This window comes from Patagioenas fasciata, chromosome 5, assembly GCF_037038585.1.
Source record: "Patagioenas fasciata isolate bPatFas1 chromosome 5, bPatFas1.hap1, whole genome shotgun sequence".
Taxonomy (NCBI): Eukaryota; Metazoa; Chordata; class Aves; order Columbiformes; family Columbidae; genus Patagioenas; species Patagioenas fasciata.
The window spans coordinates 42,056,911-42,633,626 of NC_092524.1; the positions used below are offsets into that span (position 1 = coordinate 42,056,911).

Sequence of the window (576,716 nt, forward strand, 5' to 3'; positions counted from 1 at the left end):
AAAACTGTTGAAATGAACAAAAGTTCAGGAGCGTGAACGCTTCCCCGCTCCACTTTTGAGGGTGCGTGAGATGCGTCTCCAGGCTGGTCAGACGGGCCAGGATGAGTTTACCATGTTGTTTTATCTGCTGAATCAGGAACTTTCTAGTATCTCTCTTTAGAGGAGGAATTTCCATATAAACAGGCTTTTGCCTGTGATACCTTGAGGCTTCTAATTAATTACATTTCAGATGGAGTCAGGGAGGTTGGGGTTCACACTCCCCACTTCCTCCTGCAGGATAATAGGACCCAATGGCTATTTTGGAGAGTTGCTTTTTAAAATAAGTGTTAAAAGTCTGGGAAAATGCACCTCGTAAGCATCTAGGCTTTGGAAACTTGGTCTAATAAATCCACATTTATTTGTGAGTGCCAGCACTACTGGCATCTCTTTTGTAATGCCTTGATATCCTAAGCTTTTAGAAAGCCTGTGAATTTTTGTTGCTTGTTTGCACTTTTTTTATAAACCTGTGTTATACAAATGCATTTCTTATTAACACAAACAGTGCTACTTCACTTTTGGCTTAATCTCTCTACAGTATAAATAAAACTCTTTTTCTAAAGCAGTTTTTCGTGACTGTTGGTAACACATCTAGAAAATTTTTCCTCTAGAGAAAGAAATGACAGGGCTGTTGGATGCTGAATGCCTTCTTCCCTGTTGGCTTAATACAGGAAATTGTAATTGCTATCTCAGTGAACGTTCTTGGTTTTGTTGCCCTGATGGGAAAAGTATCTTCACTAATACAAAGTGAAACTGCTTATAAAATGCCTTTTAATTATTAAGAGCTTAGAGCTCGTGAACACTGAGAACAGTACGTGCTAAGAGTAATTTACTGAAAATATTCCCATTTTTACACTTAAGTGTTGTTTCTCAGAAAGTAGTAGTAATGAAGACATTTGGACAAACTTTGCTGAAGTGGATTGCTTTCCACTGGCTGAAAAGGTCTGCCATTTTCACAGAGAACATGACTCAGAGAAGTTAAATGTTATTCACTGTCGGTGCCTGTGTACTGAATCCTGTGCATGAATCTGCAGTAGCAGGTGACAGGAGGGAAGAGAGATGATGTACCAGCATTGCCTGGAATGACCTCATGCCAGGAAGCGACAGGAATTTGTTCGGCAAAGCAAAAATACAAGCAGAATTACATTTTTAGTGAAGGGAGATGGGTCAGGGCAAAGCAGGGGGTGCCTTATTAGTTTGTAAATGTCTTTTCCTAATGGAAGGAAATAAAGCAGTTATACTTTCAGAAATAAAAATGAGAATGTATCTGTCCCACTTCTGCCAGAAACGTGCAGCTGGGGAAGATGTGACCTGGGGTGCCCAGCACCCGGGGACGTGCTGGTCCTGGTGCTTCAGAAAGGTGGCAGAACGGAAGCATCAGATCTCTGCAGATCATCAGGAGTTTTCATTTCTGCCACAATTTCTGCATGTTAGGGAAGCTATTGAGAAATGTATTTACAAGTGAGTAGCTGAAAACAGTTGCCACAGAACGTTACTTGATAAACGGGATGTCTCAGTTCTTGGTCGGCCTATTTTACCACAGATAATGTGTCATCCCAGGGTGGCTGTGTATCAAATCAGTATTGTAGCTGTCTTTACCACAGGAGCCAAAGTTGAAGACAATAGCAGGGTATATAATCGCTGTGAAGTATTTTTCCTGCCACTTGGGTGACACCAACAACCAAGGAATCATTTTGAATACCTTACTGAATTACTGTGCCAGCGCTGAAAGTAACCTGAAGTTTCATCCTGTTCTGGTCAATTTTTTCTATACAAAGTGTTTCACATTTCTGGCGCTTCACTACTGTCAGCTGGTCAGATAAAAATAAAAAGATTTATGTATGGGATCTCCAAGAGGAAATTTCCTGCTTTGAAGTGAGATTATATAATTTTCTTCGAAACAAAATGATGAATGATGGGGTTGTTCTTTATTTTCTGTTTAGTTTTCAGGAATTACAGTCACCATAAGATGAGATTCCAATTAAACATTATTTTCAGTAGTTGGATTGGAACTCTTCTGAGCAGGCACTAATCAGATCTTGAGAAGACAAACACACAAGCAACATGAAGCTCTGATTTTGTTTGTTTGTTTGGCCTTTTTTAAATGAATGTCTTTATTTAACCTTATCTTCATTTGCATGGAAACAATAGCGAACTGTGGCAGGTAAAATGCATGAGACAGTTGAGAAGGACGTGAGTTAATTGTCCCAGTTAAGGATCATGACAAGTATCTGCTGAACCCAGATTTCTGATGCAGTGTGTGCATGCACTGAATGGAGGAGCCAGCAGCCTTCAGACAGTGCCACAAAAGTTTCTGCTTCCAGACTGAAATACAAACTCATTCTGTGATTTGCTATTGAGAAAAGTCACACCCCAAACCGTGACTGCATTGAACCTTTAACCTGAATATTCACCTGTCCCTAACACGGAAAATGACTCACCGAAATGTTTATTCTTCACATTGCCATCTGCTCTCCCCAGGAAAACGGATCTATTTACTCCGTAATGTATCAGCACTTCTTATCGGACTGTACAATATCCCTGCCGAGGCTCGCACTGGTCAATATTTGTTAGTAGCTGGTGTTCTGTTTGTAGAAGGACAGTTGCTGTGTGTAATATGAATACTTGGGAACCGTGTTCTTAAATTGCACCTGGCTGCTCCTGGCAGTTGTGACGGGTCATGATTGTTACTTTGATTTACTCTCTGTTTGAGTAATGCTGCGTTATTTGTAGGCAATGAGTGGCCCTACAATTCTGAAGTGCTACCATCCACAAAGTAAAATCCTGCACCAAGAATGCCCCTCCAGCAATGACACCTGAGCCCCCTCACTCCACCGCTTTGGGAAGAGCTCTGCCGGACACTGGGGCCTGTGGCAATGGCAGAGCTGTCCGCTCTCCTCTTTGTCAGGAAGGACGTAGTGGGGCCTGTTGGGACACAGGGACAACTGAGGGTCAGTAAAACGCTGTGAGGGAATAGCCTTCCCATGTTAGGTCTGCACGTGAAACTAGCAAGGATGGAAACATGGAGGAAAGCTGGAACCTCTGTATGTTTTTCTGGCCTTTTGACAAAGATTACTCCTTTTACAGCATTGTATATTAGCAGTTTTAAGTCACATGGCTTAGATAAACTATTTTTACAATTTGGGTTACTGTAATTTTAAAAAGTAACTGGGCTCTCTGTGCACATTTCATCAGTACCTGTGTTGCATATTATTCTTTCAGTTAGGTTGAATATGCCCTGATATTTTTTGCATCATCATACTCTGGTTGCCTGTTAGCACACTGCTCACTGATAATTTTAGTACTGTTGCTTACAACATCACTTTGTAGAACAGATCATTATTTCCCCCCTCTATATACTATGAAAACGTCCCATTGTGCTTTCACGCGTTGCATGCAGTACGTCTTCTGATTTCCACTGCAGCTCAACTGCAAAACTGGGAGAAGGAACACGCACGTGATTGGTTTCTGTTTGAGTAATTGTATGTTTTGAAAAAACCTTTACTATTCTAACATGTGCTTGTCAAGCAGTACTTAGAGCAAAATGTGAAGACTTCTATACCTAATGCTTTTATTCTCCGAATTATTTTGAAAGTGTGTTATTCATAATCTTTTAAGAGAACTGTTTGTTGCTTTTTTTTTTTAAAGTGGCAGTGTTTGATATGTTTAACTAAGAAATGAAACTCAGAAAGTTGTTTATGAGATACAGTTTTTTGGTTTCTGATGGGACATATGAAATGCATATTTTCTGTAACCTCTGCTCTCTAGCTTAATGCCACTAAGATATGAAATAATAGAGCCTGGCATCCATGGAGAGGTGATCAAATTAAAATGCAAAGAGGATGATTTGTTTTTTGCATTGTAGCACAGAGAAGGTAAGGAATTGCTTGCATCTCAAGGCCAAGCTCTAAGACTAGTGACTTCTCCGTAAATTTGAAATATTGAGACTTCTAATCCCTAGTTGTAAAAAAGAATGAATTTCCCTCCTGCGATATGTTGTGTAGAGCCGCATCGCTGTCTCTGTAGGAGGCCAGTTACTGCTTGACAAGGCTGGCAGCCGTGAAGTTCCCTGGCAGTGAACGCCGTAGTCTTCAAGAGGATCATTGCATTTTGATTAAGATCAATTTATTGGCATTCCTGTACACAAACAATTTGATTAAACCCTTGAAATTGCTGAATGCTGACCTCCAGGGATTTTGTTCTGTAAGACACCTGAGACTTTAATTTGGCAGGTGGTCCAAAAATCGAGTGACCTCTGGTCCGAGGCGCCCAGCTCTGCTGATGCATGGCGGGGGCACATGGCGCGAAAGTCGTGCTGATCCATCCTCTCTCCCAGGAAACCTCCACTGGGCTCACTTCAAGCCTTGCTTCCCCTGAGGGCGTTTTGAGCATTCCTGCTCTTTTAAGGAGCTACATTAGAAGATACTCTTGTGAAACAATGATCCCATAAGAGCAGAGATACAGTCGAAGCTAATTCATCATGGAGCTTGCATTAACTGCTCATTACCAGCATTTGTCATGTTTTCTTCAGCTGTTGTTTTGGTGTAAGCAACGTCAAGTGATCTGACAACAGCAGAAAATCACACTGCTTTCAGAGACTTAGATGCAGTTTAAGTGTATTTCTAGCAGTTAGCAGTCATCTGCAGACTAGCATCTCTAAATGGGGGCCACCCATTCTGCAGCCCGATCCAGATTTCAGCCTAAGGGCACTGTTTGGTGTGATTACCAACACTGTTGTTTCTGTTGCGTTGTGCTGTTGACTTGCTCAGCGTCATGCAAAGCAAGTGTTGCATAGTGCTGCTCTGCACTGGGCCCCGGCAGCGTGCTGGTCCATCACAGTCTGGTGCAGTGATCCTGACAGTCTTGCTAAAGGGACGCAAAACGTTGTGTGAAATGTTGGTGTTTGTAATATACGTCCCGGACCAAACCCCCTCCTTGTGTTACGGGGGCTCAAAACACTGGCGCCCTCTGGAAAGAGGAAAATCAGCCCACAGTCTCGCAGTTCTCACTGGGAGAACTATAAAAGGAAGGTGCTTTTCCTAACATCTATCAGTATGAGAAATTTTCCCAAGCAAGTGAACCCCTTGGGAGACAGGGGAGGCTGTGGGAACGGGCTACCCGCCCTGGGGCTCAGTGGTGGGCTGAGCATGGCTCACCTCCTAGAGCCCCCAATGAGGGCGCAGCCCATTCCTGCTGCTTCCTAATGGATTTCACCCTTTTGTGGTTGTAAATCAAATCCAGGTGCTACAGATGCCTTTTACACCCTGTCCAACACTGCCTGCTCCTTCCTTGCGATGGGTGCTTGGGGGCCCCACCGGTGGAAGGGGCAGGCGGTGACAGTTCTCAGCAAGGGACGAATGGAGATACAGGCAATAGAGATGCAGACAAGTCTGTGTTTGAAGAGTAACTGCAGGGTTTGTTTAAAGAAAAAAAGTCCTGTAGAAGTGCCGTTTTCACTAGGAGACAAGGAAGGGAGAGCAGAAGGGGTAAAGAGTTGTGGTTGCATAGGGAAGCTCTCACACATGCAACTAAGGCAATAATCCTCCAATTTAGAAATTTTGACCTAGGCCCTCTCTTCGAAAGAGAAGCATCACTTATTTTTCTCACGACTGTGAGAATCACCCTTCCTGTCATAACTTCCCCAAACAAGAGGATGTTTCTTCTCATAACTTGGATCTTGCTGTTCTGTTTTGGGGATGAAACAACAGCCTTTACTAATCTAAAAGAAAACAAGCGGCTTGGGGGGCAGGTTTTTTTACCCTTAAGGTTGATTCTGCATTGCAAAGAGCTTACAGATCACAACTATGTTTAGCTGTGTAGAGTCACCTTTTTAACATCAGAGTAAAGCCACGGTGCTAAACTCTTCAGTAGGTCTGTACTTTTGCGGTACCATTGCATAGTCCTTGTGCTCCATCCACTTGTTTCTTCAAGTGGCTGTAAAAGCATGAAACAACACACAGCTGTTTATCTTGCAATTATCTAATTATCTTTGGTAGTAATAGGATTTAAAAAATCACATTGTATTTGTTTGAAATTTGCTGAAAAGCTTATTTGCAACTAACCACATAAAACCTGTAAACTGCATCTACAAAGAAACTGATATAGAAAAATTAACACTTCTTTTCATAAAAAAAATTTCCCCTCCAAAAGTCAGTAACTTTTTTTCATTGACTTTCCCTTTGTCTTTCACTATTTAAAAAATAAGCCCAGACCTACCTGGTTCTTGCCTTTTCCTGCTTTCTTTAAATGACTGTTATTCAACAGAGAACATTGAGCTAAATCTTAGGTATAAGTTCTAAATAGCAGGAGATTTAGGAGCTGGCAGCAACATTTGGTTGAAGACTTTTAGAATGCACCAATCCAAGCAGTATAGTAATTTGAGGTTGATTCCATTAATTTAGTTCTTTACCAGAAAACACCCTTTTCTCTTGGCTTTATCTTAATGACAGATACCAAGAAACTTTTGTTCCTTGGTAATTTCATATTTAATGCATACCCATACAATGTGTTAAAAGAAGCTTTTTTCAATACATTTATTTATTCTTCTAAGATATGTACACACTTTTCTTTACCTTTTCAAAACAGAATTGGTAATATTAAGTCTTTGATTTTCAAATGGGAAAGAATCACAGCTTATTTTATAAGGAATTTTATTCCAAATCTTTGTCTGTCATGTACTGGGTCATTGGTAAAATTATTTCTGCAGTTCCTGTTATGTGCATGAATTTGAAAGGCTTTGACAAAAATAAATAGGTGTGCAATCACTTCAGATCGTTTGCTGAATATATAATGATAGGATGTACACCACATATAATTGCTTCTAAATCCAAGTAATTGATTGTGACTACGTTTTTGTGATGTTCTCTTCTAAAAGTGTACAATTCATGTTTCAGGATACGCGGCAACTTACATTTATAACAATGATATTTTGACCCAGCTTATACAACTATTGAGATTTCAAAGAAGAAAAGGGAGCAATTTTCCCCTTTTCAAAGTACAGTTGGTGTGACTAGGTAAAGGACCACAGCGTGTTCTGAAGAAGAGATTTGCTTTGCAAACTCTGGCTTTCTTTGTCTAGTTTTGAGATGGCTTGATCAGATGCCCCTGGAATCTTCCCCCGAGATTTACAAAGCAAAGAGATCTGTCACAAATGTTAAGAGGAGAGTCAAGGAAACTTGCTAGATGTGTCATCTGAGGAATCCACTCTGTTATATTGCTAAAAAATACAAGGAGATGGCATAGACCACAGCTTGGATTAGGTAGCTGTCACCAGGAAGAGAGAAATTGGGCTTTAGCCCAATTTTGTAATGTTAAAAAAATACACAGAAGGAATGGAATTATCTCAGTCTCTGATACAACAGTTTGTACAGAGATATTGTTTTCATTTGCATCCTGAATACTTGATGCCTGCATACCAAGAAGGTATAGTATTTCTACAGAAAATACCCACGTACTCAAATTTGGCACACAAAAGAATCCCTGCTCCAGGGAACAAACAGGTCTGAACTAACTGAATGCCTGTGAAGAGATGTAAACCTGTCCCGAGGAAGGGATGCAAACCGCACTATCAAAACAATTTGGAAGCTTTTTTCAGTCCAGATTCCTCTCTGCCTATAATTTCAGCATTCATACAACAATAAGGCATTTGTGTAGCTACTTTTGTAAAAGGACACAATACTTGGTACGTTTATTTATGTATTGTGCCTGATAACACTCCACCTAAAACCTGTTTGCTTCATATTTACTTTGCATGTAGAGCTGACTATAAACGCCCATGCTAAATGCCTGTGCTCCTGGGCTAAAACAACGAAACGAAGGCCCTACCTCAAAATTTTTGAAGAATTCAATTTTTCTATTCCTTTAGATGGGAACACTTCTCTTTCTCCTCACCACCATAAGTCTTCCTGTTATGCCAGAGACAATAAAAGAAGAAAAAAGTTTGTGATTTAGTGTTGTTTTCACAGAACAATTAATTGTTCTATTAAAATGGTATTATTTATATTGATTCACCTGTCTAGATATGACTCATGTGAGGACAGAAATGCATTTTTGTAGAATAGGGGACTGCCAAGCGATCGTTTTGGGAAATGGTGAGTGGAAATCACTTCTAAAGAGGAAAGGGTCATCTTGAGTGTGTATGAAGAAACGCTACCAGATATTCTTTAAGAACAGCCGGCAACTATCAACTTCTATTTCAAAACCGCTTGGCATGCCCTTATTCTAGTGTTTGCCCCATGCAAACAAACATCTAAAAATGCCTCTGCTTATGCCCATTAGCATAAACACCTTTAACAACACACTGAAAGTGACTTCTACATCTGGTTGCCTCGTAATTTATTAATAAGCACATGCTGCTTAATAAATTATTTTTTGTAAAAAGCATTAAGAATTTATGTTTGAGTTTTTTTTCTTTTTAGAGAAGTCAGAAAATAGTTTGGAGTTTGAGGGTTTTTTTTCTCTTTTTATCTACTGTAGATATCTATATTTTCCATCAATATACCAGGTGGTGCACAAAAGGGGAAGCTGCAAAGGTCAAGGAAAACATCTTTTCAATGCAATGAGACAGTGAAATGCTGAACAGGGAACCCAACCCTGGAAGGGCACTGTTGGCTGTGAATAATTTAAAGATTCAAAGCCAGTACTGAGTTTTGCTTTATGGTTTTGCATTAGAATGATGACCTTAGCCTGGAACAGTCCTGTCATCCAGATTTTTTCTGATGGCTGTTTCAGTTTTCTTTTTCCGTACTGAGATATGGTTAGTTAGAGCTTACATTTTTACCACTTGGATTTGTGTTTCAAGCTTACTTCTTGTGGCTTGGAGCTTTGATGAGCAAGATAGAACCCCTCTGTTTCCAATATGCTTTTATGCACGATATACCTCCTCATATGCATGGCATACCTACTAAAGAAATTATAATTATCAAGCTGCACAGTCTGTATACGGCCTGTCAGGGCATCTCTACACTTGCTGAGTATTGATTTTTCTGCAAAATATGAATTAATGGAAAATTTCAAATCCTGAAGTCTCTCCTCTGACTTGCTGCTTTAAAGAGCATTTCAGAGGGAGCATTATCAAAATAGGGATCTGAGTGATTGACAAAGGAGCTGGGCATTGGAGCTCTTGGCATATTTGCACAGGTTGGGACAATTAAAACTAAGGAAGAAATGGGAAACGGCAGGGAAGTGCAAAACACTTTTATCCAACTTGAAACTAGATGACTTCAGACACCAAAAGGTTCCTCTCCTGTGGCAGCTCTCAAGCAGCTCTCACAGACTTCAGCTGGCACCAGCTGATGCTATACAGAGAGAATTCAGTCATCGCTGGCCTTTTCTGGCTTTATTTCCAGGAGTGAAAGAGGTCAGAGTGGCTAAAATAAAGTCAGCATAAGGTCTCAAAAATGTTAATATTTTAAATCATGTGTTTTATATTGCTTGATGTGACCTCCAGATCTAAGCAAACAAAAATGAAGGTGAGAACAGAACGCCAAGAGCTAATATTGACTTGGAGTGGTCCCAAGTTCAGTACTGCCAAAACTGAATTTGCAAACCATCAGGCTGCATAAAACTCATTATCTGCTTAGGAAGAACTAAAAAACCAGCCAACCAACCAACCAGCAAACCCTTTTTATTTGCCTGTGGTTTTTGAGACTCTATTTGAGACAGTATTCACAGGTTTCTGCAAATGCGGAGACTAGAACCTTACTATTTTGTGTTCCTGGGAGTCAACATAATAATCTCCCAAATTAGGAGTATTTTAATGAAATGGTGAAATTTGGCAAAATTGCAGGTTGTGGAGATAAGAGGGCAAAACCCCATTGCTGTTAAAGTATTGCTTAGATACTGATAGAAAGGATTAGCTTTCTGTAGACATATTTTAGTGCATATTTTAGGGCACCAGACAGTGGCTGCAGTGTGACTGTAAGTGATTGAAGATCTCGGACAGAATGACTCTTCAAAGGACCTCACCTATCTCCTGAATTAGATGGACCAGTGTGAAAAAATGAGAGACTTTGCTGGACGCAAGCATCTTCATCCCCTCTAACATCAGACAAACACAGACAATTACCTTCCTGGAACACCCACCCTTACCACAAGCTGTGTACGTATTTTTGCAGGAGGCCCAAACCTGCCGTGGTGTGTGTGTGAGCGCCGGGCAGGGTCGGGATGCAGGATGGGTGGTTGGTCTCAGCGCTGTGTCTGACCTCCTACTGACGCTCCAGTGAAGCGGCTGCTGAGGACTCTATGCAATCACCTGAAATTGCTCTGATTTCTGCTCTTTTGTACCAACCAGATCAGTACCTACAACATGGAGACTGAAATAAGCTGTATCACTGATGCATAAGACACCAGGTCAACTGAATGGGAACTTTCTGGAAAAATATTGTTTCAGCAATAAATGGTGACTGAATAAAGCCAAGTCTTGACATAATTCCATTTCTCCATTATTTCCATTTCTCTTCCTTTCCTCTCTCTAGCTCCTGGCCTTCATTCCTTCCTACCTTATTATCCCTTTTGTTCTTCAGTTGCCAGTGTTGCAATCTTCCCGTGCCTATAGCATCTCTAAGTCCCAGTTCTGCTTCTTGCTAGACTGGCACCAGGTGTTCAGAGATCCAGAAGGTAAAACCTACCCTGAGACGTACAAGTTAATTTACACACGCAACCTCTACATCTACCTTTTTTCTTTTTTGTCCATGTAATCAAACTTTTTTTTTCTTTTTTATTTTTTTTAAATTGAAAATATTTATAAACAGGCTCTCTGCTGTTGTTTCCCTTGTCCTGGGCCCTGCTTCTGCTAGGTTTGTAAATATTTTAAATTAAAAAATATATATTTTATTATATATTAATAAATTCTGCTGAGCTTTTAACTTCTCTTAGAATCCCTTATCTTGACAGTGCTCCTAATGTCTTCAGGCATTGTCTCAAATGTGCATAAGCAACGTGAGAGGTGAAGAGGTGACTGATCCATATGAATTTACTTTTTTGACTTTTTCTCCAGGGTTTTTCTCCATATGTAATGCTTTCCTATTTGTACTTCCTCTCGCTTTCTTTTTCCTTGGTCAGATGAAAGTGTGCTAGCACACAGAGCTCCTTGGTAACAACAGCCTTTGTGTGTGGTGAAGGGCAAAGAGGTGAGATATTCCCATCCATGACAGAAGGAGAGATGAAAAGAAGGAGGCACAAGGAAGCGTATTCACAGCATGAACATTAGTAACCAGTGTCTACTAAACACGCAAAGGTTGGTGTTTCTGGCCAAGTCTTGATCACAGTTGCCAAGTGTGTCGGTGTGTTTTCTACATAAGTTTGGAGGCATGGCCCAAAAATGCTGCTTGTGGTGACAGTTCTTAAAGCTCACCGTTAGATTCCTGTCCTGTTCATACAGATGTCAGATGTCCCTTCCACAGTGAGAGTCCAGGGGGACTGACCATTCACACAGACTTGGAAAGCACCCGTTTTTCAAATGTCCAGCTGGTTTCCATTTCCATTAAGCCTTAATGCACCTAGTGTTGACCAGACTTGTTGCGTATCACCAACCCCTGGGTATTTATTCCTCAGTCACAGTATCCCCAGGGTTTCTGGAGACTTTGTAACTATCTAGAAAATTGTGAGATAATGGATATTTGAAATACTGATCAGATCAGTGAGTAAAAGTTGTTTTGGGAGTTAGGAGAACCACCTGCCTGGTGCCTCTGAGGAGCAATGCTGCTTCCCTCCTCTGCTCCTTCACAGATGGAAATCTGGGATAACAGACCTGCAGTGTTTTCAAACAGCTCCTCAGCTGCTGAAAGCAGTGACCCAGGGCTGCACAGAGCCAGGAGGAAGAAGGCACTGCTGTAATGACTTTGGGGATGGAGCGGGTGTTGTGAGACTGGGTCATGATGCTCCCAATGGTGGTGGAAAGAGAAGCAGTGATGGAGAGAATCATCTTGTCACTCCAGTGTCCTTTAATAAAACACAATCTGCTTTGGAAGCTTTTTTCTGTATGCTAATAAAATGAAATTGCATTTCTGAAAAGTGTTAGTATCAGCACACTATGCAGACTTTTATACAGACTTTTATAGTGAAAAAAAGAAGTCCATAGCCTGTTCTACGCTAGCAATCGCTACTGTTAATCAGTCTTTGTTATCTCTAAATTGAAGTAATACTGTGAGCTACTCGTGCTTGCTGCTTAGCTTCACTTAATTGTCCAGACATTTGACTCAGCACTGACGAACCTAGATGCCAAGTCCATATGCTGACAGGTTCCCCTGCTCTGAGGGGACTGTTAGTTACCAAGCTGCCCATTTAATGCTGAAGACGTGGGGGCTGCTGTGTAGTGTGAATATGCTGGCCCAGCAGACTTGTTCCAGTGCCAAAATGCTTCACAATTGGACATAATTTTTCAATGTCACATTCTCTTTCAGGGAACTCTCCTGACAAGTACAGGCTTTTGTTTTCTTCCCTCTAAACCACCATTGGGTGCTCGGAGATCCAGGAAGTAAATCCTGCCCTGAGACCTGGGAGTGCTTTGCAGGGCTTGCACACCACCTCCCTTCCCATGCCAAGGTAGAAGTGGCCACTAAAGCATTTAGTTGCCCCTGTTCCCTCCCATTATCCCTTCTAGGAGATACACAATTAAAAGTTGTGGGCCAGCTTTTCTGAAAGGAATGGTACTTCCTCGCATCACCGGTTCACTGGCACAATGGGCTGGATCCAGTCTGTCGTGTTCCTTCAGAGCCCCTCAGGTGGGAGGACAGAAGCAGCTGTATCTCCCTCCAAGGTGTCAGAGAAGCTCAGCATACTAGAAAGACCAAATTACTGTTTTTCTAGGCATGATCTGGGCTCTCTTCTCTCTCAGCACAGCTCGCTCTTCAGGCTGCCGAGGGCAGCTAAAGGGTAACAGCAGACTCCCCAGGACCCTCAGTTACTGTTGGGTAAATCCAGCTCTAGGTCTTTACAAAAAGTGAAGAGTGAAGAAGTATAAAATAATAAAGTGAAAGTTGAGAACAGGTCACTGATTGTATTGAATGATACCATCAGTCATCACTTTTGCCCTTTTTTGTCTATTCTGGTTTTATGGACAGACCCACAGCTTTGCTTACCTTTTCGTGGGGCTGTACTGCGGTGAAGCCTGCAGAAGCTTTCCTTCTCATCAGTATTCATACCCATCTCTATTTTGTTCCTCACTTGCTGAGGATGGAGCAGTACCCACTGTTGGTGCTGTGCTCTGGTCAGGCAGAATGAGGTCTGTCAAAAAGAAAAGAAAAATAAAAGAGGGGGGAGCATTTATTTCCTTCCTGTGGGGCTCAGCAATATTTTGAAGCTTGGGCTTCAGCAGGGCAGTGAATGTGACTCGATATTTTAAAACTAAGCAGACTGCGTAGTCCTTTCACAGTCCGTGGCATCATGGATGGTCGTGCGTTGTGCTCTTAGCAGTTTGTTACTTTGATGTTTCACTTGCTTTCACATTTTGAAATGGAGATTTCTTTATCTCCAACAGGCTAGGGAAGCCCCAGAAACAGACTTAATGTTACATGGAGTTGGAAACTTTTGGACAGACCTTTTTCTTTTGAGAAATGCTTATTCATTGAAACCGAGCTGTGCAGGGGACCTTGATTTTGATTTTTTTTTTTTTTTTCCCACTGGCTTTCTGCTGTAGATTGTATTATTGTATAACCCTAATTTTAGTTAGCACAACATGAAATGCAGAATTAAAAAAAAACAAACAAACAAACAAAAAAAAAAAACAAACCGAAACAAAACAAAAAACAAAGAGAAAAAGGATGAAATGTTTAGATTTGCTGGATTTTTAGTGCTGTTTTGTGGCAAATGCCAATTTTTCAGACCGCTCTGCAGTGCAACAGTTTTTTCAACATCAGCTGTTCATGCAAGAGACATTTTGAAATCTGACCAGCACTGTGTGCTGACCTGCATTGCTCATCCTCCTCTTTCCAGGTGGCTGTGCTGTGCAACTTTTGCTGTGGGCTGTGGTGTAACCTGTTAGGAATCATTAGAGAGGTTGTCTGGGTATCAGCCTGGAGAAAAGAGTGTGGCAGCAGTGAGCAACTTCTGCTGAGGAGAGGCAGAAGGGATGCCTGGAAAATGGAGGAGCCTCGCTGCCTGCAGCCCTGGGCTTTGAAAGACTGAGGGGAGACTTTCAGTAACTTCATTTATTATTTGTGTGACAGTGTCCTCTGCAGAAAGGAAAAGAAAGGAGAAGAAGAGAAAGGAAACATAAGGAGAAGAGATGATCAAGTTTTCACAACGAAAAAGTTGCAAAATTACTTAAAATTTTGTAGGAGGAAGAAAAGGGAAAAAAATGTGAGCAAGTGAAGGTGAAAAAGCAACAGGTGACTCAGTGCTGCATTGAACACACTGACAGGAGAGACAGGATGGCTGTGACTGAGAGGCTGTGGAGACTGAAATTATAGAGAAAAGGGGGAAAAAAAAGGAAAGAGCAAATTCAAGAGAGGATAAAATCAAAGAATATGGTGAGATTCCCTTCCTAGTAATTTTGTGGAAATGAACAGTGGTTCTGGGCATGAGGTGCTATTTTCTGTGTGTTGAGAAAGCAGTAAGCTCCCTGTCCTTTGGTACATTTTCCTGCCTACTTCAATGTCTTGAAAGACGTGGTATTGCCCTGATGTCTCATGGCAGGAATAGGCTATGCCGTGAAATTCCATCAGTTTTCGTTTATCTGGATACCATGGATGTCACAGGGCAGGAGTATCATGCAATTACTCTTTAATTATATGATTAGTTAATAGGTTTTCCTATTAAACACCATGTAACTACATGGAGATTACCATGTAATTACCTTTAGTAGATCCAAAACTAATTAGCATATAACCTGTATTCTTGCCTTGTGGTTCAGAAGGCTATAATCGTGTAATGATATGGTACTCACTGTGCTGTTTGCCTGCCACTACACGCTAATTTCCTTGCAGTTAAACGCACAGTAGTTTTCATACAAGTAGTATTTGTGCCCTGTTGCCAGTTGTCCTATAAACTTGTGCCCCTGTTGGCTTTGACAATGACTTAAACCAATTACATTTTCAAATTGCCTTTGTGAAGTGCTTTTGTTATACCTCTTGCTTGCTACTAAGCTGTGAACTCAGCTGGATGTGAACTGTAAAAACAATCCTGAGATAGGCGCCTTGATTAGCTTCATTCATTTGCTTCATGGCGCCACATCTAGTACAAAATGTATGCGCCCATGTTACTGATGTTTACTGTTCATTTGTGGAAAGCAAAGATTTCTGGGTAGCAGATGCTGCAAGTAAGGCACCAGTTCAACAATCGTAATGAAATTATGTGCACTTTAAAGATAAGCATCCCTGTCCAGGTTTTAGTGGAGGTAAATTCTTTCTGTGTGTTTCTCTTTTAAAATTCAACTGAAATATTGGTGAGCAAAGCTAGCTTGCTTGATAAACAGATGCTAAGTTATATCTTTTAGTAAATGAATAAAAAAGTTTTTTAAATATTTGCTCTCTGGTTTTGCATATGTAAGAGCAAATTAACTGTGTTTATTCTGCAGTGTATTCTTTGCTATTCAGTTTCTAATGAAGGGCTCCATCATACTTCTCAGCTGGGATAGGACAGGAAAAATTACCACTATAAATGGTATCTGTTTTCCTTTTCCTTTTCCTTTTCATTTCCATTTCCCTTTCCTTTTCCTTTTATTTTCCTTCATTTTACCCAGTACCAATGCCTTTGAGTGGTTTTCCCTGACAGAGCAGAACTACAGATTATTTTTCCTTGGTCAAGAGATGAGCAAACGTAAATTGTACACAGCAGTATTTGGTCTCTGTAAGAGACAAAATCTCGCATCCTGTGGGCTATAAATCTTGCCACTTTATACAGGAATGGTGCAAGCTACAACTGTTCCTCCTTCAGCTTTGAGACTTACCCAGTAATTTGCCATTAAAATGAATAGTGTCTTTCAGGGCTCGCCTCTTAGCTACCATAATAATTTCTGCACTAATAATTTTTACTGTGCCTAGTATGTGATTTCAGAAGCTAATGCCAGTTATTAGGATGTCAGTATGTACCTTGTCAGTGGCTTTTTGCATTAGCTCTCCACCCCATCAGCCTTCCTGACTGGTGCCTATAAAGACTGGTCAATCAGATGACAGCAACTTTTTCATTGGATCATTAAAAATATTAAAAAGAGAAAGAACATATTCAAGTCAGTAATGTGTGTCGGGGGGTGTTCTTGCTATTTTTACTTTATGCATTATTTGCAAATAAGAGTTGGGACGTAACCACAATAAAGCAATGCCCCAAATCTCAGAAGTTACACGTGTACCCACCAGCAGGACTTCGATGACTGAACATAATGCAGAATGAAATCATTCTCAGACACAGCGTAAACAAACTTCTCACACTCCCATCATGGTGCAGTTTCAAATATTACGTTTCTTTGTCAGAATCTCTCTCACCAGAGATCCCTGGAGCCCTGCAGGGAGAAGAAGATTGCTGTGGCCCCAAGGAGCTTCCCTAGGAGCCAGCTGGGGATTTTCTTGGCTGCACGTGGGAGCAGACTGTAGCATCAGTGATGGACTTACCCTCTAGGGTCTAAGCAAGCATCCCCAGGGCCATGCAGGCCGGTGTCAGGTTGTTGCTCATGGCTGGCCCAGGAAGAGCTGTCTGTCGTGATGAGCAGGGTCGCACGTGGTCTGATCTGCAGTGAAGTGGCACTGAGCCGTAATGTCTGTACATGGGCAACCAGCCTGCATTTGGGGTCTGTGGGTCTTGTGGCCCATCAGTCCCTTGCTACACCTGTGCATACCCACGCGCTCCCAGGCAACAGTATTTGAAGTTATGATTAATTACAAATACAGTGATTTGCTGCCTGCAGCTCTGCCTGGCCTCCCGCCATCCTGCGGTACCTTCTGCCCCTCTTTGCCTCCTGGCCTGGTTCCTCTCCAGCTGAACTCAGACGCTCACCTGGTTCACATCCACCTTCCTAAAGTCCAGGTACCATCCTGCAATACTCCCCGTGTTGTTTACAGTGTTCCTTGAACCTAGAATAAGCTCACACATTTAAGTCCAGTCTGAAAAGAAATGCCATGGTGTTCCCACTCTTTGCTCAGAGGGTCTCCTAAGAATGGGAGGACCTTGAAGGCACTGCTTTTTTAGGGTCGCAGGTAAGCTGTGTTAGCAAGGTGTGCTGGTTGTGGTTTGGGTCTGTTTAATTCTCCTGTGGCCCAAATGGCTTGTGTCCTGTTAGAGTTTTGTCACCTGCAGGTGCAATAAATGCACTTCACATTTCCATGTTCAGGCTGCCCATGAAAATAAGCAGTGGGAGCCGACCCAGGCAGAGACCTGGAGATTGCTGCAGATCCTGCTGCCCAGAATCTGTGTTCTTCTGTCTGACAGCGGCATTCTGCTGATTTTGACTCTGTAGGTTTCTTCCCAGGCAGTTCTGCATGTCTTTGAATAGTTTCAGCTAGACTGTATCTCCCTAGCCTGTTTGTGCTGGGGAATGTCATGTGAGACAGTGTCAAAAGCCTTGATAAGTCAAGATATATGACATGCACTTATTCTTTTCTATCTACTAGGTCTGCTTCTTTGTCAGAGAAGGAAATTACAATAGTTTGACATGACTTGTTCTTGGCAAATCCATTATTGGCTTTTACTCATCTCCCCCTCTCTCTCTCTTCTTCTTAGGTCCTTGAAGTAGCTTATTTATTTGCTCCAGTATTTTTCCTGACTACTATAAAAGGGGTTTTGCTCCTGAAACCATCTCTCTTTTTTTTAAAAATAATTTACATTAGTTAGCTCAATAAAATGCATGATGTCTCTCTGTTAACCGTTTCTGATGTGTACCGCTACACTATCTAAGCTACAAAACTCTGCTGCTTCTACAGTATTTACACAGACTGGTCTGAAATTTCTTAGGCCTTCCATTCACCTCTTTTAAATAAGAGCACACTATTGCTCTTTTCTTCCTTTTCCTGGACCTCCTAATTGCTATCCATGAAGTCTGAGAGATAACTGCTAATGGTCCTGACACTATTTCACCAACTTCTTCAAGTATCCCATGATGAAATTAGCCTGGCCAGGTGAACTGAAAACATCCAGCTACTCTCTAATGTCTTTCTCCCTCTTCTAGGCAGAGATATTAACTTGTGTGTTGTTGGTACCACTAGTGTTAGCGAACTGCCTACAGTTGATGCTATGACCTCTTACAGGTCTTCTGCTGACAACTTTCTCCCGCCGTGAGCAGCAAACCAACTCTTTTCTTGGTCTTCTTTTTACTAACAACCTATTTATAGAAATATACTCTTGTTGCCATGAATGTTTCTTCCTAATTGTATCTCAGTCAGTCCTTTTCTGATTTTGCCCCTGCCTTTGTTTTATATCCATTCTTCTGTGACCTAGCTTACACTTTTGAGTATGTTTCCGTCTTGTGTTGAGGGCAATGAAGAGCTTATGATACAGACAGATGAGGACATGAGCACCACCTCGTATTTAAGTATTCTGAATATTTAATAAATACAGGAGATGCATAAATATAGAACCACGTAGGAATTCAGATGTGCAAGTGGACAGCAGAACTAGAGTTAGAAAAAATCTTCCTCAGCTTCGTGTGATCTTTGTAGTGAAGTGGTTGGTTTGTGCAGCAGTTAATGTCCGGCTTTGCTGTATGTTGTTACTCGGGATTGGTGTGATTTATCATTTCGAAGTAGTTCTAGGAACTGAGATGAGGTAGCAACACTGCAGAACAGAAAATTCTCTCGCCTTACAGGAAAGCTGCAGAATAAACTTGGAGGCATCTTTTATCTTTCAGCTTGTTTGTATCAGCCTTCATTCTTCTCTGTCATTTTTCTCTATCTTACATTTCCACTTTTCTCTCCTCATCTGTCTTGAGGTGTCAGAAAACTGTGGAAATCCACATGGAAGCTGGGGAAGCCCAGCATGTCACAGGTAAAGGCGGCAAATGGCAGGGAGTTAGCAGGTGCTCTTGGCTGTGGTGCCTGTCAGTGAGCTGAGAACAAGCCAGTACCTGCGAGGTTATTGTGGTGGAACTGGGATCACTGGTGGAACTGGGATTCTTATTGTCAGAGGGCTGGCAGCTGCATTAGTGATAAGGGCTGCTGTGAGGTCCTCCTTGACGTTTTGTGTGAAATCAGGACAGCAGAGCTGCATGTGATGCCTGAATCTGGGATGTCTATACTAATCTTGGGGAGATAAATGAGGAGAAGACCTTTGACAATTCAGTGCCGGCCTTGTTGCTCCTGTTTATTTGACAAACCTGTGGACTCTTTACCACCATAGCAAATGTGGAAATACTTCTGCTCTGATATCTAGTTTGAAGCAAATGATCTGTAAAGAAGGTGGTTTCATCTGGGGTCCCTGGCTGAAATCTGGTGTCTGATGAGGTGAATACAGCACTGTCCATCTTTGTCTCCTCTCTGGTCTGTGACGTACTGAATAACTTCATGCACATGTTGTGCAGCTTGTGCTGGCGTTGAACCAGAAGCAGCTTTGTGTGTTCACTGATGATACCAGAGCTGTAGGGAGCAGACTCAATGCTAACCATCAAGTTTAGTTCATGATGTTCTGTGCTGCCTGCTTTTGTCCTATGTGCCAGTAATAGGTTTCTACAGTACACAAAATCTGGCTGCCTCGAACCTTTTTTTTTTTTTTTTTTTAATATTAACTTCCCTGCTTTGGAGAAATCCATGAGGCAATGAGTATAGATGTGGTTGTCTAGATTCTTAAATACAAGAGAGGGACAAGGGTGTGAGATATATGAAGTTCAAATGCGGGAACAGGTGCAGCCTCTTTCTGGGGTAGTAATGGGGTTATTAAAAGAACAATGACCTAAAAATGACAGAAGTTCAGTAACAGTGACAGTAAGAATGTGTGGAGTTCACTTTTCAGCAGAATATGAAACTGTTGGTGGCATTCAAAGTTTGATTTCTTTAAACGTCCTATTCTCACAAGACCTCTGGTACATTTCTCTGTTTCGAATGGAGATGGTGAGAACATCCTGAAAGAGCAATAGCATTTACGTTTTACTCTGGTCTTAACTAGAGCTGTGAAGTGACCTATTGACCGTGTCCTGGGGATGAAGCTGAAGGAATACCCTGGGTCTCCTTCTCTACGTAAGAGCAGAACCACTTGGCAGTGTCACTCTTGGACAGATTCGTATGATGACAGGTACACTGAACGCAGAATCACCTTCGATTAGTTCTGCTCCCAGGTCTCAGACTTTCGTATGGGACCAGATACCTTGGCTTATCAACTTCTGGATGGGGAGCTGCAATCTGGATAACAGAGTAAAGGTAGGTTTTGAATTATTTGTCTTGAATTGTTTAAAAAGCAAAAGGAAAAGTTATTTAACATATTTTAATTTAGTTTGGGATTGTTTATTCATCTATACTAACCTTTTTCTCTTCTCTTTTTCAAAATGTGGATTTTAGGTGTGCATTTTTCCGTCCATCTCTCTGAATCTCAATTGTGAGTGAAATACAGTTACCTATCAGCAGCTGTGCGTGAAGAACTTTGCTGAAGAGCCAGTCTGCTGTTTTCCAAACTTTTTCTTGTTTTCTTTCCTTCGCAGTGACTCAGTAGACACAAAATCGCCCTGAGCACCATGGTCTGTTTAAATTCTATGGTTATTTCGCCACACGTGGAATAAAAAAAGCATAAATTGTTTAGAAACTTCTATTACCCATGTTTTTAAACAACTCTTTCCAATAACTCACTTGAAATATTCACCTGGCAGATTTTAAAAATGTATATGTCAAAATCATCATCTGCTTCTGCCACTCCCTCCAGCTCTGTTATGGAAGTATTACTAAATTGCATCACACTTATTTACAAAGCTACGTAATTTAAGTGAATATAAAACTCAGATTTTGATAAACCTTTCAGCTATAAATGTTTTTACTTCTCAAATTCCTGTGGAAATAACTTCTGGGGGGAAAAAAAAAAAGGTGAATCCAAAAAAGAGGCCACTTAAATTTCAAGTATAAAAGATGGTACCAGTACTTTTCGAACCTAAATTGATGGAAGACTGTTATGAAATGCCCTCGGACCAATGTGTAGATATTCATGGACATTATAAAACATCTGCAACAGAAAATGCACATTTTGTATTCATATGGCATCAGAATTTACCTCGATCTGCTATTGTACAAAGCTATTGCTGAAACAAACAATCGCTAGAACGCTTATTACATTTTCACATATCTGGCACAATGTTTGAAGATGTACAGAAATAATATAATTCATTTTTCTAATCTGTAATGGGATGAGCATGTGTCTTACCAGCCTTTGTCAAAGACATTTCACAGCCTGGATATCCCAAAAGCAATGTGTCTCAAACAAATTCCGAGACAATTATTTCTCTAATTTGGAGCAAAATATATTTAAGTTTTTATTCAACTTGCTAGTTATATGAAAATAGCTAAGTACCATTATTTTTATCTCTAGGTTTTTGCTTATATGTGTTCCAAGGACTGTGTCCTGAGGCTCAGCTCACAGTCATAAAGGCCAACTTAAAGTTCCTCAATAAATTTGAATTAATTTCTGAGTCATTGCTGTTTCTGTAATGTGCATTTGATTGAAACTAAGATAGTGCCCCACTGGCTGTATTAGAGCTTCAATTTTGAGAGGAGACTTGAACTGTTCCCGCTTCTGACTCTGCAACTTTGTACAGCAAGACAGCAAATGTGCTTTACATCAGTGATATCCATTCCATAACAAAGGTAAGAAAGCTGCCCAGAATTGTATTCGTGCTGTCCCAAATATCATTAAATTGAAACCACATTTGCATGAGAACACAGAAAAAGGGGAAAAAGTAACAAAATATCATATCAAAAGAAATACTTCTTCACGAAGGTACAATGTGATTTTGAGACTCTTAACCAAAATAACTGCCAAGTGCAGAGTTTAGCAAAAATTCAAGACAAGGATTAAATATACAAGTTAATTTCAAGCAGAAAACATTGCTTGAATACAATGAGGAGAAACAGTTCATTATGATAACAGAGTATCATATTGAAAACAGAACATTATGATTAAGAGAGCATTATATATAAAAGCAAGTATTTGTGTTCCTGTATTTGGACCAGATGAAAATCATGTCCTTTTTCTTACCTCTCAAAAAGCTGAGTGTTTAATCTAAGCTAATCTTCTAAACATTCTGTGTAGTGTCAGAGGAGAAGGAGACACAAGGCGCTATTTCCTTGGCATTTTAAAGCTCAGGTTCAGCAATGAGCTCCCTGTTTATCTGCACCAGACCAATCCTTCATCAGGTCCAGACAGCAGGAGCTCGGCTGCTCATGCAGAGCTTGGGTAAGCATTAATAACACCATCAGTGAGCGAGGACGGCTGCTTTCAGTTCTGCGGGCAAGGCAGGTACAGAATTGAACCACACAAAGCTCCTTCAGGACCGGGACATGAATATGATCGATGGTGATTACTTTTCTAATATCATCTGTGTCTAGACGGATGAGTATGTTCTTGTTAGCTGATGAGTTGTGTTAATGGTATTGGTAGGAATGTGTCTTCAGACAACCATTTGCTGCCTCTGAGAACTGCATTTATGATGTTCCACGAGGACTGTACACAACTCAATAGATGCTGAAAAGCCTCTGAATGTTTCTCATAGTCTCGATGTTTTATTTTAAATAGCATGTCATTTGTGAGACTCCCAAAGACAGATAGCTTTCCCTGCCAGCTTGCAGTCACTCTGCAATTATATGGAACAGACGTTGAAATGATGATGGTGGCGTCTCACTGCTACATTTTGCTGGTGCTATGATCTAATGTATTTCAGCAACAAGCAATTCCCCCTGCATTTTGTATTCATCAGATGTCGACATTAACACACTGTCACTTCTATCAGCTACACACAGTTTTTTTCAAACTTGAAAAAACGGTTTTTAGCATCTGGTTTTGTTGAAAAACACCCAACTGATGTGCATGCTGACATTTGTAGGTATAGTTTTAGTTTAGTTTATTGATGATGGTTTAAAAATACCTGTTGAGGTTCTGTCCATCCTTGATCAGAATGAAAAAAAGGGATGAAAAAAATATACACCCAATTTAGCTCACAGATAGCATCACTCTAATGCTTCTGAAAAATTCTCTCTAAGATTCCAGCCTTTCCTAAATCTGCTGCACCTCCCTGGGGGACACGTGCTTGTTTATTTCATAGCGATATCACTTATCCTTAGAGAAGTTCACAGTTCACAGCACATTCTGTATCTTCTTCTTTATCTCTGTGATATAAAAGTCTGCTGGGTTGGTTTTTATAATGGAACAAACCATGGAGTTCTAGAAAACAAAAGTATTTGTTTGGTTTTCATCCCCATGGCTATAAATCAAGAGACCAAAGAAATATTGAAAAGGTATCCTACTAAAACAGTGAGTAGAGAGAATTTTCTAGAGGTGATTTGTATATTAATATATGTGGAAGAACCTGAAAAAATATGAACATTTTGCTCTACCTATCTATTTATTTATCTCTGTATAACTTGTTCACAAACACTGATGGTTTCATATTGCCGAGAAAGTTATTTTCACACTTCCTGCTGGTTGAAGATTTCATTTCTTGTACATGTCTAAAAATACATAGATTAAAAAAAAAAAATCTGCATGCAGCAATTTACCACCATGCGGGGACTTCCTCTGCATATGCTCAGTGTTTTAAAACTGCATCAGCAATGGAAAACTGCTCATGCAGCATTTATTACTGGCCTGCACTAACTCCTCAGTCACTGGGCAAAACTCACCACTGGAATTTTTTCCCTCTGCTAGTTTGAACCAAGCCTGCACCTTTGTGCACTGTACACTGCTGAAGAATCTTCAAGATCAAAGCCTCATGCCTGAGCACAGTCTTGTTCCTGGCATGTCATGCCAGGCCCTTTTCTCTGGGAGTGCTTTGATGCAGCAGCAGCAGTCAGGAAAAATAACAGAGCAAGAGCAAAGCAGGAGAGGAAGGAGGCAATGCAATGTGTTCTCATGTCTCTAGGCTTCTGCATTAAAGCTAATACATGCAAACCCACTCTTTTGGATAAGTTTCTCTCTATTACCATTGTTTTCCTTAGTTACTGTTTCAATCAGGCATGCCTGGAGACGTCATTCTCTCGTTCTTGTAAGTACACCAGTGAAAACATAAAGGACTGCTGAGAGCAAGAGACTATTTCAAGCCATTCCCAGTGTAGAAACAATGGCACACTCATTGATTCACCCGACCCTGCACCTGGCCATCAGTAAATGGAAATGTTCTGCATGATATTATACAGTATCACCAACCTGAGAGGTTTGCAAGAACTATGAAAGCACTGTTTCCCTTTGATGGAACTCTTCTTTGCTCAGGAGAGGCTGATCTCAGCGACTGATGCTCAGCTTTGAGTCTCCTAAGGGACCTTCATCTTACTCTGTTCTGCCAGAAGAGGCCACAGTGTAGGATTGAGAGTGAGCATCATAGATGAAGCAACTCTGAAGAACCTCTAGGACTTGTGAAAAGATAGGCATGATTTCCAAAGAGGAAACTGTTGCATATACAGAGGAAAAAAATACCCTTATGTGAATACCACGAAAATCCAGTGATGCCAAGAATCATGGGGGCAAAACCAGGGCCACCTTTGAAGTCAGTGAGAGGCAATACAGGAAATTACAATGCAGGTAGTTTCTGTTTCGGGCACAGCTTCTGAAAGGAACCATAAAAAAATTTTCTCCTTTTTCACTCCTGGTAGTATAGGACTGCTAGCACCCGGATTAGCCATTACACTGAAATACCAGGTTCCCACTGACACATTTCACCTGAAGAAGGTGGCAGTACTGTGGAAGAAGTCTCCTTGGTTTTCTCTCTGCGTACAGGACAGAGAGGAATGATTGCAAAGAGAGAAAGGCTTTTCACTAAGGCTTTTTCTGAGTCGGAGATGGTCCTTCAGGTCACTTCTGGGAGTCTGTGCAGTTGCAACCACTGCACCTGGAAAGGCACCACAGTACAGCAGAAGACACAGTTGCCCAGTTTCACAATGGTGCTGCACCTTCTGCTGCGGGGCCCAGCTGTGACCCGGGCTGTTGCGGGGGGTGTTCTGGCCGGCTGTCAGCTGCAGACACCTGAACCCCAGGTAACAGTACTGGAGTTGCATGTCTCTGGCCTGACAAGCACTTTTTTCTTTCCAGCTTCTGCAGGTGAATAGTCATTCATATAAAACCAGAAGAATAATGGCTTGATATTAAGTAGATTTATGATCTCTTTGTGCCTTCAACCTTTAGATTAGATTCAGCAAAAATTTGCATAAACTGAGATTTTAGGAATGAATAAAAATGTGGATTAAAATTGCTTTTCTGTGTTTATTTGTGGCAGAACTCTTTATACACTAGACAAGTTACGAATACTTACAGATGATAGTGACCTTATGAAAACAAACACTGGATTGCATTTAGGGACATACAATAAGCTAAACCACTACTCCACTTCAAAATTGCCTTCTGTACTTGTTTGTACTGACCTGTCCATATGGATCTGCCAACCGGTAACCGGTAGGCTGAGAGCCAGTAGGGAATACTGAGATTTTCTTCCTCTCTTGAAGTGATGCTTTCTTTACCTTATTGTGAATTACTGTCAGCAGCTGATTTTACTGAGTTTGCCTAGGCTCGCAGCTCTCCTACTGTAAATGTATATTCTTCTTATTGTTTCTGTTTCCTTCATATATCTTATTTCTTTTGGTTATTTGCTGTGATTACTTACACTATCTGCTCTTAACTATCTGTCTATGAGCAGATTTCCCTTTTTCTTGTTTTTTTGCATAATCCAGAAACCAGTATGTGACCGGGGTGTTTCTCTGGCACAGTTGCTTATGCCTATTTTACTACCATCTTTAATTTTATCAGTAAAAATCCTTTTGATTACTCCTTTGCCATATTAGCAGAAAAATCCCTTCTGAGCCCCAGAACATGTTACTGGGGGTGGGCAATGCCAAGCTTCTGCTTTTGCTTTCATTATATTAATAAGAGTTTTCCGTTGTCATATCAACAGGAATAAGTGTTGATAACAGATAAATAGAGGATGGGTTAAATTCCACAAGTGACTTTAATGTTTGCACTTTTAGAGATGATGGCTGTAGTAATTGCACTTAAACTCTCTATTTGCTTTCCAGCTTCAATTATTAGCTGATGTCACCTGTGTCATAAGGCTGGAATTCACTAAAATAATATCAAATGGATCCAAACACCCTGCAACTATTATTCTCTCAACTGAATCTCCCTTGGATGTATCACTTCTTCAAACACTGACCCAATGGCAGGACTTAGTACCTGCATCAGCATTTAGAAAACAAGCACAAAACCTGAAACAAACAAAACCCTGTAATGTGTTGCCATTAGACGATCTGAACCTGTAAGCTGATACACACACTATATTCTCTATGAGCTGTCTGCATCATGTGATTTTTAGTGTATTTTATTTGCAGTGTTAACCATTCATATGTCATTGCAAAATGCTGGCATCATTCGAGAGATCACATTAATCCAGATGGGTAAATGCTTCTGACTGGAAACCATGCAAATGAATTGATTCAAGCCAACCAAATCAGCCCATTTCTAACTTTTGGAGACTTCTGAACAAAGATCTGTCTAACACCCACTCAGCATGGGTCATCCTTAAAAGTCTTCATCCTGTGCCATGAAAATTCAGGGGAGTTTTCTCTACCGTCTTTCATGGAAACAGGCTCAAACATGTTACCCTGCCCACAGTGAAGTCAGCATCAAAACTGGCAGACTCTACATTCATTGCAAAAACATAGTTGTCAACAATTTAACATCTGAGAAAGCTGAACAGAGAAACATAATGTTCTCCATTGTTATAAAGAATAAAAAGGAATAAGACAAAATGATTTTTTTCTTAGATTATTAAGAAAACAAAGACTATGTAAAAAATTTAATTCAGGTGAAACTCTCACAAAAATATTCTGGCTAAGGATTAGAAATATGTAGTATAAACACTTTTTAAGGGTCCATACATTTGCCAAATATATATTCTCATTATTATTTTACCAACTTGAATGAGGTGTAACTTGTATAAATGCAAAATGATTTGTGAAATGTAAACAAGACTGTTTTCCTACAGACAATGATTGTAGATGCCACTAGATAGGTAAGACTTGCATGGCTTTTCTTTTTAAACATCATGGTGTTTATACAAATATTTACGTTCTGGTTTAAACTCTTTATATTTTAAAATAACAATGAACATGTATTCAGTGAAATAACAGCATATAACAATGTAGTAGTCATAGAGCCAACAGAAAATTTTCTTAATCTTCTTCAAAATGATCTCCTAGATAAAAGTTTGTCTTTCAGCTAAGGGCAAAAATGAGGAAGGTAAAGCCAAATCTCTAATCCAGATTGCCTCTCAGAAAAATGCTTTACGTGCCCATTTTTTTCCCCCACTCTCTTCCTGTTTGTAGCAGGGAAGAGGAAGAACAATGTGAAATATTGCAGCCTTTAACTAGTAAATACGTGCATATGGTTTGTGTCCAGTCGTGTTTGAATTATAACAGGGACGCGACAGTCTTGGTGCCAAAGCATTGAATGTCAACATCAAAGTAAGGTTATGTTAACTTGATTGATCTGAATTGATGAGCTGCATTAATAGTACAAGCTTCTCTACCGCATTTGCATTAGATGTAATGGAGAAAGCAAAAAGTGATAAGAAACATTTTCCTCTATGAGGGAATGAACATGTCACCATATGACTCAGTGGGGTCACTGGGAACTCTGCCTTTCTGAACAATTCTGGCCATCCACTTTGGAAGTGATCAGTTAAATAAATAACAAAAGGGATGAGCAGCAAAGGCTACGTGCAAATAATGTCCATTTCCTTAATGAATTGTTTCAGTCCCTCTGTCAGTCGTGGAATGTGTTTAACTGCACAAGCTGTAAAAGAAACAAGAGGAACTTCTTTTTTTAGTGATGTGTGCAGCTGCCAAACATTATCACATCAGAGACATTCCCCATGAGTTGTGTATATCCTGCATGCTTGTGCTTTCTTATCACTGAACATTACAGTCTATATTGCACCACATATTGCTCAGCTGCTTCCCTTTCATGGAGGCTCATTTATCATGTGTTTTGGCTTGTGCAAGGATGAGGTTAACGGTCTTCTAGTTGCTGCCTGATTTATTCCTACTTTTCATAACTTCTCAGTATAGTCAGCTGTATTTGTTCTTAATGAGTGTATTAATTATACTTAATCACCCCACTTAGCTGGGAGAAATACAGGATCCCCTGATGCTACATCTTTGATCACTGTTCTCCATGAAAGCCAAACACTACCAGAAAAGGGTCCCCCACTTCCCTTCTTCAATGATACTTTTGCATTTATTCTGTCCTCTCCCTTCCCAAAGCTGTATATTCTTAAGTTTTTCTGAATGTATTTTCTGTATGCATTTGGGCCTTGGTCACTCTCCTTCCTCAGGCATTGTCATCTGTCTCAGCCTAACCTTCTGTCCTTCCCTCGTCCTGATATACCTTAAGTAATTAAACTTACAGTTTATTAGACCCACAGATGCAAGCTGTGACAATACTGAAATATACAGGTTATATTTACCCAATGCACGTTTTAAATTCAGGTAGGCAAAATGTAGAACACTGCTTGTGCCTCATATATGTGGATGAGGAACACTGAGCTGGGCCAACCAGGATAAAACTTCTCTGGAAACATTACTGAGACTTTGTCCTGAGGTTTTCCTTTTCCTGGTGGATTTAAGTACTGCACTGCAGTTATGTGGTCACCGAACATAATACTTTGCACCAAAGTTGAAGGAGAAATATTCCAAGGCAGGATCCAGGTTTTTCCCTCCTGTGTATGTATGGCTTTTTTCTCTGTTGATATTTCTCTGAGAGAGCAGCGAGGGGATAAAATAAAGAGCATCTTCCTTCAGTGGTGCAAAAAGCCTGTATTTCAGCAATAGAGGTCCATCTCTTGCCATGCATTGCCTAGAGCTTTACTGGTGCACTTTGTTTTGCTTTCTATTCTTACAGTCTACCAGGCTCTGTCCTGGAACTAGTGCCTCAAGACCTTTCCCTTCTGGACAATGCTTCTTCCCTCCCCCACATTAACTGTATGTCAAACTCTGCCAGTTCCCTTTATAAGAATGCAGTGTTCTTGGGAGCTGACAAAAACATAATTTGCAGTGGCATTTCATTGATGTACATGGCTTCCCAAGGGTCAGGATAACAACCCGCAACAGTGTGGCCTGCAAAAAAAAAAAGCCAGTAAGTTGCTTTTCAAAATCAGTAAGCACAAATAGCAAGTTACGCTCCTCTGCCTTGCTTCTGCTCTGTGTCAAAAACTTTGAGTTCCTATCTGTTAGTATTTTCTTTGGGACATCTTGCATCTAAGTGTAATCTTCCCTGCCATTTTCTTTGGCAAGAGTCACCAGAAGTTTTTTGGCCATTAAGGTAACTCTAGGTGGACAGTATCTCCTCTATGTCATTCACGCTCCATGTTGTTTGAAGAAATCTCTGGATGTCTCATTTCATAAGGGAAAATGCATGCAACAAACAGCAGGTACCTGCAAGCTTCCTTGAGTCATATACATGTTTTGCCTGGAGGTCAGATAATTAGCTCAATCAAGCCTGAGATGTTAAGTTCAATAGGATTTGAATGCCTAAATCCATTAGGTTTCTTTGAAAAACATAACCTTCATTTGCAATATATTTTACCCTTTCAGGCTAATTAATCACCTGGACAAGGGTCTTTAAAAGACATTAATCTGAAAAATCTAAAGACATTATTGTGTCCATGAGTCTGGGGTTAGGGCCGTAGCAGAGTGAGCCTTTTAAACCCCACATCCATGCCCATCATCCTTTGAAACACACTACCTGAGCAGCACACAGTTAAAGGAACAATCCAAGACCAGAGCTGTGCTTCTGTTTCAAAATCTTCAGGACATATTGTAAGGACCACAGCTACATCCCAGTTGTGTCCTTGAACTCTCAGCTACAGGGTCCTGCCTTCAGCTGAGGAGCAGGTTAGGTTAACTGAGTTAGTCCTGGCCTTTTTCAGTGCCAAGTCAGACAGATTAGGTTAAGCCACATTGGTAATTGTTTAGCTTTGTAGTAAAATATATTAGAGAGTTTTCATGCATTCATCTTCTGCTTCTCATCATGTTGAAACGGTAGGAATTTACTGTCTAGAGCAGCTGTGACATATTTACTTCTTAAACTGCTACAGCTGTTTCCCAAGCAAACTGAGGAGCTTGGCACTGCTGCCCCTGTACTTTTCCATTCATAGAGCCTTTGAAGAGGAAGATCAGACTCTCTTAATAAGCCTTTATCCCTCTGAGGGCTGAAAGACTTCCTTACCCACTGGAGAAAAGGCATCCTGGCCTAGTCAAAGGGGTTTGTTATGGTCCTGAACAAGAAGTATAGTGTGAGGCTCTGGTCTCAGTCCTGGGTCTTAAATACCAATGTGCAGTCCAGAGTTGCTTCTAACTTAAGTCACTTGACATTAACTCTTCTTGCTCTGTCACAGTGATGAAGATCGAACAGCTTTTTTCATAGAATGTCCTGAGTTGGAAGTGACCCACAAGGATCATTGAGTCCACCTCCTGTCCCTGCATATGACAATCCCACAGTTCACACCATGTGTCTGAGGGCGCTGTCCAGTCTCTTCTTGATCACTGTCAGACTTGGAGGCGTGACACCTCCCTGGGGAGCCTGTTCCAGTGCTCCACCACCCTCTGGGGGAAGAACCTTTTCCTAATGTCCGACCTAAACATCCCCTGGCATATCTTCGTGACATTGCAGCTCTGGGAAATGGGCACAGGCTGTGCAAGTACCGGAAAATGTATGGAGCTGGCCCCCAGAACAACTGCAGCCATCACCATACCTGATCAATAGCTCTCATAACCTTGCAGAGGTCTCCTCATAAACCAATGCAGTGGTCATGAGTGGGTTTACACCACTGGGATCTGAGGTTTATACCTAGGATCTGCACTCAGCATAGTTTGCACAGGAGGTTTTGCTGCACAGGGATTCCAGTAGCTCCCTGAGAACTTCACAGGAAAGCACAGGGGGTGAGTGGGAAATGGGGCAGAGCCATGACAGCCAGACATGACATTGGTAATATTGGCACAATGGTCCTGTATGCACTACAGAGGAATTCTCTGTCACCCCTGCTGTCCCAGGAGAGGCAACACAATCCAGAGGAGACTGAATTACTGAGCATTTGTTGAAAATAAAAGAGGGAGGCTAATAATTAATTCAAGCTCAGCTTATGAGTAAAATAGCAGTAACCAAAGGAGCTGGGGATAGAATCAAGCCCTGTGCCTATAAAGGGGCAATATGAAAAGAAAACCAAGGACTTTAAAGCATCATTATAATCAAGTTGAATGAGTGCACATTAACCACCACACTGATGTTAATAAGAAGTAATTTTTTTTTTCTGGATGTAGATTAACTAACCAGTGAATCCTATGCTTTAGTAATAGTTGAAATACTTTGTTTAAATCAAGGAAAATCAGAAAATGTAGCTCACTACCACCCTTCCTTCTGAAGAAACCCAGCTACAAAGATTTTTCAGCCAGCATGGGGCAAGGTTGCATGCAGGGCAGATCCCAGCATCATCCAGCCCTCCAGCAGCATTCACAGACTAACAGAGCAGCCAGCTGCCCATCCAGCTCTCCTAAGGCTTGGCAAGACTTCCAGGGTCAATACAATGCAAAAAACCCCCAGCAAGTTGTTCCGCACAGTCACTTGGGACGTGTGGGTTACAGTAGCAGGGGATGGCAGAGCTCCACAAGAGGAGCTGCAAGTATTTCAGCCCACAGGGGTGTAAATCTCTCTCTAGTCAGTGGCTGCTCAAACTGCTTTGGGAGAGCAGCCAGCTGGATATTGCATAGCTGCACTCCTGTCAGGGCCTGGGTGCTAGGCCGCTTTCCAAAGCCTGGCAATTAAACCAGGAAAACATCCAGTTAGGGGATAATTTAAAACCTTAACGGTAGTACTAACCAGAACAGGAAATTCCATCATTTAACAAGATGGGTAATGGTTGTTTGCCCTACAACGAAGAGAGAAGCATGGAACAAAGTCTAACACTGTTAATAAATTTCTGCCCCCTGGTGAATCAAGATTCACCTTTGTATATATTTTACTGAGTAATTTCAACCTAATCATAAAGAAAAAGGAACAAAGAAGGCTCTTCCCTGCTCCCCCATGCAAGTGGTTGCTCATCTGATGAACACTTGAGAGTCCTCACTGAGCTCTGATGTGGGATGCTGCTAGCCAGCAGTTGAAGTATGACTGTCCCCTGCTAGTTATCTGACCAAGGAGGTGCGCTGCTTAGAGCAAGGGCAGTGAAAGAGTGAGGACATATTTGGAAAATAATCTCTGTCACAACCTGTCAGCCTGCAGGTGCAGTCAGGACAGGCTGTGCTTGCTGAAGTGAAAAGCTCCAAAGAGACTGCTAATGGCTGTTGTTCATCTCTGACAGGGTTTTGATGCAATGTTTCAGCACATCGGCAAACTTCAGGATGTTGATGCATCTGTCCATTAATTTTTGGTTCTTTCTTTTGGCTTGTGAAGAAGCATGGAGTGATTGTAAAGTGTCTGTCTGTCTGTAGTCCAAGCAAGACCTGTTGAACTTTGCTTTGAACATTGCTTTGCTATGTATGAGTACTAATATCTCCATTTGGAGGAGGAACTGAAGCCCAAGTCTCCCCAGGACGTGTCCTTATGTGTATTATCCAGGCTATCTTATTCAACCTCCTATAGCAGCAGCAAGTCGTGGTGCTAAATGGCCAGGAAAGGCTTTGAGAAGGAAGGAGGTAGTGTAGGTAGTAGCAGTGTCAAAATGTAGCTGGAAGCTACTTCTGCTTTCTCAGGGTGTTTTTTTTTTTTTTTCTGCTTTTTTTCCCCTCCTCAGTCTGCTGTTTAGGCAGAGTTTGATATGGAAAGTGTATAGTGGAGGGAAGAGGGCAGAGCAAGGGACAGTCCTTGCCCTAGCCCTGGCTGCTCCCCATGAACTGCTGACTGCTCACCTGAGCTCAGCTGCTCTATGAAGTGCCAGAGGGCCTGCCACACTCTGAGAGGTTTTATGCTCTGTTTTGCAAGACTAGGAGTGATGTGACGTGGACACTGATGTCTAGAAGAGGATGTAACAGTGAATCTTTCTTTATGACAGTCTAGAAAGTGTCAGCAAAGTCCATCAGCACTCAAGCTCCAGCCTTTGTGCTAGCATTTCTTGCTAGAAAGCTTTGGTTGCTGCCTGATCTGTCAACCAATGTCTGTGAACCCCATTCTTAAGCCCCTGTTTCTCTCTATAAAACATAAAACTCTGGACTTAGGACCAGGACTCACTAGGCAACAGAATACTTAAAATATTGAACCTAATTCGTCTTTAAGAATTAAACCTCTATTTATTTCCTCTATATAGTACTGTTTGCAATCTGACAAGTGCAATTAACTCATGTCTCAGTCTCTATAGATAAATAATGTTTTTCATTTGCTTAAATCCCCCTACAAGGGCTTGCCTGTTTGAGAACTCATCAATAAGGCTGGCAGGGTGACTGCTCTCTGTTTCTAATCCTTTAACCATTTGTTTACAAACAACAGTTGGGTGTCTATGCTGTGCAAATTAGTCAATAAGAAGAGAATTTTACAAAACGTAAATTAAAGAGGATTCATTTTTAACTGTTTATTTTTCAGTTTCTAAGAAAATAAACACAATTTCCCATTTTTCAGGATTTTCCATTCCTTACTATTTGTTACCAATTCAATAGCACTCCTTTTTGAGAGACTTGCTCTGGGTAGCTTTCAGAGTCCAAATCAGAGAGATGGGGCGACATGAAAATATCTGTTCCATACTTGGGGATATCTTGAGTGAAAAAATCTCACAAACTTAATTTAATATCACTAATATGATTCTGCTTCTAAAGCATTAATTTTGTATGGATGGTTTCATTTGTACACTCTTATTCATGCACCTCAGTGAGGATGCCTAGCTAAACCTATCTCCATTTTGCAAGGGAAATTGAGCACAGATTTGAGTGCCTTCTGTTGTGCAGCACACACCTGCAAATCTATAGAAAGTCAGGACCTCCACCATCTAACACAGAGATTGGACTACACTGTTTGGTATCAGTAGCGTATATATTGTTTTTAAGCTTAAATTCAATTTAAACATCTTCCATATAGGAGCTCTTCTGTCATATCTTAGAGCTAATTATAATTTTATTATTAAAATTAAGTTAAATACACATGTACATAAAAATAACCTTATCCTGAAGGAAAATAATGCTAGAAGCCATTGATTTTCACAAATGGCTTGATTTGGCTTGATACCAGATTGGGATACCAGGCTTTAATAGATATGAGCATTGACTTTGTGGAAAGATGCTTCAGCATGTTTCAAAAGGTGCATGTTCTAAAAAACTCATAGAGTAGTAACTTGAAAATAATGGACTATAATATTCTGTAGTGGGACTCTGTAAATGCAGTAAATGTTGCTACATGCTTCTGGGTTATTTTTTTCTAGAATGCTGTAGTGTTTTTATAAGATTGTTTAGACAGATGTTCTTCCTCTTTTTGTACAAGAACTATTTGCTCTTCTGAGGCTGAGAGATATTCCTTCTGATGTTAAACTGACATCTGGTCTCTCTGTGGCAGGATGTCTGCAGGTAGAATTGCTGTGGAAATACATCTGTTAGATAATTTAAGTACACAAAGTTTTAGAGTTGTGGCAGACAATAAATATATAAGCTCACAAATCCTAACCGGTATTCAACGTACATCCTACTGAGTGTGAGAATTTAGGGACTTTTCAGATCAGGTTTTTCTCTTAGGTGTTTCTGCTGCATCTTGAAAATACAAGGGCAGATGAATCTACTCATTAATATGACACTTAGTTCTTAAGAATCTGAACCATTGTAAAGTGATTTTTCTATGAGACTGAAGTCACAGACAAATTGGAGAACTCCTGAGCCAGAGGGAGCAGTATTAGAGATAGTGAGACTCACAGTTGCCTGGCTGTGAGACTTGCTCCATGGCTGGTCACTCAGTTTGTAGGGATGGATGAGCATGGGAGAGGTCACAACCGTGCTTATCCTCACGCCCTGTCGCACTAGGATGACACAGTGGGATAATGGGATAGACTTCCACCAGTTCAGAGAGCACTTCTGTATTTGAATCAGTCAGTATCAACAAACACTGAGCTGGTGATCTTCGATATCTACTGACCATGGAACTGTTTTCATTTTTGCTTTTTCAGATATTTCAGGTTTTACACTACTGAACTTGCCTCTTTCCAAAATGCACAGTTCTCATACTTCTGTCCAGGATTTCCACAAGGAAAACATTTGGGTGTATGCACTATGTCATTCATGTGCCATAAATATGTCAGGCTCACCATGCGTACATTTAGAGTCAACCTAATCACGTTTAACTCTTATCTGCTCCAACCAGGATATCAGACATCCAGAAAAATAGCTGGTCCTCCTCTTACATCCAGACATGTCCAGAGTAACTCAGACACAGAGCAGCCAGACAAAGAATTAGATTGTGGCTTATTCTGTGAAAGCAGCAGTGTGCTTTCCTCATGCTTTTTGAACCCCTTCACAAGGACTGTTTGCAGTGACAAATGAGAAATCATGCCATGTTTTTCTGTACAGGCTGATGCTGCTATCTTTCCACAGCAAACAGGACTACTGTATCTCACATTCTACCAAAAGAAGGGATCCCCTTAACTGGTATGGAAGGGTTTGCTTCTCTGTGGTCTCAGCCCCCAGGGTCCTGCGCTCCTGTTCCAGCCAGGTCAGGTGTGAAGCTGCCTCAGTCCCCTTCAGATGGTTATTTGTGTAAAGCATGAAGTCTTTTCATCCTTCCCTGTGGCAAATATGAGCTTCTGTTCAAGTTGTGTCGTTTTAGGAGCAAGAAAAAGAGATGGGAATGAAACTTAGCTGCCAGTAGGAAATAAGAAAGGAAATACAGCTTTGAGTTATCCAGTGTGTAATGGCAAATGCTGTCAGAAAGATAAAGTGCATGTCTGTTGTAACCCAAGAATCTGCCTAGGTCTGGTGCAAGAACAGGATGTTTGATAAGCAGCTCTCTGTTTACAGCTGAATTAAACCTTTTACCTGTGTGTGCTGCTGGAACTACCTTCAATGGGGTAACTCCCTGCAGAATACCTGTCCTTACTGGGTTTACTGGTGTTTGTAATTGTAAATTTGAATTTATAACTGGGTAGCAGGCTGTCCTCCTATTTCAGAACAAAGAACGCTAATTAAATACGAAACTACTCACTAATGAGTGCTGTGTTCACTGGATGGTTTTCACTGTGGTACCTCATTATTTCAAGTCATATAATCACCCTCTAATATTAATTCTCATACTGAATCTTATTTCCTTCATGTGAATTTCCATAGGTGCGTCATTTTAAGGCACCACTTCAGCTATGAGACATTTCAAATGAAATAGTGCCATTTAAAACCAGTGCTTCTCAAGGATAGAAAATCCTATTTTTTTTTCCACATCATCCCTAGTCAATCAGCTGAAAGCATCAAATTTGTCCTAATCTAATAGTGGCTCCAGAGAGTTAAATACATTCCTCTGGAGCAATGCCACTGAGACAAATTAGATATTCCAAGCAGAAACAGGTTCATTGTGTAGTTTGCACGTGCGAGACAGTTTATTCCTGGAGTTTTTATCAAGAAAAGATACTGAACTTGTCAGAAAATAGTATGCATTGGGCTAAATCATGCAATTCTCACTCGTGCTTGTGAACATTTGCACAAATAGACCCATTGACTTCCCAATGAAAGTGTTACATTATTACAACTCCTCGTACAGTGATCATTATATGATTTGAAATAATAAAGCACCACAGCCTCATTGACTTCAGCGACACTACTTGGTTCACCAACATGAGTGAGGGCTGTGCAATGTAGTTAAGAGGGTTAATAACAAAACCTCTGTTATGAAGTTAAATACAACCCCCACCACCACCCTGCCATGGAACAGTCAGAAACTGATATGGGCACCAGTTCTCCCATCCCTACACACACACACTCATCCCCCTCCAGTTTTTCTTTCAGAACAAAACCAGCTGTAACTGGAGGCTGAGTTTTACAAACTGAAAGGAGCTTGTAGCAAAAAGAACAAAAGTGCTAGTGTGCAGGAGCCACCCTGCGAAGAATGTTGGCAGGAGAGGAAGCCAGACCCTTCCACTGCTGTAACCTTAAACTATCATTTGTTGATATTGATGTATTTCTAATAAGTGAGGAAATGAGAACACAAGCAAAAGGGGGATGGAGAACTTGAGACCTTTTGGAAACTAGGCTTTTCACATTTTTATGTAGCCTGTCAAGGCAGAAGGAGCTCTTTATTGAGTGATAATAGCATACACTGCACAGTTCACCCTTACACTTATGTGAATGGGAAGTGCCATAATCTGCAGGCTTTTAATTTTACAGAAGTGAATCCAGTAAATAAAAAAAGTCACTCAAGTCCAAAGTGCAGACCGGTGTGGGATTGTGGCTCCAGTTTCAGAGAGAGCTGATGCTTCTTCAAGGGAAAGACAAAGTGGTATAATCTGGAGCATGGCAGAGCATTACTTCATTGTGGAAACGCTATGAAGTTGGGTCTTTCCATGCACACTATAAAGGAGTCTCTGTTAAAAGAAAACACCATTTTAGTAGCAGTACTGCTGTCTAGGGAGCTGCAGAACCTGATATATGGATTAGTCTATAGTCTTGGGCTGAAGGGTTGTCTTTATTAAAAAAAAAAAAACAAACAAAACTCTTAGGCATCTTCTAGTGCATGAAGAAAACAAATGAGTGTCCATCAGCAGTCATATTCCATCTGAGGATCTCTAAGCACCTCAGGAATATGCGGTGTCCTTATGTCCATTTCACATACAAATTGGGACTGATAGAAGTTGTGGCAAAGCCATGATCAGCACTTGCATTTGCTGGCTCATTCTCTCTTCCAGCAGAACATACCAGTAAAAGGAGTTTTCTACATCAGTTTTAGAGCAGCCTTCGACTTTCAATGGCTGAGGTGGAAATCACAGTTGCAGTGAAGTCAACAGCAATTTTGTCCCTCACTGCAGTGTGCTAGTTAAGTAGTAGATATATTGTAATAAAAATATTTCACAGCCATCAACCCTGTATGAATTATCACCAGCTGTCAGTTTTTATACTGAAAGATAAAGGCCAATAAAAGACATGGTATCTTTTTTAAGTTATAATGCTATAAGGATGAAAAAATCACTCCATTCCAAGAGTTAAACCCAAGCTTCTTCTCTAAAGTTTCTATGGCAACTAGATGCAATCTGTAGTGATATTGTAGTTAATGAAATGTTTCTTCCAGACCAACAGGGCAACATGTAACATTCGGTAATGAGGGATGTCTTTGGGGAAAGAGCAGTGGCATCAAAGCTGCCTTCAAGCTAACTATATTGCATGCTAAAAGCCTGGGGTAAAGTGTGTCCTGAAGTCCAATTCCCTTCTGTGTATTCACAGTGCTTCCTTCAAGTCTGCTGTGACAGTGAGAAACACTGTTAATAAGAACATTACTTCAGAAGGAAGAAAGTAAGGAAAGAAAATATATTTGATCACTTCCTTAATTGCATCATAATAAGGAAAAAAAAACCTTCTAAAGTAGATTTTTGCATGTGTCTGAAAGAGGTTTACTTTTCGTTATAAATGGAATAGCTAACTGTTGACCCTTGATGTGAGCATACTATATCATATCTTTATGTGTATGTGTGCGAATCGTGTGGATACAGATTAAGTCTCCATCCTTGTCTTGACTTCTCAGAAGCTGAAATCTGTGCTAGCCTCAATGCCAAACCCAAACCACACATTTTTTTCAGCCTAGATTCATCCCATCAGATAAAAAACAAATGAGATAAAAGATGTGAAACCTGTGCATGTGTCTCTGAGAGACAGAGGCAGCAACACAGACACAACACTCTGCACCTGAGTGGTGACACAAACTCCCCTGGTCCCCTCTGGTCCTTTTTGGCAAGGGTTGACTGTGCTGCCAAGGCAGCTCCTAAGAAGCAGTTCCTGCCCTGTGCATGGGGACACAGCTCTTCCTCCGATGAAGAGGGAGGAGAGGAGGTCAGCGCAGGGCTTAGGAGCCATCCGGTGGCCTCCTGCTCCTAGTGAGAAGGTCTCTTCCCTCCTCTGCTCTAGGGCAAGGCTTTGCAGGCTGCTTAGTCGTTTGTTCAAAGCTGCAGCTTTGTCTTTGCGGGTGCTCCAAACTTGCTAGAAATCTCACAGATATGTACGTAAATACAACCACAGACACCTGATTTTGGGTGCCCAGGTTTGAGATGCTGGCTGTTGAATTTCTGTAAATACTTTTCCTACACACAGGCCTTGAAGAACTGTGTTAATGAACAGTTTATCCGGACCTAATGGGTACTTCCCAAACTGCCTCCCTTCAGTGCCACATGAATGCAAGTGTCGGAGCATGAGAGAAGTTAGGAGTGTGCTCTCTCCCTAGCCAAAAAAAAAGAGAAACCTAAAAAACATACCTAAAAGACAGAGATTTAATTTTCTGGGGTGAAAATTAGTTGCTCTATATGAATGTGCTGTGTTTATGTCGTACATGATATACCTACTATGCTGTAGTAATACTGCTGTTGTAGCTCTGACAGCCTAAGGACATAAAAAAACAAACAGGGCCTCCCACATACAAATTCTGCTTCAAGGCTTCAAAAATAGCTTAGATGCTAAAATGCTGGTCTGCTTCTCCCAGTGCTGTAAATGGGTCCTGTAAGAATAAGCATAATTTTCCTTTCCCCTCACCAGGCCTTGCTTCAGACACGTGTGCGGAAGAAGAAAAAAGAACAGGTTACATGCAACACAAATTCTTACCCTGGAAAGATAAATGGGTGGCTTATTTCAGTGGGAGAGTTTCAGGACTTCAGGAGTTGTCCTCAGGGCTGTAAAGTGAGGAGCAGACTTGTGCTCAGCGCTCACACGCTGGCCAGGGGACTGCAGGATGCGGTGCCACAAGATAGATGCTTCATTAGGCTCTGCTTTTTCCCAAAGCACTGCTGAACAGTGAGAAAGCTACATCCTTTTAGCTGGATCTGGCAAGGATCTCCAGCTTTGTGGGTGTGACTTCGTGTGGCATTAGACGCTTTTGTTTAGGCATCTGCATTTGAAGATTTTTAGCAAATCTAGTTTTAAATGTAAGAACTGTAAAAATAAACCCACAAAAAATTCATGGCTGTACCCCTGCCTCTGTACTACAGTGGAAAGGATTAAACTCATTTCCAGTGGTGTGCCAGATAAAAAGCAATGTTTCCTTAGGCAAAATTACAAAGTATATTTTTTTACTTTCTGGTTCTGAAATGACATTTACAGCCACAGGATGAAAGAACAAGGTACCTTAAAAGGCCCCTGTAAACTTATACAGCCACTTAAGATGAAGCATAGTGGTAATTTATTTCCAAAAGGTTGAACTTTGTAAAAATTGTTGTTGCTTGGTGAAGATTTCCCTCTCCTTAGCCAGGTTACATTAAAATGCATAATGTCTGTCCTCTGAAAGGCCTCATGCCCTCCGTCTCTGCTCTTGTTGATCTGGTGTTCTCCTTTTTCCACTCATACCAAATGCATTCATGGTTAAAGCACTGATAGTTAAAGCAGTGTTAGGACCAGAAACTTTTTCTTCGTGGACAGGGATGATATTTGCCATTGTTTTAGCAGCTGCATAAAAAAATGTCCTACAGTATTAAACAGAAGCACTCTGTTTTCAGCTTTCTCCTTATTTTGAAAACTGTCTGGATCACTAAAATAAAAACAGAACTGTGCAAGCAGCAATTTATATGCCTGAGAGAAGGATTTGTTGTTAAAAAATGCATTATGTTAGCAATAACAGTATTCATTTGAGTTAGATGATATGCAGTGGGAAGAGTTGAAGACTTCTAAAACCATATTTTTCCAGCCTTCTGTTGTGTCAAATACAACAACTCACTACAGATATTTTGCTATTATCTATCTGAAGTTCAGAATGGTATTTCAGTTTGAGATTTCACCTCTGTAAGAAACAAAACAATCAACACAGTCCATCAGGATCACAATAAAATCTTGTGTCATCGAAATTCATTGTACAGTTCACAGCAAATCAGAGCCAATCAGAGCATTTTAGTAGGACAGATAGTCATTTTGGTGCAAGGGTATCGCACGTGTCAGCATGGCAGCTGCCGTGCTATGAAAAGATCACTGTGCATAGAGCTGAGGCACAAATAAAGCTGGCCTGGAACCACGTTGTTTGCTGTGGCCAAATAAATGAGGTTCTTCTGCAAAAGTAAGTAGATTTTGAGTTATGTGTTTTGCATTTGTAGAGGTTTCATGCAAGCTTCATTAGACAACTATCCATAAATATGCTTGCTTTTTGAGAACAGTCTCAGAATAATTAATGTGCATGAGCAGTGCTAGTTATCTGATTAATTGTATATTTCAACAACAGAGAAAATTTTCTTTGAGATGGATTATGATTTGACTTTTCAGATGCTAAATATGCATATCCAGAACATCTCAGACTGTAGACCAAGGCCACTGAGACCCTGTCCTCTCCTTCCACCCTGTGTGGGCCCTGGTGCTTGTGTGGCTGCATGAGGAGTTGTTTCAGAGAAGTGAGGAAAACTCATCACACAACAAAAGTCATTACTTCTTGGCTAGATCAGCTTTCTGGATGAGCAAGGCTAGGAACACACAGCCAGGAATGAGGGGGAAAGGCTTAGGTTGACCAGGTTATGCCTGGAGGCACTCTCCGAGGCTGATTTCCCATGCCAATGGCAAAATTCCTGAGAGGGGGCTTGGAGGATCAAACCTTTTGGGTGTATATTCACTGAAATCTGTTGCTTTCAAGAAAACGGGGCCTGGAAAGCCATGGTATGAAGAAGCTTCTGCACCTTTGCCCACTAGGTCAATCCAGATAAGCAGATCTGCATCTGTGGCTTTCGCTTGCCCTTCTCACAGTAATTTGGCTGGTATAGAGCTACAGACAATTCCCATGGTGAGTGGAATTAATTCCTTCTTGGAATTATACACTGCAGAGATAGAAGGCAGAAAATAGAAAATTCCTTGCTGAATGTCTGCCCTTTTGTGTTCTTTACAAGTCATTTTTGTGCCATACCTAAAGAAATGGTGGTCTTACAATACAAAACAGTACACACATCATCCCTGCCCCTTCTATATCGTAGCAAAAGTCCTCTATACTGACTGCAGTTTGTGAAGTCCCATATTGCTCTTAGATGTGACCTGTTCTTGCTCTTTCATTATTGATGCATTTCCTCACTGTGCTGAAAGATTCTTGACTCACAGCGTTTTTCAGCACATCACTCTCGTTGCAGTGAATCAAATACTGTAATAGTGCTAAATATCATCATTTATCAAACAGGCACAGGACTGAATTCAGATCCAGGGTAAACACATATATAAAGGTTACCATACGTATGTTTTTTTCTGGGTCACTCTGTTAGTTCTCTGGCAGTGTAATGCTTCATATGAGCTGGGCCTATTGTTGCTGGCACTGCAACTCTAGCAACATGAGATATTAGTTGATGCTGTTTTACCACTGTACCTACAAGTTCAGTGTACAGCAGCTTTGATGAATATAATTGTGTAAATCCTGAGATGCCTATAAGAACACTGCAAGCACTACAGTTGGGAAGCACATGGAACTAAGTTCAGGTCCTGAACTAGTTCCATAAACCAGGAGAGCTTGTATGAGTTTTACACAGAGAACATTTGTTGTTTAGGAAGGACACTGCAGTATGTCTTGAAGGCAGAGGTGTAGGGCAATGAAAACCAAATATAATGATGATTCTCAGACACAGGGAAGGTTGTCATCATAAAAGACCAGCTGAGCAAGGGGACAAAGACGATTGAAAGAAAAACTGTACCCAGGGAGCAGGCCCCCTCTTCCTCTTTACATACTGCTCAGTCATTGTAGGTATGAAGGTCAAGGCTTTTCAGTATTCTCCTGTCTGAACTCAGTGCCATAGCTAACAGAGTGTTGTTTTACATGATGAATTCTTTGCTTCTCCAAATAAACAACATTGCCTGTATTAGCTCTGTCTATTGAAAAGAACATGTGCAGCTTTGTATAGCTCCTGACTCCATGGGAGACTCTGAAGTTTTTTGTTTGTTTGTTTTTTCTTTTTATCTGTGTCATACCCAGTAAGGGAAAAAAGTAATAAAAGGAATTTAGATAGTGCTGCTTTTCAGAACTTAAGGAATCAATTACATTATTATTACTATGAAAGTATAGGTATGTTTTCTATTGCTAAGTACTACACCTAGAAAGACCACAATGTAATGGCCATCCTAAAACCCAGGGATAAAGGAGAAGCATCATCTTGTCTTCCAGGATTATTATTTTATATTAGCTCCTTTCTTGTTGAACTGGAGTAGTCTTTTTTGTCTAATCCTATTCCAGTGCGGGCACCGCACCAGGGCAGGCCCAAGTGAGCAAGTCATGAAGTCAATTAACTGCATATATACTGGATATCCCAGTCATCAGATAAAATACCTCTAGCAGGTACATGTGTTCTGACAGGCCTGATCCTCAGAAAACAAGGCTGGTGGCGCACCAGGTCACGAGATGGCACATACTATCATGCACCAAAATTAAAATAAACAAACAAACATGAGAACCCAGAGACCTTGTACAGCACAGAACAAACACAGACCTATCTGAAAAGTCGGGGAGTGATGTGACGTGACAGGAGCAAGTATGTTGTTACTGCTGTTACTGTTGTTACTAGTATCTTGTAGTTTGTCTCATTCCTCGCACCAGGTAAAGCACCTGGCACCATAGAAAGGGATTTTCAGGCTCTGGTGTATTGGAAATTTGCTGTGTGGGCAGTGGGGTGAGGGCTCACATACCTCCGTTCTCCCCGGCCCTACCATCAGCAGGGGTGTTGAGTACTGAGTGGCAGAGACCCCAGGCAGCTGGAGGCAGGAACCTGGCTGTAAATGATAACCCTTCCCTGATGGTGCCAAAAGCCATCAGAGCCTCAGGGCAGCAAATGTGCAAGCCCGCCGCACACCCCACACTGGGTGCAGAGCACTGCCTGCTCAGAGGGACGGCTGCCTGCAGTAACCATGGCATCCCTCGCTCTGCTCCAGGACTGGAACCAATTACTGCGGCCAGCCTGTCATTTTATTGCATGAAACTATACTGCTCGGTGTGCAAAGGCATAAACTTTTTTTCTTGAATATTCTTCTACCACCAGTAATGTCACTAGGTGACCTAATTCCTTCATTCACACACACATTTATTTTTAGTGAATGTCAGATAAAATAAGAGCATCATTGTTCAGGAAAGAACAAATCAACTGTGTGAACTTATTTTCTAAAGGTGAACAGTCTGTGGGGAAATTAATGTCAATTTTTAATTACAAAATCACAATAATATTTGACTCTGACTAAAATGTTTGCATTTCAAATACAGGGGAAGAGCTATAGTCTACTCTTAATTGAATTAAATAAATAAATGCAAATATATACAAGCTACACTTGAAATGTATAATTTAAGTGTAAACTATCTTAAAAGGCAGCTGCTGTTCACCTACAGAGGAGAAAGGAGGGACATTAATGTGTATACTTTGGCAGTTAATTGTCATAAATCTTATTTAAAGATTCTAATCATAATCATGCATATCTAAGTAAATACCTGAAGATTATTTAGCATTCATAAACTTTATGTTAATTTATTTATATATTGTAATATAATGCGTATATATTATGTGTGCATATAAATATATATAACACTCTCTACACACACCCCATACATGCTACATCCATTAACAGAGAGTCATCTGCTGTAGGTTTGCATCTGTTGCAGATTGTAATATAAATCTGTCTCCTTTTCCTTCCCTTTCATATGTGCTAGGTGTGGTAGACAGTGGCTGCACTGAAAACAAAAGCTAAAACTTCCAACCTTAAGTCCAAACTTGTAATTTAAATATAAAATTCCATTCAGTCATTTTACATGTAAACCAAAAGTTACGTATGTGTATGTGCATGTACACATACATCTTTATGATTACGGTATTCAAAATGGTAGCTTGGTAAGGCTGAATATATTTTTGAATGCTAGAGAAAATATTCCAGCAATGTGAAATGTGAAAGCTGGCCTCAAATATTCTCTGTATGCAAACTTTCTGCTGGTAGAATTTAATCAGCGTAAACATTTTTCATTTTGAACAGAATGGAAAGAAAAAGGGTAACTAATAATAGGTAATGGAGTAGAAAGATAAATTACTTAAAATCAAATAATGTATCAGATTAGCTAGTGATTAAAATAGATGTTTTTTTCTATCAGGAATCTAACCATTAGTTCCAGGCAACAGTATTCGCCGTGTCAGCTCCAGGTTTCTTATAAGTTCATGTCTGCAGCAATCACCATCTAATCAGTGATAAACTGAAAAGATTTTCTAGATGTCAAAGGCTGGGCTTTGATTTGTGCAGAGAACAGCCTCTCCACTCCAGGTTAGCGGTGTGGCTGGGACCCAGACTCTGTGAACCTGCTTCCCACGCAGCCTCGCAGAGCTCACATCCCGGCCTGAGCTCCATGGCCTTGGTCTGTCAGTCCCAGCAGAGCTTTCATTGTCCGAGTAACAACCCTTGATTACCTTCCTTGAGTTTGCTACAAATTTTCTGTTGAGAGTAGACATGGGAGTTGTCAGGGGGAGCAGAGTAGCTGCACTGAGGGTGAAGTAGATGCGATGTAAATGGTGAGATCAATTTGCAGATAACTTTTTTTTGAGGGGAGGGGGGAATGATATTTTGTGCATATTGGATTAGCAGTAAAAAAATATTCTAGCTTACCTAACAGATTTTGGGGGGCATTATGAAGAATTACCTGTGCAACACTAAGCGTTGCTCATGAGGAAAACAAAGTCATGTCTGAAAGAGAGCCATGGGTAAAACTGGTCTTAAAAGTACTCATTTCTTAATGCCTGCTTGGACTCAATTAACTATAGCAACTTCTGCTTCATGTCACTTGCCATCTGCTAGTCCTCAATTAGTCTGTCCCCTGGGAACTGAGCTGCATGGTCCTGCCCTGGTTTATTCCCATGGTTGATCCTTGAGACTCCAGTGAAAGTGTTTGATGCTGCAAGGGTTGCCCAGCCCAGCTCTTAGTGGCTCTCCACAGGGACCAACTGGATGGACTGTGTTCCAAGTGGCTGGCAGAAGCCATCCCCTAGTGAAGGCAGCACCTGTGCCAGGCACCCTTGGAGCATGGTAGAGCAGAGAGGGTGGGTGTCCACTCCCTGTTATGTCCAATGGGAGCTGGAGCAGAACTGCATACTCTATTATGCTTCACTGACTTGCCACTCCTAAGGGCTTTTATGCCAGTGCTATATAGTAGAGCAGGTCCTTTGCTACTTTAATGCCAGGGTTTTGTCAGCCTAAATCACAGACGTTACCTTAATAGCTTCATCTGCTGCTCAGCCGAGCAGAGTAAGGCACAGAGAAGGATTGAATCCCTTTGCTTTCTGAGGGATCATTGTCTTAAAGCACTGCTAGAAATGTTGTAAAGAAATATTCCTTTGGAAAAACTTCTCAGTGCCTGTCTAGTCTCAAGAAGTGCCTTTGCAGGTAGAGAGATGCTTCTGGAAATTTTACCATTTGAGGAATGCTGTTCTTCTGGAATTTAGTGGGCTTGGTTCTTCAAATGTTGCCTTTCAAAACCAAACTAGCAACACAGCAGCCTCCTAGAGATTCCTCATGCTGGAATCACTTCTTAAGCAATAATTTGCAGCTAAAAGAACCAAATTTAAAGTTATATGCCCAAATTCTAGGAAGAGACTAAAATTTTTCTGCTCTTTGGAACAGCAGTACACTTTATTATTGCCTGTAGTCCCAATGATTAAGATAACATGAACATGCTCATAGGAAGTAACTGAGGAAGTGACCATTTATGCTGCTGCTGCCTAAAAGTCTAGAGCATATGGTTATTTATTTATCCAGTGCAACAATTACTCTGTAAACATGCAGTACATTCTTGGAGAGAAACAAACCAGTATCTCTCAGCAGGGAAGAGGGAGCCCACTGGTGCGTCCCACCCAGCGAACGGGGCCAGCCATTGTTTGGGGCTGTGCTCGCTGTTATCACACAGGGGATCTCAGCCCCTGCTAAACACAGCCCAGAAAGCCACATTCCTGCATCAAATGTCATCATCCTCAGAGTCCAGATGAGAAACTGGAACTGAAGCAGGTGAAGCTGACTACAATGAAGCGGTCCAAATTCACAGTGATGTCCGTATTAGAAAAAAAGTGTGAGAAATTAAGCAGAGAAACAATAATGAAGTAAAGTTGTTATTAAAAGGACACAAATTCCATCAACAGCACTGAGTTCAGTAAATAGAAAGGTCATCTTTCTGTCTCTCCCTCATTCCTAACTGCAGCATGACTCAGAAGAATAAACAATTGAATAGGTTTCGTTAGATGCCTGCATGCAGATTAGCCTGTTTTTTTAATTACTTGAAATTTCATTCAATTTGTACCACAAACAACAAAATTAATTCTTGAAAAATGCAACTGTAAAAGCAATATTTTTTGCATATGTTTAACAATCAGCCACAGATTAGTTTATTACATGCCCCTGCTTTGATGGAACTGCAGAAATAGAAGACGAGAAAAGGGAGAAGTGAGAGGAAAAACCATCACAGATTTGTGGATGGATCTAGAATTTGAAATGGCATACATGGCAGGTGTGCGTGTGCGTTAGAAGTAACCATACCAGTAGTAATGGTTGTCATAGTCTGAAGAGGAATAAAAGGAGAGCTGGACACTCCTGATACTTTACTTAAACCATAAGATTTTGGCTGTGTGTCTCTGCAGGGCAGGCTTCTTTCCAAATGTTTTGTGCCCTCTGGGGTAGGCAGAAAAATCTATTCCTCATGACCTTTTTTTTTTAGAAAAAAGTGTAAGTAAAGTTTGCAGTATGATATTTGTATGCAGGGATTAGCTCCTGGTTTCTTTACTTGGTATAATACCTTAGGGTATGTTTTTAAAGCACTACACAGAATTTCGGTCTCACTCATCAACTTCTGTTGACTTTAAACCTCATGAGTCACTTTGACAATATATCCCAGAAGCTTTCTATCTTATATTGGCTTTTATTTCAATTTCCCTGCTTTTGGGGGGTTATTTCTGAATTCAGGGTTAGCTGTCATGGGAAGCTGGCTTTAAGGAGACTTTTCTTTGCATATGGAGGATGTTCTGCTTTCAGCTTTTCAACCAATTATTTTCTCTTCTGTTTTCCTTTGTGGAAAAGAACCCTGTTTTTGTTAGTATGTGCAGTTTCTTTTGCTTATTTGGTTTACACATGACAGCAATGGCTGCATTACCTCAAAGTCACCATGCGTGGTCCCCTTGTGAATGCTATTGTGACTTATGTGTAACTGTAAATGTACCCAGTAAGACTATAGTACTACAATGGCTAACCACTACAAATAAGATCTAGCAAAGAATTTGTAAACTACTTCCTTTGCAGAATGGCTCTTTTATTCTCTCTTAAGAAAAAATTCCTAGTTGATTTTCCATATCAAATCTTTCAGTGCATCATATGATGTGATAAAGCTTTATGAAGGTGATACTCTGCTCCATCACAGCTGGATGCACATCTAATCCTCTGCTTGGTAATCTGTTAAGGTGCCCAGAATGGTGGATTGGCCATTGTTTGTGGCTCCCACATAGAAGTTATGTCAAATAGAGAAATTTATGAGGGTGAGAGAGACATTCTGTCTTCAGAAGAGATTTATCCCAATTCACTTCATTACTCCTTCAAAATGCTACATGAATAAATAGCACTAAGAAAAGAAATTCAGTGAGAGACAGGTCTGTGTTCTGCTAAATAGGGATGGCAGCTCTAGTTACGATTAGTTCCTCTCATTGACCGCTAGCACCAGGTGGGCTAAAAGGCATGACAAGAGGCAGCTTCCTTCGTGCTGGAAAAATCTCGGTGAGTGTTAGCCACTTCTGCCAGGCTGTGCCATCACATACATCTGGGTATAGCATCAAACAAGGGTTGACAAAAGAGTAAGTATTTCCCTTAAAGCACTTGGCAGAAAATAAACAGCTGGAGCAACTGTCAGTAAACTCTTATTTCCTCAATAGGATTCTGATAACAATGGGAAGAGGAAGGAAAAACCAAACAAACAGTACATCTGTTATAATTGACACAATGGGCTAGTTTCTCCTCTTGTGGCTTTATGTGGTCATAGGCAAGGATGCAAACAACGATAAATGCAACCATTACTGAAAGTAACTGCTCTCCATCAAGGTATTCATGTAGCAAGATGATGAAAATTCAGGCTGAGCATAGTTTTCAAAAGCATTTTCTACTTTGCAATGAAATATCAGCTGATTTTTCTTTTTTCCTGGGGCCTATTTCATCTGACTGACAAAAAGTTGTTTCAGGATTGGAAAGCATATTGAAAACAGGAAATAATACCAATGAAATTCTTATTGAAATTGGGCAGAGAAATTACACTCTCAGCCTTTCATTAGTGTTTGTAAAAGTCTGGGCCATAAATATGGCATACATGATATTGCTGCACATCATTAACAACAGTATTGTTTTCGTTAAAAGAAACATTTTCTCTAGCTTCACTAACCATTTCTGTTGTGATTTTGAATCAAATGCTTTATTGAACTCTAATTAGCGTAGGTGTACTACACTACCTTTGGCTAGAGAGTTGGTTACCTTGGTAAAGAAACACAAGATTTTGTTAGTATTTAACTGTACTAAGTAAGGTCACGTTATATTCCATTCAGTTTCCATTGTGCCTTCAGATCTGACTGTTTTCCCCTTCAAATATCTTCCTAGAGCTTTGCATTTAGTTCATATCAATTTAATGGGCCTGTAGTGGCCCTGACATCTGTTCTTTCCGTTTCCCTGCTACGTCACATAGGTGATTTTCTGGTTACTTGGTACCATCCCATATTATAAATATGTTGCTAATACTTGGTATCAGATCTAGAATTTCCTGTGCCCCTCCTTTTGAAATTCAGTCAAGGAGATGACCTGGCCCTTCACATGTGGAAATTTGTTTCCAAGTCAAGTTCCATAACCTTTTTCCAACCTATACTTGCTTAATTTTAGGAACATATCTATATATTCTTTAATATCTGCCTTTTCCTTGTATAATGAGCCTAATTTTATCTTTCCCTGCTTTTCAGTTTTATGACTAAAGGGCATTGTTTTCATTTCCTTTGACTATTGAATACACTGACTTTGTTCTTGCACCTCCTGACCAGTAAGATGTTTGTTTCTTGACTGACTGGTGGGGTTTTTTTGCCATTCCCTTAGTTTTAGCAATGTTTTTGAGACTTTTCCTGCAATCTTCTGCCTTACTGTATCAGTTCCAGATAAGACTGGAACGCTTAATTTAATGGCATTCCCACTTTCTTCAAGAAAGAGGTTTTTGAGGTTTTTTTGCCTGACTTCCCTAGTCCTCTCACTTCCTTAAAATTTGTCATTTCAAGTCAGGGACTTTCACTATTATATGCACTGCAACTCTTGCAGTAATAACAGTGTAGCATAAATATCTATGGCAGCTTTGAATTAGGTTACTCATGTGCTCCTCTAATTGTAGCAGTTAGGTTTACTCGGGCTAACTTGCTCTATTTCTTAGGTGGGTTTTACTTCACCTCCTGCTAGTACCCAAGTTTATTACAGGCTCCTGAGTTATAGCCCATGCTTTTTGTTTGCTCTTCCATTCAATTTAAATGGCATCAGCTTCAGTTCATTCAATTCAAGGTTATTTCCTATGATGAAATTATTTTATAAATGTCCTCGCTACTAACAAAACCAAACATAAAATAGAAGTCTGTCCAGTTGTTTTAACAACTGTTTGATTAAAATATCTGTTGGTTATTGTACCAGGGAATAGCTGGCCTCTGAATTATTAGTGGCATTTCTCTCAAGTATTTTCCTTGGAAAGATAATGTCACTTATAATTTGTCTCCTTTAAAAACCACAAGTTTCTCTTTATGCACGTGGAATCTCCTCTAAATAGTTCTTGGTTAGAGAGAGACTGGATTTGAGTAGACCTCATTTTGTCACTTGTTCCTAGGCAATAGTGTCTGTTTTGGCTACTTTTTTTTTTTCCTACCATCTGAATAGTTGGCTGAGTTTGCTCTTAAATATCTTCACTTCTCCTGGAAAAGTTACATCATTGGTTCCTGATCCAAAAGAAAACAAGAGATGGCTATTTCTTTGGTGCACTTTCTGCTCCAGTTTGGTACTCTACCATTCTTTGTCTAGCGTCAATCCTGACCTTAGCGAGCTAATTTCTTTTTGTGTTCCTTCTAACAGGTAACAAGTATTTGCCACACCTCTCCATGTATCTGGCAGAGATGTTAGCTGTTGCAATGCTGCAGATGGTTGAGGAACAATTGTTATTGACTTGTAGTTGGGAGCCACTTCAGGGTGATATTTAGATATCATCAAGTTGAAGGGTAAGAAAGTCAGGGAGGGTTCTCTCGAAGTCACAGAATAAACCCCACCGTTGTTCCTATGCGCTGCTTTCCCACTGATACCCTATCAGTGAAAACTGGATGAACACTGGATTTCTTAAAGAAATCATGCTGTATTTATGGAATTTGTTTTGCTATTTATTTATTTTGTATTCTCAAATTTTTTGCTGAAAGAGTGAAAAATTGGTGCCTGGAAGCAAAGCTGGAGGAAATTTAAAACACAAATTTAGAAGTTTTCCTTGCATATTCATGTGGAATAAACGTTCCATGTTTTGTCACTATTTTCGAGATATTTCTGGCCAGAATTCACAGACAGTCTGTAGATAAGTTCTAGAAAAGGCAGTACATCACCAGCTACTCTGTTTAAATAAATGTCACAATAGTAAAAGGAAACTGAGAATATTAACTGTGCAACACAAGGATTCGTGTTCATATTGATTTTAGTTCAATATCTGTGAGAACGACAGTAATTTTCATCACTCTTTCTGAAACAAGTTGATAAAAAAAGGTGTAAGGCAAATAAAATCCACCAGTTAGACATTTTCTAAGTAGGATTCATTAAGAAGGAGTGAAGTGTTTTTGTGCATCTTTTGCACTCATGATGTACTTTAAAATGAACGTGGATACTCAATGGCCCCACTTAAATTACAGTTTAACCCTCACCCTAATGCATTTTCATTTAAAAATGAAGTTTTTATTACAGATATCTATACAAAAATTCATCCATTCAGTGTGTTTTTGAGCGTGTTTTTTCTTCAAAGTTAATACAAACCATTTACATGCAGATTCAGCATTACCTGTATATCCATGTTTTTGATTCCTTTTCCTCTCTGTGTGCATGTAGGGAAAGGGAAAAGAAGAGAGAGGGAGAAAGAAGAGACAGAGCATTGGGAAACCTCTTTGCCAATAAAAGTTTTCTGAAGAAATCACTGGTGTTCAGGGAGGCTGTAGAGAAGTCTAACTACCACAGTCAATAAAATATTTTGACGGTTTATAATCTCAAAGAGAGAGCCCCTTTCAAATTCATTGCCTCTTGCTATTAGAAACTCTGCAGCTGGCTCTTCAGTGTGTTTTGCCCGATATAGTACATTAATCAGCTCCCTTATTTTTGCTAGGCAGCAACCACTCCTTCAAAAACCCCACCTAATTGAGTGCGCTATTTTGAGGTGTTTTGTCTTGCAGCTGGGAAGCCAGACTTTTTGCCAATAATTTGTAGTCTCTGCTTATGAATGAAACGACTTTGTAGCTTCCTCAAGCTGGGTTTTTGGAAGCTATTTGTCAAAGCATTTTTCATAGTTCAAGGCAGAAGCCTCCACTGCGGAAGTAATGAAAAACATTTGGTAACTAGTGGAATGTGTTGATAATAGTTTTTCTGGTTTTAATCACAGAGGTGGTCTCCTGCTGGGAGTTTCCCCCTTTATATAAATCCACTGTAGAGAAGACATTTCATGTCTTTCTTGTAAGACACTTTGGATTCTCTAGATTCTTTCTAAAAAGCCTTTCTCCTGGGACTTGCTTCTTTCCTTGTTTCTTTTCTTTTCCTGTGAAAACTATACATATTCAATAATATTTTAAAGATTTAAATTATACTTTTTTGTCACTTTCAAGGCTTCTATTTTATTGGAATTTAACAATCTGTATGTTATTAAAGTTTACTTCTTAGCTTTGCCTGCCCTTTCGCCTTTATAAGAGCAGTCTTGTAGTAACTGGTGCTGGAGAGATTGCAAAAATATTGACATGCTCTTTCCTCCCTCTGAAAAACTGCCAGAAACAGATTTTTCTCAAGCATGTTCCATTTCCAACTTGGTCAAGCCACTAGGCCGCATCAGTAACTCTTCCTCATGTAAGATTGTTTAAAGCAAATACTCTATTTTCCTATTAAAGTATCTCCCTATTTCCCCCTAGAGAAGCACTGCTACTAGATATTGCAGGGCTGGCTGCACAGCATTATGAGGTATCAATTTTTCCCTCACCAGCCATGAATGAGCCTGATCACGGCCTTCAATTTGATTATGCGTGTTCAGATGACGGTTGGCTGGGGATGGAAGAAATGTATAAAGCACAGTTATTGCTGTTCAGAGACACTGATGACAGTGGGTGGTATAGTCTTCTCTGTAAGGAATGACCATTTCAAGTCTTCTGTTGGCTCGCTTTGCCACTTTAGCAGATGCCCAGGCCTAATGGGTGCTGGGAGGGCAGGCATGTTCATGCTGAGGAGCACAGCACCTGGGGGATCAGTTCCACGGCAGGAGGAGTCCCATGTCGGAGTTTAGCCACGAAGGACCAAAGGAAGCAGAACACTAATGCCAGAGCCAACATATTTGCCAAATGGAGCAGTACAGGATCTGGTGGAAACGGAATGGTTAGGACATCAGTAGGCTGAAGGCTGGAGGAGGAGAGCTCATAGTGACTGCTGAAAAACTAGAGGTGGCAGAGCTCTAATCAGAGGCAGTAAAAGTATAACTATTTTGCCTTTCTCTTTTCCTAATCTGTTATGTGTATCTCATCAAAATTTGAAATTTTCAAGGGAAATACTGACATCTTCCCACTTTGAGGGCACAGTGTTTGCTAGAGTGCTGAGGCCACAGAAGGCATGCAGTTACCTCCTGGGTTGCCTCCAACTTGGAACTTTGCTTTCCTCCTACCAATAAGCAATGGTCTAAGAAGTTGCAATTGTGGTATTTACAGCCTTTTCTGTAGAAAGCAAAGACACTTTTTCTATTAAAGTCGCAAGTGAATGTAGAGCATTCCCAAAGGTTCTTGGCTTTGCTAAAAAGACCCTTTACCCAGGAGACAGTCTAATCTTTCAAGCTTCCTTTCCATGAGCCCGTTTTTTAGATAATCCATCTGTGCTAGCATACTACTCTTGATAATGAGCCTGTCGTCACATCAGGTTAAAATGTATCACTACAATTAATTTCTTTTAAATATAGTGTTCAGAGGATAATGAGAACTAAGCCCTATTTTAAAGCTGATCAGGTGGTGCAAGATAAGAATCTAATTCTTTTCAGGGAAACTGACAGACTTTTACTTCAAAACCAACTGCACTTCATTAAAACAGTGATAAAAGCCTGCAAACTACAGCCGAAATATTGCAACTGTGAGTTTTCCAAAGTAAGTGAAGAATTCCTATATTGTTTCAGTATGACACAATGTGTATGTAATAGATTCACTCTATTTCCAGACACATTTGGACCTGAAGTATTGATTTTCTTCCTTCCTGTTCATATAACTAAAGGAATTTAGAGCCAGATCAAACAAAGGACTTTTAGGCACCTTAGGTGGAACTTTGGTGGAATTTAGATGCCTATATCCAACATCTTAGTGCTGAAACCCTCCACTTCAAGTGCCAGCTGATCCTGAAGATACCACAATTCTTATATTTTGATTTAAATCTTTCCATGCATTTTTTGCACAAGATCCAAACTGTCTCAGTTCTGTGCTCAAATCTAATCACAATCACAAACTAGAGAGTAGATGTTTTTCTTCTCAGGGGCTTGAGGCTGTAGATATTTCTGGAATGTGTTTAATATTGCTGACCCCTCTAAACATAAATGTGTGATAGCACAAGAAGAAGCACATCTTATTTCTTCTACAGCATTAGAATGCCTAGGGCATTCAGGTACTGAAAGAGATCGAAGTTTGGTCCATTCCCTTCCACCAGCTGAGGAAATCAAATAGTGTTCTCAATGCATGGCATATTCAGAATGAGGAAAAAGAGAGAACTGGAGAGGAGCAGAACAGTGATTAAAGATTTCACTGATCTAAAGAAGAAGAACATAGGAGGTGGGCACAACTCTGTGACTAGGAAGCTGAGGTAAACCTCATATATGGTAGGGAGATAAATTCTGCTTCAGAGTGCCTTTTTCAATGTTTAATATAAAACACCATTACACCATTTTATATTCTCCAGTATTTTTTTTGCCGAATAAACCAATTCAAGGCAAATTGATTTTTAGTATTATGATATTATGCTACTATGATATTATTTTATTATGGTCTTGTGTTCTGATAGTTTTTTTTTTTAATTCACCTAATGACGAAGTTGCAATAAAAATACAAACCAATACAGGAAGGGTAAAACAAGCACTGAATTATGTGGTGTATTTATCATGTTCTTGTAGCTTGCAGCACTAGTTTTCCAGTTAAGCTCTTTAGGACAAGTAATAGTACCAAAAATGTAATGATCTCATCTGTATGTAATGGAAATACTCCGTGAATCAGGTGACAGCGGAAACCCACTATCCTTTCTACAAATAAGCAGTTCAAATACTTTAAAATTCTAGGGATATAATTGTGATGAATAAACTTAGAGTAAGATTTCTTCTTGGTGTTTTGTTTTGTTTTGTTTTGTTTGTTTGTTTGGTTGGTTTGGTTTGGTTTGGGGTTTTGTTTGTTTGGCTTTTGTGCTTTTTTTAGCTAGTAAGAATTTTTTAGCTAGTAAGAATTTCCCTTACATAAGAATAATCATTCAAAGGGACAGCTTTGGCAGCCCAGCAGTGAATGGGGTTAGAAGCTCTGAGTGGACACTCAGAGACACCCGTAGCAGGACATTATGGAAAAAAGATGGGTTACTAATACTTCCATATATAATTATAGAGATATTCTATCAACTCATACAGTGAAACCAACTTGTCAGACATGGAGAGGGTCACTACAGGTGATGGCATTACGGCTGGGAAACAAGATGATGTTATATAGTGTTTGTTCATCAGAAATGCAGACAGTGTGATGATGACAAGAACTTGGCTGTTGGGTGCCAAAATGAACTGCTGAGAGGCATTTATGAGACAGAATTCCTGTGCCACAGGAAAATACTTTGACCCGTGTGTAGGGTTCTCTGTGAAAACAACACAACAATGAATGATAATTTAATTAAACTTAGAAAAGTGTGAGAGCAAACCAAAAGAGATGAGTATAACACTTCATGGACCTGTAGTGTTCCCATATCTTGACTATTGCATTAAGTTTGATGATTTAATTTCTAAATGAATATAGAAGAATAAGAAAAGAAGAACAGAACAGGACAATAAAAAACATCAAATATTTTGCATAACTTCTACATGAAGCTACAGTAGGACTTCAGGGGGAAGATAGATATCCATAATGCCATTAATGATATGGAAAAAGAAAATTGCAAATAATTAATGAGTATATTGCACAATATAAAGAAGAACCTGGTGAAATTAGGGTTTAAAACGAACCAGAGGAAGTTGTGCAATTGTGCAAGCTGAGATTTGGAACTGAAAAAAGGTTGGAATAATGAATGAAAAATAAGGAATTTTCTTAACATGATCACATAGACCCAGCATCTAGTTTAGGAAGTCCTTCTGTTCCTGACCTAGAGAAAGTTCATTCAACTTGTTTTTGCTCTGACTCTATATGAAATTCTCAGGTAGAGAGAATATAGGCAACATGAAAATTGTAGTTGCTGAAAGAGCCATACTAACAACTTTCATAAACAGAAAATATTGAACAAAATGGCTTAGAGAGAAATGTGAAAGTTAAAATAGAGAGCCTTTACATCTTTCTCCCCAGCCCAATCAAAATTAGTGAAAACTTTCTGAGTCCTCAACTTAAAAAAATGCAGAACTGCCCATTTCCAGAGATGCCATCTGTAGCTGGTTTAGAGTTACTTGTGACTGCAAAGCATGCTACAAGGCTTTAGGAGTGAGGCAGCCTGCAAATAAAGTTTCTGTGAGCCTTTTGTAGAAAAAGAGTAAACAAGTTGTGGGAGAGGAGCTTCCACAGGCCAACAGTAAGAATCTTGATAACATCTTTTCTCCCTGATCTTGAAGTCAGAAAGTTCTTTTGATACAGTATTGAGAAGAAATGTTGATTTAAACAAATAAATCAGTTCCTTAAAATATTTTTTAACACTTTAAAACACAGGAACCATTAGAAACATCACTTCCAATGCTAGAATGTGCCTGTTTCCCCTCAATACAAGCATTTTCATCCACATCTAGTCCAGATTAGGCCACCCTCTGAGGCTATGAATTTAGTGATTGGTTTGTGAAAGCATATTAAAAATCACTGAAAATATTACTGAATTCATTGCCTGATCTGCCAGTAGGCAGCATCTGAACAAAAGCATTATTTCCTTTTGGGAATCATGGGTAATATTGATTGCTGTTCCAGTAAATGTGTAAAGCAAGAGTAAGAATAATATAACTTGGCCCTGTAAGTCACATTCTGAAAGAATGAGCTTTTAGAAATGGAAGTTTTGGTGATTTAAATTTACAGCAACCCAGTCTGAATTCCAGGAGGATGCTTGTTAAAATTGAACCATGGCAGAGTCTGGATGGCTTAGCCCCTGCTCTTGGAGTCACAGGATGTGCAACTATTGTTACTGTTACTACTGATAATGAACAGAGCTCCTCTACCTCTCTTTCAGCAGATATTTCCTTGAGGCTGAAACATGTGGAGTTCAGATTATTAGAGCTGAGAGAGAAGAAATAAATATGTATATTAACTTTGCATCTATTTGTACTGGTAAGAAATTTTCTCTTACTTCATGAGAGCCCAGTGCCGCAAGCTGTTGAGCATTCTTCATGTATGTTTCGTTGAGCATACTCAGCATTTTCTATTAGTCATTTGGCATATTTGAGACCTTCATGATCTTTTGAGCTTTTGGTAATCCCAAGGTGGTGTATGCTTAAAAATGTCAATGCATGAAACTTGGCTTTCATTAAATTTTAGCAGTAAAGGACTTCTTGGAAAATACACTGAATCACTGACATGAAAAGTAACATCTACCTAGGTTCTGCTGCAACCAGCAGGAACTTAACTATTGACTTAACCGAAATGGGAAAGTATTTCAGATGAAACATGAGTCAGATCAGTATAAAATTCACCATAATTACTCTGCCTTAACTTTGGAATTGCGTATTTCAAATGACCATTGCACAAGTCCATCATGCTCTGATGGGGTTTTTCAGCTGACTTATATCTATGTACATAATAATATAATGTAGGATATCAGCAGAACTCAGGTTAATGAAGCTGTATCACTGCTCTGTCAGTGACAGGGAAAAGCACAATCACATATTTGGAAAGTTTAAGAAAGTGGATGGACCGATACCCCTGATGGGACACAACCAATATTTCGGGTTGACCTGACCCCCTCTCTCTCTTCAGATACAGACACTTTCTTAAGAACTGAGAGGCATGATAAAAATGCTGCTTTTCCAAATATTCATGTTGAATTATTCATTGCATTTTAATAGAGAATAATCATATGCAACAGGTATTTTTTTCTCTGGCTTGTTGAATCACAGCATAACTAGCCTCCAGTTATTTGCCTCAGGGAAAGAAACAGTAGAACAAATCAGCCTTATTTCAAAATAAGTATTGCAATCCTACAGTGCCTGTCAGTTGTTATTTTGCTGTTTTATGTCAATGTATAGTACATGTACAAATAGGCCTCTGAAACTGAGAGAAAAAAATGTGACCTATGAAATAAAATTTGAGAAAATAACTTGTGGATTTAGTAAATATGATTCCAGTAGAAGTGAAGGGCCTATTCCATACATTGCATTAAAATCCTTCTGAGCAGAGGAATAATGAATTGCTACCATGATGATAAAAGGAATAAGGATTATTGTAATTTTTCTCCAAATAATTGCTATGATATAAGGATGTATTTGGGGTCCTAATTTTGTGGCTTTTATGTCAGCAGTTTAAAAAGATTAATTTAATTTAAGCAGGATTAAGTAAAATTTCAATAGGAACTGAAAGTATGTTTTACCATTCTGATTCTTTCACATTTCTAAAATACAATGGCAATTAATAAGATGTTAGTGCCATACCTAAGTGATAACTACTTACTTATTTAAATTGACTGATGTAGTGTGAAACTTCTGATGGGTCCTGGACATTAACAAAGGGGAAATCCAGCTCATTCCCCCCTCCCACACTTGTGCACTTATAACACTGCACGAAGCCTGCAGGTCAAGGGAAAACTTGAAAAAGAATCTCTCTACATTTGGACCTCTCCAAAATTACAGAAAAATCATATCCTCGATGGGCCATTTTGGATGAGGGCCTAGTGATCAAAGACATACATGTGCATGTCCAACTCTTCAGCTGACGGTTCCTGCTAGATCCCCTGTCCCACACACCACTCAGTCTCCAACTCTGAATAATCCCTGTCTGATGTCTATTCAGGAAGATGCTGCTTGCTGTGATGGAGACTGATCTTACCACTGTTCTTGCAGCACATGTAGATGCACTAAGTAGGTGGAGTTCTTTGATGCCGAGATATGACTCTCCTGAAGGTAAGTCACCCATGGCTAACGGCAGCCATCTGTGACAACCTTCAGTCTTTCCCGTATTGGCAGGACTGAGGGCCACGGACTCCTGACCAGCTGCAAGGCCCTGCAGCAAGGCGTTGCTCAAACATGCAGCGTTCCTGGAGCTGGTGCAGGCTGGAGCAGCCTTGTTCCCTGCAGTGGACTCAGAAAATGAAAAATGTATTCCAGTATCATCAGATCTACCCAGCGGAATATACAGACAAAAGGAGAAATAGTACAAGGTTAAATGTGAAGTTATTAAACTTAGGTAAATGTGTAGACCATTAAGAGGACTTTCCCAACCATAAACCAAATATAAATGTTTTTGTTACTGTTTGTTTTTGTAAGCCCAAAGCTGATAATTTTTAATAACCTATATCTCTACAGTGTTAGAAACCCAAAGCTGATTTACTTGTGCTTTTGCATGAGACTGGGAAGATTTTGTTTCTACTTTAACCATTAAAGATGCTCTCGTAGCACAGACATGGACATAAATTGTTTATAATTTTCACATTATTCCCTCACAGAAAATGATATTCAGAGCACATAGTGTTATCCAAAAACTGAAAGGTGAGATAAAAATGTGTTTTGAGATTTGGAGAGTAATATGACTAAGAGAAGATTTTTTTGACAATAGACTAAAATGAAAGAAGATTTGACCACAAATGTTGGGTGGGAATAATGCTCATCGTAGGTCTTTTCACAATCTGCAGTATTTTCAGTAGTGTTTCATAATGTGAAGACTGGACAATATACCAGCAAGTAGGCAAATTGTAACTAATATAACATATTTATTCTACTTGGTTTTAATTCTTGTATTTTGTTATTTTGGTACACTCTGCATGTTAACTTTTTAAAGAGTAGAAGAATTCCAGTTAGCTTTTTACACACAGAACATTAAAATAAGAAAAATTGTAGTCTCTGCATTTATTCAAAATTAATAAAAATTATGCATTTAAAATGTTAATGAAAGCTGTTGAGTAATTAAATTTAATAATTCTGTACATTTACTCTTCAAATTATTCGCTAGTCTTGTATTAGTGAAATACACAGATAATGAAAAGTAGAAAATAGACTTCACAGTTCAATTAAAGATAAAGCAGAAGACACAGTGAAGGTTTTCCTTTCTACTCTATTTCTATCCTCTATCTCTCCCTCTCAATTTCAGAGGGAGGCAGGAAGTCAAGGAGTTTCTGCTGTAATAAAAAGGCACTTCCAACATGGGCATTCCCATTTCTCCCTCTTATTTCCTTTTCCTTCAGCCAGCAAGGAGACACATTGTGGGCCTGATTCTCAATCCATCAGTGAAGTTATTGTGAACTTACTTTGAACTAAGTGAATTGTCCAACTCTACATCTCTGACAAGAGATGGAAGAGCTGAACAAGGGTAGCCATGCAGGAAAGTCCTAATGCCCTGCCCTTTTCTTCTTATTTTCCTCCTTTGGCATCTTGACAGCTCCTACTGGAAGCTGGAGCCGTAGGGTGTGGGAATCCTGCATTTACTCCAAACTGAGGATTCAACAGAGGAAAACAAGTGTTTTCCAACAAATTCAAGAGATGAACAGCTTAGATCTTAAGGCCTTGTTTCTTATGTATTATAGTAATAAGGGCACCCATTTTTTTCCCTGTTGAGTAAGATCTGGAGCAAGGTTATTTAAGAATTACAGAAGATATTGGAATTAACTTAACATTATTATATTTTTTAAAAAAAATTATTTTAATATTATTTTATCCTGAACCAGACAGAAATTTTGAAATGTTTCTTACCACTTAAGTCTTTTTTCTTATGTCTCTTATTGTTCTAATGGTGAATGATTGAAAATCACTAAGATCAGTGTAAGTGAAGTTAGTTAGGCTAAATCTTCCAGCTGTAGCTCAAGATTTGTTAGATCTAGCCTGTGTTTTCATCGCATACTTTAAAAGAACCACATCAATTCCAAGATTCCTTAAGCTATATATAATGTACAGAATAACAGATCTTCTTTGGAGAGATGGTCTTCAATTTATAGGGCTGTACCTTTGTGAGAAACAGTACAATTAAGGTCCTTTTGGAAATCTGGACCTTAGTGGGATAGTTGAAAATACTCAACAAGTGTGAAAGCTCAGTAGTAGGTGCCTGTGAGCTTCTTCAACTATATAAACACTTTTCAAATATCTGACAGCTGGGAATCAATTTTCAAAATGAAATTTAGGCTCCTAAAGTAATTTTTATGTCTTCATAAGTTTTATTCTGTAGCCATTTTTCATGTTTTTGATGTATTGCATCTATCAGTTACTAGTTAATTCAATTAACATATTGAAACAGAAATTCTTCTAAACTCAAAATATAAGTCCTATGATATTGTCCCACAAACACAGGTTCTTATCTCATCTGTGCGTGGTTTTTATTCTCTCCTTTTACAAGGTACATGTGTAGAAGGAACAAGCAAACAAAATGTACAGTTACTCAGCCAGTACATAATTGTGATTGGAACCTTCTAACTGTTCTAACATACTAATTGACCACCAGGATGCAAAAGTTATGTGCACACTATCTTCTATTTTGATTTTTAGCATTTTTTTTTTCTTTTGGGTGGTTGAAGCAGCCAGTGACACAGTACATCAACTGTGTGCTTCACCAGAGAGGAAGATGCTTGGGAGTGTCTGTCACTATTGTCACCTGCTGCAATTAACAGCATGCCAGGAGCTGTAAGCAACCTGGGAAGTTTGATTGCATCATGCATTAAGGAAAGGACAGCTCAACAATTTGTGGGTCTTTCTAAACTAAAGAAATAATCATGGCAAACCAAATAACTTCAGACACAGTCCTGGGTTCTATGTGTTTGATCAAAAATCCGATGTTAACAAAGAGACAAGTTAAATAAAATAAATCAAGCGAATCACTGATAAAATAAATTTACACATATTTAAACTATAGTTTGACTTGATCATGCTCAGTGTTTCTGGTTCATTATGATGATAGGGCCTGATTTCCCAGCTCTTTACTCTTGATTTATGCTAAAGAACAAGGTATACCGTTGGTTTCAGACCTTCTGTTCTAACTTAATGTTAAATTAGCCTTAAATTATGGGTTGGATCTCATTACATTTCTGTTTCCCAAAATTAAAAGTGTGTTTGAGAAGCAAAGAGGGGGAGAGAAACTGCAAGGGAGAGAGAAAGCAAGAGCACAATGTACTGCCCAGATGTCTCTGTAGGAACTGTCTCTAATGCTGGGAAGCAATACATTACACTGCTGCCCCTACTTCCCTTTTCTTTTTTTTTTTTTGGTGAATGTTTGCCAGACATTATTATCACACTATTTCTCATCAGAGCTGGAGTTTCAGTTTATCAAAGTGTCAGCGTAAGGACTAACACTAGGGCAAATTTGCTGCAATATGGCTAGACTGCGAGCCCCAGTCTCACAGCAAACTCGCTAGAATGAAACCTAAGTCTGTAGCTAAAAAGGTTTTGTAAAAGTTATTAGGCAGTAAGGGACAGATACTACAGGTAATTAAACCTGTAACAGTTCAGTGTGGTGTCTACTATTATAGTTTTCAAAGCATCTCCATGTCTGGCGCTGTTGTTTTCCTGGGAATCAGGCATATAGGTATTTTGAAAAATCATAGTGATTTTTGTTTTTTGTGTTACTGTATGCCTGACAGTACAAAGCGTATGCAATTTCTCAGTCATGAGGACTTCACAGGACAGGAGATGCCACACCACTCAGGAGTCTGCAAACCTCTTCCTTAGAACCTATGCTCCTAGTCACAAGGAGAGCTCCATCTGAACTGATGATAGTCCCCCCTGCTCTGTTTTTCAATTTGTTCTAATCATCAGAGAATTAATCACGAATACTAGAGATTTTCTAATTCTGATGCATATAGCCAATACAAGCACGCGTAATCACTCATTTCAGAAATTTAACTCATTTAATGATATTTGAAATAAATTAATAACTCTGTGCTATTTTCCCCTTGACAGCAACTCTGCATCTATAAATCTCAGGTATTTCTTAACCCAAAGCTTAATTAAATTTGAGCTTTAAAAAGTCCTTAGACTATTTGCAATCTTTTATATATTTAGTGTATTCATGACCACAGAAATGCAAACTTCATGGCTCAAACAGAGTGGAGGACAAAAGGGAGGCAGTAAGATGAGGGGCTGAAAATACCAATAAGCTGGCATTCATCATTATATCAACAGTAGCACGTTGCTTTATGGACACCTGTCGAGAGCTGCTTGGCAGCTTCACCCCAAATGAGCACAACAGAAGACCATCACAAAAAGAGTCTGCAATGCTTTTTTTACAGACTCCACTTCTCATTTTGCAGCTCTGAATCACAGTATCATTCCCACTTACATCACATGGCCTTCCAGAATAAAGCTGAACAGTTTGGGATTGTAATTTCCAAAAGCACCATTAATGCAAGTAATCCCATGGAGTTCTCCTGGGACCAAATCTTCCACAAAGTCATGATCCCTCATATGGTATGGTGACTAAAACTTTACCTGTGCCTACAAACTGATTTATGCCAGCAGAGTTTTTATTATACACATTTTTTCCTCAAGACATGCTTGGTTAGGGAAACTAGAGTAAATATTTCATAGGATGATAGTAGCAAAACTGAATGACAAACTAACACCTTTACTGATCTTGGACCTCCTGCCTGGACATCATAGTGAAAGACACACTGGAAATGCGTGAATGAATGACCAGTTGCTGTTCCCTGGTCCTGGACCTGGAGTGCTTGTGCAGATAAAGCACTGTCCATTGGAAGTCTGTGGGAGCTTTGTCCAGGGAAAAGTTGATGATCCCAAAGAGCAGTCATCTACAGTGGACTTCATGGGTTAAGGTTGCTGCTGACTTTCTACGGGGGAGGGATCAAGGACCTTCTACCAGGAGTGCCTTCCTGCATCTAGTGACTCAGTCGCTGGTATTGCTGACAATCATTGTGGGCAGATGCTGTGATGAAAAATTACGAGCACATCTTTGAAGGGGTGTAATTTTTGTGATCTAAAGGTTTTTCTGTTTAGAAATAAAAAGCAAACCACACAGGTTTAAGAGAGTTCCTTTTTTTTCCTGCCACTGAAGGGATGTAAACAGGAATTTAAGTGTTGGGTGGTTTTTTTGTTTGGTTTGGTTTTGGTTTTTTTTTTTTTTTTTTTTTTTACTATGGCTCTGGAGCCTGCATCAAATCTCTACCGTTTCATATTTTTTCTTTTGTTTCATAAATATCATAAAACATTCTGTGTTCACTGAATATTTTCTCCAGAACAAAGGCTGCTCTGAAGGAGAACATCAAATGCTAAAGTGCTGCATGATCCAAAATTGTTAGTTTTAAAAGAAAAGCATTTCCTCCTTTTTGAAATTTTCTCGATGATTATGATCTCATTTCTGTGTCAGCTCTCTGCTACTACAAGAACTATTCTAAACCAAAAATTAGAAAAAGAAAAAAGCTTGTTATAGAACAAAACTCCCTGAAGAAAAGATGATGCAAAACAACAACTAAAATACTGTCTCCTACCAGGTCTGTTTTTAAAATTGAACTTTCTTCTCTAGGGCTGTGACCAGTTTTATTGCTAAACTGACATGTTTCATCCAATATTTCAATAATACAATAGCACACATTAGAGTTAAAAGTATATATTGGGGATTGAATGCTTGCCCACATAATCAAAGTCCTCAAGACAGTAGCATCTTGCACTATGAGTGCTGTAAGTCATGCTGTGTTGAAAGAAGCTGTACTCGTACATGCCATTTAATGCTAATTGTCATTCCTTTCTAACATGATTCACAGGACAGAATGAGGCAAAAAACCAGTTTGTGTAAGTATATGTCACTATGAAAATTCACTGGTTCTCTCTCTAGGTTGCAGAGGACTGTGAAAACTTCAGCTTAGTGGCAAAATTCTGTTTACTGGCTTTGTCCAAGGTTGAGAATTTAGTTTTAAATATACTTCATTTAAATATACTTCATTTATTTAATAAAAAACCTCTGACTTGGATTTTATGGCTGTGTGAATACATTTTTGTTATTTTTCAACTTAATAGCTTTTCTAAAACCTCACTATTTCACTCCTGGTCATTTTGAAGTTACATGACTTCATTTGGGGGGCATTAGATTTTGTAGAACTGTGCTTTGAAGAAGTGCTGTAAATCTGTCATGCACTTCACCTAATTGCCCCCTTCAGTGCAGGGTGCAGCTTCATGTTATACACCATTTGGTTTATCTATAGCTAGATGCTGAAAATGACAGTCCTGTTTTCTTTGTCTCTCTGTCCCTCCCGTATATTTCCACTCCATCTCTTACATAAAATCTAGGCTGAAAAGTGACTTTTAATTCCCTGGTCTGGCAGTATTTTAGCTGGTCTTACTTTGGAGGAATCAACTTTCTGCTCAACTGGTAAACTGGTCCAACTCACCCTACAGCCACTGAGTTAGTAAGCTGAATGCAAGCAAAATGATGTGCAGATCATACAGAGTATGTATGACTGTTCTTTACTTTTTATATTAGCTATGTCTCGGCCAAAGTCCGCTGCTCCAAGCTGCTTAAGCCAGCTGCAGCTCCATTGCCTGTAACAGCAGGTTTTGAGCCGCAGTGGTTTTATCTCTGACTTCCTCACCTCTGCCCAAGTTGTCCCTCTTAACAAGCCAGCATGGATGCTTGATAAGGGAGGTTTGGCTCAAGCCTGTGTGATGACATTGTCATACTAATCTGAATACTAGAATTTACAGCCACTTTTGTGAGGCCAGGTTGTAAAGTTGTAGCATCACATTCCAAGGGGCTGGCAAACATGTGCAGCAGAGTGTGGTGCTCTTGGCATGACTGTGGTGGGTCACCCTTGGCAGCAAGGGAGTGACTGTCCCCATCACCTGGGGTCCGAGCTCCCGGCCTCTGCCCTGTCTAAAATGGAAGCCGTAGGAGAAACAAGCTGTACTAGTTTGTACAGAGATTTTTATAGGGTAAAATATCTGTGAAAGAAAATGCAGAATATAGGACTGAGGTAATGCATACAAACTTTCAAGGGTTTTTATTTTAACTGAGGAATTTCATCTTACGTAAATACATTGCATTTAAATAACATAACACAAACGTATATATTAATTGAATGATAAGATAGTTATCTGCCTGGAGGACCTTTGAACCATTTTATTGTTAGACTTTTTCCCTTGAATGAAGAAAAATTGATGTAATGGAATAATCTGAAGTTTCTGAGATAGGTATCCTATGTATCTTCTGCATGTAAATTTATGTATACTTTGGAACATGAATACAGTGACAGCTCACTTTATATGGGGGGCATTAGAGTCTAATAAAAATATAATAACAAAAAGTGTTGATATGAATAATAGAATCTTGGTGTTTGTGCAGTAGGGAGAATTTATATTATATTAGGTAACTGGAAATATGCATAATTTTTACCATCACTAGAAAAATACTTGGTGGAAGTCAGTGAGGGTAGTTGATTATCATTGTCATTTGTCTGAGTATTACCAAAAGAGACAGTTGACTAGAAATAAAATACAGCAAATATTTTAAAAGAAAAGATCAAATCACTGTGCAGTTGCTTCTTTATCATTCATAGCATGGGATGCATATTAGTCATCATAAATGCTGTGCTGGGGGAGCAGATGCTTTAAAAGGCTTCTTCCTCTTCTGGAAACAACTTGGATGAAGAGTGTAGAAGGAAATCCCTAGAGAAGAATAAACTATCATGTTTATAAGAAGACCTTATTGACTGACTAATTGGAAGGATACTAAAAAATTCCCAGGGGAAATGATCTCCAGCTCTATGACTTTTACAGGCAATACTTGGAACAATATATTTTTTATAACAGCAAGAAATCCATTTAAATTGAAAATATCATGTATCAAATTTCCTAATCTGACCACAGATTCAAAACCAACCAGTGACAGTGAAGAAAATTATAAAATTAAGCATATGGTACAGAAAAAAAAAAATTCTGGTACTGATAGCATGGCTATAAGTTAAAATCTGCCTTATTACTTATATTTGTGAGAACTTAGTAGGAAAAGAATCAAAGACTGTATTTGACAAAAAAAACCACAACTGTCTTAGAACAAAGAAAATGTATGCCTCATATCTACAATGCCCTGTCCCCCCTGCATTTCATTTTTCTGCCACCTTTTACTACAGCAAAACTACTGTATTGTAAAGCTGCAGATGCAATCAGAGTGATGTCTGTAAGCAGAAGCTGAGGAAGTTTCTCTCTTTACAATAGAAAACATGAGAAAAATCATGAGCCTTTCTAGGAAGGGACAGGGAATAAGCAGAGGAGCAGGTCAGTGAACCCAGCATCTTACTTTTCTGGAGGATTCCTGTACCAGTCTTTTCCCATCTTTCATTTGGCTTCTGATCTCTCACCTCTTCTGTGTCCCTTTTCTCTGTCAATTTTTCTTCTCTCTGGTGGAGCCAGCTTCAAGGAAATTTCAAGATCATCCCCAAGAATTTACTGTGTCAATTGCCAGCTATTTAGAGCTATCCTACAAAAAGTACTACCTAGCCTTTGTCATAAAAAGTTTACCTGATTGTAGCAATATATGCAGACAAAAAACCCCTCCTATAATTGTTACTAACTGGAATATTATAAAGCTGAGCCATCTCAGTTAATTTGAATGCGCAGAAAATTATTCATATCCTTATTTTTTTAATGATAAACTGCATTTTCGGTGAAAATTAATAATGATGAACTTGAAAAAGATAAAATTTTGTCCCAAATTTTTCTTAATTACAAAGCCATGTTTGTAAGACAAGTTACAAGTTTGGTTTCAGTATCTTTACAGTGAAAATATCTTATACACATATTATGAACTCACAAGCCAGAAAAGCAAAATTCAGTTCATAAATTTGGTATGCTGTACCTGTCTGCTAGTAAATAAATATAAAAGAATATTCAATTCAGCAATAGATTAGACATACCACATATCCTTTGTACTCTTTCCAGGGAGGATATATACACTATGAAAGATTTATATGCGTTGGTTTCACATAGTATCATACTTTTCTTGGTATTATGTTTTTGGTAGCTTGTATATACAACATCAGTATAACCTAGAAGTTTATTTTCATCTGGAGCTCTGCTACAGCTCTGCCTATCATATAAGCAAGGAATTAGCATGTCTCTCTTCAAACACAAGATACTTATTCTGGAGATCTTTCTAGTTCTGGCTGTGATTGAACAGCATTCTGCTATAAGTTCCTGTGTTATCTCACTTCATCCCAACATTTCATTCCCTTTGTCAGTTCTTTCTGGCAAATACAAATAATTCGCACAGTGAGGATGAGAGGGGAAATGCAAAATAAGTTGTTCTTCCTCAGTGTCAGGCCTGTTCACTTCCTACTTCCCAGCTCACATCCAGAATCTAAAGCACGGTTTGAAGAGGTGCCAGCAAGCACCTGGCAAGAGACAGACTAGTCGGACCTGGAGTTTGTGGTCAGGCTTATTTTTCCCAATGATGGTGTGCTATGTTTTTAGCAACAACTTTTTTTTCAGAGTTCATCTGTTTTGCCAAACTGGACCATCGTGGATTTTGTTTGCGAGTGCCAGACCACTGATAATCTGCATCGCCCAGGCAACAAGGTGTGCTGGAGCACACCCTGGGTTCCCTTTCCAAGGCAACCTGTGCAGGTAGAGGTGCTGCACATCATGCACAGTTGCATCCCAGTGCTCCCTACAAACAGGGTAGTATAACAGTGGGTGCAGCTCACTTGCAAGTCTGCCAAGTCTTGGTCTTGATAGCTCCTTGAATCCCACCATGCCCTCACACCTTGCACATGTTCACCATCCTCAGGTAAACACTGTAAAAAGCCATTCAGTCCCAGCTATTTGGCATCACAGCAAAACAGCAAGGAGCAACCTGAGCTCAGAAGAGGTCCAGACACTCATCAGTACAAACTGAGATGAGGATTCATTACTACTCTAGCAAGAAGGCTGCCTGAGCAGGGCAGAGCTGCCCTACACTGGCTGTTCACAGAGCAAGGAAAAGTTACACTTCAAATCCAAAGAAGTATCCACATCTGTGACACTAACTTTTGCAGATGAGACTAACCTTTGCAGACGACACTAACCTTTGCAGACAGACAAGTGTCTAGAATCCAGGAGACCCACCTGTAGCTGCTTTATCCTCCTTTCCCCTTCATAAGGAGCTGAAACCAAGACATGTTGACCAGCTAAACATCTGGAGAGGAGCTGAGCTGTGGTATGTTTTATCTTTTGGGAGTGGGGAAGAAGGCTTGTGTAGGTAATGAGGAACTATTCTGCTTATATTTGGGTCATCTGATAATGGTGGGCAAGTTCTAGCCAGACAAAGGCAAAGACAAAGGACATAGCACTCTTGTGGAGAAAGGGAGCCTTTCAGAAACAGCTCATCCCTTCCCTGTCCATCTGCTCTCCCCTTCTCCTGGATGAGGGGGAATTCTGGACTTCTCACCGATGGATTCAAGCAGTGGTAGGTGCAGCAGGTGTGCAGGCTAGCAAGCTGTGCCATGGCCAGGTTAGTGCTGTGCTGACTACAGTGCTAGAAAGACATTTCTTCTCTGAGGGAGATAGACCTTCCCAGGCATCTGCAGGTGGCTTGTGCACACAACCCTCCTTCCCCCTTCTATGCCAGCCTGGATTAGCTGCCATGGCAGCATGTTCAAGTTGCTCTACGCAACTACTGAATGCAAACAAACCATTCAGATGGGTAAACAATAACCTGGCAGGATTCTGTTATGATTACATGGCATGATCTGGTCATGATCAGGCCCTCCCTACCCTAACTAGACATCCTCTCAGGCACCTCCACCTTCTTCTGGCCTTGGCTTGAGTCATGGGCTGGTTGAGGCACAAGTTAGCATGCTTCCCCCTGGGGATTTTCTATGCATAGTTCTGCTCATATTCTGGTTGCTTCACCTCCTTGTTGCTGGCTCACTAGGAAAACAGGGAATGGTTCTGCACAACATCAGATAACTCTAAGAAGGAGAAAGGGGTTTCCTGCTGGGACAATAGGACAAGTTGGTGATTGCTGCTTTCTTTCTGTGGAAGTAATACCAGGCAAGGGGACAATAGCTGGCTTATGTGCCAGGTTTGGGTCATGGCCGTGTCCCACTCACTTGTCTCCTAGCTTCCCATGCTGCCAGGTCCTTGGTGAAGCACTCCATTAGTATGGCTCACAAATGTGCATCCTCTGAAAATAAAGAAGTTTGGGAAGGGAGTGTTGTTGGTAACTCCCTGTGTGGACTCTGACAGACTAGTTAGAGCCATATGATCCATAGCCCAAGGAATGTACCATCTGCAGGGCTGGTAGCTCACTTGGCATCATGAATGTCTCTCTGTCTCTGCTGTCAGGAAGGGAGTGCCACCCTATGTGTGCTGAAAAAGAGCAGAACACCTGGACAGGAGAAAGTGAACTTGGTTAGTATAACTGGTCATGGCACCTGAGCCTCTTGAAAGTGAGAAAACACAAAGCACCCTTTGGAGGCATCCCATACTGGCTTGTTAACTTGGCTGTAGGTGTACATTTAAAGTGGTAAAATGTGAAAGTAGGTTCCTCTGTTTTCCTGCAGAGAGGAATGTTTAACACTAAATTCGCATTGTGCACATGTGTGCTTCGTTCTTGTGCAGGCACTGCAGTATCTAACAAAGACTTCTGGCCGTGGCAGGTCTGGAGTGCTGTGTGGTTGGTGATAACTTCTCTTGCCCATGCCTGGCACTCTAAAGAAGTGAGAGTGTTTTGGAGTATACCTGAAGCCTGGTCTACAGACAGAGGCGACGCTGCTCTTCTCCTGTACATGGGTACAGGGCAGGTGACTAGTTCCCCCCCCCAGTTTGCCTGGCCATCTGATGGAGATGGAAGGGGGCCCTAGAGTGGGCTGGCTTCCCCTCAGTTTCAGGCTGGAACCTGAAGGACAGCAAAAAATGGGATCTAGATTGTTTAAAGTATGCTGAGGTGGTAACAAGACATATCTGAGGCAGAAGAGTTTATTGAACTTTTACATAGTAGAAAAGCTTCTGGTTGTAGATTGCAAAGACCAGTGGGATAGTTCAGGGTGCTCCTTCCAAAGCATGAGACGGACATCCTAACGGGCTTGGCTCAGGCCAGGGCACCAGATTAAGTCTGCCAAATGATATACACATTTGTGTGCTATTAACAGAGATAGAATGGGCACAGCCAGAGTAATCAGTTTAATTAAATGCTTTGTATCTATAATTTGTTTGATTTTAGAGCATATTAAATTAAAATTAAACTTCCAACATATTATTACAGGAACATATTCTGTTTCCTTTTTGTCCTATAATAGCTGTGATTAATACATTCAAAAGTATACATTAGAATGCCACAATAATGAACAGAGCTAAGTGAATATAAATATCTGCAGTAAAATACAATGAAGTCCCGTGGTGCAATGGTAATGTTAGTCATTTTTGCATGAATAAATGAAGGTAGAGTGTGAAATTTCATAACTCGGCTTTGAAACAAAGTCTCCAGCTGACAGAGAGCATCAAATCTTTGCAGGATTAGGCTGTTGTAAACATGTATTGCTACTAATTTAATGCTTAGTCACAAAATAAACTTTTTTTATTCTTCTGTCTCCACTGTGTTCCATTTTCATTCTTTTCTAGAAATGAAAGCTTGAGATTTTAGGCTAGCAGCGTCAATTTTTGATGTAAAAATCAGCAGAGAAGCACTTGCTCTAGTCCCTCACAATAAGTGATTCAGCGCTTGTGGCTGATTGCTGCACATCCGTTGATGTTGCATTTTATTGGCCAGATTCATTGAATTTTTAAGACTAGAGAAGAATAGTATCATTTGGTCTCAGCTCCTTCATAGCATGAACTATAACTTTTACTGAATTAGAGCATATTTTAAAGAACAATAAAATCTTGTTTGCATAGAAAACTCCACAGGTTTTGGTAAAGTACTCGAAAGATTAAATATTGTTATATTTAAATATCTGCATGCTGTTTCTCTTACAAATTATCTAGTTTGATAATTTTCATCCTCTGTGTCTCTTACTTAAGCTGGGCAAGGGGTAGAGTTTTTCTTTCAATAAATACGGGATAATAATCCATCCAGAACCCCATGAATGTGCCAGCCAGTCTGCATAATATGTGGGTGGAAGCTTATGTTGAGAAAATATAGATTGGCTTTTATTTTCAAAGAGAGTAAAAAATGTAAGAAAAATTTAGATTAATTCATAACGTCTTTTCTATAAAGAAAATTAATTTATTTCTTCAACTGGTTAAATAAACCAGCTTTTTTCTTTTAAACAAATTTTCAACTTCTCATTAGAAGTTCTACAGAAAAGGCTTAAACCTTCATTTTAAAAAGCCTTAATGAAAAAAATTGAAGCAATTTTGAATTACATCTAGCAAAAGTTGAAATGAAATATTCTTATATATTAAAAATTCTCCACATTCCTTTTGATCTTCTTTCTTTCTTTTCAGATATATTTGCCACCTTGTACTGAAATGTGTTATTTTCTTGGTTCTTCTGAAATACTGCTTCAAATCAAATGAATTGATTACTGAAATAAAAAAGCCAGCAACCTATAATCATTATTGTCTTGACTACTAGCCTAAGGAGTCCTCTACTATCCAAATCTTCTCCAGTGCAAATACACAGAGGGCATAAACAAGTCTGCTCTTATTCTGTTTCTGAAGTACAATGGAGAAGTAAAACGTACAGTGTAAGACAGGCTTTCCAAACTTCTGCCCAAGCTTGTGACTCTTCTGAAGTGTTTCTGATTTAAAACGCAAATTCTGAAAGGGTATATAGATTTTCTAGTACTTTTGTTACCAAATGTGTTCAGAGGTACTAGCAATGTTATTACACTGATTGATATTCATAAAATTGGGGAATCATGTCATGTGGAAAGGATCTCTGGACATTGTCTGTAACAACATCCTGCTGAAAGCAGGGCCAGCTAGAGCAGGTAACTGAAGGTAATCCCCTGCCTGTACAAATATTACCTTAAACCATTGCACTGGAACTTGTATTCAGATGTTATCTGCCATGAACCTTGATCACTCTTCTGAGTCACCTCCTGGCAAGTAAGTGAGTGACAGCTAAGAAAATAATAGGTTAGGTCTGCTGACCTTTCGGATGTGATCTCCACATTTGTGTGACAGATCCCCAGTGCATGTTAAAACGGCATAAAGTAACTCAAATGCATTTCTAAATGCACTATCAAGGGTACCTTTGCCATGAAGGAATCCTGAGATGCCCCAAAGGCACTCTTGTGTCTCTCCTCGCTGTCCCTGACACAGGGACTGGTTAGGATTACTTTGGGGATAGCTGCTGCAAGATCAGTAGTTTTTCTGCTTTTATGGAGCTTGTGTTGGTCTTGCTTTGACCTCAGGTAGCTCCTGGAAGAAGGGGAGCCATTGGTTGCTGACTTCCAGGGCTGCCTGGAACAAGGCCAGGGAGTCTCCTTAGCCTAGTCACTTGCAAACCTTTAATCCAGGCCTAGTGCACTGAAGAATCCAATCTGACAAATACTGCTGTGGCAGTAGGTCATGGATGGAGCCCAACTGCCAGGCTATGGGGCCTGCAAGAAAAAATTGTTTGAACTCAAAAATACAGAGTTCCCTGCAGCCCAGGTGAAGTGCTCTCAAAAAGCAGCTGCTGAGCATTTTGCACTGCCTGCAGGTTTTAAAAGTTCTTGGATAAAAATGATAAGTAGGAGCAAAAAAGGTCACATTTCTACACCATGGCTGAAAAGTCCTCATATGAAAGGAATATGCACATTCTTCTAGGAACCTGGAGACAACAGAAAACGTTTCTTACTATTTGTCTTGCTGGTTATCAGGAGGAGATAGTAATTTCCTCAGTTAACCATTTTTTTAATAAACAAAAATGAATCAAAACAAAAAACCAAACAAACCCCCCAAACAAACAAAACAACAAAAAAATAAAAGGACGTTGTTCTATGTAGAGTTCAAATCAGGTTTTAGTCAAGTGTTTTGCTCTTATCTCTTAGTGTACTTCTGTGCTGCTGTCTTTGGCGGGTTATGCCTGAGCCAGGTGTTTTTTTTAATTCTTTTTTGAGACATTCACTATTTCTATTTTTGAAAATAAAGTTGTGAAAACTATGTCAATGTCAAATACTGGGTAAAAACTGCTAGAGGTGACGGTATCAGAATGTGGTTTTACAGGCTTGTGTAACTTTTGAAAGTGATTAAAAAACAAGAATAGAAATTCCTTTCCCGATATATTAATTCTTTAAAAAAATAGGTTTTCTTTGTTCAGCATAGATCCTTGAAGGTCTTAAGCAATCCCACTAGAAACCTAATTTTATTAGCATTTTAAAAGCAACCCTTGTGGAAAAAATTCTTTAAAATCTGTTTGGAGAACTTTGGAACGTAGCTTTACTTTACCCATCCACAGTATTGTCTGATCTTTTAAAAGGAGAAGAAAATTTTTTCCAAAATTGGCCAAATGTTACCATAACAATGGTCTCATGGTCGGTTGCAAGCTGATGACTCATGTACCGTTAAAATACTTAAAATGTAGCACTAAGTCATTACTCCTATGTAATATATGGATCTATCTAGGTATTTGTTAATAGTCCTGGTCCTAAACCATGGATTTGGTTTTGTGTTATGACCAGTGAAACTGCTGTTTTTATTTTCGGGAAAATGGGAGTTTAATTTACAGCAAAAGCAGGTTCCTTCACACTACATCACTTTGTGCTGGCTTTCTGCTGGCTCTGCCAACATACTAAAGGGCACGAGTGGCCTGCGGTCACAGGGCCCTCAATGTATGTGAAGGGACTGAGGAAATCTTTAGGGTCAAGTAGTTCTTTAGGATTGTATTTCTGCTACCTGGTCCATCAATCTATTTTCAGAATGAACCATATTAAAAAACGTATGGATTTCAAAGTGTATTGACAATGATATCAACTCACTTCAAAATCTTAATTGTGGGGAGAAGCAAGAGATTTTGAACAGCTGAACTATCTCACTTTAAAATTCCTTTGATCACAATTTCAGCAACAGGAAATACTCCTACAAATGAACACTTTGCCCTATCTCTGGGTAATTTTCAGTTTTACTTGTGCTGCATATCAGAATGGCTTACTCATCAGAATTGCGCACCATTTTGAGCATTGAGGAAGTGCTGGTGAGTTTTTGCAGTACTGCGCAGGCAGGCTTTGTCTAGATCTGGGATTATATCTTCTAATAATAGGCCTGGATCTACTTCTTCAGCCTTAGGAAGTACATGCTGGAAGACTTAAATTAGAAAACATGGAAGAGAGTTAAACAGCTTATGTTTCAAATAAATAAACTGAAGATTGAGTATCCATATCAGCGTAGCACTCTCTCTGTAGTATGAATGGTTGAGGAATCTGAATGAGAGGAAAGGGAGTGAAAATACTCAATTAGATTACAGCATAAAAAGAAACAGGTAGTTTGAACTGAAATAAACTACTGACATTTATATTAAAATGTAAAAGGCTACAAGAACAGTATATACATTATTGAAATGCCCTAAGATGATCACGCTTCAAAAAACCCCACAGATTTACATCCTTCTGGTAGGTCTTTAAAAGCCCGCTTCTAAACGAAGAATAAAGAAGATGACTATGATATTTTTAAAAACTACAAAGAGCCAAGGAGAAACTTTATGTGACACAGGAGAATATAGAGCAATCATTTGATGAATTACATTTCTTTAAATAAGAAAGATAAACTAGAATATTACTGACTTAACTTCTCAAGTTACTGTTGACTCTTGTAACTTTGGAAATGAAAACAATCACTAGTGATTTTCTTATTGATTTACTCAGAAGTATGAATGTTACATTAAGCACACAACTTTTCTGAGATTTATGAAAAATGCAATAGAGCAACTTCTTTTCAGAGTAGTCTCACTCTAACTATGAGCAAATGAAATGGAATATAGTAACCACTCTGTGAAAAACAAGCCCAAAAGAATGCTATATCATGGTAAATCTATATACAAAGGAATCAGTTTTCCTATAGTCTCACAGGTAGTGAAAGACACAAATTTATGAATTATTGCAAATTATTTTAAAGAAAATTCATTCTAGCTTTTCTTCATTCAGATTGTCTGGTCAGGATTGTTAAAGATATTAACAACACAATCTATAATTTACAGATACCAAATTGAAATTAAATCAGATAAAGGTAGGAATCTTCCTTGTTAGAAAATAGGTACAACTTTTTGTATTTTTGTTTACTACAGACAATGTACAAATGGAAACTATATATGGCATAGATTACTAAAGCCCTTTTATCTACCTATCTAGTTATTAAATGCCTACCTGGAATTTAAGTGCATGTCAGAAAAATGGAAGCATGGAAAAATAATGATGGATGTTATTTCTTTTAATGCCATTTCCTCTTATCCATCACACAGGGAAAAGTTGTGACACTGTAATCACTGAAATATATGCTTAACTTTACAAACTTCACGTGTCAAACTTGGCTGAACATGTTGCTTAACATGTACAGGGATGTTCAGACCTATTAACTTGAAGAAAATGAATGATACCAAGGGTACTACCCTGCATTTTTCTGATGATTTCTATGCTTTTTACAGATCTGAAATTAATGAAGCCCAATGATAACCTGAAGGATGACATTGCAATTTGTTAGCGGATCTGAGGTGAAAATCTGAGCTTTAAAAATGAAGAATTAGTTACAGTAAAAGGCAAAAGCACCTATAAATTAGGTGTCACAACTTGCAAGTTTAAGGCATTTGGTGCTAAGAATGGGATCCAAAACCAGACTAGATGCTCAAACTGCCCTTAGTAATGACTTGCTATACAAAGAACCTTCTGGTGAATGGAGAATGATGTAAAGATGCCCTAAGGAAGTCAGGAAGCCATCCTAGAGGATGTGCAACTACGCTTCTTAGTTCAAAGAGCTGAGCACAGTGGAGAATCGTCTAGGGAAACAGAAAATGTGTTCAATGTCATTCTCACCTTTTCTCTTCAGATGGAGAGTATTCAAACCTGTAGCTTTTATTTCTGGGGAAAGATCCAAACCACAGACAAGAGGCAAGATGGAAGTGTTTCCACTGGAGTTTTCTATTGGAGCTGTGCCACTGGGGCAGAGATGAAAGAAAGACTCACATGACTACTAAGAGGGTAAAGAAGAGCATGAATCTAACCCCATGGTTAGGACACCAGTTGTAAAGGAGAGTGCTGAAAACCTGGTCTTTCTATCCATCCTGCGTTAGACAATTGCTAGAGAAAAATAAAAAGAACCAAAATAGTTTACAGAGCTGGAAGCAGAGCCCAGGATTTCCTGCTCCTAGGGGAATGCACTGGGCAATACAACATGGAGCGGTCTGGCGGTAGATTGAGAGGGCTTTTCTAGTTATGTTTGTGTCCTTCTTTATGTATACATTTCTATTTTTTTTAAATCTAGCCCTAAGCAATTTGTTGATTCCACATAGTAATTTAACGGCAAGACTAACACATACTTCCGTTCCATGACCAGCAACTCTAACTCCTGCAGAGCTCTCTTGAAAGACATTTTAAAAGCCTGAGGCAGATGTCAGCAATTCATGTGACATACAAAGGTTTGGCAAATGCCAGAGAATCTGGTTACCTCTCCTGAGGGAGAAAGAGGTTTTTGACAGCCAATGGAAGAGTTGATTTTGTTCATTGTTTGGCCACAATGGGTTTCATATCCCAGCATAAAGTGGGGAAACCATGAGTATCTGGGCAAGAGTTCTCCCTATATCTGTATTCTTGATGTAGGTTTGGTTCAGCTCTGCTGGGGATTATTTGCCACTCACAGCTTGCATCTTATTGTATTAATGAACTGTATATATGCATGATGGGAGAAATTCGGATCCTAGTGGAGTTACTGGCAAACATCCCACTGACTAAACAGGGGACTTCGTTGAACTCAGTGAAGACATGGATGGATTCCTGTGGGGGGTTTCTCAGAAAAAATGACCTGCTCTGTAGCTTGCAAGCCTCTGAAACAAGGCAACTATTACCTATCCCAGCAACTGATTGAGTACTCCAGGTAATGTATGTAACTGGAAAAAGAAATGAACTTTTATTTTCCAGACAGAGCTAAAATGACACTTTTAGAAAAGTGAAAATAAATGTTCTTTTTAAAGCAAAGAGCAAAATCAGCTAGTCAGCTTTCTGAATGCAATCTGTGTGATTAATGTGTCTTGAAATACAGACATTTCTATAAAATATTAATTACTTTACTTCTGGACTGTATTAAATTACATTTAGCAGTTTTGAAATTCCTTCCATATATTTTTGAGTAAATAATATTTATTAATTTTTTTGATCATGGAAACCACTTCCTGTGTAATTTGACACTTTGTGTTAAAAAATCTGACTTGTTTGCCATGCACAACAGAAGTCCAAGGAGCTTCCTAGGAGCAGAGATGACTTTTGTGAGAAGGAATCTGAGGAATGTGCTTATTTTTGCTTATAGCTACAGTGTCCAAAATTTCAAACACATGAATGTTGAAGAGTGACTGATTTTTTTTCTTAGATTTGTTTTATTAACAAGATAGCATCATTGTAGCTTCTCTAATTTAAATTATTTACATAGGCAAATCTATATAAAAGTTATGAATAACGCTCAAATGCTTGATTTACCTCAAAACACCCAAAATGACTGAAATGTGTTTAATTTTCTGTTTTACTAAAAAGAAAAATTCCCCTAATTGCAAAAGTAATTTGCTGCTATATTAGTTGCTTGATGTAATAAAGTTAATAGTTCATAAATACATCTGTCACTTAACAAGATTATTTTCTGTTTTCCTTTCAGTCTTATTAAGATGAGACTTTGTAAAGAAGGAGTAGATTATAAGGTAACAAAATGGTAGTAATGATAGCTGCCGTTTAATAAACACTATATTTTCTCTTGTTTATGTGTTCAAAGATAGAGAGGAGTGCCCCACCTCTTTCATGTGCACAACAGATTCACTGTCAGAAGAGGAAGGAGTTGGCAGGCTCATGAATAATGCGAAAGGAGGAGAGCAGCTGTTTAGTAACAAAACCTTCTTAGCAGTGCCTTTCAACCACTTGCTGTACCATTTGACGTGGTACTCGTGAGAATGTGTGCACACGCGCATGTAACTGGAAAGGCAGGAATGCAGAAAAAATAAAATCACAGTGGAAACACTGACTGTTATATTAACAGGTAAATATGCCGTTTTTATAAGAGGAAATGTTTTAAGATTTTAACTACGAAAGAACCACCCAAAAGAAACCTTTCCTCTGGTTCTTTTTAAACTTCTTTTTGCCAGCATAGCACGTCTACATGAGGGTCTCTGCCACTACTTCTGTTTCTGCAACACCCAGTCAGGTAAATCGTGGCTTCCAGACAGCTAATGGAAATTTTACCATTCATACCAACCAGACCAAAATTTTACCCTATGACTTTTCTCAGCTTTACTAATACAAAACCAAACAAACATTCACAACAACAACAACAACAACAAACCCAACAAAAAACCCCAATAATGCAATTGGAAAAGACAGTGTAAAAATTACCAAGGAAGAAACAGTGAGACTAAGAAAATTGCCAAGAAAATAATGCACCTGAAAAAAATGGCAAAGAATGACTTCCAAGCACCAAATGAGAAAAATGTCTATGTTGTTCTTCACTGGAACAGTTCCCATAAATGTATATCCATGTAAGTTGTTCCTACTCAGTAGAGTAGTTCTGTTGACTGCAGTCTGTAAAGTCTATATACAGAGAATGGGAAGAATAAGCTTGTTATCCTGGATTCATACCACTGAGCAAAAGGAGAAAACTGTATATCTGTTCAAGGCAATTAGCAACTATTATGAAAATATGGCTGCACTGCATTCTTCACACAGGCTAAAGAGCTACATAAACTTTTGGTGAAAAAATAAAACATGAGTGCAAGAAAAACAGGTTTCTAGAGGATACAGTCCATAGTTGTATTTGTGTGCTGTTGTCCAGGACTCCAAAACACAGTCTTCATACCAAGGATTTAGCAATCCCAGGGTTTTGCCTTTTTTCTTCCACATTCGGGTAGGAATTACCTTAAAAAATGGAAGTGTACAACATAATGTCAAAAATTCTGTTACATTATTAAATTTACATTTGCATTTAAATGTGTTCAGATGAATCCATTGACTCATTTTACAATGACAACAAAAGATCTTTTCCTGTTTATTGTAGGTGCATAATAATTTAGGCTTTTATTTGGCAACACCTTTTAAGACATGTTTGCTCAACTGACTATTTTAATGCATATGTGTTTTAATGTGTGATTTAGATGTAACGTATTTAGCATAGGAATATAGAACCCATTTCAGAGTCATAGCTCAGAATCCAGGTTTTAGGAGTAAATGTTCTTAATGTTTTGTTAACTTTCTATGAGCTCAAACAGGCTGAATTCTCCTAATGTAGTCTCATCTGGCTACATACTGGATTCATACCACTGGGCAACAGAACTGTGATTAACAGCTATTAGGAAAGTAACAGCTGTTTTGTGTTCTTCACACTGAAAAAAGAGGCACATACATTTCTGGTGAAAAAAACAACAGAACACATGCACAAACAGTAGCTTTCCAGAGGACTTACTTTGTATGTTTGCCTTTGCCCAGGATTCTGATACATATACAAAAGAAAAGCCTGTTCAGCCCCTCCAATCTTTAATGCAAGGTCTGGTAACCCTTTCTGGTGCTTCTTTCCCACCTCTCCCTTTGAGTTCAGGAAGGGAGGACACAGGGACGTTCAGCCCTATAAGTGTAATTTGGCTTCAAAGTATTGCAGCCTACAATCAAATTCTTGGTAGTTGGTGAGTGGTCATTATTTCTATTAGTTTTGCTATTCAAGACAACTTCTAAATAAGTAAAATATCTTTACAAGGATAGTTTCAGTAATAGCAGTCAATATAATCAATAACGTGGTCATTTCATAATTGTAATCTGTTGGTAAACTGGATGTCCTCCCTGCTCCTTCCCATAGAATTTGTTGCCTTTAAGCCTCCTCAGATGTTTGGAATTTGCAGGAAACTGCTCTTCTTCTGAGCCTAAAAAACTGCAGTCTCTGACAACTTTTTATTAAAGAAGGAAAGGTGTTTGCTTTTTAAGGAAGACTGCTTTGAAAAGCAATGCTCCATACTATTTCTTTGGAAACTTGCTATTTTAGCATATTCTAACATCTCAACTGTTAGTATCTGCTACTACAACAACTTGGTTATTGCAATCACCTTGATATGTTTGGAATTTGACCAGTAATATTGTAGTCAAATGAACTGATGTATTATTCATGCTTAGTTAGGTCAACTGAACACATTTCAGCCTTACCGTATTTGCAATCATGTTGACTAGTGTCATAATATTTTCCATCACCTCTCCCGAGGCACATTTAGCACCTTTTTTTTCCCCCGTTTAGAAAAAGAAATTCTCAATTATAACTGTGAAGCAAACAGGCAACTGAAATCCACCCATTTCCTAAAGCTCTGTTATCCCTGAGGCATCTGAAACAAAAACATATCAATACTAATTACTTAGCAGAAAGCAATCAAGAAAATCTTCTTACTCCCAACTCTCTCTTCTCCCCTTACTCCTGCAACCAGTGTGCCTCTAAACAGAAAAGCCTGAGTTGTCTGAAAGCACACAGGGAGACACGATGATAGCAAAAGCAAGCCTCCTTTATGCCCTTGTCCCCAGGAGCCTTTCCTGGTATCTTCTCTTTGCAGCCCTTTTCTTGTTCACCTGTGATAAGTGTAATCTCTTCTCAGCAGCTCCCAATGCTTCACTCACTGATTTCAACAAGCAAGCAAGCAACAGAGGAAGTGTTGTTCATAAAAATCTATCCTCCTCCCCCCTCATCAAACTTGATGCCAGTACTGAAATGAGTGATAAGTCCACAGGAACTGATACCCAAACCTGTGTGGGTTTCGGCAGCAGCCTCTGTCGGCTGGAGAGGACGCTGCAGACACATCTGTAAAAAGCTCCCAGCCAGGGCTGTGGGTGCTGTGGCTGTCTGGGTGGCCTGCTGAAGTCAACATTTCTGTGAGGCCGGGCCAGAGCAGCCAGGGGTTTGAGCAGGAGTTAAAACTGGCTCATCACAAGTAAAACACCAAACTGAAACAACTGGCTATTTCCTTCTCTATGTAGAGCTGAGCAGTAGGTCTCCCCTCAGTGTTCAGGTTTCTTAATATGTACATAAGTGCTAAACTTCTCCTGAAAGTGTTTTCTTTCTTTGTCTAAACTAAAACAAGTAAGGTGTTTGGCTAATTTTCTTTGCCATTTAATTCTTAGAGGTAGAACTGGGTTCCATGTCTTCACACACTGTCTTGTATGTTCTGTTGGATCTGTCTGGACTCCTGCGGGATTTTCCAGTCTCTGAGTCACTGGCTCCATGTTGGCAGAGTAGAACATTGATGACTTAGAAAAAAGCAAGGACTCAAGGCACAAAGAGCTGATTCTGTGAATCTGCTAGCTGTCATTCGTGTACTGGAGTGTAATACAGATGTTTTGATCCAACTTAAGTCATGGGACAACTTCTTTTGTATGGCAGATTCCAGTTTACTGCTCTTTCACCAGCAGTATTTACTGCTCTTTCACGGGCAGAATGTTTTGTGCCTTGCTCAGGAGTATAGGGGGACAGGAAAACGAGCTTTCTTGTACAACATGGTCTGCTCAAAGTCCACTTCAAAACTGCTTTTTTCTTTACCTCTACAAAGTGAGCATTTTTCTGGTAGTACATAGAAACAGGGTTATGCAGCAGCATGCTGGTCCACAGGAGTGATCGGGATGATAAGCATGTGGTGGTTGGCATCTATAAGAATACAAAAAAATCCATGACATAGGAGCAGAGGTACTGACCACGCTCAGTTCCTTTTCCCATGGTTTGCCTACACACTGCCCACTATTAGGCAATATCAACTAAAATAATGGATTTCGTGGCAAGAACAAAATAAATAAATGAAAAAAAAAAACCAACCAACAAAAAACCCTTTGGATGCTACCTGATTTTCTTACAGATGTGGAAAGAATGATGGTTGTGTTACTCATACTTAATCAAACCATAGTGAAGCCACAGAATGAGAAAAAAGCACATCATTTTGTGAGTACACATAATCATAAACTTGACACAGAAATCATTAAACGAAATTATGATTTTAGGAAATACTGTTGCCTACAGCCAACTCGTATAAAGCATTGCATTGACATATTCAAATATCTATTTACTTTTCAATTTTCAATAGATAAAATGGCATTCTCCTGCACAAAAGGTCAATAAAAATGTGAGGGAAGTAAATCTTGCATAATTTATTTCAAAAATAATTGACTTCTAGAAATCCAAACAGTGATCTATGGCTAACTGATTGTTTATTAATAGCTTTTTGTATCTATGTGAAGAATCCTTAAGAGTACTACAGGGAAAAAATACTTGATTTTGCATAAGCCAGGCTCAGTACAATCACTGATTATGTTCCTGATGATTTTTTTTGAAATGGTAGATGATCCAACTTAATGAAAAATGGTGATCAATGTAGTATTAAATTTCAAAATTAATAAAAGATTTGTTTGAAAAAACACAACCCCAAGACATGAACCCCCAAACAAGAACAAGGGTCGAGATTAGGAGAAAGGTAAAGAAAGGGGAATGTTCTACCTGCTATTTGTTTTGTCAGGTGTACTGTTGATCAGAAAATCAGTAATGCTGGTGAGTTTTCCCCTTAACACCATGGAACTATGCAGTGATGTGGGTCTCTTAGTAAGTGAATGCATTTATCTAAATGATTCCTATTAGAAACTGAACAGGTTTTCCTTAATAATTGGAGACAATGGTGTCAGTATTTACACGTCTATTTTGCCTTCCTTTCCTGTATACAAATGCTTTTACATGCAATGCAATGAATTAACATGAGCGTAAATAGTAGAACAATTTCAAAGTGTGTGAAGCTTTTCTCACAGAGAAGGTGCTGTAGCATCGATTCTTAAACTTTATGCAAAACGGTGCCTTTTCTTTGAAGTGAGACAGACCTGGCAGTTCTGCTGTTTAATGAGGGATGTTGAGGAAGCGGTCTGAAAAACAGCTTGTGGTACAATAATATGTGCAAATTTCATGTGCTACAACCAACAACAGCACATTGATTTTTGGTTCAGTACACTGGTAAGATCGCTGGCTTTGCACTTCCAAGTGGTGTAAAGAAAGCAGTGATAGAAGAGTGAAGGCAATTAGCAAAATGCTGTCCCCATGAAAAGCGTGTGCACTGCTGATCTGATTTCAGGTTTGAAATCCCCCAATTCCAGAAGCACGGGGAAATACAAACTTTTCTTTCATTTGGCCCTGCTTAATAAAAGAGACAGAAAGAGACTGGGAAATGGTGGATTGCTGCTGCTCCTCTTGTTTTCTTTTCCTAGGGCCCTGCTGTCCAAAAGGAACGACAAGCAAAGTATGCATTCTTTGCCCACCTTGCGTAGGCTTCCAGGTATCTACAAGGTGCTTACTTTATTTGTGTATATAATCAGCCCTTGAAGTATGAGGGTGTTTGTAAGGGGAAATCTGCTACAGAAGAGGGCTCAAATAACAATAGTCACTATAAATAACAAATGCTGCACATCAGTAATTACTTTCTTCTGAGTTTCTCAAGGTTTACTGAAACATTTATCTGAAATTTCTTACTGTAAAATTAACAAAAGGCTAAACTAGCAAAATTATTATTCAATGTCATTATTTTTATGCTTTCTCTAAGTTATAATGCTCCCTGTATTCTTATCAGAGAAAATAATTTTCAAAAGATTTCTTCTGATAAATACCCACAAATATTTCTGAATCATTTAAATAAAATCCCGTGTTAAAATACTTTGATCAAGTTGTTTTCCTTTCTCTTATTGCTTCATTAGTGACATGAAATCTTTAAGATGCCCTATAGCTCTAACAAGGCATAAAACTACCTGTATATCTACAGTTTTCTCATGGATTTGCAATTTTCTCCCCACTTTCTCAGTGAAACTTTATAAAATATGCATCTGAAATATCTCTACCCAATAGCTAACATTAAACTGCAAAGCTTATATATTTCATAGAGTCTATGAAAACCATTGTGTCATAAATCTGCTTATAACCCTGCTTGCTGGTTCACTGGCCATAATTCTTGATTTTTTGTAGCTTTATCCAAAGTCAAAAGGTTTAATAAGCTCTGCAAAATCATAGCAAGCTGTGCACTGTAGCCTGCCAGAACTTTGCGTGCTTCCTGGAAGGTAATGAGCAAATGGAGTTTCTGCACGTCAGTTTCATCTTATTGCAGTGATCTGAAGTGAGGAAATCTGTATGAAAATAAATTTCTGACTTTACAGTCTTCTGCTATCATATTAATTTTTAGGGAAATACTTAGGGTCAGAGGAAGAAAAATGAGCTGATCTAATTCTACCTGGAAACCTGTTTGTGTGTCTACTGGGGACCAACATCACAGGAAGCGACTTGTGCCAGTTGCCTTTCATCCATTTGCTGTGCCTTCTGGTGAAGAGGGTGCCCCCACCCCCTTGCAATGAATGGTGTTGCCATCTGCTCCTAACTGAAGCACTGCTCGCTGTCTTTGCGCACTTCAGGTTTGAGCTTGCTGGAAAAGGCTTCCTGCTTTTCACAAGCTCTTGTCCTGCTTCTTCTTTTTTTTTTTTTTTTTTTTTTTTTTTAAACACATCTATACCTACATAAGCTGACTCACTTTGCTGAGTTTTTGGTTTTTGGTTTTTTTTTTTTTACTCAAATCAGGATCAAAGTAGGTGATACAATCAATTCCTAAATGAGAGGTCTTCTACATGAAAGGTCTTCTACATGATGGAACATGAAAATTCATTAACTGCTTAAGGTAATTAATACCTATGCAGAGTTTCAGAAGGATATAGATCTCACTCCTTCAACTTTCTGTTTTATTAAGCTGAGAAATCTCTAAAGATTTTTTTTCCATGTGAATATAATGTTTTGATTCCGGTAATGTCAAATACAGTTTTATTACCCCGGGGTATGTATTTTGAACGAAAGAAAAATACAAGAAACTCAAAATCAGGCAATCCAAATTAAAATTAAATTCTGAATTTAGTCTTCTTTAACTTTAGCTTTTTTTTTTTTTTCCCACAACTAGGATGTGACTGCAAAAACTCTTCAACAGGTGCTGCGATTGCAGTAGCAAATCATTTTACATCTCTTTAGCATGGACCTACCCAAGATGAATATTCCTAGAAATACTCTGCTGTAAGGTAGTGTCCACACAAGGGTGTTTGCTTAAATTTAACACAAAACGTTTAGCTAGTTAGAATTTTCTGAAAAATTCAAGTTTACAGGCAATGTGTCTTTATAAAGGATCTGAATTCTTTAACCTTTTAATTTCCCGATTTTCAGAAAAACTTAAAAACTTAAAACTTTAAGATGTGTATGCAATGTGTAAAATTGCACAGAAGAACCATATTGCTACTAAATATTATGGTTACAATTAAAACACTCAAAACTTGGACTGTGCCAGAAATAAGGTTTCTAGTGAAATATTAATTTGTTCCTTTGTATGTATGCATGAAAATGATCTTTGGTATTAAATGCTGTGTAGAATATACATTTTTGCACTCCTAGATATCAGGTGTATGTGCACGATGCCCATAGACACCCTGTACCCTGCAGTGGATAGAATAGATTGGGACCTACTTACTAGTTTTTGCTGTGCCCCATGCCCCACTTACCACTGCCTGTGGAACCACACTCCAGAGGCACAGGTACAAATCCCCAGTCAGCCACTCCGCCACAGCATCACCACAGGAGCGTTTCATTGGCCTTAATTCACTGGCCGAGCTGAGAGAAGGAGAGGGATTTTACCTCCTGCCAGCCACCTGCAAAACGGTGGCATGTGGGGCTCAGGCTGCAAAGCGTGCATCGCACCTGGCTGCTTCATCTGACCCCTGAATTGCCCAGGCAGCTGGTGCAGGTCGCAAAGCCGTGTCCTACACCTCCCCCCAGGGGCAGATATCTGGAGGCCACAGAGTGGGCTCCACTGCCAGTCCTCACTTTTTTTAATGATGAAAAAAATGCAAAAAGTGCTGTGTTACACCGCTGAACCTGGGAAACACTGTGAAAAGTTACAGGCAGCCTGGCAAGAGAGGAGGTGTGGGGTCTGGGCTGCCCAATGCAGCATTTTGGCATCTTTTTAATTCCAACCCAGCCAACTGCCATTTACCTCCCTTGGAGGCACGGCTGCGGGCTGAGAGAGCAGGCTGGGCTGCAGCTGCCTCCGTGCCCTCCACGGAGCTGCCGCGCCGGCCAACAAGTCCCACGGCCGCCCGGGCGCCGTGCGGACGGCCACACCTCGCAGCCGCTGTCACGTACGAGCGCCGCGGAGTCCCGGCCCGCATCGCCGTCCCGGCCCGCATTGCCGTCCGCGACGGGACTAGAACCCCCGATCCACCGGCTCCCGGCGCTCTCCATGCGGCCACCGGGGCACGAGCAAGGCGCCCGGCGCGCGTGCCCGCGCGGGCCGGGGAGGGGAGGTGGAGCCGGCCGCGCGCGCCCTCCCAGGCTTCCCAGGGAATCCAGCGGCAGCAGGAAGAGGCGCTTCCCCGCGCACGCGCAGCTGGCCGGGCGGGCGCGCGCTGAGCCGCGGCGGCGGGAGGGAGGGGGGAGGGGAGGGAAGCTGCTGAGGTAAAGTTAGGGGGAGAGAGAGACTCCGTCAGCCAAGCGAGAGCCGGGGAAGCTCGGCGGCCGCCATTACTGAGCCGAGAGCGCCGGGGAGGGAACGGAGAGGCGGGACGGGGCTGCGGCGGCCGGGAGCGCTCGGGAGCTGCGGGCCGAAAAGCCGAGAGAGCCCCGCGGGGAGGACAAGCCGCCGGGGGCGCCGGCGTGGAGAGAGCGTCCCGGGAATGCTGCCGCTCCCGCCGCCGCCGAGGAGCCGGATCCCGACGGCGCGAGGTGAGGGGAGGAATTCGGTCCCGTGGGACCTGGCCGGGCCCCGCGGCCCGGAGCGGGGCGGCCGGCGGAAGGGGAGCGGGGGGAGGAGGCGGCTGTAGCCCGGCGAGCTGGTGCGGCGGCCGCTGGCTGTAACCAGTTCAAGGGGCTGGGGCTGGCGTGGGGAGAGGGGAGCCGGGCCCCCCCGCCCCCGCGCTCGGCCCCCTCGGCACCTCCGCGGGAGGGAGGGGAGGTAGGAAGGGCAGGGAGCGCAGTGCCTGGTCCCAGACAGGTGATGAAGGCCTGAGCAATGGGAGGGTCTGAGCCTGCTGTACGAGGCTGCCAGCTGGTCACGGCCCTCCAGGGAGGGAGGAAGGCAGGAAGGGGAGCTTCCCTGCTCCTCTCTTCTTCCTTCCTCATTCCCTTCTTCCCCCTACTCCCTTAACTGCCTCCCTCCTTCATTCCCACTGCCTTCCCCCCCACCTTTTCTCTTCTCCTTTCTCTGTACTTCTTTTCCTCCTCATCGCCCCCTTCGACTCGTTCTCGTCTATCTGTTCTTTTTCTTCTCTACTAAATTTGAACAGTTGTCAGTTCCTCTCCTCCTTCCTTTCACCTTCAAATATTGCTCGTTATTAAATTTGAGAAAACTTCGCTCTCCTAATGATGTGAGTGCATTTCTCCTTTTCCACCAGGTGGATTTTAAGGCTTTGAAACAGGGTAGCCAGTTGCAGTGTTGCAGCTTTCAAGCATTTTGAATCTCTTCAACCAGCATAACCTTTAGACTCTCTCTACCCAAGGAAAGCACCAGAGATATACAGATGTAATGCTACAGTGTTGTAAATATAGGGCATAAGGAGTATAAAACACTGTTTTAATTAAAAATAGAAGAAAGACCACTTATACAAGGAAGACATTCTTGTCACCTTCCCCCAGAATCCACCCCACCCTTCCTCTGTACCCCCCTCTTGCCCTCTCCTGTATCACTTTTGATATCAGTGTGGAATATTTCCTTAATAAGTAGGAGGGAAACGTTTTTAATCTAGACCAAAATAGGCCTGTGGGGGTATGTGTGTATTCTTTAGGATAGTGTCATGCAGATAACTGAAGGATTTTTTTTTTTGCCTTAGCCAAGATCTTTGACAGAAATGTAAAAACCACACTGCAGAGTAAAAACAGTGAAGAGAGAAGAGCATTTGCTGGTCAATTGGACATCCATTTTAAACCTGTGCACAGAAGCCAGTTACAGCATTGATACTTGTATACTCATTTCATAAATGAATGAGGAGTTAATAGGTGGCTTTTTCTTGTGCTGTCTTACCTTCCTGTGGTTCTTCAGTATGAGAGCTGTTTTCAGCAGTGACATCAGTGACCAGAGTTAAGTGCTTTCTCAAAGAACCTGTACATATTTAACATTTATAGTACATAGCTAAACAGAGCATAGTACAAATATTCATCCAGGTGCATTTTTGTAAGGGTTTATTTTCCTTCATGCTTTTTTGAAAAAAAGATTTTAAAGAAGTGCTAAAATTCTTAAAATTCTATTTACAGTACTCTACTGGAAAACTCAGTGCTGCTGAAGCTTGGGAAGCATGATGTAAATGCAGTAGTTTTTGAAAGAGTCTATAGGACTTAAAGTATCAGAAGTTGTTTAAGCATTTGTTACATTATCCTTAGCTTGTTTTAGTATAACAAGTTACTTTTAAGCTTGGAACATACTGAGCTTAAATAGTATGCATTTTTTAAAGCATCCCTATATAAAGCAGCTGCCAGTGCTGTAAAAATGTAAATAATTGCAAGTAAATTCCTACCACTCCCTGGTGTTGGACTTTATTTTAGCTAAGGTGTTGCATGTGTAACATAATCCAATTAACTACTTTAAGCTCAGACTAAATTCTTTTAACATGCTATTTTTAGCACTAACAGAATGAAATACTGCACATGTTTTTGAGGTTAAAGATAAAATGTGCTTTCCTAAAGCCGTAGGTGTTTTTCCATGTGCAAACTTTGTAGGAAAGAAAAGCACTGATCGTAATAATAGGTTGTTTTGTGTAAGTTTCTCCTTTGGGACTACTTGTTACTTGAGTAGATGGTGCAAAAATAGTTCCATTCTGTTTAATAAAGATATTAACAGGATGCTGATGGTATCTTAAGACTTCCAAAAGTACTTTTTTAACAGAAGATATGTCCCATGTGCTGACATCTTTCAGGAATATGTTGCATAAAACTTCAAAACACTCCCCATCACTACTTTTAGTAGGCTGATGCGTCCTCAAGATCCCAGGTCCAGGGCATCCTTCAGGGATGATACCCTGACCTTCGCTGGCAGAATGGGAGCTGCATCACCAGGTACTCAGCACTTGGCACAACGGTGCCGATGAGCGGGCGGGAAGCAGCCGGGCCGCGCGGTACGGGTGTGTGGGGCGCGTCCTTGCCGGAGCTGCCCGGACCGCGGTTCTGCGCGGCGGGCGCTCACTCTGCGGCGGGCGCTGCGCGGCCGCGCTCCCGCCTGGCCGCTAGGGGGCTTCGCAGGCGTGCGGGGCGGGCGGGCCGGCCCGGCTGCTGCAGCCCGGCGCAGCTCCTCTCCATTTTAACTGGGCGTGCGGGGGAAACAACGCAGCGTTGCACCTAAGCTTCCCGTTGGTTTTGAAGTACCTCCACCCTACTCGTAGCTACGAGAAAAAGTTTCGATTCAGGTAGTCCCAATAACACTGGGAATTCTGTATTAAGACTGTCAATAATTCCACCACCACCACCCCCCTCCCCCGTATCTGTGTTATATCTAACTTAACTGGTGCACAATAATGCTCTTAATAGTTTCTTGGTTTCTTTTGTGTTTTTTTGCACCACCCCTCCCTGAGAATTTTTAGCTTAAAGGTCATTGTAAGTGACTGGAATATCCTTGGGTTTTTCCATCAGTTTTAAAGAGTACATTTAAGGGTATTATGTTTTATGGATTACTGTTTGAACCTTCTCATAATTTCTTTATATTTATGGATTTTGATGAAATATTTAAAGAAAAATGCATTAAAAAATCCTCACAGGAAAATCTGAAGCAATTATAGTGAAGTTATTTTGAATTTGAGCATTAACTGTGCTTTTCTAGTCACTAGCACCAATTGGAAGCTGATTCAATTAATCTGTAGCTAGTTCTGCACATTACATTTTCTGGTAAATTGGAGTTGTTTCTTTGACTTTGAGTTACAATTCCCACCTATTTTTGCAATTCTGCATCAGTTGACATACAAGTAACAGTTTTTTTACAGGTATTGAATGAATACCTGTATGCACAATTTTGGAAATGTGTATGTTGTTGCATCTTGACGGAGATACATTTAAGTTGGCTAATTATCATGCAGCATATTATTTGCTGCTTACATACAGCTATCACTTGATCATTTCATAGCTTAAAAAAGAAGTAGATAAGCAGTCTTCTCATTTTACACAGGTAAAAATGACACGTATGGCTTGTACAAGGTCAAACAACAAACCACTGTTTAAATGAAGTTTCAAAACTTACGGTGTCAGGTCCTGGATTCTATACTGCAGTTCCTCATCAGGCAAAATAATGTGAAACGATCCAGATATGTGGATCAATGAAATGTGTTGAAGCTGCTGCTGCCAATATGTAATTTTTTCTTTTTGCAGGAAAGGCATTTTAGCTCTTTTTCTGTCTTTACCTTAATCCCACCTTCCTCATCTGCTGCTTTTTTGTTCATTGTTATAAATTCCTTCTTGGATCCCATTTGTAAAATTTCTCCATTAGTTCTTTTGTGTTCTTCTTGAATAACTTTGTAAATAAGCCTGATCAGGTACTCACACACTAAGAAGCTCCTCTGAGCAGTAAGCCTGTCCTTATCCGGTGCAAAAAGAATTAAGGATTTATTTTTTTCTGTGAACTCGTACTATTTCCTTTGCTGCTGAAGTACAGGCTTTGAAGCTATATTGAATGCTCTCAGATATTCAGAAATATGTAGATAAGTAACTTGTGCGGCCTCAGTTCAGACTAGTGCAATGCTGATGATTCAAATCTTTTCAGTTTACCTGTTTATGTTACCTTGAACTAGTTGGTGTATGTTGGTGGTTTTTGTTTGTTTGTGAACAACAGCAATAATAGATGCCCCATGGAATGCTAGGCTCCACCTAAAGAATGATATTTTCTTTTGAATTTAGAAATAATGTTTAGGCCTTGATTTTAATTTTGGGTAAGGCACTGGAGGTCTGAAGAGTACTTGTTATTAATGGGAGACATTTAGTAAACTTTAAGAGCTTTGAACAGTTTTGTATTGTTCTGTAATATGAAGTTGGGCAGTTGTTTTGTTTTTGTTTTTTTCCCCTCTTTTTTATAAATTGATTACTATGCTTTTGTATGCAAGGAACTGTCCAGGCTATGTAACTCCTTCAGGGATGGTAGTTGGCCATCATACTAACTGAATCTGAAATAAACAGTGTTAGGGGTAATCCATTCTCATCCTTCATTTACCTAGCATGACTAATCACCATACCAATTAAACTGTATTCCTTTTCAGTCAGAATATCATTACTGAAGACATTACAAGGCATTGTCCTTTATTGTCTTGTTATTGCTTGATTGATCTTAGTTCCTGATAAGCAATTTCAGTCTTTTTTTTCCTGGTTTTGGCTGGTACTTGCAGAATTTTACCAGGGAGCATTGTATTTACTCTTATTTATAAACAAGATTTTAAGTATGGTTACTTAATTAAGTAAAGGCAAGTGCAATTTTGGCATGGTACTAAAGAGGGTAGGATACATAAGTGACTAGGATCTCAGTAGACTTTGGTGAATTGAAATTGTTGGTAAAATGACATGGGTATACTTTGTATCTGATTTAGTTTCTAAAAAGGATTGTGATTTGAAGAGATTTCTTATGCTTGTTGGAGTGAAAACGGTACCTCTTGGTAAATACTGAATGAGAAACAACATTAAGCTATTTACTGGTTCTTGAAGTGAAAATGGTTGAATTATTATTCTGGTATGTTTTGGGTAGAGCTGTTATTACTGATGTGCTGATATGTCTGGGAATTCAGACACCACACTAAATATTTTCCAGTGCCAAGTATTGGTTCTCAGAAAGTGTGAAGTGAGGGATGACTCGTTATAAAAACTTACTGTCAGTAGTAACCTGAATCCAGAGCTGTAACTTCCTTGGAATCATGGTCTTTGGTATTTTAAAGTGCTGTGCATTCAAAAGTATTACTACAAACAATTTCAGTGATATCTAATGTGTTTGAATTTACTTTGTGATCTGCTGTAGATGTTACAGTAACTTTCTGTTGGTATATTCGTATACCTTCCTAAGCAGACTAGACTGTGATGGCCCTTGTTTTCATGTGTGCTTTGCTTTTCTTGACCAGCCAATTCACAAACACTATCACAAGAATGTGGTATTTGAAACTAACCCAGAAAAATATGGGTCCATGAACTGTTGCATCTAGATAACATCACAGAGTGAGTGAAGGACCACAGGAGAACACTGTTACTTTCCCTGTTGGCATTGTTGGTAGCTGCTTAAATTATGGTCATGAGCAATTCTGTGGAATGTTTCAGACAAAATTTCTGCTTCAACCGTGTTAGGTCTGCAGATGGTAAGCATTTTTAGTTTCACAAAGCAATTTTGGAAGGTGTTTAGATTAGAGTTGCATAGCCTGTTTCCTCATGTTCAATTCTGCTCACCTAGCTGTGGACAAAGAGGAATTCCACAGCTAGGAGGTTAAGGGCAGGGAGTGTGGTTTACCTCCTGTCTTTTCTTTCAAGTGACAGAATTTAGCTTTGCAGCTAGGCCAGGCTTAGTGCAGGACTGATAGTCTGCTGCCTAAAGATTTTGATGTTGTTTGGTACCACAAGTTGAAAATTACATTATTATTGAGGTATTGATACATTGCTTATCACTACTGTTGAACCTTTTTCATCCAGAAGACAGTTTACTAAAGCTTAGATTTTTTTCAATTAGCTATACTGTTCTCAAAGCAAAATGGAATTGCAAAAAATATAATCATAAGCGACAAAACAAGAAAAAACTTTGCCAGACCTCCTTGATGTTATATTTAGCACGCATACAGCATGCTGCTGCATCTTGCTTAAAAATGACACCTTTCCTTAGTTAAAAGTGGCTTACATCATGATCCAGTGCAAGTGCCTCAAGTTCCTTTCCTTTTCTGCATCTTGATGTATGCATCACTGTCCTGACATTCAAAGTCTGGGTTTTGTGTGGATGCAAACTGAAGAAGTTCTGTAGAAGAAAGTTCCATTTTTGCTTACTTTGTAGCAGCATCCCTGCCATAAAATCAACACTTATCAAGGTTATGCTAATAATTTGTATCCTAGTTGAGAATTCACAACTTTAAAATATAATTATGCTTTCAATGTCTGATTTGTCACAGTCTGTGAGACCTTTTAATTTAGAAATACTGTATTACAGATAAAAGGGTTTTGAGGTAGACCATACTTTTTTTCTAGTAATAAAATTTATAGACATGTGTTTAGACATACATCGATTTTATGTGTTTTGTACTTACTGACTATACTGACTTCCTCTTACAGAACTATGTCCTAGATATTTTAAAAGTCCAAGTTCTTCCACAAGCGATTAGTGATTTTTATAGCTTGCATTTTTTGTATTACCTGAGACACTATATTCATTTTTTTTTTCAGAAGAGGCTTCTGCAACCTAGGTATTGTTAAAATATCAAGTTGAACTTATGAAATCACAGTCTCTTAAGAAGAACTGTGCCCACTTTGTCCCAAGTATTAATAGCTGTGCTTACAGGATTTAAACCCTCTCTAAATTCAGAGGAAGACCAGGTTGAGCTTTGAGTTCTGTTTGTGGCTTTTTTAAAACAATCCTCGTGCAAAGGTGAAGTGTTGTACTTTCTCTGGCAGCTTCTGCTTTCATAATTTTAAAGTTATTAACGTTTCTTAGTGTGGGTTTTTTTTTTTTTTTTTCAGATCCCTCAGGAAGGACTTACTGAAGGACACTGTTTAAATGTGTGACATTACTGCAGGAAGATCACAGCAGGATAATCATCTTGCTTTGCACCTTGTTTTCCTGCAGGTAAGTTTGGGCTTTAGGTCTTAAAAATCTTGTGTTTAAGGAGGGAGCTGGGTGACTAAGTAGAAGATGATACACCTTATTTTCTTTATAACTTTGTTTGGAAATCTAAAAGGCTGTAGAGACAAGGTCCTTTGGTGTGACTGCAGAAGGTCACAGATTGTTCCTGCAGTGATGTCGTATACTTTGTGTCTTCAGGAGTTCTTTGGAATTTTTCTATTTAAACACAGAAGTGCTCTATTATTTTAATTCGAAGACTGAAATTAGTTGGGGAAATCAAGCAACCCCTCCTTTGAATCTGTAACAAAGATGAAGGCAGGGGGCAATGAATTGCACTGTTTTCAATTTGTTTTAACAGAATTAGGCAGTTTGAAGTAAGATAATTGAACTAACTTACCATGAATTTCCAGTGGGTATATTTTGAAACTGTACAAAACTATAAATTATGTTTAAATAGTGGTGTACTGAAAAGAATAACCTTCCATTTGGGGAGCAATTTAGTAATGGTTACATATTATATGTGAAGCCATTATGATGTCAGGTTTCTACCAGGTTTATTGCTAAATTAACATAGATTTTGTTCTGTCTTTGCTTTGTACAATCATTGCAGAGTAGAAACTGTATAAAAAATGAAAAGAAAACCACACTGGTTTTAAATATCTTCAGTGATTGAACTGCTATGGTGAAAATCTTCCATGTCAGAAATTTTGTGAGAAGCTGTGTTTGTTTCCACTTTGTCAGTGTCTCATTTCACTTTACTCTTTGTACTTAAAAATTTATTGGTTTGACAAAACCTTTGTTGAAAAAGTAAGAATCTGTGCTACATGAGGATGTGGAGTATCTGAAAGTATTGATTGTTTCTTATCAACTAGTTGCAAATTGACAGCGTCTTGCTGATTAAACGAAATAATCCCATGGATGAAGGTTTTTCTGTTCAAGTTTAGCCCACGTCAAATCCGTATTGTGCTATGGTAAAACAGAACACGTTTTATAGTGGAAGTACTGACTAAACTTCTTATTCTAGTAGTTTGAATGATGCTACTATGATAAGCTTTGCTTTATAAAGAAAACACTGCATTTGTTTGTAGTAATATAAACACTGTTTGTGAAGGATTTTCTGTTAGCTCTAAATTTTGTGTTCTAAGAATATAAAAAACACAGTGGAAACAGTAAAAAGCAAAATTTAAAATACACATTCTCTTTCTGAATGTCTTCAAGTAAACCGATTTAAGGATTTTTTTGTTTGTTTGTTTGTTTTAAAACACGGCATAAAAGTTTCAGTTCTTGCAATATAAAAACTCTCAAGTATAAAAATTAGCCTGAGTTTACTTTCCTCTTCATTTTGTAATGAAATTGGTACTTTGTTATAAAAAAAAGATGCTTTCCTTGACCGTAATTTCTATAACTGAAAGCTGGTTTTATGTATGTGGGTTTTATTTTATACATCTGTCACTGAATTTTGTTACAGATGTTGTTACATAAATACTGTGTTTCTGATCAGGATATTAAATTTTCTGTTCCTAGGTGTAAGTTGGAAAGCTCTGTTGGCCAGACATTGATTTTATACAAGATATTTAAGGTTTCAGTATTTTTACCTTTAATTGCAACTTTTAGTGATATGAATACTTCTCAAACTCAGATATGTTTTAGCAGTTGTGAAGTAGTTTTACAAGTATTAAAGCAGATTTTTGAGATACGTTACAAAGAAAGCTGAATACATGGTACCGGTACATGGCGTTATTCTTCCCTGGATGCAGGACTTTGCAGTGTGCAAAGCCTGTGTCTTCAGCCTGCCAAGGTCTCCCGAAATGTCAGCACAACCCTCTGGTGCATCAGCCTCTCCTCCCAATTTTTTCATCAGCAAACTTGCTGAGGGATCTCTCGATCCCACCATCCAAGTCACTAATGAAGATGTTTTACAGTATTGGACCCAGCAGTGGCCCCTGGAGTACACTGCTAGTTACTGATCCTCAACTAGGTGTCATGCCACTGATCACAATCTGCTGGGCCCAGTTATTCAGCCATTCAATTTTTTAATGTTTTCCTTCTAATGTAATTGTTTCTAAAACAGGAACTATCTTTACATTTACAGCGCTACATTGTAATCTTTGAATCTCAGATATAAGCCTTATTTTTCTGTACCAAGTATCTGTATGACAATATTTGTATTTCTTTGTAGAATTCAGCTTAGAAACTTCTTAAAAGCAGTTTATTTTCAGTATACAGATAAAGTAGTTTACTTCTGCAAATAGGTGGTGGCTGAGCTACATTGCCAACTTCCTGGTTCTGCAGCTTATTTTGAAATTTTCTTTACTGAAATCTAAAACCAAACCTACAGATGCACAGAAAAATAGTGTTATTCATGCAGGTAAACGTGCTATATAGTGGAAGTATGAGTGTGAATGAAAGTATGTGTATATGAATATTTGGTTTGGTTTAGAGTTTTTGTGTTGGATTTATTGTAGTGGAAAATGCTTTCTGGTGCCTACTGCCATAAGCTGTGAAGGAAACCAGTAATTTGGGATTTTGGGTGTGGTGAGTTTTGTGTTTTTTTTTTTTTTTGTTAACCATCTGCTGATCACCTATCAAAATAGGTGATGATCTTTTACTAAACTGCACCTGAAAGCTGTTTATCTTAAAATTTATAATATAAATAACATTAATATGAATAAATTATGAGTTTAAGATCTCATTTAAAGTTGTGGTAAAATTTTCATATACATAGAAAGGAATTTTAGGGTTGGAGTGCAAAAGTGCTTTTTAAAATTTCTCATGATTTTTTGAAATACCTGCAGTCTTTAAATTTTTTTTTTTTCCTCTTTCTTTTCATTAGGAAGATGATGCTCCTCATCCTAGTTATCTGAGGTTCTCTCAACAACAAGCTAACGCAAGAACAACTGAAACCTATTTCTGGAGCCCTGGATATACAACTTAAATTTGTAGGATACTTTCCAGAATGAAAACCACATACAGTTACCTTGATAATTGCAAAAGGATGAGAGGAAAGTTATGATGGCAAAAAACAAAGAGCCACGTCCCCCATCTTATGCTGTTAGTGTTGTTGGACTGTCTGGAACTGAAAAGGATAAAGGTAATTGTGGAGTTGGGAAGTCGTGTTTGTGCAATAGATTCGTTCGTTCAAAAGCAGATGAATATTATCCTGAGCATACCTCTGTGCTTAGCACAATTGACTTTGGAGGAAGAGTTGTTAACAATGATCACTTTTTGTACTGGGGTGACGTAACACAAAGTGGTGAGGATGGAATTGAGTGCAGAATTCATGTAATTGAACAGACTGAGTTCATTGATGATCAGACTTTCTTGCCTCATCGGAGTACGAATTTACAACCATATATAAAACGTGCAGCTGCCTCCAAACTGCAGTCAGCAGAAAAACTAATGTACATTTGCACAGATCAGCTAGGCTTGGAGCAAGACTTTGAGCAAAAACAAATGCCTGAAGGGAAATTAAGCATAGATGGGTTTTTATTGTGCATTGACGTAAGCCAAGGATGCAATAGGAAGTTTGATGATCAACTGAAATTTGTGAATAATCTCTATATCCAGCTCTCAAAATCTAAAAAACCCATAATAATAGCAGCAACAAAATGTGATGAGTGTGTGGATCATTATCTGCGAGAGGTTCAGGCTTTTGCTTCAAATAAGAAGAACCTTGTGGTAGTGGAAACATCAGCAAGATTCAATGTCAATGTTGAAACATGTTTTACTGCACTGGTACAAATGATGGATAAAACTCGTGGTAAACCTAAAATAATCCCTTATCTGGATGCCTATAAAACTCAAAGACAGTTAGTTGTTACAGCAACAGATAAGTTTGAAAAACTTGTCCAAACTGTGAGAGACTATCATGCAACTTGGAAAACTGTTAGTAATAAACTGAAAAACCATCCTGATTATGAAGAGTACATAAATTTGGAAGGAACAAAAAAGGCAAAAAATACGTTTTCAAAACACATAGAGCAGCTTAAACAGGAACACATTAGAAAAAGAAAAGAAGAATACATTAATGCATTGCCAAGAGCCCTTAATACTCTTCTGTCAAATCTTGATGAGATTGAACACTTGAGCTGGTCAGAAGCCTTGAAGTTAATGGAGAAAAGACCTGACTTCCAGTCCTGTTTTGTGGTGCTGGAAAAAACACCCTGGGATGAAACTGACCATATAGATAAAGTGAATGACAGAAGGATTCCATTTGACCTTCTCACTACGCTAGAGGCAGAAAAAGTTTATCAAAACCATGTGCAGCATCTCATATCTGAAAAAAGGAGGGTTGAAATGAAGGAGAAATTCAAAAAAACTCTGGAGAAAATCCAGTTCATTTCACCCGGACAGCCGTGGGAAGAAGTTATATGTTTTGTAGTGGAGGATGAAGCATTCAAATACATCACTGATGCAGATAGTAAGGAAGTGTATGGTCGACATCAGAGGGAGATTGTTGAAAAAGCCAAAGAGGAGTTTCAGGAAATGCTTTTTGAACATTCAGAGCTGTTTTATGACCTGGATCTTAATGCAACACCGAGTTCAGATAAAATGAGTGAAATTCATGCAGTTCTGAGTGAAGAACCTAGATACAAAGCTTTACAGAAACTTGCACCTGATAGAGAATCTCTTCTGCTTAAACACATAGGATTTGTTTATCACCCAACTAAAGAAACTTGTCTCAGTGGCCAAAATTGCATGGACATTAAGGTGGAGCAGTTACTCGCCAACAGACTTCTGCAACTAGATCATGGCCGCTCAAATTTATACCATGATAGTGCCAACATTGATAAAGTCAATCTTTTCATTTTGGGCAAAGATGGCCTTGCACAAGAATTGGCAAATGAAATTCGGACACAATCCACTGATGATGAATATGCATTAGATGGAAAAATATATGAACTAGATCTTAGGCCCGTGGATGCAAAATCCCCCTACCTGTTGACTCAGTTGTGGACCTCAACCTTCAAACCACACGGTTGTTTCTGTGTGTTTAACTCTATTGAATCACTGAATTTTATTGGGGAATGCATTGCAAAAATAAGGGCTGAAGCATCTCAGATAAGGAGAGACAAGTACATGGCTAATCTTCCATTCACATTAATACTGGCTAACCAGAGGGACAGTGTTAGCAAGAATCTACCTATTCTGAGACATCAGGGACAGCAATTGGCCAACAAATTACAATGTCCTTTTGTGGATGTGCCTGCTGGTACATATCCACGCAAATTTAATGAGACACAAATAAAACAAGCTCTGAGGGGAGTACTGGAAGCAGTTAAACACAATTTTGATGTTGTGAGTCCAGTTCCCACCATTAAAGATCTGTCAGAAGCTGACTTAAGGATTGTAATGTGTGCCATGTGTGGTGATCCATTTAGTGTGGATCTTATTCTTTCACCTTTCCTTGACTCTCACTCATGCAGTGCTGCTCAGGCTGGCCAGAATAATTCTTTGATGCTTGATAAAATAATAGGTGAAAAGAGGCGTCGAATACAGATAACTATATTATCATATCATTCTTCAATTGGCGTAAGAAAAGATGAACTTGTTCACGGATACATACTGGTCTACTCTGCAAAGCGGAAGGCATCCATGGGAATGCTTCGGGCATTTCTTTCTGAAGTTCAGGATACAATTCCTGTCCAGTTAGTGGCTGTTACTGATAGTCAAGCAGACTTCTTTGAGAATGAAGCAATCAAGGAACTCATGACTGAAGGAGAACACATAGCAACAGAGATCACTGCTAAGTTTACAGCTTTATATTCGTTATCTCAATATCATCGTCAAACTGAGGTTTTCACATTATTCTTCAGTGATGTATTAGAGAAGAAAAACATGATTGAAAGTTCTTATCTGTCCGACAGCACAAGGGAAACAACGCATACAAGTGAAGATGTTTTTCCAAGATCTCCCAGAGGAAGTTCCCTTGACTATAATTATCCAGATTCTGAGGATGATACTGAAGGACCACCACCTTACAGTCCAATTGGTGATGATGTAAGGTTGCTCCCAGCGCCTAGTGACCGTTCAAAGTACCGACTGGATTTGGAAGGAAATGAGTATCCTGTTCACAGTACACCACTCAATTGTCATGACCATGAACGCAACCATAAAGTGCCTCCTCCAATAAAACCGAAACCACTTGTTCCAAGAACAAATGTAAAAAAACTGGACCCTAACCTCCTGAAAACGATTGAGGCAGGTATTGGCAAAAACCCCAGGAAACAACCTTCTCGAGTGCCTGCAGCACCACCAGAAGATGTAGACCAATCTGACAACTATGCTGAACCTATTGACACTATTTTCAAACATAAAGGCTTTGCAGATGATATCTACGCGGTTCCAGATGATAGCCAGAATCGTATTATTAAAGTTCGAAACTCAATTGTTATAAATACCCAAGGTGAGGAAGAAAATGGGTTTTCTGATAGAATATCCAAAAGTCATGGGGAAAGAAGGCCTTCAAAATACAAATACAAGTCTAAGACTCTGTTCAGCAAAGCTAAGTCTTACTATAGGAGAACACATTCAGATGCAAGTGATGATGAGGCTTTCACCACCTCTAAAACTAAACGAAAAGGAAGACATCGTGGAAGTGAGGAAGACCCTCTTCTTTCACCTGTTGAAACATGGAAGGGTGGTATAGATAACCCTGCAATTACGTCGGATCAGGAATTGGATGATAAAAAATTGAAAAAGAAAACCCACAAAGCAAAAGAAGATAAGAAGGTAAGTCAGTTGATTTAATTTTATTTACAACTTCTGGTGCATTGTAAGGAGGGACGAGTCAATATATGCAAGAGTTGCACCCTATTTTAGAACAGGTTATTTAAAATTTTGGCATAGCATTGTTTGATTTTTGTCCAAGTTTCTACTTGACTTGTTCAGAGCTAGCAGACCTGAGGGAATGAGGTGGTTTGTCTACCTAATCAGCTGTTCAGTAAGTTTCAAGTAAATTTCAGTTCTTTTCACCTCTGTATGTGCATGTGCAGTGTCACTCCCATAGGAATAAGTTAAGGCAGAATTTGGTCCACAGATCCTTTGTTAATCATAACTTTTTTTAAGAAAAAAAAAATTGCTTTATGAGTTCTTGAGTAGAACTGGTTCTTTCAGTTCTTGCAGTTCTGGCTGTTGGAATGAAGTTTACAGTTGGTGAATAAAGGAGTGGTTTCTTTATAATTCTTAATTGTCCACCTGGAACTCTGAAATGAGAGCATGAGAAGGAAACTTTGTACAGTGGTTTTACTGACTGCTGCATGTTCCTAGTGTGGGCAAGCAAATAATCAAGTTGAAAGCTGTGCTACCTGTACAATTCTCTATTCAAACAAAGTAAAGGGAACGAAATGCCTGCCCAGTGTGGGTTTCTAAATAATAGTGTGACATTCTGCCTGAAAAATGTAGACGTTTTATCTTTATGCTTGTTAGTTACTTGATTTTTTAAAACAGTAAGTCAATATTATATCGAGGTATTTTTGTGGTATAGATACTGGATGTGTACTCTTAATAGTTTAGACTTTAATTTTACCAATTATTACATTGCATAAGGTTTTTGTTGAACATTAAATCAGGAGTGTTCCTGGTTAGTTAGATTATTTTCTTTCTTGTCTCAAAATAAATCTACTTTTCTGATATTGTCTTTTGTAGCATTTTAAAAAATGTGTCTTGTAGCTTAATCTGAGAGTACTTAAATAGCATTTAGAAATATGTTTTGTTCAAGTAGACCCTAGTTAAATTTTACTAATGGATGAAATTCTGAATTGTACTTCATGGTATGCAGCTGTGATTGGAATTACACATGACTGATTTAAAGGGCACTAAATTTTCTTAGGGCTTACTCATAAGCATAGATAATGATGTGTTGTGGGTATAAAATCATATGGTTAAAAATACTTTGAAGTTATTTTTTTTTGGAAACTTGCATGTTTTTAAAAACAATAATTTATATACTTTTGATGGAAATAATCTTGCTACATAGACATTAAAATATAGTATTCATAATCCTCCTACTGTCTCAGCTGCATTGAGTGTACAGAGAATTCCTGGTTAGATATTTATGTTTAAACTGTATAGACCTACTATAGTGGAATCTTCTCTTCCTGGCATTGTGTCAAGAAACCCCTTGGTATCTTTACCAAAGCCTCTGCCTTTGGCAGCCTGAATCAGAAGTTTCAGGCTGTTCTGTGTTTTGTAGTGTTTAGGACTCTTGAGGTGTACAAGAGTTGTTTCAAGGATTTTTTTTTTTCTTCCAAGTTGTGGTCCAAGAATGATACTTTCAAATTAATCAGAGACAACTTCTAATAGTAGAAGTACAAGTTATTGTAATGATGGAGAAAGCAAATTTAACTTGGTAGCTAAAATGTTTGCAAGCACTCAAAATATCTATGAAGATTGAGTGCTTTTGGTAAGTAGGGGCTTCAGTGTGTATTGACTTGCATTATGTTGAAGTGAGAGTAGTTCCATTTAATTTAATGTGTCATTCTAGTTTGTAGTATACTGCTTCGGTTTTTTTAACTGTTGATTTTTTTAAATTTTTTTTTCTTCCTAAGAGATGTGCAGTTTTATTAGTTTTGGAACTTATTCACTATGTTTTCCTGTGTTGTTTTAGATGAGCAGCTAGCAGTTTTTAATTGCCAAAACTAAAAAATTATGCAAATGATACTTGCTTTGTTGAGTGCTATTTATTCCATTTGAGGGATGTTTGCCTATGCAGATTTTTACATTTATAATTATTTTTTAAAATTGTGTTGTGATGCATTGGTGCTTTTTTGGGTTTGGCTTCCCCCTCAAGCCCCCACAACCCCCTCATTTATTGTAATTACTTTGAAGTTAAAACACAGTGAAAGTTTCTTAAAGTGGTGTTTACTTTCCTCTTAGAGGTTCTGGAAAATGTTGTAAAGGCAGGCCCAGAATAAGAAAACATTTAAAGATAATGTGTTTCAAGAAAGAGACGTGACATTGCTGAAGGATGCTCATTCTGTCCTGATGCTTTCAGACCCTAGTCTGCCGATTTACCAGATGAAATCATATAAAGCTATGGGCATGAGGACAGGTACAGGGAGGGAGGGGATGTGTGATTCAGCTAAAAAATCAAAGGGAAGAGGCAAGAGCTGGATGGGTAGGAAGGAGGAAGTGAGTTTTGGCAAACAATACAATAGGAAAAATAACAATTCCTTTTTACAACCCTGAAATTAACAGATGTAGTTTGACTGATGTGCTGATATGTCCCAAACCTGTGTGTGGTTTTTTTTTTTTTTTTTAAATCTATTAAGAACACGTTACTAGAGGCAGAACTAAACATTCAGAATTGTTTTACTTGTTGCTATTAGGAAGCATAAATTACAATATTTTACTGTGGAAAGTGTAGCAATGACAAATCTATGGTGAGCAGGTAATGTTCCTTGTAAGGTCCTCTAACACTGCCTCCTACCCAAGGAAATTAAACAATTTAAAACTAAGACCTCTTAAGTGTGGTTTGGTCTGAATTATTTGCCCATTGTTGTTGTCCAGAACACCATGTTTGTGTTCTCAGATCTTGTTTCTATATAGTGATAGTTGGAACAGGAAGAATGATCCTTGAGCTTTGTTTTAAGCTATCACAGAAATAATTATTCTGAAAACTTTCATCCCTTTGTTCTCACTATTCTGTAGAACTCCTCCAGAACTTCTCTTTCCTCTCTATTGGTGAGGAATTGTTTTGCAATTTACGCTTTTCACATTTCCTTGTGGTAACTTTTCTCCTGAAGTGTTTTTTTCCTTTTGTGATGTCTGCCACCTCCAAACAGGTGAACAGAATATGGCTGTTTCTTGACCTGAGTTTCAAGAGATTAAAAAAGGTTTTGTAACTCACTCTGGATTTATGCTTTTGAATGAGGATGACTGAAACTCTTTATGGTATGGCAAAGAATGTCACAGCGATGCATCATATAATAATGTTTGTTGTCACCTTAGGAACCTATTCTTGGGCTATCCCTGTCCTTGTTAATTTCGAGGTAATGACTTCCTACCGTATAGTACAGGTGGTTTATAGTACATGCACATTATAGTACATACAAGCACATTTAGTGCATACACATAGTACACGTATAATACATTATAGTACATGCACGTTTCGGTGCATGATTTTTCCATTAGCCTATGACCTTTTCGCTTTTGTTGAATATCATCCTCCAGTTGTCCAGTCATCACAATGGTTTTCTATATGTCACCATCAAATGCCTTGCTGAAGTCCAGATTGGTAAAACCGATTGTTTGATTTCTTTGCCTCTAGAAAAAAATACATGTTTTCACTGAAGAAGGTTGAATTAGTCTAGCGTAGTCCAACTTACCATACACCCACCTTTATCCTGTTTCATGTTACTACCATGTTTCTAAATGTTCTTATAATATTATTGTATGATCTTGCATGTGCTGTTAACAAGTTGACTGTTAAACTTTTTCTGGTAGGGAAGTATATGAAGAAAAGTGGAGAGAAGGATTAAAAGGAAAGCAGACTGGCCTCAGAATCATAGTACATTTTAGCCAAGTTGACGTGGAGTTGCATGTGCACACTTTGCTTGAAAGCTTTCAGGTGCATGTTGTATACCAATATTTGTCAAGCTCTGATGTTCTTTTTCTTTACTCTACGTAACTTTTTCTGTAAAAGTTCCTCTTATGAAAAAACATCTGGTCTTTTTCTGCTCTTATTCTGCAAGGTCTCTCTCAGATTAAATGCATTTTCCAGGGGGAGTTCTCCCCTGTATCAACATGCTTTCCATGTTTGATTATTTGGTTCCTTACCAGTGTTCACAAACTTGAAGGAACTAAGCACAGAATATGGTGTTTGTAGGCAGCTTTGTCTCAGCTGTGTTTGCCTTGCCACATTAGACCTCTGCAGCTGATATTTGTGTGCATTCGTCTCTCTGTCTTTTTAAAAAGTCCTGAGTGGGAACTGAAAGTAGATGGTTATCTCCATTAGACTCTTTAATGCTGTAATACTAAGGTCTAGTATAGAACATTATTGTGTGCCGGTACACACTAGTCTTTTTAAAAGTAGCAGCCTTACAGGCCATATAATAAACTAATTTTCTCTTTAGTTTTCCTTGATGAGTTTAAAGATATGGAGCAACAGAGAGAAAATGTAGGAAATTTCAGGACATGAGAGGGCAGTGAACATTCCTGGAGGTTAAAGATCTTGCTGGAGGAAGCCTTCTTACACCTCAGAAGACAGGAGGAACCTCTTCATGTGTGTGCAATAACCCTAAAGCTGCAGCTACCATGCAGTTTATGCACTGATATGAAGCCCAAACTTAAGTGCTCCCTGACTTCTCATTGTTCTCACCTTGATGTTCTTATGTCTAAACAAGCTTGATAGAAATATTTTTAATTATTTATCAACTATTATTGATTTGCTATTATTATTATTGCTACATTAAGTAATTGCAAGTTATTTTTGACCATTCTCTTAATTTAGTAGTCCCCCATACAGCAGGAAGCCTGCCTGGTCTGGAAACCTTTAGCTGTTCCATATAGTTACAATTAGTACCCTTATTATTTATCTTTACTATGGAATTGATGAGTATTAAAAATGTACCCATCTACTTTAGAGCTCTTTGTGAAGACTTTGAGATATGTTGAGTGTCTAATTTAGGCTGTATTTTTTTCCCTCCTATAAAGTATAGTTGTTTTAGTTTTTATTTTCCGGAGCACCCCAAGGACAGCAAGTATCCTGAGTAGATTCCTGAAAAGGAGAAGGCAGAGCCTCAGCTTGAAATAAATTCTACAGGCTTCTTGCCTAGTTACAGAAGAATTATTTTGTTAATACATTCGTAAAAGTAGGAATAAGATTAGTATGATCATCTTTCATTTTTTTTGTATGGAAGAAATTATTCAAAGTACTTCTGAAAACAAATCCTAAGTACAGAGATCTTGTGAACAATATAGTAAATTAACTGACCAGTGATAGTTCTTTGATATGCCATTGTTAAAAGTTACTAAATCTGAAAAAGTTCTTTGACCAATAGTCAATAGTTCTATTATTTGAGGTCTGATTTTTTTTTTTTTTTAAGTGCCTGGAGTTAACAGCTGTATTGTTAAATTAAATCTGAAAAACAATGCTTTAAACATTATTCCTTGTAACCTTGTTTGCGAGCAACATTTGTTGCTTCCAGAGAAGATTATGATTTATGTTCTGTTTTCCTGGATACCAAGACAATTGTAAGGTGCCTTTTAATTTAAATTAATCTTAAAACTTGTCTCAGTATATCAGCAAGAAAAATCCACTAGCACCTAGATGAATTTTTGTGTAACTTGTTCTGACTTGTTTCAGAATATAAGTAGTATAGTACAGTACAGACATCTGTTTTGCTTTGTTTAAACTTGTTTACTTTGATTGTAATTTCAAAACTATATGAAATTTTATGTTGAAACTATTACTGAAATACTGTCACTAACTGTATACCCCATGTGTGTTGATCTCAGTTTTAGTAAGAGTATGGTAACTGACAGGTGGGAGATTGGCTCACATCTTTTCAGTTGTTTTTGTATGAATTCAGTGGCTGACTTAGCAAAATACTGTCTACTTCAGACTGGAAAGTGCAGTGAGTGTTTTTTTGTTGTTGTTTATTTTGTTTTGTTTGTTCGTTTGTTTTTGTTTTCCTCCTGAGGACTATAGGAGATATCAAAATCTGTACTTTATTTCATCTGTTCAAATTTAGCACTCTTAAAATGTGTATTTGGAACCATATGCCTTCTTGAGCCTCTGTGGTTTAAAACTCAGTGCAACAAGCTGGAACTCTGAAAATGGCAGAAGGCATAAAGAGAAAAAGAGAAACCATGTTTGGGACCATCATCTGCATTATTAATACGTTGTATAGTTTCTGATGAGCTAGCCATGAATTAGAGATTACAAATACTTTATTAAGCTCATAAAATGAATACTGTTCATGGTACATGGTTTTATGAAGTATTTTAATAGTCCTGAAAATATTGACTTTGCCCTCCATGACCCCAGGCCTGACTGCAAATGGAGCGGGCAGAAAATTTCCTTTGTATTAAAAGTAGTAGTGAAGCATGAGGGAGGTGGAGAAGTGGCTGAATTTTCACTTTGCTAAATGAATTATTATGGTAGTTCTGGTGGGATGCAAGTGAGAAGAAAAGAAGGGGAACCCCTCTTCAACAGAGAGGATGTGCTAGAATAAGCAGCCCATCCATAAAGAGCTTTGATAGATAGGTGTGGGCAGGGGTTTTTGGTGTGTGTGTGTTGGTTTTTTTTTTTTTACGTTAATTTTAAAAGCTTGTGTTTAAGTGCATTGTACTCCCAAGACTTACAGCTGGCTGAAGTCTCAGCCTAGTTTCTCTCTGGAAGATGAATGCTGCTTAGCTTGTTCTCTGCTACCTAGTGTCAAGAGGGTTAATCTTGCATATACTTTAAATCTACATTTTCACGGGTTTGTGCTTTTTATAATAATATTTCTAGTTTTGAAATCAAGATTTGGATACTGTGCTGTGCTAGAATACATGTTTTCACGTTTACATTTTATTAAGAAGACTTCAGCTGATCTTCTGCAACACATGTTTTGGTGATTAAAGTACTGTAATTAAAGCAGTGTTGCAGATAAATGGTTTTGGTATCAGCAACACAAGGGAAGTGTGGGATTCTCAGAGTTAAAATACTTTACTGCCAAAATATATGAAGATCAGCTGGAGGTTTGGCATTAACCTCTTTTAGGGTATGAAGGGAAGTTGTCCTTGGCAACAAGCAAGTGGTGAAACCTATGCTGGAAAGCCCAGGATTAGTGCAGCAATTAATTATTTTAAACAAACGACAACAACAAAACAAACAGACACCCCCTCACCCCCAACCTCCCAAACCAGATTTGTATGAAAATGAAGGACTTCAACTTTATCACAGTATCGTTTTAATTACTAACATGAAGCATTGGTATGTGAAACAATGAGCTTTTTGCTAGGATTAACTAACAAAACTTTTGTGCTGTTTTTTGTCTTCTCTAACTTGACAACTATTAGTACTTTTTTATTAAGATGTAGAAGAAGCATAAAAAATTGTCTTTCACTGTTCCTAGATTAGTGCTCACTGCACGCAGGATTAGGTGGCTGCCGTATCATGCGGGTAGGTGTATTGGGCAGAACTATGGAACTAAAAATAGCTGTGATAAAATCATAATCTCTCGGCCAATATCTAGGAATTTAGAAAAATGCCTCTTTTTCAGGTGCTGTTTAAATAAATTAATAACTTAAAGTTTAACAATGTTTTTGTTTAAATATTGTTTCATTGGAGAACTATTAGAAGTTAATTTTACAGGAAAAAATGTATGATACTAATTATCTTGACTAGCAGATTTTAAAGTTCCATGCTATGATTGAGTGGATCAGAAAAAGCTGCTATTTTCTCAGAGTGGGTAACAGAGATTTGAAAAAAGCTTTCACTAAAGCTTATTTTTGTTAGACATAAGACCTGTATTTTTTTTTCCTGAAGTCAGTTGATCTTTTGACAAAGATCAGGTCTTTTTCACAGTAACAGGCCTTTTCATTCAGGACAAGTTTTCCGCTTAAGAAGTCTAGACATGCAACTTAAGTACAGAAGTCTGAAATCAGGAGATAATGTAGTGCTTTTTTAATACCTTATGGTTTCATTGTTAATTTGCAGAAGTACTTTTTTGTGAAGATAGTGTTATTTTCAGAAAGATTTGATCTGTTATTGGAGAGATATTTTAATAAATATTGGACAGGAGATAAATAAAATACATAATGGGAAATAGCGGATAGAATTATTATTGTTACTTCATCTGCCTTGTGAAATTCTAATTTCATGTTTATGGAATAGCCATGCAACCATTGTCTCTTATCCTACTCCTAGATCAGTTTGAAAAGGACTTCAGGGTGGTTTGTTTGTTGTTGTGTTGGGTTTTTTTTTTTTTAATTATTTTTTCTTTATTCTTTTATTGTTCTTCAAATTCCTTAGACAATTTTAAGCTTTCCAAACTGGAGATTGAACTGATTGTTTCAGGTGGACATTTCAGCTAAGAAACATTTCTGCATTTTTTAGTGTCAATGCAATATTTGGTATCTCAGTTCCTTACAACCATTCTTCTAAACATGGGACAATTATTAGAGAACAACACTGTTTATTCTGGCTTTGCAGATGTATTTGATATTTCATACTACTTCCAGGTATTCTACACAGATAATAATGTTAATTACTATTATAATTGTTAAATCCTTTTATAACTGTAAAATCCTAGTTTATTATTCCATTAACTAGATTGCTTTCCATTCACACCAACAAAATTTGTTTATATTGAATTACGTTATGCTAATATTATGTCTTAATCAAAGAGACACACACGGTTTTTCTGTCTGCTGGATCTGAAATACACAGTCTGAGTGTTACTCCATTCTAAGATGGTGGGGATGTGCACTGAACACTGTGGAAAAAAAATAATTTCAATTTGGTTTTGCTTTTTTCATTGCATTAATCTACGCATCTCTAAAATTATCTTTCATGTAACATTTTACAGAAATGTTTTCACTTAGTTTTACATGTACTTTAGCTTCAGGTAAGCTCTTTCAGCCACTGCTCATCTGAACTGGGTACATTTATTGCCTAAATAAATATGAGTTTGCCGCTGAAAAGAAAATGGCAAATGAATTAGCTTGAGTACCGGGGGCTTCAAAGAAGGAAGTTTTTAATCTGAAGGCACATACTGGTTGAACCATTGATATCTTATCTAAGATGAATAAAAGTTATGCAAAGAGTTGACATTTGAAAAGAATGCTTTCAGATATTGTCTGCTTTAGCCATGAAAGTTTATCTTAAAATTTTATCCTAAGTTGTTTTTTTTTTTCTCTAAACTTTTTTATTAAATTTTCAGTTAAACTAAAACAAGGGGGGAAAGTAATTGCTGGAGGGCAATTTCTTTTTAGTGTTTTGAAAAACTAGTAAATGTTCCTTCCTTATAAATTAGAAGTGCCAAACCTTTTATAGAAATGCCAGATTTGAAAGATAAGTCTGATTTTTTGTTAGTCTTCTGTTACTGTGGTCAATCACATGTATTCTGCTGCTGATTGAAAGAAGCAGAAGCTGTCTTGCGAAGACATTCCTCATCAACAGCCTTACTTGTTTAATTAGGTTATTAAAAATCTTTGATGAACAGATATTTTTATCAAGTGTTGGAGAAGTTCCACAAGTGCTGTAGGGTGATGGTTGGAGAAATGTTCTTCAGGCTGTGGTTTCCACTGTCCCCCATGGAGTTAAACTTCATCTCATGAAATTCTTAGTGGACAAGTCAATCATGAATATGTACCTTGCTAACTTGAAGTTCTAGGTTGTCTGTAAGTACTGATTAAGTACATTTGGTGGTACAAAAGTCTAGAAGTTAACCCGTTGGGGTTTTTTACACAAAGAGATTGAAATTCAAGACATTTCTAGATATAAAACATAGAAATGAGGCATGTTCTGTCTTATTGAGGTGTAGTCTTACTGTAAATAGTAAAATTCTAGAAACCTTGTTATTAAATTTAAATCTGGCTCTTGTGCTATTTGGTTTTTTTTTATTATTTTATTTTGTGCTATTAGATATTGACTGAAAAACCTGTGTATGGAAATGTAACTTCCTTTAACTTCTTACTGTATTAAAATTTAAAGATAAAATGCTAGATTTTAATGGCAATGTTCATTCAGTTGTCTCTGTATAGCAAATTGACCACTTTAAATGTCCATCTCTGAATATTTTGATCAACATTTAGAGATGAAGCATGGTATCTGATACAATATAATTCTTGTAATCATTCAAAGGTGTTTTATCAGGTGGACTGATAATTCTCTATCAGGAAAAACAAAAGAAAAAAAGCAAGCAAGAAAACTCCATGTGAAACTCATCATCTTTTTAGATTTGGTTGGGTGCAAACCTCCTTTTGGCTGAAATCCTGTGCCTGTAACAAAGCCATCATACTTAATAGGAGCGCCTGCAACTCTAACTCTGAAGTTGATTGCTATACATTCTGCATCAGGTTTCTAGGATACTTGCAGTATAAAGATTTTGTTTCTTTAATGAGATGCATAGAGAAGATGCCGTTTTTGTGACATGACACTTCACAATCTTATCCTAAAAATTCCTGTAGAGGTGTGGTTCAAATGTGATTCATGTAGATTCCTTTGTGAATGTTGCTGAAAGTTAGTATGTAAAAACTTGTCATAACACTCTGAACAAGTAGCGTGTTTATTTTTGTTCCTGTAGTATTTCAATTAGTGATCATCCTATTCCTAATGTGATTGAAAAATGACCAGATGTATTAGAAGTTGAGTGCTTTTTATCTAATCCATGGTATTTTGAAAGTATGCTTATTCACTTTGTCATAGAGGAATTTTAAAGTCTGATAGATATATGATCTGTTTGTTTATACTGAATGGTTACAATATGAGTTAGTTAAAGTATTACTTGAGTATTACTTAAATAACTCTGTTTTGTTGTAGCCAAAAAAGAAAACTAAGACATTCAATCCTCCAATCCGTAGAAACTGGGAGAGTAATTACTTTGGGATGCCCCTACAGGATCTGGTTACGCCTGAGAAACCAATACCTCTGTTTGTTGAAAAATGTGTGCAATTCATTGAAGATACAGGTAAGATAGGAGTTTTAAAGTACTTTTAGAACTTTATTCTAGAAATAAATTTTGGGAAAAGCACATTTCAAAAGTGTAGTATGTTCTCTAAATTATATGCTTAGTGTGTGATGTTCTTTATTTACACAAATATTTAATTTATTTTTGACAAACATTTGAAGTTTAACATTTATTTCCAGTAATTTAAAGAACTGATCTCACTTTTTACTGCCAAATGACTTTTAACCCAATGACATTCCAGTCTTATATGTCTGACTTGCCACTATTTTACTTCATATATTAGAAAGCCCTGAAATCCGCTTTTTCCAATTGCGGAAAACTGGGTATGGCTTGTTTAGTCAGCTTGCTTTATTTTGCTGGTAAACTTAGTTTTTCATTGTAACTTGTTACAGAGATGGAAACATTTATTTTCTAAATACTGTGTAAGTTCTATGTGAAAAATATTGAGCAACTTGTTTAACTTGTAGATTTCCAGTTTAGGTAAAATATTAACATATATGTGTTTGCATTAGGGTGAAATTTCACAGTATGGTTTTCATCTCCATTCTCCCTGGCTCCCTGGTTGTGTGTTTGTCCCCTGACTTGCTGCTTTCAGACTATTTACTATGTGACTGTGAGGCAAATAGGATGATCTTGCTGGTTCAACAGAAGAGTATGTTTGGGAGTGGGGAGTTTTGAGGTTTGGGAGTGACCTGGGGTTGGGTTTTGTTTGTTTTCTTTTTTTTTTTTTTGGTTTTGTTTTGTTTTTAGAGATGGTGAGCACAAGTTTCTGGTTAGTGTTTAGATCTTGCTTGCTCTGAAGTTGCATAAATGCTGTGTTGCTGTATTTGAAGCAAATGAGAGTGTGAGACTGGAGTTGAAACATGAGCAGGACCATCTTTTGAGGGGTGTCTACAGTTTGATGTTGTTTAGCGCAAAGTAAAACAGCACCTTTTTCCAACATTTTCTTAGTTCTGTAATACAGTTTTGGCTGTGAGATGACAGTAACAGCGTTAGCAAGAGTAAAACTGAGGGGTCTTCTTTCTTAAACTAAAATTCAGTTTTACACCCATCTGTAAGAGTAGTGTTTCAAGTGGTGAGCCTAATAGCTGCTTTTGAAGACTTATATACTGTGTTATTGCAATCATAAAAATCAGGTGAAACCTCAGGCACTGCTCTTTTGAGAGTCACAGATGTCTTTAACATTCACCTCCTGTTGGTTCCTTGCCTAAAGATAGGAGCTGTGTTTTCCTCCTTCTTACTTTTGTTTTTCCTACTTCATCCAGGAAAAATGGGGAAGGAGGAAAAAGGGCAAGGAGTAACAGAGTGGTATAGGCAATTTAACATATATGTTTGCTATTGTATGTAGGAAAAAACAACAACAATGCCCCTCCCCAAAAAACCAAAACAAACGAAACAACAACATAAGCAGCAATAATAAAAAACCCCAAAACACCATAATTTTAATGGGTGATTGTCTAGATTTGTCTTCTTTAAAAATGGCCACATACAGGTACTATGTATAGATATACAAAACAGACATTCACCAGTAGTGAAGACTAAAGGACTTTTGGAAGAGTTTGTAGAATCTAGAAGTAATATCTTAAATTTAAACATGTTGAACTTAGTAAGAATACTTTCAATAAAGCCAGATGTAAAGAAGATTGTATTTGCTTAAACGTGATGTTGTCTGTTATCTTTGTGGTAGACTTTGTAAAGTCTAGTATTTCTCCGAAAGGATTTTCACCACCTTATGGGGTGTGAGAGAGAACTATAGTAGTGTGAAAACGTGATTCTTTCTCTTTTTTCCTCATAGTCATCAAATAACTCAAGCACCCAGAAGATTTAACACTTTTATTCTCCTCTACTAACCTGTCTTTGAAGGATAAGATGCTTAGTTAAGCTGCTGATGTGTTCAAAATGTGAGGGGCTCCTCAAAAGTGGTGGCTCAGGAGGTGCTGCTTTTCCTTTAGCCGGTCCAGTATATGTTAGTTCATACTGGGGTGCAGCTACTGAAAGCTGGAGAATTTTAATCCTAACCATATATGTAAGCTGGACAAATGTACCATCTGCATGCTTTGTTTGTGACTGCAAAGACAGTTGTTCTACTGTTTCTGTTAAGCCCTTGGTAGAGAACTAAATTTTGTTCTGCATTACAATTTTCTTTCTCTTACTCTGGATTCTATGTAACTAGCTTTGGTTGTTCTTTTCAACCTCTATATTTGGCTGTGTGAGTTCTATTTTTGGTGTGTATTATTTTTATATTGGGTTAATATTCTGTAGGTATTTGAGTTTCAAGCAGTGTTCTGGCAGAATGTATTTGTTACCTTTGAGAGAGGCAACTTGTATTGCCTTGAAATTCTGTACTGAGATAGACAGTCCCAGAGTCACTGATGTGAGTCTGAGAGAAAGTTCCACAAATACGGTTTTGGAGATGATCAGTCTGCAGAAGGCAAGTCAGGATCTGTTGGTTTCGGGCTGGAGTCCACAATGGTACCATTCCTATTTGATAAATCTGTCTCTTAGCAAGTCAGCCTGCTGCTGGTACTGAGTGGAATACCAGTGTTCAGTATTGTTCTCTTTTTAATCAAGAAATGCAGTGTTTTCCAACATTTCATGAATGAGTCTAATCAATCTATTTCCCTTACAGGGGACATATTTGTGTAGATTTTCTTTTTTTAAGGTACTTTGATGGAATTCAGCTCCTTCCCTGTGTTTTACCACATATAATTTGCATTGTGACTGAATTGCAGGGTTTTTTTAAGATATAGTTAATCTCAAATTGCAGGCCTAATATTATTTTTTGATGTTCCCTATCTCTGCCTTATGAAATTACACAAGACGATGCTTTTTGTATCTGCTTATCTAAATTGTGACTGAGGCTAAGAAATACACTGTGAAAAACAGTTTTCTCAGCTTTGTTTTGGGTACTTAGATGAGAAGATAATATCAGAAAGTGTCTTTGAAGTTTCTTGGTCCACCATAAACTTTAAAGAATTGAGCACATTCAGAAAATACCATCTGATTTTTGTTTTACCACACTGTTCTGGAATATCCTCACCAGAAAAAAGTGTGCATCAGAACAAGAGGGACAATATGGAAAAATTAAACTAAATCCAGGAGCTGAAACATTCTAGCTTTTTATAAATCAATAGATTTTTCTTTTGCAGCAGCCATATGGATCCTGTCAGGGTCAAGTGAGATATGGTTGTGATAAGAGATCCTAAGCCAGGGCCTACAGATGTAGGTATTTTCTGTGTGTTTCTGTTTAGTTTGATATTTTCCAGCAAGAAGTTTTATTCCGAACTGGTTTAGCTTTATGGAGTCAACTAATTTCTGTTTTTGAAAGATAACCAAGGGCTTGAATCCCTTTCAATCTTTTTGATAGTACTGAAAGTAGAAACTGAGGGAGCAAAGTGGTTAATACTTGAGCAGTTCTAAACCTAATAAACAGTAAGTATGTATCAGAACCTGCATTTTGGAAACAGTGTGTAGTGTTGCTGATACTAATAGTACCAAATAGTAATAGCACATAATACTTTGCCTTGTTGGGACCTATTGGTTAAAAAAAAAATGGTGAGATAATCTTAAATTTAATAATGCTGTCACTTCTGGATAAGGCATGAGAAAATCTTGGCTAAATATCATAAGCAAACTTCACTTGTGTATTCACACATTGTCCATGATTATTGGAAGACCTTTTCTCTATCCAATCTTTTAATTTTTTAATTCTTTGTAATTATAGCAGGATGAGTAATCCTTTGGTTGGTTATCATAGCTCTTTCTTGTTGGTTCATTGAATAAGATGATCAAAAGAATTTTAATCTCTCAGGTAAGTAACTTGATAATGGTGAACTACGAAGTTTTCCATTAAACACCTTGGTATAAATGTATAATGTTTTCAGGAAAACTATAGAGATATTGTGTTCTTATCTGTAACCTTTTACAGACTATGTAAACACTTTTTATCAGTACTGACATAGCATAATATATAAGCTGCTGGTGTTTGTATGCTTTTACCTCTGTCACATTCTTCGCAAATCAGTATGTAACTTGCTCTTGAGGGCAGCTACTTAATTTGACTTTTTGACATTGGTAGTTCTTTTGAGTTATGGGTTTCCAGAAGATTTTGATGATACAGTTATTCTGGTGTATTTTGTTGCTTTCTTTTACTGAACTGAATAGAAGGTCATTTTGTTACATCACTTGACATGAACTTTTAAAATATATTGGTTTTCTGGAAACTAAATATATGGAAGTGTATTTAGCAGGGAAACTAGATTTATGGAAATGTATTTAGCAGAGAAACTAGAGTTCAGCTTTGATTTTTTTAAGGAAAATTTAGTGACTGTATTTGCATAGAAGTAATAGTGCTATTATAAGATGTGCTAGAAGAAAATGACTAATTTAAAAAACAATTCTATCTGATGTAGACTATATTTTTTTTAGTACAATTCATATTTTCTAAATGTAGGCAGGAGAACTGAGATAATTTTTCAAGCAAAACTTTGTATTAATAGCATGAATTCTGTGTTTCTATAAGAATTATCATGTAGAGTAAGGAGGATATTCTGATAGTTTGAGAGAGAAACGTGGATTTCTGAAGGCTAATTTAATGTTTAACTTCAGCAAAATGTTGGTATGATTTGAATTTTATGTTGCAATACCGTGTAAAAATTCCTATTGAATGTCAAATTTTTAAGCATAAAAGGTTTAAGTTTCTGTAGCTCAGGTGTTTTGTTAGTAAGATTTTTATGCTGTTTCACATGCCAGCAATGTAAGTTCAAGTATTGTTTGTTTGCTGTTGGATTATTTTTGGCCTTCTCAAACTTACAGTAATTTGGGAAAAAATTGCTCATGCTAACTAATAGTATTAGCATATGAGATTTGAAAAATATTTTAGTATTCTTTTAATTGGTGTTTTGGATTTATTTTCTGTATGCATTGTTATGCCTACAAAGTTTGGTATAAATTACATCTCATTCTGTTTACCAAGGAAGGAGGCATGAAAATAACATTATGAATACTAGCACAGTTTTGCCATTTAATAAATTTAGTGATTGATCATATTCAACTCTACTGTTAACATCAGTATCTTAATATGGTTTTTCTTCAGGCTTTCAAATAATTAAAACAAAGATCCTTGTAGAATGTTGATATACATGGGCTTATTTGACAAGATCAGAAATTTTAGATTACATACTTCATAGAAAATGGATAGCGTTAATATAGTGTTAATTCTACATTAAACAATTGAGGAAAGAGAAGCTTATTACAATAATATGTGTTTTAATAATTTAGTTACTCAATTTGTGTGAGACAAGGAGTGGTATTAAGAAAAAAGAATTAATTTGACAAAGCCACATCTCATTTAATGTCTCACATGGTCTCTGTGAAAAGCTGTAGGTGAAATTAAAAATTGTTTACTCAGTATGTGTAGAATAATTATTGGGTTTGATATTTATACCTTTTTCTAATGCTTTTGTAATTTGAATGAAATAATATTGCCTTCTGTGAATTTCCTTCTCACCTAAGTTATACCCAGATCTTTTACACCGAATCTGCCATGAGGCCAGATGTTGCCATTCGAAGTATAGATAATGCAAAGTTTGTCTCCAGAGAATGAGTATTGTGTAGAAGTAGGCAAAGGAAATGATTCGGGAGCACAACTTGAAGTAAAAAGGCTGGTAAATAATTGAAAGACATTCATTTTGGCTGCAAAATCCAGAAATCCAAGATGGATTATCCCCCCTTTTATTCAAAGGGCTTGGAAGAGCTAGAGTCTTCTAGGAGTCTGTTCTGTTGGACAGAGAGAACAGGTGGTGACAAGAGTAGCCAGCTCACTCCGCCTGGTGTGTGACACTTGGCAGTCTCAGTATAGTTTCATAAGAAACAGTGCAACAGCCAGTAAGATCTACTTTTGCCACTTTCCATTTTGAAGGCTTGTCAGAGGTCTCTGAACCAGTGGAGTGTTCACTGTCTTGGAAAGCTACATCAGCAAAAGTGGACAAGGTCTGCTATTTAACCTTATAGCTGGTGAGTTCAGGGTCAAATACACGTCAAAACAAGTGCAAGGCAGGGAGGAGGACTGTGCAGCTAGGAGCAGTGAGAGGACAGAAACAGTGATTGAGGTGACAGGGAGTTAGACCATCTTTTTCAGTCATAATGATCAGTCGACTCAACTGCCCATGATGCTGTAGGCCATGTTGCTCTTGATTTTGGATAGGTACAGATACATAGATACAGATAGATATACAATAGACATAACTAGCCCTACAATACATTTTGTACCTTCATCAAGTTTGTGACTGATCCCAGGTGGTGTAGTTAATATATTCAGGCCCAGGGCTACTGTTCAGGGGAATGTAGACAAGCTGTAGGAATGGGACAACAGGTGCCTTATGGAATTCAGTGAAGACAAACACCAAGTCCTGCAAGTAGAATTGCAAGGACTGAACCCCTGCGATGGTACATGCTGAGGACTGGACTGGCTGGATTAGCAACGCTGCTGAAAACTATTTGGGAATAGTGGTGGAGAATAGGCTAAGCAGGAGTCAGTAGTGTGCCCTCCTAACAATGCCTTTTGTATTAGACTGTCCCAACAGAAGGGTAGACACTAAAGCAGCAGAAGTGATTATTTGTTTTTACTTGTTAGACTTCTTCTGAAATACTACAAGAAGGGTGTTGACAAGCTTCATTGAGTCTAGCAGAAGAAGGTCGGGCTGGAGCTCCTGGCCTTTGGGTTTGTTCAGCTTGCAGAGGGAAAGGGTGACGAGATGTGAGGAGGTTACTGAGAAGGTGCAGCCAGTCTAAAGTACTGAAGTATAAGGCAGGAGGATTAGAGACAATGATCATTAAGCTATGATGTTCCAACTAGAAAGAAAGGAAAAGCTCTTGCACTGAGTATTATTTAAGCACTACTTCAGGTTGCCCAGAGAGACTAGGCTCTCTCTCCTTGGAGATATTAACAATCAGATTCAGATAAGCAACCCAATCTGAATTCAGCTTTGACCCATGTTTGAGCAGGAGGTTGGACTAGATGACCTCCTGAGGATCCCCTCTCTGATCACTTCGAATTTGGCATCAAATAGGCTGCTTCAGTATTTAGGAAACTGTACAGCAGTTTGTGTTTTGCGAGTTTGGAATTAATCAACAGGGAGACCCTGTTCAAACTTGAGAGGAGGGATAAACAGGCATCAGTTGTTTCTCCTAATGGAAGACAGACTACCAGACGGATGGAAGAGGAGCACGTGAATTAATTTGTGTGTGAGGATCACTGAAAGCTGTAAGCAAATGTGTTTTGAAATATTCATAAACACGTTGTGCACTTGAGCTGTATTGCTAATTAAGGTATCTCTTCAAAGGAAACATCATGGAAATTATGTAAAGATTTCCTAAACAATGCAGATAGGACCAAGATGTCAATATCTTATGGTACTTATGCTGATCCTCTTATTCCCCTAGTTTCCTCAAGGCTCGAAGTGACCAAACAGCTAATATGCCTGGAAAATTAGAGTATCTTCAGATGTTGCACATTTCTAAGGAAGTAAAGAATGCACCACCTTTTCCTAGGCATATTTGTCACATCATAATAATTGAAGTCTCTTTTATGAAATGAACAGGGCATGAAATATGTGATTGAGTGACACTTCATAAAGTGATTGAGAGCTTGTTTAATAATTGGTTAATCTAAATTATAGAAATGTTAATTCAGTGTTGGATGACAGCTTTCTTTTTTTTGAGTCTTTCTAAACATACTGCTTATTTTCTTACATGTTTTATTGAACATTTCAGTATTTTGCGGGGTTTTTTTTATTACAAGAAACCTTAAGACGCTTAGTTTTGGTTCTGGTTTTCAGTGTGTGAACTGAATGTCATGGTTATTTAAATGCTAGTGTTGATATGCACAGATAAGAGTGCATTAAATGTAGAATTTTAAATGTACTTTATGTAAGTAAATTTAGTGCTAGACTCTTCTTACTTGAAAAGAGTTTGGATTCTTTGCACTGTAATTACATATATTATAGGCGTATGTAGAAATTACAATTCTGGATCAGTAAGGTGGTGGTTCCTAGAGTTTTGTGTAGACTGGGTAGCATAGGGGTTGAGAAGAGGTACACCAGGTCAATTTATGGAATAAAATGATAGAATGATAATGAGATTTATCAAGTGTGGAAATTATAGTCTTAGCTATTGTAGTGGAGAATGATTCCTGAGAAGTTTGACTGGTCACTGTAGAGGAAGGATTTAAACTGGGGAGAGGACAGACTTGCTGTGATTAGGTAGCACATATTCAGACATGTGGGCAGAACAGTGACAGTGGAACCTGGCTCCAGGTGCTGAGTTGGCAGATTCTGTGTGACTTTTTAGCAGGCTAAATATTAGTATAGCTGTTGTCATTCAGGAATGGGCTTTAAAATCATCATGGACAACTGTCTGAAAGCTTCAACTATAGTACTTGCTATCTAGCAAGCAAAAGGAATTAAAATAATTATGAGAGTGAATGAAATGGGGAAAAAATCATACTATTATGTAGTTCCAGGGTATGCACACAGTTTGAATATTGATTACAATTCAGGTCGGTCTGTCTTAGAGTAGAAAAGAATTGGAAAAAATATTGGTTGTGAGAATAATAGTAACTCTTGGATAAAGAGAGACTGAATTGATTAGTTTAGAACATTTCTGAGGAAGGGAAATTATATAAATTTAGGAAACTGGTTATTGGAAAGAGTAGAGAAATTACTGTGTCTTGTTAGTCAAGAAAAGTGCCTAAATTCAGTAGGCATCTCCTTGTTTAACCTGAAGATTTTCTGAAGTACGGTAAGTCGTCTATGTTTCACAGAGCTGTACTGGTCTGAGCAAAGAGATTTCTATTACAGGATGAAATAGTACAGAGAAAAAAAAGGTGCCATAGACCATCTCTGTCTCAAGTAGCCCAGTTCAACTATTCAAGGTTTAAGTACTCCTACTAAACAGTGGCTGGATCAGGCTTCTCAGAAAATAAGTGCTATTGCAACACGTTCAATTCATTTTGTGCAGTAAGAAGTTGAATAGTATTTCAATAAAACACAGAATACCTTGAGGCTGTAGGGTCTCCAACTGAGAATTCTCCCATACTAAACATGATTCTAGCTTGTTCTTATCTACCAGTGATTTTTTTGTATTTCTTTATTTACGACTTCTGGAAGATGAATGCAAAGTGTTTCTGTGATAGCGTGTAGCACATTTGGGGCATTCTTTTGAAGAAAGGTTCGAAACCGCTTCTGGCTATGGAAGCTATTGAATCATTGAAACCACTTTTTGCCATGTGCCACCAAATGTATCTCCTGGTGCTTTTTGAGGATGTCAGTGAATGAGGCTCAGCTTTTTTGAAAGGACTGTTCAGGTATATATATTTACAGGAAAACACTCTTGGCTATGGCTTTGGAAATCTAAATGGTAGGTATGGAAGTTTATTGAAGAGAAGCTTACTAAAATATCCTTGATGCAGCCAGTAAAGAGACATGTGAGTTGTTGAGGCATTAAGAGGGAAAAATTGAGTTAGAAGAGTTGATATCAAATTAATTGGTATAAAGTTCCTAGCAGAATGAAACAGTTAAGTACTTTCTGTACTTCGAGCATTGTAGCGGGATTCCTAGTGTTTCTTGGTAACTTTAAAGGCACACTTGGTGACTGTGGTGTGACAGAGGAGGTATATATTGCTCTATTAGTCTAAAATGCATTCAGTTACTGGGCTGTGACAATAAACAGCCAAGAGAGTTCATAAAGCTCTAAAACTTGAGAATTATTAAATAGAACCAGGTACTGTTATGGAAATCTATGATATAGATAATTTTGCACCCATAAAGGTAACTTGGAGAATTATGGAACTATAAACTACTTGTGTTCCTTAATGGGTTCTACATTAACAAAGCAAAAGATCTTGAGTAATTGTGTGATTAGTGGGATGGACGGTTTCATTCAGTGAGTGGGCAGAAAAACATAGCGATGTGATAGGAAGCATAATCACTGAAGTGGAGTGAGCGAGTGTGTATGTAGGTGTGTGTGTTCATAAAAAAGGTGTATTTTTTAATGTTGTTTACCTAGAATTGCTGCTGTAATTATGATGACTCTGTAATGCACAGTAAAACAAAGTAATAATGAAAAACTTGGAGAAGCTCTGCTTCCTAACACTGTTCTCCCTCTCCTCTCTTCCCCTACCCCATAAAGAAATACTTGTAAATGATGTGATAATTTACCTCAGGAAAGAAGTGACGAGAAATGGATGCAAAGTTTATAAAATATGACCAGTAAAAGGGAAAGTATGTTAGAAGATGAAGTCCTTGTCTCATACAGTGTGTTACGCTATGGAATTAAAAAATGGGGAATCAATTAAAGATGCTTGGTTTTCCTACAGAGTATTTTGTTAGTGTGTTATTGCTTACGATAATAAATTGTTAAACGCAAATAGTGAAGAGAGTTTTTAAACATGTAATTTCTGTGGGTAGCAAGCCCCAGAATTGAGATTTTTTTGGTGATTAAAAAAAGTGGAAATAACAGCAGTTGAGATCAGGAGGAGGACAGTTTTGGGTAAATTATTCCACAAATGCCTGCAGTCAGGTTCTTGTTATCTTACAATGTGGTTTCCTCTGATTCATATTAAGTGGAACAGTGGACTCAATAGACAAGTGGTATTTTGTGTTTTGGTGGTCTTGTATGACTATAATGGTAAACATGTAACTTTTAGGCAGTTAGGACTTCTATTTCTACTTTTGTTTTCCGAATTAGTAATTATGACTGGCAATGTTTTGCTGTATAGGATATAAACTTGTTTTTAAATATTTTTTTTCCTCCCCTTTTAAAGGATTATGTACTGAAGGCCTGTACCGTGTTAGTGGGAATAAAACAGATCAAGACAACATTCAGAAACAGTTTGATCAAGGTAATGGCAGATTTCATTATTGAAAGCCGAAACAGAACTTCAGTTCTCTGTGAATGTATCATAGTGCAATATAAAAGGGTTGTACTTTCAAACTGACTTCCATAGCACTGAGTACTTAATGCTCTGGTAGACTGTATTGGTATAGTCCAGGTTATTACCAATGAAGCTGTGTATAAACCAAAGATAGGACAGACTCTTGTTACAGATGGTTTTAAGTGCTGTTAAAATAATTTTTAGGTGGTATTCTAGTGTTTAAAATAGTTTGAATGCAGTCCTAGCTTCTCCTTGTAATAATAAGCAGTCCTAGGCATAAGACATTCACTTCCCCCCCTTATCCCCTCAAAATATAGTACTTCTTAATACTTGTTTTATTGAAAGCTGGACTGACAAATCTTGATAATTAATTTCTTCAAAGTGCTTGGATATTAATAATGAAACTGAGCCTGTGAAAAGTAGTAAAATTCCTCCTAGATGATAAGGAAAATAAATGTACTATTTTTTTACGCCTTACTATGCTGTTTCAGATAATCTGAGCATAATACTAAATCTGCCAGTGTGTGGTCACTGGTATCTTTTGTTGTCCTTTTTTACATTTTCATGTGCTCACATGAACACAGTCACATGAATTCTGCAAATTGAAGTACTGTTTTTAAGAAAAATACTGGGGAAATAGATTTTAAAACTTACTATTGGGAAAAAGTGATTAAGCAGAAGCCACTCAATGCCAAAGAGAAAAGCATTTAAGTCTGCATGAAGAATTAGATAACTTCATTTTTCTGTTTTTCTACTGTTTTCTTATACTCTCAGATTTTCTTCTGTTTGATTTCATGTGGGTCAAAGTGATGGCAGCTTATCCTTAGGTTCACCTTTTAGTGCGTTTTTGAACAAATGTAGTTTTACTTACATTGCTGTTTCATTTTGTTTTACAGATCATAATATCAGTCTAGAATCTATGGGAGTAACAGTAAATGCAGTGGCTGGGGCTCTGAAAGCTTTTTTTGCAGATCTGCCAGATCCATTAATTCCTTATTCTTTGCATCAAGAGTTGTTAGAAACATCAAGTAAGTAATAAATTGTCTTTATCTAATGATGTTATCTTGATTCTCCTTATTGCAATTTTTACTTCATTTTAAGTTGAAAGGAGTAGCTGCATTAAAATATTTTTAAAATTGCTCAGATATACATTTTTCTCTATTCTTTAAAATTAAGAGAACTATATGATGAACTAAACATAAGTTATTTTTTCTAAATAAGTTGTGGCTTACTAGGTCCCCTTTTCCTAGAAAACTTAATTGGAGAAATATATATATTTTTTTTTTCCTTTTCCATTCTGCATTAGTGCTGTGTGTGATGAAAGCTCTTAGAACTATTGCAGTTTCTAACAGGGGAAAAACACCTTGAATTCATAAAGTCTTACATTCAAAGTAGGCTTTAGAAATCAGGCACATCTATGGCCTATTGTGGCATTTCGCTTTTAGATGTTTTTCACATTCTTTTTGAAATCCTTATAAGATCAAATGCTGAATTTTGTTTGCCTCACAAACTTTTTTCACGCAGTTCCAAGTCAAATGACTAGATTGTTCCCTTTTTTTAAAGAGTGTCTGTCTTGTATTGGCAGCAAACTGCTTCAGAAAGACTGCTGCGTATTTTTGCAGGATACAGCTGTGACATACGGTATTAGTGCTTTTTTGTTCAAAATGCAAAAATACTAGTGTAAACCTAATGCTTGGGCTTGGACTTTATTAACATATAGTTCATTAGTATTTTTGAACAGTATCTGTAGATACCTATTTCTGGTATTTCTGCTGTACTTTTCAGGCAAATTGCTTATTTAATGTTAGGTTTTATTTTTTCTTAAAAGTACATCAGTTGATTTCAGTCAAAACCTGCAGTAGCTTGTGGACTTACTGTCTTAAACTGCCATTAGCACTGCTTTTAATTTCTATTTGGGCTATATCAGAGCATATTTAACATTGTTTCTATGGTACTAGGGTATATCAAATTTATTTTTAGCAGTATTTTTAGAGGTAAGCTTCTGTTCCTTTTTTCTGCAGTATATTCTGCAGCATGTTTGGTTCTACAATACTTGAGCGATATTTTCCACAAGTGTTTTTACCAGAAGCATTAGTTGTTTTCTTAAAAAAGTTATATTGTTCCATAGTCCTTTCTTACATGTTGCTTATTTCCTCTTTGAAGCATAATTAATGTCGCTTGGGGCTGTCAAAATCCCCTAAAAATATATTGAAAATAGCTGCACCAGGCTCCCTGGTATTTTTTAAAATTATTGGAATCACTGATAAGCTTAAGGTATTCTAAGTTCATGTGAATGTCTTCCTTCCCCAAAATCTTTATGAAACTTCACTCTCGATAAATCTTATTAATGTATCTAAGTCATAACATTTCGCAAGCAAAGGAAAATATAACTACCAATGTGATAGGGTAATTTCTTGTTATAATTCTAGAAGCTAACATTGAGCTAGTGATGCGATTCTTCCCTGTTAAACACAGCTAAATAATTCTGCTTAAATACAGAAAAATGTTTGTGTTTAGATAGTTACCTCTATAACAAACAAGTTATTCTATCCAATTCTATAAGCACATAGGAATTTTATCAGATATTTTCTCACTTGGTATTTCTCTGTGGGTATCTTATCTGTACCATTATACTAGGAAGAAGACTTAGGAACACTTTATTCAGTATGTCCTTTGAGATGTATCACAAAATGTCACTTATTTCTATAGAAATCTCGGATAAGACAGAACGGCTACACGAGTTAAAAGAAATTGTGAAGAAATTCCACCCAGTGAACTATGATCTCTTCAAATATATCATAACACATCTGAACAGGTTTAGTATTTTTCTACTAAAATTTTGTATAAGTTGTAACAATTGGAAAAAAGATTATGTTAATGACAATGAATTGACTACTAAAATTGAAAAAATCATGCTGCATTGCTCATCTGTTAGTATAAATTTGGAAAATGAACCTAGAAGTTAGAGGTTGATTAGAAAAGGTTTGCATATGCTGTCCTCATGTGCTGTTGCTGTATAAATATTTGGCATGATTGCTACTATAAAGTTACAAGAATGGTTCGTGTACAGAGCAAAAAAGCATGAAAGAATAACTGTGCACCATAGTTACAGATCTCCCCCCCACCTGTTTTTTTTTTCCCCTCTTCCTGGTGCATGTCCACCCCCTGCCAGGAAATAGCTATTAAAATTATAGACTGATATGGGTTTTGAGGGACCTTAAAGTCATTTAGCCTAAACCCTCCCCCCAGTCCTTAAAGCTGGGCTAGCTTCAGTTAGAATCTAAAATGTGGCACAGCAAACCCCCACTGAGTAAGTTAAATGTAGAACAAAGCTATAAGTAACAGTAAATTGGTTACACTTGCTTCCTAAATCTTGCCTCTTGCATGGAAATTTAATGATTTTTTCTCTTTAAAAATAATTTCTCTGTTTACTAAAATAATCTGATATTAGTATGCTACTTCATAATCTGACCCTTTTTGTGCACAAGTATAAAATATACAGTCATAAAAAGCAAGAAAAGACCAGCTTACTCATGTTTCTTTTTCAGCTAAAATGGGATTATTTTCTGAATTCCATTGAATCACATTAACTATGTTGTTAAAAGCATGTTTTCGTATGCTCAGACAGAATTTCCCATGTTTGCTATTGCGTGTTGCTTTTTGTCCTGTGACTGGACACCACTCAGACTTCTGAGTCTCAATCCATCTTCTTTACACCCTCCTATCTGATACTTACAAGCAACAATAAAACTTTGCCTGAGCTTTTTCCAGGCTAAGCAGACTCAACTTTCTCAGACTTTCCTCATTTGAGAAGTCTCCAGTCTCTTAATGATCTCCATATCCCTTAATTGGGGTCGCTCCACTATGTCCATGTGTCTGTTGTACTGGAGAGCCCAGAGCTGGACCCTGTCCTCCAGACGTGTCCTTTGCAGTGCAGCGTAGAGGGTAAAGCTCAGCTCCCCTCGAGGTGCTGACAGCACTCCTGGTGCAGACTGGGATCCCGTGTGCTGCCTTTGCGTGGGGATATATTGCTGGCTCATGTTCAGTTTATTGTCCACCAGGACTTTCAGGTCCTTCTTTCCAGTGGTGATTTCCAGCCAGACAGTTCTGTTCATATACACCGATAAGCTTTGCATGACATTGAAGTTGTTAAACGGTTCCAGACTAGTGTGTGCTTTTGTGTCTTTGCAAGTATTTGTAACAATCTAATTGGGCATTTAATATGGAAGCAGAAATAAGAACTTTTGATTTACCTGTTTAGTCAACAGAGAGAAAGTAGGTGCAATTTGAAAGTAGTCTTCTCTTTTTCACTGGATGTATGAGAAACTTTAGGATTTAGGCACCTACTTTTACGCTACTTTCCATCACAAATATGACTTGCTAAAGCTTTATAAAATTATCCATTTTCCTTTACATGGAAATAGATCAATTTTTCTATTGCAGTCTTGCCAAACACAAATTCAGCCCTAAAACAGATAAAATCATATCAATGGATATAATTAATCCGTGCATTTATATATTGCAAATTGTGAGATATGTTTCATATATCTGAAGTAAAACAGAACATCTCAAACTTGACGCAGTTATTAGTGGCAATCTCTGAATTGGCAGAAGTCTTCAGCTGGTCACCTGTTTGCATAACACAGCTGAATGTACAGTGTCAAGTACCTGGACTGCTGCAATTAAGAGAGCTAAATATAATTCTAAAAAATCCTGAATAGGTTTTAATGCATGCTTACCTACAGATAAATATATTAATCATAGAACTTATTGGAGAACATAAGTGATGTACACTGATCTGGTCTTTGCTCTCCCGTGGCCTCTTTCTTTTAACAATGACTGATTTATATTGTGGGTTGCTAGTAGCAAAATAAACTTTCCTTAAGTAAGAAAGGCTGTTTTTTTTGTTTGTTTGTTTTTTTGTTTTTTGTTTTTTTTTGGTTTTTTTTTGTCTCATTTGCAGTGTCAGGTAGTTACCCTCCATTCAACAAGAAGCACATGAGCAACATGAGCACAACCAATTGCATATATATATCTCTGCAGAGGTAGCTATAGGTGGATGCAGAGTCTTAAAAAGAACTTGTAACTAAATTCTTTACAGTGTATATTAATTTTTAAGAGGTTAATTTCTGGTAAAGTACTGCGAGTATATAGTTAAAATGGAAATGTTGGTCAACTGAGTTGTTCGTTATATGGGGTAAAAAGCTCTTCCATATGATTGAAGAGTTCTCCTCACAAACTGATGTTTTAAATGCTTAGTTTTTACACCATATATCATTAAAGAAAGAAATATGATATTGTATTGTTAATATTGTTTGGTGATTGATAAAATTGTGGTGTGTCCGCAAGCATAGGACTTACTTGTATTCCAGATGAGTTTGCTATTGAAATATGAGAGATGAATAACCATGAGAATATAATAAGTTACAACGAGATGATTTTTTCTTTAGTGTGATAAGCACTATTCAGAGCCTATCAGCTGTCTAACTGTGGTTGGTTAACTGTAAGCAGAAGTGAGTTTTAAAAGATAAGGTCGAAACAGGACAGTGTAGGATCGGCATTGGATTTTTTTGATAATGGTTTTGTTTTACATTTGTTCCTGATAATTTCTCCCTTCATACATAAGGGCTGATATAGCATATTATGCTTCTAAAGTCTGGGGAAAATAGCTTTTTAAGTCAGATCATGGAGCAGGTTTACAGCCTGAAGTTCCTGAATGGTTTGCAGTGGAGGAAGGTGGCAGGATCAAGAAAATCAATCAATCAATCTTTTCATTTTGAATGACCATAAAAGAAGGTGAATAGACATTTCCTAAGCACTTAGAAGAAGTTTCTGACGTGGTTTGGGAAAGTTTGGTAGGAGATGGCATACAGGTTGGTAGGTTTTTGTTTACTCTTAGAAAGGACAGAGGTAAAGTTTAAACACAAAAGAGAATAAAGTTGATTTTTCATTATATTTAATCTTGTGAGCTGCAACTGGGAAGGAGGTGCAATGCTCTTCCCTTTTACTCGCTTCTAGCCATAGGTTTCCACTGCTTTGGCATTTGTTGGCTCTAATTAATGACTCTTCAGCTATAGCATGCTCTAAGGGAAACAGAAAGAGGGGAAATCCAATTTTCTACAGCATGCACTAGCTGATCTCAGAGACCCTATGGCCACCCTGTGGTCTGATAACCAGAAAGTTGGTGGATAGGGCGAAGAAGGGAAGAATGAAATTTCACCTGTTCACAGCAGCAGCAGCAGTCTACAACTAGATCAGATTAGATTTAAGAAACAACATGACAGAGACAGCAAACAGTCAACTCATGACAAGGGGAGAGAAAAGGGTTAATGAGAAGACCAAACATGTAATCAAATCCTAGGGGTGCTTAAGGATGCTGCAAGGTATATATTTTAGCCTAGGCAACTGAAGAAGCCCCTTGAAAGATGTTCAGAGCAAAAATGACAGGAAGGAAGCAGTCTGCAAAACAGATGATCTGGCTTTTATTTCAGCTTTGTTACAAAGCAGGTGCTATTTTTTTCCCGATTTTAAAACTTACCATGTAGCAGTTTGTTCTCTAATGAAGCATCATTATAGAGTTTGAAAACCCTTTTGGTGTTTTTCATTATACTAATTTTAGGGTAAAGGTAGTGGCAGTTCTGATTCAAAACTCTGACAGATTCATTGTCCCATCACAATGTCTTACACTTTTTAAAACTCTTGGTGACAGTCACACGCACTGTTCTGTCTCTAGGGTATACTTTAGGAGGAATTTATGCATAGAAGAATCTGGTATAGGAAGAAAGCTCTTTAATAAAAATGCTAAGCAAATTATAAGCTTACATTAATACTTTCAGGGCTTTTTTAAATTCATAAATGAAGTTAAAGTGTAATTATTTTAGGAAAGAGAATATGAATATTACTGTCACTCAGAAATAGTGTCTAAATATCCTTTAGACCAAACTTACTCAAAACAGATTGAGAGGCAATATTTGTGTACCCTCACACTATTTGGAGTAAGTAATGCGCATGATAAAATGGAAGCCTACCCTTTATAGTTGCCACTATATATCCATTGTAAACAAATGAAAATATTTTCTTATAGCATTAATTCTAGTGTTTAGTATGGTTTTCACAGCTTTTGAGTCTATGGACTACAGCCAGCTGTTAGAAATTCTTGCATTCTGCTCATGTTAATCATCAAAACTGTAACTGGCAACTCACTGAAGTTTTACTTTTTGTCTGTTTCTGCAGGATGTCTGTAGCTCATTTTCCTTTTTGCTATCTAGTGTAATGTAGGAATTGCATGTTCCCAGCTGAGTATCTTAGGTGTTTGTCAGATATATTAACACACAGTTTTTCATGTAACTCTCACTAGTATTACTTGATAAAATTGTGATATTATGTTATGATAAATTGGGTAACAGGATTGTTTATTGCTTTTTATGTGGTTTAGTGTTTTTTGTGGTTTTGGGGAGTTCTTCTATTTTCTGGAAATAGTATTGTAATAACAAATTTAGATCATAAGTGAAGAACCTGCTTCAGCACCTGCTTAAAAGCAGGAAGCTTCTAGGAGGAGAAACACTATTGGAAAGCTTTGCATTATATGTTGAAAAATAAAACAAAATTAATGTGTGTTGATATTAGTGACATTCCCACTGATGATGGTCTTTACAGTTTGGTCAAATTCTGTTGTTGGTCAGCATGAAGAAAACTTGCAGAGATGTGCCTTAATCAACACTTGATTTTTTTGTGTGTGTGCATGTTTATTTTTAACATGATCTAATGTGATGCCCTTTTCTTTGAGTGCCATAGATGTTAGTTAATGCCTAACTGTCCTGCAGTATGAAACCATTTCTGCCATTTTTCTTCCAAACATTTTAATAGATAAAATTTTAATTTTCAAAAATCTTGCAGCTCGTTGAGGTATTTGCAGTTTTTTTATTATTGTCACTTGACAATGAAAATGTTGGTGGAATGTTGTATTTCTTTCTTGATTAAAAGCTTAATTGGATTTATATTTGTTAGCTGTCCAAATATGGAACAGTCATGGTTTCTAAATTTTCTTCTGTGTAATTGCTTAAAGAAAACAAGAACAATTGTTGTAATGTATAGCTGGAGGAGAGTAACAAAAATCTTGAGGTTGTTTAATAATAATGCTAACAGAGAGTTATCAAAATGTTTTTAGTTGATTACGTACTGGTGGTAATTCCTCTGTGCATGTCGTTCTCATTTCAGGGTTAGTCAGCAATATAAAACCAACTTTATGACTGCTGATAACTTATCGATTTGTTTCTGGCCTACTTTGATGAGACCTGATTTTGAAAACAGAGAGTTTCTTTCTACGACCAAAATCCACCAGTCTGTTATAGAGACCTTCATTCAACAGTGTCAGTTTTTCTTTTACAACGGAGAGATTGTGGAGGCACCCAACCCAGTGGCCTGTCAGCCACCACCTTCCAACACTGTGCAGATGGTGGAACCAATGGTACCTCTTCAGTTACCGCCCCCGCTGCAGCCTCAGCTGATACAGTCACAATTACCAGCAGACCCTCTCGGTATCATATAAATAGAAGATGATTGCAGGCAGCCTGGCACTGGACAGTAAAGTCAAGCTATAGACGTGCATGTTTCAGGATACAGTAATGTACTTCATATTTATGGAAAATAATTCCCATCCAGCTGATTGGACATCTTTTTGTTATATCCCGTACTGTGTTCCTCATTTGTACACACTGCAGATAAAAACTATGTGATAAGCATGACTGGAGAGGTTTAATTTTTAAAAGCAAAAATAGCTATAAAGTACAAAGCTGCTGATGCATGATACCTTATCGCAATCACTATATCATTCCTGTGACCATTTGTCACAATATATTGTGAATAAAATTTTTCTATAGAAATTTAATGATTTAAAAATTACATTTATGAAACATTCAATGCTTACAGCCAGCTTTATGGCTGTTTTTGTTATTTAACATGCTATTTTTGGCAATTTTATTCACATTCAAGCATTCTGTGTAAACAACTAAAGCCCCGCTATAGTTTATTTTGTAATCTCCTGGCTACTTGTGTGACGGTATGCTTAGGATGGTTTATGGAAGAATGCAAAATGCACTGTTGAGAATTTTACAATCCCTCAGCATCCATCTTTACTTGTTAAGTAAACCTGTGGACAGTTTGTTAAGGGTGAGTGAACCTGCTTATTATTTGTTACAGCACAATACCAAGGACATGGTTGTTGTAAAAGTGAGTTTCAAATATTGTATAAAAATTTTGATGTTGCCTACTTATTTCTTTATGTTCCATTACTGAACTAAGCATTTTGTAAAACTGTTAATTCTGTAAACAGCTGCATGTTTAAAAGATCGTTGATGATCTTGTAAACTTAATCTAATATATTTTAGATATTTTAATTTTTCCCACTTGGGAATACATCTAGTGTTTAGAAAATACTTCATGACATTTTCATATAAGGTTATATAACTTTTCATACATAAACATGAATTTTGTTGTAGTAAAATTCTCTAAACCAAACAATGTTTTAATCTAGGAATTCAATTAATCTATTCTTTAAATCTATTTTTATGTGACCCTTTAAAGATATACAAAAATGCATTGCTAATACATAGCAATAAATACTTTGGGTACTGACAATTAACCTCTTTGGAGTGTGTATATATAAAATGACAAACTTGTATTCATATTTTTTTTCCTGTGGTATGTTGTACTAAAAATGCAAATGACTGATTTTTGGGGTTGTTTTTGCACCGTTTTTAAAAATTATCTTTTTTCTTTCGTTTATTTTCCTTTTACATTGGTACCATTTTTGCTGTAAAAGAATGCTGCTTAATTTAAACAAATCTTTTGGTTAAATATTTTGTTAGTATTAAAAAGTTTAGAAGGTTACAAACTGTAGCAAGGGGGAGACCATAGATGAACACTACCTGTGAGACTTTTCATAGCAGCTTTTTTCTTTCATGCTCAAAATGTACCTTTTTAGGCCTGCAAAGAAGAAAACAGTTTTGGCTCATTCAGCTGCTAGAATGTTTTGTGTAGTTTTAAAAAAAAAAAAAGCTTTCTGATGGTCACTGTTGTAATCTTCACTTATAACAAGATTTAAGATCGTCTTGTATGTATTTTAGTAAATAGATGATTTTGAGACTTAAGGCTTTTAAGAGTTTGATTTGCTCCATTTTCCCAAAATAAAAAATGCCTTTCCCACTTATGTCCTAGGTATTGTACTTCTAATTATGACTTAGATTATCATTCTAGATTACTATGATACCATAAACCCAGCTGCTGTTTCAAGTACATATATATTATAAATTATCTTGATATTGTGTTATATTCTTGCAAGTAATTATCTTTTCTAAGAAAACATAAAAAAGAAAAGTCAACCCTATTCCTATTGCAAAGCACACAGGAATTAATAGTACAATAAAGCCTGTCCTGTAAATTGTAGTATTCTTAACTTGTTCTACTTTACCTGTTGTCTATATAGCTTTTTATTTATAATTGTCAGTCTAATCTTGGCATGTTTAGCAAAGAATATGGAACTTCAAGAGTTTTATAAACTATTTCTAGCTTGCTAAAGAATTTATTTTTCTACTGTATATGGTATAGACAAAGGATCACCTGTACAGGAAGCCAGTCTATTTCTAAGAGAAGTAAGCTTACAAATAAATGCAAGTCATATCCATATTTAAAAGTTCTACCTATAAACTATCTCCGGTCTTTGTAATGTGAATTACATTTTAAACTTTCTACAAATTCCAAGTTGTTTGCCATAATATTTAACTGATCTTTGAACAGTAATTTTTAGAATAATTTACAGTCTATTTCATGATGAATTTACCTGTTGAACTTGTGATCAAAGATTTTTGTAGTATCATTTCTTGTATGTGATGTTAAGGCTAAACCACTTCAGGATTTTTAAAAATCTTAACACTTCTATTTGACCAAATAGGAGAGTGTTATTATATCTACTGGATAAAACATAAAGAAGAAATAATTAGAAAACATGGCAAGTGGCACTTGATTGTCACATGGAAGCGTCCCTGCATACTGTTTGCATTGTAGAAGTGTTATATGCAGGAATGTGGATACGTGTACTTCTGTGTAATATATACACTTTGTTTCGGTTTGGGTTTTTTTGATGTGTTTGTGTGTTTATGTGTACACACACGTGCCCAGGCTGGCACGCACATACACACGCATAGTAAAGTTTTTAAAAGATACTGGGAAATTATACCATCATTATTAAAGATTTATAATAGAGCTTTCTCTATTATTATTTTTATTAGTGCTGTAAAATGAGGAAGCATGTCATTATATACGAATTCCTCATATTTGGCTTATGTAGTCCCGTCTAGTTTTAATGCAAATCCAAACAATAATAACTATATTTTTAATGTGAGCATTTTTACAGTAATATCTATCTTGATAAAGATACAAATGTATATTATTTTTGGTTGAGCATCTCAGTGACACTTTATGGAGTAGTTTGTCTTTTTTATGTAATATCGGTATTAGGCATACTGCAGTGTATTGTCTTTCAATGTTTTAGCCATTTTAAAATCCCAGACCAGAGTTACAAAAGTGCCATTTTAAGTAAAGCTTAACAGGTTATTTCAAAATTCCTTACCCTCCATGATCTTGTGGAATTTTAACATACATAGTGTAAATATATCGCAGATGTCAACTTCAGTGAAAAGAAACTTCTTTGTTGTTGTATGTTTTCTCCATTATTTGAATTCTGGTTGCTAGGAAATTATAGATACTTTTATTTTTACTTGCTGGAGTTTAGCTTCCAATATTTATGAGACATATAGAAAACCTGTCAATTGGAGATTAAGAAAATTGGCCTTAGCTTACCTGCTTATTTCAGGTTTTTTTCAGTAGTTGTGATGCTGTTTGTCAACTGAAAAAAATTACACATATATAAAACCAATTTATAGTCAAAATTTTTGTTCTTTGTTTATAATGTAATCTTTTGTTGATACATCAGCAGAATACTGCAGTGAATTAAATATCAGTGAAGCTTATTCTGTATAAAAGATGCAATGAATAAAATACTAAGATGCTTACTGTGTATAATGTTCAGTTTAGTTGCCTACTAAATTTTTAAAGGCAAAAGTACCCTATCTTTCACATACACAGAGGTGAAATTTAGGAGTAAATATTGCTAAACTCAATGCACCAAGGATTTAAAGTGATCTCGGGGGAGGGGGATATCTCTCTTTTTGCATCTGATATGTCTTTTAAACTGCTGAATTTTGGAAAAGATTCTCACAGTGGTGGAGACCCTTCTGTAGCTGATGTGCCCCAAGAGTGACACGTGCGTACACCAGGGAACAGAGCTCGGAAAGGCAGGCTGGAGGGTGTCTGTTTAACTCTGCAGAGCCTGTGAAGCTCTGTGGCTCGTGTCACCTCTTAACATTTTTCACCTGATTGAGCTGCTTAGCAAGAATAGCTGTGATTACGGAAATCAGGTTTTCAGACTTCTGCCATCCAAAAGGAGTGGCTCTCCTAAAGTAATTTTCTATGGAATTTTTAAACCTGAGGTAAAAACTCTGGGTTTTGAGGTCAGCTTTAATCCTTCAGACTTGGAGGTTATTGATCGTAATTCTGCTAACTATATGGGATAAATCCAAGTTGGATAACAGTACTGCTTTTACTTCTTGTGCATGCAGCATCTACACTTACTGTGTTTCTTTGGAGCATCTCAAATAATACAGCCAGTACTGAATAACTGCAAAAACTTCCTGACAGCCTTCAAATCTGAACACTCTTCAGGTTTTATTATATATCTTAACGCTTTCAGATAATGGAACATTTTCATCTCAAATAGGATGTGTCTTGCCTATAACTTACTCAGTGTGCAAATCTCAGTTTTTTAGATTGCTGTATCAGAAAACATCTCTGCTGAATCTGAAGCTTAATGCTGTGTTCAGCAAACCATAAGGTCTGATGAAAAGCTGTCCTAGAGAGCCAAAGGGTAACAGTGCTCACTGGTGTTAGATTCATTCCTTCAAGTAATTCATAGTTTCCATGGAATCAAGGGATGAATTTAATCTGTCATCGTGGCTAGTGAAAGCGAACACTTCCTTCCTTTGCTTATTGACAAATTCTTTCCCAAGCGTGTACATGGTGTTTATTACGGCTGTTGCGCGTATGTTTCTCATTTGCCCTATAAGATCTGATGTGTGTGTGTGTTTAGACCCAGTATTTTTGTTGCTGAATTGAGTGTTCTTGATACTTAGCCAACATTCTGGTGCTTTTTTATTACAGAATAGAGTTTAATATACCTGATTCCATTAATAATAATTTGTCTATTACTGGTTTTCATTTGTTGTGATTTAGAAAATGTGGAGAATTAAATAATTTCACCAAAAACCTACAGTTTAGTAACTTGGGTTTGTCAGTCTTAGAGTGTGGTAACGAAAGGCCATTGTTGCTTCTCTTACAAGCTGTTTAAGACAGGAAGGGGAATCTCATGGTGGTACTTCCAGCCGTGAGTGCGTGTCAGTGCTTCAGGGGTAGATACACTGACTTGAAGAGTACCTCTGGCGTCTTGTGTGACTGACTGATTTATATAGTATAGCAGTAGCTTATATTTTCCCCAGAGTTACGATACCACAATCTATCTGTTTTTACAGAATTTTCTGCTTCACAAATGAAGAGGTGAAGGGAAGGCAAACTAGCTGTTCCCATCTTTTCCGACAGTTCTCCCAGCTTTGCTGCTGCTGAGAATTGTCAGGAACTCCTAAATTGCTCTTGCAGGGTTTAACTCAATTAAAAGTAGAAAATGTACAGTGGTAAGTTGTAACTTGAAGTTCTTTGGTTAACTGACACTGAGTGTGGTGAGTTGGTGAAGCATCTGGAAAAACACAAATTGCACTATTAAATTACAGGTGGTGTGGGCTCCCCTTGAAGGTGCTTGGCAGTGCGATCTGAGTTTCTGCAGTGACTGCCCTGGTCCTATTGACCCTGTGCAAGAGTTGAGGATGAAGAAGAGATCAAGAAACCTACCTCAAAAAAGTCATGTACTTTGAACAGCCTCCTCTTAAAACACTTAGATGAAATTATTGAGCACAGAATGTAGTATCAAAATATAATGGAGAATGAAATTGCCATGGTTCCGTATTGAAATATGTATACACACGTATGTTTTTTGACTCTGTAAATAATTAGATGTTGATATAGTGGTTCTAACGTAGTAACAGGTGGCCGGCCTGCTACAGATCATTATTGCCTACAGTTCAAGTTTTGAAAACAATGTAAACAGATATCTAATGTTGATATCCTATCGGTGAGTTGTCTAGCTCTAACTTTGATTTAATTTTTTTATCCTGTGTGGTCACACAAATAAGCCTGATTCTGTGTCCTTTATTTAACTATCAGAGTTGAAAAGTTTCTTTATCTCTTCACAGATGACTGCTTTCTTTATTCTTTCTTCTATTGGTATTTCTTTTTGGCTTGGTTAGTCTTAAACCGTTTATAACATGAGCACCATACTTGTCACCTATAAAACATATAGGGTCCCACATGAAGTTTTTAAAGGTTTGTCAATACTCTATTAATCCCATTCTGTCTGCACTTGCCCGTGTGTGCACATCTACTATTTTGGGTATGCAGAACCTGGGGCAATATGGCGCTTGTCCATGTCTGGAGATTCTGGTGGCTAGGAGGTAGACATCAGGGTGATCCTTTTCCATATCCTAACCTGCTTTTAATGAAAGAGTGGTGGAAAGAGTGGCTATGAGATGTTTTGAAAACGGTGAAGGATTAATGTTATGAGTTAGCAGTATATCCATGGGGTAAAGGTGCCTCATCTGAACGTCATTTCCAATAGGAGGAAGGAGGAGATGGGGAAAGCCCTTCCCTATACTGTTCTCTCTACTCAAGGATGAGTGTTGTTCTCACAGAGTTTGGGGCACCAAAACCTCTGTGTCCAATGTGGAGGTTCAAGCCCACAAAAGGAGGGTCATGGATTAGCATGTCGCCTTCAACCAGAATTGACACAGCTAAACAGTGGGTTCATACGTACCAACCTCACGTTATTCCTCAGCATCCCTGTTGCTGAAGCATGCTGTCCTGAGACTCTGCAGTTGGTTTGTAATATAAATGGTTTTGAGTAGTATTACCACCATGATCTGCAGTTCTAAGTCACCTTTACATCTTCTCATAGCTGACCAGATTTATTTACCAAAATACAGGGCTTCCCTGACCTGACATACCTCTGGGGAAGTAGAAATCAAGCTCTGTTTTCCTTGGGCTTGTACACAGTGCTATCAAGTATGATTTTGTTTTCTCTCTTCAAAGAAATTAGTTTCTAAAATGAGAGGGCTGAACTGTTATCTGTTGGAGGTGTGGTTTCGTAGCATGATAGCAACAGTGAGGTAAGTGCCCAACTCATTGAATGAAGACATGGAAGTAGTGTATCCTGCTGGAATAATTTGGAAGACTGTGGCAGAATAAGTGAATTGTGGAACAAAGTATCTTCTCGACCATGCCTATGGTTCCTCTTTGAAGGAAACTTAATGCCTTTTTTTTTTTTTTTTTTCTTCTCCAGAAGGAAGGTGAACTGATGTCCATGTAATGTGATTGTCAAAGCTAAGCTCTGACCCAGCGGGGAAATGAGCAAATGATTTGATACCAGAAACACTCTCAAAGACTCTGCAGACATCTATATCCAATCCTGCCATTCAAAGTATCAGGGGAACTGTGTGCTCCTGTTTTTCTCCAAGACCGTGTGCTTCTCATAAGCTGAGGAGCAGGGTCTCGTAGGTCCATTTGGATTTTTACCACTGTCCCACATCCAGTGTTCTACTTAAAACATCAGCCGCAGCAAGTGTGTTTTTAAGCTGCTAATCTGTAAATAGGTTGAGTCTGATTTACTGATTTTTATTTTTCTAAAAATATATGTATTTATTTTCTTTTTATGTATTTTTCTTTTCTCTCCCGCTTTACCTGCCCTGGAAACAGCAGAGCTGTGCAGCCAGAGTTCCCTCAATACAAAGGAGGGATTCTGCTGCAGGGGATTTTCCTTTGGGAGTACTCAGCTTTAGATCTCACCTCTCCTCCTTTGCACTATGAAAATGTAGGTTTGTTATTTTCTGGACTTGCTAAAAAACCTTCCCCCCTCCTCCCCCCAAAAATCTTGTTAAGGAAGAGTGAGCTGAAGCAAATGTCCACAGGCAGTTATTTATCTTTGTGCATTGATTTATGGGACAGGTGCCTAGGGCCTTAGGATGGCAACACTTCTTCAGAAATGTAAAGAAAAACATAGCTTACTACTTCTGTGAGTCTCCATCCTTCTGATGTACTAGTTAAGGAAGTCTACAACTCTATTCTTACACTTAACAGTAGTAAAAACTATGTTCTCAACTCAGTTAGATGATAAATACCTCTATATTCTGAGTTGTCTTGAAAAAAAAAAACCAAAAAACCAAAATAACCAACCAAAAAACGCAAACATGTAAGCAATGGCCTTCTTACAGATAAGTGTTGCACATACAGCTGAAGTGATGGACTGCTAGAAAGCATGCTAAATATGAGCAAATAGCATGTGCAACTTGTTTAGCTCATCAGTAGGAAGCTAAGAAAGAGTGGGATTTTTAAGAGCTTAGAAATTTTAAACTGAATCAAAGGAAATACTTATGGTGGGTTTTTTTTTTTTCCCTTCCAGTGTCTTCAGTGGCTTCTGTTTGCATTTTTCTAATACAAGGACATGTTCTACCATGCCCCATTCCCAGTGCTGCAATGCTCTTACAGCCATCTAGTCATATGCTTGATGGGGAGACTGAGGTGCTGAAGACCAGTTGCACCAGCCTTTTCCTTTTCATGTAAGAACCAAGAGCTTTAAAAAATATATATATATATATTTGTACAGGAAGTCATTTCTGGTTTCATGTAGGATAAGAGACTTTCCCACCCAGAGAGAGTTCTCAGGAATATACATGGTCAGCCAAAACCACAATCTAATCTCAACAGTTTGTGTAGTATGTTTGGTTATTATTTTGTTTTAATTATTAATAAAGAGCAGGGGGAGGGGGAGGGGAAAACCTAATACACATTTTTATTGCTGAATTGGGAGGGATGGAATTTACTATTCAAATAAAGTATTAGAATTAGCTAATTAACCCTCTGGAAATACTAGTGAAATATTCACACTGAAGATAATAACCATTTATTGTTCATTTTCCTAGTGGCATCACAATTTTATGGCTAGCAACCAGATTCATTCTTATGGCTTTGTCTAAGTATATTTTTTTGCAGGTATATTAATGCCATTATTAAACTATTACAATTACATTCAGTAATTTAAAAAAAAAAAAATCTTGTGTGGAGGTATCTGGTTATATGAGGCCCTGGATTATTCTACTGGTGAGTAAAAGGGAACCAGATTTCTTATTGAGAATATATAAAAGTTGACAACTGGCTTTCTTCCTTATTAAAAAACCAATTAGGGTGACCTTTTTTGCCTGAAGTTTGTTTTCAGCTGCAACTGGCACTGCTGCAGCTGCAACATGTGGAACACCCGTGTACAAAGAAAAAGCGTGTGTTCTGAGTGTGTAACTTTCCAAAGAGAGAAGCAATTGGTGAAGCAGAGGAAAGCATGTCTTCATTTTTCCTTGTGGGATATTTGGCTCCAAGAATGACTGCCATAGCCTGTTTTATAGTCTTATCCCATAATCTGGCCAAGTATATATGCCAGATTTATATTTTCTACCCAGTGTCTCAAAAATACTTGGCAGATCTGTGTTCCTATATTCATTATATTCTCCTTTCTGACTTGTACCCAGTTTCTTTTAAAAGGGCAGTTGTCTATACATGCGGAAAACCGTATTAACTCAATGGCTGTATTATCTCAGTTTAGAAGGTTGTCAGAAAACAATCTTTGCTTAGAGTTTACCTGATGAAGTTAAACATAAGTCCTGCGTTATTGTTAAAATGCTTCTCTCCTTCACCTTAAAAGTGAAGTAGAAGTTAACTTGAGTTGGAAATGTTGCAGTGCCTGCTGTGGTGAAGGTTCAGTTAGCAAGGAAGGAATGACTGTTTTTCTTTACTTGTGAAATCCCCAGCAGGCAGCTTCTACTTGATCAGTGGAAGTCTCATATATGCGTGTGTATGCACAGAGAGTTACAAAAATGGCTCTCTGACACTTGTTTTCTCTGCTCATTAGTCTATTATTTCTGTGTCCCCAAATGTCTCAGATTCATCTATGTATAGCATAGCATGTTGAGTTTTCCACCTTGTGTTGGAAACTAAAACTCAAATTTGCTGTAAGTGCATGAATTTTCAGTTTACGTCTGCTTCCTAAAGAGCATCCACATATTGGGTATTCGAGAGGCAGGGGAGATATTAAAGGTGAGTGACTTTTACCTCTGTGAATTGCTGAAAAATCTGGGAGTTTCTGTATTGGGAACTGTCCCCTGTTCTGTGTCTGTGGGAGAGATCCGGCTGCACGGTACTTGCAGGTGCGCTGTGGGTCGCTGGTCACCTGTTCCTGGGCTGGGCAGAGGCTCAAAGGTTGGCCTTTCATGTGCAGTTGGATCAGTGAAAATCTGTGGTACATGACTGTGTACTGCCCTCTTCACATACTGCAGAGGGCAAGAGCTCTCCCCCTGCTTTTGGAAATAAGTTTAGACAACTATCCTCTTGTTTCACAGCAGCAATGTATTTGCACTTTTCCGTGAGAAGCTTACAGGAACCCACTTCTGTTCCTGAGCTGCAACTTTCCTGATCCTTCTGATTTTAATTGCGGTAGGAGATAAAGAATTGTATAAACGTGCTTTCAGAATAACTGAATGACAAAATGTAAGAAAGAACTCCAAACACATGCATGAGATTTTCATGTGCTCATACTCGCTGAGCAGAAAATAATGAAGTTCTTTTCCCTTCTGACACTGAAAAACAGTTGTTTTGAAGATGCATATAAAAATTCATGCACGGAAGTGTAGTGGTCTTCTCCAATCTGGTGATTTGATCTCACTGTTTGATTTGTTACAAGAACTGAGAGTGATATTGTTAGCAAGCTTGCTGCTAAAAATTCTTTGGCCCTCCCTACTTCTCCACATGAAACAAGTAGTGAAGAGCAAGGAATGACCTTGCCTGACTCACACCATGGTCTGTTATGCTGCATGTTACCTTCCCTGTTATAGCCAGCTGTTGTCTCTTGCCTTAGAGTTAAGACCATAAAATAAGGAACCAAATATGGCAGTGGATAAGAGCTAAGGCAAAGCTCTTCAAAGGGGGAAGAACTTAGTTTTAAAAGAAGGTGAAAGATTTTAAAATTTAAACAGGTCTTGATATACAACTCTTGACCCACAAAAGTTGTTATAAAAATAAATGTTAGGTTTAATCATTCTTTATCTCAGATGGAAATTCATCTGTACTTCTCTTATACACCTGTGAAATAGATTCCACAGCTTTCTCCATGTCTTATTTCAGTGATTCAGTATCCTTACAGGAAGAAAGATTCTCCCAGTAGCCAAGTTAAATCTTCTTTACTGCAAGATAAACTGACTTCTTCTAGTTCTATTGCAAGTGGACGTGGTGAATATTTATCCTTGTCAGCTGTATGGTGATCTTTAGATGCTAGAAGACTGCTGTGTCCCATTTCTCTCTCACTGCTTTCCACGGCTGTTTTTTCTTTATCCAAGTAACACATTCCTTTAAGCATTTTACACTTTGTGTTTATAAACTTTGTCGTATTTTTGTTGCTTTTTGTGGCCTTCCTTTTATAAGTTTATTAGTGGTCCTGACCACTCTACTACTACAAACTACACCAGTGTAATATCTCTTGTATCTTGTAAATAACGTGTAAGGCTGATGAGCCCCTAAGCGGATATACTACAAGCCCCAAATTTTATTACCAGTGTGTACTTTTAAAATGGTACCATTCAAACATCAGGCCTGGTTTTAGCTGAAGCTCAGTGTGTGTTTCTGTCCGCTTGAGGAACTGAAATGGTGTGAACTGTTGGGTTCCGGGTGCCTCCTCAGCAAGCGCAAGTGATGGGGAGAAGATGCAGGATGAGGCATTCTGCAATTCTGCCTTACAAAGAACATGAGACGCAGGCAGTTTTATTATTAACCCCTCCTGAGATACAAGCTACGAAATCCTGCTACAACTCTGCGATCCGATGCTGTAATTGAGAATTGTGATAGAGAAAATATAAAAGACACAATGAACCCTGGATAAAAGCAAAGGCAGCCTTTCAAAATGGATACTGAATTAAGTGGTGAGGAATAGAAGATGTACCTCTTCTTAAAGCATACGTAGTTAATGCAGATATGCTGTTTTTCTCAGTTACTGTGGCTGGCTTGCTTTAAAAAAATTGCTTCATTCAGTGAAGATTCTAGAATTAATGTTTGTTCTTTAGTGGATGCTTTTAACATTGAAGAGGGAAATACAGTGAGGTGACCTAAGTTAGATATCTTCACTTCTGAATTACTTTGATGTATCCAAAATGTTAAAATACTTCACATTTCGTAGAGTACCTAATTAACATTTTATAACTCCTAATTCTCAAAGTGAAAGAAATGAGGATTTTCTTGGAGCATTTTTAGCTTTGTCTACAAAGATATATGTGCTGGTTTATAATCAATGCAAATATCTTTGGCATTGAATCGCATAATAAAGATCTCATGTAGTACACACTAATTTAAGATTTTATGTCATAGGGTTTGTTGACTATTGAATTTATGGCTCCCTTTATCAGTTCCAGGGCTAGATAAAAGCAACAAAAAACCCAACAAAAAAGACAAACCCCAACACTTTAATTTGTGAAATAAATACCACTGTCTGAAAGTCTGTGATTCAGCCTTTTAAACACGCAGCTGTCCTCCTCTAATTCTTCTCACTTTCTTTACATTCATAGGAAGGTAAATCCATAGCACTGCAGTGTGACTCCTCATTGCGGTTCTTGGTAATAGTGGACATTAATCAAGTTATCCTGGTTTTGGAGTGTGATATCAATATCACTCCCTTCAGCCTTTAGTGTTGACAGTGCATTCCAAAATGTAGCAGTTTCTTAAATGACAGAGCAATCAACTTACAGTACACCTGTAAAAGGTACTAAGGTGAAAGTATTGCTTTAAGAAAAAATATCCTATTAGGAGGTGTATTTCTCTAATGTTCTTGTTGATATAGATATAGCTATGCATACATTAGATGATATAGAATGCACTGTGTATTGTTCTAGAAATGCAATCTGTTGTGGTGTGAACATGAAGGTTTTATTGACAAATGTGTGGGATAACCCTGGGACAAATTGGTCACAAAGCCACTGCTGAAAGTACTAGTACTTTATACAATAAAGAATGTTTTTGTATTGTTGAGAAGCTGACACTAGATAAATTTGTTTTCTTTCTACTCCAGTTATGTCATCAGTATTAAAATGGAACTTTATTAAGATATGCCTGGGAACCAAGAGTGAATTTACTGGGGTACTGATCATGTTATCAAAGATAATGTGGATTTGAGTTTGGAGTGGAAGAGGAAAATCAGCAACGTACTCTGACCATTTACTTATATTGTGCGGCTTCATATAGGCACCAAAATAACATATGTAACAGTGACGAGTGAATTCTTTTGCATAGCAAAGGCCTTGCTGTGAATGTGGTGTGGATAAGCCTTTCAATGGTTTGGGGGTTCTGATGACTAGATAGCTGGATGTGGTATTAATAATTTGGCCTGCAAGTGGTTATTTTGTTCTTGGCAGCAGCTCAATGCTTGTTCTGGGGTGGCACGTGTTGATGTGACACAGGACAAGGTGCTGTATGGGCTGGGGTTTCCAGCCATAGATCCAATACTGCCCATGGGCTGCAAGAAAGCTGCCTTTGGGTTCAGTTTGCAGTTCAGCTTCAGAGCACAGTGAATGAGGTTATTTTTAAAAATGAAACAGGCAAAAAGAAAGGACAAAACTAGGCAAGCAAAAAACAAACCCCAAAATGTTAGTGTTGAAAGACAGGAAATGATTTCTTTTCTAGCTTTCTCTTCTCTATGAAATTTCACTATCACTATACATGCTTTCAGTAATAATGCTCTAAAAGCAAAATATTAACTTATTTAAAAATGCATGCTTGATCGCTTGATCTATGATATTTTACTCCTTTAAAAATTAATGTATTGCTTTTAAAAAAATCATACCTGCTTGAACCACTCAAAAAATGTCACTTACTTTCCTGTTTGCCTGAAATATTTTGGTCAGTTTTCACTTTTCTTCTCTTAACCACATTTGCACATCTAGACTTTCATCATTGGAAGCATTTGCTGCCAACAGCTTCAGGTCTCCTCGGGCTGAATTAGATGTAGAATGATGCTCATGTTACCTTTTCAGTCTGAATGCCTTCCTCCTTTCTCACCTTCCTTCTTTTTTGGGAAGGGATCAAGTGCCATGTGGTTCTTCTGCTCAGCAATGCTGCTCGGCAACTCAGACAGCAAATCAAGCAGAACTCTTAGAGACCTTTTGCACAAAGAATTCGTTGAGCAAGACCATATGAATTCCTTCTCTGTCTGTCACTCAGCTGTCACTCCTTTGAGACGATGGTTTGTATTGGCTGCAGACCTCCAGCCACACAATATTTGCTAAGGGACAGGATACACCTGAGTCAGTGCTCCATCAGGGAGACGTGCAGTAAGACAGCAGACAAGTTCATTATAGACAGCTAAAGGCCAGGAGGTCACGTAGCCTCAAGTGCAGATGTTGCGCAGGAAGGAGGACAGGATGCTTTCCCTTGGAGGTTTGATATCATCACTCAAATCTCCAAGTGAACACCTGGGAGCTGGTGTGACGCCAGCCCCAGCGAGCAAACTGGCCGAGTGCTGTGAGCGTGTCTCTGGAGAGCCAACCCCTGTGGAACTCCTGCACCTCTCTTCCTTTCTGTGCTTTCTCCCAAGATCCACAATGTTCTACTGAATGTTCACTTATATTTTATTATTGTGTTTTGGTTTCTTTTCTCACAGATGGATTAGCTGCTATTTTTCCTGGATAAAAATCTCTATTCTGCCAACAGTGAAATCTTCCTGAATCTCTTCTCTTGGGTACAGTGATGTTCATGAGATATATTATTGACTAAGAAATTGACCAACATGCTGCTCTCTTCTTGGCTTTTTCCTTTCAATTAATAAACATAGCTGTTAAACAGAATGGGGCTAATATGAGTCTCTGGGTTGTGATGTGATAAAGCTTCAGCTTGACTTTGTGCCATTTATTGTTATACTTTGTATATGACCATACAACCAGTTTTCATTTGTGTGACTTGCACAGCTGGACTAGGCCTAAATTAAAGACTCTGGAGTAACTGTATTGAATACTTTATTAATATTTTATCTGAAGTATTCTCATCATCTGTGATGTTAATTTGTACAAAAAACCCCCAACAAATTACATGTGGCATTATCTTAGATTTGCTATTGATGTGTCATCCTACGTGGCCACTTTCTGGGCAGCCCGGTGTGCAGAGTTGTGTTATTTCCACTTTCACCAGCAGCAAACCAAATAAAGCACTGCATAATATCTCATTATTACATGGAAATTGATAAATAATTTTGGTGGAGGTTCACTTCTTTTGATTATCATATCTAACTGATTTTCAATGTAGTTTTTTGTTTTGTTTTGTTTTGTTTTTTTTTTTAAATGAGACTTTTATGTTCTTGTGAGGTCCCATCTAGCTATTCTAGACTATCTACAATTTAGAGTTAAGTCATTCAGTTTTATGGAATGCTGAGTAATAGTCTTGCTCACTCTAAAATAGCTTTTTATTTCTGCTAACATAACTAGGCAAAGTGTAATCCCTCAGGCAGAGTGGAGAGTGCTGTTCATTCAGTTCTCAGGGTGGCTTCCTTTCTACCCTTTTTCTGAAGCTGTGAACAGAACTTCACCCAGATTTGTCCTCTCCCAAGTTTTGCCTTGTTGTTTGCCCTAAAAGCACACATATCACTCAACCTGAGATTTCTTCTAAGCATTATTTTTGAATGTGAGGAAAACCAAATAATTAAGCATTTTCATAATTCTAAGTTAATTCCTCCTCTTCACCATCTAAAAAAAGTCTTTCTTTGAGCCTGTTCCTGGTCAGAAAATGAGCATATGTAGTGATTAGGACATAAAACAGAACTCATGGCATTCCTACATATTTTTGTGTTGGCTGTTATCTCAAGGAGTTCTTACTGTGCCTATAGTTCTTCAAATCTCCACTGTAAAGAACTAAATGGCTTTTCTCTTTCTCTACCCCTGCGTGAGACTCACTACTGCTACTTTAAATAATTATCTTTATGAAAACAAATGTCAATTTGCCACTGCTGCTGTTACTTTATTTTGTCAACAATGCAACTGAGGCAAATACTTCTCTAAAACATCTCTGTGCTGAGTAATGATCCCCCTGTAAACACTGACTATCGCTGTTTAATAGAATACCTAAGAAATTTTCACTTTGGGGTGGTTTTAGAAAATATTTTTTTTCTGTTTCACACAGTAGGTCTGACCTCTAAGCTAATAAAAAAAAAAGCTGAGAGACCTCCATTCATGTTCACTGTTGAACCTTAGAGCACAACAAATATATGGGAACAGGAAAAATAAAGACTTAATGCATCAGGCCTGCATGATGGACACTACGTCTCTTTTAACCAGATGTGAATTGCATTATAGCTAGAATAATGGTTATGTGCGCTAGAGGCTAATCTCTTGAATCAGAAAGATATTTATTTTATTACTCTGAAGGCTCTTATACTGCAGGAATCTGCTGCAATTCGAAAGTGTGAGTAAACAGGCTGGTGCTGATGAAAGCAAATATTGGAAAAAACTGTTTATAAAGAGAAGGATAAACTGATGTGTCTGAGCACCTTATTTCCATTTAGTAAATTTTCAGTGGTGCCTCAGTGCAATTCACTGGAGGTAGCTGAAATTAATATTATTTGGTTTTGTTGGTGCAGCCATTGTTATATGGCTTTATGTCTACACATACACATTTGCTACATGTTGAAATTATTTGAATATTTTGACTTCCAACAAGATAAAATATTCAACACTTTAAAAAAATACCAAGTCACTGCCATTTTTACTTTCCATCTATGCTCTACTGAATGTTACGTATGTCAATGTTAGCTGAAGCAAAGACTCAAAGCCAAGTGGTAAAGTGATTAAAGCAGCCCACACCATCACTGAAGGCTGGACAAAAAAATTAGAAACATCTCAAGAGGAGGGTGGATCTGGACACAGCTCTGTGTCTTAAATGAACGTTGCAGCCATTTAACTATAGGATGAAACTGAAAAACCACCTCTTGGTCTTCTGGTGGTGTTTACAAGCAGTGGCTGTTGGGGATACCAAATTCCACAAGCAGGTTCCAGACTCTGATTTCCATGGAGACACAACTCCTCAGTTAAGTCCATACTATTTTTTTTCTCTCTAAGACTGTGTTTTTTGTAGACCCACTTTTAGTTATCAAATCTTTCCACACGTCATCATGGAAGTCTAAGTCCTGATTAAATGCTGTACGTTGTACTAGAGCATGAAATGCTGAAAAATAGGTGCTCTGAAAGTCAGCTGTGGGTCTAACCTGATTAACAAAGGGTATTTTCAGGCCTCTCTAAACAAGAAGTAAAGGCTTATGCTAGAACAACTTTTGCAGCAAATTTCTCCAGATTTCCTACCCTACTTTGTCCATGTCCAAGTTGTTTATGATTCAGAGGCTTATGTTTTAGGTAAAAATCTAACATTTTACAGAGAACTATCACTCATTTCCATCTGCTTTGAAACTACTATAACACAGCCGTTTGGGAGCTGTTTCACAGGCAGTTTGAAAATCCATGCGATGGAGATAGAGAGATGTAGCTTGTCATGTGTCCCAAGGTAATATGTTCTGGATGGTAGATCAAATCCTTCAGTTAAAGCAGGGATTGGAGTGACTGACTTCTTTTGTGTCCTTGGAGCACATTTGGAAAACTGGCATTTGAAAGACTTAAGAGGTTGTTAAAAGACCCTCCTCTGAGGCAGGACTGCTTGCTTTGATGCAAACTAGTTGTCTAACAAGCAGCCAACTCGGGGCCATTTACAGCACTAGGAGAGGTGGACTGCAGGGAAAATTGTTTTTACCATCTGTTTGGTTGTCATCTGGAAAAAGTGGTTTGTGTGTGCTGACGTTTCAGTGCGGTGCTGTGGTATGTATTTGATATTTCTTCAAAAGTTCCTTTTACTGCTTTTGTCTTGGTTTCGTGACATGAAACAGGCAGGAAGCAGGAGATAAAGGCAGAGGCTGAGAGACAGCAATGCTTGTTTAGCTGCCTTCCTCACTACCCGCTGATACAATCGTCTTTAATTCTCAGTTATGCTTGGTACACTGGATTTACATTTATTCATACTTTTTTGTTTTGTTCACCTTTATTTAGTTCTCTTTTTCAGGCAGTTACTTTGCTTTATTGTTCTTGTGTGCACAATTCCACTGCAGTTATATTTATGAAAGAGAGTTTAGCCAAACAAACCAGCTCAGCCTATGCTCTGCAGGGACCCATTAAAGTTCTTGTTATTCTTACTATTCATGTTAATGCTTTGAATTTTAATTACTTTCACATGCAGATAAATAGTACATGTTCTTCATACTTGTAAAGTAGGTTCTATGAATTCTATAAAATCACATTTGTTTCATCTAGTATTTGTTTTATAAGATTTTCAAAAAGAGCAAATTCTGTAGAGTTTGCTGGGTTAAAATTCACATTAAAGTCCTTAGTGATTTTTATCTGTGCTAGATTTAACTTTCTACAGGGTTTTGTACACAAGTGCAAGCTTTTACCTTATGTGCATATCAGGTCCATGCTTAGTTGTGTTGCCACACTTACAGGAAGGGAACGTACCTCATTTGATCCTTTTTTAAAATTTACACACACATGAAGAGCTCGAGCAACCACAGGGCAGACCGAGCACACGCTGAGGCCGTACACGTGACACAAATACCGACACAGCGATTGAGACCCAGGTAAGATCTCACTGAGCCACAGAATCAGCAAAGGCGATTTCTAGTGGAGTTCAGAGAACGTGGATGTATCAGAGTGGGAATGATGCTGCTTTTCCCGAATAGCCTTAGGAAACATCCGCATTAGCAGTGGCTGGTTTAGAGGCAGATACGTTCTTCGGTATTTTCTGAAAGCCAGCTCCTTCCATAGATAACATGGCTAAGAACTGCCCCACTAGTTTGTGTTGTGCAGCTATAACTCAAGTTCAGGAATAACATCTAAACTGGCTAACTTTGTAAGACCCACAGCAGGGAGGTAGATGATGGGTTGCAGTATTTTTCTGTGGGAAAAGTATGCTTATTGACACCTAAGACAGTGCAAAGAAACCCTACAATAATTTCTTAATATCACAAACAATTTGGTTGTTAAGTAAATGATTCCATATGTAGAATAAACCACAAAACATTTAGTCCTAGAGTTCTGTTGTTCGAAATGCCTCTATACATGTGGTTTAAGAAGACAGGACAGAGGTTTAAAAGACTTAAAAGGTAAAATCCCATAGAAGCAATATAAACAGGTGAGATTTTTCATTTTTTGTTTTCGTTTTCCCCTCAGAGAGAACATTTCTATCTCTGACAGAGATTTTGAAAAGTTTAATGATGTTTGTGCTTTGTGCTTTCACTTTGATAGACAAAACTGTATATATTCTTCTGTCCCCCAACGCAGACTTATTTTGGATGGTAGCTGGTATGTTGTTCAAAAGAAAAAATAAATAGCATGGATTTTCCTTGGGCTCCCGTAGCAAACCTTGTTTTCTTTAAATTAAATTTATTTTAGCTTTCAAAATAATTTGATCAGATATTTAGTCCTCTAGAATATTTACTAGAAAAAGAACCCCTTAACTCTCTATATTAAAAAAAAAAAAGTAGTAGTCTTCTAAATCATCAGGTGAACCAAAATCTTTTAACTTCTTTGTAGAGCTGAAATTAAAACTTTAACTCAAATGGTTTTTTTTGCAAGACGGAACAAAAATAAAGCAGAAAAAAAACAATGCTTAGTTTTAATTGGAGGGTAGTATCCATTTTACTTACATTTACAATGGACTGGTTGTGCTCAGATGAACAGTTACTACATCATAACTCTCGTAACAAGGCTAACAGGAGTTCAAGCATTCATCATGTTAAAACCTCTAGAGACAAGAAGGCAGCTTATATACTTTAATATTCTCTGGCTTTGTGCCCTGATTTAAAATACTCCTATAACATATTTTATACATACTTTGCATTGGTTGTGTTCAAAGTAATGGTATGCAAGTTGTGGTAGTTAACAATTACTTAGAATATATGCAGTGTCTTCTATATAAAGATCCCAGGGCAGTTCAGTACGTAATTTCCTTACAACCTTTCTGAAAATACCACTTGGATTTCAAATCTATATCAAGACCTGCTATAATTGTTACTAGAGAGGGTTGCTGGGTTTTTAAATGATTTCTTTATTCTCTGTTACACATTTGGTTTATCTGCTTTGGAGACGGAATGCTACAGAGCCAGTAGAATTACAGCTGGGATGAATTTGGCTGGGTACTGGCAACCACTGTGTGTGTTATTTAAATTATTTATATGCTCCTTTGGGAGACTTTCTTTACTTGTGTCAATCATAAAAGAAAAAAACAGACAATGAATACCTTGTTATTCTCTCTTTGGCAGGATGGGAGCAAAGACACACAGAAATCTTTGGGTATTTCATTCTTTCTCTTGGTATCTCTGACTCCTTAAAAACGTTAGCGACCAGTAACTGAGCAATTTTGCATACAGATTAATTTTTCAGCTACTAGGTGGTGAGATTCTGTATCGCCAGGTTCATTTATGAGAGTTTCCGCAAAAAAACATGGTGTAAAGAAGAAAGCAAAAACACAGAACTGAAACAAGTAAGTCCTAGGCCTGAGCTGCTTCCATTATTGCAAAGCTTGGCTAGTTAGACTGGATTTTTCAGCTTAACACCTGGGAGCTGTGCATCATTTGACGTGTTCGTATCCCTGTCTTCAGAGTGGCCTGCAACTCCAGAGTCAGGGCTCACGTTCTGACCTGTCTCCTCGATCCTGGCCGCTCTCGCCTGGCCGCGCTGGCGGGCAGCTGGGCAGCCGGTGGGCACGGCTGGTGGCTGCTCCAGCCTCCCGGTCCTCAGAGCGCAGACCGAGGGTACTGGTCTCTGATGGACCTGATGTGCTGCTGCCACTTCTTGGGCTGCAGCAGCCACCTCGCTGGTGCCCCACTGGTGCCCCACAGGACTGTCCCCTGCCCCGGCACCTGCAGCCCTGTCTCCGCGTGTCTCTGCAGCCTGCTGCGCCCCCTTGCGCAGGGCACCTCCGCAACCGCAGGTTCCTTGGGATGTCCAGGTGAGCCCCAACCATCGCTCTCAACCCTTTGTAACGGTGTGAAAAGGGGGAAGAGACCAGGGGGGTTGCTAGGACCTGACACTCAAAACTTGAGAATGGCTCTGCTTAATGTGCAATAAACCGAGTGCCCCACGCTGCAGTCACCCGCGAGGGCTGACCTCATCCTCAGGGCGCTCTGTACCTGCGCTGCTGTTGATTGTTGCACGTTTGCATGTTTGCAGGGTTTGTATTCTTTACAGTGGCATTTTTAATAACTAAAGCTTTCTTTTCCTCTGACTCTCAACCCTAAGCAGGGCTGGCTGTGATTTCATGTTTTCTCCTTCACTGGCAGACCCTGCATTTGGCTCCTGATACAAGGCTGTGGCAGGACTTGGACTCCAGCAGCCTTAGTATGGATTCCAGCTCTTTCTCATTTGGATTGAGAGGTATCCCAGTTCCAGCTTGCTTTTCCTGTAGTATGTTTCATTATTGCTTCCACATTACGAGGAAGAAATAATTTTCAGACTATTTTTTTGCACAGACAGATGGTGAACAACTGAGTCTAATGAGGGGAATAAGTTGGATCATGGTGGTAGTGTCAAAGAGGGGCTTACTGAGGTCTGTCTTGTACAAACTGAGAATGCAACAAACATAAATTGTAGCCAAAGTATATATCTCTGTGGTTTTCTTATTTAATTTGTTGCTTCTTCACCAACATTTTTGCAACTGTCCTTGTTACCGAAAGGTAACTCAGTGCCATTCATGTGTAGTTATGTGTCCCTGTCAAAAAACAGCATTGAAATCTTGCTTTTGTGATATATGGTGTTTTTTTTTTCCTAGCTCTATCCATACATGTGTTATAATATTTCCCTTCCCAGGTCTCAGATTTTCTCTTTCTTTCTCCAAGTGCGAGGAACTGAATAAATTTTTTTTTTTTTTTTCTTATGTCGTATGCGGAAAATGTTTGGCAAGTGTTGCTGTGCCTGAGGATTGCTCTGACTGACTGGTGAACTGAGAAGACTTAATTGCACTTTGCTGTCTCTGTCTGTTCTTGGGAGATTATGGTTGTGCATGCATCCCCAAGCCTGGCAGTTGGCCTAATTTAGGTTTAAGACCCATTGTATCTAGAGGTATTCAGGGCTGGCATTAAGCCAGGCCTATTTTAATTGCAGCTTCTCTCAGGCTCCTTCCTGGAGTTTTGCTTTTCTGTCTCCCCTACTCTTCAGTTGTGTGGCTGGAGGGGACGTAGAAGAGCAAACTGTTCACAAAGACCTAAATCTTGGAAGCATGCACAGGCAGACTCCTTTGCTGGAGACCAGCCACCCATGAACTCTCCTCATCCAACTGGGTAAAGCCTTTGGTTCTTAGTGGATACAGGGTTTATTTTTTTGGATGGTAACAGGAGCGATTTCAAAAACTGAGAAGGAAGATGTAGTTTTCACTTCATCTATCTCGTGAACAAGTGATCATTGCCTGTGAAAAAGATTTTTGTTTGCAAAATTATGGCCTGTGGCCAGGCTCAGGTTCCTGAGTGGGTTGTTTAAATCGGGCTGTGCCTTTCACTTACACTTCTCTTTGTCAGAGGATGAATCTCGAGACAGAGCCCACTTATCCCCATTGTCTTGATTCGCGCTATGCAAATGGTTCAACAGACAATTGAAATTTAGGAAAGGAAATACGATTGTGTGTGTCTAACATCTTAAGTGTTTGGAAGAAAGAGAAGGGTCTTGGTTGTGAGTTAGTTCCCCACTTTCATGTTATCCTTCATAACTCTGCCATCTGACTAAAATTTTTCTTCCATTTGCCCTTTATAGCAAGAGGGAAAGGAAACCTTCATGTAACTGAGCTGTCGCCTTGCAGACAGGTTATCTGCTTCACTGCTTGTGTGTGGGGTTGATGCGGGAACATTTAGTTCAGGAGGAAACTCGACCGCCTTTGTCTCCTGTCTTTTACTTCAGCTCCAAAAGTTATTTTCAGTCTGCCCAAATCTAGTGATACCACTTCTGCTTTCTTACTAATGCATCTTTTCATCGATTTACCACTGAGATGCAAAGTCATGAAGCTTAAAATGTCACATAAAAAAAAATATTCAATACTAGGAGATGAATTAAGTTAGTTTCCGAGGGAGGTGATGAATCCTTCTTCAGTTTATGTGTGTATATATATATACACACATATACCTTTTTTTTTTTTTTTTTTTTAAAGGCTGAAAACTTGGCACCATATTTTAGCAAGAACGTACAATAGGCTGAATGTCCCAACATTTCTCTGTTTCCTGGAAAAGATTTGTAAAATGACCTCAAAACAATCAATCCTGCATTGTATTGCTGCTTTGCTTACAAGACTGGTTGCACATCTGGAACAAGGCTGAGACGAGGTTTGTTTACAAAAGGAAACAGCTATTAGAGGAACTGCTCATTTTTCACCACCTTTTTATTCCTTCCTATCCGATCTGTTCTGCAGCATAACACAGGTGCTCCTGAGCACCCCTTTCTAATGTAAGCATTTACTAGCATTTCCAGCAATAGAAAGTGCTCTCAGAAAAAAGATCTTTGGTTGATGGGTAATGATAGAAGATAGAAGCTGGGGGACAATTTGTGCCTATAAGAAAAATTGCAATCAGGTCTCCTGCCAGTGAGAATAAAATTCACTTATCCATTGAACTCAACAAGAGTTTTGCAGAAAAATTGCTCAGGGAGAATAATGTTGGGAGAATGTGGCTCACAGCATCCACTGTGATGATACTGAAAAATTTGGTGGAATGACTAGCTAATATGGGTGACTGACATTCCTGGTCGCAAATCTGATTTGTCATGATCAATTTAAACTGCATCTGACGTTGGCTTTGAAAGATCTGAAAAAGTTAAACACTGAAAAATACAAAACCAAAGCCTTAATGATAGCATCTGACACAGCCAGAAAAAACTGCTGTGATCAATCTATAAGAGAAACTTTCTTCCTGAAAGCTCACATACCTTGCAGAATCTGCCAGCCTTCTGCAGCCAGTCCCTCTTCTCCAGGAAACACAAGCTTTAGGCAGTCCCACCCTTCTCTGAATTTTTATTCTAGACACCATCCATGCTGTGTCTGTTCATTACATCAGAATGCAGATAAGATTTTTTGCATTTCTGAACAGGATGTTGCAGCTGAGCTTCCGAAGTCAGTTAGAAATGTTAATGAATGAAGCTTCCTGAGCTCACTTTGTTTGAGAGTCACCCTTATACACAGGTTTTCACAAACAAAGGCTCACGGTGTTTAAAATAAGGACACCAATACAATACTTTAAGAAATAAAAAAGAATTCAAATATCCTGCCTTTCACTCTTTAATATGCAGGTGCTCACTTATTTTTACTTTCTCTTCTGTCTCACAAAACAAACAAACAAAACCCCAGAGCTTTATGCCTTTTAAACTCCATGGTTTACTTTTCTTTTGTTTTGATGCTTCTCCCCCCCACCAGCATGGGAATTTGAGTTCACCTTTCCCTTGCCAAAAATAGGTAACATTTTGTAAATTCTTGTTCTTTCAGGACAATCTCCAGTGCTCTCCTTTTCTTCCCAGTTTTTTTCTTTTCTGGTATAAATGTACTTCACATATGAAATTTCTGTCTACTTAATCCTGATTCAGCTACAATATTGTCTGCCTTTTAAAGCTTTTTATTGTTAAAATGTTTAAAATCTTTGGATTAATTTGTTCTGAGCAATACAGGGCTGTTTCAGAGTCTTACCAAAATCAATTGCTAACATTAAAAAATTAAAAAAAAAAAAAAAAGTGTTTTCCTTTCACTTAGCCTGGAAAATAAAACCAAACTAAATTTCGGAGAAGTCTAATGCTTCTAATTTTCAAAAGGAGAAGCTAAAGTTGTACTGCAAGTGAGTATTTTTTCACACCTTTGTCTACTTTCTAGCTTTACAAGAGCTTTTTAAGGTGAAAATCTTTGTACTAATCAGGGGAGCAATCATGTACTATGCAGGAAATGTTGTCTTGACCTTCTCAAGCCCTGGAAGTGGTTATCCTGAAACAGGAGGATTAATATTTCCTGCATTCTTGTAGTGTATTTTACAACTTGTTGTATCACAAGATCTCAACAGACATCTGAAATACTGGTATTACTTATCTAGCAGCTGTGAGTACAGATAATACTTCAGAACGGTAACAACTGAAAAAAGAGCAGAAGTTAAGGGAATGCTACTATTATCTCCTGTTAAAAGAGTAGCCTCTTAACTTCTTTTCTGTAGGTGTATGATTGCTTTATTTCCTTTGCATCATTTTCAGAAATATAAAACTCTTCCCCTAAATTTATCCTTGTATCAAAGCACCATTCCCTCTTTTCTTGTGGTTTTTTTTTTGTACTAATTTTTTTCAAAGAGGTGTCATAACTGAATTATTTGTCTTTTCAACGTGGAATATAATATCAGTTTATATTTTAAGACTTGTAGTAAGTTTACATGGTTCGCTACAATGCTCATTAATTCCAGCTGGTCAAGTTTAGCCTTTATTTAGACAGAGGTCAGTTAGGATAGGGAAAAGTCAGAGGAGAAATGGTGTGTCATAAGGGAAAGGATGACAGGGTTTGTTTTGTGGTTTTGGCTGTGTGTGTTTGTTTGTTTTTGTTGGTGTTTGTTTGATTGGGTTTTTTTTTAAAGTGATCTAATGTTTGGCATCATATAAATGACTCACTCACCTGTTTGTCAGTGGCCTTGGAGTATGTCTGTGAAATCCTCAGAAATCCATAAAGAAATGCATTTTCCCTTGTATGAGAAGAGATTGTTCTTCTCCACCATAACTACAGCTGAGGAAGATGGGAAAAGTCATAACTGGCCAGGTACTGAAATCATCTGAGAATGAAGTCCAATCATGGTAAGTTCATAGGGGGTGCCAGTTGGACATCCTTCATTCTTACTGCCAAATACCCAGAGAGATCATGCCAGTAAACAGGATTTAACCAGTCCTTGTTTATTTGTCTGCTTTCCTAGACCCAGTGCATAATGAGATACTCAAGCGAGAGTTCTCCAAAATTCAGATAAAGGATTATTCAATTCAGACAGTGAAATGAGGTCCTCATTGGCCAGAACTCCACCTCCTAAGGTCCTTTAAAGCAGACTGCCCATAGCACACTTGAGCTAAATAGCCCTGAGCTGTCTGAAAGCAAAAATCAGGAAGAGATGAGCAAAGATCTCCTTTGTCTCTTTAAATAAAAAAAAGAAGCCATAGAGAAACACAGTTTTCTCAACCAAAGGAAAGGGTACCTGGTTTAGCTGATGATAGTGTTTCCTGAATGAGAAGTGTTATTAACTGACAGCTCTTCACAAAAAACCTTGTATGATAGGAAGGTAAGCCTTATCATGAACACAGATGCAGAGATGGAGAATGTGGCTGACAGGCTAAATAGCAAACTGGATTCAGGGCCTAAAGCAGAAGCAAAAGACCCATTCCATGAAAAATCTCACTGGGAGGCACTTTCCAGGTAAAAAACATAAATTTGGAGCTTCCTGAAAATGAATGTTTGCCTCCAGATTAGTTGCTGGCAAGGATCCTGTCAGTTTGCTCAATGAGCTATATAGACGAGATATTGGAGACTGACACCTTGGCCTTCGCTTTTCCCAGGCCTCTCTTTCCTTTCCAGCCTAGCAATAATTGCTGTGTATGTAGCTGGGTCTGGTACGCTTAATCCCGTAAGAGATTTTTCTTTCCTTGACTTGTACACGATTTATGGGAAACATGCGCATCTCATGTGAAGAAACTCCAAATGTTACCTTTATTTAGAGTCCATGAAATTCCCTGTCCCATGTGTGCCCTATGGAAGCAGAAAATGTCAAGCGCTAGTATTTTTTAAATTAGATTCTCATATATAAAATAACATAAGTATATATTTATATCGTTATATTCATTGCATTGCATAAGCTCATGTTTGTTCAAGATCATTTCCTCTTTTCTTTGCTCTTATTGAAAGTGACTGTTTGGTTACAAAGTCTATAAAACCCACTGTCTTACCCAGAAATAAACAGGTCTCTAGTAGTGTTAGTACAATGGGTTTATAATTTTTGTCAATGATGAGCCACCCTTGGTAATTATTTTTGTGAACGAGTTTCAGTGCTGTCTGTTCATCTCTGGACTTATACTGCAATCTCCCTTTCTTCTCTCTCTTACATCTAGCATGCCACTAATGCAGAAGGCTATCAAATACCTTCATCTTTTCCTGCTATCTTGGACAGCATTTCAATAGCGGTGTTCCACGCAGTATTGCTGCGCCTATGTGTTTTTGCTTTATAGAGGTTATTCTCTTTTGTGATTCTCCATAATAGATTCATTTATTCTAATTCGCTTCTCAAGATCTTTGCATGAACATAAGCATGCTTTGTTTTTCACTGACCACACTTAATTCTTTAGTCAAGTCAAACATGGACTTTCGCTGAACATACCATCTATCTGAGCACATGGGTCTTCATAATTAGACATCCTTTCCCAAGGTAAAGTTCTTCCCATCAGCTGTGCCAACCTTAGAGCCAAAGGCTGTTTCTCCAGATTCTCATGTAGCATCCACCCTTCAAAATACGGGGTTTTATGCAAATTTTCCCCTATTAATTATATATACATACATATATATATATATATATTAAAACACGTATAAATAAATCCTGGATGCAGTAATCCTCGATCCTTCTGTTGATCTGTGCTATTTGTCATTGCAGTTTCCGTGTCAGAAACTCTAAATTTTTTACATAACTAAGCTTTTTCCATGAGGAAATTCTGTGTTTTGGAAAAAGGTCACTTGTCACTACTTCTCCCATTGTAACTGCTTCTGCTTTAAATTCTGTCTACATGCACTAGAGTCTACCTATTAAAATCCAATTATTGGCAATTGGGATAGGATTTGTTTTCAAGCAAGTGTGGCATGATTCATCTTTCTTAGACCAGTTTATAGCACTTTCTTTATAACCCTTGATTAGTCTTTGTCTGTTAATACTAATTAGATGCTTAAACATCCTGTACCATCAAGGATTGTCATGCTTCATTAGTATTGTTGTTTGAAGTGAACGTCAAGAAAGTGTGTGGTCACAATGAAGTGTAATATCTGTATTTTTAGAAACATTTGAATTTGCTGCCTCTCCTACTAAAAGGATCAAGACTGTATCTCGTTAAGACACGGCTAAAGTTCAAGTTATTAACAAATTGCAGATGCTTTTCCTGTGAAGGATGAGACCATAAGATTTGAGTTAGGACATTTTTTGTGTAATATATTTAGTTTCTTATGGTTTCTGCAGAAGCTGGTAAATTAGCACATATATGGTATCAGATGTCAATAAGCAACATACATTATCCTAGCATGTGCTGGGAAATAAGTACACATTTGGCAACTATTTATTAGCATTTCGAACTCCTAATTACTATGATAACTAGTGATTACTATGATAACTAGTGATTATTAATAAGGCTAGGAATCATTACATACACTGTTGTTTGGTGACAAAGACCATGGGCATACTCCATATAAGGATCTGCTTCTTTCCTGAAGTAACCAGAACTGAATTGCTGTATGAACATGGCAGCTTTGCATGTTCTGAAGCACTTTTTTGAAGGACTCGAGTGGCTACATATTATTTCAATTTCTTCTGCATTCAAAGCAAGTAGCAAACAAAGTTGGAGCAGTCTTACAAAGCACTGCCAGGCTTTTTGTTCTGAACAGTTTGGTTTATTTATCTGGAACAACAATACCTATGGAAATGGGGGCAGAGGCTGAATTTCTATGCGACAGACTTGCTGCTGTCAGAGGCACTGTCTGTGGCAATATTTCTCTCCTCCTTCCCCACCAGAGTTACTCTGATTGCCACCTCCATTATCCTGTACTTCTGTTTCTAAAAGGTTGGCCTAAGCAGAAGTCAGCAAGGTACAGAAAAACTACGGTGTGATATTAGCAGCACATGTGTTTTTCTGTTCACCAGCTGTGTCCTAATGTAAAGGATCACCTGTGGTATTGTAGTTTCACATCTTCCTTCTTCAGTCTTCGGTGTAACTTCTCAAACACCTGGCCAAGAGGTCTGTTCTAGGGGCATGGTTGGGGAATGAAACTGATAGGAAATGGACTGAAAGGTTAAATGTGTGGACAGTTTCTGTGGACTAGCAAGATCATAGCAACACTTTGTGTATGTGCTCTTAATCAGAAAAACTGTTAGGTAATTAGTTTTAGCCTATTTTCATTGAAATTCCTTAGTACAAGCTGCTATGTAGACTAATTAGCCCTGTTTATTTGTCAGACTAAGACTGCACTGATGTGTCTGTCTTGATTCTGGTATTTGAATTAGTGCTTTTGGAGGCAGCTCGGGTAGCTCACCTCAGGTTTGATGTAGACATACCCCTGTTAAACCATTTACCAGAGCTGTGCTGGGCCACCCCAGCACATGGAGTAGGCAGTTGCAGTTCTTCCTCATGTATTAGAAGTCAGGTCAACGTTTACCCAAATCAGCCCTAGCAAACAGCTAGGTATACTACAAAATGTAGTATGTTACTTGGCAGTATCTAGGTTGGAGCTAAAATAGGTTGTAAGACTTCTTTTTCTTTGCTAAACAAAACTTCATTTTTTCTTTTTTTTTTTTTTTCAGCTGAGATGTATATGCAGTTGTCTCTTCGCTTTACTAAAAGTAGCCTTCAGCAAAAGGGCTTAAAATCTTGAAAACACATTAAAGACATTAAGGTAGTGGGAAGTGTGTTTTCTTCTTTTATAGGTATATCTTTTGGTCAGTGCTTTAATGTCATGATTGATGAAAATGTTGTCTGTGGCTGACATCTGGGATTATTAATGGATGTAGAATCAAATTTCTTTGGCATTAGAGGAAAAGGGTGATCTGTGTCTCACTAGATAAAATGTTCAAATGGTAATGGAACTTCAGTTTAATTTTAGGTATTACATTTTAAACCTGTCAGGCTACTAAACAATGCTTATTGCTCCTATTGCTTAGGTCTGTGTTACTTATGAAAATATGTGAGTAATGGATAGGAACAAGAGCTTTGAATTCTATGGCTAGAATCTGAAGCTTCGTTATGTGCAAAATTCTGAGCGAAGCCAAAAGGATGTCAAATTAAAAGCAAACAGGCAAGTTCAGAGGGTGGCACTTCGCTCTGTAACTGTTACATTTTACAGCACTCCATGAGTTAAAAGTCGAGCACTGCACAAGGCTGCTGTTGTGGGAAGCCAACTCAAGGATTTTTAATGCTGTAAGACAAAGGGTTCCCTTAGCTAAAAATAATCTTTTCTTTCCTCCTGCTCCTAAGCTTTTTCCTCCAGGGAGCAGACTGATTATGCTGGGTGTACGTGTTCAGTGCATTGTGGGAGTTGCTGAGATTTATGACGTCATGGCTCTAAGCCTTCCTCTTTTGCCACAAGGTCTGCACATGTAGCTGTTGCCCTTTGTGTCTTGCTAAAACACCACTTTGATGTACTAATGTGCTTTTTACCTGTGTAAAAGACAGCATTTACTGTTGTAGGTCAGTAAATTTGCAAAGGGAAAGCACGGATAAAGACAGTGTGCTTTTTTTGTTGTTGTTAGACAAAGCTTTCCCTTGATTTTTAGGGCTTGCTAATCAAACGAAACAAAACACACACCTCATCAAGATTTTACACGGTTCACTTGTCAGGCAGAAGTGTGCCTGGAATCCATTTCCAGTGGAGGTCAAAGATCAGAAGTGCTGAGGCAACCAAGGGAATGATTCCCCTGTGACACTTTTGCTGTGTTTTGATGAAAGTGAAAGCCATGTGGCACATGGATGAAAAAGCAAACAGATTTTTTTTTCTTTTCCTGTGGCAGTGCTGAATTTTGAACCTAAGCACAGCAGGTAGGAAGAGTCTAATATTTGAAAAGCACTGGTACATTGAGACACCAAAGCACTTAACTCTGTCTTTTTAACCCCTTGCTACATTTCTTACACAGAACTGGTTTTTAAATATTCACAGTACAGTGGTTTTTGTTTTGGTTTGTTGTTTTTTTTTTTTTCTCCTAAGAGCCTGGGTATTTTTCTTAATTAATCCTGCACTGGGAGCAGGATAATTGTGTATGTAATACATGGGAGATCATAATGTGGCAAATGATATGTATAATATCTTAGTGGAAGAAGTATAATACCCCAGAAGAAATGGCCATGTTAACTACAATATGTGAGTGATATATTTTTGAGCATTACCTGAAGATGGAACTAAAAGCCAAGGTTGTTTTTCATTTACGATAGCTTTTTGACTGTGCCAGAAATAATGTCTTGTTCATATATTTGGTTATACAATTCTGTTCTCCTGGCGGAATATTTCCTTTCAATGGGTAGCAAACCTCTTACTTCTGACTCCTTTGACTGTTATATAGTGTTGATTTCATTATATTGCCACATTTTGGGGGTCATTTAATGCAAATGCTTCCATCTCTTCTAGGTGCAGCTTTTTGTTATGCATTTTTCTGAAGCTTGATGAACATGCATTTTTTATAAGATAATAAATAACAATACTGCAAAAGTCACCTAGAAAAAAAAACTATCAAGAGATTTTATGACTCAGGGGATCAGTAATGGAATACAGAGTTTTTCACCTCTAGGGCACTGATTCAAATATAACCTAGGTCATTAGTGAGCAAAAATCATTACCAGCAGCTGTTCAGTGACCTACAGAATGTGAAATGAGTTTGTGGTCTCAATACAGTTTCTACTACGTGTATACAGATAACAGAAAAATCACAGTCCGCGTTGGCCTCCTTGTTGCCATTCTCACTGGAGAAACTAAAATCCGAACAGATGCACAGAATGACTAAATGGCTCTCACATTTGTATGAAAAGCATTTGGCTGATATAAGGAAGGAGAGAAATCCCATTGACAGCGTGTTTAAGAAAATGTACAGCTGACAGTTATTGATTGAAAATCCTCTCTCTTCTAACAAGGATAGATTCCCTTTCAAGTGACTGATCCTGTGGACATCTGAAGGTCTTGAATTAGGCTTGTGGTAATTTCATTGTCGTTAACATATTATGCCGCCAACGAAGCAAAGAATCGTGGGTTGAAATAACAAAGCATTAGGATTGCCAAGATATGAATTTCAGTTTCTTAAAGTTTAGGTGGGGATTGTGCAGCAGCACAAACAATGTGGGTGGAAAAATGTTGTGGGTGGTGGGAGGGACTTCATGGCAGCTCTTTCCACATGACTGAATTAGTTATTGCCTTATCTTCTAAACCAGTTATGTGTTCTCGCCTCAGCTGATGGATGTAGGAAGAGGATGCGTTTTTTTTTTTCTTGGCCTTTTTGCTAAGAACAAATGTATCCTCAGCTTACTATCTGATACATCTTCTGTGACAGCCCCTTGCAGTGACATAGATTTGATGAGCTCTGTAAGTCATTTCCATCTTAAACTACAGTGCAATTAGAGCTTAACTGACTAAGGATTTGACACTGCACAAATTTTCTTCCTGTCTACATGATTTTTATAGAATTTGCTAAATTCCTGGCTACATTAATTCCTTCCCTTTTCTCCTGGTATTCCCAGCAAATTAATGTACGGTTTCGTATTTTTAGCCAATTCATCAGATTTGTCACATTTTACGGCAGGGTTGAGACTTTCTTTTAACAAATTGCAAACTTAATTGCATTTCAGATAATGTTTATGAGAAGAGGAAAAATGTAGCCATGCTGTCTTTGCCACACTTAGTTAAATGGGTTAATTTGGGATAAATGATCTGTGAAGACACCACAGAAAAAAAGCATCTGCAAGGGAGGTTCCTGACCACATTGCTCTTAGGACTTTATGCTACTTATCTAGACATGATGCTAAATGATTGCTGCTGGGTAAGAGGTACAGAGATCATAAAGCTATCCTCAGTTTTGCAGGCAGTGGGCAGGGCATTTTTGGCTGTGTGGACACAATCAGTAATGGCTGTATCTGATCTGTGGTGATTCAGCTTGGCAACAAAGTGCCTTCCTTCTGTGCTCCAGTAACTTGTGTTCATTTTGCCTAAGCCCCTTTGGTTACAGTTTTCTCTGTAACGCCCTGATGCCCATGAACTATATCGGTGGCTTTGCGAAGTAGATTATCCCGTATACAGTGAAAACTGCCCATTTTGAAAGCTGGGAACCATTTGCAGGGTTTCCTCTGGCTCATTCTTCTGGGGGAGGGAGCAGCCTGTTCTTAGTGAGTAACTCAGGAATTTAGCACCGAAACCAGGCAGCTTCAGAAGACTGCAAGGTCTCTACAAAAAGACTCAAGAGCCAGTGTACTGTATTTCCTTCATTCCTGTGTGCCCCATCTTCTGGCAGTGTGAAAGACTAAAAGTTGTCAACCAGAACAAGCATCCACCTGCTATAACAGGGGTGTGCTTATCGAGGGGGGAATTTACAATATAGACTGGGGGGAATCAGTACTGACCCTGTTAGGCTAGACTTGAGCATACAGACCCAGAATACTCTGGAGATGGCGTCTTCAAGGATAGAGAAGTTTTGGCCTGCTCTGATACACTTCCTTCTTAGCTCTGATACTACATTTCTTGGGGATCAGGGAAAAGTAGAAGAGCAGAAGCTCTGCCACTCAACAGCCCGTGCAGGGCCCACTATGCTCGTATTTTCTCTTTCCTCTGTGCCAGTGTGAATAGTTTAATGTGAGCATGGAAGGACATTTTATTGCTGTTTAACTTATTAGTCTTCTTCCGTTAACAGAAACTGAGCCCGCAGCATTTGTTTCTGTCCTAAAGAGAAGATCATTGAAGTAGATCAGAAAGGCACAGATGAAGCAGATGTGGCGTACTGTCTCCATAATTTCCCAGGTGTGAGCAGAGACAAAACTCACCTGAGGCCACGTGGAGAACCTATGAACCATCAGGGTGACAAATCCCCGTTTCAGCTGCAAAATCACCTTTTTCCAGCCTAGGCCATGAGTAAGATTAGTCTTTTTCATATGTGAAATAAAAGCACTTGTAATGTGTTTTCTCTTTCTGTGAGGACAATCTTGTTAAATGCCCTGACTTCTCTCAGATGTAGGGCAATATCTCTGTAGATGCACAGTCCCACTGGTAGAAACAGAAGCTATTCTTAAACTCCACTAAATTACCTTGGAGACCCTATCTACTTTAAACTGAAAATCCAAAGTCCAATAAAGGATACTACAAAGTTTGCTTGTGGCATCCCAAACATGTTAATGTATTTCGCTGAATTAATTTTTTAACTTAGTTCTGGCTCACCTGATTGTAGAAGAGGGGGAAAGGCAGAGAAGTCCTGCTTCTTTGGTCAGATGGCTGACACCACATGGATGAGACGGGTGAAATTGTGGTGCCTCTGCAAGTCTGATGGGTTTGCACTAAAAAAGGTCAGCTTCTCACAAACCTGTTTCCCTGATTTTTAGGGCTAGAGCAGGAGGGGAGGGATGGCACTGCTGAGGCTGCAGTCACTTTGGCACTATGGTAAACGTTGAGGCTGTTGCATAGCACAGCCCAGCTTCTTGTAGCTGTGCTGTTTGTGTATGGGCAACACATTCAGTCGGATGATGTACTTTCTTCCTGACAAGAAAAAGTGATTTAAAAATCCCCTGTTTTTACACTTCACAAAAATTTTAATCACTTTAAGATGATTTTTAAATGCTTGCTTAATTGGATTTTCTGGCTTCAACAGACTTTGGCATAATTTTTCAACAAAACCACATGTTTGAGAGGATGTTTGTCATTGAGACAAGGTCATGTCAGGCTTTCTCAGCACATGACTGTGTTTACTGCCATTACTGCTATGTACTTGGCTTTAATGCTTCTGTCTGTTTTAACTGGCTTTTGCCCTGACTTCTGGTTATCCTTTACTTCTTATTTTATTCTGAAATAACTACAACAGTTGATTCCACTTAAAGATGTTTCATAAATTGTTATTTTTTAAAGCCTCTTAAAAGGCCAGTTGCTCATATGGTATCCCAGGGCTGGAGGCATTTCTGGAGGGTGTGAGGATTATTCCTACTGCTGATCCTCAAGGGGAAAATTGCAATTTATTGATTGGAAGTGTAGATGAGCCTGGGAGGATATGGTATAGAAATAGAGAGGGATTATTTTGTATGTGTAACATGTCTTTTTATCTGCTGTAAACTGGGGGGAGTGATCAAAAAATACGGTATTTGGCAAGAATTGCTTCTGTCCGAATTGCAGTGATCAGTTACAGCCAGTTTAGACAAATCTAGGAGAGGAACAGAAATGTAATCTCTAGTTTAGACAAGTGACTTACAACCCTTTTGTAAGGAGGGAGCCTGTGGTGCACTGCAGGGCCCTGGACAGACTCATCCGCTCCATGGCCAGGACACCCCAGCACATCAGGCGGGGAGGTGAGCTCACAAGTTGCTCCAGGCTGCAGTGTCTGTTACGTTTTAAGAGCCACTTTATCTTGAACTTCTTTTTCTGAAGCTTTATTATCTGAAGATTCATCCAATGTGAGGTTATTGCCCTCCAGACTGGTTTAATTTATAATAAAATATGATCCTCTTTCTTATCCAAATTGCTTTTTTTATCCATTTCCATTCAGATAACCAAGGTGTCACTGGATGGCATTTGTGCAAAGCCTCCATTTGCATAATAATATTTGAGTAGGTCATGATGACTAAGCAGTTTAATCTCTTCTGTTTGCGATCTTCTTCCTTAAATCTTTCTTATATCATATGGATATATCGCACTGTTCCAATTAACACGAAATTAATTGTTTAAGGATTTTTTCGCTTGAATGGTAGGAGTTTTAAAGTAGTAATTCTGTGACGACAGAAGTTGGTTATAACCATTATTGGTCAACTGTGTGGTCTTTCTGCCACCTTGTGGATAAGTATCATTAAACTGATGAGAAGAAACTGAAAAGAAGACATGTTTTTTAAAACCTGTGCTTTTCATAAAATGGGTCTAGGAACTGCTGAGTGAAAATCTTTGCTCTCTACAAAAGAGTTTTCAGTTTATTAAAAAAAAAGAAGTGCTGATGTTACCCCAGGTCACTAAAACCTAAACCACTTGCAACTGTACTAAACTATTACCACATGCATACCTTAGTTCGTGTTTTCTGCATGGCCTATCCATACCTTCATAACACCAGTCCTCCTGGCCTCCTGGCTCGCCCATTTTGAGCAATATGGGTTGATATGCTTGTCCTCACTCGGATCTGCAACTTCAGAACCTATTTTACAAGGCTTATCTTGCCTATTCTCTAATGCAGTCATAACACACGTAATTAGCCGAAGAGATGCAACAGCCTCCGTTCACTGGCTATGATGATTGTTAGTAAGCACCAGATGTTACTAATTTCTGTCTTCTAATTCCTGGCTGAGCCCCTAGCATCCAGCCTGTACACAGACACTGAAATTATGCTGTTGCCAAATGAGGAAATTTCTGCCAAGGGTAACCAGGTTATTCAAAGATGAATTTCATCTGGAAGCATGAGTTGTTTCACCCAGACGTGTCAGAAGTTGTTAAGCGACTATGTTTCCCTCTCTGTTGCTCATATGCAATCCCTTTGCTGTACACTGTACGTGGAAAGTTCAGATCGTTGCAGCTCTGTGCATTACAGATCCTCAGTGAACAAGGAGGTAAAATCTTTTAAGATTCCTGGCATTTGACAGTGAGTTGAGAAGTGTCCTGCATTTTACCTCTTCCCTTCCTTCTCTGCTGTGTAAAGGACAGAAAATAGAGCTCTTCCTTTTCTGTTTGCTGGGGCTTAAAGATCCAGTTTGCTCCCTCTCACTTCCATTTTGGGTTATCATTGATTATATGAATGCTTTAAACTGGATAGGGAAAGGAAAAGCCATCTGATTTTGGAGTGTTTTAGGAAGACAAACTATTCAAACAGGTTTTTCTCAGCCTGCTTGTGCTACTGTTAGAACGACACATGCCAACCAAATTTGGGTTCCTTTTGTGCTGGGTACTCTGTGGGTACATACAAAGAGAGGTCACCCAGACATATTCTGATCTGAACAACACCAAGGGTGGGGAAATAAAGATATGTAAGGATGAAAGTGTCATTAACTCATTTTATACTCAGTGGTCTGAGTTGTATGGAACGAATGACTGGTGCTGCAGATAGATAGGTTTGTGAATAATTTAACCTAGGTAAAAGCATGTGAAAAGAAGGGGCTATAGGTGTGAAGATTCCTCATCTGCGTGAGAATGTATATGTGACTATCTCTGAAGCATCCCAAGATCATTCAGGTAGCGTGCATCAAAGCCTCCAAATAAACTTTTGTTTTAGTCAAATCCTATAAACACTTGTACTCTTCAATATGAATGCTTCTATGGATTAAGACATGGATGTAATAGAATTAGACATCTAATAGAATAAGATATTTAATAGAATAAGACATCTATTTAATAGAATTAATATGTTTGCACGTCTATATTATCTATTATTATGGTTTCTAAATTATTCAGGTTTAGACATACAATTTATATTTTTAAACTACAGCATTGTGCTTTTCCTAAATGATAACAGAAGTGATTCTTTTGCTAGTTTGACTTTCTTTACTTCTATAGCTCTGCAGACAAAGAGCTTGTGCATGAGTTTATTTTTTGCCTTTTTTGCCTGGTGAGAACAAATGATACATAGATGTTGATGGTAGGAGTATCTGTTTCTTGTTTGTTATTAGCTGTATAATTCCAGTCCTTGTAAAGATGCCTTTCGCAGTTCCACTGTGCCCATGCCCTGACTCCTCATTGCTCTGAGGGAAATCTGCTAGTATTTCCTCCAAGATCTGTAGCAAGTGAACAACATTTTGTGGAATGCTTTTGGAAAACACATTTTCAGTTTGGCAGTTCTTCTTTCAGTTCACTTGGCTTTTTTCTTACATTACACTGCCAGATGTAGCAAAGAACACAGTCGCGAGCTTTTGCTTGTATTTTGACATGTGGTAAAATAGAGGTTGTGAATACAAGCACATCAGAGAATAGAAATAAAGTTTGTTAGCATGTTGTGTCTTAAAGTATTTTTGACTCAATGCAGGCCAAAGCAGTACAGGAGAGGAAAGTGCAATGTAGGTCAGAGTAAGAACTCTGTGTGTCATCTCATTTTCCTTTTTACAGAAGAGAGGAGGCAGATTTTCTCTGTTGTAAGTTGTTGTCTTAAATCTTTCCACGTCACATTGGCTATCTTGGCACCCAGTCAGGAGAAATCAGCTAGATTTTCCTTTCTGCTGAGAATTAATATCATAGTATGCAATTGCTTTAATTGCTGTGACTGTTAAGTATCATACTTACCTATTCCACTGCGCTGTTAAGGATTAATTCTGCAGTAAGTAGATGGATGCTATTTCATTGTTAGCTGAGGCCTGGCAAGTTTAATTGCAAGGAGATTTGGAGAGGGCTGTATGAGGGAAGCAAACACAAAAGCCGGAGAAGAAGGGAATTCCCACTCCCCCAGAGGGGCTGGCTTCATGTTATAGCTCTCTAGCCTGTAACAACATTTATGATCTCTGAAATCTGTTCTTCCCTTGAGGTATAAATACAAATGCTGAGACTCAGGTTAGCTCCACATAGATGATGATATTGGGACACCTACCTGTGCTTAAGAAAGAAAAAATGTCTGTTTTTCACTTCTTGAATATATATTCAAAATTCTGTGGAGTTCCTGCCCAGGTCCTTCAGGCTAGGCTTATTTTACAAAGAATGAAGACTGCCTCAACGGAGGCAGCAGCCTCTTCCTCAGTGCCTTGTCACCAGGAGAGAAACTCTTTTCTGTGTAAATAAATGCAGAATATCACTGAACACAATGGGCTCTACACATCTGAGTCAACACATTTGAACCTTAATTCAGTATTGTGCAGAAATCAGCCTGATATTTAAGAAACACCTAGCAAATTCACAACAGGCAAGTTATTCTCTATTTAGTCTGTTTACTCCTCCTTCCTATTATGTTGTTATAAAAAACCCAAGTTTACACTGGCATGTGTCCAGATCACTGAGAGTGCCAAGTTTATCTAAAACCCTGAGCAGAATATTTTGATTAGAGAAGTTAAATTTGGGGAAAGTGTGCCGCAATGCAGTATCATGTGGGTTATGTTTGCTGGCTCTCCTTTGTGATGGTGTAGGCAGCTAGGGAGGCTACAGCCTGTTTTGTATACATTGAAAATATTTGCCTGCTGAATGAGCAATTCAAGTGGTAGGGGAATGATTTATCCAGGTATTTTTAGATGTAAGATTTGAAGTACTTTATCTAAAAACTTGCTGAGCAGTACCTGCTCAGACTAGAAATGCTGGATGCCAAAAAGTGTTTACATTATCATCTTTTATTTAAGGAATTTGCCTTGGAATGTATGGCCTTTCAATGTGAAAAGTAAATTCTGCATTATATTTAAGTACCTAAAAAAATCCATTCATTCAAAATTCACACTTGAGTCAATTAAAGTAATTTATTGCTCTCATATGACATGTAAACTCTGAGAATTTTAATATATACCATATGTAGAACAATCTAGCAATGTAGAAAAATGTTTTAGTTTCTTGTATTGCCTTCTTTTGTTGTTGTTGTTGTTGTTCCAGAGGTCTAGGCATCCTTCCTTGAGGGAACATACTGGGGGTTTGGGATTTATTGTTTACCTTAGTTTTTATATAAAGAGGTCAAATAACAGAGTGTTATTTGGCCTGGAGTGCAGTGGCTGAATCAAATGAAGTAGCAGCTATTGAATAAAACCTTTTGATAAGTGTGTAAATGTATTATACCTGTTTTATAATATAACTCAAAAGTGCTGTTTTGAAGATGGAGATAAAGTACTAGTTGATGTTCCATGTGACAATATTGTCAGAATCTCTGCTAGGTTCTAACTTCTATTTTCCAACATAAAAACTCAATTATAAAGAATTTACAGTGACATTTAGGATTCTAAATGGCCAAGTCAACCTGCAGTGTAGGACTTGGGAGGTTAATTTTTTTGTTGCAGATCAGTTTCATCCCAACGACTGTCATGTTCGGTTGCACAGTGGTAAGCTGTAAATGTGTCATTCTATCTGTGTAGGCTAAAAGCTAAACTCAGGTGGTCTCAGAGACCCATTCAGTGTGGCAATAAGAGGAGAAATTAGTCTTTCAATTAAATTGGGAAGATTTTTCTGGAACTATTTCAGTTTAATGCCTTTAGTAATCTTTAGCAGGTTTCACATCCTATGGTGACTGTCTCTTTCACACTTCTGTGCAGAAGCTTAAAGCAGAGCGAAACTGAGATGTGCAGTCTGTGGCTGACCAGTTCCATCTTGTCCACTGCTAGTGGCATCCAGCCTCTTGCAAATGAAGCAAAGAAGAGTCTTTTACAGACAGCAGGATTTTCTCTACTTCCCCTGCAAAATCTGTGTAGAGGGGAATGCCCATATGTTCTCCTGTCTTTGAGCCAAACGGCATTGTAGGATGATGTTCATAGTCTCATTATCTCAGAGGTTCCACACAATGATATGATTCATGAAATGATGGAATGTCTTCTGAAAGCGCTCGGAACAGGCTGACACCTCCCATTGAAACTGTCAGAACGTGGCTGCTTGCTCTCGCTGAACTGGGAAACGCTCAGAGTGCTGGAGGCAGCGTGAGTCAGGCTGACGCGCCTGGGTCCTGGGCTCACGGAGCAGCGTCTGGGGAGACTTAATTGTCAGACCGGTTTCAAATCTAGAAAAGAGCCATGAATAAATATTTGAAATAATAGTGAATTTACACAGATACATTTCTCCATTGCATTTTAATTCTGTCAAAGATTTAAGCTGTTAAATTATGCCTTCTTTTAAGTCCTCAGTCAAAACGCTTTGAATTTCACCTTAGAGCATCAAAACTCAACCACAGTAGTCTAAATCTGACCTCAGTTTCCTGAGGCATTTCAGTCAAAGCCCTGCGTGCCCCAGTGTAGCACAGGGGGTCCAGACCTGGGGTGTTTCCTATGTCATCTGCTATTTGTAACCCCACCTGGCTGAGGCAGACTGTTTTCACAAATAATGAGTGGTGAGCTGTGTTGCAAAGGGAAATGTTCTGTTTTGTTTTTATAGGGGCAGATTTTCAAGGAGGGCAGAAGAGAAATTTTACTCCTTCCTCCCGTTATTAGCTACCATATCGCTTCTTACTTTTCCATCATAGCACTGGTACTTCACATGCTCTCTGCTGTTGTAAGTTGTTGCTGCTGTTTCCTAGTTTGCTTGAAGTCAGAGAGAGACTATGACACTGCCACTAGGACATGCAGCATATATGGTGTGGGATTCTTTTATGGTGTCCTAGTGTTTTCCTACTTCGCACTCCCATCTGGACAAAAAACGAAACAAAACAGTTTATTTTCTAGAAGGGCAGAGAAGCATTGGAGCAAGTTACAGAGAGAGGCTGTTGAAGCTCCATCCAGAGGTTTTCAAGACTTGGCCAGACAAAGCTGTGGCTGATCTGATCTAGTGCTGGCAATAGTCCAACATTATCCAAGCCATGGGTTGGACCAAACACTTCCAGAGATTGCTTCCAACCAACATTTCCCTTATTCATCCCTCCTCTGCAGCTGTGAGATGTAAAACCTTGGAGGGGCATGACCCAGTGTAAGGGATAGATTCAGTTCTTATCTTTCACAGCGGAGCAGTGTTTGCTGCTAGTGTAATGTGCATGTCTGTTCTTGTCTTGCGTTAAGATTACTCAAGCGCACCTACTTGTATGGATTTTAAAAAATTATTATTGATGTTGTTATTATTATTATTATTGTTTTTACATTTTGGTCACTTCATAAAAGAGCGCAAAGGAGGGAAAAAGAGAGCATCTTTAGTGTTACTGCTTTCAGAGATTGAGTAGCTACAGAAAGAACTGGTAGAGTAGGAACCCACGCTACCTCAGACAGAAAACTTTGCAGGTTCAAAGTGTCCATGCTCCTATGCATGTTGCTTTTGTGCAAATTTGGATGATGACTAAGTGTAGCTTACCAAGCATATTGCCAAGAAGAGATGATGTATTGAAATAGGCACGTATTTTCATTTTCCTGGCAAGACCTGGTTAAACCTGCTACATCTTTCATCCCAGTGGGAGAGAGCATACATCCTTTATTAGCCTGGAAATAACAACAGTGATGTACCCAAAGGCATTTCTGGAATATGTCTCTCAAAAACCCAACACAAAATTTACAGGAGGATTCCTGGTATAGTTCTCCCTTTTCATTCAGAGAAATGCTCTGTGGATGATGTTCAGTGATATCTATAGCTTACAAGAATACATCTGGAAAATCAAGTTTTTCAAAGTAGAAAGCTTAATATTTTTATGAAATGCCCTAGGATATAGAAGCTATGAATCTCTATCTCTTTTGATTTTACAAAAATTTTACTCTCATAAACTATGCAATAAATGTATAACACTCTATGAGTGTTATGAAGTTTTGTAGGGAAGTCTACCTTATTAAAGGATTGTTCATTAAATTATGTGGCTTTATTGATGCTGAAGTTAGCTCTTTTCATTCTTACTGATCATATTTAAAGTTTACTACACCAAACAACTGCCTTCAGCTAGGGAAACATAATCTTTATTCTGTTAGCCATCTTCTCTGAGGCTGTATACATCTTTACGACACAGAAGTTAGAAGAATCAAAGAGGCAAACATTTTGGTAGTCTCTTCTTGCTCCTGCGCTTCTTCAGAGACAGCCCTCATCTCTACCAGACCAAATAACTTAGAATTATCAAGACACCATGCCGCTTCTAGTGCTGTCAGAAATCCCCTGGTGACCTCCCTCTACTGTAAAAACTGTTTTCTCCAACCCTGTCTTTTCAAAATTTCATCGGAGAATTCCTTTTTGTTTCCAGGCTGCTTAATATTGAGAGCCTGCGGTGAGAAACTTTGTTGAGTACCTTTTGGAAATCCATGTGGAGAGTATCACCTTGACCCTTTTTGGTCGTATCTTTGCTGACCCCCTCAAATGTCTCAATAGCTCTGTGAGGCACATTCTCCGTTATTAATGTGTGTAGAGACTCTTCCTCGCTATATTGTTTATCACAAATTCTTTCTTATATTCTACTTATTCCTCAGTGTGGACAACACATTAACTTGTTTGTTTTTTCCAAGATATCCTGTGAAATCCTTTTGAAAACTGGTGCCAGGTTTCCTACGTGCCACGACTAAGAAGGCAGTTTTAAAATGAGAGGTAACATACCCATTGTTAGCATTTTAGTTATTTCATGTTTGCATTTCTTTTATACCCCTGATTGAAGATTGTGATTCTGTTAGTTTGTGTCGAGGGTTAAGATTGTGGGGTGACAATCAAACCCTGGCAGATGTATTGTTAACCTCCTCTCCTCCCCACTTCCCCCTTTTGCCCCTCCCTCTCCCCCCTTCCCACTCAGGACAGGCGATCAGGAGGGAAAGGACAGAGAGAAGAGAGTTGGAAAAATTAAAGATGTTTTACTAATGCTACTAATAAGAATAGAGAAAATAATACAAAATATACAAAACCAATCTTGTCAGTCTCAGCAACTGCAGAGCCGGCACCCAAAGTCCTGGATTGGACTCTGTAGCCAACCGGAGCTGGATTCAGTCTCTCACTAGGCCTCAGTTCGCAGGGACGACCAGCAAGGTCCTGTCCTAATGTCGGCCATAAGCAGAAGGGAAAAGGGGTGAGATCCTCGTAATCTCCCACTTTTATATGAAGTATTCACATGAATGGAATGTTATACACAGTTGGTCAGTTTCTTGGTCACCTGTTTCTCATTGCCCCTCTTGCGAGATGTCCATCTGTGCTTATCAATAAGTTTGCATTCCATTGCTAGGTTTACCAAAACATGTGTCTGGTTCTCCAGGAAAATGCAGCTAATATGAAGGCTTTAGCTGGCAGGCAAAATTCACTAGAAGAGAAACTTGTTTTTTAACAAAACCGGGACAGTTTGTTTTGCCTGTTTATTCCATAACAGCTTCTGAGCACATCAGTTTGAGACTCATCTGGTGATGGTATGAACTTTGTAAGTCTCTTCCATAATAACTGTAGAAGTGGAAAATATATTTAGCTTTTTTTGTTATGGTCTTAGCTTATTAGTACCCCTTGCATGTCCAGGTTATCTACTAGCTTGACAGATTCTTGACAAGCTTTCTGCTCCTGCTATATTCAAGCAAGAAATTATATCCTGTTTTGTTTTTGTGCTTGTGCAAGCTTTTTGGGTCAAACTCTTTTTTATGTCCTGACATATCACATTTATAGTTTATAGTCTTTTCTACATTCCTCATTTGGACATAGCTTTTGTTGTTTGAATGATGTCTTCCTACCACTAAAAACTTTTTTACCCTGCTATTTACTGTCTTTTTGCCCTTCTATAGTCTTATTTGCTTGTTTTTTCTATGCCTATAAAATGGTGCCTTTAAGTAATCCGTCTCCAGCAAGGATTTAACTCTTAGATTCCTCATTTAGCTTCTTTTTAAGAAGCTGTCTCTGTAGCAATTTTATGAAGTTGATCCAGTTATGGTGGATTGTTTTACCTGTAAGGACAGTTTGTGCACTTTACAGCATCACAGTTGATGTTACAGAACAGCTTTTGACGATGACGTTTTGAACCCGGCCCCATGCACTACTCTAAAGCTATATTAGTTTGATGTTATATTTTTGTTCCATGCCACCAGCTTTCCCCTCTTTCCCCATATATGATATTTTAACCACCTTTCTCTTTCCTATTGGAGAGAATCACTATCACATCTCCTCTCTCCAGCACCCTTTTCCACTCTTAGGTACCAGTTCCATTTTCTCTCACATGTTGAACTAAGCTTTTTTTGAAGGCATTTATTCTCAGCTTGTGCATATCTTTGAAATCCTTTGCTTGTGCTTACAAAGAAGGACTAACTTTTAATTTTCCTGTTTTGTTAACTGGTCTCATGAAAATATGGCCTTTTCCAACTTAATTTATAGTATTGATCAGTTTGGTACCTTGATACCTCTGCCTTGTGACCTGCACAATGCCCACAATAAATCAAAGAGTTTTAAGAAGAGTTTTATTTGAAATTGAGAAGAAAGTTTTTCAGATGCTTAGGAGGATCTTTGACAGGAAAATGAGTGCTAGTAAGCAACCTGTTCTGAAGGTTTTTTATGGGTGATGAAGTTTTGCGCCTTAAACTGATTTGGAGATGGAAATAAAAAGACACTGGTGTAGCGGTGATAGGTGTGGTTAGGAAAATAATTGAAATTGAAGCAAACAGTTAACACTTGTGAGAAAGCAGAGGAATGCAGAGAGCAATACAGGCAAAGTGACAGTCAACAAAACGATGGTTTTGGTTTCAGTCTAAACCTGTCAAGGTCAGATGCCAAAAGGTGGCAGTAACTGAGGCATGAAGTGATGACTGAGTCGATTAAACCTGTATCTGTGCCTATGGACAGACAAGAAGGGCCGTGTCTTGAAGACATAAGGCAAAAGGGCTCTATAGGGTTTAAAGGCTGCTCAGCATGGAGAAGGCTGAGAGGGGATCTCATCAATGTTTATAAATACCTCAAGGGTGGGTGTCAAGAGGATGGGACCAGACTCCTTTCATTTGTGCCCAACGACAGAATGGGGGGCAAGAGGCACAGACCAGAGCATAGGAGGCTCAATCTGAATATGAGGAGAAACTTCTTTACTTTGAGGATGACAGAGCACTGGAACAGGCTGCCCAGAAAATTTGTGGAGTCTCCTTCTCTGGAGACATTCAAGACCCGTCTGGACACATTCCTGCATGATCTGCTCTGGATGAACCTGTTTTAGCAGGTGGGTTGGACTAGATGATCTCCAGAGGTCCCTTCCAACCCCAGCCTTTCTGTGATTCTGCTGACTGTTGAAGAGGAATACAGGCATTTGTTTTCTTTTGTTAAAGTGAACTCTGGCCTCTGGAGGGATAAAGCTATTTTACTTGTATGATGTCCTGTCGCTGACACACTGAGATACCCACAGCATGCTGGGGAGCCAGCTGGTCACTGTGGGTGCCCTCAGCAACCTGTGAAAACCCCATGCAAGAGACCATGCGGCACCTCAGCCTTTTCTGCTTGTGCTGCTGTCAGAGAGGGACTCACGCACCAGCACTGGTCAGAACAGAGCGAGATATTTTAAAATTAGAACATTTTGTGTACTGTGCAAGTAAAATGTCATTTTAGGGTTTTTTAGATCATTAGTGTCACTTTTAGTTTTTAGATCATTATTCTGAAGAGGCAGATGTGCAGATACAGTGGCTGGGCTATCATATTCTCATAAGGTTCTTAAAGCTAAGCACCTACATGCTTACTTTCTTCTTTCTTGCATGCCTTTTTTTACTTTCAAAATATTCTTATACTGTAAAAATCCAGACATATAACTGATTTGTATTCTGTTATATCTATATATAATAAAGTATATATTCTTATTAACTAGAAGACTAATTTGTACAGAGAATATTAAGTAACTTAATTAAACCATACAATAAACCAATTTCTTTGATGGAAATTTCCAGGAGGCATATAAGATCCAGATTTTGTTTAATCAAAACTGATAATTAGCTTCTTGTCTGGGAAATACACATTCAGAACTGAAAACTTTAAGTAGAAGCACTAATCATTTTCCAAGTACTGAGATAACCAGCAATATATTAACAAACCTTGTATTAGAAAAATGATAAATTGTTGTCTGCTAGCAGCCGATAGTTCTATACATTCACGAACTAATATTATTAATATGAAAATGTCTTCTGATTTATTATGTATTGATATTCCAAAAATTACTAAAGAAAAGTCACTTATATCATAAGTCAGTCATCTGCCTATTTCACAGCATAACAGTTAAGCTTCACTTGCTGGCCAGACAGTATCTATGTCTGATCTTTGGCCTTGGCTTGTACTTCCTGTGCACATACCTGTGTTAAACTTATATTGTACATAACGCAGAACTTTTATTTTATGGTAAATCAGATACATGGATCTACCCCATGTAGGAGCAAACACACAAAATTACATGTATCATTATAAAAACTTGTTCTATAGGTCACTTAGGATTTGGCTGCTTGACTTGGCTAAGGTAGGCAACACTAGAATTAACATTTAACTGACCCTCTTTCATGAGTGCTTTCTAATATTGTCTGTAATTATAGTCCTCGTCTATTATTTCCTCCCTGCAAAATGCCTGCATGGGGAAGGATCTGTGATAAATAAGTGAAAGCAAAAAAACATCAGGAGAAGAATTCTGTAGTGTCCGTCACTCCTCTGTCATACAAGTTGAAATTCTGCAGCGAGTTCAGGAAGGTTTTAAAAAAGCTCACGGTTTAGGCCATTTAGTTCACGATGGTTCTTGCCTGTGTTTCTGCCTTTACTGCAGAGCTTCTGTACAATGTTGGCCAATTTATTTAAACTAACCTTTTGTCACATCGTTACTTGTTTCTTGTTTTCCTTGGGCCTGACTTGAAGTCCTGGGAACTGGCTGGCGGAGCACTCACAGCTGAAACTGAAATCAACAGCAGCTGTGCTTTGAATAGGAAACATGCTGTAGGAAGCCACGTGCTCTTGTAAAGTCAAATCTTAGATCAGATACACAAGATTAGTCATACTTTTCTTTTTAATCTTTTTGTGCCTTTGTTTATCTTCCTTAAAGCTGGGTTAAAACCTCTCCCATTACAGGGATTTTGTGAGCATGAAGTAGTTTGGTTTTGTGAACTTTCAGGTACCTCAGTGAAGAGTAACAGAAAAAAAGTGCACAGGGTATATGTAGTCATTCTGGGTCTTGAATTCGTACAATGAATTACAGCCTATGGCTGTCCATTGAATGAGAATACAACAGGATGGAGGAGCAGCATGCTGAATAAAGTTGACCTACCTTGTATAGGGAATGAGATGGCATCCTCTAGATTACAAAAAACGTGTTCTCTCTGAGTTGAGCAAATACATCTCTGCTTGTATACCATAGTGGGAAATGGACAAATATTTAAAAAAAAACCCTCAGAAAAGGTAAACCAAATATAAACAAAATATGAAAAGAAGGACACAGAGGATAGGGAAATATAAGCTCTTACGATGTTTGGTGAATTGGAGCTATAAACAGCAGAGGTGATGGAGGAGAGCAAGCACATAAGAGGAGCAATACATACCAGGGTTATGTAACTGCACTGAAGTAAGTGTCAGGCTGTCTCCTGTCATCGCCAGCCCCAATCCAGCATCAAGCACTCTCTGAGGTATGAACCCTTCCCCACCAAGCCCAGAAAAAAAAAGTCTGAGAAATATGCAGTTTGGAAAGAGAGAGGTGAAACTGTCTATCAGCTTACTTCTCCTAAAAGTAGGAGTGGCACAAGCTCAACTGTTTGCCCTTGGTCAGTCAATTTATTTTACTAATTTAGCAGGAAATAAACCCAGCAAAAATTGGATCATTTTCTGCTGAACTAGTGAGTTAAATGGGCTGATGAAATTACCTGACAAGTTTCATTAGTGTGAGGGAAGGGATGGAACTGCACTGCTGGAAAGTTAAGGGACTAGGAAGGATGGACTAAGATTTATCTTTTTTTTTTTTTTTTTTTTTTGGGTGGAAAGTGATCAGCTGGATCACCTGAGATGCATTTGGTGAATTTTATATGGAAAACTGTGAATTCCAGTTTTGCAGCAGTAAGATCCCTTTTCCATTTACTGTTCAAAGCACAGATGCCTTTTCCTTTCCAGGGGCAGGCAAAGGCCGGACTGGACACCTATAGGGGCTATGAAGGCATGGGGCAGTGTCAGCCTCACTATACCAAGGACTATGGCATCTCAGCCACACCACACACACCACACACTGAAAATTCAGTCTTCAGAGACTGTGGCCAGTGATATCTGGAATGTTCTACCAACATATGGGATTTGTGGTTTTGAGAGATTTCAAAGACCGAGAGCACACAGAGGTTGAGTGATACAGGTGATGTGTTAGGGGAGGATGCAAGCAAAGGAGAAGGGTGGTGAGATGGGTTGTGGCACAGGGAGAGCCTGGAGGAGGAGGAGGGTGGGGACATGTGGTATTGTGGTGGTAAGACTGGACGGGGAAGAGGCAATGATGCAGAACCAGCTCAGGTCTACTAGGACTTACAAGATCAGATGCCGTGCTGTGTGAATGCAGCTGTACTTTCTTCAGGGAGAAGCCAGAATTGAGGCTACGCAATGCAGCTCAGAGATAATAATGCTGGTTCAGAGCCAGCTGTTCCTGGAGCTGTGCAAGGTGAAGATGGATTGCAGGGACCCCACAGGGTCAGCCTGGTCTTGCAGCCCTGCCTCAGTGGCAGTGCCCATTCAAGAGAGCCTTGTCTCTCAGTGTGAGCAGAGCTGTGGGGTGAAACAGCAGATGCCAGGGGCCTAAAATCTAAACCAGAGTGTTGCAGGAGGTTTCACTGCAGACTACACCATGTCTAGTTCCCAGGATTGAATACTTAGCAGTTGGAGTGCATTGGGTGCACTCATGAAGTTCATGTTCTGGTTTAGCTTTGTGAGAAAGGAATGCAGTTCATGTCCTCAGAGACTGCACAGGGATTTGAATACAAGTACAATAAATCTGGGTGATTGAGAGAGTTGCTTTAAAAACAAGCTCCTGGTTTGAAACAGAAAGCTAATTTAAGGACACATATGAGGATCAACGAATCTGGATCTAGGTTGTCTTTTGAAAAATGCCTGGGTGGCTTCACATGACCTCGACCTTTTTTCTGAGTCTAGGGGGACTACTGCGTTCAATGCGTCATGGGGACAGTGCTGCCTCTGGGTGTTTTCGCCCTGGTTGTCTTGAGGGACCACAGTGCTGCAGCAGGATTGAGTATGGCTACTGAACATTGTCGGTATGCTCGGCCCTGGTGAGAGGGGTTTTCCTGGAGATTTTCAGATTTCAGCCCTGTTTGGCTCAGATTTCAGTCCTTCAGGGTTTTGGGGATTTTTTGCATACACATTCATTGGCCAACTGGCTATACACAAAAGGGCAGATAAATCTGCTCTGTGGCTGATGTTTCACGTAAGTTGTTTTGCCTCATCCAGTGAACATGCATAACTCTTTAAAGGAAATAGGTTTAAAAACAGAGGGCTGTCCAGTCCCTGTGCTCTCTGGCAAGGCTTTGGCCTTTTCTTCTCAAACTCCCAACAACTTCACTACTTTGAAGGAAATTCTGGTAAAACATGGTGTCGAGGGTTTTGATTGCAGGGTGACAATCAAACCCTGGCAGATGTATTGTTAACCTCCTCTCCTCCCCCTCTTCCCCCTTTTGCCCCTCATTCTCCCCCCTTCCCACTCAGGACAGGCGATCGGGAGGGAAAGAAGGACAGAGAGAAGAGAGTTGGAAAAATTAAAGATGTTTTACTAATGCTACTAATAGGAATAGAGAAAATATTACAAAATATACAAAACCAATCTTGAAAGTCTCAGCAACTGCAGAGCCGGCACCCGAAGTCCTGGATTGGACTCTGCAGCCAACCGGAGCTGGATTCAGTCTCTCACTAGGCCTCAGTTCGCAGGGACGACCAGCAAGGTCCTCTCCTAATGTCGGCCATAAGCAGAAGGGAAAAGGGGTGAGATCCTCGTGATCTCCCACTTTTATATGAAGTATTCACATGAATGGAATGTTATACACAGTTGGTCAGTTTCTTGGTCACCTGTTTCTCATTGCCCCTCTCGCAAGATGTGAATCTGTCCTTAGCAATAACTTCACATTCCATTGCTATGTTTACCAAAACATGTATCTGGGTCTCCAGGAAAATGCAGCTAATATGAAGGCTTTTAGCTGACAGGCAAAATTCACTGAAAAAGAAACTTGTTTTTTAACAAAACCAGCGCACATGGGTAAAGGCCAGCCAGAGAATTCCCTGTAGGTCACCAAACCCCTCCTGTGTATGCAACTGTGGCCTCTATCAGGAAATGCACTCAGCCTGTCCTCCAGGGTCAAACTTCAGATTTTGGGATCTTAATGAAATTGCAAGCGCTGCAAAAAGCTTTTTGTTTTTCTCACCTAGTCCTGCCTTGATCACCAGATTTAGCACCTGCTGTTCTGAGAAACTCTCACAAGCCGTAGAAGCTGAGGGGAAGAAGTGGGCAAGGAGGGCCCCACAGGGATCAATAGGCCCTGATGAGTTTGGCTTTCAGCCATTTCAGGGTGTGGCAGCTGAGAGAGGGTGTCACAGGTCAGTGAGGGGATTTGCCTCTGGTGTGCTGAGGGTAGGGGGAATAGCTGTTGATAATTTTTCTTTTTTTGCTGGTGGGGAAAGTGTTGTGGGGTGTTTGTATGTGTTATATATATATATATATTTTTTTTTTTAAATTGATATGGACACTGAGTAGGCAGACAAAGGAGGGGCAGGCTTGAAGCTCAAATGTGCTATTTCTATCTAGAGAGCACATTTTCAGAGCAGTGCTATCTGCAGTAGGTCTGGTATTGCTGTGATGTTAAATCTATGCTGTGCTTCATTCTGGGTGGTAACATTATACTGGCTAAACTGTTTTTATTGTATCTGAAGCTGAGAATGTTTTACAGTCTATAACCTTAGCCAGAGCCACCTCTTGGATGTAGAGAGGCAGTGAGGGATACTCTCTGTGGGTATATGTACAGTAGGTGACTTAGCTTTAAACTGAAAGTCTACCCTAATGCCTGAACTAACTTTAGGCCATTTCAGAGCTAATACCTGTAAATGCAGCAGCATGAAGCCAAAATGATTATTCAGCTTTTCCCATGGATTTTTCAGTGTTTTGTGTGTAGCTGTTAGCCTGTTGTTCCTAAAATGCAATACATAGTGAATGAGTGAAACAAGTAGGGATGAGGATCACAGATTGACTGGAGGGGGCTGAGGAGGCGGAGGTAGGAAAATAGGATGTTTAAAACACATTGGCCAAGTATAGTATAGAAGTCAATCACTGACAGTAGTCAGCTTGTTGTTTTACTGTTTGTTTACAAATAAGATTAAAGTTGTGCAAAACAATGTTAGAAGAATTTGAATGAAGGTGAAGATTATTCCTGATTTTTTTTTTCTTCTTTTGATGAGGGTTTTTTCTTGTAGCAGGAGGGAGCAGAAAAGGAAGCTCATATAGGAAGAATAGGGTGGAAAGTTACTGGTGAAGTGTACTCAGCTCTGTATAAGCAGGAAGATGAAACTATGCAGTGTTTTCCAGAATGTTTGAAGCAAAAATAGAAATGAATTAATTATTTAGGATTTAGTGCTCAGGGATTTAAAACTTACTGTAAGATTAGCCAGAAAGATTAATTTATTTGTAATACCCTGAATGGGGCAAAATTCATCTTTGGTGATTGGAGAAGAGGATTTTGCAGTTTTCAAGACATGATCAGGTCCCAACCTTGAATCAGACCAGTAAAAATGGAGAGCAAACATGAGAAACAAGTTCAGAAAATATGGAAAGGTGCACACAATGAGGTATATGAGTCAACAGATATAGCTGTAACATGGGCAAAAACAAGAATGTGACCTCTAGTGCTGTCTGTTATGATAAAAGATGGAGTAAGCAGGAAAATTGAGAGGCAAGATTTACAGCTTTATTTGGGAAAGCTTAACTTTTATTATTAGAAGTGACTGGTCTTTATATTGCAGATAGGTTGTATTTAATAACATGAGAAAAATCTCAAGTTAATTTAGCTTATTTTTTCATAGAAATGTTATTTTAAAACAGTGAAGACCTAGAACATTTTCTTATTGTGTTAGTAACAAATAGACCAACGGAAAACAGAATACACTAACATCACAATATTTTATGTCCTGGTGTGTTCTAACAATGTAGTATATGGTCCAGAGCTAGACCAAAACACCTGGAGTTCATGTGTTTCTCCATCTGAGGACCTCAGCTCATTAGTGGCTGGCAGAAATGTCCCATGACTCCTGTCCCTGATGTAATCTTTTGGAGTGTTGAGAATGAGCATGCTGCCTTGCTTTCTGACACAATACATTGAGACATGACTAAAAAAGGTTTATGCTGCATTGGAAAGATTTTATTCTACCATATGTATCTAGAAAAGCAGTGACAACAATTTTTCAGGTTGTAGCATTACTGCTGTCTTTATTATATGTTCTTGACTTTTTTTATAGTTTGTGAAGCTATTTCTGAATAGACTATTGGATCTTTGCACTGAATACATTAATATTATAGGGAAAGAAGAAACAAATACACCATCAGTTACAAACTTATTAACCTTCAAAAAGATGAAGCAAGGCAGTCTCACTTAGGGAAACTGAGTTTTCAGCCTTTTAATCTCATTGCCTCTCTCCAGACCCACATGCAGATAGGAAACCAGTGACCCAGTTCCCCTTCAGGCTGTAGTAACGGGTGAATTTGTTCTTCATGTAAATAGGGACTTCTCTGAGTCAAGATTGAGTAGGAATAAGGGCTTCCAAACTCAGGAGAAACTGTTGTATGGTTCAGCATGTTTGAGCTGTGGAGTTGAGGGAGGGCTGCTACTTTTTCTGCTTCATACAAGAGTGCAACTTTGCACCAGAACAGCAGTTCCCACCACTCAGTCTGCCTTAAGGTAGTAACAGAGGCTCAGATGACCTTGATGACAGAGTGGAAAATATCACCTCCATACTCTGTAGATAGACATACATAGATGTTTAATGAGTTTAGTCAAGGCAGACTATGTATATCTCTGACCTTTGCAATGCAATGTTCAGTTGATGGATTCAATACAATAGATTCAATAAGACCTTGATTTATATCCCTTGTCTTTTAGAGGAAAGGGGCAGAGTTTTTATTAATATGTGTGACCTAGCCTTTCCTTCTGACAGAGCCAACAGTGGAATGGAAACCCTGATATATAGCTGTTTAGCTAAGGGACATCATGCAAGATTTGGGAGACAGGTTCTTGAACTGGATTGCGAAATCTTGAATGAGAATCATGGCTTCCTTTGAGAGTAGTTACATGTTGCTGATCTGTTGTGCATCAGCATTCAGTAATTATGATTTTGCTTTTTATGCATTTTATTTTTAATTTAAAGCCTGCTTCTGGCTTGTCTGGCAGGTAATTCACGATATGCAGTTCTCATTTCCTTGGGTCCTTTAGTGTGCTTCCCCCTTTCTCCCTTGGCTGTTTGGGTAGGGCAGCTGGCAATTGGTAAGCAACTGCTTTCCTTCACTTGAAGGGGTAACAACACAAAAGGAAACATCTGGATTTTGTGGAGAAAAGGTCTGCAAAGGCATTTTGCTTTGTTCAGCTGTGTTTGTGAGTTGGGTCCTAACTCATTTTCTTGAACATAGTGAAATGGAAAGTAAATCATGTCAAGGTTAGTCCCTGGCTTATGGCTGGTCTTCCTGGAAGTTAAGGAAGTGCCTACTTATATGGCAAAGGTTTGCTTATTGAAAACCTCTGTGGATTGTACAAATGTTAGTTATCCACATAAACTGATCGTAAGGGAAAATAATGGCAGTAGGTAGATGAAGCACTTCTTTCTTTCTAAAGAACATCATTAAAACTTGTTCCCTTCAAAACAATTGAGGGAATCCCAATGTAGGGAAAGGGAAAAATACTACAGCTTGTATTTGAGAGGGAGAATGTGATTAAAATAAGAATTTAGAATAAGAAATCCATGCCCATGGATTGACATGTGTTGTTATGATTGAAACCAGGATAAAATATTTCTATTTTGATAGAAAAAGGCACAGTCAAAGCCCGGTGCTTTTGGTTTTGAAACCTACTGGTGATCCTTCAAAATGATCAAGGTGTTCACGTGGTTACAGGATGGTTGGACTCGCTCTCTTTCCATCTCCTCTTCTTCTGAATTGGAAGGAATGTTAATGGAAATTAATTTAAAAGCTTAGATTTAAGAGATATCTAAGTCCTGTGCTGGGTGAATAACTGCAGGTGCCTTAAAGGCTTCATTTTTATTTTCCCTTAAAGAAAAACAAACAAAAAAACCCCAAAACCATACAAACCCTCCCAAAACACGTGGAACAGCTAGGCCCAGCTCTGTTCCTCAAGATCTGCGGTTTTAATTACGAGGTTGCAAAGCTTGTGCATGCTACCTTTTGTATTAATAAGGTAGAAATTCCTTTTAGCATCCAGTAGTTGCAGTGCTCCATGTAAAGTCACTGTAGTACCATTCTGTACATCTATATGACAAGTCCTTAGTTTACATTCTGCCTGGCATGTTCCTGGTGTAGCTGTCTTGCACACAATCTGACATGTTCTGGCTCACAATAAACGTTTTTGGGGAAAAATAAACAACAGACTGATATTTAAAAAATACCAAACACTCAAAGTCAGGAAAATGACCATAATTTTGTCTCCGTTTACTTATTATCATTTGTATATGTGAGTGGACAGACTCATACAGACTGTAGTTAACAATAAACAGACGGAGGCCTTTGTAAAAATAGCTTGATATTTTCCCTGCTTCTGGCTGCCCTCCCATCCCTCACATACTCCTCTGTGTCCATGTCAGCCGTGCTTCTCCTTTCCTCCTGAAAAAGGAGCTGACATGGAGGTCACATGCAACCAGATGTGTTCTGGAGGATCTGGAGCAGGATGCCTGGTGGGGATGGCTCCTGCACTGTGGTGGGGCTTGCCCATGGTGTGTGTCCCTGCCCCAACGGCTGCACTTCCCCGTGTTCAAGAACAAAGGCCAGGCTGATAGGCATGAGGCAGACCCCTCATGTCAACTAGATTATGTTGCCTGGCTTGCCATAATGATGATTGTGAATCTCATAATTTTGCTAAGAAAAACAAAAGCTCATTCCGGCTGTTCAACTCTATTCCCATAACAATAAAGACAGTAAAAATTATATCAAATAATAATTAGCAAAAAAGAATTAGTTCCTTTAATGAAAACTTTTAAAAACTCATGTTGTTTGAACAGTATGGAATTCAGCACACTGTAAATTTTGCTAACTTGCAATGACATTCCTTAACTTTCATGTCAGTCTAATCTAAATCATATTTCAGTCATGTTGTCCTCTGCTAAATTGTGAATTATATCCTCAGAGGCCTAAGAAAGTTTTAAATGGTCAGAGATCTAGGACTATAGCTCTTTTGTGAAAAACACCTTAATTCACTTAGAGTGGATTTGATATTGAGTCAGTCTGAGAGCTTTACTTTGTTGTTTGATATGACATGGGTTTAATGTTAGAAGAGGGAAACTGTCAAAAATGAGAACATACAGGGTTAAGACAGCACTAATTAGAAAGTGATGACATTTCCTAGATTCATGCAGAGACTTAGTATTTAATCCATTAATCAAAAGGGTATAATTATTTCCTATGGTTTCCTCCAAAACAAAAGATCAAAATTTTTACTTAGAGGCTGAAGTTTGATGGAATGATGGGCTTCTGAGAGTGGCACTCACATTTATTGGACATCTTCAGGGCATTGAGGCTTCTTGGTATAAGTTCACCTTTTGTTTTACTCTGGGCTTCAGCATATCACATGTATACCGGTCCAGCCTTTTTGTACTTTTTTTTCTACCATGTAGAAAGGGATTATCATGGCTAGGAGAAAACAATTTTTACCAGAAACTTTTCTCGTCCAAATAGAAATGGCGAGTGGCCAAAAATGTGCTGGTTCTTCTTTGGTTGTGAATTTTAATTTCCAGACAGTTCCTTTTAGTACTTGTTCATACAGTCTTTGCTTTTCTCACCACTACCATGGATGGAGGATGGGAGCAGGTTTCTGGTGCTACAGGTAACACCTACAGGCTCAACCCCCATCCCCAGCCCCTTGGGGAGGTTACGGGGAGCATTCTCCGCTTTACTGGCTTTCCAGCTCTACCTGGGAGGTGGAGGCTACCAGCTGTGGAGCCCGCTAGCCACACAGCTTGCCCACGGCTTTCAGAGTCCTCACTCATCTGCCTGCCTGATGGGCAGATGAAAGCTGGGCTTTTCAGCATGCAGATGGTAATGCAGGTTGCCCTACAGCTGAAAAATGATAAAGAGATTTTTTACTTCGTTGTCTAGAAACATCTTTACCTTCTTGTGAATAAAAAGGCCCACTCCACTCTGCTCCACGCCCCCCCCCCCCCTTTTTTTTTTAACTCATTGTCATTCAACAGTGTGAAATCTGCTCATTTGGAAGTATCAAGTGTTTTTTCCCTAGCAACAAGATTTTTCTTGTAAATGACAGATTGGATGTAGGAGCAGGGTGGGGCAGGGTGAAAATATACATTTCTTAAAATACTATTCAATAACTATTGTCTTTACAGCACTAGTGTTAAAATCACACTACTAACTGTTTATTTTAAGTAAGGTTCCCTTACATAATAATAAAAAAAAAGACTTGTAAGATTTGTTCTTAAATTGTCATGCATGATATTAAGTTTTTTATGTAAAAATAATTTATGGCTCATACATCTCAATTCTCTATCACCACATAGGAGCAAATTGTCTAAAATGTTCCTTAATAAAAGACATGTACTTGAACATGGGCTCTAAAATCTGTGGCAAAGTACTTTAAAATCCTGTTTGCATTTTGTCTGTGTCTTTAAAGGGCTTCCGTATTGTCTCGGGCTCCCCTGGAAATGCAGTAAGGATTCGTCTCACATCTCGGTTGTCATGGCAACAGCAGTCTTTCCCATAATGAGCTGCATCATCTGAACTGATGTCACAGCATCATGCAGCAGGTCACACAAGGCACCTCCTAGTATTGCATCTTACAGATGTGCCGTAAACATCAAAAGAGGATGATTTGAACAGGACATGGTAAGTGCTAAATGTTGTGTTGTTTTTAATTCTACCATTATTTTTTCCAGTTTTATGAGGTTTTTCTAATAGAAAAATGTGTGGGTTTTGCCTTGTGAAAATCATTCTGAAGAAAGATGCTGCATACCTAAATATTATTTTTCAGTGAGCCAGGCTAAGACAAAGGCCTACAGAAAATGCATTCTGTCTGAATGTTTAGACTTGTCTTTACATTTGTGATAATGCCCTGAAGATTTGAAGAGAATATATTTAAATTTCACAGTCCAATTAAAGTTGCTACAATCTGATTTACTTAAATGGAAAGAATAGCTATTTTGAATTTTAATGCCATAAACCTAGCTTTTTCCTTTCTATGTCTCTTTATTTAAGCATTGCTAGTTTGTGTAGCTCTTCTTTTAACCTATTTTATTTAAATAGCATGAATATAACCCATTTACTTTCATTGGCCTTCCATAACATAATAGTACAGAAAATACTTTGTGAACTGGTGCTGAACAAGCAACTGGAACAGTATTGATTTTAATAATGGTTCAGTACTGTCCTATTTCTGTTGGTATTTTTATATATATATATAGATATGTGTGTGTGTGTATACACACATATATATAAAATTGTCAAACAATAACCAGGTATTTTGAAAGTACAGTAGCTTTTAGCTTTTCTACTGTTTGACTTTCTTTCAATCTGGTTTTTTTTTGTTTGTTTTTTTAATACTAATATAATCTTGTGACTTTTAGATCTGTATTTTACTGGAAGAAAAAAGGTGCTGGTGTGTTGTTTTTTTTTTTTTTTTTCTTTTTCCTCTTTCCTCTTTTTCCTCCTGCTGCAACTGCAGTAAAAGGTGTAGCCAAAGATTCAGGCATTCTGTGGGGTTTTGCTATGAATAAAATAATACTGTCCACCTCTATCATGGGAAGAAAATACTTACCTTTTCTATTTAGCAAGCTGGTTAAAATAATGTCTGTGATATTTAGCAGTTCTTCACAACATCCAAGATTTGTTTATTTTGTATTAAGGTCTTGCTTCTGGAGACCAGGCTAATTTTGCTTAACTTCAAGTTAATCTTGCTGCATGGCATACAACAGCATTAATTGTTTGATTTTGCTTGCTTAAAATATTCGGCCTTTCAGCTGGTTGCTATTAGAAGGAAAGAAAAGACCAGACACATGTCATTTTAATTGATCAATATGTCCACTAGGAATTAGGGAGTGGTCTCTGGCTCTGTTCTCCCTGTGCAGTTTATATTTCAAAAGTGCAACATGAAAAAAGAGCAACCACCAATCTTATACTGATGTCTATATTTATTGTGGTGATAAAGTATGGAGTAGTAAATATAATGAGATCTGACTACTCTTAACAGGGAGGAGTGCGATGGTCTTGTCTGCCACAAACTGGAATGGAGCTCTTATATCTTAATTAGTCAGTCTGTACTGCATTATGTATGCTTTTTTTCAGCATGGTTTGGGTGCATTTGTTGTTTGTTTGTTTTCCTACTGTGAAGCACAAAGCAGATGACTTTAAATGAACATTAGAATGATGGTACTTTGTTTGTTTGTGGAGCATTTTACAGTACGAAAGTAGTGGGGTCCTGCGCTTGCTGTGCTCTCATCAGGCAAACTCAGAAGGTATGAGTTAGCAAGAGGGAGGGAGGGAGGAAGGGTGGGACAGCTCATGTCTGGCTAGTGTCAGAATTAGAGATGTCAAGAGAGCTGGTGAGCGATGCACTGAACTCGCATCTTTAGGGACCATCAGAGAACAATTAATAAGGCGTGGCTGTAAGCAATGCTTGTTTGAAATATTCTGCCTCTACTACTAATAATGTATTTTGTTAGGTTTTGAAAGTGACTTGCTTAGCACCAGAATTTCTCAGACTAGAGTTAAAAATAATCGGAAACATACTGGGGGAAAAGCAACAAATTTTGACAGTGTTAATAGAGAGAAGACCTGCTATGAAGCTATGCAGAGTTTGTGTGGTGGTTTTTTTGTTTGTTTGTTTGTTTTTTTTTGTGTGTGTGTGTGTGTGTGTGTGTTTTTTTCTCTCTAATAATGAGAGTGGAAATCATGTTGGTTTTTAAACTTAATTTTTTGAAAAAAGTTCCTGTTACTCTCTATTTCAAACAGTTGTCTCATCATTGTTTGCCCTGGGAAACACCCATTATTAATGTAGCTGTGATGGCACTACTTGTTTCTTGGGGAACATCTCAGTTAATTCTGACTCCAGCTGAGTACCTGGATTGTAGAATATTCATGTTTGTTTTTGTGTGGGCCCAAGTGTTTCACTGTGGTCTGTACATGAGGATATGGAAGAGTATGGAGTGATGAAGAGGGCCTTGCTGCAAAGAGCAAGCCTGACTCACTGAGTCAGAGCATGACTGAATGTAGAAACACTACAGATGTATACAATTTTGCTTGCTATAGAGGCAGATTCATAACTGGTACTATGAGTGAGACAGCATTCAGCAACAGAAAAACTGTGTTGCTTTCAGTTTTGTTCCACAGCTGGTTTGACTCTTCATTACTGAAGGCAATACATTTTGTAAATACATGTATTCTTCCGTGAAGTAGCTGAGTCTGGACACTTGGTCTGGAGGATAGAGTCCTTCTGTAAGTGCAGTTTCATACTGATGTGTAATTGGAGATTGGCATGCATTAATCATCTGAAAGGATGTTACTGTTTAATTGTTATTTTGCTCTGAAGGATTTTATTATATAATATCATTAATAAAATAGTTCCTACATAGCACTGAATGCAGAGAGAAACAGAAGCTTGGTTCCTCCCAAAACAGCTGTATGAACTGATGACAAAACCTGACTCCAGCATTGGAAGTTGGTACAGTTTTAACACTTCATGGATTTGTCAGCAAATGACAATGCAAAGGCTGCTTAGGAGGGGATCAGAGCATGGACTCAGTGGAAGGAAGACTTCTTTCTTCATTAAAGAGAAGTTGAGGCAACTCTGTGCTCTAGACTTCTGTCTTCTGTAGGTCATGTTTCAGTAGAACAGCGGTGAGTGGGTGTCCTGTACCTTCCACTTCCTGGCAGGTCTGAAATGTGTCTGTGTCAAGGAAAGTCAAGTCAAAGGAGTCCTCTTTGTCAGAAGTGTTCAGGCATTGATCAGAACTGGTGGCATTTCCAAAATGCTGGTGAGTGACTTCCTTCAAAATAATCGAGGAATTAAAAATAAGAAAAAAATATATGCCATGTCTTAATTTGCATGCACTGTTCTGTAAAAATCACTACTGTGGCATGTAAGAAATGCTGACAGAATTCTAGGCTTGACTTTTTTCTAGTCTGTGCTGAATGCTACTGGCTTCAGGGAGAGGTACAGTCAGACAGAATGTCTGGAGTTCCAGATTTGAATTTAAAACAAGGAGGATTTGTATATATTAAAATATAGTATGTTTGTCTGTTGAAATAGTATGTGTATATTTTGTATTGTAAGTATGGCCTCTACTATATAGTGAAGTGTCTGTACATTCTGTAATGAGACATTATACTGGTATTCCTGGTATAAAATTAATGATACAGGAATGCAAAAATGACTTCAAGGAATCATCTTGCAGCTAATTTATGTTTGAATACTGACATTTCTGTGGACTGAAGGGGGATAAGGTGTCTTTTGCTTTGCCTTTTTGATGAAAATAGCCACTCATTAAAGCAGATTCTAGCTGTAGAAAATAAGAAAAGTTGTATATGTTACCCCTGTCACAAGTCACCTGGTCTGGGCCAGGTCTTTACTGCAAAGGGAAAAGTGGTGCTGGATGGAGAGCCGGGAGCAGTGTAGATTGCTGCTTTGTGCAGTGAGGGAGCAGGGATGTACAGTGTGTGGAAGCGGCAATGAATGGGCAACTGTATCTGACATCACTGTCATGATCCAGAACTCTCCTGAAAAGGTGGCTGCCGTCCTGGGCTTCCCTGCTTCTGCAGGCTTTGACGTAGGGGAAGAAAGACCTCAGCTACATTCCTAACCCTGACAAGTTTTTGCTATAGACATTTGCTATTTCATCAGTGCTTAAAGGCTCCTTGTCCCTTGTTTGCTGAGCAGGCACATATGCTGTTTAATCAGTTCTCTTGTACAAAGGCCCATTTCTCATATTCAGTTTTGTATCTAACATTTTCTATTGATTTAAAAATAAAAGCACCTAACCCCACTTCATACCCCATCAAATCAAACCTAAAAATGCAGAATATAAATCCCTTAATTGGTTTGGTGTGGCCATAGTAGTTTTAACTACACAAATAGTCATGCAACATATATGCACACACATATATATATAATGTCAGAAGGATCATCACAAAAATCACTCTTTAAGAGTATCAAAATATGTTTTCCTGAAGTAAAAATGTTTCTTATATTGAAAATGTCTTCAGAAAAGCTTTGCTTTATGAGGAAAAGGGTCAGGGAATGAAGAAAAAAACCCAATCCAGATAGCTTTTCTATTCCTGTTTTGTGGTTGAACTACAGGTTTCAAATATCTAGACTCTAACAAGGCTGACTCAGCTTTAAATCCCTCCAAGGTCAAAAAATTCAGCTCTGTGCAGTTTACAATGTCTGGCACTGTCAGATAAGATGTTTAAAGCCAGGAATGCTCTCTGCTCTGTGTGAACTCTCAGTTCTCATGGCACGTGTCAGATACTGGCTATCCCTGACAGCCTTGGCCAAAATACTGTCACCTCCTGCTTTTTGTCCAGTGTTCAATCCTGGCACCAGGCAAGATGGGACTTTCTACTGGTGAATGAACATCTTCTAAGGCACTTGGCAGTGGAGATAGCTTGTAAATGAAGAGTTGTTCAGCCTGGGGAATAATCATTGTGTCCTATCAACATCAAACTTAAGGGTAGAGGGTGAGTGCTGTGAATTGTAATGACACAATGACACTTCCTTACCTTTACCAGCTGAGAGGCTTCTGGAACAGTTAAGAGCACCCAGAGCAGGTAGTCAGCTCTCTGGATGACTGATTGTTTTGCAGAGGGAGGCAGTAAAAAGGTGCCATGCAAAGGGAACCACAGAAGCCCCTGTGAGGCTGTTGGGCTTCTGTGGGTGTGAGTGTAGGCACAGGAAGGTCTGACCCCAAGTACTGCTGGTGGATGAAGTCCAACTACTTTCTCATAGACTCCAAGTACACTAAACATGTAGCTGGAATGTGGTGTCTCTCTTTGGCAAAAAGATCTTTCAAGTGATAGCTATTTCTGTGAGGAAATATATCTGTGAAATAGATTTCCCAGCCCCCTCCCCCCCCCGCCCGTGGGAGCTGACACACTGAAAAAGATGGCCTTTGTTAGCATTAGGTTGTACTAAAAGGAGTCCTAGCTTTTAGGTGAAGAAGCACCCAGATGCAATAATTAGTTTCAGTCTGGCTGCAAATTTATTACTTTTGCGTATGTTGTTTTCTTTCAAGAGTTGCCCTGTACTGATTGTCTTGTGGGTTGTGTGGTTTTGGTTTGTTTGTTTTGTTTGGTGTTTTACGTTGTTGTTGTTTTGTTCTTTTGGTTTGGGTTTTTTGGTGTGTGGTTTTGTTTTTTTTTTTGTGTGTGTGTTTGTGTGTGTGTGTTTGTTTGTTTTCCCCCTGTTTGTGTCTCTCTCATTCTGTGTCATTTTCCCAGTATTTTCTCTTTGGACTAAGAGCTTGCAGGTGAGTCTCTACTTAAGTCTTAAAATGCATTCCACCCAACCTCCGTAACTCTTATGTGCATACTGTGTTAGACCTGCATTTCTTATTTTCAGCTCCTGCTCAATTCTCTCATGTATTGACTTCCTCTGTGTCCTCCTTCCAACTTTCTGTTCCTGAATGTTACGCCTGCAGTTGTTCTCTTCTACCAAGTTGTCACTTTTTTAAACTTAATTAAATCACTTGGAAAAAGGTTGCTTTTCCTTTGGACAATTTCTGAAAAGTGGTTTATGAAGAGTTATATATGGAAGACTTGTGGGACTTCAGGGTTACTACTGTGTTTTAAAATAACAAAACAATTCAGATGTCTCTCTTGAAGTTTGGATAGGGCCCCTTACAGTGCTAGGAGCTGTATGAATAGCTGAGAAATGGTATTGCAAGGCAGGCCTTAAGAAAATCAAATAAAATACCAGTTTACAATGATAAAACTAGTGAAATACTTTTTTTCAACAGCTAGATTTGTCATGAAAAACTGCACTTCAGATCTGAGTGCTATTCACAGAATAACTAGGGTCTAGTGAGAATGTTTTCAAATAAGGACATCTTTCAAAGCTGCTGCATGTACCTGCTCTATGCCACTTACAATTTTCAAGTGTGTTAGATCATGTTTAGAAGCAGCTTTTCCTGACGAGGAGGCTAATTCCCCAGCAAAGGCGCTTCTGTACTAGCAAGTATGTGTCCTTCCTTGTGCTTCAAGCTGCACTGCTAGTCTCCTAAAACATACTATACTTTGTCAGAAGAATAAATCAGGTTTTGGTTGCCCACGAAAAACCCCACCCAAATCCCCTAACTTCAGCTAGAAAAGGCTGCTGTCAGGTTTCAGCATGTCTAGTCTGTGTTGCTAAGGCAGTGACACAGCAGATACGTGAGTTGCCATTTTAAGGGTCAGCTATTAAAATATGCAGGGTATATTTTATGGATCCTTAATGTGACATCTAGTCTTGTTCCTTCTCAAAACTTCATCACAGTATTATACTAGGTCATTAACAATAGCAGCCCCATTTTGGTTTTGATGATATTATGCACAGATACCTTAGAAAATAATTAGGGAATTTTTGCTTTTCTTGTGTCTGGAGAAGGTGGAGTCCAAATATGCTCTGTGCATGATGTAGGAACAGACAGTGTATCAGCAACAACCACAATTGCTTTCAGAACAGTTTTAACCCTTCAAGTGCTTGGCACCTCTTTGCAAGGCAATAGCTTTTTAAAGTAAACCGCTAAACTGACAGACTTGATTTTGTATTTCTGTAAATTATGCAGAAAACTTCTTAATTATTTCTTTTGTTCAGCTTCATTATGCCATTTTGAATTGGATTGGAACTTCAGTTTCGTTTGCTGGTCTCACCTATGTGATCCTTTCTCTAACATTTGAAGTTGCTTTGGTCAAGAGGGATAAATCCCCCTCAAATCTCTGTTGTTCCCTCTTCTCGTTAGGCAATATGAAGCAACGCTTGTCAGCATGTTGAGGACCTGAATGGTGAGTTATGTAGAACACTAGTTTAATGTTTGTTTGAGGTAAAGATCTTAGGTGTTCTCCCTCCAGTACTTGTCATGAAAATGTACCAAAGCTAGTATGGGTATCAATTTTAATGTAAGATAGTACAGAATAGGAGCTGGTCAGAGAAGTGATAAGCTGCTGGAAAAGTAGCTTTGAGCAGTGGCCTGGAACACTTGAATCAAGGAGACCTGGAAACTGCTGCTGGCTCTTATACTACCTGTGCCCCTCACTCATAATCTCTGAACTTGTGTCTCTTGTTCATCACCTGTGGAATAGACAAATTGCTACTGATCCCCTTTGTAAAGCATTGTGTGTAAGTGCTAGGTGATACTACTAGCAATTTAACTTTACACACACGCACATGCAGACAAGACAGTAGCACATGCCAGACAGAATGGTGCAAGGAAATATTGCTGAATAAAAGACAGAGGTGAGTGCTGAAAATAAAATGTAAAAATATAAAGGAAGGAAACTAGCTTTGGGGATTTTTGTCCTGGGATAAAGGATTGCACAGTAGAAGACTTATTAAATGTATGGAAATTTTTTTGGTTTTTGCAACACAAAAATTATGTAGTATATGCCAGACTGTTGAGCCTGCTTAATTGAAAGTGAAAGCTTGATTCCACAAGTAAGTTTGAAAAGACCAGGCAGGTATCTCTGTTAGCTATGTCTAAGTGATTTCCATATAGGCAGAGAGGCAGCAACACCTGGTCTGTAAAGCCCGAGGCAATATGTGCATGCCATTCTGCTGTAAAAGAAATTTATTTTTTTGAGAAAGAAGAGGGACCCACCAGATCTTGCATGGTCTTCGACGCCGCCTTTCTGCAATTAGAGCTTGATGAGAATTATTCCACAAAATGCTGTTTTCTTGGTCATTGCTGATTCATTAAAACATCTATTGTTGATCTTCATTACACTTTCTTTGCCTAGGTTTTGTTCAGAGAGCAAACAACCCAAAACAACTCATGACTGATGCATGTGCATTGAAATGGGATATAACATACACGGGACTAACATCTGTTCTGAATTAGGCAGACCCCTGGGTTCTGGAGATCTCGCTCTTTCCAGTCTAATAAATACCTTTAGAAGTCAGAATAGCTGTAATTGTCAAGTGAGCTAAGGATGTGTGTTTCCAATTCATGTGCCAATAGCTCTGGGAAGAGGAGCATGGCAAGAAAGGCACCTTATGAGTGGTCAAGAGTAAAAGTAGCCCCCACAATTAATCTGTATTGTTTTGTGACTCCCAATATAATTTAGAAGCCACTTCACTTTAGTCTTCCTTAGTCCTATATACTGCATGTAGCTTTGATTCCTGCAGTCATCCTTTGAATTGTTAAAAAAAACCCAAAACAATAAACCAAAACCAAATACACAAAACCCAAAATAAACAAAAAAAAACACCCAAAACACACAACAAAAAACTATGGATGTATGCAATACATAACTAAAGCTAGTATGTTAAACTCAGCACCTAAAATTAACATTAGACATATTTGAATTGCAACAGTATATTTCCTTGAACTTGTTTGCATAGCTTATAAATTAAATTGTGTGTTTTCGTGTTCTTATTGGGTGTTAATTATTGACAGAGCATTATTATTATTATTATTATTTTATTCTCAGAAAATGACTAGCACCTCATGGTTTTATCTAATCCTTAGTAAATTCAGAATCTGGACAACAATTACCTAATCAAATGTATGAAGATAACAAAAGGTTCTGAGAAGCATTCTTTGATTAGTCTGGTGTTTTTATTGGTGTGGGCGAACCACAGGGAAGGCAGGGGTGTTAGAGAACCTCAATAAACCTTCAGTCTCTGAAATGGTATTTCCCTCCTCTAGATCCAACCTGAAAATTGTATGTTCTGAAAGGGAAATTTGATAGCATTTGGAGCCAGGAAAAATGCCAGTTTGGCAGCGTTCTGAATTTGTTGTGGAGGGTTTTGGTTGTTGTTGTGTTTGTTTGTTTGTTTTTTTAAAAAGCAATATTTTCCTAGACTGGAGAAGGCCTCAGGGATTATGATTAGCCTGTCTTGGGCTGATTAGCATCGGGTACTTGAAGATCCTTGATCAACAAAATAACATATCCTGAAAGCCTAGTGGAAAGAAGACCACTGTTTTACTCTTCCCTACAGGGAGTCGAGAAAAGAATTGTTTTGGTAGATTAAATTCTTTTATGAGTAAAAACATGGGATGTATTGAATATTTAGAGGTGGTTATCTCCTGGGCCAGGAAGCACAGTGCTTTATTCCAGCCTTTCAAAGCATTTTACTGAAAGTGAGGAAAGTATGATCTGTGCTCTTAAGACTCTGTTTAAGCCCTCCTCATCCTATTAATGGTTTGTAACTGCTAGCTGTGCCATAAGCAAAATCTAGCTTTTGTGCTAAAACCAAAAGCAGACGTATATACATCTACAACTTAAACTACACATATAAAAGTACTGATGATCAAAAGGCCAAATAGATGTTTTCTGCTAATCTATGTAGTCCTATGCTGGGACAAACTGTAAACAAGCATATTAGTTTTAATTATGTGTATTTTAAATGTAACTTCATAAATGAGTTTATGTTATTTGCTAAAATGGAAATGCAATTTTCTGTGTTCAACAAAGACTAGAGAATGAATAATTAAATGGAATGCAGAATGTGTAGATTGGAAATGGTTCAAATTTAGTTCTGAAAATTGTTTCCAGTAATTTTAAAAGATCTTCACACAGAGAACTAAAATACTTAGTAATATATTATTGCAATGTGAGTATTTTTGCAAACTAAACCTCTATGAATAGTTGCGTTGTTTGTAATCAAGAAAATTCAAAGTTGGTTATACTATCAAATATCATTTGCTACAGTTTGTTTGCAGCATTTTGACAATCTCTTCAAGACATATCTATAAAATATCAAAGAATCCAAGTTAGATTCAAATGGGATGAAACAGGCAATATTTCCATAACGAACAAAATTCTGTTGACTGACCCTTTAGAAAACTGGTAAAGATGTAGATGTAGGTCAGCTTACCAGCCATTTGATATAAAATTCATGAATCAAGTGGCACCTATGTGGTGCTGAGAGTAGAAAAAAATCCAATGTTTCCCCATCATTATCAATCACAATAGGGCCTAGTATTGCACTTTTTGGGTTGTAATGCAATACAAATAACTTTCTTTTTTTAAGAGGAGGAAAAATATTGTTCTTTAAGATTAAAGAGATTAGAAGAGTAGAAGTATGGGAGTGGGAACAGGGACTGATATCTAAACATTCACTTGACTATCTCATCAAGTGTGTGTGCCAGGGACATTAACTTTGACTAAAAGAAACAAATCTAGAACATATTGAAACACAGCGGGGAATACTTAATTTAAAAAAACCTGCACAAATAAAATGTGAGCTTCTGAGAATGAATATTTTGTTTTTAAATAAGAGTGAGGGAGCTAAGAGAGTATAATGGTACTTTAATGGCTCCCAGGCTTTGCAATGGGATGATTCCTGCTGTGGTGACAAGGTTGAAAGCTGTCAGAGGTCCTTGGGGAACAGGGCAGTCAGAGCCTGGGAGCTCAGCAGCACTGGCTGCACTGCTGCGCAGAGTAGGGTTTGGTCTAGTTCTTGCCTGTGATGATCATGCATGCTTATACATTATCTTTTGGAGCAGCTCAGAAATGTCAGCACAAGGTTAGTCTTGAAGCTGCCTTAGCACTTTCCTTTCACAAACATTTTTCTGCTACAGCTATTACAGGTGTGCCACCGAAACTTGCCTCAGGAGGCATTTAGTTCTTGTTCAGGTTTACCTCTGTTCCTACTGATTTCTCATATTTCACTTCTAATGGAAATATAAACCATGGGTCTTATTCGAGGCTTACAGGAGTCACTAATAAGCTTCAGGCCCAGTATCTTTCCACATTGTGGTGGTTTTCCTTGTGCTCCCCCCTCTTTTGGTTTCACCAAGGAAAGTGTTGTGTTAAATTGAACGAAGCCAAGCAGAATCCTTGTAAGTGGCAAAACCATTGGAAATGTGTACCTCATTTGAGATTCAAAGGTTTGAAAAAGGACTGCATGACTGTAAAGATTTGGGAATAATCTTGCTTTTCAGTTTCCTGCCAAATAATGAAAATGTTATTGGTATTGTCTGTGAAGTTCAGGTTGCTGTTAGAGTGTTGTGGAGTGCTAAAGTGTTTTTCGTGTGCTGGAAAGCTGATTAAGATCTGAGCACAAGTAATATTATGCAGGTGGGTTTGAGATTCATTTTTCAATAAGCCAACATGAATTCTTTACCCTCCTGGGTGGCAATAAAATATCTTACCGAATTTGAAGGGTTTATCCTGCAAGTTTTGAAATGTTGTATCAAGCTTTAAAAGGGTAAAGAAGCCAAAATTTTCAGAAATGCATCAAAAGCTTTAGAGATGTGTGGCTTTATTTTCTAAAAGGCCCAGTAAGATATCCATGGCCTGAAAGCAAGATTGAAACCAAATCATTGGGTTTTTTTATGTGGGGAGAGTTAGTCTGCTTGATCCTGGTTTATAGTTTTGTTGGTTTTGTTTTGCTCTTATTTGAAGTGTGAAAATTTCCCAATTTTGAATCTCAGAATAAAAGATTCCTGTACAGGAAACAAAGTTTCAAGCAGTGATTTCTTCAAACTAATGTATAATGGCAAATGTAAAACATGAATTTACAGCAATTATTTATGACAGCCTCAGGGAATGAAATCCTATTTAATGAAAAAGCAGGGGCAATACAGGGAAAGTACAGGGGTAGTAAGAACGTTAGTTCCAAGATCCACAGCTCCATCTGCTAATGTAATTCAACCCAATTTTGATAAAATCAACAGTATGTACAGTAGATGCCAGTTGTTTCTGCAGATTCTAAAACCGAGTAAGCCGAACACAGAATAGTGATCCATTTTGTTATTAGTGTTATATTTCTCTAGTTATTGTCATTGTTATTGTTAATGTTGGTGGAAAGGGAGACTTTGCATGTGAAGTCATGCACAGATGCACACAAAAGACTGAGTATTTCCTCCCCACCCCAAAACACATATTGTGTGAGCCTAAGAACAGGCCTGCAAAGGAGCATCTCAAAGACATGTCAGGTATGTGAGAGGACATTAAACATTTGTGACATGAGCTCCTACATGACCTACAACAGCCCTATTAGGTATTCCCTTCATCACTGATTGACAGGTCAATTTTTAATTTTTTTTTCAAATAAGTGATTCTGTATTGGGAGTGCTAAACAAGCGAGTCAACAGTAGCCATTTAGGATGCTTGGGCAGGCAGGGAAGAGACTTGAGAGAAAAAAAAGCATGTGCCCAGGTTGCGTTTGTGGTACCAGGGCACCCAGCCGCATGAGGAGGTACGGGGGTAGCTGAGAGCAGCTGGCCAGTGAGAGTCGGAGTCTGTAGAAAGTGTTAGAGAAACGGCACAGAGCAGAAAGAAAGAATTTGATAAGAACTACCACAAGCAAAAGAGGGGAGAAATTGGGTTGCTATAGGCTGAATGAGTTTTGTGTGGGCTGTAAGCAGCTGAGGGAGAATGAGGTAAGAGCTGATACATGCAGGCCAGAAGTTAACTGCTGCTTAAGGACTCCATGGGCCCCTACTCCTATTCAGCTCCTGTCAAAATAACATGAGCATTGTAAACTCCTCTGTGGCTATCTAATGGGCATGATGCACTATTCCTAGTCATATTGGGAATAAGTCTAAAAAGTTTAACGTACAATATGCAACAAAATATATCTAATGGCATTATCCAGTATGGTTACAGCATACAGAAAATGAATCAGCAGCAATTCAAGAACATAATAATAAATTTAACTTCAGCTAAGTAAGCTCATTTTTTAAATCCTTGGAGACTCTGCAGGATGTTTTAATGGGTCTTGTGTGATGTGGATATTTCCTCAATTTAAAAACTGGACTAAATAGGTTCATTTTGCATAACTTAGGAAGAAACCTTCATACGATAATGATTTTAGGTCACTGCTAAACTAGACCAGATGTGGATGGATGGCTTAACAGTGAAATGCTGCATATCCCATTACAAAGCTTTTTAGGCCTATATACTTACCCTCTTGGCAATAAGCTTGCAATTAATGAGTAAGTCCTTAATACATAGTTATATGTCAAAAGAGGCAATAGTAGTTCCACCACAGCTCTCTATGATTTTGGGCAATCTTTGAAAAACAGACATTGACAAAATAAATTGGTGGAGCCATGTGTAATTAGAAATAAATTTGTTTGTGTATCATTGCCACCCAGAAAGATATTGTCTTTGTCTGTGTTGCAGAGGTTAGCAGAGAACCACACTGAAACTATACAATAAGCCTATTTTCTGGGTGAAAAGGAGGAAAAGATGTGATGTAGAGAGCTGCTAAATAAGGAATGAACTTTCCAAAATTCCAGATGTAGTCTTTAAGATATGAACAGTTATTGTCTAAAAAGATGTTATTGACTTGTAGAGATCCATAAATTTTAACTTTCTGTTTTCTGAAATATCAAAAATAACAAAAGATAATTTATCAGACTTTCTTCGTGTTGCTTTCTTATATAGAATAGAATAGTTCAGTTGGAAGGTACCTACAATGACCATCTAGTGCAAAGGCCTGACCACTTCAGAGCTGACTAAAAGTTAGATCATGTTATTAAGGGCATTGTCGAAATGCCTCTTGAACACTGACAGGCTTGGGGCATCAACCACCTCTTTAGGAAGCCTGTTCCAGTGTTTGAACACCCTGTAATAAAATTATACCTAATGTCCGATCTGAACCTCCCCTGGCACAACCTTGAACCATTCCTACACGTTGTGTCATTGCAATGTCTCTAAGCAATGAGGTTGCCCCTCAGTCTCCTTCTCTCCAAACTAGACAAACCCGAAGTCCTCAGCCGCTCCTCACAGGACGTGCCTTCCAGCCCTTCCACCAGCTCTGTTGCCCTCTTCTGGATGCATTCAAGGATCTTCACATCCTTGTTAAGTTGTGGTGTCCAGAACTGCACACATTAGTCACGGTGAGGCCGCACCAACACTGAACACAGTGGGACAGTGATCTCTTTTGACCAGACGGTGATGCTGGGTTGGTTGCACCCTAAGATGTAGTTTACTCTCTCTGCTGCCAGGACATCTGCTGGCTCCTGTTGGCCCTGCTGCCAGCCGGCACCTCCAGATCACTTTCTGCAGGGCTGCTCTCCAGGCACTCTTCCCCCAATTCATACTTTTGTCCAACATCACCTAGCTTTATGTTATATTTTGATATAATATGAAGATAGCTGTGAAATGGTTAAAATGATTTGGCTCACAAGCTCAAATAGTGTTGAAAGCTTGGTTACATTTGGTACCTAGTCCTCTATTCTTAATTCACTTCTCGATCACCCATTTTTTGTTTAGACAAGTGTTTTGCTGTCAGAAATGTTACATGAACCCTTTGACAATGACGGATCCTCCACTGAATGTTATGGAGGTGCTCAGTCAATTAACTAATGAAGCGTTTATTGCATCTGTTTTCTCCACCATTAATTTTGTCTATATGTCAATGCTTTGTCATAGATGAATAAAACAAAACTGAAGTAAACAGATAAGGATATAGTTAAAATTCATGTTTCTGTAGGATCTTTATATCTTAAAATTAATTATCAGTGTATCTGTCTATATAATGAAACAACATATTTGTCCTGCATTTACTTCAACATCAGTCCATGAAGAAAACTTCTTTTTAAAAGATACATGCTATGATTTTAAAATGAAGAACTGGGAGCTGGGGAAGAGGGGAAGTATTTTTACTGACTTTGCAATATCTGAAATATTAAATGTAAAGAATGAGCTACTTTACTCTGCAAAACAAACTATTAATAAAAATAGTTGTGTTACTTTCTGAAAATAATGGTTACATCCTTCTGGTATGGAGCTCAATTTAATCAACGCTGACTTTGCATCCTTTATTACACAGTTGTTTCCCTGGACTATTAGACCACAATATTGAATGATGATCTGCTTAATAGATCCAAACATAGTAAAAATGCATCTTTAAAAGAGCATTTGAAGACTTAGATTAAAATTCTGGCATAAGTGAGTTTTCTATGTGTGAAACTAAATGAGAGCCACAATTTCATGTGGTTTTTTTAAGTCTGGAGCACATAGGTTAGGCATATATCTTTCAGAAAATTTTGTAGACAACCTTAATAAGCAAGAGATTTTCTTTGTGAAATAATCAATTTTCTTCAACAATTTGAAGACTCCTCACAACTTTAAAAATATCTGATAGGGCATGTACTCACCTAGTACCATAGGGCATTAGCAGAAATATCCAAAGACTGGAGCGAAACCCAGGAAATTTTTTTTGATGCATTTATATGGGCCAGAATTTTAAGTTCCATTCGCCTCTCAAAGAAAAATTGCTTTGAACAAGACTGAAAAAAGCCAGTTTGTTTCCCATTGTTTATTTTTTTCTGTGATGAGATTACTGCAGCTTGTTCATGAAGGGATGGGTAACATAAGTAAATTGTCTTAGTGCATTTTATAGGATATTTTCTTTTTCATTTAGAAGCAAGAGATGGAAGTGATTAATGATTATTACTTTTTCATGAAATTGATGGAAACAGATAATTCCATTTGATTTCCTGCCTTGATGTGCTTATTAAGATTTAAGAATTTATTAAGATTTCGCATATATATGATATCACTAAGAATGATTGCATTGTAAAGCATCATAAAACCTGTTGATCAAAGTAATAGGAAAATGAAAAAAAAAAAGTTGTAGAGCTTTTCCTTATTTCAAAATTTTAAAGCCTTTTAGAAACTGATCCTAAAAGATATTTTGAATTATTCTAAAAGCTCATCTACTTCATTCTGAGAAATGTAGGTACAAAGCTAATATAACATTTTGGAGTTGTTTTTGGGACAGTCTTGTTCCTCAGTATGCAGACTTACAGTTAAAAATTTAAAAATATATTTTAAAGAGTGAGGGAGGGATTTTGCAATTCCAGTGATATTTTTCTGACCTCCATGAGAGGAATTTCTGATCGGTGCTGAAAAGACTAAAGAATTGTGACAAGTCAGAGGTTAATGGATGATGAGATATTAATAGCAACCTAAAAGTAGCAAAAACTGTGTAACACTGGCCATGTATTTACAACCCGTTTCACATGTTTTCTAATCTTTCAGCAAAAAAATCTCCCTAATAACTTTAATTCAGAATTGCCTGTGGTTCTAGAAGTATAAAGTTTTCAGGATAAAACATTTTCAGATGTAAAAATAAATGAACCAGTAATAGTAAAACTAAAAGTAGTAGTAAAACTTGTACCTATTCCAGTCTCTTTCACTGACAGTTTCCTAAAGAAAAATGTACTATATGTAATAATAGAATTAAAAACTAAGTGAGAAATTGAAATACAGTTAGAAATAGATAGCTTTGAAGTCTGCAGCTTTAATATATGGTAAAAGATATTGTCATTTTCAAGCTACTTGATCTTCTCAAGCTATTCAGTCTTCCTGAAAGAGAAAAGCAGCATTCCTGTGGCTAGTAAGTGGATTAGCCTTAAATACTTGTTCAGGCCTCAAAACAATTTGTGATGTGAATTTTTGGGAATTTTTGTCCTACTTTGCTATCTGTTTACTTCTTTCTGCATTTGGAAATTCTGATGTAGTGTGGGATCACATTCTTATGGAATTTCTGACCTGACCTGAATTACAAACTAAATACTACGAAACACCATTATACTTTTGGTGTCTGCTGCTATCTATTGCCTCTGTGAGATTCATACCATCATAGCCTTCTTAAATCAATGAAACTAATTACCTTAGGAAACTTTGTGCTGGCTACTGAACATAAGGAGTGTTTCTAATTTTTTTCACTCTGGAGGCTTAGATGACACACCAGCATTCTCTGAACTTCAGTTCTGCAATAAACTAAGTAGCAGACATAGCTTTTGAATGGTTGGAAGTTAACTTGAAGCTAAATGCTTTATTTTCATCTTCACAGCCATTACCTTTCCTTTAAAAGTGCCCTCAGTTTAATTTAATGAAGTAAGAAGTGATGGGTGCTGCTCAATGAAGGAACGATTGGAAGAAAATAAATTACAGTCTGGTATGAAGAGCATTGATAATTGAGCCAGCCATCTAAATTCCTAAATTGTCAAGGACTTGACAACTTTCATTACTGTCAGTGGAACTAATGCAAGTTTAGGTGCATTGCTTTTTATGGAGATTTTATGAAGGGCAAAATCCTCTAGGAAAGTTTGAGAACTGGATCAGCAGGGAGGATCCTCTAATAATTTGTTCCTAAATTGTACTGATGTTGAGCTTGATTCCTGCAGAACTGATGTGCTGACAGCCCTGAACAAGCCCATATTCAAGCTTTGGTTGGTTAGAGCTTGGAAAATCTACATTGCACTAAAAATATGCTGTGTGTTTTAGCACATTTTTAAAAGAAGCACATCAATGAGTATCAGGGTATGAACAAGTAAAGTTACAATAATGACCCGCAATTCTTAAAAACTGGCATGTATATATTAGATCCCCTTGCAAGAGCCTCAGGACAAGTCTACACTGGCAATTCTGTACTCAAATGCAATATTTAGAAATCCTGAGACAACAGTAAATGAACTTGACAGCTTTGTACCATATAGCCCATTGATACTGGAGAGCTCAGGCCACTAAAGCAGCAAGGCCACATTAGTGGAGTACTTTACCTGAGGCAATAAATTGATCTGTCACCTAGACTTATTACTAATGGAATATGGCTACTTTTGGAGCAATTCACAAGCTTGAGAAGCCCTTCACTGCATCCTGCTGTGTGGTAGGACGATCACAGTGCCCACCTCACGCATAGCTTCACCTTGTGTCTACAAGCAACCGAAGAAATGACAAAAGGAAATCTTGAAAACTAATACCCTCAGGTATTTCTTCTTGTGGAAGAAATTTGCATTACCATAGCAAGCATGACTAATAGAAGATTTATATGAAATCTTAATATATGCATGTACATATACATATGTATAGACATCATTGTGTAGACACATACATGTTACATGAGAGTTCTGGCATACTAAAAAGCTTTCCTTTATTTAAAAATCTTTGCTTGATGACTCAGTTCATCCTAATTTAAGGAGGGCTCTCTGTCTTCTCTTAGCGGGGTGACAATACTTCACCACCTGCAGTTTGGCCACTGGCAGATGGGAAATGGGTTGAACCCTCTCAGAAGCCGTATGTTTGCTCCCAGTGGGAGCTGAAGAAAGAAAGGATTCATTTCATCCTTATTACTGCAAGAGCAGCCGTGTGGAAGGTGGATTTCTCTTAGGACCTTATTGTGATACAATAGAATAACTATGTGTACGTGCATTTCCTTTTCATTGTGGTGGGTGCTTTCTGCTGCTGCCTGTTTGCTGCCAAGCAGCTGCTTCAACATTTCCCTGGCTTGCTGTTTCCTCAGCTGGTAACTAGTGCTACCTTTCCTTCTTCTCTTGCCTTGTTGAGCTAATGGGCAACACAGTTGGCTGTAACCTCCCGCAGCACACGGGCTGCTGCAGATCAGCCCTGGCTGTTGTGCTGCTCTAGAAGCTGGTTTGACTTGTTGGCAGTTCTCTTGGTAGCTCCTGTAGCAGCTTGCCTCCAGCCATTTCTCTTTTCTTAAAGGATTCTTGTGCACTTAACTGGTGCACTCTCACTCCTTTGGACATGCCTTGTTTGGACCAGAACAGAGTTTTGTGAAAAGTAGTGTAACAGTACTTTATTATTATGTCTGAAGGCAGAGAACGCTTTTTTCCCCTTGATGTTATTTAGTCCCAGCAAAGAGGAGATGCTAGGTCTTTATTTACTTGAAGTATAGGCTTAGATTCTTTCCTCAGGAACTGCTGTAACTAGTTTAACCACAGAACAGGATAAGAAGTGATAAACAGAAATTAGGAACAACTAATCTGGCAGCAGTGCAGGGACCTTGCGGTAGCTATAAACGATTTCAGCAATAACTGAGATATCAATTGCACTAGAATGTGACCAAGGTGTCACATTCTGCAAGGTTCAGGCTAGAAGAAGAAAGAGGGTTCTCAGGCATTTCTTTTGAAATGTTCTGCATTTTCTGAGGACTTACATGGAGCTTAAGCTCTAAGAAGTCTTGTAACAAAAGCATAAAAGAACCAACAGATGATTTGTTCTGTTGTGTCCTGTCAATGTTCAGTAGTTTTTTCAGACCTGCGATACCAAGAAGATTTCAAAAATTCCTGATTCGAATAGTGACATAGATGACAGTGGCCTTAATACATTGGAATTTTCTTAAAATTACTTAATGCTGGTGTTGGTGTCAGAAACTGCACATAGTGAAATTGTATATAAACATATACACCTGTATTTGTACATCCTGCTCTGCTTGCATTAGTTGTTGTACATGGTGCTGCCAAACAGAAGTCTGCTGTTTCTGTGCTCACTTCTCCCCATGTCAATCCTCATTTGAATGTTTGAGAAACAAGAGTGGAAAACCATAGTTCTTCAGACTTCAATTTCAACAGCAAAATGAGATTATAAGAGGAGCAGGATTTGCTTTACGTTATAATTTAACTCCTAACATACCTACCTGTTTCTTCCCTTGCTGCAGTAATTCATGCCTTCTGATTTCTCTTCCTGTCAGAGCACTCTTCAAAAATGCTGAGCCATACATCTGTCAGCAGAATGGGTGCGGGCACCAGGCCCACATCTTTGTCTTCATTTGTTCTTGGAGCTCTTATTTCTTCACTACCTCACCTTTCTCACCTAAATGTAGCCAGTGAGAAAGGGAAAGGGTCAAACTCTTCTTAGTAAATCCATGTTGTAGTCCTTTCAATTTATGAGCTATAGCTTTATGAGCTCTGAGACAGAATTGAGAAGCAAGTGTATGTGAATATTGTGATGAGATTGGAAGACTTAAAAGATCACCACTACTACGATTAAGAAATCAGATCAGGGTAATTCTCCACTGTACCAAGAGAAGTATCCAGAACCATTCTAGTGGCAGGAGTGTGACGCATGTTCTTCACTATGTATTTGATTAGGAATAAGGTACAATTAGGACCAAGACTCAGCTGGGAACAAGGCTCTCTTGCATCTTTGAACACACAGACTTGAACTAGTTCTGCAATTGGAGCAGATCAGTGTAACTTTATTAACCTACTTGGGTCAGATGATCAACCTCAAGGGGCTAATGCTTTGTATTTTGAGATTATTTCTTTTCTCCCACTACTAAGTATGGTTGACGTGGTGTGGTGTTTTTTTTTTTTTGTGTGTGTGTGTGGTTTTTTATGTTTTGTTTGTTTGTTTGCTTGCTTCTTGTAGGTTTGCAAAATTTAATACAGAGACTGTTTAGCTTTCCTTCCTCCAGTGGCTGTTTTGTGTTTGTGAAGAGCAGGAATAGGCAGGTCTCAGCAAACTACTTAAGATGTAGAAAGTATTGCAACTATGTAAATTGTGGCCATTCAAGCAGAAATACAATCTATCTACTAGACAACTGAAGACATTGTCTTGTAGGAGACCTATTTACTTGTGCCTGAATGGTCACATAAAGATATAAATGCGTTTATGTTTAAACACAGGCTTTTTTTTTTTTTTTCTTTTGTATCTGTGTAAAGTGGTGTGTAAGACTTTGATGAATGAAGTGTTCCAGGTGGATAAATGCCTCAGGCTGAATAGTCTTTGGACTTTTCTTTGGGAGAGGGAGACAGCGTTTTTGAAAAATATGACAGCAAATACAGATTTGCTAGTATTAATTTAAAAAAAAAAGAAACGAGCAAACCATGAGAATTTCTTTAGGGTGCTTCAGTATCTTTAAAATACTTTAAAATAATACTTGTAAAACATACTGTATAATAAGAACTTAGTATTGGCTGGAGGCTTATCCTCATGTCTTGCACGCTTTTTTGCTTCCACAGAATATGGTCTTGAAAAAGACACTCTTCATGTGGGTGAGATTTACAGTTGATTTACCATGTGTTGCTTCTTGAAATTTCCAAGGGTAATTCTTGTATTCAGCATGAAAATTAGAGCAGAAACATAGTTTTCCCCTGTTTTTGATGATCTCTTTGCAGTTTCTCAAGCAGTGAAGAAGTAAAAATGATCTACAGGTTCACAAAAAGTACAAGGTTTCCCATATCACAAAAGAGTGTTGTAGTGTCAGACTGGATGCATCCTGACAAAACATTCAATTCTCCTTTTTTTTTTTTTTTCCTTTTTGGGTATTTAACAGGTTCGAATTGTTTGTTAATTATATAGTAAAAACATTTTTATGACAATAGATTAATTTTCCCAAAAGCACCTTAAATAGAAAATACAGCCAAATAGAGTTTTACATGCTGTATTTCATTCTCTACCTCTAACAACTTTCCAAAATTCAAATCCTTTAAATATTTATTAAGTGTGACACATGCAGATATTCTATGTCCTCCTGTGCAGCCTGAGCAGCAACATCAATGTTACAATAAAACTGATCATATAATGGGTGTTGCTGGAGTCGCTCTGAGAAGACCAACTACTCTTACTCAAATAAGCTCCAAGAGTCTGAGCTAACTTTGTTTGTTGGAACTTAAGTGTTTCCCTGTTTCTTTACTTCCCATTATTAACATATCACTTTGCATTTCTTCTTGTATATAGTACATAACTACAAATCCACTTTTGTTCTAGAAATTTTCCAAAATTGTAAAGGAAATCATGTCATATCGTGTTATCATGTTATTGGAGCTTATAGAGGTACGTGTGTTTGGCAAAAAGCTATTAGGCAAGGCCTGGAACAGATGAGAAAGGGAGGAGACTTCGAAACTGTAGTCATTTGGATTTTTAGTTTATATAGAACTAATAACCGAAATATAAATGTATTTAGAAAATTTAAAACCCTGTAACAATTTGGTTTTCTTGCCCATGATATAGTCCAAAACAAATGGTAGTTAATTTGATTAATCATACTTAGAGAAGTGGTCTTATTTTTCAGAATTATGCTGTGCCTAACAGAAGCCATGTGGATCTGTTCCCTTCTTTGTAATATTAAAGTGTATCAGAGAACTTCTTTGCCTACCAACTGTTATTTACCTAATTAACATTACAATGTAGTGTTCTAGTTCCAGTATGCATTACAGAAATCATTCGTCAATGACCCCAAATCATTAGTCAGTGTTGATTGTTTGGTTACTGCTCATTATGATGCTCAGCCTTATTATCACTTTGAATTTAAGTTGCATGTGTGCACGTTTCTTGTCTTTGGTTTCATTTAACTCTGATTGCTGTAAACTACTCAAACATAAAAAGATAAGGTGCAATTGCATCAAAGCATGCCTTGTTCATGCTTGAGGGAAGCCAAACATTGCCCGTTTAGGGGTTTGCTTTTTCTTTCTTCTTTGGTCTGTTTACCATGTGTTATGGTGGCATATCATTATCTTTCATCTGACAGGAGTGCGTTTCAAGGAAGGCAGCTGAGAGTTTTAAGAGATCATGTGTTTTGGGGATCATGGTGTGCACAAAATTTACCAGTTATGCAAAATCTCGTAAGTTTTCTCCTTAAAGATGTACTGCATAGACCAGTGTGATGCTTGTTTTGTGTGCATTTGAATGCATTTATGAAAAGTTTTGTCAAAACTGTTAGTTGATCTTAATCTAAACAAACAGATTTGTCTTCGTATTTTTACTTGGAAAGATACAATTTGGCATCTTTGTATGTGTTTTATATGAACAAACATTAAGTTAATGCATGTAAAATATTTGTATAGATGGCTCTTCTCTTCTTTTCCTTTCTTTGCGATATATGCCATACTCTCATCACTTGTATAACTCTGGCCTCGTGCTCACCCTGTATTTCAGTTTCTTCCATTAATTTAGAAAATAAACAAACAAACAAATAAATAAGCATATATATTTAAGAGAGCATTCCTAAATGCAGAATTATGAGGAACACAAAAATTCTTACCTGGCCTTCACAGCTGGGTTACCAGACTGAGGACCAACACCACATGTTATTACTTCTGCGACTTGTACTTGCAGGCAATAACTTCAGCTGTTTCCTCCCTGCAGAACCCCAGAAGCCTTTCCCAAGTCAGTGGAGGCATAGGGGAGCAGTTAAAGCTGCTCTGCTGTGCAATTGTGATTTCTTTTCCTTCTCCCTGTGAAATCCTGTTCTCTCCCAAACAGCAGCTCCTATGGTTCTTTTTCTGTGACTTGAGGCAGCTGACAGCTGGGTTTTTATCCTTATCAGAAGGGAGATTTCTGAACAATATCTGACCCCGTTTCCAGCTTGCCCGCTATTACTATTTCCTTTGCAGATTTTCTGCAACAAATGAGTGTCACCTTTGCTTCCACTGTGCTCTAGCCCATGCAGAATATCTTGCATATTACTATCAAAGGTCAGCAGTTTACCTCAGAGTGTTACTAGCTCAAGGTTACAGCTGAAGCTGCAGGGTAGTCCAGAGAGGTAGCAAGCCAAGCAGTTGTCACAGTTTCATATTTTTAGATATAAAGGAGCTGTATTACTTTGTCTTGAGCCTCCTAGAAACTTCACTGTCTGTAAATAACTGGTCCAAGATTTTAAAATGGACAGGATTTTTTCCTTGTTTGTATTTCTGTGGCCAGTATAATTCTATTAAAAAAGAAAGATCTTTTTCTTTCACTGTAAAGCATCTGTATGGTAATCTGTTCACTCCTATTTAGTCTTTCAGCTATTGCATTTTTATTGCTGTTTATGAAAGGATAATAAAGGAGCACACATCAAAATAAAAACAATCAGAGAAAATATTATCAGTCTGTACTCCTCTTGCAAACGAAAAGCCAGTGATTTTGAAACAAACAAGTCCCCTGGCAGATCTGTATAGTTTTGGTACTTCTGCAGGGTTAATGAGTAGTTAAGGAAGAAACACTGATTGAGATTACAAAACCGACCCTTTTATGGGATCAGAGAACATGCCGAAGAAAGCAGTGCTTCAGGTCAGGAAGGCTGTTGTGACTTGAACAGTTCCCCAGATGCTGTCTGGGTTACCTCTTCTGGGGACTCAAAATGCCTGCCAGTGTAAAGACTCAGAAATGCAAAGGCAGCTGAAAGTCACTTTTTCTTCTTGTTCTTCCTGAGCTTCTCTAGAGGACAGAGAGCAGATAGCTTCACCATATAGCCACATGAAGGCAGACAGAAAATGCTCCAGATGGTATTGTTGTATTTGCTCAGATGTACCTGAAGTGGCATCCTTGGAGAACTAGCTTACTTCACATTATATTTCTATTAATTTCTGATCTTTACTTTTAGAAAAGCAACTGCCCTTCACCCCGCAGTTGCATAAATCCTAGACAAGTAACTTCTGTAAATGTAGGTGCATGTTAGTTATGAAGACCAGAAATAAAAAAATGACAAACAGTTTTCTCACCAGACCATATCTCTGCTATGCTATGGTTGGTTGGTTTGTTTGTTTGTTTGTTTTTCCTGTGAACAACCTGGGAAAAAATCTAGGCCTAACTGCTTGAAAGGAAGCTGATAGCATCAATGAAATCTTTTAAAGGGGCAAGAGATTCTTCAAAGGCACATATATTGAATGGATAGGATATAGCTGCAGCTTTGGGAAACGTGTTGCTTTCAGGATTTTCATTTTTTCCTTGCTGTGGACCAATAAATATTATTTTCTTAAGATCTTGTGAAATGTGCAACTGTTGCCTTAGCAGCATGCTCATAATTAGGGTTGTCATCTGATCGTATAAACTTTCTCAGTCATATTCAAACCTGTCATGAGATATTAAAAGATTCTTCTCACTTATGTCCTTCTCTGCCCATGTTTAAAGTGTACTCTTTCCTTTTACCCATTCCATAGAAAATCCTGATTTTCTTTTTTGATTGTTCTTTTTTCTCCATACAAAGCAGAGTAAGTACTGTAGACAAATTCTTGCTTTAGTTCACACATATAACCTGAAAGTATAAATAGAAGTTTCTTAGATTCGGATTCTAGCTTTGGAGCATTTGTCTAAGTAACAATAATGACTGACTCTGGCCTTAAAATAATGTTTAAATATGTATTTTTCACCCTCAAAGTTTCATGTTTTGTGCAAGACTTGGTAATGCTTATCTGCAAGGCACACAGTATTGTGGCAGATGTGAGCATGTTTGAGTGGAACATCAGGTGGGTTTTGGAAAACACAAAACGTATCTACATTTTGAAAAGAGTAATTGTAAAACAGTGCAGTGTTTTACAGCATTATCAGAACAAGGAAAGGAGCAGGGCGGTATTGCTCAAGTTCAGTGTGTGACTTCTAAGGATTTAATACCCTGTAGAATTAATAATGTCAAATTAAATTCCAGGCACATGGAGGAAAACAACGTAGTGGTTGGAGTCCATCATATTAAACAAGGAGATTCTTAAACTAGAAAAGATCCTCTTCAAAACAAAACCAGCATGACATAAAAAGAGTTGTCATTTCAACATGACATCAGACTCCTTCCCCCAGCTCAGAGATAGGTGTCTGTCTCCTCAGTGACTTGCATTCAACCGATTATTTTTCTACTTTGAAATAAGAGGTGATGTCACCACACCATGTGCAGATAGTCAGCATGGAGGAATAGTTGGAGTCAATCCCTCAGGAAAATGTCCGAAGCATGAAGCTGTACGGAGTGGGCTAAAATATTTCATTATGCAATCTGCATGTTCTTGTTTAGTGTATCAGTTGCACCTTGGGAATGAAATACAAATCTTCAGTCTCCTATATAAGTTGTTTAAACCTGTAGTTGGAGAGTGGTTTCTGTGTATCATATTGCTCAGTCTGTACTTGGTTATTACAGCCAGGTGAAACAACTCAAGGAGAGGAGTTCAGACTGCAATCCTAGTAACGCAGAGGACAAGCTCTCTTGGGAAGCTGGAGAATCTGGCTTCAAATCCCTTATCCACTGTGGGTTTTTAAATCTGTCTCACTTTCCAAGAAAGCAACTTCATCAGCTTTTCCAAACTCAAGCTTTGATTAAAATAGCCCTCAGTTCAGTCTCTGAAAGTTTAGATGTATTTTGATCACATCTGCTAGAGCAGGTGCTATTTGGAGGACATCAGGGAATTTATGCATCCTGTTGGGGGTCTAAGTAAGAGGTGATCAGTGAGTATTGTACATATTCAGGTGGCTGTGGCTGTATACATGCTTGGGAACAGGAATGTAGCTGTTCCAGAGATTTTACTGGACACTAAGGATTTCAGTCTCCTCTAGAGCTGGGTTGGTTTGATGCAAATTAGCATCTAGGTGTTAGAATTTGGCACCTCAGTAAACATCCACCTCTGAACTAATATATGCAAAGTACTTTGCTCTCAATCTCATAAACTTCCCAGGGATCTGGAATGGTTTTGGATAGTGTTAATGATTGGTTTTCCCATAACTTCGCAGTCTTAGGCAATCATAAGCTAGTCATCAAAATGCTACAACAGTCAGAGGCAGGTATGATCCTAGAATCATAGAATGGTTTTGGTTGGAAAGAACCTTGCAGAACATCTAGTTCTAACTCCCCTGCCATGGACAGGAACACATTCCACTAGACGAGGTTGCCCCATCCAACCTGGCCTTGAACGCTTCCAGGGGATGTGGCATTCAAAACTTCTCTGGGTAGCCTGTCTCAGTGCCTCACCACCCTCTTGGTGAAGAATTTCTTCCTCATACCTAATCTAAATTGACCCTCTTTCCGTTTAAAGCCACTACCCCTTACCCTATCACTACATGCCCTTGTAAAAATTACCTTTCCAGCTGTCTTGAGGGTCCTCTTTAGGTACTGGAAGGGTGCTTGTCTTATTGTTCTGTCCTTTTCTGTCTATGTAGGTGATATCTAACCTCTTCTTATCTCTGCCTGGGGACACAAACTGTTGTAAAGTCATAGTATTTATAATGTGCTGTCAGTACTAAAGTAAGATTGCATTGATGTTGCATCTAGCATGACACAGTATGACAGTTTAGAATCTATTAACTTCTCTAAACTTACTGATGTCTCTGTATTTTGTATTGCTTCTGTGCTTTCTGTCTAATGGCTTTCGTGAATGAGCATTTAAATATGTAGTGGGACGTTGATCCGGAGTATTTTAGTGTAGAACATGGGTAACATGATAATAAAAAGTTGAAAGAGAACTGTCAAAACTGCAGGAGACTAAAATACAAAACAGAAGAAAATGTTACTATATAAAGACATTTACATCTGTTATTGCCACAGCAAGAGTCCCTGAAATAACTACATAAAGAGTGGTTTGCAGGTAAGAACACAAACCTTGATCTGTTTTAAAAAAAATTTAAAAGTCCTGACTGTACTGCCCCCAGATCCCCATGCCCACTAGTTTATGTTGTTGCAACTTTAACTTGTTGGGATGATGTTGGTGATAAAATAACCCAAAAGAACAATGTGTGAATAATGGAGTTGGTAGCTGACACAACCCACTTGTGAATATGAGTTTAATCTGACCTCTAATTTTCTAATATAACTTGTAATGTATAAAATTAACTACTGAAGAAATGTACTGACTTTCAGGTTTTTTGCAATTCTTTTCCACTGTGCAGTACACCAGTGAACTTTCAAATGAAAATTAAATTATTTCTTATTACTTCCACTGCTTGTTTTACTCAGGCTGCAGTATGTAGGCAAACTGAATTTCCGTTTTCTCTGCTTCATGTTATCATACAAGAACACATTGATTCATTGTATTTTCTTACTAGCCAGAAATGGTTTGTTTGCAAAACTGAACAAAATTAGACCTTTGGCATCTGTGTTTTGCTTCACATCTGTTGCAGCTAATCATTTACATAGCAACACTTGCTCTAGAACTTCCATTTTTGGTTAGGGAAAATCTTATTTGATTAAGCTCTCTCAGTCTTTCCTTATAAGATGCTTCAGATCCCAAATAATCTTTGTAGCCCTCTGCTGGACTCCCTTCAGTAGTTCCTTGTCCTTAAACTGGGAAATCCAGAACTGGACACAGTACTCCAGATACAGCCTCACCAGGCAGAGTAGAGGGGGAGGATAACCTGCCTTGACCTGCTGGTCACACTTTGCCTAATGCATCCCAGGATACCATTGGCCTTTTTTGGCCACAAGGGCACATTGTTGACTCATGGTTAAGCTGTTGTCAACCAGAACTCTCAGGTCCTTCTCTGCAGTGCTACTTCCCAGCAGGTCCACCCCTAGCCTATAGTGGTGCCTGGGGTTATTCCTCCACAGGTGCAAGACCCTACACTTGTTGAATTTCATCAGGTTCTTCTCTGCTCAGTCCTTCAACCTGTCCAGGTCTCACTGAATGGCAGCACAGCCTTATGGTATGTCAATCCTTCCTCTCAGTTTGGTCTCATCAGTGAACTTGCTGAGGATACACTTGGCCTTTTCATCCAGGTCACTGATTAACAGGTTGAACAGGACTTGACCTAATACTGACCCCTGGGGAACTCCACTGACTACAGACTTCTAACCAGACTCTGCACCATTGTTCACAACCCTCTGAGCTCTGCCATCCAGCCAGTTAATGATCCATCTCACTGTGCATTCATCCAGACTGCACTTCTTGAGCTTGCCTATGAGGATGTCACGAGAGACGGTGTCAAAACCTTGCTGAAGTCAAGGTAGACAACATCCACTACCATTCCCTCATCTACCCAGCCAGTCATACCATCATAAAAGGCTATCAGGTTGGTCAAACATGATTTCCCCTTGGTGAACCCGTACTGACTACTCCTGATAACCTTATTTTCCTCCACATGCTTGGAGATGACATCCAGAATGAGTTGTTCCATCACCTTTCCAGGGATGGAGGTGAGGCTGACTGGCCCATAGTTTCCTGGGTCACCCTTCTTGATCTTTTTGAAGACTGGAGTGATGTTGGCTTTCTTCCAGTCAAATTACTGTTTTGTATACATCTGATTTTATAAACTGATTTTGCAAAATTACATGGATATGTACATTGCATTACAAATCAAACTATGTAAGGTGGATAACGTACATACCACATTATAGCCTAAAGAATGGAGCTTGTTCAGGCCAGTGCAGAAGATGGTTATTTTGAGTACATCCAGTATCTCTCTACCTATAGTGAGATATATGTTAATTATGTGAAATACCAACTTTCGAATTAGTGCTTCCCTGATTTCCTTTTCAGACAAAGTCCGTAGGAATAGCACTCCAGGAGAGAATTCGTAGATGTCTGAGATGTACACAGATGAACAGGAATTACTTACTTGTCCAGATTTTACAAGTTTCCTGACACTTTTAAAGATAAATATAAACGCAAATTTTCAAGTCTGTTTGCAACATCTGTTTCTTAGAGGAGATGCATTTTTATTAATCTTTGCTTTGCTAACAAGCCACATATGCAGACAGGAACTATTGCATAGATTTTTAGTAAAGATCTTTTTTAAACAAAACATTGGGTTGGAAAAAAACAGTGATTAATAAGTTTTGGTAATTACAGGCAGTTTTTAGTTGAATAGAGTTAAAATGGTAGCATTGTGCTAAAGAGGTGTAATACATCATGAACTTCAAAATGTGCGAATGAAGTGATAAAGAGAACTGGTGTTAACAGCCCATAACATAAAATGTAATAAAAGTCATAGCTGAACTGCTGACAACTGTGGTTATAAAGGACCTTCAAAGAAAATGATACTAATGCTGTAGAAAAACCTAGCCAATCTGTTATGGCTTTTCAAAGCAATGGGTGTTGGTTGAAAATTTAGGGTTTTGAAAGCAGAGGCTGCAGTTGGCATGCCATCTTAACTACCAGGGCCTGCACAGCTGGAAGTGTGAAGAGTGCACCTCAGGAGTTAGAGAAGCTGGTTATAGGGGGCAATAAGGTTACATATAGCCCTTGCTATGTAGCTGACCTCACTTGCAGCATTGTAGCTTGGGTTTTTGGGTTTGTACACAGTAATATCAGCCTGCAAAACACACACAGTGCCCTTATCGGCCCATTTGCTGCCCAGTACATGGACTATCCCATGTTTGTATGGTATATGATCTACACAAATAATTTTTCCTAATTTGGACTGAGGAAGAGTTTTGTGAAATGCAGTGTCATGATACCTTACTGTTCTATCTGGAGGCAGAGGAGAAGTTTCCTTCCTTCTTGTTGTAGTGTCCCAGAGGAGATGCTGGAGCAGGGTTTTCAGACGGCGAGCAGCCTGGGATCAGCTGTCCACTGGTTCCACCAGCTGTCCTCTGTCACCTTCCCTCCTAAAAGAACCTTGGACTTGGAGCTGCAGCTTTTGTGACCTGTTCAAGCAGCTGACATTGTGGTCCCCAGGAGCACCTCAAGCATGATATATGAGTTTACAAGATTGTGAGGTAGATGTATGCAGCCAAATACATTACAGACGAAAATTCACTTGCCTGGGAGGGCACAGGTGTGCTCAGCCAGGTAGGTGACAGGAGTGCCTCTGTACCCACCAGCTGATGGGGAGGGGTACAGCTCACTTCCCTCAGGAGGGTAAGCAGCTCTTCTATGAACAATTGTTGACAATATGAGATGCAAAACTTTTGAGCTGGGGATGCAAAGGCCATCAGGACTCTTTATGCCTGCTGCAAACATGCATTGACAGCTCCATATCACATATTATATAAACAAAAGCCGTGGTAATGACAGCTGATATGAACTCATACTGTTTAGCCATGCTAATGTTCTCTTGCTTGGTGTCAGCTCAGATCTTGTAGAGATTGCCTGTACTTTTTCCCCAAGACAGACTCATATTTTTTTCAAGGCTATGAGTCATGTTTTGATACTCTTTTGCTCTGAAGCTCAGAGGGAAAGATCAAGGTGCAGTTTGTGTAGTGCAGAATTGAAGGTGTAAATTCCCCATTCTGAAATGTATTAGACTGAGCCTATAGTACATATGATGGTTGTGGTTTGACAACAATCACATGGCATGTCATAGCAGTTTTGCAGGAATTACAGTTAGACTTGCTCTTCCTGGAAACATATTTATATAAACAAGTCTGCAGCTCTTCAAAGATGGAGCAGTTCTGTGAGTCAGGGAATTTTCTATTGCTTCAACATGAAATGAAAAAAAAACATTTAGCAGAATGAAACCTTGAGAATGCAGCTCTATACAGGATTGCTCTAATTACAGGATATATTATAAGGCCTTTGAAATGTTTATTAATGTAAGTACAGAACTTTCAGAGTCTGTTCAGGAATGTCATGAATTAAAGAGCAGCTTTCCATGAGTATATCTTATATGAAACAAAAAAGGAATATACCTTAAGTATAATTGTAGTTAGTTATTTATGGAATCATTGCTGAGGTTATGTTCTGTAAGATTCAATATTTTTCTCTTTTTCTGTTTTTCTTTTTACATTTTTCTCTTTTTTTCCTAGGCCTGTTTCTTCATTCTTAAAGAAAGAGTTGAAAAGAAATGGAAGAAGAGGTATATTTTCCTCTCCTTCTGTCAGGCTGTTTGCAGGGGCTGTGATATAGAGACTAACTATTCCTGACTCTCTAATTCCATGCTTTGGGAAGCAGAGCTATTCTCTGCAATAAACACCTCTTTTTGAAACTTATTTTCAGCGTCAGAAATTTACATTACCAATGGACTGAATCAAACCAGCATGATATGCTGAGTAATATAGTCTAAATGAAGGCACCAGAACAGCCTCACTGCATTATCAACCATGTAACTTCAGATCTATTTCAGGAAAGAGTATTTAAAGGCTATCCTGAGGCTGATACTTTCATTGCATATTTTCTAAAGTTCTGGAAAATATAGTGGCTGGAAATTTATTGAACCATTTCATTTACTGTATCCAAGAAAAATTCTTAATCCTTTTTTTTTTTTTTTTTTAACTGGTTTTGGCCATGCTGAATTTTATAACTGAAAAAAATATATATAGACAAAAAAATCCATAAATACTAAAAAATGTTTTCAATGTAAAGCTTCTTTCATTTCAATTTCTTTTCCCTTCAGTAGCGCTTTGAAATAAAATTTTCCTTTTCCCATGAAAGAAAACATTTCAGATGTGTTAGCAGATGGTAAAACACGTTATTTACAAAGCAACATGTGTTTACTAATGAGTCTCTTCACTTGGTGGGGGAGAGAAGTTATAGCAGTGAAATGGTGTTAGATATTCAGAACAATAATGACAATAAACCAAGAATTCTTTAGGGAATGATCAGAAGGAGTCAGATTTTATTTTCCTGAGAGATCAGCATTCTTTACTATGGTGTTGTGAAATGTAGTACAGCCTAAGGGTCTGAATACTGACTACAGAAATCCTCGTTTCTGTTCTAGCAGTCTTTTCTGACAATTTTCTTTCCTGAGCAGTTTCTAGGTTTTGAAGTTATTATATTTTGCATATGTTTGGGCCCAATAACTTTCATTTGGCCAACTGATTTTTTCCTTTCTTGATCAGCAACAGGCAGAGAATCCACCTTTTTTTTTTTTTTTTTTCTCTCAGTAACTTGATTATCATGATTAATTGTCCTTATTGCTGGAGACTTCTTTCAGAATTTGAACTTGTCTGGCTTCAACTTTCACACCTGAGTTTTTCTCTGCTTTTTAATAGGAAACATATTCCTCTTGAGGTTCACATGTTCTCCATGGAAAATGTCCCTCAGTTTTCCTGTTGATACATTAAACAGATAAAGCTTTTTATGCCTTCCAGTTTCAAGCACCTATTATTATTTTCAATTACTTTTGCCACACACATTCCAGTTTTTCAACATTTTTTTTTAAATGTGTATGCCACACCTCCACACAGCATTCCATTCTCACCATCACTTACACTCAGTAGTAGTGCTAGTTTTTTCCTACTCTTCCCAGCTCCTGGTTTATTCCAAAAATCGTAGTAACTCAAGTGATCACAGTACACCACATAGTGCTCATTTTGTTTGCCTTTAACAATCCTTAATATCTTTCCTGAGGCAGGATTTTCCAGTGTGTTTGTTACTGATTTCATTCCTTAATCTTTGATGTGCAACTCTACACTTGTTTAGATTAAAATGCATTTTATTTTTTGGGCTAGTTTTCAAGAAGTTTGACCTTAGCCACCAGTGGGGCTCCTCTGCAAAAGCAGGGGAGGCTTCTTGCTCTGATAGACCTGGGCTGATCATTCTTTAGCTTTCCACCAGTCTATCTATCTGCAAATATTACAGGTAGTGTTTATATATTTGCCTCCAGATTACTTGTGAAAACGTTAAAATAGCATTAGGCCTCGCTAATCCCTGTGGAATCTCACTCAAAACAGCCTAGTTTAATTCCCCACCAAATGTTTTTTTCCAAGGTTTCTCAGCTAGCCAGTCAGTTCTTAATTCTTTTTGGTGTGTGATCTATTTCTACTGAAAAACCACTACATGTTTTATCAGTGTTTACCTCTCCACGCCATAAGCCTGACTTTGGGGTTAACAGGCCCTCACTTGCTGCAGGAAACCCTGCCTACGTGCCTGAATAGAAGTAATCAGCTCAGAAACTGGGTAGGTTGCTATGGGAAAACTTGCATTATTTCAGCTTGTTTCTTCTTTCCTCACTGGAGAAATGCATTCCCAATCTCCAAGCCTGTTTCACTTGTATCTTTTAAAGATGACTAGATTTACTCAACCAGAAAGAAACTCGGGGCAGCAAAGGGATTGCAAAGTCTATCACTGTTTCAGTTAACTTTTTAAGTTAATATTCAGTGTGGTCCTCAACCTCTGTTCTCTGGGAGTCAAAAAGCTGGTTTCTGTTCTGACTAAAGCTATTTGGTAACATCAGGACAAAACAGGATCGTTAGTGTTACAGAAGAGAATGCCAATTGCTATCATGACATACTAATACAAAAGGATGCTTTCACAAAGAAAGATGCTTCAAACAAGACATGCATTAAAACTCCCACAGGGAGCACTAGCAAATGTTAAAGTTCACCTCTTCCTTTGGCATTGCTACAGCCTTCTGATTGCTTAATGTCTATTTATATTTAAAGAATGAAAATTAAGTCTTGTTCATTTATGACTGTTCATCCAGATACTCCTGCACACTAAAAAAATTTTATGAGTTCATTACATCTTTGTATTTAATCCATGTGTTTCTGTTACATAGTGGTGAATAAACTATGTGAGTGAATTATTCCAGGTTTCTGAATTTTTAGTCAGAATATTCACTCAGAAAGAATTGCATGATTTCCATATCTTGGCATTTAAAATTACTTTTTGATATATGGGATGAGACTCCATAGCATTGTATGATAGTTTTTTACTGGTGAAGTAGTAATTTGAAACTTGGGGCATTTTTGTAGGGTAGCTGTTCAATCACATTCAGTTAATGTTGTTATTTAAATAATGAACAACCAGGATGCAGTGAATTCAATATTTTGATATCAACATAGTATTTGTCATTAAAATAATTTAAAAACTACTACTGTAATTTACCAGTTGGAAGATTTCATTGTAAAATGTTTTCACATTCTCCTTCCTGTCTTCTTTGTGTTTTAACAGCAGCAGAATTAGTTGCCTCATTTCTGTTTAAATTTCTTTCCACTGGTGACTCATTTTCTTCCCAGGATCAGTGTGTAACTCATCTGGAAGCTTCTGCTAGTCAAGGAAAAGGTATTGAAGTCATCATGAGAATGGTCTTGATAGTACATCCAACAGCTTTGTAATACGAAGTAAATATTCTCAAGTTTATTTAAAAATGTATTACTCAATGTCCAACACATTCTGCTCTACTCTTCATCTTTTTGAATTATATTTCAGAGTGAATTTCTTTGAAAAGTGGTTTTGTGTTCATTTTGCCCTTCCTTAATGCTATACGTGAAATCAGATAGGAAATACTATGAATAGAATATCACATCTATTTTGAAGAGGTGGTCTGAGGAACTTGCCCATCAAAGGATGGAAACGGGCACAGGAAGGTCATTTGATTATTCCACAAATGCAGAATCAGTAGTGGCGTGAAGGTGTCTGACATGGCTTGTTGTTCATCTGCACAAGGGAGAATGTCAATGACAGCACTCAAGAGCAGGAAGGTCTTTTATGTGCTACTGAAAGCCCTACCTTCCATTGATATGTTCCATATCATAGTATGATTTTGTTCCCTCTGAAAATGTTTATCAGTGAATGAAAGAACAAGCTTGGGAAAGACAATTATCACATTATACTGTCCATCATAAATGACTATTCTAAGCTTAGAGGAATTTTTAGGCTGTTGTAGAACATAGTAGTTTTCATTTCACGAAGAGGCATCTGTAATCCTTGTAAAATCAAGTTTTCTCAACATAAAGGACGAACAGATCCATTCTTCCATGATGCAGTTTGCCTTTTGCTTTGCAAAATAAATTTGGTTAAGACAGAAGCATCTGCTCCTGTTTAAGACACTATCAAGGAGTGTAGTTACCAATTAGAAGAAGAATGATGCAGGAAACATCCATGTCATCTTAATTGTATCAGATTTTGGCAACTGCAAAGAACATTACCTTCCTAACAGATTGCTCATCTCTCCCTCCCTCTTAGCTTTTCAATTATTTCAAGATTTTTCTGGAAAAAATGTTATCACTTGTGGCAGGCTCTATAAATAGCATTTAATTCCACAGCTGCTGGGAACACAGACATTTCCAGCATTTTCCACTGTTTCTGCTAGTAGATTTCTGACAGCTAGAATATTACTGTCTGTTATTTTCTGTTACTAGGCTCTAGGATAACTGAAGCTCATCACAGTCTTTTTGAATTTATGAGGTAGACCACTTTTTTTTTTCTTTCTCCTATTTTTTTTTTTTCTTTCCTCCTCTCTTCTGTCCTGAAGCCCTGGCATCTGACCTAAACCAGGTAAATCTCAGAAACTTGTGAAGTGGCTGCTCTCAAATTTATTTCAGCTGCTTGTTTGGGCTTCCACTCCTCCTTATGGCTGAGTATGTCAGTTATTTATCTCAGATGCAGCTCACAGATTTTCCAAACAGCAAAATTAATTTTCATGGACAATGCAGAAAAAACCCCAGTATAATGACATGTAGCTCAAGTAGGCCACACAGTTTGGATGAAACACACCTGGAAAGTCTCCAGAAATAACTTATTTATTGCAGATTGTTTCCTTACTGGTCTTTTTATTTCAAGTAGTTAACTGATGCTTGATGTCTTGGTTGTTTCTGTTTGGAGAGGACTTTGTCAATAAAACTGAAATGACTGAGTCGAAGCAGTTTTTATCAAAATAGACTTAGACACAAATGTTTTTCATAGGTTATTTCTTTCCTTGTTTGAACTTTCATTCTGCTTTTTCACAACCAAGTAGATGTTTAAGTGCAAAAAAGGTGTTCCAATCAAAACTAAATGGTAGCTGAATTTAATAAATCAGTCACTAATTTTGACCATTACCTTATCATATTATAATACCAAGATAGATATATTATATCCTTTGTATTTAGTTAGAATCTTCCACTAACTTGTTGAATTATAGTTATCCTGTGGTTTTGAATCACACTACTATTTCTTGGAAGCCTTGTTTCTGCTCCTCAAAACTGTAAATGTCCATAAGAAAAGAAAGAAAAAAAGTAGATCCAAATAAATTCCACTCTCCACAGAGTGGTTAAATGATGGGCTGAAATGTGCAAACCCCGTGGTATTTAATAGCATCATTTTTCATATTGCTTTGGTTTCATCTAAATCTATGTCTAAAGACTTTTACTATACTTGCAATGTACTGAAGTGACCCCTTGGCATGAAAGGTATAGAAATAGGTACCGGTATAATGATTGGTAAAGCATTTGTCTTTTAGTAAGTGAAACTGCACTTCTGTACTGTTAATTTTGAAGAAGCAGTGGATGTTTCAGCAGCAGAAAAGATAAGGCCCTTAGTTCTGAGAAAGTAATTTAGGTCCAGTGTTATTTCATATGCACTATGGCCTGTCAGAACTAATTTCAAGTCAGTAGAGTCATGTGAGTGTGTACCGTGAGGGTCGAATAAAACATGTAAATTGGAATTCAACAGCTGATTAAGCAGAGCTTGCAATGCATGAGGTAAGAGATACCTTAACTGTAATTCACCATGGTCCCAGTCTAGACCAGCATAAGCCAATGAAGGATGCTAAGGACAGGAATGTGTCTTACATCTTGTACTAGTCAAATAATTTGCACATGTTGTGCAAGTCAGAATTCTGTGGGTTTTTTTCTTCCAGTGCCATGTTCTATATGAAGAGGTTGCAGAATATTGGTTTACATCTATTGTATGTGCACGTGATCAGTTTTCTGAAAACCTGGCTGCTTGATGTATGAATAAATCATGTGTACTGAATCTGAAGCCTCATGCCCGAGGGAGAATAATTTCCTTGTATTTGGTAAGAGAAAGTCATAGGAGTGGTTTTTCTTCCATGCACATATGGTTGCAGAAATCCTAAACCAAGTGAGAGCTCTAATACCTGCTCCTTTTTGGAAATGGCCTCTAAAGTCAAGCAAGCACCTTAAGTAGAACTTCATGTTCTGGGTGGAGCTTGCTGAATTGCTCTAGTTGAATTCTACTTTCTGTATTTTTTTTTTAATTAATATAGTGGTTTGAATCTGAGCCTGAGCCTTCCCAAGTGATTATCTTAAAAGCTTGGGTTACTGTAGTGTCTGTAAAATAATGTTTTTTCCATCTCCCTGAACAAAAACAAGTTTTGAGGCAAAAAGCCAATATTCTAATTCATGCTGAAAACCTGTATTCTTCTGAAATACTGTTAGTAGAATCATCACAGTTGCATGGTTTAGTGAACTGTAGGAGGTTGGCAGCAGCAAGTATCTAAGCTGAAACTCTCTAGAAACTATTTCAGAATAAGAGTGTAAATAAAAACATGTAATCAGTATGTTAACTAATGATAAAATTAAGGTACGATCCTGAAAAACTCAATTAAAGGAAGTGATAGACTGATGGAATTTCTCAAAATAAAAGCCCTAAATAAAAATAAATACAAAAATAATTCTCTGGTTTTGTCGTTTAGTATGAGGAGCAGAGGAATTAGAGGATTATGCTTGTTAAATGTTTCATAGGGGCTTGAGAAAACAGTTTAACATGTTTTAGCTTTTTAAGCCTTTTAAGTTCCTCTGAAATTCTTGGTTTAGTTGATAAACTTATAAGTGTCATAAAAGAAATTCCATTTAACATGTATTTCAAACCTAGAAAGTGGTGACATCTGGTGAGGGGGACTCTTATGAAATTTCAATCCCAATTTCCAGACTAAAAGCTACATATAACAAACAGAATTGCTATCTAAGGTTAGGAACGTACATATAGAACCACATTATTTTGCATAAATTCAATCATTGCATACTTAAAAATATTATTGTAAGCACACCTGAGATTACAATCATTATTTATCTTCATGTACAGTGCACACAATTTTCTAATGACCACATCTTATTTTTCTACTTTTTAGTAGTTTTCCATTATAACTTTTTCTGGATGTAAAAAATATCAAACACATTCCTGCATGCATATAGTTCATTTTATACTAAATTGGAAGACCATACAGAATAAGAAAATCTGGAGTAAAACAATGAACAATAACACTGAAAATAATTGGTCTTATTTCTGGATAAATGAATGTTTCTCTATTCTGCCCATTTATACTCTTCCTCTTTCATGTACTGTACACATACCTGGTAATAGGATGAAAAAGTCACTGAATTGGAAATACATGTAATTACATACACTGACTTGAAATTTAACCAAAGAGAAATGCTAGTTGGCATCAGTATTTCAGTTGTTTAGAATGTATTAAGATCCTACAGTTTCTGTAGGTGCTTTATCTAAAATTTAAATTGCATATCCCTTTGAATGGATGTCCTGTGTACTGTTTTATGTCATCTCTGTTTATTGATTCCTGTTATTGTTCTTTACAATTATAATAAGAAACTTAGGTGAGTCAAACAGATTTACCAAACATATACACCATAGAAGTGCAGAGAACAAGGAGTCTGCATGTTGTTTACTCACAAAATATGCTGGTGCAAACATTTTACTGCCTGCTGGTGGCAGCAGACAGGGCAAGATCCATCATTCTCAAGCTACTCTTGCAAAGTAAGTTATATCTTAAAATCCTATTTGGGCTTGTATGATTATTTCTGGCTCTGGAAAATTAAAATATAAATCCGTGGTTGTATTTCCCGTAGAATCCTCTGTGCTTGAGAGCACCAAGAAAAGTCTTGGAACATGATGCCATGTGAACCTTTTCTATCAGAAAAAACAAACAAACAAACAAAAAACCAAATGAACAACCAGAACTGTCAGACAGTGCAGACAACGAAGACAATGCTTTGTGGTTGTTTTGTTTGTTTGTTGTTGAGTCCAAGAAATATACAAACCTGTTTATTCCCAGGTACAAGTAGCTTTCCTAGCAAGAAGTTGCCATCCTTCTCTTTTGTGCCACTTCACAGGTGACTATATTGATCAAGTTGCAATCTACTGTGCAGGTGCTCTAGTTCTGTGATATCTGTTCTTCTAGTGCAAGCTGGTCAGGACCCATTGTGCAAGGCCAGCTTTGAGATAGTCTTTTTGGAGTATTTTAAGGTGATCTCTGCACCATTGTCATCTGTCTGGTCTCACTGAAAAATACTGTCTTTGGTCTATTATCATAGAACCAGTCACACAAGAGCCAAAATTATCAGGGAAGGCAGGAAAAAAGAAAAAAGGTATCCAGAGAAAGTAGGTCAGAGGTCAGAGTCCTTGTTCCTTATGGCAGAACTCCAAGCTTTAAATCTATACCCTTTCCTTGCCGAATCAGAATCCACCTCCCACACAGAGAGAATTGATGCTTCAAGCCATATCTTCCAGAATTCCTGTGCTGTCTCTTAACTACAGTTGCAACAACATCTAACCCACCTTAAATAGCCTTAGAATATAGGTAGGTGCCTCCTGTGATAACAAACTACCATAAACAGTGAAAACATCCTTGCAATTTTATAGATGATGCTGAATAGTATGGATTTTTCCCCACTCTGCTTGCCTGCAGGAAGTAAAGAGTTCTTCCTCATAGCAATTTGTAGTTCAGCTTTAAAACAAAATTTGTACCCATACTTATTTGCAATTTAGGGGATTGCAGAAGTATCTTACCACTTCATTGTGTGGGACTTAGAAAAAAAGTATGTCTTGAAAGATTAAGAAAGGAATATTTTTCTCCTGAAGAACAACTCCTGCCTATTCGTTTTTTGTTTGATGCTTTTATGTTTGTGGTTGTATTCTCTGAAGCCTGAATATTTTGACATGTGGATGTTGATTATGAGAGTACCATCAGGCAGAACACTGAATGTTTATATTTTACTAAACCTTCATTCTGATGTTATGCTCTTGCTGAATTTTTTCTGGCAGAATTGTGCCACAAATTCTTATTTGTGAATTTCTGTTACTGTTACCTGCAGATAAGCTAACAGATAACCCTCCTCATTTCACTGGGGGTAAAGTGCCTCCTTTCACCTTGGCAGACCTATAAGGTGCCACGGCTATATGTGCTCAAGGTAGGACAAGCTCTCACATTGGTATAGATGAATTTATGGGGTAATTGTGGCACAACGATACACTAATTCATGCTGATAAGCAGTGGTCTTAGGTGTTAACCTGCTAGAAGCTTTTTTTCCTCCTAGAACTGTCAGAATAATAATAAAAAAGCCCCTCTTATTTCTGCTTGCATCTTTTCCTCTTGTTTCACCCAAGTTAAACTGTATTTTAGATTGACTGTCCTTCCTATTACTCTCATCACTTGCTTTTTTAATATATTCACCAAGATCTTTTTGTCTTGTAGCCATATTTAAGCTCCTCATTTTCTTGGAGCTCCTGATGACCTTCTTTTATTTTTTTTTCCTCTGGCCTGTAGTCCTTGCATTTTTGCTTTATCCATGCTTTTCACAACACTGTCTGCTTTCTTTTATCTCCTGGTCAAATGTTCAGCACTTGGAATTTAAAAGCCACCTTCAAAAACATGCTTGGGATCCTTTATCCCTGATCTTTCCAAGATACATATGTTCTTCAAGGATTGAGTTTCTTTGGAAGAATCCAGTGCAAAAATCTGAAGTTTTCCTGTGAAACGTTTCAGTCACTTTTATAGCTTCTTCAAGACAGTATCTCTTCAGAAAAACAAAACCAAACAAAACCCCAAAATAAAAAAAAAACCCAAACCAAAACAGAAACAAACAACCTCCCCAACTTACTGGAAGTACTTTTTTCATTAATGGAGAGTACAAGAGTTTGGGTTTGCCCTTAACACCATGAATAGCTCAGGTATTGGCATGCACCTATATGAAGGGGATAAAGGGGCAGAGTGATTTTTTTTCTTCTGTTTTATTTTTGTTTTTGCTGTTGTTTTTCTAGTTTCATTCTTCCATTGTAAAAGATTGTCCCAGGGGAACAAAGGTGCTTCCTTTTTGGTTTTTCTTCTTCCAGGATTGTGCTTTAAACAGCGTGTGCTAGAACTATCATTTCTCTCCTGGAGCACATATGATATATAACACATGTACAGAGCTACCCAAAGCATCAGTGTTAATGCTGAACTGCTAATATTACAATTATTATGTTAATATCTTACAGCTAGTTAAAGTTTTGAAGCAATAATTCTGTGCCTTAAAGTTTCAGAACCAACAAAATTTGGTGTATCTGATCAAGTTTATGGTAAAAGAAAGCAGTGTTATGTAACTGAGTGTCTTAGAAGATGAAAAACTGTTGTGCCTGAATTTTCCATTTTCAGCTGTGATAGCCCTTGAAAACCTGCTTTCTTATTTCTTTCATTTTATTGACTTCTGTGAAGTTGGTCTTAGTTAAACAATAATCAAAGAGGGATCAGTATCAGACTTACTGTCCGTAACAGTGCTGGTAGATAGTCTTTGTACATATTACATAGTTGTGGACTCATAAAAGTGTATGAGATTGAAACTTGAGAGAATTTGATACTGAAAAAATGTCTTGGACACTACCAGCATTGTTGAAACTAATTTTTTAATTTTAAGTTCTGAAATTGACAATGTTTTTACGTTTGGCTAGAGTCCAGGTGCAAAATGAAGTTGGACACCTGCTTGAACACTGTTTAGAGACTGTTTTATCATATAGCTTTTCTCCCAGAATTTGTAAGGTATAATGAGATGAGAAAATAATTTTTTGGATTGTATTCAAAAGGGAGGGGTGATGGTGAAACTTGAAAGCTCTGATTACAGAAATAGTATTGTATGTGGAGAAAATGAAGTTGTCTCTGTCATTTAGTGTAATCCAGAAACAATAATTCTGCACCGGGGTTGGTGCTTTCTGATGCTTTGAGTCAATCATAACTGACCTTGTAAAATTGCACAATAGAAAGGAAGGGGTTAAAGCAACTGTACTCATTATCTTGGGTAACGGTGTCAATCAGCTCTTAGCACAGCATGACTGGATATCTATTTTTAGGTGACCAGTAAGTCAACATCAAGGGTCAGGATTTTATCCAAGCAGCGGTTAAGCGAGTTTGCAGAATAGTTGCTGAAGCCATGGGTCACACTTGTAGTATGAGAAGTCTCTTATTTTCGTATCTATTAAAAAATAATCCCCAAAAGGAAGAAAACTTTTTACAATACATGATTACCATGATAACTGAATGTCTGACACAACTGAATGTACACATTTGATAATGTATTATTGCTATTAGATAGTACCAGGAACCAAAAAAATAGAACAGAACCCTTCAGTATGACTCAGTACAAAAAAGACCAATTTGTGCTCCACAGAATTTAGTCTATTTCTATTAATCCCGAAATTGAGATTAAAAGCAATGGCATTCTTCTAGATAAGGTCTGAAAAATATTATCTTTAACAGCTAAATTATTTATTGTTAAAGTTTACGTGATAGTGAAATTTTGCAGGTCCGCTAGCCACAGTGTGTTGTCTCATATAATACAGAATACTGATTTCCAAAATGCATCAGGGTCTCTGGTCTCAGCACCTGCATAGTTCATTATTCCAAAAAGTGGCAGTTTCTTAAAAAAAAAATCTTTATTTATTACAATTATTAAAATTTAGTGTAACAAAGCTAGTTTCAGAAATCACAGTGTGTTTCATGGCTATTTTGATCTATTTTATCACTAGGATGAGGGCTGGGACAGCTTTAATGCCTGAAGTTGCATTGTTGAGTCTGATATATTAATATTGTGTCCTGAAGAATTCTTCAGGTAGATTCTTCCTTCTTTCTTCCTCCTTCTGTTCTTTTGTACTGAGAGACTGAACATCCAGTACTGCACTACCTATAACACATCTAATACTGTTTTAATTTAGGGAACAAGCCCCAAGATGATCCTGAATGATCACTAGAGAAAGGTAGAAGACTTGCATTGTAGTTAGAAGCTGGCTGCAACCGACATACTTTGTACAGTATATATGAGAGGAAAAGAAATGATAGTGTTTGAAAATGGGCTAAAATAACCTTGCCTAGTTCTTCTTGTCTGATCTGTTATGAGGTCACATTGCTTGATACAAGTAATTAATTTCTCAAAATCATCTTCCGTAATAAAAAGGACTGAACTTGTTTAGCCTCTGGATAATTTTTACTAAAATAATGTTAAGATTTCTCCTAACTGATTAGCATGTATTTGTTATGAAACTGGAGCACGAAATGACATCGAAATGTATTATTCTTATTTTCCTTAACTTTGAGATAAGACTTACAGTACTGGCTTTAAGGTAACTCCCAGGAAAAAGAGGAGGACTGGTTGGAAGTTTGCAGTGAAATTTGTTTGCATCAGAACACTTCTTTTCAGCAAATAACTGGCAGTTAAAATCAAAATGTTCTTTGTTCTTTTCTGTTTTGGAGGAGAAAAGGATTTTTTTGTTTGTTTTTTTTTTTTTTTTTTAGTGGTCAGGAAAAAAGCAAACTAAAATAACAGCTGAAATCTGGATCAAATGAAATTTTGAACAAAGGAAGAAAGCTGTTGCCTTCCCCTCCTCGCCCTGTCCCAAATCATGTTAAAAGCAATTTAATGGATCCAAGAATTCGAAGAGGTTATTTATGGGAAATTTTTGATGGGAAGATTTTTCTATCTCACATTTACAGTTGTGGATCAAGTCTCGTAGAATCATTCAGCTTTCAGTTAAAAACATCCTGATCCCAGTCACCAGGTAAATATACAATGAAAGAAGCAAACTTAAAGTAGGGTTCTGTGAGTGATTTGAAAATATATTTTCAGGTAGCTGGAATTAAAATAGTGTTTTTTAGTTATTAATAGATGTTGAGTTTTACCCAGAGTTTGAAATAAGGAAGTTCCCTTTAATGCACAATTGAAGTAAAATTTAGTGTTGCAGAATAAGTGGACTTCCATCTATTTCAGCAGCAGCAGCTCCTAGGCAGGTACCAATCTATTATAGCTGTGTTTAGAGGATTAAGAGTAAACTTGTTTGGAGCTGGGGAAGGTTGGTACTAATGTACTGCACCACTGGCTTGATGCAGGCCTTGTGCCCATCAGTGGACAAACACTTCAAGAAAGTGGCACACACAGATAAGAAATGAAACGAAATGCCATGTCTATAAATAGTTGGGTTTTTTTAGGGAGTGGAAATAATGTTTGGTATTTTGATGGTGATTAATTTTTCTAAAACCTTCTCAGTGACAGAAGAGCTTAAGATCATGTCCATACAAATGCATACAAACAATTGCGGATTCTTTCTGCTCTCCTTCCTGACTGGACATTGGTCAGACTTGAAAATGCAGTCAAGGACCTGTGGTGGTGTAGATGCAAGCAAATAAACAGATCCTCTATGAAAAAGCTCTGAATGTTCTCACCTGTGTCTCACTGCCTCTGCATAATTAAAGACCATTTAAAATCCAGCCAAGATTAATCTTTAATTTGTTGTCTTCCAATTTAAAAAATGATTCACATTATGTCTTTGAAAAAAAAAAAATTGAAACAAGGGGCCATCTTCTTGCTAGAATAATTATTTTGCATCCTTTACCATCTGAATTTTGTAGTTGGTGAAGGGAAAAATTATGTTATGATTGCAAATGCTTTGCTCACTACTGACCACTAGAATGACAAAAATAGCCTTATCCCAGGGAAATTCAAAAAGTCACCCAAAACCCAACAACTACCGCTCAAATGTATGTTGAAGAACCAGTATATGAAAGTTGCCACTGTATAAATCTTTTGTGTACTGCTGATGTTCTAGAGTGAAAATGAGGACAACAAAAGCCTCAGGTGGTGTAGGGCAGTTAGCTAATAAAGGATGCTGAAGTAATGATGCATTAATATGAAGCAGCTAATTTGTCTTTGTCCATCTTACTGCTAATCTCTTTGCACCACATCACCTCCCAGTCGCTGTTCCTTACTGCAGGGCAAACCTGCACCAAATCAGAAATGGCCAGAAAACACAACTATTCATCCCAATGTGTTTGATTCTTTGAATGCATTGCTCTGTCTGTATGAGTCTGGCACTACACAATTGTTTTCAATGTCTGTACATGTAGTGTAGAATTTTTTGCTGACATGTCTCATAACAGCTGTCTAATGGGATCATTTCCAGCTAGTGTCTCTGCCTTTTTTGTATGTGAGAGCATAAAATGATATGAGCTGAAGTGTATAAACTTTATGCACTGTTTCAGGCAAGTCTTCACTATATTTCACAGTGTTCACATTTTTACATAAGCATATCTATATCGAAATGGATTTAGATCGGGGACTTGGAGTTTGCTGAAGCAGCTGAAGGCACTGAATAAACAGAGGGCTTGAGAGAGGTGGATCCAGGCCAGTTTGTTGTTTGAAATTTTCAGTTATGCTTTCTTTAAAAGAAAGTTGTTTATAGGTTAAGGTCCTTTGTTGAGTTGTTCCTGAAAGGAAGACCTGAACAGTGTCCTGCTTGGATCTTCCAGCTCCTCCTTTGGAGGAGTGTATGCAAAAACCATGGCAAGTAGAACGGCTGAGACAGCCTCTTAGGTATATAAAGTTACTGGGCAAATGACTGAGACCCTGGGAAGATTTGTCGTCTACCACTTTAAAGACCTTTGGGCGAAAAGAACACAGGAAATGTAATGACTGCTTCCACTGACAAGGTTTGGGGTTCTTTTGAAGAACGAAGAGACCTAGATTGTGAAAACCAGCAACATTGAAAGTTTCTGGATAGCATGGTCATAAGTGGTATTTTATGACCTCCATTCTATCCTACTACATCACCTTTTTTCAAGGCTGAAAGTCTCAGCCTGTTCAGTTTTCATTTGAACAGAGGCAATGACATACTCCTGTTCGTCCTTCAGATTGCCTTTTTTCAACCCTTTTCCAGCTTTACTGTGTTCCCTTTATGATGAGAGGAACAGAATTGCACATAAAATGCCAGACATGTACAAGGGAAGTATATAGTGATGTAGTGATTTTTTTTTTCCTGCTTTATTTTCTGTTCCTTTGCTAAATGTTCCTAAAGTTTTATTTTCTTTTTGACTGCTATTGACTGTTAAGCTGATGGTTTTTATTGAACTTTGGTAGTTTTCCTTCCAAGACATTGCTTTTGAGTAGCAACGTTCATCTTGAGCCCATTCTACACATGCAACTAGGACTGTTTGGTGTTGCGTTTGTTTTGTTTGGGTTTTTTATTTGTTTGTTTGTTTTTGTTGTTGTTGTTTTTTGTTTGTTTGTTTTACTTTTTTTTTTCCTGTTTCATATACATAACTTCATTTTTGCCTATAATGAGTTTAATCTGGTTTGGTTTAAATTTGTCTCAGGTATTTCAGTACCTTCTGCAGATGTTTTCACTTGATGGTTCACACATTTTTCAGGTTATTTATCCGTTTATTGAGAAGAACAGTACCTAGCAGAGGTTTTTGTGAAACTCTCCTTGTGATCTCTGTCTCTATTTGTTCATCATTCCACTGTCAATTTATTGCTACTGTTTCCAGCATTTTACTCTTTTTTTTTTTTTTTTTTTCCTGTCCATTCAAGGACCTTCCTCCTTATCCCGTGGCTATTTAGATTCCTATTCCTTTAGCTTTCAGAATTGGGTCTTGTCAAAAGCATTTTGTGATCTGTTTGGAAAACTCCAATAGGATGTGAAGGCTCTTCCTCTAAAAAATGGTACTTTTTCAGGTGTTGCTTCATTCTGCTACAGTTTCTACTAATTTTCCTGGTATAAACATCAGGTGAAAGGTCCCCCAGAACCTTTCTTTAAAAACTGGTATTCTAAGAGCCAAAGTTTCAAGTGAAAGGTCATACGCACTAAAATCAGCAATTTGGCTATTTCACCTCTGGCTTCTCTCAGATTACCTGGGTATATAATGCTTAGACCTTGCGGTCTGTTTGTTTCATTGGGTCTCTTATTTACACCATCGATTTCAGGTAGATCTTTTGATAAATTCTCCAGTAGAATTTCCACTTGCCCTGATTTGCTACAATAATTTCTAATTTCTAGCTAAACAGTTGCCTTGTAAGTCCTATGTTTTCCTTCACCTTTTATTAGAATGAGAAACAAAAGATGCAAGAGACCACATTGGGTTGTTGCAGTGCTTTAAATCTTGATTTATAGATGTAATCAGGAAATCAGACATCCATGGTGGGATTTCAGCAGTTAATCATTGGTGGTCTGGCTTTGCTGCCATTAAAGCCTTGGGGGTAGGCATTTTAATGGGCTTTAAGTGATGTTAAAAATTGTAATAATAATTCACATTAACATTCAGGCTTAATATTAGTATTACTTTACAAAGCTCTTTGCTCTTGCAGGAGTTCAGGGATCCTTATACTCCCTGTCAGATATAACTTATAAGAATCTACACACATCAACTAGGAGGGCCAGCAGGGCAAAATGATTTTTTTCCCCCTTTCTGTCCATTCTGTTCAGATTTTTAGGTGTAATTGTAGGATAATTGTAAAGGATGTATTTTTGAAATGTGTTCACACAGAATAATGTGAAGAGAAAAACCTAAACTGTTAGAATTCAGTTCTTTGGAACCTTTGTGAAATTGCAATATTTCTTAAATCATGTGGGAAATCAGCAATGGAATTGGTGTAGCATGGATAGTCTTAATGTGATGTTAAATTCAAGTTACTCTATATGTAGTTACTGACATGATGTATTTCATTTTTGGGTTTACTGGCACAGTGTATCTTTGCAGTAGATAGAGTAGATGGTATTTTCAGAGAAAGACGTAGTGAGCCTCAGTGAGACTATTGAAATGGAAAAGAAATGGAAATGGAAATATAACTTGGCTGTGTAAGATACTGATTTTGACTGTGTCTAAGAAAACTCAACATCAATACATAAATGAGCTCATTATATCTGTAGTTAAAACTTACATCATTAGATTTCAAAGTCAGCAAGCAGACAGTTATGTAATGATAGACTTTCTCTGGGTTTTTGGGGCCCTTTTAGAGAATGAAACAATTTTTTTCATTGACAGGTGGCTATATAGGGCTTATGGCTGATTTTAACAATATGTGACAGTAAGAAAAATTAGAGCTCATTAACATTCACTCGACCCAGTGTCTGCACCACTGATCAATGCTTGGAATACTGTATGGGCTTAAAACGCTTAATGAATCTTTGTTTGACAGTAGCAGACTGTTGCTGGAGGAAAACGTGGATGATCTGATAGCTGGCAGCATGAATATGGCCTGCACTTTATAAATGAGGAAAATGTGAATAACTGGGGAGTAGAATGAGTGAGAGATGTTTGTCCAGGCTTGTGGTGATTGATGAACTGTATTGTGGTTGACACACACATTCTACATTTTGCATAAAAGTGTTAGCATCTGATTGAGCGGAAAACCAGGGGAAAGCGAGATTGCCTATGTGATTAGTGGAAGGTAATCAGCCATCTGTTAGGCATAATGCACTTATTAAAGATGGAGATAGAAAGCATATGTGTGCATGTGCTTACACAGGATCTCTCACCTTTTATACAAGTATCCATGAAAATATAGAACTGTATATAAAGAACTAAGACAAGGCAAAAAAATTACTCTCAATCTATTTTTTTCTCTGACCAGAAAGATTACAAGCCTTGTTCCACTGTCGTGTAGTTCATAAATGTGGCCTTTCAGCACAATGAACCAGTAGCTTCAGAAATGACAGAAATAAGCAATCTGAGGGGGTGTTCTGTTTTTTGTTGTTGTTGTTGTGGGGTTTAATTGTTTTGTTTTTTCATAATGGCATCGTCATAACTCACTGTGATTCTCATGAGAAAAATACGGCTATGCCTTGAAAATATTGAGAGATGAAGTTTTTTTTATCCTGTTCCAGTGCCTCGCCTCTCTTACAGTAAAGAATTCCTTCTTAACATCTAATCTAGATCCGCCCTCTTTCAGATTAAAACCATTACCCCTTGTCCTATCACTATACTCCCTGATAAAGATTCCCTCTCCAGCTTTCCTGTAGGCCCCCTTTAGGTACTGATAGGCTGCTATAAGGTCTCCCTGAAGCCTTTTCTTCTCCAGGCTAAAGAACACAAACTAGTTCAGCTTGCCCTTATAGGGAGGTGCTCCATGGCCCTCTGATTACCATTGTGGCCCTGCTCCGGATGAGCTCAAGCAGGTCCGTGTCTTGAACCCAATATGCAAGTCTTCCCTTGCACATGGTCAAGTAATCCACAAAGCAAAATCTCCTTCTGATCAAAAGTATTTTGACAAGTCCTATTAACTCCTGAAATGCCTGAAGTAGATATGTCTGTGAGGTTTGCTGTTGTTGCTGCTGGGCCTTGTTGTTTGCTGTTTAATGTTTCAACATTAGAACGTCATACAAACACCTCTGTGGTGGGGATTTTCCCGTTTTCCTTTCGCACCCAGTGCAGGAGGGCGACTGAAGCTGCTCTGTCGGCACCTTGCCAGCGCGTTTCATGGGTCAGAGCAGGCGTGACAGGGGAATTATGTTGCTTCACCACAGTTGCGAAGGAGCTGGGGGAGGGATGGTGGGGTGGAGCTTGCTGGTTCTCCAGTGATTTCAGGAGCACTCCGGTGAACACGCCGCTTCAGTGCAGCTTGCTCAGGGAGCCCAGGAGAACCTTTCAGTTTTCCTTTCTCGCAGCATAGTTGGATGATGATAACTGTTTATTCTGCCAAGAAACAGTTTAATGAATCTGTGTCCTAGTGTTCAGATTCAGTAATTTCTAGCTGCAACAGTTTATCCTTTCAAGTATTTGTGGTTTTTTTAAAGCTTTCCCAGACCTCGCTAATTAGTATTCACAGTGTGTTTTAATACCTTTACAGATTTTTTTTTTTCATTAAGAATGTGAAAAGGATGATCTATTTTAAAGTTTCTCTGCATATTCTTACTTGAAGTATTGTAATTTGTGATTTGGCAGAAAGAAAAGGCTTCAAAGGACTTGACTTTAGGAGCAACTAGGATTAAGGAGGCATTAGCCGTAATGCTGGAGAACCAGCATATAGAGTCAAGCACATCGTAACAAAAAACAGGTCAGCAGGTTCCTAATGGATGCTAATTGCAAATTCAGTGTATCAAAGCTACATCTACGCTCTGCATGCAGTGTGGGCTAGCTTTTGTTTGCTTCTGCAGGAGCATGTTTTAATTTCTGTCTGCTAATTGCTTTAATGTCCTTACTAGAGCTGAGTCATGTTGAAAAACTTGTACAGACTGCCAGTTTGTGGTGTTTTGTGTGTGTGTGGTTTTTTTTTCTTTTAATCATTTAGTGATACAGGACCAATTATCTTGCTGGTAGGCATGTTTATTTATTAATGATAAACATGCAGAAATAAGGGCCACATGTGCTTTACTGAAATTTCATTTTCAAGAGGAAAAAATGTAAAGAATTGGCTTAAATGAGTAAGATGGTTTTGGCTGTTAGAACAGTTCATATGCTTTAAAACTGTGGCTATGAGCAGCAGTGTCTAAGAGAAAAAATGTTTTTGAAGTCAGTGTTTTGTCTAGTGCTGTGTTTTGTGTATGTATGGCAAGAGTCAAAGTTGAAAAACAAGTAGTGAAAATACGTGGATTTGAAAAACACTCAGCATCCTGAAATGTTAATTTCATAATGTCTTGCTGCAGAGCTTTTTAGTCGACACTTTTTAATTCCAAAGTGTTCAAAAACTGAACTAAAAGAGTTGGAAAATGTACAGCAGTCACAGAGAATGACTGAAATCTTCTTTCATTCCCTTTCCTTGAATGCACTGATAAAAAAATTTTCTCCTGAAGTGCCAAATTAATATTTACTAGCTTAATGCCAGTTCTAAACATTGTTTTTTGAGGATGATAGATATACAAAACGTAATTTACTAAGTCGTGGCAGGGTGGGAAATAAGATGAAATTAACATTAAATGGATTTTTTTTGTCCTTACTGGCTATGAGACTGATGTTTGGATACTTTGTGAATACTTTGCTTGTGCTCTCACTGCCTGGAGGAGTAGTCTGTGAATGCTGAGAGTCTGATGGAAATATTTAGGAATATAACTCAGTAGTCAAAATGTAGCTTATGTAATAGTGAAAGGCACTGGTTTATTTTCTGGAGTCTCATAGCAATAGTGCTAAATGCTAAAATTCAGCCTTTATAGAAAAGAAAGTCAAAATGTAAAAATGTGGAATCTTGCCCAAATTCATATCTACATAACTGAGTTATTTTGCAGTCTAAACACTATGGAATAGGAATGCAAGCAGAAGTTGTTAAAATGTAAAATGCACTGGTTCTAGCAAAATAAAAAGAGCTTTAAAATGACTCAGTTTTCCTAATTCTCTTAACGTAGACTTACTGAATGTCACTTATGGTTGCAAAATATTGAAGAAGAAAGTAAGTTCTGGTGTAAGTTTTAGTTTTATGTCAAAACCAGGCATGTGTCAACTTTAAGTCTGTCCAAAATTAGGTAAAAAAATACATCTCCTGCTGAATGAAAGTTTTCATAATGATTGTAGATACTTAGCTCCAAACCAGGTGCTTGCTGTTAAAAAGAGGTTTTCTTTTCTGGGTTTAAGCAGCCTTATGTATTGCAAACAGAGTGTACAGAGAAAGAGGTCCAGAGGAAAATGGTTTACTTACTTTTTCCAGTGAACCTTGTAAGGTTATATTGATGACACAGCTTTTGGGCTTTCATAAAGTCACTCTTATAAAGTGATGTTTTAATTTTAGGTACATATTTTGACATTTAGAGTTCTTATCTATAAGTTTTGATAGAGTTGTTGCTTATTGCAACAGTTCTTAATCTGACAAAACTACAAGAATTTAAACTCCCAGACGAAAATCTGCCTACTATAGATCAACCAAGTGTCCTCAATTGTTGCTTTGAATACGCCTTCAAAATTTTTGTTGTATGTGATCAACACTCAAGTGGACAATAGTGAAATTTTAATAAAGCTTGAGATATTTTGTGTTTAGTCATAAATTTCAGGCCAAGGAGTATCTTCTAATACATGCTTGTTTACAAATGCCAGCCCTACGTAAACTTGCAGGGATCAGTAAAGTTCTGCTACCTTTAGTCAACACTCAGTTTATTTATGTTGCAGTTATAGAAAACCAGAACATATTTTTCAATAATGAAAACTGTCACTTCAAGGTTATTGTCTACAATGAGAGAAATGCAATATTTATAATTTTCTCAAATAACTTGGTTGTTCAAATCAAGAAAGTTAAATTGAAAAATCTATTTGTTCTTGATTTGCAGGGTGAAGAATTTATTTAGAAGTATGATACCTCTCAGACATTGCCATTTACTCCTTGTCTTGTGAACATTTTTGTTGCAAAATTTGGCCTCATTACAGCAGTCTCTCTTCTTTTTATCTTTGCAGCTATTTTGGAAAGATTTATGGTTTAGATGTTCCCATGCTAGCCATGGATGTAGCATTTTCTCCCATGAGGACACAAGAACTGGATCCCATGCCATCTGATGCATCTCCCATGCTCATAAACATGACTCCTACAGTGGAACAAGAAGGGGAAGAGGATGTCATGAAGGAGCTTGATTCTGGCCAGCAGTATGAAAAGCCTCCTCCTTTGCATACTGGGGCTGACTGGAAGATTGTTCTCCACTTGCCAGAAATTGAGACCTGGCTTCGGATGACGTCTGAAAGAGTCAGGGATCTGACCTACTCTGTCCAGCAGGACTCGGATAGCAAGCATGTAGATGTGCATCTAGTACAGCTGAAGGTAGGATGGATTTTATGTTGCAGATTTTTCAGCGAAGGAGGTTCACTTGACTCTCCTAGTGGTAAAGTAAATAAAAGGGCTTTTCATAACTGCTGCAGCATGTCTGACAGCCCGTTTTAAAAAGTGAATAAATCATTTTAAGGGAGATAATAGAAACTGTACCATTCTCAGATTTTTTTCAACATTATTTACTCATTGCTTAATACAACAGTCCAATATAACACTAACAGTAACCTGAGTGGGCGTCTCAGAAGTGCCAAGAAATATTCCCATTGGTTTTAATGGGCTTCAGTACCTAAAACTCACAAATTCGTGTCCCAATAAGCATGGCTGCTCATTTAAAAACTGAGCAAGTTTCAGAGGCAGTAGGATAGAGAGCTGGTCTGGCGTCTGCCTTTCAGTCATGTAAAGGTTATGTTGAAGATTAAACTCAGGTGAGACTAAATGTGTAGAATTTTTTTTCAGATCTGGGTTTTGGTAAGAAATATGAAGTATTAAGATTTGGACAGTCACAGCCAATAAATTAAACATTTTTTCCCCCAGCAAGAAAATGCATTAGGAAGCCTGGACTTTGTTCCCCAAAAATCTGTTTTGTGTAAACTAGAAGGGTAACAATCTCCCTTCCGCCAGCCCATCAACTGAACACAAGTATCTTTAAACAATTATCTCTGTCTTGGTCCCATTTTTAAGTTTCAGTGTTGAATCTTTAAAGATACTGAGGAAATCCAAAGTGAAATTCAAATAAATAGTGTCTGGACATGTATGTGTATGTTGGTTTGCATGACTTGGTTTGCTGGAGCAGTTAAAGCAGCTTTTGAAGGCAGCAAACTGTCTCCAAAAATAGCAGGCAAACATTATCTCTTCAGACTGAGCTGTCTTCAGAGCTGAATTCTGAGGGCTGGGTATGTGAACGTAGTCTTCCTTCACACTCACCATGATGGTATTTTATTTGTGCTTATTTTAGGACTGGAGCTGTAAGCTGTCTTAAAATACAACTCTATATACCAGCACTAACCATAGAGCAATTGTACTGTTATCAGTCCTAACCAAGTAGAAAGCTGATCTTGAGGTTTTTATGGTCCTGCCATTTCTCTGAAAGATTTGGGGCAGACATCGCCAGCTTTTGATGAGATAACAGCCCATGTTCACAACATGCAGTAGGTTTGTAACAAATATGCCTGACAGGTATGTCTTCAGGCAGACAACATATCTTGCTGGACTAGGTGCCAGTTCTGATCTGGAATTGCTTGTGGCTGTATCAGCGCAGTGCTGAGCTGAAACTGAAGAGCTGTGGAGCTTGTGGGTGGTGTTTGCAAACAGCTTTGGGCTGGCTCAGAACACAAGCACAACTGATTTGTGCCTGCTTACAGGATGACAATATTCTGTACCTACAACTCGCTCTCACACATCCACTAAAATTTTTGTTTCCAAATGGAGATCAGTGTATGAATAGCATTCCTCACAGTTTTCTCTTTTTTTTAGAGTTTATTGATAAAGCAGCAAGCATCAATGGTTCATAAAATAATTTCCTAATGTTTTTTTCCATGGAAGGAATCACTGTAGCACCTGGAGATTGTTTGGGACTAGGAAGAATACAAATGAATACAGATGTAAAAAAGGACAAAAGAATAACATGGAGAAATCTCAGTTTATCTGTAATTATCTGGCCCATCAGCCTGAGTAGGCCTGTCATTGAGGCTGTCAAATATTCAGTGTACAGACCGTAGACTCACAGGGAAGTGCTCTTTTTCTGTATGTTTATACACATGTGTATCTATCTGCATGCACAATAATGCCTCGTATTTGAAGATACTATTAAAATATTTGATATATTTTCAATTTTTTCACAAAGAAACATAAAAAGAAAAAAGTTTCAAAAAAATCTGTAATAGTAGTAAAAAATGCAGCAAAGTCTTCACAAACACATTAGGCATACAGAACTTCTGTAACCTGCTTACCTTTAAACCTGTAAACAGACAAAAGAGAAATAAGAATGTAAAAGCAAGTGTTGTGGAAATGCTTTTATTCAGACTGTAGATATATTTTAAATTGTTCATCCTTGTATCCTCTTGCATTATATAACTTAATGGTAATCAGCTAAGCAAACAAAACAAAACCAAAACCACCAAAACCTAACAAACCCCAAACCCACAACCTCACACATATCCTCCATTTTTATTTGTTCTATGCTCTGATAATTCTCCATGAGGGGCTGCTTCTAGATGATTCGGGTCCTTCTGGAGTTGTGCTCAGACCTGACACAGGGGTCAATGTGAAGCTTCACCATTGTCAGAAGACGGCAACAAGTGTTTCATGTGTCTTTCAAACAATACATACTAGTTTAGTATTTCCTTTTTTTTTTTTTTCCCCACAACAGCAGGAGTTGGTTGATTCATGTTCAGCTTGTGATTCATTGTAATTCCCAAACACCATTGCTATGCTATGTGTTTTTTACCTCTCTTATCCATTTTATCTGTGAAATTTTGCATGTAGGATTTTGCCTTTGTTCATTATTGAACTTTTTTTAAAAATCCCACATTTCTCAAGCGTGTCCATGACTTTTTCATGATCTGAAACTTCTGATATGTTTGAAGTACAGCCCTCAAGCACATGTATTGTCATCATCTGCAAATTTAAGAAACCTATTCTATGCTCCTTTTTCCAAATCATAAAGACAAAAATGAATGATACAGACTCAGACTAATGGTCTATAACAATAGTTTCTGAATGTAATTTTTAAACTGCAAAGGTAGAAGTAAGTCAACAATTTTTCATTTTCTTGTAGTTTGTTTTCTGCAGCCAGTAGAGGTCCAGTTCCATTTTCAGGCAGCTTTCTATTCATTTTGGGTGCCTAAAGTTGATTTCAGTTGACTCGTGGTGGATGATCCAGGCCATAGCAGACTTCTTGTGTTATTCCTTGGAAAAATTGCTCAGGAAACAGATCATCTCTTGTTCTGTATTTCTGTTACAGATCTTTCTATGCTTCTGCTCTTTCTCTAATCAAGTGTTATTTCTTTTTTGTGGCTTGTCCCCTGGGGATTTTGGTGTTTGCTGGCAGTCTCTTTCTGTGCTATGTGACTCAGGGCTTTACTAGTCACCACTGATCCTTTGAAAATACTTGTTTCTCTCACTTTTGCAATGCCCTTTCTCAGAACTAGCCGTGCAGCATGAGTGGAAGGCTTGTCTTATGTTGTCCCTTGGGAAATTTCCTGGAAAACTCAGCTTCACATGAGCGCTTCAGTAAACTAGATGCATGAATCATAACTCTCTGGAGTCCAGAATGCCTAATATTAGTTATTTATCTGGTCATCACTCTTAACTCAAGCTGTGCTAAGATACATTTATGTCTCTCTAACACATTCTGTGTAGCTGTTACCAATTGCAAATATTGTGAAAGAGATGGAAAAAATAATATATTTTTATTGCAGGCAAATGTAAAAATGTTCTCTCTGTCCTTGCATTTTGTTAACCTGCTGAGATGCTTTCATGATCCATTTAGCTTTTTTATTCTGAATAAAACATGCTTGCTTTTACAGCAGATTCTTTCTTGGAATCCTCCTGAAATCCAGCTTAGACTCAACTCCCATTCTTCTGCTTTACTTTATATCCTTCAACCCTCTCAGGAAAGGGTCTACTGTTTTAACTCATTGATGACTGCTTTCTTTTTGAAAAAACCATGTCATTTTGGATGATGTAGTATAATCTTCTGTATTTGTGATGTCTGTTAACTTCTGACTTTTTGGAGAGTAAAGCACTCCACTACCACTTTGTGGCTTAAATGTCTGGACAATTTATATTGACTTAGAAACAAACATATTTTATACTGTGATAGTATCTTTGGATCTTTGCAGACCACTGAGCTTTTCTCTCTTTCCAAGTAGAGAGACTTCAGCCATCTTTTGCCAGGATACCTGGATCAGTCTCAGACATCTCTTGACTGGATCTTTCATCTTTCCTCCTAACTCCTACAAAAAAATTTTCATGAATTTTGGATAGAGATTAAATATCATCCTTTAGTTATCTATGTTTCCAGTCTTTCTGGTGGGGAGAGGGGGCAAATAATTTTTAGTTGCTTTTTTCCTTGCACTTAAATTCTGGATAAGAGAAGAGTGTAAAGAATTATCCAAGTAAGTTATTAAAGGGTATTAGTTTCCAATATAGCTGCAGTTAGATATAGGTTATTGCTTTTTTTTCATTCAATTACAAGCATTTTGCAAAAATGTAAAATCAGGGTACTGTAGAGGTCTTTCATTCTCATCCACCTTTGGAATTCAGTAGCTTTTATTGAATAAATACTGAATGATGAAGGCTGGACCAAATGACTTTTCTGAGTATTTTTCAACCTTTTTTAATTTTATCAGTTCCTTTCAAGAGCAAAAAGAATTTTTTTTTTTTTTCAGGTGTTAAAATTAGTCACTCAAAACATGGCTGAATCTGGAAGATAACTTCAGCAAGTTCAATTTCTTGCAATTTGGAACTCAGAACTGTTTTTATCATAACATGTAAAAGGGCTTATTTAATGCCAGCAGCACTGCTGAAGTACCTAATCTATGACATCTTTCTGTAGCATTATAAACAAGGCTATTCTTTCTTCTTCCCTTTGGTTTGATGACTCTCAATGGCTCTGTTCTGCAGCTTGTGTCAGTATACCTTGCTTCTGCAGTTGAGCTTTTCAGCTACGCTATCTAAACCACCTTTAACTAGGTACACAGGTGAATTTTTCCTAGAGTACGAATCTTTAGACTTTACAGACGACTGTGTGTTATAAGAGAACTTGGAGAATCATTAAGCCTCATCATGTTACCATAATTGAGATTTTACAAATGGTCACAGAAAATGTTAGTGACAACCTTTACGGAAGGATGTACAGATGAAGCTTCTATCGGAAATATTGCTTAGACTGCTTTATTGTGACAGAAGTTAGCCACAAGAGAACACTCTTATACTCAGCAGGTGAAAATAAAACTTTAATTTGAGAAGATGACTGCGACTTTGTTCAGCTGTTTTGCTTGCAGGCAAGATATAATCCCGATACTTCAAGTGAAGGGTTGCTGTCCAAATTTAAGGGGGCTGTTATTCAAAAGAGGTAAAATGAAATAATGACTTAAATTCACAGAGAGATTTCTGAGAATTATTCTTGGAGAGGTTTAACAGGTAAGCTTCATGAAACAAATTTCTCTGACAAATAGTTTTATACCTTCCGTGTGTGGGTGTATGAATGTTTATAAAAGTAGATATCTCATTATAAACTATGGCATATAGCTCAGTGGAAACAACTTTAAAGACACACTATTAAGTTTAGGTCTGAGGATCAACAAGTTGCTGCACCTAAATTTGTGGAAGTATTGTTATTTGCAGAGAGTCTCAGGTCTAGCAAATAGGTTGAGAGCCAGTAATATGATAATTATTTGATTTTGGCACTATTAACAATTTTATACTTAAGTTTCATATGAAATAAAATTAGTTTAAGAATCACTGAAATGCAATTCAGATAACAAAAATGAACATTTAAATGTTATCTGTGTGATGCAAAACGTCTAGTATGAAATGTGATTTGTGAGTTTTTGAGAACTGTTCTAAATTGGCTATAGCTAAAGGATAGAATGTACAGAGTAAAAACTCCTAAAATGAAAATGAATTATAAATGCAGGGAAAATGTAACTTATTTCATACTGAACTCATTAACATGTCCTAAAGGTGTAGGACTGTGTATCTCAAAGGGAGTCTCTTAAACTAATAACACTTGATAAATTTCAGTCTCCTTAATGCTGTTAAAGCTGTAAACAAATTCTCTGAGAAAATTAATCTAAGAAGCTGAAAGTCTGAAGGAGCTTGAATGTTTCAGATAAATGGTGAGGAGGAGGAGAAATATTCTCTGTGCTATCAACAAACATAAGTAAACCCAAATTTGCTGAAGAATTTCTTAAAGAGTATTTTCTTGAAATAGTTGAGGTTTTAGTGTCTACTACAGATTTGAAACAATTCAACAATTATTCAGAATCTTCAAATTCTTTACCAACTTCAAATATTGTGTACAGCAAAAAATAGAGAAAAAAATGTTATTTGCATCTGTTTAGCAGACACATAGTTCTGAGTATCAGGATTCCTTTACTGCAAATTTAATTTGGTAAGAAAACTTTAGCTCTTAGTTCTCTACATAACATATGGGATATTTCTGCATTAAATTAATTATTTCAAGGAAAATATATATATAATCACTTTGCCTCTTTTCTTTTTTTTTTTTTCTCTTTCCCCCAATCCAACTCAAAATATCATCTGATGACAGGTCATATATTTGTTAAGCACTAAAACACCAAACAGTAACCTGACTATAAACATATCAGGTATTACACTGTTTTTTCTGCACAGAAATTCCAAAGGTTTGACAGTCTTTGTAGATTACAATCTAAGTAACTGCAGATGTGACTTTTTTTTTTTTTTCTCTCCAGCTGGTTTAATACAAATAAAACATAGGCAAAAATATGCTACCTGACTGGCTGCAAATCAAAACCAACTTTGCATATGGAAGAATGGTGAAAGACTAGATAATGAATACATTTATCTATATGGAACATTGCCAGTGGAATATATTTATATCAACACATAAAATATGTTTATGTTACACTGGTATTAGTGAAATGCTTTTTTTTTTCTTTGAAGGGGAAGGGTTAGGCTTAAGAGCACATTCTAGCTAAGACTCTAGTCAAATGCTAAATTTATTGCTCACTCATCCCAACAAGCTCTGTGGGGCAACTTTACATGCCTTAATTCACCTAATATTTAACCAATGGGTAGTAGGATTTATTTAGATAAAAACCGATTTGTCGTGAATAATTTTTTTCACTGTTTTTAGGATCTGTCATATTTCTTATATCCAAGTTATTTTTAGACAAAATATATTATACACTCCAAAATTGTTGAGCTCTTGTAAGGAACTCTAAAGGAGCAGATGATGTACAATAGTATACATCTATAGTGATAGCTTGATACATCTCTGTATTGGCAGAACGTATTTTCTATATGTACCAGTTCTATGCTTGGTAAACACAAGATTTCATATAAAGTTTAAAGGAAGCAGTTGATTGGTTAAGAAGTTGTATTCTTATTTAGTTTGCCTCTGAACTTCTTGGTGGAATCACAGCCTTCAGTAAGGCAGTTGAGTGTAAATGCTGCTAAATACAGATTAACTGTTCTAAAGTTGAGATTTGCAGAGGTTACTCTTTACTTGCAGTCCAGGCTTGAACATGGAACAGTTGAGTTTCTTAGCTTTTCTTCTGAGTAGTGGAGTGTGCCAACATTTTTTATTTTAAATTTTAGATTTTCCTCTGTGCACATTCTCCAATTTGGAAAAAAGCCAGAATGAAAACATGGAGTACCAGAAAAAAAAAAAAAAATCTGCAGTTCACAAAATCTATTTGGACAAACAATCACACTATTTAGAAACCTTCCAACTTGCATGATATTTCTACAGTCTTGCTTACATCGATGTTTTAATGAAAGGGATGTGACTTTATTACCACATCTTAACATGCTTTACTACAATAACTCCACACTTATAAAATTCATCTTGGTTTTGTAGCTTTTAGGCTAAATTCTCTTCTGCCTGCAAGGAACAAAACCACTTTTTCCACATTCCTCAAAAATTGTACTAGTCGCTTGGCTATATGTTATCAAACATTAACAGAAGCTAACGCTCTATTCCATTAACATATAGAGGGCAATCCTGGAGGCATTAAGTAAGCTGTTCACTCACCTACCAGATCAATGCCTTCAAGGATGAAAATGATGATCACGTAAGTGTCAATTTTCTAGGTCCTAATTAGGTTCAGAAATTAGGTGCAAAGTTGCTCAAACTCGCCAGAACTGGAGAGAGTCTGAGCTCAGAAATGCAAAGTTTTAGGCATTTTAATGAATGAGCAACAGAGGTGTACCTGTGGTATTTGATATTTTGATATATATGAGCTAAATGGCAACAGAGCAAGATCACTCAGAACCACTTTGTTGCTTACTTTCTGTCTTAATGTTTATTCTGCTGTGATTATTAAACTCTGTTAAGAACACATTCCTGAAGGCTCAATCCTAAATTCCTAATGGAACAAAATACTCTTCTGGTTCCTTATAACATTTCTCAATAAATACATGAAACATCAGATTAGTGATAGTTACATATTAATGTCAGTGTTGAAACCATTTTTGGTGTTACATGTATTTTATACGAAGTGAGTATCTGTCAAGCCTATGTGGGCACTTACATATTTTTAATTTCAAGTACCTGAATATTACTAGTGACTATATTGGTTTATTAAAATCTGTTTTTCAACAGATTTTAGAAAAAACAATAGCAATTGACATTTTAAATCTAATGTTAAATTATGATCTAGTGTATTTGTAGATAATACTGCAATTTTGAAATAAAATTTCATACCTTTAATGGACAATGATAATTATTTTTAAAGCAAATAATGTCAGGTTAATAGAATACTTATTAGAAATCAGGTGTATTTAAACTGTGTTATTGAGCTTAATAGAAAAAACAAACAACCTTCCCCCTTTCCTGCTGGTATTGTTTGGTCTGTGTATATACAATGAAGTTAAACAGATTTTTTTTTTTTCCTGTTAGAATTTAGTAAACAAGTCTATTGATATAGCCTGTATTTATGCACACACACTGTCCTCTAATTGTCTGCATGGGTCCCAGAGATGTACTATGAACACAGAGTGTACGTACTTTACAGGAGATTGAGTTGCCTTCTAAAGAAAGCTGGTCATTATCTGAGGAATCAAATTGAGATAGAAGGCTGATGGTTTAGAATATAAGAAGAGGAAGAACTAATAAAAGGCTAATAAAAAGACAAAAAAATGATAAATGATAAGAAATTTGTGTCCTGATACCCTTTCTGAGTAGAAAAGCAATAACTACTTCGTTAATCTGCTGTTATCGTATCAAGGGAGTGAAAGAGCTAAGAGCTGAAAGGACTTAACTGGTAACCCCAGTGATAATGGAAGACCTGGCTTGTATAATTTATCAGGATAAATGAATAAATAATAAATGTTGCAGACAGTGTGCTGGAGCCTTTTAAGTTTGGGCTTTCTGGAACAGCAGGGAAAGGATGTCAAAAAAAATGGTTGGGATTACTGCTCTTGTGACAAAAAACTTGAATATTCCTTGGAATAGCAGAAGTCACCAGCACTGGATATCCCTTCTGCGCTTGGGAAAAAGAGATTTAAAAAAAAAAAAAAGGCACAGGTTGCTTAAATTAACCGATTTGGGATCCATACGGACAGCCTTTGGAAAGGAATTGTGAACACTGTGTAGAGCATCTAAGGCGTCCCCTTAGTGCAAGGTTACAATCTGAACAGATCCTTAAATCAGCTTGAGTTTCTTCAAAGCAAACCAGCGAGGATACACAGAGCAAGACCACTGCAGCCTGTGACATTCCCTCCAAGAGGGGGCTCATTTTGCAAGGGTAGAGATGCATTCAATAGTTTTTTAGCAATATATTTAGACATAGAAAGGTGATTTCTAATTCAGAGGGGTGTAGTTGTTAAGAGTAAAATAGCATCTGCAATGTAATAGAGGTCTTAAGGTTGTCCTAAAATAGACATATGGATTACTCAGCAGTCAGGAGACTCAGGAAAATAAAGGTGAATGTTTGTCTGTGAATAGGAAATGGAGCTCTAAAATGAAGAAAAAAGTGGGTGTTTCACCACTCTTAGTTTCTTCATCTAGTTCTAAAAAAAAAACTCTGCAAAATCTCACTTCTATTCAGATATCTGCACTTTTGAAATATATACTTATTCCAGAATTTCTGAAATACATGAAGGCATGTAAGTGCACTTTTGACCCAATATGATTATTATTTCTCCCTCTTCTCGCTTCACATTGCTCCTATGTTAAAATATGCTAGTGCAGGCTTTAGAAGATGAGCTAATGTGCTCTACCAATGGTCTCTGGAGAAATAATAAAGTAAATATCAAATTCCAACACAGATGTTACCTATTACAGTCTTCTCTAGTTTGTATCCTAATCTGAGTCAAATACAAAGGTTTACTGGATGTAATGATATACTTTTCAGCACGATAAAAAATTATTTGTATGTTAAGTCATCATGCAAATTAATTAATCAAAAAATTTGCTGGAGAAATGTATTTTGTTGTTTAGTATATGTGATGATAGTAACACTTACTGATGATCAGATTTTCTAGAAAAAGCTAGATACTATTCCAAGGGTATGAATAAGATTTAGTAAAGTTAACTTTAAAATTAAAGTTCACTAACACTATATCAAGTAAGGATGCCAATGGGTATTTTTATATGGTCACTGGGACTGTTCAAAAAATATTTATATATATCCATGTAAATATGTATGTGTGTGTGTATAAGTATAAACAAAAGCATACGCACAAAAAGCCAAATAAATCCTCCTGGTGAATTTTTTCTTGAGGTCTTGAGCCTTTATGTAGTTTAGAAGGTAGGATATTATGTTTTATAATAGGCATCTAATTCTGATCTGCATTGTGAACTATTATGTTTACAGACATTTTCTTGCTTTATGTATTTCAGTAGTCTTTCTGGATGTATTTCTCATCAGTCATTATAGTGGCAGAGTTTGTTGCTTTTTCAGTTTACAATTAGATGTCACTTATAACAGATATATAAAAACTGTAATGGTGTAAGGGAGCAGTCAAAGAATAGGCACAGAAAATGGCACAAAATGTAAGTTATTTTTAAAATTTTCTTCATTATTGTTAAAAATGCATGACAGGCTTTTATTGTGGGAATGGTGACAGAAGAAATTTCAGGTTATGGGGTGATTGATGTCTGAATACCAGAAATGCAACATGAATATTTCAGTAACATAAAATGTTTGCATTTTAGTAAGAACAAGTGCCACAAGTTTGTGATTTTTGAATATCCTTAGATATTTGCCTCTTGAATGACATTAATTCTTCCTCAAAATGAAATCCCTTTCTGTATAGTTAACCATTAAAGAGCCTTCTATGAACTGATATTATTCCTTTGTAAATAATTTAAAATCTCACAACTAACAAGCAAGTGGGCACAGCAAGAGAGTGGTGGGGATTTTTTTCGTGTGGAAAATGCAGTGGCATGCCCGTATAGCGATGTTTATACTTTTAATTGAAATGTTGCCCTGTGCATAGTACCCATCCCGTGACTGAGGTCCATGAGATGTCTTCTGGAGGACTGAGATGAAATTCCTGTGGCCTTGCCTGAGCCTGGTCTGTTGTCTTGGGGTGGTCTGGGAACTGTGCTGGGCTCTGAGCTTTTCTTAAGGATTGCTCTGGATCTTGGCCTCATTGTTTGCATCTAACAAATGCAGCTGGGTGGCACATCTGGGCAGGAGCCTCAGCTCAGCCTCATGTCTGACTGACAGTGTAGATGCAGTGATGTCATCTTCTTCAGACAAGGTTATAAAAACACACTAGATTTTTTTTCTTGTATTGGCTTGTGCTTTCTTGAATTGTGTGTAAAGAAGCATTAGCAGTATTACATACATCTATCCAAAAGAATTGTTCTGAAGTTTTTAACATGTTCCATGTAACTATCTCTAGTGACACTGGGCAGATTTGGAGACAGATGAACATGCTTTCTCTTTGAACAGGAGCTGAACCATTTACAATTGACTACGCAGAAGCAGGGAGGAAAAGGAGAATTAGTACCTACCAGTTCCATCTGTTAAAGCTTTGTGAATGCTCTCTCCTCCTTCTCCATGTAAACGATTCCCTGGAGGAAGATAATAGCTTTTGTGGAGTCAGTTATGAATTTAGGCCTTGCATTTTAAAATATGGAGCACTTCTTTGTTTCGTAATGTTTCAATTTCTTTTTGGAAACACATGTAATTTAGCAGGCATAAAGCAGCGGTGCATTAGTGCTCATAGCACTCCAAAATTATGACAGACTTTTAATAAGTTTTCAAAAAATATTAAATCTACTGAATGTAGTAATGAGCAGTGTACTTACTTTTCATAATATGTGTTAGCGGAGAAAATACATTTCATAACTTTCAGTGAACTATATTGCTTTTATTCTTCTCAGTTGGCTCTGCAACTGTGCCCACCCATAGCTGTGGGTACATACTTCAAAAGGGATTTGAAACAAATTACAGTATACAGTCTTATCTTTTGGTGCAGCCACTCACCTCTTCATGTTCTGATGAGTACATTTGCTTCTGATCACAAATGATACAGACATTTAAAAGGCAAGAAAGCAAATAACATTACTGCAGAATAGGTTCTGTAGATTTAATCAGAATTTATTGGTAATGTATAGGGTATGGATGATTTTGTATTTGCATTTCCAATGTGAATGTGAGGTGACATCCTGAAATATGTTCTTTGTAATAACTGGAATAGATATATAGAGGCATATATGTGCATAAATATGTATGTGTATATATCATGTTCATAGTACTGTAAAAGCAATTCAGTGCCATCTCAGTATTTGTATATCCTCTTCTCATGCATTTTTATTTTTTCTCCAAAATTCTTCTGAATTATCTGCCCTAAAATATTTGAGCTACTATGCTACAATTCACTCTAATACATCATTTCATTTGTGTGTGTGTGAGATCTCTGTGTTTGCAGTTCACCTCATTTTCATAGTTTTTGATAACTACTCTATGTCTCTGTATCTATTTAGTATACTGACAGAATAAAAACTTCTGACATGGCAAAATATTGCTAATGTCCTTTGAGAAGCAGAAATTGTACTCAAGGAGCAGTGTTATATTGTAAATGGTGCAAAGTATCTGCACTTTTGGATACAGTAAAGCATCCAAATGATCCCCAGAATAATAGAAACAGAACTGATTTTTAAAAGCTATTAAGCTGTGTAGAATGACCAAAATGGTTTATACACCACTCAGTCAGCTTGTATACAATATATGGCTGGAATTTGTCACTGGATCCCAGCACTGTCCGACAGCTGGAAGACAAAATCGTCAAATGGAATAGAAGAGGGATATTTCCAAGGGCAATACAGTAGGATTTGTATAGATGTGGTACCATTTAAGCCATCCTATGTTTTCTTTGCTGAGGTCATCTGGACTTCTTTTAGATAGTGTTCATATGGAATTCCTGGAGGTTCAGATGCCTTGTTTAACCTTGAAGACAGGACAGTGTTTTCTGCATTGTCCATTATCAGGTACAGGAATCCCCTTTTTACATATTTTCCACATGGGACTAGCATCTTAACTTTGAAATGGATAATTTTGATACATTGGATTAGAATAGCAAATGTTATGCAGTGTATTACCTGTAAATGTGTGCAAATTCATATTAATTCTTGCGTAGGATGTACACAAATACAGCGTGTTTCAAAAAGATGGGCCCAATTTGAAAGCAGTTGCTGGGCAAATTTGGTCTGTCTTTTTGAAACACCCTGCATAATTTTCTCTTCGAAGAGTGGTCTAAGTATTGACATTGTTTATGAATCTAGGCTAACAGTTCAGTATCAGAATTAAGGCAGACTATAATAAGAAAACTATACATGGCAAGTGAGCCATTCCCTTTTCTCCATAAGAGCATTGCATCTCTGATTTCAAATAGCATTGTTTACTTTCAAAGAAACACAAAATACTGGCAATGTTGTATTTCTTTCAAACTTCAGCTAGAATAAGTATGGAATTACATTACAATTTAAATTATATGCTTTTTATTTTCAGCTGAGATCTGCATGTATATCTTCCCTGATTCAAATCTGTTTGAGATTCTTTCTTGATCCTAATTACAAAATGCATAAATAGCTCTCAATGCCTACTGCTGTTTTCTCCCTCTCTTTTTTTTTTTTTTTTTTTTTTTTTTTTTAAATGCTATGGAATGAATAAATAAAACATCAACCTAAGCATTTGAGTGGCAAAGACTTATAGTCATCTCCACTGCAATTTAAACCACTCTTCTCAGTTTTGTATTGACAGCATTTGTGATTGATTTGTGAATTTTGAACCAGTTCTTAGCTGGATTTTCTTTGCTACTGCATTGTCTTATATAGGAGATCTCAAAAATAAGCAACTCAGAATGGCAGGGCCACACCTGTATGTTATTATAGGTGTTGCTTGAAAAATTACAAAGGAAAAATCCACACTTTACAGGTATCTTGCAAACCACTGAAAAAGAGATTTTCCTGTATTCAAAAGAACACGTGTGCTGGTACAGAGCAGCTCAGGAGTTTTATTTTGTTAGGTTGCAAATCAGTTTCTAGCTATCAGTTGCTAGCTTTATTTTCCAGCATCTTTCCCCTGTTTTCTTTTCCTTCTGCTCTTTTCAGGTTCTCATAATTTTTGTCTTTCAGAACTCTCATCTCATTCTTGTCCTTTTTAATTTTCTTCTTCCCATTTGTCCTTCACCGAACACATTGCTGAGTCATCTGCTACCATGCTGAATTGTTACTTCAAAAAGCTGTTCTTTCTTTCTTAACCTGGACTAATGCCACATTCTGTGGGGAGGGCAGGAACCTGCCAGAGCACATGTTTAAGAAATATTTACTGTGTGAGAAATGAAGTATGGAGATAAAGGACAATGCCCTTTTCTACAGGTGGGCCTGATGTCATTCTAGCGACCTTTTTTTTTCTCCCTTTTTTTTTTTTGAAGTCTGGCTTTGTGTAATTTCTGTGCCTAAAGTTCAGTTTAAGATCTTTAATACCTTTACTAGTATGCTCAAAAAAATGAATGCACAGGTTCTCAGGGTGTAGGACTTGCCTTTTCTTCAAAGAGTTTCTAGTATGGTCATGGTATGTTCCTGCAGTAAATTAGCTAGTCAGCACTTGCTGACTTAAGTTTTTATACTTAGTCTTGCATGTTGCCTTACGAAAGCCCAAGATTCAGTTGTTATAATGAAATGGCTGCTGGTTTTGTTACCTTGCTGTTTGAATAGTCTGGCCTTGAATATGAAGTGCAGCTATTAGCATTTATAGAAAAGAGGCAATTTAATTTTGGTCGTGAAAAACAGTAATTGAGAATGAACTATAAACAAGACATCTACAAGAATTTCCAATAATTCTCCATTAAACTGCAATTATTAAATGCTTCAAGTCTACTTCGAAGGCCTCACTTCCTAAAACTGTTCCAGGCAAGCAGACTTTACTCTTTTGCAGAACCAGCTGCATTTGGGAAATTACACAGTGCATGGAAGTCTACTTAGTAGGATCAAAATGAACATTTTTTTTTTTTAAATGCACAAAATCAAACCCTCTATTTTTAGTAACATACAAAAAGCCAGAGAACTGATGTACATTTAGGACATAGTTTAGCAAATGTACATGATGGCAACTTGATGCGCCTGGAAGGCCCTTGGACAGAATAGAACCACTCAGATGTGGAGTTTAATAACACATTTGAGTTACTTTTTAGCATGTAAATAATGTTTATAATATTATACCTTATTGTGTTATTTTTATAAAGGATTAAAATGTCTTTATTGCATTGCACCCCTATTAAATATATTACTTTCACAAGGTACAAGTTTTCTATCATGTAGCATTGTAGGAAAATCTTTGTAATTTATCTTTGTGGTTCCCTGTATAAGAAGATAAAGGAGATAAATTTTAGGTTTCAGAAATACTGGCTTTGTGCGTAACTAATTGCATTTATTATGTCTATTAATTTTCTTTGCTTTCATTATTTCTATTAATAAAGCATTTGTGAGAAAACCATGTTAAATATAGTGTTTAAGAAAGCTAGAATTTCTGTTTAAAAAAAAATAAAAAAGGAAAAAAAAGAAAAAAGCAGCTTTACACAGCTTGTGCAGTCCAGTAATACCGTTTAATAACTTCAATATTAAAAAAAAAAAAAGGCAATGAGCCATTTCAGGCACCGTTCGCTTCACACCGAGCAGCTTTAGGTTGTGGTTGTGTTGCAGCACCACCTCGTGCTACAGGGGCGGAGGGGCTTTCACAGAAGCTGCTGGTTCTGCTGAGGGGGGGAAAAAGGTTTGGTCTCACATGCACAGGCTTGGGAGCATCAGTAGGAATTTGCAGGGTTTTTTTTAGTGTTTATCTGAAAAAAGTCATTACTTATGTGTCAAATTTAGCAAAATAATACTTACAAAATGAAATGCTTGATCTTGCAATGGTAGAGCTGATATGGAGCCCTTAGGGAAATGTGTGTATATTTATGTATATGCTTATATTTAAAAATATTTATACTGGTACTCCCATGAAACATTTAATTTCTACAGTGCTTTATACGAGACAAACAGCAGTCTGGCAATGGTGCTAATGGGAGACAGTGTTTAACTTAAGGGCATCCAGAAGAGGGACACACCTGTAACCCCTGAAGATTCTCCTTGCATGCAAAGTACTGCATCTGCAGTTCTGCATGGGTCACTGGATAAATTAATGTTTTATTTGGTTTTACTGTCTATTTTAAAGCTGTTTACACAGTGCAAGTTAGCATGATCACATCCACTGTATACTTGATATCGTGCAGACCAGACAGATACAATGTGACTTGTACTGAAGTCCAAAATAAACTGGTAGCAAGATCAGGAGTAAGAACAAGTTATTTCAGTTCCACCAATCCATGAGCCCACTGCTGGTATTATCCCCTCACCCGCTCAGGCGGTTCCTAAGGCAAGTTCTCTCTCTGCACGGTGCTTTTGTTGTTCTGCTTACACTCCACAATTTATTTTAAGGAAAATAAGCCTTTCTATTATGCAGTAAGCATTGTTACAAAACAAGTTTCCTGGAAAAGGCACAGGCATCAATGTAAAAACATCCTGGAAATGTAATGCATCCAGCATGATAAAATTTCAGCATGAGAAATGCCCTTATGCATTAGGTAGACTAATAGATTTTGTGTAACTTTTTTTTTTTTTTTGTGCTAAGTTAAGAACCAACTAAATACATAACATGTAAATAAGCTTCTAAATTAAAACATGATTAAGCTCCTTTTGTCTAAATGCACTCAAGTTTTCCTCCACTGAAAAACAAAACAACAAACAGTGAATAAGATGTAAGATAGGCTGAACTTGGAGCTCTAAAGAAGACTGCTTGTATGAGTTGGCACGTATCCTCATAAGTATCTGTGCTGTGCCTCAGAAGTCTGTGTGTGTGCTTTCCCTTTTGGTTTTCCTGCTATGAAGTCCTGTAAGAATTATCCACACATAACACATACAGCTGTGTACATCAAACCCTAGTAAGAAGCAATGTGAAATATGCAACAAAATACTGTACTGATTTTGCGGGTGGGATGAATGAGGAGCTGACAGTCCATTGAAGCAGTGGTAAGACCAAGATTTTTGTATGCCACGTTTCCCCTAAGCTGTGTTTTCTTTCTCTTGCCTTGGAAAAATATGTGCATTCATTTAACTATGAAATAAAAGTGTTTGGTCTTTTGTGTAGTTTTATTTTGCTGCAACTCAGATGGATGGAAATAACAGCTGAATAGCTTGATATTGAAAACTTAAAGGTCATGAATATTGGATGTAACAGCTGTTTCCATTAAAAAAAAATGAATGATGTAATCCCATTGCCTAGAAATGTCTGGAATGTGACAATCAGTCACTTGGAATAGGAGAAGGAAAACCAGTTTTAACCAGCCATTCAATTCCTGGGAAAGACCATGTTTAGAGTTTTGCATGATTAAATCCTTCAGGGCAAAAGCTAAAGCTGTCATTTGTCTAGCTATTTATTCTCTATGAAATATTAGAAATGCAATTTAGAAAAAGAATTCTTCTGCAGTAGTCTTACTCAGCTTTTGTTTTTTCAGGAGAATGGTGAAATGTTATAGCAAAGAAGTCTGGCTCCACTTTCAGTTCAGTATATATTGCAGTATTTATCTCTGTATATGTCAACTCATACCTCATAACAATAATGGACTGAGGATTTTTTTTAATAGGATACTAAACTTGAACAGTGTGAGCGAAATCTGCAGCTTCATCTGCTTTTGGTGCACTTCTTGCTAGAATAAGTAGGAAACCAACATGTGTGCACTCCAAGCAGCCCTGTTTAATTCCTTTTCTTCTGAAAGAAAGAATCTGAAAATGTAGGGGAGGGGCAGAATAAACCTTGAGTCTCTGCTGTGTGCAAGTGGAAGATATGCTGCAACAAAGGGATACGTAATAGGTATGCAGTGAAAAAAAATATTTCACTTCTCAGTGATTCTCAGTTTAAATTCCAAAGACGGTGTTCACTGATGTTTTCTTTATCAAAAGGAAAGGTTAATGCGTATACTACTTCTCTGTGTCTCACATTAGGTGCATTTCTTCATTTATTTTTCCTAAAGATATTAAATGCAAACAAGTGCAGTGGGACCAGCACTTGGCACAGATTTGTTGTTAAACTTCATTTTAGAATTAATTTATGCATATACACAGAGTGCAAAAACTCATGTTAGAATTCATCTGTTTTGCTTTCAGTCTGTTGCTTTTAACTGATGTGTTTTCCCTTTTTGTTTATGATGACTTAAGGGGTGTTGAGGAAAAATTGTAGAGAAAATTATGAAAATATCAGTTAATTTAAACTTCGTTAAGTGTGAACTTCCCCACTCTTGTATTTAGGCTTGGTTATATTACCTGTAAGATAATAAAGCCATCTTATTCTGATATCTTCAAACTAACAAATTGAATTTTACCTAAAAAGGTGCAGAACAACATAATAACATGCATCTGATACTTGATACCCTGCTTGAATTATTGTGTGTAGGTCTTTGATGTACTCCATGCATAGCTACACTAGTGTGAATTAGTAAACACCAGATAGAAAAGAGATCTGAATTTTGGTCTCTTGCAACCCACTTGGGAATCACAGAAACATAATGGGCTGTAAACTTTTTTTTTTTTAATCATGCACATCGAGTCACTTATTCTAATTGGATATCATGGGAAAAATCCTATTCTGCTTTTAGGAAACTTTTCCAGTGGAATTGTACACAAATTTATTCACAAAATTTTGATTTAAATGAAAAAAAAAATTCCAGTGAAGATTTATTTAACCGGAAAACTTGAAATTAGCTTAACTCATGTTATCCGTCTCTCTTATCCAAACTCATAAAAGATCAGGCTGGTTGCAGTTGAGGGCTGCATTCTTAGTCTATTATATAAATAAAATGTGAGTTCGTAACATAAATTGTGTATGTTGCCTGGTTGGTAAAGGTAGCACAGCTGAAAAACATAGGAATTAAACCCTCAAAAATCACATATCATTGAAAAGAGGTACAGTGATATTACAGGTTTGAAATGAGAGCTTTTCTTATTTCTGATATTTCTTTGCTAACTCCCCCCAAAACCTCATTATTAACAAATCAGTAATTCTATTTAAGAGTGTATAGGTTAACCCATGAGTTATGAAACTGATCGTGGCTGTCACTTTGCTGAATGTTTGTATTTTACCTAACCCTTCTAAAAGTATTTGTACTTCAGGGAAAACATGAGACTCACTCATTAATTCTACCCCTGAGATTTTTTCCTTACTGCCTTCTCTCTTTCACATCTCCAGAATAATTTGCCAAAAATGTGCCCAGTTGTGCAGAGCTACTAGCAAGAAAGATCTTTCAGAACATATACGATGAACCATCTACCTCTGCTGAATTATCCTCCTCCTATGTACTGTTTGTCTATTAAAAAATCAGCTCCTGTATATTATTCTGCTTATACATCTTTTCACCATGGATTTATTCCTGGTCTTCACAGTTTTTTTCTGATTGAGATGACAGTCCATGTCTAACATAACTCATCTATAGCTGCCTCCTGGAACAAGGAGTGCAATCAGCAAGTAAAATACTAGCTGTAATACAAATTACATGGTGACATGTTTCTTGGAGTTACCTGGTATTCAACAGGAAAAGGATTTCCTGCGATTAGGCCGGTGTGAATCAAGTTTCTAAGAGAACTGGGGTGCTGATCTTTGGTTACATTTTCTCAAGATTTTACAAGCTAAACCCCAAAACAGAGGAAGCCTTTGCATGTACATATCATCTCTAGGTGTTAAGCCACTGTTTAATATTAATTAAATAGAGCTTTTAATTAATCTTGGAAAATCTATTTCATATTGTAAAAAGCATATAAATCTACTGTTGCCTGTGTATCTACCTATTAAAGTTCTAGCACTTGATGAAAACTCATATTTTTCCTATCAAAGATGTATTTCTGAACCAGAATTATATGAAACTGGATCTGAAATAATTTGCAACTAAAATAATTGGAAAGAATTTTGAACTATGATTTTTTGAAATTTGTCCAGACAGCTTCATATAACATTTTTCGAAATGACTTGAGTAAAACCAGATAATGCAATGTAGGATATAATCTTTGAGCACAGAGCAAGCCACTGTGGCCAAACTTGGAAATGCTGCTTCAGCCAATTTTTTCTCCTACTCTGAAGTCAGTAGTCCTAATCTGCTTTTTTTCTAAGAGCTGAAACAAAAAATTTGCCTTACTGGTATTTTTCCTGCCATTTTTTAATCAAATACTGTTAAACTGTTGTTGTTGATGATGTTGTTTGCGTTTTTAAAATTATTTACTTTTTTTTTTTTTATTACTGAATATTCCTACAAAAGTAAATCTGTTTCTAAGTTCAGAAACTCATGTAAAATGGAAAACATGTTTATTTTAAGGCAGATTTTGTGATTCTCATGTTTTTTAAACAGAGCATATCTGAGAGAGATCTTTTTTATTAGCTTCCTTCTTAGAGTTTTTGATGGCTGAGGCTATCCAGCATTAGCAAGCCTATATTTTCATGATGTCTTCAAATAGTTAGGTTATGCTATTTTGTAAGAAATGTCCTCTTAGAGAGGTATTCTTCTGAAAAAAGCTAATTGTGTATCCATGACAGTAACATTTCTGTCCTTATGCTCGGATATCAGAAGCATGCATACGTTAAGGTACTGTGCTATTTGTGGTGACAACAGCATCTTTCTGAGTGTTGACCATCTCAAAGATATGTGACTGATCAGTTCACTCAAAAACTCTAACTCTTGAGATATATTTGAAGACTGGTGCCTATAGTGTATTTTAAATTTTGCTACTTAGCATAAAACTAACAGTCAGCTTGTTGCTACTTGTTTTTAACATCATTTCAAGATTGTATGTAACTCAGAATACATTTGAGATTTTAGAATGAAGACTAAATGAATCTATGTTGTTTTCACAATTTTTTTTCCAATATTTTTAATTCTCAAAAGTACATTTTTTCTCTGGTAAATTTTGCTACAAGATTAAGGGAGCAGTTTCATTGTGATTAGTGATGTGTAGAAGTTACTAAATCATCTGCAAAAGAAACAGCTTTTCTTGGTGGGGAATTTTTTTTTAATCGTTTACTTTCTCCTTTAAAACAAATATGTTTCTTTTAATGGTGTTTTTGATTGTGGTGCTTTCAGAAAACTTGTCTTTGTGCACACACACAAGCTGGTTGACCATTATAGCTCCAATGTGGGGCAGTTGGAGAGCTGTTTGTCGTGGTTCCATCTGTGAGGTTAGATCTGTCAGTGCTGGAAGTATGAGGATGGGTGGGGACAAGAAAGCTGATCTATGGACAAAAAAAAAAGTGAGGGGAGGAATGAAACTGAACAGCGAATGAGGGTGTGGAGGTATGACTGAGCCTTTCGACATGACTTTGAAATAGTTAGACAGCTAGAGAATTCAGAAGGAATCTGGGGCAAATGAGGGGTTACCATAGGCCTGTACAGAAGAGGGAGCCCTTTTCAAGGTAACCAAGGAGAAAATAACAGATATCGTTGAGAGTCCAGCTCTAATAAGTTCAGCTCTGTAAGTGATTCTCTTCTCCCATTCAGAATGTAGTAGGTAATTATTACGAGTGTTAACATTATAAAAGTAACAGCCTCTGGTTTTTAAGTGATGAATCACTCCACTGGGGAAGCCTTAACTTCCTATTAATACATTTGTTCCAAGCATATGATCTAGCAGGTCCTAAAATAAATTCTAAGCTTCCTAATATTAACCCAGTAAATATTTCCATTCCATTCAAAGCTTAAAAATGAAAATCAGAATAAATTGGGGATCAGATATTTACTTTTGCACTGTGAATCAGAGGGTCTGTCCTCTCCGAGATCAGCCTTACAGGGTTACCAAGTGACTGATATTATACTGGATTCCTTCCTGTCATAATGCCATAAACATTCTGCTGGAACTTAGGTCAGTGCTTAAAATAACCTTGCTAATTGCAAGTCTACAAGTGTCGGCTGAAATTTCAGTTAGCTGCCATACAGCAGATCCGCATGCTGAGAAATCACTACTGTAGCTCCGAACGTGCAAGGGAAGCACAGACAGGCCTAAACTTGATCTGCACAACAACACAGGTAGAGGCAGCAGACTATTTGCTATATTTCATGCAAAATAAAAGCTGTTGACTCGACACTGAAGATGGATTGGGTTACAGATTGTCTATGGCTTACTTGTCTGTCTTTTAAACAGACACTTATTTTCTAAACTACTCATTGCATGCAAGTCCTTTAGCTGAGGAAGGGAAAATTGGACAGTCTTTTTATTTTTTTTTTTTCCAAAGCTAATACCTGAAAACTCTCCTTCCAGTATAAATGAGGTAAGACACTATTAAAGTAAAATACTTTACAAAATATTAGAAGTGACTACAGCAATAAATTATCATTGTTTGTCAACTGTTTTTATCAGTAAAGGCAAATTTCTTTTTTAACCAGCTGTTTTTCAACTTGTAAAGAAGTATTGCGTGACTTAAATGTGTTTCATTTTAAATAATACAGTTTATCTCCTGTGCACTGTAAATCTTACTTGAAAAATTAACAGAACTTTTTCCTGTGGATGTAGATTTCTTAATATTGAGAAAAGCTTGTTCAGTCTCTTTCACTTCCTGTTCTACATAATGTAAAGTTTCTGTGATGAGTCTTGGGTTTAAGCAATTTAAATCTTTCACTTCTGAAGAGAAAAAAGATGTTTGTCATGTGTAAATCTTAGTCCCATGTTTCAATGGAGAGATTGCAACTTTTTTGTATATTGAGGTGAAACTTAATGCTCAATCTTCTCTATTCCCTGAGACATTACTCAGCTAACTTTTTATAGGTCACAGTATAATTAGAAGTAGACACTGTAAGATTATAATTACATTATTTTGGCTAAAACTTTGACCTATATTGTGAAGACATGTTTAGTAAAGACTCAGGAAACCAACAGACTGAAAATAATGTAGGTAATGGTAAACATGGAAGTTCATAATTAAATCTAGATTTTTCTATATTTATTAGAAACTTAATAAATTCTGTAGCTCTTCATAGAGAGACTGAATGCGACATATGAACACTCTGATGCCTATCACAATTGCATTTATTTATGAGACTATTTTCAAAATAGCCTATGAGCTGTATTGTTTCCAAAGGCCCTTTGTTTTATTTTTGTTCTCAGCTCACAATGTTTGTCATGTCCTGAGGAATATGCTCAGACTGCTCAAAACTGTCTGTTCTCTCTGCAAAATTATTCATTCTTTTGAAATGGTAGGTACTGGAAAAGTTCAGGATTAAGACAACAAAGCCTTTTGACTTCTAAGGAGCAAAATTGGCATTGGATGGAAAATTATTGACGGATATATAGTTAGTAAAAGGTGTCAGAAGAATGGGAAATCAGCCATATATTATAGTAACAGTTGCATCTATTTGTGCAGGAATTTTTCATTACCTTTTAAAAGGTTTTTGCTTTTGGTCTTCAGCTGCCCATGCATCAGCTGCCAATTGCTCTTCTTTAGACTTTGCCAGCTAAGCAAGATACGACCTTCATTTCTATCATGGCAGTCCCTGCTGCTGTCTTCTCCAAAATGCTATTTGTGAAAGTTTCATTTAAAGCTCAGAAGCATCAAACAATGGAAAATTCTGCTCTAGCTATATGTGCTAGCACTAGAAGTATGGTAGGTGCTTATTATATATATGTAACATATTTTTGGAGAGCAGGATATTGAATTGTAGGCAGTGCTATAGATTTAAGAGGATGGACATAGAGGGGAAATATATATTAGGTTTGACTGACTTGCTGTTATCAATACTATTTCAAGGGTTTCTCAGTTGACCAAGTTTCATTTTGGCTCAGTGTGACTCAGTTTCTCACGAAATTCTTGATGAAGTGCTGAAAAAGTGTCTGTGAAGAGACCTCAGTATTTAAGAGTGCTTATTTATAAATACCAATACTCCTTCCACTTTACTCAAATGTGCTAGTATTTGTGCCAGGATTGGCTGATATGCTTCTGTGGTTGGTCAAGAAAGAGAAAACTCTTGCATTTTTTGCCTTTCCTACGGCTTAATGGTTTTCCTGTTTGATAGAAGATGACCTGCATAGAAATATATTGTGCAGTAGAAATGTGATAAAAATATAAAAGCTACAGAATCCCTTAGGAATGTAGGCTTTTGTGGTGTATGAGGGGGAGGGAGGTGTTTCCTGTTATCAGTTCCAGACCAGAAATCATAGTTTTGTGGTCAGGGCTGCTGCAAGTGTTTTTCTTTCCAAGGCTGTAATACAGTAACTCAGTCTTTAGCCTACCAGAGTTAGTCAGTCCCTGATTGTCCTTGGGCATTTTATATCACCTCTGCAAGAGGTGTAGACTTAGTCCAGCTACCTCTGCTAAGCTGTGAGTCAGGCTTTGGCAGGGAAGTTAGCTAAAGTGTGACACCGTGAGAGTGCGGTTACTGTATTTCCAGGCTCACATCCAGTCCAGCAGCAGCACGGCCACTTTATCGCCAAGGAAAGCTTGTGAGCAAAGCTAGGTCTCTGCAGACCCAGCTCAGTTGTTCCAAGAAGGGTATGGAAATATGAACGCTTGCAATTTGATGTGCTTCTTCGCTTGCTTTCTTCCCTGTCTGTACTTCAGAATAGCACAATCCAGGGATCCTGTACCATTTTTTGTGAATCTTATTATCTGAGGAAGATGAAAGGTCTGGCTTTGTATAAATTCAGGATTAAACTCCAGGCTAAATTGATGATGACTGTTTTTGCAGAAAATAAAAATATTTACCAGTTAATAAAATACACAAATACGCATTTGAAGCTTGAAGCTGCATAGGTTCATTAACTTCCACGCAGACAAGTTCAGCTATTGAATTTCAAAGGGTTTGTTCACAAGCCCAGGCATGGCAACAACCTTTCTTTTTCTCATTGTGCTTAAACAGTGGTAAGAGTTACACTCGTCACTAAAAGCTACAGTCTAGACAAAGATAATTTGTAACTTACATCCATATATCTAGAAAAGAAAATGGCATGTAAAGAAACACAAGGCTCTTCATATATAAAGGTGTTCTTTTCTCTGTCAGCATAAAAAACAATTTATCTCAATCAAAACCACAGGTCATGCTGTCTTGCTTTTTCAAAGATGTGAACGGCACCGACTATGAAGTGCTTTATAAATCAAAAGATCTTACTCCAGTTAACAACTTGTAATATATATATTTGCCTATATGTACATCTGTATATATAAAAATGAATAAATATTTAAATAAGCACTGCTCATTTCCTGCTTCTTTCAAGGCACTTCAGTCCTACTGTGTAATGCACAAGTACTTTCTCAAGCAGCATCAACATCTTAACAGCCATTAAGTCTGTCAGTGCTTTACACCGGAAAATTATCTTCTAAAACCATCATTATTTGGAGAATTATCCTGCCAGAACGCAAGTTGACTTCTCAGAGCTTTCACATTGGAACATGGTGTATCTGACTATGCTCTCAGAATATGTTCTACAGTATTGTAACATGTTTCTAAATTACAATTACAGTGTATTTGAGTAGTTCTATGTATAATATTATGTCTAATTTCAAAATTAAATATTTAGTTTTAAATACAGTATTAAAACACTGATGTCTGGAACTCTAAATCTTATAAGCAGCCAGAACAAGAATCTATTATTAATACCACTGAATTTTGAGTTCATTAGAGCTAATTTAATTAGAAATAGATACTTTGTTGTATTTATTTGATATGGCAATTTTTAGTAGATTATGTTGGAAATATTTGCGATTAGTTCTGCAGATATGGTATAAAATCTGAGTTTTGATCATTTGCTATTTATACAGTATCCTTTATACAAAAAAAATTGAGGATATTATGGACATTATTTTGTTTGAAAAGAGGATACCATACACAAACCTTTAAATATACACCTGTATTAACCAAGAGCCACCTGTGGGATGGCAGTGAGGGTTAGAAACAATCAGATGGTACAAACTACTAGATAATGTATGTTAATTTTTTCAATATGCATAAATATGGTTCAGTTAACTTTGAATGTCTTGCCAGTCCCATAACTCCAGGTTTCCAATTTAGTCTCCATTATATTCCATCTCAAAAAAGCCTACAAAAGAATCTACTGTGTTCTTCCTTCTCTGCATGGAAATGAGATTTTTTGTTTAGTTTTTCCTTTATTACATTTGAGGCCAAAAAATACAGGAACTTCCACTGTGACCTACACTGTACACAAAGAAATTAATAATTATTTCCAACATACTATGTAATTGAGAATAATAATAAGGGGTGTTATTTGCCTACTAGAAGAGTGTTTTCCATAAGCGCATCAAGAAATTTTATGTGTACTTTCAGAAGTAAAATTTAGAATAAAAAGTCTTGTACATTTTAGAAGTTATTAAGATTCAGTCTTCTAACTTGTTTATTTTTTTCTTAAACTCACTCTTTTATTTCTTCATTCATGTAAAGACTTTACGTTTGTACAATAGCTTTCTACTGATCTTTCATATTGTTCTTCCTGGATGTAGCAAACGTATGTGTGGTGTGTTTAGTGGTGTGGTGTGGTTTTTTGTTTGTTTGTTTGTTTGTTTGGGTGTTTTTTGTTTGCCTTTAAAAAAAAAAAAAAAACAAACTAGCAATGATATCTATTCTAACCCTGACTCTTATAAGGGAGTGAGTGATATCCAGTGTGGAACAGGCCTGCTGGTACTCTGGGTAGGTGGTAGCTGTTTCAGACTACTGGAAGTGCCTCCACATGCTTGGAGTGCTTTGTAATTGTTACTAACTCATTGAAGGATCTACAAGAGCTTTCCAGCTGACTTGAACATTTGTCATTCTAGAGAGAGGGCAGGAAGGTCATGAACAGCAAGCAGCATGCAAGACAGGCTATAAGGCTTCTTTTCCATGTTTCTGAACCAAGCAAAAAAATCTCAGTGATCCCCATAAGGGTTCATAGATTAAATGTTTACTTTCTTTCAACAACATAAAAGGGAAAAACAGTGTTAACAAAAGAAAGTCTGGTGACAAAGAACAAGAGACTTTGTGTCCTTTGTGCTGTCCTCAACAATGACTGATGGAAAGTGTCTTCTAAAATCTGTCAGAGAAGATCTTGGAGACTTATTTGCACTGATATAAAACAGCCACTTAACTTGAAAACTTCCTTTCATGCTATCGATTTTCATTACAGAAAACTTGGCACATATGGTAGCTCTTTACTTCTGACCTGTTCCAGAAAAGAGAGCACAGTCACCATATTGATCATTTGACATGAGAGTAAAGAGTTTCACCATCCTTCATCAAATTCTGTTACAGCCATTAAGCTTTAGTCAAAGAGAGTGAATAAGGTTAGTGTTCTTTGACTTGAGCAAGTGAAAACATTTTGATTAAAATTTTTCTCTTGTGTTCTGCATAGACATGCAGAAAGATTGATTTTTTTCTCCTGTGTGAACTTGTGGTTCACACAGTATCACAGTATCACAGTATGTTTGGGATTGGAAGGGACCTCAAAAGATCATCTAGTCCAATCCCCCTGCTGGAGCAGGAACGCCTAGGTGAGGTCGCACAGGAATGTGTCCAGGCGGGCTTTGAATGTCTCCAGGGAAGGAGACTCCACAACCTCCCTGGGCAGCCTGTTCCAGTGCTCTGTCACCCTCACTGAGAAGAAGTTCTTTCTCAAATTTAAGTGGAACCTCTTGTGTTCCAGCTTGATCCCATTGCCCCTCGTCCTATCATTGTTTGCCACTGAGAAGAGCCTGACTCCATCCTCGTGGCACTCACCCTTTATATATTTATAAACATTAATAAGGTCACCCCTCAGTCTCCTCTTCTCCAAACTAAAGAGCCCCAGCTCCCTCAGCCTTTCTTCATAAGGGAGATGCTCCACTCCCTTAATCATCTTTGTTGCCCTACGCTGGACCCTCTCCAGCAGTTCCCTGTCCTTCTTGAACTGAGAGGCCCAGAACTGGACACAATATTCCAGATGGGGTCTCACCAGGGCGGAGTAGAGGGGAAGGAGGACCTCTCTCGATCTACTGACCACCCCCCTTGTAATACACCCAAGGATGCCATTAGCCTTCCTGGCCACAAGGGCACAGTGCTGGCTCATGGTCATCCTGTTGTCCACCAGGACCCCCAGGTCCCTTTCCCCTACACTGCTCTCTAATAGGTCATGCCCCAACCTATACTGGAACTTGGGATTGTTCCTGCCCAGATGCAGGACTCTACACTTTCCCTTGTTAAATTCCATCAGGTTATCCCCCGCCCAACTCTCCAGCCTGTCCAGGTCCCTGTCCAGGTTCCTTTTGTTTATTTATCCTGATGTCTTACATTTCAGTAATTTGTTGCTGTCTAAAATATTTTGTGCTATTTATGTGGAGTTACACTTTGTTTCTTATTTGAAAATTCAGTATTTCAAGGATGAGATTTCTTCCTCTTCAGTAAATTTTTCCTCTTAATCTAAACTCCTTTCTTCAAGAGCAGCTGATCTCCACTGAAGACCCTAATTAAATCTATTGAGTTTAATAAGAACAAGAGTCTTTCTGAAGAAGTTTATATGCTGAAAAATCTTTTAAGAGAAATGCACCTTCTTTCTTGCATGAAAAATAAAAAGAGATTGGTTCATCAGAAAACAAAGATCCTATAGCACTGGAGAAGACTCAGAGAAATCTTGAAATTTTCTTGGTTGGTGTCAAGAGTAATGCCAAATCTTCTTCAAACTAGAAAGGAGGGAACAACGTATTCAAAGCTGAGTTGTTGGACTAGTAGTTGGGCTGCATAAAGCTTTGATGTTTTGAAAAATATATCAGATTTTTTCTGGAAAATTACTGAACTATCGGTGTGTTAGCATCGAATTCTGCTACTTATTTTATACTGTAGATCAAACCATGAAAGTTCTGATCAAATAATAAGACTGGTCTTCTTTCTGCTTCTTCCTGTAACTGACATGATTGTTTATCATGTTCCATTTTTGTATGTCTTACGTGAAATGACGGTAGGTGTTTCCTCATAGCCAGTTAACTACTCTCTGCTGAGGTCAAAACCTGCCTAGTCCTGGTCAGGCTACCAAGAACTGTTTCTTTTATCTACAGCAGCCTTTAACTTACATTTAGTATATATGGCTTACAGAATGCAAGAAAGTACTGACTACAGAGAGTAAAATAATAAGAAGCAAAGGTAGTTATCTAGATGGTTGCAGAATATGTCCTTCATACTTCCATTATTGCAGAAAAAGTCTATTGTTGTGTGAAGAGATCAATAAGGTATTTGAAGGATTCTTAAAAAGTCTTTGCTCTTCCGTTTCAGTGGATATGAATATATAATAAATTATGAGTATGGTTAGTATAAAGCTACCTCATCATTTTTATAATTTCTTTGTGTTCTTAAATGATCAGTGCAAGATAAAAAGATAAATGAACAGGCAGTTGAAAAATTTTTTTTTTTTTTTTTTTTTTTTGGTCAGAAGTAGCCAGAATCAATACCTGCTACTCTATTGCACAGTTCAGTACTATCTTGCATGAAAAACTGCTCTAGAGTACCTGTACAACGCTGTCTTCCATGGTGCAGCACAAAACCAGTTTTCAGTGAGCACGAATATGAGGTTTTCTATCAAGTTTTATTTTTTTTTTTACACACTAATTTTTAAAATTTAGAAAGTTAGGCTTCTATAAAAATCAATATTCTTCAACACGCTTAAAGTAAGAGAAATGAAAAGTTGTATGGTTACTCATTGAAGAAATGTTGTACAGTGATAACTTTAATGGGTCAAGTCTCTGAACATTGTTGGCTTGGCTGATTATGGCATGTATGAGAATATATTTCTTATTCCGAAATTTTCAAAGGGTTTTCAGGTTGTAACTTTAGGCTTATTACACAGTGGAAACAGTAGAAGTTTAGGAATATTGAAGCAACTTTGAGCTGCAGATGTCACAATTAGTTGCCATGTTTGGTTCGTATATGTGGTTTCTTATACAAATGAAATTCATGCAGCAATTTTACAGATGTCAGGAATATCCCAGAAATGGCTAGCACAGATTTGTTCACACAATAGTCTTTCAGTCCCTTTGCATTAAAGTACTGATTAAACTTAATAGGGGAAGGAAACACTGGATAGTATTCTGTCTTCTCTGCAGCCACCCAATCCTGGAGAAAAGGTACAGGCTGGCCCAGGTTTGAAGGCACTTCAGCTGGTCCTGGAAATGAGCTGGAATGGCTTCCAGCAACAACTGTCCTGCTTCTGGACAAAAGGATCCTTTTGCTTCTTCCCAGTAGGTTTGATCCTTTGGCCCTAGCAATGGCCCATATGGCAAAACAAATGCAAGTTGCTGGAATCCTGAGGCAGGAGCTTCACAATTAACATTTCAGGCATTGCTACTTAACAGCCTGAAGTGCTTAGTAAGTGACATCATATCTTACTTGCTTACTGTTTCTTCTTGCTTGTTTTCCTTACAGATTGATATTTGCACGAGACATCCTAATAAAAGCCATCACATAAACTACTAATACATTTTTACAGAGCAGCTCCATATCTGTCACAGTCCTAGACAAACCATTACAAATTTATCAACTCTTTCAAAGAACTGGTGATTTGACATCTATTTCACATTATTTTGAAGTGCAGGGATCTAAGAATGTAACTCACTGATTCCTGAGATAACAGAATCCTGTAGAAACATGCCTACTTAGAGTTTATCAGACTGGATATTTATTTTCAATATATTTTTTGAGAATTTTGTAATAGTAATGTTGGCACAATAGAAAGTGGATGATCTTTTCTTAAAAGTGTGTCAAGACAGCTCTTCTCTTAAAGAAAAAAAAAAAGGCAAAGGAAAAAGGAAAAGGAAAAGAAAGGCAAAATATTTTTCTACAGGAAAAACACTTCTGTCAAATTAACAGCTTTCCCATATTCCAAGAAATTTCTGAGAAATTTAGAAAAAGGTAAAATTAAGATTTTTTACCGGAATTTAGCAAAGATGAAAATGTTTCTCACTTATAAAAGAGTAAATTAATCAAAATAAAAACCAAGCTGTGAAAGCGAATAATGTGCAGAGAAGGATGATAAGCCAGATAAAGGTACTGTCTGTAATACATGTATTATCATGAGGGGAGAGGGGAAAAGCTTACTTTGAGGAGCAATGTGATTCCAAGCTGTCGGTGTGTGTGGAAGGCAGGGTCAGTGACCTTAGAGCCCTCCCGGTAGCTGTTTTCCTGCTGCACTTTGCATTCTGCACCCAGTGAAATGTAATCATTTCCCACAGCCACCAAATGCCACAGTGATACCAGCTACAGTACTTCAGCACTTCAGCTTGCTGTCTGACAAACTTGTGACTCATAGTTAGTCTAAAGGTTTCCATGGCAGTTGATTCTGCTTAGTCAAACTCTGGATTTTTCATGTATGGTTATTTTCTTAGACTTAACCATTTACTTAAAAAAGGCTGTGAGAAAAATGTGAGTAGCATTTGCTCTTCAGATTTCACCAGTAATCCAAACCAGAAGAGAACAATTTTCTCCTTATTATAACACTGTTTGGATGTACATGCAGGTAAATATGAAAAGCTATTTCTCTTTGAGAAGTCAGAGAGAATTTTAGAGAAAAAATACCCTTCTTAAAGCTGAAAATCTTTATTTGTTTAGCAATAGACAAAAACTCTTTTGTGCTCTTTTTCTGTATATAAGCATAAAAGAGCAGTGCAGAGTGTGAGCTTAATTAGTTATTTTCAAGCACATTTAAAAAAAAAATCTTTGGCAGATATTCTGATTTTTTTTTTTTTCTGAAGAGAAGAATTTGTACATTCTGTTTGGAATATTTGTCTTCTGATGAATTAAAATGCACTTTAAAGGAAAGACCGAATAGGTAAGAAATTTTCTTAAATCATAGTTTTTGTTTTGCATGTGCAGTAGTCTTAAGACTCAATGACAATCTGGTTTTCCTACTGAGGTTTTATTGTGAGATCAAAGAACAGAAGTCTGCAGTATAGCTTCTCTGTCACTGATATTAACTTTAAAGCAACATATTGCAAGCTTTCATCTTGCAGTAGTTTCATGTACATCTTAACAGAATTTCTTGAAGAGCAGAGAAAACTATTTTTTAAAGTCGACATCAAAGCTTAGTTTTCATTGACTCTTGAGAGTTTGTTTATGCACTTTGTCTCCTGCAGTGTTTGCAGTTCAGGCTATTTTAGTTGGCGTGGAGGGCGATGAGCAGGCTGATGGATTCAGCAGCTGCAAATCACAGGATCAGCTGTCTGGAAAGCTGAGTGAAGTGGGCAGTTGGCAGCCACATGGATACAACTCCTGTAGCTCAAGAAATTCCACAGTCAGTCCTACAGGAGAGCCCACGAGAGGATGACAAAAATCGTTACCTTAACACCACTATGAAACTGTGTAAAAATAGAAGTGCCTGTTTGAGATCAATTATTACAAAAAGTTGGTTTGGAAATTGTGTTTTCTAAAACTCAGGTTATAACAGCTTCCGATACGAAACTATATACTGATAAAATGGGGAAGGATTTCCATGCTTATATTTGTAGGCTGTATGTTATTGTCGTTGGCCTGGAACTATGCATATTTAGAAATAGGTGCAAATAGATAAATACTGGTTTCTTAGTACTTATAAGTACATGGATTATTTTATCTACCTGCCACTTCTGGTAAGAACAGCTGGCACTCACCACTGCACTAAGATACTTTCTTCTGATAGTGCTGGTTTTTGTTTATAAATACAAAGTGTAGAAAGGGCACATGACAACGCTCTGGCTGGTTTTGCTCTATGTAATGCTAAACCACCTGCAAGGAGTTAGGAAGAATGAGGCCAACAAGGCCATGTGGTACCAGGTCTTAATATTGAGCCTCAGTAAAATCAGAAACTTACGTAACAAGGCATTTTTGTGCTGTATTAGAACTGCATTAATTTTTACAGAATATTCTTAAATTCCCACTGTACTAGATATAATTATTTCATTTTGCTGAATTATATCTAAATCTAGACCTCAGGTACAGTAATAAGAAATTCTTGTACTAGATAATGCCAACTGAATTTGACATTATACTCCTTCCTCTCAATATCCCGTTTTGTGCCAGTCAAGTGTAAAGAAATATGCAAATAAATAGGGTGCAGCTTCATTAATGCTCTTCTGCTGAGGACTAATCAGCATTAACTTACATGGCAAATGTGATAATTTCTTCATAATCATGTTCTCTTGATAAAGGGCTGACATTAGCCTTTACACAGCTATTCTTCTGGCCTGTGTGCAGCCTTCACTTTCCCATCATCACATAACAGTTAAAAACCAAAAGAATATCAATAGGGCCTAAGTTGTTTTTTTCTAGCTTTAAATAAGCTGGACTTTCCCCAAACCCAGATATAATCCATTTTATGCAGGAATCTGACCTGTGGCAAAATGAAATCTCATTCTTTTGACAATAGCTACAGACTCAGCTGAAACAGCATCATCCACCAAACAATGTTATGTGATACTGGAATGTGAACTTCTGGCTCCTAAGAATTTTTTTCAAGAAACACCCAACAGACTCATACATGACCATGTGCCATGCAGGTAGAGTCAGACGTGTTGGGAACTGCTGATCAACTACCAGCTGTCACACAAGCGGCAAGTGCATGTTCAGTAAGACACTTGTGCTGACACCACTGCTCTGCAAGCACACAGTGAATCCAGCCTCTTGTCTGTCTGCAGACTGCGAGTGCATGTGCAGGTGGATGCATGTAATATTGAATAGGACATTGAACTTCTGAATTCAACAAAACAACTACAACAACCAACCAACAAAGCAAACACAACAGCCCTAAAGATCACGTTATGTGAACATACTTACCAGCAAAGGAAAAAATCCTTTCAATTCTCCCATGAAAGACAAGACTACAGTGACAGTTCAAAGCTGTACTAATTCCAGGTCAGAAGGGAGAGGGAACTGATGATAAAGTCACAAACTGGAGCTCAGAGTTTATATATTATGAGAAGGTATGCAGAGACTTTATTTCCTTCCTGGCTCATTCAGCCTCTCAGAAAATATCTTCTTCTCTTTTGGCCACCCACTCTTTCTAAAATGTAAATCCTTTCAGAGCTGGTACTTTGAGGTGGTAGTCTTCTATGTTAAGATCAGAGTACATGACCTTGGAGATGGATGAGGTCAGCCTTAGGTTCTCTCCATGTTAGTGAAACTGTCAGGAGCGGTTAATTATCTTGTTAGAACATAAAACATTGGGTGGCTGCTATGCTTGCAGTAGCCTGTAAGTACTTCAGACTGCTTTTTGAGTAGAATGAGCAACTTGTAATAAGCCATGTAAAAATTAACAGCGTATGTCCTTGAACATACACCTCTTTCAAACCTCTAGTGCATTTTGGTACAAAATTTTCTGTATTGGTGTGGAAGGTTTGTCTACTTCAGAAATTTGAGATGCTTTGATAGCTAGCATAATGGTAGCTCAAGAGAAAACTTGTTTGAAGCGTGGGTCTGAACTCTTGATTTATATTATTATCTATTCATTAGCCAATATTTTCAGTACATTTGCTAACGATTGTCAGGAACCACTTGCTCACTGTTGGTACTTTCTTCTTATGGCTTCATGTTTTCAACCTCTCTGGGAATTCTGACGGCAGCTGAATTCAGGATGTAACTGTGTGTACGAAGCTGGAAAATAGTGAAAACTTGTTTTACAGGTTGGCACAAACTTAAGCTCATTCACTGAAGATATATTAAGTATTTTTCTATAGATAGAGCCTCATTTACAAAGTTACAGTCACTGGGCAACAACCTATATTTTTTAATCCCTGAAATTAATATTAAACTGCTTTGTGGCCAAGAAGGGGAAAAAAAACCAAAACCAACCATGAACAGCATTGGAGAAGTGAATGCTAATGCAGACAAAAAATCACTAAAAATATTATTTAAAACATTTGAAAGAACATAGAAATACAGCTGTACGTTTCAGTTGTAGTTGGAAAAATGGATAATAATAACCTTTTCAAAAGCTTGGAAAAGATTTTGCTGAGCTTTTTAGCTTTGTCTGTGTGTCTGTAATTAGATTAGCACACTAATCCAGTAACTAGTGTCCATTTGCTCACCTGGAAGTGTGGGGAGATTTGAAGCCCTGAGCACTTGCACCCTACATGTTGCCAGGCAAGGCCTGTGTGTTTTGGACTTGCAAACACAGATGCTGGTTGTCACAACAGAGGGACTGAGGATACAGGGGAAGAGATACTGCCTCTCGTTCATGGCAGCCCCCAAACCCTGCTCATTGAAACTCCTACATTTTGTGCCCATCTCTGGCATTTCTGAGAGCTACTCCTGCAGGGGACTTGATTTATCTGTCAGTGCTTTATTAAAATGAATAACTACTGTTAGTACTTAGCCATAATATTTTCTCAAGGGCTATTATCATACTATCGTACTAAAATTATTTAATATTAACTAGGGATTTTTTTTTTTTAATTTGTTACATACATATAATTACATATTCAATAATTTGGCTTTACTTTCAGACTGAAGATGACAAATCTGAACTGATAAAAGTTACTGTATTATTAATTTTGATAGAATCAGCTTTACTGGTTTTCTTGTTATTCTGCTGCTGTACAAAACCACAAGAGTATCATCAGACAAGAGGTTTCATTGTAATTGTCTGATAAAATTGTTTTGATAGCAAATCTGAAATGAATCAAAATTATGTTGTTTATTCTCACTTTTATTGACATTGTGCATGTACTACCCTTTACCTTGAAAGTTAATCGCTGAAGTTTTGAATTAAAATAATTTGTGTTGCTGTGGTAGTTTTTGTTTTGTTTTGTTTTAAAGAGCTAAGTGTTGGATTTAAAATCTGCTATCAAGTCACTTTAAAAAATATGTCACGGATGTAGGAAAGCAATTTGAGGCTCCAGTGTGATATTTTTGCCAGTATTTTAATCACATTTCGTTGCTTGTTTATAACATGCTTTTTTACACAGTTTTTAAAGGGAATTGTTATAATGCAGTGTTGTTTGCTCACTAGCATATGCCTAAATAGTCTTTAGTCTTGTGACTTATCCTTTCACAAAGAAAATTAAGACTAGATTGAAAAGAATTTACCCTGTATGCAGCACAGTTTAGAAATCTGAAATATTAATTGTTAAATTTGGAGGATACCACGCCACAAGAACCTCAGTTTTACAGCCTGGTAACTTATATTTTCTTTTCTGCTTTCTCAACACAACTTACACAGCTCCTCTCCTTTCCCTGTTTCTCCTTCTCCACCCATCTTCTTCTGTTCAATTTTGAGTCCAGAATAAGACCATGAAAAACTAATGCCCTCTCATCACAGCAATCAGCAATGCATCTCAGAAATATATTATCCACATGGAGTCTATCCCAGACTTTTGCACTACTTGGCTATAAAGGGTAGATTAAAAGGTAAATTCTGTCCAAAAGAATTTTGTCGATGATGGCACAGATTGGATTCTTTGCATTTCATCCAGGGGTGGGGGAGAGTAAGCAGAGAGGGAGTCTGCTCATGGCAGTCGTATCACTTTAATTCCTATTGCTGTCTTCTAGGATGTCACTGTACAGTGTAAGTTTTCTGCTTCTGATTCATGTGATCTTGTTGTGCCATCCTTCCTTATTGTATGCTGTCTCTGCACTTACTGAGCAGTCCTGCCAAACAGGACAGCTGCTGGTTCAGTTGCTGTCGCGTTGCCATAAATTAAAAAAAAAAAAAAAAAAGAACCCTGGATGTATTAATTACATTACCCTTTCTTGCTGAAATAATCTATTCTGCATTTAATAAAAAGTAGATGAAAAGTAGAGCTGATCTATGGAAGGACTATGCCTGTAGCTAAATATCTACTTTGTTTTCCTGTTGCAGGATATTTGTGAAGATATATCTGATCACGTTGAACAAATTCATGCTCTACTAGAGACTGAGTTTTCCCTGAAGCTTCTGTCTTACTCTGTCAATGTGATAGTCGATATCCACACAGTACAACTACTCTGGCACCAGCTACGTGTTTCTGTTCTGGTTCTGAGGGAGCGTATTCTCCAGGGACTGCAAGACGCCAATGGAAACTACACCAGGCAGGCTGATATTCTGCAAGCATTTTCTGAAGAGACTAAGGAGGTATAGTAACTAAATTAAATTTTGAGAATTTCATCTGTATTTGAAGCATTTCATCCTGGTTGCACATATAAAATTGCTAGGATGACCATTTTAAGGACAGCTTACTTGTCTTCTAGGTATTTTGCTATTTTTGTGGTTTAAGTGTCTTCAGCTGATAATCAAATTAAAGCAAGTACTTTAAGGTCAACTTTCAGAAATGTCATGACAGTGGCTAGCAGGGTTTGCTCCTGACTCAAATATTTTTCTTAAAGGACTAGAAACACTTACAGTCACACATTTTGTCTGAGAACCAATCATGCATGAATCATATATTTTTTTTTTTTACCAAACAGAGTGTCAAACTCACACGCATGTAAGTGGTTTGTCAATCTGGATTCATTTAACTAAAATGCCTTTTCCTTTGAAGCCATGATTACTAAATTAGCTTAGTTAAAGGACACTACTAGCCTAATTTTTAAAACTGAAAGGTGCACCTTTTTAATATCATAGTTAATGGTTCATAGAAGATATCTTACTGTGTATATTCTCATTTGATACAAGTCCTAAGATTAGGATAAAATGCTTTTGTTAGGATTAGATACGTGTACAGAAAGAGACCTCTAGATCAATGCAGTGAAATTCTGTGACCTGTGTCACAGAGGAAGACAGAAGTCCCCTAAACATGTCCTGAATTTCAGGTCACTCAAGTTTGAAGAGAATGTGCATATTTTTCTGCTTCTTATTGGGTTTTATATTTATCTTTGGCACAACAGAGTGGGTGGTCCTGAAATCAGTGCTCAGATATGTCCAGGCCCACCTTCCACACCCCCTCTTCCTGATGTGTACATACCTGGTGCTTACAGATTTGATTTCTGCTTTGCTGTTGCTGGGAAACCTTCTCTGGCAAGTCTGAAGGAAATCCACACTTGCATGAATATCCAGAGTGGGGAATTAGAGCAAAGTCATTATTTTATGACATAAGCATGGTGATTTCAAGTCATAAGGAAGGGGCAGATTCAGATAGGAAGAAACAGGAAATGTCCCATCTGGATCTGATTACAGCTGCTATAAAAAACATTCCTCTGATACCGGGGAGGACTGACTGGGGATGGATAGATTATTTTTCAGTGAGGAAAAAGCATGTTGCCAGATAGGTATATATGGTAATAAAAAAGACAAAATATCCTGACATGATTCTTTTTTTCCAGCCCAACTAAAACATAAACAAGTTTTTATAAAATTAATGACTAGCAATAGCAGAGACACAATATTAATATCAAGTTTCTGCTCTAATGCTTGAACAGATTCCCAGAAGTTGCTCTGCAGCTTTTAACTTTCAGGTATTTATTCAAGCTTTTCATTTGGTATAATGGTAGTGGCTTTCTTTGACAAAAACAAATAAATAAATAACATGTAATGTAGAGACAATTTTATCTCCTCCTATCTACCTTTTTTTTTTCTTTTTTTTTTTTTTCTTTCTTTTTAGTGTCATTTCCCCCATATCCTTTCCCAGGCTGGACTACGTTGTGGGACTAGTAAGTGCCTTGTGATTATCTATTAGGGGTTTTCAAGCATATGTGAAGAGACTGAGCCAACCTAGAAACTTTTGCCCATACAAATAAGCCTTCCTTGGAGAACCATTCTCCTAATTTCCAGTACTCCTTAGGGATCATGAACCAGGAATAACAGCTTATGTTTTCCTTCTAGGACTGAGAAGTCATCTGGTTTGAAATGAATAGAAGGAAACTTTCACACACAGCCAAAATTTCTGTTTTGGAATTCACTACCATAGGACACTTAGAAGTGAAATGAAGTTCAAAAAATAAGCATAAAAACTAAACAAAGATAGGAGGAAATTTAACTTCTAGATGAGGAATTCCCTGCACTGCTCATTGGTTGAAGCTGGGAATGTGGGTAGGAATGTTGTGTGTGGAAGAGCTATGTATGTATACCCATACAGAATCACAGAATGTTAGGGATTGGAAGGGACCTCAAAAGATCATTTAGTCCAATCCCCCTGCTGGAGCAGGAACACCTACATGAGGTTACACAGGAATGTGTCCAGGCAGGTTTTGAATGTCTCCAGACAAGGAGACTCCACAACCTCCCTGGGCAGCCTGTTCCAGTGTTCTGTTACCCTCACTGAGAAGAAGTTTCTTCTCAAATTTAAGTGGAACCTCTTATGTTCCAGTTTGAACCCATTACTCCTTGTCTTACCACTTTGTTGTCACCGAGAAGAGCCTGGCTCCATCCTCGTGACACTCACCCTTTATATATTTATAAACATTAATGAGGTCACCCCTCAGTCTCCTCCAAGCTAAAGAGACCCAGCTCCCTCAGCCTTTCATATCTTACAGCTCAGCTAGCAGAAAATGTTTAGATACTGGGCTCAAGGGAAATTTTGTCTGAACCAATACAGAAAATGTGCTTTTCTGTAGTCCTTGAACCGATCATTTCACAAAATGTTTGGCTCGCTCCTGAAGTCAGCTGTCTTCTGTGTAATGGTGAAGAGCAGCTTTGACTGCCAATGTTAGCTGAGGACCTCTATGGAAGAAGTGACCTGCCAAGGTTTCTTTCGTATTCAGTGAGACAGTCTCGTTAATATTCTCTACTCTCTCAGTTCATAGACTGCACGGTCAATCACAGTGTGTCCTGGTTTTGGCTAGGACAGAAACAATTCTCCTTTCAGTAAATCTTCCTTTCACTTCAGTTTCTTTCAAGTAAATGCACTTTCTGAAGTCGACTACATTTTTTCAGTCAGTGTCTGCTTCCAGAATTGATAACACTTAATGTTTACAGTTGTTACTGAGGTAACAGTAGGAATGGTATGCAGAAAGGCCCATGTTTATACTTATCCCTATAGAAACCAAGGTCACTGATAAATCTCTTATGTTCTACAAGTGAACGAGCATAAAAGTGTTGCACCTGTGGGGAGGAGCAGACAGAACAGGTGACCCAAAATTGACCAAAAAAATAATCCATCCCATACATGTCATAGTCAGTTTAAAAGTGAGATATAAGAGGGGTCACACTCTCTTTTTTCATTGCTGACATCCTTGAGGGACTCTGCCTGTTCTCCTGACTCAGATCCCAAGCCGTGCATTCCGGACTCCAGTTCTCATCTGCTGCTGAGTCCAGTCTGGGTCTTCCTGGCTCCTGCCCTGTAGAGTCAGTGATGCTCACCGTTGCAGAGTGCAATTCTGTGATCATCCCCAGGGCAGCTCAATAGCAGTTTTGTATATTTTTTTCATTACTGCTATTATTATACTCTTTTTCATTGTTATTATTTTAGTAGAGCTATCTTTTATTTTCCATCCCATAAGTCTCTCTCCCTTTTCTACTTTCTCTTCTGGGAAGAGAGCATCTGTCGTCGGTTTGATTATCAGCCCAGCCTTAAACAGTGACACAGCTAACAGTCCTGCCTGGGCTATATTTACACTGTGGCTGTAAATACAAATAAATGTGCAGAAGCTAGCCTCAACATAATAAACATGGATAATACAGGTGGAGTAGCTACTAAATCCTACAAGCCTACACCACAGGCTGTAGGGGCTGGGTTAGGAAGCCAGCTCATTGACTGGGCAGGCAGTGACTGTGCTTGGGGCTATTTCAACAGTGCTGCAGGAAAGGGCATAAAAAGTTTCATGTCTTGAAGGAAACAAAAGAACCAGTGAGGCAAGTTGCTTACCATGGTGGAGATGCCAAATTAAGAAAATACTTTTTAAAGTAAAAATCTTTGGAGAGTCAAGGTTTTGAAGGACCAATTCTCCTCCAGAAATTGCCCAGACACAGATGAGAAGAAAAATGAGTTCCATGCAGCCTGACATCTGTAAAGCTGAACCTAACCTGTGAGTTTTATTTCACAATTGATAAAACCAGGAAATAGGGAAAGGTTCAGTATGTTAAAATACAATGAATATTGATGTTCTCAAACAGTTGGTTAAGTCACAGAAGAAATATCTTACAAATTAACTTTGGTCATCTGAAGGAGTTAAAAAAATGCAGAATTTTGCAGTTATAAATATAAATACAAGAAAGTATTAGAAACAGCCTACAGAGCTTTACAGGAAGTATTACCATGTAAAAAGGGACAAATTTTTTGAACTAAGGTATTTTTATTGGTAGCCATGCAAATAACTGAATGTAATATTCTTCTGAAATAAAAAGAATAATAAAATCCTGGTAATACTGGTGTTAAATAATGCTCTTCTGAAGCACACATATAAGGTGCTGCTTGGAAAATGACCAAGCAAGATTGTTTAACGCATGTGATTGTAAATTTCACTAATGTTAATAAACACATTTTTAAGAGATGAAGGAATAGAGCTCATTACTCAGGAGAAATGAAGGCCTTAGGGGCCTCGGAAAGGGTTTTGATTTACATATGGTTTTACAGTTTGTAATCTTTTCCTGAGATGAGAGGGAAAATGCAGCTGTAATACTGATCATTGCTTAGTCATTTTTTTCCTTATGAAATGCAGCTCCAAAATATAAATTTGACAGATTTAAAGAAACTTCCTCTTTTAATTCTGAACTATTGACAATGTACAACGTGTGGCATAAGTTCTACATCTGGATAGAATATGCTAAATATATTTTCAATGTCCAAGATTATGGTTGATAATTAACTTTCTAATCAATCTTTTCTACAAACGACATTTTTAACTGGAGGATTTTTTTACTTCGACTAATGCAGGTGGAATGGACAGAGTACAGGGCTCAAACTTTATATAATGCTTACATAATGTTCTATAAACATATGTTAATAGAAGATAGCAAACAATAGCCTTCTTTATTGAGACTATTGTTGCCCACATCAAAATCCAAGCGGTTCACTGTAAGATGAAGAGATTGTGGGGTTATTGCACCTTCTTCAGGCATGATCTCTAAGGTCCATAAACTATGGGTTCAGGCAGTGTAGTGAGACATGCTGTTTTAGACAATAATTCACACCTATTGTAGCTACTCAAGAGTTTCCTTTAAAAAAATGTACGATGAACACCAAACCTGGGGAAAAAACAACCAGTATACTGATTTAAACACCTAAAGCTAGAATCCTAAAATATGAGTTTCTGCCCTTGATGATGTTTTTTAAACAGTTTTTTTAAGCACTTAGGCTAATGTTGGCTGTTTTATTTTAAATTCTACTTTTTCATTTTCTTTTGTCTAACTGGCATGCTCTGCCAATTTCTCTTGTACTAGATAGTTTCATGGAGTCCCTGAAGATATACACAAGTGCAAATAGAAACAGAAATTGTTTCAGTTCAGGTTTCAAATTATGTGCTGGGATCTGGAAACAGATGAGACCTGCCTACATGTTAGAACATCAAATCATCTAGTAAAATATGCTTATAAACTGTTGACTATACATAATTTTTCTGTGATTGTTGTGTATCAGGCTGGTTTAGGATCTTAATGTGGATGGATTTTTTCAGTGTCCTTCAAATAATTCACCAAAATATTTATAAACATTGATTCGACTTTGATCTTAAAATCTTTTTGCCACTTGAGATGGTCTCCTCTGGCTATGTCTGTGTTTCTGAGGTTAAAGATTTCAATTGAGAATATACTGACTAGGGGACATGGCAGGCCAGATGTTTAGGATTCACAGCTATAGTTTCTTTTCCTTGAGCTGTTCTCTGTTTGTACTCCAAATATCGAGCAGATATATCCTCAGTGGATAATGCTACCAGAAAAGAAAAAATGCAGTTAGCAACCTCTGTCTCCTAAATACAGGAAGAAATGTCTGTCATTGCTAGACAATGCTTGGAAAAATAACATTCCGGTGATCAGCTGAAAGATCATAGAGCAGCATGGATTTCTGAGAACAAAAGATTAACAAGGTAGCTGATATACTCAACAGTCCCTAAGATGCCCTCCATCCTGTTTGAGGTAGTTAGTATGGGAAATACTACGAGCCTACTGTATGGAATTTCTGAGTACGCCCTACAGAGTAAATAGCACTGAAAGCAGAATTTGAGGAGAATACCAGTAGAAAAGTGAAGGTGCCATTTTTAGGTAAGTTAGAGCACCAGACTGAAACTAAGCATTTTTCAGTTTACTGCCCTTTTTAATTCCCAAATACTTTAGAATGGTTTGCTCATCTACAGAGTACTGCAAAAACAGTCGGGTCAATGAGGAATGCTTTTCTAGGTGTGAGACAGTGAAACATAGAAGCTTGTTACTTCATGTGTTCTGCGTGTGAAAACTGATCTTCTAAAAATGTACCATTTCTTTGTCTGTTTCAGGACCGTCTTGACTCTTTAACTGAAGTTGATGATTCTGGACAGCTAACCATCAAATGTTCCCAAAATTACTTGTCACTGGATTGTGGTATTACTGCATTTGAACTATCTGACTACAGTCCCAGTGAGGATTTGCTTGGTGCTCTGGATGATATGACCTCCAGTCAAGGGAAATTAAAATCATTTGAATCCTGGAACTACAGTGAGATGGATAAGGACTTTCCAGGACTTATCAAAAGTGTGGGTTTACTTGCAGTAGCAACAGATTCCATTGCTTCCCAGTGTAATGAAGCATTAAATGAGAAAGAAACCCACATACCTATTTTGGCAGAGGATGGAGAAGAAAGCAAAGACAGGAAAGCACCAGATGAGCTCTCACTAGTATCTCCTTCCACAAACACCTCTCTCTCTAAAGGTCCCTGCTCTGAAGATGGTGTTTTACCTTCTGACAGCAAACCAGTTTCCACAGTAGAGAAATCAGAATGCAATCTTCCACAGCACACTGGTGAAAAAATCAAATACTCTCACTGTGAAAACTCAACTCCTAAGAGACCCATAAGAGACTGCTTTAATTATAATGAAGACTCCCCTACACAGCCTACATTGCCAAAAAGAGGTCTATTTCTGAAAGATGATGTGTTTAAAGATTATATGGAAACCAATGATTTGAAAAGGCAAATCTCTCAGATAGTTAAAAATGAAATGAGTAGAAGTACACCTTCTTTGTTAGATCCACCAGACAGGTCCAAACTTTGCCTAGCTTTACAGTCACCCTACACTAACAGTCCATCTGCAGTTAGTCAGTCATATGATTGCTTAAATAAAATAGGTGATAGAAATCATGAGTACACAATAAATAATCACTTTAAGGACAGTCCCATAAGTCTAGGGAAGTCTACGTTCTACACCTGTAAAGAAAAATCAAAGCAGAAGAAGTCTCATGATACTCCAGAGAAAACGAAAGCTGGCAGAACACCTGGAGGTGTGTGTAAAACAGCTCCACCAATACAAGCCAAAAAAAGAGGACGTTCTTCTCTACAGAATGGAATTACTTCTCATAACTCTCAGTTTCTGGAGGAGACAGAAACAGATTCTTCTGTATCATCAGATTCTTGTAACCAGAAAGACCCAAATGGGCAATCACAAGGTAAAACCGAGCCTTTTAGTTCACCAACACGTAGCCAAAGGAGCGCTTCCTCTGTCGGTTCTGAGTTTAACAATTCATCACCTCTTCTACTGCGAAGAAAGAATAATAGAAGCCTCTCCTCAACACCAAGCTACACTCAGAAAAACAGTAAAGATGGTGAGGTCTGGTATGGATCTGATGAATATTTAGCACTTCCTTCACATCTCAAACAGACTGAAGTATTAGCTTTAAAACTAGAAAATTTGACAAAGTTGCTGCCCCAAAAACCCAGAAGAGAAGCCATTCAAAACATTGATGATTGGGAGCTGTCAGAAATGAATTCAGATTCAGAAATGTATCCAACATACCAAACAAAAAAGTACAAAAAAATGGGTAGAATTTCACCAAGCTCTTCAAGTGATATAGTATCCTCCTTGGGTGACAGTATTGAATCTGGGCCTCTCAGTGATATTCTCTCTGATGAAGATCTTTGTGTGCCTGTATCTTGCATTAAAAAATATATTGAAGAAAAGTCAGAAAGGACTGCTGTCACACAGCCCACTGAGAATGAGACTTCTGCCTCAAATAAATCAGCTTTAATTCACCAACTAATGCAAGATATACAACATCAAGAGAATTATGAAACCATATGGGAAAAAATTGAGGTAGGCCATAATCTTATGTTCTTCTGCTGTGTTCTTGATAAGCCTACATATGGGGATGGAGCTATGAGCAGGGGTGGAGTTGCTTTCTTGTTTTCTTATAACAGTGAAAATAGTCTCAGAGACTGTTGGAAGTAGGGAAGAGCAAATATAATTGTAATTATAATAGACTGCAGTGAACTTTAACTATGCACAATTTGTCTACATCATGTTACTTACACCAATGCTTTTAAACTTGGCAAAACTTTATTAATAGAGCTTCTCTTTGCTAATATCAGTTACATGGTAAGTTATTTTTGGATGAAGTGAAAGATAAACATTGGAAAATCAGGGCTCTATATTGTATTTGAATTAAGTTATGCTTAATATCACCTGTCTGTTTTCTTTATATTTTTAGTCCAAGAATAGAGGAATCATGTACTTGATTCTTGTCATATCAGGTATAATAACCACTTTTTTTTTTCAATCAGTTCTCTTCCCTTTCAGTGGTTAATTTCCCTCCAGTGTTGGTAGAACTAAGCATAACATTTTTTTTCTTTTCTTTTGTCCTTTTTTTTTTTTAATTTAAATAATCTTTCATAGATAATGGCATTTTAAGTGTGCAATATACTATTACATTAAACTTCAGATGAGATAGGATTTCATTCTTGGCTTCTGGTGTCACTTCTTCAGAAGTAACTCTTGTTTATAAAGTTGAGTAGTTAACACTATGAGAGGTTTTTTCAAGAAAAAAGATAAACTTTGGAAAGGAAGAAGAATTTGAAAGAATAATCAAATAAGGACCTAGCCATCTCAATAATATAATCATTACCTGAAATTCATAGTAATATTTCTTTTTTCAGTTTTCTGATGGGTTTGTCTTCCTGGCCATTGTAGAGGAGAACTCTCCTATTCAGAACATTTCATGTCCATCCTCAATATAGTTTAGTAAAATGGCTGTCAGAAAAGAAAGCTCCATCTCTACTAGATTTCAAAACCTTTAAAATTCATGAAATTTGCATTAAAGGATGCTCTTGCCATCTAAATGCTAAATCTGGTATCTGCATTATCTTCTGTGTCATCAAGATCTGTAACAGCTAAGAAAAAAGGACTTAGTTTTATAACTTCAGTAAATGCTTCTTACAGTGCATGATTCCTATAACTTTTAGTGACAATGGAAGTATGACTAGTAGAAAAGTAGTTGAGCTAGAGATGTTTGAGTATAAAGTCAGGGTAGAAAACACAGAAAGAGAAATTTCTTCTTAAACAGAGGAGGGAGCAGCAGCTGTCAGCCTTAAGAGAGTCGGCTCTGAAGGGCAGCACTTAATGATTTGAGTTGTTGCCTACATCCTGATGGCTGGGGTTCATCTTCTGGACTCTGAGAAAAGAACCATTCCCATAAGTGCAAGCTGTTTCTGTGCTTAAGTTTGCGTAGCATTGAAAATTAGTCCAGATGAAGCTGATAGATAGAGCACTTCATTCTACACAAGCAACAGATCCCATCAAAGCTGCTTGTGAATATGTAAGATGCTGTCTCTCAAATGCTACTACAAGAGCCTGTTTAAGGAATAGAATTGTTGAGTGTCTAGGGACCAGCTTCCCCGCTAGGCGCTGAGTGGCACCCTTTTGGCAAGAAGCAGGTGGCAGAGAAACTTTTTGCATCACCCTTTCAAATTATCGTGTTTACTTTTCCCAGACTTTTTGAAAAGGTAATTATCTTTTTGGGGGTCATTTGTCTTGGTGTGATTCCCTACAGCTGCAGTTCAGTCCTGCCAGGATGGAGGAAAGAACTGGCTGCTGTTGTGAACACCCACTTCTTCTCCATACCAGCCTCTCCTCACCTCCTCTGGAGAGTGCATTGGGCTCCTGGCAGCAATTAAAGATAGTTAGCTGTTCTCTGACCAGAATAAACCCTTCTAGCTAGTGATTACAGTTGCCACTCTTGTGCTTGAGGAACTTAGCTACTGCTGATGCTGCTTTTTCTACAATTTCTCAGTGTTCCTGGTTGTGATGAAAGTTTGGGAAACATTGATCATGGAGTTTGAAAATAATCTTATGAGGTATGTTGTGGGAAGAGTGTCAGAGTAGAAGAAGGGTTTTAAAGAGAAAGAAGACCAGTTGCAAAGAGCACTGCTAGGGAGATAGGTCAGCAAGCCATCCACTTGAAAGCAGTGCACTACTGCTATTTCATGCAGAAAGATGTATGCTAGCTACACTAAATGGCTTGAAAATGAACTTCCTGAATGCTGAATAAAAATAATCAAGAGAAAAGTTTTGAAATGTTTTGCCAAGAAATTGTAATATTATAATATTTTAAAGAAATAGAAGGTTTTGCCAGGTTTTTCCATTATTGCTAGTAATTACATCTTCTTTTTGTAAGACTAGTTAAAGAACCAATTTTTTGATACAAGAGCTCTCACCAAGGTAAATCCTGCCTCAGTAACACTATGCTGCCTTGCTGAGGTACTTTAATTTGACATAAGTAACATAAAAATAGAAAATCCCACCCTTACATGATGTTATGAAATATTATAAACAAAATCTAACTAGAAATATCATACCTACATCATGATTCTTTAAACAGAGTATCAAAAATGTGCCTTTTTAAAAAAATTATTGTCATCTGCCATTTACATAGATTCTGTTATTTAATAAGAAATCTCCAGCTCAAAAACTAGTTTCCTAGTTGCATGAATACCTGTCTTAGCAATAAGTCAATACTGCTTTGGTTAGTGGTAGTTTCGTGCTAAAGAAGTCAGATCTGAAATGAGAACTTAACTAAGGACAGAAGCAGCATGTTCATGCCCATTAGTAATCCAGTTACAGTGCTAAAAATGTCTAGTCTAATATATTTTATTTATTGAGACTGTAAAACAAAACTAAAATAACTCAACATTTCATTTTGGGATAGTAACATCTTAGAAATGACTGGCAGCCTCAAAATCATTGAAAGTCATATTTTTGCTATGTAATAGGACAAGCAAGGAAGTTCCAGTATTTTATCATCATGGGAATAATTTTGAATTTGTGTAAGTCTGGTAATATCTTGATAGTAAACATTTTGTTTAACATATGCTAAAGCATTTATTGGAAGCCTTATTAATTTCTCAGTTATATGGAGGATAGTCACATGCAGAAGCTAATAAAATGTCCTTTTTCATACCTGCAAATTATGCAGATGTCCTTGCATGGGTATTACCATGCTGTTAATCTATGTGTCTGCCTACAAACAGAATTCTGCTTGACTGGTCCATTTGCTGTTATTAATACATAGGATCACTTCCTTGCTTCGCAAGAAATATTGCATACTCTTGCTAACTTTTGCCTTGCACTGCAGCTAATTCTTTGGCACTTACTTCTAATGAACCTTCATTCTGGGGTACACAACAATTTCTGTGGCAGTTCCTTGTATGTTTCAGGAGTCACTTTTTGGAATTAAATGTGAGAAGGAGCAATACCAAATTTTGAATGTTCCTCTTCTTGTTTAAGTGTAGCTCAGCTTTTAGTAGTTACCTGAAATGGATTTTTAAAATGCAGATTAAGCTTTGTAGTTTCTTTTATACTAACCAGAGAAGAAAAAGATATAACAACATCATTCTCAGAGGTAAAGTCAATGGAGTTCTTTTCTGTAAGAAGATGGCCAATTGCCACTTCCTGTTTGTAACACTAGGACTCCATAGTATCAGTTCCAGATGCTTTAAGGTTTACTTTCTATGAGAAAGCAAAGTTTTCCTTAAAATGGCACTTGTAATTGAATTCCCCCCTGCCCCCATTTTTATGTGGAAACTGAAAAAAATTATCCTAGACTGATCTGATGACAATGCATTTTCAATTGTCTATATGAATAAAATAAGAATGACAATAAAAACCTTATTCTGGCAGTTTTATCTCCTTAGCTAGAAAGCGATACTAGATGGACTACACTGATATCCCTGTGCTTTAATCTATGGTCATTGACGACCCATCTACCTGATTTTTGAGGGCATTTGCAAGATGCTCCATTTTAATGAAGGTGTGTTTACTTTGTAGGCCTCAGGCTTAGTTGTATGGAGCAAACTCTCGGTTTTTCTTGTTATACAGACTTATAGCTTGTTTTATCACAGACTCCATTTCTGTTAAGAAGCAGCTGTATTTCCTCTGCAAGAAGCAATTCGATATCCATTAGTCCCATCTTTTTAGCTTATCACATTGCATCAATTTGCCCTCAACTCAGTTGACTCTGTACTTTGTCTGGGGAGCCCAGTCAGGCTTGGCACTGGTGTCCCACTTTCTTGATGTACTGAGGGAATAAAATAATGCTGCTCTGCATGTTTTTCTGCTGTGGTTTAGAGCATTTCCCAGGGATCCTACAGCAAAGAGTTGGATGAAAGATTTTGCTGCCTTCCAGGACCCAGTCAGGGACCCTCTCTCCCTCATACAACCATTTATCCCATCTAAACCCAAGATGCCTCAGTGGACCAGAGATTAAAGACCCTTTATCCAGACTCTGGGAGTAGCAGGAATAATTGTCCTGTCTAGGAGGAACTAAGGATCAGTGCAGTTTACAAATGAGAGTGCAACATCAGAGCTAAACCTGTTAGTATGACAAATAGCTTGTGTGTTTGGGTGGGAATGATTTGCATTTTTAGAGGGTGGTCACAAAAGGTGACTAAATGGTAGGCTTCTGCAAATGGTTAATGGACTTGGTAGAGCAAGTTCATATTGGAGATAGGGCTAGGAGTTCATTTGGGCAGTGGAAGGCCAGTTGGTTAGAAAATATTTGGAGAACTGACATAATGGGGAAAGAATTTGTGTTGTTTAGATTGAAAGGGGACAGAGTGGCTCATGGACAGAGAATGGACTGAAAACACACCGGTACAGTTAAGGTGCTTTGCTTTAGGGGATGCAAAGTTTGTTTCTGTTTGGAAGTGGTTTCCATAACTGGGGGGAAAAACATACGCAGAGGACAAATGGAGTTTGCGGTGTGGGGCTAAGGTAGCGAAAACTAATAGGAACTGATAATGCTGATGTGGCTTGGTAACCAAGAAGAAACAGAACCAAAATCATTAATGAAGGAACACGTGGAAAACGCAAAGATAGTCATCAAGGAACAGGACTGGTTTATTTTGGATTACCAGATAAAGGATTTTTAAAGTGTCATAGTGCTCCCCTCAGCCGTCTTGCTTTCAATAACATAGTGTTTCTAATACTGACCCTCTAAAAATAAATGGATTGTGTATTTTTCCTAATAGATAGTATGCTTGCCAAAATTTGTTCACCTCTGACTCTCACTTATACTGCATCACACAATTTAGGTTGAAATACTGCTCTTGGTTGATGACCAGTTTTTAAAAAGCAATAAGAGCAAGAGATATCAGATCCAAAAATTCCTTGGCAACTCTGCAGTTTTCTCAGCAGTGTTGCTGCTTTGTGCAGCATAATTGAAAATGTCACTTCACATTTTGTACTGAAAGTCAAGTTTGGGCTTTGTTGTTTTGAGTCTGATGATACACCCCTGCTTTGAAAGCCCGTCCCTCAGTTTTCAAGCTGGTTGAACTATTATTAAGCAATAATGTAGTATAGATATGGAACTCTCACTTTTACTCAGAAATAATAGTTCTTTACTAGAAGATATTATTGAAACACAGTGAACTCTCTGTACAGAACACTTAGTTCCTAACAGTTTGCTTGAATTTTAAACAGCTCCTTCAAGTACATTCACTTTTCTTTGGCATTTGCTTTACCACAAATAGTCTGAGCAAGTTTGTCACCAGCAATCTTTGCAAAAACAACAACTTCCATGTAAACTGTACAAATTCTGAATTTGTAACTGACTGCAGGAATTATGCTTCCTTAATTAAATACATCTATTGTGAAGCATATGGGTGCTCAGGAATGTTTGTATTTCCAATATAAAGACCTCAGAATGATTTGGCAGTAAACAGTCTTAGACCAGGGTATTTTACATTCAGTATTTGGCTAGTCATTCCCAATAACTAGGGGGTAGAGGGGGATGGAGGTGTGGGAGGAAGAAAAAGGGAGAAAGAAAAAAAATCTGCTCACAAATAATTTTAGTAGCATTGATTTGAGGGTATATCTTTACCAGTGTTTAGAACTGATTGTAAGGGAAACGTCCACATTGTCTACATCCTATGTTTGGCTCACATCTGATGTGAGACCTCTGGCTGCAAAAAGCTTCCCAGTTCTCTCTTGTTGTGTATATAGTTGGACATTACATCTCAGTGTAGGGGTGGCTACGAACAGCTTAGAGGAATGCAGGAACAGCTGCTTTTGCCTCCGTGAATCCATGACCCCTCCTCTTCTGCTCTAATGCAGTCCCTTGGGTCAGCTTTAAGTGGCAATTCGCTTCACAACCCAGAGTAATTTCTTAGTCATTTGCTAATAGACAAAAGGATGCAGCAGAGCTGAAGATGGAGGGAGGGAACAGTTAAGACTGTAAGAAGTGGATTACCTGCTCACTCTGCAGTGGACAGGCTGGAAGGCAAGTTGTGAATGCTGGGCAACCTACCTGGAAAGACAACAGAGCCTCCAGATTTAAAAGGGACACAACGATAACCCAGAGAAATAATCAGTATTGACTTTAAGATGATCTTATGATTGACTATTCACTGCTTTTGGTTCTCTCAAGGTAGAGAAAGGCACTAAGCAACTATTAAAACAGGCTTAGAAGCTTTCAATTACAGCACTAATTTTCAAAACACAAACCAAAAAAGTCAAATTGTGATATGGGAATTTACTTCATGGTGCATATGGTGGCTTAAGAGGGATATTCTTGTGTTCAGGGCTGAATCCCCTATAACTGGTATCTTATAGGGAGCAGGTACTGGGGGGAGGGTTGTTAGTTTGTGAAGAGTTTGAGGTAACTTCTGAGCTACCTTGTAAACGAGATACTCTGCTGATTTTAAAGCACTTTGAAGTGCCACCGTTATTAAACAGAAAACTATTGAATTTAAAATTGTATTTTTTCATATTCCCTTAAGTATGTTAAATATGGGAGCATGAGAGAGAATGCTCCTCGCTTTATATTTCTAGAGTGACATGCCTTTCCCAATGGTTTAAGGTCTAGCTGTTCTGTTACATAACATGCTTAGGCTCTTGGATACTTATGTTTTATGTATCTTCTGCAAGGAAGTACAGGATATTCCAGAAAGATACAGTATATCAAAATCACCATGCTCTATTCTAAATATTTAATCATTTAAATAATACATTGCTGCTAACTTCTACCAAAATCAAATGCTAGTCTATTTCCTGTTGTTAATGCACCATTGCCTTAAAATGTGTACATGCTGGAGATGAGTCAGAGGAACAGAAATGTTCGAGGGTCTAGAGAGGATTAACCTGAAAAGAAAGATCAAGTCCACTTATGTAAGATTATTGCATAACTTCTCAAAATATGTTCATCTTTTTCTTCTTGTATATCTTTATATGTTTTGGCAGTGACTGGTTTTCATTCCTTCATCCTTTCTAGTATGTTATGATCAGGAATGAAGCATTAAATCATGCTGACTCTTAAATCATAGTTGCTACCATTAGGCATCAGAGTGAATATAATGTCTGGTAAATATGGACAGGAAACTGTCTCTCAGAGGCTTGTTTCAGACTGTATGTTTACACAGGCGTTTATTAGAAAAGTTATCTTGAAAGCAACCAGAAAGGCAAAAAATTGTTTTCTCCTCCTTACTTTAGGTTTTGGATTACAGATGATAATCCTCGCAAGCAGCTGAGAGGTCCTTAGCAAATCAAACTGGTAACTTATCTGAATATTCCTTTATTGTTAGTAAAGATTTATTTTAAAAGCTGTTTTTCATGTGAGTCAAGTAAGGTTACCAGAACACGGACTAGATTTGCCTCTGGTTTCCCTTGGACAATGTTTGGAAACTCTCCAGGCTGACAGAGGGAGAACAAACAAGCAAACAGATTTTCTGTAATAGACAGTGTAGATGTTCAAGTCACAGTAACTTAATATTACTAACTGTTTTTTCTCTACTGATGCAACACCTGACTACATCTGAATGTTTCCTCATTGTACTGTACAAGACTAAAGACACACAAGGCAATTTAAAATGTAAATACTGCTGCACTATTAGCAGCAACTGAACCATAGCAGCTAGTATAGAATGGGCTCAGGAAAGCCCAAACTAGGATCAAGCTCATCTAGGCACTGCAGTGCATATTTCCTATAGCTCTATTGAGGTACAGAAAACCAACAAAAAATAGTAAATTCCTTAGAAACAACAAAGTTTCTGGGGTTAAAAATAAAGAATAAGAAGACACAAGAAAAAAGACTAGAGGTTGGTTTTATTTCATCCTGTAAACGTATCCAAATTTTGGGATGCAAAAAGTCAGAATTAGGGTCTAAAGAGGGTGTAAATGAATGCCCACTAGAAACCATCGAAAAAAATAAATTATCTAAAAGGGAAGCTAAATTAATTAGAAGGCAGAAGAAAATCAATAAATGGAAGAACTAATAGTGACAATATTTCTTTGGAGACTGCAGGTGTACAAGAATCAAGTGCAGAACAGGAGGTTAAATTAGGAAACTAGAGGAATAATACTGGAATAAAGCGGTAGCGAATCTCAGTCTCTCCTTGCTCCTGCCATATGTAGTGAATAGTAGCAATCACCATTTTCCATTTTCTTCAACTCAGAAATCTTGACTGCAAAACAAGTTCATGGGTCAAAGAATGATAATATCTCTTGTGAGGTGACAGACGACTTTCAACTAATTAGCCTTGACTAATAGGAAATGCTAACATTAACGTTTTGATTTTGACAGGGAATCGTGGTTATTATATCTGAAGTCATATCAATGATATAACAGAGGTCAATGTATTTGGCAGTTACCCACAAGCAAATAGCATCTTTTCTAGTTTATCAAAAGGTGGTTTTTTTGCATGAGTTTGGAAAACTTTTAGACATGGTGATATATCGCCATCTTGAGGTCAAAACTTGTTACTGTGCCTATTTTACGGAAGTTCTGTTCAATTTGCTTCTCGAACGAGACTCACCACTTGACACACATTGTTGTTAGAAATTCAGAGGTTAAATAAATCATAAACTAGAATCTTTCATCCCTATGAAGATCCTTTTTGTTTTAGTGTAGTATAGTCTCCAACAATTTTTGCAATGTTTTTTATTCCAGCACATTGAATGTTGGGACACTGTTCTGATTTTAAAAAGTAGTGGCATGTGTGTGCGTCTGCAAAAAATTTAGAGGCGTTGTCTCCCTGAAAATATAACTACTATTTTAATTATTATTTAGAGAACTATAGTTATGTTATTTAAATAAGTAGCACTTAATCCTGCTTTGTGACCATCACGCCAGGAATATAGTGACTTTCTTCCTTTATCTATCACTTGCTGGTTAACTTCCTGAAAATGTCATGTAAAAATAGTGATTTTTGTGTTTGTTTAAAAGGCACTGAAAATCCTGTGGGATTAATTCTGTGCCATTGGGTAAATGTATACAATTTGCCTAATTTAATTGTTCAAATGTGATTTGTTCTTTGCTTGGTAAAATATAAAAATTTTGGAAGTACATAAATCTTTGTTTAATTGACATTACACCATAGGGCCACCTTGATTTGAAGCTACAGGAGGAACCATGGCCCATGTATATCAAATGCATCTTTCAAGGCATTAAATGCTGGGTAATAAGGTTCATTTCTAGCATCTATGAAATCAAAGAGTAAAGAAATGTTGGGACCAGTCAAGAGAGGTGCCAGCACAGCTCCAACTGAGCGTCCTCCAGTGCTGCCCAGTGCACACACAAGGAAGCAGCTGACCAGCGGCAGAAATAGCAGCTGCATCAGGGCCTACTGACCCCAGTCCACTGTCTGAAGCCCAAATACTCAGGGTATGCAAACCAAGGAATGATGATCATCCACAATTGTCTGTTTTTCCAGAGCAGAATAAAGCTGTATACTGATATATTACAGAGGCTATTATATGGAAAAGTTGCAAATGAGAATTAGTTTGTCCTTTGGATGCAGTTCAGCTCATAATCAGTACATACAGTAGCTGTAAAACAATCTGAAAGTAAGGTATGTTGCCAACAAAACATTTAAAATAATTATATGAAGAGGCAATGCAGTACTTCCAAGTACCTTTACATCAATAGTTATATTGGCAGCATTTTTAGAAAAAGCACATCAGACAACCAGCTTCACTGAAAATAGAGATACTAATATAGATTCACATTGGCCACAGAGTTTGGATCAAGGTTGCTGCATAACAGACATTTCATACTGAAAGAAAGGGGATGGTTCTGATCAGGAGATTTGATGCTAGGTTGATTTATAGAATAAATAATAAATTTGCACTTATGAGCACCAGATCCTGAACTAACTTCTACATTTTCTGTTCGTGTTTGGAGTTGCTCAGAATGGACAGATAAATAAGTTTGGCACTGTGAAACAGATGTGAATATACTGCAACATTGTGTCACTGTCATTGGGACAGGCGGTAGCAACCCATTTTTGCCGAAGAGAGGCCTCTCTCCTGCACTGTGCTCAGGGTCTCTCCAGAATCCAGACTGTCCTTCCAGCCACTGCTGGAGAGCTGAAATTCCCCTTTCTGGGAGTTACCAGTATCATCTTTCTTGGCTCGGGCAGGTGTATTTGTTGTTCTCGTGCTTCCCTTGATAGATCGCTGACTACAAATTTCTGGAGACATTGCGTCCCTAACTTGCTCCCCGGTTTACCAGCTGAGTGAAACAAGCAACCTAAAAACATTCACATCTCTTAGCTGATCTCTAGATATGACAGGTCTGTGACTTAGGCAGTGTCACAAAAGGATATAATATAAAAAGGCCTCAGTTTAGAATATTTGATGCTGTCATATGTAAAAGAAACTTAAAACTTGTCCTGTACTAGAAGACATTTTGGGCACCTATCTTTATTACCTAGCTGCTGTTTAGACTTACTGGATTTTATGTAGAGAAGAAATGCCTCAGAAAAAAAGTGAAAGCTTCTGTGGGATATGACCAATAGTAGGCATCACTCTTTGTGAACAAATATATTTTCAGAAACAACATGTTCAACCCTAGTAGTGTGATGAACTTTGAAGACTAGATTTGGATGATCATTCAGAAATTTGTACATTACTCAGCACTCACAGTATCATGGTTGCTGACTGTTCTGCTTTTAACTCTAAGAGCTTTTGCCTGCCTGTTTTAATCCCAATGACCCAAAGAACATAACACTGCCTCTTACTTTGCTTCTATTTCCTCCTCTTTTGTTTTCATTCCTGTTTATGCCCCATTTCCTTATTGTCTGTTCTTCCTGTTTCTCCCTCATTTTCGGGGCTCTTCGTATACTTTAACTCTTGTGTTCTCCTTCCTGCTGCGTATACTGTTCACTCCATAGTTTCAATATTGTTTCCTCAGTCAACCTCAAAATTTCCCACAAACTAGGAATGCTGCATGAGATCAGTGCTAGGAACATCTGAATACAGATTCACACTGCAGAGGGTTTCTGAGAAAATTCAGTACTGATTGGAACAGTGGAAAATATTTACTTAACTAATACACCTGTGTCTGCAGTGGTTATAAAACTGATTTCTGTAAAAGTGGTGGGTTTTTTGTCAATATTACTTCTGTCAGTTTGAGGAGGATGCTGTAGCTGCTTGGCACAGTGGTGGTTTCCAGGTGGTGTGAGGCGTCTCCACGAGAGGGCCGGTGCAGGCTGTGCTCCAGCAGGCACCTTCACTCCAAGCCCAGGCTGCAGCTTGGGCTGTGCCGCTGCCAACCAGCACTGTGCCCTCACGTGGAACTTGAACAATTTGAAATATTGCCTTGAAAATAATTAAGATTCAAATTAGTATGATTGATAATTTAGGAGGCAGATAAGAAAAATTATTTTCTGTCATCTAGAATGTGAAGGCATACATAAGATTTTTCTTTACAAAGAAGGATATGTTCATTTACTTATTTACTTGAATCCCAGGAGCGCTTTGAGTCTCACACCATTTTTGAGATACAGCACTGGCGTCCCATATATTTTCAACATGAATTCTGTCCTCACCTGAATGAGTGCAGGAGGCCTAAAACTTTACCTGGCTTTGTGCCTGTTAACATTACATGTCAGGTAGAAAGCGTGGCCATGTCAGTGTGAGAAGAGATCAGTAGCCATTTTGTATGCCTGGCATTATTCCTGTCAGAGCAGATGCCATCTCTGGAGGTTTATAGACAATCCGTATTGCTGTTAAGTTCATACCAGATGATTCTTTAAGTGATGGATGAATCCAACAGTCTTCCCTTTTCCCCTCCCTTCTCTCCACTAGTCCTCTCTACTCTTGAACACTTTCAAAGTCACAATGGTGCTGGTTTTCCTGTGCTGCTGTATGACATTCATATGTGCAGCTGTCTTGTCCTCAGGGCTACGTGGGTCTCTTGTCCCCAGCACTGTCCTTCCAGCCCATGGGTTTTGCTTCTCTGCTTCCAGGTGTTCACCAATCCTTCAAAAGCCTCGAGGAAATGTTACCAATGGTGTTGGAAGCTTGTCTGCTATCTAAGAACGTACCTCTCAAGAACAGGGTTTAGGAAACATTTGCCTTACTTTTCCTGTATCTATCTTTGCCCCACAGTCAATTTCCTGATACTGATGTTGTGGTTGCAACGGACAAACGACATAGACCAAGTTCTTCCAGGATGAGAGTAGTAGATGCCATTTATTGCTACAAGTGCATTTTTATACAGTTCTACCAGTTCATGTGTCTCTTCACTATTGGTTACAAGTTACAGCACTAGCATCTCATTGGCTATTTTTGCTATCATCAATGTTACTCTTCCTTCTCTCTCATGGGTACATCCCTTCTCTCTCACGGGTACAACTTAATATCTCCGGATACTCCTTTACTCCCATCCTTCTCAAAGGTAAACCTTAATATCTTCAAGGCTGATCTCTTTTCCCATACTCTCTGTCAAGGATTCCACAGACCCGCTGTAGTTTCCCACATACTAAGAATGTCCCTTTTTAGATCTCGTAAGTTTCAAATAGTTCTTGTAGTTCTTGTAAACAGAAAATGGACTTTACCTTGGGCAAAAGGTAAAACAAAGCATAGGGTAAAGAATGAATTATGTTTTTGGCATCATGGAAAAGTTTAAGCAATCTACAGAGATACATTTAGGAATGATTCTTAATATTCAGATTAGTATAAACTTCTCTCTGTCTATAATAGAAGCAGAAATAAAGTCAACAGTCCCCTGCGGACAGTGAACTTTTATTGCAGAATCAAGTTCACTGTCTTCAAATATAGCTATTTTTAATGTATTGAAAAGTAAGACTTTGCACATTTCACTGTACCATACTTTTAAAGCCTATCTTAGCTTTATGGTTGTGGGTCTTCTAACTAGAAAGCTTTAGGGAACTAAGAACGTCTTAAAAATATTGTCTGCTGCTCCTGCCCCAGGGAGAATACAGTATGGAAAAACTTTGGAAATGCTAGCAAAAGTTATTGATTTAGTGGTGGACCAAAAGGTCTACAAGTATTAAGATCAAGAGTATCCTATTATTGGCTTTTAGGGAGAAAGCTGGAACTGAGTTAATGTGTAGTGTTTTCCTTGGCTTGTAAAAAGTGTGCTTTGTTGTCCTCACTGTTTCAAGACTAGAAGTACTCTCAGCTCTACAGTGAAATCTCCCTGAAATATTGAGATATGTCTGTGTGGCTCTGCTTGTTATAACTCTGGTTTTCCAGAATCAGAATACATCCTGGGGACTCTAAAACCAGGAAAAGTCATAAGCCAGTGAACATCCTGTGCTCCCGCTTTCCATTCTGTAACCATATAAATCATGACCAATTAGATAGATGTCCATTAGGGAAAATAAATTAAATGGTCATTTATAATTCTGTGTGTGGTAGTTGGGCACAAAGCCCAGAGCTGGCATTTGTTAAAGATTTGTGTAATTTCACAGTCTTAAAAAATGCTCAACTAAACAGTATGTAGTAGAAGACGAAGATGTGTCTTTACACAGATATCCACTAAGAAAACTATTTAATCTTTGCCTTTTCCCTGTTTGGAGAAATGTTTAAGTCACACACACTCATACACTGGGATTATTGGGTAAATGTGACACTTCTTTAGCAGAAAGCTGCTAAGTTCTGTTTCTGAATTGTTTGTGAATGGATGTATTCTGAACTACATATTAAGTATTGCCATGCTACTAATGTGTTTGGTCAGTTTTGTGTTTCTGCGAGGTCATTGTCTGCCACAGAATCTTGACAATATCACACAAAGAATGTATTCCATTGTGGCATCTTGGTTCCTTGGGGATCTCTAACATCTGCACTGCTAATGGTTTTATTGTTGCCTCTGGGTCTAGCTCCAATTAAATTGACTGTGGCAGTTTGTTGCAGTCTCATCCTCTTGAGTACCTGGATTTCTTTGACTTACCTTTGCCTATGAAGAAAGTGCACTTTTATCCTTTTGAAAATAAAGTCCATGGGCAGAAATATGTGCCTCCTGAGACTAATATGCAAGTCTTTTTGTGGTTAGACAAAGGGTTTTCTTAATGCATTCTGTGATAGAAGTGCCCTTAGAGCCAGCCCATCCTTGTACACAGACCCCTCTGTGAGCTCAGTCTTTTTGTAAATTGGGAACAAACTTTACAACACTGTCTCCTTGCAACAAAATTGGACATTCATTTTTAAGCACACAGCCTCATAACCAATTATTTTAAGAAGAGAACTCCCTTTGTGTAATAAAAGGGAAGGTGGAGAGAAAAAAAGGTCTGGGGTAGTGATTTAACAAGCACTGTTGTCTGGTGCTTCCACACTGAGGTTTATGGAGTACAGTAGACCATCCACTGTCACTTTTAACTACCATGGCAGATGATTTTAGGATGTTTGCATTTAAAACTTTGGTGTGTCTCTTTTATTCTGATTTTAATCTTAAATCAAGACATTAGTAGGGCTTTATACTTTTACAAATGCAATGACCAAAAGCGTCTTAAGTACAAGCCAGCATGCATGTTAAATGGAAATGTTAGACTAATAAACTGAGTTCTAATACTGCACAGCTTAAAATTACAAGCCAAAAGGTATTGAAATAATTTTGCTACCTGTGCCATGTAGAAAAAGTAAATCTGAGATTTTTTTTCCACAAAAAACTACACCGAAGTTTGTCTAGGATGAGGGCCATAAAACTCTTCATAATGGCATTAGCTGGATACAGTTGTATCTTTGGTGGTTTATGGTGTAATTTTGGCAGTGTTAATGCTAGCTTCCTTAGGCGCACATATCCAGACTCCTCATCTAAAGGAAGCTCACACCAAGAATGTACTGAAAACATGTAAGTTACTGCTGCTTTTAGTTTGCAAACAAAACAAACAAACAAACAAAGCTACATTTTTTAATACAGTAACATTTCCATGTTATCACAGTTCTTAAAAAAAAAATAAAAATCATACATGTGCAATCTTGCAGACTAAAACTCAGAATTACAGAACTAGGTTTTAGTCTGTTTCCATTCTTAAATGTGATCTAATAAAAGCTGGATTTGTAAAGTGATAGCTGCAGCTGAGATGGAAACTTCCTCCTTTCCCATTCCATTCAATTAATGAAAGCTGAACTTCAAAGTCTAAATGAGATCATTTGAAGTGCTAAAATTATTGAACACCAGAGCTGTTTACTTTCCTATCTGACCAAAAAAGAGAGAGAGCTTGTAATGTAAAAGTAAAATTAAACCACTGAAATAAAATTAGGAAACTTTAAAAGTTCTAGTGCAAGGAGTGGTGTTTGCTTAGTGGAGAGGCATTTGTGCATAATTTTAAGCGACTCCCTCGATAGTCTCACTTTGTTTTTCATGACTGCGGCAGTAAAAGTTTTTCCTAAAGGTCTTAGTTGTGTGCTATTCAGAAAACTTCAATCCAGTGAGAATACGTCTGAGCAAGACCCTTGACAAGTTAAGAGAGCGTGTGGGAATATCAACGGGAACTGAAGTCTTTCTACAGTATGCTAAGCACTTATGTAGTTATCACGAGTTTTGTAGTTGTTATCAGAAGTTTTTAAGTTGATAAACTGCTTATTATTTAGAAACAGCCCCTAACTTTCTCCTGGACTCTACTTTTGACCTGAGCATTGGCTGTGCCACCAGCTCCAGGGGAGCATGTAGCTAGGGTCGGTGGTTACCAAAAGTCCTTTGATTGACTCATTTGACAGCAGTAAGCGTTGGTCCTGTTGTCTGCTCTGCACACTAGGAAGTGGGGAGTTAATGGATACCTGTTTCTAAAGGACGTCAGTCTTTGGCCAGGGATGGGGTGAGCTTCTGAAGCTCAATGGGAAAGCGCAGGAGAGGACTGAGGAAGCTGGAGACATAGGGAGTGAGGAACTCCCGGGCTGTGCCCAGAGGCAGGAGCAGGTGCAGATACTGAGCACTGGGGTGTGCTGAACAGTCCTCCTGAATAGGCAAAAATAGGCAAACAGGATTCAGCAAGACAAGAAAGAGGAATAAAGCCAGGCACAAACTGCTCGGGATGCCAAAGACTGCTTATTTCTGTGTTCATTTTAAGTATTTAATTTTCTGACATACACTTGGGTTAGTCAGAAGGCACACAGTCCCATTAAATATAATGAATTGCATGTGAGACTTGTTCATCGGACTACCTCAGTAGGCCTCGCTGCCATGCTCCAGGGTTTCCCATTCTGGCAGCGCAGCTCTGCAGCTGCCCCCCCACATGCCGGGCACAGCTGGGCGGCCTGACCCAGGATCCTCTGACCAGCTGTGCTGGGCGTGGGGAGCCCTGCAGCCCTCTGCAGCAGCCAGGGGATCTGTGCCTTTTGCATTCCTTTATATTTAACAGAAGGAGGGCGAGAGGCACACTGCCAGGTGCCCCCTTCCTCGGCCCAATATCCATGTGTGCCTCTGGCCTCAGAGTGGATGCACCCCTGCCCTTTTTGGGTGATGCAGCAAGTGAGTTCTCATGTCTTCTGACTGAAAAAAAAAAAAAAAAAAGAGAATGTTCTGGTCATTAATGGGGAAGTCTCAGGATATTTAGTTAAATCCCATCAAATTTATTTTTAATTATGCAATTAATTAATTAATTCCTTAATTCTATAGAACAATTGAATTAAGTGTATTTTAATTCTATAAGACATAAAGCAGGAACACTGAGTTACAGCTTTTTTTTTTTTGTCCCTCAGTGCTCACATTTGTCTGTCTTTCTTATTCTTATCCATCCAGAGCAAATAGAATTAGACTGCAAAAAATAACCTTGCACATGCCAAATTTCAAATGACGCCATTTTTGCTCTAGCTTTGTTCAGGGATGTGTAATTAGAACTTTCTTCCTCTCCCTAGGAAAATCTGTGAAATTGTCATAAAACAAAATGGAGAGTTGAATGTTTAAAGATGAATGTTTAAACATTTTTCTCATGTGGTATGAGAAGGGCTTTATCATTATTTACAAACTTCACTGTAGAAGTTGCTACAAATCATCCAATAATAATCCAGAAACATTTGTTTCTGTACAAATCCACACAGAATAAGAATAGTTTTACACTGTGTCATGTAGGGGCTTGAGTTTTGTTAATAACATCTAGCTTGCTAGCACAGTACAAAACTATTAGATTTGAAAAACTGAACCAGCTGGTTAAAAGGCGGAAACTGGATTATACTGGTGCTCCTTTTTTCTGTTCTCTTCTTCTCTTTTCTCCCTGAGGAATACTTGTACAGTAATTTTTAACTTCAATGTGGCTGACTTGGCGTTTTCAACTTCTAAGAAGTTTTGATGGAGAATACAATAGTTTAATTTCCCATTACCAAAGCATGAATTGGATAGATTTTACAGTGTTATCATTGCAAGTGCAACACTGTCTAGATCAGACTCTTAACTAGTATAAATCAACGTAGCTCCAGAGAAGTTTATACCTGTTGGAAATATTTCCCACCTTGAGAATAATGAAGGGAAAAAAAAATCTAGAAAATAAGAATTTAAAATTGAAAGAGCAGAAAAGTAAGAAGTGTTTAGGAAGGGATATAAAGTGGTTTCATGTGCCTCTGTACAAAATGAAAAAAAAAAAAAAGAAAAATATCCTGTATTTGGTAAAATTTGCTATCCTATTAATTTATTTTTTTTTCCCTGCATACTGCTGGATTTGGATTTAGGATTGCATATTAACCCCCATCCTTTGTTTTGATATAATTTATGTTGTAATCTGTATTTTTAAAGCATAGTTTCATGCTCTTGCAGTCTCACAATAGATATTCTGGATGATAAGACAACATTTTTTTCCCTGTTTTTTTTTTTTTTTTTTTAGAATTTGTTGAACACTTTTATTTAAAATGTATAATCTGGGATGTATCCTAAGTGATGAGAAAAGCACCTGTTGTAATGCAGTTTGTGTCCCTGAGGACATGCACATCATTAATTGCATTCTATTCCAACCAACTAGACCATCTTGATTACGTAGAAATGACCCTGCATTGGTCAATCTGTGGAGGGGCAGGGGCTTTTTAGTCAAGGATAAGTTATGTTTTGGTCTTCCCTCTGTTATGAAACTTGAGGAGATTAAGGACTCGCATTTATATTTGTGACAGGGCTACATGGACCATCGATACGGCAGATGCTCTTTCTCTAAGTACGAGAGAGCCGGCGGCCTCCTGCCTTCAACTGCCTGCGCCAGCTCGGGCACCAGAGAACAGTTAGTTCCAGGTCTAGGCTACAGCTGGTGACCAGAATTGGCCTAAATCCCAAAGCCTGTCAAGAACTACACCCTAACAAAAAGTCAAAGGCAAGAAGGGAAAGTTCAGCATCGAGAGCAAACTGTAGGCTCATCTCTAACTGCAGAGGTGCTGCAGTTGATTATATTTGATCAGGTTTCAATTTCCAGTCCAGGGCTGACCTCCCAGGCAGGGGTGAGTCACGGAGCTGGTGAATGGATGATAAAGGTGTCTCCTTCCTTGCTCACTGTCATCAGGCTGTTAAAATGTCAGATGGAATCATAGGCAGAGCTATTAAAAACAAACAAACCCAACAAACAAGGACACACACAAAACCCCAAACCAACAACAAAAACCTCACCAAACACAAAACCAAACAAACCCCGAAACAACACCAACAACAAAACCAACAAAACAAAACCAACCTGAAAAACAACGGGGCATTGTTTTGATCATTAAGTTGTGACAGATGAAGGAATGAAGGAGGAATGGCATTGTTGCAATTTAATCTTACATACAATTTGAGATAAAAACAGTTTTCTATTTTGCACGCCTTCTAACAGCTTAAAGCATACTGTCTGTAGTTCTGCTGCGATGCGTGTGGTCGAAGGGACGATACGGTTTTGTTGGGGGGTTTTTGTCCCCCGCCGCGCGGTCGCTGCGTGGGCTCCGGGGCGGCTCCGCACCCCGCGGGCGGTATCGGGCCGGCTGCGGGCGGCGCGGGGCCGGAAGGTGGCGCTGTGGCGCCAGGCACGGGGCACTGGAGGGCGGGGGCGATCCCTCTGCCGGCGGCCCCGCGCTGCTCGGCGTTCCCGGCCCTTTGCCGGCTCCTCTCCGCGTCCCTCCGCTGTGCTCGCTGCCTGCAGATGGACTCATTCGGATGGTTTCAATAAAATTTTATCGCTGTCGTTTGAAAAGTAGTCGGATTGTTGTGGTTCGTGCTGCCTGGCGGAAGAAAACCCGCCGGGCCTGGCGGCGGCCGGTGCTCCCCTGTGCCGCGGGGCTCCCCTCGGGCACCGTGTCCTGGGCCGCCACCCTGACGTGCCAGGGCACAGGTGCTTGCAGCCTTTCCTCTTTTTTTATGAGATAACGTGGCTCATCGTGGCTTTGTAGGTGGCCGTATCTATTTTTTTCTTTTTTTTTTTTTTTTTTCCAGGCCCCCAAACTGCCCCCAGGTGTTCCAGCACCCCAGGGCTGCGCGGCGGCCCGCTGGAGCCCGCTGCGCAGGAACTGCTCAGCACCAGCAGATGTTAAAACACGGGCAGGTTTTGTGAGAGGGCAGAAGTAACTCAGTTGCTAGTAGTTGGTTTTTATACTGGCGCAAGCCTGCAATGCTCCTGAGCTCCCTTTTGAAGGCACACAGACATAGAGTACTGCAGGCAGATGTTATATGTGTCTCTCTCTGTAAAATACACGACGCATATACAAGAGAGAGACTTTTTTTTTTTTTTTTTGGTGCTTACCATATCACCTTGTCTCTCAAGGACAGCACATTGCTAAAATCCAGGCAGAGATTTATTGGAGGGACTAGAAGGACTTTACACCTCCTGCTCCTCTCCTCCTCAGCTCAAGTCTCCCACTCCCCTGCCAGTCTGGCATCTCTTATGCTCCACTGCGAGCTGAAAGCAAGCAAGCCACAGAGCCAGGGGAACACCTTGCCCACTCTGTCCCACGTCTGGATGTGGAGAACATAGCCGTTGTGGCATGGCCTGCTGTGGGCCAGAGGAGCTGCAGCTATCTCTGTTGCTTGCCCTGGAGTGGAGGCATGTTGTCTCAGACACTGCATGCACTGCGTTGTTTTTCCTGTCTTCCTTCCCCCTTTCTGGAGCGTCCTGATAGCCTACAATTAAACTCTCAGAATAAGTTTTCTTCCTTATAATGCTTTTGAGATACAGTGGAGTCCATGAATAGAGATTGGCAATAGCCTCCTCATCCTGAGGACTCGCAGGGACTTGTAAAAAAAAAAAAGAAAAAGAATTAGAACAAAGTCTTCAGAGTGTCTCAGGGAGTGTTGTCATGCCTGCAGTGTGCACTGGAGTGTCCCACCAGAAGCTAGCTTCGGTTCGGAACTGCTACTTCAGCTGGAAGCCAGGAGTGTATTATTGGACCCTGCTTCTTGGCACAGCGTTGGGCCAAAATGTCTCTGCTTGGTCTGGTTTATTACCATTGCACTTTTTTGTGTAACGGAGCTGTGCACCAACTGCTTAAACTCCCATTTTTGTCTTGTTTAGAATTCCAGTTTCACGTGCCTCTTCAGGAAAGGGGATTTGGGCTCCTGAGTCAGCCAGGCATCTTTAAAAGTTTTATGCTTATCTTGCTTTTAGCAATCTGAATGGACTAATAATTACCAGAAATCATTCCATAAAGTGGTGAGAGTGAGATACTGAGTGTGTATACCGCGTTGTTGTCCAACTGGAAATTAAAATGCTCAACATGCTGTGAAATTCATAGTTAATAACTAATAACCAGTATTAAGCCTAACTTAATATAGTCTTATGATGCTTTTAATAGAGGGACATTCCTCTTCAGAGTTAATTTCCAGGGTGCTTATATACATCCTGGTCAGTTTATTCCATTTACTTTCTTGTTTTGTGGTGGATAAGACTTCAGTAAAATTATCTGTACTCAGTATGTGCCTATAGTATCATCCAATCATGTAAATTTAGGGGCACTATTTTTAATCAGACAATATAATTGGTACTAATCTTGAAATAAATGGTGCTCCTGAGAAGCGGGAGCTCCTATCTTCTCAGGAACACCATCTGTGTGGCTCACATGCAATCAGCAATATTTATATTAAACGCTATATATTCTGTCTCACCTACTGTTTGATTTCTTCTGAGCCTCATCTTATGAACTAAGCAGGAATCACAAGACCCAAGTTCTGACAAACAGTTTCTTCCCTCATTCTGCTGATGCAAACCTTGTTAATGCAGCTTAGTCCAGCACTTTTTTCAATGAACTGTACCCATGCTACACCCAGTCTGCCCAGTGCAAGGTCTTCAGCTCAATTTTCATTGTAATCTGTACGCACCTTTTTACATAATCCCTCTCATATCTTCTAAAATTTGCTGTTTTCTTGATTTCATTACAGTCACATGGAGCTCATGTTGTCCTGTCCCAAAATATCATGTTAGATTATCCCCAGAAACACTGTTCTGCTCCATGTTTACAAGAAGGCCACTTACTAATTGTTTTTTCTTTGCATGCTTGTAAAAGGCAAAATTTTACTGTACAATAATTTTACTGTACAATAATTTTACTGTACAATAATTTTACTGGCTTTAAAAAAAAAAACACAACAAACAAAACATACCTTTTGCAGATTACTGTTTTACTAACAAATATACTTTTCTTGTTCTCTCTTTTTCTTATCTGGTAAGGGGTTTGTAAGCAAGCTGGATGAATTCATTCACTGGTTAAATGAAGCCATGGAAACAACAGAGAATTGGACTCCTCCTAAAGCAGAGACAGACAGCCTTAAACTGTACCTGGAGACACACTTGGTAGGACAAGATTATACTATGATTACTATCAGTAATTGAAGTGTTCTGCTGTGCTTTTTATTTGATTATTATTTTTAATTACTAGTGTGCATCTATATTTTAATGTAAGATTTCCAGCACTGCAGTTTATTTTAATGAAAATAACAAAAAATTATTTTCTGTATTTGAAATACGTAGTTATAGCTTTTTAAAAATTAAAATCAAAGCTAAAATTACATTACAATTCAGAAATTATCTTCAAAACTGAAAGAAAATGGTAATGGCAAAAAGAGAAAGGACGATGTTTTTTCTGCTGATCATTCCAGGATATTTACTACACTGCAACAATAACAGAAGTCTTAATAGAAAGGAACTCCTATTGTCTCTCCCACAGTTCTAACATAGTACAGAGTCATTTAAATGAAATATTTGAAATAAGTATTTCAATAGTTTTACTTGATGTGGATTTCTGTCCTGTAACTGATACAACTGTCACTGACCCTGTTCTTATGCAAAAACCTAAAACATTGGATGGAAGTAGAAAACACTTGGATGAATAATCTCCTGAATACATTAGAGACGAGGATTATAGATTGAGAAGTATTTGATAAACCTCATCAGATTTCCACTGAATTCTTCCAAGAACTGTTTCTGGTCATGAGGAAGTGAAACAAAGACCTGAATTAAACCAGGTATTAAGTTCTCAAAAGCAAAATTTTACACTGTAAGTAAAGAATAAAGATCAATGCATACTGTTCAGTGGGTAGGTACGTTAATAGGTAAGTGTCTCTCTCTGGTAATAAGAAAAAGAAAGAATGGAAAATTAAGGTAAGAAATTCCCTCTTGCTATGCCAAAATCTTAGGTTCTCACCAGCGTGAACTGGAAGAAAACCCGGTGATAGCACTATTCTGAACCAACGAGCTACACACCCCAGCTAGATAAAACAGTGCATTAGCTGAACCCATGTCAGAGCATCCGTGTCCAAAGCTCAGTCTCATTTCCAGTCCCTGATAATCTGATGGTGAAAAATTGACAGTCCCAGGAAGTCACATGATTCATTAGAGGAAAAGATGTCATCCTAATCCCTATCGTGATACTGGAGTGGCCATTATTAAATTAATTTAGTATACATAAACCACATATACAATTAGAACCAAACTAAAAACTGTCTTCAAAATTTCAGCTGTACAGAAAACTCTTTTGTGTCTTTTGTTCTTAAATATTTCTGTGTAGTAGTGCCTACAGGCAGCCAAGTGCCCATTGTGGCAGTCTATCAAATGCAGTACAAAGACACTGCATTTTCACCTTATGTTGCAGATCTGGGATTTTTTGGCAGAGTTTGGGCTCTTGCCTTGTGCTGCACACACTCGGTCCTGTGATTCCTGTTATGTTTACAGGTACTCTGAAGACACAGAGCACATAGTGAGATCAGACCTTGGAAAAGGCATTGGTCATTTCAATTTCTTTTTGTCTTACTCTGTAACAAGAAACTTTTGGAGACATGAGTTTTATGAGTAGAATCGCAATTTTCAGTCTTGACTGGATAAAAAAGAAACATATTCCAGCAACAGGGCAATCACCAGGCTGTCTCTGTCACAGCCAGTTTCTTTTTCCCCTTCTATGGGGAGGAGCACAGTAGCTCTTTTGCAGGCAAATGCCTTCCAGCTTTGCCTTGTGGTTCCTGGGAGGTGAAACCACAACCATCAGACTGGAGTGTGCACCAGTAGTAGCCCAGAGGCAAATCCTTCATTGCTAGAGGTAGTCAGAATAAAAGACTATGTGAGCAGCTGTACAACTATTTTCCCCTATAAGTACTCAAGCTCCCTGCTGTACTCTGGATATCTGCATGTTTTTTGGGGTAAGAATATCTTTGTCTGTTTCAGGATGACCATGTTATGAAACAAGGTGGGTTTTATTTATTTCTGTGAAGAAGTAAAATGTCTAATGAACAATTCAGTTTCAATTTGATGGTATTATAATTATTTGGATAGCATATAGAGGCACTGAAAAAATCGTTGCACAACTTGAAAAAAAAGTAACTTTTCATTTTGTATTTCAGAAAACCTATGCTATCACATTCGTTTCTACAGAGCAGAATTGAACCCTTAAAATATGAAGCATTTTTATAGTGGGGTAGATAGTTATTTGTATTAATTAGATTGTCGGCTTTTCTGTGGCATTTGTCTGTCAGAAATCCTAACCTGTGTTTAAACAGAAGTATATGAACTTCAATTCACATTAAGCTCAATGTTAAAATTTCCCATGGTTGAGCATTGTCAGAAAATGGTGATCAAGGTCTTTGTGAGGGTACTTAAACTGCTCATTTTCTTCTTTTGCCAGTCAGGTTATACATGCTGTCAGACTCAGCTAATATTTGTTGAACTAGAGAGGACTTAGTATTTTATATGTTTAGGTTCCAGATTTATGTGTTCATAGTACAGACACTGGTAACAAACTCACCTGGAAAACAAAGAAAATGTGTTGTTGTTGTTGTTGTTGTGGGGTTTTTTTTTATTTTTCTATATACTGCATCTACACTAGGAAACCTCATGATTCCTCACTGGTACAGATTTTCTGGTTGTAGGAATGAAAACTTGGTATAGATTAGTATTTTTATTTTTATTAGTAGAGACAAGGTCTTAGCCTTTGGCACAGATTATCAATTTCACCACCTGTGATATTGTTTTCTTGGAAATATGTTTGTTGCAATAACAAAATTAGTGCCATCAAGAGATAATATTTTGCATTCATGAATTATATCTCTGCTGTCAAAATCTAAGAAAAGAAAATACGGGAGCAGGAAAACAGAAAAATACACTTCTTCTCTTTCTCATTATTGGCTGGGAAAAGTCTTGCAGAGAAAATAAGAACAATGTTCTGATCATACTCCAAATTTTTCAGTGTGTTAAGTTCTTGAATGTCATTTTAGGGTCCCAATGTATATTGTTGATAAAGGATTAAATTTTTAAGTCTCTCCTCACTTAGTCTCACTTTTCTATGTCTTTGAAATTTTGAGAAATGGTATGGCACAGACACTTAAAGAAAGTGCATTTGCTAAAAAAACCCAACCAACCAACCAACCAACCAAACCTCAAAAAAACCCCCAACACAAACCAACCAAATAAAAACAACAGCAAAAACACCACAGGAAACCTACAACATAAACTTATTAGAATCTTTGCATAAGGTAATGTACACATGAGGAGTACACAGGATGGCAATGCAAGTCACAATTACAAGTGTCCTTGCATGACATCTTTGGCTTAAATTGGTAGAAGTCCCCAAACTGTTGTTCTAATTAATTCTTATACCTGCTCTGGCAAGATTGTCCACCCAGGATATTAATCAGCACTTTGAAGCCTGCGAGTAGTGTCTGTCTGTTGCTCTTAGCCCAGGAAGAGCTGCCTGCAGGCGTCTCTGTGACTGTCTGAAGGTTCCACCTGGACAGCTCCTAAAATAGTGAAGCACTTTGTTGTGAAGGCGGAAGGCAGCTTCTCCTCAAGTTTTTCCCAATTAGCCCATTATCTCATTTGTGCAGAGACCAGCTGGGCAGCTCCTGGGACACCCAGAGAATTCACAACTAAGTGCACTGTGTGTGCAGTCAGGCACAGCCCCAATACCCAAATACACCACAATTATGATTATTAACTGTAGGACAAATTGGAATTTCATTCTTAAATCACAGTTACAACTTAAACTTCATAGATTTTGCCATGATGAGTAAACATACGATTTGGTAAAGAGTATGAATTTTTTGTACAAATTGGAAGGTAGTCTGCATGCAGAATGTGTGCCAAAATAGACAACCTTCAGCTTGGAGGACAGTTTTAAATTTTAAACCCCAATTCCCTGATTTTCTGCAGAACACAAGTTGCTGTATGCCTCATTTTTAGATAACACCAAAGCACAAAACTATCAGTGAAAATGCTTTCAGAGATCCCTGGAATCATGACTGAAATTATTCTTTCAATTTTATGGGTCTTCACAACTGAGTAACGTCGGTGAAACTGATCTGGGGATCTGTGTGCTTCCCATTTATATGGGAGGGCTGACACGGAGCTGCCACCACTTGAACTTCTGGCACCTCTGCAGGCAGCCACCCAAGCTGGCAGATGTTGAAAATGCTAGTATGTTTTCAGAAAACAGGGGTGTTTTTCAGCAGAATCCTACCACAAAGGGCTCAGTCAGCCCTACTAGAGAAAAAAGTGAGGCAGGTTTTGAATTTTGTGAACGATTGAGCTCAAATCACTTCCCATGAAAATATAGCTTCATTGACCTTATCAAAAATGGAACTTCTGAAAAAGGTTTCTGATTCACTTTATCTTTTGTAGCTCTTTTTTTTTTTTCTGTTATGCTGATGCTTGCCCATTGGCACCCTGATCAAAATCAGCTACTAGCAGACTCTAAGCATAGACTTGGTGGTATGCAAATCATATCTCATCAAAAACAGTATCCTGAAGGCAGCTTATGAGCTAAAAGCATCTGTCTAGATGGTACTGCTCTGCCTGCAAAACGAAACAGACTTTCTTATCAGCTCAACAAATAAGAATTCACCATATTGCTCTCGACCATTTCAGTTGGTTAAAATGGACATTGTACTGGTCTTTGTCCCTGATCTGAAAAGATATATGGCTTTAGCACAGTAAAGAAGCTAGCAAATGAGGAAATGTGAAGAACCACTGAGGAAAAGGTTCAGAGCAGGGGTGCCAAACTCATTTTCACCCGGGGCCACATCAGCCTTGTGGTTGCCTTCAAAGGGCCGAATGTAATTTCAGGACTGTATAAATGTAGGAGTAGTTACTATAAAAAGATAGATATATAAAGATACATATATAAACAGTAATGATAAATTTTGCATTTTTTCTTCAAAACCAACTAAATAATGGTCAGAGGTTCCCATGCTGATGTACTTTCTTACAAAGTGGCTGTTGCTTTTTGCCTGTTTGAGTAAGATGGTGGCTTTAGCCTGCTTACATTTAAGTTTGCAATATGGAGGAGAGCAAATCACAGATTCATAGAAGAGTTTGGGTTGGAAGGGACTTTCAAAGGTCACCTAATCCAACCCCCTGCAATGAGCAGGGACATCTTCAACTAGATCAGGTTGCTCAGAGTCCCAGCCAGCCTGGCCTTGAATGTCTCCAGGGACGGGGCATCTACCACCTCTCTGGGCAACCTGGGCCAGTGTTTCACCACCTTCATTGTAAAAAATTTCTCCCTCATGTCTGACCTGATTCTCCCTTCTTTTAGTTTAAAAACATTACCCCGTGACCTGTTGCAACAGGCTCTGCTAAAAAGTCTGTCCTCATCTTTCTTAGAAGCCCCCTTCAGGTATTGAAAGGCCATGATAAGGTCTCCCTGGAGCCTTCTCATTTGGAGGCTGAACAACCTCAACTCTCTCAGCCCGTCCTGATAGGAGAGGTGTTGTGGCCTCCTCTGGCCCCTCTCCAACAGGTCCATGTCTCTCCTGTACTGAGGGCTCCAGAGCTGAACACAGGACTCCAGCTGGGGCCTCCCCAGAGCAGAGCAGAAGAGCAGAATCACCTCCCTCAGCCTGCTGGCCACACTTCTCTTGATGCAGCCCAGGATACAGTTGGCTTTCTGGGCTGCGAGTGCACATTGCCGGCTCATGTCCAGCTTTTCATCCACGTGTACCCCCAAGTCCTTCTCCATGGGCCTCTCGCAATGTTTCACCTCACTCTCCTAACTCTGGATATAAGACATCCTTAGAAAAGACAGGAGTTGGTGGTTTCCTGTTTCTCCAGATAGCACAAAGAGGGTTGGTTTGTCACTCGTGAAAAGAATGGAGGAGGATGGCCTCCTTGAAAATCAGTTTTTCACATCATGGTTATTTGTTTATTTAATGATTTTTTTTTAGGCAAAAATATATGTTATGTTTAGGTGAAACCAGAATAGCAAATAGAACAGCAGCTAGGATTGCATAGAGTCATTGCAGTATGAACTGTTGTTTGGGTATGCTAGATGATAATTTCCATGAATCAGAATTTGTTTTCTATTCTAATAAATTGCGTGATCCCTGTGTGTAATTTTTACCTCAATTTGGTTGCAAGTTTTGTGCCACGTAAGTGTTTTTTAGCCCAGAATTGTTCCATTAAATTAACCTTCTCAGTCACCATATTTACTTTACGTGCTACAGCCTTATAAATACCACAAAGTATCACTAGTATTTCAAAACAAATGATGCAATTTGATTCACAGTAGCATTTGCTTCTCTTCTGCATAGGAAGTTTAGATGTCATCTCCACTCCAAAACCAAATTCTTCTTAATACGTGTGAGTTTAGAGAGTTTTTGTATCTAAAGAGAAATGAAAGAATTTTCCTGTGTCCAATATAAATGTTTCTGGCCACATCATGGCTCAGCACTTTCTTAGCTGTAAACAGTAAATGCTTTGACAGAGAAAATAGATTGTATTTTCATGTTTAAGAAATTGTATTGGTGAAGTAATGATGCTTCTGTGATATCTCGTGATAACTGATTGTCTGTTTGTAACAAGTCTGCTGTGTCTGAAAAAAGAAAAATCATTCTCATCTCCCTGGAAAATCTCATTTTCTGAAAAATGTCAGTTTAGAGAAGTATTAAACACCTGTTCTTATTGAAAATAAGGTTAAATACACATGCCTTGGGCTAATCTACTGGCTGTCTTTGTGGTAGCGGTGGTAACAGTAATTTTATTAAAGGTATTAAAGCCTCTCAAATGGCTAAGTTATGTACTGTGCTTTTGCTATTTGGGCATTTCCAGTGTTCTTGGCAACCGATTTTTATATATATATATATATATATATTTTTTTTTTTTTTTTTTTTTTTTTCTCAAAATACCCAATAATATCTGCAGGATGGTGGTGCTAAATCGTCTGAGCACCATGAGTGGAGTAATCTCTTGCATCTCTAAGCACTTTAGTTTGAATCTGTTTAGCCTGTTTTTATTTGGAATTTTTTAACTTTATGCTGTTATTTTGAAAGATGTTTTGGGTATGCACAGGTTCCTGAAGGTATGTACTTTTATACAGGAAGCAGTCTGCAGAACGTGTTAATCAGAGATATAGACTAAACCTAGCAGTTTTAAAATAGCACAGGCAAATAAAAGGAATTAATAGGAAGTAAGACATCAACCTTAATGAAAGCAAATGCATGTATATTGTCAGTTGTGCCTACTATTCAGCTTTTAAAATCTAAAACCCCAGTAACCTCTATGTAAATTTTTCTGTTCCTTGAACTGAAGTTCCAGAGAACATCAAAAGGAAAGTGTGAAGAGTGCTACTTTTTTTCTAAACCTGTCTTCAAACTTTGCAGATACCTAACGCTGTGTAGATACTTTGTACAGCTATGAAGGAAAAAAGAATATTACATTTACTTTGTGTTTTGTTTGGTTCAGACCTTCCCAAGACTCCTTTTCTTCTCTTTGCTACCACCCCAAATTTACATAGTTCTGCATAGAAAGGAGATAGAACCCCAGAATAAAAGTTAGCACTCTTGAACCTGCCTGTTACATTTAGTTGTTAACAGGAGGCTGTCCCAGCTTTGCTAGTTCTGAGAGCTGCTGGTGTCTCTGGACAAAGGAGGCATTTGACCAGAAAGAAAGCATATTAGAGTGTCATCCTAAAGTAGCTCTGCTTCTTCTACTGAAGGGGAAGGGAAAATTGTCATGTCCAAAATCAAAACTCTATCACTTGTGAGGATTTTGAAGTCTTTTGATCTAAATGTATGGAAGTATACTATATGAACAAGTCTGATGTATGTCTCAAGAATAACTCTATTGCTCTTTTTGTTTGTTTGTTTAATTAATCATGTTTGAGGTTTTAAAAAATTAGAATTTTATTTTCACTGTTATCCAAGGTCCTTTTGAGCTTATGTTTGTTGCTTTGGAGAAGGGAGTGATGAGATCCTTAAAACACGGTGTTTTTCCATGCAATATAGAGGGTGTTATATTCCTCTGAGTGTGCATTAAATACCTGATAGAGTTTTCTTAGAAAACAAGGCCAACCGCTGTCACAGAGCACATTAAAACCCAGATTGTTCAGACTTACAGAAATATTTAAATTTATTTGCACACATGGATGAATCTGAACAAGGCAGGGTAACTTGATTTGGCAGTGTTACAAATGTTCATCCTTTCTCAAGTCTCACAACTGGAAACTGTAACACTCCTGGGTGCTGAGGTTTCCCAAAGCACAGATACTTTAAGTCTGAGTGGTGAAAGTTCTGGATTCCACTGGGTCCATTGTGTGTCTGGCCTCCAGAAGAAACGGTTTGCATGCAGGACCTTCAGTGCCTATAAAAATATAACAAAATCAAACTGCCACTATAAAATGCTTTGAACTAACTTGATCAGGAAATTTCAGTGTAGAAGTATTTCACATGAGTTCTGACTTTGAAGCTTTATAGCAATTGCAGAATAATCACTCTTTGAATGACAACTTGGTCATGCTCTCTACACTAATTTATCACTGTAACAACTTTTGAAACATCTTTAAAAATTTTATTTGAAAGTAATTTTTATTAGTAAATTGCTTATGTAGGAACTCCATTTTAATTTTTACATCTATTAAAATGTATGCTATTACCTGAAATTTTAATATACTGGTATGATCAATATAGATGTAATCTGTCATTTGTTTTTGAAAGTCAAATGAAATTTAATTTGAAAAAAAATCTGAGATTGGAAATCATTATAAAATATAATGCTGCAATCTCAAAGGGCAAACAAGCACACTTTCAGCAACATTTAAACTATATTTACTTTTACTTACCTACCAAGAGCTATGGTCCACTCCCATGGGTTCTGTGCTACATCTCTCAGAGGCATAATATCATTCATGCTTTAAGTACTAGAAGTAATACAATTGCTGCCTGTGTTTTGGTGTTTGCATTGCCCAAGCTTTCAGCACAAGTATAGAAAATTCAGGGCATGAATGGAGGTCTGGATAGGTGAAGGGTTTTTTTTTGCATCTGCTATATTCATTTTTTTCATTTCTTAATTCTACAGATGAATTGGGTTAATAATTTGGGATCTCAGTTTATTAGATATATTTTATTAAGAAAGCATTTTAGTTCACCTTTTAATTGTGTAAAACCTTGTATCTGTAGATATATAAAAGCAAATTACATTTCCCTCATATTCCTCTGAAATTTTAATAGAACTAAAATCCTTTAAGGATTGTTCTAAAAATGCATAGTGTTATTTAGTGCCAGTTGGTGCTTTTTGTTCTGTTAGTTTATAAATTTATATTTAGAAGGCTACTATGCCCCATGAATTTATCTTTGGGCTGGAAAGCTCTTTTCTGTTGTTTGGCTTTTTTTTCTGGATGTGGTGGGACAATACAACTTAGGCATGTTTTGATGAAATAGCTTTCGGGTGTGGTGGTTCCCCAGGTGAAAGAAGTGTGTCTAGAAACATGTAAGATCAACCAGGAAAATGTCATCTTCATAGAAAAAGGAGTCAGAAGACTGATTTCTGAAGGTTATTTCCTGAGTATCTCAAGAAGACTAGAAATTATCAAGGACAGTTAGACATGGAGGACTGGATGTGCAGTTCAACGTGCTAATGGCAACTTAGCAATTGTTTCATTGTATAGCCATTTTGCCATGTGCTTTTCTGCCTGTGTTCTTCCATCCCTTGTTGTCTCTTGATAGGAAACAAACTGAGATTCAATTTAGGAAGCCTCACATTAAGTTTTTTTGGTTCTGACCATGTAAAATGTTTAGACAGAAAAAAGAAAAGAGAAACTTATATAATGAAAGACTTATATAATGAAAAGACTTATATAATGAAACTTATATAATGAAAGACAAAAAAAGAGAGTTGCAGCAGAAGAATTTATGTGAGTTTGAAATATGAAGTATCTGCAAAAATAACCTTGATGCCTTCTAAACTAAATCTACAAAATAGGTTTTTTGGAGAGCTGGGTTAACTATCCTTTTTCTCTACATCTAAAATTATGCATTCAAAACATAGACCCTCTGATACTGTGCTATGCAAGTAAATTGTCTTTCTGCTTGGTGTTCAGTTTCATGGAATATAAACAGATAATAAAGGTCCTTTCTCTTAATCATCATTTAGTCAGTGTTGTTTATTTCTTATAGTCTTTCACCATTTCCACCTTCAAACATATTTTGTTTACTCTTCACTAAACTCCCGCCACTTTGTCTCTTCCTAAACATGCTCCCAGGCAAAAAGTATATTGGGTATCAGTGATCAGAAGGTAAAATCATTCCCAGGGTTGCTATAATTATCTCGTTACTAGACGTTTTCAGCTCAGAACATTCAATTAATATTATGTTCAAATGAATGATAAACTTACACAAAGAAATTGTCTGAGCAGTCAAACATCTTCCATCTGATCGACATCTACAGTGGCACAATGCCAGCATGAGATGATGATTATGGGATTTCACTAGTGAGGTTCCCAGATCAGGTAGAATGTCACTCAGAGAGAAACACAGCTTAAAGGAAGAGGGGGAAATAAAAATTTTGTAGGCACCTAGGTTTTATGGAAAACACAAATAAAGGGGACATTGACTGGAACCATTTCACGTGCAAGGTTTAATTCTCAGGATAACTTATCCTAGTGACTTCTAATACTAAGTAGGCTTTATATCCTTGATGAAAAATGTGAGGCTTCCCTGAATAAGGTATTTCCCAATTGTTAAAAAGTCAAATAGTTTGATGATACGTTTGTAGATGTAATGTGTGAAATGCAAAATTTCATAGAATATAGGATCTTTTCCCATGTCCCAATTGCATACGAATATCAATTTTATATAGTCATTGACCAGTTAATTATGTATTTAGTATTATGTTATTGGAATACTGAATATATGACCATTTCCATGTTAATATAAGGGCAGCTTACATGGTAGGTTTTTTTTTTATTTACTGGGTGTCATTGGTAGGTAGTGTTCAGGAGTATGAAAATGCCATTACATTATTACATGGCTTATTAGGTTATTAACTTGAGTACATAAATTCTAGGCACTGACCAAGCAGAGACTTTCTGTGTAGTAAGAACTCCTCAAGAAAACAAACAAACAAAACAAACAAAGCCAATATAACAAACCTGTGGGAATGGCAGGACGTGCGGTTCCAGCTAAAGGGCCTTGGACAGGTTATACAGAAGTATGTTTTTTATGAGTGTAAGGAGTGATAGCCCAGGCCAGTGAGAATAATATCTCAGGTTGGAAAACTGCTCCCATATGTATGATGTATGAATGTTGGGCCTGGGCGTGTGAATGAGTGGGTTGGAACGCTGCTCACAAGATATGCATGGGAATGTGGCTGAAAACAGACACGAGTATTGTGTGTTTGGAATAACATTTTTTGAAAAAACATCCTGTCTAACCTCTTGGTCCAGGCCCGTATCTGTAAACCTATACATTGAAAACTGTTAGTAAAAGTCCGCTCAGCCTGGCTCAGCTCTGTTCAGCTCTGCCTGGCTCTGCTCTAGCTGCTAACAAGAACCTTGTGTATGTGCATCTCTGTCTGCGTCTGTATGTGTTGTTCCTCATCCAAAACCAAATATTCCAACCAAAATACCCAAGCAAAACAAAACAAAACACAACAAACTTAAAAAAAAAAAAAGAAAAAAGAAAAAAAGAAAAAAGAAATAGACAGCTACCTTTCTATAGCCAAAACCTGAATTCTTGGTATTTTGTCACAGCAAGCTATTGGGAGGTAACTGTACCACGACCAATACAGTTGCAAAAGTAACTGTATATTAAGGGTATAAGACTACATTTTCAGGAACTGTTTGAAGTCATGTTCTGTTTATGACAAATGAAATATTGTAATAAAAAAAAAAACTTTCAACATTTTTTTTTCCTTGGAGATTATTGGTATATAGCATATATTTAATAAATAAGTGACACAAGTTAGTTGTTCCATTTTCTTAGAATTTTACTGTGTGTTGAAACTGTCTCCCTATCCAAAATATAGCATTGCTGATAATATTTGTGGGAGTTTGGTTATCCTTCCAGGATTGTCATAGTCAAAGAATCGCTTTTTTTTTTCCCACCAGAAACTGTTCCCAGGACTCTAAATTTCACAATTGAATTATATTTGTCACAGTGAATGTTATAATTAAAAGTGCTACATTCTTAGCCAAAATATGCATTCAACTGTACCTAAATATACAAGTCCATATTTTAGTAATATTGTGCTTTTCTCCAGAAAAATAAATGACTATTAGGAAATTTTAAATTCAGCTTTCTATTTGAAATTCTAAAATTGTAGGTCACTTAGATAATTTTAATTGTCTGTGCCATGTTCTTCAAATGTATTTAAACACACCAAAAATGAACCTCAAGAAAATTTGGTCTCAGGGGTACCCCAGCACACCACACATGCTAATAGTATGATTGACCAAGAAAATATTTATTTTAATGCAGTATCTTAATCTGGCAATAGGTGTAAAGTGCCGTATCATTTGAACTAATCTATATTTACATATACGTTGTAGGTCCACATGATACCTACTTGTTCATTTGTGTTTCAGAGACACAAAGTACACTGGAAATAATTAGTTGGACACTTTGTGACTTTAGAAAAACCCACATGCTTATAAAAAGTCTGTGTGCCTCTGGAAACTAAAACATATAATAATTGACTGCCCTTTCTGCAGACATGAATAAGTCAAGACCTGGGTTGTGTTTTACCACATCACAAGGATTTGCTAAGAACAGAGGGTTTCAAAACAGTGAAAGATTGCATATCAGAGCTCGATGTATACATGCTGTAGGATACTGACTCAATAGAAGTTTCCTAAATTTATGTATCTACAGCCATAAAATAAATCCTCAGGGGAACTTCAAATATTTTTTCAAATAATTCTTCCAGTTGTACAGACAAATTAGCTGAGAGGGAGAAATTAATATAGGCTCGAAAAGCGATCTCTTATTTTTAGTGTGCCCAGAACCCAGGAAAGATCAGGAGGTACTTTTTTTCCCCCATGGAGGTTCTGGAGTATTTTTGTCCGATGGATCAGCTGATTTCCTAAAAGTCAGGGGACAGCTTAATTCTGTGAAGGCTAAGCTTCTTTGCTGCGTGCAGTCAACAGAAGACAGCACTTCTGGGGCTTTGTACTTGTACCTTTGGGGTCTTTATTCCTGTTTATTTACACTTCCATAGCTTTAGTAAAACTGCATGTTTCCTGCCTCACTTTTACTTTCTTGATAAATAGGAACTGCTGATATTTATATACAAGTGCATGCTGACTGGGAAAAGTGCAGAGAACTTCAGAAGGAAATTTTGCTTGTTGCAGCTTGTAAATTGCATTATATATACGGTAGTGCTAGGGATGACATTAATGTGTTGTTTAAAAAGCTGCTGTCAGGCCAATGCATGTGCGTTTTCCATAATGTATATGTGCTCGTGTGATATTTAGACTGCTTCATAGCTGCAAATGTGTCTGGAAAAATGGCTTTGATTAATTGACTTCCCTCCTCTTCTCCTTTCCTCTCTTCAGATGCAAAGGCTCCATTCATTATCAGGCAAGATCAGAGGAGGAGGGGAGCAGAATACCTGGGTCACACGCAGTTAGAGTTACAATTTTCCAAATGCTATAAACAAAGAGTAGGGAATGGGAAATATCCATGATGGGAGAGGACCTCTGTGTTTGAAGGTCCTCCTCCATTCCAATTATTTGGTCTGATTTTATCTTTAGCTGTGCAAATTTGCATCTCTCCGTTGTATATACATGTAATACTTATTACATCTTCAACTCTGTCTGCCTTTTTCATGTGTCTGATTTTCAGCCCCACAGGTGTGAGGAACCACAAGTACTGATGTGCTAATTTGAGGGCTATCTTTTCCAGGTTTTCTTGTCCCTTTGTTCCTTTTTCTTAGGAAATTACCACCCGTGACAAATTATATATAGTTATATAAATCTATAGCCAAAATTCATGCTTCACTACACCAACTGACAATTTCCTTCATTTCTGTTTGCATTTATAATTATATGAATGATTCCCTCCTTTTGATGCTTCTGTGCTGATCAGAGTTTATTTCTGCTAAATTTCATGTATGTTCATGGTATTTGTGCTGCACATAATTTATCCATAAAATCAGAATTTTGCACAAGTAGAATATTGCTAGTCAAACCCCAAAATTTTGGCCCCCTCTATATTAATCATATTTTGCTTCTACATTTTAACATTAATACTGGTTAATAGGTGCACCTGATAATCAAGCCATATTGTAGTATCTGGTACGTTATGTTAAATGGATCTCTTCTAGGACAGCATTTTTTTTTTTTTTTCTAGTGAAAAAGAATACCTCATCTTTTCCAATTTTCCTATCAAACACATCCATATCATCTTGAGACACTGCCACATCCAGCTGCATCTATACTCAACTTCAATTATGTGAAATTACACAACCTACTCTCAGGTCCTTTAGGTTCTCTTTTGCTGTGTGAGGCACACGCATAGTGCATTTCCTGTGAAGTGCGTGATTACAAACTATTCAGTACAAGCCTGTTTTAAGTAAACAGCAAATTAAATATTGTCAGTGCTTGTTCAGATATGCTCTTATGAAGGAAAAATAACTTCTAGATTTGGGTTCATAAAACTCTAGATTTAAGAAAATACCAGACATAAGCTAGATGTACTTTTTCCTTTTTAACTTCTCTTGGCTGACCCAGTTGTTCAACAGATGGTACAAACCAATATATTCAGGTACCCATACAAGGAAAATTGGGCTAGACAAAGTGCTGAAGGTATTGAATTCCTGTTCATTGCTCTGTATTTGAATGGAGAATTCCTGAAAACATTCTGTCACTAACTGTCAGGTACGCTGCTGCCTGAACGACTGTTAAGAGTCTGTCTGAGCAACATGCCTCTTTCAACCGTGACAAATACAGTAAAAGAACATCATTTTATTACCATTCTGGCAATATTATTTTCTGCTATGCCAATCAGCCTGACTACAGGAGTTAGGAAAGAAAGGAATGGTCGCTTCCCTAAGAAATGAGAGCTTTTGAGTATTTTGTGGTGTCTGCTACTTCAGTACTAGCATGGTCTTTGGAGAAGTATAAGTTTTATAAAAACTAGAAGCTGCAAATGTGTACTTGCTTGAAAACTTGAAAGTTTCCTTTCATCTCTGGCAGTTAACTCATTCCCAAGAGAAGGCAAAACTCTTCTCTTCCGAGAGGTTAAATATTATTTTCATTCATTCCATGGACATTTCAAAGAGAAAAAGAATTGCGCGTGTATGTGTGTTCAGGGCTGCACAGGATTTATCATTAAATACAGCTAGTATCCCTTTATTGTATTATGTTTCTCTTTCTTACATTCAAATATGAGTGAGAACCTCTGACAAATAATTCACAAACTTATCCAAGTTATCAGTGGTGTATGGAATGGCATAACATATAGTAGATTAAGTTTCCAGTTCCTCTATTACTAGGTTTTGATGTAATTTGTAAAAATAAAAAATAAATTTCAAAAAGAAATGAAATACTTTAATCACTGTTAAAGCAGAGATCCTTTGTAAACCAGTAAAAATATTAGTGCAAAAAAGGCTGAAAAATACTTGCTTTGCAAATTAAGAATGCAGAGATCAAAAGCACTCTGATTTGTTCTTTGAAACTGGATATGAGAGTTAACTCAGAAACACAATATTAATAGATTTGTATGAGTGCACATAAGGCCAATGTATTCAATGCTGTAATTTTTTTATGGTTTCATAAATAGTGCTATCGCCAACATTTCAAAGAAATCTGAAAAAAACAGAGCTCATATGTGGTGGCATAAATTTAGTGTATTTTATAGAACACTGTTACTCCAGATATAGCCTGTGGGTTGTGACTTTTCATAAAACCTAATGAATTTCTAGATTTGTCAGCTGTTTCAACACAGATGCATTTGCTGATATAATGGAAACATTTTGAGCACAGATCCAAAATATCAATAGCTTTTAGTATCACAAATTAGTCTGGCTGTTGGGTATATGGGGATGTGGTTCTTGATAAAAAGCAGCAAGTAATTTTGGACATGTGTTTTATGATAACTGCCTCTCCAATGTCTGATACGGAGGTTTTTTTTACTATCTTTTTTTTCTTTTTCTTTTTTTCCTTCAGAGTTTTAAGTTGAATGTAGATAGCCACTGTGCTTTAAAAGAAGCAGTGGTAGAAGAAGGACGTCAACTTCTTGAGCTTATTGTATCTCACAAATCAGGTAAATCCTTCTGAAATATTGCAAGTCTTTATGTCTCCAGACTATTAAAGACTGAAGAAGCATTGCTGTAAATTACTGCATATATTCACTTCCTTATGTATTATTAATATTTACATTATCAGATTGACCTTCAAGATTTATAAATGTTTCATATACTGCATACAATGCAGTGATACTTATAAAATGAAATACTGCCTGCAAATAGTCTGTTCATTTTATTTTGGTCTTGCTGCTCAGCTGCGTTTGAATTGAAATCACATCACTGAAAAACTTCACACTGACACATTCTTTGATGTAGGTGCTATGGAAATAACATTAAGATAATGAATTAAGATTTCATATATATATATATATATATATATATATATATATATATACACTTACTCTACATTGGTAATTGCATTGGCAAAGCTTTATTTTGCCACTTAAACTAATTCTTGCAGCGATTTTAATATATTTAAGGGGAATAGACTAAAATTAAAAATATCTTTTTCCTTTGATTAGGCTTGTCTTTTCCTGCAGAGGTCCTAAATTGAGAGGAGGAGGAGAGATGATACACTGATTCCCCTTGCTCTGTCCCCATCACCCCCTACGTTTTTAGATGTTTGCATGATTTGTATAATAATAGGGATTTAAACAGCATATACTGCTACAGAATGCCATCTTAATTTTGGCCTACTTAGCATGCTTTTTGTCCACGTTGAAGTTATCCTTTGGTCTACTGTTTTGTGATCATATTGTACGCTGTACCTCTATTGTTTCACAGCATCAGGCAGATCTGTGTAATGTGAAAGTTATAGGAAATTAGTGACTTCTATGTATAGTTCAAAAAAGCTGCAGAAACCATAGCAGAGAAGGGTAGTGCATGTCATCATATACTTAGAAAATGGTAATGTGTAAACTACAGAAAACATTGACAGGAATTGGAGGTAAGAAAAACTTATTTGGAAGATTACGAAATGTTTTGAGATAAAGACTAGCTATTAGAGGGTGAGATTACCAGTGTTCCCTACTGCATAGAAATCACAGTTTATGTGGGATTTTTCTTTTCTTGAAATTGTCAGCTGAAACATAACCAAAATCTAATATGACAGCTGAAAGAAATGTTTTGACCCTGTCGCATTGTTTTGCTGTATGAACAATAGTAGTGCTCGGATTTATTTCTGAGACAATACATTAATATTCTCGTTGCGTTTATTATTATAAATGCCCTGCTAATTCTTTGAATAAAGAATAATATTTAAAGATGCAGCTGAGTTTACAGCTTTTACTTTTTTCCCCTTCATTTTGGAGAAGGACTGAAGGACATGCTGCAGATGATTGCAAGTCAATGGAAGGAACTACAGAGGCAAATCAAACGGCAACACAGCTGGATTCTTAGGGCTCTGGATATCATCAAAGCAGAGATACTGGCTACTGATGTGTCTGCAGAGAATGAGGAAGGGACTGGGAGCCCTAAGGTAAGTGGCTTGAAGTTTGCCTTATTTCCTCTTATTTACGTCTCCTTTTGAACTAGGCACCACTGAAGTTTTCTTTCCACCCTAAGGCTTTTTATTTCTACTAGGTAAACTTTTTCTTTTTTTTTTTAATAAACAAAATGAATTGCCTTACTCTGAAACAATAAAAAAATGATAGAACTTTCAAGTTTTCCAGGAAGACCTGTCTCATTGTGTGTAGAGGGGCATGAGGGGGAACATAAAACATTTAGTAAACAAAACATAAAGCATCTTTAACATGAATAATCAGAATGGTTTTAAATTGTTTTGTTGCAACTATAAATCACTATAATCAGTGCAATCACTCAGCTCTGACATCCATTAGCCGCTTGGTTACAGCAAATTAACAAAGAAGAGAGAAAGTGATTCATTATCTCATTCCTGTTAATGACTATCAGATGCATTGCTTAATTAGGGGATGGCCATTGTAGTGGGAAGAAGGTCATATGCCTTTTCACAAATCTTTTTGCTCTGAATTTAAGTTTTCCATAATAGTGCATGTGTTGAATACAAGTACTTTAAGAATAAGGTGTTGACACCTATCGTCATTTTGCGGATATTAATTATTAAAGAGGGCTCTCGTACTTACCAGTTGCCAAACTTAGTATTTGTAAGAGCATTTTAAACACAAAAAAATACAAAACATGCTTATTCAAATTGGTGCAAGCAATGTAGGGACACTATACACAATAGAAACTTCCGGCATAGGGTCCAAGACCTTTCATTACCATCAGTAGTAAGCAAAGATGTTTAGGGGAGGATGCATTAGAAAGTGTTGATTTTTCCAATGCATTCTAAGCAAAGAATATCCAGCAGAGCAATCCAATAACTCTGAAGATCTTGGCATGCAGCAGGCTGAAATTTATAGCGAAATTAAAGATTCCTGTTTCTAGAATTAACAGATACTGGGCTGAGCAGATTTTCTGAATCTGACACCAGACAATTCTTTGAATTGATAGTCAATGCTTCCTAGGGAGTAGTTTGTAGAGTGACTCTTAGCTAGGATTATATGAAATGTTCTGGTGCTTTCTCATAATAATTCTTCATAGCCAGAATGATCTTAGAGGTGGTGGAGGAAGAGCCAAGGATAACAATGAAACAAAAATATAGGAAAAGACCTATATACAGGAGACACAATTTGAACTGATATCCCTAATCACTTGCATGGTGGAAAATGCTCCTGTGCCACATAGCTCTTACTTTAGGAAGTAGGTGGTGGAGCAACACGTGGTTTCATAATTAGGTCTGTTAAAGTAAACAGACTGACTCAAAGTTAATTTTCTGCCGCACTGATAATATGACGCTGTATCTCTGAACAGTTTGACGCGTCTATGGCCAAATTCTAACTGCTTATTCAAAACTATGACATTAAAAATGTTCTAAAAGCCAGCTTGATTTTGCTATGAAAATTATAGAATAATTAATATTATATTAAAATATTTGCTTGAAAAGGGAGAAATGTATGTACGTTTTATGTTGCAGTAAATTTTTACTTTAGATAGCTGGTAGCTCCTTAGTCTCTGCTTTTTATGACAGAGATAGGAACCTGAAGGAATTATTTTCTTTTTCTGCCTACAGTTTAATAAAACCACAAGTAGTCAAAAAATGACCAAACAAAAAAGTATTTTCAGGTTATTTAATTCATTAAATCACGTTCCTATATGATCGTTCTATGTGTGGGCAATAGTGCAGTCAAATACCATCTACTCCTTCATGCTGAAAGATAAACCAAAATTAAGACATAACTGGTAATATAACTGTAGATTTCAGTTTGCATTTATTTCAAAAGCCAAAAGGAGCCTGAGAAGTATAATAGAAAATCTAAAGATTATATCTAGAGGGTATTTTTCTTTTTGCCTTGTTTGAGAAGCTACAGGAACAGTGTTGGTGTTAGAAATCTGTAAAGAAATAGGAAAATAAGGAATTTCAAAGACCCTAGGAAACTTTCCCTCAGGACTTTTCAAACATGTTTTCATAGTGCTATGGCATCTTTTATGCAAGCAATGAAGAGTTGAAGGGAGAGAGGGACATTCTGCACTCCAGAAATATATTATAAACATTTGTATTCAAGAATTCAGATTTTGCTTATGACATTTTTTTGTTTTATTTTATGTAAGTTTCATGGTGGATTATAGTGATTGCTATAGAAGACTGAAGGGACTTGAAATATTTCCGATGCTTAAGCATTTCTAATGTTTTACATTCTCTGTACAATCTTAGAAAAAAGTGCAATCTCTTTAAGTATTTTCTGAAACTATTATTCTGTACTTTTTATAAATAAACAAACAATTACTGTATTCAACTTAAATTGGAGGATATAAGGTTTTGCCTTCATATCCCATTGAGAAGTACCTTTAAAAATAAGTCTCAGAATTTCCATGATACATTCCAACAAGCAGTGATCTAAAGTTATGAGTAGTAAACATGACATACAATACATCTGGCTTTCTTTCAGAATCTTAAGACACTTAGCTAACAGTAGGGGTTTTCTCCTGATGCAAATAGTAGATAATATTCTAAAATATCTGAAAAATAAGAGGAATGTTTGAATAGATGTGTGTATGTTGTGTTTTTTCACCTTCTGGAGAAGTTTAAACCACTTGTTCTGTACCTGATCTGTTTATAATTGGACCACTTCTCCCTCCGGAAAGTTCTACCGGAACAGTATTGTTTTCAATAAACAGTGGAGTGTTATTGAAAAATAGCAAAGTACTTTCTTATCTAATGGCTGTATTACTGCTTGAATATTATTCTTATCTATGTAACTCTTAGTTCGGTGAAACTACTTCATTCAAAACCACATGGAATAGTATTCTTTGGGTCAGTTGTAAGTTCTGCTTCCCAGCATTTGTTTGGACAATTAGTTCATGAGTATGATTTTTGGATATGGATATTTTTGTTCTGCAAGTAAATATTCAAATTAAGTTTTGGTTTTTTTGTGTAACAGTTCAGAGCATGACATCAGAACCCAGAGACTGGTAGGTTAAAAAAATAATGGTGAACTCTAGAAATACATATGTAATATGTACATCTGGACATGTTCCTTTCCAGAAAAATTGCTATATTACTTAAAACATTTCTACTTTTCCAGTCTAACCACAGAGAAAAGTACTTGGAACAAGTCAAGGCATTGGGCCTGATGCTTAGAACATTGAAATCTGACTTAGTTGTCTCAGGTAAAAAGCACTCTTGGGAAGACTGTCTTAACTCTGTCATGGACTTGGCTGTCAGTGGATTAATGACAGAAACACCAAGGATTTGAAGAATATTAGAAGATGTAAAAATATGTTTAATGAAGTAAATCTGAAATCACAGAAATTGTAGATGGTCCAGGACAACAGAGTCTGGAATTATTAAACAAGCCTTTGTACAAAGAGAAAAAGAAAACTGGTGTAGTGAAGCACCCCACACTTCCAGGATTACCTCCCACTCAGTTACACATAATTTTACATTTTTTACAGCCATTCTAAACAAACAGTCTTCAGTACGCAGAAATATCTACCACAGTTTGGGGTAGTGGAAAGGCTCCTTGACAGACAGTTTTATGGTAACACTGGTCTCAGACCTTGTGGGAGGACTAAACACCGCAGTCCAGAACAATTACATCCTGCTCAGTGTTTTAATATGAGGATTTATTTGTGCCATGAACAAGACAGAGCAGAGGTTAGAGAATGGTAGCAGTCCTTTCTGTAGGACTTTAGACTTGTAACTTGCCCTGGCCATCCAATCGTGCTGCTATGACTACAACATTTAGATTAATATTTTGATACAAAATGAATGTATACATGAAGTGTTTTGGCATCTCTCTGATCGGTGCAGTGAAACATCGTATTTGTGAATAGATTCTATTTCTCAGTGTCTTTTATCAGCTGTGTTTCTAATCTGCAGACATAAGTAGGATGCATGCACTGTAATATTAAAAGCAACACACCAGTATTTTTTCTGATGTCTTCCAGTATTTACAAACAGGGAAAGTCTGTTATTGGGACAGTCTTAAATATTGTCAACAGGTCACAGTGAACATGATTTCAGAATATAATGTTGCTTACATAACTACTTTGAAAACTGTGTTTCTAGTGTCACAGAATGGTTCAGGTTGGAAGGGACCTGTGGAGATCATCTAGATCAACCTACCTGCTAAAGCAGTTTCACCTAGAGCAGATTGTGCAGGAATGCATCCAATAGATGCAATTGGAGTATTGCATGTATTATTGTCGTGGTCAGTACTTTTAAGTTGTCAAATGTGTAACTCTCCTTCATTTTCTTCTTCTTGAGTTAGTTGCTTCTAGTGAAAGGGCAGGAATAGCATGTGCTAGAGGCATCATTTTACTTGGGTTGCTGGAGTTTCCCAAGTCACAGTGGACTTCTACAATTTCATGCCTCACACTGAATTTATTTATTTATTTATTTAACTCTCCTTCTCTGTCTTCCACATGCATAAACTCAGAATCAGACACATGCATTCAGTGCTCTGTCTCATGTTCTTAATATTGTGGAGTAAAATGTCAAGTAAATAGCCATCACTTCATCAGTAACAATTTGAAAGATAATGAAATGGAAATCTGACTTTCATCTCTGACATTGAACAGACATATAGAAAGCGAATTTCGTCTGATGGTACACATGCTGTCCTGGTCTACAGTTTTCTCATGGCTTAATCAAGGCTTTCCTTGGAAAATAATTGTACAAGGAAAGTTGGTATTTGTGCTTAAGCAGAAGTGATTTTTTTCTCTAATTGTTCCGTAATGAGCCACATTCTCATCTAGACACAAGAGAGTTTTATGCCATGAATGCAACACTTTATAGATCAGACATTAAACTGAAATTCCAACCACCTTTACCCAGGCTTACTTCCAGTATCAGTAATTACCATCTGCCACCTTAATTCTTTGAAGTTTCAGCTGAATGTATTAGTCTCTTCTGTTCAGAACAACTGGGTAGTCTTGGGCACGGTTAAATAGTTACTACTTTGTACTGTTGAATAAAATACCTTATAATACCTTACAAAGTATTTCTGTGCTGAAAAGTATTACAGCAAGTCAGCGGCTCACCATTCACTACTTCAAAAGATGGTAATAGGGGAAGTGATTTCCTGTAATTGGAACAGAAGGTTCTGCTATATCACCATTGAGGCATAGTCTTAAATTGTTGAATATTTAAAATGCTGTGTGTACATAAATAGTAGTATTGTGCCTAAAAGCCAAACATTTAAAATCATTCACGTGACATTTCGTTTGTGAATCTTTTGGAACTCTGGAAGTCTAGACTGAAGATACTGCAATCTCACTCCTAAGTGCAAACGATAACATTAATTCTGCCATACTAGGAAAAAATGCATCTACTGTTATTATTTTGCTTGACTTCAGGTGTTTTAGTACGTGACATTACAGTATTCTTGATCTGTCAGCTTCTGTATTGGGGATTTGAACCATGGATGAGTTGGTCAAATGGATAAAAAGGGTAGCGATATTTACAAAATCCTTCTATAAATCAATAGACAACATTTTGGTTTTGCAAGGAATAAGCCTGTCTGTTAGTCTTTTTACTATAGCATGTGAAAACAGCTGAGTTATTTTTATACTAGTTGTTATCCAAATATAAGATGTTAAGAATTTCCAAGATATTCAAAACAATCTATGTTGATGTAACAATGAAAAGAACCTAAGAAAGAAGCAGGAATATTTCTGTCTTTTCATGCAGTTAGACACTTAAAGTTCCTCAATTTGCTAGTTTTTAATATCTTGCTTTGTAAGTTATGTATTTTTAATCTTACAGATATCACCTTGAACGTGCACAGACCTAGGCATCATTGTAATAAAAAGTATCTTCAGGAGGGATTTGAGAGGTGAAACCATAATTTTTCACACCATTTTAGAGTGGATGAAAAAAAGGAAACAGAAGTATGTTATAGAATAAGTGTATTAGCAGAAGCTGGCCTTGGTAAAAAGACAGCCTGGATTTGGAAAATTGAGTGGAACTGACTTAGAGTGAGTCCTAATTGTAGGAACAAAAAATACAGATAAATGTGATCTACTGATGGGTATAAAATATACAGGGTTTTTTATTGACAAGATCTGTGCCTTGCCAAGAAAGTGCCTCTCTTAATCACAAAAAAATTTCTTCAGTTAAGTAGAAGCTTTCAAAAACCCCTGCAAAGCCAAAGTAGCCATGTAATCTATGTACAAAAAGTTTCCTTCAAACTTCTAAGTGAATGCAATCTTAATACATTGCACAGAATATTCACAGAATACCTCCTCAACTTCTAAGATTCTTCTGTCTTGTATTTTTCATCTGTCCCAGAATAAAATAATTATGCAGTTGAACAAGTTCTTGCTTAGTTAAAATGCTTTCACTGAACAAGCAATTTTGGGGTGAAAGATTATAAGTTTCCAAGCTTGTAAAATTTTAATTTCAGGGTCATTAGACTGAAGCCTTTTTTGCAAATACAGGCACAAGCAAACTGAACCTTAAAACCTTCCTTTGGTCAGCTATTTCACAAGGTTTTGTCTCCACCGCAGCCTGTGAGAGGCAGGTGGTAGAACTACTGTTCCTTTTCTGGAGGAAGAATGTTACATTCCAGCTGGCTGCTCAGAGGATTTACACAGGTGAGACCTTTCGGGAAGCACCGTAAATCAAGCTGTGTCCTTGGTAGCTTCATCTTGTGCCTCTGTCAGCCTTCTGCGGCCTGTGCCGTTGGTGGGCTGCTTCATGGGGAAGGAAGCTGGAAATCCACAGCCCGTTTTTCTGTGGCCACCTGGAATGAATCTAACCCATTGTTTTAGGGGCAATATGTTGTGATAACAACTACATTTTTAAATGGCTAAGGTGCGGGGTTGTGCAGATGTGCTTGTAAATGGATTAGTAACACTTTACCGTTGCTTTTGGAAGTCATTTACTGTCAATAGAAGATTTGAAATGTTGCATATCTGGGAGAGTTGTGTCTTGAAAATGTTTCTTTTGTTTAACTAGCTGTAGATATTTTTCTGAATTATTGAAAGGAAAAGCATCAGATTTAGGGCTATTGCATGTACCGTCAGCTTCCACATGGTAGATTTGCTACTAGTTACCAGACGTGGTTTCTTCTGAGTTGTTAATTGCCTGCCTTTTAGTGGGCAGGAGGAACAATTTTGTGTTTAATTCAGAGTCTGCCTTTGCAGAGAAAGGAATGAAGCTGAGCAGCCAGTTTTTAGACTGCAGTAAGAGCAGACAAATGAATATGAGCTCTGTCCTAAACATTCTCTTTCATGTTACATGAGCCCTGTTAAAACTTCTCTTTGCCACAAGTTAACTAAATATTTTGCCAGTATTCAATGAAATTGTATCCCTAAAGTCTTAGTTAAGCAAACCTGGGTCCTATTTTAGCTCACAGAGGTTGTTTTCTCATATATCCATCAACCTCCTTACATATTTGCTGTGAATACTGTATGACAGTATTGTTTTCATGGTATCTAAAATAATTTCAGTCATCTTTAACAAGCCAAATTTCTCAAAGAGTAGCAGAGGTCCTCAGTTTTTTCCATTGAATCTAAAAGTAACCTTATATCTGGTTTATTAAACTCACTACCAAGTATAAAATGTAGAGAGCCACAATTTAAAATTCATATTTTTCCAGTGAAATTGTATCTCCTATTGAGCACAATAATCAATCCTGTTATAAAATATAAGTATGTTTTTAAACCAACATATTCTAATATTTACTGCAAAAATATCAGAAGTCACAACTGAAGATGTGGACAAGGACTCGAAGGTATCTGTGGTATTTATAGTATGCTTCTATAATTTTTACACCTTGGTCATTCTAGATACTGTATATTGATTACTTTTTGGCAACTGTAGGCTCTTTAATGCCATCGCTGTTAATAGAAACAGTTATACTTAAACAGTTAGCAAAGAAATTAGGATTTTTGACTTTAAGAATAAGGAAGACTACTTTCTATTAAAACATAGATCAAGTTCAGTTTGAAAGATGTTTTAAATCTAAATCACTCCACTGAGAACAAGTGCAGACTTAGAACTTGATGAGAACAGATATTTAAACTGACATACGCCCAAGGGGCAAATTTTATCGTAATGCTGTTTAAATCTTTGAACACTATTATCTGATACTCTGAAAGTACGTTAGGCTATTGTAACTTCACAGGCATAACTGGACCAACTCTAACAAGCTTTATTTAGGCAAAAATCCCAGCTGGGTTTGGCCTGCATATAAATATAAAAACATGACTCTATTTGTGCATGTATTCATATGAACACATTTATCTTAAGTAACTTAAACTAAGTATTAACCACTCAAAGGCCTTGATTTTTCCATTTTACCTGTATCTGTTCATTCTGCTTTCTCTAGACATTTGTATTGATACATTTTTGTTCTGTTATTTTTCAATATTTTTCATGACTTTTCATCAGTGAATCTTGATGGAAGGCTTCTCTTATTCATGTCTGCCTATTGTTTCAAGTGCTTCTCAGATTTCCAGAGAAATCGACATTTAATAAGTTTTTAATAGCGTGCACACACAAAAACACAGATTAATTTTACTGAAAACTGGACATTTTCCACTCCAAAGCAGAAATTTGTAGGCTAGCCTGGTAGAGCTATTACTCCTCTCCTTTCCTGTGTGGGCTCAGAATCAAGGCCTATTCAAAGCAAAGTTTTTACAGCCACAGGAGAAACAGAGCGTTTTTTCTTTATTTATTTTTTGACATGGAATCCAGAAGTTGATGGAATGCACTAAAATAAATTCATAAATAAGCAAGTAAAAAGAAGGAATCCTAGCTGACTGAAAATGTCTTGCTGGAACAAGTTTGTAGTTGGCTTTTGTGCTGCTTTTGGCTGTGATAATTTTTTTCATAGTAGTTAGTGTAGGGCAGTGTTTTGGATTTATGCTGGAAAGTGTTGACAATACAGGGATCTTTTCATTATTGCTGAGCAGTGCTTACACAGAGTCAAGGCCTTTTCTGCTCCTCACACTCTGCCACCAGTGAGTGGGCTGGGGATGCACAGGAATGTGGGGGGTGACACAGCTGGGACAGCTGACACCAGCTGACCAAAAAGGGATATTCCGCACCATGTGATGTTGTGCTGTGTATAAAGCAGGGGGAAGGGAAGGTCTTTGAGAGTGATGGGGTTTGTTAAGTAACCCTTATGCATAGTGGATTCCTGCTGTCCCAGAGACGGCTGAACACCTGACCTGCTAATGGAAAGTTGTGAATCAATTCTTTGTTTTGCTTTGTTTTGCTTGCATGTGTGGTTTTCGCTTTACTTATTAAACTGTCTTTATCTCAGCCCGCAAGTTTTCTCGCTGTTACCCTTCTGATTCTCTCCCCATCCCACCAGAAAGGAGTGAGGGAGTGGCTGCGTGGTGTTTAGTTGCTGGCTAGGGTTAAACCATGACAGCTTTATAGACAGCGATAGCTAATGAAGCAAATTATTTGAAATTCAGATGTTTTCAGTTAACTTTCCTTCCTCATTTCTTATTCTTCCTCCTTTACCCTCCATGCTGTCTGTTGCTCTGCAAAATAGTTCAGGATTTCACCAGGATCACAAGTGAAACAAAAGGTGTGTGTGGGGAGACTCTTCTCAAGGGTTCACTGCCTGGTCAGACCCAGATGGAAGTGCAGTAGGACTGAAAGCGAGTACTCTATAGACATCGTAGCTGATTTGCAGCAAAAATTGATTTTGGTGAGCTCAGACAATAAAGTCTGAATATGAGTTCTACCCATATGTTGTTTACCACTCATCACAATGACTTGGATTGTTTGGATAATGTGGCATAAGAGCCAGAGGTTGGGTTTACAAGGTTTTCTTCTACTTTCTCCACTAGCCTGTTTTGCTTTTTCTAGCTCTGGTAATAGCAATGCAGTAGCACCTCATGCTTCTCATCCTGATCACCTCTGGTAGCACAGGCTTCAGTGCAGTCAGCTCAGCTTACCTCCTGTATTGAGATGCTTTCTCTTTTTTTTAGTGCCAAACTGTTCCCCTATGTTTTGCTTTTTAAAAAAATCATGTTTGAAAGGCTAGTTTTTCCCTTTTATATAGTCTCCTAAAAATCCTGTACTTTAAAAATGCCAGTTTAATATGGATGCTATTGCCAATTGTCATTACTAAAGATTGTTACTTCTGTTAATAACATTCTATCTTTGTCATTTTATTAAAATTATATTACTGTGCTGAAAACAAAAATTACTGCTTTATTCAACTGAAGAGTGAGTGGCATGGTACTCCTCTGATCTTTAAAAAGAAATTTTACTTTCATTGTATTTGTTCATTAAATTAAGTGTTCATATCTACAGAATAAACTAACATAAATATTACTGCATTTAATTATCAGTTCAGTATTTGAGTTTTTGCTGTTATGGTTGATATCTAGGAATGATTAAATGTGTAATAGAGAACAAAAAGATCATTGATGGGAACAAAGATACTATTAGATGAAGGTAAACTTTATCTTCTGCATGTTTTTATTCTTTTTAAAGTATTTTAATTACTTTTATATTCAGTGTGATTGGGTGGCATTTCCTTATTCTTTTTTTTTCTTTTTTTTTTTTTCCTTTCAATTCAGTTCCTATTTTAGTCTTTCAGAACAACATCTAGCAATTATTTAATCTGTAGAATCTTTCAGTTCTAGTCTCAACTGTATACTTGAAGCAGCTATTCTTCACTGGGGTGGTCACAAAAGAGAAATCAGGTAAAACAATGTTTGAAGGAAAAATCTACTTGGACATCCTGCAATTTAAATCTGACTTCTTAAATGTCTTGTAGCATAGTACACTTGTCTACAGTTAAGCTTTAGATTCAGAGTGATGTTACAGATTTTGCTAGTTTTTTTAAGCTATTTCATTAGAAGGCAACCAAATACAATGCTGAGCATTTTATGACCTGACTTCTCTTTGTGTATCTACATTATGAAAAAAATTAACAACCTTTTCAGTAGGGCACTTGGTGAAACATAGACGTACATATTAAAATACTGGAAGATGCTTATGGTAAAATCATATGCAAGTTTATATGTCAGATATAGTAACTTGTGGATAATATTTATTTTGTTTTAGTAATTTTCCAGGGTTTTAATCAAGCCTTTCTCATAATATCTCAGATGCTCCTAATTTATTGATAATGATACTTACCCATGGTAGTGTAACTAATGTGGGAGATACAATGGGGACTGGATCACATTTAGAAATATAGACTTGTTTCTTAAACACCTGGAAGTAACTGTAGAAAAATATGTGTGGTAGTACTGTGCTTAGCCACATCCCATGGGCAGCTGTAAACATTAGTGACAGTTAACCTAAGATGGCTTTAAATGTAAAATGGGATTTCTGACCAGGAGACAGGTGGTATGCCGTATTCTTTTCTAATCACCCCATAGTATGTTTTATGAAGCGTCATCAGGCCAGACAGAAAGAATAGCTCATCTGGGCATGTACACTCCATTTCTTCAACCTCTTCTTCATTTCCTCTTTACAGTCGTGTTATAGAAGGGAGCCAGGCATTTAGCACAGAATGCCTTAATCCTCGAGTTTATGAGCCCTAAGATCATCACCAATATGGTTGATGCTGACAGGTCACATCATCCCTTATGAAATGAAGAAAAGTGGTGATAAAGGAGAGAAAAAAACGGAAAGGAACAAGTTCAGATCTGCTAAAGTGTTTGTCACCGTGTGTTCTGAAATACTATGACTTAAAGCTATGATACGCAACACAAGTCTCAAATTGTGCATTTATGATTGCTTACATTCGAGGACCATCAGTTCAGAGGAGGGAGGCAAGATGAAGGTGACTGAGGTTGGCTTAGTCTTTTCTGTCCTTGTGACTGGTTTGGCAAATTTTCCAGGAGACTGCAAGGGTGTTAAGTACAAGTATTAACCAGTACAGGCTGTCCTTCCTATCTTAGATTTGAGGTGCAAGAGTTTAGAGCATTGTATAACCAAGCACTACTCGAACATCAAAATATAAAGAGGAATGCAAGGAAATAGGATCAGTTTCTGTTTTAAAAACTCTGGATGTAGTAAGGTGAAACACCCTGAAAAAAGGAATGGAAGTGTATGCCCAGCTTTTTTCTAAATGTGACAATTAATAGGTTAGTTTGCAAATCTGTTATTTTTTGTTATTAACTAGACAACAAGGTTTAATAGTTGCTTTCATAGGTTTCTAATCCAATAATATGTTTTTAAAATCTGTTTGTTTGTTTGTTTTTTTTCTCTTGGACAGGAAATGTATTAAGAAAATAGAAACTATATATAAGTTCATGTTTTTGCTAGTTCATTCATTTGGACCTTTATTCTTCGTCTAGTATAGGTATTATATGAAGCATCCATATTTATCTCAGTGGACTTATTCCTGACGTATGTTGCTACAATGACTTTTTGTGTAGAGTATCAGCTAATTAAAATAAATCTAAAACTGAACATAAAAAATGTTCATTTCCAATTCAGTGAATCCTAGCGATATTGCAAGTTTGCTTTTAATTCTTGAAAAATGTATTGAAATTAACTTTTCTCCCATTTATGTAATGCATATAACTAAACTTCCTTCCTACTGTGAGACAGTTTCATTTATTGTTATTTGTAAACAGCTTAGTAAAGATGCATAGTGGATTGGTCTAGAAACTCCTTGAACAGTTTCTTTTGAAATAACACTACATACGTTAAGCTCAATTACACATCCAAACAGCCACAGCACACTTTTGGTAATTTATTCATTGATTTAACATAGTACCCAGAAGAGTCATGCCTGCTGTCAATTTTGTAATATATTATGTTTTAAATATACTCATGCTCACCCATGCACGCCATTAAGGTGTGCATAAACCTGTGTTTTTCTCTCTTGACAGCTATAAATGTTTGTTATTATTACACAAAACATATGTTCATGTTGTTTTTGTCTAAATTATTCTATCTGGGGCTATAAAGTTTTAATGTTATTAGTTGCCCTTAGAATTTTAATGTTTCACTGCTGTAACCTTCTTAGGATTTCTCTGCAATTAAATAGAAACTATTTCACTACAGCCTGGAAGAACAATATATTTTATACAAATAATAAAAAAAATCCTTCTTGCTCCGTTTTCTTCCAGTGTAGTAAACTGTCTGCTTGACAAGGTTCTATATTCAGAAATCCTACTTGTAGTATTTTCCAGAACTGAATAGAATGTTACACTTTCCTACAGTCTTCTTCTTAAGAAAAAAATCTAGCTTACCCCTTTGAGATAGGAGGTTTGTCATAAGCAGCTTAGTTTGAAGACCCTCTCCCTGTTCTCTTTTGTCACCTTACTTAGTTAAGTAGCTCCATTATAGAGGAAACCTCAATCAATGTAACAGAAATACTATGAAAGAAGTTGAGGTTTTAGGAGATAGCATATTAGTGTAGAACAATCATTTGAAGAACCGTTTCCTGTGTTGTCTTCTAAATAGTAGCAGCATTGGCAATAGGAAATTGTATTATTTCCCCCCTTTCAGTTTTCAAAGCTTTTTTCTAAGGAGAGCAGATGGGAATTTATCCAAGACATTAAGAGATATTTACAACTTTTAAATTAATGAAGGACTCATTTAGGTCATTCTTTTCCATGTACTGGACTAAGGCATTATATGGACCCTTTTCATGTATTTTGTGCCAAAATATCCTCTCATAGAGCAAATAATGTATAAAGGTGCCATGCAGATTTCAAATATCTGACATTTAGTATCTTATTTCTAAGCACAGCATACTAGTATTTCTCCTAGATTCATCAGGTTTTGTTTGACAATTTGACTATAGCTCCCTTCATGTGTAGAGGAGAAAGATGGAGCAACAGTGATCAGAACCTTCTAAATAAACTGATTAGAACATGCTTGCTCTGCTAAATTGATTAGGCAAGATGTCTTTTACACAAAAAATACCAAAAACGAACACCCTTCTGCCCCAACAAACAAAACAAGCAATCAAAACAAAATGAACAACAACAAGAACAACAACAACAAAAACCCCAGAATTTATTTCTAACTGAATTTGTGCAAAATGCTAGAGCTACTTCAGCCTGAGCATTTTAATTGGAAGGTGCTTGAAATCAAAATAACCTGCCTGACGTCTTTAGAAAGATATGAGGAAACAGACATAGCTTATGGCATTAGTAATTGCTAATGCTTGGTATTTTTGAAGCACAGCATACATAAACTTCAGAATTCCATTTGAAAAAAGGTAGTTTTTACATTTTACAGAGAAAGAAACTGAGGCAGCCTTCCCCACTGTTACAGGGAGAGTCATTAGGCCAGCCAGAGTTAGAATGCAGGAGTTTTGTCTTCCGGCTTGTGTTGAGCTCACTGAACCAGTAATTCTCACACTTCTACAGTAACAAAAATCCTTGAACATTTAATGCTTCCAGGACTCTGCCAAAAAGATTTCTTTCTTTACGAAAATGAATTCTGTCCCCTCAAATTTAATTTGTCTTCCCTGCTTTCCTTGCTTTTCTTTATTTGTTCTTTCATTCACTTTTTCCTTCCACTTCCTTTATGCTTTCTGTCTTTTTAAAATTAATTTTTCTTTTTTTCTCCTTTTTTTTTTTTTTTTGTTTTTTTTTTTTTTTTTGGTTCCCATGTGCTGTTAGGGAATTGTATCTTTTCATCCCCAACAATATTTCTTTTTTTGTTCCTCATTTTCTCTAGATATCTCAAACCTGCCCTCAAAACTGCTCGGTCTTACAGGGCCACACTTGCTGGTCACAAACAGTGTTTCACAGCAACCTAATTTTCAAGATTTTAATTATATCTGAAGCTTTGCCAATTACATGGTGAACTTCTGCGTTGGAAAGAATAAGACCACAGCCTTCTATCCTAAGAACTGAAAAGCCTATAATAGAAAAAAATGTACCATTTGTTGAAGAATAGAGATAACAGGGGAAAAGCAGTGTGTCAAGGTACTTGGTTAAACAATAATCTCTTACAGAGCACTCATTACTGCTAAATAATTGACTGTGTTGGGAGAAAGGTTTCTATGTGAAGAAAGGTTCAAGAAGGTCAGTTATCTAGTGGTAATGACCGTAGCGGTCATTAGAGGGTATTAATGCTATTAAGAACAGAACTTTAACTTTTTATTGAAGTTTTTATTCAAATTGTATTAACTTTGATTCAACTTTTAATTGAGGTGCAACCATCCAAATTCTGTAGTCAGGAACCAAGAAGTAATGAACATAAAATTACATGTTCTTCTGATAGGCTGATGGGTCCTTAATATATTATAATTTCAAGAGTCTCTACAGAGCAGTTATTAGTATAAAACTATTCAGAGGTATTCTATTAGAATTAGGGTTGGGTGACTGATTCAGGAACAAATCCTGGCTTGACCCATAGCAAACGCAGACAGTATATTTTCTAAGTCAAAAAGAACTTATTTTCATAAATACAGTTGCACGTGGTATCAAAACGCTTGTTAAGTTAAAGCAAAAATCCTGTGATGCCTAAGATGATCTGTCTTATAAACGTGATGGATGGTGGCAGCGGCAGTGAATTTATTCTGAATTGAGTTTATAGTTCCATACTAAGTTCATTACTTGTTTTATAGAGATTCTCATGCTGAAAATAAGTAGGGCCAGTAGTACTATTGTTCTTACAGCCACTACAATAACCAATTATGCCTGGGGCTTCCAGGAACCTGAAACATGAGCTACTAGGTGGAAGGACTGAGCTAATAGATCAGTAGCCCCCCTGCTCCATCTTTCTGTGTTGTTTTTTTCTCTAGAGTATTTTCGGAATAGGCGACTGAGTAAGCCTAAAGGGCTGGGGAGCCAGAGAAGAGGTATGAGACTGTAAAAGTAATTTTCAGGGGACCAGAGGAATATCGCATATCATGCCACCTTCTAGTCTTCTTGCAACAGAGATTTTTGTCCTTGCCCTCTAACCTGAGAACATAGTAAAACGCTTTAAAATAACAGCAACAAATCCAACACGCTACTAGAACAAAACGCTAAACAGTTTGATTCACATGGGGCCATGATGAGCAAAAGAATGGCTGATATTATGATAGGAATCAATCGCATTGCGAAGTGCATGTCTGGGCAGGTGCTAAGAGACTTTGGTAAGAAAGGAGCAGGATAACATACAGAGGATTGCAGTATGAACAGAATTGTCCAGGCTGTCATAGCAACTTTTCAAGGTACAATTTGAGAGCCAAAAGGTATATTGTGCTTATGAAAAACTGACATGAAAAGAGACCTAACAGTCTTATAAAGTAGAAACATTAAAAGAATCTCAGAGCAAGTCATTGATAACAAAGGAGAACATGCTATCCAGAAGATATTTTGCTGCTTTTATATTAATATATCAAATGAAAACAATAAGGTTAGATAGTAGTTATTTATGGCATTATTTGACAGGTTTTCTTGTAGTGAGGAAAACCTGGTTACTAACACCACTAGTGCCAATTGACCTCACTATAGAAAAAATACAGTTTTGGAAATATTCTGGGTATTTCCACAATTTCCAGGATGATGTTCAATTTATAGTTCTGTTTTTCATTATATAGTTCCATAGTTTCATTGCATGGAGTGATGCACAATTCTATGAAATCATCTTCTGCTTCTAAAATCCTTTGAATGTTTTGTTTTCTTGTAACTACAGACTTGGGGAATACTTTGTCTTAAATTGGTCTGCTGCCATTTTCTTGCAGGGGAATTTGCTATATGAACTGATAATGGCTTTATTCCCATGTAAAAAGAAAAAAAAAAAAAGTAAACTGCTTTACATTTTGGTAGCAAGCCACTTTTTTATCATTTAGACATGTCACATTGTTATGAAAACATCATGCATCATAACACAACATAACAATATGATTTGCTGAGATGCTGACTCCTCTTGAAAAATTGTGAAGTGGTGTGGGTATTTTTCCATGCAAAGAACTACCTGAGTTTTTCAGAGTGTTTTCCTGGAGCTGCCTGGTGCAGTGGTCTAATGTATTAGCCTTGTAACTGAGAGAAGATAGGTTTTAATAAGTGATGTGCAAGTCTTTGTAGTTCTACTTCATAGGTACATGCTGTTTTCATTAAATCGTAGAACACGGAACTAAACCACATTCCAGGACGTCATTTAGTCCTCTGCTCTGCCCAATGCAGAAAGACTTACAAATCAAATCTGAACTGTTCTGCTGTCTGATTGTGTCCTTAAAAACAGCCAGTGGTGGGTATTCTGTAGCATTCAAACCAGTTTATTCCAGTGCTCAGCAAATTTAAAAGCTTTTTCCTACTGTCTTTCCTAAATTTACCTCACAGCAGTTTATGCACTGTCCTATCCCCAGAAGACACAGAGTATCACTACTTTATTCTGTGTGGCAGGCTTTAATATAATTGAAGACCACCATCAATTTTGCTACTCTGTTTCACATTACATGGGCTTGTTCTGTCAAATCATAAACCAAGTGTTAAACTAATAATAAATGAAAGTCAAGATAAACGGCTTCCATGGTAGACACAAGCAAAGAAAAGAAGTATCATCCTCTTCTCTGTGCCCCTTGAGATTCAAATGTTATCCCAATAGTCTGCAGTGTGGTAGAGAGCTTTCAGTCTATCAGCTGTCGCAGAACACTTCCATCTCCCCTGGTCCTTTGGTGCCAGCTCTGTATATAGCTGCTGTTTCTCACAGTAAGACCAGTTCCATAATCCCTTAGACACAGAGGGAGATGACCGTGGAAGCTGAGGCTCTATAAGAGCATCTAAAGGCAGATGATGTTGAATTATCTGCCACCCTTCCAGTCAGGAGTGTATTGTTGTTAACCTGCTCACCTGATATGACATTTAAACTAGATTGAAGTAAAAATGTAAATACAAATATTCAAGAGAGAATAAATAATTAAGACATTTAGAGAGATCATAAATAAAATAATAAAATAAATTATGAACCTAATCTTTAAAATGACATAAAAAATTCTGTCTCTCGTTCAACCTGATTGCTACTTGCTTCCTGTCAAGGTTCCCAAGGTTCCCTTGTGCAACCTCTGCATCTTCTGTTCAGGTCTTCTAGAAGGTCTGAGCTGTTTTAATCCTTTACTCTTCAAAACTCCTGTTTTCTTCTTCAGTAAGGGGGACTTTCTGTCCAACTTCTATTAGAACAAAGTCTGTTTCTCTTTGGTAACTATGTAGAAATATTCTTTGACTGTACTAGGAATTATCTCCTGCACTTAACTTGCTCGTAAACAACCATTTACTCAGGGCGATGTACACTTTCCCCCCTACTCATTTTTTTACTACTTTAAATTCTCCTCAGTGTGTAATGGACCTTTTGCTGGACCTTATGTTCTATAATAATACATATATATTAAAAAAATATATAGAATAAGTCAGTTCTTAGCTTTGTACTATGTCTTGACCAAGCCCAACATTTAACAGCTTTGGGTTTGATCCTCGAAGATTTCCTTTTAAGAAGACCTTAATAGAAGACAAACAGTTGAGTAGTTTGGGACATGTAGCACTGGCTGGATAAAGGCAAAAATACTTTAAAGTCCTCACCACTTTAAGTATTAACACATGTATTTATCCATCCAAAGGTCTTATTAAAAACAAAGGAACTATTATCATGACTAGAGTTAAGCATATTCTCAGAGGTTGCCAGAATTAAGGTGTCTGCTGAAATCACAGAATCACAGAATGTTAGGGATTGGAAGGGACCTTGAAAGATCATCTAGTCCAATCCCCCCACCAGAGCAGGAACACCTAGATGAGGTTACACAGGAATGTGTCCAGGTGCGTTTTGAATGTCTCAAGAGGAGACTTCGTAACCTCTCTGGGCAGCCTGTTCCAGTGTTCTGTTACCCTCACTGTGAAGAAGTTTCTTCTCATATTTAAGCAAAATCTCCTGTGTTCCAGTTTATACCCATTGCCCCTTGCCCTATCATTGGTTGTCACCAAGAAGAGCCTGGCTCCATCCTTGTGACACTCACCCTTTACATATTTATAAACATTAATGAGGTCACCCCTTAGTCTCCTCCAAGCTAAAGAGACCCAGCTCCCTCGGACTTTCCTCATGAGGGATTTGCTCCACTCCCTTAATCGTCTTCATGGCTCTGTACTGGACTCTCTCCAGCAGTTCCCTGTCCTTATTGAACTGGGGGGCCCAGAACTGGACACAATATTCCAGATGCTGTCTCACCAGGACAGAGTAGAGGCGGAGGAGAACCTCTCTCGACCTACTAACCACCCCCCTTCTAATGCACCCCAGGATGCCATTGGCCTTCTTGGCCACAAGGGCAGAGAGCTGACTCATGGTCATCCTGCTGTCCACTAGGACCGCCAGGTCCCTTTCCCCTACACTGCTCTCTAACAGGTCGCTCCCCAATTTATACTGGAACCTGGGATTGTTCCTGCCCAGATGCAAGACTCTACATTTGCCCTTGTTATATTTCGTTAAATTTTTCCCTGCCCAACTCTCCAGCCTGTCCAGGTCTCGCTGGATGGCAGCACAGCCTTCTGGCGTGTCAGCCACTCCTCCCAGTCTGGTGTCATCAGCAAACTTGCTGACAGTGCACTCTGTTCCCTCATCCAGGTCGTTGATGAAGGGACTGAATAATCCTGGTCCCAGTACTGACCCCTGAGGCACTCCACTAGATACAGGCCTCCAACTAGACTCTACCCTATTGACCACGACTCTCTGGCTTCTTTCCTTCAACCGGTTCACAGTCCACCTCACTACCTGATCGTCCAGACCATACTTCCGCGGTTTAGCAGCAAGAATGCTGTGGGAGACTGTGTCAAATGCTTTACGCAAGTCAAGGTAGACCACATCCACCACTCTGCCATCATCTACCCACCTCATTATGTCCTCATAAAAGGCTATGAGATTGCTTAAGCATGACTTGCTCTTGGTGAAACCATGCTGACTGCCCCAATGACCGTCTAATCCTTGATATGTCTTGAGATGGCACCAAGGATAAGTTGTTCCATCACCTTTCCAGGGATAGAGGTGAGGCTGACCAGTCTATAGTTACCTGGGTCCTCCTTCTTGCCCTTTTTGAAGACTGGAGTGACATTTGCTTTCCTCCAGTCCTCAGGCACCTCTCCCCTTTCCCAAGACTTAGCAAAGATGATGAAGAGTGGCCCAGCAATGACCTCAGCACCTGTGGATGCATCCCATCTAGACCCATGGATTTATGGATAACCAGATTGCTTAACTGATCCCTGACCCAGTCCTCATCAACCAAGGCAAACTCCTCCATTGTCCTGACTTCCTCTGGGGCCTCAGTGGTACGGGGCTCCTCAGGACAGCCTCTGGCAGTGGAGACAGAGACAAAGAAGGTATTCAGTAACTCTGCCTTCTCTGTATCTTCTGTTACAAGGGCACCGACCTCATTCATCAGTGGACCTACATTGCCTCTGGTGTTAGTTTTATCTACCATGTATTTTAAGAAGCTCTTTCTGTTGTCCTTGACCTCTCTCGCAAGGTTTACTTCTAAGGAGGCCTTAACTTTCCTAGTTGCCTCCCTACATCCTCTGACAACAGCCTTATATTCTTTCCAAGTGGCCAGCCCCTCCCTCCATGATCTGTAAACTCTCCTCTTCCACTTGAGTTTGCCCAGCAGTTCCCTGTTTAACCACGCAGGTCTCCTGGCTCCCTTCCTTGACTTCCTACGTGTCGGGGTGCTCTGATCTTAAACTTGGAAGAATCAGTCCCTGAATGCTAACCAACTATCTTGGGCCCCTTTACCTTCAAGTACCCTTGCCCACAGGATTTCCCCTAGCAATTGTTTGAAAAGGCCAAAGTTTGCCCTACTGAAGTCCAGGGTTGCAATTCTGCTTGATATTCTGCTCCTGCCACACAAGATCCTGAACTCCACCATCTCATGGTCGCTGCATCCAAGACAACCCTCAACTTTACTGCTTCAACCAGACCCTTCGTATTAGTGAGGATGAGATCCAGCAGTGCTCCTCTCCTAGTCGACTCATCCACCATTTTCATCAGGAAGTTATTGGCAATGCACTGGAGGAACCTTCCTGGACCATGGCTGGCTGTCCTTCCAGCAAACATCAGGGTAGTTAAAATCCCCCATGACAACCAGGTCCTGTGACTTTGAGGCTGCTCTCAGCTGTCTGTAGAAGGCCTCATCAATTTCCTCACCCTGATCTGGTGGCCTGTAAATAGACACCCACAACAGTATCAGCCCTGCCAGCCTGCCCCTTAATTCTCACCTAGACCTAAAACTTATTTCCTTTGCTTTTGCTGCAAGCTGATGGTGAGTTCAGAGCTCCCCTGGAAAAGCTGAGCTGTTCTCGGGAACCTTTCCCAGAGGAGTGGTAGAGATAGAGGCTGTATATGGAATCCAGTATGAGTATTGTGCCCACCCTGTGGTAGTATCACAGTGCCTTTCCTGTTCCCCAAGGATTGCAGTCTCTTTAAAGTCTGCAGTGCAAAATAAGGCAAATTTTCATGTTGTCCAGTTTATCTGGGAAATTTTTTGCAAAATCAGTTCCTTCCTTGGAAGAGCACCAATAATATTATCCCCAAAAGAATGGAAAAATAACTTAAAAAATCATTGACCATATGAATAAACATGAATCATCTTTTGTCAACTCTCATACGAATTGCACCATTAGGCTCATGTGTGCTACGTGAGCAACATTTTGTCAACAAAGTCAAATGACCACATGTATTGATTTTTTACTTGTAATTGAAATAGCTTAGCGTCGCATGGTATCTGGTTCCAATTTGTGACTTTGATTTGTAGGGATTGTAAACTAATCTTGCTATCACGTTACATTTATAAACCAAAGTTTTAAATTGTGCTGATCAGACATATGTAGAAAATTGCAGCTGCACTGCAGTCTTGCACCTGTGCCTGGATTTCATCTTTTCTAGTCTCTGCTCAGGGCACATGTATAAACTATGAGAAAACTTGTGGTGTGGGAAATCCGTATTAGTAGTATGTGTACCAGAAACAAATGGATAGGAAGATGTTGTTCTGTTTTATAGTTAGGGAATCAGAGACTAAAAGGCGGAAGTGTTTTTAAGAAGTTAGCATAGCAGGTGAGAAACAAGGCAAAATCAGAATCCATACTCTCAGTTCCTCTCTATGTAGACCCTGCAGGTCCAGCCTGCTTCATTTTTTGGTCCATTCGTTGCAACTTGAACATGGCAGAACGTAATGCAATAATATCCTCAATTAGCAAAGGCAAGGAGTGGTAGAAGAGATCCTATACAGAGTGGTCAACTGTAATACTGTTTCCTTTGCATCTTTCAAAGCTTGTCTGCATGCTAAGCACCTAGGAAATCTTACTAAATCGATGAAATTATTGTGCAGAAGTTAAAGAATATTAAACTTTCATATGGATGTTCTTAGAAGTAAAGTCACTGTAGCTTGCTCTAGCTCCTTTGACAAAGACTGAGCTACAGCAAATTGTGGTCAGTTTAGTCCTGAATCAGTGTCTACATGGGGGATTAATGCACTTTAACTTATGCACATTAGTTTTGAAGCGTTAGTTTATTAAACTTAGAAGTCTTGTCCCCATGCTAACAGGTGCATAGAGAGCTTCCAGAGATGTCGATTTGCAAATCACTAGTGAGTTAGTTCTCTTTGCATCTCTTCTAATACGACATTTTCTGAAGGAATTATTCTTAAATATTTACAGTTCAGTATTTAAACATATACTTTCTAAACACGTGCAGTTCTATTCCTTTGCTCATTGAAGCTTCACATACACCATGTCAAATAGATGATGTATATTGATGTCATAATGGTGTCAGAAAAGAACTCATTTTCTACACTGTACTATGATTTCAGATAAATATAAAAGCTATTACAGTTGTTTTTTGTGTTTGGTTTTTTTTGTTGTTGTTTGGGTTTTTGTTGTTGTTGGGTTTTTTTTGTTTTGTTTTTGTTTTTTGGTTTTTTTTTTTTTTCCCAAATTTGGCTGTATCAATGAAAAGCAAAGCAGTATGAGGAAATATCCCTGAAATTTGATAGTATATCCTGGCAATGCAGTTGAATTTGATTAAAATATTTACTTTCCAGAACAGTTTTATTAACTTCAGAAAAAGACTTTTTAAAAGATACTGCACAAGACATATTGTATTTAGAACACAAAACTAGTATTGCAAATAAGGAGTAAATACTGGTAAGTAGTACTGTTATTACTCAAGATAAAAACAATTCCTCTAAAGCTGTTTAGAAGTTGGATGCTGAAAAATAGCCAAATAGACATTAATTTAGATGGAAAAAGATGACAGAAGTTACTCCTCTGATTTCATTTATCTGCCAGTATTTTCTGAAATGTTCACCTTGGCTGAAGGTGTCTATATATAGCTGTATAGCTAAATATAGGGAACATGGCACATGGCAAATTCTGCTGTTTGGGTTTTGGTTTGGGCGATTTGTCCCCGTTGTCTAACCTTACATTGTGTAATTGATAAAAGTAACCCTCAGATAAAAACGGCTGAGGACATATGCTTGTTTTCTCCCATCACAGGGCAGAACATATCTAAACCAGTACTTAAAAAGCTATTTATGTTATTAAGAAGATATTCCCTTATCTCTTTGTATACTTTGTTGCTCAGATTGTGGATCATGAAAACAAACAAATAAACAAACAAAAACCCAAAACGAACTAACAGAACAAAAGCCCCAAACAAAACCAAGATAAAGGCTGAAAGGGAAAAGATAATTCTTTATTCATCATGCGTACAGAGTTGTCGGTTCATTAAAGTATACCTATAATTAAAAACTTAAGTTAATTAAGTTTTTAGTTTTTTATATTCTCGTTATCATGAAAGAGAAAAAAAAGAACAGTCTGGAAGGATCTTAATGTCTCACAAGTATTGCTGGTTGGAAAACATCCCATATTCTTTTTCTCCCCATGAAATACTCTTACTGAAGAATCTACCAATCTACCAATAACAAACCACAGTTGTTTAAGATGAAAACTAAGATGTTTTAGGCCATAATTTATATTAAAAACCAGTGTTACAAATATTCATTATAAAGTATTTTTTGTAAGACAAAAAAGTATATTGTTAAATAACACATGGAAAAAATGGTACTGCTGGGAAGTTTTGAACATTCTTTACTCTTTAATTCATTGTAAGAAGCCTTATTGGCTTTTGCAATAACTGCTATTGACAGTTCTGTATTTATCACGAGTATCAGCTTGTTTTTTGCAGTAAGCTTCTGCATCTGAAGTTTCATCAAAAAATGTTTCTAATGAACTTAATGAGCTCAGAGAAACTTGTGAAGAAGGAACTCACGCTGCTTTCTACAGATCCTGTGGGAAAGACAGTGTTGAAAGGAAGTCTTACTTTTACAAAGTTTCCTTTGTTTAGTTTGTATTGATATTCGGATTGTGATAAACCAGGAAAGGCAGCTAACTTTAACTGTATATTCACCTGGAATTTTCTATCACTATGTAATCTTTACTTTGTGTGTGTGTGTGTGTGTGTTTCAGGTGTTCTTATCTTTCTGGTTTCCAAAAAGAAAACAAAAAAATCTATTACACATTGCAGAGTTTAAGTGCTCTTGAAACTATTTCAAACCAAAATAGGGATGGATGGAGAAGCTTGTTCTGTTTTGTTCTGATTTCGTTTGTCTTCTTTCAAGTATAACTCACAGCCTTTCTGAGCACAGGCCATTCACCAGAAAAATGAAACTGTAATTTAAAGTGAGCTGTTGGTCATGTGTTGTTTTGTTTTGTTTGGGTTTTTCTTTCAGTTTCTAAAATTAATCTTGAATTTTCCTGGAAATCTCTAGCAAAGATACTGAAAACTTGGTAAAAAGAACCCCCGTTTTATTGGGTATTTGGTGTAGTGTGGCACTTCCATGAGGAATCAAATCTCTCAAACAACATGACCAGTCATTTTCCAAGTGGCAATGGGCAAGTGTTCTGCAATGGTGGCTTCAGTTAGATCATATGAGGCTCCCCAAAGTGCTGTTCTGCTGAACTCTTATAAGTAGCTGGTTGTGTTCCTATGTGACAAATACAACACGTGAAAGATCCATTGATACCAATATTGGCACTTAGTTACTAAACATCTCTTTATTGTCTTAATTGTGTACAAAAGAATGTTGTGCAAAAGCATTTCTTCATCTGCAGAGACAGTTTCTACTGACTCTTTACAAATATATTATCCATGTCCGGTTTTGGTCAGTTCTGCAGCAGGAACTTCCTGGGGGATCTCTGGTCCTGCCAGGTTGTCCACCTGGGTTGCGAATCAGCACTTTGAAGCCTACAAACAGTGTCCATCAGATGGTGTAGGCACAGCAGGAGCTGTCTGAAGGAATCTCCAGGACTGCGAATCCCACCTGGAGAGCTCCTGAAACAATTAGTGAAGCACTTTGTTGTGAAGGTGGTGAAGCAGTCAAGCAGTTGCCTCTTAAGTTGGTCCCTTGTCTCCCATCAGCCTGTTATCTCTGTTCAGAGACCAGGCAGGGCGTTTCTGGACCACTTCGGGAACCGATGACCAAGTGCACTGGATGTGCACACAGGCATATGATATCCTTGATTTCCAGCTGCACCACGATTAAAACTTTAGCACAAACCTGAATTTTATCCTTGTATTACACCTATAACTTTAATTGCATAGCACCTGCCCACAAATCTCTGCTGTGGGACATTCATTGAAGGTAGGAAGAAATAGCATATCTCTTGCAAAGCTATGTAACCATGAAGAAAAAAGAATCGCAGAGGTGTTAGTATGTAAGATACAAAATTCTCTGTTTGGGTATATTAAAATATAAACATCAAAGAGAGAGGATTTGTATTTGTGTATTTCATTGTCTGTTTTTATTTGTGTATCTGTCACTCCAAAATCTGGACTGAGCACACAATAGCGATTAATTAAAATCTGAGTTACTTCAGAAAGCACTTCCTATAATACAGCTGTATTAGCAAATTAGTTGTGACTAATAGTCTTTTGTAGATGGATTAAAGGAATGAATTAAAATGTAATCTGAAATAACATTGATAGAAATTATGTCTGATAAATCCAAGGTAACTTCTATCCTTGACTGGAAATAAAATGCTATAATGCCATTATGCGCTCCCACAGCAACAGACTACAAAAAGTAGCTGTGCTCTAGGCTGTCCGTTTTCAAAAAAATCATTAGCGAGAATAATCAAAAGCACAAATAATGCCCACTCATCCATTAGAGTCTATCCTTGGATTCTACCCACCTAGTGCCCTCTGCCTGTGTGTTTCTATCAAGTTATAAATTAAGCTAAGGTTATAAGCATGTACATGTATGTACGTATTTTCTATATATAATACATTTTTATTAGTATTTAAGGGCTTAGTATCATTTAATTTATTACTATGGCAATTTACTACTACTCATCCAGTCAGAAAATTTCATCCCAAGTAATTTATTAGAAAGACCTCTGTTTTTTCAGGTTTCAGATCTGCGTAGAGGCAGATGAGGTGTCCTCCTTAGAAGTTACTAGTGTAGGCTGTTACCCACAGGATATTTTCCAGATTAGTTGCCACGTGAGAAATAATGCATGACATAATAGTTTTATAAACATTTTGGTGGAATATAATAAATCTAAGGCAATATTAATATACACCTCGAGGTTCCAGAAATACTTTTAAATTAAGGTATAACATTTCTCTACAAGCAAAGATGACTAATAAAAGTATCCAGATTGCACGTGGCAAGTTTCTGAAAGACCTTTTACAAATTAGCAGTATTTTGGACTTCTCAAGTTCTATTTGCAAGCTTTCAAAGTCTATTTTGAAAGAGCATAGTGAAAATAGTAAGCTAAAAGCAGCTCGCATCATTAATTCAGTATTTGAACACCAAGACCAAAGTTTACTTTGGGACACTTCTAAAGTTTAGCAACACTTCTTCATTGTTCCAGTAGAAAGTTTTTTTAGACCGAGCACTTTTCAAGTCCCAAAAGCATCATGTGTTTAGACACTGGAAACAAGGGGGATCTTTTGAAAGAAATAGGTTTAAAGGGAGATTTGTATGAGGATTCAGCAGTTGCTTGACATGTAGGATTTGGGAAGCTGATGAAAGCAATAAGAACTAATGCAAAGAAAGTATAAAGCTGGGAGTGGGACTAGATAGAAGATGAAATTCACTGCCATGCAAAAGGCCAGCACAAAATCTATACATCACTTAGATCTTACTTAATCCCTCAACATAGGGGTTTATATAGCTATGAACTGTTTGAAGAAATTATGTTGGATCTTAAGTTGGACTCATGCAGAGCACTGATCTTGTGCCAATTCATTGCAAAATGAACACTTACTGTATGGAGAATGATTGTGGTGAGTCTCAGGCGTCATATTGGATATGTATAATGGAATGAGAGTACAGGTATAGAATAGGTCAGATAATGAAGACTTTGAAAGTATAATAAAACAGGATGAAAAGAAAAATTATTAGGAAGTATAAAGAAAATAATAATTCCAGATCTACCTCCTTTAAGTAAATGGTAAGTTATGACTCTCCTCAAACTAACATAAAAATGAAATTAAAAGAAAAGGAAGGTCTCTAACACCTATCTTGTTTATACTAATCAGGGTTAGCTTTATCCTAATCAACAATCTTAGATTCAATCTGAATAATATTTCATTAGCTTTTCAGATCTACCTTTCCTGTCTAGGTCTAATTATATCTAATGGAATGTAGCTCAACTCACCATATTAAATCATTAAAAAAACGCTCATCATTTTAAATGATTATGGAGCCTTGGGAAAGAATAGTCCCTCCTTCTTCTGAGACCTGAAGGGCTTGCCCCAAATACTTGTCATAATTTTTCTCCAGCCTGTTGTATGTTTGGAGAGAAACTTTATATATACATTCTCATTTGTAACCATCTATAAAGAACTACATAAGCACAAACATTAATATCTGTTCTAATCAATCCTTGGAGAAGGCTACTTATTCATAGATGTCTGCATTCCCTAAGAGGTACATATTCTTACAATTATAATCCTTTTGTACTATACTTTTTTGTATGTTCATTGTCTTGCATATTCTATTCTTTATAAAAGGAATAAAGCATTTATTAAACTGTACTCAAATGGACTATATGTGGAATTGCCAAAACAGTACTGTTCATGCATGTTGCAACTATTGGAAATACAGACATATACCACTTAAAGGATGTTTGCCAGGGCAACACATACTAAAAAAATAAGTACAAAGAAGAAATTAAAATTATATTAGTAATAATTAGTCCCAAGTAGATTAGGTGTCTGGACAGTGATAAGGAGCCTTTACGGGAGAATCTACAGAAGAATGAAGGATTCTGCTTGATCCCAGGCTAGATCCTGGATTTTTGGAAGAGCATTGTGGCAGAAGTTGGTGAATGGTGAAAGATACTTAAACATAAGATAGGCTTGAGAAAATGCTACATTGGTATTTCATCTCTTCATGTAGTGAGTAGCTGTAAGATGTGTTACTTTTTAAGGCCTATAAATACACTTCAAGAATTCCCAAGAATTGAAGAAATTCTGGGAAAGAGTTATGGTAATAATATTGCATGTTTTATCACTGCTTATTTATCTTACTGGCAACTGTAGTTCTGTATGTGTGTGACTGTGGTAACATGAGTCTGAAAAAATAAAGCAGTAAAATGTGTTGATTCTGTGTTTTATGTACGAAAATTTGGGACCAGATGCACATATCTTAAAGAAGGAAGGGAGAGACTCTACTGGGAAATTTTAGGGCATCTCAACTTGAGCTTAGACATTACTTCTGCTTATGGGAACAGGCATGGTAGTCGTGTTAACATATTTATGCTGAAAAATGTGTTTCCAGCTCTCTGACCATTGAAGAATCCAGCTCTGTCATTAAGAAAAAAAGTGGTTAACATTAGATTTCTGCAAATGTACTATCATTTCTAGAGAAGAATAAGAGATGATTAATATAGTCTTTTTATTTGAGGGAAACTATTCCACAAGCTAAAAGACTGTTAAGCTAATTAACTAGGTATCAGTATTCTTTTATTTACTTTTCATGTTTGCAAACTAACTTTATTGCTATTTTGTTCTTGTTGTTATACTCAGCTATATATTGATTATAAGAACATAATTAACATGAAAACTTATGCTGCAGAGCTTGCATTTATATTTTGTAACTTTAGCATTACCCTTTTTGGAATCTCATAGTTATTTCCCACTTGCATTCAATAATGGGCTTGCAGTCAAGACCATTGTATTTGCACAGTTTTTTCCAAACTCTTTTATCTCTAAAAGATTTTTATCTATACTGGTGGAAAAATTCTGTTTCTGTTTAAGATTTTAATGTAATTTCTTGTCTTTTTCTTGTCTACTTCTTTGGTAGCTGCCTCCTTTTTTTTTTTTTTTTTTTTTTGGTGTGCAGATTTTATTTAATAAAATGCAAAGAGAAAAATCCTTGCAATTAGATATCTTCCTTTGATATCTTCCTTTTAAATGGATTATACAAATAGCATCAGATTGGAACAATGACCATGTGTAAAATAATGGAAGTTACTGTTATGTTATCCTACATAGAAAAGCTATGTCCTGGCTACATGTAAAAGTGAATTGTTAAAAAAAAAAAAAAAGGTTAAATGAGCCCAAATAAATTTATTAACATGGGATTATATTCTTGTCTTGATTCAGAAAGATTTATTTTCCTTACTATCTTATATAAGGCTGTTAGATTTTAGTACAAATGTTACTATTTCTATAAATGAGGCCCTAAGAGTGTACTAATAGAATATACCTGTGCGTACATTTCCAGGGAAAATACATGATGGTAGTACAATGCATCAGAAGATGGTCAACACAACAGAAAACTCAGATTATGTTGGCGGCTTTCATTATTTCATTGCTTTTTGTTGAAACAACTACAGCCTGACACAGAATTGGTGTACACACAAAATTGCCAGTGCTGTTGAAGTATACACATATATATGACATGTATAGCAATATATAAAGAAAGGGAGGAGAAATAATAGAAAGATTACCCTTTCACTCTAGGAAAGGAGAAATTCTGAGCTTTTCTTTCTGTTTACAATATATTTATATGTTTTATCCAATAATTCTTTGATGAAAAAATATCAGCCTCTAGGTTAGGGCCAGGATTACGGCCAGGAACATAAGCTCTCCTTTCCTCTCTTTCCATTTACTCCGAAGATTGTCCTTCTCACTGGGTGACAGGCAGGATCCCTCTTAGTGCTTCTCTGACATCAGGAATCTCGTGTTTCTGATTCTCATTTCCCAGCTTCAGCAGAAAGAGCAGACAATTCCTTGCATGCAGTCTAGCTGTCTGAGCAGTTACTATGAGAAATCAAATATCTATTTTTGAATTCCCAAGAGAATCCTCTAATTACCACGTTATCAAGAAACATTAATTTTAGCAGCTCCAATCCCCAGATTTTTTTAAGAAAACAGTGATCTACTTTCCCTATCGATCTAACCTATATGGATATCTTATCTGCATTTTGTATGTCCAGGAGGCATTTTACAGTCTGAATTCCAGATTTCCATGACATCTATTTTAGGCTTATATGTCACAGTGTGGAATTTGGCCTGCCTTGGTTGTTTCCTATTGGTTCTTTATATAACATTCTGCTTAGTGCACTGAATGTGAGAAATCCCATTTTACTACCCAGCTATCTCCATGCCTTGTAAAGAGAAGTTGGCCACCTTACCTGAACTGTGAATTCTGTTTTTAAATTCCCTCCCATGTGCATGTCTTGATGTGGCTCTCAGTCTCACATGTCTCTTTAATTTTACACACCTTTTAGGTACATACTATTCAACATATGTATAAGTCATGGCAAATTCAGGATTTTAGTTACAGCTCTAATATTGAAAAGGGATAGATTAAACAGTGGGGAGCCTAGTATTAAAGTGCTGAATTGAGTAGGTGTAAGTCAACAGAGAGTTAGGCATAAAATTTTTCCTGACCTTGGGAAGGTCACTGAAGTAAAAATATTCAAACCTCTGTGTTTAAGACTGCATACTTTAATCAACATTTTGATGTCTGAGTATCTTAGATTTTCTTGGCAATAGCTAGGGCTGTGAGGCACCACTTTTGATGAGCAGACTCTTTATTGTAATGTCCAAGTAATAGTTTAGGTATATAATTGTATGCAGGAACGCTTTTGTCTTATCTGATATCGATTATCTCCTGGAAGAAAGATTTCCTTTTTGAGGTTCTCCAGATGTCTTCACCATTTGTTGGTCTGAAGTTTCCTTTCCCCTCATCAAAGAGGAAAAGCAGTTGAGGAATATTAATCTTAAGGATTCAAACAATGTATAGGGACAACTATACATCAGCTATGTATGTACATATTGTCTATGGCCTTCTTAACTCTTATCATGGGCTCTTCTTGTCAGCCACTGTATGAATAACCCATGGTTATTCAAAGTGATACATCCTTGAAGTTTATCCATTGTCCTGTTGGGTGTCCTGGGGGTTGTGGTAGGAAAATGCTCCTGGACCTAGCCTTCCATATCCTAATCTATAGCTGATAATTTTAAATTTCATTTCTGTTGCCTCAGCAGATTGAAAAATTGAGTACATGTAAACTGTTGTGCCTGCTTCCCATGTAAGGTTCATCGCATATCCAGTTCTTTTCCTGGTAGTAAGTGGGAATTACTTTCTGTTTTCAGCTACACACCATCTGTCCATTTAGAAAAGGAGAATATCCTCCCCACAGTGGTCTGGTCCTCAGGAGATCAGTAGTTCAATTTTATATTCTCTTTTCCTGTCGGAATATTCAAATGTGTACTAAGCAAGCTGCTGATCTTCACTTCTTTTTTAATATACTTTTCACATCATCCTCAGAATTCCATTTTCCCTGATTTACTTAATTTTACCTTCACTCCCTCCTTTCTCATAATCTTATGATGACATTTTCTTTGACAAGGAGCTGGGTGCTCCTTCACTTGGAGACCAGCTGAGAATGTCTAATGACAGGAAAGGTTTTCTGAGAGTTCTCATAGGCTGCCAGCACTGAAGGGTTGGTTAGCATAAGCACCACTGTATTCAACTGAGGAAGTCACAAAACAGTCATCTCTGTTAAAGATTTATTTTGTGTGGTGAATACTGCAGTTAAATCCTTTGTTATTATCTTGATCATAAAATGTTCACTGGCACATTACTTATGTTTACACAGTTCCCCTATAAAAGAAGAATATCAGCTTTCCTAAAAGACCTTCCTTCTTTCTAAAGGTCAAAAGGAGTCACTACCATTCTGACACTGCTGTGCACTGAAAATATAGATCAGAAAAAGTTGTTATTAATTTCTGTGCATAAATCTGTGGAGATTTTAAAAAGTGCTGGTGGCCTAAGCTTATTTGTAGCAAGAGCCACAGTCACGTAGATGCTGAAAAAATACCTTTCATTAAAATCAAAGGAAGCAATCAAAGAATATTGTTTATTTATCCTTTTGCAACAGTGCAAATGCCAAACTGCCTGCCTGAATCCAGACAGTCCTATATTCTGGAATATGTTTGTTTTTGCGGTTCAGTCTTGCCACAATTCTACAAAAGACTGCAGGAGATCTCAGTATCCAACTGTCACTATTTTTTTCCCTTCTGTCTATATATCTTTTAAAAATTGTGTTTCTTCTTAGTTACTATCTCATGATTCCCAAATTATGATGCAATGCCATAATACTGTGCATTTGACATTACAGTCATTTTGGGGAAGATGAATTGTCATGAAACAATGAGATGTAACAAAAAAATATGGCAGGTACCATAGTGCCCTTAAAAGGAGACTTAATTCTGGGGTATTTACAGGTATATGTTGTGGTAATTAGCAAGCAAAGAAAAGGAACTCAGTCAAATAAGTTATTTTCATGCTTCAAAAAAATGCTGTACTGCTGCAGTTACTTAAAGAGACATTTGCTGAGATACTTTACCACCCAAACATCCCAAGGGTCTACAAACCTCTAGAAGCATTTTTAGAAGTGCCCATACAGATTAGGCATTGGTTTCCCCCAGAAAATAATGGGAATTTGAAAACATGCAGGTACACTTTTGAATTTATCTGGCTAGTTAAATCCCTGAGCACTACAAATACCTTTGGAAATTTAGCATTTTTGAGCCTTCGCTGTATTTGTTTGTAAAAATCTTCATCTTGCAACTATTTTTGCCTGAACAGATACCTACTGATTCCAGTGGAGCTTTCTACACTAGGGTCCATAAGGGTCTGTCAGTGTGCAGCAGACTGCAGGAGTTGAAAATATCATTTACAGAAACTCGGTCTCTGACAAGTTCTCACAGAGGAAGATGAACTGAGCAGGGTAAAAATTCGGAGTGATATAGTTCAACCATTTCAAAAGGTATTAAATCAATACAGAAGAATTTACAAAACCCAAAACTTGGTGAGAAATATGCTCTTGCTTGATTTATGGGTATAGTTAGTATGGGTACAACTAAGTCTTGAATACTTGAAAATGAATTGTCAGTGAAAAGAAAGTGTTGCAGTGTGGAGAGCATGTCAAAAAAGATGCGGAAACACCCAGGGAAATTTGACTGAGCAAAAGAGATTTCATTCATCCCCCACAATGAACAGGTAACTTTAGCTGACACATTTCTCCTACATCTTGCATAAATGTTCAGAAGAAGACTGTAAGACTGTGGCACAAATTCAGTGAAATGCTTAAACATGAGTCTAAAGTTCCACTCTCTGCTGGGGCCAACAAACCCTGAAGTTGAAGGGCAGATTAAAGATAAAGGTTTTGGAGGTAGTGAAGATAACTGTATTTATCAGTGGTGGTTAAGCTGCTGGATCTTCCAATTTCTCCAACCTTTTTTTTTTTTTTTTTTTTTCCTGCCAGAGCAAGAAATATTAAAATCCTAGTAGTACAAACAGAAGAGTATGTAAGACCCCTGTGCCCAGTATTTGAGATATATTTTTTCCTTTAAAATCTTTGCTTTGATTATTATTTATTTAAAAAAAATAATGAAAAGATAATTGTCAATGCACCACCAAAATTATAAATAGAATAAATTATGAGATATAACTGTTGTAAGCATTAAATCCTCTTTGATATTATACTCACATCTGTGCCTGATCATGAAACTGTTAAAATTCAACACAATTATCTCTAAGATGGCTATGTTACTTTATAAAATTTAACCTCATTAGTACACGCTTTTTGAATTGTATGTATACATCTGCATCATGGACTGTCTCTAAATTCTTTGTGTGTTTAAAACAAACCAAAACCAAAAATACCCCCCCACCACAACAAAAAAAAACATGACACAGAAGTATCACAACATTTGTGAAGTAAATTGTAAAGCTTTACATTGGCATTGTGTTTCATTAACAGCAATATAATAATTTTCCCATAATTGAAATGAAGAAGTCTTAAAATCTTCTAGTGTGCAATCCCTGAACACAGGTAGCCTGAAGGTCTCTCCTGAAGACTCAGCTTCTATGTGTTGGGCTCTGTGAGGAACAAAAGGCAGCCTTTGTGCCTTGATAAGGAATGAACTGCTCAGTATTGGGTTGCTACACATATCTTATGGAAGGTGGCTGAGGCACTGTTTTGGTAAGACACACTTTCACCGTTCTTACTGCTACTGTGGTTTTGTTTCAGTACATTTTTTTAAAAATAGAGTACAATCCCCTTTTGGTTTTGAAAGCAAGCTACTCCTTTTTCAAAGGAGCTGTGAGTGTAAATTTTAACTTTTGCCTAATCCTAACTGCTTTTGAAATGTTTATGCACTGAAATCCAGAGTCCCAGTGAACATATCTTGTAAGCGTTACGTAAGAAAACCGGTCTTTTAACAATTTTAAATTAGGTATCTTTATTTCTGAAAATCCAAAGTAGCAACAGTAAAGATGTCCAGGTTTCAATGAAATATATTTCATAAATTAGCTTATCATTGCACTGATTTAGCATGCCTAGCAGGTGAAAGACAAAAACATGTGTTATCTTCCCTAGGGAACCTTCAATGAATGTCATTCTAGCTTCATATGTCTTTCTTCTCTCCCCTTCTTGAACTGATATAAAATTCTAATGTGTGCCCTCTGGTTCCATCTTCATTGAAATCTAGCAAAACTGCTGAAGGTAAGATAGTGGCAATGGTGCATGAAAAAAGGGAAAAGGAATACAGTGATTCATAGCATACTTGAAGAAAGTTGCAGTTGTTAACAGCACTAGTTTTGTATGTAGACAGGTTAAAATGTGTCATATATCAGTGTTAAAAATGAAGTTATTCATCTTGGCTATTTTCTCAAAATTCAGGAAAAAGGGCAGTAAAACCTATGCCATGTGTATCTTTAAAAATTATTTTACATGTCTCTGAAAACAAACCAATCCAGTTGCTCCCAATGGTACCAATAGTAAAGGCAGTGTTTTCACATGGATTTGCTTGTGTAATTTATTCTTTTTTCAATAGTGATTACTCTTTGTTGGAAAGCTTCCACATGTTTTCAGTCCTCTTGTCCACGGACATCCAAGTTACTAACATACAGTGACTTTTTTTGTTTCACATTTTTCTTGGAAATCATCATTGAAAGTAGACATGGAAAGCACCCAATAGGTCATCACTGTCAGAATTTTAGTTTATAGGCACCACATGGTCAAAGGTTCTTCTGTAATTTAATAAATTTGCACAATAAAATAGAAAATGTAACTAAATAAGGCAAAAAGATCCTGTTAAATATTAAGCAACTCAATAGCAGAAAATTAGATGAAAAGAACATAATACACTATTTCCTCACATTCACAGTAATGAAGATGAAAGCAGCAATAAAAGAGTAACTCAGAAGTAAAATGCTCTGACCAAGTTCTTTAGTCCTTCTCTGAAAGGTGACAGGAATCTACTGTGGCATTGGGTATGTCAAAGCAGCAGAATCTTGACTGAAAGATTTGTCAGGCCTTGCTGCCTTCACTGGAACAGCGCCAACTCTGCCTTCCCTTAAACAGCCTTACCCCTCAAACCTATAATTCCAGAAAACAGCAATCACTGGAGTGGCTGCCGCAAATTCGGAAAGAGTGGGATCTGAGTAACATTCCTGCAGGAGTTCATGTTTGCGGGAAGGAGCCTGACTTGCTGTGCTGGCTCCTGGACTGTCATGAACGTCATGGAAAGCTGGATGAGTAAAACCACGTGCAGCACTTTGGAAATGTAACAAAGAGAACAATGGGGAGTGGAACTTCCACTGGCTTCAGATGGGCAGCATTGCGAGGCACAATTCATCTTCTTTAACCCCTCAAATTAAATCTTCTGCAGCTCACAAATGCACAAGCTCGTTTGCAATTTTATTTTTTTTTCCCCACTTGCTTTTTGGAGTTATTTGTTAAAAAGCAAGGTTAACTTTTAGACAGTAAATCATTGGAAAGACCTTTAAGCCACCTCATCCTTAAATGACTCATGACTGTACACAAACCACGGTCACCTAACTGTAGTTCAGGCTCACATGACATTTTAAAATTAAAGAAATAGAGTTCTGGAGACAAATATTTTGATTAAGGATATTTTCATTGATTCACTGGGCTTTGAATCAGGCTATGAAATTTTTCTTCATTAAACACTTGAAGAAAGAGGGGAGAAATATAAATTATACTGACTGCATAAAATAGATCCTTAATGTGGTTTTAACAAGCCTGAGAGTCCAGCGTCATATCTGTCTACAGAGAAGAGCTTTCTTCTTTTTCAGACTAGAAACGAAATAACCTACTGCAATTGGTCTTTCCATAACAGGGATATTTTTGAACCCATATTTATGTAGCATTCAATTCACAAGTAAATAGCACAAAAGAAACAAATATGTGGGTGTGAAGGTCTTGAGTCACAAAAACCTTTAAGCAAGTCCACAACTTGTAGTGGTAACCATGGGAGTAATCCTGTTGCCCTTCAGTGGGACAGATTATGTGCCTGAAGTTAAGAATGTGTTTTACAGAATTAGGGCTTTAGTTATTGGTTTTGTGTTTTTATTATCTAAGTATGGGCACTTTCCATATAAAATATTCTAGATCAAATGTTTTAGAGCTAGCAAGTGGAAAGAAAATGTATTCTTTATAAGAGCACAGCATATCCTTATTTGGTATTGAAAAAATACAAACCAGTTTGATTTAAAACTCCATACATAAGAAAAAAAATTGATTCTTCAGTGGAGTAGTGACTCATGTGGAAGGAAAATTTTAGATAGTAAGACAATAGGGTATGAAAGCAGTAAAATACATATGCTTATATGAGCAAAATGAAGTAGATAAATTTTCAATTAATATTTAAAATTAGTGTTCCTTTCTAATATTTGTTTTCTGATTATAAATGGTACTAAATGTTTGTTTTTTTTTTTTTTTTTCCTTCTCTACTATGTACTGTATATTAAATCATTTGCAAAAGGATCACAGCCCATAATGAAAGCATTTCTGGACACACTATGAGAGTTTGGTTAACGTCAGTAACAATAAATCCAACATATTTGGAGGCACACACTCCATATTTGTTAGATTAGAGATTCTAAATGACTGGTAATAGATTCAAGTGTACAGCCAAACAAAGCTGCATTACTCATAAGCATATATATTCTCATATTCAAATGTAGAAAATCCATTTAAGCTCCAACCCTTCTTAGTTCTTCATTCATGAGATGATACTTTTACAGCAAAAGTAAATAAGTAAAAAGTTTCTTTTACCCCAAATTAAAAAAAAAAAAAAAAGTTCGAAGTTAGTCTTCCACAGATAGCCAATTAAATTATGCTAAAAATGACATTTTTAATTAAACACCAAGGTAAGCATAAATGGATTTCAAAATAATTAATCAAACATCAAAAAATTGAAACCTTTTTCTGCTTGAGCAGCAGAAATGAAAGAACCAGTCTTCAGGTCTCATAGAGATTCAATCTAATTTAATTCTCTGTCTTCTCTAAATAAACATTCCTAAAACCTTTTTTTCATCTGGGGGAATAAGGATGAGAGGGGTAATCAATATTTCTAGCATTTTAATTAAAACCGTTAGTGGAATAAATCCATTTAATTATCAGTTAATGAAATACAAGGTCATTTACCTGACAGGAACTTTGAAGGTGGATTACTAGCTGGAATAAAGTAGAAGAACCCAATGTCACAGCCATTTAGCTTCTGTCAAATTTAAGGTTAAAATCCTTTTAGACTGTTTAACCTGTTCTCTACCATTTTCTGTTATGTATGTCAATGGGCAAGAAGAAATACATGATCAAAACTTACCTATCTTTAATTTTTCTCCAGAGTTTCTGCTAAGTTTCTGTGATTTCTTTTCCATTTTTTGTCCAAAGAGACACAAAATGCAAATGAATCCTGAGGTGTTTCCACTTATTATAGAAGGTCTCCTCCTTGAATGAAGATACTGTACTGTGCTTGAACTTTATTAGGAAATTATTAGTAATTAAACAAACTAAACAAAAATGTAGCCATATTAATTGATGAGAAATATTGAGGTTCTTCATTTTTATATGTAGTGAAGAAAAATATATAACTTGATTACAGAGGATTTTTAAGGCTGTTGTTATCATTCCATGTGTAAGAAGGAAAATGGAAACAGAAAGGGCTGTCTGTGAGTATGGCAGGAAACTTCCCATGCTCCTGGTAATGTCTCATTAGGACAGCAAATCAAGTGGTGAACAAAAGATCTGCCAGAGACACAAACAGTGAATGGCAGGATTGGCAAGCAGGAAGATCAACAGAGAAAGAAATACTCTTTCCAGGATTCCAGGACAACCATGCAAGCACAGGAAAAAATCAACTTTTAAGTGGACTGTTCCTACTTTATGGTAGGTTTTTAAGTTCAGGGTTGATTTTATGTAATTAGAAATAGATTACATCAAGTTGAAAAAGTTGAATTAAGATCTCACACTGAAAGTATACACTGCCATTTGGGAACACACTAAGGTGCACTTTTCCACTATCTTAAAAAAAAAAAAAAAAAAAAAGTGGCTCTGTAAATGATGTGTTGTGTACTATATAGTGCCTATCAGAGTAACTGTTTCTAATGTTCTAGTGTCTTTTATATTATGGCATTTTAAACATAGAAAAATAAAACACAGGTTTTCAAAACTGGTTTAGCAAATTTCATCCTCATATTTGTTGTGGCTTTTGTAAGTCACATTTGCCAAATTACTCACAAATCTCCACAAGACAAAAGTAATACTTATCATTCCAGTTCGTACAAGATGTTAGCTATGTATTTTCGTAGCCTAAGTCATTGTTCTTAGCAGAAGGACATCAGGTGCTGTGTATCACACACATTTTGTTCTTAGTAACTACAGAAGTGTTCCAGGTGTATTTAAAGTAGTGCTTCAGAACATGTCAAACTCTATATGGTGCAAGACTGCTCATATCTTCAATGTGTAAGGACAAGTGATGAGCTAAAGACAAGGGAGGCAAAGTTTAATATCTTTTATTAGACCATTGGTTAGAGCCTGAAAAAGAACAGAAAGCTCAAGGGATGGCTCTCAGCACAGTGCAAGGCAGGCAGTTGTCTGTGGTAGCTGTGACTCTGCTGTCTGCAGTTGTCTGTGGCAAAGTCATGGGAAACTTGAGCTGCAAATGAAAAAGTTGGTGTGGAAGAAGGGGCAGCCAGTACGGGAAGACAAAATCCACTTTCCTCAGTGAACGAGAGATTTGGTGTCCCCAGCCCTTCCTTCCTGCAACCCTCTTGGAGAAGCAATATTGTCCTGTTTTCCTCAAGATAAAAGGGAGAGCTACATTATTCTTAGATAAGTAAAATTCAGTTTGTCCTGTAACTGCTGAAAAACGTTGACTCCTCTGCACTCGCTTTCAAACTTTTCTTTGCTTGCCACCCAATATCATGATAGTTACACTGCAGTATGCATCCCTATCCTAAAAATACGTAGGATATTGGTGTCAGAATTCCATATCTTTGAAATTATGAGCTTATATATGTTTTTATATATATATATATATATATATAGTCACATGGTTTGTAAAAGCATATTTTGTTTGCTTGAAATAATAAGAAAATTGCCATTGACCTTGAGAGAATACATTTTCTAGGTTTAGCCTATTTTGCTAGATGTACTAGAAGATTTTGAATGGTAGATCTCACCAGGGGGAAAAAAAAAAAAAAAAGACCTTTCAGAATGTCATGAATGCAATGCACTTCATTGCACTTCACTCCCTGTATGTTTATAATTGTGTTACTGGAAGTCCTGAAACTTCTTTTACACAATTGTTTACTTATGAAAAACACTGCAATGAAGAAGAAGAAGATCATACCTACTACACTGACCAGTTTGAGAAGTCATTTTTCATATTTTAAAACTGAGGGGTTTAGCAGATTTGGAAGTTGCTTGTTTATATTATTGTATGACGTGTTTTTACTATTTTAGGACTCTTCTAAACCATTCATTTTTAACAAGACTCTGACCAAGTTTACATAAGGAAACTCAGAAATGGTGGCATAGATGAATGAAGAACTCATTTTAATATGGCAGAATTTCTGGGCCAGTTATTTAGTTTCTTATTAAAAGAGAAGCATGTCTATTTTAACTTTGTGGTATCAGGACTAATGAAGAGTATGGCATTTCTAAAATCCTTCACCCTGACTTCAGGCTCATGTAGGTAGCACAGCCAGATGTGAAAGCAATCAGAAACTCTCTGCCACCCAAACCCAACAACATTTGCAGAAGATTACTGCAATCAAATTTGGAGCTTCTCATTGTATCCTTATATTGTTCCCATTGCCCAACAATAGGGAGGATTCCTCTGGAGATGAAAGAGTGATTGATAGGTAGAGCCAGGTATTTCATTATGTTTCAATTATGACCTGAGGATGATTTTCTGGTGGGACTATAGAGGAAGTGGCCTTTGCAGAATTATTGCACTTTCTACAGAGAAGCAGGCGCTTCTGTGGTGTTGATCATTGTGTGGTTTTCCACCTCAGGATGAGACTACTTTGTTTCTCAAGATACTACTGGGAATTTTTTAAGCACTTCCTGTACATATTTTATGCTTGTTTATTTATTACTTCCTATGGGAAGAAAATATGTAGTTAAAGTAGAATAAATAAGACAAAAAAAAAAAAAGTGGATTCTTTCAGTATTGCATAGAAATCTGAATATGCACAGAACTCAAAGAGCTCTGTATTGTGAAAATCACTATTTTAAAAGTATTGTTACATTGTTTTACAGAAAACAGTGTTACCTGATCTCTATGGGTCACTCAGATACAAGTCAGGACAGTTTTTGACTGTTTATGTTGGTTTCAGTCTAGCTGTGGTTTTGCAGGATATAAACCACAGTGAATTGAACAGTATGCCATGAAAAGTATTCACCAAAGTATTCTTTTGCTGTAGTGTTCTTTCATTTTCAGGGAGAACTGTCAAAATTCCACAATGTGCCCTGCAGAATCCCACAAAATCTGGCAAATTACACCAGAGATCTAGTGTGGTTTTTTTTTGGTTTGTTTGTTTGTTTGTTTGTTTGTTTTGTTTTGTTTGTTTTGTTTTTTGTTTTGTTTTGTTTTGTTTTTATAGCTGGAAGCATTGTAGATTCAGTGCCTGGAGAGCCTTACTTTTGAGATGTGTTTGTGTGTGTTTAACTCCCATGGAGAAAAAATGCTTAAAATTGATTAAGTGAATCTTTCCAGTTTTAAAGCATTTTTTGTCTTCATGTTTCTTTCATGAAAGTTGTCTCCCATTTAACAAAAAGAAACAAACAGAACCCTGATGTGACATTGATGTGGTACCTCTAGGAGCTTCAGAAAGGACATACTCTTTTCTCTGCACATGGACATGCTGTCTTTGAGATCTGCAGATATTTGGATGCAATATGAATAGAGTATATAATCCTCTAACCTCATCCATTCCTTTTACTGCCAAATGCAGTGGGGGTTCAAACTCTGCAGAAATTGTAGAAATAGATCTAGGTTTCAGCTGGCTGTATTATTCAAACCAACACATCCAGCATCTTATAATGAAAATTTTGTAACAATAACTAATAAATGTTCCAGTTCTAGATATTGAGAAAGGAAACACAGAAAATAAAGTGAATGGATCAGAAATCTTTTTTTGTGGTAATAATGAGCTTGTAAAAATGTAACTTACCATATTTAAAGCAAAGCTGTCAGGATCAGGATATGAGTAAATGCATAAGAGAAGGAAAAGATTAGGAACATGAAGGTATCTCTACATTGTTTGGAAATGAATTTTGAAAGATACCACTGTTAAATTTTATTTGAAGAAAGATTTTTAAGCTGGAGGTCTGCACCATTTAATTTCATAGACTTAGATGGAGCTTCTTATGTTAGCTATGCCTGGGAAGATACTCTGCTTCTAAATAAGAATTTTAACTCCAGATGATAAAACAGTACAGAATCACAGAGACTTTACCTGTATCAAATAAATATACTTGTATTTCTTTTGAAAGCATTAGTGTAACTGCACTTGTTCAAGTTCCCTTTCTCACAAACCTTGTACAACTGTAAATGGGACCTGCTGCGCAGAAAGGCTGATCTTGAACGAGCTCAGTTATATCACTGTAGCTCCCCAGTGACTTCAGCTCCCAGAGGTGGTGATGCTCAGTGGTGGGCTTTGTGACACGCTAGGACAAAAAGTTTTGGAGCAGCAGGCTAGTTCTTGAGGATGTCGTATAAGGCTCTGAGCAAACTCAAGAAGATGCTCAGGTCATGTTTGCAAACGTGTTTGCGGTCATAGGCTTACTTGCTCTGGGAAGCAGCATGTTAAAATGGTATGTGTTAAAACAAGCATGATGGGAAGCAAAGGTAGTACTGCTCACAGGGCATTCGTTTCTTAAATGCTGACGCTGGAAGATACTGTCTTGGTCTCTGCCATAGAATTAACAGTGAGCAGTGGATCTGATTACAACTGATGTATTTTCATTTACAAAGCAACTATTTAGATATGCACACACAAATATATAAATGTACATATTTATAAATTTTAGACAGAATTTTCAAACTATTATGTGAGCTTTCTTCATATTTTAGGTATTTTAAGAAACCTTTCCCACCATTTTAAATGTCAAGTTAAAGAAGGATGCACATTTTATATATATATATATATATATATATATATATATATGTATATTTCTATTTTTAAAATCTCTTGATATATTTAAAGAAAAAATAATTGATAATGTTGTATGATTTACAGTCTTGGAAAAAATAACATAGACATAACTTCACAGTTTTTGTGGTGCATGAAGATCAGATTTTTTAATGTTGGTTAATGCTTTACTAATTAAAGTGTGCATGTTAATTAAAGCAGAGGCTAATGTTAATTACCTATATTAATGGAATCTCATGTAGCACCTGCCTGAAGCAATGGGTTCAATTTTCAAAATATCTCAATTAAGGCTGAAACTTTTGATTTGCATCTAGTAGGGTTTCAATTAACAGCATTGCAAACTTAAATAACACACTTAAAGGGATAATATCACCAATCACATGCAGCACAGTGGAATTGGTTGGTTCAATTATTGACTAGGGCTGTGAGAGCTTTCACAGTTGGTAGGTAAGTACTATGGTATTGGCAGGCGATTATTGTCTAGGGCTGTGATCACTTCTGTGGCTGTTGTAAGAGAGACGTTAAATTGCTGTACTGGGGTCTCACTGCAATTCTATTGTTGAGGGAGACAAAAATAGAATGATGTTTTCTCACATCCAGTGTTTAATGGTGAAGATTCAGCTTGTTCCTCTGAAATAAATGACCACTGTTCCGTGACATGGTAAGGCATTTTATCAAATGGGAAAGCAGCATTTGTGATAAAGTGCACTGTGTTGCAGTGCACTTCTCAGCCAAGCCAAGAGATGTGATTGTATTCCCAATCTCTCTTTCAGCCACCACAGCATTACGTGTTGACATAGCAGCTTTTAATGAGCAGCTTCAGGAAGCGATTAACAAAGCACTAGAAATAGATGCAATCATGCTGATTGGAAATTCTACCTAAGCTCCATAAACAAGATTGTAATGTCCTACTACCATACAACTTTCTGTGGTAATTATTTCTGATAGCTCCAAGACTTGAACTTTTAATCTGAGCCTACTCCAATAAGAGATTGATGGTTCAGTTATAACGAAACCAAGATCCAAAAAAAGTGTGCTAACTTGCTGGTTTGGACACACAGTTGAAGAATCGATGTAGGCTTCTGTGGTAGGCTCCAAATTTTGTTAGTATGTGTGATGCAAAAGTATCTCCAAACATAATTGCTGTGTGGCCTCTGTGAAAACAGAGCGCTAGAGAGTCAGTTTTCAACCATGCTGAGCAAGGAGAACTTGGAGCACAAGCTTAGCCTGTGGCTGTGTTATCACAATCTCTCACCTGTGCCTATAGATTTTCCTGCTAAAAATGTCCTTAGGCCTTGGACCATTCCACTACAGTGGGTGCTGACTATGTAATTGATTGCCTGGGCCTATTAATAAAAGCTGTAATGTTCTACTGTAACACATGGGCTTAATGTCTCCATTTTAGTTAATTATATGACAAAGGAAAAAAAAAACAACTTTACAGTATCAATCAATCTATTTAGGGAATTAGAATAAAACCCTTTTACCAAACTGCATTTAAAATATTTGTTGTAAAATATTTTAACAACCCTTGACTCATGAGTTATCAGTTTGTGACCTCTCCTGGGTCTAGATTAATCAGTGTATAATGGTTTTTGTTGCTGTTTTCACTTCTAAGGAGCCTGTGTCCCACATCATGTTGTAAAGTCATTAGATGGTTTAGAACCCATATTTTTTTTTGTCTCTGGAAGCAGATTAAGGTCTCTCATAATCTGAGTGCCCAGCATGCCCATGTAGTAACACTCAACTTCTTTAACAGGATAATGTTTTATACATGTCCACTATGACCACAAAGTATTGTCTTATTTATGGTTTCTGTAAATGTTCATCTTCTAATTAAAGATTTCCCTTGACAGATATTTTTTGTAGTAATTGAACTTCAGATTCCTTGTGTCAATATGCATCTTATTTCAGCTGTAGAAAAGTCACATTTTAACTGGTCAGATGTTAAAATAAAAAGATGCAGCAGGTATGCATACTATACTGTGATATGTTATTGTCATTTCAGTTAAACTTCCCGATATTGTTTGAAGGAAAAATATTAAATTATGCAGTTGTGTAGTGTAATTTGTTACACATATGTATAATCTTTGGACATCTACATTTTGAGGGGGTGATTTTGCTATTCTCAGTCTGCTTCAGATCCTTTCCTTGTGAAATTAAAACCTTTGTTCGTATCCATTTAAATGCCTGTCTAAAGTTAAGTAAAAATAGCCAAATGTCTCCTGTTTGTTGGATTCTTGATAGCACAGAATACTGTAACAATAAATCTCATTCTAAATGAGAAATAATACAGCACCAAACAGGCAGTATCTTGTGTAATGGCCATGTCTTTGATGAAAATCTGTTGAAATCACTGTATTTACAAGATTACTGAGTTTAGGTCTCTCTGGGTATTAGTTGGCCCAAAGGCACTTAGCCAATTAAGGCTATTGGAAAAAATGAAAGCAATCCAACCTGAAGCTTACTGAAAGGAATCTTTAACACCATTTATTTCTCTTGCTGTATAGGGACTATAATATAACACTTCCAATATCTTGAGTATGCTTGGTTTGGTTTTATTTAGCTGGGGTGTTTGTGTTAGATATGAGAGAAAAAAGTTCAATGCATTGTTCGAGTTACAAAATAATATTACATAAAAAGTATCCCAAACAAGCAATTCTACACTTTCATTTTATCAGGGAACAAGAACATTTTGACAGATTTTTGTGAATGGTGATTTGGAAGGTATACCTGTAAAATTCTTGTTCTTACATTTTGGTGTTTGTGCTCCTCCCAGAATGTTTGCTTTGTAAGTGCAGACCTTAGGTGCTTTAGCCAAATCAGCTGCGCCGGTTTGGGCCTGGAGTCATGACAAATTTGTAACAGAGCTCACGGGGAAGAGTAAAACAGCTGTAAGTACGTAGAATGCAGTCTGCTATACTGTGGCATTTTCAACAGAAATGGAGCGAGCAAATAGGTTGAGTCACATTAGACAGTCATGGGCTAGAATGTGTGGTCTATTTTTTAAAGAGTTCACATAAGACCAAATTGTGGAGTCTTTACTCTGGCAAAATTCTGTTTTACACTGTGGAAAGCCTTCCAAAATACAGTATCTAAAGTTTTGGAGTTCTAGATACTGGCTTTTATTTTAAAGTTATTTTTGGAGCTTTGACACATATAACAGGGATGTGAATCAAAATCTACCTCAAGTGCTGAGATAAAAGGTTTCACTAACTTTTGTCTTGGTAATGAAATAGAGTCTTATCACATTGGAATCCTTGTCAGAGCCAGGTGTCTGAAATGTTTCTGAAAAGGTAGCATTCATGCAAAAAAAAAAAAAAAAAAAAAGTTTTTATTGTTAGAAAAGGGATGTTACTTTTGTTATATTTTAGGGCTTTAATTGTTCTCTTACTTTGTCTTAGCCTTGAACAATCTCTCTACAGGAGTGGATCATATCTTAATCTTTTATATCTATATGTAAACTGAGGTTTTTAAAAATAATTTTCTATCACATCTGTTTTTACTGCATGTTGCTGCATGTCTCTAGAGGCATTCAGCATTTTTATTTTCAAGTAAATTTATATTATTTACAGTCTCCAGCTGTTTTAGATATGCAATCATTTCCTGTTGGTACAGTTTCCAGAAAAATTCCCTTTTTTTCTTCTCAGAAGAATGAGAAATTTAATTTAACAAAGACATCATATAATTGCCTTTGTATCTAGCAAGGTATCTAGCAATCTAAATATTTTATTTTATTTAAAACATCTGTCTACATAATATCATATGACTATACAAGTCTATATCAGCCTTCTGAAAGACAGCTGCTGCCACTTTATTTAATTTATAAGAGACCAACAAAATTGCTCCTTAGGATAAAACCCGTCTGCCACTGAGTCATATATAAAAAATTTTGGCAAGATGAAAATTGCTGCACTTACAGTTCTTGTTAAACTAATCTAGGTCTTTTTCAAATTTAGAAGCATCTTTTTTTTTCTTTTCTCTCTGCCCCTCTCTCCTCCCCCCCCAATCACTATGGAAACATAGGAGCTTTACATATACAGTTTTTAGAAGCTCATTTTATTAAGATTGAAGGTACATTTCTTTTTAGATGAAATGCAAACTAGAATCACATCTTAATTGCTCACTTGTGGGATCTATTTATCTCCTGCTATCTTCATTTTCACAAACATTGGGTACAAATTATATTGGTCAAAATTTTCGGGCAGTTTTTCAGAAAATATATAGGAGAAGTGACAATGTCAATAAAGATCTTTATCTGTTTTGTGTTACTAAGCTTTGTTTGCAGTGATTGTAAACTATTTCTTTGTATGAAGCAACTCATACTGAAAAGGAAATGTTTCATAGATAGTATCAATTTAGGCGCAGCAGCTGTCCTAGAAAAATATACATGAGCATTCTACAGTATGTCTATATAAGACAAGTTTACCTTTTCCAGGGAAGTAATCAAAATATTCCTTTTTAGAGAACTAAGAGAATGAAAGGAAAATGTTTATGGTTCCCTACTGGCATGCAGTTATGATTGACAGGAAAAACCAACATGTATGCCACATGAGACATCTTGTTCAGGAACTTTCAGGAGGGTAGTAAATTGGTGTTGGCACAAACACAAAAAAATAAAATGACTTGATTCAGCAGTTTTCAGTTCTAAATCCCTAGGCTCCAAAGAAAGAAGTAAATATTCATCAAATGATCAAAATTTATATTGATTTTTATTCTGCATTAGCAGCTCAAAGTCAGGATTCTTGACAGGGTGGATGTCGATTTGAATGATTCTCTTTGAAATAAGGATACAGGCGCTGGGCTGAGTGCTACTGTGCATTCCTGAGCCATAGGAAAAGACTATTAGAACCCTAGGAAACTAAATTTTTTTAAAGAATAGTATAAAGGCATGCTTGTTCTGTACTGTTTTGATAGCTAAATTGTTGTTATTAGTATGTAAAGTAATTCTTGTTGCTCCTGCTTTACTCCATCCTTTCCATTTTCATCTAAGGACAACTTTTCTATGGTACTTCAAAGGGAAATGGTAGTTCACATACTATGGTAACTGAGTTAATATCAGTACTTCCCAAAGTAAGTGTCTTCTAGAGTGAAGTGCTAGTCTGGCAGAGCAAAGCAAGCAAAGATTGTATCTGCACATTCTACATCTTTAATTTTGCGGTTTCTGCCAGGGAGTAAATAAAGATCTTGGGGGAGGGGGTAGGGGAAGCAGGAAGGAGATCCAGGGGAAGAGAATGTGAGCATGAATGCAGCACTGAAACACAAATGTGATGACTGTGATTACTGAGCTGTGAGATTTAATGAGAAAGCCTGTATTAGAGTGAAGTAGAAAATCATAACCATCACCTCTTGTCTATAGGAGTATAATTGAATCTCAGCCCCCAGCAAAAAGTAAATAAATAAGTTAGTGACATTTTTAACAAACTTAAATATATTGAGAATAGAAGGGGAAGTTATCACCATTACTGTACTCTTGCAGCATAGTGGGAGGTTTTTAAGTATCTCAGCTTGCATAAAAATGAGATCCATTGCCATAAAATGGAAGAATAAAATAGTAAGTGTGTGTTTGTGGGGGGGTTAAATAAAAATGAAACGTGAGACAGAAATATTGTAACAGTCAAAGGGTTAACAAATTTCCCAAATGTCCTCGGTGCTTATGATTCAGCAAACATATTTAACAGCATAGCTTTAAAATTAAATTTTACAAACATTTTGGGTAATGCTTTAATAGTATGCAAATTGCAATGAAGTCAGCAGTGGCAAAGCTGACCTCTCAGCAATGCAAATATTTTATGTATAAAACAGTTATCTTTTTACAGTTCCCTCTACCTCAGTAGGTGTCAGGTGCTTCAAGAGGCTCCTAATCTGAGGATCATAAATAAACTCAAAGGCGCAGCCGTCTATGCCTGCTTTTTATACATGGCAAGGCAGTTGTAAAAATAAACATATTAAGCTATATGTTTTGCTATTGCTGCAAGAATTACTAATATTTTTACTAATAATATTTTTTTAAAATTTCTCAGAATAATTTTTTGAATCTTCTGTTACTAATTTTCCTCAAAATCCAAATATATCTCACACATATCTATAGATAGGAAAAATAATGCGCAGATAAAAATACATAGCCTTCATTTCTCTGCCGCTATTAAATAAATTAAGTAACATGTAATTTTTATCCTTCTTCACAGTCTGCATATTGTTACTTAATCTTGCAGTGGAGACAGCGTCTCGTGTTCATATTTGCACAATTTTATATCATTATTAGATCAATATCTAAAAAGTTGTTGAAAAAAGGAGGAGAAAACATGATCTTAATTTTAAAACAAACAAACAAACAAAATGCAAAACCAAACCACTTCCATTGTACAGTAAGAAAACATTTCCATCTCTAGGGGTGATATATATCACTGTCTAGGCATGGAAAGAATCTGCTTCAATTTCAGAATAAGTCAAATACGCATTCAGTGAGAATCTTTGAGATACACTCAATCTGGGAGTTTGGACTTGAAAACGTTTGACACTGTTGAGCCTCTCAAACTAATTGGCTCAAAATAATGAATCAAAAGGAGACTTTATCTCAAAACTTCTGCAATTTTGTGAGTTGATACGTATAAGAAATTTTGGAACTAGTTCTTAAACGTATATATACATTTCTAATGATTAGGTTAATAAATATAAAACATTTCTCAAGCACATAGAAGTTTAAAATGGAGCTACTCAGAAAGAAAATCAAGCTGTTTACATACTACTTAGAATAATTACTATGTAACATGCTCACAAATGATGTAATCTTACAGAAAATAAAAATCAAATTACATTTTCCTGTAACAATGGCATCGTCTTACTAGTAATTTCTACATGTTATGTAGGTTCCTTTCAGTATAAATAACAGAATTATTAAAAAATCTCTGTTCATGAAAAGATATCAAAACATAAACCAGGAATACTGTTAGAGTGTGGTAAAATTAATTAAAAGTCAAGATGCATTACCAAAGTAACTTCAGATTCATACAGCGCAAGTTTAAAGAAGTAAATAATTACCTTATATTTACTTCCAAATGACATTTTTCAATATCATAAATTCAGATTACTTGGAAGCCACTTTCTACAAGTCATCAGATTTCACTTCACTATAAGGCTGTGCATCTCCTGACGATGAGAAAACATATTTCTCCAAAACATGCAGAAAGTAGATCTCCATGAAAAATTTCCAAGCAAGAGGCCATAACATTTTTATATTAGCTCAGTCATACCTTCCTGCAATGTTTTGGGTAGTTTTCCTTAGGAAGTATTGGTTTGCAAGACCTACCTTCCCTTGTTATTTTCAAATAGAAATGTACGTGTCAGTTTACTGCAGAGATGGGGGTGGAGGAATGTGCACCATCACTCTGGAATGTCTCTTGCGCACATGTGCTGTCCTGAATTCTAAACACTGGGACCTTTGACCTTAAGGGCAGATCGAGCTGGGTATACCACCTGTCCATGTGGTTTGGTACACAGGCCTTTTAGCTGAACATGACTTTTGGAAATACCAGTGCTTTGGATGACAGGCAGACTCTTTAACAATCTCTTTTTAAGCCACTTCATTCCTCTAAAAGTGCAAACAGAGAGGATGTTAGGAACAATCAGAAGTGTGCAAATAGTGGAGGTTTTAATTAAGTAAGATTAAGCTTACCATTTTAGCACATTGAGAAAAGACTTTCTGTGTCTGACTAGTCTTTCCTCTTCTTGACTACTTGGGAATCTTGAGGCTGGCCAGAAAGGTGTTCAACTTTCTGTTTAAGTACAACATGTCTGTCTTGTAACCTCCTGTAATAAAGTTTTTTCTCTGCCAGACAAGGAAGAAACCAAGACAGAAGGATGTGATGATGAATTGCTACTTTAATAGGACAAATTCTTCTGGGCTTGCAAGAATGGGACTGTTTTGGCTTACAGTTCTTGTGGCAGGTGGAGAGTTGTCACCAAAGGGTCTAAAAGGCATGTGGCAGTTTTGATGAAATGTACGCTGTTATGTTATGGGTTCGGCCGGATCTGCATCCTTCTTAATTTGTGTGTTCTCCCTGGTTTTAGCAAACACTGTTCTGTCACAGAATCACAGAAAGGTTAGAGTTGGAAGGGATCCCCGGAGATCATCTAGTCCAACCCACCTGCTAAAGCAGGTTCACCTAGAATAGATTGCACAGGAACGCGTACAGGCAGGTTTAGAATGTCTCCAGAGAAGGAGACTCCACAACTTCTCTGGGCAGCCTGTTCCAGGGCTCTGTCACCCTCAAGGTAAGGAAGTTTCTCCTCATATTCAGGTGGAACCTCCTATACTTCAGTCTGTGCCTGTTGATCCTCATCCTATCTTTGGGCACCACTGAAAGGAGTCTGGTCCCATCCTTTTGATGCCCGCCCTTGAGATATTTCTAAGCATTGATAAGATCCCCTCTCAGCCTTTTCTTCTCCAGGCTGAACAAACCCAGCTCTCTCAGTCTTTCCTCATAAGAAAGGTGCTCCAGACCCCTAATCATCTTTGTAGCTCTCCACTGGACTCTCTCCATTAATTCTTTATCCTTCTTAAACTGGGGAGCCCAGAACTGGACCCAGTACTCCAGATGTGGCCTCACCAGGGCAGAGTAGAGGGAGAGGATAAGCTGCCTTGACCTTCTGGTCACACTCTCCATAATGTACCCCGGGATACCTTTGGCCTTCTTGACCACAAGGGCACATTGTTGACTCATGGTCAACCTTTTGTCAGCCAGAACTCACAGATCCCTCTCCCAACCCTTTCTGTTTTCAGAGCAATTCTGTTCCCTCCCCAGCCACGATTATTACAAACCCTTCTTTTGTGTCCTGCCTGTCACCCTCTTGTTCTGCAGGCTGGAGATGCACCCTTGCAAGACAAGAAAATTGGTAAAAGATACTGGTCATTGTCCAATTCCCGTTCTCACAAGGACTCTTTTTCACCTCACGTTTTTGGGATACTGTTGTTAGAAACTATTCACAGTCTTGAAAGTCTCTGGAGGGGTTAGTCCTTTCATAGTTTTCTTCAATGCTTTTTAGTATTTGTGATACAAGGAACTTCTCAGGGTACATAGCAGAGATCTGTTTGCTGCACAGGGCATGCCACACTCTTGTATTGTATTTAATATTACACTGAACAGAACTAAAGACAGGGGACAGGCAGGAATTAGACACCAGAGGTCCAGATTTTAAATTAACAGCATGATCAGGACACTTCCATGTATTTGGTCAGACACTGCTGCTGAGGCCACGCTACTGATTGCATTTGCTCTCCACAGTCCTGAAGTCACAGGTCATGTTCCTAATCTTTATAACAGAACAGCAAAAACCTATGTATTTCTGAAAGCCAAGGGAAACCCTGCAAAGAGGTATTGCTGTTATTTACTCGCTTTTTCCCCCCGCCCTGTTATTTCTGATGGCTCTGGGAATTGCCTGAAATTCTGCTCGCTATGACACAGCCCTACTCTATCTAAAATTTTATTTTATGGCTCTTGTGGACAGGCTTAAGATTCACTATGCTGTTACTGCTCTTACTTAAACACTAGGATGTGTTTAAGTAACTTAATAAGTGAGAATTTTGTTGCCTTGTAATTTTACTCATTCTATGTGGTGGTTTCATGTCGTTGTGGTCATTTTAGTACACTGAAAACTAAAGTGATAAAGTTATTACCAATATAAAAGCATTTCTGAGATTTATGATGATAAAAACACTTTGCTAAGATTTTGACTGGTAACAAGCTTGCCCTGATTAATAGAATTAATTTCTTGTATGATCAAAACACAAGGTGTCCTTTGTAATAGGACTATCAAATGTTCAGTTCTCAGTGAACACATTTTAAGATAGAGGATTATTTTTTAATCTGATTCAGGCCCAAAGAGAGTGTGCAAAATGAAGAATGGAAGAGGCAGGGGAACCAAAAGCAGGAAGGGTAACAGAATAAGAAAGAAGTGAACTACAGCAAGATTCCCATTTTCATTAAGCGAGGGTGGGGGGGAAGTTACCATCCTGCTTCAGCAACAATAACAAAAGTCTGTCCTTAGAGTAGAAGTAGTACTTCCAAGAAGTCACTTGAAGTCCAAGAAGGCTAATGCTGCCTAGTGGTGGACTTCATGATCTTAAGGGTCTTTTCCAACCTAAATGATTCTATGATTCTGTCACACAATGACATTTAAAATGCTGGGATGCCTTACTGGAAGTACTGCTTCTATCCTAAGTCTTTTCAGCAGGAGAAGACTTGTTGTCTGGCTGTGGGAACGGAGTGGTGGATGATCAGGTTTGTCTGTATAGGGTCTTTGCCTGCCAAAGAACTCTTTCTGTAAGCTACATCTCCATGGAAGATAGCTTGAGCTGTGTAGTACTGAACATACTTTTATTCAGTAGCTGCATCTGTGACAAAGCCAGGGTCTGTTTCATGTCCTGTGATAAAACCTTCTCCACAACTTTATAATGTGGAGAAATAGGCGGAAAACTGTGACAGAAAGCAACAAAAAATGTTTGAGGGCATGGATGTGACCATATGAATGCTACTGTGATCAACTTAATTCTGGTAAGAAATTACTCCAAGTTTTCTCTCTCAAGAAATTTACCAATTACAAAGATACAAAGAGTGCCAAGCTGGGACATGCATCCTTTTAGAATGGTGCAGCTGAGTTTACACTTCAATAAAATACATGTATAGGTGAGCATTCTAAGTCTACATGTTACAAAATGCCATCTGACCACCTCCTTGTTTGGCAGAAACTGAAATTTGTGCTTTAATTTGAGAGACAATGTTTTTATGTAGTTTAAGTTCAACTAATGGCAGAGGAACTGAACTACATCTGTATTTTACATGGAATTCTGTAGTAATTACAATCTGATGTAGTGGTGGTTTAGCTTTTCTACAACACTGTAGAGAAAGGATAATGCAAGATAGGATACTTTCATAAATCAAATTCAACTGAATATATACAATTTGTATACTTAAAACACAGAGTAGTTTGCTTTCAGTATCATAGTTCATAAGAAAAGACTTGTGCTCCTAGGAAAGAGTGTCTGAAAATACTTTATTTTCAAGACCAGTTCAGTGATATTTATTCTAGTACATTCCAATAAAACATATTTTTGCAGCAGAACGACACTAGCGCTGAGTTCTCATCTCCAATTTACATTGGTGTAAATTCTGAGTCTCTCATTTGACACTCTGTATACTATATAACTTTTCAATCTCCTTCATCCCACAGTAACAGCCATTATCCCCTGTGTTGTCTTTCTCCACTTCAGAGTAAGGTCATTCTAACATGTAGGTCTAACAAGAAATACAATGTATTTTTATTGATTTCTATTGTCACTGATTACCCCTTCATGTTATAGAGTTATCTGTATAGTAAAGGACATTCTATGTTGTCATGCAAAGCCAGTCTTAAGGAACAGATTTTGCGCCACAGGCTCTTTCAGTTTATTTGTAAGGTCTCGTTTTTTAGAAAATGAGCTTTCTGACAATAGCCTTGAAAATATTTACCATTATTAATCGATCACTAGAACTGAATATTTGGCACTGGTAAGGAATTTTTTCACTGTTTTTCCCCAGAGATTACTGTTTTTTCATAGTCTTGTTCAGAGATTGGATCCTCCAGGCTCAGGAAAATTAGAGCATTTTGTCATTTGATTATTGGAAATATCTCAGTTTAATTTACAATAGAATATTGTAAAGTCATACCATCCTGCTAGGACAGTGACTGTCAGAGAATCTGCAGAAGTGTGCAGCCAGTCATCAACATCTTTATTGTGTTTTTACTGCAAAAATGCTCACTTAGAAGAGGACATAAAGTGGAAAACAACTGCTGTGTATTATTCCTTGACATTTTTTTCCATGTTCAGTTTTTCACTGATTCTGACTTGCCATATTCTCTTGGGAAAAAAACAAACAAACAACAAACAAACAAACAACAAAACCAACCAAACAAAAACCACACAACAACAACAAAACAAAACAACAATCAAACAAAACCCTCACAAAGCATAAAACCAAAACCACCCTGAATTCCATTTCTAAGATGGGGCACTAAGAGTAAAGGAATGATTGCTTCCCACCCAATTTCTATTATATATATTTGGGATGATGCATATCTCAGTAGACTTACTCAGGATTTGCTGGATATCCATGTCCATAGAGGTGTGTTTGTGGTAAAGATTAAGTTCTTATAGTTGTGTTAAGTAACAAGAAAGTGTATGTGAGACAGTCTGAAAATGCTCGCTTAAAATAAGCTAGAAGGTAAAGTAAATAGCTTTTCTTTGTTTGATTAGCAATTAATAAAGTTGCTACTTTGTTCTGCCAGAATACTGCAAAACTTGTCCGTCATTATCACTCAAGATATGGAGTTGAAAATAAACTGCATTCGATTTATTGCGTGTCTGTGCTGTGTACTGTTTTCTAGATTGTGCCTTGTGCCTGTTCGTTCAGCTTCTGCAGAATGTAGGTTTTTGAGAGTTAAACTGATCAATACCTACTCCAGGTCTTCAAAACCTCTTTGGATTTGCAGTTCATATCAGTAGAACAGGGACAAAAAATGCTTAAGTACAACAGTGAGATAGATGAATTCATACAGAAAAGAAATCAGAGAGATCCATCTGAAATTGCACTGCCCGAGTTCGAGTTGCTGAAAGTATTCGCAAAAGTTGAAGACAGAAATTGGGTTTAAAACAAAAAATAGTTGATTTATAGAGGGATCATGTTTCTGAGGTACAAGAACTGAGGCACAATTGCTTGTATTCAGGATTCATAGCGTGTGATATTGATGGACTTCATAATCCTCAGTACAAGAGGGCCTTATAGTTGTGAGGAAGAAACAGTGGATTCTCATTCATTCTTCTCCATATATTTACTTACCTTTGCCACCCTGTTTTTCCTTTCCCCCACTATTTGATTTAATGCTCCTTTTTCTTCTCTCATTTTTCATATACAGTATATGTATATGCATTTGCCTATTTACAAATATTTTCACGAGTGAAGAGAGAACAAGAGATCTATGAAAAGCTGCTTGCTTTATTTTTCCTGTTTCTTATTTAAAAAAAAAATATGAAGAGGAAATTAGAAAATGCAGAAAAAAAAAAAGTGTATCTCAAGTATGGGGATAGTTGTGCTGTTTGGGATATAACATGTTCATATAGTTTTAATTCATATGTTTGAGGTTCCAGAGTTTAGGCTACATTTGAATCCTCTCCTTTTGGAGTACTGGAGCAGGGAGGGAGCAGGGGGCTGTAAACATAATTTTGACAACAGCTAAGTAAAAAACAAACAAAAGCACCCAAAATGCATAGGAAAAAAGCAAGAATTACTCATCTTGATTTCCAATCCCATCCTGAAAATCAGGGAAACTATCTGCTTGAAGTTTGCCGCGAAATTTCACCTCTAGGCTTAAAAAAATAATGGAAAACTTTGATTGATAATATAATTGTTTTAGAAAGCTACTGGTCACCCACAAAATGGCTTTACACTGAAAGTGTCAGGTCACCATAATCAAAATAAAAACTATCAGTGAGTAACTGCTTTCTGGTAAGAATAAATTCAAAGAACAAATACATAGACTTATGTGGACAGTACAAAATACTCAGCTGGAAGATTATTCTTACTAATGAAAAATCCTTCCAAAAAAGAAATTTGATCAGGAAGCCCTGTATACTATGGGAGGGGATTATTTATCAACTTGAAGGAAAATGTACCTGCAGATGAAAGGGGAAGAGGAAGGTGATCGTTTGTTTATTTGCTTCTTTTCATAATTTCTGAGTTATATAAACAGCAGTTTTAATGATCATTCCTGAAGGAATATGTTTTGTAGCTTTCTCAAACCTTAATATTTTATTATGACTGGACAGTCTCAACTAGTTAGTCTTGTATTCAGGTAATGTTTATTCATTGGTAACCCTGTGTGGTTTAATTTTCCACTATTTTAGACTAGGTATGAAAGCCTTGTATTTCATTTATGTGCACACTACAAGACCTGCATGGTATACTTGGAATTTTTATCTTCTATATCCTTGGAAAATTGCTAGTATTTTTTGTTGTTTGTATTAATTTCTCCAAAACATATCGGGATTTACTGCCAAATATAAAAAATCTCACTGCCAGAAGGAACTGAGAGAGAAAACTGTAAATGTTTGAAAGAGAAATTTTAGAAGGAAACGGAATTTCCAAATCAGCCACATTATTACTTAGGGAAAAATTGCACCAAGGCAAGGCATAAGCAAATATACCTAACCGTTATTACCATACGCATAAGACATTCCAGCCTTCCTTCAGACTTTCCCTACTGACATTCTTCAGTGCCAGTTTCTCCTCACTTGCCTACATTTTTCCTAGATTTTGCAAATTCCCTTCTCCTCTCTTGCCCTTTCACTGCTTTCTCTTTACAGCTGCTGTTCCATAGATTGGTAACCCTGTCGTGCTGTCAGTAGCCAAGCAAACTCTTCACTGCCCTGCCTTCTGCAGTAGAAAATGCAAGAGTCCTCATACAAAATTTCTCTTCCTAAGGGAAATACAGAGTAGGTAGTTACACAAATGTAGCAGTTTTTGAAACATTATCACAATTTGCAATGCATTTTTCTTTTGGTGAAGCATGTTAAAAGAAAACAATAGCATATTGGTCCCAAAGTGCTTTTGAACTGACTCTACCCTCTGTTCTTTGTCCTGTTCCTAGGGGCAAGTGTGGCAAACAGCAGATTTTATCATCTGGTTCTCTGAGCCTCAGAATCAAACTGATCACCACAGCTGCAATAAATAAAGTGTCTATTCAATGAGCTATAATGCCAAATATTATTCAACATTCTTCTGGCCAGGCACAGAGTCTGATAGAAAACAGCAAATCTCACTTACTGCCTTTTTCATGCAATCAAAATTGCTGAGTAAGCAGTGGATGCCAGATATGAAAAAACAGAATCTGAATAATACTGATTAGCTTGGTTTTGCTTGCACTTACTATTTAAAACAAAAAATACCTGTAGCAATATGGCTTTCATAAATTATGAAGCACAGGCAATGTGTTAACGATGTCAGTCTTGAAGCCAGGAAGAAATGTAATTTTATTTATCTACCTGTGCTGTCATTATGTGTGATTTCTAACATCTTTTTCATTCAAGCCTAGACATATTCATGCAGCATTTGATTGGGTATACAGCCCATGGAATAAATGGAACATTCTCTGATAGAGACCTAAATAGTTCAGTTCTAGCATTTGGGAATGCACTGTACTTTTATCTGAATTAATGGTTCAACCTTTTTGACTGTCATGCAAGGAGAAAAATGATGATGTGAATCATTTGGTTAAAATTGTTGCAGTCCAAAAGTATTTGTTTTAAATGAATTCTTTCTGAATGTAAAAAAAACCAAACCAAAACAAAAAAACAACGAAAAGACAAACCTAAATTCTGTTGTGTTTTTTTTCCTCTTTGTTTTCTTATTCTAGGCTGAGGTTCAGCTATGCTATCTGGAAGCACAAAGAGATGCTGTTGAACAGATGTCCTTAAAGCTGTACAGTGAACAGTACAACAGTAGTAGCAAGCGAAAGGAAGAGTTTGCTGATATGTCAAAAGTTCACACAGTGGGAAGTAATGGGTAGGGAACCATTCTTTTTGTTGTTTTATTCTCACTGATCTGTGGGGTTTTTTTTACATGATATACTTTTTCTTACTTCCGGTTAACCAGGATTTTTCTTCCTAGGCCAAGAGACACGGAAAAACTTGGTATATTTATTTTTTCATATATGAATGTAAAAAATAATGGGTTCTGGATAATAGGTTCAAATTATGGTTACTTCACAGGACTACCTAACATTATCGAATAGCAATCTATTATTTTGATTTAAAAAAATGTAATGTGCCCTTTTGCTTCAGGCTTTTCTCCCCCAATGGCTTCATGTCTTTTGGTTTCCAAGCATTCTTTAAAGGAAACATCTTTATAATGGATTAATACTTCTACAAGACAGTTCATTCTACTAGTCCCTAGGAAATATGAATGTGAAGCCATTGACATATAGTTCACCACTTCAAACATCCCGGGTTTTTACTAGAATGCTTTGATTTTAAGTGTTTTCCTTTGACTTGGTCTTCTCAGGCTGTTTTTTAATAAATGTAAACCGTATCTAATAACTGCTATCTCCCTTAAATGAACATAAGAAAATACCAGTGAGTTCATAATAGTGTGGGGCAAAAGCAGTTTGAAGGAGCTAACTAGTTCTCCTTATTTGGATACACCATCATCCTGATACAAGTTTTGTCATAACCAGTAAACACAGTAGAACTTTTGCCTGCAGTTTCCTATGCAAGGAAAGTCATTGACCAAGGTGTCCATGAGCTCTTTATCTTCAGAACTTCCTTTTCCAATTCTTAACTCAATGTTGAGGTCTTGGAAACACAGTTTTATTAAATTACTGACTGTAAAGATAAATGAGCCTTGTAAACATCCTTTCTTATTATACAGAAAGATGACTGTTTTAGAAAAGTTGATGTGGGCTAATTATGTAGGATTACTGAGATCTTGATTACATATGCAGAAATCTGTCAGATTCTCAAACACACCAGTGCAGCTAGTGCCAACCATAAAAATAATTTGTTCTGAATTGGTGTGTATATGTATATAAATGTGCACCGGGGGCTACATGTTCAAAAACAGCTTCTAATTTTGCAACCATAGTTCAATGTGAGCAAGACTTAAGGTTGAAATTTTGTGAGACATCAACAGACATTTGGTTTTATTGAGGACAGGAGATATAAAGCTTTAAGCCTCATGGGAAAATCCAGTTTGTAACTCTGCATACCACATGTGTAAAGCAAATAGGCTCTTATATGCACTTGTTTGCACTTATAATTACATTCTTATTACCGGGAATGGTAATCTACAAGTGTTCCCTACCTTTTCTGTGCTGTGGCCACCTTTCTGGGCCCTTACGTCCATCCAGTCCCTAGTGGCTCACAGTGGAATATCCACTGCAGGAGAACACCAGCTAGCCAGGCAGCAAGAGGTGACCAAGAGAGTTGAGAGCAGCTGTAAAACATTATAGCAGATCTGGCTGGAGATATTGCATTTATAGAGGTACTATTGGGAGATATGGTTACAATATTTACAACGCCATTACACAACATGAAGGACAGATCCTGGGATCCTGTCATCACCTAATATGGGGCCTTCGTGGATGCGGCTTTGCGATAGCTGCATTAAAAGGGACTTCAAGTATGCAGAATATAAGGCAGATTTAAAACTGTTAAGGTCAGAACTCTGACTGATTTCTCCTATATCCTGCTAATAAAAACATATGTACAGAAAGGAATTAAAAAAAACCGATGACCCAGAGGCTTGAAAGAACTTTTTGTTTGGCTGAATTTTTTCGGTAGGCATACCAGTGTGTTTAGAGTATTTCTACATACCATGTGAGTTATGCCATCAAAGAAATAATACAAACTGAAAGTATGTGTTAAACATGGGGAAAAAGGCTGATGGAAATAGCTTCACATTCCTTTTTATTTATTAATGCCACAGACGAACTGGTTTTCTCATGAGAAAGGTGCTCATGAATTTTCATTCAAAATAATAAATTGATGTCCACATTTTAAGAAATATGTTTAGAGTTCAAGGGATTAGACATGCAACTCTGCATATCTGATTCCCTGTTTACCAAGATAAAAATATACTTCTTAATGTCATTTCAGTTATTATGTACCTAATGGTTTTAGCTTATTAACCAACAAACCTGTATTAAGGAAGCTGGAGTTACTTGTCCTTTAACTAATATTGGGCATTCTTGTTGGCAATGTTTGAGTAGTTTTAATAGAGAATTATCTTTTTTTGCCGTAAGCAGATGACCTAATTTATTCTTTTTTAGTGATTAGTGGATTTGGATAATCAACCAAACTCAGATCTTTTCTATAGTTCTTGCATTTGTAACACACATCAGTATTTCAGAAGTTATGCTTTCCCTGATTCTGCCTCTGGCAAAATGAAAAAAATATCTGCTAAACCCAGGAAAACTAGATTCTGAATAAAAAAGAAATATTCAATATACTACAGAAATATGGACAGGTACATTTTAATCTTAACCTCTCACTGATCATATAATTGCTGGATTTTCTGAATATGTTTTCTGTGGCTTAGTAACTTACATCCGCTTCGAAATAATAGTAATAAGTAGACCCATCCATTTAGAAGTGAGGCGTTTGTTTTAAAAACAAAACTTTTTTTTGTTTTTTAATCAGAGTTATTTTAGAACTATTAAAAATATTGCAATCAAATTAAACAACAACAACAACAAAGAAAAACACATAGATGATGGCTTGTAGGCTGTCTTCACTATCTTCAGGCTCAGGCAAATAACCGCCATAGCTGGTTGGCTTAAAAATGCTCCCAGATGACTTTATTTTACAGCAGACAAACAAAAAAGAAAAGACACAGTATGTAAACTATGGAAGGAAACAGTGCCCATTACATATTGCATCCCTTTCTGAGCTTTTTCCAGTGAATCATGTTTCTCTCACTCTTTGCTTTGAGTTTTTGTTTATAACTTTAGCTAGAAATCAAAATGTTCAGCTGTTTCCTAGTCCTATCTGGGTTTTATAAAGATCAAAGAAAAGTGGGTTTGTGTGTCTTTAAAGTATTGATTCATTCTATTACACCAATAAAGACAAAATTGAACTGAAACTAAAATATAGTTCTATAGATGCAAAACAGTTGTTTGGATCCAGAACATGTTCTGCCCATTATAGTAAAATCCCAGTTCACTTCATGGTGCAGTTTCCAAAGGCATTCCATCCCATTCTGGTGGCAGCAGGTCACAAAGATTAGATGTAGGCTTTGATTCCCATCATCTTCATATCTTGATTGAGATTTTCACTGGTACAAACCAGTCAAGTCCAGTGGAATCTGTACTGACTTAAATGAGATTGTCCTGATTTCAGCTGGGATAGGGTTAGTTTTCTTCCTAGGAGCTAGTGTAATGCTGTGTTTTGGATTTAGGATGAGAATAAAGTTGGTAATACACTGATGTTTTTAGTTGTTGCTAAACAGTGAAGGACTTTTCAGCTTCCCATGGTTTCCTAACGATGGGGTGCACAAGAAGATGAGAGGGGACACATCAAGGACAACTGACCCAAACTGGCCAAAGGGATATTCTACACCATATAACATATATATAACAGTATATAACCATATAGCAGTATATAAACTGGGGGAGTTGGCTGGGTGTGGGCAATCACTGCTCAGAGATGTGCTGGTGATGAACAATTGCATTGTGCATCACTTGTTTTGTATATACTTTTTTTTTAAAAAAAATATTATTTTATCTTTCTTTACTATCCTATTAAGTTGTCTTTATCCTAACCCACAAGATGCTCTCCCTCATCCCACCGAGGTGGGGGGAACAAATGAGCGGCTGTACGGCGCTTGGTTGCCAGCTGAAGTTAAGCCATGACAGAGATGAAATCTAGTCTCTGATATCATAAAACGTATGTTTTAATAACTACCTGTCAGTTTTATCACTTGGGATAATATTTGGATAAGACAGAATGGAAAAGAAGGAGCAGTAGATACTGAAGATACAGAATGGTTATACAGTTTTCTGGGGAAGGGATAAAGATTCAGTATCACTGCAAATACACCATTCAAAATGGAGTTCAGTTTTTTTTTTTTTTTTTTAGTTTCAGAATGATATCTGAGTCAAATACCTCCCGGAACAGGAGAGAAGCCCTGAACTCCAAATGAAACTATTATATTTCAACAATAGTAACTTGCCCTTTTATGCTTGGTCTTCTTTATAATAGCATCATTGCTTACCTTTTCAGGGCAGCAAGCAATTTTAAGTAAGTGCACCTCATAAATTATTGAGTAAAAGTATCCTAAGTACAGTGGATTAAACTAGAGAGTTACTTCAGAAGCAGGAATCAACGCATTATACAAGACTTCCTTTGTTGTCAGCTCATCGAAAATAAAAATACAGAAGGCAAATGCTCTCTTCTCCCTTGCTTTGCTTTCTTGCAGAAAGACAGTCCTACTTCTCACAACTTTATCTATAAGCTTTCAAAATTGCTGTGCATCTGGCACTCCAGTTACTAACAACTGAAACTGTGATAGTATTAATAATATTAAAAGCATGTTAATTTATTGTTTCTCTGTTGAAATACTGCTATTTTTAATGGCATTGCTTAAAAAAAAAAGAGGTTAATAATTGGAGAAATTAGCTTTAGTGGAACACGCACTATTGTTTGTTCAATATGGGAGTTTTTTGATACTACTGACAAGGCTTTTGTTAGTTCAAATTTTGCAAGTTTTAAGATCCTTTTCAAGGGGTATCTTTTTTACGAATGTGCAGTTTTTCAGCATGTACCTTCTGGCTTGTATCACAGTGTTTTAGAAGAATCTATGCTTTACTTATTCACCAGGCTTTCAATAGAGAATCACATTAATCCTTTTAAGCTCCTTATTCTAATGATTTATTTTGTTGAAAACCGTCGTGATCCTCCTTTGAATTTTAATGATTGCTGGCTATTCAAGGATTCATTGTTTTGACTTCCTGTCCTTACCTTTGTTTCTTACATGTCTGTAGGGAACACCTGTCTAATACTGTATCTGGCCTTAGTTCTCACTGGCTTACCATATTCACTCAAGCCTATCTTAAGGCGTTAAGTTGAAATGCTAGCTACTCATCCATGAAAATAAATGTAGGATATTTACAGAGATAGGCAGATAGACAGCAGAGGGACGGCTGAACGGATTGAGTCATTTTTCGATGAAAATAATATTTTTATATGAATTATATCAAGATGATTGTTGCAAAGTTTGCTCGATATAAAGTGGGCACTTCAAAAACCATTAAACAGCAACATCTATGGGGGATTTCTATTTCAAATATTTTGAAGAAAATGCAGTATGCCAACAGTTGTCAGGATTTGGCATCAGCCACTGAATTTAGGTCATGGCACTGGTTTAAATTGGATTTCAGTTTTCATTTTCATCCACTCTGTATAAATACAGAATGTCTCTTTAGAAATGTAACTAGGAACATCATGAGTTTTCAAGAATATATTATTCTAATACAAGATGTTAACAACTACACAGTATTTATGCATAATACATTTTGTTCCTTATCTACAGCCTTTTGGACTTTGATTCAGAATACCAGGAGCTCTGGGATTGGCTGATTGACATGGAATCCATCGTGATGGACAGCCATGACCTGATGATGTCAGAGGAGCAGCAGCAGCATCTTTACAAGGTTAGCGCTACCGTTACTGCCTTTACCTAGCTATAGAAGATCTGATTAGCTTGACAAGTCTTTCTCTCACAGGATATCGCTGCGTTCATTGTATGTATCATGGTGTCTATTAGAATTCCCTTCCCTGTCCCCAACCTCATTTCCATCCCCTGTGCGCTGACAGGCTGCACCGACATCATAATTGCAAGAAAGTTCCCTTTATCACATTCTATTTGGTGTAATTCTATAGAAGGACAAAGATTTGTCTTCAAGATGAATAGAAATAAATGAAACTGCATTAATAAATAGACTGAAACAAAATGAAGGAAAAAACCGAAATGGTAGCATTTAACAAAATGTGTTTTGATTGGAGCTTTCAGCTGGATTTTTATCCACCTTTCAGACCTCTTCTGGGAAGAAAGAAATTTGCCTTGATTTTGGTTTGCTGCTGCCAGAATACAGGACTCTTCCCATTTATTTTTTATTAGATATACATAAAGCAGACATTGACATGTCAAGTCATCCTGCTTGCTTGTGATTTCAGCAAAATTATTTAGAATTTGCATACTAATTATAGGGTCTTCATTTAACACATACATGTATATACATAAACACATACACACATGGTTTCTCTTATTTGTCATAGCAGCCTTAGCCCAGAAGCTTTATCACTTTTTTAAAATAGACAGTACTTTCAAGAAGTTCCCCAAAAGCTGTGATTTGATGCTAAAATTGACTCAGGCTTCACTGTGTATTTGAGAAACTGTAGTCTACAGGTCTGAGGGGTGGTGGGGGAAAGAAAGGAAGGGATTTCAACAGGAATATCAGACTGCAGTAAATCTTCCTCATTTAGGCAATTTTTATTGGAGTAATTCTGACAGTTGTCATCCTTGAATTGCTTTGAGCATATGGCATATTTCAAAGAGCAGATTGTGAATCATAAAAAATAAAATTAATAACTAACCACAGAATCAGCAACAGTATAATGACAAGAAACAACTACCCTCTAGCTTTTTTTTTATTTCTTATTGAATAAATGGTACATTCAAGGTCAAATAGAAGTTGTTTTCTTTCTTCTATGATTGCATTATTTGATAATTTCTTAAACATTATTTATTTTTTCTTGCTTGGGCATCCTAATTTCTTAATGGTCTTCTTGCACTTTATTCTTTCTAATTTTACTCCTTTTATTGAAAAGACCCAGTAAGAGAGGGTTGTTACATGAGTTCAAATATGTTTATAAAGGGAAATATGGTTCAGGTCCAACTTAATGTAGGCTGCAAGGGAATTTAATTCAGTGGCCTCCATTTCTTGCTCTGACAAAAATTTATTTTTGCTAATGACTTCTTCCTAACTTGCTAAATTCTTGACTTAATCACACATTAGCAATCCTGGCTCTGGTTAGGCTCAGAAATAAACAATGTCAGAAATGGGTAAAAATTTCCTTGCGAATCTAAAATAAGGCATTGTGGTTGTGCCTGTCCATATAAAACCTGCTTGTACCATGCCTAATCTAACCACTAGTTATAGTCCTATACTAAAAAAATCAATCAACATAAATTTTAAGGAAACAATCCATCCATCAACATGAAAAGGAGCAAAGCTGAAGCAGCCCGCCCAAGTGTTTTAGGTGCTATTTAGGATACTTCTCTTTCCGATATCAAAATGTAATCATTCAGAATAATTGTAGATGGTAAGGTTGGGATAATAATGCATGGTGAGAAAAATAAAAGAGGGCAATAATTTAAGGATTAGTTTGCAGTACAGTATAGCAGCAAAATGAGGAAGACTGTGTATTCAAAGTGGGATGTGATAGTCTCTTAAATTTATGAAGTTCTGTATTATGATAGACATGACACTTCTGACAACAGAAAGTTTGTGCCAGGGAGAGTAGCCGAGCCTGTAGTCTGTGCAGCATAGACAAACCAGCACTGCTTCCAAAGCACGGGCAGCTTATTTGCTCTGCAGTTTCTGCAGAGAGGGCTAATTAACAGAACCCCTATCTGGTCACTGCAAAACCACTTGAATAAGGAAGGAACAGACCACCTGCCTTCCCACTGTGAATATTAGCTGCGTAGCCCTTTCCAGTGAAAGCAGCAAGCAAATTGTTAAGGATTGAAGGAAAGACAACTAGATTTGTGAAGGCTGGTTAAGAGATGACTCTGGAGTGTCCGTAAAGCAGGAGGAGTATTTGCAGGTAATGTAAAAAGCTTGAGTGTATAGCATCAAGATCTATTAGCCTTTCAACCCCCCACCCAAAAAAAAAAAAAAAAACAAACCCAAACAAACAAACACAACAACAACAAAACCCCAAAACAAACAAACAAAACAAAACACCTCCCGAAGTGTGAAAGCCCCATAATTTCAGACGTTTAAAAGCAGACAAAAGAAAACATCAGCAAATGTAATTGAGGGAACAATTCTGCAGGAGCAAAGGGGGTATGAGATAAATCACTGGGTCTTTATCATCCTTATCACTAGATCTTTGTCATCCTTAATTTCAGAGATTCATGTAACAATGAATCATGCCCTCAAAACCAGTATTAACAGTTCTTTACAACTAGCCTAGTAAACCTCTCTTCTAATCAATAGTGACACCCTTTTTATTTGGAGGCTGTTACACAGAGCTGGATGAGCTCCCAGCGAAGGGGCAGGAGCGCTGCCGACACCTCCCAGTGAACACAGCCCTGCTGGGCTGCAGGCAGAGAAACCTGAGGAGAAATGCGGGCAGCATTCCTCAGAATTCCTCAGTGATGCGGGGTGTTACGAAAACACAGGTCTTGCTTTAGTTATTCTTTATCAGTTACAGCTTCAAATGTGAACCTGCTAATTGCACCCTCTGCATTTTGGTGGATTCTCCTAAACCCACAGATCCCCTTCTCAGTTATTGAGCTGGCAAGTAATTGCACCTCAGAGCCAGCTCAGCAAGCCGCCTCGGCCAGCCAACCTGCTGGGGTATCGCTGTTACCACCAGTAATCATTGCCCCTAAGGAGTCTGTGAAGGGGAAGGAGCAATGATAAAACAGGTAAATCAGAAGGGAAAAGCATACATTAAAGAAGCATAACGCAATATATAAATGCTAAAATTGCACATGGGAAAGTAAAATGTATTTTCATGGTTAGACTATTTTCCCAGTACTCTGTTTTCAGATTTAATATAGATTTAAGCCAACTCTCAGCTTAATTTTGTTTTGTAATATTCTAGGAGCTTCCTAGTGTTTTATTAGGATCGATATTATTTCTCTTTAAGTAGGTTTTATTTTGCCCTTAATATAATAGGAGCAGCACAGCCATATTTTTGAAGTCTGAATATGTAAGTGTGACTTTCTCTAGATTTCCTATATTTTAGTGCAAAGATTTACAAAAAGAGAAAATTATTCTTTCTTGCTTCATTCCCATAGCCCTCAATGATTTCAGCTTTACAGTCTTCAACTAGCTAATGATTTTGAAAATCAACTAGTGTTTGATAAAACGACAGTCACAATATGAATTGCTGACAGTTTATTTGTCCTCTAATGTTTTAGCTATTAACTAAGAAAAAACTGAAAGGAGCATTTCCATGTTTTTGGACTCTTGCTTCTTTGTACTGCTGTTATAGCTCCGTTTAATGCCAAATGTATCATGTTTATTTCAGTTTAATCTACCGCATGTGAGCCTGATCTCATAAGCTTTAAGTACACAGAACTTGCATTGACTTCAGCTGTATTCATATGCTGTTGCTGGAGGATCAAATCCAAAGAATTTAGACTCTGTTAATTAGCCCTTTAGTGGGAACTTGAGTAATTCTGTACCTTGAATGTTCAAAAACGAAGCAAATCAGTATTTACTGGAACTGTGGAGATTAGAAATGAGTATACTAGGTAGAAAAGTTAATGATAATTCTTTCCATTTTCGTCACAAGATTAATTGCAAAACTTAATTGTGTTAAATTAAACCCCCATTTAAATAAGTACAGTATGATTGTTAACATTATTAGTAAGTTCAGAATAAAATTAACACTTTAAAATAAATTGTATTTTTCTGTCTGATTACAAACGACGTATGGTGTTTTTAATACAAACTGTAAGTCTTGTACCAGTAAGTCTTCAGCAACGGTGGTCATGATAGATGGAAAGAGACCCTTATGCAGTAGTGTGAAAATTTTGAAAACATTTATTTGACACGGCTTTTGAACAGGTTAACTACGAGAGGATTTCATCAAAGGGAAGCAGTTCACCGTATTAAATAACATGACAATAGACATCAAAAGCTAAGGATACCCTTAATAAAAAGTTGAGGGGAAGGGGGGGAAGTCTCCCAGCAGTTTTTGTTTCCCTCCTGGGAAGGTGCAGCCCGCTCTCTCCTCTGGGTGTGCTGCTGCTCCATCCAGCCGCCCGCCTGGCGCAGCGCGCTGTGGCCCCGAGTGGATCAAACAAACCCTGGTGAAAGTTTCCCTCATTTGCATCACTTCTAGACAGCCCTGTCGTACTCTTTGCTGACAGGAAATCACTGTCTTTGTCACCTTTTTTCAGTGATCTCCTTTTGGCAGAGATTGGCCATGTGACCAGGATTAATCACAACAACAGTTCTGGCTCAGAACTCAATGACATGTTTTCCTCAGCACTTCAATAATGGTGTAGAGGAGTCAGTAAGAAATGACTACATTAATTTCACAGTGAAAAGATAATTAACACTTAAGGACTAGTGCTATAACCTATGGAGCTATTATTCAAATTAAAACCAATGTATTGCAAACTTGTGAAAAAAAAATTAAAAAAAACCAGCACAAAACGCACAAACCCCCATGTCCTGTAATGCAACTGTTAAAATAATCTTACGAGAGTTCCCGAGTTTAAAAAGAAGCCCAAACTATATTTAATGCAGTAATATAAATATATAAAAACTGAAACATTTGAAACCGGAGGCTGAAGTATGTAAAGTGCTTACTTAGATGATATGAATAGGATACTGGCAAACAAAAGCAGCAGTGTGCTCCTAGAATGCTGTGCTTCAAGGAGTTTCCTTGGCAACAGAAATGCAGTTCCAAAAGTAGACAGAACTTTCCTCAGAAAACATACTATTAATAACAACCTTCCGGAACAACTTGGAACAATTTGACTACTTGGCAATAATAATGCCAAGTGTTCTGCAAATTAATCTAACACATAACAGTTATATGTTTCTCTTGCCCATAATTCTCCTGAACTGGGGGACTGAGTTCACTGCTGTTAGAGGATACGAATGTGCAAAGCAGTTCCAAATGCTGTGCAGAGAGAGGGCTCAAATAGCAGCAGCCTATAAGGATGAATTAATGTGCTTCGTATCATTTTAACTTGTAAACCAGATTAGTTTAATTGGATTACTTTGTTCCATTTAAAACGAGTCCTGCGTACCTACTGAAGCTACTATGCAATTCAGTCTTTATTTCAAGCAGATTTTCCATATAAAGAAAACTTATTAAAAGATTAACAGCCTGTAGAGTGATATATTTGGACAATATGCTTAGGGGATTGGTTATAAACTAGAAAACGTGAACTTTTCTGCTCCTACATTGCATAATCTGCCTGGTTTGGGATGACTTCTGTCTGTCTGGTAATCTGTCAGTGCCTGCACCGAGTTGCTAAAAGAGTCAGTGGGAGACGATGGTGATCATCACTCCAGAGGAAGCTCTCAGCACACTGCAGGATTGAGCCCCTTGTAGGTAGTAACTACAAATTTGCTGTACATGTGATATTTTTAGGTATGTCATCATTTCTGTATGAGCCAAGAGAATAAACTAATTTCAGATTTGCCTTGCCAATAGGAAGCATTAGAATTCCACTAAAGGCCACAAGTTTACCAGGCAGGAAGGGTAGGCTGTACTAGTACCTCGACTTTTACTGAATTCTTGGATCTAAAGGTTAAAAGTAATCAATATCTCATTGTGTAGCCTGATAATAAGTAATAACCATGATGTTAAAATCTAAATGATTGCAGATAACACTTAGGTATGTTGACCCGTTTGGAAGGGTTTTTTAATTGCAATCAGAATAGTCATTATATTTTGCTAATAAACTTTCAGGCTACTTTGCAAAAATCACCACCTTTTTGAAATATGATGTTAACGCTACTAGCAAATTGTGTGCCAAATTATGTCTCAAAGTGAGAGCTTTTTTTTTTTTCCTAGCAAAGCATATGTAGTACTCTTTTTTTTTTTTAAAAAAAAAAAGAAAAGATTATTCTGCTAAATAGAATAAATGGAGATATTCATTAGCAATACTAAGTTACAGCACTTATGTCTACGTATATAGATTGATTCATGTCTCAGTGGAATTTATTCTTTGTCTTTGACATTGTGCTATGTTTTTAACTGTCATGTATAGTAAAAAGACTGAGCTAAGTTTTGCACAACTCTAATTTCAGTTACTGTTCTTCATGAAGTTCAGTAATTTCCATGTGCTAGGCTAGTTTGTTTGTTTGTTTGTTTCCCAGCAGATTATGAACTTCTACAACTTTCCACAGTAGGTAGGAAAAACAACTGTTTTGTACAAGAAGTCTCAAAAATGCCTGATACCACAAGCAGCAGTAAAAATCCAACTGCTATTAGAACGTCAACTAAATGAGTTCAGGACCTGACACAGACAAGTTTCGTAGTCTCTTATTGCAGGGGGTGATGAAATCAGTTAACTTTTTCTACACAAGTATTTTCACTTCATTTGCACCAGAAAACAGAGTGAAAACTCTTTTGTGACACATTGTATAACAACCAGATTGTCCCTCATTGGTCCATATGTTTGACTTTGTAATATGATTAATTCCTCACTGTTTCTGGCAAATTTTATATTTTCAAAAGCAAACACGAAAATAATTGTTGGTGAAAAGTCTTACATAAATCAGAGAAAAGTTAAGTTTTAATGTCTAATACAATTAAAACAGGACAACACTGATTACCACATCTACAGAATTACAAAGTAAGCCCAGAGAATGGATAAAGGAAGAATATGAAAAATATATTTACATTTTATGGGTTGCTTCCATAATGTATTTCAAATGTAAACATACGTTTTTAAAGGCAGTGTTGTGATTTCTATGGAGCAAACTCCCTGTATTTCTGCAAGAACTTGCTTGATGCATTTCACAAGAGTGAGTTTCTCCTATTTCTTCCCAGCATGACATTGAAGATGAACTTCACATTGTAGGAAAGCAGTATTTACTGAGCTTGTAGCAAAAGCCAGCACAGCTTTGGGAGATTAAAGCAGTGTGTCTAGAATGAAAGAGGCATTCGACTTCAAACAAAAGTAAATGTGTACCATGTAGCTGTCATCACCATTCCTTACTACAGCTGGAAAATGTGGACAGTTTACAGTCATCACGTCAAGCGCCTTAGTCAACTCCACATGCTCTGTCTTTGTGCCCTGCTGTAAAGCGGTAGGATAAGGTCCCAAGCAGTGAGAACTTAAGGCATTGTCAGATATTCAGCGCTGAAGCAATAGTCTGGCACACTCAGCTATGACTGTTCGAGTGCGTATGTCCCCCAGTAAATTACCCAAAGACATTTTCTGTTCATCAAACATTTTCAGTTTTAAAAAAAACGGAATGGCACCTTAATTATTTCCAAAGGATGATGAAGATCACAACTTTCATGGCTTTCTATATCCTAGGACTGCCTGCTGTCCAAACAAAGTAGAAAGGGCTCAAGATTAGTCTCAGATATACTAAATTATTCAGATCTTCTGAAGTACAAGTAAGAATAGCTGAAATATAGCAGCACTCTTACTTAATCATTGGGCCAAGAGTCCCTAAGAAAAACTGTTATGCTTCTGCTGTTATATGTGCAGTTAAACATTGTGGACAATGCTGGTGCTTCAATGTTCTTCAATACTCTGAACTGAGTAAAGAAGCCATATGATGCTCCAAAATATGGGCATGTTCTGATTTACATGACTCTTAGCACAACCTTTCAAAATCTCATTCTTTGGTCTAGAGGAGTTTAAGTTATCTGTTTTTTCTTGTTTCTTGACACACTGGATCAGATGCAGTATTACAGCAGATTTTATAAAGGTTCATATGAATCAGCTAACTAAAAACATCTCATGAAGTGGCTTGTGAATTTGCACTCACAATTCACCCATAAAGTCTCACATACAGTAATACCAAATAAGGGATAACAGCCCTATACAGAAACAAATTCAAAGCAGCCAGGACTGTTTTTTCTTTACCACACTGTATCTCAGAAACCTTAGTCTAATATTTCACAGCCTTTGTTCTGGGTTGTGAAACCATGTACCATGTATTATACAATGACTATATAACATAAAAATGGCTCCATCATGTCAGAGAATCGCAGAATCACAGAATGTTTGGGATTGGAAGGGGCCTCTGGAGACCATCTAGTCCAACCCACCTGCTAAAGCAGGTTCACCTAGAGTAGATTGCACAGGAATGCGTCCAGGCAGGTCTTGAATGTCTCCAGAGAAGGAGACTCCACAACCTCTCTGGGCAGCCTGTTCCAGTGCTCCTATGCAGTTCTCCAGATGTTTTTCTTCCCTGATGTTGTCCAGTAATCCTGAGTGCATGTAGCCTTACAAAAGCCCAGCATCGTGCCTCAAGGAGTCTCATAGGTTCAACCCCACACCAGGAGGAACCGCCTGCACATTGTGTCTGTGCACATTTGCTCTAAAGCTGCTTTCTCTCTCACCTGAGGCCTCATAGTATTTTTGTTGGAAGAAGAGGAAATAATATATTGAAGTAAGATAAAATTAGGAGTGTTAATAGCACAATGACAACATATTTTTTGAAGTTGTATGTGGACAGGGTTTTGGTTTTTTTTAGCAGCTTGGTGAATTAGGCTTTCTTAGAGGGATGTGGATAAATCACAAGCAAAAAATATATGGGGCAATAGTATTACCCTCTTCCCCAAGATAGCTGTCAATTTGTAATTCACTTTCTTATTTTTTCACCTTATACTGCAGGAGAATTTTTTTTTCCCCTATACTCATAGAAATTATGTGCTTTGTCTATGATGTTTGGCTTCATAAACATAATACAGGAAATACTGCTTTCTTCCCCAATTAATTCTCATCAGTATACCTCATAAGTAATTATTGATACTGTAATATTCCTTTTTAAAAAATAAACAAAAAACAAATTACCACAGGAAACCTTTTTAGCAGGTTTTCTGTGTGAAACCCAAATTCACTAAATATCAATAGACATGCAGTAGCCATACATTCGATGCATACATATCTAAATTATATTAAAAAAAGTTGTAGGTTTATAATCTCCTGACTATATCTATCTATCTATCTATCTATCTATCTATCTATCTATCTATCTATATGTAATCTGTATTTTTATAAATACATGGATTATATGTTCCATTTATATAGAGAATATATGTTAATTATCAGTATAAAATATAGATATGAAATGTTTATTTGTATATATTTGTAACCCTTTTGCATATTTAAGGTTAGGTGATGGCTTTAAATTTTCTATATATGTTTCTAATACATTATACCAAAAATAGCCACAGCATTTTGTGCTGACTTCTAAGAAGGTAAAATAAATGATCAACAGGTCCAATGGTGTCCTAGGGTAGGCTCTGGCCAACTCCTCTGGCCAGTGAGAAATGCCCGTGGTTCTTCTTAAATATTGTGGGTCTTGATATTACAGGCATTGCAGCAAACATGGTTGCTATAGAATTCTAGTGATCTTGAACTTTAAATGTTAAAGTTGGCTCTATGGCAAGATGCTTTTTGAGGAAGATTGTGGTTGTATCCTTCACATCCTGTTGTTGCAGAACAACAGGTGCTGTTACAGATGTGCAGGACATACTCCAGCTGTGTCACAGGGCAGACCATCAACACATTGTCACAGGCTGCAGGGAAGGCAATGGAGAGGTTGTAGTTTGAACAGGGATACACTGGGAGAAGGGGTCATCTGTGAAGACTTAGACAGTGATTCAGAAGAGAAGCTTAAGTTAAGGACTCTGAAATAGTCTCAGAAGAAACCTTTTATCTTTTATATCTCTCTCCACTAATTGTACAAAGAAGCTGTCAAGATCAGCCTCACTTGGCATCACCTCTCACTGACTCTTAGTTATTGTGAAAAGAAGAGGGTTTAGTACCATTGTGTCATGTTTATGCAATATTCCAGTTTGCAACCCTGCTGTGATGCATCTAGATTTTGGCAGACATATGCTGGAGTTTGATCATCTCTGCTTTACCGACTGATTTTTCTTAGAAATGGGAGATGATAGATACAGAATTGCCATTAGAATTTTTCAGTTGGTAACTTTCTAAAGATGATTATTCGCCTTGTTGAATGATGTATTGGAACGAACATACATAGTTGCTGGCCTTCATCAAGGAGGACTGTGTGTGTTCTGTGCTGGTATAAGAAGAATAATTCCCAAGATCTCTTACTTTGTTATCCTGTGTGGAGAGATCAAATGAACATCATCAGAGGAGAGAAGTAGTTAGTCATGTGCTCCCACTTTGCTGTCTCAAAGGTTCACCTCTATTGTTTTGGATTTTCAGTAAGTGGATGTAATTTATAGTCAGGGTTTATTTTTCACCAGCAAGTAAATAGTCAAATTCCTCATAGTGTGAACATGGAATTTTTGCTCTTTTTTTTTCTTTGTTTGTTTTTTCCCTCTAGGTCCCAGGAAAAAAAGGGAAAAAAAAAAAAGAAAAAAACCAGCTTGCTTTCTGAAAATATCTCATTTCCGTATTGCTTCAGCTTGGGTCAAAGAAAAATACTGCCTTCAGAACTTCTACCTGATTTAACCTTCAGTTAGGGTTTTTATGTGTCTCTTTTTTTGTTAGCTATCTAGGATATGTAGGTAGGTGGGATATGTAAGGTGTTTATGCCAGAGGCTGAGACATGTAATAGTTATAATAAATAAATAAAAAGTTAAATAAATAGAGAGAGAACAAAACAAGTGATGAAAATCCACCTCTTTTCCACCTTTGCTTCTGTGTGCAGAGCTAGGGACCTTTCTGTCCATTCCTCTTCCTAACAGTAGTAGTTAAATGCTGTGGCCATTGTGCTGTATGAGCATTATAGTCTCTTTGTGCAGTTAGTTTCTTTCTTGCCTACTAAAAATTAGAATGAGCATGAAGATATATTTGATTCCATTTTAAATAACATACAAGATGATTTTTTTGTAAATATAGCCAAACAATACTTATCAACCCATGAATACACAGGATAGAGTGGTAGATAACTCATGGTGCCCAGACGATTAAACTAATGGGAGCAGGTTTTGTTGCAGATGAAGACTGAAGGTCCTGGCTCCCTGGGCCTACCAAAGTTCAAGAATCAGTAGAGTAAATAAAGAGCCAGCTTAAGACTAGAACTATCAAATTCTTCCATCTTATTTCCCTTAACACAGCATATGAGATCTGCTGTGACAATAGTCATAGTAGAGAGCAAGGAAAGATCTGTGACTACTCAGATAAAGCACATCTAAAAATTGTAGGACATAGATAGCAGTGACTCTGAGAACCGGGAAAACTGGAAATCCAGACAAAAATGGCTTTGCTTTGAGGCAATAGAAACAATGCTTTAGTCTCTAAAAAGAACTGATCAGAATCATACAAATAATTCTAAGTAAAGGTAAAGCTATAAAAAGGTTTCTTAACCAATACCAGAAACAGAAAAGGAGATATGGTATAGTGTCAGAAACTAGAGCACACATGTGTAACCAGAGATATAAAACATTTCTTAATTGTATCTCTTCCTCAGGATCACTTGTGAAATACACAGTTCCCATTCACAGGGCAGACTTTAGAGCAAATCCAATCTAACATATGCCCCCAAACAGTAGCTGAACTATCCAGACAAGTGCCAAACCAGAAAGAGCAGAACACACACACAGATGTAATCCAAAGAACCCATGAAGCAAGGCAGATGCAGGCTGGCTTAAAATGCAGGCATTTTAGTGCAACATATGTAGTGTAACAGGCAACATGAAATGTAGAAGGAAAAATGTTCTTGAGAAAAAGAGCCAGGAAGACAGATTGAATATTTCAGTTACCTTTGAAATGAAAATACAGTGTCTGAAACCATTGAGAATTTAAGATTTTAATGGAGAAGGAGGTATCTGTAAAGTGACTTAAGCAGATCCAAAGATTCTCAGTGTTCTGGCAATGCAGAAGGCTGCCAGGCATTCATTTGCTATATTTGCAACTGTGCTATTAGATCAATGACTAATTTGATACCAGCTGGATTGTGGAGCCAGCTGCAGTGCAACACTGATAAGGAGCAAAATTAGACTGGAGAGATGCGACCAAGCACTGCAGATGTGCAATGAAATCATTATGAGACCAGTGAATAAATACAGTCAGTCAAGAAGGAACCCAAGAAGGCATCACTTAAAGTTTACTCTAGTTGTTTTACAAGAATTCTACACACCCATGGCCACAAATCTGTACAAGCTGTGGTTTCAACTGGAGGGCAATATTCAAAGCAGTACCGGAAAGAAGCAGGAAAGTTGTTGTGATTGCTCCCTAGCATTCTATTAATAGCTAAATATAACATATTTGAAGAAGGCGAACACTTGGATGTTAAAATGAAGTTAGCACAAAACCCCACAGATCACCCTATAGTCCACAAAACCAGAATTCTGTAAGTCTAGTAAAACTGATGGAAAAGACAATGTGGCAAAGCAGAGACCACACACTCTCAGAATGCAATTCAGAGTGGGTAAACGATCTATTACTGGTCAGAAAATCTTGGAGTAAACTGCTTCTAAAATCATTGAACAAAATGCTGAAAGCCTATTTTTTCAAGGCAACAGTGATGTCGAAAACATGTTTTGGCATATTGATCTGAATGAACAACATAGCCACAGTTTTGCTGTGTATTTTGTCAGGTATCTGTAGGCTTATATGCTCCTCAGTCTGAGCTTCAAGAGGTATTCCAGTGTAACATGGGCAAGGCACCCTTCCTCCACTGAGTAGCTGATGGCAATCTAAACATAAGGAACAGAAATGGCATAGAAGAGGCAATCCATAAGCAGCTCCTAAATGGAAACCTGGACAGGAGTATTAATCTAAATGCAGAAAATGTGAAAGAATCTGAGTCACCTGTGAGTGGCATCTGTTGGCTCTTGAAGGACTTTGCTGCTGGCCATGAGAAACCAGGAGCCCCTCAGGAAACAGGTAGAACACTTGGCAGAAGAACAGTCCAGTCTTTCATAGAGTTGAACAAGCATTTTACGATTTTTTTGCACGCTTGGCAAAGGTGTGTGGATTTTTGCCATGGTCAATACAGAGTGACTCAAAAAAGTTAAAAGACTAAGAGAAAGTAAAAGGGTAGGTGGGGGAGTAAGATAACAGTTGTTAAATAGTAAGACTATTTCAAGGGACTGAGCTATGGTCTTCCACTTTAAAGAACTGGGGTATCCCCATTACAGAATTGCAGAGCTTTAGGAGAAAATTCTGGTGATAGAGAGGTCCTGTAGCAGATCCTCTATCACTTTTCACTGCACCATGGTAGAAATAGTGAATGAGTGTAGGGGTAAGAAAGAATGAAAATAACATTCAGAGATCTATCAAGAACCCTCTGAAATCAGTGAAACTAGGAAATTCTCTCTAGGAAACTAGGGATTTCTCTCTTGTCCAGAAGGAACATCATATCTTGTCCCCCTCACATGCACAGTGCGCTTGTCTTCTCAGGGGAGCTACTGTACCATGAGTTACCTGGTGGGCAATATCTCATCTTTAAGAGACCACCTGCTGCCTCCAGCTACAGGCAGACCCCCACCCCACCTTTTTTTTTTAATGTCACTGCAAGTGCTGGGTGTATCTCTAGAAGTTAATGAATGGTACTGAGTTCTTCATAAAAGCAGATTAACACAGTTAAGAACTTGGTATAGATGCAAAGCAAAGAGAATACAGTTATTTAGAGAAATATATCTTCATTTAGTTCAATTGTATGTAAGATACATATCTATATACATGTATTTTGTCTAACAGCACGAATGCTAAATAAGTGAGCTTTGCTATTCCTGGCACATCTCAAAGTTACTCAGAGTATTAAAATGTTAAACAATAAAATGTGTATGTCATGGAAAATGTTTCTGTTTGGTTCACATTAGTTAAAATTCAACTCTTCCTGTTAGAAACCAGATTAAAAGAGAGACAGAATGTTGCTGGCCAACTGCAACAGGCAACAGCGAACAGAGATGCTTATTGTGGGAGACAGGTGGGACATGTGTGAGGAGCTTTTTGTCTCTCTTTTAAAAGCCGTGTTCCCACAAGCTACTTCTTAGCTGAACAGCATGGTATTTTCTCTCTGTGGACTAACAACTTCCACAGGCAGTGCTCTTCACTGCTGTGGTAAACCAGAAGGTAGAAAACCCTGATCTGCGTGCTGAGGCATGCTCAACTGATAGCTAAAATTTCGTGCCAGAAAATGAATCTTCTACCAATTTCCCCTGTTTCCTTCCCTTCAGGCCAGTCACTAGAAATATACTACTATAATAACTTGCACATCCTTTAAAAGCTGTTATGCTTGTGGGTGCCTATATATGTTCTGAACATCTCTTCACTGTCTGGGTAACCTCCAAATGGAGAGACCTAGAGCGATGGGAGATTTGATGACGTAGGCATGGGTTTCATTAAAATCAGCGTGAGCCATTTGAGTCGTGCATTTGATTTATTTGTGAATTTGATGTAGAGGTCTTATGGAAAAGGGCTTTTATATTGACACAGTTTTATAAGACTAAAAATAGCAAAAAACACCCGCCGTTTCCAGTCACATGCATATGGCTGTACTTCCTGACGCTTTCTAAATTCTTCCTTCTTGAAGCATATGGTCCCTTTCCCAGGCTCTTCAGAGACTGCTCCATCTTCGAATTGTTTTTGTAGCTGTATCTTTTAGCTTGCTGACTTAATCAGTCAGGGCCAGAATTTGCTAATGGTACATATTTGAACACCAACAGATTCTGAGTAAATCTCAAAACCAAGCACTCTCCCATGTTCTGATCTCTAGTTGTTAGGTCACCCAATGGTGGAGGATCTTTCTGAAGTTTTGACCTTAACTCCTCTGTTCAGGCCTCTCAGCTATTTGTGAGTAGTCAGCTGTGACCTTACATTTCACATCCCCTTCTTTTATGAGTCTGAATGTATAGTGTCAACAATAGCTTGCACTGATGCCTGTTGTCATTGCTTTGTATGGCTATAAGATATTTGGACCCAGATCTGTGAACATAGTAGTCTCAGTTCCTTTAAGTAGCAAAGCCAACCAACATATTTTTGTGTCACCGGTGTTAAAGCTTCCCAGGGAAGTTCCTGGAAAACAGTTATGGATTTTTTTGTATCTAGACTCTGTTCTGGTCTTTCCTAGGGAGCTGAGGGGTATAGTGTGATAGGCTGACCTGTTATGGAGCCTTATTTTATGAAGTGGCATGGAAAAGCTTAGGAACTTAGCTGCCGTTCATTTTTAACACAAAAAACCGTTACTCAATCAACCTTGGTATCCTGCCTCAAGCAGTGACTGCTCCTGGAAAACCTAAGATTAGATGAAGAAACACTCTCTTATATATACTTACAGTAGTTCCAATAGGTTTTGATTGGTGGGTTTTATGCATTTCTTTCTATGGTCCCCTAATTTTTTGTTAGATTAAAATGGATAATTAGCTGATGTGACCACCAGGTGTCCTACTACACTGTGGTGTTGGCGTCTGCCCTGACTCACGTCTTGAGAAGGGTGCACAGTAATATTTATTAGAACTTCTGTTGTTAGATGGTGTTATTCCATGAGTGCAAGTGTGGCATTTGTCATCTTAACTTGGTTTTTTTTGTTGTTGTTGTACCTGTCAAATGTAAATATATTCATACTACTGAGACTTTTGCAGGCCTATAAAAGGTTGCAAAATTAAAAACATATATAATGTCTTTAAAGATTTTTGCATGGTTTAAATATTCAAGCCTTTTTCCTAAGTGCTTAATGGCTTTGCCAAAGGACAGTTAACTTCTGCCTCTGCCATTTCTTCTACACTTTATTAAAGAGGTAAAGAATGAAATCAATGACAATCCTTCAAACATCAGTATGAAATGCCAATCACCAATGAACTGTAAAAATTACCTTTAATAGGGTTAATGTAGTGCTAGCGTAGTTGCTTAATGTACAAAAGCTCTATGGCTTGTTCTAAAATATGTATTCATTACTTTAATTTCTTTAAACTTCAGTTTGATAGCAACATATTATATCTCTAGCATAATAGGTAATGAAATGACCTAAAATATAATGATTAACTCAGATATATATTTGAAAAACGTAACCTGGTACTGTTAGGAACATGGAATATTCAACCAGGTATACTCTTATTTATTTTTAGAATTGTCACTAATTATGAAATTATTGTTATGCTAGGAAGTCCAGCCACTTAAACTAGGAATTGAAACCATTTTATGCCATTGAAGTGCAGATACTATTCACAAAGGTTTTGTCACCCTAATATTTTGGGTCACTTATTTTTCTCAATAGGAAGTATTCCTTCAAAAATCTGGAAAACACAGAATATGCAATGGGATCTTGTTGTTTCCTCCTTGTCCTTGTTTTGATTTTATTTTCTTACATTTTTCCATCTTCACTTGAGATTACTGAATTACTGACATATGCAGCATAATACAACAAGCATCTATTAACCAGGCAGACAACAGTTACAGTTGAAGATACCAATACTCATTATTTTAAACATATATCTTGTCTTAATGGATGCAGATCTTTCCAATTTGTATTTGTACTGCCAGATAGCAGTTCATAGCATGCATGGTTAGCAGGATAGGTTTTCCACAAAGCAGAACCAGGATGTCTTGAGAGAATGCCAGAAAAACAAAAGTTCCTGCCTTCTCTAGTGTTTGCTGTAGCTGAAGTAGATGCAAAATATCCGGCATTTGCCTCATATTACTTCACTTCTGGTTTTGTGTCCTGATATTTCCTGCTACTACCGTCCTTTGAAGCATTTATTTCCTTTTCAGATACACGCATATCTTTCCCACTTTTGAAGATGTGCCTTTTTCATCTTTATGTAGAATTCAGGTATTAAAATAGCAATAATTTACCAGTCTCTAAATCTACTGACATTGCAAATATTATGTAGATTTGAATATCGATGCTATATCACCAGTTTATCAGTTTGCATAGAGCACAGAGATTAGCATTTCAGCAAGGCAACATAAGTCAACAAAAACTAGTGTTTTGTTTGTTTGTTTGTTTGTTTTTTCCCTAAAATCCATTTCTACATTTTCATTGCAGTACCTTTACAGAATTTTTTTAATTACTGAAAGACAGGTTCTATTAATATACAGACATTATGCTGTGTGGTGGTTTCAGAGAAGCTCATTACAAAATACTAAACAGAAAGGGCAGATTTCCTGGTCTGTCAAGATCACTTCACATTCAAATCCACAATTTCCAAAGTGAATCTAGAGCAGTCAGTGGTATGCACTAGAAAATACTCTCCTTGTGGGTGAAATTCTCATGGCTATCATCCACTTGATCTGCTACTGTGGTCTTTTTCTCCTGCTCCCCATCATCCTTTCCAGCATGAATAGAAGCAGAAAAAAAATCTTTAAGTGAACCCCAAGAGCCTAACAAGTAAAAGCCAAAATGTGAGTAGAAGCAATAATGTCCATAAGCACAAATTATTTTTCATTTGTATCAAGGCCAAGTCATTGAAAATTGGCTTTCTGACAGCTCTAGAAAGAATCAAGCTTCAGGAATGTCTGAAGTATGTATATTTGAGTTTACCAGCCTCTGCAAAAATTATTCAGCTTCTCTGTGTTTTCATTCTATAAATTGTAATCCCAGGAACACCAAACAGATTTAACCCAAGATCGGTGCGAGTCATCTGGTTTCGTGTTTGATTCCTGTAGTAATGTCATGCTTTCGCAGACAAGCTATTGGCAAAGGTATAAGAAGATAAAACATCTGGAAGTTAAAATTAAGCAAATTCAAACTGGAAACATGCTATACAGTTTCTAAAAGTGAAGGAGGCTGGTTATTTATCTTCTTACCAAGGAATGCTATGAATTTTCCATCATTTGCATCTTTAAATCAGCGCTGGATGCAATACCAAAAGATCTTCTCTAAGCCAGAAAGCTGAGAGCTTAATGCAGGAAGAGAAGTTAAGACCGTGGCACATTTTATACAAACAGTGAGGTTAGATTATGACAATTTCTTGAACTTCAGATCTGTGAATCAGACCAAGTTTTGTCAGAGAATATTTTGGCAGAATGCCATTAGAGATGAGAAGATGCTTTTGACTTTCATCATGCCAGCAAATAACAGAGTTCACATATAGCAGTAACAGCAGCACAAACCCTTGAAAACAGACACCTGAAATCAGGAAAGTATAAAGAAACAGAGGAAAATTCCTTTTGTTTCTGTCTCGCTAGTTGAACAGTAGACAAAATTAGTTCAGTGTCACTTCATTCATGTATTCTTTTAAAGGTAGCTATTAGTGTTGGTGCCTATATGTCTTGTAGAAATCAAGATTTATTGAGTTTAGAGCTGAGGTGTTTTCTACGGTGACTAAAATGTATCATAAGTTCAGTTTGTTTTTTTTTTTTTCAGTCTAGTCTGAAGCAAACAGTGTTAAGTAATTCTGAGCTCAGACAATATATTAATATTCTGTTGGACAGAATGCTGAAGCAGATCTCAAAAGTCTTGTGTTCCCACATCAGAGGTCTTCCCTGACAACAGACATGGTGTCCGTCTGTGTCTCAGTTTTCCATTTTCAATTGAGAAAAATATTTGTCTGCTTCACAGGACTGTCTCAAGACTGCAGCTCTTTGGAGCACAGGAATGGCAAGCTTGAGCCTGCCTGTGAACTATTGCATTAGGGATACCCTTGCTGGTGGCCCTTTGGGAAGAGGCTAAGTATCTCTCCTAGGCACAGCAGCTGTTGGAGTTATGGAGGGACTGGCTTTCAGCATCTCCTGGATTGCTGAGTTTCTAACATTTCTGAACAGAACTGAAGTTGATAGTAGCATCTCACTCCATCACATCACAGAATAACACAGTGAGTATTTCTGTTCCTGGCAGTTCATGGTCACACTTCACATACTTCTTGGAAGTTGCAAGGCTCTTAAGGAGAAAAACCAGTATCACGTGCAGGTATCCAGAAAGAGGATTTATTTGTCTTTTTAGTTTTTCTTTTTTTCTTGTTATATGTGTGATAGAGATGCTCTCATTTTTATTGCTTAGGTTTTGTCTATCTTAAATTATTTACAATATTAAAATATTATTACATTCAGCAACTCTATTTTCAGAAATTAACTCAGTCTAATTTTCTAAGACTCCAGAGGTTAAAAAACATATATATATATAATGTATGACCTGTGTTAATTTTTAGAAAAAATGGCCACACTGATATAGTCCTTTAAATATCATTCGGCAAATACAGTGGTGTTGTTGCGAGTTCGAGAATTGAAATACATCTTGGAAGAAGTTTTTCTACCTTCAAGGTAGTCTGGCTCTTGCTGAAGAGGCTGCTTGGGCATAGCATTATGCTGTTTGAATCACCAGTGAGTAAAAGAGAAAGTGTCTGTGTTAAATACCTGTAGGTCCATCAGGGTATTATCAGTCTCAGATATTCTGAAGAAGGTGGGCTGTTAGTTCTTGCTGTTCAGTCATCTTTACACACTCAGTTTGTTTCAGGGACTATTGAACTTCCTATCAATATGGCAAAAAATGATCACTGCTGTAGAATTTGCTATGAACGCTGTTAATACACTAAAAATGAAATATTTTCTTCCATGTTAAAATAATTCAATGACATTTGTGAGGTGTACAACTTCTTGCCAACTCTTCTAATTTTAAACATTATCTGTTTGAGGAAAACATATGTTAGAAATTTTTAATTCAGTGATAGGAAAGGCACTAATGAAATATGCATGTATGAATTTTGTATTGCAGAAGTTTCCTCTTTCTTGAAATGTGATTAAAAGCCAAACATCTGGATTGTGTTTAAAAACCTTGAATTTCCAGTTTTCAGAGAGATTCAATCTATTTTGACACTGTACACTTAGCCTTAACATTTTCAGCATGCTGTTAACATTACTTGCTATTGTAAAAAATAAGTTCAAGTTTAAACAAAGTTGGACTTACTTCTCTTAATGCTAAAAATGTTTTCTGAAATAGCTGTTTCTGCAGCATTCACACAGCCATAGTTTAAGCTGTGTCAGCAGTTTCATTATGAATTTGGTCTTGAAAGTGGTTTGTAGTTGATCATAAAAATAACTATGCAACTTAAGAGTAATTTTTCTTTTATTATAAAAGTATTATGTTTTTCCTAGAATAAGATTAAAAATGAAGTATTGAGTCCTTAAGAATTTATAAAATTATATAAAAAATGAGATTAGCCTATTGTTAGCACTGACAATGGCAATGTGATGCCAACTTTCTCCTTTTGTTTTAATAACATCAATGTGTACTGGCAATGTGAAGAGCTGATATCTGCTACATCTCTTGAAGGGTTCAGGATATGTCTATCTGGGGATGGCAATAAGTAGGTAATGACATACCTTTCTTTTTTTCCATGTTTTAACAATAGTGTTGATGTGGTACATTGTAATGGTATTGCTATAAGAGGAATTATGGTGATTGCTGGGGTTTTAGATAGTCAGTGGAGATGTTTTAGCACTCCTAGTGGACCTGCTGCTTGTGCCAGCTTTGACATAACTCAAGGGAAATTATAAGGAACAAATCAAATAGCACATTATAAAAACTATTAGCTTTCACTTTACTTAATACAGTACAGGATGTGCACTTAAAAATGACATTTTTCATTATAATTTTGGGCAAATGGAGAAATCTACTGTCAACTTCTTTTCCAATCAACACCTAGATGGGCACTTGAACAGGTGTCAGTTCTTTCATCTTGAAAAAAGCTCATGTTGTTACCCTGGATAGTACAGGTCATGAGAACTCAGATCCACACATTCGGAGGTTAGAGACTGAGCAAGTTAGCTGCAGAGCCTGTCTGGTCTTGACTTGAGGTCACTCACCAGCCTGCAGAGATTGCAGAGCTGTCTCCGTTGGCCAGGGATCATTTTCTTTTCTCACAGTTGACAAGGTCTAGTAATGTGGATTACTAAATCCACTGTGCCTCAAATAGTGGGTATACTGAACTTTGTGGAATCTCCTGTCCTTTGATGGAGACTTTGAGTTCTCCCTCTGTTGGTCTGAGGAACTTAGATTTCTCTTTGGCTCTTTTTGCAGTGGGGAACCTCTACTCCCATGAAACAGTACAGCAAATAGGTAAGAAGAAGAAAGATCCAGAGGTGTTCTACCCTCAAACATATCCCAGTAGGTATTGCTAGAAGAGAGGATAATTTATTTGTCTGTTTTCAGGCAGGCTTCACTCACGGGAGGTTATTACTGACCACCATTAGCATTCTGGCTGAGTAACAATGAACTAAGGACTTCAGAAGAGCCAGTCTGTGAAAGATAAATGGAGAGGAACATCCATTTTAAAATAGAATGATGCCTGTAACACACAACTTGACAATAGTTGGTGCATTTGGAATTAAATCTTTGTGTAGAGTAGTTCCAATTTTGTGTTTCATGCATACTGCAGAAGCAGGCACAGGTTCAGCAGAAGGGAGGATAACAGGTTATGAATTACTTTATTTGATTATCTTCTTCAAAAGATCTCCATAATCTTACATTGTCATATTTTATTTTGTAAAAATGTAAATGTAAAAGTGTAGCTATATGAGATTTGGTACATGTAGGATCAGCATTTCAGAATATCCAGCCAAGGATAGAGCTGCAACTTCACCTTTTTGTTTCCAGGCCAAACGGTGTCCCTGCCATCAAATACATTCTCCACTAGTAATGGACTAACTGCAGTCTACACCACTATTTTAGAATCTCCCTTGCTCTGTGTTTGTTTTTTGGTTTTGTTTTCTGTTTGGTTGGTTGGGTTTTGTTGTTTTGTTTGTTTTTGTTTGTTTTTCTAAATAAATACACCCAAGCATTAACCCAAAGGTATAGTAGCTATTAATTCCTAAAGAGCACTATTTTATTTATTTTTTTTTAATATAAGTTATTCTCCAGGCAACTAAATAAATGTAAATTAAGCTAAATCCATGTTTGATATTTTAAGCATATCTGTTGGTTGCATCTCTATTAGTCTGTGCTAAAAGCAACACCTCTGGTGCAAGGTGTGAAAAAACCCTCAAAGCTCTAATAGTATTGTTGTAAGCAATATGAGATGAATCTCAGAAATTCTTCCCTATATCAGCCGAAGATCCCAGTAAAACACATAGTTTACGATATTAATAGATTGTTATAACATAAAGTACACTAACTCTGTGGCTTTAGCTGAACTGTGTTATAACCTGTACTGTGGGACCATGTTCTACCATCATCTGCCATGGTTTGTCTTCATTTGTGGATGGACAGCAGCTTATAGATCTAGCAGAATCTCATGCACCTGATACTTGATTACTCTTGCTATATGAATTCCAACAGCTGTATTTTGGCTGTATGTTCTTAGCAATTTAATTATATTTAAAATCTGGTTAATAGTGTAGTAAATAACTAGTATTGCTACAAAATTGCGTTCTGAAGGTAATGGGATTGAATTTCAACACAAGTTGACACTCAATTAAAATTTCCATATATCTAGTGAATTAGCCAGTTCTTGGCTGCTATATTAAGGTGGATGTCTTCGTGCTTAACTGAACACTGAGCAAGACAGGCAAAATGCATAATAAAGCCAAATCAAGACTTAATATACCCACTGTAATTTTTAGTGTCTGTATCAAGTAGTAAGTTTGCAGAACAAACCCAGAGATGTGGGTTAAAAAAATAAGAAGTAATCAGTATTTAAACAAGATTCCTATATATTTAGATCAACAAAGCTTAGGGGAAAGAAAAAAAAAAAGGGAGAGAAGCCTTTAAAACTTCGTACTGAATTACTGCCATCAGCTAGTAGATCCATGGGGCTTGTTCGGCTAAAAGCCACAACAGACTTTGTAATGCAATGATGTAATCTTGGCTTTGTGTCATTTATATTCAACCTAAAAAAACAATTTTCCTGAATAGACAGGCTGACAACAATATTGTTCACTGTTGGTTTTTATTTGGATTGTTTCCAAATGGTTCATATGCCTCCACAGCAACACCCCATGCCCACATAAGTTTTTACTCTGAATTCCGAAGTATCCCCTTTTTCCTCGCATTTTATTTTGCTTTTAAAGTCGCAGCTATGTTTGTGAAACTAACCAGCTCGGCCACAAAATTAGGATGTATCTTGCAGAGTGCATTCATTTTACTTTTTGCATATTTTTCCCGAGGTCATGTCAAGGTTAGTTTGAATTCCATCCTACATTAAGACTTCTTTCACAGCTATTTAGCTCTGCAGCCTACTCCCCGCTGGGGTCTGCCCCTTGGGCACGTCAAAGCTTCAGACCTGACAAATCACACACAGATGAAGCTGTACAGTTTTTTAAACAGTTTCATCAGGAACGAGTTTTTTGTTGGTTTTTTTTTCCCTTTACACTACGCTGCCTTTTTTTTTTTTTTTTTTTTTTTTTTTTAATTCCACTGGAGTTTATTCTGTGAATTGCAATATCCTGAAGACTGAATTCCGTATGGAAAATTCCCTTGCACAAGTGAGTTGTAAAATAGAAATGGCATTGTATAGTACGTGCCACTCACAGCCTCCCAGAAAAGGAAAGTACTTCAGATCCTCTTAATTAGTAACAAGCTATAGCTCTTTGTCTAAAAACTGTAATTGTAGTATTAATATTTATTTGCACAGAAGAGCCTAAAACTATAAAGGCTGATAAATATTCTAAATTTATCATTCATATTGTGAACCTGCTAGTTATCCAGGAAAGCTGTTAGTTGCTCACAGGAATAAACTTCTGTCATCCTTGAGATTACTCAGATGAGTAAATGTTCATCGGTGTCAAGAAATGACGCTGTGCTTCAGCAGCAATCCTTATGGGACTTGGGAAATTTTAAGTGGGTGTATATGTGTATATATATAATTAGCTTCACAGCTATATGCAGGGCTTTCACCACCTACATTCATCCACAGACACACACCCCTGTGTATATGTCGCTGAACAAAAAACACTTTGAAGTGTGTAATGCAGCTTGTGGGTGAAAATACATTTTCTAAAATTTTTAGCTGTAGACTGCTGTCTGTGTTTTAGCATTTTGTGAAACTAATGGTGCAACACCATTTCCCATTTAATTGCTGAAGTTAAAATGCTTGTCTGCTAATGAGTGTATTAGCAAACAATATACCCTTAACAAGCTTAAGCAGCTCAGGATTTTAAAAAGCAGCTTACTGTCCTCCTCATTTTTATAAGACAAAATGTACTGACTTCTACAAATTGCTTGATCGACTGATGAAGTACTATAATTATAGTTGTATTGCAGTTTTGACAAAGCCACAATAACAGACTGTAGTTCAGTCCCCACTCCAGGCACACAACTCTTTGCATTACAAAACCCAGTTTTACTGGTCTAATTCTTACTGAGAACAAAAGGCACCTGGAGATGTTAACTATATACTAAAAGAAAACTTGGAATCTCGGAAATAATAATATTGAAGCATGACTTTTCTTCTCACAGTTAGTTCATTGGGAATGGTATCTAATGAAGAGTTGTCTAAAGGCTAGCTTGTTTGGAACTAATTAAAGACAGATATCCTAAATAGAAAAAGGATCATGGGAATTACATTAGGTGTCTGGAGACTTGTTATTCTTTTGGTACTCTGAGTAGGTTGTGGAAGTTGTTAGAGATTCAAGAAATAAGGAAAGCTAATAAAAAGTTCTATTTTTCTGGTTATTGGCCAACTATTGTATTTTTGTTTGCAATAAGATTTGTGCCAACAGGCTAGGGGCTTGAATAAAACATTTAAACATTTGTGCATTAACACATTATGGTGAAAAGAGAGTCTTGTGCTTTCACTCAGTGCATTTCAGCCTTCAATTAATGTGAAAGCACTACAATGCCTATGCAACTTCTCTTGCCTAGTGGTGCACCATTTATCATTGCAGTTTTACATTGACCTTGACACCCACTTCATTAGAATAAAGATTGTCTACCATTTAGGTTACATTGTTCCTCTGCACAGAGACCCCATGCAAATTTCTGTTCAGATAGAAGAGCTGTGAGCCTGTCAGAGGTCATCTGCATTAAATGATTGCAGCTATTTTCCAACTGCTTCTTTTCATTCTACTCAATTCAGGCTAGGAGGATCAATCAAGCCCTCTGCCTGAAACAGTGGGACTGCTGGGAATATAACTGTTTTTGGTAGTAGTGGATATGCCCTAAACAGTATTAAATATTTAATATAAATTCATTAAAGGGCATACAACGTCTTCAAAAAGATATTACATTTATAGTAAAATTTAAAGGGTTGGGATCACCTTCCTTAAAAAAAGGCAGAACAATGGGTACCAAGTGCATATTTTTTTAATGTAGGCAAAATTTAGTTCACGAAGTTACTTAATATTTCTTTCAATGTGTTTATTTCTGTAGTTGCCACAGAAAGGAATACCTCGCACAAGTGTAATCCACATTTGCTAGTTTCTGAAAAGAGCAAGCAAGGTGTTTGCAGGGGTTTAAGGCAAAGTGCTGAGATTTGTTTTGTTTTACAGGCATACACCCATATGCACATGCACTCTCACACAAATACATATCCTACTAGTGTGCTTATTTGTAGGGGAAAAAGGCAAATGGAAATAAGTTAGCACTCTCCTTCTTGAGTTTTCTGAGTGATATAATTAGAATTAAATTATTAATGGGAGATACTTTAAAAAGATTGTTTTATGATCTTCTATTAGAGAATTTGCAATTCATTTTAATATTTGTAGTTTCATTTATATTAAAGATAATGCAATCTACGTCCAATTAACAATACATAGCCAATGTAATGTGATTTCCAGATCATGCAAATGGAATAAACTAGAAGAGGAAAAACTGATTCTTAACCTCAGATGTAATTTGCTGTGTGAGTTCTGGCAATTTTAAATGACATTGCACTTTTTAATTTTTCCAAAGGCTCAGCAGCAAATTTATCCCAATCAAAAAAGCCTATTATTAATTTACAAGGACAATTGTAGGAGTCTTTATAATTTCCCTGTGCAATTATTTGCCATAAATTGCTAATAGTGAAATACATGAAGTTTGCAAGAAACAGCAACTGCTATTTATCTAGACAGATCACTCAGCCCAGATCTGTTGTCCTGAGGTTCTAGTGCTATTGACAGTGTAAGAAATATAACCAGGCTGGATGGTTTCTAAAATGTTTCACACTGATAGTACCAAAAAGGTAGAAGCATTAAGATCTATTGTGAACGGTAGGCTGGCCTCTAGCAGATTCCTTCACTTTGCTTGTATACAGCTGAGCTTTGGGCCCTGGACTTTGGAATAAAAAGACTCTTTGTTCATCACTGAATGGCATTAGGCATGGGCTTTCTAAGGGGCCACCATGAAGCCTAGCATGAAGAGTGCAAACATTATCCAGAAAGCAAAGTGAGTGTGTGAAGAGATGATGGACAAATACTGCTACATGTGCATTTATATATATATATGTATATATAAAAATATATATAACATATTTGGTGAATTTGGTTGCAGCGTATTCTTTATTTAACTTTATGTATGTAGTATATTTTGCAAATGTGTGCCAACAATAACTGTGAATGCACATACAGACACTGAACACGTGTGTGTCTATGTATTTGTGTCTGCAGCAGTTGAAACACTCCAAAAGGCAAGTTTTTAAAATTTAAAGATCCAGTCCAGGTAAAGCAATAATCTCAGGTCACTCAGTCCTGATCTCAGTTGTGTGTCACAGAGTGCCGTTTGGCTGAAGATACTTTATTAGTATGTGAATGATGGAATGCAGAACATCTACAAATAGCACACCCATATTCCAATAATGGAGAAAGTTCACTGGCTTTATTCTTCTGTACTTCGTAGCCATAGCTCCACTGTGTGTTCAGCATGTCTAGTCTCTTTTCACTATAACCAACAGAAGCACCATACGAAAGTCTTACAATGGATGTCTTAATCTCTCTGTGTGCTTTTAGAGCATTATTTTGAATTCCATCATGCAGGCTTTTTTTTTCTTCTTTCCTCTTCTGAAGTTTTATTACAACAACAGAATTCCCAGGGAGCTTTAGGGGCTAGGTTCGCATAATATTGCCCTAAAGTTTTGCTCGAGGGGTGGAATCTGCTCCCTGGTCCTGATCATCTTTTTGTGGTGTTTCTCTTTCTGAAAGATGCAGTGCACAGTCTTACAGAGTTGTTAACTGTGTACAGATTTTTGTATTGTTTACCAGACAGTGCACATCTACGAACCTTTCATGATGATTTCTTTCTCTGACCTCTCAGTGACTAGGCATCTTGTTCCTTAACACTGAGGGAGGCTGAAAAATGCTTGAGTTGCTCAATGTGTGCCTTCTATACCAGTTTCAAAATGGCTTATTCTTCTGGTTTCCATGGTGACAATTAACACTGTTACAAGGCATTGTTCCAGTCTCCACTTGGGCAGAATTTTTGGGTGTGATTTTTTGCAGAAAAAATGTTTCATATAATTTTTTAAAGAAAAAGGAAAAAAGGGACAAAAAAGAAAGGCGCAGTTTAGTATAAAGTGTCAAAAAATGTGTCTCAATCAAGCCTGTCTGGATTTCCTAGAATATTTTTATCAGGGGAAGTAAGGTTTTAACTTGCTTTTTTTTTGGAATTCAACTTCTCATCGTTTAAATATTTTTGCCAAAACTTATTCACAGACAAATGCTACTGCCTTTTTAAAAATTCCACTATTTTTCCTTTGAGAAATACAGGTTTTATTGAGTGAGAAGGTATAAAAAGCCAAAATTCTTTAATTTAACAATGTTTCCAATTTCTTTTGAGTGGCTTCAGAAACACAAAACCAGCCATGCATACACACAGCTAATCATGCTGTAAATATTTTACAGTTTTTCCAGTACGTTCTTTGGCATTTTCCCCCCCAGTTTTTTAATATGACAGTTGTTGTGGGAAATGAAATATTGCTCATTTACTTATTTTTGTGGCTGTTGTGAGAAACTTGTGACTTTAACTTTCTGAATCTCATTTTTGTCTATTAAACAGTGATCTATATCATAGCATCCACAGACTGTCACAATGGAGCAGCCTTTGCTCACTTAAAGCTGAGGAAAGAATGAATCTGAAGATTAAATTATCTTCTCACCACAGGATTAAGTAGTCCTACCAGATAGGGTTGTGCAGCACTGATAGAGCTGGTAGCTAATTTTTCCATGCAACTGCTTAGAGTGTAGGTGTTTAATGGATTAAAAAATAGCATTAGCAATAGCATCTCGTGCTATCAGTTCTCAAACTGTGCCTCCTGTACATTAAGCTCTTCCCTTAACTTAAAATACGGACTGCATGTTAAATATCCAGAAGTGAAACAATACTGACTCACAGTCACATACCAATACATCTAAAAATGAACTGAATTCTTTCATCTTTTACAGCATAATGCATTTTCTGTCAATCAGCACTTTCAACATGCTTGTTTATACAGTAGGTTACCGGTGACAAAGACAAAGCCCATACACAAAATCTGGCTTATTTATTTTTTTAATGTAATAATGTTTTATAACGTGTCACACTATTTGGATTATGCTGCACTGAATTATTCTATCTATTCCAAAATTAAATTAAACATCTTCCATTTCTATGTTAACAAGAGCATTGTAGTTATGAAAGACACAATGTATTTTATGTCTCCACCGGTCCTGCATCATCCAGGAGCATCCCCAGCCTCAGTCCAGGCAGCAGCAGCTGCCAGCCTGGGAGAAGTGACGGGGATGACTGAGCTGTGCCTGCACCAGTGTCACACAGCTAGAGGACTCCCTCAGTCTATTAATTCGCTTGACAAAAGAAAGGGAGTTGCACGAACTGGATTTCAGTGCCTAGCAAATTGGACTCTGGATTCCCCTTGATATTACATGTACTTATGGAAATAATTATGCAAATCCTTTTCAGCTATATCATCTTTAAATAGAAATCAGATTACATAAAGAAGATTGTAATCTCCTACAGTAATCATTCTAGCTGAAAAGGCAATAATACAGGACCGAGAGGCAAACTTGTTGAACGTTTTAGTCCAATAAAGTGATGTTGCCTCTTGGCAGATCCAGTTCCCTCAGGCCAGACCTGGTTGATACCTATCCTTGTACTTTTCTAAAACCTTAGCTGCTGTACAGTGAGTGTCAAAAGGCAAGTTCTTTGTAAACAATTCCTTGTTTTTTACTATGCATATTCATGTAATTTTGGATACGCAGACACCTGATCAAGTGTTCATTAATAGTGAGAAATGGTTTAAATCACCTCATTTAAAACATTTGCTCCATGATCCACAAATGACTAATATTTGCTGAAGTTTACATAATATAAATGATGTGCATGTGTTGTGTAAATGAGAGATTAAAATATGAAACTAACAATATGCAAACATATGCATGGAAATGCTGAGGACCTGTTAGCTGAAACAGTGATTTCACACCTTTATTATTTTCTTTAAGCTGTCTCCAATTGTATTTTTGCTTTGTTTTCCTACAGAGCATGTTCTTGGATCTGGAAAAGGCACCCATGTTTTAAACATTCCTTATTCTAGTTTAATTTTTTTATACTTAGCCCAGTTAATAACATTTTCAGTATGGGCTGCTATAACAGTTTTCTTGGCCGAATTTAAAGCAAAAAAAAGCTTAATGTTTGCGTGCAATTTGCTAATAGCTATGCACAATTTATATATATCTTGTAAAGACCTTTGCAAGAATATGTGCTGAACTCTCCTCTTTGAGTAAATGCTGCATTTTTGTCCATATCAGAAGTTCTGTTTCTATGAGTGTTTTATACATAAGAGGGAGAAGGAATTAGCTTAACTCATTGTAGGGTATGTATGTGAATGAATGCCTGTGTGTTAAATTTTATTTTTTTATTTACTGTACCAGGTACTAAAACATAATTAATCACTGTAAAAACTATTATATTTAATACTTAATTGGGGTTTTTAGAGGTTACGGGTTTTAAAGAGATTTATTTGCCCATTGATCTGCGGATCAGAATACATTTTCAACAGAGTACTAATACACAGTTAAAATATTTAGCAAGTTAAATTAATGTAATTTGGAAAGAAGCTTCTGATTTTCTTCCTGTTTTCTTGGTCTTTTTTTTCTTTTTTCTTGACAATAAATAACAGTACAGGACATAAAAGGTAGTTTCAGCTTGAAGAAACTATTGGTCTGCATGAGCATTGTGGCTGTTGTCATTTGTGTGCCGTTTCACTGTTCCTGTTGGTTGATGCAATAAAAATCAAGTGACTGGTATTGTGTGGTAAGGGAGTTATGTCTAATTGGTTTTTTTTAAGGTGAAACACTCATGTTTTCATGTGTAATAGTGTTTCAGGCCAATATATGAGACAGAATCCACAATGAGAGACTGAGAAGAAATAAACTCTACAGGAAACATCATTAGGAAATTATTTAATTATTCCTTTTTTTTTTTTTTTTTTTTCCAACGGAGAGCCTCAGTGTTACTTGCTGAAGTAGTGTATTTGAAAAATAAGATACCATTGACTCAAACAAGACAAGGGCAGAACAAGGTTCAGATGAAGAGGCTGTTAGTGAATATTACTGCACAAGTGAATATTGTGAATGAGTGAATATTACTATACGTAATCAATCGCTAGCTGCCTGCATAGATACGTCACCCAGAAGGCTACGTGCTTTGTACCTAAGTCTCTTATGCTGCATCATGAGAGGATTGTGTGCTTAAAAAAAAAATTAAAAATGGCATCGTAAGCATGATCATAAGTAGGCACATAGAATTAAAGTTGCATTTTTTTTTTATAGAGAAAACTGTTCACAGTAGCTAATATTGTCTATTTCTTTTCATTCTAGAGATACAATGTAGAAATGTCAATCAGGCACCCGAAAAAGATGGAACTGCTTAGTAAGGTTGAAGCTCTGAAGAAAAGTGGTGTTTTACTACCAAATGATCTCCTTGAAAAAGTGGATTCAATTAATGAAAAATGGGAACTGCTTGTGGTATTTGCATTTTTATTACTGTTTGTGGGTTATGTGTACATTTTTGTGTGTTGAAGTACACTGTCTGTCTGATTTCTAATTTGAGGCACAAATATCTCTCTATTTCAATTCACCATGTACATTTCAAACAAGCTACTCATGCTATCATAAAAACTCCATAGTATTTTCCTCTTCTGTTGATTTTTTTTTTTTATTCCATGCTTTTCTCCTGTCTGACTTTAATAATTTTGGTTCTTTAATACATAAAAAATGTAAGTAAAATATGCCATGTATTACGGGTATGCACCAAGTCAACTATAATGCAGTATATCTGATATACACTGACTGTCATGCTTGAGTGAATGTTAATAGAATTTATTCTGAAGGTACATGTTAGAGACATCTACTGTTTAACTATTTACTATACCCTTAAGATGAAAAGTGGGGTTGTCACTGCATATTTCAGGTCACACTGATGGCTCAAAAACAAATATGCAAATTCAGTACAAAGCTGAATACCTGAAGCTCAGAATACAGCCAGGATATGTTTCATGCTGCTATATTCAGCTCACTTTTGACAAAAGCCAAAAAAGTTTCATGTAATTCATTTCACGCTATGATGGGCTGGGTCTCAGCCAAAGAGTGAGATACAAGAATCTGGCAAAAAAAGCAATATAGTGATTCTGTTACCCAGAGACCAGTGATGGCACCGTGCAGGAGACACTATTGTCCTATTGTTGTAAAACAGCTGAGAGAGAGAGAGAGAGGTCAAACTATATATTTTTCCATCCACTTCTCTCCTTAATTGCCTTCACTTCAAATCAAGGGTAAGATAAATTTATAAATTACTTTAAATGATTAATTATAGATGTGTGATATTAGTAATACAGTTACATTGCATAATTTTGCATGCTATTATCTTATTTTAAAAAGCATTTCTGATATATTACGAGTAAGCTATACATGCAGCCTGCCAACAGTATTTTAAACACTGGCTTGTGTCACTTTAGCTTGCTTGGTAACGCAATAGCCATTTTACAGAGGGTGGGGTTTTTTTAGTTCAGCACATTTGTTTCTAATCGCTTGATTCTCTAAATGTGCAAGTTGTCAGAAAATGTTAAAAGTTGTCTTATGACTAGTGAGCTTATTCCTTTTTAATTTTAGTCTGTAGCATCACCCCAAACATTTTTAAAATATTTGAACATCAATAATTTAGTTATAAAAATGAGACTTACTAAGCTATTGTTTACATCTGATCATGACAACTTGTATTTCTAAAATAAATTCAGTTTCAAGCCTTACACTAATGACTTTCAATGTATTTAATCAGACTAATTCAGTTATACTGATTAGAGCTGGTAGGACATAAAACTATGACATAAGTAAATGATCATAATTCTAAAAATCTAGAAAAACTCTGTCTTGAAAAAAAATTAAGCCCTACACTTCTCAGTGTGTTAAAATCAAAATATACCTCTGGATCAAGTTTTGTCATTAATGTCAGCATTTACAGAAAAATAAAATATAACTATTACAGTTTTCCTGCTAAATGCAATTTCATGAATAATAAGCAGAGTTTGATAGAGTTTTGTTAAATTTAATAAAAACCTCTGCAGAAACCAACGGCACTAGGCATACTGTTTTAATTGGCATGATTACGTTGTAATTGGCATGAAAAAAATTAAAGACAAGGATTTAAACTTCTAACAATGGTAAAATAGAGGGATATGGTTTTTAATATTACTTTCATCTAAGGTGAACAGTGTGGAATGGAAATACATTAGAATGAAATGTCAGTGGTGCGTACAGTTTAATCTGTGAAATTTTGTCCCCTGTGCTGAATATTACTCTGTCTCAATTGCATATTAAACAACCCTATCAAGGCAGGCATTGGCATCTGCTGTGCTGACACAAATTGTGAATTAAATGAAATTGATGTCCTCTGTCGTATATTTATGAAGACGGACCATTCTCTGAAGTATTCTGTTTATGAAGAATTTATGATTGCAAACTGTTCCAGAACAAAAAAGTGGCAATAAATTCTTTTTTGTGACCCTACCCTCCAAGGGCATTGATTTCACCTCCTGCTGCTACTTTTGTTACAGCATAAAAACAATAGCTAACGCTGGATTCCACTGAGGGCCTTCAAATTATCAATATTTGCACCATGAAAATAGAAGGATGTTGCCAAGAAAGCATGTTTTTCAGTTATGATCTCCTGAAGACATAGTTTACAGAATACCACATAGCGGATTATTGTCTGTTGGCCTAATTTTACTTGTGTTTTAAAGCTTATTTTTGGAAGCTGATTTCATTGTTGTTAATTACATTCCAGTAACTTTCTAAAGCATATATTTTCAACAGACAGCCATACTGGGTCACCTAAAACTGTATCTTTGTGTTACAACAATTAACCACTTCTAATTATCAGTTTAAAAGGTTATTGGATGTGATTGTCAGTGTATATTCTGTATTCTACAATCCGTAACACAGATCTAGTGCTTATAATAAGTGTCAGCCTGACAGCCTCTTATAGGTCAGATAAAATACTGCTTGGCATAGGAGAGGGAGGCAACAGCGTGTCTCCCTTGTGATGTTAAAGGATTGTTGACTTTCAAAATACTGAGAAGGAAGGTAACTTTCTATCCCTGGCCTCTTCAGAATATTCATTATGCTCACAGCATCCACTATCAAAATGTTATTCAGTGGTTCTTTTATTAGAAATACTACTTTGAAAAGCTGTAGTAAATTAGTTTCATTAGCGATCAGAGATGAATGTTTATTCTGGTCCATTATTTTTAAAGTGGATGCTTAACATGGAGAACTTAAATCTAAATTTAGTTGCCTAAATAATTGACCTGATGTTCAGGAACAGTGAGGCTTTGCAATTTCTAGCTTATTGGTGTTCATACACTTTTAAAAGAAAAACAGCTGTTCTGTGACCTAACTGCTCCTCTATACAATCTCAGGGCTACAAGTTTGGAAACTATCACCTGACAGCTCATACCTCCAAAAATATTTCAGTGTTTCTCCAAGAGCTTAGACAGTACCTTGGATAAGAGTTTGGTGAACTTCATGCTTGTTGTATTTTCTGTTGCTGACTAGAAACCAGTAACTCTCATGGTCATAAGCATGGACATATTCTGTAGAGTAACTACTTTTTAAAGTTGTGTACCATTTTGTCTCCTCTGTCCATAGCTGCTCTCAATAAACATTGATTTGCTTCCAGCAAAATCAGGGACACAGAGAGAACAGCATAAGTGAGAAACAAAGATACAAAAAATGAAGTTGATTGAAACTAGGAAACAAAAAATGAAATTGATTGATAGTAGTAGTAATTATTGAAAAAAACCCCACATCTCTAGTCATCTAACAGATGCTTCTTGTTGCATATTAACCTGTATAAGTTTTGGTACGGAAGACTAATCTATGTTTTCTTTATTTTATGCATTAGAAAACCCTCGGAGAGAAGATCCAGGACACAATGGTAGGGCACAGTGGGTTAGGTCCACGTGACCTGCTCTCGCCTGAAAGCGGCAGCCTGGTAAGGCAGCTGGAGGTCAGGATCAAAGAGCTGAAAGGGTGGCTGAGAGATACAGAGCTTTTCATCTTCAATTCCTGTCTGAGACAAGAAAATGAAGGAACAATGAATGCTGAGAAACAACTGCAATATTTTAAGGTAATAAAAAAACAGTTATAGTTTTCTTAGAGAGACTCTTCTTTATGGTAGGATAAAATATTTATCTTACACATATCGTAATGCAACATGTGTACATATGTAACAATATATTCATATTTTTATCTTCATTTATGTACTATGTGTTCATTCATGTTGATTTTATTGAATCTGTACAATAATATTTATTCCTTGTGCGAAAGAGAGTTTTAGAGGGCTAATCACACCACAATTGGAAAAGCAATAATATTCTCTCATTCTACTTCACTATAAAGCTGAATTTTGTCACAAAAAGCTTCACTACATCAGTTCAATTAATTAATGTGTTGTGTGACTGTCAGTTTAATAGTCTATTTCTCTGCACGTATGAGTCAAGAATAGTCTATTTGAGGTCACATTTACAGAGACATAAATTTAGCATACATGAGAAAGCCCTCAAGTTTGTGGTGAATGGATATGTGGAAAAAGACATATACACTATGAGATTTGCATTAATCTAGGCCACATCTTAAGCCTAAACCTGAAGGTTCATGAAAAGGAGGGGAAAGAATTGTGATCACAATGCTATATTCAGATGGATGATATCCTTCAATGGAAGGCTAGCATTCAGCTTTGCAACTAAGTTAATAGAGATTGTATGTTTTGTTCCATTCCCCAAAAGTAGTGGGACCATTTAGAAAAGTGGGCTATTAAGTTAGCAGACAAACCTGGTAGAACCACACGATTTTCTACTGTTCATAGCTATCACTTCTCAATAAATGCTCACCTGAATCATCACTACAGGTCACTTTACTCTGTGAGTGATCTTTGACCAAAGAATAAGAAAGGAATCACAAATAATTGTTGAGCTATAGAGGTAAAGAGGTTTTTCTGTTCCACCAGTACATCAGAGTGTCTGGGGCAACACAACTCTTCAGGTGGTGGACAATTTATTAAATACTCATCACAAAGAGCATGTTGCATATACTTCTAACTGTGCTTTTTTATACAAGCATTCAAGAAAACAACAGCAGAAAAATTACTGTCTTCCCACTTGTTTATTTCTTAACTCTTCTTTTTCTGATCATGCAATTTAGTGAGAAGGTTGTGTCAATGTAGATAAAGTTAGTAGGGTTTTTTTTCATTTCCTGGGCATGTCCACTTGATTACCATTTTGAGTTTTCTTCTGACATCTGTATAATTTTTTTTAATGAGTTGTGGTCTTCTGCTAATGATGAAGAAAGTAATGCTGATTCTGTTTGTTCTATCAGCCAGCTTTAAAGCCAGTGATTATGAAGGACTGTTGATAAACCTGCAGAACTCTATAGCAGTAGATCCATGTTTTCCAGAGCAGATGTTGGATGCTATGTATTTCTGTGGCAAATTACAGCATTTACTTCAGTGCATAACCATGGATTTAAAAATCTAATTTCAGACAAACTTGTTTTTAAATATACATTTTTATATATATGGCTAAGACTTTTATATATATGAATAGAGATACCATAGCAAGGTTATTTACATATTTGGAATGTGCATAAATCTCTCGAATGAAATCTTCTAATACATATATGACATGATATCTTGCCAAAAGCTCTAGAGATGTTAAACAGGATAGTACCACCCATCATGAGGTAACCAGAGTATTTCATTACTCGGTTGATTATCTATTAATTACATAAATAACACATTAATTATTTTCAAAATGGTAGCCATTAGAGTATAAAAATAATTACCTATCCAATATGGTGAGAGCACATCACTTTGTCATATATATTAAACCATCTTTGTCTCATTAAATCGGAAATCCACCATAAGTAAGTTTTCCATTCTTCACTGATCTCCTGGGGAAGTGTATAAAAGCGAAAATGGATATAATTAACAATACTGCAATGTATAATACATATATTTGAGAAAGAACATTTAGAACATTTTCAAAAACATTAGCTATGCCACTAGTAGGAAACCTGCTGGGGTTTAGTTTGACTTACTTTCCACTTAACTTAAGAGTTTAACCTTATTACTGCTTTCACTGTGGTAAAGGCATCATTGTTTCTTAATGGAAATTTATTGTGCTGCACCATCCTGATTATTCACATAGCCACTGTACACAGAGAAACACTTTTAATAAAATAAACTCAACAATGCCATTGCTTTTCATTCCACAATGTTATGTTTTAAATTACACTTATGCCTTCGGAAAAACAGTTATTTAATTTTTCAGGTGTTTTCCTTTGCAATTGGAGGATTAATTTAATGTGTAGTTCACATGCAGTTGAGACCCAAAATGACAACAATATGGTGGGAGAAGGGGTTGTTAGCTTCAGTAGTAAGAAATTATTTTTACTTCTTTCTTTTCTTTTGTAAAAAATAATGCCACATTAATTTGAGTGTTCTTTTTATTAAAGAATGCACTACTGTCTTACTTTTATTTTGGGGTATTGCTGTGCAGTAATAATTCTTAGCATCTCTACAGTACTATCCAGTCAAGAATCTGTGCATAGTGTACAAACATTAATAAAGTAAGCCCCACTAAACCTTTAAGGTAGGCGTTATTATCCTCTTTCTAGAAGTGAGGGAAATAAAAAGCACGGAGATTAAGTGACCTTTCCAGGTTTTCACAGAAAATCAATGGCTGCATTAGAGTAGAACCCAGCTACAGTGACCCTAATGTTTGCTGCTAACCACAAGGCAACTTCCCTTCCCTTCCCTTCCCTTCCCTTCCCTTCCCTTCCCTTCCCTTCCCTTCCCTTCCCTTCCCTTCCCTTCCCTTCCCTTCCCTTCCCTTCCCTTCCCTTCCCTTCCCTTCCCTTCCCTTCCCTTCCCTTCCCTTCCCTTCCCTTCCCTTCCCTTCCCTTCCCTTCCCTTCCCTTCCCTTCCCTTCCCTTCCCTTCCCTTCCCTTCCCTTCCCTTCCCTTCCCTTCCCTTCCCTTCCCTTCCCTTCCCTTCCCTTCCCTTCCCTCCCCTCCCCTCCCCTCCCCTCCCCTCCCCTCCCCTCCCCTCCCCTCCCCTCCCCTCCCCTCCCCTCCCCTCCCCTCCCCTCCCCTCCCCTCCCCTCCCCTCCCCTCCCCTCCCCTCCCCTCCCCTCCCCTCCCCTCCCCTCCCCTCCCCTCCCCTTCCCTTCCCTTCCCTTCCCTTCCCTTTCCTTCCCTTCCCTTCCCTTCCCCTCCCCTCCCCTCCCCTCCCCTTCCCTCTTCTCTTCCCCCTTCCCTTCCCCCTTCCCTTCCCTTCCCCCTTCCCTTCCCCCTTCCCTTCCCCCTTCCCTTCCCCCTTCCCTTCCCTTCCCTATTACTTCTCAGTATATTCCATTTTCATATGTGATGAAAGCAGAGTGCTGCCTTGTAATTTACCACTTTCTTGTTCATATTCAAAGTTCAAATCCTGCTGAGTATGTTCAGCTGATTTTCCCCCACTATTATTAACATATTTAGGTATCAGAATTACTAGACCATTGTTAAGGTCATTATCCAGCTTATGTAAGGTCCTGTATTTTTTGGTTTTATGGAAACTGTGTGATATAGTTAGCTCAGACCAGTGATCTCTGTGCAACACAGATCTCTGTGCAGATGGTTTGCCAAGCCATTTTGTTACTCATTCCACCAGCTTTCAGTACTCCTGGCTGCCTCAAAGATTTTCATGTTTAGTTACAAAGGACAGGCACAAACACTGCTTCAGCCTCTAGTGATACTTTCTGGCCTTTCCACAGCAGCATTAAGTGAGCTTCCAAGTGTGACCTGGCCCAGGCACCTATCAAGAAGGGGGAAAGAGTGAACAGAAGTTTCCCAGTTGTAAAGGGGGAATTGTGGGTGTCTTGCTCCTGGTTTGTTTTCTTCTGTTGCAACATGAAAATCTCATGTATCTGGACTAAGAAAATCAAGATAATTACTTAAAATTCATGAGATCTTCATAATTGCAAATACGTATTTATGTTCTTTATTCATCATTCTATTTCTGTTCTGCCTTTTGAGTTCCTTGAGTTCATGTTCTCTAGTTTTCCCCTGAAATGATGAGGACCAGATCTAGAAACATACTTTTTACATTAATACAAGATTCTCAGGTAAACACATGATTCTAGCAGCTGAAAGACCTAATGTCATGGGACTGATAATTGCAACAACTTATTTCCTAATCTAATGATGTATGGCTATTTTGTGGGTCAGGAGAGATTTGGAACAGGAAAGAATGAGGAACAATAAGAAAAAGAATTCACATTCTTTCATTAAAGTTTTAGTAAACTTCATTTCAGTAAGTTCTAGCCAGAAATTTGTGTGCTTGTTGGCTTCTAAGTAGAAGTGTTCTGCCGTATTTGCTTTTATGTGTCTGAGACTTCAAAAAGCATGCTGTTTTCTCTGCAAAATGCCCTCTGAAAGACAGCAAGGGAGCCTAAATAATTTCTGTCAATTAAAATAAAACTTATGACTTTAACTGTTCAATACAGAGAAATGACCCATCGCCATCAAGAAGCTGGTTCTTATGGCTTTGGCTCACAAACCAGCTACTCAAGAACAAGCTCAGACTTGCAAATATCTGTCCATCTCAGAATCCCTTCTCAGTCATGTAGAACTGGGAAAGCTTCTGTTGCTTTCAGTAGCAAGATTGATAAAGGATTCTGTTCAGTACAGGATTTTAGCAAGGTTTTCTGCTAAAACGTGTTTTTTGGCTAAAATAACATTGCATTTCATGTAGTTTTCTGATCTAGTTTTGTTTGAAACAATAAGCAAAGTGCTATATACAGGGTGTTTCAAAAAAATGGACCCAATTTCAAAGCAATACATTTCACAATGGCAACATGTTACAATTACACAAAAATTTACATCTAACAGTAATCTAGCACCTAATGGTAATCATTTGAAACTCTATGCCCTGCACTTTCAAGTGGTGAGAGTTTCATTTGTGGCCAGTTCATGGTTGCAGAGATATAATTATTTCAAATTGGATTCATCTCTTTGAAACACCCTGCATATTAACATACCTGTCTCCTATATCTGTATTTTGGTCCTTCAAAAATGGGAGAACTATTTTTCACCACTACTGAAAGCTTGTGGTTCTCATTGACTTTAGTCAATGTATCAATTAAAGAGATCAGCCTGCTTATTCGTACCAGAAAATGCTGGAAATATAGGCTGCATCGGTAATGAATAATCAATCAGTTAAACAGTGCTTCTTACAGTGTTTTTCATTTTAACTGCAAAGTTTGCATAAGACTCAGCACTGCACATCTTACTAACAATTCAGTTAAACATAATTCTATCAAATAAAACACAAGTGAGTTTGGGACCATGTAAGATTACGGCCAAACTGAAATTGAAAAAAGGTATTGACTTTGAGCAGGTTTGGAGACTCAGAGATTGGAGAAAAGTACTGGCTGTTCCTACAGGTGCCAGGAATTGCCTTTGCTACTACATTTTGAATATTTTACAATTTTTTGAATGATGTTCCTGGCAGAGCTGCAATCAAAGAATTACAGAAATTCAATGTGCATGTAACAAAAGTATGCAAAACAGTTTCCAAAAGAAAGTCCAAAGGAAGTCAAGCAAATTTTAATCCTTTTTATACCTCTAAGATGATAAAAAGAAAGTTATAATTTTAATAAATTTCTCAAAAAGAGTGTGATTTCAGAGCCCTAAATCTTTTCACAGATGAAGAAATGTTTACCCAAATTTTGTTTGGATTAAATTTTAATAAACAGGAAGTTATACAGTATTAAATCTTATGAAAAACAGGGAGGATTCCAAAGTCAAATGTAGCCTGATGCCACTTACAATGGTTTGAAGCAAAGTCAGACTGAGTTTATATGACCCCAAAGCAGCACCTCTGTAGACCACTTAAATGAAAAGCAACCTCTTTATAGTAAAACAGCTCTACGTATTTTTTACCAGAAATGTGGTATTTTGGCCCTAAGACAATATGTGGTTTTATAACTCTAATTTGGTTTTAATGTGCTCAAGTATCAGTGCTCAATACTATACCCACACACGGTACTCAAATGTTTAATATGCTCAAATTTATTTCAAATTTTGATTTAATGTACTTATTACTAAAAGTTCAGCTTGTGTTTCAATAAGGGCTTCCTATTGAAGGCAATGCTGATACAATGTACAGTTCCCATTTAGGACCACATATGCCATCTGAGGTAGCAGCTTTCATTCCGTCATCCTTTTTAGCTTGAACTGTGAATTCTCTGAGATTCTTTGCATTGTTACGTGGGTTTTAATTAATCAAAATTTCAAAATTTATCAGAAACACTATTTAGTTGTCTAAAATCATTTTGCCCCACAAGTGCTCCCTTTGCTGGGGGAAAGAAAGGGATACAGAAGATCCAGCCACCAGGGCTAGATTTGACATGCTGCAGTGTTCCCAACCAATATCATAAAGTATCTGCATGCAGTCCTAACTCAGCAGTGACAATGGGGTTCTGGACTAAGACTGGGATGGAGGTTACTATAGCAACAGGAAGAAGCCTGAGCCAGCAGAGCTCAGGTACAGCAACACACAGAATTATTTGGAGGAGGAGAAAGGAGCCAAGTGGCTATTCTTAGGCTATTAATTAATATTTTACTTACTTCTTTGCTCCTTTATATGTATTGTCTCCTTATTTCTGGTATACCAAGATTATTACCCTGCAGACAGCATAGCCATATGGTACAGGTATGTTAAAACAGGCTGGCTTTAGATAACTGCAGTGCAGAGATCTTGTCTGAGCTTCTTTTATAGTAATCGTGGGGGAAAAAAGCACTTCTGGGATGCAATTGATCTGTCCTGTTTTAGACATCTGGCTACAGAGAAGATGTACTGTACCTCAGCATACCTTCTTCTAAATGACTAGCTCAGGTGTCCAGTTCTCCATTAACTGAGATGAATCCCACCCAAGGAGTCATCAGGAATGTCTTTGAGACTTGAGGGACTTGAAGTCATTGAGGCAACTGCAATCCCAGCTCAGAAAGATTTAATGCTGATATCTGTGAAGTTCTCCCAGACTAACTACAGGCTTATTTATTTTCCAGAAAAGTTGAGCCCAAACTTCTCTCTCAACCCTCCTGAATGTGCAATAGGGTGCTTATCTGAACCAGTGCCCTCCTGTTAACTGGAGCTGGTGTGAAGGAGATAATAGTGGTCTTCTCCCTGTCTTTCTTGCTATACTGGGATGGTCTGCATTTAATTCTCATATCATGAGTAAGCTTGTAAGAACTGAGGTCTGACTCAAGCTGACTAACACAGAAGATACCCTGGCTTACAGAGAAAGCTGTCCCAAACTGGCCATTACAAAGTAAAACTCGCAATTTCATAGTGACAAACAACTTACAGTTCCTTTCCCAAGCCTTTGGCATCAATGGCATCTGCAGACTTTGAGATATATTTCCACTCTCAGTCATGGCCTCTTGAAGATTCAGATGTGTAAAAGTGAAAATACCTGACTTGTCTTCTTTTGAGAGAACATTCTTTGTTCCATCACACATTATTGTCATTATCACTGAAGATGCAATCAATTGCCTTCTTTTGACCTACCCAAATGACGCCTGGAAAATGTAACTGCTTATTGTCCAGCTATTGCCTTGAAGATCTATTTACTGCAAAACCAGAATCTTTCTCTTCTGTTACTATCAACCTGGAAAAGGAAAATAAGAAGAAGCAAAAGACAACAAAGAAAAACAAGAAAGAAATCTTTCCCCTAAAAATAAACCAAGATTGACTTTCACTAATTTACAGTGAGGGTTGGTCAGCCGCTAAGCTTTATTTCACCTGTTAGTCATAACATACAGAAAAACAAGTACAGTGTGTCCTGGAAATATGAGAGAGTTGACAAAAATTCACTGTACTCTGTCCATTAAGGTCCACTTTTTTACTACTGCTTGTGATTATATGATTTATTTGATTGTTTATGGCTGCCTCTTTGGAGCTATAGCATTGCATTTTCAGGTCCAGTCTCTCCAATATTAGTGGATTATTGATTGAATAGTGTTCTCTGCAGCCATTATACTGTACTAACAATGTTTTTCTTTAACTGGTGGGTCATTGACCTCGTAGACCATTGCCATTTTGGTTTCAGTACTGGACAGGTTTCCCAAGTTTCATCTTTGTATGTGCGTTAATAGATCGCAGTCCCAATAGGGAATATTATTATAGACTGTATTAGTACCTTTGCTCACAATAAAAATTCTTTCATACTGCCAGGAAGCCCATTGATTTTAGTAGAATTATTTGCAGGCTAACGTGTAATTCAGTATGAATAAGAATACGAACATAAAAAGAACAGGTCTTCAGCATACATTCTGAAGTGTTATTGCAATCCTTATCAGGTATATTATGTCTCACAAGTATGAGATGTCAGTCTGGAATGGGATTTTCAGACTGGCAACATGTTACTAGAGACAGCAGAGTGGTTTAGATTATGCTTGCTGCATAAAGTCAACGGAAAAAAAAGTTCCAAAAGTATGTGGATTCCTGTCCGTTGCAGGATGATTCCCTTACTGGTCTGCTAGGAAGGTGCAGCATTTCCTCACCTTCTGATAAATCTGAAGGCCTGGCCTCTAATGGATTTTTTGTGTGTTTCTCCAGCAGCTGATGATGCAATGTCATTCACAGTGCACCGCCTTTCCCTTTATCACTGTGACACTTATTTTTGCGTTTTGGCACAGTAAGAGGAACCTCGTTATATTCTCTAGTCTAAGCCATAGTGAAGAAAAGCAGGTCTGTTTTGTGACTTCTTTGCTTTCATCTTACCTAGTCTTCTTACCTCAGTCCTGTTGTCTGGGCAATGGAAGAACGTCAGTTGAGGTGCAATAATATGAGTAATGCTGAGCCTCTGAGATCATCATACACAGTCACTTCATCCAGACATTTGGCTTTTGACAACCCTTAGCTTTTTGACTGCCATTCACAGCTCATCTTGACCACATCACCTGCTTCTGTCCTTGCTTCTAATTGTAGCCTTCTCGTAGCACTATGGCTAAACTGTGCCTGTCAAAGTCATGTATGCCTAACTTGTACAAGGACAAGTTAATCTTAATTTAAAATTAAACATACTTATTTAAACACTTACCTAAAACTTATTTATGCAAGCAAGATACTGAGGTAGGCAAGCCTACTTGAGATGCAAGTGAACCTACCTCATCTCAGTGCTGCCCAGCTCTGGTTGATTCTGCTGCAAGTAACTCCTCTTGGGGGCTATTAAGTTTTGTCTTGAACTGAAACAGAAAAAAATGTCTGTCAGAGTGTGTGTTTATGATTAACATATGGTGAAAGAATGAAAATAATGGTTTTATGTTTTAATGATATACCCATTCTGAAGATGTGTTGCTTTTTTGAAATAAGATGTGGAATACCATTTCTAGAAAGCCTGCTTGTTGTCCTTGTGCATGTACAGGTATACATGAAAGCACCATCATATATTTTCCTCTGTTTAGCCCAGAGCAGCTCAAGCTGTACATTTTCGAATCCAGGCTAAATTTGCTTCACTGACACAAGAAAAAAAGCCAAAGGAAATATCTTTTTCGTTACTCATTAGATGTGTTTATTTTTCCTTTCCTATCACCCTGCCTGTCCTGAAGTCTTCAAAAGATTAATGTAATTTATTTTATGTTCACTCCTTTCCCACAAAAAGCTAATACCAATGCATTGAAGAGTATTTTTCCTGTAATTCAGAATAGAGTAAATTCTCACTACATTTCAGAATATACCAGGACCATTGCACAGGGACAGCAAAAAATGTGTACCTACCATCTGTGAGGGAACAAGATTAAGAAAGGGAGTAAGTACAGTATTAATATCTGAACTTCAGCCCGAGGGTTACAGGTATTGATGTACATCCATGCAAAGAAGTTTTTCCTTTAAAGCCTCTTACATAGCTCTGAGGCAGGATACAAAGTTTTAATAGTTTTAACTGTTCATTGAAGATGACTGGAATTCTGATTTCTAGGCAATTAAGAGGGGGTTTCTTGGCATCTCATGTGCGATGTATGTTGAGAAACATCTTGACTTATTTTAAGCTGCAATTCTAAGTGAATTCCAACAACAAGTAGTAAAATTGAACCTAACTTATGCCTCGCTTGATTTTGTAAAGTTTCCACCTGTGCCTTAAGTCATTTAATCTCTTGAATTTCCACACACATTCATTTGAAACTCTGCCCAGTGTGGTGATCTAGAAAAAATTTTTAAGTTTTTAAAGTCCGCTACAGGGAAATGAATTTTGAGGTAGTGTAGTTCAGGATTACAAAAGCAAAACATAGCATTGATACTTATGCTACCTGTCTGATGCTTTTCCTACTTTTATTTTAGCATTTTTAGGGGGAAAAAAAGAAACCCTAGCAAATTGTGCCATGTCTTTCAATATTTCTCTTTTGAATCTTTTTGCTGGAAAAAGAACTCAAATTGAATGAATAGAGGGCACAAACTGAAAGCATCTATTAACACAGACAGTGCCAGACTGGAAAAATGGATCCTCCTGTCATGACATTTGGCTCCTCTGTCTGAATGACTTGACTTATCCCCTGGAACCAAGTTAACTCCAACTTTGCAGTAAATAGCTCTAAAATATTTCAGCGTGAAAATGAATCTAATCAATCCCCTATATGAAACAAGAGAAAAACAAGGCTTGGAAAACTGTGTTATATTTCAGTAGGGAAGATGCATTTAGATCCAACACTGGTTTTCTTTGATTTTTAAAAGTTACCTTCCTGTAATTGCACACTAGTTTAGAGCTAAGATAGGAGCGTCTTAACAATAATGGGCACTTTTTTAACAGATTATTGCCAAAAGTGCATTCTTTATTCCAGGGAGACACCGTAATAGATACCAGCGCTTTAGTAATGATACAAGCAATCTGTAAGCTATTATAGTTTCTTTTATAGTAACTTAATCTTCATATTGTTTTATATGTCTGGAATTTTAATAGTGTTTTTAATTTATGAAGAAAAGTATATTGCATATTACTAGTTACATGGGAATATGAGCTAAATAACAGACCATTGAACTATATTCTTACAAACAAATATTTTGAAGTACTTAAACAAGTAAAAGGAGTAGAACAAAGAAATTAAAGAACATTGTACAGATACAATAGCAGCTTTTATGGAATGAGCCCAGAAGCATCTATTCTGGATTGTTACTGCTTTTAATGCATATAGTGTACCTCTAGAGAAAAATGGGAAAGGAAATGAGTACTCTTAGAATGATATATAAAATATTTTTTTAAATAAGTGTATTTACTGAATTAATAAATTTCTTTGCATTATTGATTGCAAATAAACACAAATTCCAATGTAATTCTTTTAATGCTAGTGAAATGAATGAATTAATTAATATACGCACTTGATCATAAGTAGGATGTAAGCGCCTATGTTGATTATTTAATCCAATGCAAAAATGAAGTATTTTTTCATATTAGTTCATTGCCATTTTTAGTATGTGTAGAGGCTGACACATTCCACAAGCAATATAGTGAACTGGGCTCAGACTTGTAGGAGAGATATCATAATGCTTTGTTAAGCAGTGAGTTACAGAGACATATGATCAGTGTAGCAATTTGGTGCTTGTAATGCTATTAAAAGTAGAGCTTTTAAATAAAGAGAAACAGTTCGCTGTTTTGAAAGGAGTCATATTCTACTTTAAACTGTCATTCTCTATTTCTGACTTGCAATTAGATGATATTTCTAAAATGTCAGTTCCAGATTCTGTTGTGACCGTCACCGTAATAAAATGTGACAGCAAAGATATTATATCAATACTTTTTCCATAATTAGCATTAAAGATCTCTCAAGGGTTAAGTACAAAGGTTTTCCACTGAATGGTCCACAAGCCTTGTGCCTTTAAAATCTTTTAATATAGCCAAGACTAGTGACAACCAGGAGACAAATCTATGAACAAACCCGTTTGGAGAGAATAGTTCTGTGGTGTGTGATGTATGTTACGTAAATGAGCTTATTAGGACTCTCATCTATTTTATTATTGGTGCCCAATTTAATAGAGGCATTTAAAAAACAATATTTCTGCCTGACTCCTTGAAATGAAGAAGATACATTGATATAATTGAGAGCAAATGATTGCATGTTGTGCCATTTAATCATGTCATTTTTCAATTGCTGTTTTTTGCACTTCACTGCATACTTATAGAATATTTAGCTTCAGTATAGATTAAGTCCCACAGTATGCAACTGAGTAGAGTTCCCATATTAGGTGACATTTTCTTTTAACCTTGCAATCAGCAAAAGCAGACACATTTGGCAGTATTGTTCTAAAAGATGACAAGTCATCATTCATTTCTTATCTTTCTCATTTAGCTTTTTTTTTTAATTTTGAGAAATTACTTTCTTACTAATATTTTTTGAGAAATTATTGGTTTCGTTTTCCATTCAGAAACAGAAATTCTTATTTTCACCCTGTGCCATGTAAGAATAGAATTTGAAATGCAGGGATGCATCACCCCAACAACAGACGTTTCAACAGCCATTGCCATTTCACAGAAAAGACTGAAAACTACCTTTTATCCAACATTTGCGAGCAGATTGTTTCCTGTTGTCCATATTAATGCTGTTAGCCATGATACTTAAAAAGTTTTACATTATCACTTCTGAAAACTGAAGTGCTGCACTGGCCAAAAATCAGATATAAAAAGGCTAATTGCCTTTTTTAAGAGTTGTAGTTTGATTGTTGTACTCAGAAGAGAAGCTTCCATTCTCAGATTTTTAATTTCTGCACATGATTGTTATACTAAATAGCACCAATTCAATCTTCATTTCTTCTTCCATCAAGCAACAACTGAGGCAATTGGACAGGTACCATTCCCTCTCTCTCATACCCACGTTCTGTAATGAGGAGAAAGAGAGAGCCTTTAATGGACCAAAGTTAGACAGAATCTTCCTCTTAGATCTGGCAGTTCCAGATTTATCTGCAGTCATGCTTCTTCTGTTTTCTTAAAAGCCCACAGTATTTCCCATACACAAACACAATATAAACCTGGAAATAGTGTTTTTCTCAGTACACTTTGGCATTTCTTCCAAACCTGAAAGCACAAAGAAAATCTATCTATGTAAGTTATCATTTGTCATCTTCCAAGTGTTTTCAAAGCTCTGGGTATCTCTACATGTACCTTTAGTATTTCTAATTGTAGAGTGAAAGTAAGAAAGATGGAAACAGTTGAAAGAACTTCAGATCCCATGAAAAATGAATTCCCAAAACAACATGTGATAAATGATGCTACAAAAATCATACCTCAACAACATTTTATATGGTGATTATATGTGGATTATGTGGATTTAAGTGAACTAAACTAATCTTAAAGTGAATGTCAAACTATTTTAAGCACAAGTAGTCCCCCTGAATTCACAAGAACCTTGGTACTTTTAGATGGTTAATATTAAGCACTCACTCAAGAACTTTGACGTAACAGTGCTTCAGTGGCCAACTCATCTACCGTGTTGTGTGAGAAAGCCAAATTTGTGTCCGTGTCCCTCAGCTGTACAGAGCTGGCAATGTAGCACAGCTCAGGCACCGATACACTGCACGGAGGCTGAGGGATGGAGGGGGACTGGGGCTTGAGAGGTCTCTAATTTCCTCAACTTCCTACCTTTCTGTGCCACCATATGCTTTGGCTCTGCCAAAAGCCGCACACATGTTTCTGGTCATATACCATTCACTTAGGAGTCATGCAGCTATGAAGAGCACTTTCTGTTCAGATCATGGCTACTTCCATCCCCATAGACAGTGCCATCAGCCCACGGCTTGGAGACAGTGTTTGATGTCATTTGACTCAGCAGGGGCTTTTCCAGATGATTTAAGGCACAGTATTAACAAGCTGTGAAAGTAGTTTCAGCTAGCCCTTTTTAGCTATGCAGATGATAACTTCAAAGCACTGAAAAGAGGAGTAGGCAGGGGGAAGAAAAATCTTCCAAGATTCTAACAGCACAGACAGGAATCCTCAGTATGAGAAAGCACGGCTCGTAGTAACATAAAAATGAATAACACCTCAATGTTATCATGATATCTGTTGCAAAGCAAAGGACTCAGGCACAAAGTCAAGTTCATACACGGCAGCTGCACTTGCTGTATATACTCTTAGCCTGCAGCAAAAAAGCCAAACACATTCATTTAAGTCTTGCTGCGAATGAATTAAGTGAATGTGTTTCTCCCACATTTGCAAAGGTTTTGGACTGTATTTACAGTTACCACAGCTCAACTGACACATGATAGTATGAGGAGCCACAATCCAAAGTACCTGATCTCTTAATCTATACTTCAGCAAATCTTCTGCACACACAGGAGCCTTAGTGAGCCTAAGTGATGCTCCTCAGCCTACTGTTAGATCGTTTCCTCATTTTATGACCAATAAAGTACCCAGTAGCTTGCTGTAGCAGCTGTAGACCATCAACCCCAAGCCTTGGTAAAGATCCTAATAATCTTTCTTTTCCTTTTTTTTTTTTAATTAATCATGAATTATAGCTGTTAATTCACAACGTAGAACGTACTTAGAAAATAATTAAAGTAACCATAGTTTTGGAAGCATACTTTGCATGTACAATAGCCATATTGACAGGTTTTTATAGAAGCACAGCATTTTAACAATAGTGGAACGTGGATGGATGTAAAACGCTGTGAGACGTCATGTCATAGGATACAGGCAATTATTGTGTCCCTTTAGGACACTGTATACCAGATCCTAATACGGTTTAGATTCATTATTGCTAGTACTGTTATATAGGGTTTAAAGATGTCTTTACATGATTAAGTTCTCTGGCTTTTAAAGTACTGTTGCTATAGCCAACTCTTTCAGCATATTAGATAAAAGCACTTCGTTCTTCTCCTGTTTAATATTAACCATAATATCATGTAATAAAATTGAAACAAAAGTGCCATAGGCCTAATTGTACTGTCACAGCCATGTAAATCAGAAATAGCTTCAGCAAAGCTACTATTATTATGCTGGTGTAAAACTGAAGTAAATTAGAAATCACTTGGATCCTGTAGCTCTGCTTTCAGGTAACACAATGTAAAGGCCTCACTTAAACTCCCATATAATGGCTTATGAATGAAATATTCCATACCTCATCATGTTATATGTTATTGTTTCAAAAATGAAGAATATTTATAAGGGATGACACAATCAGATAGATCAAGGTAAGTTAATGTTATGGGCCCAGATTCTGAGCTGTGTTGTTTTCTGTTAAGTTAATGCAGATCTATTAATAGATAGATTTGACTGCCATCAATATGTAACTTACCATCACTTCCATAAAAATGAATTGTTAACTGTTACACAATATAAAAACAAAACAAAACAAAACAAAAACATGACTTTGTCTTTAGGTAGATTGGTTGGCTTGGTTTGGTTTGTTTTTTTTTTTTCTGATGTGACATTAGGCTAAGGAACAGCATCAGAAAGAAAGTGTGCCAGACATGGTGGTTACATCAAGAACTGTGTAGGAAACTAGTAATGAACTCTAGGAAAATAAATAAGGGCAAGTTCAGGAAATGTAAGTGAAAATGCAGCTCTGGTATAAATTGAATAATAAAATTCCTGGTCATATTTTGCCATAAATAGTGGTTTGGGAATTTGTCATTCACCTTATTTAAAATTCAGAAATATTAAAGGTACAGGGTTCTCTCATTATAGAAGTAATAGAATTCTAGCTATTACAGAGTTAGGGTAATTTAAATAGCTATAGAATGCATTATATCAATAAGTGGAACATCTGTATGAAATGTCCACCTGCTGATATACTACTCAGTGTACTTTACAATGAAATGTACTTAATCATTTTAAGACGTCTTCTAATGAAGCCTTATCGGGATTAACATTTTGAACACAAATACTTTTAGGCATTAAAACTTCCACTTTAAATGAGATTGCTTTGTCTTGTTTACCCTTGTTGATTAATAAGCAATCTGTTAACTGTTAGAATGGCCCAATTGTGCCAGAGAAAGTAGATTAGTAATTCAGCTATGTTTGTGGGTTTAATCATCATTTCTCTTCAAGGCTTTGAATAAGAAAAAAGCTTGCACGCTATCCATAGGCAAAGAAAAGATATATTTTTTTAGATATGTATACCAATGTTTTGCTTCAGACTTTCAGCTTAGTGTTATTGATCAAGCACAGACTTCCAGCAGCAAAATACTCCTTTGAGGTACAATATTTTTGAGTATAAATTCCAATTTTAAATAAAAAGTTATATGAAAATCTGGAACTTGAATTCACTTTCTATAGAATGTTATTGTTTTGCTAATAAAATTCAGGAGATCAGGTCCTGATTTTTTATCAGTTAACGCTTGTGAACAGCTTCGAGAGATGCAGTATTTTTTTGTTGTTGTTGATTGATTATTACATTTAACTGGAAACTTAAAGGCAAATACCCTGTCTTCAAAAAAGATGATAGTTCAGATTTTCTCATGGGGTCATGCACTTTCATCTGTGGCATCCCACAGAGGGAAACAGATGTTGGCAAGTTACAATTTAAATTATCTGGAAAGCTCCCACGTGTGGAACACAGTCGTGTTAAATTCAGGAGTAGCACAGACCTATTGACAATAGTTCAACACTTAAACGATGCAATGCTATAAAAGTGTAGTATCTCAGAAGCTGGGGTGAAGCAGTTGTCCTCAGATGTATTTCTACCTTCTGCACCCCAGCTTCATAGGTATTATTATTAAAACACATGATGAGTTAATAAAATCCTGATTTGATGTTGAATGATAGTAAAGCATGATTGTGGATAAAACCATGCTTGAAAGAACCGCATGTCATTTACTGCTTCTGGCTGGTAGATCTCTCTTTAGCTTTGGCACATAGGATGAATGCATCCTATTATTTATACTGCTGTTCAGTGAGATTCTCCATGTAGTTGCTTGGGTTTCTGGCATAGAATTAACATATCCTGGCTCCCATCGATATTCAGCAACATTAGGGCTTACCAATTGCTCCCATCATGCAGTTCACGTCAGACTGCCTTCTTGGTAGCACTGGAATCAGTATGATGAAATAAATGCGGTGAATTACTCTTCTTTGAGAAGGATACAGTTATCACTTTATTCCTACATTTGCTTGAATATGGAACTACTCTGGAAATATTTTATGATAACAAAAAACATCTGTAAATAATTTTATACTGAGTTTTATCCTTCCTCAAGGTTTCTCCTCTGACAGGGTACATATGACCCATAATTTCTATTGTTTTTTCTAAAAATATGTATATTCTCACTGCATGACTAATTTTTTCCCCCATTTTGTCCTGAAGAATTTCTGAAGCTGATTACTGTCATGGTAACTTGTTTCAGATGTGTCCCAGTTGAATGAAAAAAAAAGAAGAATAAACCGGTCTACACCATAAACCTTTCAGCATTATTGAGACAGTTAGCTATGTATGGCATTTGTTTGAAGAAGACTGAAAGTAGCTTTATTCCTTCTGTGTTATTAAGACTGTGTTTATCTGAAAATAAAACATTAAGCTTTGATAGTAAGTATGAGAATTTACTGAAGAGCTGAAAAAACTGTTTTAAGACAGAAATTGGGCACCATTAAATATCAGATAATAGTTAATGCTTTAATTTGCATTCCACAGTGACATCTGTTGTTTGTCTGTCCTGCAGTCTCTCTGCTGTGAGATCAAACAGAGACGTCGGGGGGTGGCCTCTGTGCTGCGATTATGCCAGCACCTCCTAGATGACCAGGAGACCTGCAATCTGAATGCAGATCACCAGTCCATGCAGCTGATAATCATAAACCTTGAGAGAAGGTGGGAAGCCATTGTCATGCAAGCTGTCCAGTGGCAAACACGGCTACAGAAGAGATTGGAAAAAGATTCGGTGAGTGATGCTTGCTTTAAAAAGATTTCATGTGGCTTCGTTCTTCATAAGAGATACTTTTTCAGTGCAAGACAAACACATTCATCTGAGAGTGTTCTGACTGAAGATGTCGTTTCTAGTCTTTAGTGCCAAGAAGTGAAGCTTTAGTTTTTCACAAAGCATCATATTCTATGGACAAAACTGATTAATAAGATAAACTCACAATATACATGTTCTGTTTGGTGGATATTTAGTCTCCTGGCATCTAATCCCATCAAGTAATGAAAAAAATCTTCTCCTGTTGCCAAGTTGCTCAGTACCTAGCAGAACTGGGCCCAGAGACATACTTCACTGATTGTAAATATTTTTCAGAAAAATAATTTTGGAGTAAGTAAGACTGGTTTTAATTAGAATCCCAGCAGTAGATGTGTATTTCATATAGAATGCCATGGGTATGTGAGTAAGATACAATTCTGTGTTATTTGAATATAAGTAAAATGCATTAATTTGCTTTTTTCTCAGGGAAATTATTCCTGAGAGGCAAAATAGCACTCTGCTTAAACCATCCATTAAGTGGCATAAATTAGACAGGTTTTCTACAGCATAAAACTATATTATAAAGCAGTATCTACATTTAAACAATAAACCATAGGGGGAACAAAATAATCCTTACTGTAACACCATTGACTGTAACGGATGAATTGGCTCAGCATGTTTTGTGCTACTCTCATAATGCTGAAGTCTGAATACTGCAGCAACATTGACAGCAGTGATAACCCTCTGTAGTGCGTGTACTGAAGAGCCTTGATGGTATTTGAGAACAAGTGACATATATTTAGCTTACATATTTTTTTAGGTTTATATCATACAAATAAAAGGAAAAAATACTTGACACTTACATGCTTCCTAACAATTATCTGAGTAAGTGAAATACCACTTTTGACTTCTTTTTGTTAAAGTTCCTTTACAAAAATAACAGAAGCTGTAATTCTCTTGCTCAGTTATGGCAATGTAGTATGATGATATACAATACATTGTTCAGAACACTAGCGTCTCCTGAGTGAAAAAACTATTAGTCTGAACAGGCCAAGAAATGTTGATTTAGTGAGGAGGATGCATTGGACGAGTGAACTGTTGAAGGTAATAATAATCTGTTGCCTCCATACCTTTATTACGTTTTATAAAGTAGGAGTGCTCCACTGTCTGTTTGGTTTATTGGCCTCTACTTTAGGTATTGAGATAGAAATGGGACCTGAGGAAGCAACAAGGTTTGAATAGACATTCAGGACAAGTCAAAAGGGGCATGTCTCTGTATGAGGTACCATGGAAGGAAAACATCACTGAAAAGCAGATGAAGTGTGAATGTTGGTTTTATAAGCACAGGAATAGTCAACTGACAACTTAGTAAGTAGTGCAGATAATTGAAGAGAGTCGGTTAAGCTCTCAAAAATTTGATCTGTTTGGAAGAAGTGTAAAAATTATAAAGTTGCATGTGATTGTACAAGGGTATAGAGAAAAGGAAATATTATATTTCAGCCTTTCCTTATACATCTATGCATAAAGAGGGAAGTATCTACTGAAGAGGAATGCTACTGGAAACCACCAAGGAGATCAGCTAAGAGTTTCCACTATATGACCAGCAGAAATAGGCCAAATATTGATGATGCTAAGATTCCTGCCATAGAGCTAGTGAGAGCTGTGGATGTCACAGCTGGTGCAGATTACCAGACGGAAAACAGTCACACTGACAGAGCATAAGGAAAAGAGGAGATCTGGAGAGGACAGGGCAAGAATTCCATTTTGTCTGTACTTAGTTTATGTTAATGGACACTAAGAATGAGGTATTCAGAAGACAGGCAGAAAAGTGGGGTTAGATGCAAAGGAGTTTACTTGAGCCCTCAGTCCAGAGATGGGAACTGCAGGTATCTGAATATATATTGTCATCTAAAAAGAGAAAAGGGAATCAAATAAGGAAAAAGGCTTGTTTGAGCCTAGTAAAAAGCAGAAGATTAAGGAAGAACAATTAGCCCAAAAAGAGAGACAAAGTAGAAAACTAATCTAGAGAGCAGAAAAATCCAAAAAAATAGTTTGTTGAGAACCTGATCAAGTGGAGTCAAAAGTAAAACAGAACTTAGTGAAATAGAGATAAGAAAACATCAGAAAAATTTCAGTGCAATTAAAGTAAGAAAAGAATTAGTGATGATCCAAAATGAAGCCGAATAGAAAATGGAGGTAAGAGTATTAAGCAATACATTCACATTTAAATGAGAGGAAAGTGAAGAAATAAAAGAAGACAATGCCATCTTAACAGTGGCAAAGAGACAGCATTCTTGAGTTTTGATGGTGTTGAATCTAGGAGAGCAAGGAATGAGAACAGACGTCAGCAGTGAAATAGGATGGACAAATGAATGTGTTAGAAGATAATCATGAGACTGAGGAATAGAAAAGATTGATAAACTAAGAAAGAAAATATGATAGTAAAGCTTTTTAATTCTCTTGAGAAATGGTTATATTTTTGTTATAGTTCCATCTTGGTAATATTTTTAGTCATATTACTAATATATAAAAAGCTCTAGTTGACTGTTGGGTAGTGCTATACAAAATATTTAATGAGATGACAAGCAGTAGGAAAAACAGTTGAATTTTGGAGCTTCAAAAACAGATGTATGCAATATTAGACAACAGCCAAATTGAAAAATAATTCTCGGAATCCCAAACTTCAGTTGCTATAGGCTGCTTATCTGTTGGGTCTATAACTGCACAAGAGAGACTGGAATGGGTTTCTTCTGTGTTTCTCTAAAAGGTAAAGTACTAGAAAGATTATGAACTGCCTTTTTTGTCTTCAAAACTTATCATTTTGTTGTAGTAAATATAACTTCTATTTAAATTGGAACAGAAACAAGTTGTATTTGTGAGAGAGCTCAAGGAGAGCTGAATGGAGGTCCAAGTTACTGTAGTGAAAGCATATTCTCTCCTTTTGCATGCGGGCAGTTGCCATATGGAAGCAGTTTGCTCCTTTTATAATACCTGCAGTCACTCTAAATAAATGGTTATGAGTTAATTAGAGTTTGGTACTGCTGTTGCAGCAGGAGCAAAGTAAGTTGTGTTTCTGTTGGGAATTGCAGTTGATCAGGAGTTGAGGCACGATGAGGGTCTGAGTATGGCACTTCGCTTGATACCTGGATGCTTGGGACTGCACAAAGCGCATGCTGCTTTGTTCCCACTTTGCCTGGGGTAGTCTGGAGTTATTTACTGGGCTGAGTTGACTTTCACTGGGCAGGGGGTGTTATCATTCCTTCTGCTGAGAAGTGGCAACCATTTTAGAGCTATCATGATGGGGACCTCTCGTCCTAGGTTTATTTATAATAATATGATCATTTGAAGTATGTCAGTATTTACAGGTTTCTTACATTGATGAAACTATTTGTATTCTCAGCATTTAAAGATGTCCCAGACACTGCAGGATTCAGGTTTCTTTGTCTTCCCTGGACTGAGCTGGCATGTTCTAACCTTCCTTTTCACTTAGTTCCTGTGTAGTCATTTCTTGGTTAGATACCAGAACTGTTTCTTCAGCTTCTCTATCTCTCTGTATTTGATGGTGTGCCAGTCTTGGCACAAAACAGTATCCCTTGGTAACAACTCTTTATTTGTGGTTACCCACAAAATACTGTAATTTATGAAAACAAATATCCTGATGGCGTCTGACTCATTCATGGTATCTGACTTGCTGACAGTAAATAAGATAGCCCAAATGATTATGTTGCCTCATATAAGTGAAAAGAGCCACTTGCGTCCTCTACTGTCTTCCTAATTTGTGTGCTGGGATCTTCCTTTGTCCTGTTTCTGCCCTTTTTTAAATTCAGTCACTTATCTGGGCCATTTATAGCATTCCAAAGGTATGTTGGAGTTAACAAACCACAAAAAGGCTTTTAGGTTTTGTTTAATTTTTTTTTTTCAGCAATGTTTAATTTTGCTCAAATTTTGCAATAGCAGGCATCATAAATTTATAGATAATAAGAAGACATTAACATGTAGTACAAGAGATGTCCTTCTCATAAACCAAAAGTTATGTCTACAATGTGAGATTATCAGTAAGAGTCACTCCAGAAGGATGAAATATGGATAGATTCAGTAGGTTAATCAAGCTATAATGAATGAAGTATTCATACAATGAAATACATGAATGCATACAACCCACAAAGATTACATTTAAAAAACAGTAGGACGCTTGTCTCTTACTGGAAGCAGTCCTAATCTGTTTGAGCAAAAGAGGTTTTTATTTCCCCATCTGTTGTTTTGTTTGTTTTGGTTTTGGTTTTTTGTGGTTTTTGTTTTGTTTTGTGTTTTCTGTTGAATTTTTCCCCCCAGATTTATCATTCTACAGTTTGCTGATATAATGTTATACGTCACCTAAATTTTAGCTTCAAAATTACACAGATGCCTTATAGTTTGCCTAACAAGACCCTGCTAGAAATCATCTTGAAAGTAAAGGAGTGTGTCTGGCAATTGCAACAGCAATAGCAACAATCTTTAGTCAGCTAAACCCAAAATTGCCATCTAAAATTCCTACTCAACAGCTGGAGAAGCTTTAACTCACTGTGCATTTTCCTTTAGAGGGTCTAGCCTACTTGAAAGACTGAATAGTTAAAAAAAATATTTGAGACAGACTCAGTCATGGTCATGCCCACAAGTTTGCAACCGTTGAGTCAAAGTGGGAATATGTAAGTTGTTTTATGAAATTGGTTTTGATCTTTTGCTCAGCCAGAGATACACCTAATATAAATTATGTGTTGAACCTCAGTGGATGATTCCAGCCACTACAGATGTTCACAGTTTGGGGATGTCCTGTCCAGTTCAGATATGTCTCTGCATAGAAAGCTACAATGAGGTGACCATGAAAATTCACTTTTCTGGGACTGTTTTACCAATTGGAGTATATGAGACTGTTGTAATATTGTGGCTGGGAGAGACGCAGAACTGCAGTTTCTAATGGATTTCACTTCTTAAGTCTCAATTCAATATTCTTGCCTTTTTGGTAGCTGGAGAAACTACTTTTTATCCAGACTGTTCATTCATTGAATAAGAAACTTATCTTTTTTTATGGAGCATACAATCTCTTTTCTTATGCAATAGACAGGGCTAATTATTGGAGGGACAATATTAATCATGCTTCTAAAATGGAGATTTTGAATTTAGGATGTTTGAGTTAAGGTGCTATAATTCTCACATTGCCCTGAAAATGTCTGAAATCTGATCACTACGATCACTACTATGCTTCATGAAAAAAAAAATTTCTTATTTATCTTCTTCTCCTGAGTCATCCTGTGTGTACACTACACTTTATGACCAGTAAAGCCCCCATCTCTATTGGCTTGGAAGTATGCTGTACATCCAGACACATAATTGAAAATAATAAGGCCACAATAAATGGGATGGCCTTGGGGTATAACACCCAAGGGATTGAATTGGTGTCGCTTTGCATCAATGTCCATGCATCATGGTAATTGAGGTAACATAACCAATTACCACATTTTAATTAGAGTTGTAAGGACTTGGGAAAATCTGCAATGGTGAGACAGCTCACTTTAAAAAAAAAAAAGGGGGGCACCTGTGTCTTTTCCACAAGCTTGTTTCTTAGGATGTAAAGAGCCTTTTTAAAGCTCTGTTTAGGACTTTCTTCCAACTTCCTCTTCATTTCATTCTTTAGGATGCACTTTGAAAAACAAATTGTTTAAAAGTACTATGTTGCTTCTGATCTGATATCTTTATATTTTTCTCTATTTATCTGTTTCTGAGATGCTATCTGGGGAAGAAAAATTTTTAATAATGCTAGGCATGGTGTCTCCCCTTCCCTTCTCTATATTTATTTCACTGGTGCAATATTTTTTCAAGCTATGGAATACCATTTGTTCTAAGCTTAGATAACAAAACAAGGCAAAAAACACACACACAAAATCATAAAAAAATAGTATGTCACTGTTCAGCTATTTGTCAGATAGATTCACTAAACAAAAACTTGTTTTCTAAAAGATTCTTATTTTATCACAAGCCATTCTTTTGTGAGGTGGAATCTAGCTAAACATTTTGCATAAAATTTAGAAGTTCATCAGAAGTGCCTGGTACTAGTGCAAAGAACTGACTGATGATTAACTTCATTGGCTGAGGAGGATACACTACATGTTGTAAAGTGCAGAACACCTATTACATGATTTATGCCTCACAAAGTAATTATTAAATTACTTATGTTTGAACCTTTACAACTTGTTTTTTTCCAGTATCTATCACAAGTTATTTTTGTTTTGATATTGGCCTTCTTCATATAGTGTATGACAGCGCAATCTTGATTGCTTGTATTTGTTTCTGACAGTCATCTTGTTTTACTTGTATTTCAACACTGAAGACTACTCACTTTGGTGCTTCCTTAAAATATGTGGTTTTTAAGTGAACGGATATTTGATTGTAGAGTCTACAGTGTGATGCACCATCCTCATACCTGAGGTGCATGTTTTTGAGCTTCTGGATTGCATTGCAGGCCTGATTTGTGATGGAATAATTATCTCTATGACCTAAAATGAAATTACATAAATGGGGAACATCAGTCTAGATTTTCCTTGGGCTTTAATTGAAGGTAGGTGATATGCCCACATTCTTGCAAGAAATTCCCTGTTTCTCATAATTTTATTGAGGACCAGCCATAGTTATGATAGTAGCCATCACAGCAGTATGCAGTGTCTGGATGATCTGGCAAATCCTTCTTATTGAACAAATTTTGGTAAAGAAAAATGCAGAGCCAGTGGAGTTTAGTCAAATATAAATAAAAATTCAGGTAAATGGTCTCTCATATTCTTGAGAAAACCTCCTGAGTGGTCAGTTGCAGTGGTAAGCTTTTAGAGTAAATAGAAAGAAAAAAGAAGACATTTCTGCAGATGACTCTTCTTCATCCTCAGAGACTACCAGACTTTCTGTCACAACTAACTAACAGCATAGAGTAACAATCCAGAGGTAAAATATTCCATGAAATGTTACCAATCTGATAAATTATTCAACCGTTTCCCTTGCTTTGGCAGATGTTGTAATATTTTGCCATGCTTTGTAGAATGATAGGAAGCCCGAGGTGTGTATTCAAACTCATAACCTCAGCCAAATGGGAACAAATTCCAGTCTTCTGAGAGAGCAAACCCTCAGAGGTGGTCGTCTAAGCTCACTGCCACCAAGTCAGACTTTAAGCTGTTACTCTAATTTTAATCACGTGATAGACTCTTTAATTGTCAGTTGAACTAGGCAAGAAGAGGCTAATGGTTAACCCAGACTCCAGAGATTTCACTATTTCACAGTCTCTGTTAAACCTTAGTAAACCTGAGCTCTCCCTTTGGAAAGGACAGAAAGTAGAGGTACATACTCCTAACTTTCTCTGGTATCCAAGAGGATTTGGGAGTAGGCTGAATTGTTAAGGTTGAGAGCAAACATACTCACCAGTTCTACTGGATTGCTTGCATGGCTTTTGTTCTTTTCTGTTAATGAAAAGGGAGCATTGGATAGAAAGTCTTCATATGTAGCACAGTTTCCATATGGACAATGCGAGGAATAGACTTTCCTGAGGAACCTCTTCCAGTGCAGTTTATCTTTGCTCCATAATGTGAGCCACCTAGAGCAGAAAGAGTAGTTCAGCATTCTTGCTCTTTTAATCCTCTTCTCTGCACTGAAATGTCTGGACAGCGTTTCCTGCTGATGCTGATGGTGTTGGTGACGTGTAAGTTTTTAGCTTGCATTATAGTGAAATCTGCTAGTAAATTTCTTGTGGCTTGTTCATCCACAGTCCCATGGTAGTAAGTTTCATGAAAACACCGTCATAGCTCTCATAGGTAATAGCATTTGATCCTCATTGGTGGGGTATCTAACAATTTAAATTTCTTTGCAATTATAGATAGCTACAATAATAGCAAACCAACTTGCCATGATTTCTGAAATAAATATTTAACAAGTAATTAGACAAATTCAGGTTTTCAGACAGCAGAAAACAATCCTATAAAATCTAGAAATATGAGCTTTATAATTTTATAATGGGAAAAATTGACAACACAGTAACAGATTTAGGTCTTTAGAGCATGGTAGCATGTATTCTACCAACCATCTGTCAACCTATTAATCTCTTTTCCATACTACAAATTATATAATGATCAAAACATTGTGGGTAAAGTACTTTGCACAACTTTGATAAAAAGATATTCCCTACCACTGAAATGTTCATTAGAACTGTAAGGTGCATAAAATCTTCAAATGAATTCTCAGGAATAATCAGTTTTAGTAGGAAAATATGTAATATTCAGAAACTGGAAATCTGATGTTTCCAATGCATGCAGATGCTGAAAGAACCATCAAACATCATTTAAATGGAAAAACAAACAAACAAACAAACAAACAAACAAAACCAACTCATTACAAAAGCAAGATAAAAAGATAGGGTTTTATTCTCAAGGACAGAGGTCTTATTTCAGAAGAACTCACTTGCTATTTAGGCACTTAAGTGCTACATAAGATCATGGCTCAGACCAGCACTGTTTAAAATATCAGAGTTAAGGGAAGTTCAGAAGTCACAAACTTGTGATTTTTTAATTAATTTAATGATTTGTTGCACTGCATCTCTAATGACCCCAGCTCTGCAAGTAAGTTTAGGTGAGGCTAATTTTCTAATATTTTGTTTCAAGAGTTCTCAGACAAAATAGGTTTCAGAAAGAGTGAAAGAAACCTTATTTTCTGGCATGTTGCACAACAGTTATTTCTGTCTGTCCTGGTTTTGTCTAATACAGAACCATTTCTCCTTTCAGTAAAATTTCCTTTCACTTAAGTTTCTTCTAAGTAAGTGCACTTTTTAAAGTTGACTACATTATTTCAGTGAGTGTCTGCTTCTAGAATTGATAACGCTTGATGTTTACAGTTGTTACTAAGGTAACCGTAGGAATAACCTGCAGAAAGGCCCAAGTTTATACTTATCCCTAGTCACTTCTAAATATCTTGTGTTCCACAAGTGAAAGGACATAAAAGGTCGCATGTGTGGGAAGGAGGATACAGAACAGGTGACCCTAAATTGACCAACAAAGTATTCCATTCCATACATGTCATGCTCATTTTAAAGCTGAGGGATCATGGAGATCAGGTCTCTTTTCTTCTATGGCTGGTGCCCATGAGGGACTCTGCCCATTCTTTTGCTTCCAATGCAAATCTGTGCATTCCTGAATCTGGTTCACATCTGCTGCAGAGTCCAGTCCGGGACTTCTTGGCACGTTCCCTGCAGCAGCATCCCTGCTCGCCACCACAGCATGAAATTCCGTGATCCTTTTTGGGGGAGCTCCATATTACTTTTGTATATATTTCATTATTTCTAGTAGCAGTAGAAGCAGTAATAATACTAATATTTTCACATGTTTTTTCATTGTAATTGTTTTATTAAAGCTGTTTTTAATTTTCCAACCCATAAGTCTCTCTCCTTTTTCTCCTTTCCCTTCTGGAGAGAGAGAGGGTTAATAGAGAGCATTCGACATCTGTTTAATTTCCAGTGACACCATCTTACAAGGGTCTTCAATATTGGATGGTAGGGCCCCAATCCTGCAGTCGTTATGGAAATGCATTTGCAGGATCTTCAGTAAGTATATGCATAATCAGAGTTTCATTGTTCAATATTATAGGATGTTCTAGGAGCTGCATCAGCTGTAAGCAGACAGGAATACAATCAAAAACTATTTTAAAAATGCATGAAAATAAATAAGGTACAATTATTCACTCTTTTTCTTAACACACAAAGTTATTCACTCTTTTTCTTAACACACAAAGTACAAGGTATCCAATGAAATTATCAGGCAGGAGATTTAAAATTATTTTTATTTTCATGCAGCGCATAATAAAAATGGCACTTGTTCCTACAGGATGTTGTGGGTAGCAAAAATACAAATTAGTTCAGTAGGTAATGAAGACAAAAACATGGAGGAGACATCAACAAATGCTTATTGAATTCCAAATCTGAAAGTCCCCACAGGCTGACTTCTCAGCTGCTATAGTATCCTATGTGTTTGAGAGGTTTTTAACTTTTCCGTAAACTTTCACTACTGACCACTGCAGGAAATGGACTCAGTTGAATGGGCTGTTGATCTCACCCAAAATGGCAGATGTTTTTTGAAAGGATATGAGCTTGCAGATTTGGATGCCTATACTGTACTATACTATACTATACTATACTATACTATACTATACTATACTATACTATACTATTCTACACTCTACACTCTACACTCTACACTCTACACTCTACACTCTACACTATATTTTTACATATAGCAAAGAAGTTTTAAGGAATGTCTAGAGGGTTTTCACTGAATTTGTGGGTTTTTTGGTGTTCTTTTTTTCTTTTTTTTTTGTTTGTATGGGGGGTTTGTTGTGGATTTTTGTTTGTTTGTTTGTTGTTGTTTTGTTTTGTTTTTACTATTTTCAAAGACCAGGATGTGACCATTTAGGTAGTCTGCTCTCACCAGAAGAAAACTTCGAAAAATGTACCCACTTGACAGTTTTTTGAGATATTTCTATCACATTTATCTGTAAAATATACCGAAAATACAGTAATACTTCTACTTAATGTTTAAATATGCACATGCATTTGTGTGTCAGAGGTACTATAACATACACTAAATAATAAAATGTGCATTGTTAGCAATGATGATCTGAATTTCATTTTTCCCTACATATAAGACATTTGTGTCATCATTGTAGCTCTAATCCATATTCAGGTCTTCACATTTGGTGTGCAGTAATATGTAAATTACCTAGCCAGCTGCATTAAACAGTGTTTGTTTATTCTATTTCTTTTGGCATAGCATATAACTGAATTTCTGCCAAAAATGTGGCTGCTTCAGGGAACACTGTTCAAGTAGAAGGAAGTTTTGAAAGGAAACACACATCATAAATCTTTACTCTGTGAAACAGTAAAATCAAAACAAACTTTCTGTTCATAAAAATATCTGCATTAATGTAAAATAATGGGCTTGTGAAATACAATGCACAAACTGAATCTTTTTAGAACGCTCTGTTTACATTGGCTTTGTAAACAAGAATACAATACTAAGAGGCAGTGATTTTTTCATACGTGGGAAGGGTGACTAAAACTGGTAAAACATGAAAATGGAAAGTTTAAGAGAAATTATTTTAAAATGGCATATTAATCTCCCCTAACACATTGCATTTAAATGCATTTAAATTTAGAAAGCAGTGAAGTTTAAGTGTTAAAAAAATTGCATTAATGATGCATAGAGATATCTACTTATGCTGGCAGTCCCTTCAGTCTTCCAGTCTGACACTTCCTTTTTTATCCAGCCAGCTAATTTCCCCTCTTTTGTGAGGAGTAACTGTTTTCACACTAGTGCTTACCCAGCAAGCCTCCTCATTGTTTCATGGCTAATTATCTTCTTGAGCTTCACCTTCTGGAGTGAAGGGAGAAAGACTGGGCTTCCCCACAGCTCTAATGAAAGCTAAGTTTTAGAGATGCACTGTGTGAATAAATGCAGTGTCTGATCTACCAACATAATAAATGAGTTCCTAAACTTTATGGAGTCACAGATCATCCAGCAGGTTTATTGAACAATGTAGAAAGACTTTATTTTAAAAATCCTTTTTTATCTTTGAAAGAGGGGAAGAATATCACTTCAGTGTGAAACCAAATACCGTAAACTGTTCCAAAATCTCTAAGCGTTACACAAAAAGTGCATGTCAAACATTGTTTCAGTACAAACCTGAGCTGCTGCATGACAGACTTTGAGCTAACAACACTTACACTAGTAATGTTAATACTATAGCCCTGTGCCCCTCAGTTATTACACCACTTCATAAACTCTTAGTACTCATTAGATTTTTATCACCAGCACTGAAAATAGCCATTGTGGATAGACCTACATCTTCAGTTTATGTTCCAATTTGAGCCCAAGTTTAAACTGTGTAACATTTAAAATAAACTCTCCTGTAATAGAACAAATTTGAATAATAGTGATAGTGGTTTTGTAATAATGAGGTACACATCATTGTAATTTTGTACTCAGCAAAACTAAGGCAGGCAAATATAAACCTCTCACCATAACAAGATATAATTGTCCATGACTCTGTCTTCTTCTAAGTGAATTTCTACTAAGTATGCTTATATTAAATCATTTCTCAAGTGACCAAACCAAAATGTGCACATAACACTGGTACTTGAGACATCACACAAGATCTATCCAGCTAACTAGATTAGACTGAAAATTCTGATCCTTTTCTTTCCAGCCAGCTCCAGGGATGTGTTGACATGTATTACATTCAGAGAAAACTAAAAACATCATAACTTACTTGGAGACAAGAAAAAAATCTGGAAGTTCAAGGATGAGATGATCTTAGTGAAAGAGCTCTGCCTAAGGACCACTTATACTCAGAGATAAGACCAGTGTTTCTGTTTTGCAACATTTGAAAAGCAACTCTTCTTGCTTATAGAGGTTGAGTAATGGCAAGGAGCAGTGGCATTGTTGTAGCCTTAAGGTGCTTACCATTGTAATTTTGATTCATCACCAGGAGAACTCTCTGCCACTTATTGACAACTGTGGAGCTTAACTTAACACTTGCAAATCCATAGGTAGGCAGACTGTGCAAGCAGTATTCTTCTAGCCTTTGACTTCACAATACTTGCTTATTGACCCTCCTCTAGTCAATATCCCAAATTTACAGATGGTGAATCAATGACTTCAGGAAGTGCCTGTGCTGAGATTACAAGGAAATTCTGTTGAAAATTTAAATAGAGGGAAAAAAGAGTCTATTCTCTCTGACAACATGAATTAGGCTAAATTTGGAAGTCTCTCAACTGCTTCATGAGGAGGAGAAACTGATGATAGAGCCAGATATTCTTCATGCAGTCCTCTTATTCATAAATAATAGATAAAGTCTCCCTTTCCAGTATACAGGAAGAATTTTTGTTTAGAAATTCAAGCCTGTCTCCTCCAGCTCTCAGTGAGAAAACTTTCTTTCTGGGTTCCTCCTAAGGTCAGGTTCCCAAGGGCTTATGTCCTATTCTTTTGTACCTTATACCTACCTGTTTCTATGGTGATTCTCACTCTTTATTGTTTCACACAAACACTCATTTCTGCTGAAACAAAGCTCCTAAAACCTCTATGATTCCAGGTATCCTGATGTGCCTGTTTTAGGTTGGAGATGGCTATTTTGTCTACTGAGTCCACTCCTAGTGTCCACTGAGTTGTTTTGGTTGAACTGAGAGAGTACACCATTAAACGAGTACCAATTAGTAATACTAAATTGAAAGTATTCTTAATCAGTATGCAGACCTCTGAAATAGTAAAAAGACAGTAGCAATTTTATTATGCCACTGTAGCTTTGCTAGTACAACTTTTTTCATGAGCATCTGAATGCAAAATGCGACCAATATGCCATCAATATGGGTGCACCAATGGAAAATTATGCTGGAGTTCTGCAGTGTAGAAAAGCAATAGTTAAACATGTTCAAGCATGCTCAGTTCCACAGATTTTCTGGGTTTGGTGGGGTTTTTTGTCTTAGCCATAAAGACTGATCTTTAATTGGATCAGATTCTGAGCGTTGGCATGAACTTCCACCAGCTTGCATGGGCATGCATCTGAGGTAGCGTGCCAGGATTTGCTCTTTTCTGAAGTAGGTGTGCATGGCAACATGGTGGGTTTGGGTAAAGCTAGGAATGTTTTTCTAAGAGTTTCATAAAGGGCTTGTGTTATATTCTTGCACAAAGAAAATCATATATTCCTCTGAAGTAAAGGTGAGACCGAAATGACATTCAAGGGCAAAAAATCGTGTCATGTAACCTCTTGACAGATGAAAAGAAAACTACAAAGCAGCAAAAACAACAGTCAGTAAAATATGCCATGTAGCCAGGTTTTCTCATCACAAAAACAGAAAAAAAACGCCCAAATAAACAACTTAGAATATAGGTCTGTGATTGTAAACCTATTTGGATGACAATATATTTTGATATAAAAATGTTAGAAATGTTTTTCTGCTCTCTAGTAATATTTAAAAGGCTTCTCCAGCAAATGAGAACCAGACATGTTCAAAAGCCATATGAGGATACAGTGGCAAAAAAAGGAGACCGCTGCTTCCGTAGAGGCTGGAACAGTGATAATGGGTAGTGTGGTAGCAGTGATACTCCCGGCGCAGCATACAGACTAAACATGCTGAGTTCCATTTTTCACCTTGATCTGTGATAGAATTTAGTTCCTGCAGGCCTTGTGTGGACATGGCTCATCTTCTTTCCCAGCCTGGCTTGTCTGAGCCGACTGGAGTGTGGTGGAGAGGCTGGAGCCTTTCACTCTTTCTTTTGTCCATCTGGCAGCTTACCAATAAAGAGAGAAGACCCTCACAAAACTCATGTACAGGCACAACTGACCTCAGAGTGTTACCTAGCATCACCAAGTGACATTTAAATAGTAGGAGAATGGTTAAAGAATAGCCGATTTCTCTGTCTTTTTAAAACACTTCTACTACTAGCGGGGACTAATAGTTTTCAGCTAGGCACCACATTAAAATATCACTGCAGTTATTTAATCTGTTGTTTAGAAGATGTGCCCACAAAACTGCTATCATGATAAAGAAAATTATCAGTTTTAAAACCTGGATATGACAATCTTTTCCTCTGGACTTTTATTTCTGGGCATTATGAGAGAACTTCAAACATCATCACAAATACAGGTACCTGAGCAACAGTGGAACCTCAGTTGTTCCCATAAGATCAAGCCTGCACTGAGACCCTTGCAGGTAACACCTGTGACTGCAGAGAGCAAAGGTGAAGTTAGTGTCTTTCCTGAAGAACAAGAATCTGTACATACAACCACCCATGCAGGACCCTGGCAATAACTGTGAGCATCTACAACACCTAAAAGGAAAGCACAAGTTCTGCATGTGCAGGATTGAGCATATTATTTTATCAAGGAAGGCAATAATAATTGTAAAATGAAGCAAGAAGAAGTATGAACCACAGTTTTGGATCTTATTTTCTCAGGAAATAAACATGTACCTTCTGCTTTTAACTGCAATTATAACAAATAGGTATGTTAATGATCAGTTTCTCTAGTGATCTGAGATAAAGCATACTGCTTCCAAACATTTTGAGACCATAATGTAATGTGCAGGTCACTTCAATATTATGCACATGGAATATCATGCATATGCTCATGCATATTGAAACACTGGTGTTGGGAAAGGGGGACAGTTTTCTTGTTGGCTATGGTATAGGGGACCTCATTTAGAAAAGGAACTTAAGTGAAGCAGAGGTGAAGTGGGTACTGTACACATGACTGTTTCCCTCAGCAGAAGTACTTGGCATGCTTGCATTTTTCAAAAGACAAACTCATGTTTGTCTTCCTTCAGTGTACGCACATTCCTGGAGATGGAGGATGGTTTTCTTTCTTTCCCTTTCTCTTTCCCCTGTCCCCTAAATCCAGTTGAATTTGGATAATTTGTCCAAAGCAACTGAAGGATATGTTGCAGGACAAGGAGAAACAGAGTTATTATTTATTATTGTAAAAGCTCTTCATTTAATGTTAATTTCTTTAAAAAATGTAATGGTATGTAGGGGTTACATTGTAGGCCTGTTTCACCAACACAAAGTATCTGTACTGGAGTAGCACATGCAAATGAAGCCAAAACAGAGAATCATTGTTCAATAAAATTTGCTGCAGAAAAAACAAAACTATCAGTGTTTTAGTAAAGGGAACAAATGAAAAAATGCATTTTTGAGACTTTTCTTCAAAGAGCACTGGGGTTGAGGAAATGACTTTGTTTGGCTTAATAATCTTATTTCTTTCCATTAACATTTTCAGCAGATTAGTTGTTTAACCATTAAACACCAACCCTACGAGCATTTAAGTGCACACCTGACTTTGCTCACATTAGTTATCCCACTGAAATGGGAATAGTGTTCTGAGCAAAATAGTTCAGGCTTCAAATTAGGAATAGCCAAAGTCCTTAAAGCAGCACTTTCAAATACGTTAGAATTAATTCAACCTTTCACTCTTCTGACTCTGTAATTTAATTGATTCTTGGCTTAATTATTTTAGAAACCTTCCATGCAACAGTAAATACTTCCTAAGTGTTGTTTATCTAGTGGTAATATTTTAAAACTAGGAATATGCATAATAATGTGCATCTTTTTTGTTCTCATTGCATCGTGGCTTTTTACTTACTTGCTCAAAACTATTTATCTTCTTTTACTGTGAACCGTGTGACCATCAAGGCCTACTCTAGATGTAGTGGTATTTAGTGACTTTATAATGAAACAGTGACTCTGACCTACTTTAAAGGTATGTGTTTTTAGAAGCATGACATGCACACACATATGTGTGCATACATGTATTTATACACACACAGTCTTGCACATATAAAAACCAAGTTTCTAAATTCCATTAAATTTAGTGCAATCAGTTACAACAGCTGGTATACAAAGAATTTTTGCCAGACAGAATGTATGTTTGTAGCATATTTTGTCACAGACTTCAGCAAGGTCAGGACTTAAGAGTGACCTTACAGGGCTCACCCCACTGAAATCTGAAGCTCTGTAGCACACTCAAAACTTCTCTTTAATTGTGGTATGTCTTACACGTGGAGATTGGCATGTCTGTCTGTGACAGACCCCTTTCTTGTCGGGTATTTGTAGTTCAAGGAGTGATATCTTGAATGAGGCGAGGTATAACATCCTTTGGTGTGTGTAAGTGAAAACTCTGTAGGAAAGCCACATTCATCATTGACTGAAACGGGATAAAAAAAATTATACGGCTCTCACACAAGTTTTCCCAATTGGAAATGTCAGTAAAAGATTTGTCTGCTTTGTGTAAAAGATGCATTATGCAGTACTATGGAGTTCTTTAGAATGAAAACCAAGACAGTCTGGAGAAAAAACAATGACATTTTTCCCTGGTAAAGTGAGCAATCAGAATTTAGCTCTGAGACCAGCTGACACAATATTGTACCTCCCATCCTCTCTACACCACCAAGTAAAGGATCAGTTTGGGGAATTTTAAATGTTCTGTTGGCAAGACCTCATAATCTGTTACTATCATGATAATTCTAATCCCCTAGCACCCTCCCAATGCACTGAGCAGCCTGATGAGGAGACATCTGACATAACAAAATAGTCTTCAGTGATTCCTGGTTTTAACCTTGGTACTACTGTCAGTGCAAACAGAGGCTGGAGTGACACTGCTTTCCATTCTTCCCTCGGGAGCTTTATTCAATATTTTGTATGGTACTGCTCTCTACAACAACTACCTCGATGTCTAAAGTCTCCTCCTTGTTTGAGCAGCTTGTTAAATTTTGTAAAAAAAGAAAGGGAAGATATATACCTCCACTAAAAATGCCAAATACAAAATGTTTGTGACTTAAATTGCATGGTTTGTTTCAAGGTTAAAACTTGGTCTGTACTTGGAAAGTGCTGCAAATGTAGCTGATAACAACTACAGTTGTACTTCAAGGGAGATTATGCTTTTAAGAAAAGTAGTAATTCACTAATATCAATTCACTAATTCATTAATATCTACCTAAGAGCCTTTAGAAGCACAGTGACAATCAGAAGGAAAAAAAAAAATTGAATTCCTTACCATCATAGCTATGCCTGCAAAACTTCTGAGTATATACAAGGCCTCAGAAAAGCATGTGCATTTGAAGAACAAAACATAGGCTTTGAAGTGAGGAGCATTCAGTGAAGATGGATGGGCTGAGGTCACAACTCTACATCTTTTATTGTTTTAGTCCATCTGACATGCAGAACAAACGAGACAGCCAAGTGCTGATTTACAGGAGGAAGGTTATCTTCCTGACCAATAAGGACCAAATGTTTTGGTTTTGAGAAACAAAATCTGATTCTATGGAACATAAAATCCTTGTAACCTGCTGCTGATTTCCTGCCTTCAGGGATTTCTTTTTGCAGCTGGCAGAACCTTAAAACAGTAAAATTGCGCAGTTTAGGAAGCTTTTCAAAGCAATGTATTCCTAATGCTAAGTACAACAGAGTCATAAAACGTGTCACAGAGAAAATGAATAATTGTAGTTTTCTAGTTTTATCTAGCAGATTTTCAAACTAACTTAATTACTGTCATTCTCTTGCACCAATTTTTACTTGCAGGTTGGTTAAGGGTCAGATACAAGTGGAAAACTGGCCCTAACTAAGTACCAGCCAGGAGCCACTATGAAAACATGGCAAACTGGCAATCCAAACATGGATTTTTGAACTCCATAATGTACAGAACTGCTCTGATAGCTGTAGTTGTCTAGCAAATGGGTGTTTTCATGGGAATTTAACATTTAAGCTATCTCTACCAACATCTCACATGGAAAAAAGAAAAAAACGGACTCTGACAAATTTACTTCATGAAAGCTTTGTGGTAGGTAGATCCACAAAGAGACTCTAGCCTTCAACATTAGACATGACAGATTCTCAAAATCCCCAAACTCTCCTAACCTGTCAAGGAGGAAAAAAATTTTTGGCACCCATATTTCTGCCCGTGATTATGTGCAGTATCTTAACACAGCCTCAGTACTTGGGGACCTACCTTACAACTAAGCCCAATGAAGCATGAGGACACAGATTTGTCTTACATGGAGAATGTCTTGGTGTATCTGATATATTAATAATCGTATCACCCTGCTGAATGGCAGATAGATACTCTGGCCAATTTGGAGAAAATAGTTCTCTCTTATGTCAGTTGAGTGTTTTAGCCGTTGGTCTACTGGACAAACTGGGATGTGATAGCCTTGTATCTTGCACAAAAACATTGCCACCTATATCCACAATTAAATAGACACTGGAGCATGGATTTGGCCCTATCTATGCCTCTTGCCAGTCAAATGTGCTGAACATTGCACTGCAGGATAAAATTCTCCTTGCCTATCTGTGACCCAATTAATATTTGTTTTACACAAAATGAAACAGAAGAAGCTGGCTTCTTTACAGAATAGCATGTAGGTAGGTCTTGTCTTGAGAGAATGAGAACCTGGTTCATGTCTTTTATGCCAAGTCTGATTAAGTGTCCCACATCCAGAATCAGTGCCCTAACTATTGAGCTGTTGGAGAATGTCCCCTGATTTCTCACAGAAGGGCTGAGCAGCTTTAGTTCCTACTTCAAAGAGAAGGTTCCCAGCTGAGAATCGAAGTCAGAGATACGTGCCTTCCTCTGCACAATCAAGCTTGGCCAAGTCTTCATGAGTCTAAGTCAGTATCTAAGTTGTGTACAACTGCACTTCATTGGACTACAGCCTCATTTTATCTGCTTATATTTCAATAACTTTGTAAGTTGGTTGTGATTTAGATTGCTGTTTGGCATGTGATCAACTCTGTATTTGGAAAACAAAACTTACTCCAAGAAAGCTCCGAGGGAGTGAGAGATCACAGTTGAAAGCGGAATTTTTGAAATATTGCTTATTTTTCTGGATACAGTGATCATTGTTCAGCTGTTAGGATGATTTAAACTACACAATTCTACATTACTTAACAGTTCTATTACAAGATTTATTATATAAGCAAAGTGTTGCCTAAAATCGAGGTCTCTCAATAAATAGAAAAATGAAGTAAAATTAATTTGTGCTCAGTCAACCAGTCCCAAAGTCAGGGACAACTTCTGTCTTATTTTGAGGGGTTTAAGGTGAGCTGGTACTTTTGGGCACTTGACACATCATATTTGAGTGAGAAATGTTGTCAAGGTGTTCTTCATCTCCCACATGTGTTTCTAGAGGAACAATTCTTGATACTATATGCTCTGAGTCATAATAGCAAATTTCGCTGGAAAGTTACAAAAGTCTTTAAAAAAAGACAGATTAAGTTTAGCTCAATTATTTATCAGCCCTTTCCCAGAGAAAGGTGTCGCCACAGAGAATATTTGAAATGCATGTAGTGTTTAACTAGACTGATTGATTGTTCTTACGGCTGAAGATATTAACATTCATTAGTCTTACTTACTGGTCATTAGTACTGCCTTCATTATCAAGTAAAGAATAAATAGAAATTCAAATAAAAATTCATTGAGTCTTGTGACTTCCAGTGCATTAGATTTGTTGTTTTAAGGCTGACAACACAAAAGTTTCATATAAGCATTTCAAAAATCCTTTAATAAATCCTTTGTATCTTAACTCTCTTAAATTTAAGTGGGCTAAGAGAGATACTCATACATCCAACATAACAGAGTGCTAATCACATATTTTTTACTAACACCCCCTTATGTGACTCTGCAGAATGGTTACAACTCATTACAGATAACATGACTAACTACAAATAATCACTATTAAAGTCAAATTTCTATATTATATTTTGACAGCAAATAAGAAAAAAAGCCCTAAGAAGGCTAAGAAATTGTTCAAAATTTAATAGGTTTCATTTTAGTTGATCATTTTAATGGTACAAAAAACGTTAAAAAAATATTAGTGATCATTGTTTCAAAAATGCACTTTACTCTCATTAATGTACTTATATTATTTCAGTGGAAGCACATTTAAGTGCAGCTGTAAATATTTTTAATCTTTGACTTTTTCTTTTTTTTTTTTTTTTTTTTTTACAGGAGCCTCTGAATGTTATTGATCCCAGTTTGATGGACCTAAATGGTCCAAGTGAGGATGCACTTGAATGGGATGAAACTGACATAAGTAATAAGCTGATCAGTATTCATGAAGACTTAAGTGATCCTGATCAGGAAGTCAAGAAGGATGATCAAAACCAGAAACCTGCTTCAGGAGAACGTGGTGATAATGATGTGAATGAAGATGAAAGTATCAGTGACCATGGAAGTCCTCTTTATTGTCCCAGCATCACTTCCCTTCCAAATCCTCACATCTATCAGGTGTATAGTCTTCATAATATTGAATTATCGGAAAAAAAACACATGCCTTTTTTGAAGAAAACATCCAAACTCTCCAGTGTTACACAGTCTAACATTTTAAACAAAAGTCTTAGTAAAGACTCGTCATTTTCATCTACCAAATCCCTGCCAGACCTAATAGGGGGGACCACACTGGCAAAACCTTATAACTACATGTATCAGAGTGGAAACATAAGCCGGCATTCTGAGAGTGAGAGTGGGATCGTGAGTGAATGTGATACAGAAACTACAAATAATTCAGAAATTTTTTTGCTAAATGATATTGAAAGCACTCAGAGTAATCCTGAAATTGGGCATGCAGAAATTCAAGTGGACGATATAGTCGATGTAATAAGACAGAAGATGAAGCAAGATGAAGAAGACCATGCTAGTCTCTCAGATGATTTCCAGCTGGCAACTTCTGCATGTTGTGGAAATGAAAATGATGAGGATTTGGACAGCATTACCATGTGTAACCCTGTTTGTCCAGAAGAATCACAAGGAAAACATGACATGTTTACATTTTATGATTACTCATACCTTCAAGGCTCCAAATTCAAATTACCAGTGCTAATGAAACAATCACAAATTGAAAAAACACATACAGAGGGCAGTTTGTTTCATGGCTTTTGTTTTGATAAAATACCTAGTAAATCTGAACATAAGCCTGGAGAGTCACAACCAGATGGGTTTATTCATGACCATACTCAGGCAAGTATCCCTGGAGAATCAGATCCTAATTCCTGTAAATCTGCAGAAACTGTAAGAAAATTAACTATTACAGAGAATACAAGACAGGTTTCAACTTTATCTTGTAGTTCTTCATTAGAATCTCTGTCTGTAGTAGGTGATTTGTTCAGCTCAGGTATTTTTAAAAGTGGAGATGGTCTTCAGCGAAGCACCTCTTTGGAGAGCTGGCTGACTTCCTACAAAAGCAATGAAGACCTTTTTAGTCATCATGGCTCGGGAGACATAAGTGCAAGCAGTGATTCTGTTGGGGAGCTCAGCAAAAGGACATTAGATCTTTTGAATCGCTTAGAGAATATTCAGAGTCCTTTAGATCAAAAGATAAAGCGCAGCATCTCTGATATAACACTCCAAAGTAGCTCTCAAAAAATGTCTTTTACTGGACAGCTGTCTCTAGATATTGCATCCTCAATCAACGAAGACTCAGCAGCTTCTCTCACTGAACTCAGCAGCAGTGAGGATCTTTCTCTCTGCTCTGAAGACATTGTATTGCACAGAAATAAAATACCAGATTCAAATGCATCATTTAGAAAACATCTTAATAGGTCTGTAGCTGATGAGAGCGATGTCAATGTCAGCATGATTGTTAATGTCTCCTGCACCTCTGCTTGCACTGATGATGAAGATGACAGTGATTTGCTTTCAAGTTCCACCCTTACCTTAACTGAGGAAGAGCTAGGTATCAAAGATGAAGATGATGACTCCAGTATAGCAACTGATGAGGATATTTATGAAGAATGCAATATAATTTCAGGACTTGATTATATAAAAAATGAACTCCAAACTTGGATTAGACCAAAATTTTCTTTGACAAGGGAGAAGAGGAAAAGTAACCTCAGTGATGAAATTCAGCGCAGTAAAGAAGTTAGTAATGAGACATCAAAAGCCACAGATACATTAAGCATTGAAGCACTATTGAATGGTTCAGTACAGAAAATATCAGAAAATAATGGCAACAGTAAGAATGTACCACGTGATCGTGAAAAAGGGACAAAAAGTCATGTGATGAAAGATATCTCTCAGGTTGTGAAGGATCCGCTTGTGGATGATATGGAGAATGGCAATGTTGAAAATACTCTTGGCAGTCAAAAGGAAGGTCTTGTTAGAACATCAGCAACTCCTAAAACTCATGCATCACTTGATGTCAGAGAAGCTGAAAATGAATGTTGTGTCTGTGAAACATTCACAGATAGTTCAGATGATTCACATATGGATGGCAAGGAGACTGTTCTGTTGTCAGATGAATTCAGAAACCCTCCAAAAGAATGTCAAAGTCACCTTCAGCCTGATCGTCACTCTGTTGCTTCCTCTCCTGCTAAAAAGCCTTGTCTTGAATCTTCCTCAGAAATTAATTGTGTAAACATACAAGATACAGCTTTGCAAACATCCTTACCGAATGGTCAACAACATAGAATAAGCACCACTGAACAATCTACTGATTGCTCTACAGCCTTGAAATCCAATGAAGCAGAATGCAACTCCTCAGCCAATGGTCTTGATTTGTGCTGTAACTGTGAATCTGCTGCTTTTGATAAAAGAAACATGGAAGATGGCTCAGTACACAATTTTGTGAGGGAGATAATAGACATGGCATCAACAGCTTTGAAAAGTAAGTCACAACCTGAAAGTGAGTCATCTGCTCCAGCTTCATTAGCACAGATCAAGGAAAAAGTATTAGAGCATTCTCACAGACCCATTCAGCTAAGAAAAGGGGACTTCTATTCTTATCTTTCACTTTCTTCTCATGATAGTGACTGTGGAGAAGTAATCAAATACATAGAAGAGAAGAGCAGCACTCCTGTGCTACCGGACTTCACAGATGAGAGAGAAAATATTGAATGCTTTTTTGAAGCCTGTCCAGAGGAAGAACGAGTAGAGCAGCAGCAATCCATTTCTAATGGTACTCCTGAAGCACGAGTTGAGCAACAGCAAGCTATTTCTAACCGTATTTCCAAAAAAACTCCAGAGTCATTAGGTGAGGTGACTCTAGAGTCATTAAAAGAAGGTAAAACTTCATCTGCAGGTAGGGATTTATCTTTCTTACGTGGTGATGACAATGATATAAATGTCCCCAACACTAACAAACAAAGTGCATCAAACAATTTGAAAAATGCTGCTGCCAATTTGCTGATTTCAGATGGGCAAACTGAAAGTTTGGAAAAGAATTATCCAGAACTTAACAATAAAAAGAGTAGTACAGGAACTGAAGAGCCCAAAGGATGTGTTGCTGCTTCTGAAGAGGCTTCAGCTGTAGAGTCTCAGTTAAAGCCTGGCCATTCACAGAAAAAGGATGTTTTGCATCAGAATAGTAAAACTCTTACTTGTGAAGAAAATCTCCTGAATCTTCATAAGGAAAGACATATAAATATGCGCAGATAGAATGTAACCCTCTTCAGGCACATACATTATCCTAAAAACAGGTACGTACTGTACAAGTTGCACATTCATATTTTAATTTTTTTATTTTTTTTTTTTTTTTGTACACCACCGAGAGCTTCTGTTTTATGATAGTGCTATATCATTTGTTTTGATTACACTGTAATCCAAATTTACATGCCACTGGTCAACAAGTGCAGTGAATACAAACTGCTTCTTGTCCTTTGGCTTTTCACTGACTGGAGCTATTCCCGTCTGGAATAAGGCTGCTATCTTGCAGAACTTGGGAATTCATCAGGAATAATATTTCTGTATCAGCCTCCTCTTCCCTTCTCAACTGAACTGTGGAATGAGAAACCATCTCTATTCATTGATCCCCTTCTCCACAGTCAGCTGGCCTCATGAAGTGTTCAAAAACACTTGATGAAGCTGAACTCCCAGTTTTACAAGAATTCTGGGTGACTAGTGAGTTGGAGTTCTACAATATTTCCAGACGATGTGTAGAATAGCTAAGCAGACTGGAGAATAAGTAGAGAGATAATAAGTAATCTCTTGATGTCGGTTCAGCATCATTTAAGTTCAGTACACCATTATTAAGAACACAATTATTACAACATCAACAAAAGTTGATGTTACCAATATAGGAAATCTTTACAACATCATCAAAGAGTATAATGTGAGGGTAATGTAAAATAAAGACCTGGACACAAAGCTTTGGTTCTATTTTGTGGTAAGCATTTTGAAACATAAGTAAAATGGTGGAACCTAAGATGAAAAAGTGGCTCTGATCTCTTCCAAAATTTGAAAGTGGTTCAGATGTGGAGTTTCTGACCTCACATAAATGTCTAACAATAACTTCACGTTTAACAACAAAAGAAGATCTACAAAGCAATGTCTGGATGAGATTCTAGCATGCAGCACTGCTGCTTTGAGTCTCACTAGATGTTTGGTGACCCAAAAGCCAGAAGAGCTGCATAGAATGCCATTAATCTTTGGAAACACTCCTCCAGTAGACCAGGGCCAGAATGGCAACTCCAAATGCAACTCCAATTCCAAATGCTGCTGCTTGCCAGAAGCTGTAGCAAGGGAAATTCCAATAAATCACAAGGCTAAACATGGGACCAGATTTCCCCAAGAAGTTCTGGAGTCTCTGTCCTTGGAGATTTTTGAAATTCGAGTCAACATGACCCTGAATAATCTGATCACCTTTGAAAACAGCCTTCCTTTGAGCAGGAGGCTGAACCAGATGACGTTCAAGTTTCCCTCCAACCTACATTATGCTATGATTCCGTGATGTTGCTAGGAGAAAAGGCTGTTGTTCATCACTGGTCATGAAAACTACAAGTACTCTCCTACTGCAAACTGTGTAGTTGTATCAGAGGATCTGAGCCTATTTATATGAAGTAGATTGCTTTGCTGCTATTAGGTATCTAACTTCTGCATTTTCTGATTTTGCTATGTTATATTACTATGCTTTTGGCTTTTCTTTTGCACATATTTGTGGTTTACCCAACATTCACACATTCACATATGTATAAATGTCTAGCAAAGTCTTTAGGTTATGACAACACTGGTCTACAGCTTGCCACTCTTCTGACACATATCTGTTTGAATAATGCATTATCCTGGAACTATCATAACAAAGAGGATAGTTCTTGAATAGCTTTGAAATAGTCTATCATGATCTGTTGATTGCCAATAAGGTTAATACTTGGACATATCCAAACAACTGGAGAAGCAATGGAAATCAACTGGGAATTACAAAACTCATAAATGTTAATATATATTCAAGAATTACATTGAAAGGATTATATGTATATGGAAGCCTCTATTTAGAAACTGAGATGATGGCAAAAGTCTGATGTTGATACGTGACAATTATGTAAACATAAGCCTTTCCTAAATTAGTTTTATCAGTTTTCTCTTTTTTTAAACTCATTTTTATAATATTAATTTGAGGAAGAATACTCACTATAGTGAATGCGATTTTATTATTGTGCTCATTCTTTCACTGAGGAAAATAATAACGTCTTTTCAATTCAATAGTACTTTTCCTCTGAGGATCTCAAAATACTGTCTAAACTTACCCTCACTCTTCAAAACTTCATAGTTACTTACTTGGTAGCCAGACGTCTTTTTCATAAGACTGGGATATGACAATATGCAGTTGGTGTAAGGGCTAAGATTGGACCTAGAGGATGGAGATATTAAGAAATGCCCACAGTACAATAAAACGTCATGCAGATTCTGTATGCAACAACTTAATAGGGTTATGTTATGGTTTAATTTTTGCCGAGGAGTTGACAAATATTTCTTAAGGTAACAAAGCCCTTCACACTACATCCGACTTTTTACTTTTAGGAAGATGTACTGGTTCTTAACTCAAACATATAGCACTGCTTCCATGGGAATTATGTACTGTGTTACATCCAGTAGCAAAGCCCTAGGATACATATAGTTTATCTCTGGCACATCACAAAATGAAAATATGAGCTGCTAGATTTAGTTTCACTAAAGCCTGAGCTCCCTTCCCCCATTCACAAGCTTGGTACTTTAACTTCATCTCTCATGCTATGGGGAATGAATTACAGAAGCAATCTATCCTAATTTGTTAACTTATTCAAATAACAGTTATTATACTTAACTATGCTAAAGATTATCTTTTTGGTGGCAGATTGTTTATTTTTTGATGAGGCTAATTACTGATTTTCCAAAGGTAATTTACATTTATTACTAATACATCTTTTAAAATGTGACAGATAAATGTTGTTCCCATAAGTGTATTATGAAAAAAGTTACTATTTAAAAACACATTATTTAATTTGAAAGATAAATGGCAAACACCATTATTTTTGCTGTAGCACCTGTGCTGTAAGCTCATTTAAATGTGTAATTCCATGTGTAGCTGCAATACTTAGAGAAAAATAATCTATAGTATATGTGTACCTTAAAAGCATACTGAGAATTCAAAGCTGAAAAAGACATAGTTTCAAAAGTAGTTTTATTTTATACTGGTTTAGTATTTACTTTGGCTATACAGGAGCATAAAAGTAACAATGAAGAAAATATTTTTGCCAAATGTTACAATCCTGTTATTTAGCAGTGCGCTCCAAAAAATTCCCATTATGGGAAAATAATAACAATTCTATAGTCAGGCTTAAAAACATTTCTGTCAGCACTGACTAGTCTCTCATGTGAGCCAGAATGGAATTCTTCAACAGAGGTGCTCATAAAGCTATGCTGATTTTATTTCTCAAGTAGGGGACAGCTTGAAAGAACTGTCTGTATATGAGATCATGCAATCTGCTGTAACTGTGACCCATGACTCACTAATGGGATGGTATTTTTTAGTCACATATTCAATATCCATAAAGATCAATACATTAAGGAGGTTTATGTGATGTGTCCAAAGTTTTTTGTAGAGGATAAGTTGGAATTCTGTGTGTAATCTGTTAGTTCTTAGAAGTAAGTCCAAAACCTATTTCCTTCCTTTTGTGCAAAACAGGTAATTTTAACTTAAGCTTCAACTTATTTTAGGGGAAAAATATTTTACTTGGGCTTAAGAAAACTAAGTTGGCTTTATTTGACAGTGCTGCAATGTTAGCCAGAATATCCTACCACTTACTATAGGCAGGAGAAACTCAGGATTGGTACTGAGGCAGCCTGACTGTTATTTCCTACTCAGCAACAGATTTTTTTGGATGACTTATTCCTTCCTTGCCTCAGTTTCTTTAGCAACAAACTAATTAGAATAATGATCAATGGGACCTGTGGAGTGCGTTTTATTCAGTGAAAAGTGTTTTGAGATCCACAGATAAAAGGTGGTACATAAATGCAAAGGACTGTTAGCTAATTATTCATTACAGGAGAAAAATAATAAACAGGTTTACACAATGGGTACTATGTAATAATTTACTTTTAGAGACTAGAACTACAAGAATAATCTAAAATTTTGCTGTTGGTTTTTTTTTTCCTAGAGGTTTTTATAGGAGGTAGATACTATAATGTTTCTTTACAGAGTTTAAAACAGTCTGTCTTTTTAGCTCCTTACGTCAGCTGACTTAAAAAAAAAATGAAATAGACAGATAATCTTGTATTGTCTGTGAATTACATAATTTTTGAAAAACTTGACATAACCCATCAGTGAGACTTTTCTTACTATAGATACATGAAACTCATGCCAGAGTCACAGAAACCTTTTGATACAATCTTCCCCTTAATTCAGATCAGTTCTTCATTAATTGCTAAACAAACTGTTGAACTTTTTCACTATTTTCATGTAAGTATACTTCTGCCATAAATCAGGAGGGGGGTCATTTACAGCAAATAAGGTCAAAGGAGAAGGTAAAACTGGGTAGATCCAGATGTTCCTGCTTAATTTGGAAGGCACATAATGCATATCTGAAATGCCTCCTAGGAAATGCCTATGAGATGTATTTTGCACTAATCTTTGAGCTGTATTCTGACAGTTATTTCTTCATAATCCTCATCGTAAGCCTGTGCTCTTTGATGAATAGTTTAACCCTAAACTCTGAGCTGTATAATTCTATAGTGTGAAAATTTAACTCATTGCTGGTACTAGAAGTGTCAAAATAGCTATATGCAATTTCAAAATGTAGCGATGACACTGACAACTCTATTCGTGGACCACTTCTGTGACAATCCTTTCCCCTTCTCCATTGAATTCTCATGCTATATGTTTACATAAATATTAAAATAAGTGATGGACAGATCTTCTCATTGCTTGGCTTTTGAAAATTCCTGTTTTCATTGATCGGTGCACTTTGAGTGTGCTGAAGGTAAGTTCGCAGGTAAGGATAGAGACAGGATCCAGGGAAAAGCTCAGATTTGATTACTTCCCTTGTTTCTTTAGGAATAAAGTCTTTACAAAAATCAATGAGTTTTCTACATCAATACAGTTTTTTACACTAACTTGTACCTCAGGCTGTTAAGTTATTGTTTGCCAAGTGTATGCTTCTGCATTTAAGGCTCTGGCATGTGACCATTTAATGACTATCTATGGTTGTTCTGGAAGAGCTGTGTTTTGCAAATAAAACTTAATTTTCTGTAACCTACTATTACTTTTTTGTTTCCTTTTAGACACTTGGCTGCAATTCAGGTGCAGGTTCATCCTGTAAACCCTGGGATGACCTCCAATTCCATTGTATCACTGCCTTTCATTACACTGACTCCCAAGATAAATTTTCTTTCCAAATGTGATTTGTCCATGTTGGCTTTGTGATCAGGCTGCATATGCTAGTCCTATTTCAGTGATCATTTTGTATTGTAGCAAGGCCATTTGCTTTCATACGGATTCTTCTCCCAAGCTACCTCTAATGACCTCCCCTTCCTGAATTGGATGCTCCTGCACTACTTATCACTGATTCTGTTCTTTAAAGTTTTGAAGTTCCACAGAATTCATGATCAGTCGTGTTCATCTTTTCAGAAATGTACCTGTCAGTATTCTTCTATTTTATGTATCAATCAAATTTAATATTTATGTGTATAATGCATAGGTTTATCGAAACTATTTCACTTTTCAAGTGATAATTTTGTTGGATTGCAGAAAGAAAGAAGTCATCAGCCCTCCTGACTCAATTCATTTGAAAATTAAGCAATTAAAATAAATGGCATTTTATTTATTTAATTTTAAAATTTAATCTATGCAACACTTCAAGAAACAACTAATGGTGTTGTATATTAGGAACTGTTGACATTCTACTGAATTAAGTACAATATTTTGGTTTTTTATGCTTCTTGAGGTGGTAATGAGAAAAAAGTTTTTAAAAAATGTGTGCCTTGCTGTATTTCTTATACCATTTATTAAAAAGCTGCTTTCAAAGTAAAATTATGTTGGTTTGAAAGAAGGAAATAGCAAGGTTAAGATGTGTGAATAATTTCTGTATATATGTATAAGCAAGCGCAAACATTGATGTAAAATGACAGTATAAAATGCTTTCATGTTTGTGATGTCCAGTGATGTGGAAAATATAAGCCTTAAAACCATTAGATTGCATGGTAACTAGAATTGGCATAATAAACATAGTTCATTGGGGAAAAAAAACACAACAGAACTGGTGATCTCTTTTACCTGCGTTCCAAGAACAGAATACTTTATCGAAGTACAGAAGAATACGTATTGCAATACAGAAAATATGTTTGCAAATATTCCCTAGACATATGCGATTCTATACCTGGTGAAGATTTGTATTACCTGGCTCAGAGGTAAAGAACTTTTTCATTATAGATTCACCAGGTCTTTTGGGCCAAACAAAGAGACACAAATATTTAGTAGTTTAAACTAGTGCACTGCCAGCTGCAGTGATGAAAATGATCAGGCAACCTTTACAGCAGATCATTTATTTTTTTGTAAGTAACAGGTTATTGTCTGATTCTTAAAATTTCATTTATTTACATGATTATATTGAATAAGCTTTATATATATTTATAAAGACACTTTTACAGTTGGCTGTTTCAGTGACTCAAACTGTACATTTTAAATGTTTTAACTTGTGCTAAACCTGTATTGCGTGGCCAAAATAAGCCAGACAGATTTATAACCTATTTCTGTAAACATGACATTCATCTCCTGAAAACTCTATTGAGAAGGGATGTCAAGAAAGTTGAAAGGCAAGGAATGCTCTCCCATACCACCTTTAAACATGATTTTTCCAAGTATATGAATGTTTTTACAAAAAGCTTCAACATTCTTCTTCCTTTAAAAAATGTGCATCTGATTGACAAACTTAGCTAGTAGCTTAGAGGACCTATGCTGACCGGCTGATATATTCATACAACACTGAAGGAACAGGTATTTTAAAAAAAAAAAAAAGCTCATGTTTTCCAAATTATTAACAGCTTCCTATTACTGCAAGAGCCATATTATTTCTCTCTCAATTTAAATTTCCACTGCATAGCCTTGGGTAGGCTATTATGTGGGTAGGGCAACAGAAGCAACTCTTAGCTTAAAGAAAAGTGTAAATAAGAAGTAATTATTAAGAGAGCCTTTTGAATCCATTAAGTTTTCTGCTCTTGCATATCTTCTATTATGTGAAAATCTAATAGATTAGCCTATAATAACCTAAGATGTATAACTATGTAGCTGAAGATCACTTTAATAGATTTTAAACACTTAAAAAAACCCATATCATTCGGAATATAACTCCTAATTTTAGTAAAATATTTACAGTGACAATTATGTTCATTTATTAGTTCTTTCAAACATGATTTTTAAAACAATCTTGACATGGGAATTGAGTTTGGAATAATTCTTTTTTTCTCAATAGCATTTTCTGGTGTATGTTGTATTTTTTTAAACTTACTTTGACTGTACTCATACTTTACATTATGATGACAGGAAGACTAATCAGTCAGAGGCTTTTCAGATCTGTCATCTCACCCAACAGACTGTGCAGAGCTCCATCAATTATTTGTACCATTCTATTAGGCCATTTGCCACAAATTTCCCTTTTTCCTGGGGGAAAATAGGAATACATGTCAAATCAATAAACCACATATTCATCATACAATATCTGGAATATTATAGGGTCACAACTCAAATTTCTGTGCTTCCTTTCTGAGAGATGCTGAACACTTTAATTTAACTAATATTCCAAGATCTATATTATTTGGTCTAATGAGATAAAGTCATCATTTTTATGACTGTGACGCAAGACCCATCAATATCAATTATTCCTTTTTTGGCATGGTTAGAAGGATTACCCTTTTTGTGTTTATTCTCAAAATATGCTGGACTCTTGCTGTCAATAAAAATTGATTTCTGATGGAAGAGCAATCTCTGATATAAACTCAACAGGATTTGTTCATGCCTTAGTGCAAGTCATACACCTAAGGCTCAGTTGTGCCTAGAACTTGCAAGAAGTTCTAGTGCTAACCCCTGAAGAAAAATATTGATATAGTGTACAAATAATGTTGATGTACCAATATTACCTCTAAGGTCGGTCCTTACACAGATTACTGTATAGATCCTGTGCCCTGCTGGTGGAATTCTCCTTTGGTGTAGCGGAATACTGCAAGCTTTCTGCAGCCTTTACTCTCATCTAAAGTTCCATAGGCTGCTTTTTATTCCACACAAGCTCATGCTTGAACAACATCTGCGATGTGTGAGGAGGCCATTTGACAGCAATGGCCCTGAAATGTGGATCTCCTTTTTCCTGCCTGCTTCACATTCCTTCCACGGAGAGCCAGAGCTCTCCAGCTCTGAGCAAAGACAATGCACAGTAACCCTGGTGGTAAAGCACAAGCCTGAGACTATGATTTAAAAGGTGTTTTGTAATCACAGTAGCTCTATGTACAGATAGCCTTGTAAACTCTCTTCCCAGTCTTTCTTACGTAATGGTTTGTCTTTCTCCCAAGGTAAGTCAAAGAGTTTTTATGGATCAAAGCCTCTACACCTTTGTTACAGTAAGATAAATATAGGTGGCATCTCTATGTCCTTATGGTTGTTTGTGGTGTTCATTGAACACATGTACACATAAGCATACAAACACATGCAAAGATTCAGAATTGTTCCTGCTTGTTTTACAATAAACTCAAATAGAGAGCTGCTCTCAGACAGATGGCAGCTCAACCTTCCTCCTTGGTGACAGGATCCACGGATAACATAGCCTCCTGCATCACATATTTCAGAATTTTGTTTTGATTCCCCTCTGCTGAGGGAAACAACATATTTTGACTTCAATGTATTAGGTAAAAGGGCTGCTTTTTTTCTTTCTCCTGAAGACACCAAGAACAATGTTGTAAAGGTTCCTGTGCTGCAGTGCACAGAAAAGGGTTTATGGATGTTTAGGCCAGACTGTACTCATACTTGGCTCAAGAGGATTAACAGGGATGTCAAGTTCTTAGCCAAGTCAATCTCCTTCACTGACAAGTTTCTACAAACTTATTCCAAATTATAGCATCACTTTAAGAGGGATTTGGGCCAACAAGTGACATCTGATCTATTGCCTTCAGTGCTGTGCTTTTGATTTTTCAAACTCACCCTGTCTTTTATACCTTTTCTACCAACCTGAATTGCTTACATTTTTCGTGTGACTACTGTTTGCTCAGTAAATACATGTTCATCCCGGATTTTAGAAATGTTTTTAAGGATGAGACCCTAAATGTACTTGGTATTACTTAGGTTTGTATGCTGGGCGAATTCTAAGTGCTTTAAAAAGGGAATTTCAATATCAAGTAGTATTATTTTATTTCTGGGGGCTGCGAACATAAACTAAGTTAAAAATGAAGTCAAGAATTGCATAAGTAAACAATGTTAGTGTACAAATATTACTGGGATTTTGTAGTAATTGTCTAATTCTTAAAATTGCAAGAAGTACAGAATTACATTATTCTTTAAATTAAATGATATTTTATGAAAATAACAGTTAGCCAAGTAAATGTTTTAACCTCTGCCTTATGCTGAGTTCATATGTCCCTGACATCCTGGGTTTGCAAAGGGAAGTGAAAATCATTTTTAGAACACATACAATATTTTTAAAGATTTTTTCTCTTTCCTGTAATTACTGTGAGATTGTTTTAAATGCAGCAAGGATCCAGTTGTAGCATTTTCCAAAGAAATGTCATGAGAGTGACAGGGGGAGGGAAACATATTTGACGAGATTTCAAGCAATAGCAGAAAAACACAAACTATTCTTGATGCACTTCATTTACAGACTGAAAAGAAATCAGAGTTTGGAAGAACTGATACTGAGCATCAACCACCTACTCCAAATCCATCTTTATTTTTCAGGAGGATACAAATATTATGGGAAATAACATGCCCTCAGGCAAGGTGGTATGGCAATTTCTCATAAGGGCTACTGTGCAGATATACCTGAACTTCAGTTCTGTAGGTCTTGATTCCAAAGCCTGATGCCAGAATTATGTTTAGAGGGCATGAGTTTTGCTGTTTCTTCATAAGGAACATGACCAAGTTTGTGCTGAAAGATATCTGCTTCTAATGAGCTTGAAAATGAAGTTGTAGCAAGCAGATTTTAAATAATATACAATCACAGACAAAAAATCATAAAAGGAAAAGAAAACAGAACATCAATCTTTCTGTAAGTCCAAGTAGTCCCCTGACATTAGTATAATCAAGAATACTCTAAGCTGTGCAGGATTATGATAGTTCTATTAACTGATCATTATTTATCCTGACATACTGGTGCCAGACAGATCTACGCCTCTCATAGTTTTTGCTTTACTTACCTCAAAGTAGGGCTTTTCAAAGTGCTGAAAATATTATGGAAATGTCTTTTCAGTGGTTCAAACTTTGGCATGAATAATAATAAAAAAAACCCCACAACCCACAGCTCTGTTGGGTTGCTGAGCATCTATGCCAGCCCAGCTGATCAGTGATGCTTTTGACCATATTTTGTGGAGGGAAAGTCTTTAAAAAGCTTTTAATGCACATAGAGCTCTATTTTCCACTATTGTATGACTAATAAAGAAAGCTTAGTCTGTAAGGGTAGTTTGCCTTAAATGAGAATGTTTCTCAAACTTGTTGCTGTTCATCTTACATATTCCTGCATCTCTTATCCTCTGCTCTTCTGAGCTGAACAGTTCCCTGTTTGCACCTTTTCATCTTGCACAATTCAGCAACTAAAGGAAAGGTTTGCAACTTATGTTTGTAACAAGCAATTTACAGGTGACAATTCAAAAGGTGGGCAAGTGGGAGGCAGAACAGGGGCTTGGACTGAAAAGGTGGCTGGTAGAAATGTAATGCAGCGGTTGTGCGAGCTAGGCTGGAGGGAGGATTTGGATCGGTAAGTGTCTTCCTGGTTGATGACTGAAAAAGAAGAGAGAAGCAGAAGAGGAGGTGGAGCCTGGAGGATGGTTGATGGTAACTAGCTCTGGTTAAATAATTTGTAGAATGGTAGGAGCATGCACTGTATTGGAACAGCTTTGTCTCTATTGCTAGACTTGTTATTGCAAACTGTAACGTGATGCTATTCCTGAATACTCATTTTTCTGAATCAGCTGTTCAGTATGCCAAGCATATCAATCAGATGTACCATTGTCAGTTAATTAACATTTGATTGCATTAAACATAGGGTGTTGAAGAGGAGGTTTCTTCTTGGAGGGGGAGGGGTATCTGTGTGTGAGTTCTTTGGAGGGGGAGGAATGTGTTCTTAATAATTATCATCAATTGTGAGTAAAGCCAAACTGTAATCTGTGTGTACATATTTCTGTGCCACTCTCCACCCTTATGGCCACAATAAGAGGGAAAGTCAAAGGCACTAAGTATATCAGCACCTTAGTCCTTAGGTGCATATCCTGCATACTTGATTTTCATATGTAGAGCAGTATCTGGAAATGCAGAGGTCACCATATTGGACAAGTGTCGAAGTCAGGTATATGAGGAAAAAATGAAAGACAAGAGAAGGGAAGGGAAGGGAAGGGAAGGGAAGGGAAGGGAAGGGAAGGGAAGGGAAGGGAAGGGAAGGGAAGGGAAGGGAAGGGAAGGGAAGGGAAGGGAAGGGAAGGGAAGGGAAGGGAAGGGAAGGGAAGGGAAGGGAAGGGAAGGGAAGGGAAGGGAAGGGAAGGGAAGGGAAGGGGGGGAAAGGGGAAGGAAGGAAGGAAGGAAGGAAGGAAGGAAGGAAGGAAGGAAGGAAGGAAGGAAGGAAGGAAGGAAGGAAGGAAGGAAGGAAGGAAGGAAGGAAGGAAGGAAGGAAGGAAGGAAGGAAGGTTGAGTTATGCCTACAGTATATATCTGTAACTATTTTATAGCATTTTGTAACACAACAGACATGATAGTATTAAAAATAATGAATGGTTTGGTTAAGACAAATCTTTCTTCTTCTCCTAGACACATAATACCAAGTCACTCAAGGAAATGGACTGGTAGTGAATTGAGATATGATGGAAGGAAATGCTGTACTCCTTTGCATCATATATAATTAATGTATGGAATTTCATCTCTACAAGAAATTACTGAATCAAATAGCTTATTGGGATTGTAAAATGGTCTAAATACAGAATAGGCAGCTGTGCTAAGACAGCAGGTTAGTTCAAACTAATGACAGTGAAAAGCAAACTTCATGCTGAAGGCTATTGTTCACTGAGAGAACAGGGGAAATTTCCTAACTCAATGCAAAAATGGCCAAAGCAAGATGGAAGATTTCTACCGTTCTCAGAGGCAATCAAAAATGGCCCACTGACAGACATGACACATACAAAAAGCATAGAAAATGCTTGTTTTTCTTTTCTTTCCTTTTCATTCCCTCGTTGAGAATGAGGATGTGATGTCAGAAACAAATTATTTCAATTATTTGACAAACTACTGTGCTGCAGAATGAGAAATTATCTCAAATACGATGTTGTGGATAACTGTAACCAGCTTTCCGTATGCCATATGTAACACATACATGGGTACCTAGAAGGACTTAACTGTGATAAATCGTATTTCAATAAAGAAAACACTCATATTTCAGGCCAGTTGAGTAACAATATTTCAGAAGAATAACCCTTCTTTAATCATATATTTTTGATGGAGGAATGCTCATAAGCACATCAGCACAACTCAATTCCTTGCACGATGACTGACATCTTAAACTGCTCTGCACAATGAATCACCTTGTCAAATAAAGTGTGAAATGGAAAACCTGTTTTCAAACTCATCTGATATAATGACATTTACAACAACATGTTTGAGGTGATAAACCGACAATAATAATTATATTTCTCTTAGACTTCCATTGTACTTTGAAAGTTTTATGCAATCATGTGCTCTTTTTTTTCCTTCAAGGAAATTTTATACCAGAACTTTTACTTTATGGGTCTTTAAAACTAGACAAGAGACACACCACATTTTGCATACAAGTGGAACTCTTGATTTTAACATTTCCTCAGAAGAAACTACGTAGTTTCAATTGCAAACTAACTTGTATATTCTCATTTGAAGTTTCAGGTTATTCTTACAGAATATGATATACATTAAAATTATTTTCTTACGTTTTTTCAATGGCGATCAATAATAATTATCTTTCCTGATCTTTATCATGGCAGTAAACACACTAATGAAATATCTCTGAATGTGTTTTTTAAGCTTAATCAACTTGAAAAGATGGTATTAAGAAAGTCAATTTTAATACTGGAATCTACACTCTAGTGATTATATTTTATCATATACTCCTGAAGTTAATGGAAGGATAAATATAAAGTGGTTTCAGGAACATTCTTCGTTGTTCTTGCCACTACCAGAACAATGTTCTTGGCTTGCCCTGTCTTACCTGCTACAACTGGCATCTCTGAAGAGGGGCTGAGATTTCATCAAAACAGATCTGCAGCTGAACCCTGACAACTGTGAACAGGGGCTAAGATTTCATCCAGCTCTTCTAAAAAGGTTTGATATGACATTTTTAGAGGTATTAGAACTGCAGTTATTTAGTATCTGCAACAAACACATATAGATCTGTTGCTGTAGAAAAATGGGCCTCTGGGGAAAAGCTTGACTTTCAGCACTGAATATGTGTGTTGAGCTGAAAAACAAAGGCTTAAGAATGTGGGATAAACTTTCCAGAAACCCTGACAAACAGCAGCTGACAGTCTTTAACAGGAAGGAATGAAATGACAGATCAGGTGCTCAGAAAGTAGAATTTGATAAGTGATGTACATGAGCCAGCACATGGAGAAGAGAGGATTTGATGAGGCTTCTGCACAACCAAGAAAAACATTTCTCAAGGTAGGTGTGGGCTACTAGCAGAATTATTGTAACAGCTACAGTTTTATACTTGAATCTAAAATGTACCTGGTAAATGTACTGAAACATCACTTTGGATAAAAACATCTTTCACTTATGCTTCATTATCAATGGGACCTCATAGCAGAATGTTCAAACTAATATCTCATGTAAGTTATTTTCCCAATGCTTCTTCCTTTGTGACTATATTGTTATTTTTGTCTTCCACTAAACGTAACCATAGAGTAGGTTTTGGAAGAGTATCTGTTATCAAAAGGAGAAAATCAACAGCAGCCCACCAACACGTCTCTACGCTTACTTGCAAATAGACACAGGAAACACTTCTTATCAGCCAAATTTTTAGAAAGAAGATAAATTACATAGTATACAGTTCTTCCATTTATGCCCATCCACATTTAAAACCAGGTCATAAGTCCTTAAATGTAATTTCATTGTGGCAATGTTAATGAACAGAAGCCAAGCTCTTCCTACACAAGGATCCATCAATAGTCATTCTGAAAAGGGAACCCTTGCTGTTTCATTTACTAGTAATGCCTGCACCACATAGCAGGCTACAGACTCTCATTGTCTGTTTTTGCTTATCAGGAAATTCTGTTCTCAGCACAGAAGATATGATTAGAATGAAAGAGGGAAAGATCCCTGAGTATTTATTCCTTTGCAGTGTTGGAAAGTGGAAGTTGAATAGTGAGGTCTTGTGTTTCACTAGGGCTAAGCAACGTATAAATAAACACATAAGTAGTGGTACAACTATGGGAAACTGGATGAGACCAGGAAATAGTCACTTAAAAAGTCAATATTGTTATGATGTAAAAATAATGACACAGTTTTCCACAAATAGCCAGTCTTTATGCAAAACAGTTTTCCATTACATACATGAAAACTAGAAGAAACTAATATGAACTCATTGAAGTGCTATTAAAGTGGTATGAATCTGCCCATAGAATCACCACCCAGCACCTTTTTGAAGTAGCAAATGACTGAAAAAAATGTCAGCAACTTTCCTTAGCCCAAATCCTTAAACACGTTTGTATACTGTGTGCTTAAAAAAGGCATAGTGATTTCTTTGCACTGTAGCAGTTTCATCCTGACTATACTTCATTGCATGTCAATGCTTTTGGTTAAGTAGCAATCTGGCATTTTGAATGTTATAAGCTTTCTACGGTACTTACTACTTCTATACTGGACTGGGTTTTTTTCATTATCTCATTCTGGATATAGAAATCTATTTCAAGGTCCATTTAGAAATAGAAAGTTTTAAACTTAATTTATATCATAACCAAATCTTTACATTTTATTGTTGTAAATATCTTTGGAAAAAGCAAATTATAATTGTTGTAAATTTCAGTATTGAGTTTCATAACAAACTACAGACTTAAAAGGAAATACAAATGCCTGTGTTCTTAAAGAAATTCTACCAGTTAAATAATGCACTAACTAGCTATATCTTTAAATTGCATTTCAATTTGTGATTATTGATGCCAACAAAAGATTTTGCAGAACTTAGATACTTTCCACAGAGATGCTAAGTGCACAGTGCAATAGCACGTAACAAATTGTCCTTTAGCACTGACTAATGACAGAGATCCAATTTATTCATAGCATAGTGTGCTAGAGTACAAACATGAAAAAAAAAAAGTACTGACAGGAAAAGACCTTTAAATGGATCACTCAGATAAGACCCCTAGATTAGATGATGGAATGGTGCCTGGATTTGAATTCCTGGGCACTTTTGTAAGAATAACTTTTAATATTTTTTAAGACAGAAAGATAGAATAGGTATTGCACTATTAGCTTGGGGGTCTGTTTATTTTTTTTGTTTGTTTTGTTTTGTTTGCTTGGATTTTCTTTGTTTTTGTTTGTTTTGTTTGTTTGTTTTGGTGGGTTTTTTTCCTTTTTTATTGCTTAGGGTTTTTTAAGTTGTTTTTGTTCGGTTGGTTGGGGTTTTTTAGGTTTGTTTTTTTTTTTTTACAATCTATGAGATAAGAGTATTTACATAAGGCAATGTTGAAAGGCTTAGGTTATTTTAGTGTAAAAACAAAAGCTTTAATGTTTTTGTATGTTTAATACTCTGTGTATTTTTAGTGCTCGTATGTGAACTCTAGGCAGCTGAATAACTTAGTGATTCCGAGAACTGTGCACTTACTTTTCGTGTCTCAAACAGTACTGGCCCCTTCACTCTCACCACAGTTAGACAAGCCCATACTTTTGCAGAGAACAGAAAACTCTTACCCCCTTCCCATTTTAAAGGCATAGAAAGCTGAAAGTAAACACACTGAATAAAGTGTAAAAAAAGAAAAAAAAAAAAAGTGTGTCTCAAAAAGGAGACTAGTGTGGGGGCTCCACGGAAATAGCAGAAGAATGGCTGTCTTTGCTCACACGGGAACAACCTTGAATTTTCTTAAAATCAAGTCCAATAAGGCCAATATCCAAGTTCTGAGGTTGCCCAGAGGAAAAGGTTTGTCTGACTATAATCTTTGTGGAAAAGTTGTTCCTTGACCTTTTTTGCCACTGTATGTCTACTGCAGCACAGGGAGGTCAAAAGTGCACTAGTTGTTAGCACCAAAGATGAAGCTTAACCAGACACTGAGAGCAATGATTGTCAAACGGCTCCATTTGCAAGACAAGTGTATCCTTAGCAGACCAAGGGAGATGAAAGAGATTATTTTCTAGGGGTCACATTTGTTCTTCTTTTCTGACCTCTCTCAAGATTGCAAAAGAAGCAGTAAGAGTTTTCTATAGCAAAGAGGTGCTACAAAGAAAACAGGACTGTGCTTTCCTGATCTCTTCTCTTCTAGTCTTCCAGCCATGGTTAAGCTCTGTTCTGCCTTTCTTTCTCTTTCATAAGAGCCTAGTGAAAGCATAATAACTGAATAGAGAAATTAAAAGGACAGTTTCAAGGGCCTGTAATTTTATCTTTTAAAGCCCTTCTTAGAACCTGGAAATGGGTTTGGGTTATGGTTTGGAGCTTTTTTGTTTGTTTGTGTCTTGTACTCCTTCCCCCCATTTCTGTCATTCATACCAGTATGGCAGCAGCACCTAGGAGCCCTAGCCATGGGTCTGTGTGGTATTCGAAATAGATAAGCTGTTTCTATTTTGCACTTCCAGCCTCCCTCTGTTTTTTATTTAGTATAGCTTGGAGTGAACTTATCTGATTCTTTTCTGGTTCCCATAAACTCAACTCCATTCAGGGTGTCAGAAAATTTCAGGGAATGGGCAGGTTGCAAAGCCCTCCTTTTTTGACCCCTTGGTTGGCAGGTCCTACTCCTGGGTACCCTGTAGGGTACAAATATGAAATCTTACTTGAAGAGAGACTCTTTTAATAGGTACTCAGAGTTCTGTAGGTACTGCAGTGGTACCATAGCAATTTATAGAAGCATCTTAGCTGATTTTAAACTATTACTTTGATTACTCTTAGAAGCAGGAAAAACACATCCAAAAGTTATTCTAGCTGTAGAATGCTGAGGTTTTGATCTTTAAAGAAAAAATATATTTTTGAACTGTCACTGAACTCTTCAGGTTACCATATATTGATAACATAAATTATTTGTCATTCAAAACTATATGCCTTTATTTATACGTAGTAGTTATGAAACTCATCACTTCTTAACTCTGATAAAAGGTCAGGATGGTGGATAAATGCAAGGGTTATTATAAGGCACAGTGTGAAGTGGTTACTGATTTTTTTACTTCTCTACTATGACCTAAAAATCAAGTTTGACATAGGTTTTCGAGATCAAGGAGGGGGAAAAAGAAATTCTATGCAGAGGTAACTTGGAAACATGTTTCAAAGCAAATAACTGGAGATAAGTTACCACAAAAAATAACTATTGATTATGTTTTTTTAATACTGCCATATTGACAGAGTTGTTAACAATCCAGATGTCATTTCATAAACATCCTCATAGTGCTAAGTTGAAATTATGGCCAAACACTTCTAGGCTATGCAAAAATTTTGAAAAATGCAGTGACTTAGTAGGATATAAGGCTAGGAAAAGAGAAGGCATTCTGATAGTAATGGGCTACATTGTTTATCTTCACATGGGATTTCATGTACCTTTGCAAAAAGCTCTCTATCATAGCAATGGATTCCATTATTATTTTTTTTATGACTTGAATTTGTGTTTTATTGTCAGTCATCAGTGTTTGTTTAGCATTTGGAAAAGTTCTATTTAAACTTTCCCTCAAGCTACTTGGCTGAACTTGCTGTCCATTGGGTGCTTCAGAGGATAAATTATTGAAATCTAAGCAGATTAATACCTCATGCTTATTCCCATGGCTAATGCACAATTTTGCAGTTGGAATAAGAGTTTTAGGCCAAAATTTTGAGTGGTGTAAAATATTGCCTGCGTTATGAATTAAACAGATTCAAGTTGGCTTTTCAGTTTGGGAGGAGCCCTTAAGAATCTGTTAATGTGGGAAAGATGGGCTGGTTGCCCCTGTAAGCCCACTGAGCAGTTTTCCAATAACTAGAGCTCAAGCAGGTCAACTCCCTAGTTAAAAGGGTAACCTAGGAATTGAGAAGAGATTTAAAGGTATTTCATCTGGTTCCTGAATATCTTCACATCAGGTAATGTTCTTCTGAATTAAATAAATATCTTCTTTAATGGGATAAAACTGTCACTAATTTATGCCAATTTCTGGGTTGCTTCAAAGCATTGTTTTCGTGATAGTTAGAAATTTTCTTCTAATTTATTTTATTTTTTATGGAAAAGAATCTTTATCAAGATACTCATGACAGTTATTATATATAAAATTTTTTATAGATAAGATGCAGCATATTTCTGTCTTGTTTAATCAAGATATGAAATGGATGTTAAATGTCTTCAGTCCTGCAGGTGCCACATCTCCTTGATTTTATTAACCCTTGCCCTCTCTAACAATTGGGCCCTACCTCTTTATGTCGACAGAAACTATTTGTCTCACTGCTTACAATTCACGTTAAAAAGTCTTAAGTTATGGCTTTTGAAATCAAGACTGACAAAAGAACAGTCTTTTTTTCCCTTCTTCTAGGTAGGTATCTTCTAAGAAGTTTTAGAATTTCATAGTACACTCCTGATGTCTTAAAACCACTTTATAAATACTCTCTCATTTCACTTCAAGGAAACGGGGGAAAAAAAACCCGGAAACTAATCCATTCTTACAAAACCAAGATCTGGATAGAGAAATACCTCTGTAGTACTGTGGTAAGCACTGCTGGTTCCCCTCTCCACCCACTGCAGCCCAAAAGCAAGAAAGAACATGGTGATCTAGTGCAAAAAACCTGAATGTAGGTCTCAAAATTTTGGGTTCTCAATCCTATCTGAATCTTGATAGAGTTGTTTTTCAGATATTCCGGTTAGCCCTATTTAGATGACAGCTTTCAAATTAGGCCACTTAGATTGAGTCTAGGCTCCTAAACCTGAAATACCTGATTTAGGTCCACAAAGCCATTAAATCTGATGATCTAAATGCTTTGTGGAGCTGTCAGAAAACTTGTAATATCAAGAACAATATTAAATATAGCTTCCAACAGAAAAAAAAATAGCTTCTGGCCCTGCCTCTCCTGTTCTCTCTTACTCCTTCTTTCTACACTTTTTAACTCAAAGATTATCCTTCATTTCAGCAACGGAATGTTAAGCAAAACTTAACATGTAGCTTGACACTACTGAGTACAAACTGACTGTGGTTTGGACTGTGCTTCCAGCAATGAGTACAAAATACTGTACTTAGGACATTTTTTTTGTCCCTCTTCTCTTACATCTTCTGCAAAGCACACTTTAAAGAGCAGGCATGACCTGGCTCATTGTGCTCAACATCTTTTATAAACTCAGCAGTGCTGTGGAAATCAAGGACAAAAAACATTCTTCTGCCTTAACATATCAGAAAGAAACAAGAATGCCACAGAGACTGACATGAGCATTATGGATGTATGTAATGGGCCAGAGCCAGGACGTGTGTTAGGTTAATTACCTCAGAAATAGTTGAGTAACAAATAGCAATGATTAATTTAATAGGAAAAAAAAATAAAGTTATGCAAAATGTTTCAAACTCAGTGAAGATCCTACTGTAATTATTTCCTTGTGCTTGCTAAATCTTTCATGATCCAGATGCTCTTCCAATAATTAATTATATAATTTACCACACTTCTCTGATTTAACTTCTAGTTATCTGCTTTGGACAAAGTAAGTATTCAAGTTGGTTTGGGCTTTTAAACGCAACTGTAGTTTTTCAAATACAGAGGTTACAACTTACATTATCTTTTAATTATACATTGCATTCTAGAAAGTAATTCATTCCACAACACTCAATATAACTGGCCATTCTGCACCCAGGAGAGTTACTGTTGGAATGACTGGCATGCAGTAGGCTAGAACTGAAGCATGTTCACCAAGTAATAGAGACTTCATGCAAAGAATCAATGATCTGGTTGGTAACTATTATGATAACATAGTCCTATAAAAGTAAAAGCATAATATGATACCAGGGGTAAAATTAATAAGGTCTGCTCATTCTGAATTATAATAATGGTATATGACTTTGATACAATTCATAATGTCCTGACAGCATATAAACAAACTCACTGATTAAAACCATTTACGTATGGCCTATGTTTACAGGAAAGACTAAGAAAACAGAAAAAACATGCATTATCTTCATAGGGACAAGTGACATTCAAATTTCAAAGCCACCAATTGATACCAAATGATGTTGATGTTAAAATATGCTTGAAGCTAACTGAAATGTTCAAGGTGGTTTTGTTTCAAATTCAGTAGGGGATGAAAGACCAGGTTTAAAGTCCAGGAAAAACTATCTACTTTCATTGCACTCCTAATGCAAAAGGCAGAGGAATTAAACCCAGGTCTTTAGTACTACATCCCCATACAATTAAATAAATTTCTTAACCGGTGCAGGGTTATGCTCACAGCCTTTGTCCTTATGAATATTTAATAATTCAACAGGCAGGACTAGCAAGGATTTCTCTTCCAAAATTCTTACAGTCTTGTGGCTATAGCACCAGCCAAACAGGTGAAAATGAAGATGGAAATCTCCTCAGTCGGAGTAATTTAAACTGTCTCCTGTATTTGGGGAGTGCTCTTATGACACAGATACTGTAGATAGCGTGGTATTTTCTTTTGAAAGAGGACCAGTCAGTGCAATAGTTGTTGAGTCTTTAGGGGGAAAAACAGTTCCCCAGCATATCATAAAGCATGTTCAGTTTAGCAGGATAATGTATAATACTCTCTCCCTTGTTTTGGGAAGACTTTATTTGAAAGGTATTGTGGCCAGGCTATTAGCTGAAAATATTGCCAACTTCTTCAAAATTATTAATATATTGCTACATTACATTAATACATTGTGATGTTTCTTTCGCTGTACCTTTACCAAAATGGATGCCTACATATTTTGACCATATAAGATAAGAAAAATAACTGTCTTCTAGGAAAGTGGGGGTGGGGGTGGGGAGGGGAGAGTGCATTTTTTTTGTTTGTTGGTTTGCCTGGGTGTGCTGTTGTTTTGTTTTTAATTAATTACTTGTTCTGACAAGGCTAAGAGAATGGAATCTATCTTTCTGGAATATTCTGGAAAAACTATGTAAAAGATTTGCAGGTTGCTTTGAAATTCCTATTCAGAGCACAAGTTCATATGCAATGGTACAATACCATAGTGTCCAAAAAAGCCACTGGAAATGGTATGATCTAGCAGCTTAATGAAACAAGCAGAAGTTAATAATCTGATTAAGCTGGTGTCCTGCCTAGATATAAAAGCTTCTCATGGAATTTGTATATAAATTCCATATGCCCAGTACCAGAAGAATAATATTTACTTCACTGCAGTTAGGTCTGTTTAACACAAGGGGAAATAAAGCACAAAAATTGGCATTTGGGAATGAATACACGAGCAGTTGTACAAAATCTGTATGAGGTGAGCACTGACAGAACCACTATAAACAACGTTCAGTAATAAGAAGAGAGTTTTATGTTAATGTTTCTTGGCCTGCTTATGAAGAAGGCTATGTCAACAATCTTAATGGCAGATTTAGTCTCTGCTCTTGTAAATCACTCTGGCTGTAAATAAGAATCTGTCTATGTGGACATCTTCACTGGATTAGGACTACTAAGTGTTGTATTTTTGCTGGAAAGATTATGAGACACTTGAAACTATAAATCTGAATACATTTGGATACCAATCAGGCAGTTCTAACACCAGCAAAAGTCTTGCTAACTTGAAGGGAGTTTTGTCTGTGTAGAAAACAGAATTAGCCCCTCACATGGTTATTTCATCAGAGGAAATATTAGTGGACTGAAACACAATGTATTTCTTCTGAATTTAACATTATTTGATTTAAAAAAATATATCTTATTTAGTATTTCCACATCTATATAAACTCTTTGTGTTATTACATATGTCTGAAGTCCATTGACTTGAGGATCTTCATTCTGCCTTTAAACTTACATTATTTAGAGCAGACATTGGCTTCTGATCTGACACCATTTCCCAGACTTTTTTATCGTGCTATTAACTTATCATTAATGAGAATAACCCACATCAGAACAGCTGTGACACAGCTACTTCCTAGAGCTGTGTGCTGGGAAGCATCACAGTTTCTGTAGAAGTAGCATATTTATAAATGATAGGTGTATTTCCACTTCCTAGCTGGTGTCTTATAAAAGGCAATGAAATAAAAGGAAAGAACTAGTATCTTCCTTAGCAGTTTCCATTAACAAAGTCCTTTTCTAGACCAAGAAAATTAAAGACATGTTAGAAAATATCTCCTAACGTGGGTGAACAGCTACTGTATTTGAGAGTCTCATGTAGATACTCAACAGACTGAACTAATACCACAGGAAGAGTTTTGAATTCTAGCAATAATCTTAATTACATAAATACATGAGGAATTTAGAGTTAATATGGTTTTTATTCAAGTCTAGAAAGGACAGAGCAACCAGTGCAGGAGTCTCCAATCTCAATGCCAGTTTTGCTCTGAAAACAGTGAATTCGCTCAGTGTATTAGCCAAGTAGTAACAACATCAGACAATTGCTACTAATTCCACTATGTAGAAGAGGATTTCAGTCTCCAAATTGCATTTTAAAAGTACTATTTTAGCGTGAAAACAGACACTTCAATTCGTGTCATGCTTTGAGAAGAGTAGGTAATGGAAAAGCTGTAGAAATTAAAAAGTAAAGGGTTTTGAATGTTTTATATGTGCACTGGCTTTCCTACATCATTGCATATGTCTACATGCATCCTCAAAATATTACTTTCAAATGAAAAGTTAACAGAAAGCTTAAATGAGTGGTTGCATGTGGACCAAACTCCAATGGTGTAGTATTTATTCCTGCATATGTACCAAAGTCTCATGCTTATCTTACTACATCGAAGATGGTTCCTAGAGCAAAAGTAAGTGAAACTAAATGAAAATATTGCTTTGTGTGTGCAGGATAAAGAATAACTTCCCTTTAATTCTCTCCCTCTTTAAGGGGTTTTTTACCTCTGCCAGAAGTGCCTTTGACAAATCCCTGCTCATTTCCTTTCCAAGCTTCCTGAAAATCTTAGTTGGAGGCCCTCTAGTTTCACAGGAGAAGAGATATTACTTTGCTCTCTAAGGGGAGGCCCAGAAAAGAATACTTTAACTTTGCATCATCTTGCTGCAACACATGCAATCAGTACGTATCATTTCCCCACAAGCTTTCTTCTGTTTCATCGTTTCATCTGTTCACTCTGTAATACCATTAGTTCTACAGTACATTTTTTTCTTAATGTGGAAAAATAATTACATTGTGCAAATATTGTTCTTCTAGTGCTAGGCACTTTATATTTCTGTTGGAATTTCAAGAGAAGCAGCATAAACATCAGCCACAATTATTGAAAGTATTTCCTTGTGTTAACATTACTTAAAATAGTCAGTTTTCAAATGCTTTGAACAAAAAGTTAGACTAACTTGTATGAGATGTCTATCTTTGCATAGCCTAGCAGATGTTATTTGCTGAAGACTTTTGTGAGAAAAGTAAACTGTAGCTACAAAAGCCAACACTGACTCTGGTTTAAAATATATATGTTTATTGATCCCCTTTTGGTTGACAGCAAGGAACTAATAGGATCCACATAGAATATTATTTCCTGCAATAAATACTTATGGATGGGTATTACAGCAATTGTGTCTCAAAAAATTACTGGAACAGTGTTCTATGTAGACATGTAGGCTTATGCCAGCCTTTCTGGTACTTCCCATCTTTCTGAAATCTGAGCCAACATGTTGTGAAGAGTGTCTTGATCTACATAGGGTCACAGGGGAATTCTGAAAAAATCATGTAGATGGAGTTCTCTGTTTGCCTGTTTCTCTCATAGCTCAAAGCAAAATCTTTGTGTTCTCTACGTGTAGCAGAAGTTTTCACATAAAAGAGATGGGAAAGTGAGTTTCGTGGTACAGCCCCAGCTGGCACATAAGCACCACACAGCCGATCACTCATTCCCCTCCTGCAAGACAGAGGAGAAAACTGGATGAGTAAAAGTGAAAAAAACCTCATGGTAGCAAAAGCTACACAGGCAAGCAAAGCAAAACAAGGGATTAGTTAACTACTTCCCATTGGCAGTCAGGTGTTCAGCCATTGCCAGGACAGCAGGGGTCCATCAAGTGTAACAGAAGGCAAACATCACCACCTTAAAATTCTGCCCCCATTCTTCTTCTTCCCTCATCTTTATATGCTGAACATGATGCCATATGGCATATAATATCCCTTTGGTCAGTTGGGGTCAGCTGTCCTGGTTGTGTCCTCTCCCAGCTTCTTGTGCAGCCCCAGCCCACTCGCTAGTGGAGTGGTGTGAGGAGCAGAAAAGGCCTTGATGCTATGTAAGCACTGCTCAGCAATAAAGAAAACATCTGTGTATTATCAATACTATTTTCAGCACAAATTCAAAACATAGCCCCATATGATCTACTACAAAGAAAATTAACTCAATCCCAGCCAAAACCAGCAGAGTGAGATAAAAAGAGACATGGGGGAAAAGTGTGGAGAAGAGGCACAAAGTTTACAGCTGATCAGAATTAACATACATATTCAGGCATATTACACATCCCTTGGACTTATCTCCTTTGGGTATCAAAATTGCTCCCTGAACTCAGATCTACAAGAGTTTTATTAGAGCAATCATTACTGCTTCCTCACAAAAACATCAGCAAAAATTTCATACAATACTCTTGACAGACCATTTAGGAATTGAGATATACTGTTTCATGTCCTAAACAGGTTTCTAATTAATTAAAGTGCTAGGCTAGTTGGCATTTCATCATACTATAGAGTAGAATCGAAATGGAATCTCAATTAAACCAATTTTTCACCAAATCCGTAAACTTCCACAGTTCAAATAAAGGGAGAAATATATGACAAAGACAAAAAAGAGATTCAAAAAAATGCTTATACAGGGAACATAAAATGTGAGGTTGCAATAGCATAAATACTTGGCTGTAATCACTGCCCCGTTACAGACGCTTATTGACATCAAAAGACACAAAACCTGCATTTAGTAGTTCTTATGTTACATTGAGGAATATTTCAGAGACATGATTTCATGGTTGCATCACTTAATGAAGAGTTTTTTCTCTTTATGGAGACAAATACAAGATTAGTACCACAGTTTTCTGTGTTCTTGCTTACTTATTTCCTGGTCAAAAATTAGCTGCCATATCTCTCTCAGCTGCTGAGCGTAAGTTCCTCTACAATTTTATAGCCTCACTTTGTTGTAGATCATTCATATTTAAGATGATTCATACATGTACTAGCATTTTTGTTTGGATTCAAAGAGTGCTTTTGAATGATAGCTCTCAATGATTTCTACTTACCAGGCTTTAGTTCACATTGCAGGTGGTATAAGAGCATGCGATCTGGATTGCTTTCAGGTAAAACATTTTTTAAATTATGCCTCAACAGTAGTGAGTTCTAATATACAGGAGCTCTAATGCACAGTTCTGATGTAGAGGACAAGACTAGCACTATTTTTGAAGAATCTTTTTCCCACCCTCCAGGTGGATATACATTAGAAAATGTATGATATGGAAGCTGGATCCTCAGCACCAGCTGTTCTCCTCTACAGATCTGATTTAGGCTGTGTTTACATGATGAAGTGGTAGATCCAAGAGAAGATTTGTAGAGGAAAGCAATTCAAAACAGAGCAAAGAAACTTTTCATTTATATGATATTTTGGCGGTTGTTTTACTGAAATAATGCCAGTCTCCCCACTGCATTGAGAGTCAATTCTCTGTGTCTAATGAGCTGTAATTAAAAATAAGGACCACTCTTCTCTCCTTTCTGTCCTGATGTTGCCTGGGATGGAGTTTATTTTCTTTCTGGTAGCTGTGTTTTGGATTTAGTGTGAGAAGAATGTTGACAATACATGCGTGTTTTGGTTGTTGCCAGGTAGTCAAGGGCTTTTTTGACTTCCCATTCTCTAGCACAAGAAGCTGGGAGGGAGCAAAGCCAAGATACCTGACACAAGCTGGCCAAATGGGTATTCCTTATGATACGACATCGTGGTCAGGATATAAACTAGAATAGACTGGAGGGGGGGGTGGTGAATACCACTGCTCAGGAATGAACGAGTTACCTGTGATGTGGGTGATTAGCAATTGCATTTTGTGTCACTTGTTTCATATTTTCTAGTAGTAGTAGTAGTAGTAGTAGTAGTAGTAGTAGTAGTAGTAGCAGCTCTTCTTTTGCTGTTAAACTGTTCTTACCTGAATCCATGTGGGGGTTTTTTTGTTGGTTTTTTGGTTTGGGTTGGGGTTTTTTTTGTGGTGTTTTTTTTTTTGTTTTTTTTTTTTAAATTTTTTTTATTTTATTATCTCTCCCATCCCACTTTAGGGGAGGCAGGATAGGCCATGGCATGAGCAAGTGGCTGCATGGTCCTAGGTGCCAGCTGGGGTTAAACCATGAGACCTTCTCAAAAATGTACTTGTTGCTCATTTGAAGCTTGCCCGTCTCTGTTTGGTAATTATCCCCACCCTACTTCATGAGTGCTTTTTTCTCAAAGACGCAGTGCCAGAAATTAGAAGGCTGTATTAGTCTCAATTGCAAGGTATTCACAGGCTGCTTAATAATTTCAAAAGGACAGTTCTTTTCACTTGCCTGGCAGCCACTCATAAGACTCATGAAGTGAGTTTAGTGTTTGAGCTCTACCTGGAGGGACAAGAACTCATGACAAGTGTCCTGCTATCCCACATAGTACTGTGTGAACACACTAAAAAAAGTCAGCTAGGACTTGTATTCTGAACAAGAGCATCTACTGATGATGGGGAGTCATCCAATCTGACTGTCAGAAAAATCAGTCATTTTTTCTCACAGGCTGAAAGTCAGATTACTTGTAAAGAGCTCTCTACTCACATCCATTGAAATCATAGTCTACAATAGTTTGTTAACTAAGGTTGCTTTCCTAAAGGCTTGTTATTTTAATGCATCATATATAATTTTTATGTCTCCTAAAAGAAAGAAAGAAACCAACTACCCTAGGACAACTAGCCAACAATTTACAACAGGGTGCATGATCCCCTGCTCTTGTGGGTAAAATTTAGACACTGTTTTGTGCTCCTTGATTCCAGAGCTCAAGTTCAGTCGCTCCTGAGGCTGCTAATGCAGATGTGACTGATGTTTTTAAGTCAGCTTTTAATTCTGCAGAGAACCTGATATAAACACTGATAGAAACAGACTGTTTGCAATCCTCTGTGGTTTTACCTTCCTTTTTTTTTTCTTATTTCTTATTTTTCTCTTTCCTTTTTTTTTTTTGTTTGTTTGATTTGAAGATCCAACATCAGTTTTTGTCACCTTAGATTTCTTAGAGTGAAAGTAATTCACCAAATTTTTTGAGTTTATTTCAGTGATTCCTTCAGCTAATATACTGGGTGTTATTTTTTTTTTTTATTAGTTTTTTACAACAAAAAAGAGTCTACTTTTCCTCAAGTGCGGGTCATTTTCCTAATAGTAGTAGTGGGAACTCTGTGTGTAAAATAAGAGGTTAAAAAAAAAAAAGAAACAACAAAGCAAACAAACAAAAAAACAAAACAAAAACCATTCTACTTTCTTCATTGCTTGGGTAAAATTTTGTAAGGGAAAGGCACCATAGAGATCTGAAGCTATAGCCTTAATTCAGAGAAAGTGCTCTTTGAACCCTATGAAAATGTTGGCTAAGGAATGATTGTAGGATATAATGAGTAAGACACAAAGGAAGATGAGAAGCTCACCAGTTGAGAAACAGCCTATGATGCCCAAATGATGCTTTTGTCAAAATATACTAGATCAGTTGCAACTGGAAAAAGGAAAGGAAAGGAAAAACTGAAAAGGAAAAAAAGAAAAGCAGAGTATGAGATTCAGGAGGCAGCCTTCTGGCTTCATGATGACCTCTAAAAGGTAAGGGGGGTGTCCAAGAGAGCTGGTAAATATTCAAACATCACTTCCTCCAAGCCCAAGACTGATGCATCTCTATGAGGAAGAAATCAAGTAAAGGGAGTAAGAGGCCAGCATGGATGAACTCCAGCCAAAACTCAGGTGGAAGAAGGATGTTCATGACATGTGGAAAAAGGGACAGACCACCTGGGAGGAATACAAGGAGGCTATTAGAGTATGCAGGGATGCAGTGAGGAAGGCCAAGCTCCACTTCAAAGCAAATCTGGCCCGGGAGGTCAAAGACAACAAGAAGGACTTCTCCAAGTATATCAACAGCAAAAGAAAGGTTAGGGGAAATGTAGGTCTGCTGCTGAATAAGAAGGGTGCCCTGGTGATGGATGATACAGAGAAGGCAGAGTTACTGAATGCCTTCTTCACTTCTGTCTTTACTGCTAAGACTGGCACTCAGGTATTCCAGACCCTAGAGATAGAAGAGGAAGTCAGGCAAAAGGAAGACTTTCCATTGGTTGAGGAGGAACCGGTTAGAGATTGTCTACACAAACCTGACATCCACAAATCCATGGGCCTTGAAGGGACACACCCACGAGTGCTGGGAGAGTTGGCAGATGTTATTGCAAAGCCACTCTCCATCATCTTTGAAGGGTCTTGGAGAACAGGAGAGGTGTCTGAGGACTGGAGGAAAGCCAGCATCTCTCCAGTCTTCAAAAAGGCGAAGAAGGACGACCCAGGAAACTACAGGCCAGTCAGCCTCACCTTCATCCCTGGAAAGGTGATGGAACAACTCATTCTGGATGTCATCTCCAAGCACGCGGAAGAAATTAAGGTTATCAGGAGTAGTCAGCACAGGTTCACCAAAGGGAAATAGTGTTTGACCAACCTGATAGCCTTCTATGATTATATGACTGGCTGAGTAGATGAGGGAAGAGTAGTGGATGTTGTCTACCTTGACTTCAGCAAGGCTTTTGACACCGTCTCTCACAACCTCCTCATAGGCAAGCTCAAGAAGTGTGGGCTGGATGAATGCACGGTAAGATGGATTATGAACTGGCTGGATGGCAGAGCTCAGAGGGTTGTGAACAATGGTGCAGAGTCTGGTTAGAGGTCTGTAGTCAGTGGAGTTCCTCAGGAGTGTTAGGTCCAGTCCTGTTCAGCCTGTTCATCAATGACCCAGATAAAGAGACTGAGTGCACCCTCAGCAAGTTTGCTGACGATACCAAGCTGGGAGGAAGGGCTGACACACCAGAAGGCTGTGCTGTCATTCAGCGAGACCTGGACAGACTGGAGGACTGGGCAGAGAAGAACCTGATGAAGTTCAACAAGGGCAAGTGTAGGGTCCTGCGCCTGGGAGGAGTAACCTCAGGCACCAGTACAGGTTAGGGGCGGACCTGATGGGAAGCAGCGCTACAGAGAAGGACTTGGGAGTTCTGGTAGACAACAGGTTGACCATGAGCCAACAAGAGATTCTGTGATGGAACAAGATTTTTAACAAGAATCAACATGTTGCTGTGGAAGTTGAAAAGTTGAAAATGGAAATAATAACAAGCAGGGGAAAAAAAACAACACTAAACAAACAAACAAAAAACAACCTTGGCAAAGATGAGATAGCAGAAAGCATTTCAGCTGAGTATATAATGCTAACAAATTAATTAGGAAAAAAAAAAAAAGTTGTTTCTGTAATAGTAAAGGTAAAACTCTAACAGGCAAGGCACATACCATGTGTGCTCATCAAGAATATTTTCAGATGTGTTACAACTCCTTTCCTGGGATGTCTTTACATGGAAGTCAAGTTTCATTGTGGGATGATCGCTGCCCAAATCTCACTCTGTCACAGAAGTGGGCTACATCTGTATAACACGGTAAGACTCTGTCCTCCTGAGCTCCTGTACTCCTGAGCCTTCCAGATATACCGTTCACATTCCTGTTTACTTTGGAAGAAGCAAGACTGAGCTAAGCTTTTGGTCATAAATGATAAGACAAATTAAAATGATGCCTTAAAACTGTGTAAAGTAGAGTACCAATCAATTTTTAAAAAATTCCTTCAAAGCGAGTAGAGGAAGATGACAGAAAAATTAAAGCAGGCAAACTCAGTAAAAGTTGTATTGGGAAAGACTGAAGAAGGGAATACTTGAAATATATGAGCACTTACAAATTGCCTGTTTAAGATGACTGACACCCTAACAGTTCTAAAGGAACACTGTGAACTTGTTGTATGAGTGGCATATTTAATTCCTATTTTAATTCCTGAAAAAGTAAGACATACAGGACTGCAAGGAAGAGGAAAGGAAAGGGTAAAAGAGAAGGAAAGGAAAAAGAAAAGCAAGGAGAAGGAGAAGGAGAAGGAGAAGGAGAAGGAGAAGGAGAAGGAGAAGGAGAAGGAGAAGGAGAAGGAGAAGGAGAAGGAGAAGGAGAAGGAGAAGGAGAAGGAGAAGGAGAAGGAGAAGGAGAAGGAGAAGGAGAAGGAGAAGGAGAAAGGGAAGGAGGAGGAGGAAAGGAAAGGAGGAGGAGGAAAGGAAAGGAAAGGAAAGGAAAGGAAAGGAAAGGAAAGGAAAGGAAAGGAAAGGAAAGGAAAGGAAAGGAAAGGAAAGGAAAGGAAAGGAAAGGAAAGGAAAGGAAAGGAAAGGAAAGGAAAGGAAAGGAAAGGAAAGGAAAGGAAAGGAAAGGAAAGGAAAGGAAGGGAAGGGAAGGGAAGGGAAGGGAAGGGAAGGGAAGGGAAGGGAAGGGAAGGGAAGGGAAGGGAAGGGAAGGGAAGGGAAGGGAAGGAAAGGAAAGGAAAGGAAAGGAAAGGAAAGGAAAGGAAAGGAAAGGAAAGGAAAGGAAAGGAAAGGAAAGGAAAGGAAAGGAAAGGAAAGGAAAGGAAAGGAAAGGAAGGACAGTGACTACTTTGTATGCGATGGAGAAGAGAAACAGGGCCAATAAACATCCAGATGACTAAATAGTCCTATGAAATAAGCACTGTGAGTTTAAAACTAGTAAAACTTACCTGTTGAACATGATTTCTTTCTTTCTTTCTTTTTTTTTTTAATAGAATCACTAATGCCGTTATTTAATAAACTAAAATGGTACATAAGAATCTGTCTGCTTGAACATGAAGTGAAGTTTATAGGGCTGTCTCTGCTACATTTGGATTCTGGTAAAATGTTGGGCTGTATTAACTTCCAGATTTTACAAATTCAGATTAGTTTGATTTTGAAGATAGTTATCGCTTGATATGACAACTTGGATGACTGTATACGAAGGGTATTGATAAAAAAACCAGCATTACAGTCAATGAGAAAGAGAATCTTAGATTAGCAGAGGAATCTATATTATACTAGGCCTTTCCTAACTTCATTAATGATCCCAGAAAGGCAGTAAACAGAGCTACTAATTTTCATAAATTAGGTTGAATTGGGAGGAACAACCATTACTTGTGAGGAACAGAAAAGTAATAGCAGAGGAAATCTGGAAAAATTAAATTTGTGAATAAAAAGTAATCAAATCAGATTCAATTATAAAAAATAAAAGGTAATGCAATCAGTGCATTAATTCTAAATGCCCTAAAGCTAAGAAGGAGACCTAAAACAACTCTTTGATTAAGATACTGAGTTAATGGTGAGAGCGAGCTAGGTACGAAGATGTCATTTGCTGGACTACAAAAAAAAAGAGCACTGCAAATGTGGCCTCTTTGTGTGTGTCTACCGCATCAGGAAGCCAGGAGGAAACGTCCTTGTAAAATAACTGATTCAAAGCCCACTGAAGCAAATGGAAGGACTCCAGCCCCTGTCAATAGGCTTGGATCAGGCCCTAGGCATGTCTGTGTGAAGTCACTTGGAACATTGCATTCCCTTTTTAGGCATAACTGTTACCACAAAGACACTGAGAAACTGAAGGAAGGCCAGAAAACTCTACTACCACAAGCACAGGGACTGGAACGACTGAATTCAGGATGGATTGGTTTAAATCATCACACAGGAAGCTTGGATTTGTACAATTAAATATCATCCTCTTGTGCATTTGTACTTTATTTTCCTTAAAGAAAAATTTATTCTTTCCAATAAATTAGAAGTCACACACGATGATAAATAACTTTTTTGTAGAGCCCTCAAATTCAAGTTTTTTATTTAACTGACAAATACATTTGTATACATGTATATTGAAGACAGAATGTAGGAGAACTTATTCTTTCTGGATACAATGTCTAAGATTTTATAAACAGTTAATCTCATTCTTTTCCCCTAGTTGTTACTCATAGACTAGAAAAGAAAAAGAAGTTTTCTTACTTTTTAAAAATTGTTATCAGTTTTCTGTTTTGAAAGAGGTAGGTAATGAAGTGAACCGATCAGAGAGAGGGGCATAAATGAAGAAAATATTCTTTCTGGATCTCTGGGCATGGCTGCCATTGGGAGCTGGTCTAGCTTTCCAACAAGCTCTGGCTTTAGGCACGTGGCTGCTGACCTTCAGCAAGTTCAAAAGGTTTCTTGTCTTTCTTATGAATTTCCACAGCAGATATACACTGTGTTCGTAAAATGGCAAATTACCTTAAAGTTAGAATAACTTGGGGTTTTAAGAAGCTTAGATCAGATATATTATACAAATGTTACCGTGGAAAAATATCATGTATACTTCTTGCCATACTTTCCAATTTTCATCCACTGGATTGCTTTACCATATCTCCCTTTATTATTACTAAACTGTTAACAGAGCTTGAGCGAGAGGGGAGCAAGGGAGAGCACTATGGTTACAAATCTACAAGTATTGGGAGGGCATAGTTACTCAAGAGTTAGGCAGTGTGTTTTATAGCTGCCTATAGAAAGGGCTACTAACATAGGTAAGTGGGGGGGGGAGACAACATTTCACCATCGTCTGTGCTTTCCACAGTGCTGGCCAGCATCTAGGTATGAGAACTAAACCATTCCAGCACATGGAGCTCAGTGTCCTCTTCTCCAGCACATGGAGCTCAGTGTCCTCTTCTCAAGCCCATTCTCACTCGGGGGAGAATCTTGTGCCCTGTTCCTGAGTCTGCATGTTGTGGTCATGTTTAGGCCTCTAGCAGACAGAGGAGTTGTTAAGCAGCTGTGTAGGACATATAGGAACACCATAAGCTTGAGAACAGATCTCATCTACAGTTACAAGGGTTGATAATAAATATGACATATTGTGAAAAGACAGGAGACCTACCAGAACAACCATCCTTCAAAGTGGGCACCATAACACTTTCAACTACACAAACTCACAGAAAAATCTGAACAATTCAATGTATTCAGGCCAAAGAGTCTCAAAAATGCTAATGGTTTTCAGGTACTTATCATGCAACAGGTTTGATGCAGGCTGCTCCCACTGACTTCAAATCAACTTAAGAAGTTTCATAGCTTTGGGAAGCTGGTACAAGTAATTTTAAATTGCACATCAAAAATTAGTAACCCCACTTAGTAGATGCAGGCCCAGATTAACTTTTGTTAATTTTTCTACAGTCACACTTGTGTAAAACATGTTGTTTTAAAACATTATGGGTTTAGTCTGCTTTGTAAACTTGTTCAAAAGAGCAAAGCTATGTCAAAAAGGACTGATATAAATGGAAAAACAGACAAAGAGAAAAGAGGTATCATTAATTCTGGATAGACTTTTATTGACATGATCCCTGCTTATTTCCCTAGAATAACCCGAACCAACCAAATAACCAAAAAAAAAACCCCGCAACCAAAGCCAACAACAACGACCACCATGAAAAAATGATGTTGGAAACATTTGAAAGGACTCAGAAAAGCACAGGAATGTCTGGAGTTAAAGTTGAAAACAGAGGCAACTGTTTCCTACTCTTGAGATAAATAATTTCACTTGTTGAAATGCTCAAATTTGAATACCTCTATAGGATGCCTGTAGCTAATCATAAGGATTTATTTACTCAAACAGACAAGTCATAAAATGAGTCAGTGACTGAAAATTACAACTAGAAAACTTCAAGCTAGAAATAAGACCTATTTTTTTCACAGTAAGAAACTTAGATCATATCAGAGAGTGTTATATTTTTCTTAAAATTAGGATGGAATACTTGGACTTTTTATCACAAGAATGGGACAAGTAAAGACTTCCATTTCACCTGGTTCTTTGGTCTACTGCTGGCTTAAGGCAGCCTTCATGACACAACTTTAAGTGCCCAAGATTTTGGGATGTCTGTCTTAGGCATGACTGATTGATTTCAGCAGATGTCTATTTCTCTGCACCAACTACAGATGACTGATTTAGCCTGGAAGAGCTATAATTTGCACACCTCAGGCTGAGATGAATCCTACACCAGTACTCTGGATAGACCTCCTTAGTTTGTGTTTGTAATCCATATTTCCAGAGTATCTTCCAAGCAAGTACTGGGGAGGTTTATGAATTTAGATTTTTACCTTCCAATATCCTCTAAAAGAAGTTGTATTGAGTTAAGATTTAAGATAGCATGCTTTTCTAAAATATATTTTCTAGCTCAGTTAAAATTTATTATTTCTGTTATTCAGGAATTATCCCAGTTAGCCAGAACAGCTTCTTCTCATCTTGGAATTTTATTATGAAATCCACTGAATGAAATATAATTCTGTTATTTAGTTCCTAACTATAGGGAAAAGAAAAATGAAAATGGGGAATAGTCTACAGCGCAGACACTGAGGAAGAAAGTTGTCCTGTTGGTACTTAATGTAAATAATTAATCAGGAAGAGAAAAATTTGTGGCATCCCTTACCATTGTGCTGCAAAAAAAGAGGACATAATCTGGAGTAAAACAAAACAAAACAAAACAAAACAAAACAAAACAAAACAAAACAAAAAAAAAAAAAAGAAAAAAAAATCAAGCCACTCCTCAGATATATTGTCTGAAGTACTCTATAGCCTTTATACTTCTCTCCATGATGAGGGAGAGGGCTGAAGAATCCATGTAATGACGTATCACCTCTTGCAGCTATTGCTGCTCTGCCACCTGTTCTCAAACAGTCATGCCGGAAGTCCCTTCAAAGTGAGCCTCTGCAGCATATAAGATATAAACCCCTCCCAGGAAAGCTTTCTTCAGCATGGTCTGCATCTCCTGGAGCTACTGTAACAATCTTGCTGGTGTTTCATTTGACAATAATGATAAACTTTTTTTCTAGTCATGGGGCTTTCTTCAGATGTTGTCCTGGCTCCTCAAGCACAAGATACTAAATGTACCTTGCATCTACATAATTAGCGTTTCATGAGGTTGTCAAATTTAATCAAGAGCTGAGGACCTCAACAAGGTCCTGTGAACCAGTTTGCTGTCTGATGAACTCCAAAAGAGAGGTTAAAATATCTGGATTTTAATGGCTACTGCCTCACTGTGGTTATTAGTACCGAATGAAATGATATTGCGCTAAGTCCTGTGCAGCCTTTTATTGCAGGGAGAAAAATCATGCAGGGGGACAGAGAATAAAGAGATGGTCTTTTGATTAAGTTCATTTGCTCATATTGAAAACATTACACTTAAGTGTCAGTAGCTGCACAAACAGCATTTTATTTCATATTGGACTTTTAAGATAGCTGGGTTCCTCTTGCCTCCAGGATGTCTTGTCAGAAGGGCATGTGGCCACATAGGTTGTGGACTTGTCCAAAATTACTCAACATTTGGATCTTTGTGTCTCAGAGTATTAACCAGATTACAGGTCATAATCTGTAAAAGCTCCCCTGCCACTGCTCTGCTTGACTCCATTCCAGATGAAATCTCTTCAAATAAATCCTGAATCACAATGATACTGCTTTGTGTGTCTACAGCCAAAAAGAAGAGACTAGAAAGGAGGGGAGGGAGGGGAAAAATGTATGTATATAAAGAGACATTTCCTTCAAGGGTAAAGACCTGAATTAATGAAGATCTTCATTTATCATCTCTGGTATTTTAAAGTATCTGTTCTTGTAAGGGAGACCAATTACAAAATTTAGGGTAAAGTAATTAATCTAGTGATCTCTCTTCCATTTGAAACTTCTTAATTTCTTATACCCTTTTCCATGGATTCACAATGCAAACATACCTAGGCATGCATCTGTTAGTTATGGCAATTTAGAGCAATTACTTAATTAACTATGACATACGAGTTTGTTTTACATTGGGAGTATTAGGCCTGTTTTCTTTTAAGAGAAGAAAAGAAAGGCTAGGCGCAGACAATACACATGAAAAGAATTCAAATTGTTGTGTTGCATTAAGCCATTTACTGTTTACCATTCGAGACAATGAGGGACCAAACAACCTGTTTATAAACCCTTCATGAAATGAATTCCTGCTCAGCTGCTTCCATTTATGGCAAAACCAATACTGAGCGCACAGGACAGGGAAGACTACACTTGCACTCAGGGGCATAATTAAAGTAAAATGTATTTATAGAGTCTTCTATAATGTGACTCCCCACACTATATGACCACTCCATACAGGCTCATCCTTATTCAAAGGTGAAATTTAACATCACTAGTTCTGTTACCAAAAAAAGCAAAGAATTACAGTGGAGACAGACAGAGTAAACAGTTTCTCCAGGATTACCCAGGAATTCTGTGGAACAATTATCTGAGACCTCTTCATCTTAAATACCAGTCTACAGCACCTCAAATCTGGGCATTACCCCTCAAAGAAATGGAAGAAAAAAGAAAGCAGTTGGCAGTTTTTTTCTGAACTCATATATGTAAAAGTACAGGTTTAACACTAAATCCACTGCAATGTTCATAAATATGTAAATAGTACAGGTGTTGGTCTCATGCTCAGAAATGACGTTTTGGTCCCCCTGATTTTCCTTCAGTGGCTTTTTTATGCTGAAGTAACTTTAGGAAACAAGACTCAAGAGCCTAATTCCCCAGTAACTTTCAAAAGACCCACTTTATAGCAAGATGAAGAAGGTCTGATTTGAAACTAAATAAACTTATTATTCACTAAAAGAAAAATAATGGCTTTGCTTAGATGTCATATTCACATGAACGAAAGTCCATAATTTGTGATCTAATCCAGAAATGTCTCCACTATGACTGAGTTCATTCTCAGCATCTTCCACCATTTTACCTAACCAAATGTGAAACCAGGAAGAACCCACCAATAAGTCCCATAGTATGCAAAGTATTTTGTAGCGTCTCTTAGCAGGATTCCAAACATCAGATCTAGGTTTGGTTTATTTGCTGCACCCAGGATATTACAGATATTAGAAGAGAAAGTTAAACTTTCTTGGTTGGGGATTTGTTTGGGATTTGTGGTTGTTGGTTTTTTTTGTTTGTTTGTTTGTTTTTTGTTTTGTTTTGTTTTTTGTTTTCCCATTGTTACTGTTTTTTTCAGGGATACATCCTGCTTCATAGCAACCATCATGCAGGGAAAAGAACAGCTGCTTTCAAACTGGAATTTAACTCTAGGTTTTCAGATTTCCCAGACATTTTACAAATTCTATGCATCGTCTGATAGCAGTGGCATCTAGAAGTTTGTTATGAATATTATTGATTCTAGCTACTGACTAGAATATATTAATGATGCAGTAAACTCTAACTGTCCTATATGTAGAATGGGACCCTTCCGTACCTTTCAAGAAACAAGTCCTGATAGTTAAGATAACCAGCTTTGGTAAAGCAGCAGAACTTCGAGAAAAACATTGACTGCTGGAAGTATAAACCAGGAAAAGTATTACTCTACGTAATGTCTCTGATACTGTTTCCACAGCATCCATTTTTTACTACCCAGCTGCATGGGTTTGCATGCTGTCCCAGAACAGCAAGTCTTAATCTATAGTGATATAGTAGTAGCAGTAGTACAGGGTGTTTCAAAAAGATGGACCCATTTTCAAAGCTATAGTGATTTTAAATTGGGTCCATCTTTTTGAAACACCCCATAGTGGTAGTAGTAGTAGTAACTATTTCTTACTATAGAGGAGAAAACCACTTTTTGATGCTTCATAAACTAAATCAGTCTCTACACTATCTTGTTGACTGTTTTTCAGACTTGGTGTACTAAGGAAAGTCTTGCACGTGAGATGCTATTACTCAGACTGCGAATGCACTGATATTTTTTCTATTGTCTTGTAACAAACACTGCAGAAGTTAAAATATCAAATACTCATTGGTCTGAGGGTCTCCCAAGAAAGTAACTGTAGCATACATAACAGGCTGGTACCTAAAATGTCATTGGTATTCTATAATAACATGAGTTTCTTTTCAATGTGTCTAGCCAGAGGAAACAATAAAGAACCCCGAGGTGGAAATCAGAATGACAGAACCCATTGTTTGTAATAAAAAATTACCTGAGGAAGCTCAAAAGAAAACGCACAATAATTAGGTAACCTGAAAGCCAGAGACTTGTGAAGAAGATTCCAGTATGGGCTGGCAGAGGCCATGGATGGCCAGCCACAGGGTTCGGCTGCTTACCTTCTTAAACACTGCCTGCTTTCACCTGACATGATCTATAATGCTATAAAGTAGTCAAACTTCAAGCGCCTTTCATGTGCATTTCGAATTATCTTTCTTTTGAGATATTCTTCATTAGTAGAATTTCCCACTTTGAAAAGGAGGGCTCTTCCGAAGGATCACAGAACCTCTCAAAAACAGAGCAAAAATGAAAAAAACTGAAGGTAAAACCAAAACGATGGTTTGGCACAACTCTAAGACATAATGTTTAGCAGGAAGAATTTTATTTTCGCTTTTATTGAACAGTTTTATTATCTGACATGATTTTTCACTTTAATATTGCTTAAATACATTGTTTTTTCCTGTGATATGTACTTACACAACAAACTACATGACAGGTTAAATGTGTTTGAAAGTGTCTTTGCGTTTGTATCATTTGCATTTTGATCTGCCCATGTGGGGTGTACATATATCATATGGCTTGTTGCCAAGGCATTCAGCTACAACACAAAATGTTTTCAAGTTCAAAGCTTGTATCATTGTTCACCTCATTTTTATGTTTTACCCTCATTTCTGTTATACCGCTAGAAGATGTTTCCCTTGCATCAATAAAATCCTTAATAACTTGCTCACTTTTAAAATGTGCAAGCCATAAATGAAAAAAAAAAAAAAGAAAAAAGACCAATACATAAAGATAAAAGACACCAGCTTTGTGCAGCTGCTATTTTCAGCTATTTTTAAACAGTCAATGTATAAGGATCCAGAAAGTTCAATTAAGCCAACCACAGAGATATTATTGTCCTGTTAGTGACTTTGTCTCCCACCCCAGAGCACATCTGCAGACCCTGTTGCCAGGAGGATTCCACACGGGCCTGGGGCTTCAAGGAGGTCTCCAGTTGCAAGATCAGAGCCTTTGTGCTGGCAGCCTCTGACAGAATAAATATATATTTTTAAAACTATAGGTCAAGTTACCTGAGTATGCTCTACTTGCATATAGTACCAGTGGTCATCTTTCTTTTGTATGTTTCCTGGTATTAAATTATTCCCTTTCTTAGCAAAGCTTTTTAAAAATAAATAAATATATAAATAAAACATGATAGAGCTGCTTTTCCCCTCTCAACAGTCAGGTTTTTCTCTCTTGAGTGGTAATTGGAGAGGGGGAGTACAAATCTTGCTTTGAATTTCTTGATTGCATTTTCATGCTTGTTGTAGAGGTTTTTCTTTTCTTTATATATGCAGAGTAACAACAGAGATTGGGAATAAATTCCACTTGGAATATAGTTTTTAGATGCCCTGAACGTGTCTATAAATAAGGCTTATGACTGAGTGGAATATAAGAGCAGAGGACAAATATCTCTGTAGGATCTAGAAATTCTGTGTTTTTCTGATGCTCCTTATTTATTCAGCAATATGAGCAGGACTTCATTGTGTGTCATAACCTATGGCATCTGTGATGATTTACAAAGGTTGAGGGTTATATCTGCATACTCTCTGTTCTACTGTGTTGCACATCTTTTTCCTTTTTATACTTCTACTCTTTATTTTTCACAAAGCACCTACTTCACAGGCATTTGTACTAACGACAGATTGTTGGACCCATATGGTCAGAAAGATTGCATTAGGATACCTGTTTCTTACTGAGTATATTGTATCTCACTTTAAATGGTGACACGGAACAAATACAAATCAATAAACCATGGTACACAACAGTTTGTGTTATGCTCTAAGAACAGATTGCTATGGTGATTTTAGGCACACAGTCAAAGGATAAGTGCTGTCACTGAATAAAGCATGTTATGATTAGACTTCACTACTCAACTCCATCCAGCTTCTGCTTTGAACATTTAAAATCCAAGTTATCCTATTCATTTGGGATACATTATTTGTACAACAGAATGTGAATCCTTTTGTCTTTGTAAAAGAAATAAAGAAAAATTTTAGCATGAGGAACTGGTGGAAAGAAATAATTTTCCATTGGGTGAAAGTCTACATTTCAGAAAGACAGCCTTCAACCACTGTTTGTATTACGTTTGAAATTTTGCTTGCATTTAACTCAATATAAATGTGATATGTGTTTATCTAAAAGGAAAAGAGATTCTTCTAGAGCTACTCCAAATACAAGAAGTAGTACAGGGTATGTGTTGTAATAACCTCGCCCTTTTTCACTTTCTAGTGAAGTGGAATATGTTGGAAAATGTTCTGTGAAGCACATGTTCAATTATTTCAGTTTATGTGTATTTTTAATGAATGTGTGAAGTTATGCATGGGCTCAAGTTATTACCATGCTGAATCAGAGCCTATGAATATGTTGGAAACAGAAGGTTCCCTGAAATTCTGGAACAGACAATTTAAATTACACAGGAAAAAGAAAGCAAAAATACTAACAAATAGGTCAAAACAACTACAACAGAGGCTCTTCAGTAGAACCAGGAAAAGGAAAAGTTGATGAGGAAGAGTGTATCCAAAAAGTGTAAAATGCCTGCAAAAAAAAAAAAAAAGGACTCAGCAGAAGAAAAATGGTTTGGTGGTAGGAGAGAAATGCAGGAATTAACAGGCCAAAGCTATGCACATCATGGGAGAGACTTAAAGACGAAGCTGTGAAACTGCACCTCTTCCCTCCTTCCCTTTCTCCCGCCCTTCTGTCCTTCCCTTTCCTTCCTTCCTCCCCTCTTCCTCATCCAGGGTTCATGCATGTGTGTCGGAAAAGAAATCTTGGCCAGCTAAGCAAAATGGAGCTATGGCACCAATTTCAGCTGAAGCTTCTTGACTCCATGACTTATTTGGCCAGGAGGAAGATGAGCTGACCACAATCAGATGCTCAGGGCACAACTCAGTGCCCAAACACAGGTGGCTATTGTCACTTTTGCTACCCAAGGATATCCCACCTGGGCTGTGGTTGCCACTCCAGGAGTACATTGGTCTCCTGCAGGACCTGCTAGCTCCATGTCAATGGCTTAGGTACCACAGGATGACTCAGGAGCCTGCAAACCCATGATAAGGCATCCAAACTGCACCCTAAATTCAAACATCATGCATTATCTGGAATATTGGAGCTATTGACAACCGTTGTTTCAATGAATGGTCAAAGCTATATGTAGGAAATAATCACACATTTGTGCTAAAAGCTCACCAGGAGGAAAATGTAAAGCTAAAATGTTAATTTTTTTACCATGTCTACATAGTAAAGTCTAGCAGATCTACATACACTAGTCTATTCAGTATAATTTAATGCTGTTTCTGTGAATATTATACATGCTCCTTATGTCCAATATTTCCAATTTCAACTTAAAGAAAAGATTTCACAAGTTGAGAATGTCTCTTTTTACTAACCATAGGAAGATATTTAGAGCTGAGGACAATCACAGAAATTTTCAAGTTAACAGATTTTTTGGGTCAGTGTCAAATGTTAAACCAGGTTGTACAGAGAGCTGTAATCCACACACTAGTGCGTTATTAAATTTCTGGAAAGTAATGAACTGGCACTGGAAGTGAAAAGGAAAAAAAGCAGTAATGTGGAATGGCCCCTTATTCAGGAAACTTTGAAAATGTGCAGCCATAATAGTTGTGGTGAAGTTCCTTTAAATGGGACCTCGGTATGCTGTGCAATAAAGTCAAAATAGGAGATTGTGGCATTCCAAGTCATACTGAATAAACGCATACATTGGGCCAAATTGTGGTCCTATTCACAAGGGAACATGTTTTTCCCCATTTTCAATAAAAAAGGGGGGGAGGTGGGGAGCTGAGAACACTTTTAAGATACAGGGCACAAATGTGTAATTATTCTTGGCTAACATGGTAGCTGTTGATCATTTAACGAAACCATAATTACCATATAATGGTAGGGTATTTATATGACAGATTACTACATTATTAGAGGGTAAGTGTATGATTATTTCTGTCCTCAAAATCAGAATAAAAAACACATGGAAGTGGAAAAATAAGTTGGAAAAAAGAGGGGGGGGAAAATCTGAATTTCCCAATGTTACTCCCATACTGCTACTCCATCCCCACCTCAATCACACAGTGATGGCAATGGCCAACAGCATTCATGATGAAGCCAAATCTCCACAGGAAACTCATGCCACAGAACAACAGAGCACAGGGCTCTTTGCCAAATGGCTGCAGCTCTGGGCTACATTGTACTTATAGTTCAACTGATTCAATAGCAATTTGGTCACTGGTCTCTTGTCCTCAGAAGACTCTATAGTCCTGTTTGCTTAGAGGGATAGCATATACGATGGATGTAAGAATTTGCACTGTGAGGTACTTAAAGCCCACTTCTATGCTTTTACAAAAGAACAGTGAACCGGTGTGGATTTCAGAGCAATATCCATTTTATACTGGGTGGAGAAGCTGAATTCTGCAAGACTACCTGTGGGCTGGGCACTGTTTGGTAGGGTTTGACTCCAGTGAACACTGCTGGTGTTCACCACCATATGGAATTTTGACCACATAGTAAAGATTGATTTAAATGGTGACAAAATACTTAAATGATTCCTTGTATGGGGAAAAGTGCATTGACAAGTTGTGAATTTTCAAAGTTACAGAGAGAGTTTTGTATGCTGAATAGAGTCTGTCTTGATCTTTGTGATGGTAACTTTCCAGGTAGGAAGCAATGTCATATTGAAACTCAGCTGACTCACTGATTACCCAAGTCCCACATGGATGCTAAAAGAGCTATGCAATCATCTACTCCACCTGAAATTTGCCTCTGCATCGTCATAGTGATATTTCAGCTGTGTGAGAGAAGACGGCCAGTGCTCCTCTTTCCAAAAAGTGCTTGGCTGAACCAGTATTCTAAGTTACCAGTTATTGTAAGTACAAGAGTTTGGCCCTGAATACAAACTCCTGAATTTGGCGGGATACTTAGCTCTGGTTTGCCTAGATTTTTGTCCAAGAGACAGCATTGTTGGAACTATTTTCAGTCTTCAGTTATTTCTCTCCCTTTCCTTCTTGAATGTCTTTGCAGAGCAGGAAAACAGACACAGGTAAAAGCCACATGCTGTTATGTTTATTCAGGATTTATCCTATATGTCTGTAAAAGAAACACAGACTGTAAGAGAAAAGAATTTGGAGGCACTAAGAAATCAGGCTGTGTATACTTACTTAGAAGGCAGCTATAATTGCAGTAGCTTAGTAAATAGCTCCCCTAATAAACTGGTTATTACTCTGAATGGTAAATGATTGCTTATAATTCACTGCTGCTAGGTTATTTCTCTCTGCAGAGAAAAAAACCTCTAGTCCTTAAATGGGTAATACACCCACAATACTGCTGGGAATTTGGTTAAGCTAGAGTCTAACCCTGTTCTCCCTGACCTCAAACGGAGCCCCGGGACAGTCCCGCAGGCAGCAGTGTTCATTCATGAAAAGCAACAGGTAGGGAGCTAACTATGCATGTTGCCCGATAGAGTAATGACTTCTTAAAACTATTTCATTGATATATTTTATTCAGTGCGGTCGGTGTCTTCTGTTAACTTCCCCACCGCAACAGGTTTACTCTAGATGAAAATTAATGAATGAAAACAGATTTATGAACTGAACCCTCTGCTTCTGGTATGTCTTCATTGCAGGCTTCTTCTGCCTCTGCTATGCTTTTTAGAATTATAAATTATTGCAATACATTGTGCAAATGCCATGAAAGTAGCTCCTAGAGATAAAACAGAAGCTAAAGTCAATATTATGAAGCTCTAAATTCAGGAGATTGGAGTGTTAACATTTTTGCCTATTTGGTGTTCTCCATGAAGTTTATTCATAGGAAGTTAAATGTAGCTAGATTCTGAGTTACTTTAATGTTTTGCAGATTAAGTGTATTTATAAAATCTTCTCTTAGAAGGTGATGGTTGCAGCGGAAATCAAAAAAAATTAAGACATTCAGCACCAATACAGGAATAATCTTCTTCTTTTGAGGATGGTGATGTTTTGACTATTAGCATTTCCATTAGGAAAATAATCAAAATAGTTTTATCAAATCCTATTAAAAAAAAAAAAGTCTTCATCACTCTACAGGATATGAGGAAACATTTCCCCTCTCACCTCCCCTTCCTCCCCCAAACTACTACTTAAAAAAAAACCCCTTCAAATCATTAAATCCTGTGTTACTCTGCAAATCTTTTACAGCCATTATAATCTTGTTATCAAGGACCAATCCTTCTGGCACAATAAAATTTCACTGACTTCAACATAACATGGTATGACTTCAAATAAGTCTCCTAAGGAAATGCTTTAAAATAAAGTTCAAAACAATCTGTAATTATGTCTTAGAAATGTGTTCTATTTTTCAGCTATTGTTATCTGTACTTTTCCTCTTGCATCCATTTCTAAGCAAGGGTCATATATTAGTAATTTTATTTTCAGATTCTCCTTGCAAAAAATCAGAGACTCAGGAAATTTCCTCCCAAACTAAAGTAAGTCAATTTCCAGCATTTCAAATTCTGGCAAACCAACTTCTCCAAGGTCTCGTAAAAATTCTGGGCTGTTATCTCCATATGCCTGATAGACTTATTTGTGATCATAATTAAAACCGTCTGTCCTTTCCCTGTGACTTCAGGAGAATGGCAATGAGTCACAAGAGCTCTGAAAAAGCTAGAAGAGGAGAGGCTGAGGTTAGCAGCTCTGAATCACTTAATCTGCTATATTTCATCCACAGAAATGTAGATCCAAAGCACTTCCACCTGGTTCTTGATTCAGGTGATTTCAGAATAAGTCACCATGGCAGAAGGCTGCATCAGAGTTAGCATCAGGAAACAGAGGTAGTCCTGGGCTTGGATTGAACCATATAGAGATGTAAAATAAACTAATCCACTTGATAGGGAACATCATTATCCTTATAACACTAATTTTTACTCTTGTATAATCTATTAGAACTTTCCAGTTGTATGTTTTCAACAATATCTGGGTAAAACATATTTTCTGAAATGCAAGAGTATGTGAAAAGTAAAATGCTGAATACACGAGACACAAAAGTGACACTGAAGCTGTTACTGCACTGTTATTAAGGGGAGAAATACTTAACCTTCAAAATACAATTTAGAAAATGAGTCCACTATGATGCTGTATTATTCTGTAGTATTTGTGACTGCTCTTTATTTCTCATACCTTGATATCCATTCTCCAAATTTAACTGATTTCCTATTTCCTGTCTTTTTTTTTTCTTTCTTTTTTTTTTTTTTTTTAAGCAGTCTTTGGTTTTGAGGCTTTCTTTGCCACTTAGAGGAAGTTTGCTCACCAGGTGGGTCACTTCCCCAGCTCCTAGAGCCCTGGTCTCCTCCCCTTTAAAAAGAAGAATGAATTCCAGCAACAAATTGATCTGATGTTAGGAGATGCTGGAAGGTATAGCCTTAATGAAAGCTTAATAAGCTAATTGTATTCATGAGGATCTTCTACATTGGTAATCTGATGCAGAGGGAAGCAAAAATGAATGTTTGACATGTTCCTTGGAAGTTCAGTTCCTCCTTGATGAAACAATTAGTTACGTAAAATTAAGCAAATGTTCATATACCCTCGTCCCGTCATTCTCAGACTAAATACCACTACCAGCTTTGGCTCCCTAATTTGAGGGAAAAAACTTGAATGTCATGTGAGAATGACAGCATATGTCTGAATCACCAGTTTACTGGCTGCCTCCTGAGACTTGATGACCTTGGAGCTCAGAAAACCAAGTATCTCTGAAGATTTGGATTTTAGGTAGTATCACTTCTTATTTTCAAAAAGAGCTGAGTACTTAAAACTATTTGAGGACCTGGTTCTAATCTCTGCACAGGGTCAGGCTTTTTAAGTAGAATAAGGCTTGCTGACCAGAGACCAGATCTCTATCAAACTGTGTGCAGTGCTGCCATAATGAAGCAAAACATATATCTACCCTGAAACAAATACTCTACAAGGAACAAATGCATTCCTGGTATAATTCTTCTGAAATCATTGCAAGAGATGAAATTAGAAGCAAACTTCTTAGGGAAAATATTTTATTTTTAATAAATAATATTTCTTCAGTCTATAGTGATTTTAAAAGGTTCTCTTTTATCAATTTATTTTGATTTCATGAAAACATGTACAACTACTAATACAAGCAGGCTTATCAGTTCAATTTCCTACTGAATGTTCTTCTTGTTAGTTTTCTTTATTTTCTTTTTAGTTTCCTGCTTTATTATTCAGAAGGTTTGCACTGTATTCCTGTACATATTTGGTTTGGTGCCCAGAAATGTATTATTTTAGCAGGGCTAGTTCATTAAAAGTTATTACTTTACAGGGGTTCTACCACGCATACATAATTGCATATATGCCCTTCTACAATGAACAGTGTGGTAAAGTTACCATAAAAATTTTGGGGTTTTATGGCCTATCATCTCTGCCATTTCAAGTTATGTTGATTTGCCAGCATCTAACTTTTCTACTTCAATTATTTTTTTAAAGGTATTAAATTGTCAAAACATAGTCTTCATTCTTTCTTCAATAACTTTAGTGCTTCAGAAACTATTGGGACTGTGAATTGTCCTCCCTTTGTGTTGTCCAAGGAAGAAGCAAGCACAGCTGTTAACACACAGAACTTGTTTCAGTCAAAACCAGTAAACCAGTTTTCAGTGACCTGCACAAGGATTGACTGTGGTACTCTCTCAAAATCTTTTTCAATTACTATATTTTTCAGTAACTCCATGTCATTCTATGAAAAGAGGTTTTTGAGAATATCTGCAGATATAGTTGTTCTTTTTTTAAGACTTTGAGAAAGATTTGAATGACAAATTTTATGATGACAAGAATCTATGTGCATTGTAAGCTAAACAAGTAAAAATGACATTTCCTTGCAACTATCTGTTTCTATGAAGCTGCATCTCAAAGCCATGTAAAGGTAGAAGAAAATTCTACATAACCTTTGCTGAGAGTTTGCATTAAAAAAACGAGTATCAGTGTGAGTAGTGTAACAGAGCATTATACTAGTGTAGTTGGTCAGGAGCTAACATTTCCAAGCTGACCCGAAAAGCATGTTATATGCTGGTGTGACTTGAAAGTTACATAAATATCTACTGTACTGGGATACCCGATTTGCTGCCTGTAGCTAAGGCAGAATGAACAAAATTGTCAATTACACTTGATGGAGACAGGACATTCAGTGTTTTGCTGCTTTGTTTTCATCAATGCCCACATGGAGTTTTGGAGGATAGGTGTGAGACTGCTCCAGCTAATCTACATTGGTTGACTTGGACTTTTTAAGTCCTATGTTGACTCGGTTGCGCATACTTTGTTTATCTTTTGTTACCCTGTATATACCAACTAAGTTGGCTTATGTCCTTGGCAAGTTCTTCTAAACATTTGAGAAGTTAATAGTGATTACATTTCAGTTTAAAGAAGTGTTGAAGATTCCTTTACCTGATAAGTAGCTTAATTTATTTTCCATTAGTTAAATGTTGCAAACCCTAGAAAAGTTTTGTGTGTGTTTCACTAAAGTGGAGGTATTCTTGCTTTCGTGACAAAAGAGGTTTCTTTCATATTTCTCACTTCATTTGAGAGAGAAAGGCAGTGAGAGTGTTTTTTACATTTGCTACTCTTCACATGAGACATTGGACTCCTTCAGCCTGATTTTCATGGCTATCCAGCAAAAGCAACAGCTTGAGGCACTGTTCAAAGAGTATAGGATATTTGGTATTTTGCCTAACATTTCTCTGTTGAAAACGTGTTGTAGTATTATGTGAGCTGTGCTACTAAGTAGTATTGTACAATTATCCTAAAAGCCTAGCTGCAACATCTATTTACAGTGACTCCACCAGTCTCTGTGATACTACTCTTTTTTTTTTTTAATAAATCGTGTGAAAGTGATGATACACAAATCTCATACTTTAAAAAAAATCTTTTTTTCTTCACAAGACAAGGTTGTACTGAACCTAACTGCACTGTGTGGGATTAACTCTCTGTAGCCTGTTCCCTTCAATGGCTTGCTATCAAAAAATTAATCTCCACAACTTCAATGAACCTTGCTTCTGATAATGTGGGCCCATTGACTTCAACAAAACACTATCAAAAATTATTCTCATTTCACTTTAATACTCACTTTTAATAGCATCAGACCACTTATTCCACCATCATATTTTCAGGACCAAATATTCAAACACTTTTAAAGACAAAAGAAAACCTCTATATACTTGACTTAAAAATTGTTTCTTGTGGTTGTAGTTTTTTGACTGCAGATATGCAGTACTGATTACCTCATCTGAAAAAGAAGCATCTTGCACACTTTTTGCTAGCACCCTTTTATAAACATTTTGGGGCGGGTGGGGTGAAGAGGAAGGTGAAAACCCTAGAATAACATTTCATAAACAAATGGATCAGCAGTCTTATTTGTCCTTCTTGAAAGTCATAGGAGAAGTCCAATATCATGCACTCAAAACAGTTATTTGTGCCTTTTTTTTTAATGATGTTCTGTTTTGTGTGGGGTTGTGTTTTGGTTTGGTTTGGTTTTTCTTGTTGTTGTTGTTGTTTGGGTTGTTTGTGTATTTTGGTTGGATATTTTGTGTGTTTGTTTTTGCTTTGGTTTATTTTTTCAGTAAACTAGAGAATTCTTCCAAGAATTTAAACTGACTGTAGGTAGCTGGGGGAAGACAAGCATGTTTGCTTTTATTTGCTCCCTTGAAATAGACTACAAGTCAATTGTTACTCAAATTCATGACTGAATAAGGTATGCTGCTGTTCTAACCACTACACTGTACTATAATGCACTTCTTTTTCTTCTTGGTTTCTCAAAGGGCAAAACTAATCTGAACCTTTTATTTTTTTTCTCCTTCTATTCATCCAGATCTCCAGTTTCCTGTCCAAAATACACACATGCCCTCTGATATTTATATATTACAATTTGCTTGTTTGAGCTCTTTAGAAGTTGTCATTCATTTAGATGTTTTTGTTGTAACCACTGATTTAACTTGAAATCTATCCCTCTACACGCAAGACAATTTTGCCATTTTCCTTCAGAAGCCAGACAATTTATAGATGAGCTCAGACCAAATAAATCAGGCAAGATATATTTATAGGTCTACTATACCATATATATTAATATATATTTTTAATCACCATCATACTGTCAGTCTGCAGAAATATTAATAATTAGCTGTGAGCAGGGCATACACATCTGCTACCCAAGCAGATACTGTTGCTGGTATCCAGGCTAGGACACTTCAGAACAGCCAGTGTTTAGAGTCAGTCACTGCATAATGCCTATGTCCATTAGTAATGAGGTGAGCCTTCCTCCTTTCCCTGCACTAATTCACCTGAATGACTATGTAACTATAATTATCTTTAGACTGAGCAATTTCTTCATGAGAGAACATTTACAGTAATTCTGAACAAAGAAATATAGATTCACACTCACATTAACTTCAGTACTTAGTGGCAGAAAAAGGCATTGACTCATCTTCTGTTCCACACCTCCTTTTCTTAGGGCATGAAGCCTTGGAAAATCCTCGGTTTTGCTTTCCAGACAAGGACTGTATCTCAGACAGTAGTCTCCATTTTGGGTTGACTAGATTTCTGAATATTCATGTATGAAAAACAGTGGTTTGACACTCAAAGATGCTCATCTCCCTATGACTCTAAGTGAAGTTAATGGGGGAGTAAAATTCCAGTCTCTCTATATGATAGTGAACATTTACCCCAGACCTCTTTTGAAAGGTTAGCAGTAATTCTGTCTTCATGTAGCATCATAACTGAACCTAATAATATCACTAGGAATCTGCTTGCAAAAGCATGTTACTTTTTAGATTCTGGAGTAAAGTATGTATGATAAAATGAACAATATCGAAATGCAGTCCACATCTGAAGAAATATTGTTTGGTAATTATAAAAGGTACGGTCAAGTTAGCAGGTCTTGCATGTATATGTTATGTGTTTCTTTTTTTTTTATTCTCAATGCTTGTTTTCCCTGAAAACCATATTGAGGGGAATTCTTTCAGTTTTTAAAGATCTTCCTAAGAGTGAAGATAGCAGATATTTAAAACTCAATAAATTAAATAATTTAACTCAAGCTGTGTGTATTCTACTAACCAAATGGCACCATATGAAAGTATATACACAGCCTATTGCAGATAGCAGGACTTAAAAGTAAAAGAAAGACAGAAGGATTTGCAATGTCAAACATCATGTGTTATGACAATGGATTAAAAAAGCTTGCAGTCTATCAAAAGTCAAATTATTTTGCATTATTCCTGCTCATGGACTCTTCTTCACCTAAAAAGTAAACACAGAACAGTAATGTTAGTGGAAGTGGCAAGGACCCAAAATAAGAATATTCCGAAAGCTAAGAATACTATTGCTATTTAAACTGATTATTTCTTCTTCCTATCTCCAGAAATGCAAACGCTGAAGTATTATTAACGTGTACCATAAGAAGTGTAAAATGTACAATGAGTTCAAGAAAAATCTTAACCTTGGTTGTTTTTTTTTTTTTTTCCTGCTTCAGGTGCTTGGTATATCAGCTTTAGTCTTTTCATTAATTCAGGATTTTTTTGCATAGAATATCTTTTTTATTATGCAGATATTCACCCTTCGTACTTTCTTATAAACTGACAAGAGCTGAGTAAAACTGATTAGAATTAAAAGTTCCATTTCAGAAAGAGTAACAGATTATAGTATATTCTAGGTAATTCTAGTTGCTGTACTTGGTTGGCATACAGTGAAGGACTGGATACACAGAAAAGCTGCTATTGAATCCATGGCATAGAAAATACCATAGTCTGTTAATAACATTCTTCAAGACAAAATTACAACTTTTTAATGAATTCAGTGATTGCATTTGAATATTGGAAGAATTACTGCTATGTGGTCTGGATATCCCCAAAAAGATTTGAAATTAGTTGTATCAATATGATAGTTTTTATCTGCATATGGTTTAATTATTTTAAGAAGAAATATAGGTTTAGTCCAGTTAGAGGAAGTAATTTTTCCTCTTATTTTTTTAATGATGAAACTTTCCATGTTGTTTTGAAAGAAAAACATTTTTCCAGAAGATTGTTGCAGAACTGGAGAAGCTGAATAGACAAATGGTGATTATTACAAGTTGCAACTAAAACTAAACTCTGTCATTGTGCAGATACTGTCACTGTTGCTATAACATCTTACTTGTATGAACTCTCTGATATTCCTTCTTGTTCCAGACTGAAAAGGTCAAGTCTATATTAAATGAAATATGCTTCAAGAATCTGTAGGAGGTTTTCTATAGAATTAGGGACCCATGTCAAAAGAAATGACAGTGTGGCTGGAGGAGTGCCCTCGCTTTTTCTTCTGTATTATGTATAGAGAAGAAAAAGGTGACAGCCTTAGCAAGTAGCAGCTTTCATCAAATGGTCCTATCAAGTGACTAGCAAAAGAGTCACTATTCTCTTAAAATTGTGTAGTGCACACAGACAAAGCAAATGCAGACATTACTGGTTGTCAAGTTAATAAAGACAAATGAGTATCTCCCTTGGGACAAAAATAAGAAACGTACAATAAAACCTATTTAATGAATTTTGAACTAAGAGAAATTATAATTTTCTTCCTATAAACATCTATATCTACTCAAATGATACATACTCTCTAGCCAAATATGTGTTACCTCAAATGTGTAATAAATAGAATAATCACTAAATTCCATAATATTTAAAAGGCATATATTGATAACGAGGCAATCACATTGCTTATTTCCTTCAGAGTCCAGAATCTCTCCATCCAATATGTTGCCAATACCTGATAGAGTGAGTTTCAAAAGTCACAAAGACATTTTGTGTGTTGACTGTTCATGTGTAAAGAAATGAGATCATGTGATGTATTGGCAGCGAAAAGAGAAGAATGTTAGGTAGTCTTTTTGGGCAATTTCCAGTGAATGAAGTATTCAACTCTTTTTTAGATAGAACCTACAGTCCAGAACACTTTCTGATAATAAAAATACACTTTGAAGTGGTGAGCAGACTTACAACCAAAGAACAAAAAAGAAACTCACTCTTAGAGTTCAGCAATTAATGACCAGTCTGTAGGCTACCCTGCCTGTCAAAATGAAAAGTAAAGGTCCAGTAGTGGACTGAAAAGATCTCAGATTGTTTTCTGGTTTTGTCAAAATTAAACTCCCTAAGGAAGGAATTCTGAAGAGTGAAAAGTAAAGGACACTTGTTTGAGTGCTGCATATCACATTTGTTAGTTCTTCTCAATGATTACTCTAGTATGGATAGCAGTGCCAGAAGTACAGGTAACATGGATGGAGGTCTAATCTTGAAGTGAATAAAGCTATCTCTTTAAGGTTTCTGATAGACCATGTGTAAATACTAGAAAGGTTTGTTTGGTTTTAAACCCAAGAGAAGTCTGAAATGGGAAGAATAAGATTTGAGATGTTTAAACTTTGAAGGCCTCCTGTGAGTATGCTCAATACTTGAATTTCTTGTTTAAGATAAAAATAAAGGAAGAAATTTGGACAATCAGCTTCTTAACAGTGAGAACTGAAACTGCAGAATAATAAATAGTTGCAAATAAGAACAGTACTATGTTAAAGATTCCTGTGCCTAGACAGAAACATTTTCAATCAGGCTAGCCTGCATTCAAGTCTTTGACACATGTATTTCCTTACAAGTTTTGATTATTTTTGGAAAATCACTAGGAACAAAGATCAAAGTATTTATTTCTGACTCTTATGCATGCTTGAAGTTACAAAAACTGTTAGCAGAGTCCCAGATTTACATGGCTGCTCACCTGGGACCACGCTATCCAGGCATATAATGCACTATCTTCTTCAATGAGTGGAAAAATAAAGCTGCTGTTATAAAACAAGAAAAAAAATAATAAAAAAAACCCCAAAACAACTGTGGAGAAGTATGGCTTTAAGGACCTAGCATGGCTTTAAACTGCACTGGATGCTTACAAACTCTGCTGCTGAAAAATCCCAGCTCCCACTTATGACACTGTTGGTTTTGGTGCTGATTGGTACTTCCAACATGAACTGTAAGGGAGGAAACACAGGTATGGGTAGGCTTGGGAATTTTCATATCTCATGTTCACTGCTTCATGATTCAGCAGAGCACTGCTGATAGCTACCAAAGAAAGGCCACATTGGACCATGGCTCTGAAAGCTCAGTGCTTTTTTTGTTTTATGTATAATTAACCTGGATCTGTTCATAAATATATATAAAAAAAAAAAAGGCATTAAGAAAAACAAAGCATGGATGGTTTCTGTTTCTTCCTTATTAGAAGGGAATGACCATTTCACGATAAGCATCCTCCTTTAAGCACAGTCAAAAAACTTCAAGCTGCCTGCTGACAGTGACTTTCCAGGACACACCAACAGCTGCTTTGGCAAATTATTTTGGTTTAGGAACACTCGCAGAAGCTGAAAATAAAGGTAAACAAATAAATAAAAGTGGAAGGTATGTTGACTAGCCCTGTGTCCTTTACAATTTTCACTTATGTCACGGACGAGCAGGACCAAAGGGAATTACCGGACGAAAAATCGGAATGTGGTGAGAACACAGGATAATACACTGGTATCTCTTAGAAGCCCTGGAGATAAAAAGCATCTACATTATTTGTTTTTCCACTTTCTTGAACTAAACTTCTTATCAAACTGTGTGGCATGAATCAGGTTTTTGTGGACGTAGAAGCAGCACAATTTAGTTGTGGTCTCCATGACCCCAATTTGACACCAATGAAGTAGCAGATTACTCTACTTTGGGGACATGACACTGATCTTGAAGACAAGAGAAATGGATACGCAGGTGCTAAAACTGCCTGGGGGAATATCACAGATTACATGCTCTCTGCAGAAACAGGTAGAGTCTGGGAAAACTACCTGGCTGCCTGGCTGCCCCTTGACAGCTGGACCTGCTAGAAAATTTGTAGGGGATCAACACTGCAGGAAGCCTCTGGTGCTAGGAGCTAACTCATTCACTAAAATTTGGGGGCAAAGTATACAGTGCAAGAGAAACTGACTTGAATATTGGAAAATTAGCTGTCTTTTGTCATCATGCAGTGGGCCAGAGGCGCTCTTTGCCTCTCATATAGAGCGATTTAGGCAAGCTGGCAATAGAGAAAACCCAATACTCCTCCCCCAGGCAGCTTCAGTGGCCAAACCAGAGCCTACATACATATCTTTGGGCATATCAGCAATGTATCAGTCTTCCTGCTCTGTGGAGTCACCACCCTTGTACAGCTCTCAGCTGCCAGTACCAATGAGTGAGATCCTCAGATGAGCCTCCAACCTCAGCTGTGTTTTCCCAGTGGCAGCGCTGTGTGCTAATCGCTGAGCCATTGAGATAGCCCTGTAGGGCATTCTTCTAATAGTTTTTCTAGTTCTTCCACTGATGTCCTTATACATCTTTTATGATTTCGATAGTGATGCTACTTTCCCCAGGCACTTTCCTTCTATCTTACTCTCTGCTTGCTTTTCTTTTGAATGCAGGGGGGAGGGAGCTACCTTAATCTTGCCCTTCATTCCCACCACAACCTTTCAGAAAAGACATTTCCCTCATCTGCTCTTCCAACCCTGAGTACATGTCAAGGAATTGTTAAGATTGAAAATATTTGAGTACTTCCTATTTAAGTTTTGATGGTCTTTTTCCTGACTTCATGTTCTATTTAGAGGTTTTTCTTCTAAACAGATGAACAGCCAGTTCTTTTTGACTTTAAATTTAACTCCAAATATTTTCTTTAAACTGCACTCACTGCTTTTACAAAGAAATGAAAACAAAATGCAGCACGTGACATCATTTGAAGGAGAAAATTATGTGATCTTACATAGTTCTAGAAAGAAACTGTATTGTTTTAACTGCAGCTCTTCTCTAATGTGCACTGCTGATAAACAGTAAAAAGGAATTCTTTCCTAACTATGTCTTTCTCTCGCATTATACATATATAAATTCCTTTGGGAATAACTTTAACAATATAACTCGGGATATGAGGTAGCTGATATATGTGAGGTATTAATATGAAAAATATTTTCACTGCGTATGTATTATAAAGCTCTTGGAATATTGTAACAAAAGTATAGGTCAGTTAAAGAGCCTCCTTATCCCTGTTCTGCCCATAATTTTTTCCTGTGGGTCCATCTTCTCTTGTTTTCTTCTCCTCTGTTATTTTCATTTCCCTTCTCATCTTCCATTCACTATTATTCAAGGCGTCTTTTGAGGAGTTTCTTTTGCTTCACAGTGACGATACATATCAATAGCAGCAACTGAAGCAACAGTCAGTGGACACTTGTAGAGATGGTGAGTTGTAAAATAATAAATCGAATCTTTAATACTTAGACAGAAGATGTGGACTTTATCTGCACTTAATGGGTGGGGAGGCTGATTACTCATTCATAGCTACGCCACTTGTGAATGATGAGGTCACCTCTATCTCAGGAAGATAAATGCTATATCCTGTTATGACATATTCCTTTTATATAAAATTAGTTCAATTTTCTCACTAGTGAGGAATCAGTATAACTAAAAGAAAAAAAAAATCACTTCAAGATAAAGGCATTTTTCTACTGTAATTCACTATATATCCTATTTTCATTTTATTTTATTTCTGTTCTGTTTTGTTCTATCTTATCCTGTTCTACGTATAGTATTTTACTCTCTACCTAAATGATATCTGACTAAAGTGAACCAAAAATTAGATGATACAATGACGCTTTGTAGCATTCTCTCTCATACCTGTCACAGGCTCCTTCCAACAGCAGATAATGAAAATTCAAAGTCAAACCATTTAACTTTAAGTAAATGGAAATGAATTTCCAGAGAAGAGATATTTTTTCACCTGTGAAAGAAAGGAACAGTAGTACACTGCCAATGTGAATAAAGATATAATATATAATTGTGATAGATAGGTATATGTGAAGCATAAATATTAAATGTTATTATATTACACACCGTCATGTGGTTTTAATTTTTATCTTCACTATGTTTTCGCCTAAGAGAGGAAGGTCTACAGTACATTGTTAGAAACAGCAGTACTCTATTAGAACATTTCTTAGCTTAATCAATACTAAAGCAACTTGCAGAATATCTTACAAGAGTAGATGGTATTGAGACAAAAACTGTGACACTTAAACACTGCAACCTGACAATAATTTGAGCAAAATGAGAAATAAACAAAATTTAAAATATTTGGCTTGATACTTATCTCATTTACACTAGCACATTGCACCAAATTAATTTAAATCCATCATGGTATGTTGTAGCACTAATTGGGTCCACACTATTTAATATAGCACATACTATAAGCTTGATGATGAGTATTTTCATCAGCATATAAAATAAGTCTCAGAAATTCTTACTGGATTTTACCACCGTGATTAATGTGGGAAAAGGATACAAACAATTAAAATGGAGATTCCTTCAAATATGAGATAACGCTTTTTTATTTTATATATTTTAAGGGTTATACGAAAGAAAATGCTCCTGTATTCTGTAGACATTTACAAACTTACCTTTGAATCCTGCTCGTCTTACAGCATACAAAACTATTTGTCAGTAGTTCCACTGACTCGATAGGACTACTTGCACAAGCAAAATTATCAAGACTCCCTTTTCAGTTACATTAACATTTAAATTAAGATATTAATCAATAGTCATAAAAGATCTTATTAAATATCAAGAGATCCTGGTTCCGCCTATGTGACTGGAAACCGGTGTCTTTCCGGACTAAGCTGAAGCAAGCTTGGCTAAAGACAGGCTCTCTGTCTTGGCAGTCCCTTTGAAACATGAATATCTGCTTAGAGTTGCCACTGTGGAGCAGAGAGTGACAATCAATGGATGGGGACTTCGACATGATTACATCCACTCTACTGACTGGTCATACATTGACAGACAAAACTACTGTAATGGAGTGATCATTTGGAAAATGGCTACTGCCCACATTTAAATTCCTTTCAGTGTTATGCCATAGCCAATTAGAGTGGTAGCCCAGCCTATATTCATGCCAGTCTTGTACTATATTGTAAGAAAAAGGAAAGGCGCAGCTCAGAAGTCTTTAATTATTCCTCCAGCCATTTATTGACCTCCTCTCTAAAGGCCATATACAGGCCTTCATCTGCATGCAAAATTCCTATTGACATCACTGGGAGGGCCACAGGCAGATGGAGGGTACTTTGTAAACCTTACATTTTGAATATGTTGTAACAGAAAGGTGCAGAATTCACAGTCCTTTAAAAAAGTGAGCAGCTTTATCTCATGTTGCTCTTTAAACATGGAGTTTTAATAACATTTTTCCTAACAATAACATCCCCCCTCTTCTCTGCAAGCTATCTAACCTACACGTTTCTGTAAAGTCTTCATATTTAACACTCAAACAATTGATGTCCCTATAGTATAAACAGGATAGATAATGAATATAAGTGGGATAGAAAATTAATCCTACTTGCGAGGAAAGAGAGTCATAATTCACTTAGGCTTCTCAGCTCTTACGTTATGAGGTCTTCAGCTAACTCATGGGATCCATTCCACATCCCACAGATGCTCATTATGAATTCTTTTTATGTGCAACATGTGGGGACTAACCAGTTTCATATCTCCTGGTATTAGCTGCAATCCAAAGCATTTTGTATTAAAACAGAATGCAAACACAGATGCTATTTAATACAAAGGATTTGAATGCAGCCTCTGTTTTAACATAAAGTTGGTGTGTCTTAATTTGTTTTGGAACAGAAATGGAAAGAAAAGTCAAGATAAGAGGATATTGTTAGATTATGAGCCAAGCTATGATTCCAAGAGGCACACAGTTGCATGGGAAAGGGGAGACCAGACCAGGTGACAGCTTTGATTTATGGAAGCGAAGTTTACAACGCCTTTGGAGTGATGGGACAACCTGGGACATCTTCCCCCTTTGGAGGTGCTGCATAGCTTTTCCGATATCATGTGTCTTCTGAAGCGCAACCTGTATTTGTCCCATGCAACTCCTCTTTGTATGAGCCTCATTTTCCTCAGAACACACTCAGCCATACAGCTGCTGTTTGTGTTACGGTGCTCTAACCCAGTGTGTTACTGTGAGCTGTCCACTCACCAGGCTGGCAAAGTCCAGTTCTCCTCCACATGCACGACTCATTTTAGCTCCAGCAACCAGCAGGTTGGAGCTACAGGTCCGTGGTTTGGGAGTCACCCAAGCAGATTTGGGGATATTTGGCAGGACCCTATTAGGAGAAGGGGTCCCTTTTTCCCCTCTTCCCCTGCTGCCCCTGACTCGGCACACTGCTCTTTTCCCCTCCTGCTCCCCGGAACTGGCTCCTCACCCCTTTCCTCTCGCTGCAGAGAGGAGGGGACACGGGGTGCAGCCCCAGCAGCACTCCCCGAACACCATGGCCATGAGGGCTTGTCTGCCTGTGCCCCCTCCCACACCGGCTGCGGCCCGCACACCGCAATAAGGCGGCAGAGCCGCCGGGTTGGGGGTGGAGGGCGTCCCGCTGCCGACCCGCGCTCCCCGCCCAACTTTCCGCGTTTACCTCCCGGCGTCCGCCCCCGCGCAGCGCCGCGGTCGGGCGGCATCTGCGGCGGGCGGCCCCGGCAGGGTCGGCGGCGCGGCCCCAGCGTCCTGGCGGAGGCGCGCAGCGCCGCGGCTTGGGATAAGCACTTCGCGAAGGGGTAGGAGAGGAAACCTGACCGGAGCTCAAGGCGCGGAGCGCTGCGCGCAGCCCCGGGCTGCCACAAAGGGGCCGCGGTGCTGCGGCCGCGCGTCCCTCGGGGACAGCTGGGGAAGAGTCGCCCTCCTCGCCGGCTACTGGTGCGGTGCTTGGCGCACCCGGAGGGGAGCTTTGCAAGAGGTTTTTGCGCGGCTTTCGGCGATATAATTGATATGTTAAAGCAGCAGTAGGGATCAGTGCGTGCACGCACACCACACACCTTACAAGTTTGACTAGCAATAACATTGCTGCACACTAGGAGGGGAGGAGAGTCAGCTCCCTATAATAGGGAACAAACTCTGCCATTGCACAAAAGCGGCGCATTTCCTCGCTTGTGAAAACCGTCCCTTCATAGAAAGAAAGAAAGGGGGGGGGGGGCGAACCAAAAGCAAGTTACCAAGAGCAAAAACTTGTGCTGCAACAATCCCCCACTCTTCCTCTTCTCCTCAGGACTCTGGGAGCAGGGATATTCCTCCCCCTCCCCCCCCGCACAGTTGGCGCTAGCCCAGACTGTGGTCAGCCGCCTTTATTATTACTTCATTGAGACAGAGAAATCCTCTAAGACTTGCATTTTGGGTGGAGGGTGGGGGGTGGAGGGACGAGGAGGAGGAGGGAAAAAAGGCAACATTTGCTGCTCATCATTTTCACTGCACCGCTAAAGTAATTGCGCCCCCCTCTCTCCTCCCTGTCCCTCCTCAGCTCGGATTTTTCTCTCATATCGACAGCTCCAGCGGTACTAGACATACCTTTTTTTTTTTTTTTTGGGGGGGGGTGTTATTCTGTTATTCCACTCTTCCCTCCACCCCCCAAATCTTCACGCGTTGCATGTTTGCAATTCGGTAAAAGCCCCCCCCCTTTTACCCCCAGCCCCCCCAAACTCCTCTCCATCTCAGCCCGGCAGCTCACATCAAAGCGCCCTTCCTCACTCACAGCGGCCGCTACTCACTAATGGGATTGCAGCGTGCCTGGCTCCGCTGCTGCAGCCGCCGGAGGGAGAGTCGCCGCTGCTGCACCTCTTCGCCGAGACTCGCCGGGTGCTGAGCTGCGGGGATGATCAGGATCTTCCCGGATTTCAGCGTGCAGGTGACGGCGGCGGCGGCCGGCGGGGCGGCCGGGGGGGTGCCGGCGGCCCCGGGCATGGGGCGAGCAGGCGCCGCGGCCAACGGCAACCCGCAAAACGTCCAGGGCATCACCTCATACCAACAACGGTGAGCACCGAGTGGGAGAGGGGTGTGCGGCTCTTCCTGAGGCTCCCTCACTTGCTTTTTCTTTGTGCTTTTGTTTCTTTGTTTTCTTTTCTTCTTTCTTTTCTTTTTTTTTTTTTTTTTTTTAATCTCTCTTTGCTGTTTGTTGGGGGGAGCTTGGTTGGAGGGGAGGGTTTTTTTCTTTTTTATCTTTTATTTTCATACAGCATCTTTTAAAATGCACTGAGAAGTAAACACAATCTCCTTGTCTTGGATGAGCTGGAAAGCAACAATACAAAAAAAAAAAAAAAAAAAGGGGAAAAAAAAAAAGAAAAAAAGTGAGACCCCGGCAGCTTAGCTTGGCTGCTGCAAAGTTTGGGATCCCGTCCGCTCATCCTTTCTAAAGAGGAATTTCTCAATGTCAATGCCTTGTGCAAATCCCAGTGTGTGGCAGCCAGGGGGATAATTGATCATGGTATGCTGATTGATAATTTGCTTTCAACCAAGAAAGAGAACAATTTTCACTTGGTGTTGCACACTTGCAATTCCGCATTGTAGTTTAACAGTATTATCATGTCACCTGTTACTACAGGGAAATATAGCACGAAACCCTAAGTATACTCAGCATTGTTATTTTTTTATCTTAAATGCATTCTAATGCAAATTCAGGAAATTCACAGAGAGCGCCTTTAGGAAGCAAAGCGTAGAAAGTTGGCAGTAAGTCATAATGAAGTTTAAAGACCTTCCCCATTCCCCCTAACAATTCATCGATATGTGCTGATACTAACATGAAACTTAATTAATTACCTGACATTTCTTTGTCTTTCTATGAGGCAGAACCTGAAGTCTGAATCTGTTAGTTGTTTTCTCTGTCATAAGGTTATAACCGAAGCCGGATCCTCAAAAGAAAGTAGCTGACAACAGACAAATGTAGGCTGAAATCGGAACAAAACCTCTGCATTTCTCTAAATGCAATAAAATTAGTAGTGTCCCAAGTAGCTTGCTGTCCACTATTGCATTTAATTTAATACTGAGGAAAAAGCCGGTATAATCTCAAATATTCAAATAAAATATCTCTATGATGTAAAAGAAAAAAAAAACAAAAACCAAAACTCACAAACCAACACGAAACATAGAAAGTTTCAGCGTAATATTTCAAACTTAATTGGTTTAGGAGACAGATTTAGATAATCGATCATTGCCTGTTTTGTTCAGCAACTTGGAGTTGCTTCCTATAGTTTTGGAAAACACATTATGTATTTTCCATTTGATAGAAACGTTTGGTGGTAACTTTTGTAGGCTTTATTAGAAGGAAAATTAATAGGAAGCTGATACTCCTGAAATAATCCCTGATGATGCCTAAGCACTTTCTTAGCTGAGAAACATTTCAAACTAAGCACGAGTCTTGTTTTGCTCAAGCAAACACACGGATCTTTCGTGTATATATATATATGTATATATGCACCTATATATATATAAACTTGAATGCGAGAGATATAAATAATGGATTAAAGTTTATTTATTTTCATGGTTTCGTATGATTTTTGTCACTTATAAAATATTAAAATTGCAATGGAAACTGACGGACACTTTAACGAGGAAGTACAGGCAGCAATCACAATAGTTTAGTCTGTGAAGTGGGGAAGTCAAGGGTCAGAAATGTCAGATTGGCTTTTAGACAAATGAAAGAGACCTCTGGAGACTTTAAGTTAAACAGAAATATATAGACAAGGCAATTTTTTAGTACTTCACGTTTAGTAGTTTGATTATGTCAGTTTGTAATCAGGAAGAAGTTGTAAAAACAATACTTCTCTGACAAACTACTAACACCTCTAATCCAAATAGCGCTCAGCAGATATCCAAGTACTTTGACTCATAGGAATCCAGGCCAGTCTGGATATCTCGCACACTAACCTAACAAGGGGAAACATTTTTGCACTTCTTCCAAATTTCTACTATATATTATCGACAAAACAGCGTCTTCTACGTCGAACGATTTTTCTTCGTGATTTCTGGAAACGCTTAAAATACAGCAGACACCGACATTTTCTTATGCTATCGCAAAAGCCGAGGTGACACCTGTTAACTTTTAAAAATTTTATTTTTTGGAGGTGAGGAGACAGATATGCCGGCAGGTAACGGGGTGTGGTACTTCCTAGACCCCCTCCTTTCCAGTTCACCTCCACCTGCACCCTCGGCCGCCTCCCGCAGCGCGGCCAGTCGCGGTACCTCCGCCGCGGGGCCGCGGGGCTCCAGGCCAGGCGGCCGCCATCCTGCTGGCGGCTGCGCACGTGCGCAACGGTTGCGCAGAGCTCCCCCTTCGCCCCCCCCCCCCGCGAAGTTGCGCGGGCGGCCCGGGCCGCTCCGCGCAAAGTTACGCCGGCTCAGTTGCCGCCTGCGGGAAGAAACCCTCGAGCCCCGGTGCGCGGACGACGCCCCGCTGCCAAACTTCCAGGTGCTTTGCCAAGTTCTTCCCCACACGTTCTACCTTGCGGTTCACATGCGCGCTCCCTCTCCGTCCGCGTGCCCCTCTCCCCCCCAACTTTTGGAGTTGTCGCGGGAAGGTTTCTTATGAATAAATCTCCCCGACATTCGGGGCTTGCTCCTTTCCCCCGGGGAGCCGGGTGGATTTTCTCTGAGAGCAGGATCAGGCCCAGGAAGCTGTACTTTCAAGGCAGCAGCAGAGCAGCCACAAAGTTACCTTGGAGATGGAAAGCTTTCAGTGAGGGAGTGATTTCTGCTTTAAAAGCTCTCAGCTCTCGGATTTTCCCGATGTCCTGGAAGGAACAATTAAGGTAGCGGTTTCTTTTCCCCGCTCCTTTATTTCATGATTAGTTTCATAATCTCTAATAAAACAGCGTGAAGTGCTGTACCCTTCCCAACAAGGCGGGTCATCACTCTCAGTTAACGTTTCCAGCATTACGTCCTTTATTCCGCCAGCACCTAGCGCGTACCCTCAGGACGTGCGTGCACGTTCTTACAGGGGGCCGGGGAATATGCGGGGTTCCCCCAGGGTCTACGCCGTCCCCGCGGGCGGGCGCCAGGCACCCCCTTGCACGGCCCTGTGGGCCGCAGGGCGCTCGTATCCTCCGTCGGGCGGCCCCACGCCTGCCCGCGCCCGAACTGTGTCCACACCCGGGCCCGTCCTGCACCGTGGGAGCCCACAAGGGACACGCCGCCTGCGTGCGGGTGCCCCCGATGCTCTTCTGCTCCCGCAGAGTTGCAGAGAGTCCTTGTCTCCCTCAACCCCTCTTCCCTGCTGGAGCTCAGACTCCAGAGGACGAAAGTGTGCGAAACTGCAACTGAGTGGCGTTGTTGCGCCGGCAGCAGAGGCTGTGTCCCCTGCACACAGAGTGGGAGCGGAGCTGGGGAAGCAGCTGGAAAATGCCCAGAAATACTTTCACAGCGGTCAAGCCCGGAGATCACTGACTCCCCTTCTTCCCTCCCTCGCCCCCGCCCCGCCAGCCCCATGGCCTGGCACCCCGCGTAGCCCGGCCCGCGGGCGCGGGGGTGTGAGTGTGTGCGAGTGTGCGAGAGAGTGTGCGTGTGCGTGTGTGTGTGCCGCACCTGCCGGGCGATGCCAGCGGCCGGGCTGCCCGCCGGGGCTGCGCCGCGGCTCGCTCTCCCCGCCGCCGTCGCCGGCCGCCGCCGCTGCCTGCGCTGGGCATGTCTCTGGGGCCAGCGGGGCCCCGGCTCCCTCCGCTCCTCGGCTTATGGACGGCGGCAGCGGCAGCAGCAGCGCTAGCAAGCAAGCGAGCAAGCAACCTGCACCAGGACTGAGCGGAGGAGTGGGAGCCCGCGATGCTTTGGCCTCAGTACTTTTCCTTAGCCTGTCTGGCTAACCAGGGCCATTGCTGCCGCCGCTGCTGCTGCTAGACACACAACACACACCAACATCAGGAGGGGAAAAGTAAGGGAGAGAAAAAAAAAAAAATCCCAGGAAGATGGCGCCCACCAAGCCAAGCTTTCAGCAGGATCCTTCCAGGCGAGAACGGTAACACTTTCTCTTTATTGAACCTGCAGCAGCAGCAGCCGCAGCAGCGCCGGACCGGGCCGTGCCGCCGCCGCCGGGGCCGGGGCTGGCTGCCATGCCGGGGTGGGGGGACCTGCCGCCGGCCCCCGCTGCTCGCACAGCCGGGCACCGGGAGTTCCTCCTAGTGCGTACCGCCAGCCGCACGCACACACACACAGACACACGCACACACACACACGCACACACACACAGGGCGAGCCGCGCAGCAGCAGCCCCGCTCCGGCAGCCGCACCGCCGCTTGCCGGAGCCGGTGCTTAGCGGGGCGCGTTGGCGAGCGGGCGTGTGTGTGTGCGCGGAGGCGAGAGGCCCCCCCGGCGTCCCCCGCCGCTCGGTGGCCCCGTGGGCGGCGGGGCGCCGCGCCAGGCCCGGCTTGCCGGGCGGAGGGGCCGGCCCCGCCGGTGCGGTTCAAGTGCGGCTAGGCCGGAGCGGGGGGGCCGCGCCGCCAGCTGCGCCCGCGGGGCTGCCCGGCCCGGCCCCCCCGCTCGCCGACGCGCGGGCCGCGGGTGCCGGCGCCCCCCGGGGTGGGCAGAGCGGAGCCGGTGCGCGGGGAGGCGGTGCGGCGGTGCGCGGGGCCCTGGGAGGGAGGCGGGGGCCGGGAAGCGGGGGGGGGTTTCGCGCTACCCCACGTTTGCTTCCCGGCCCGTCGTCTGCCCCATATACTTTTGTTGGGGGAAAGCACTTGCTATTAATCTGCTCTGCTGGTGACACGAATTGCCCGTAGCGGATTTGTTCTAGTAAAGTGAATCTTTCTAGAAGTGACTGGTAGGAAACAAGAGTACAAGTTCATTTGATGTTACTTTGTGATTCTTACAAAAGTATTCAAAGCTCCATTGCTACGCTGAGATGAGATGTATGCCCAGAAGAAGAACAGCCAGAGAGTTTCGGGTGGGCTTTTTTCCTCCCCCACCCTTTCAGCGTTACAAGTGAACTTGAGGGTAAGGGGTGAGGAAGGTTCCTGGTTAGTTGTAAAAATGGAAATTAACATTTAGACAGCTTTTCAGAGTAGCTGGATCGTGTATCATTTGGTTTGTATTTCACAGCACAAGTAAGTCTGAAAAATATTGAAACAAAAATAAAGTCTAGGGAATCAGGCTTATTTTAATCTTAATTTCAAACTTTTTTCTTTTTTTTTTTTTTTTTTTAGTAGGATCAGCATTTCTAGTACAACTTCTAAAACCCACAGGTTTTATCTAAATAGCTATGCCATTTTTCCTAAGGAAGCAGACAGCAGACTGCCCAGTATCAGAAAACCATACATTTCATATTCACCACTGAGGTGTTGGTGTGGCTATTTTAGATGCATTAGTATTAACTGTTGCACTTTGACAAGGCTATATTGATATGTAGCATAATTTGGAGATACCTGTAATAGGAAAACAGTGCATCCTCAGAAGTCAGTGACTTAACTTACAAATTTTCATCTTCATCTATATATATTTTTTTTAATCTCCATTTTAGTGGCTGCAAAGGCGTTTCTACTATGTTAGTAGCACTATAGCAGCAGGCTTTTCTCCTGCAGAGTTCTTTGTTGGAAAAACAATTTGTATCAATAAACCCTCTTCCCCTCCCTCAACACACAATTCTGCTGTCTTTCTGAGAATGGTACTATATTAGTACTAAGTGTGTTTGCCAGGATAGCTTCAGTAATCTCTCCAGCAGAAGCATATTTGTGTGCCATTTTGGGAATTTCTCTGAGATAGGAATCTTGAAGATAGAATTAATTTCTAGGGGAAACTTCATAGCCTGTGCATGAGTGCTTTCTTTATCACCTGTCTCCATTTGGCATTCGGAGAAGGTAAATCAAAGTGCGCGATTTGTTATTCTGCTCCACTTGAGAGCTGAACTAAATAACACTTGGTCTGAAATTCTGATTGAAGTTGTAGGAGGATATACTGTATTTAATTTAATGCCCTTTAATAGCATCTTCTTGTTCAGCTCTGATGCTGTCATTTTAAAGGTTGGATCGGAGTAGTTTTTCCCTGTAGGGAGTGGGAGGAGTAATCATTTCAGGGGAAAAAAGTAGTCTGAATTCCTAGAACACTAATATCCACAAACTTGACCTAGTGTCCAAGCAGTTGTTTTTTGCCCTTAGGGTTCACTTTGTTATCACTCTTTACAATGCTCTGAATATTTTAAGTATAAATATTACATGTAGAAGTTGATGACATTTTTTGTAGCAGAAATAATGGCAACCTGTTTGTTCTTTTAAAACAAGTTTTGGAGAAGATCAAGCAATGATTCGATAAACAGGCATTCATGTACATTTTATTAAAAGTTCTGTAATGTGCTCCTGAATTCTTGCATGTAACTGTTTATTTAAGCTGTCTTTGTACACATCCTTTCAGCTGCGTATGCCAAGCAACTTGAAATACAGGCACAGATCAGTTACTTAAGGGGTTTTGCAGTTTCTTCTCTTAGTTACTACTTCAGCAAACTAGTTCTCAGGGAATCCTGTAAGTGAATTTCATGTCCATGCTTTGATTAGTCTTCAGTTCCACAATATTTGTGTTACATTTTTTCAAGTCAGAGCTTAGTGATTACAAAACAAATGCAAGAAGTAGCAGTCTCTGATGCCACCAAGCACTTGAATTGTTTTGAAACGTTTTTTTCACCTATTCAGGTTTTTTAAAGAATGTTTGAAAAGTTACACACTTAATATTTGTTTGTTTTTCTTTTAAACTCTGAGTATTAGCAAATTTTACAGTTATAGGAACAGTTTAGGGTTTCCAGTTGTGTGGATATATAACCAAGAAAATTAAATAGACAGAAGCGTCACGCATATGATATGACAGCATTGGTTTGTAAAGCATATCATAATATCAGAGCGCTATTGGTTTAAAGTGAAAGAGAAAAAAACCCTTTATTTTGGCATTTCTTTCTAGAGCATGAGCTTAAACATAGCAGTGATAAATGATGATATGCATTGTCTAACACTTGCTTTTATATAAATAGCTCCAGAAGATTGCTTAAATGATAATCGAAAATATGAAATAGGGTGGCCTTCATATCACAAGGCCAAGGGTCTACAAATGGAAAAACTGAAATAATGAAATATTTCCAAGGCAACAGACTGTCAACAAGAACAGTAATGCATGGGCATATCATAGAGCTACCAGAGAGGATATTAGATCTTATAGCTCTAGAGCCAGGAGTTATAATGACCTTTATTAAACAGAGCCCTCCCACATTACAACAATCTTTCCAATTTCTGATTTATGGATTAGCAGTCACACGGCTCTTCATAATTTGAAACATTTTCCCACCATATTTGATTTGCTGAATTTTTCTCCACTGGAATCGTCCATTATTTAGAGCTTACATGAGAGTATTGATCAACAAAAGTTATATTACATATCTTCAGTAACTAATGGGATTCTGAATAACAAGGTTTAGTCCACAGCACTGTTTCTAAATTCTTTAAAGCACAACTGTTTTTTCTTACAAGTAATATCCAGTTTGCTTGCTTTGTACCAATGTAACAGCAGTAAATTCTAATGCTATGTTATAAATAAGTTATGAATAATTAGAGAGTTATGTTAACAGATTAACACAGCACCAAGAACCATAGGTATTTTAAAGAGAATATCAGGATAGATTGTTAACATCCGTCTCCTTTTATTAGTGTTTCCCTTGCATTTTGAAGTCTAATATACTGGCAGTTTCAAATCACATTTGTGTGAAACTTGGCACACAAGTTGCCAGCCCAGATGGGAATTTTACTGTGAGAGTGATGTAAAACAGTTGTTGAAAATTGACATTCTAGGGATTAGTTTCATCAGCATCTTTCCTGAAAAGTACAATTAGTTTAAATAAATATTTGTTTCATAAAACTGTCTTTATAACAGTTCTCTCTTGGAAAATGTATTCTAAGATAAGAATTTTGAATAACTGGTACTGACCATAAAAACTGTTACCATTTTATTAACATTTTAGGATTGATTCTATTATCATTGAGGTCAGTAAGATGGAGCCGTTTTATGAAAGTGGCAGAATTTCATCTGATATCAATTAAGTAATTGTGTTTTTAGAGTTTAATGTTATGAAACCATTTCCTGAAATCTCATCTCATGTGAGTAAAACTTACATTCAGACAGTCCATCAGATGGATTTTATATTATTGTCAGTCGTATCTCTTGCAGGTGTAAAAATGCCTCATGTGAGATGAGATTTCAGCATTAGTCACGTTGTTTCAAAATGAATCAAGTGAACTTGTTCTGCAGGATGTCAGCCTGGAAGTTTGTTTTTATATTTTAAACATATGATATTTTTTCAGGTATGTAGCCAAGACTTTGCATTTTCATCCCAATCATTTGTTTGGTTGTTTGGTTGTTTTGTTTATGCTTAATGTTTGGCTTTTTTTTTTTTTTTTAAATGCTACCAAAGATTTATGGCTGTGAGCGGAAACGTTTTGAAAATTCATTTCATAATAATTGCGTTTTTTTCAGAAGAGGCAATTTCTTTCTGTATAATATTTATAAGGCTATTGCATGTTATCTTTAACATACAAAGTCCCATTAGTGTGAATGAGGTGCATGACTTTTTGTTTAATAGGACTTTGCATAATAAGGATAATTTGTAATAACATTACATTTTGCTGCATACGAAGATGTGCCATAGTAGGAATAAAATGGTTGCTGCCATGTCTTATATGACTAGAGCATTGTTCTGTGACTAGCTCGAGCAGTAGTTTTGCAATACACAAAGTCCTAGTCAAATGAATAGGACCATTGTGCCACTTATTTGAACGGGACTTTGAGTAGTAAAAATATTCATTAATTTTGTATGCTATAGTAGTATATTACAGAGGACAAAGAAGGTATGGTAAGGGTAGGGTAGTATTTGTGTTTGTAACTTGGCAGAACTGGACCTTGTCTTTGGGAGACTATTGAGTTCAAGTTGTACCTTAATCTTTAAAAAAGTCCCAAATGAAATTATGCATATAATTAAAGTATACTACAGAGGATCGCAAGCAAGGATAAAAGTATTTTTACCATATAATTCAATAGATGTGACTTTGTTCTCAATTGAGATTGCAATGACAAACTTTAATGTACTTAGTGGGAGGAGGAGTGAACTTTGCATCTGTGTATTATTATGAAATGAGAAAGTCTTGAGATTCTCAAGTAAAAATGGAGCAGTTCTCAAGGAGGTTCTGAGCTCAGCCTGCTGAGCAAGATACTGAGAGTTATGCCAGCCCTTACGCTGCACTCTTAGTGGAGAGTCAGACACGTAAAAGAACAAGTGATATGTAAGCAAGAGTTCAAAATGAATTACTGAAAGCAGAGTGTTAAAGATTTGTTACAGGCTGTTTTCCCAGGTCTTACATGTTGCATTTTGGACTTTCACGCTTCAGTCATATGTTGTAATTTGTCTGTTCTAGGAAACTTCTCACTGATGCCATACAATGTCTGAAGAAGACTTTAATACTGAGTATTTCTGTAGATATTTCTTTGTATAGATTAGTGTATATATTAGTGTGTTTCAAAAGGTCTGTAAACACTGTTCTACACTGATGAGATAGTTATGCACAAAACATTTTTGAGAACTAGCAGAAGTGGCAGAAGATGTCAATGTTAGTACGAGGAATAAAATTCCAGCCCCATTTTGGCTGCATATTCAAAGATTACACTGCCTTCATTAGAGGGATTTACATTTCTTTTACAGGCAAAATCTCCACTGAAATAAACTGCTTTCAGAGAATGGCTTGATTGCAACTTAAAATTAGCTGTTAGCTTGATATACAATAGAAGTTCAACACTTATGTTAAATAATTTAAGTGGAAAAGTACTGTTCCATTACCTGCAGGCATCTTAGGTTTACATATGTATATAGTGAACTTACGGGATATAGTCTGAATAATATGTATGCATGTAATCTACAGTGATGTCCCTGGGGCTTGGATTTTCTGAAGAGCCTATTGGATTTAGGCATCCAACACGTACTGCATTTCAGTGAAATATGGGCACCTAAATCCTATAAACCCCCTTTAAAATACTTGCCTGGGAATTCTGTCTCCAACAGGAATTTAGAATAGGGTTCATTACACATTACATTGTTTTAAGCTGAATTTTACTGAGTGATGAATAGTCTTTGAACAGTCCTTTTGGATTAAATCCTAAAGGGTTAGAGTTTTGCTTGAATTTAGGCACAGAATTGATACATTTCTATTGAGGGAGGGGTTTCTTTTTTTCTCTTCCTTATGCATCACGCTCAAAAATCATGTGCAAATTCACATTTATGATCAGTTTACTCACAACCTAGGCTTATGAAAATTAGGTGGCTCAGGATTGTCCTTCCAAAGCTGTAATTCATTTAGCAGTAGTATAAAATACCAAATTTTAGAAGAATGTTTGTTAGAAAGCTGTTTTTTCTTAGAGATGGTGTGCGGCAGAATTTTTTTACTTCGTGAGAAAAAAAATGTAAGTGGGCAGTCTTCATAGGTCAAGGTTGAGGTCAATAGAAAGAACTGAGTGACTGAATCTGTACAATACTGGCAGTGGGATTAAAAAAGGGAAAAAAAGTCTTAAAAAAGAGAATAGCTGCCAGTGGTACTTACCCTTCAACCTGCCCAGCTGCAAAAAAAGTAGCTGATTTTATTTGTGTGACTATAGTTAGATGTAGGATGAGCATGTGTGGTTCACCTTTCCATGAATTACAAACAGTACGGACAGGAGGTTCTCAAAAAAACCTCTGCATTGTAAAAAACCGAAACTGTTTTATCTTAGTAAGTAACAAACAGAAGATTAACATACGACTAGAAAAAAATGCTTTGGGCTGATTTATTAATTCTTTATGAGTTGCTGTTCAGTTTTACAACAAAACTTGCATTTCTCATGGAAAATCAAAACTACAGTATTTTTTTTTTCAATGACTGAATGAGAGAGATAAACGGTACTCAAGTAGCAGTGTTTGAAGGATCCAAGTAGTTTACTAAGTATCTTAATTAATTGGATGTTCACTTTAATAGTGAGGTTTCCTGTTTGTCGGCAGTGCTCTGTAACAAGAACTTATATTTGATACGTAAATTATATATATGATTTCGGAAGGCCCATTTTTATTCAAGATCTGTTTTTACTAAACAACTATTTTGGATTAACAAACAAGATATAAATGGGGGTGACAGAAAATACAGACTTCAAATGAGAGACATGATAGAACAGATGAGCAGATTCTAGATCTTTCAAACAGATACACTTTTCCTTTTAGCAGTCACTCTACTTACACTCAAATTTTGAAACTAAGAGGTGCCATCTTTCCTTTTATTCATTTACTAACAGGAAGAAAAACACTTCTCTACAGAATTGTGATTTGGAAACTGCTATTCCATGCTTTCGAGGGCAGTTTTTCAGATTTTGTTTTTCTACCGCTTGTCAAGACCAGAATAGGAGACTGCAGGATGTAGCAAACATTGCAAATCCCCTCTTCTTCCCCCCACAAATGATTTGACATACTGAATGTGTATCTTTAGGAACATCCAGATTCGGCATTTAGGATTCCTTTTAGAGTGATGATTTTTTTTTAATTGTTTCTTAGTGGTTTTGTGATACTATTGCAAGAAAATATTTAAGTTCTATGCATGAGTCATTTTTTCCTTGTGCCAATTATCATATATTACAAAATTTGTTCAGTTCAAATAGGAACAAAACCCAAAATCAGTAAGGGGAAAAGTGTCTTTTAATTGACAGAGAATGGCAGAAAAGCAAAATTAACTACATTTATTCTGCTTGGTGCTAATTGTGAGGAAGACTTTAAAAGATTTTCCACTGACTTGTATACATGTATGCTATAAGGTGTAGGTGTATATTTTATGTTAGGTAGACCCAGTGTATATATTTGCTGGGAAGGAAATAATGCTAGTTGATTGTCTTCAGCAAGCTATAAATGTCTTACTTTAGATAAAGTTAAATGTAAATATATGCATTGGAATGGCGATTTTTTTTCTCTAATGCTGTGAGGGAAAAGTAGGCTCATCATTTTTTTTTTTTGCACATTTTTATTGTTCTGTGTAAATGTAATTTGTTAATCCTGTGAAATTTGTCATAGATAAATTTGCTTGGATTATCTTGTCACCACCGTATCTGCATTCTTTTGTTCATTGCTTATTCATAATTTAACAGTCTGGCAGTGAGCCTTTTTGGGATGCTCACAAAAGATATATGACCTCTACCAGCTGCTACTATAACCTGCAGAATGCACAGCAAGACATTAGAAACGTGAGGATTCCTCTACTGATTAAAGTGCTCTTCATTTAAACAGTCTGTTCATAAGAATCTCAGGAATCTTTGTGGATAGCAGTTTTGATTTTTCTTTTCTCACAAAATTAGTTTTAACTTCCCCCTCCCCCCGCAACTCCCCAAGTGGGAAAACTAACATTGAATCTTAAGATGGTGCTGCTTTGCTTTCAGATGGACTAATGGAAATTAAATCCCTCATTATAAATGCATATATGTATGTAAGTGTGCATGTATGCATTTGCATATATCTCTCCATATCTCTGCCTATGCACATATATATATATATATATGTATGTATATATTTTCTGAAATAATACGCAGGGGCACTATTTTTTCACACTGTAAAATTTCAGAAAAGACAGATTCCTGTACTAATTCGTAAAAGAGTTGTCTGATTTAACCCTGCTTTAGCCTCAGCATCTCACAGATTGTATTGTGTAAATACTCGATATTACACCGTACATGAAAGACATTAAATAGAATGTTACTTGAACTGTAACATTTTAGATTTTCATTATTCTCCTGACTCAGTTTAGCATATAATTTTTTCCCCTTTTTTTTAATTCTTATCTGCAGATCAGCTTGTGAGTAATGGCTAGTTTTTACCTCCCCTTTGTGCTGGCACATGATTATAGTTCAAAATAATTCATTGCTAATCCATGCAGTATTGGTTCATCTCCATCACTCTGTTTTGTGATTAGAGCCTCAGGCCTGTAAGAACATCCTTCTGCACAGTTTTCTATCCCGAATTTCTTTGACTACAACCCATATTTTAAATAGATCTGTCATTACTGTTCATCTATCAATTCCTTTGCATTTTTAAAAAATGTATTGGTTACAACGAATCAGTATTTTGGTGCAGTTATTTTTCAAGGGTTTATCAAAAATATTTGTTTTCCACTGCAGTAAGTCTCCAGCAGTGGTGTACATAGGTCTTGGTTCATCTCAGCTGATGATGGAAATCTGACTTGAGTTTCTCATTTTTCCTTAGCAGTCTGAATTTCCTGTGTGCTTATTTACATTAGGTACCTTCAGAAGTCCAGAATCTTTAAAAGAAACACTGTGTCTTTTTGAAATAGACTGTAGTAGAATAGTAATTACAGTCTTGTTATTTTTAACACAACTTTTCAAACAGAGCTGGTGTAAAATAAAGCTGATGGAGTAACTTTTAAAATACATAGGGCCTGATCCTACTATGATCACTCTGGTTGAAGTCACTGCTTATTGGGTCAGGTATGAACTGATACGACTTTAGAGCTGGGTTTATATGATATAATGATATTGTACTTTGATCAGATTTAAATTTAATATTTCCATATTATGAAACAAATCCGTCATTTTGTTTCACATCAAATAATACTAGTTTTATGAGAAGGTCGTCTAAAAGATTTTTCAAGACTTTGTTTCAGCATTGAGTAGTCTTGTGTTCCTTTTAATAATTACTTTCATCTCATTGTAGCTGTGTGTTTGAAAGTGTAGGTCAATAAGGATGATCGCATTCAGAATTTCATGATCTGTGTAGTGGAACAAATTGAAAGCAAAGCCTGTATCAATCACTGTGAAGGGAGGGTTAATTGTTACTGCTTCTCAAGCCTCTGGACAGATAAACCAGTAATGAAATACTTATTGCTCTGATGTGTGAATGGTTAAGGATGAAACAATGGAAACAGAAGCCGTCTTCAAAGATAACAAAAAAAAAAAAAGAGCAAAGAAAAAAGAATAAAAGAATAATCTGGACTAAAGTAAGATACTGTATATGCTGTAAATTAACATTTTAAAAGTTTTTTTTTGGTTTTTTTTTTTTTTTTTAATCGAATGTAGCCTTCTAGTAATGATGTAAGACTGCAGAATGTATTAGGTTTCTAAAGCAAATATAAAATATTAATTTAAAAGCTTTTACTATGCAAACAATTTAAAATGGCTTACATGGAATCTGGACAGTAGGCAAAGTAACATTTTTAGCATTAAGTGTTTTCTTTTCTTTGTTTTTCATTTGTGGTACCGTTAAATTTTTATTTACTTATTTTTTTTCCCCTTTCTTAAAAAGCACAGCTGTATTTACTAAATCAAGTATGTTTTGTTTTCTTGTGAAGTCGTTTTAAACCATTTTGTCTACATCCAACCGGGACTCTTAACGGAATGTTTAAAGCTAGAAGCAGGAAAATAAAAATGAGTGCAAAAACAAATGATGATATTACAGTAAACATTTAACTATTTCTAGAATGTGAACTTAACATTTTAAACATCTGTTAGTTACTTATATGTTGAAATATATGCAAAAATATTTAGCCAAATTGAAGTCTTAGGCCCATGACAATCATCTCAACACAGTGGGTAGTTCTGAAAATTAATGAGAATGATAATACTGTAAAGACTGTTCCAGAGTTTGCCCAAATTCATTATCTAAGACTCTTGTTAAGAACATCTCAAAGAATTTTAACCAGGAAAATATATTAATGGTTCAAAAGCGTTTTTCAAAACACTGATTTATAAAAGTATAATGGAATTATATATGCAAGAGCTATAGTTAGAAACACAAATAACACAGGAGCAGCACATTATGAAGGAACATTTTCCAAGAGCTAGGATACTTGGCTTTGATTTTGTCCATAGGTGTCAAGCTTTCCTTATGAATTTATATTTTGGGATGGAGGAAATGAAAAAGTGAAGACGACTTACAAAAATGATATTTTTGACTCCTTTTAGTTACTTAATGAGGCCTATAGCTGGTTAAAAACCAAGTAAAGTAATTATAAATTTTAGAACTGGTGTAAACGTGTTTTAGACAATTGAAAAGCACTTTTAGGAGGAAGGGTGATGAGACACATCTTTAGATTTCTCTTCAGAATGTTAAGAATTTCCTGTTGCCTGTTTCCTGATGGGATTGACGCAGCTGTGTATCATATGGAACGAAAGAGGAATCGAGTGCCTGACTTTGTTTTATGCAAGTCCTTTATTTAAGAAAATGTATGTGTTGATTTTGCCTTTTTTAAACAGATTGCTGATAAGAACGCTATACAAAATATTGTCCAAGTGGGAGCTAATTATAATTAATTTATCTATTTTCTAAAGGACAGAAAATCTAAATAACTAAAGTATATTAGTTAAGAATGCTTCCCACCCCCCGGCCCCTGTGTTAAAAAAAAAAACCAGAATGCTTGGAAGATTACTGTGTCATTTCCATTTGTATTTTCGGAAGTCATTGATATATAGAAGTGTGTGTGAGTATATGTATGTGCATGTGTAATTATTGGAAAACAAATCCATTTATAGAGTTTCTTACTCATTCTGGCTGTTGTGCAATCTATAACACATCTACTAAAACAGTTTTAATGGGAGATGTGAATGCAAAATAGAGAGGAATGGGAGGATCTAAAATAATTTTTATGCAGTAATTTTGATCTAGACTGTCCCACTTCATGGACAGATTCTTTGAAGAGAATTCAGGGTGTGAAACTTCATTAATTAGATTTTTCTGTAATTTTCTTCCATGGTGAGAGAAAGCTTAGCAGAAGGTGGCTAACCTGGTTAGCTGATCTGGGAATGGGTGAGCAAAAGGAGTTGCAGATCCATAGCAGTGGGACCACCCTTCCACTTGTAGCCCAGCTCCTGACAGAATCAGGACCTGTGTCTCATAAAGTTATGTAGTACTGAGTTCCAGTTGGAATTCACGCTACCTCAATCAGTATTAACTTTTGCTCAGAAGGCTGTATCAGGCAGGTTCACTTGCTATACCAAAAGCCCTGGGCATTGCAATCACGTGAGTAAAACAGTTTCTTAATGTCATGCTGTAGCCCTCTGCTACTGAAGCAGAAGCAAGCACAAATGCAGAGCGCGTGGTGGTGATGGGCATAGTGCTCAGGACATGTTAAAAGGCAAAGCAGAGGCATATGTGGCTAAGTGGGGTAATCCCATCGAGTTTCTTTAGGGTCTATCTCTCCATACAAGATACGGACTTTTAAGTAATTACGTGAATTGCACTTTAAATCTGAAGCTTTGATCCTCTCAACCTGCCAATCAGCTGCGAAAACAATTGACCATGTCCCTTTTCATTTTGTCCTGTGACTTCTGGGCACATGTCCTCTTTCTGCTGTCTTTGGATACTTTGATCACTTCTTCAGTGAATCCTTTGAAGGATCTTTCTCATTCACTATACAGCTTTGTGTGGGAGTTCTGCAACGTGTTGTCTCTCAGCTGCCCCCTTTTCTTGCCTTATTTTGCTCTTCATCTTTGCACAGTCTTATGTGGAAACACAATTCGAGTATCATCTCTTTGCAAATGATTCATAGGCTCAAATTTCTGTCTCAATGAAAATGTGGTCTTGCTTGTCTGTCATCTCCTCCTTTATTGCCTAGCTTAGACTCCCTTAGTCAAAACGGATCTCCTAGAGTTCTTTCCAAGCCCTTTGTCTACTTTTCGAGATAACGCTGCCATATTGCCTGTTAGGACAGGTCTGTAATTTGTCAGTTTCACTGATACAGACCTCTCACTCATATCTTAGCAATTAAAAGACAAATAGAATATTTCATATTAGTAGGAAAGAAATGGAAAAACAGAAAACATGAACATTGATATAATTATGCCAATCATAAATCCACAGTGTGTGCAATCTATGTATTGTGTGTACTTTTGTTACCATAATTTCAAAAAAATATTGTAGTTTGAGATAAGGGCATGAAGGCTGATGAGATATACGGAAGGAGTTCTGTCAGAGGAGAAGTTAAATAAAGTAAAATACTTTGTCTTGGAAAAGAGATGACTGAGGTGAATCGGCTGTAACATCATTCAAGACCTCAAGAAGGCAATCAGGGAACAATTATTCATTAACTCTAGTATTATGAGAACAAGGAAACATCCTGTGTAATTCTCAGGAAGCAGTTTTAAAACATTTAACAGGAGTTGGGTTTTTTGTTTGTTTTTGTTGTTTTCAGGGCTTTTTTAACACCTTGTGAATACATTTAACTTTGCATTTAGCTATAGCTTTATTCAGCATGACTGTAGATAAGGGTAGCAGCAAACAATCTTTGGAGCTTAAAGAACATTTTAAAAATAAGTACCAAGGCCTCGTATTTGTTCTGAAACTGTTTGTTTTATTTTCAGGGAATACTGTTTAATTTAATTGTCTTGTCTCTCCCACCCAACACAACATGCAATTGAATAGGGGAATTCCTTGCCAAAGGATGTTTTAGTAGTCAAAATATGGACATGTTCAAAAATGGATCAGGCATTACACTGTTATGTCTCTGAGGAGTTATTAAATGTGATGATGAAGATGCAACTCAACTTCAGGAAGTTTTTACACAGCTGACTGCTGGAGGCTGGCATGGGTTATCATGGAAAGGAACACTCTTTCTGTGCTATATATATATATTATATATATATATATGTATATGTTTTTTACTGACCTAATATAACTGTTTTGTTCTTAAATTCTTTGCATTCGGACTTGTAGACTTTTTCTGCCTAACATACCCACTGTGTGTGTTTTCCTGCCTACTCTTCAGTTAATGCTCATCCTTGCTACCATTGAGGATTGTTCTTTCTCCAGTCATATCTGTTATTTGGTACCTTATGCTTGGGCTAGTGCTCCTTCATAACCTCACCTTCTGAGCTCATCTCTCTTCCCAAGATGTTCCTTATCTGAAATGCCTACAAAAGCATGACACGATCAAGCTACCTCTAACAAGATACCATTTCTTTTGATGCTAGGTGATGTTGCCTAATTTCTTCTAAATAGTTTCCTGTCTCTGATACTGCATTGTAAAATTTTGGGGGCTGGGGACACTTTGTTACCTAGTGGATGTGTTAGTACTATGGTTATTGCTACTAATCTGAATATTTTTGTCTGTGAAAAAAAATTAAAAATCATGTATTACAAGTCTTTGTGCTTGGTTGATCTAGGGTGCTGAGTGCTTGTAAGAGGGTGTGATGTCTCTTAAGTGTTTTGGGGTATGAAAAGCTTTTATGAAATTTGAAGGAGATGGGACAAATTAATGGCTGAGAAATCCACTGAATGTTACCAAATGCGTATCTATTATATCTGAGGAAGTGCCTGCACTGAAAATTATTGGAGACTGCAGGTGTGTATCATATATGCTCTCACTGTTACATTGTTCCTTGCAACTGCTTTTGTGGGTTGTTGGAGATGGGATACAGGAGACACTGGTCTGACCCAGTACGCCTGTTCTGATATTGCCATGTAGGATGTTTCTGGAAGCTGTAGCAAGTCTTTTTGGTTATTCTGTCTCTTAGAAAACTGCTGGAGAAAACGGGCTCAGCTAAGTAGTTTTGGTTAGTGTTATTTTCAGCACATTTCATGAATGGATATGAGATGTGTCACAGTTTAATTACACTGCTCCATAATGTATTTTTGTCTCGTGTTGATATGACTAAGAAAGACCTTATTGGGACTGCATGGACAAAGCATCATATCATACCTTGGAAACAAAAAAGAAGACTCGATGCTTTGAAGAGTTCATAATTTTAATTGCTGTTTATTTTTCATTTGTTGGAAAGGGTTAGTAGTTAATTTTACACTCATGTTTGAAGTTTGATTTTTTTTTTTTTTTTTTTTTACCATCAAGCAAAGTGCATATTAAACAGGCTGTATTCAGCAAAATTAAATGCTTGGATATTATTTTGCTTGTTGAAACCCCAATGTCATAAAGTTAATTGCAGTGATGACTTGAACATTGCAATAAACATGTGTGAACTTTAATGTGTATTATACTTTTAAACTGGGGTGCAATCTACTTAATACATGTTAACAGTAAAGAAAACCAACTAGTAGTGATATGAACAGTAGTTTAAAGGGCATATAGTCGAATTACGTATTGATAAGTTTTGTAAAATGTATGTAGCATCAGTCCCCATATCATTCCTGTATTTATGTCATTTATGGAGAAAGAACCAATTAGTAATAACTGTTTTCATAAATATTTAAGTTTGCCTACTAGTAAAGATAGGTTATCTTGTGTATAAATCTAATTAATAATATACACAAGTATTTGAAGTCACTTTTTTGCTGTTTTATCAGTGTAGACTTGGCACTGTTAGAAAAGCTTCAGATTTATTGAGGTAGCAGCAAGTATGCACTTAGCTCTTCATAAGTTCCTCTAGCTTGAAATTGTTGATTTGTTTAAGGAAGAGGAGGGGAAAAAGAAATTGCTTGTGGAATGCTGTGCATCAGAAGGTTGGTATCCATACCTGATTGTGTAATGGAGATCTGATAGTCAGGTCTTGAATCAGGAGAAGAGATTTAGAGAGTTCCAGAAAAGGAGATTGAAACTCAGCCACATTTCCTAGGACATTGAGAGGGAAAATGATGTTGGTACTCTAGAAAAACATTGTGCTAATATCACTGTGTAGAGTAGACTTCCAAATGAGCTAAATACAGCTCAGAAGCCTAACAGAATGTTTTGAAAAGAGAGTGAAAAGAAACTTGATTTGTTCCACATATTTGGAAGAGGATAAAACAGCCTGATTTATTTTCAGGTTTGAATGTGTATCGCAGTCTTGAACAAGGCCTGGTTTTTCTGCATGATGTCATGAGAGCCTTGGGCTGTGAGTTGCTTCAAATCACAGAATAGTTGAGGTTATCAGGGACCTCTGGAGATCATCTAGTTCAGTCTGTAGTTTGCTCCAGTATGTCTCTGTATTTCTTGTACTGGAGAGCCCCAAACTGGACTCAGTACTCCTAATGCAGTCTCACAAGTGTTGGAAAGAGGGAGCAGCCACTGCATATAGTCAAGTTAATATAACACAGTGTGCGGTTGGCCTTCTTTGCTGCAAGGCTGCACACTGATAAGGTCCACCATAGTCCTGATATCAGAGTTTTCTTGTAGAGTAGACCACGCTAAAACTGTAGAACCTTCTGGGAGGAAACACTAATTTTTATGGATGTTAATGGAATATGGTAAATTTGAATGTGAAATTTGTGACAAAAATGTTAAGGGTGGGTCAGTAACAGCACTGATTTTGGGTGGCTGAACAAACTCTGATTAAAGGATATACCACAACACATAGTCAATCGTCAGCTGTGATCAAGTTTGTTGTCAGGGATACTGAATATTATGATTCAGAAATTGTATATTAAGTTGAAGGGTTAGAAATTCACCTGTAATGAAACAGTGGGAGTCAACATCTGGGACAGAAAGACTGAATCAGATTATTTAAAAATGTTTGGGATCATAATAGATACTAGGATTATGGCTGCAGGACAGTCCATAGGTAATGAGCATCAGTTCTTTTCTAGAGAGAAAAATCCCAGGAAGTTACTAATCAGGAATCTTGTTTGATATCTGAAATGATGCAAACCTGTTCTGGTAGCTGCGGAATTCTGTTTGTTCATTGTAATACATAACATTGTGGATAGGATTAATCAGAAATGGAAGCATACTACAGGCATCCATTACCATCAATGGTTCAGTCTGAAATAAGTGTCTTTTTTTTTTTTTTTTTAATTGCTTGTAACCTGTGCCTTAAGCATCAGTAGGTCTCCTGCTACTTGAGATTTTTTTATAGTTACTACATGTATATACTTAGGCATTCTATAAGAAACCAAGGAAGTCAGTTCTATATTACAGGCAATAGGTAATTTGACATGAGAATTTCTCAGAGGTCCATTGACATTGGATCTTGATAAAGGAGATGCTGGAAAAGGACAATTAGGAAGTAGGACAGTTAGGAAGCAGGAAGAATGTTCTCCTTTTGTAGGAAATGGGTACATGAGAAAACTGCAAATAACTTCTAAAAACTTCATCAAAGTTGGAGCTAGTGACATTTAGGTTAGCTGTGCCGATATGTCTCTAAGAGATATGTGATGCTTCAAGAATGGAAAAATAGGATTAAATATTGAAATTTCCCTTCATGATACAGGAATGTTTTACATCATGTTTGCAGTATGGCAATGCACAAAATAAAGTGGAGTGGATTAATAATTTTCAACAACTGCTTTCAAACATTAAAAAAGAGCTCCTGTGAACATCCAGCACGTCAAAGCCTGATTTTTCAGCCAGTGTTGCAGCTCATGTTGATGTCTACCTGGAAATGGTATTATTACGGGAAAAGAAATCCTTCTTCTGTGAGAGCAGCAAGCTGCTGAAGAACTGCTTACTGCTCAAGTGGGCAGCTCAGAGTCTCAAACTCTGTGGGAGCATTTTATTGTTGAAGTGGATCACAAACAATTACAGTGGCTGCAGAACATGGAAGACCACTACTCATATAATTAGACAGGGTTTTCCTCTGCAGTCATATGATTTCGTTGTTCAGCGTAACACGTGTTATAACCTTGCATGTCTGGTGCATGTTTTTGTCCTTACAGTTGAAACACAGTGCTTGTGTGGGGGAGGGCACAGGGCTGAAAAGAAAGAAAGAAATTCTCAACAAAAGCTGACCTTAGTGAATAAGGAAATGTCTTAAGAAGAGGCAGTGTTTACTAAAGGACTGGACATCTTTATTTGTGGAGCAGAGGATCCTAAAGGGAATCCTTGAGGTTAAGAGTTACCTTCTTCTAAGTAGAAGTATTACAGAGTATTACAGAGTTGTACGGAACTGCACAGCTTTTCCTAGAAGGACCAGATCAGAGGTACTGAAAATTTATTCCTGTAACCTGATGGCTGGATTGAGGGTAGAAAGAAAAGGTCTTTTGATGTGCATAAGGGAAGAGAAGAATGTTAGTCAGTGGGGGTGCCATTTTGTTTGGAAAGCTTTTTGGTCCCCATGTAGAATTATTTGGGAGTGTATATGGTCTGGACAATGTATATCCAATATATCACGACAAAGGCATATCTGGCCATGCAGTGAGAATGCATATGCGCTTCAGGTCAAAGCACAGAGACTGTGTAACTATCTCTTTATGTGACAAGATGGGGCACATTAAGTGACCAGTGTGGGCATCTGTTTATTGCTTTCCCTGTTCTTAAGGAGCCCCAGACATGGACAAGGTCAGTAAGTCAGTTGAATGATTTGGTGAGGTGAATTTGATTGCTGTCCAAATATTGGATACTCTAAGCTCTCTTATTGATGACGGAGAAGGCAGGAGGCAACATCAGACTTACTACAAAAGCATTCATTCATAAAAAACTGGAAACCAGGATTTTTAAAGTACTGCCTGTTTCTCCATCAAAACTGTTGGCTAGAAGAAGGTGGGGGTGGCTGACCAGGAGTTACCTTAGAGAGCAGAAGCAGGACAGAGGGCAAACAGGAGACCAGACCTTGAACTCTCTTTGATGTCCGGAAGTTGATCGTTCATGGGCGATATGTTTCACTTTGGAAGGTAAAATATACTGTAATCGAGAGCTGTAATAAGCACCTTTAAAAAGAAAAGAAAATTGGTATGCTTTCATGCTTTTTATGATGTCATGCTTTTCATGACTTTTAAACTGGAGGGAGAAACTTGAACTCTCTTCCAGGTGGGCATTACAGGCCCAGCTCACTGTTTGTACACAGAAGTGTACTGGGGAGGGCAGCACACAATTAAGTACTAGTTTTATTTAACTTGTAAAATTATTTGACAATAGAGTGAATTAAAATGATAATACAGTTTCACCTACATAGATACCTGGTCTGACTATTTATTTTTAATTTATTTCCTTAGTCAATTTCCTTAGTGATGGTGAAGTCAGTGGCAATATTCTCATTGACCTCAATAGGATCAGATTTTATCCTTCTTTCACTGTTTTGGGAATGTTGGACAGGGGAGGTAGGGTTAATTTAATAATAGTAACAATAACAATAACAATAATTGGACATGCTAGGAGGCGTTGATCTTTGCACTTATTGGAAACCATGGTGGTAGCTGCAGGCAATGGCACAGGGCTTGTTAAACTGAGGCCTTTAACAATAGAAGAGGTGTTTTAGAAAATCTTGGTACAGATGAAACTGAAACTGCTGTGTAGTGTATAAAAAATGTGGAAGCTGTCAAGCTGCTGGAAACTTTCTGCAAGAAACAATAGATTGATCATTAAAGTGGTGCTGTACAAACCACTTAATAGAGTGCTAATAAGATATTTAAGAGTATGCCTTCTAATAGTACCTGAGATATACCTCTCTTAATTAGATTGTTTTAAGACCAAATATTGGCAGATAAGTTTTTAACAGTGTTCGAAATTATGCAAACTTGAAATTTATTCCTCTGGAGAGCTCTTAAAAACTTTTTTTTTTTTTCCTAGCAAACTCCTTATTGGGATAAAGTAATGGATTCAGAGAGATGAAATTTGAGTATTTAGTCATGAGAAAATATCAGTTTTGCATAGGGTGAGCAGCTTTAAAACCATAGAATTTTGAATGCTTAGAATTGAGTGTTTACCTCTATGATGTGATTTAGTAAAAAAAAATAATTGTCACTGTACATTTCTCCACATCAGATTTTTTAACATAGTGTCATCAGCTGCTTTGCTGACATGGTAAGGTGTTAATTGATTTTATTTATTTGAGTTCTTATTGAACTATGGATCATTATTTGTCTAAAGAGAGAGCAAACCAATTAATCAAGCAAATGTATTAATAGTATTGAAATAACATAGAGTTAACTTTTGGTGAAGTAATACCACTTGTGTAGAACTGAGCTAGAAAAGCAATAGTAGAAAGATAAAATTATCACTCTTGATCAAGGAAAATCTGTAAAAAATAGTCCACTGGCTGCCTCTTTACAAAGTAAAGGTGATGAAATTTATGAAACAGACTGAAGTTCTACATTTAGGAAAACATGGCTATAACATATGTAAACAAATCCTGCCAATTGTTTTGTGTTTAGTGTGAAGCTTTTAATTTCTGAAAAAAACTTGCAACTCAGAGATGTGTTTTCACATATTCAGGATTTCTGCTTAACACTAGATAAGTTAGGGTGAATAAATAAATATATATATTATACATACTAAAGGTACATGTATAAATAAAGGCAGTACTTGTGTAAGAGATCCAGCTATTAATAACAGCAAAGAAAAGTAGTACTAAGTCCCTCACAAATAATTCCCTTACTAGGAAGCACGAAGCTTTTCTTCCAGGGTGGGACTCCATGAGCAGGGAAGAGGTGTATGGTAGAATGTGCTGTAATGGAGTTGCCAGTATTTACACTTTTCTTATCAGAAGGGCATTCATTACTGCTGTAGTGATGAATCTACTACTGTACGATGTAAAATATTTTGGCAGATTTGTTTTATATAAGTAAATTCATATAAATCAGCCCTATTTTGTTTTTGAGAACTTAGCTGTGCAGTGTAAGTATACCAAAGCTTTTTAAAGATTTCATTGGAATATACTTGTTTAAAGATCAGAATAAGAAACTTCAGGATGTCTGTTGATGGGCAGCATCTTGCTTGTGCAGAAACAGATTGCTGCAGTTAAGTCAGTTAATTTATCTGAACTGATTAAAAGGGTGGAAATAATTAAATAGATTAAACAAACAAAAAAAAAAGGTTAATATTATAACAATTATACTAGAAATAGAAATTAACTCCTGGAATATTTTAATTTCTTACCTGTGATAGCACCTAAAAAAATCTAATGGCAGTTCTAATGTAAATGAGTTCAAATACAGTGTCAGGGAAGGAGTTTATATATATTAACAAAAATCATTGGAGTAGGAAGGCCAGCTTGTCAGACAGCCTGAGTATTCTTACAAACCAAAGGGTCTGAGGGAAAATCTGTGTGATTTAACTAAACTTGTGCATAGATCAAAATCCAAGCCTATCCAGAGTGATTTGATCTGCTGACATTAAAATGTTGAAGAGAGCAGGGGGATCTAGTGTTCTTCCATTTAAAGTGGTTTCAATAGTAACAGCAATGTCAAAATGATTGAAATTTGCATTTTACAGGCTTTAGGATCATACTGGGAATATCAGTGTGGATTAGTCATGAGCTCTCTTTTCTCTGGTAGAAAGTACTCAGGACAAAAGGTGTAAACTGTAAGTTTTTGCTATGTTATATCCCAGCCATTCCACTGGTGTTAATGGAGTTGCAGAGTATAATTGAAAACAGAAATCAGCCCTCTGCTATCGAACTACTTTAATAAACATTGTGCAAGTGTTTTGTAGAAAAACTAAATTAGTTTTACCAGTAATTCAAGGAAAAGATGGGATTTGCTTAGCTTTAGGTTACGGTCTTCCTGGGGTGAACACTTTTTTGCCTCAAAGTTTTGTGATTATTTGATTAATACACTGGTGTTGATTTTCAGTTTATCAGTGAGATGCCTCCAAGAAGAAGTGAAATTGAAAAAAATTGATTAATTGCTGCTTATAATTAAACACATAGAAACTAAAAAAGAATAGTATTGATATTTTATTTTATTTTAATGCTGGACTCCTTGGAGACAAGATTAATTGAAAGGAGAAAGAGTAGCAAGCCCTTAAGGCTGGATAATGTATTGCTTTCAATTTCACTTGCTAGTATAAACAAAGCAAATGCTAAAGTTGCCCAAGAAATTGAAACTTTGGTTTACAGATTTGTTTAAGTGAAAGTCTTCAGTAAGTCCTAGTAAATGATGTTGAAATTATTAAGAGATATACGACTTTAAAGCAAACAAATAAACAATGTTCTCTGCTGGAAAATAATTTGAAATTGCAGGGTAATATTTTTAAAACAGCCAAAGTAGTTCAGGACCTTAAGTTTAATTTTCAGATATGATTTATCTACACAAACTTAAATCTTATTGAAAAGCACAAAGGTTTAGGGGCTGTTTTGAAAAAAATAGGACTTTGTTTTCCCAATCACTATTTTTTTTTTAAATTGTTGCCTGTTAGCAATAAAATGTCATTTTGGTTGTGATTTTCATAGAAGAAAATGTTGGCAACACAGAACCTCATCCAGTTGTCAGAAGTTGGACTAGGTTCTTTATTTTTGCCAAAATGGGATACTTTTGAAAGACACAGGTAAATAATATGAAGATGTGAAAACCTGATCCCAAGTAGCAGATAGCAAAGGGTGCCAAGATTTCACGTGTAAACATTTCAGGCCTAATAACAATATATGCAATATGCAGATATTGCACTTGAATTTTAAAGCAAATTCTGTATTGTCATGTGTTTTTAAACAAAATAATGTTCAACATGCACTAATGCTCTACTAAGCGTATGCTGATGCTGCAAAAATGATCATACATCACAGAATCGCAGAATCACAGAATGTTAGGGATTGGAAGGGACCTCAAAAGATCACCTAGTCCAATCCCCCATATATGTCCTGTTTCTATTGTAGAATGTGTGGCTCAGCCTTTCAAATCATTACATTTCTACTTCCCATTTAAAACCTAAGGACAGGGATCCTACCCTTTAAAGATAGTCGGGATCACTCATATATTTAATAAATGAGTGCTTAGTGGCAACAGCTGGTATGCCAGATCCAAAGAACAGAGCATCCATTTAGTATCTGTATAAAATTTAAATACAAAATTTTTCACTTAGGAGAAATATGGAACAAATACAATGCTATAAAATATAGAAAAAACAGACCTGGGGTATAACTCTGTGTTAAATATTTTCCTTGGTTTAAGGAATTTGTATAACTCTGTTTGTCATGTAGTAGTGATCTGTTTTATTGTCACCATTCAAAAGCCAGCAGGTAGAGGCTTTATTTTAGAATTTTTACGTCACCATCTTACTTCAGGTCCATGGCACAAGTTTATTTTTGCTTGTGGCTAGGGAAGTCACTGAACGCCTCCGCAGAAAGCTGGCCATTCTCTGAGCCGATTGAGACATTCTGTTCTGCCAGCTCCCAGGATCAGGGAATCGCTCTGCTGGCGGGAGCACCTGGCATTCATTGTGGTGGACATTCCCCTATTGTGTTCAGGCCATGCCATGATCGCTTTAAATACTTCAGATTAATGGGTACCAAAAAGGGAGAAGAATCCCTGACAAGCAGCATAGTATTAACAGAGCTTTGTGAAGCTATACTAAAGATTACTGACGAGGTGGCTTTTCTTCTGGCATGATAGAGGCATAATAATTGCATATTTGTACATTCCTAATTGAATTTTATTTTGTAATGTATCTTGGAACATAGTTGTTGACTATTTCAGGCCTGTTTCAAAGCTCATGGAAGTCTCTCAGTGGAAAGACTTCCAGTGATTTCAAGAGATTTTGGATCATATTCTTAGTCTAACTTTCGTGTCAATGGTAGCTTTGATGTGTTCAATGTTATTAACAAGGCTTGAAGAATAATGCAATCAATACATTTTACTTTGATTTTTTTCTGATAAATTATCAGGGTAGTCACTCCACTTACTAGATAGCACCTGTGAAATGAGCCCCATTACTTCACGTAAATCAAAAGTAATTTCTGAAGTTTAGAACAGCAAGATACTTTTCACATCATAGGCTTAAGAAAAACTGTAAAAAAAGTGGACTATCAGATAAGCTAGCAAGTATTTTTGTAGGAATTTCCAGGAAATAGTATGTCTGGGTTGCATGTTGTATATCATCTTCAGGTGTCACATGACTTTGGATAGATTTTAAAAATTATTAACTCACATTGACTAAAAGAGTTTTAGGTTTCTTTTACAAAAAAAAGTTTTTATTTTTCATGAGGAAAGATAATTAAATTGTTCTAATCCTCAAGTATCCAGCTGATTCCTAGTTATTCATGTTTGACCTGTCCTGTAATACCGCCATTAATTTATGTGAATTTCTCAAGGGGTGTCCAGCATACTGCCCACGTTTAAGTACCTCAATGTTGTATATTGGACTCACCATCTCATCAGTACATTTTTCTCTATTTTTGTGGAGTGCAAAGGCATATATGGCCATGGGCATTATACACACAGCTGAAGATCTTCATTCTTTCTAGGTCCCTTCCAATCCCTAACATTCTGTGATTCTCTGATTCTGTGGTTATGAATCTTTTAACAGTGGGGTTACATAAGTCATTTTTATTATGAAAGAGGGTCGATTTAGATTAGGTGTAAAAAAGAAATTCTTCACCCTGAAGGTGGTGAGGCACTGGAACAGGCTGTCCAGAGAAGTTGTGGATGCCTCGTCCCTGGAAGTGTTCAAGACCAAGCTGGACATGGGTTTGAACACCTTGGTCTAGTGCAAGGTGTCCTGCCTTCAGGGACAGTGGAGTGGGAACTACATGATCTTTAAGGTCCCTTTCAACCCAAACCATTCTATTATTCTATGATTATTGCTCTGCCATTGCCCTCTCTGTCCCTTTTATAATTTCTTTTGATTAGCACAAAAGATGCAGGAATTCCCCAAACACCATCACATTAATTAGGGTCACTTTTATATTTTAATCTCCTTGGTGGGAAACCTTGTGCTTATTTTTGTCTTGACATCAGTAGGTAGAGCCAGATTATTAAAGTACTCTGGCTCCATTGTCTCCAGAGTGTTGTCAGTTTACACAAGCTGAGTATCCCACTGAGTGTGTGCAGTGCAGCTAGAAAATCCTACCAAAAAGCATTCCAGCTTTCCTCTTCTGCTTATTCTATTATATTCTGTCCATTTGTACACATGGTTTTATGCGTTAGATGCAAAAGCCTTCACTTCGTGTAAGTTCTAGAGCCAAATTTGTATGTAATGTCTTGATAATAGTCACCAAAATAAGACAGTGCCAATAAGATGCTCAGGTCCTTTTAGGAGCTAGTCACTTATATTTAGAATATCTGATTTTTTTTCATCACATGGGACACATCACAAATGAAATCAGTAAGAGACTGTTCTTTGGTTTTGGTGAAAGCTAGGTAACGATGCCATTTCTGTATTTCCAAATTGTAGGTTGCTACTGGCAGTCTGTTATATGCATTCACATGTAACTGTGTGAGCCTTAAAAAACATGGGATTTCTATTCCTGACATGTGATAAATGTTTGGTATGTAGTAAGATACAGAGAGAATTCTATCAATGCACAGTATGCCTTGAACTTTTACCTATTGCTTTCCTTTTCTTTGTTATTTTTGTAAACACCTGTGATGCCTTTTTTCTACAAATCCTGAGTAAGTGTATTTCATTGTTAACATTAGTTATTAAAAATGTGATAATTTTATAATAGTGTAAAACTTGGTAGTTGCAAAGGACTGGAGTGTTGAGGGTTTTCTTTGAGCTCTTTGGATTGCTATTTACCAAAACTGTGTTAGAGAAAATCCATTTAATCCTTTCTTTTCTTGATATGTAAACAATATTGCACACACACACACATATATATTTGAACAATAAAGGAAATACTTTGTTTTCCTAAGGGGAGCTTCACTCATATTACCTGGAACGTGTTAATCACAGTCCTCGATCTCTTTACTTTTAAAGAGTAAGACAGATTTGTTAAAACTTTCAGAAAGACTCTGGTACTGTTCGTGTTGACTGAGGAGGATCATAAGTGTAGTTTCCCCTTCTCTTAATAAAAGCACCAGAATTCCCTAGGAGAACGAGGAGTAGGAAGGGGCAGCCAGAATACCATGGAGGCCTATATGTCATGCCTCCAGAGCCTCAATGATGTCCCCATATGCTGACTTTGGAGTTTGTTTCTTTATCCACACGTGAGGCAGTTGGCCAAGGGTAGCTACAGGTAGGCAGAGAAAGATGTAACTGAGAAACTGGTGTTTCCTTTTTTATGATGAAGTTAAACAAAAACCAAACCAAACCAACCAGCCAACCAACCAAACAAAAAACCCAAACAAAAAAACCCACAAATCAACCAAACCAACCAACAACAAAAACCCAACCAAACAACAAAAAACCCCCCAACAAAACACTAAGAGAGGATCACTTAGAAAATATCAAGGCTGCAGTTATTTAAAAATAACAAAGCTGAAATTTAGATAAGTGAAAATCCTGTTAGTCATAGAACTAACAAGGTTGTTCTCATCGCTGTTGGATTTTGGGGAGGAAAAAGAATGTTACTTTAGTTTGTTTTGCTTCCTTTGTCTTCACACATTGTAAGCCCCTGACCAGGACTGACCATTATATGCCTCTTTATTGCCAGCACACTGAAGCCTAGAGCTTGATTAGCCTTTGTGTACTCTGGATTATAAATGATTGCTAAATAATAATAATAATAATAATAATAATAATAATAATAATAATAATAATAATAATAATAATAATAATAATAATACTTATGAATGACAGGTTCTAAATTGAGGCCTAAATTAAAATAGAAAGAGTTTTTCATTTTAGAGTTACAGGGAGTTGACTAGTTTGGCAGGAATTTTGCTGGAAAGTGGTTTTGGATTTTGGTTGACTGCTATGGGAGTCGCTAGGAATTGGAACCGGGCGTTCCTTGAAATGCAAATTTTTGCCAGGGGTTTTTGAGTATGGTCATGGAAACCCAGAAGGCTTAGGTACTCACTGGCATTTCCCACCCTTTTTTATGGAACTCTGTAATTAAGGGCCCATCAGTCTGGAGTGGCTGATGGGTGAAACAGAGGGTTCTTTCTTAAAAGGAAATACACTTTCTCTGACTCAGATCTACCCTCTGGATCTCATTCTGAGTTGTCTGGAGTGTCAAGTTTAGTTAATTGTATATTCCTGGTGAGTAGGAAAACTGGAAAAAACTCTTGCTTTTGGTTTGTTGTTTTGTATTTTCTAAGGCTTGGATGGTTTTGTCTTGAACTCCAAGAAGGTTGTTGTAAAAGTTGAAGCAGTAGCTTGAAAAATGTGAGTTATTATTGACTGGCAGGATTGGGTTCAGCATAAACAATTGGTCTGAAGGGAAGATCTGACTCACAGAAACCAAATTTCCAGGTTAAAAAAAACTCGGCAAACATTGTGTGGATTCGATTGAGCTTTACCTCAGTTAAAAAAAATAATGAAGAGCTGCATGTTAAATTTTCCACAATGTCATGAATTATAATACTGAATCTAGTGTCATTAAATTGTAGTTTTTTGTTTCTTGTCAGCTACAACAATTTCAGCAGAGCACAATCCGTGTGAAAGTATGAATAAAATTCAGGGAGTAGCATCAAGGACTTCTGAGCTCAGGAAACTGAGTTTGGCAGTGCTAATTTGTATTAAAGTTGTTGTTGCATGACAGCAGGAAAAAGATTTAATGCTTGCCACCTGAATCAAGCCATGGAACATTGGTTTCTATAACTGCCATGAATTTGAATCAAGGCCAATATCTCTAAATTTGAAATAAACTGATACTCTGTCTTGAAAGAAGATACAGGCCACTTATGTTGCAGAAGGTACTTAGAAAATGTATTTCAATTTAATTTTTAGCAGTATATATCTTTCACATTTTTAGGCACTTTAACACTGGCCTTTTTGGCTTTTTCTATATTCCAGCAAGTATGCAGCCTTTCAGTCATTTATTTATCAACATCCAGTCCTGAACTAATACTGATTTGCACAAGACCACAGATGCTGGTTTTACTCCCAATATCACTATGCAGCCACTTACCTTAATCTGAAAGTCATTTTTCTTTTGTATATAACTGCATTAATAGAGAAAATCAGATTTCAAGCCAAGTGGTCACACTATGAAGCTTTAAAGTCGTCAGATACAAAGCTTGTACCATGAGCCTAGTGTAACAATATTGCCTTTGCAGTAGCATATAGTGTGATGATACCTTTCTTTCTAAAGGATCCCCAAATGCTTTACAACAAGCAGGTCAAACTTAGGATTTCCTTTCTTCACTTCAGAAAACAGGCAAGAACTCTATGAAATTCTTTCCTGAACCTGGACTGGCTTTGAATCTCTGTATAAATACCATGTATTTACCCTCAGAGATTATGTATCATTGTAACAAAGATAATTTGTATATTTACATAGTATCTGGGAATAATGAAACAACTCTTTATTCCTAAATGTAAATTAAATTTCAGTGTCCTTCCATGGCTGAGTGCACAAGATTGTGTAAAGTTTCAGGACTGGAGGCGTGAGGACTAAGTAGCAACACATGAACCCTGATGCTTTCTTTCTGCACATGCCCTCTTATGAGGAGTTTCTGTTTTTTACTGAGTATGGAAGGGCTTGATAGTTAATCCGTTACGTGGGAATAACCTAAACTAACACTGTAATTCAGCCATCTAGATTGAAACATAGCAGCTGTTTCATAGCACGTTGGAGCAATACATCAAAATCTTGTGACGGAAGGAGAAAAAGATACGGTATTCATCTGGAAGTGCCCAGGAAACTTGTAGAGGTAGAAGGCAGCTATTCCGGTAAAATTATTTGATGTCTTTGTTGTCATATAACATACTTTCTTGGGTTGTCTTTCATGTCCCTGATGGAGCCCTGAGGATATACTCCATTTCAACCCTGTTTTTAACCTCTCGCTATGCTCAAAGACACAGCCTCCTTGGTGAGGAGGATGAGATTCTCTTCACTGCCTATCAGTGCTGCTCCTTAATCGGCTGAAGTGGTGTCTGCACGATAACAAGAGGTACTACTCTCACCTCAGGTTGTGCCAGCTTGGAAAGCTGTAGAGAGGCTGAGAATTTTACCCAGATCTGTGGCATGGTAATGTAGAGCATTACCTTTAGGCTAGCAGGCCTAGCTACAGTCCATAGTTGAAATTTAAAATGATTTTTAAAAATGCATTCAATTTGAAATGCCCCAAGGTTACTATCATTTGTGAAGCTACATCTCTTTCAAAATATTATGAGTGACATTGAATTTTTGCTTGTGGTGGGTATGTTATAAATATGAAGAATGATAAACTGTATGGGTGACTAGTTGTAGAAGAATATAAAGGAAAACTTTCACTGTCAAGCTTTACTGCTGTCATTTCAGTGCCTATATAGCATTAAATCTGGGGACAACTGCTGTTATTGAGCTTATGCCAGAGACTTTATGCAACAAAAATACATAGTTCATAATTTATGCATTCTTTTTTTTTTTTTAAAGGATGTGGGAGGTTAACTTCCTTTTGGACGTTGTCTTTCCACTGAGCATGAAAGTTTCATAGTTACATGTCTATGCTTGTCTAGCAGTCTTTTTTTCCTTTACACACTTGCCATCTTCTGTGTATAGTGCTAGCAAATTCTAGTGAGTTGTAACACTTAAAATTATATATAGTATATATTTACCAAAACACATAAGTTCACAATATTAGTGCTTAACTTGCATGGTATTGTATACTTCCTTTAGTATAAAATGCCTGTATAACAAAATGTATTTAAATTTTGAGAGAAAATAAGGCTGACTAACTAGAACACAGAGCAGTCTATATTTTTCCTCTTTTTTTTCCTCCACAGCAACTCAACAACAATGGTTAAGAAGCATACAGAAACACTGCCCTGTTTAGCCTTCATCTGTTCAGCAATCCTGCCTGCAGCTGATGGTCTTACATTATTTTCCCATTTAAAACCCTTGGTTTTGGACTTCTCTGAAGTATTTCAACTTTATTTCCTTCCAAAGCAGTCCCACGTATTTCCTTTTTGTACTTTAATGCTGTTTAATAAGCATATGGCACAGTACTTGTGGTGGACAACAGGCTAATATTGTGCATTCAGTGCATGCTATTGTTGCTTTATTAAAGCAAAAACTTCAAAAATCTATTATCATAAAGAAGCTGATTGTCTTTTATGAGATAATTTAATTTATTTTGTGGAGTCAAAAGGGAGGAGGAGTAAGTGAAAAGGTGCTTTCCTTGACTGCCAGTGCCACAAGCTCAACCTGGACTTTGAAAATCTAGCTATGTTCTTTCTGGTTCATAGATCGCCAACAATGAAGACTCCACAGCTGGAATTTAGCTACCAGTTCTGCTGATGCATGATCCAGAACAGCATCCCGTGTACTCTCCCATAGCTGTGCTGACTTTGTAAAATAAAAATAAAAAGTAGAAAAACACTTTTTCCCATCAAAGCAATTATCATTAATCTCAGATAACACAATAAGATGGTACCATGTTTACAGAAAAGTGTTAATGTTCTTCCTTTTAAGTGCTGGTGACAGTTACATCTCTTTCTGTCATTAGGGCATTTGGAAAAGTGGATTAAAGTAATAGATACACCTCTATATACTGTTAAAGTTCTGTTGGGAGCAGGTTTCCCTTCTTTCCACAGCACAACACTTGGATCTGTTTCAAATTTACATGTGAAAAGCCAAGGGTGTCCCAAGTCCTACCTTCTGGCAGAACGTGCTCCAGAGATGTTTCTACAGAATAAATAATAGAAACCAGGCTTCTCCTGTTTTAATTTCTGTGAAAAAAACAGAGGTTCACAGTGCCTGTTCAGTCTCCCAGTTCTCATCACTCTTAAGTGTTTCTATCCATTGTTGTTGCTTGCAGTTTCTTCAGAGTAAAAATTTCTATTTAACCTGCAGGATTTTTAATATTTTCTATAGTATGTGGAATCTAGGGGCACAAATGATAAAAAAAAAAAAAAAGGAAAAACCAAACCACTGTCACCACCAAAATCCTCTCCCAAGCAAACACAGCATTTTTTTTTTGAGAAGTGTATGGCATTTGTCTACTTGAAACATGCTATGTTTTTAGGAAAATATGTTGCAGCCAGTGTGCTAATTATTAAGTATGCAGGAAAAAAATGTGCATGTGTTTTTTATGGCTGGTAAGGTGACTGCCTTCTGTTTATTATTTTTTTAATATGTGTATGTATACACAAATGACCAACATCTCAGTCCAATAATAATATCCAATAACATGCCCAATCCGAAAGTGTCTCTGTTTCTATATTTACAGAACACAGATGTTTATATACATTGTGTTGTACTTGTGATTGTGACAACAGTTGGAACTTCACAGTTCAAACAAACTATGCATATGTAGGATCTATTTCTATACTGATAATATTTGATACTTTCTCTGGCCCAATGATGTCTTCGTTAGGGCTGGGTTTTGCATTCTGAGTACATAACCATCTTTAAAACAACAAATAGCATTTTTTAAAAGTACTTGCAAAGTGCTTTCTTTTCCTCCTCCAAAGATAGCAATCCTCTTTTTTTGTCTCTTCCAGAGTTAAAATTTTCTGACACCCATAGTGGCAAGAACAAGCCTTTGACTAATTATAGCTTTTCTGTACAGAAATATGGCACAGTTCTAAAGTTCAATGTCTTGAAGCCATTTCTAGACTCAAAATATTTAAGACCACTGAAAAAGAAGGTGGTAAGTTTAGAGGTTTGTTTTTAAAAAAAAAAATGGGTGGAGTGATCTGAAATGTATCTCAAATATTTTTTTTTAAACTTTTCATTATTGTCAAATTTTTGTGTGTGTGTCATAATGTAATTTCATGTAGAAAAATATAGGAGCTTTGTGGAATGCTTCAGCAGTCTAGCATCTTATGAAAGTTTTATTAATTGTAATTTCATCAGTTATCTTGGGATAACTCCTAAACTTTGCTTCTCATAAGAGTTCTTGTTCCTGAATCATGCTGATGATACTTTTAAGCAGTCTTACCTTACTATCCCTTCCTTTTATATCCATACCTGTGAGATAGCTGAGGTAGTAAAGATAGATTCATGTTCTGTGTAAAGTACAATTTCACACAGTGGGAGTTTGAAGTATTTGCAGAAAAATGAAAGTTATTGCCAGCACATGTATTTATTCTGTTGAGAGCTTTTCATGTTTTCGTTCTTCTATAGTTGACTTTTCCCTTTCCTGTGTTTAATTGGCGGTGGTGATACATAATAACCACATTAAAGTATAAAACACTTGGTAACAGTGTAGTATTCTAGCGTTGACCAGGGTGTAGTGTGGAAATGCAGGTCTTTGGGGTAGGTAAGATTTCATTTTTGTAAGGTGCAGAAGTGAATGAGAGGTCCATTTAAGTTTTACACCTTGGCCAAATAGTGGACTTCTCCATGATGTAACCTGTTAAGCTGGAGAAGCTTTTCTGTGTAGCTGCCCTGCAGTGCTGAAAGTAAGTTATGAATGCTGTACTGTTTAAGAGCAGAAAGGTTTGCCTGGAAGAGAGCGGTGTGCCTGGGCCCCCTGCTATTGAGAAGATGCCAGTCAGAAATGAAAACGTCTTTCATGAGACTATAGTGAACTTCCCTGCGATACAGTACAATAATGCAAGGAATTTTTAGTCAAAACCTGTAAAAACAAGTATAATATTTTGGAAGTGGCAAAGAAGTACTTGCTTATAAGGAACAATTTTCAGAGGTCACTACTAGAAATATGTGTGGTTTCGACACAGTTCTAGAAGTGATAGGATTGAGGAGTTTAAGCCATTCCCCCTGCCCCCCCGCTCCCTTCCCCTTGAGATCTCCAGTTTCTTTTGCCTTTTGGTTACAACTACAAAAGATGTCTTCTGAGAAAAATGCTTTCTGCATGACATCAGAATAAAGGAATGTTCCACACTATTCAGCATGCTTAAAAGTATTGGTTGACTGAAATAACATTACATTTAGAATGAATGCTGAACAGAAGGCCAGTTAAGGGAGAAAACAGAGCAGATCATGTTTTTGCAAACTTTTATCTTTAAGAAACCTAGATTTATTGGACTTTGTATAAATGTTTTCTTTAAAGTAGTAAAATTATGCTGTGAGTAACATCACAGGAAAATAAAGAGAACGGCTGTTTTATCGTGTGATAAAATGCATGTAGCCATAGGTAAAGACTGAGACATTTGGAATCAGAACATATGTATAAAAAAGACATTGCTATAGGTAGGAAAAAGCTGTAGGAAATATGTTTGCTTTTTGTAAAAAGTATCATCTTTTTTTGTTGTCAGTTGTTACTTTTTATTTTGTGTGATTTCAATTTATTTTTCATCTAGTTTTAATAACAAAATCTAATTATTCTCACAACTCATGCATTTATAAAAATGTTTCTTTTTCTTGCAGAATAACAAATACATTGTTGCTTGAACACCAGCCTTTACATTATTGTTCGGCATACTATAATTTTCATTGGCACTTGGGATAGTCAAAGAAAGAATTGGAAGAGTGTTAAAAATAGCAAAAGAAAAAGGTAAAGCTCAAGCAAATATCTTCTAAACAAAGTAGACATAATAAACAGTAATGATACTAGTAATTGTTTTGAATTAAGGATTGTATCACCTATAAATGTAGAGACCTCATTGTCCAGAAGCATGAAAATGTTAATTTAACTACTGCTGACAGTGTTAGAGAATAATTACTCATTTCAGATCAATGGATCTCTTTCCTTGTTGGGGAGGAAAGGAGACTTGAGGTGCACTTCAGTTCATAGGTGAGAGGGAAAACTTAAGTTTACACGATCAGATAGTTAATGCTTTCATATCAAACCATTGGTGCAGTGCTGTGAAAATTTACATGGATTTTATAGGGCAGAACAGAGGTGCAAACCCTGGCCTGGAGAGTGCGTGGTGGCAGGAATTTTACAGTGCAGATGTCAGCCATATCCTGCACCAGAGACATGGAGGGCTGGAAGCTGGGAGAGGTGCCAGTCCCCATCCTCAGTGAGACTTTCATGCAGTGCAGCTGTGCTACATGGGTACTGGCCATATGCTGTAGGTATCATCCTGGTTTTAGTGTTGGTGATATGAGTCCCCTTTAATTTAGATTTCTACTTAATAAACTAAAACCACTCTAGAGTCTGTAATCCAAGCAGAAAAATAAGAACACATCCCCAAAGTGGCAGCATTAGCTCAAAGAAACAAGCAAGGCTGTCAGAGCAGGAGGCTGCAGGGAAACGCTTGCATCCCCTTCCAGGAGCATGCTGTCTGCTCGGGGCCTTTCACACTCAGCACCCTGGGGGTTGGAGCACCAGGTAAGCAGGGGGTGAGCCCGAACCCAGGTGTCCAGCAACGTGGGTCACAGCAGAGCTGCAGCACTGAGGGGAACCAGGGAATGATAGTTTTTTTTCAGAAATGCAAGTTTCCATTTAGGCTTGCCCCATTCTATAGCGTAAATATTTGTGGGAAGAGCATGTTTGCTTTTGTAAAGCTTGTGGAAGAGGAAGGGAGGAACAGGAGAGATAGAATTGCATGAAAAGGGTTGCTACAATGTTGCCAACTCTCATCTAATTATGAGTTAATCAGACTTGATGTTTTCCTTGAAAACCCCCAGCTTGTATATTTCTTACAGACTTTCTTTAAAGAGACTCTGAAAACCTTATAGGCTTAGAATAAAGAAGACTCATACCTTGGAATTTATTGCTATTATTATTTTACTATTTTTACTATTTTTACTATTTTTATTAAGTATGTCATGAGATTTTTATCGCTGCAGTTGTCAGCCCTTCTACACTGGGTACCTGTTACATGAACTCATATAGTGTCTCACACCAAATGAGACACGACCCATTTTTGCAGCTTGCAGCATGAGAAGCATTATAATGCATGAGAAGCAAAACAAAGAAAGGGGACATAACTGTCCTCTGTATGGACTTTCTACAGCAAGTCACATCTGCACAACAGAGTATTTCAGATAGAAGAGTTTTGCTGTCTGTTTTCTTTATACTATAACCTGTATGAATAATAAAGTTGCATTTGATACAGTCATAGAGTTATTTGGGGTGATACTGAGAATATACTTGTGGTGAAAAAAGAAAGGAAAAAAATATCTTGTTAGTTTTAACTTTGCATTTTGGAAATAAATACTAAAGCAGTAAGGATGGCACCATCAGGCAGACAGCAGGTGGGCCAAGCAGCAGGAGGGAAATGATACTTGCTGCACCTGCTCTGCACACTTTAAAAAAAAAAAAAAGAATTTGGAAACTCCTGCATGACACCTTCTTTTATTCTGATATTTCATTTCTGTATTTTTTTAGTTCGTCTTAAAATATGGGGGAGGGAGATCTGGACATTTCAGACCACTTTATGCTGTGTAGATTTATGTGTATACATATATTCTTATATGTATCACCATGCTACCTGAACTGTAGTGTGGTGGTAATAAATGAAACCCCTTTTTTATTTTCCTGATGGAGATAGTCCACTACTATTTTTCCCATTTTACAGGTGGACAAAACCAGAAAGAGGTCAACATCGATTAATTGCTTAACTGTAAACATAATTTATGGGTTATAGCTCAATTGTGTAGAGGATGGAGCCAGTGCATAAAAATGGCTTTAGCTTCCTTTTCCTCTCTTGCTTCTCAACTGATTCAGTAATCCTGTACTTCACTGAAGAATTTGCTGTCTGGTCTAATTTCAGTCAGATTGGAAACAGCTGCAGGGGTCAGAAAGTGCATCAAATATCAGCATGGCAAAGGAAGTAGCTAAGCCTGGCCCTATTTTTCTTGTGCAACAAGCAGTAGAGAAAACAACAGCATACAAGCTCTAGGTGGGATATGTGGTGCAGTAGGATCAGCTGTTAACTAGTCAGGGCAAGATCACCCAATTAAGTAATTATTAGGTCCATTGTAGATGGAGCATGTGCTGCAAAGCAGCTGGGTTCTTCCAGTAGATGTGGCTCTGAGTTACTGGCACCTAGAGCTGACTGTGAGGTATTAGGGGGTGTTTCTAGAGAGATGTTTTAAAAAAATGTGATCAGGATTAAAGTGGTGTTCCTGGCTTCTACTCCTCAGTCTACTGTGACTTGTTCCAAATGACTTTAGTTAAGTCACTTTATTTCTCTCAGCTTCCTCCTTGGTAGAATTTTGCACTTTTGTCTAATGCAAATGCTACAAACCCTATTTGGGTAATAATAGCATTTTGCTTTGGCCATATAAATTGTTGTGAAATACTATGGCACTGTTTGTCTTATTACACTGTAATTTCTTCCTTAGAAGTCCTCTGCTACAGAATAGAACACATGCAGAAGTTTTTAATTTGACATTACAGCTAAGATGTATGGAGTAATGAGTATTGAGAAAGTTTAGGAGGGGATGAAAATTCACTGTCTAGTTTGTCTCCTGGTGATTGATTATTGAAAAAAGTGTATTTCTGCCTTCAGAAGTTGGATAATATTCAAGATGCCAATGACAACTATTTGAAAGTTAAGCAGTATGTGCTACTCAATAAAAATTATGTTCCTTAATAAGAGGGAATTTGCAGCATAAAGGCCCAGTTCTACAAATAAGTGGTCCAAGATGCAGTCGGTAATTACAGTGTGAGAAGTCCAATTACTAACAAACAAAGACTTGATAAAAGTGAGTACTATGATACATTGGGTTGTGTAAAGTAGGAATTATTTCATTTCTGTATTGACTGAGTATGTGTTTCTCTTTGGCCACCAGTGATTCAAGATTTCACTATAATAAAATGAAATTTATTCAAAATCCTGGTTATCAAGCCTTGTAGTTGATCATAGCTCTTCAGAAGCAGTTTAGATGCAATTTTTCTGTTTCATGCTTGTCTTGTTCTGAAAGAGGTGAAGAATTGCTGAAGAACTGACCATAACTAAAAGCAGTGAACAGACTGTTACCTGAGAACTGTGACATTCTCAGTCCAGAGAATCAACTATGTCTTATTAGGGCAGCATAGAAGCCTTAATTTTAGCAATAAACTACATCTGGCTTGAAACGAGAATGATAGATAGCTTGATTGAGTAGTTTAACTAGGTGCTGTATTATTCTTTAGATGAGAGCTCCCACAGTTTATCTTCTGAGCATGTGAAGTACATTTTACATAGTGGCTGAATCATTGTGTACATATTGGTGGAACAGCCCATTCTGCCTGCAAAAGATGGCTTGTATTCACCTTAAGAGAACTGTTTATCAAATGAATTGCATAAATAAAACCTAATTTTTTTTGAGGAAGATCTCCTTTTTCTCCCACGTGTACTGTACATTTAACTAGGCTATCACTGTTAGTTAGATTACTTGATAAGTCAATCCAAATATTTGAAAGAGAAGCTGAACTTTCTGTCCGTAGAAAGAAAACATAAAAAAAAAAAAAAATCCTTGCAAATAACATTTTTACATGTTTTTGAAGAGAAGTTTCATATTAGGTGGCAAAACTATTGTCCATACATTTATTCTTTCAGGCAGAATAAAGGAGATTCTTCTCTAATGTAAAATTAGGACACGTAGGTAATTCCAACAAGATGTTTAGAAGTTTGTTTCTTTTATCAGTCGTTTATAACTGTAAAACAGCTTTTCATCTTGAAATACAGCAAGCTGGGGGGAAAAGGTATTGTGTGTTTTTGTTGTTGTAGTTGTTTTGTTGGATTTTTTTAATTATTTTTCTCCAATGAAAAATAAATATGTCATTGAGTAGGTATAAAACCTTTGCAGAACACACAGTAGTGTAGTTGCTAATGACAGGTTACTGCAGATGGGCTGTTGTTTGGCTCTTCTACACTTCAGTAAGAGGAAATTTCCCTTTCTCTTTAGTATAGTTTCTGCAAGCTGATAATTGTCATATTCAAGTGTGAAGAAAGTGTAGCTGCCCTGACTTAGCTACTCATTGCTTGTGAAGCTTTAACCACTGAGTCAGCTGAAGGTGCAGTCTTGTTTCTTCACAGGTCAGGTGCAGTGGTGGCAATCAGAATGAAAGCTGATGCGACCTGGTCTGCTTACTTAAAATACTTTCCTCATGAGTTGGAAGAGCAGGGAACTCTGGCCGGAAACTGGCACTGGGGTGTTTTGGGGTTGGGTGGGCTTTTTTTGATGGGTTTTGTTTTGTGGTTGTTGTGGTGGGCTCTGTGTGGGGTTTTTGTGCTGTTTTGGATAGACCTGATTCTAGTCTATACTTCAGTGATTTTGTTTATTGGCACAGGTATTATAACTGCATCTGAAAATAACATTAAGTCATATGCTACTGCACCTAAACATCAATGTGTGTGTCCTAGTCCTTAAGTAATCTGTTCTTCAGATGTTACCATGAAACTGTATGTACGTGATCTCTAGATCTTATTTGTCCTTTTTTTAAATGCTTGATCTTCTAGGGTCTGTGTCCTGAATTACCTTCTTTTTCTCCTAGCTATACTAAGTCTTTATGAGTTTGGTGATCTTTACCCTCTTTTTGAAAATATAAGTATATATTTCTTTTGGCATTGTTTTAGCTGTTAAGGAAATTCAGTATGCATCCTGATAAATGAACTTGAAATTTTAAACATGTTATATTTAAAAAAAAAGAAGCCTATGAAGATGTTCTAAATGTCTTTAGAGATGACAGTGATTCCCAGTTCTGAACTTGTGAATTTTCAGCCTTCTGAAAGGACACAAGTGCAGACACATTGTGTTTATAAGCTTATAGCTGCTAGAGTATCCCACAAACTGCAGGCCACTGATTACTGCAGACTCTGAAGATACTTGTTTACATGGTTCTGTCCTTGGCATTGCAATGCATCATCTTTGTAAATTCACCTCATCACTGGAAATCCTTGTGCAGTTTAGGTGCAGGGATTGATAATAAGACTTTTTGTATTTTATAACAAAGGCATCAGAGGAAAGATGGAGAAAGTAATTGCTTCTTTTTGGGTTGTCATCAAAATACATGACTCTATAGCTGAAAGAGGAGTCTGATGTGCTAACATGCTATCTGTGCTGCACACTGTGGACTAAATGCTTTCCGTCTCGCACAATAGTAATGACAAGTAATTGAGGAGCTCTGCAGGATACAGAGAAAGTTTTAATTTGTGTGTGCTAAAGACTGATGAAAAGACGCATCATATCTTGCTTCTCTCTGATGCTGTGACCATGCCTGGTTTTGTTTGCCCAGCACCATAGGCTTGCTGCTTGCTGTAGGTCCATCAGGTTACCCTTCCAGAACTTCTGAAAAGGAAGTTGCTTGTGCTACTTGTTTCTTTAGCCTCCCTTTCCTGCTGCCTTTCTGTCCTGTCTGTCTGCTGCCAATGTGGACAAAAGCTGTTACAGATACCATTTTGAACTGGCTGGTTTTGTGCCATATACCATAGGTTAGTAATTGTTATACCCGTAAGCATCCAGTTGGGGGGATGGGGAGAGGGCAAGTTGCTCTTGCTCTGCAATAGCCTGTCATATCGATGGTTATACTATAGTATTATAAAACTAATCTAATAGCTACATATGGGTCATATTAGCCTTCAACCAACAAAATACTTAGACATATGCTTTAACTCTAATCCAGTGAATAATTCCATTGACTCCAATGCACTGCTCACCTACTAAAAATAAGAATGTTTAAGTGCTTTTCCAGACTGAAGGCTTTATTAGTAACCTGCATATTATATATGTGTATTGTTCAGATACACAGGATATTCATGTGGTGAATTATTCCTTTATGTTTGATAGGATTGAATAGTATTTTTCCATCTGTCTGCTCTATTAATTTTTCACGTTAATGACATTCATCTTGTCTATCTGTGGCATTTTTAATGTGCCCATCACTAGAGTATCTGCCTGTCTCTTCTGCAAAATAAATGCCTCTCGAGAAGAGATAGGAATGGTAATGCATGTGTAATTATTATTATTTTTTTTTTTAAAGGTGATTACTGAAAGATAGTAGGCTACCTTCCTCCACGCCAATATTTATTTTTCCTAGTGACAAAGTCTGCAGCAGAAAGCACTGAGCAACAAGTTTATCAATTTGAACAGGCCAACTGCACAACTAAATGTATGTGAAACTTAACAAATCCCTTGGGGAAGCTGACTGTAAGAATTTCCTAGTCTGTGTCGAGTTACTGAGGTGCAACATGGTGGATTGAACTTAATGCCTTAGGCAAGCACAGCCAAATAGAGAGAGTTTAAGATTTTGCTGTGTCCATGAAGGGATCTGCTGGTAGTTGTCTAAATTAAGCTTTCAGAAAAGAATATAACACCATCATGAGCTCTTTCCCTTGAATATTTTGGCAGGTTATTCTGGTTTAAAAGAAATCCAAGTAGGATTTCATCTGTGTAAGCCTCATAGCAGTTGCAAAAAGATTGAAAGGTTATTCCTTTTACCAGGAACAGCAAAATACTGGAACAGAATTTTTGCATTATACTGTGCTGTCTGTTTTAAAGGCGTAGCATCTTAGCCAAAATCAAAAATCCCCACCTGCATGGGAATTGACTGCTATGACCTTGTAGGTGCTGCTGATGTTAAGACTGCAGGGATTGCACATCTACCCTGGGTTTCTCAACATCTCCTTTCTTTTTGCATTGATCCTGGTGACCAGCCTGGCCTTGGTGACCTTTATGACCCTGTAGCAGCTAGCCTGAAGAAGGTGACAGCAGCTTATGGAAGAGCCTGGACACACACTGCAGAGTTTAAATGAGATCTGCCAGTGACAGCAGTGCCTTCAGCTTACAGTGGTGAAGAAGCCACTTGCTATGTACATGCTAAGAGCTGGAGAGGGACCAGGAGGGAAGTGAAAAGCATGGGTAATCAAGTGCCATGCACAAATCCAGATGAATGAGTTTGAGCATTTTTGGAATACATTTTTGAGCAAAGGTGGATTAGTGTCCTGGAAAGGTGGAGTTTTTGATCAACTGTTGGCAGCCCAACTTCAGCTGTAGGTGATACAGCTGTAAGGGAAGCCTTGCCCTGGACCTGGAATGTAGCTCAAGTTGTCAGAGTGAAGCTGGAGCTGCTGGAAGAGCTGGGCCCTGAGTAGAGGGACAGGATTTGAGCTGCCTTAGTCATAGTCCAAAGTGAAGAGCGGCTTCAGAGTTCAAAATCACCTCCTTTCTCTTTGAAAAGAGACTAGTAATCTAGACTTCACTGCGTGTTGTTCATCCTCTGTTCTCAGTGGGATCTCCAGCACCATGTCTTCTGTAGTATGAATACACACACAACTGTTAAGTGATGTTAGGGCTTCTTGCATGACTCTTCTTGCGTCACTGCAGTATAAATAGTATGGTTACTATTTACAAGGTGGCCTGCATATAAGGCACAGAGAACGCCATGCTCCTTTAATAATCTGAGGCAAGCATTCACTGGTTGGGGAGTGCTTTTTACTTCTTCCTGAAGTATGCTGAGATTTGGACTTGAACAATTGTTTTACTGTTCTCTGACTCTTTGGATATTTGGTGTGGTTTTGGTTTTTTTTGTTTTTTTTTTTTTTTTTTACTTTTTCTCAGATTTGGTTTTATTTGTTCATTTAAATGCCAGGTGGAAGTTTGCCTTATTGCTTGGTAAAAATTGGGTAGGGAAAATTAAGCAAGTATATACTACTTGGATTATTTAAAGGTGATATGGGGCTGAAGTGTCATTGCATATTTACCAGGTCTATATTTAGATCATAATATTTCTTTACCTCTTTGCATTACCAGTATTGGTGGTGGTCTCCGCTGTAGGATGAGTCTGTGCTCTTTTCTCATTTGTTAACCCAGGGCTTCCAACAGTTAGCTAGCCTCAAATAAATATTGTGGGATACAAGAATGATGCTAACCTCTCCTGCTGATATATGTTTACATTGAATCACTACTGGTTTTTAGTTAGATGTCAGAAACTGATGAGTTCATTTATCATGCTATGCTAGGCAGACTGTTGGTCAAGTGTTGAGCTTAACTTCCAGGGACCTGTCTACCCATTGATGTTACCTCAGTTTCTGGTTCCAGGGAGATGTGATGCTGCTTCAAAACCTGTAGGAACAGGGAGTTAGGCTTATGAACAAGTATGTTTAATCTGTCTCCTATTGCTCAGAGCAAGCACAGTGACCAATCCCTAGGGTTAATTACCATAATTCATTAGCAGAACCTCACTTCCTGGATTATTTGAGTTTATTAGTAAGCACTTTGCTCTATCACCTTTTTTGACTGAGCATTCAGTTAGGTCTTTCAGACTCAAAAGACTTAAGGGATTTACATGTAACAGGAGGGAGAAACAATTGAAACCTAGTGCAACTTGTTGCTTTTCATGTAGCCTTTGGGACTTGGTGTAAGAGTTAATGGGAAGGAGACTTTTTAACTCAAAATAGGAAAACTTTTTTTTTTTCTTTCTTCTGTGCTTTTCTTCTGACCTCTTTATATCAGCTGATTATAGCTGACCATTTTCAGAGAACTGAGGGTAATTTGTTTCTCAGATGCTAAGAACATTGCAGTAGGTTGTAGATCTTCCTGAAGAAGAGCATGAGTGATACAAGTTTTCTGTTAGACTGAGAATACATGGATATTGATGTGAGCCATTATTTTTCAGGTAGAGAAAAAAGCTACTTGTCTATTACCAATGTGCGACTGACAATGACCAGCCTTTTATCTGCTTACATATTTTAGTAGACAATGGTATGTAGTAGGAGTCTATGAGTCATGAGGCTGTGGGAAGGTCCCAGTTAAATCGGAGGATGTGTCAGTTGCACTGAACCCTAGACTTGCAGATTTTGAACAGAGTTTAGTTCCTCCTGTCTGTGGATTTCAAGTTTGCCTGTCCCTTTTTATGTGTTTGGACTGAAGTATTGCTCAGTTCACCCGTCTATGGAAAAATAAAACCCATGGTATATAGCAAAATGTTGTTAATTTCTCGTTCAAGCTAATATGAATTACAGGTAAGATCAGCTCTTCCCAGTATTGTTGCCTGAGGACATTTCAAATTTTTTGCAATTTTCTTTTGTTCTGCTTCTTATTCAGTTATAAAACTAATAAAAATTTTAGAATAAGAGGTATGTTTTTGCAGAAAGCCTAAAAATGCTCCCTCTCCTTTCAGAGTGATACTCTTGGGAGGTGGGGAAAAGCATTGATGGACTTGATTTTAAGTACTGAGCTGGGAAGGGAATGAGTCTTTGTTTTGATTGATGTTAAAAGGGATCTATAACCCTTGAAGTACAGAAGTGTAATATTGACCTTGTATAGTATTACTGAAGTAACTCCGTGAAGTTGGCCCAAGATATACAGATGCATTAGGGCAGAAATTAGCAAGTAGCAAAGATATTTTTTTCAGCAAGTTATGTTAGCACACATATAAACTTATAGGTGGTTATAATGACAGATTATGCACACACTTTATACAGTAATTGAATTGAGTAATAAGTAATTCACACCTTATCTGATGTTACAGATTTACTTGAATACCTTTGAAAAGATGCTGGGAATTCAGTACTCTACATGGCTGTCCAGCTAGATTTGAGTTAGAGCTATCAAATACTCTTGATTTTTTTCGGTTGTTACTGTGTGGCGGTGGTTGTTTATGGGTGGTGTTTTGTGTGGTGGTGTTTTTTTTCTTTTTTTTGTTTGTATGTATGTGTGAAGCCTTCTTTCACCATTTTTTTTTTTCTTGGGTATGTGCAGTAAGAAGACAGGAAAGGAAGAGATACTGCAAAGGAAAAATTTATTGCCATATATAGGTATTACCCCATCTCTAGTATCTCAAAACAAAAGAATTGAAGTCTCATCAGTACTGGTAGACTTAGGAGTCTGACATTAGGGCTGGACTGCATTTCTTTGGGGTCCTGTGTATATGGTATTTTGCCTTGAGCTTTCATTATTTACTACTGCAAGGACTATTGGCTGTCAGATAGTACTGTAGTGTGAGTTACTGTATTTCAATAAAGCTGTGGCCTTGGCCTTTAATCTGATTACCAGAGATCTATGTCTTCTGTCTGTATAGTCCAGAGTGGCATTTGCAATGTAACAAACATTTTAAAGATTTACTTTGTTCTGGCACATTAGTGTTGTTTCCAACTTAGTTTTTTTTTCCCTGAAATGTGTCTTCAAATACGTAATTTTTAATATGAACAAGTAACCTGACTAGTCTTAGACACCTTAACAGTCTCCTGGCTTTGAAGAAAGGATTTTCCATTTTACTTAAAAGGCTTGACAGTGTTC

General features: G+C 37.6%; 3 protein-coding genes and 3 long non-coding RNA genes across 17 annotated transcripts in view; 3 read left to right on the top strand and 3 right to left on the bottom strand.

The window, feature by feature from the left end:
- Positions 1 to 80,158: 80,158 nt before the first annotated feature.
- LOC139828010 (uncharacterized) lies at positions 80,159 to 87,711 on the bottom strand. The gene is made up of 3 exons (XR_011739170.1): positions 87,462 to 87,711; positions 83,455 to 83,559; positions 80,159 to 80,807 (listed from the first exon to the last, which is right to left on the bottom strand). It is a non-coding gene; the product is annotated as an uncharacterized lncRNA (long non-coding RNA).
- A 688-nt stretch (positions 87,712 to 88,399) lies between these two features.
- ARHGAP5 (Rho GTPase activating protein 5) lies at positions 88,400 to 136,354 on the top strand. 2 transcript variants are annotated; one of them, XM_065838127.2, is made up of 8 exons: positions 88,400 to 88,680; positions 95,620 to 95,725; positions 98,556 to 102,454; positions 113,196 to 113,343; positions 124,166 to 124,243; positions 125,173 to 125,304; positions 126,986 to 127,091; positions 132,494 to 136,354. In XM_065838127.2, the coding sequence occupies exons 3-8, from the start codon at positions 98,732 to 98,734 to the stop codon at positions 132,822 to 132,824; spliced, it is 4,518 nt and encodes a 1,505-aa protein (XP_065694199.1). In that variant the 5' UTR covers positions 88,400 to 88,680; positions 95,620 to 95,725; positions 98,556 to 98,731; the 3' UTR covers positions 132,825 to 136,354. The 2 variants fall into 2 exon arrangements, with proteins under 2 accessions (XP_065694199.1, XP_071665485.1); XM_071809384.1 differs by lacking the exon at positions 126,986 to 127,091 and having other exon boundaries at positions 132,494 to 132,661.
- A 53,630-nt stretch (positions 136,355 to 189,984) lies between these two features.
- On the top strand, positions 189,985 to 476,630 carry AKAP6 (A-kinase anchoring protein 6). Of its 4 annotated transcripts, XM_071809385.1 has the most exons (15): positions 189,985 to 190,109; positions 240,375 to 240,486; positions 242,805 to 243,162; positions 280,175 to 280,426; positions 286,654 to 288,441; positions 310,461 to 310,583; positions 326,653 to 326,749; positions 328,043 to 328,209; positions 386,612 to 386,760; positions 392,284 to 392,404; positions 423,286 to 423,432; positions 426,866 to 427,090; positions 444,641 to 444,856; positions 465,422 to 468,885; positions 473,942 to 476,630. In XM_071809385.1, exons 3-14 carry the CDS (start codon positions 242,839 to 242,841, stop codon positions 468,842 to 468,844), a joined length of 7,032 nt encoding a protein of 2,343 aa, XP_071665486.1. In that variant the 5' UTR covers positions 189,985 to 190,109; positions 240,375 to 240,486; positions 242,805 to 242,838; the 3' UTR covers positions 468,845 to 468,885; positions 473,942 to 476,630. The 4 variants fall into 4 exon arrangements, with proteins under 4 accessions (XP_071665486.1, XP_065694727.1, XP_065694728.1 ...); XM_065838655.2 differs by lacking the exon at positions 240,375 to 240,486 and having other exon boundaries at positions 189,986 to 190,109; XM_065838656.2 differs by lacking the exon at positions 240,375 to 240,486 and having other exon boundaries at positions 189,986 to 190,109; positions 328,046 to 328,209.
- On the bottom strand, positions 245,201 to 274,540 carry LOC139828108 (uncharacterized). The gene is made up of 3 exons (XR_011739381.1): positions 274,444 to 274,540; positions 254,849 to 254,908; positions 245,201 to 247,127 (listed from the first exon to the last, which is right to left on the bottom strand). It is a non-coding gene; the product is annotated as an uncharacterized lncRNA (long non-coding RNA).
- A 42,713-nt stretch (positions 476,631 to 519,343) lies between the features above and the next one.
- Positions 519,344 to 528,895, bottom strand: LOC139828109 (uncharacterized). 2 transcript variants are annotated; one of them, XR_011739383.1, is made up of 3 exons: positions 528,788 to 528,895; positions 524,882 to 524,984; positions 519,344 to 519,449 (listed from the first exon to the last, which is right to left on the bottom strand). It is a non-coding gene; the product is annotated as an uncharacterized lncRNA (long non-coding RNA). The 2 variants fall into 2 exon arrangements; XR_011739382.1 differs by lacking the exon at positions 528,788 to 528,895 and adding an exon at positions 525,658 to 527,627.
- Positions 528,217 to 576,716, top strand: part of NPAS3 (neuronal PAS domain protein 3) — a 612,196-nt gene continuing 563,696 nt past the window's right edge. The window contains exon 1 of one of the 7 annotated variants that reach the window (XM_071809391.1): positions 528,217 to 529,049. In XM_071809391.1, the coding sequence (XP_071665492.1) occupies positions 528,892 to 529,049 (158 nt within the window). In that variant the 5' untranslated portion in view covers positions 528,217 to 528,891. Of the gene's footprint in view, positions 529,050 to 532,596; positions 533,020 to 576,716 lie in introns of those variants that run through there. The other 6 variants (XM_065840021.2, XM_071809390.1, XM_065840018.2 and 3 more) reach the window with 6 other exon arrangements.

What these genes read in the sequence shown, in the direction of transcription:
- ARHGAP5 (XM_065838127.2), top strand. Translation starts at nt 98,732, where the DNA reads ATGATGGCAAAAAACAAAGAGCCACGTCCCCCATCTTATGCTGTTAGT. An exon ending in TCAGAAACAGTTTGATCAAG is followed by an intron (nt 124,244 to 125,172) that starts GTAATGGCAGAT and finishes TTTGTTTTACAG; the next exon opens with ATCATAATATCAGTCTAGAA. An exon ending in ATCATAACACATCTGAACAG is followed by an intron (nt 127,092 to 132,493) that starts GTTTAGTATTTT and finishes TTCTCATTTCAG; the next exon opens with GGTTAGTCAGCAATATAAAA.
- AKAP6 (XM_071809385.1), top strand. Translation starts at nt 242,839, where the DNA reads ATGCTAGCCATGGATGTAGCATTTTCTCCCATGAGGACACAAGAACTG. An exon ending in CCATATGGGAAAAAATTGAG is followed by an intron (nt 288,442 to 310,460) that starts GTAGGCCATAAT and finishes TTATCTGGTAAG; the next exon opens with GGGTTTGTAAGCAAGCTGGA. An exon ending in AGAGATTGGAAAAAGATTCG is followed by an intron (nt 444,857 to 465,421) that starts GTGAGTGATGCT and finishes TTTTTTTTACAG; the next exon opens with GAGCCTCTGAATGTTATTGA.